Source organism: Furipterus horrens, unplaced genomic scaffold (genome assembly GCF_987537825.1).
Source record: "Furipterus horrens unplaced genomic scaffold, mFurHor1.1.pri manual_scaffold_1, whole genome shotgun sequence".
NCBI classification, from domain to species: Eukaryota; Metazoa; Chordata; class Mammalia; order Chiroptera; family Furipteridae; genus Furipterus; species Furipterus horrens.
The window spans coordinates 149210152-149786867 of NW_028327171.1; the positions used below are offsets into that span (position 1 = coordinate 149210152).

Sequence of the window (576716 nt, forward strand, 5' to 3'; positions counted from 1 at the left end):
CATTTGCTGAGAAAGGAACCTTAATTTGTATTGCTATTCATGTAAGTGAATAGCAGCTTTTAATTATAGTTGAGCTGGGACTGGCTGTGAATTAACCAATCAATGAGAATTGCTTAAAGTGGAGAATCACCATAATGGAGCATATACCTTAAAACACTTTGTTTTAACCTAAAACATAAATTTATATTTATCTGCCAGTCTTTGGATGTTTAGCCAATATCTTTTCTTTTAGTGTAGGTGGTTCTGCTGAATAAACTTCTGGGGTTTTTGTGGGGTTTTCTTGTTTTGTTTTTTGTTTAGTTTGTTTTTGTTTGCTTGCTTTTCATAAACAACACCCATAATGATCGACAGTTTCCACGATTAGTTTTTTTTTTTAGAGTGGTAGGAACTTGGGAAGCATCTTAAACACAGAATACTTATAGATTTTTAGAATTGTTGTCCCAATATTTTATAGTCATTTAATTCACACAATTACTTTCCAATGAGTTGCCTTTTCTGAGAATGTTCAAAAGCATTTAACTTGGCTTTTATAAGTTTGCAGAAATTTTCATCTCTTTAACTAAATTAACTATAATAACAAGTACAATAGGCATAAGCAGGTTTAGGAATAAACACAATATCTTATAAAGAATTACAACTTAGAAAAATGGGACAACTGTAATTGAAAAATCAAAAAATAAAATAAAATAAAGAATTATAATTTAATTGGTGGGAGTGAAAGTATGCATGCATAAAGGAGATTACTAGTCTCAAGCAGTCAGAAACTCTGCAGTTTTCCCAAGAACATCAAGAAGACCAGTTATTTTACTTCTGTAAGCCTTAGTTTCTGCATCTTCAAAATGAGAAAAAATTCTGGCTGGGTCACTCAGCTGGTTGGAGCATCATCCCATACACCAAAAAGTTGGAGGTTCAAGTCTTGGTCATGGCACATACCTAGGTTGCAGATTGAGGTGTATATGGGAGGCAACTTATCAATGCTTGTCTCTCACATCAATGTTTCTCTCTCTTCCTCTCTCTCTAAAATCAATTTTAATAAAATGTCCTAGGGTGAGGATTAAAAAAAAACTTAGGAAAATAGTCCCTACTTCCAAGATTGCTATTAGGATCAAGTAATTTAAGGAGAAGTTGGCACATAAATAGTACTTTAGAAAAAAATAAGGGTAGGATCCAAGACGGCAGAAGAATAAGTGGAAGCTACACAAACCTCATCCCAGGACCAAACTGGAATTACAAGTAAATTGTAGAGAAATTATCTTGAATAATCAATTGAACACTAGCTGAAGAGAAGCCTTATAACTATGGACAGATGGAAGAAACCACTTCACCACAACATGACTGGTAAGAAGTGTAGAGGAGGCATGAGAGGGCTGGCTGGGCTCCCACAAGGAATAGCTGATATTCCAGATGGATATGTCAGTGGTTGAGGGTTCACGTTGAGAAGTGTGGGGTCTAAAATCTTAGCTGGGTTCCCCAGTCTACAGAACCAGAACTGGGAAAGAAAACCAGAAAACATCCAGCTATAAAAAGCAGTGGAGTTTCTGTCTGCCAGGGAGAGATCGCTAGAGATGCAGAAAGCCTCCTAAAGGGCAACACACAAAATTCTGTTTGTGGTCAATTACCCTGGGCTCTGGCAAAGGAAGGGCAGAGTGGACTAAAGACTCATGAGGGGAGTCAGGAACTGGTGGCTCTGGGAAGAGACCTGAAGGAACAGCTGTCAGGATCCTTGTGCTGAGTAATTCCCCATACAGCAGAGGCCATTATTCTCAGGCAGAGTACTCCCTCCAACAGTCCCACCTGCAGGAATTACTCTGCCCTACCTTGTGGAGCTTAAGCCAGGCTGCTGAGTAGTACAGTTGGAGGCTATCTCAGTGATTAAGTTTAACAACTAAGGCAGATCTCTGGGAGCACTGAGACATTAGTTGACCCTCCCACAGGCCCAGTGCTGATAAAAGCCAGCTTTGGTATGCAGTCTGGTTTGTTCTGCAAATACCCATGTTTGACAGAAGGAGCCACGAGCTATTGATTATTGAAAGCTCCAAACAGGTTGCCAGGGCCAGTCACAGGCAGCATTCAATATAGGTCTGAACAGTATTTTTGCAGATCTACCTAATACATAGGAACAAACACAAAGAGGCAGCCAAAATGAGAAGACAAAGAAACAGGCCCCAAATGAAAGCAGAGAATCCTCCAGAATATGAACTAAATAAAAGGGAGGCAAGCAATTTATCAGATGCAGAGTTTAGAGTAATGATTATAAGGATACTCAACAGCATGAAAAAGACATAGAAATCATAAAAAGGATCAACCAGAAATAAAGAATGTAATATTTGAAATAAGTAATACACAGAAAGGAATAAACAGTAGGTTAGATGAAGCAAAGGATTAAATCAGCGATTTGGAATACAACGTAGGAAAAAAACACCCAAGCAAAGCAGAAAAAAGAAAAAAGATTTTTAAAGAATAAAGTGAGCTTAAAAAATCTTTGGGACAATATGAAGCATAGCAACATCCACATCATAGGAATACCAGAAGAAGAAAAGAGTGAGAGAGGGATTGAGAACCTATTTGAAGAAATAATGACCAATAACTTCCCTAATCTGGTGAAAGAAAAAGACACACAAGTCCAGGAAGCACAGAGAGTCCCAAACAATATGGACCCAAGGAGGCATATACCAAGACATATAATTAACATGGCAAAACTTAAAGACAAGGAGAGAATCCTAAACGCCACAAGAGCTCCAATTAGACTTTCATCTGATTCTCAGCAGAAACAATTCATGGAAGAATAGATTGGCCTGAAATATTCAAGGTGATGAAAAGCAAGGACCTATAACCAAGGCTACTTTAACCAGCAAGACTATCATTTAATACTGAAGAAGAAATAAAAAGCTTCCCAGAGAGGAAAAAGCTAACAGAGTTTGTTTATACCAAACCAGTATCACAACAAATGTGAAAGGGCTTGGAAGAAGAAGGAGGAGGAGGAGAAAAGAAAAAGAAAAAACAGAGGAAAATACTTTAAATGTAAAATGTCAATAAGTACATATATATCAATAATCACCTTAAATGTAAATGGTTAAATGGTACAACCAAAAGTCATAGAGTAGCTGAAAGGATAAGAAAACATGACCCCTATATATGCTGTCTCCAAGAGACCCACCTCATATCGAAAGATGCACACATAAAAGTAAAGGGATGGAAAAAGATATTTCATGCAAATGAAAATTTTAAAAGTGCTGGGGTAGCAATACTTATATCTGATAAAATATACTTTAAAATCAAGACTATAGTAAGAGACACAGAAGGATACTACCTAACAAAAAAAAAAGGGAAAAATCCAACAAAAGGATATAATCCTACTAAACATTTATGCATCCAACATAGAAGCACTTAAATATGAAAGCTAATCTTGATGGAGATAAAATGAGAGATCGACAGAAATGGTCACAGTAGGGGATTTTAACACCCCATTGACTTCAATGGATAGGTCTTCCAGATAAAAAATCAACAAGGAGACAAAAACCTTAAAGGATACACTAGAGCAAATGCATTTAATTGGTACCTTCAGAACAGTTCACCCCAAAGCAGTAGAATATACATGCTTTTCAAGTGTACATGGAATGTTTTCTAGGATAGACCACATGTTAGGACACAAAACTGGTCTCATTAAATTCAAGAAGACTGAAATCATATCAAGCATCCTCTCTGACCACAATGTTATGAAATTAGAAATCAATCAACACTGAAAACACACAAAGACATAAAAACTAAATAACATGTTATTAAATAATGAGTGAGTCAAAAACAAGATCAAGGAAGAAATCAAAAGATACCCTGAAACAAATGAAAATGGGAACATAAACAACCCAAAATCTGTGGGACAGTGGGAAAGCAATCCAAAGAGGAGAATTCATAGCACTACTGGCCTATCAAGAAAGAAAAGAAAGGAAGGAAGGAAGGAAGGAAGGAAGGAAGGAAGGAAGGAAAGAAGGAAGGAAGGAAGGAAGGAAGGAAGGAAGGAAAAAGAAAAAGCTCCAATAACCAATCTAACCTTACAATTAAAGAAACTTAAAAAGAGAAAAACAAACAAAGCCTAAAGCAAGGAGAAGGAAGGAAATAATCATCAGAGCATAAATAAGTGAAGTCGTCGGCAGCCGTCCGTCTCGAGAGACGATGGTGTAGCTTCTTAAGAGTCTTATCTGCACCACCGAGAATGGCTGTGCAGTCCGACTCGGGAGTGACACGGTATCTGTCTCCTCCCGTGTTGAATTGACATCTTGCGATGACGCTGGAGTGTCCTCTCCAGTGAAGCTGAAGCTACAGAACCTGGGCAGGGTGATATGGAGGGTCTGCTGTTGCCCATGCAGCAGACCCCCCCTCTCTTCGCAGCTGAAGGGTCCAAGGGAAAGACGGAGTCAATACAGCTTGGCTTCAGGTGCGCCGCAGGAGTTGCCGGTGTTGACTACAACGTCAAACCGCCTTAGGGACTCTGGCTCCAGATTTTCTGTCGGGGTTTACTCCCTTAGCCTTTCCCCTGAAGAGGTATGCCGCAAGGCAGCGGAGGTTTTTTGGAGTCAGAGTTTTCCTTCTCTGATGTGCCCTGACTGGAAGATCGAACCAGCGACACTTAGCTCGCAGGCCGATGCTCAATCCACTGAGCCAAACCAGCCAGGGCTCAAATAAGTGAAGTAGAGTCTAAAAAATGATACAAAAGTTCAATGAATCCAAGAACTGGTTCTTTGGAAAGATAAACAATACTGAGAAACCTTTAACCAGACTCATCAAGAAAAATAGAGAGAAAACTCAAATAAATAAAATCTGAAATGAAAAGAGGAGAAATAACAACTGACACCAAAGAAATGCAAAAGATTGTAAGAAATTATTATTAAAAACTATATGCCAACAGATTGGAAAACCTGGAAGAAATGGATAAATTCCTAGAAACACTCAATTTTTCCAAAACTAAATTAGGAAGAATCAGAGAATCTGAATAGACATATTAACTCTAGTGAAATTGAAGAAGTAATCAGAAAACTCCCAACAAACAAAGACCCTAGACCGGATGACTTTACAGGTAAATTTTACCAACCCTCTGGGAAGAACTCATTCCTCTCCTTCTCAAATATTTTCAAAAAGTTCTAGAGGAGGGAAGGCTCCCAAGATAATTTTATGAGGCTAGCATTATCCTAATTCCAAAACCAGATAAAAACACTACAAAAAAAAATTATAAGCCAATATCCTTGATGAATATATGCTAAAATCCTCAAGAAAATATTAGCAAACCAAATACAGAAATACATCAAAAAGGTCATACATCATGGTCAAGTGGGATTTATTTGGGGAATGCAAAGTCGGTACAACATTCACAAATCAACAAATGTGATTCAGCACATATACTAAATGAAAGATAAAAACCACAATATTGTATCAATAGATGCAGAAAAAGCATTTGATAAAATTGAGCACCCATTTATGATTAAAACTCAGCAAAGTGGGATTAGAGGGAACATACTTACACATAATAAAAGCCATATGTGACAAACTCACTGCCAGCTCATATGCAATAAGCAAAAACTACAAGCATTCCCCATAAGATTGGGAACAAGACAAGGATGTCCTCTTTCACCTCTTTTATTCCACATAGTACTGGAAGTCCTAGCCATAGCAATCAGATAAGAAGAAGAAGTAAAAGGCATCCAAATTGCAAAGGAAGAAGGAAATCTGTCATTATTTGCAGATGATATGATACTGTACATAGAGAACCCCAAAGATTCCACCTAGAAATTACTGGAACTGATATATGAATTCAGCAAAGTAGCAGTATACACAATTGATATCCAGAAATCAGTTGCATTTTTATATGCAAATAATGAACTAATAGAAAGGGAAATTAATAAAACAATCCCATTCACAATTGTTTAAAAAAGAATAAAATACCTAGAAATAAATCTATGCAAGGATGTAAAAAGACCCAGAAAACTATAAGAAACTGAAAAAAGAAATTGAAGATACAAATAAGTGGAAGAAATACTGTATTCATGTATGGGAAGAATTAATGTCATTAAAATGTCCATGCTACCCAAAGCAATCTATAGATTCAATGCAATTCCTATCAAAATTCCAATGATGTATTTTACAGAATTAGAACAAATATTTCAAAAATTTATAGAGAACCACAAAAGGCCCCACATAGCAACAGTGATCCTGAGAAAGAAGAGCAAAATTGGAGGAATCACACTACCTAATATCAAACCATATTATAAGTCTATAGTAATCAAAACAGCATGGTACTGGAACAAAAACAGACACACCGATCAATGGAACAGAATAGAGAGCCCAGAAATAAGCCAACACCTCTGCAGTCAATTAAATCTCAACAGAGAAAGCAAGCACATACAATGGACTAGAGGTAGTTTATATAATAGATGGTGCTGGGGAAATTGGACAGATATGTGCAGAAAAATAAAACTAGGAAGAAACAAGATGGCGGAGGAGTAAGTGGAAGCTACACTAACTTCCTCTTAGAACTAGTCTGGATTTACAATGTAATTTTGGAGAAATCATCTGGAATAACGAACCGAACACCAGCTGGAGAGAAGTCTTATAACCACGGAGAGACAGAAAAGGCCGCTACATCACAACGTGACCGGTAGGGAGTGCGGAGACGTGGAAGGGCTGGCTGGGCTCCCACGGGTGGCAGCTGAAGGGGCTGAGAAACAGCTCAGCAGCCGGGGATTCCCCCTGAGAAGGGCAGGGTCTAAACCCCCAGCTGGGCTTCCCAGCCTACAGCGACAGAGTGGAAAGTAAAATAGTATCAGCTGTGAAAAGCGAAAAGCCACAGGCTTTCTTGCTAGCCGGAGAGAAACAGCAGGAGAAAAAGAGCTCTTAAGTGGATCACATACGAAAATATTTTGGCCACCACTTACCCTGGGCTCAAGCAGAGGGAGGGCAGAGAGGACTGGAGACACTTGGGGAGAATTTGGCACGGTGGCTTTGAGGGGAGAACTGGAGGAGCGGCTGACTGGGTCCCAGTGCTGGCTCATCCCCAGTACTGCGGGTAGACCATTCCCCTCCAAGTGGCGTCAGCCTGAGGGGAAGCAAAAGCCCTGCCTACAGGAATTAAGCTGCCACACCCACAGTCCTTAAGCCTGACAGCTAATCACAGATTGAATAGATTAACAATCAAAGAAGACAGACAACAGCAGTAGATCCCTGGAAGTCTCCAACAGGCTGCCTAGGGCCAGACTGGTACATGATCTGATGCCACCAGAGGCAGATCCAGGAAGTGCAGATCATTCCAAGAAGCACCAACAAACAATAGGAGTCAAAAAAATGGGGAGACAGAGAAACAACCTCCCATCAAAAGGAAAGGTAGAATCCCCAGAAAGAGTGCTAAATGAAATAGAGGGGAGCGAACTATCAGATATGGAATTCAAAACATGGATTATGGAGAAGCTGAATGAGCTCAGCGGAAACTTCAAAGAACTCCAGAAAAACTACAAGGAACTCACAGAAAATTACGTGAGCATGAAAAAGGACATAGAAGCTATCAATAAGAGCCAGGAGGAAATGAAAAATACGATCTCTGAATTGAAGAACACAGTAGAAGGAATTAAAAGCAGGCTAGAGGAAGCAGAAGATCGGATCAGCGAGCTGGAGGACAACCTACACAAAAACTCCCAGACAATGCAACAAAATGAAAAAAGACTGAACAAGACTGAAGAGGTTCTAAGACAGCTGCAGGACAACATGAAACGTAATAATATCCGTATCATAGGAATTCCAGAAGGAGAAGAAGAAGAGCAAGGGATAGAAAACCTCTTTGAAAAACTAATGACAGAAAACTTTCCTAACATGACGAGAGAAAGAGTCACGCAAGTCCAGGAAGCACAGAGGGTCCCAATGAAGATGAACCCCAACAGGCCCACTTCAAGACACATCATAATTAAAATGCCAACATTCAAAGACAAAGAGAGAATCCTAAAAGCAGCAAGAGAGAAACAACTAATAACATACAAGGGAGCTCCAATAAGGCTATCATCAGATTTCTCAGCAGAAACACTACAAGCCAGAAGGGAATGGCAAAAAATATTCCAAGCAATGAAAAACAAAGGCCTACAACCAAGAATACTCTACCCAGCAAGGCTTTCATTCAAAATGGAAGGTGAAATAAGGAGTTTCCAAGACAAAAGAAGGCTACAAGAATACATCTCCACCAAACCAGCATTGCAAGAGATGCTAAAGGGTCTGCTTTAAGAAGATGAAGAAACAGAGAGACAGAGAGGAACACGAGTACAAAGGGGGAAAATGACAATGAATAAGTACTGAAAGAAAGAAGGAACTTCTACCATTTGCAACAACATGATTGGAACTAGAGAGAATTATGCTTAGCGAAATAAGCCAGGCAACAAAAGAAAATTACCTTATGCTGTCACCTGTTACAGGAAACTAATGAACAACACAAACAAATGAGCAAAATTGAACCAGAGGTATGTAAACAAGGAATAAACTAACAGTAACAAAGGGGGAGATGGGAGGGAGAGAAGGGGTAAGAAGGGGAAGGGTCTAGTCAAAGAACATGTATGAATGACCCATGGACATGGACAACTGGGTGGGGACTGACTGTGGGGGGGGCAGGGTGCAGGGAAGCAAGAGGGGGAAAAAAAGTGAGACAACTGTAGTGGAAAAACAAACAAACAGAAAATTTTTTAGTGGGGGGGGGAATAAAAATATAAAGAATAGAAATGCAAGTTCAGTGAATATTAGAAGGACAAGGATTTTCCTTCCGATAAGACAGTCCTACAGATTTAGAGACTTGTATGTGGGTTATGTTACATAAATTAACATGTGTTTTCTGTTTTCAAAGGGCATAAGCCTACAATCTCATTACCTGAGAGATTATCTGTATGCATAGGCCTCACTTAATCCTGTCTGCATTGCTGCCTCCTGAGACTCAATGGTTTGGCTGAACTAAGTGGCTGGGTTGGTGAAGAACGGGGTGGTCTGTGGGCTTCACTTTAAAACTGGTTTCTCTTTTCTATCCTAATGGCTTGGACAGAAAAAGCCCAGAGGCCTGAGATGGGGGAAACCTAAAATATTTCCCTCAGTCCAAAATAAGTATAATGGGCAAAAGGGTTTTGGACAGGTGAGATGTACCTGGCACACCTTCCTCCAAAGAAGCCCTTCTTTTCCCTAATGTGGGACATTGAAAAATTAATACCTGTCTTTTGTCATCTAGTGGTTACGGATTAAATGATGTCCTTTAACCCTGTTGCCCCCAGAATACAACAAGGATGCCAGCCTGTCAAACCAAGCATGCCGTTGTCCAGAGACAGCCAACCAACCTGGAGTCTGCACGATCCTTCCCCTTGTGGGAAGGCCACCCTCCCCTCCACATCCCCACTCTTATTAGGGATTTCTTGACCCACGGGTAGGTAGGACGACGACCATGTCCAGCTTGAAGCAGCTAGAGGAGCTCGAGACCTTCATCCATTGTCCTTTATAAGATTGTAAAGGGTCTTAAGTCTGAGAGGGGGGAATTGTTATTTTTTATTGTTAAAATATTTAACTAATTAATTAATTAATTTTAAAAAAAGAAGAAGAAGAATATATGAAAGGGTGAGGTGGGAGAGCTTGTATGTACGACCCATGGGCATGGACTTGGAGAGGGGATTGTTGGGGAAGGGGGGTGCTGGGCGGAGGGGAGCAAAGGGGAAAAAAAAATTGGAACTATTGTAACAATATAATCAATAAAATATACTTAAAAAAAAAAAATAAAACTAGACAACCTTCTCATACCACACAAAAGAATAAGTTTGAAATGGATTAAAGGCTTAAATATTAGACTCAAAAACATAAAAAAAACCATAGACAAAAACATGACAGCAAAATCTCAGACATTGCTTATAGCAATATTTTATCTGATATATCTCCCCAGGCAAGAGAAACAAAAGAAAAAAACAAATAGGACTACATCAAATTAAAGTTTTTTAAAGTATATTTTATTGATTATGCTATTATAGTTGTCCCAACTTTTTCCCCCTTTGCCTCCCTTTGCCTGGTACCTCTTTCTCTCCAGGAATCCGCCCCCCCCCCCCGCCCCCCACTTAGTTCATGCCCCTGAGTCATGCATATAACATCTTTGGCTTCTCTATTTCCTTTACTATTCATAACACCCCCCTGTCTATTTTGTACCACCAATTATGCTTCTTAATTCATCTACGTTTCCTCCATTCTACCCCTTCCCTCTCCCTGATGATAACCCTCCATATGATTTTTATATCTATATATTCTGTTTCTGCTCTAGTTGTTTGCTTAGTTTGTTTTTGTTTTTTAGATGCAGTTCTTGATAGTTGTGAGTTTGTTGTCATTTTACTGTTCATAGTTTTGATCTTCTTTTTCTTAAATAAGTCCCTTTAACATTCATATAATACTGGCTTGGTGATGATGAACTCCTTTAGCTTTACCTTGTCTGGGAAGCACTTTATCGGCCCTTCCATTCTAAATGATAGCTTTATTGGATAGAGTAAGATAGGTTGTATGTCCTTGCTTTCCATCACTTTGAATACTTCTTGCCAGTCCCTTCTTGCCTGCAAAGTTTCTTTTGAGAAATCAGCTGACAGTCTTATGCGAAATCTTTTGTAGGTAACTCTAATTTTTCTCTTGCTGCTTCTAGGATTCTCTCTTTATCTTGAACGTTTGACATTTTAATTATGATGTATCTTGGTGTGGTCCTTTTTGTGTCCATCTTGTTTGGGACTCTCTGTGCTTCCTGGACTTGTATGACTATTTCTTTCACCAAAGTAGGGAAATGTTCTTTCATTATTTTTTCAAATAAGTTTTCAATTTCTGGCTCTACCTTTTCTCCTTCTGGCATCCCTATAATTCAGATATTGACACTTTTGTAGATATCCTAGAGTCTTCTTATTCTCTCCTCATTTTTTTGAATTTTTGTTTCTTCATTCTGTACTGTTTGACTGTTTATTTCTTCCTTATGTTCCAATTCATTGATTTGAACCTAGCTTCCTTCCCTTCACTGTTGGTTCCCTGTGGATTTTTCTCTTTTTCACTTAGTATAGCCTTCATTCCTTCCCTTTTGCATTTGCTGTACTCAATGAGTTCTCTGAGCATCCTTATCACCAGTGTTTCGAACTCTGCATCTAATAGGTTGGCTATCTCTGCTTTACTAAATTCTTTTTCTGGAGTTTTAATATGTTCTTTCATTTGCACCATATTTCTTATGCTCTTCAATTTTTAAGTCTCCCTGTGTTTGTTTCCTTGTGGTAGGTAGACTGCTTTGCCTCCCTATCTTGGTGCCCTTGTTATTTGGTAAGGGGCAGAGACTTAGGAGTTATTTGTCAGTGCAGGGTGACCCATTTCAGCACTTTGTGGTACTGAATATGGGGGAGGGGTCAAAGAGGGAACAATGCTGCTTGTTCAGCACTCTCCCCTTTTCCAGTTACTTCACCCACTTCCTGTATGTGACCAGCACCCGTCTGTTGTCCTGCTGGTGGTTCTCAGAATGGGTGGGTTTGTGTACATCCTAGGATGGTGGGGGCCCTCTAAGTGGACTCTCCTGAGAGACCAGCAGTTTCTTCTGCCACCCCAACCCCCACTGGTTTTCACAACTAGAAGCTATGAAGCTTTATTTTTTCAGCACTGGGACCCTGGGCTGTGTGGTCTGGCCTGGGGCTGGGGTTGCTCCTCAGGTGTCCCTCTCAGCTTTTATCAACCACATGTAAATGTGGGACTGCCCATTCTACCAGACATTGCCACCGCCTTTCCATCACTACACCATGTCCTCTCCTTCCTGGCTCCCAGTTGCTGCCCCTCCTACTCCTCTGGATGAATATTTCTTCCTTAAATCTTTGGTTGTCAGACTTCCACACAGTTTGATTTTCTGGCAGTTCTGGTTTTTTCTTTTGAGATTAGTTGCGATCCTTCTTATGGTTGTGTGAGGAGGTGAAGCATGTCTACCTGCACCTCCATCTTGGCTGAGAATCTCCAAACTAAAAGGTTTTTGCAAAGCAAAGGAGATCATCAACAAAATAAAAAGACAACCTACACAATATGAGAACATATTCACCAACACGTTTGATAAGTGGTTAATATCCAAAATTTACAAAGAACTTATGAAGCTCAACACCAAAAAAGCAAGCAACCCAATTTAAAAAATGGGCAAAGGACCTGAATATGTCTCCAAGGAGGACATAGAGATGGCCAATAGACATTTGAAAAGATGCTCAATGTCACTAATCATCAGAAAAGTGTAAATTAAAACCACAATGAGATATCATCTCACACCTGTCAGAATGACTGTCATCAAGAAATCAACAAACAAGTCCTCCAAGGATGTGGAGAAAACAGAACCCTTTTGGACTGGTGGGAATGCAGACTGGTGCAGCCACTGTGGAAAGCAGAATGGAGATACCTCAAAAACTTAAAAATGGATCTGCCTTTTGACGCAGTGATCCCACTTCTGGGAACCAAAGAAATTCAAAACACTAATTCAAAAGAATGTAAGCACCCATGTGCTCATTGCAGTGTTATTTACAGACACCAACATATGGAAGCAGCTCAAGTGTCCATCAGTAGATGAGTGGACAAAATAACTGTGGGACATTTATACAATGGAATAGTATTTAGCCATAATAAAGAAAATTTTACCCTTTACGACAGCTTGGATGGCCCTGAAGAACAGTATGCTAAGTAAATAAAGCCAGTTAGAGAAAGAAAAATACCATATGATTTCACTTATATGTGAAATCTAATGCACAAACTGAATTAACAAGCAAAATAGAGACAGACTCATTGACTCATCGATAGAGAGAAGGATGACAGTTATTGTGGGGGAGGGAGGTTAACAGGTGGTAAGTTCAAACAAAAAGGAAAACGCACTCATGGACTTGGACAACAGTGTGGTTACTGCTGGGGGTAGGGTATATGGGGGTTAAATAATAAGGAAAAATACAAAAAAATTTTAAATGTTGGAAAAAGGGGAAGAGACTAGGCAAAGAACATGTATGAATGATCCATGGACATGGACAACAGCGTGGTAATTGACTGTGGGAGCAGGGAATGGGATGGGCAGAAGAGGGCAAAGAAGAAAAATTGGGACAACTATAATAGAATGACAATAAAAATGATTTAATAAAAAAATTAAAAATAAACAAAATAGGTAAAAATTTAAAATAAGTATGGCCTCTGTCCTCCACTAGCTCCTTATCTGTATAACTTTTATAATTCTTAAGTAATGAACATCTCTATTCATTCCAAAATAAATAAAAGAAAAATTTTATAATTCTTAAGTAATAAACATTTCTATTTATTCCAAATTAAATAAGAGCAAATAAATTTCTCTCCTTTGTTCACTCTTATAATTATAACAGAACTATTTTTCTTGCCCAAAATACTTTTCCTCCCTCATGGTTCTGTTTATTCCTAACTCCTACCTAATACTTCATTTGGCTGTGTTATTCGTTACTGAGTCTTCCCTTTTAATAACTGACCATATATACCATACTTTTAGTAGTTCAATTCAATAAATGTCAAATTCTTACCATATACAAGACCATAGTCAGAACTTCAAGAGACATAATGTAGAATAAGACACAGACTCTAAAAATGTCCAATCTCATCAGTGATATAAAGGATGTACAAAATTGGACTTCGTTAAAACTTAGTATGTCTGAGCCCTGGCTGCTGTGGCTCAATGGATTGAGCGTCGGCCTGTGAACCAAGTGTCGCTAGTTCAATTCCCAGTCAGGGTACATTACTAGGTTGCACATCAGGTCCCCATTTGGGGGCGCGTGAGAGGCAACCACACAGTGATATTTCTCTCCCTCTCTTTCTCCTTTCCCGTCTCTCTAAAAACAAACAAATAAATAAATAAATAATAAATAAAATTGTTTAAAAAAATAAAACTTAGTATGTCTGTTTTTCAAAAGGTAACATAAGTGTGTAAAAAGGCAAGCCATAGACTTGAGGTAAGTTTCTGTAGCATATATATCTGACAAGATTTATATCTACCATGTATAAAGAATTCCTACAAATCACTGAGGGAAAAAAAGACGTGACTAAGTACTTCACAAAAGAATATATAGCCAATAAGAATGGGCTTCACGTCAAAAGTCATCAGGGAAATTTAAATTACAACCACAATGTGATATCACTTTATATCCAACAGAATGGGTAAAAAAAAAAGTTGTAATTGTTTCCCAAGAATTGCTAAAGATGTACAGCTACTGGAGCTCTCCTCTGCTGCTGGTCAGACTATCAATTGGTACAACCATGCTGGAAAACTCTGTGGCAATATCTACTACACTCTATTACCTATTAATTCTACCCCAGGTATATAATGCTCCTCCCAAACAAAATATATGCACCAAAATACATGTACAAGCATTTTGATAGCATTATTAAACATAATATCCCCAACCTAGAAGCCACCCAAATATCCATTGACAGAAGAATGAGTAAATTGTGATGTATTCATATAATAAAATGCTATACAGCAATGAAAATTAACAAACTATTGCTAAACATTGAAGCATGGATGAATTTCACAAATATAATATCCAGTGAAAGAAGCTAGAAACAAAAAAACTCAACAGTATTTCATTATATAAGGTACAAAAGCAAGTAAAACCAATTTATAGTGATAAAAGTCAGAATAACTGTTATCTTTGGAAGTCATGACAAAGAGGAGAATTAAAGGAATCTTCTGGGTTGCTATGTGGTTGATTTGCATGATTGTAGTATAGGTATGATTAATTTGTAAAAGAATTATCAGGCCATTTACTTAAGATTTTGTGTACTTTTCTGTATGTATGTATCAGTAAGAATCTTTACTAAAAGAGAAAAAGATGATGGTTACCAGAGGGTTGGGGATTGGTGGGCTGGGTGAAAAAGGTGAAGGGATTAATACAAAATGGTAGTTACAAAATAGTCACAGAGTTGTAAAGTACAGCACAGGGAATGTAGTCAATAATATTGTAATAACTGTATGATGCCAGGTGGGTACTAGAAATATCAAGGTGAACACTTTGTAAAGTATATTATTATCTAACCACAATGCCAGACACTGAAACTAATACAAAGTAACATTGAATGTAAACTGTAACTGAAAAAAAAAGAAAACTAAAAGAGAAAAAGAATTAGTTTTTCAGGGGAAAAAAAGATGAGCACAAGTCAAAATAAAAGATCATAAGTCAAATGCTGTAGAGTTAGAGAAGATGTATCAGAATGGAAGGTAGATTTTTTTAGTTTGCTTGGAAAGGACAAGGGTGAGGTGGGAGAGGCCAAGAGAAAAGCATTTCTGCAGATGGGGAATGACAAGCACAGAGGTACAGTACGTGTCCAGGGAACAGCAAATTTTCCAAGTTGACTGAAGTATCAGGCACAAGGACAACAATGAGAAAAAAGTCTGGAATAATAGGTTATAATTTCATTGTGTAAGCCTTGACAATCAGGTTGAGGAATATGCACTCTTATGCAATATGAAGTAGGGAGCCATTGCAAAATTTTGAGGAGGTTACACTTTTGCAAGATCAAACAAATGGAAGTGAGAGGGAAATATATGAGTAGAAACAAAAGAACTAGAAACCTGGCAACCAGGAGTGTGTCTCAAATGGACTTACATCTGAGGACTTAAACTAAGTTGGAGGCTTTAAGCATAGAAAGGAGAGGTTGAGTGAAGATGTCAACATAGAGAGGGACTTGATACAACTTGAAAACCAAGTGGACACAAGACCAAGGGAGACAGCAGTCAAAGACATATTGAGACAGGCTGTCCAGAAGTATAATGGTGCATTCACTGTAAGGAAACGCTAAACCATTAAACCTTTTTATTTCCCTGTGTTCTGTCTCAATTAAACTTTTTATTTTCTGAAAGCAGAGTACAGTATATGTCATAATTTCTTGCATTCCCATCTCTTAACCTGATGCTTTGAAAATAAAGGTATTTGTAAATACAGTTGTTTTTTATTATTATCATGAAAGGTACAGCATGTGGCCAAGACTTCCCCTCACTGCTTCCAGGTGGACCAAGAGTGTGGCTCTGATTTCAGTTTTAGTGTTGCCAAATTCAATAGTGTTCTGGCCCCACAAACTAGTTGAGCAGGAAAGAATTTCCAAATATAATCCAAGAGTCATCACATCTCAAACATCCTGGTATTTAATTCCAAGGGACATTTGGATATAGGAGTCAGAATTGTTTCCCCCTAGTTCTTCATTCAACCAAACTGTATTTAAGCATCTTCTATATGTCAGGCACTTTAAGGAATACACAATATTTGTAGAACGCTTCTTAAGGAAATTTGTAAGGTTTCAAATTTTAGACATCAGATTTGAAGATGTGGTCCAGTACCATTAATGAAAATTGGTTCGCAGAGTATGCTTAAGTAACCAAGTCCTCAGGCCCTAGGAACAATTTAAATGTGTCCCATAGTCATCTTGGTTCAATGTTTTATAAACATAATTCTTAGTATTTTTATTATTTTCTAAAACTAACGTCAGCACCTGGGCTGTTCATGAAGCCAGAAACTGACTTTCTAACATATCCTCTGAAAAGGAGTGTTGGGTATTAGACCTGCAAAACCTTGAATTGTTTCCTAAACACTTACTGAAATAATGTGGTTTTTATTTTCTTTGGATATTATGGGTTAGATCAGTGCTGCCCCAAAACATTCTGCACTGATGAAAATGTTCATTCTGAGCTGTATATACCACAGCTGCTAGTCACTATTGAACAATTGAAATGCAGTGAAGGTGACTGAGAAATTAAATTTTTATTTTTATTTGAATTTGAAGTAGCCACATGTGACTAGTGACTGCTATATTAGTTACTAGTGACAGCACAGCCCAGGACATAAGTAATTACCTCTCTCAGGAGTGTCCAACCATTCTACCAATAGCACAACTTAATGCTGAGTAAATATTTGTGCAGAGAATGCTGAGCTTTTGTGTTGTGTATTTTGTTGAAGACTTTCAGGAACTTGGTGGGGGTAATCAGTACTATGTATAGTTTACTTGATTGGACTCCACAAGCATTTATTGGCCACTAAGTACCAGACGCTGTGCTAGTCTGGCAGATCCATTCATGAAAATGGTCTTTGTTTAGGGGCAGCTCACAAACTAGCTGGAGCAAAACAAATAAGCAGGTAATGTCAGTTCAATGTGAAGAAGTGGTAGAGGGAACACAGGGGTAAAGCACCTCACCATGGACTGACTTCCTGGTCAATCCTGAACTGAGTCTTGAAGGCTCAGTTCTGGTAATTCAGGTGAAGGGCTAAGGGGTGAAGATTAAATACCTCCAAGGCAAAGGTTGGAACATGGGCAAAGCCTGAGGACTGAGAAGTACACACTTCATTGCAGCAACAAAAAAATACTAAGCAAGTAATAACAGGAGAAGAGTCTGGGAAAGTTGACAGGGGCCCAGATCAAAAAAACTGATTCATTCAACAAGTATTCACTGGGGACCTGCTATGTGTCAGATGCTATTTGAAGCTAAGTTTTGAGAACATCGAGATGAACACATGACTTATTCTCATAGAGTTCAATATTCATTGAGGAATACAAAAAAACAAAATAGAACAGGTAACTATGCAATATTGACAGATACTAGGATACAGTAAGAAAAAGATTTTGGGGGGAACACCTAAAAGGGCCACATATCCAACATTGGTGTTGCGAAAACACTTGCAACAGTTAATAAAATGTCAAAATTAAAAAGGAGATGTTGTAATTAATTTGAAAGAGAGTTGGACAGCTGTCCTCGGGGGCAAGACTGTGCAGTACACAACAGAAAGCTATGCCTGAAACTGCACTTCACTTAATTTTTACTCAGATATATTTGTGATGTATAAAAGTTGCATTGTCCATTACTTCTTCTGGGACTGTGAGGGGAGAATGGAATCTCGCAACTCAATGGTAATTGTGCCTCTTGAAATAAGTTTTCTTTTAGGAATTATTTCCTTATTTCCTCCCAAAAGTACTCTACAAGTTATAATTATGTTTAAAAATCAAACCACTAGGTGCTCTTTCATTTGCATATTGCTTCAACGCTCATTGAAGGCTCTTTTTAATTTGAGCTCCTTGAGGGCAGAAATCCTATCTTTCATCTCTTTGTCCCCAAGCATGGAATAGGGCATACAAATTGATTCAGATAATGTTGAATGGTTAAAGATGTGGCATATATATATACACAGTGGAATATCATGCAGAAATAAAAAAGTATGAACCTTGTCATTTGTAACAACATGGATGAACCCTGAGGGCATCATGCTAAGTGAAATAAGTCAGGTGGAGAAAGACAACTACGGGATGGTTTCACTTATATGTGGAACCTAAAAATAGAACAAACATAACAAAAACAAGCTCATAGAAATGGAGACCAAAGAATGGTTACCAAAAGGGAGAGGTGGGGAGATGGGTGAAAAGAGGAAAGGGAGTTAAGTCAATAATATTGTGATAAGTTTTCACGTGATAGATGATTCCTAGAATTAGTGGAGTGCTCACATTATAGGGCATAAAAATGTTGAACCACTATGTTGTACAACTGAAACTAATATAACCAATGTGAGATTGTATACCAACTATATTTAAATAAAAATTAATTTAAAAATAGTATCTGTTGAAAAACATTAATGAGTAAGTGAAAGAATGTCAGGCAAGTGCTAATTATTACAAATATGAGTTTAATATGATGACTTTCATCGACAAGCTTACCATGTAACCAGAGAATCAGACAAATACTTTTCACCCAATATAAAACTGTGCTTCTCAGAGTGTGTTCCATGGAATTCTGGTCTTGTCAAATGATCTCAGAAAAGATAAGTCAATGGTCAATTAAGTGTGTGGAAAGTCATATGCAACATATCTTGTCCCTTATAGATTTGTATACAGATATTATCACTCCAGGATATTAAAAACCCCTAAGAAGCCTATTTAGCCTACCACTTGCCAAACTAATTTTATCTGTACTTTTTGCATAACATCTATTAACACGCCACAGAGCTAATGTTCTGAAGAACACATTTTGAGCATTTCTGATAAAATGTGATATATATTTTTCCTCCCATAAAGATGCCATATATCATATTATGGTGTTATGTGTTATTATTAATGTAATTTATATTTAATGTTCAAAATACAGTGTTATTCACCATGGTAACAGAGTAAGAAGAAAAACCATATGGTCATCTAGATATATGCAGAATAAGCATTTGACCAAAATCCAACACAGTTTCAGGGAAAAATCTTTCAGAAAAAAAAAGAAAAGAGAGAAAGAAAGAAATGTTCTCAACTCGATAAAGGCAATATATGGAAAACCTACAGCCAACATCATACCCACTGATGAAAGACAAAGTGCTGATCTTGATAATTATTCTACAACATAAGTGTATATAGAATTATCACATTGTATACTTTAAATATATACAGTTATATTTGTCAATTATTCCTTAACAGAGTTGGGGGAAAGAAAAGAAAGACCAAGTGCTTTCCCACTAAGATCAGGAACAAGACAAGGATGTCTGATTTCATCATGTCTGTTTATATCTTTGTACTGGAGGTTCTAACTAGTGCAATAGGAACATAAAACGAATAAAAGGTATCCAAATTGGAAAGGAAGAAAACTTTATCATAGATGCCATAATCTTCTATGTAGAACTATGTAATCTACAAAAAAAACTATTAGAACTAATAACTGAGTTTAGCAAGATTGCAGATGTGAGACAATATATAAAAATTAATTATATTTCTTATAATAGCAATGAAAAATCATATATTGAAATAAAAAACAATATTATTTTCAATAGCATCAAAATAAAATACAAAAAGAAAAGTCTGTTGAAGATGTATAAATTACAAATCATTGTTGAGAGAAAATGAAGACATAATAAATGAGAAGATATATGATGCTCATGGATCAAAGAGTTAATATTGTGAAGATATCAGTCCTCCCCAATTTGATCTATAGATTCCAGGAAATCCCAATCAAAATACCACAGAATTATTTTAAATTGACAAGTTTATTATAAAATTCAAAAGTAAATGCAAAAGACCAAGAATAGCTTTCACCCCTTAAAAAAAATTGAAAAAGAGCAATAAAATTGGAGAACTTACAATTCCTGATGGCAAGATTTATTCTAAAGCTATGGTAACCATGACAATATAGCACTGATGTAAAGATGTTTGAATAGATCAATGGAACATAGAATAGAGTATAGAAATAGACTGATATATATGTTCAATTGACTTTTGACAAAGTTACAAAGATAATTCGATGGAGAAACAAAAGTTTTTCACCAAGTGGTGCTGGGACAACTGGATACCAATATGCAAAACAATGAATTTTAATTCATACTTCACACCACATATAAAAATCAATTCAGAATCGATCATAAGCCTATGTGTAAACCCTAAAACTATACAATTTCTAGACAAATATATAAAAGAAAATCTTTATGATCTTTAGTTAGTTACAACACCAAAAGCATGATTCATAAAGTAAAAAAGGACTAACAAAATTTTATCAGAATTGAGAATTTCTGCTCTTTGAAAGACCCTGTTGAGAGAATAAAAAGACAAGCCACAGGCTGTTAGAAAATATTCACAAATCACAAATCTGATAAAAGGCTTGGATCCAAATATAAAAATATCTCAAAACTTAATAATAAAAACACAACTCAAATTTTTAAATGGCTAAATGATTTGAACAGACACTTCACCAGAGGAAATAAATGGATGATAAATAAACACATGAAAAGCTGCCCAACGTAATTTTTTGATATGGTAAATCAAAACCACAATGACACATCACTACATAGCTTTTAAAAGGGCTATCATGAAAAAGCTGATTATACCAAGTGTTGTAAGGTTTTAGAGTGACTGGAACTCACATATACTACTGGTGGTAATTCTCATCCACTACTTTGGAAAACAGTCTGGAGGTTTCTTTAAAAGCCCATCTGGCCTGGGAAGATAGAGCCAACCTACTTCTTCCTTTTCCTCCCTCTAAGTACAGTTAACACCTGTGAACATTACATGTAAAACAAACATAAGAAGACTCTAAAAGGTAGAAAGAAGACAGACTAGGTAGAAATATTCAATATTATATGGTAGTAAATTCCCTGAGTTTTATTGTTGTTATTGTTGTTTTGCTTCATGTACCCCAAATTGGACGCTGGAGCAATTTGTGACTCAGAAATACCAATAGGTAGAGATTTTTAAAAAATCATCAAGAAAGGTCTGCTCTTGCTAGCCAAAGAACTAGGAAAGAGACATCCTGGCAAGACAAAAAAATGTTCAGATAATAACTGCTCTATTGCAGCCAAACACCACAGACGAAAACCCTGACCCTACCCACACCAATGCCAAGCAAAGGCTGCATTGGAACCCAGACTTACACCCTTGCTGGGCTGTAGTAAGGTACCCAAAGCCCTTGCTGGAGTGGTATTACAGGCCAAGTATGAAACTGGGATTTTCATCTCCACTGGGGAGTAACAAGGTCGTCCTTCTGCAACATCAGTGGAAACCACTTGGGGAGCCACAAAGTAGTAACAAGATACTCCTCTCCCTCTTCTCTAGGGTGATATCAGAAGAAGACTAGAGGAAAGTTAAGACTTTCACCTAGTGCTAACTGGGCAACCCCTGCAGTGCAGCAGAGGCCGCAGTAGTGAGCCAGAACTACCACCCCCAACGAGCAGTAATGAGGACAAAGAGGGGAGTTTGGACTTCTATCTTCATCTGCCAGTAATGAAGCATTACTCTCTCCCCTTCCCCTGCTGGATGAGTGTCAGAGGAAGCCATGTAAAACAGAATACTTAAATAAGATCCAGTGTTTCATAATAAAACACCCAAAATATCCACATTTTAACTGAAAATCATGTGTCATACAAAGAACCAGGAAGATCTCAAAGTGAAGGAAAAAAAAAAAAATCAAAAGATGCCAACATTGAAATGACAGAGATGTTAGAATTATCTGACAAGGATTTTAAAGTTGCCATCATAAAAAATGCTTCAACAAGCAATTATAAACATGCTTAAACCAAATAAAAATATAGCATCTCAACAAAGAATTAGAAGGGCTCAGCAAAGAAATAAAAGAATAAAGAAAAACAACATGAAAAAATTAGAAATAAAAATACAATTAACAAAGTAAAAAACTCAATGGATGAGCTCAACAGCAAAATAGAGGGGACAGAGGAGTCAATGAACTTGAAAATAGAATAATAGAAGTCACCCAAATGAATAAAAGAGAGGTAATACACTGAAAAAATAAATAAATGAGTTCAGGGACACATGGGACTACAAGAAAACTTTAACACTCATGTCATTGGTGTCTCAGAGGGAGAGGAGAATAAGGCTGGGCTCAAAAAACTACTGAAAGAAAAATGGTTGAAAAATTACCAAATATAGCAAAAGACACAAACCTACAGATTCAAAAAGCTTAGTGAATTCCAAACAGGATAAACCCAAGAACGGCCACACTAAAACAAAGTAGAGTCAAACTGCTGAAAACTAAAAAGAAAGTAAAAACAAAATTGTGCAGAATCTGGGGTATAGGACTACAAGAGAATTTTGATACTCTTCTAACCCAGAAGGAAAAATATAAAAGCTTAATCCTTTGGGAGCTTTTACATAAATCTCCATATTCTCTTTTCAAGCATCTACTATTGTTTCCAGGCATGCAATAGATGTTGAATCAGCATTAGTCATGACAAGAGAATTGTTCATCATTGGTGTGCATTTATTTATATGGACCAAATTTTTAAGATCTTTTTTACTAGTCTGTATTACCAGGGAAGGGACCAAAGACTATGGGACCAAACTGAACCTACTGCATTACATAATCCAATGCATATGAAGTATCTTCTGAAACACACCCTCTTCCTAGTAGTAATAGTTGGCATCATATTTCAGGCCACATAAATTTCTGCTATTGAAACGTGAGTCAGAAAAGCAGGCTTTTAAAAATTGAAATTATATTACCATGGAATATATGCTGGAGGTCATAATTACCAACTGCTTAGCAGGTATTGTGTAGGTGCAAACCGCTTTAAAAAGAGCATTATACATACTAGTTTTTCTTTTAATCCCACTTCTAGTATCACTAACAATAGGCAAATACTTCAGTTCCATGGGGAAAATTCTTGTTCTCTTACAAGTTCTGGCTTTCTCAATATGAAGAAGTCAAAGACTCTGTATTCCTGTGGCTTTGGGCTGGGGTTCCTTCAGCTCTGAGAAGATGCTTAATCATGAACGATTGTGTCCAAATCCCATCATTAATTCTGACGTTGCAGTGAGCAAAGGTGGGACTTCATGGAACTGTCTTGTTCTCTTTTTTTCACCCTTCACAGTGCTTGTAGGTTTTATTTCATTTATCTTTAAAACATGAAGTATGTCCATGACCTGCCATGCGTCATAGCTTGTGATAATAACAGTAATATCATATATTTTACACAGAGCATTTATACATATGATATTTATTGTCTCCTTATTCTTTAAAGTAGCAATTGGGAAGTTTGTCCAAAGTAACACATTAAGTCAATGGTAGAGCCAAAATGTAAGCTAGGATTTCTTTAATTTCACTGTTTTGCTCTCGTCACTACCCTAATTTTGAAGGCAGTATATAAAATAGAAATAAGGGAGAAAAGATGTGTTAACTTAGTGGACTGTGGTAATAATTTTTCCTAGAGACAAAGAAACTTCTAGTGAGAAGGAACTACATACAAGGTCCTGCCCACTCCGCTGTTTTATTTCATGCATTCTCTTCTCTTCAGTTGCTTTCTCTGCTCCAGACTCATTGGTCTTCTTTTCATACCTGAGATAGATCAAGATGTTTCCCACTTCAGGACTTTCACACAAACTATTCCCTAACTTGGACCCCTCCTGTACTCCCTCAGTCTGCCTCATCTGATCTTTTGGGTTTTTGTCCCTTGTTCCCGATGTAAGTAAGACCCATGTCTTATTTAGCTCATGTTTTCCCCAAAGCAGAGCCTGAGACAAATACTTTTGTGTTAGTTAGTGCATAGCAGGAGTGAGAATGGGGACTGAAAGAGGGAAGAAGAGTGGGCCAATGTAAGGATGTATGACTCAGTTGACCACTCCTTCAGGCCTTCTAGGAATCTATTTTGAACGTTTTGACCCTTTACCTATTGTTTCCTGTAGAGCATTTGGTTGAAAGAGATTTGTCTGTCAGCTCAATGCTGTCTGAAGTGTAAAGGTCTCTAAACAACATTCTATTTTTAAGATAGTGCAACCTTGAAAACAGAAGAGGCTCCTAATCACAGGGATTGCCTACACCTTTGGGCCCTTGACCATATATAACTATAGTACTAGCAAAAGGGTAGATCCAGGATCTGCAAGTTTCATAATCTTTATAATTACCATACCCCATACTACTCAAGTTTAACATCTATCACATAACCAATGCTTTATCTTCCATCTGCATTCATCCCAATCACCACAAACATCAAAGCTTATCAACACACTTCCAGCAACAGGGTTATTATTGCCATCTTATTGGTGAGTGATCTAATTCCAAACTCCCATTCTGAGAGTATGCTTTCTAGAGTCACATCTGACTACATCTGATTACAATGGTCCTATCTTTTGTTCCTCCCAAAGCAAAGTCTAAAATAAAGATGTTTATATGAATAAGGAGCATTAGAGTGCTGATGAATGTTTAATAAGCAGCTCTGTGGGAAAAATGTATGTAATATACATATACATATATAAAAGTTTATTAGAAATTTTTACTGACATATATAATCTATAGCACTCAATTTCCAAATTATAATGAAATATAAAATGATCTTTGTGGTAAATTTGATATAGCTGATTTTCACAGAATGCTTTCGTTGATTTTTGCTGAGGTCTTATATTCACAGCCAAACTATGTCTGCAATTGTCAAAGAATTACAGTCACAAAATGAATGTTGATTCATTTACACTAACATAAGTAGGATGAAAGTGAAACTAGGAGATGTGTGTCAACTTCACTCATTCATAAGGAATGTGAACGACTTTTTTGCTGAATTGAATAACAGTTTGGAAGACAATTTTTTCTGTGTGCCATTCACAATATAGCTGCTAAAGACATGACACATTTCTAAATTTAATCTACATTTAAACTATTTTCTTAAGTCTAGATAATCAACAACAACCAAAAAATCAAAGCTTAATTTGTAGCATTTCTTTGATGCTACATTTACTCATTTCTGCGATGTAGATACTTCTATGGCTGACATCAAACTACTAACAATGTAACTGAATCGTCGGCCTCGTCGTCGTCGGCAGCCGTCCGTCTCGAGAGACGATGGCGTAGCTTCTTGAGAGTCTATCTGCACCGCCGAGAATGGCTGTGCAGTCCAATTCGGGAGTGACAATCCCTGCCGCACTTGGTACAGGTGAAGGCAGATGGCCGTTGTTGCTGCTGTTGACGCTGCTTCCGCCTCAATCTTTTCTGGACCGCCTCCTCGTTACGCGCAGCCTCTGCGCGTGACGTACCTTGCCTGACCGCGAGCCTCCAGGCTAGGCGGTCGTCTGCTTGAACTTCCCATGTGTTGAGATTGATGGAGCATTGTGTCATGTCCTTTTTGCAGATGTCTTTGAACCGCAGTTTTGGGCGCCCTGTCATCCTCTTGCCTTCTGCTAGCTCGCCGTAGAGGAGGTCTTTGGGGATACGGCCTGCATCCATTCTTTTGACATGGCCGAGCCACCTGAGGCGTCTCTCGCTAAGAACTGCATGCAAACTGCTCATATTGGCTCGCTTCAGCACCTCGGTGTTGGGGACCTTATCCTGCCAGGCGACATGCAGGACGCGTCGCAGGCACCTCATGTGGAAGCTGTTGAGTTTCCTTTCGTGCCTTGCGTAGGTGGTCCACGTCTCGCTGCCATAGAGGAGAGTGCTGAGTACGCAGGCTTGGTAGATGCGCAGTCTGGTTTTCTCAGTGAGGCTGGAATTGTTCCACGCTCGCCGGTTCAGTCTGGCCATAACTGTGGCTGCCCTGGCGATTCTCCGGTTGACCTCCAAGTCAACTGACAGAGAGCTCGAGATGGTGGACCCGAGGTAAGTGAAGTTGTTGACAACCTCCAGGGTGTATCCGTCGATGGTGATGCATGGGGGAGTCCCCGTGCCTTGAGCCATAACATTCGTCTTCGTCAGGCTGATGGCTAGTCCGAACTCCTTGCATGCGTGGGAAAGGCAAGTGACTAGCTGCTGGAGTCCCCCTTTGGAGTGTGATGTCAAAGCTGCGTCGTCGGCGAAGAGCATCTCACGGATGAGCACCTCTTTGACTTTGTTCTTGGCTCGTAGACGGGCCAGGTTGTAGAGCTTGCCATCGGATCTGGTGTGAATGAAGACACCCTCGCTGCAGTCCTTAAAGGCGTATTGGAGGAGCATGGAGAAGAAGATTCCGAACAGCGTAGGCGCGAGGACGCAGCCCTGCTTTACTCCGCTGCTGACTGGGAAGGCCTCAGAGGTTGCGCCGTTGTAGGACACCGTGCTGTGCATGTTGTCGTGAAAGGACATGACCACAGCAAGCAGATGTGGTGGACAGCCAATCTTCCGTAGCAATGTAACTGAATATGCACTTGGAAAGAGATACAAGCCAGCACACTATTACATAGTATTTACACTAAACAGTTACAGTAAATGCAATAGAACCTCAAGAGCACAAATAATAAAACAGAGAAAATAATTAAAAAGCAATAAGCCTTGCATATCGTTACCTTTGTTTTTAATATAATTTAATTATACAATTTAATTTTAAATAATGCCTGTGTTTATCTACCAAATAGCAGAATTCCTGAAATTTAACAATCAGTTCTTGCCACCCTGTGTGAGCCAGCTTAGCCTACAGCTGGGGAAGTGCATCATGGAGTGAGGGAGAGGCAGTGTAGGGACGCGTTAGCGAATTGATCACGCTATCAACAAGTGGGTGCTCAATCTCACAGGACCTCCTGAGAAGCCTTAGGAAATGTCTCACACAACCCTGCCAGCAGACTTCGGGAAGATAGAAGCCTTTAGGCAGTGGCTCTCCACATGGAATTTATTCTATCACACTTTGGGTTGCACATGTGTGAGTACGGGGTGGATCCCCGCCATACTGTGAAGTCAGAGAAACTCCGGGGCAGGAGCCTGGGCACCAGCTGCTTGGACCTCGTAGAGGCTGCAGTCAGATTGCACTTGCGTGAAGCTGGTTAAAGGCTTCTCAGGAACTGGTTACCACAGCAGTCGCTGGAACAGGAAGTGAGGCCAGATGGAGTTGACGTGCAAGCAGACGGTACCTGATAAAGCCCTCTTACACTGTCTCACAGCACCCAGGTCCCCCACCCCACCCCCCATGGCATTTATTTATATCTGTATAGATATTTTAATGGTCATTCCTCTACTTGGCTGCCAGTTCTGTAATGTCAGGACTGTGTTTTTTTTTGCCTCCTACTGTCCCTAGTGCCTAGCACTTACACTTTGCACCTAATAGGTGATCGATACATTTGTTGACCAAATAAATCCATAAATAGGAGATGACAGGCATTCTTCAATCATTCCCCAGCCTTCTGTTCCTCTACCCTGATAAATAACAGCAACACCAACAACAAAAAATCAAAGCATTTGTAAGTAATAAACATTACTGCAATTGGGGGTAATAGAAAGATGCTGCCACATCCTTTTTCTCTTTGTCCATTTTATGGGACTCCTCCCATTAATTAATTAGTTGGCTTCTTCTCCACTGCCCCTAATATACTCTGCCAACAGTGGTCCATTTGCTGCCTGCGCCTTGCTTTAGAAGCACAGAAATATTGCCAAAGGATGAACATTTCCATTCTTTATTTTCTTCTCCCTCTCACCAGTCTCTGCTTGTGGAAACGAGCAACATAGATATTTAATTCCCCATTATTGTGAATTACAATACCTCCACCAGAAAGAAAATTTTCAGAAAGAAAAAGTACCTATGATTAGTTCGGGTTTTAATGTTCAAGTCTCCCCATCTTCATCACAAATGGGAGAATATTCGACACATAACAGAAATCAATATCAATTCCATTTATTTTTGCCAGTGTATCTCAAACTTCATCCACTCCTATGCAATTTTCTCATTTTTGACACTAAAACTATTATTTCCTTTGAAATTTTCTTCAGATCACTTCACTTTTTTAAACAAATTTAATCAAATGTTAAATTGTATATACTTAGCATAAATAGAACTTTGTGAATCACCTGTTATAAGTAGAAAGTAACCACAAAACATATTGTTATGGACTGAATGTTTGTGTACCCCCCAAAATTTATGTTGAGCCCTAACCTCCAATGTGATGATACCTGGAGTTGGGGCTGTTGGGAAGTATTTAAATTTAGATAAGGTTGGATGGTGGAGTCCCAAAGATGAGAGCAGTGTCCTTACAAGAAGAGGAAGAGATCAGAGCTCCCACTCTCTCTGTCATGTGGGGATACAGCTAGAAGGTAGCCTCCTGAAGTGAGGAAGAAGGTCTTCACCAACCACCGAATCTGCTGGCACCTTGATCTTAGACTTCCCAGCTTCCAGAAGTCTGAGAAATAAATGCCTATTTTTTAAGCCACCCAGTCTATGGTATTTTATTATAGCAGCCTGATCAGACTAAAACCCACATATATAACTAAAACCAATTCATTCATTAAGTACTAGCTTGATAAATACTTGATAGATGACTTGAGTGTGATGCCTGTTCTCTGTTTTTTTAAAAAGGTAAATTAGCAAGTGAGAGATTTTTCTTTCTGACATAATCAGAAGGATAAAAATAGAATTTAAAAGCAAATGACTTCCCTGCTGTGGTTGTCTATGCTTTTCAAAGTTGTGTTTGTGTATTCCGCACACCACCTTGTGGGTGCGCCCTAGACATTGGGGAACATCGGCCTCCATTCTTGCCGTCCGTAAGAGTAGCCATTCAGGGAGGCACTGCTCAGTCTTTGTGTGTTGGTGCTCATGTGCAATAGAACAATCCAACTCGAAGTTTTAATCTCCTGCTCTGTTTAATGTCCATTCACCTATTGTTTGATTACCCCAGTTTGAGGGTTGGAGAGGTCCTATGGAAAACCTCACAGAAGCCTGAGATAGATGTAGGCAGGGGGTGTCCTAGCTTTCCATCAGGCTACATAAATTAGGTAGATCCATAATTCCCTAACTTCAGTTGCTTTGTTGATAAATGAGGTATCAAGATCTATGTGACAAAATGAAGTAAAATGACATGTAGTGGATGTAGAGATTTGGCCTAACCCATGGCTTGCCTGATCTCTGTCAAAGCTTTTAAATATATATATATATATATAATTTATATTTATATTTATATTATTTTTTATTAATTGGTTTTTAGAGAGTGAAAGGAAGAGGGGGAGAGAGAGAGAGAGAGAGACATCAATTTGCTGTTGTACTTATTTATGCCTGGCTGGTTTGGCTCAGTGGATTGAGCATCGGCCTGCGAGCTAAGTGTCGCTGGTTCGATCTTCCAGTCAGGGCACATCAGAGAAGGAAAACTCTGACTCCAAAAAACCTCCACTGCCTTGTGGCATACCTCTTCAGGGGAAAGGCTAAGGGAGTAAACCCCGACAGAAAATCCGGAGCCGGAGTCCCTAAGGCGGTTTGACGTTGTAGTCAACACCGGCAACTCCTGCGGCGCACCTGAAGCCAAGCTGTATTGACTCCGTCTTTCCCTTGGATCCTTCAGCTGCGAAGAGAGGGGGGGTCTGCTGCATGGGCAACAGCAGACCCTCCATATCACCCTGCCCAGGCTCTGTAGCTTCAGCTTCGCTGGAGAGGACACTCCAGCGTCATCGCAAGATGTCGATTCAACACGGGAGGAGACAGATACCGTGTCACTCCCGAGTCGGACTGCACAGCCATTCTCAGCGGTGCAGATAGACTCTTAAGAAGCTACACCATCGTCTCTCGAGACGGACGGCTGCTGACGACGACGACTTATTTATGCACTCAGTGGTTGCTTCTTGTATGTGCCCTGATTTAGGATTGAATCCACAACCTTGGCTTATTAAGGTGATGCTCTAACCAACTGAACTACCCAGCCAGGGCAGTCAAAGCCTTTAAAATGGTTACCTATAACCACAGGAAAGTGGCATGCTGTGAACACTGTCTGTTGGTAGTATTGTAACAAAAACCACTGGGAATGCTAAAGCCAAGTCATTATTCCTGAAATGTGACAAACAGACTTCTGTGAATTGACTTGAGGCGGTATACATGTACAAACTTATACTTAATTGTAACAGTTCTACATCAATTTTTACAATTTCCTTTTAAATTATTGAATAGACAAAGTTTCTTTTAAAAATGAATGCACTTAAATAAAAAGTATATCAGTTTAAAGACAAACACTGAACTAATGTAGTAGGCATGATGTGTGCATATCACCAAATCTGTGATATATAACTCAAATGGCTGAGTTTTAGGAAATACCAACTCAATCTTTAAGATACCTTTGGTCTAAAGTAGCCAAATTCTGTGCCATTGTATCTCCAAAAGTATTATAGAAATTAAGAGGCTCCTCTATTTTCTAATGACGCTGTGAAAATAATTAATAAAAAGAGTGGCACATGCGGGTCAAGGAGTATATGGAAACTGTACTTTCTGCTTAATTTTGCTATGAACCTAAAACTACTCCAGAAAATAAAGTCTATTTAAAAACAAAACAAATGAATAGTAAAGTATTTCATGTTACAGGCAAAGAAAACTTACTAACAACACTCTCCTACTATAAAGGGTTATAGAAATAACCATTTGTTATATAAACAAGATATGTGCTTTGACCTCTAAATATGCAATCTTAATGACTCATTCTTTACAATTGAAAAAGTTATTCCTCTGAGGTCACATAAGTAATTTATTAATGAGGGATTTGTTTAGTATTAAACTATTGTCTGGTGTACTTTAGGCATGTATTCCTGTCATTGTGAGCTATGTTAGATTGTGAACTCTTGGATGAAGAAGACCAAGCAAATTAAGTTGCTGCTTTCTGCAAAAATAAAAATATTCTCGTGTAAGTGATGATCGTAAAAAAAATGTAGTATTTTTGAGGAATGATTTTTGAATCAAGGTCATGAATATATAAAGGTGGTCAGACACCGGAAGTTTATCTAGAATCTACAATAACAGCAAATCATAAAAGCATAAAACATAATAATTTAACATATATTTTATGAGCCTGAATCCAGGTTTATCCTTTTCTTCCATACAGAGTTAGCTTCATGGACCCTGCACTTGGTTTGATATGCAGCTGGTATCGTGAAAGTCAAATGGTTTTTGTCTTTGAATTTGTGTTTTGTATGTGAAGTCCAATGGGACAATGGAGCGTGCACAGGAGAGGAGGAGATATACACAACACACGTGTCCACTGTTTCTTCATACCTTCTACATATCACATTCCCAATGCCTGATGGGCACAGAATCCTGGTGAATGCAAAGCAAAACACAAAACTGCAGAAGGTAAGTGTTACACCCAAGACTGAGCAACTAGAGGTTCCGACAGCTCTGAGAGGCCAATGCAGAAAGAAGGCAATGGCATTTTTAAAAAAACATGAAAACCAAGGAACCCTATCATATCCTTTCTCACTTCCTTGTATCAGCAAGCTATTTACACAGAAAGTGATGACATATAAGAAGAGGGAAAGATAGGGCAACCCACAGATACTTTTCCTTTCCATTCTTCCTTACTCTTCGGTGAGCCAAAAGTAGAGTGTTCGTAAAATGTGCCACATCCGGAAGTGAAGTAAAAACAGTTGACTTAGTTTTGTGCAGCTTTTCTAGTGCTCTGGTAAAAATGAAATGCGTGTGCACGTATGAGCTGCAAAAATAAAAATTGTGTAATTTCAGTGATTCCACATATAGAGTTAATGCACTTCTGTTTAGAAGTGGCATTAAAAAAATATATGATGAGCCCTGGCTGGTTGGCTCAGTTGGTGGCAGTGTCATCCCATATATCAAAGGTTGTGGGCTTGATCCTAGGCCAGGGCGCAGACAGGAGGCAACCGATCAATGTTTTTCTCTCATATTGATGTTTCTCTCTCTTTCTCTCTCTCTCCCCTCCTCTCTCTTCCAAATTAATAAACATATACTTGGGTGAGTATTTAAAAAAGGTGAGTAATAAAATTCAAACTAATAATTTAAATTTTTTTACTTAAAACAATATTAAGTAGCAAATTAAAAATACAAATCAAAATAGAGAACACAGAGGAAAGGAAAAATGTTTATATTTTAGTGCCATTATTTTTCCTGCTTTTTGAACAAGGGATTCTGTAAATTATGTAGAGTTCCCTGTTTGTAGAGAATGATTTATAAATTCAATTTTGGCTAAGTGTATAAAGACAGACTAGTGTGGTTTCTAAAGATACCTTTCAGCCCAATATTCCCCAATTCCATGTACCTTAGGTAACCTCAATGCTCCTTGAAAGATCTGCTGGACCTGCACTACTGAACGAGACACCAGAGGCCTTGCCTGAGAATCTCTGCCCAGGAGAAAGTTAATCACTGCTCCTCTGTGCTACTACTGTAACCTGCACTCAACCTGACTCTTGTACCTAGCACAGCATGTTACAATTAATCTGTTTAGAAGTGTGTCTCCCCTTTTAGGCTATAGGCTTCTTGAAGAAGAGACTTAATTTTCTTATCTCTATAACCCCAGGAACTTGACTCAAAACAAATATTCAGTAAATGTTTGTTAATAAATCACTTGAGTTATTTTGAAATTACTTGTACATGGAATAGATTCAGGAATGTCCCTAGAGTAGATTATTTCTCCCCTGAGTTACCTCTCTATTTGCTTCAGCAGAGTTCTGAACAAGCATGATACCAAAGGAGGTGTTGGAGTTGGGATTTAGGGTCTGATGTCTCAAAAAATGTGTTCTTCTCATTGTATGGCACTATTTTGTAGTCAGGGGAGAGCTGAGTAGAAAAGCAGGCTTGCAGATCTTGGTTCTACAGATTTACTAGAGTTTTAGCTATGGCTCAGGGGTCCAAGGGTGAAGGAGATCCTAGCAACCAGCAGCCCCATCTGTTTTCAAGGTCATATTATTTTTAAAAGGAGGATCATTTAGAGACCTTGAAATCCTGTGCAATATTTAGTTGGGAGCCAAACCTATTTCAACCAAATGCCGTACATATGATATACCAGCTTATTTATCAAAGATTTATTATCTACCAAAAACTTGGGTGAATTGTGCATATAGTGTGACCAGCATGGGGACATGCAAATGGTAATGGAGACAAAGCCAACCCAGCAATTCAGGGGCCTCACATTGTAGGGAGATTGCAGAGCTTTTGGAAGAGTATTTAGTAGCAAATAAAAAATACAAGTCAAAATAGATACCACAGGAGAAAGGACTTATTATTAGCAATGATCCAGAAGATATTTCTTGAATGTCTTGTAAGAAAGATGATATTCTTTGCTCTTAGCCTAAACCCATGATGGCAGGAATAAGAGCTGAGTGAACTCTCACTGAGAGTGTGAAGGAAGGGACAGGATTAGGAAGACCATCGTGGTCACAATGAAGGGAACATAATAAGGTGAAGATACCACATGATTATTTCAGTCAGTCAGTTTAAAACCAAATCACTAAGCTGAAATCATTTTTAGTTTCACACAGAAATAACTAACTCACTCTCCCATCTGTATGTCATAGAAATGGGTAAATCCGAACAACGTTTTTAAGAACTCTCTCCAATTCCTATGTGTATTTGTTTGCATGAGACACAAATCTTAACACCTTGGAATTCTGTAACCCCTAATGCATGTGAGCAGTAGCTCTCCCATCTTCTCCCACTTTTTCTTTTCCCAACTATCTCATTGTTACATTCATTTATATATAACCCAAACATGTTTAGATAGATGCTATAAGCCAGGTTCTTTGTGAAGTCATTGCATGTATTCCTTTAATGACAAAATATCTAGTTCTGGCCATCATAAAAACAAACATCATTGAACTTGATAAATAATAAAATACACACTGTACCAACAATAACTTTTATTCTCAATGCTTCTTTCAAGGTAACGGCCTTGGGCATACTAATAAGCTGAAGTCAAGCAAAGCCAAGACAGTTCTATCAATATAGCTGATAATTATCCCCCTGGCAAAATCCCAGGCCTGAGACCAGTGTTGACTTGGCAAATCAGTCTATATTTTTCAAGGGCTCATTAACTGTAAGTCTTTTAAAAATTGTTTGCCTGGTGTATTTTAGCTCATAACCTCCAGTTGTGCACAGGCTTGAGGGCAACATAAGAGAAATGGTGGCCATCATACAGGGTAACACCAGAATCATCTTAATACTCAAGGTGTATGCGTGTGTGTGTGTGTGTGTGTGTGTGTGTAAGAGAGAGAGATAGTGGGAAGAAGGGAGAGAGGGAAGGAGGGGGAGAGAGAGAGCAGTTAGTATTCAATTGTTCACAAATGGACCTGCCTTCACAGCAGGAGTGAGGCAAAGAGGAAGCATCAGATTTGCTCTCAGCGACTTGGGCTCTAGTTCTACCTCTGCTACAAGAGGTCAGTAACCCTGTCAAGTCCTGCCACTTCTCTGAGACCAATGCAGTAATAGAGTTTGAATGAAATGATAAGAGTTATTATCAGCATATAATATTCTAGTATCGAATTCTAGGATTATCAGAGAGACTTAGAATTTCCTTCTATCTTTCCCTAGTTCATCCCACTCTTATAGGAGGTTCAGATTTACATAAGGGGACTCCCTACATAATTTCTCCTCCTGCCTGAGCTGACTTCTGCATCCAAAATAGGATCTTCTCATTTCTTATACATATAGACTCTATCATAATCTAGTTCATTTTTGAGCCAAGAAGCAAGTTGCTAAAGCCTCTCTTCCCCAGTTCAGTCAGGCTTAGTATAGTGTGATATACTTCTGGGAGCCTGAGTGTGATGCTCCAATGCTAAAACCACTGGGTGCTGACACTGTGCTCCAAGCTGGAAATCCCCCAGCATTCTCATGTCCTGATAATAGGCCCCTAGCTTCTTCTCCTGATTCCTCTCTATCCTGGGCCATACTACTAGGTTTTAAGCCTCTCCTTACTTATTGTCCCATTTCTTATTATAGAAGTTCCACATGACTGCCAAAAGAAATTTGAAAAATTAAAGGAGAAATAGAGAAGAAACCATAAATTATAATCCCTCTACTCAGACAAACACCCTCAACTTTTTGGTGTGCATCCATAGTTAATTTTTGCCACAGGGACTCCAAATTTGTTCATGTCTTCCCATATAGCCAGACCTGTGGGCATTCCTCTCTCACCACTGGGCTTGGCTAATCGTAGCAAATGTATTACAAGCAGAGACTTGGAAAATCTTATGATTGCTGCTCTTGGAATATAGTGCCACCTTGTAAACAAGCCTATCTAGCCTTCTGAATGACAAGAGATACATGCCCAGTTGTTCCTGTCATAGCAACCAACACTCAGGAAATCCCCCAAAGCAGAGGTGCCCAGCCGAGTGGCAGCTGAATACAGATAATGTAGGGAAAGTAATCAAGACCAGCAGAAGAACCACCAGCCAAGCCCAGCCCAGAGAGCAAACCCACTGAATCCTGAGCAAAATAAGTAGTTGCTGTTCAAACCACTAAGTTTTGGGGTAGTCTATTAGGCAACAAAAAGCTAACAGATAAAATAATCCTTTAGCCTTCTTACATATAACAAAATTGAGATTGTACCATATATACTATTCTATAACAAGCTTTTTCTCTTGACATGAGATTTTTCCAAGCCTTTAATATTATTTCCTTTCTCATTGTAAGTTCCACCAAGGTGAGGATTTATATCTGCTTTCTTCAGTGTTATATTCCCAGCACATAGAACACTGCTATAAACATGGTAGGAAATCAATCAATACTTTTTGAATGAGTGATTAGAAGATACGATTTATTTTCATGGTTGAATAGTGTTATATGGAGTTACCACCTTTGCTCTGAGTTTTTTCACTAATAGGTTGGTATTTCAGCTTCCCACTGGAACTGGAACTCAGGTGAGCTCTTCCTACCACCTGGGAACCAGACCTCTAGTTCAAAATTTCAGCCAGGAGGAGGGCTTGCTAAGCAGCCTTCAAAATTCATTTGAAATAGCATATCCTGTGGGGGAGTACTTGACCCTTATTAGGGTTTACATACTGTGTTATGTAGACCTCTGTCATGTCAAGAATACTGTGTCACAGTATTTAATTTACAAGTCTGTTTCTTCTGCTGCTTTGTGAACTTCTGAGGAAAAGAGTTCAGCTCCCACAGTGCCTGGGACATAATAAGCACTCAATCAATGCGTGTGGGATAAACAGTAACTCACACAGCAAAGGACTCCTCTCACCGCAGCACATACTCGAATATAGTCTTGCTCTTTTATTTTAGAAGTGCATTTCTGTTACAAACAATAAATACATTAAGGAACACAACAACATCGTGAGAAAACATATATCCAAAAAAAATCTTAATTAGGAAATAGCACCAAGAAGGACATTTCTTAAATGGCTTTAAATCCATCTGCATCTCTATTTATTTTTTATTTTAGAGAAAGGGGAAGGGAGGGAGAAGAAGAGGAAGAGAAACATTGTATGTGCCCTGCAGGACGGGACAATGCCTGACCAACTGAGCCACACCAGCTGGTGCTCCATTTGCATCTTTTTAAAAGCATGAAGAAATAAAGAAAGTAGGAAAGTCAGAAACAGAAGTGTAACCAAGAGAGAGCATAATACTCTAGTTTACAGTTTGCAATCGTCCAATATCTGCCATGGATTGGAGGGAGACAATCTCGGTTTACATACTGGTTTAAACATAATTAAAACTTAGAGGTTAAAGCCTGAACTTAGGCTAACGTCAAATAAACAAGGGGTATAGGTCTGTTATTGATTAGAGTTCTATCTGGGATTCTTTTTTGAAAAGAAAACACTGTGCTTTTGTATAGACTGCCATTCTGTAAAAGTACTGCCTAAGAATAGGACGCTGGTAAGGAATGTTAAGACTTGCATTGTTCTCACACACAGACACACATAAAATTCCAACACATTACCCTGATTTCTGTAATAAACGTGAAAGACTTTGGTTTACACAAGCAGCCAGGCTTTGTTATAATAAGGGTGTAAACCTAAACTAATTAAGTAGTGTGTTGCAGTTCTTTCCTTTTAAAGGGTATCAGCCTAAGTTCTGACTTCAGCAGGACATAATTCACACATATGAACATTTTAATATAAGCACTGTGAATAAGTCTATTCCAAGAATATTGATGGTCATTCTTTAACTACCAGAGGACACATATAATGTCTTTTTTAACTCTGTCAGGCCTTAGGAGAAGCATTTACTAAATGTCAGCTCTACTAGGGCTTTGGTCCCAGATAAGGGTTTTAACTGTTCTAGAAGAGTTTAGGGGAGCTAGCTGCTCCACCCCTCACCCTGGATGATGGTATCTGATTCATGTGTTTATATTTCCTTTTAAGATTTCATTCAAACAAAGATGAAAAAAAGTTTTTATGCCCCAGTGCTATTAAGGACAAAGCCTTTGACTGAACACCCAGACCTGCAACTCTTGCCTGCAGCTGCTGTTCCACAACCTCAGGCTGCTCCGTTTTTGCAAACAAGAACTCTTGATGTAGCATAAACTGAAGCGAGAGAGGCTGGGTCAGAGCAGGTGGCAGGGAGGCCAGTCTGGAGTTGACTGCTTTTTCTGTAACAAGAATTGGAAATCATAGGGAAGCACCTGGATGGCAGTGACGGATACTGTTAGTTACAACATCCATCTGCTAAATACAACAAGGATTGCTGTAACATTGTAAGGAAGTATATTTATATCCAGGAAAAAAATCTTCATTAGGAAATACCATTATGGAGGACATTTCTCCACTTCTTCCTTGCTAACAAAACTTCAACTTAGTTCGGATATCAGTGTTCCCAGTCCCATGCAAAATAATAATGATTGGTGTAAGTCAATAACGACAATCCTATTTCCTCCTTTCTCTGCCTTTAAAAACAAAACAAAATAATATTATTTATTTATTATTTTTTAAAGCAATTTTAGGTTCATATCAAAATAGAGCAGAACGTAGACTGGTTGTAATGCCCCTCTACACACCCGAAAGGCTCTTCAAATATTCACATCCCAGCACCATAGTGATTCATTTGTTACAGTCAATAAACTTACATTGATACATCATCACATCATAACCCAAAGTCCACAGTTTACCTAAGGGCTCTTGCTTGCTGTGGTGCATTCCATGTTTGGGCAAATGTATAATGACATTTATCCACCATTGCAGTATCACGCAGAATAGTTTCACTGCCCTAGAAATCCTCTGTGCTCTGCCTCTTCATCTTTCTGCCTTCCGTCCTTCACCCCTGGCAACCACAAAATATTTCACTTTCTCCATAGTTTTGCCTTTTCTAGAATGTCATGTAGTTAGAATTACATAGAATATAGCCTTTTCAGATTGGCTTCTTTCACTTAGCAATATGTGTTTAAGTTTTCTCCTTGTCTCTTCATAACTAATTTCTTTCAAATGCTCAATAGTATTCCATTGTTTGGATGTACTACACTTTATTTATCCATTCACCTACTAATGGACATCTTGGTTGCTTCTAAATTTTAGCAATTATGAATAAAGCTGCTATAAACATCTATGGGGTTTTTGGATGGGTATAATTTTTCAATTTATTTGGGGAAATACCAAGAAGCATTATTGCTGGATTGTATAGTAAGGGTATGTGTAGTTTTGTAAGAAACTGCCAAACTGTATCCAAAGTGGCTGCATTCCCACCAGCAATGGAGAGTCCCTGTTGCTAGTATTTGGTGTTGTCGACGTTTTGTGTCTGGGACACTCTCATAGGTGTATAGTGGTATCTCACTGTTGTTTTAATTAGCAATTCCCTAATGGTATATGAGGTGGAGAATCATTTCATGTGTTTATTCACCATCTATATATCTTCTTTGGTGAGGTGTTTGTTAGAATTTTATGTCCAATTTTTAATTGGGTATTTTGTTTTCTTATTTAAGTTTAAAGAGTTCTTGGTATATTTTGGATAACAGTCCTTTACCAAATGTGTCTTTTGCAATTATTTTCTCCCAGTCTGTGGATTGTCCTCTCATTTTCTTAACAATATTGTTTGTAAACAATATTGCTGCTGCCACCACACCGTGTCCTCTCTGCCCCAGCTCCGCCCCTCCTACCTGTCTAGGTGAGTATTTCTTCTTTATATCTTTGCTGGACTTCCATGCAGCTCGGTTTTCTGGAACTTCTGGTTGTCTCTAGTTCTGAGGTAGTTGTGTTCCTTCTTAGTTGTGGAGGGAGACACAGTGTGTCTGTCTAGGCCTCCATCTTGGCTGGAAGTCTCCAAACATTATTTTTTTAAATATTCCTATTTGACAGAGCAAATGTGTTACTTTATTGGTAAGAGCAAACCAAATAGCAGCTTTAGAACACTTTTGTTAACTTAAAAATGACTGACACTTAATGTTATATGTAAATATACATATATGTATATGAAACTCAAAGAGACTTGGACGAGTTGATATGTAGGTCTTACATGGTAGGGAACAGGAAGAACTGGAAGGGCCCACAGACAGGTTTCTGCCACTTAGTGTCAATGATAGTTGCTCACTCGTCAGGCCCTTGTCTAGCAAATGGAGTTGTTAGGTCATCACCAGGTCACTGTGCTAATTCAGTGACTTTAAACGTGATGACACACGTGAGGAGTCAGTCAAGGCCCCGGCATGTCTGGAGCGCCCCGAACACAGAAGCTGCTGCATAATCAGGGAGACGCCGTTAGCGAGGGTTCTGTACTCCTGAGCCCTGGGAGCCGCGCTGATGACTCCGTGAGCATGTGAGCACCGCGTGGGCGCCGGAGCAGCGGGTTCATTTGGGAGTCACGTCACCCCAGGCCGGGGAGGGCCACGCAGAGACATCCGTCATCGTCAGTGGGTGGGAGGGGTGTGGGGGCGTCACATCCTCACCCCAGGAAATCAGACTCCTGGGGATGGGCGCTGGGAGTTGGAGAGTTTGTTCAAGTTTTCAATAGTTCCTGTGGTGCAGCCGACTAAGGGCGTCACCCTGCCTACCGCGTGGGCTCGCGGGCACCCACAAAGGAAGGACGGGACCTCGAGCCCCGCACGGTCCGTGATCTGCGCGATTCGTGGCCATGGCACCCACAGCAGCGATGTGACAGGCAGTCACCAGGGTTCTTCACGTCTAACCAGTGTCTTGCATGTGTGTTTTCTTTTCCTGTGACATGCCACCTCCTTTTCAAAAGACCGTTTTATGACAGAAGACAATTGCTCCCATGTATTGTCCACTTCCACAAAAATGTTTTTAAAAATTGCATTTTCCTCAGCCAAAGAATGACAAATGACTTCGGCAAAGCCTGTTTTGAAACCACACCAAGTTTACATGACACCGTGCGCCGTGTGCTGTGCTGTTTCTGGAGGAGACAGCCTGTCCTCCTTTGACAACTGCAGAAAAGAAAAGGTGTCTCGGACCCCACAGGGAAGGACGTCCCCAATCACCACAGCAAGGGACTCCACCCGCCGGGGTCGTCCCCTCAACATCAGAAAGACGGGCACATGCCCCATGTGTGGGGAGGGCTGTCCATGGGGGGCAGGGAGTCTCAGCTTATTTTTATATCCTACGTAGTCTTCTGATTCAGAGAAGGAAAACTCTGATTCCAAAAAACCTCCGCTGCCTTGCGGCATACCTCTTCAGGGGAAAGGCTAAGGGAGTAAACCCCGACAGAAAATCCGGAGCCGGAGTCCCTAAGGCGGTTTGACGTTGTAGTCAACACCGGCAACTCCTGCGGCGCACCTGAAGCCAAGCTGTATTGACTCTGTCTTTCCCTTGGACCCTTCAGCTGCGAAGAGAGGGGGGGTCTGCTGCATGGGCAACAGCAGACCCTCCATATCACCCTGCCCAGGCTCTGTAGCTTCACTGGAGAGGACACTCCAGCGTCATCGCAAGATGTCGACTCAACACGGGAGGGACAGTTACCGGTTATAAGCTCATCCGATTGGCGAAGGAAACGAGCGCCAGAGGTCTCCTCTGACGGTGGGAGAGGTCAGCGCACCTCACTGGACAGCTACCGCCCGCCTCAAGCTGGGCAGCCCCCAGCCAATTAGGTGCTGTCTCGCCATGGCTCACCTGCCCCACTGGGTGCGTGGGGATCAGAGAGGCGTCTCTCGAAAAGTGGGCCACAAAACACTCGCAAAGAAGCCTCCAGCTCTTCGCCTCGCTAGCTGGAACATCAGGACCATGTGTCCCGGACTTACTGCAGACCTTCCGTGGATCAATGGTGCCAGGAAAACTGCCATCATCGACAGGGAACTGGCACGACTAAACATCGACATTGCGGCTCTACAGGAGACCCAGTTGGCTGACAACGGAACTATCAGAGAAACCAACTACACCTTCTACTGGCAAGGGAAGTCTCCGGACCAACCAAGACAGCACGGTGTTGGGTTCGCTGTGAAGAACACGCTTGTTAACTCCATAGAGCCACCCACAGGAGGCACAGAGAGATTACTTACCCTCCGATTGTCAACAACTTTCGGCCCAGTCAGCATTCTTAGCGCGTATGCCCCAACCCTCTGCGCCACCACTGAAGAGAAAGAACAGTTCTACCATGCACTGGACGAAGCGTTATCCAAGATCCCCAGAAGTAATGCTCTTTATCTCCTTGGAGACTTCAACGCAAGAGTAGGAGCCGACCACATGGCCTGGCCCACCTGCCTCGGAAACTTTGGGAGAGGAAAGATCAATGAGAATGGTCAGCGACTGCTTGAGCTTTTGTGTCACCACGGCCTGTGCGTGACAAACACATTCTTCAAGTGCAAAGAGATCCACCAGGTGTCATGGAGGCACCCCCGCTCCCGCCACTGGCACCAGCTTGACCTCGTCATCACCAGAAGAACGGATATTGGCAGCACCCTCCTCACCCGCAGCTACCACAGTGCAGACTGCGACACGGACCATGCCCTCGTGGTAAGCAAGGTGCGCATAATGCCGAAGAGGTTGCACCACTCCAAGATGAAGGGTCGCCCACGCATCAACACCAGTTGTGCCAGCAGCCCAGTTAAGACCCAGCAATTCATCAACAGGATGGAAGATGCACTCGGCGAGGGAATGGCGGCAGATGACATTATCGAATCCAATTGGCCACGTCTCCGCGACGCCATATACAACTCCGCCATTATTGCTTACGGGAAGAAAGAGCGGAAGAACGCTGACTGGTACGAGGCTCACTGGGAAGAAATGGAACCCGTGATCGAGGCTAAGAGGAAGGCCCTACTGGCTTACAAGGCCACGCCCACTCCCAGTACACTTCAAGCTCTACGGGCTGCCAGGAGCAAAGTCCAGAAGACCGCCCGCCACTGTGCCAACACCTATTGGCTAAACCTGTGCAGAAGCATCCAGGAAGCCGCCGATATAGGCAACGCACGAGGAATGTATGAGGGTATCAAGAAGGCAACAGGCCCAATCCCCTCCAAGATCGCCCCCCTTAAGTCCAAGACAGGTGAGGTCATCACTGACCAGGAACAGCAAATGTGGCGGTGGACCGAGCACTACCTCGAGCTGTACGCAACGAGGAACACCGTAACAGACACTGCTCTTAACGCCATCCCAGACCTACCAGTCATGGAGGAGCTAGACACCCCACCTACTGTGGCAGAGCTCGGCAAAGCCATCGACCGCCTCGCTTGCGGGAAAGCACCAGGAAGCGACGGAATCCCTCCAGAAATCCTAAAGAGCGGGAAACCAGTCCTGCTACAGCCGCTCCACCATCTACTCTGTCTCTGCTGGAAGGAGGGTTACATCCCCCAGGATATGAGAGACGCCAACATTATCACCATGTACAAGAACAAAGGAGACCGCAGCGACTGCAACAACTACCGGGGCATCTCTCTCCTCAGCGTCATCGGCAAAGTATTCGCCCGGGTCGCTCTTGCCCGCCTGCAGTCCCTTGCTTCCCGCGTCTACCCAGAGTCCCAGTGTGGCTTCAGAGCTGGCCGATCAACAGTGGACATGATCTTCTCCCTACGCCAGCTGCAGGAGAAGTGTCACGAGCAGCATAAACCACTCTACCTCACCTTTATCGACCTCACGAAGGCGTTTGATCTGGTCAGTCGAAGCGGACTCTTCAGCTTGCTACGGAAGATTGGCTCTCCACCACATCTGCTTGCTGTGGTCATGTCCTTTCACGACAACATGCACAGCACGGTGTCCTACAACTGCGCAACCTCTGAGGCCTTCCCAGTCAGCAGCGGAGTAAAGCAGGGCTGCGTCCTTGCGCCTACGCTGTTCGGAATCTTCTTCTCCATGCTCCTCCAATACGCCTTTAAGGACTGCAGCGAGGGTGTCTTCATTCACACCAGATCCGATGGCAAGCTCTACAACCTGGCCTGTCTACGAGCCAAGACCAAAGTCAAAGAGGTGCTCATCCGTGAGATGCTCTTCGCCGATGACGCAGCCTTGACATCACACTCCGAAGAGGGACTCCAGCAGCTAGTCACTTGCCTTTCCCACGCGTGCAAGGAGTTCAGACTAGCCATCAGCCTGACGAAGACAAACGTTATGGCTCAAGGCACAGGGACTCCCCCATGCATCACCATCGACGGATACACCCTGGAGGTTGTCAACGACTTCACTTACCTTGGGTCCACCATCTCGAGCTCTCTGTCAGTTGACTTGGAGGTCAACCGGAGAATCGCCAGGGCAGCCACAGTTATGGCCAAACTGAACCGGCGAGCGTGGAACAATTCCAGTCTCACTGAGAAAACCAGACTGCGCATCTACCAAGCCTGCGTACTCAGCACTCTCCTCTATGGCAGCGAGACGTGGACCACCTACGCAAGGCACGAAAGGAAACTCAACAGCTTCCACATGAGGTGCCTGCGACGCGTCCTGCATGTCGCCTGGCAGGATAAGGTTCCCAACACCGAGGTGCTGAAGCGAGCCAACATGAGCGGTTTGCATGCAGTTTTTAGTGAGAGATGCCTCATGTGGCTCGGCCATGTCAAAAGAATGGATGCAGTCCGTATTCCCAAAGACCTCCTCTACGGCGAGCTAGCAGAAGGCCAGAGGATGACAGGGCGCCCAAAACTGCGGTTCAAAGACATCTGCAAAAAGGACATGGCACAATGCTCCATCAATCTCAACACATGGGAAGTTCAAGCAGAGGACCGCCTAGCCTGGAGGCTCGCGGTCAGACAAGGTACGTCACGCGCGGAGGCTGCGCGCAAAGAGGAGGCGGTTCAGAAAAGATCGAGGCGGAAGCAGCGTCAACAGCAGCAACAACAGCCATCTGCCTTCACCTGTACCAAGTGCGGCAGGGATTGTCACTCCCGAGTCGGACTGCACAGCCATTCTCGGCGGTGCAGATAGACTCTCGGGAAGCTACGCCATCGTCTCTTGAGACGGACGGCTGCCGATGATGATTGTTTGTAAAGCAGGAGTTTTTAATTTTATGAAGTCCAGTTTATCAATTATTTCTTTCTGATTGTGCCTTTGTTGTTATATATAAAAAAGCCATCGCCACACCCAAAGTTATCTAGATTTTCTCCTATGTTAACTTCCATGGATTTTATAGTTTCACATGTTAAATGTAAGCCTATAATCCATTTTGAGTTAATTTTTGTGAAGAGTGTAAAGTCTGTCTAGATTTTCTCTTTTTATTTTTTTTCATGTAGATCTCCAGTTGTTCCAGAATCATGTTTTGAAAAGACGATTTTAGTTCTGTTGTATTGCCTTTGCTCTATTATCAGTTGACTATATATATATATATATATATATATATATATATATATATTTAATTTTTTTATTTTTTAAGTATGTTTTATTGATTATGTTGTTACAGTAGTTCCAGTTTTTTCTCCTTTGCTCCCCTCTGCCTGGTATCCCCGTTCCCTCCAGCAATCCCATCCCCTTTAGTTCATTTCCATGGGTCATGCATAGAAGTTCTTTGGCTTCACCTTTTCCTATATTATTCTTAACTTCCCCCTATTTTGTACCAATCGATAATGCTTCTTAATCCCTGCACCATATCCCCATATTTCCCCCTACCCCCTCCCAGCTGATAACCCTCCAAATGGTCCCTATACCTATGATTCTGTTCCTATTCTGGTTTGCTTATTTGGATTTTGTTCTTATTTTTTAGATTCAGTTGTTGATAGCTGTGAGTTTGTTGTCATTTTAGGGTTCATAATTTTGACCTTCTTTTTCTTAAGTGAGTCCCTTTGCCATTTTATATAATAATGGCTTGGTTATGATGAACTTCTTTAGCTTTACCTTGTCTGGGAAGCACTTCATCTGCCCTTCCATTCCAAATGATAGCCTTGCTGGATAGAGTAGTCCTGGCTGTAGATTGCCTTTCATCACATTGAATACGGCTTGCCAGTCCCTTCTTGCCTGCAAAGTATCCTCTGACAAATCAGCTGATAGTCCTATAAGCACCCCCACTGTAGGCAACTCTCCACCTCTCTCTTGCTGCCCCCAGGACTCTCTCTTTATCTTTCACCTTTGGCATCTCAATCATGATGCGTCCTGGTGTGGTCCCCTCTGGGTTCAGCTCGCCCGGGATCCTCCGTGCTTCCCACACCTGTATGTCCATCTCCTTCACAAAATTTGGGAAGTTTTTTTCATTTTTTTCAATTCTTGCTTCCTCATTCTGCACTGGTTGACTGTTTTTTTCTTTCTTATGTTCCAAATCATTGATTTAAACCCTGGTTTCCTTCCCTTCCCCATTGGTTTTATGTGGATTTTCCTTAATTTCACTTAGGATAGCCTTCACTTCTTCTCTTATGCGTTTGCTGTACTCAAGCATATCTGTCAAGCCTGTGAGCATCTTTATCACCAGTGTTTTGAATTCTGTGTCTGTGAGGTTGGCTATCTCCTCGTCGCTTAGTTTTCCCACTGGAACCTTGATCCGTTCCACCTTTTGGGCCATACTTCTCTGTCTCCTCATTCTGACAGGCTCCGGTGTTTGTTTGCCTCCATGTCCCAGGTAGAGCTGTCGCTCCTGTTATGTTGTAAGGGGCAGAGCCTTAGGGATTCATCAGCACAGGCGACCTATTTCACCACATTGTGGCACTGTATGTGGGGGAGGGGTCTGAGAGGGAACAATGCTCCCCGCCAAGCACTCTCCCCTTTTACAGGCACCTCTCCCACCTCCGCACTAGACTGGTGCCCCTCTAGCTGCTGCCCTGGCCATTGTTTCCAGACTGGGTGGGTCTGCAGACATTCTAGGACTGTGGGGGCCCTTCAAACAAGCAGACACTGCTGAGAGACTGGCAGTTTCTGCCTCCACCCCAACCCCCACTGTTCTGCACAGTCAGAAGCAATGAGACTTGATTTTCCCCGATGCTGGGACCGTGAGCTGCATGGTCTGGTGAGGAGCTGGGAATGTTCCCCAGGTGTCCCCCACTGACTTTAAAACATGTGACTGCGCTTTCTGCTGGCCTGCCACTGCTGCCACTGCTGCCGCCACCACACCGCGTCCTCTACTACTGGGATCCACCCCTCCTAGCTGTCTGAATGAGTATTTCTTCTTTATATCTTTGTTTGCTGGACTTTCATGCAGTTTGATTTTCTGAAACTCCTGGTTGTTTCTAGTTTTGAGGTAGTTGTATTCCTTCTTAGTTGTGGAGGGAGATGCAGCGTGCCTGTCTATACCTCCATCTTGGCCGGAAGTCAACTATATTTTTGTGGGTCTAGTTCTGGGTTCTCTATTCTCTTCCATTCATCTGTCTATTCTTTCACCAATATCCTGTTGTCTTGATTATTGTAGCTTTAAAAAAAATAATAATTTATTTACTTGTTTGTTTATTCATTTATTTATTTTCAGAGAGAGGGAAAAGGAGAAAGAGAGGGAGAGAAACATCACTGTGTGGTTGCCTCTCACTCGTGCTCCCAACTGGAGACCTGACATGCAACCTAGTCATGTGCCCTGACTGGGAATCAAACCAATGACACTTGGCTCACAGGCCGACGCTCAATCCACTGAGCCACAGCACCCAGGGTATTGTAGCTTTAAAGCAAATCTTGAAGTTGGGCGGAGTCTGTTCTTCAACTCTATTCTTCTTCTTCAATATTGTGGTGGCTATTCTGGATCTTTTGCCTCTCTCTATAAACTTTAGAATCAGTTTATTGATATACAATAAACAACTTTTTGAAATTTTGATTGGCATTGCATTGAATCTATATATCCAGTTGGGAAGAACTGACAATTTGAAAATAATGAGTTTTCCTGTCCACGAAACGGAATATCTTTGAATTTGTTCATTAGTGTTTGTAGTTTTCCTTGTACGTATATATCTTGTACATATTTTGTTAGATTTATACCTAAATATTTCATTTTGGAGGTGGACGTGCTAATGTAAATGAAAATTGTTTTTACTTTCAAATTCTACTTGTTCATTGCTATTATATAGGAAAGTGACAGACTTTTATATATCAACCTAGTAACCTGAAACTTAATTATAATCCTTTACTAGTTCCTGGAATTTTTTTTTGTTGTTGTTAATTCTTTCAGATTTTCTACACAGACCTTCATGTCATCTGCAAACAAAGACAGCTTTCTTTCTTTCTTTCCAATCTGTACAGCTTTTATTTCCTTTTCTTATCTTATTGATTTAATCAGGACTTAAATTATTTTTAATTCAAGGATAGCTGATATACAATATTATGTTAGTTTTAGGTGTACAATATAGTAATTGGACATTTATATCGCTTACATTGTAATCACCAAAGTTTAATTATCATCTGTCATCATGCAAACTTATCACAATATTACTGACTATATTCCCCTTCACCTTTTTATCCATCCTCCCCAATGTCCTTCCCTCTGGCAACCATCAGTTTGATCTCTGTTTCTATGAGTCTGTTTATGTTTTGTTTTGGTTTTTTTGTTCATTTGTTTTAGATTTCACATATAAGTAAAACCATATTTTATTTGTGTTCCTCTGACTTATTTCAGTTAGCACATTACCCTGTAGGTCTATCCGTGTTGTTGCAAATGGTAAGCTTTCATTTTTTTTTTATTGCTAAATATTATTCTATTGTATATATACACCATATATTCTTTATTCATTCATCTATCTTAGGACAACAAGGTTGCTTCAATATCTTGGACATTACAAATAATGCTGCAATAAACATATAATTTTTTGAATTAGTATTTTGTTTTCTTTGGATAAATACTCAGAAGTGGAATTGCTGGGTTGTGTTATAGATCTATTTTTAAGTTTCTGAGAAACCTCCATATTGCTTTCCATAGTGGCTGCACCAATTCTCAGTCCCACCAACAGTGCACAAAGGTTCCCTTTTCTCCACATGCTCATCAATAAAGGTTATCTGTTGACTTTTTAATAACAGCCGTTCTGACTGGTGTGAAGTGGTATCTCACTGTGGCTTTGATTTCCATTTCCCTAATGATTAGAGACGTTGTCTGTATGTCTTCTTTATCTTTATGTCTTCTTTGGAGAAATGTCTCTTCATGTCCTCTGCCCATTTTTTTTAATCAAATTTTTTATTTATTAACTTATTTTCTGTTATTGAGTTGTATGAGTTCCTCATGTGTTTATATACCAATCCTTTATTGGATATATAAATTGAAATATAGTCTCCCACTCAGTAGGTTTGTCTTGTTTTTTGTTGATAGTTTCCTTCACTATGCAGAAGCTTTTTAGTTTAATAAAGTCCTATTTGTTTATTTTTGCTTGTTTCCCTTGCTTGAAGGGACACAGCCATGAAGATGTTACTAAGACTGATGTTTACTATCTATATTTTCTTATAGTAGTTTTATGGTTTCAATTCTTACATTTAATTCATTTTTAGTTTATTTTTGTATATGGTGTGAGTGGTCCAGTTTCATTTTATTGCATGTATCTGTCCAGTTTTTCAAATGCTACTTATTGAAGAGACTGTCAGTTCTATTGTATAGTTATGCCTCCTTTGCTGCATATTAATTGACCATATAAGTAAGGGTTTATTTATATTCCATTGACCTATGGATCCACTTTTGTGCCAGCACCATACTGTTTTTACTATTGTAACTTTGTAGTTTAGTTTAAAATCAGGTAGTATGATATTTCCATTTTGTTTTTCTTTCTCAAGACTGTTTTGTCTATTCATGGTCATTTGTTATTCCATATAGATTTTAGGATTATCTGTTCTAGTTCTGAGAAGAATGTCTTTGGTATTTTGATAGGAAATGCATTAAATCTGTAGACTGTTTTGGGTAGTATGGTCATATTAATGATATTAATTCTTCCAATCTATGCACCTAGGACTTTTAGTATGATGTTGAAAAGAGTGGTGAAAAGGGGCATCTTTGCCTTGTTTCTGATCTTAGCAGGAAAGCTTCCAGTTTCTCATCAGTAAGTATGACAGCTGTAGATTTCTTTTGAGGATGACGGTTTTATCCAGTTGCAAAAGTTTCTCTCTATTCCTAATCTGCTTACAGTTTATATCATAAACAAGTGTTGAATTTCATCAAATGCTTTTTCTGCCTTTAAGATAATCATGTAATTTTCTTCTTTAGCCTCTTGATGTGTTGGATTACATTAGCTGACTTTCAAGTGCTTTCTCTGTCTTCTTAAAATCTGGGGATGGGCCTTCTGACACATTCTGTTCAACATGGAACTAGGCAAAGTATGCTAGGTGTGTGTGTTTTGGAAAAGATTTGGTAAACAAGGAGGAATACAATGGACACTGCACCCCACCCCCCATTCAATTTTGAATGTGGATGCAACAGCTGGAGATATAACCATCATCTTGCCATGACTACAGAGGGAGAGGCCACTAGAATTGCAGAGACTGTCACTGAAATTATTGGTTTGGCCAAAAAGTCTGTTTAGTTTTTCCATAAAAGACACATTTTTCATTTTCACCAATAAATTTATTGATTTGGATATATTAAGTATGTCAGCTGTTTCCTGCATGTCATAATGTTGATCTCAGTTAATGTCTCGATTTGGTTGTTATCAACTTTAACTGGTCTACCCTACCTAGAATATTGTCCAGAGAGAGATCTCTAGCACAAAACTTTGCAAACCACTTTCAACACATTAGATCAGTCATAGCACCTTCTCTATACACTACTCAAATCTTTTTTTTTTTCATTTCACTCACATTTTTACCTTTCTTTAAATAATAAAGCATGTTGAAATGTTGCTTATTTTCTTCCATCTTCAATATTAAAATGGCTACACAAAAATTCACCAATTTTAGTGAGTTTTTAAAATGCATGCTGATATGACAACTGTCACAATATAATCTAACAAAATTGTTTCAAATGAAGTTAAAGACAACTAAGTGCTACTAGAGCCACCTTACATAAAAAAACCAAACAAACTTTTTGGCCAACCCAATATTATAGCATCTTGTACAAACACCTACTTCTGGGCTCTTATTATATAAGAAAAATAAACCATTTTTGATTTAGTCACTGTAATTGAGGGTTTTTTTCTATATAGAGAGCTAACTTTTAAAATTGTTTTTCTATTACAGTTGTTCCACTTTTTTCCCCATTGCTTTCCCCCACCCCATCCACCCCTTCTCCCACAGTCAACCCCTACCCCGCCGAGAGCTATTTTTTTATATGCTTTATCGATTATGCTGTTACAGTTGTCCCAATTTCTTTTGCCTTTGTTCTCCTCCACCCAGTGACCCCCTTCCCTCCAATTGTGTCCTCCCTTAGTCCATGCCCATTGGTTGTGCATATAGTTCTCAACATCTTCCTATCTACTCCACTTCCTCCTACTATGCTTCTTAATTCCTGTACCATCTCCCTCCCTTTCCCCATTCCTCCTCCCCACTGATCTCTACTCAATATGTTCCTCATATTTATAATTCTTTTTCCACTCTTGTTACCTACTTAGTTTGCCTTTGTTTTGATTCCCTAGCTTCTGTTGTTGGTTGTTGTGATACAGTTTTCATATTAATGTTCATAGTTTTGATCCTCTTTCTCCTAAACAAGTCCCTTTAAAATCTCATATAACAGTGGTTTGGATCTGATGAACTCCTTCAGTTTTACTTTGTCCTGGAAGCACTTTCTCTGACCTTCCATTCTGAATGATAGCTTCGCTAGATAGAATAATCATGGTTGTAGATTTTTGCTTTTCATTACTTTGAGTATTTCTTGCCAGTCCCTTCTTGCCTGTGGAGTTTCTTTTGAGAAATCAACTGATAGTCTATTGGAACCCCTTTGTATGTAATTCTCTTCTTCTCTCTTGCTGCTTTTAAGATTTTCTCTTTATCCTTAATTTTTGACATTTTGATTTTAATGTGTCTTGGTGTGGTTCTCCTTGGGTCCAGTTTTTTTTTTTGGAACTGTCTGTGTTTCCTCAACCTGTAAGTCTATTTCCTTCCCCAAGTTAGGGAAGTTCTGTTTCATTATTTTTTCACATAATTTTTCAGTTTCTAGTTCTTCTTCTTCACCTTCTTGAAACCCTATGATTTGGATGTTGGCCTGCTTATAGCTGTCCCATAGGTTTCTGAGCCTCTCCTCATTTTCCTCACTTTTCGTTTCCTCTTTCTGCATTAGTTGACTGTTTGTTCCTTCCCTATGTTCTCATTTGTTGATTTGATCCCTGGTTTTCTTTCCCTCACCACTTGTTTCATATGTGTTTTCATTAATTTCAGCAGGACTAGCCTTCATTCCTTCCCCATCTTGTTTAAGATCTGCTGTTAGGTCTGTAAGCATTCTAATAATCAAAGCTCTGAACTGAGCCTCAGAAAGATTTCCTATCTGCTGAGCCATTAGATTAGATATTTGCTGTCTGGTCAGTTGCATCACTGGGATCTCTATCATGATCTGTGCCATCCTGACATTTCTGTGTTTACCTTTGCTTCCTGGGCAGGGCTGTCACACCTCCTATGCTATAGGGGGCGGAGCCCTGTGCACTCATCACTACCAGGTGACCCTTCTGACCATGCTGTGCCATTTTGTGTGGGAGCGGGGGTCCAGGATGGATTCTTGTCATTTACTCTCCTCTGAGATACTGGGAGCTTCTTCCTCCATCTCCACCCCCTTCAGCCTTCACAGTCCAAGGCAATGGGGATCTGCCTTCCTTAGCATTGGAATTGCCAGCTGATGGGTCTAGACTGCAGCCGGGAGTGCTCCTCAGGTGTTTCTCGCCTCTTTTTAAACACAGGAGTCTGTGCTTACCGCCGTCCCACCACTGTTGCCGCAGCTGCTGCCGCCTGCACAGCTTGACCTCTCCGCCTTGGCTTCACCCCTCCTACCCATCTGGACAAGTGCTTCTTTATAACTTCATACATTGGACTTCCATGTAGCTTTATTTTCTGGAACTTCTGGTTATTTCTGGTTTTGTGGTACTTGTATTCCTTCTTATTTGTGGAGGGAGATGGAGCACGTCAGTCTAGGCCTCCATCTTGGCCGGAAGTGTTGTAATTGAGTTTTATGTTATAAGAGACCAGATCTGTTTTCAGCAGATACTCATGTTATATCTATAACAAAGCACATGGAAGTTATCAAAGAAGGCAACATTACTGCTTTGGTTCTGTTAGTGGCACTTTGGTGTTTTAAGTCTAGCAGAAAGTGGCCATGAAGGGGAAGCCAAGAGAGGGTGAAAAGAGGGTGTATGAGTGAAAGGGAATCAACAGAGCACCTGTTGCTAAGGAACTTCTGAGCGAGACCTGTTCAGAGTAGGAAGACCAACATATAGCCAAGGGCAGACAACCCAGGGGGAAGGCAGAAAGATGTTCAAAAAGGGACAAAATAAAGTGATGAGGCCACATGGTGTAGTAAAAGGTAGATGAGCATAGGGACAAAGAAATAGGAAATTGAGTCCTGGCTCTGCCACTTCTTAGCTATATGACTTTGTTCAATTATATAACTACTATTAGCCTTAAGAATCTCTTTTATAATATGAGGAAAATTGTCTGCCTCACAAGGTAACTGTAAAGATTAAAAACAATACATATTTAGAGCTCACAGTTTTATCACCTTTGTTTCATGTTCAAAGTCAAAGTAAGTTTAGCAAAGAGTTCAAGGCAACATGTTAGAAATACATAAACTGGAGGGAAGCTTGCATCTTAATGAGTTGTGATGACAGAAGCTCTGTGAACTAGATAGAGGTCTCTTAAAGTCAGGATTTCTAAATATCTTCCTGGAGTCATCCAGTCTGAAATCGGCTGCAGCTAGGGAGCAAAAAGAGCTTCCAAACTTAATTGAATAAAAAAATAAAACTATTAATATTCTAGGGAGCAACAGGGTATCATTGATTTTCTTGTATGTACTGCTTGTGATAACAATCTGACTGTTGGAGTACAGTAAATATTTGTTGAATTAACAATATGTTAGAACATTAAAACCTTTTTAGTAGTCCCTATAACAATATTTACCTGGCTTATTAAATCATTTTGATATTTTTTCCAGTTATAATTGGAGGAAACTTTTCTAGCTTCTACCCAGGAGGAGGTCTAAACTAATTAAAGAATACTTTGAGAGTTTTGGAACCAATTTGATCTGATGTTTTATTATAACAAAAGTAAATTAATATTACTTTAGGAAGAAGTAAAATCCAAAGGAGATTTAAGCAGTTTAACTTGTGAGGGAATTAGGATTATATTAATTGAAGTTGGCAATTATGGGTACATTTAGTGAAAATTGCAAATATTTTCTTAGAGCAGGGAAGATTTCCCATGACTGGATTTCCTAAAGTTAGATTTATTCATTCTTTAATTCAACCAGCAATTAGTGAGAATCTTTCAGGTGCCAGACACAGAACTTGGAGTACCTGGAGTTAAAAAAAAAAAAAAAAGTCTATGATTATAGTATTTATTCTTCTAGTATAATGGGCTCCAAGCTCTGTAGGCATAAGGATCACTTGGGTAGCTTGTTAAAAATGCATACTTCTTGGCCTTTCCATAGAAATTCTGATTCATAGGGATGGGTCTAAATTTTTTCATTTTTATAAAGCATTCCAGGTGACTCAAGTGCGAATGGACGGAGAATCACAATGCAAAGCACGTTATTCTACAGCTAGAACCTGTAAGTTAACTGGAAAAACAAAACATACCTATTTGAAAGGGTCAAGGGTACAGCATGACAGATCTGGAAGAAGGGTGCCAAGGCAGAGGCAGAAAATCAGAATATGCTGGTTTAGGGAGCAGATGGAACTGACATTTTCTGGGAAGATGTGATCATGGGTAACTAAAGCTAGACAAATTAGCAGTCCCAATTAGAACATATCATAACCCCAAAAGTCAGGGCCCACCAATGACTGAGACTACGCAGGAGCCACAGGAACCACAGTCAGTCATGCATCACAGATTGAAAAGAAAAGACTAGAAATAAAATGACCCTGATTTGTGTGGCAATTCAGTCTTAGGCAAAAGTTCCTTACAGGCTTCCCATTGGGAAGGAAAGTAGCTCCTGAGCGAGGATTACAAGCAGACACAGAGTCAGGCTTGCAGAGAGGAAAGTAAAAACCTGAATGGAACCACTGACCATACCCACAACTGAGAGCAAGAAGGAGAGCCAGTTGTGAAAGTGAAATATGCTCCTCTGGCCTGAGTTTAAACACCTTCAGTGCGGTAGTGGCCATTTTACCTACTTAGAAACTAGCCAGTAACCAAGGTAGGCTGGGGGACAGGAGTGATGGAGAAAAATGAGAAACAGTCACTCTTTTAAATATATACTGGCCAATCAGCCCCGAGACACTGGGAACCCTGGACTCTCGATGAAAAATCTTCTTGAGGACAGATTTTAACATTATGCATCAGTTTCTTCATCTGCAAAACAGGAACAAGAATAATACCTAACTCATATAGTGGTAATAAGTGGTAAGGATATTGAATGTAAAACAACTTCTTGCCTGGCCAGCAGTTAGTACTCAGAGTAAATTACTTATTATTATTATCATTATTAACATGGTTCTAGGGATTTCTTTAGGACCTGAGCAATCACAGGCCACTATTAGTCATGCTTGGGGTTTTTCTGACACTTTTATTAAAATTTTAGTCAGCTGTCAATTTAATTTGAAGATATTTTTCTATTAAACAGTGCCAGAAATTTTGTCATATCATGCCCTTTGAATATGGGTCCCACTCCTGCATTTTTCTTACCCCATGGCTAGAGATACTTAATAGGTGACATTTATTGAGCTTTTTCTATGTGTTTGGTCCAATATTTAGTGATTTATATGAATGACCACAATTACTCCTCACAAAACCACTTAAGGAAATACTACTATTGCCCTTAAATAACAGACAATGAAACTGAGACTTAGAGAGTTTTTAAAACTGTCTAACGTACCAACTCTCTGTTCTTGCATAAGTAGAATTTTCAGGCAGATCTTACTTATTATCTCCTGTCTCTGCACCTCATTTTATATGTTTTTTTCTCTCTGCTTATCAGTCATCACTGTCATCAACCACATTTAAACTTTGTAGAATATAGCTTCAGCCACCTGAAATAATGTAACCTGATACTTTTAGTTGGAAGTCCAAAAATCAGAGGGGAGGAGAGAAGGATCATTGTCAAGCCTGAGTTAGAATCCCACCCTTTAACCGGTCAACTGTGGCCAAGAGAGCTAAGGAAATGTAACAGATCCTTTGTTAACAGGATGGAATTGTGGCAAGAGCCATTCCTAGAAGAACTGGGTGCTCTTCCTAGAAGCAGGTGTTGAACAGACCAAAAAAAAAAAAAAAAAAAAAAAAAGAAAGAAAAGATGTCTGCAGCATCTACCTGGGGGCTATGCATTCCCCACAACCTCACTGCATTTTTAATATTTTGAACTTCCATTTTTAATCATTGTCGATGCAATTGAGATTTAAGAAAAATATGTTTTGTTTTGGGGGCTTGCTTCTTTCTTAGATATTTCAAGTCTATATTTTGAATTGTTTCTTTAAGAATTTTAACCACCCTAGCTGGTGTGGCTCAGTGGATTGAGTATTGGCCTGTGAACTGAAAGGTTGTCAGTTCGATTCCTGGTCAGGGCACATGCCTGGGTTGCAGGTCGGGTCTCTGGCTGGGGGTGTTAGAGAGGCAACCAGTCAATGTTTCTCTCACACATGATATTGCTCTCCCTCTTTTTTCTCCCTCCTTTCTCCTCTCTCTAAAAATAAATAAAATCTTTAAAAAGAAAGAATTTTAACCAATACCTCTGACTCCTTAAAACTGACAAAATGAAGCAACCAGGCAATGAGAATTGGACCTGAGACAGGACTTTCTGACCCCTGTTGTATAGTTGGATAAGGTTAGCAGAGTTCAGTTGTCTTGAGAGGCTGAGTTTTGCGGGTGTTGCGACTAGTGATTACAGAGCAGGCAAGGGGCTTGATCTTTGAGGGGAATCTTTTAGTCCTACTAATTAGCTGCCAATCCCTCTCCCCCTTTTTTCCATCAGTGAACTTTTCTTTGATCTTTATTTTGTATGGAAAATAATTGCGACTAGAATGATACAATACGCATGTTAATAAAATTCATTTGATAAAATGAAAATATTGTCAGCAGCATTCAGTACCTCTGGACAATTTTATTTTTTCTCTGCACGATGGAATGTTTGGCATCTATTCTATTTTTGTATATAAATGTGAGTTTAGGACAGGAGAAAACCTGCATAACCTAAATTCCACCTCAAAATTTGGACACTGGGCAAATCTATTCCTAAATCAGTTGGGGACAACTTATACAATAGAACCAGTGATGCTTTGTTCTCCTCCAAAACCTAAAAAGCATAACAAATGCAAATATGAAGAACTGGTGACATTTCTAAAAACTTTAAAAATCTGTATAAATGTGCCCTGGCCACATGGCTCAGTTGGGTGGACGGCTCCATTGGTTGGAGCATTGTCTGTACACCAAAATGTTGCTGGTTTGATCCTTGTTCAGGGCACATATCTAGGCCTCCGGTTCCATCCCTGGTGGGGTGTGTACAGGAGGCAACTGATTGATGTTTCTCTCTCACATCAATGTTTCTCTCTCTCTCTCTTTCTCTCTCTCTCTCTTTCTCTCTAAAAATCAGGGAACATATCCTAGGGTGAGGATTAAACACAATCTGTATAAATGTATTTTAAAAAGGAATCATCCCTCTGATTTAAATAACAGCAAATGCAGGTTTTAGAGCAGCCTATATTATAATTATTCAATGGCTTTAAAATAACTTGGCACTGCTCCCTAAGTAGAGACATTATTGCTTAATTGCAGATGAGTCATTTCCCCAGTCCCAAGCAATTAATCAGTGCTTCCGAAACTTGTCTAAAATAGAAACCACCTGGAATTTTGTCAAACATACAGATTCCCGGGCCCATCCCAGAACTATTGAATTAGAATTTCTAGGGCAGGCCTGTGGAATCAGTATGTTCATTAAGCATCACAGGTGGACCTTATTTTCAGTCAGGTGTGAGAAACAGTTTGTACTCCTTGGACAGTGTCCTTAACCTTTTGCATTACTAGTTTTATTGAGTGACCAGAATAGAGCTTTGTCAATGAAAGAACTGGGATACGAGGAAGCACTCATGAACTACAAAGCAAAGATGTTCTATTTCATGTAAATATATCTTGTTATCTGAAAGAAATGCCATTTACATATTTTCCTCTATGCATTCATATGCAGCAGAAAATTTTATTTCTTCAATTAAAAAGCCCAAGATTATTTCATTACCACCTTGAAAAAAGAACATAAGGAAAATATCTCTTATTGAACATCTCGCTATATATACGAGTCACAATCCTAATAGTTGGTTTATGTAAATTATTTCTCGTAACAATTCACTGGTGGTGTATTTTAGCTCCATTTTATAGATGCAGAAACTGAGGCTCAATGAGTTTAATAAATTTTCCCATGATCACTCAGTGTGCAAGCTAGATTGGGGGCAAAATCCCCCAAGTACATGTTCTTACCATGATACTAGTCTTTAGAGTTTAAATTGCAAGTCATGGAATTCAAACTCACTAGACAGAATAATCACATGTTTAAAAAAATTTTGTCTCTGGAGGCCAAAAAAAATTTTTTTTTCATATATTTGGGCTGAGTCAGAGAAGAAAGGACAGGAGGTTTTAGAAAATGGGATGATACGCTACTTTTTTTCCTTCTGATCTCTTAAAAATTAACTCCCCAAAGGACAAATGAAAATAGTAAATAAAATTATAGCTCTAGATGTGCAATATGTGCAATATATATCTGTGGAAACAGATTTTACTGCAATTCATTTTCTTGCTAATTCCCCCATGTTATTTATTCTGGTTGAAGTGGTTGTAGCCAGAAACAAAAATGCACACTTTGGGATTTCTTGTTTTAAAAACCCCCTTTTCAAAGGGTTTGTTTTCTTATACTTGGAAGCTGTTGAAAGGTGCCAGATGGGTAGCCTCGGAAGCCGTTTATCTGCAAAGGAGGGCAGGTGTAGATGGGGCAGACTGGGCTTCCCACGCGGCCCAGCTTAAGAACTCTTGTCCTTCTGGGTGACAGTTAATATTAAGCTGTGATGTTAAGAGGACTCCTTGAAATAAAAGCGGACAGTACAAGTGAGCAGCACATTCCTTTGTTGTCACCATTGTTGTTGATATGACAGGCTAATATCCTCCCATCCGGTACTCCTTAAAGCATGCTGTTAAGGAGGATTTTGGAGGATGCAGTACAGTACAGGGATGCAGGATGAAGGGATAGAGTAGGTGACAGTGGGGAGGATGGTGAAAAACAGTTTGAACTTGACTTTTCAGACAATGCTATCTGCATTTTGTGATGTCTTTTCTTTCTTTTTCTAAGTATGTGGGAAAGACCAAACCATCACATCAATCAATACTGGCCCCAACCTTACTGTGTTGCTGACCTCACAGTAGCATCCATCTTTTCCCATATTTCTTGTTTTATGAGAAAATATGTATTATTTATGCCATTATTACCTGGCTTCTCTTTTATTTGGTGGCAAAAACCTTGGAAGATGAGTAAATAGTTTTAGCAATTTTTTGTCCGTATTTTGTGAGATCAACAAATTATACCTATAGTGATCACAAAAGAAAAAGGAAGAGGGCTACAATTAAAGTAAGAGAAGGGGCTTTTCCTTCCTTCTTCTTCATACTCTCCAACACAAAAATTTTCCTGAGATTTTTGAGAGAAATTCCTACAGAAATTGTAAAACTTAATGGAGTATTTTGTTTATTTTTTTGCTTAATAAGAGTCATAAGTAGGCCCTGGCTGGAGTGGCTCAGTGGATTGAGTGCCAGCCTGCGAAGTGAAAGGTTGCTGGTTTGATTTCCAGTCAGGGCACATGCCTGGGTTGTGGGCCAGGTCCCCAGTTGGGGGTATGTGAGAGACAACCAATCCATGTATCTCTCCCACATCTATGTTTCTCTCCCTCCCTTCCCCTCTCTCTAAAAATAAATACAATCTTTAAAAAAAGTCATAAATCATAATCAAATGCTAAGAGATTGCAAACGTTAAAACGACAAAAGTTTTTTGGTTCACGGATTTGCATACTTTATTCTTGGCTTCTCTCAAAATGTGAGATTATGAGAGGGACTAGATAAGACTGAAGGGAGGAAAAAATCCTGATTACAGGCAAAGATATAGCCAGAGGGAGCCATAAGTGTAATAAAAAAGAATATCTCAACTGCAGAAAATAATTCAAGCTTTTCTATCCACATGGGCAACCTCCTCAGTGGGCTGATTTTGTTCAATCAGACCCAAAGTATAGGTCTAGAGATTGCAAAGAAAATAAGTATATTTGTGGATCAGAAACATCTCACTTGGTCTGAACTGTTTTTCTTTCTCACTTATTTTCACTAGTTGGTGTGTGTCTCTATATCTCCGTTTTTCTTTCTTTGATCAGTAATACACTTAATGTCATCTTTGATACAGTGTAATTTTAAAAATGCAGGTGGTATTTATTCAGAGTTTTGAGGTGAATTTCTTTATACTCTCTCCTTTCTTTAAAAAGATTAGAGGTGCTTTGTTTAAATACTGCACACACACATGATATATTTGTGTATTTGCTTCATAGACTTTTGGTAAAAGTCCCTCCTTAATTCAAGAAATAGTCCTTGAACATCTACTGTGCTCAAGGCATCTTGGGGTTTATAAAGCTGAATAAAATGTGGTCCCTGATGCTTGAGTTTTGGTATGTTACCTTGCCCAGAAGCAGCTGATTTTCAACAAGAGGGTAACAACACTGGTTGCAAATCCGAATCACCTAGGAAATTTGTTAAAAAATACACCTGCCTAGGCTCCAGCTCTCAGCTTAGGTAAATTTTGATAATAGGCAGGGCCCAAGGTGTGTGCAGTTTTAACAACAGGCTCCCAAAGTGAATCTGATACATAAACCAGGATTAGGAAACACAACCTTAAGCTAAGAAAGTACTAATTACAGTAGTTCAGCCACAAGTCAACCAGGTGGATGTCCTTGAAATCTACAGTATAGCAGCTAGCTGAAGTTGTTTATAAGGCTGTTTTTCTCTATTTCCACTGCTTCAGAGGGAGTAATTACAGCCAGAAAAACACCCCACAGGAAGGGGTTGGGCCCTATCTTTTCTGTAAAACACCTAGAATAAGACTGTTATTGACGAATAAGATCACTACAGCCAAAAATCATCTCCAAGGCCAACCCAATCACTCTTATTTCCATCTCATATGAAGTATGCTTATTTGTGTAAATTTTCTCCTCCAGAGCAGGAGCAATCCTCTTTCTTTCTCCCACTAAGGAACATAGTAACCCAAACATAGTAAGTACTGACAGGTGTTTGTTTTGAATTGAACTGAATTCTCATCCAACTCCTGGGGTCTGTATATATATGCATATATTCATAATGGACATTTATAAATATCCATACAAATATGTATTTGTTTAAAAAACATTTCAATCACACAAAAGAATATGTAACATACGTAAGGAAGAAAGAACAATAAAACAAGCACCCACGGACCCACACCCCAGTTGATGGAACAGGAAGTTGCCAGTACCTTTGAGGTCCCTTGTTGAACTGATCCTTTGGAACAGTAACAAGATTCTGAAATTTAAGTCATAATGCTTATATTCAACCACTGATTAGTTGAATCATTCATTCATTTGTCAAAGGTGTCAGAATCGATGTTGACGAGGCGGCTATTTCTACTGCTGGAGCGAAGTGACATAAGCTGTTCCTAGAGGTGTACAGACTGCCTTTGCCTCTCGCATCCCTTTCCTTGGCTGGGCCCTCCAGGGCCGGCGTGGTTTTGCACGAGGATGCTTTGGGCAGAAACTACGGGTCCCGGCAGTCCGCGGGGCGAGGGGGCGGAGCCCCGCGGGGGGCGGGGGCCGAGCGAGAGGGGGCATTGTGTCGGGATCGCAGCGCTGCATTTGTCTGCTCGAGGTGCTCGCGGAGCAAGCGTTGTGTTCAGCTGCAGTGGGCTAGACGTGTCAGCGGTGGCCGCGGCCCGAGTGGGAGATTGAGTTGGAAGAACCGCTCGCCCGCTGTCTGCGATCACTGGCAGGGAGCGGCGTGCCAGTGGAGCAACATGCAGAGAGGCGCCCGGCGCCCTGACTACCCCTCCAGAGGAAAAGAGGCCGGGGCAGCACTGGGGCTGCAGCGAGCATGAAGGAGGCCGGGGGACGGCTCGGCTCGGAGCGCTGCTAGGGAGCGGTCCTCGCGGCACAGTCGCCGGGCGCAGCAGAGGGCGGGGAGCCCAGCAGATCGCGCCAGCGGGCGGCAGCCGGTCTCTCGGAGCTATTCTGATTTCTGACGCGAACGCTAGGGGCCCGGAGCAGCCCCTGACCCCGGCGTGCTGCCAACATGGGCAACGCGGGGAGTATGGATTCACAGCAGACCGATTTCAGGGCGCACAACGTACCTTTGAAGCTGCCGATGCCCGAGCCAGGTGAACTGGAAGAGCGATTTGCCATCGTGTTGGTGAGTGTGCCGCAGGGACTGTCGGGCGAGGGGCTCCGGGCCGGGTGGCGCAGCTGACCCCCACTCCCTCCCCTTCTGCACACGCCGGGAGCGAGCCTGCTGTCCCAAGGGGGAGGTGCCCACCTTTCCCCATTGTGGCCTCCCCCTGCCTCACTCCTCTCCGCCCCCCTTACAGCCGTGCTAAGCCCTCTTGGGGTCCCGGGATGGGGCCGGGGGTGCGGGGCGGGCTGCCTGGCCCGCCCCGAACCCATTGTCTGGCGGGGAGGCACCTCGCAGTGTGTGTGCCCTGGAGGTGCGTCGTGGGCGTGAAGGAAAGGTGGCGCGGGCCCCGGGAGGGGTGGATGGCGAGCCGCTAAGGCTTTTGGTTAAAACACAAACAAAAAAACCCACCAAAAAACAAAAAAAAACCCGCAAGCACCGCGTCCCTGTGGACCACCCTGCGGGTGCCCAGCCACTGGTCTGCGGGGTCCGGGCCGATGCGTCCCTGTGGCCGGCCGCCGGCGACGCGCGGAGCTGTGCGCGAAGGCGAACTTGGAGGCGGAGATGAGTTCCCCTGAAAGGGGAAAAGAAGGAAGCCCGCAGCAGTGTGGCGTGTCCTGGCCCCTTAGCGAGTAGGGGGCATCTGAAACCCAGGCGAGAGAGAAGCTTCGCTTCAGCGTGTTCCTTTTGGTCTTAAATCTTAAACCACAAAAATGTGCTGTTTTGCGGGACGTGTTGTGAGCTGTTCTGACTCTGGGGCGACCCCTCCCCCCCACTCCCCTCCCGAAAGTCCTGGCTTCCTTCCTGAATCCGCTTCTAGTCTACAGCTTCTCAAATCCAAGACTGAAGACTCTCTTCTTTCACCTTTTTCTGCTGGGACTAAGTTTCTGGGCTCCTCCCTGCCAGAGCTTGTCAGTGCTGTGAGCTCTAGAGGGTGTGGTAGCCTTTCCCTCGCCCCAGCTAGTCTGTACTGCAGTTGGTCCCCAGACTTTGATTTTTAGTGTCCCAGCCTCTATTAAGGGATGTTGGGAGGGATCCGGGCAAGATCGGACGCGTTACTATTACTTACACTTACTTGTATATTTCCCTTTTCTCGGACCTCCAGACTACAAGGCTGGGAAGAAAGAGGAACTAGTGCTCGAGGCAGCCAAATTTTGCGTTTCCATGCCGGTTTTGGCACGTAACCTCACAACCTTGGGGAAGGACCAGAGTCTGAACACTAACGGGGACATTTAAGCTGTCTTTCTTAAGGCCCGGTTTGATTATGGATAAGTCTCTGGATGGCAGGTTAGCTTTGTGCTCTTTGGGAGAACAGAGGCCATGAGCTTTTGCACACGATGGGGAAACTGGTGTGGTGGTGGGGAGATAGATGAGGCTGCCTGTCTTGCTTTGAATCTACTGTGATCTCCACAGCTGCTCCCACCTTGTGCAAGATGGGACGCTGAAATAGAACAGCGGAGCCTTAATTACTTAATGCAGTCTGGGTGCACACATGTCTTTCTAGAGAGACAAACCTTTTTATCGAAAATCCCTTTCCTACCAGACACATGGTTCTTACCCTCAGCTCTGGGTTTTATGTCTTTAAATCCATGGAGGTGGGGTGGGGTGTGTGTGTGTGTGTGTGTGTGTGTGTGTGTGTGTGAATTTGAAGTGGAAGGGCCAGTGACAATGGAAAACCAGATAACAATAATGCAGTTAAGCTCTGCTCAACTGGGATAGTATGATATGTTTTGCATGAGCTCTCAGTTACCCTGCTGATTAATACACATGGTATGAATTAATGTTTAGAAAAATAATGTTTTATCATTAACACGGTTGATTTGTGTTACCATTAAGTCTACCAGTCACAGATTTAGTACCTAGACATGATTCTACATCATAAGTTCCTTGGAGTAATGGTTGGATATTGTGGCTACTTTTACCCGTGCATAATTAGGGGATGCAGTTCCTTTTGTAGTTGTTTACAATATTATAAGCCTATCATGAAAACAAACAAAAAAACAAACAAGCAAAAACACCAGGCTGACCATTTTTGAATAGAGACAAGCTTTTGGGAAAGGCTTAGCTTGGAGGCCCTCTTTTTAGGGATCACTCTGCTCATGGAAGTGGTGTTTCATGTAACTATTCTTAGTCAGCTACAGCTGCTCTTTGAAAACCTATAGAATACAAGAGTAATTAAAAGGAATCTTTGTGGATTGATAGTTGTTCAGAGTTATGGTGATTTCTCTCCTGGACTGTTTTCTGAAGTTGCATATGTGATGCTCTCAACTTTGTTTTTCTTCATGAATTGCTTAAGAAATCAGATGACACCATTTAATTCTGGAGATCAAGCTTGAAAGACAAAATTTAGACTGGCAAGTTTGTAAGTATATATATAGAGAAAATTTCTACCCTGACACTGTGGGAATCATTTTGGCATTATTGATTCTAGTGTGCGTGTGTGTTTTTTTTTAATCCTCACCTGAGCATATGTTTATTAATTTTAGAGAGAGAGGAAGGAAGGGTGGGGAGGGAGAGAGATAAATGGAGATTGAGAGAAATAGCTGAGAGAAACATCCATCAGTTGCCTCTTGCACCTGCCCCGCAAGTGTCCCTACCGGGTATCCAAACTCTACAGTGTAGGTGTGTGCCCTGACCAGGAATCAAACTTGCAACCTTTTGTTGTAGAAGATGGCACTCCAACCAGCTGAGCCACCTAGCTTTATTTTACTATATGATAAAGATCATACGTGTTTTAGGAGGGAAACCAGATAGTAATATTGTACAGAAAATTATATAAGTTCCCTCATTGTAAGTATGGTTTACATCAATAATTAATGAGCCATTTCAGGCATTGAACACAATTCCTCCCACCCCCCAAGCTCTAGAATATTTAAAGCATTGGTGAAGAATAAATAAAAATTAAAATGACAGAAGTCCATCTATCTCTGCAAAACTTGAGAGAACAAACCTACTCAATGACTGTTGCCCCACCCCCCTTTGATCTATATGAGTGGGTGTGAGTGGAAAGGTGCAAGAGTAAAAGACTACGGAATTAAGGTCAGTTGAGGGGTAAACTTTTAAAAATAATAGTTTTTTTAATAAGAAAAAATGAGATTTTAAAATAGATTTGTGTTAACTGAACTTTCTATAGTGACTAGTAAAAAAATGGATCCAAGTCTTTGAAACTTAATCCTCCTAAGGAAAGTCTCCTCCTATCCCCATCCCTGAACTTGTCTTCAGCATTGCTATTATAGTAGTTATAAAACTTATACTTAAGGAAAAATATTGCTTATTCCTTATATACCTTTAAAACTATTTGCATCCGTGTGCTTAGCATTTAATTACAGCTATAAGTGCTAGGCCTTTGTGTATGTGCACGTGTGTGCAGTGTTTCTGTTACATTCTTTCATGCACATATTTCATAAGTTATAAATTCAATCATCTACTTCAACTTTTGTTCCTTTAACGTGTATGTATTTTATGGGTTTTACAGGTAACATTGTGGTCTCACATTTATAATTAAATATCCATGTGGCTTTACATTATTAAACACAGCCTAATTGTTGGGAACACACACACATGCACATGCCCTTTATTTTCAAAGACGACCCTCCGAAGATTACTTTTGGGGGTGGTGAACAACTGAGGGTCTTTGCCCAAGACCACCTCTTTCTACGTAAGACACTCCTAATAGTTGCTAATTTTTGGCTTGCGGTCACTGTTGGTCCCCCGATGCCTTTGTGAAACCTTCTCTCCCAGCTGCTCTATTTCTGCAGTATCAGGTATCAAGCTGCTCATCCAACAGATTCAAAAAGACAGTTTAGGAAGTGATGGCTTAGGGCAGTGCTGTCTTATGTTTGATACCTGCTTTGGTATGTGATTAATTTGAGTCAGTTTCCTTTTCCTTCTTTCTTACTTTTTTTCTTGCTCTGAGGTTGAGTGTGGTCATTTTGCTTTAAGGAGAAGTGGGAACATCTTGAGTACCTACTATGAATACACCCTATGATTACATGTTCTCATTTAATCCTCACACTAACTCCAGCTATCAGCAACATTATAATTGAGTAAATAAAGATTACTTAAATTGCCTGAGGTCACAGAATAGCCAATATAGGATTTTAACCCAGATTTGCATCTTTGTACCCCACTCCAATATGTTATACTTCCTTAGGCCTAGAACTGGCAAAGCTGTAAAAAAACCCAGCCCACCTAAATCTGGTAAATTCAAATTTCTAACTATAAAATTGGCAGAAATGTCTTAGAAGGGACTAAAGTGGTGTGCATTTGATGTTTCTCTTCACATTTTGGCATCTTCATTATGCTGTTCTTTTTTCAGGTGTGGAGTTGATACTGATTTATTCTCCAAGTGTACTCTTCAGTTTTTCCCAACCAGGCAGACTTGAACTACCTTGGTGAGGAAGTTTAGGTTTTCCACATCAGGGGAAGAGGCAATCTGTCAGTGCAGTGTGTACACTTCAAATGTAATTACTTGTGAAAGGGACAAGGAAGGTCAAGTCTTACCATTTACGTTTATTTCCCTCTGCAAGGTGTTCCCTTTCAACCATTTCAAAGGAGCGCTCTTGCCATGAAGTCTGCTGTGCAGATGGATGGGTAGCAGTGAAGCAAGGCCATCATCAGCTGCAGGCTGACTGGTTTTCTCACATCCTTTCTCCTCTTGTGAGGGAGGGAGGTGGAGGGGGTGCGGAGTGTGTCACTCTGAGCCATTACAGTCTCATTCTAGGCAGTAACCCCCTAGCTGTTTTTTGCTCAAGTGTAGAAATGTATGCTTAGGACTGTGCTTATTATCATCATTATCTGGATGCATTTCCTGCCCCCACTGCCCACAATATCTATATATATCTATATATCTATATCTATATCTATATCTATATCTATCTATATATCTATATATATATCTATATATATAGATATATATATCTAGTTTAGAAGTTGATCAAAGGCTATATACTCTGAATGTAAATGTTTGGCTCTAGTGAGAAACTGACAGCAACGAAAACTGGTGAAATCTGGGGGAGAAAAAATATGCGTCATGCCCTTATGTCCTTAAGTGATAAGAATTACTTATACCTGTGGCCTCTCATTTAGCCAACAGCATCGGCTTGGGAGGCAGCAGACCTAGTTTCTAGGATTATATTAGCTGCACCAGCGTGAGCAACTTAAACTCTTTCCTCTGGTTCTTGATTTTCCTCCTCTGTAAATAGGAACAAAATTTGATATGACCGTTAGGATAGTCATGAGGTTTTTAAAAACCATAACACTTGAATTTGTAACATTTCCAGAACAAAATATTGCGATACATTAGCTGACTTCATATGTTGAAGAACTCTTGTGTAGAAAAATGTGTAGCTGTATTCTGTGTGGTCTAGAGAGTAGTGTCTCTGGGTCAGTGACTGAAAATCTCATAAACCAAAGCAAAAGTATTTTAACATTTAGAGGTGTTAAAAATGAATAGTGAGCTCTCCAGTAGAGTTGCTCAGAGAGAAGCTGTATGAAAAATGCTGGTGACTGGAAGGTCTTTGCAAACCCAAGACATAGCTGGTACATTATTGGCTTAAACGACACCTCTTTGGGATGAATCTTCCACCTGCAAGATTCTAGACATAGCACCTGAGAGTGGGGAAGGGTCTTGTAGGTTCCTCCTAGGCTCAAAGAAGAAAATAAGTATAAGCTCATGCATGTTCTAGAAATGCATTTCACTTGACAGAAACTTGCCTGAAAGGCTTGGTGTCAATAAAAAGTGCTATCCTTTTCATACTTAGGTCTTGGGGAATAAGGACAAGGTGAACTGGACTCTCTGGTCTTCATATTTAAACACGTAATAGATGTTATAAATGTGGCTAATAAAAGCCACGTTTTATTAACTGATTGATTAGCTGATTCTAGCTGATTGTTTTTCTCTTGCAGGAGGGCTCTGGTACCTGGAATCTTCTTAGAAACAGTTTATGAAAGAATAAAGTGGAACTGCTGAGGGAGGCGGGTGGGGTAGAAGTTGTGCAGCTGCTTGGCAGATGCCCCCTTGTAGAGTGGCTCATCCACTCTACAGTGGGGGACGTGTCCCCCTCCCCCATAGCAAGGAGTATGTCCCTAGGCTTGCATGTCATGGTGTCTGTAGAGAGACTTCATGTACCTTCTTTGCTCTCATCTTTTTGAACACTGGCTGCAGAGATAACTCACCTCTTGTCTTTCCTTGAAGATGGTGCCTATTCATACTACAGGGTGATCTCCCTGCTCCAGTCACCACATCTTCTTCTCCAGAACCCTCCCTTTTAGCATAATACCAAGAACTATGCTATTTCTAACAGATATGATATAATTTGGAAGCAATGTCTCAGGAAGGGCTGGTAGACTGGAGAGTTGCCTCACAGATGTGGGCCAAGATTGCTGAGAATCCCTTCCTTGGGAAATACCAAGTTCTGACTTGAAGGTATAATGGTATTTGATGTAGACAGATAGAAGTGTACTTTTTTTCAGTCTTAACAAACAAACATGACTATTGACGTCAGAGCTCATAGGTATGCACCTTATCACAAACTTTTTACAATTTCTAGGACACACCAAATTTGTTCCCCCCTCATCACATCGTCAGTGTTCTTGTGTGGTGGAACCTGACTTCAGTGACTCTTATTTCACATGTACCCTTAGTCCACTTAGGTTTTGCTGAAGAAGCTTTGTTGCATTTGTAAGCCCCTGTGTCCGTTGGCAGAGAAGCTGAAACTTCAGGTGTCTAGACTCTGCTGTCTCCAGGGTTAATCTCCCTGACTGACTTCTGCATGATAGACCATGCCCATGACCTGCTTTATACTCAAAACTTTTGGCTTTGGGAAAGGTGTCATATCGTTCATATTTTTGGCCCTGTGACTGGTGCCAGAAGGTAACATTCCTTATCTATCATAAGACCTGCATTGAGTTGAGGATTTGTTGAGAAAACTGACTTTTTCCTTGTCCCCACCCTCCCCCAACCAAGGAAGTCTGGCTGAACACTATTTAAGGTAGGAATAGGAAAGGAGCGACAAGCTAAAGCAGTTGGTTCTCAATGTGACTGCGTAGCAACATCACCTGGGAGCCTCAAAAAATACTGGTGACTGGGTCTCACCCCCAGAAATCCTGATGTGTTTGTCTGCAGTGTGACTTGAGCCTCAGGAATTTGACAAGCTCCTTAGGAGATTTGAATTCGCAGTCTCAGTTGAGAGCCACTGGGCTAGAGGAGTGGGTCATCTTTTTCTGCTTCCCTCAGACACCAAACAAAAGTTAAAACCACAGTGAGAAAAAGCAGGTGAGAGTAGTAGAAAGGAATTAAGAGATGCTGTAAACTTTGGAGAACTTAGGCAAAGTGGAGAAAAGTTTAACAAACAACAAAACTCCTAAAGATGTCTGATATAACCAAAATCACTGTGAGAAATAAAAAGGAAATGGGTCAAAGCCTGTTGAATGTTAGAGACTTATTTAACTATTTAAGAAATGAACTTCAAATAATCATAATGGAAATTTGCAGAGAAAGTTTTAGATATTATAACTAAAGAGTGAACGGTGACTCTGAGGTGTACCCCTGGACTAGAACACTCAATAAATCAACTGTACTTTTGCTTAGGCCTCTGTTCTCCAGCCTAATTGTTTGTTGGTTCAATGCAAGCCTTTTGCTTTGATCTCTGGTTTTACCACTTACAAAGACTTGGTGAGCTTGGCTTCCTGGAGTGAAATTCAAATACACTTGTGAAATGTAAACAACATTCATTTATTAAGACTTCTATAATCAAGGCAAATTGGCATGCTTATATAAGCAATTAGCTCAGAGAATAGAACGATAAATAGGATGCTAGGTCAAGAATGAGCTGATTATTCTCAATGCAAGACTCTAGTTATTCCTTTAATATTATAACATAAGCAAGTACACATTCCTCTTATTCATAATCTTGAGCATTTGCGGTTTGGGGTTGGCGGACAACATGTGTTTTTCTGAACTGAGAGGGTAGAAGCAATTATTGTTTCATTTTCATCTAGAAATATAAATAAGTCTTTCAAAGAAATGTAGGTGGTTGGTTTATGACCAAACAAAACTTTCTAGTCATTGGGAATAGGGTGAGAGAAGGTATGGATTTAGATGAATTAAAGATAAATAATGGAGTTTATCTTTGGTGGGGAAGGTACAGATGATGACTGGTTTACAATGGCAGAAAGATTGAAAATAATCTCATATGCCTTCACTGAATAATGTGATTATTATTCTTCATCTAGAGGAAACACTAGGATAACTAATAGCAGACGTTGGATAGAGCATGGTTAGATCTGCACCATGGCAACATCGTTTGCACAGTGAGTTCAGTACTGCCAAGTGTCTTCCTAGTGAAAACTGGGGAACCTTAATGCAAAGGCTGTGAATCTGATGAATAGCTTTATAGGTTAGTTTCAGTTCTGGCCCTGTCAGCCCCCAACATGTTCAGCCTTAATGTTTTTTCCCAAGGAAACTTTGCCTGTGTAGTGATAATTGGGTTTCTTATCTAATTGGGATTCTTTATCCCCAAGGACTTCTGCCTGGTGAACCTAGGTAGCCAATTCAGTCCAAATGACTTGGAACCGGGTCACAAAATTTGGAATTGGTGATCCCCCGGGCCTTATAACAGAATCACTGTTTTATTGGAAACTAATCTAGCCATCCAGATGTGAACCCGGAGAGACGGTTTAGAACTGTGTGGCCTCCTGGGGTTGTGGAACCATTCAGCTCGCCAGTGTCCAACCTCTCTAATGTTTTTTCACAGGAAATGTTTTGAGTCTTAGAGTCAGCTTTTCAGAAAACATTTGGTAAGTTTAGAAATCTCCATATCAGCTGCGAATTTACCAGATCCCAGTTCTCATTTAATGGAGTGATGCTTTAACATTAGACATCTATATTTTTGTTATTTTACCAATAATTATCAGAAATCCCAAAGCTTGGCTTCCTGTAATTTTTCTGTTGAAAATGGAGAAATTTAAAAATTCTTTTTTGGTTGTTCTTTAGGATGATAAAGAATCATTCTTCATAACTTTGTGTTGAAGAGTTTCAATACAAAGAGAAATGAGCCCACATCATTAAGCTTGGTAGATTTTCATAAACAACACACTGTTGTAAGCAGCCCCTCAATGAGGAATAAGAATCTGTTTCCCAGCACTGGCTGGTGTGGCTCAGTGGATTGAGCACCGGCTTGCAAACCAAAAGATTCCTGGGTTGGATTCCCTGTCACGGCACATGCCTGGGTTCTGGGCTGGGTCCCCAGTTGGGGGTGCGTGAGAGGCAACCACACATTGATGTTTCTCTCCCTCCCCCTCTCTCTAAAAGTAAATAAATAAAGTCATTTAAAAAAATCTGTTTTCCTGTATTTCTTCAAACCTGGTTTGACTTGGCTCTTTGCCTCGCCAGCCACAGTCACTTACCTGAGCTTACTTTCCAAGTGGCTAGATGTACGTGGAGAGGAGCAGACCACAGGATTGTGCCTTGTGGGCTGTTTCTAAATGACCCTAACCGTGAGGTTTCCACCACTTCCTTTGAGAGGTTTCCTCAGTTCAAATAGGTCTGACCATTAAGGAGATATTGACATTGTAGCATCTTTCTGTTATATTTAGTTATATTATCACTGATAACCCTAATGGTATTTGTGTGTGTGTGTGTAGTATCTGTTTTTCATAATACGGAGAAGAGGGTGTTTTGATTTGTGTTCCTAGAATGAAGCATGAATGGGGAGGAATTTCCACAGTGAAAAGGACCATTTGCCCTGGTTTGTGTGGCTCAGCTGGTTGGGCATTGTCTTGCAAACCAAAAGGTCACAGGTTTGATTCCTGGTCAGGGCACATGTCTGGATTGTAGGTTGGGTTTCTGGATCAGAGCACATGCTGGAGGCAATGGATCTGTGTTTCTTTTACATCAATGTTTTTCTCCCTCTCTTTCTCCCTTCCTTTCCCTCTCTAGAATCAATAAAAGAAATTTTAAAAAGAAGAAAAAAGAAAGAAAACGAGCTTTTGGAGTTTGGGCTTGAATACTTGAAATTATGCACTTGCAGACACAAGTTTTACTTATTCACTCAAGTCTTTAAGTTCTGGCCGTTAGTTTTTGCTGTCTTTCTTGATGCTCTTTCTGAAATATTAAATGGTATAAGATTGTGAATTTATCTACTGGTTCAATTTTCTCTGTTTTGTTATTCCAGACATCGATCCAATTTGAGAGGCACTTGGTCCATGTTTTTTTGTTAATGGTTTACCTTCCATACTCTCCTCTGTGACTTCTGTGTCCCTCCCAGCCTTCTCATTGAAGGCTTCCACTGTGTGGCCAGATCCATCTCCTTTTCTGTTTCCTTCCTTGAGCTAAACTTGGACTTTGCTTTCTCCCTATCCACAGAACAGGCCTATACTTTCCCTCCATATGTCTTTTCTCAAGTGACTCTTCTGCTTTTAAAAAATATAGCCAACCTCCAGGGCTCTTCTGAAGTCTCAGCCCTCCACATATCCTTGCAGTCAGACCCACATTAGCTTGGAGGAGATGGGAAAAACAACTCTGCTGTCTTTGATCTGTTTATAGGATGAATAGTATGAATTATTTCTCTTACTCATGAGACCCTTGATTAAATATCACCTTGTGTGAGGTGTGACTGTAAAATAGGGGGAAGCTTTTATGTGTAGCTTTGTAGTCACTCATTATACTCTTAGCCACCTGTTTATGTCCATATTTTATTTTGGTAGTTCACATTGTGGGCTCCTGGAAGGTAAGGTTTATATTTTACAGGTCCTGGCACTTCTTATCCAGCACAGTGCTTGGCCCAGGGAAGGGTCTTAGGAGGAAATTACTGATTTGGTTAGAGAATGGTGTCCACTGATACATGGTCAGGAACTGGGTAGCTGTGCAAGAACTTATTTAACCGACCATACTGGGCTGACTGTGAATTGCACATAATTGGCTTTTGTGTTAAAATGAAATTTTGTCACATATTTGTACTCATCTTGGTATTCCCCACACCACTTGACTGTAGTAGGCGCCCAAGAACACTTAAGTGTCCATAGGTAGTAAGTTGGTGTCATGCTTCACCTGATTCTTTAGAAGAAATGGGTGAATTAGGTGGATATGAGTAGGGCAGTTGAAATGGCCAAAGGCAATCAATCAGTAGTTTTTCACTGTCACTAAGCCAGGTCAGTGCGTCATAGTGTACTGTCATCAGCGAGTAGTACAACAGGGCTTTCTTCCTTCCTTCCTTCCTTCCTTCCTTCCTTCCTTCCTTCCTTCCTTCCTCCTTCCTTCCTTCCTCCTTCCTTCCTTCCTCCTTCCTTCCTTCCTTCCTTCCTTCCTTCCTTCCTTCCTTCCTTCTTCCTTCCTTCCTTCCTTCCTTCCTTCCTTCCTTCCTCCCTCCCTCCCTCCCTCCCTCCCTCCCTCCCTTCCTTCCTTTCAGATTTTATTTATTTATTTTTAGAGGAAGGGAGGGAGAAAGGGAGAGAAACATTGATGTGAAAGAGAGACATTGATCCTTGCTACAGCGACCTTTCGCTTTGTGGGACATCGCCCAACCAGCTGAGCCACAACAGTCAGGGCAGAACAAGGCTTTCTTAATGTAAAATGTCCTTCAGGATACTTTCTTTTAAATTTGGACTGAGGTAGGTTTAAGTGAGCAGGGTTCCTTGTTTTGGCATTTTAGTGCTTTGCTATATGCAAAGTGCTTTCAAGCAATGATCTCTGAGTCTTAAGATTTCTTAACAAAATAGGGCATCAGGGTATGTGGCTTGAAGTTATATAGGAAGGTGGTGCAGTTGGTGATTCAGGCCTAGGTCTTTTGCACTAAAACTGCAGGGGCATTTCACTGTAAAACAAGGTAATGTATGTGTGCTCCCTCATAGTCTGTTCTGTCCTTTATAAGCATTATCTCTGATGCTCCTGGAAACCCTTGGAGGGAGCTATTACCTTTCTTTTCCTAATGAGACATGAGGCTCAGCATGATCAAGTGGCTGCTACCAAATGATGGAGGCAGGATTTGAATCCAGGCAGTTTGCTGAGAGAACCTGCTTCTTTTTACTGTAGTACACTGTGCATATTTTCTGAGTTAGCTATAAGATGTCATTAAATGTATGCTTCTTATTCTCATTCTTCGTATAGAGTCTGGACTAAATTCATTCACGCACTAGCTGTACTTTGTACGAGTCCAGCATCAATGTAGTTGTAGATATACTAAGGTCCAAGGGTTCAGAAGGAAGGTGTCATTTCTATATTTTGAGTGTTTAGTAAAAAGTCTCCTTGGAATAGGAAGTAGGGAGATCCCAGCCTGGTCCCAACCACTGCTATACTCTTCTATTTTTTAAAAAATAATTTTTATGGATTTTAGAGAGAGGAAAGGGTGGGGGGAGAGAGACATCGATTTGTTGTTTCACCTATTTATGCATCCATTGGTTGATTCTTGTATGTGCCCTGACTGGGGATTGAACCCACAACCTTAGTATATGGGGAGGACCCTCTAACTGACTGAGCTACCAGGCCAGGACAAGAGACTACCCTCTTTACATTGTGCAGTTTAGCCCATTTGCCACTACTTTAAAAGGGCTTCTGCTTTAATCAAACAGTCCAGAACTGTTTATTGAGCACTTACTATGTGCTAGGCAGTGTTGTAGGCACTGGAAGATGCAGTGCTGCTTGAGGCTGACCAACCATCTGCCCTCAGGGTGTTTACAGTCTAGTGCTGGGAGAGGGCAGTGGGGGAGCCAGACATGAATGAGGTACACAGATATATAAGTGCACATGTTCCAATGCTGCAAAGAGTTATGAGAATAATGTAGAATAATTTGAGGTGGTGCACTCTTGGTTAGGATCTGAATGATGGGGAGCAGACAGCCAGTGTGTGGAGATCAGGTAAGAGCTCTCAAGCAGAATGAGTATCCATTTGTTTCCTTGCTGGCTCAGAATAGGGTACCATTGAGCCTGGAGCAGATGGAGGGAACAGCACCTGCAATATACCTAGCCCAGCTGGCTTGAGACCTCACCTGTGGGGAAACCTCAAGGTGGAGATGAAGAATCTTATTTCCTTTGTCATGACAGAGCCACTTCTTCTAAGTGGCTTTGTGCAGTCGCAATTCTGGCAGTTGTTAAATTCAAATGAATTCTAACAAATCATTGCAGCCTTGTCACTGTTTTAGACCCAGAGACATAGTTTGAGAAGGGAGCATTTGATTTGTGTGGACAGTGCCCTTGTAAGTAAAGGCACTCTGAAAACCGGTACTTGAATGGCCCATCTTATGTGCTTGAAGCTGTAGGTTTACCTGGGTCAGGCAAGGTAGAAAGAAATTTCTTTTATACTGTAATTTGCTACTTGCTTGTTGCTCAGATTTTTAAAAAAATATTTTTTGTCAGGAGCATACAAGAGGTTTATTTTTTTTTCTTCCCTCTTTCTGAAGTTAAAAATACAAGTAGTGTATAGTTAAAATTATCCCTAAAATTCCGTAAGTTGCCATGGGGTATACAGTACATAGTTCTGGATCTACAACGCTAGGAAGTAATTTGTATTCAGGTTAAAGTTTGAAAACTTCTGAGCTTGATGAAGGAGAGGCTGCAACAGAAAAGTCTACCTGCAGCTATTGGGGCAGACAGACCATTCTGCCTATAACTGTCAAATCTCTGACAGTGACTGGAAAATGGGTGGAGAATTCTAATATCTTGCTTGCCTATAAGTTTACTCCATTCAGCATCACCTTAAGCCTTTAAATACAATGAATGGACTTGTTTCCTGTGAAAATTTTAAGGTAGCCTGCAAGTTAAATGTGGGTTTGATGCATGTGCAGCGATAATAATATATTCACTGATTATGCATTTCTTTAAGCACTTTAGTAAATATGAAAAGTAGCTCAGGACACCTGAAAGGTACATATCTCTGTTTCATATATGAGAAACTCAGGATTAGAGCTGTTAAGGGACTTGCCTGCGGATATGTACATTTCTAGTAGGAGTTGATGCTGAAAATCAACTTTGTTGACTATAAAGCTGTGCTCCTAACATACTGTGTTGAGTGACATTTACAAAATATAAGCATGGTAAATATAAATATAATGGTTCAAAGTAAACTGAAAGTTCTGTAAGGATAAGCTCAATATCTTTTCAGCCTGTACTAATCTTGTTGATATATACCCAGAACCAATAGTAACTATATATTTGTAAAAAAAAAAGATAAAATAAGAACTGGATGAATAAGCCATTGTCCACTGTTGAAATAGTAAAGGCCAAATAAGCTTGTGATCAAATTGGCTCTTTTCTAGTAACAGTTGTCCTCTGAAAGCTTTCTGAAGGCTCTCTTTCAGACAACTGCCTCTGAACCTTTGTTTTTTCAAAATGTCCCTAGTAAAATGGCTGTGTTGTTACAGCTTGAAGGCTGTGTAGTAAGCCTTTTGATCAACCCTTAGTGATAACCCATAGACTTGGACTTGTATTATCTTGTATTAGTATGCTTTATGCTGGGGACTGCTTATTTTTAGTAAACAAATTCCATGTAATTCTGTTCATTCATTCATTCAACAGATTTTTTGGGGGGGGGTATTTGTTCCCAGCCAGGCACCGCTAACATGCTGGGACACAAAGACGAATGAAGCATATCTCTGCCTTTGAGGAGTTAACTGCCTAGTGGAAGAGATAGGCATGAAAATGAAAATGGGATTTTATTTTATTTATTTATTATTATTATTTTAATGCTCCCCTGAGCATAAGTCTTACTGATCTGGGGGGTGGGGGTCGGGGAGAGAAACATTGGTGTGAGAGAAATATCAACATGTTGCCTCCCGTAAGCGCTCTGACTGGGTATTGGACCCACAGCCTACGTATGTGCCCTGACCAGGAATTGAACTCACAACTGAGCCACCAAGCCAGGGCTGAAAATGAAATTTTAAAAGGAGTTTATCATATGTATGTGCTATATATGTATTGTACTATGGAAGGGTGTATTTAGGTTAAAGTTTTGTAACATGTTAGGTTAAATGGGTAAATCTAGACAAGTCATTAAATTTGGCTGAATGTTGTAATTCATAAAGTATGATGAAATGAATTCTGCTCTGCCTGAATGCTTAAAGATTCAGGTGTGTGTGTTAAGTGTGCCTGCAGCCCACCTGGATGAATCTGGTAAAAAACTGATTTTCAAGAAGATCCTTTCAAGTGTGGAGCATTCTACTCCAAAGAGTAACAGAGTGAGGCTTACTCCTGGGTTGTATGTACCACAAACCAAGTAAACATCTGCTGCACTCATTTCACTAGAGAGCTGGCAGTCTTCTTTACAAAGCTTGTCTTAAGAAGTGATGGCATTGGACCATTAGGACCCAGAATGAGCATTTCACTCAACTATTTAAAAAAGGATTAGTTAAGAAAAAATGCTTGTTTATGAGCACATGCTTTGGAATTAGACCTGAGTTTGAATCAGGATTTTGCCACTAATTGGTTGCGTGATCTTTCTAAGTAAGCCCAGGTAGCCACGCCTGTCATATGAGTTCAGAAGCTACCTCTTAGGGTGGTTGGGAATATTAAATACTATTGTTTAGTACAATTACTGACACTTGGGTAAGCACTTTACAAAAGATGGTGGTTTTGATTATTTTGCACTCTTTTTATTTACCTTTATTAAAGCACTGAGTTGAGGGGCTAAGTTGTAGACTCTAATGGGGCCTCAGTTAAATCATCATCAGCCCGAATGTGAAGAGCACCCAGAACTGAAGTGACAGTGGCTTATGCTTGCTACTCGCACTTTAAGATTGCACTTGCTGACCTTCTTTGACATATGAATGTTTCCAAAGGTCTGGTCCTTTGTATGTAGCCTCTACTTGGATATTTTATATTGTCTAGAAAATAGAGCCTGGTGTTTCAGGACATGGGACTTCCTATTTCAGAGCCTAATGGAAGTGTTAGCATGTTCATAATTGGAGCAGATAACTACCACGCAGTGTGACCCGTATGCAGCTAGTTCACATTAGAAGATACACTCATATCATGACCATCTGGGCCTTGAAGGAACTGCTGTTGAAGTTTTGTTTGGCTCCAGCTCCATTCTGGGATGGATGGAGTCATTTGGAATTTTTTCCTGAATTTCAACAGTGGCAAAAAAAGGATTTGTATCACTTATGTGTAGATGGCCTTCTATGTGATTTGACTGAGATAAGAGCATTGTTAAATAAAAGCTTTATGCTTGTCTCAAATCAAGAATACAATGCCATCTGATGTGATCTAGGAAACAAACTAATAAGTCATTATATGTTGCATGCCCCCAGTAACTCCTTTCTCTATTTTTCCCCTCAGGAGGTTTTTAATTAATTACTCGGGTTCCATCCTACACAGTCAGTCTTGCTGAATCAGATAGAGCTACATTTAAGGAACAGGCAAGTCCCAAATCAAATCAGTGTGCTACCACCATCCAGATATGAGAGCCTCAAATTTTCCAAAGATGTTCTTTACATGCACTTCTTTCTTACTTTCCATGAGGAAAATTGCTCTTTTTCTCTTAGCTGATAAATGTCACCGTTGCCCTAAATTTTATAGTGACATTCTACTTTTTAAAGTTAGTGAGATAAAAAGAGTACTTGATGGAACTTTCAGTATGTAATACTTTCAGTATGTAATACTTCTAGTAAGAAATAAAATTTTGTGTTCTTAGACCCTTAAGGGTTCTAAAATCTCCTGGGCTGGAGCTATGTGCATGTTTTTCTGGTGCCCTATTTCCATATCAAATAGCCTTAATTTTTGGATTTTAGTAATGAAGGTATGAACCTAATCTGTCAGGCTTCTACTGGCATTTATTGTAGCCCTTAGCTTAGAATTGCTTGAAAGGAAGTAATAAGCCAACTCTAAGAAGGTCCAGATGAAAAGGATTATAACTTGGTACAAAAATATTAGCATGCCGGGCCTTGCCATATGACTCATTCCTTTCAGAGTACCCATTTTGACAGCTTTTTTGAATCACACATCAATCACAATGTTGGTATTTTTGGCGAGGCAGTAGACTTTATCCTAATGCTCATGATGGTAACTGCCAAAAGTGAACAAAGAGGAGAATGAGAAATGAAACACAACAGCATCCCTAACATTTATTTTGTTTCTTGAGCAGAAACAAAATTGGGAGTTCAAATATCTTTTCATTGCCCCAAGAAAACCACTGCTTTATCCCAATGAAAATAAGGCCCTGATGGGACATCCCAGTCTTTGGCTCTAGGAACTATTCTTTTTATATTTCCATTCAAGAGTCCTTCTCAAAGACTCTCCTCTACCATAGGAATAATTCTTTAAGGGTTTAAGGACCTCTCCCCACCCCACCGCCGATGTCCTGGTGACTAAGCTTGCTTTGGGATTGCTACACCCCATACTGCATGTATTCCTTCTCGGAAGAAACTCCCATGCACTTCAAAGGAGCAGCAGAGTACACAGGGTGTATCTGGAAATAAAAATTTGACCCTTTGTCTCTCTCCTTTTCATCTCTCTCTTACAGGCATCCTTCTGTGCAAACAGACCCTGTAGTTGTTGTAGTCTGTCATGCTGTTAAATGATTTGCATCCCTGCTCCAAATATGTGCTGCTGTGTTATGCAGAAATCTCCTTTCAGACCATTGACTGCTGTCCGTGCATGTGTACTTTGCAGCGTGTGTGCTTCAATATGAGAAATAGTTCTAATGGATATGTTCTTAATAGTCCCAACAATATAGAACAGTCAGTTAAAATTCCCACCTACCTCCTAAACAAATAAGATGTTGTAGATAATTGTCCAAGCTTCTCTGTCCTCATTTCCTTCCTTCTCCCTTCAGAAGAAAACTATCTTGTCATTGCCATGCACACTTGGCAAAAATAATTTACAGTCGCTCAATTTTATAGACCTGATCTCATAACCCACATGTACTTCTCTGACTCTACATTTGGTTTGAGAAATATCCATGTTGATATATGTAGCTTTAGGTCATTTAACTTTTAAATCATATTCATGATTGAATGTACCATAAATTATTTACAGTTGCTTGTCATCATTCATGGAGTCTGGATTTGCAAATTTGCTTAGTGAGTAAAATTTATTTGTTATCTGGAAATGAATACTTGTGGCATCTTTGCTGTCATTCCTAGATCAGAATGGTGAAAAATTTGAATCACCTGGTGAGCACTTTCCCAGCTGAGGTGTGACACTCTGCCTCCCTTTTTCAACTCTTCCACTGTAAACAAGTGTCCTTTTCACATTCTATTCAGTGCCACGTTTTTCATATTTTTGTGCTTTTTTGGGTGATTTTGCTCCATATGTTGGTCTCCAACTCTAGTGCTGAAGAGCTAGTAGTCTAGGGTCCCCAAGGGCCAGAAGACTGAAGTGTGCCCTATGGAGAAAAGACGTGTGGTAGATAGCTCTGTTTGCTCATGAGTTAGAGAGCTCTTGGTTGTGGGTTCAATGCTAATGAATCAACAATATATATTAAATGTTATCTTTAAACAGAAACGCATGTAACCAAGTTTTATTTGTTAAGGTGACCAGAGGCTTGTAGAAACCTAACCCTGTATTTCCCCTAGGAGCAGTTGTTCAGTATTTACTAATTCAGTGTTTGCTGTGACTTTCTAGAATATCAGCACTGTGACTAATGAGAATCCACGATCTCTTAACCTATTGATGGGTATTTAAGGTTAGTTACACTTTGTTATTACAAGTAATGTTACAATTATAACCCTTGTAGAAGTAGATTTTACTATTTCTATAAGAATTGTGTTAATAATCGTTACTACTTTTGAGGGCTCTCTAAGGGCCAAGTACTGTGAGAATGCTCTATTTGTATTTCCTCAGAACAATCCCATGGAACTTGAGTAATATCCTTAGTAAGTAGTTGAGGTAGATTTGAACTAGGTACTCTGAATTCATAGTACACATTCAGCTACTTTGCATTCTTTTGGTAAAGAGGGAGTGTCTTGGAGTAGATTTCCCTAGGAAGGGAACATCCCGGAATACCAAGCTGCTGGCTATAAACCCAAGGACTGCTTATTGAAATGGAATGCATTGTTTGTGTTATTGTCTCATCATCGGAAAGGAGAGACTGCAACTGAAGCATATTAAAGGGGGTTTTGTAAGCCACCAATACATAGTGCCCTTGTTCTTCAGAGATAACTTAGTTGTTCCTAGTCAGGTGAAAGAAGTTGAGGAGATGTTCACATAAGGTTAATGAGAATAAAAATCAGCTACTTTTTCCTTATTAACAAGTGCTCTATACTTTATCTTCTGAGAGTAACTATTCATGGCCTACTCTGAAACAATTAAGATTATTCTTTGAGTACTGACTGGTGTGGCTCAGTGGGCTGGGTGTCATCCCACAAAATGAAAGATCACTGGTTGGATTAGCTGTCAGGGCACATACCTGGGTTGTGGACCAGGTCCCGGGTTACGGGTGTGTGAGAGACAAGCGATCCATGTTTCTTTCTCACATCGATGATTCTTTCCCTCTCTTCTCCTCTATCTTAAAATAAATAAATACAATCTTAAAAAAGATTATTTTTTGAACTAGTGTTTTTCAAACTCTTGGCTGCAGCTTATGCTAAAATATATTTTATACTCACAGCGCAATCTATAGAAGTTCCATCAATCCACACACACACACAAAAAGCAAGTTTTCATAGGACAATATTTATCTTTACTAAGTGACTTGTACTCTATTTTCTATACCTTTCTATTTTAAAATATAGCTGTCTATTTTAGATGGAAAAGATGTACTATATGATTAAATTTCAGAAGTTGTTTATACTCTCTATTGAAGCAGCTTGGTCAGATATTCTTTAAACTCCTTAGCTTATAAAGTCCACACTGAAGAAATTGTTTATTCTTTAGATTTGATCATAAGACTATTCCTTAGGTCTTTGATGAGTTGCCAATGTCTATTCCTCGTGGTTATGCTAAGATTTAAAACATTTGCTTTACAAAATTTTTGACTGCTTAATGATCGGTGGAGAAGAATTAAGAGTCAAGAGGATATTGAGCAGAGGGCTTAATTGTACCAGGTATGTTAATATATGTGTATTTGGATCTATAGCCTCATTTTTTTTTCTAAAAAAATATTTACCTGGAAAATACTATACTTAGAAAGTAAAGAAAACTTAAAAAACTATTCTTTGAGTCTTCTGAGGTTTGCATATATGGTGGGAATCTGGATAATAACACAGTTTTGCATATTTTTGTTTAAAATTTAGCTTGATATCTTTAACTTAATTTTTACTCAATGAAGTGCTTACATTAAAATAAAAATGGGAGCCCTGGCTGCTGTGGTTCACTTGGTTGGAGCATCATCTCGTAAACCAAATGGTGGCGGGTTCAATCCCTGGTCAGGACATGTAAAGAGAGGCAACCAATTAATGTTTCTCTCTCTCTCTTTTTTTTTCTTCTCTCCCTTCCTGTCTCTAAAGGCAATAAAAAAGTGTCATTGGGTGTGTATATATATATATATATATATATATATATATATATATATATATATATAATAAAAATGAAGTAACCATTTGGGGGTGTCTGTTCTGCATTGTTTGTAGGTGATTTCTGGGCTTTTTGCTTTGTTTCAAGTATACTTTAACTTTCTGATAACTTTGTAGGTAGTGATTCTCATTTAGTATGTCTTATTTTAATTCACATCTGCTCCTTTAGACTTCAATAATAAAATATTATCACAATAGGAGGTGGTTTGATATTTTGCTTCTATGTGCCTAAATTTTATTATATTTGTGAGGTCTGTAGACTTCACAAAGTAGCACTATTCTCAAAAAATAATTTCTTTTTCTGGGTTTATGTTTCTGATTTACAGTTTAACCATGAGGGCTGGAATGACTTAAACCAGAGGCTTTAATCCCATCTGTGCCAGCCACATCCCTGTATTTTAACTTCACCATCTGTAGATGGGAATAAATAAATAAAGATATTCTTACCATTTCAGAGCATTGATGTGGGTTAAGTTCTGCAAAGAGCTTTGGTAGAATTTCTTTTATACATAATGATACAGAAAGAGGAATTATGCTCAATTTCAAAGGTCTGTTACTATAATGTTGTCAAATATAACAATTTTCACTCACTGAAAATGCTAAACATATATAAAAGTATTTTTTTCTACAAATTCAGATGTGTTCTCATTGTGGAACATTAATTAGAAAATGCAGTAGAAACAGACAATATAAACACTTTTAATTCCATTTCCCAGAGATAAGTACTGGTAACTATTTGGTATGGATAGTCTTCTAGGCTTCCAGTATGGTGTTGTTTTCTTGTGTGCACCATGTGTGGGACACCTTTTCTTATCTTTAATTAGAATTTTCGAGTGCTTGTAAACTGTTAGGTTGATAGGCTTTTCACAGTTTATTTAACTAGTTCCTATTGTTTGAGTCTCAGGATGGTCTGTCTCTGTCTGTCTCCCTTAAGTTTCATCAAGATGAATATACTTGTATCTGTCTTGGCACATGTTCTGAATCTTTCCTTAGGATGATGTTGAATACAGTTTAAAGATGCAGTTCAGAGTGGTGAAAATTAAATGGACATTAGGAGAATTAGATCTGACTTTTAACTTTTGTCATTAATTGTTGCTGTAACCTTTACAGCACTTCTTCTCCTGCACTTCATTTTCCTTCTCAGTAGTAGAGGTAAAATGAGTCAACTCCTGAAGGGGATTCATTCTGACTGCAGTCATTTGGGATATTTTATAGACAAGGAAATTGGACTGAAAGGGACTCTAATATCTCTTGTAATGAACTCTGTTTGGTGCTATACTCTATTTTGGTGATGCTGGAGATACTGAGCACCCTGTCATGCTTTAGAATCATAGTTATAACCATCCATAGTCAGTGATTATGATTAATGATGTCTGAACCTGAGCCTATTCTGACTTTTGGAAATCCCTTTAGTGACAAAATCTTACTTAATACGTTATTGACTAACATTATTTTCTTTAAAAGTCGTAGTCTCATCAACTGATAAATGGATAAACAAAAGTGGCATAGTCACACAGTGAAATACTATTTGGCCATAAAAAGCAATAAAGCACTGACACATTCTACAACATGAATGAGCTTAGAAAACATTATGTAAGTCCAAGAAGCCAGTCCATATATTAAATGATTCCACTTATGTGAAATGCTTGCAACAGGCAAATCCAGAGAGGCAGAAAGTAGATTAGTGGCTGCTTAGGATTGGGAGAAGGAGTGACTTTGGGTGGGTTTGGGGTGAGTGATAGCTAAAGGGTACAGGGTTTCTTGTTGAGATGATAAAAATGTTCTAAAATTGATTGTGCTGATGGCTGCACAACTCTTGAATGCACTAAAAGCTCTGTATACTTTAAATAAGTGAATCATATGGTATGTGGATATCTCAATATAGCTGTTAACAAACAAACAAACAAACAAAGTCAGATTCTAGAAAGCTTTTGTTCCAGGTTTCTAGCTGTTGGAATTATAGCTAACTGGAAATTGATTTTATTAAACTCCTTATGTGTTGTTGCTTTGTTTCTCTAGAATCTCAGTTTGAATCTCAATATGTCTGAATTACAAGGCTCTTCTTTCCCATTTGGAATTTCTTTTGAGGGCTTTTATTAGAATACTTGCTAATGTCAACACTTTATGATCTGTTCCCTTTTTTTTCCTCAGAGTTTCTAAGTGTTTTATGAGATACTCATTTTGGGTGCTTCTGAAAAGAATATTTTGATAGTCTCACTGGTGGGCTGAGTTTTATATTTGGTATCTGATAGACAACACTGCCCATTAGTTAATTTATTTTACCCTTGCAGACCCTATGTAGCTTGGAGTTTAATATTGATGTGTTGTTCTTGATGTTGTTGACATAGGAATTCATAGCATTGCGTTTTCTTAGTTATTTGCCTAAGTATATTAATGAGTTGCTCAGATAATTCTCTGTTGGGGCACTTCTTACCCTTAGGTGTATTGATTATGGAAAAGTGGCCCTGGCTGATGTGTCTTAGTTGGTTGGAGCATCATCCTGTAACCGAAGGGTTGTGGGTTCGATTTCTGGTCAGGGCACACACCTAGGTTGAGGGTCCAATGCCCTGATCAGGGCACATACGAGAGGCAACCAACTGATGTTTCTCTCTCACATTGATGTTTCTTTCTTCTATTCTCCCTTCCTGTCTCTCTAAAAGCAATGAAAAGATGTCCTCCGGTGAGGATAAAAAAAAAAAAAAAAAAAAAAAAAAGTTATGGAAAAGTGAATCTAGCTAGGTAAAGCAGAAGTAGGGGTAAGACATTAGTCCCTTACAAATTCAGACCACTTTTGCTCATCTTCATTGAGATTTTCACATCCTTTAGTAATTTTTTACCAGAATCATAAACATTAAGTTAAAAATTTTAGTCAAAAATTTTGTTTTTCCTTATGAAGGTTTACAGGATGTGTGTGGAATTGTAATTGTTATGTAAGTTTTGTCTTAAACCTCTCTTTGTTCCACCATTGCAAGTTGTCACATCAGCCAGAGAGCCAGGCTTTTCAACCAAAACACCAGTAAACCATAAAACATACCTTAGACAATCTTAATACAGCAAGAGCAAATTTGGCAGAATTTCTGAAGCAATTTCATGACTGGTAGTTCTAATAAGTTAATTTATTTAGATATGCTTTGGGTACTTTTCCTGCAAAATGGTATATTATGCAACTAGAGGAGACTAACTCAAATCTTGGAATTAGCCTGTGACTTTGATCTTACATAAATGAGTTTCTTCAACGATGTTTCTGTTTAGTATCTGAAATATATCCAACTTTATTCAGAAACGTTTTTAGCTGGACAGTTTTCTGTGTCACTGAGAGTTCAAAATTGTCTGTTATGATGAGTAGAATTTATTAATGGGTTCTTGAGATATTGAGAGGTCTTTTCCTACCATCTAGAATATCTTTCTGCATACCCTAAGTAATACAGTTTATTTTAATTGAACTGTGAGGTTTCAGAGAATTGATATGCAAAATGAAGCACAAGTATTTTTGACAGTTTTTCAATCCATATATGGTACTGCACACCTCCTGTGTGCCCAGTACATAAGATGTGATTTATGTATTCATTCAGTGAGGATTTACTGGGGGACCCTGGTTTGCTGGGTGCTATATTAGAGTATACAGAGATGAAAAGACAATGTACTTATATATAGTAAATGCTGAAAGAGGAATATGTATTAAATGGCAGCCCAAGGTATTATATGTTCTTTGTAGGCAGAGATTGACAAGGAGTCAGAAACGAAACTGAAGAAGGTTGAGGAGGATGAATGGGATGGCTTGGGGTTGGGGAGAGTTGGAGAGCAGTTTTGAGACAAGGCATTCTAGTAAAGGAATAGAGGTATGGTATGTTTTAAGGGACTGCATGTAGTTGATACTAGAACATGGGGTGCTTGTAGAAATGACAAGAGAATTTGTGATAAAAGTCATGTGTTAGGAATGTTCTCTGGGAAGAATCTAAGGATGGCTCAGAGTGAACAAAGTTGGAGTTAGAAAGCCCACTCAAAAGTCAGCTGCCATAATCAGGCGGGGCATGACAGTGGAGACAGGCAAGATAGGTGTGTTTGAGAATGATGAAGGGGGAGACCAAGAGTTGGTGCATAAGCGAAAAGGGAAGGACTTGGATTGAAATTGGTTCTTATTTGGATCAGGGACTACTTTGAGATCCTCATGCAAGCTGTGGTTCTTTATCTCAAGAGAATCCCATAGATATACAGTATTCCCTCACTTATCGCGGGTATTACATTCTAGACCCCGCCCCCGGGATAGGTGAAAATCCACGAAGTAGGAACCTTACATTTATTTTAGTATTTATATATATTTTAAGGCTTTATGAACCCATCCCACACACTTATAAACCGTTCCCAATCCCTTATTAACCTTTCCCACTCCTTTATTAACCTTTTCCACACTTTTATAAACACTACTTATGTTCTTAAACATATTCTACACTCTTAAACCTACATAACTTTAACAACATATGTATACAGTACCACAAAATCCTGTGATATAGTGAAAAATTCGTGATAAGTAATTAAATATAATATTTTAAAAAATCCTGCGATAAGTGAACTGTGATATAGAGAGAGACTACTGTATCCACATGTAAACATTAACAGGCAGTTGCAGAAACCCATTCATAGACTATCAGAATTCTGTGGGTTTCTGGTTCAGAATCCTTGGTCAATAGAATGGTGGAGAGGAAAGAATAACTCCATGTTTACTAAGCCTGGAATTTAGGAGTTTATTGGTGGAACCAACAGACTGGGCCAGTTGATCTTGTGTCATAGAAGGCAAGGATGAATTGAGATTTGGGGGTATTTTGAGATTTCCCCATAAGAATAAGAACAGTGCATTTACCCCTGCTAAGGTATTTTTTGTACATGTATGCTGCTTGATAAAGCATAATAAAGTATACTGCCTGACTGGAATCAGGGTTTAGATGAATCCTAGTAGAGCTGCAATTTCAAAGGTTGCATCCCCTGGCTTAAAAAGCTCGGACCAATGATTTTATTTTGCTTGTTTTGTGTAGGAAGCTGTAGTCTTAGGATGTATTGTCAGTCATGATGTTTGCATTTAGTTGGCATTTATGTTTTACTCTTTGACAACGAAAATGTGACTAATGGCTGGAGGCTAAGAATGAGGCTGAAAAAAACTGGACTAGCCAGGAAGGTTCTTTTTCTATATATTTAATGCCTTTATACTCATATGTTTTATATTTTGGTTGACAAAGTTCTTAAGCAATAATTTTCACATCTGAGGAGTCACTTGGAGAATTTCTTGGATTCCCAAGAGCACTGATGTAAAGCAGGTTGGAAGGGGACTGTGAAATCAGTCTGTCTTCTAGGTGAATGGGGTCATATTATCTTGTTTTTTCTCTATCAGATTAAAACCACCCCGTAGGCTTCAGGAAACTGACTATGCACCTGCTTCAAAGAGATTTTGTGTGCCGGTATTTAATAACTACTTTTCCGTGTACTTTCTATTATATTTTTCATCTGAAAGCTCATTGGAGAGGGAGGTTTATGGGAATTTGTTAGAAATGCAGATTCTTAGTTACTGCTCTTAAATTACTGAGTCAATCTACATTTTAACAAGATCCCACAAAGGATTCATATGTGTGTGAAAGTTTCAGACTTACTGGACTAGTTCACCTTTCACCCAGGAACCTGGACGCTCAGAGCCCTTTTGCTGAAGTTCAAGGCTTTTTCATTTATTTTCTACTGAGAGGTGATGGGGAACATCTGGTCACCATCTTTCACATATAAATTTTTGTGGAATTAAATATGATTTAGTTGCCTCTTAGCCTTTTCTTTTTAATAAAAGATAACTAAAGTTTCTATAATCTCATTCCTCATAGAGAAGATTATTTTTAAGCCTTTCATCTTGTAATGCCTCTGGTCTCTGTTTTCTAGATGATTTAAAATTTCTTTTTCTAAACTAGGCAAAATACTCTTATTAGGGTCTGGATGCTACAAGCAAAATAACTCCTGATCCATGTATTTTATGATCTTCTTAACTTCAGATCTAGGGACATTCGGCTATATTTTTGGTTTCATATGAAATGTTATTTTTTAAGCAGTAAAATTAGCAACTTATTCTTCTTTGAAGGAACTTCAAACCCAAAAAGTACTGGCCTGTCTGTTTGTTTCTGAAAAATGGAACAATTGGACCAATGGTCTTTGGAGTCTCTTTGCATTGGTACTTCAGACTTATTTTAAAAGAAAGAATGAAAGGAAAGAAGGAGTTAGTAAAATTAATAAAAGGAGGCAAGAAGTCAGGGAAAGGAACTAGATGAAATATCCAAAGCAGAAGAACTATTAAAATATTAAAGTTAGTCAAATGGGAAATGAGAAAGTTAATGTTAGTGATTGTTTTATAAATCTTTTGGTTTGGGGATTCAAAGGAGAAATCCTTGAAGCATGAAATTTTTTCTCTTGATTTTTGAGTATCAGCTTTATCTGCCTCTTGTTTATGTAAAAAGTTCAATTTTGGGAAAGAAAGAAAGCCATAAATTATCTTTTGGTAATTTTATTTTATTTCTTTTAGGCATCAGGGATTTTTTTTTTTTTTTAAGGCATCAGTCTTTATCTTTTGTATGTTTTCTATCCCTGGCCTCATTGAATTTAATGCAGATTGTAGCTCTAAATGAGATGTGCTTTAATTTTCTGCAATAAAGTCTCTAACTGAGAAAGGGACAGTAGTCTAGCTAAAGTGGTTCTTTAAATTATGCCTCTTCTTTAAAAAATGATTTTATTTGTGTAGTTTTAAACCTTTATAAGAGCCGGAGAAACTTGTCATGTTCAGGACTTTAATAATTTTGTCACAAAGGGAGGAGACAATAGTGGTTAATTCATTAATTGCTTCCTATCACATTTACATTAGGTTGTAGGTTTGGCATTACTTTGTTGGGTTGTAATTTAATAAACCTGCAAGGTTTCTCTATTTTACCACAGTCCAAATTAGTACTTACAAAAGCCATGCGGCTGATTGGCAAATAAGACTTGGACAAGTGCTTGCGATGCAGTTAAATTACAGTCTTCTCACGTTAAATATGGCTTTCATTGTACAGTAATGTTGGTTTGCTTGGTGTCTTGTCTTTGACATTTCATTTTATTGAGTTTGTTTGCATCACTGTTAATCTAAAAAATTTGTAGGTCTGGTAAAGCTGATAGGTGAAGGAGGTAGAGGTTTGTTTGTGCAAACACTGCATGCCGATTGTCTAAGCCACTAAGGCATGCAGTTTAGCCTTCCATGACTGGACATGTACATACTTAACATGAAAGCATTTCTCTTTCCCTAGGCAGGCACATGGGGTCTGAGTTAGTGTGAAAGAATGCACGGATGTGGAACCTCAAGGTTGCTCTTAGTGCATTTACGTTCCTTGGAAAGCAGCCATCACCCTTTTTTTTTTTTAAAGATGGAGGAAGAAGCTTCTTTTCCAGGGATGCTATAGAATCAATAATAAGTACTTCATAATATGGCACTTATAACAAATGATGAACTGTTTGGTTATTTATATGCATCTCTTTGGGTCTTTTTTCTTTAAATCTTCATTTGAGGATATGTTTATTGATTTTAGAGAGGTGGGTTGGGAGAGAGAGAGAGAGAGAGAGAGAGTGGTGAGAAACAGAAACGTCAACATGAGAGAGAAACTTGGATCCATTGCCTTCCTTATGCACCCTGACTTGGGATGGAACTTGCAGCCTTTTGGTGTATGGGATAAAGCTCCAACCAACTGAGTTACCGGCCAGGGCTTGTATTTTTTTAATTCTGTAGTTTTGTTGTTTTCATCTTTGCTGTGTGTTATAAGTGGAGTAAAGGATGAAGCCTGAGGGGAAGATGGTGGGTGGAGAACAAGGAGATGTGCAGGTGCCTAAAGATAATTTGTGGCCCTGGCCAGATAACTCAGTTGGTTAGAGTGTTGTCCCAAAATGCCAAGGTTACAGGTTTGATCTCTGGTCAGGGCACATAAAAGAAGCAACCAATGAATGCCTAAATAAGTGGAGCAACAAATTGGTGTTTTTCTTTCTCTATCTCTAAATCAATAATTAAAAAAACAACAACACATAATTTGTGAACACATAGTTATGGCTTCATGTCCCTTCAGTCTGAGCTTTTATTAACATTAGCATGGTTTAGATTGAGTTGATTGAAATGGATTTTCAAAAATAGCTGCCAGCATTTGTTGATGGCTGGTAAATGACAGGACTTGGGTTGGTCACTTAGGAATGGTGCATTCTTTGCAGAGAAGAGTTAATCTAATCAGTAAGTGATACAGGTCACTCAAACCATTGGAAAGGATAAATCAAAAATGATTCACAAACAGAAGATGCTTTACTTTCATTTCTTGATGGTTAAGTTAATCAGGAAAAGTATTTTAGTAATTTATTGCTGTGCGACAGATTACTTCAAAACCTGAAATCTTAAAACAGTAATAAGCATTCTGCGGGTCAGGAATTTGGGTGGTTCTGCCTCAGGGTGCCTCATGAGATTGCGGTCATGTGAAAGGGTTGCTGTCTTATGAAGGCTTGATCGGGGATGGGGAATACATGTCAGAGGTGTCTCTTTTATATTGAGGACTGTTTTGGAGGCTGGCTATGACTGAAGGACACATTATTTTTTCCAAAAATAATCTTAGATATGGGATACAAAAGTTCTCAATTCAGTGGGGAGATATATACCTTAGCGTAAGGATTTTTCTGTGACTAATGAAAGTATTTTAATTAATACAAACCCATGAGCTAACTGGCATATATTATTAGCCTGTTAAATTTTCGAGCCCTAAGATTACTCTGTAGGTAGACAAACTATAGTTTGAGGTTTATCAATGGGGAGTCTAATTTAGTATGTGAGGTATATTTATGGTTCATAGTGTGTTCATTATGGGAAAGATTCTTTTGCAAGTTTGGTCAGTTGCCTGCCCTATGATGAATTTCCTAGATGTGATTGGTTATGTTGACATAAGAAAACCTGTAGAGAATTTTTTAGTATATTTGAGCCAAACTGATGACCATTGCTGGGAAGCCAAATCTCAATGAATTGAGAAAGTGCTCTGAAAAATGGCAGTTTACATTAGAACAAAAGGAGGACATGTAAGGAGGGCTATATGAAATTCATTGGTGTTAGGCTAAGGGGGCAGGATAAAGCCAAGTGGGGAGTTCTGTGGGACTGGATAAAGAGCAAAATTGAGAGACACATATTTTGCAGTGGTGGTTGCAGGATAGTTAATTAACATTTACAGCACATAGAGATGGTATTCAGGGAACAAGATAACAATGAATGTTCTATGGTCTCCTGCTCTGGTGCTGGTGGTTGTGTCTGAGAATTCTGGAAAAGAAGATTATCTGACATTCCAAGGGTATGTTATCTTAGATGACAAAAGACAATGGGACAGGCTCACTAAGGTAAAGATTGAATACCTGCCTAGGATATGAATACCTTCCAGGAAGTGCTTTGAGTTAAATTTTTTTATGCTCAGACCATCCTATGTGGCTACTTTTGGTCTCTGAGTATGTAAGGCCCACCATGCAGGCCCTCCCCTGTGCTTGTCAGGTTTAGGATGTGGCCTCTTTTTCATCCACAGTTATGTGGACAGTGGGAAAGGATATTTGAAACTATTTTTGATCTGTGATTCTGTCCCTATCCTCTCCCCATATCTTTCATATGAAAGGTGCTACCTGCCCTTTTCCACTTCTTTTAGTAAAACTTCCAGTGAACTATTCTTCCTTTTTGGTTTTTACTTAACTGTTTTAAAGCCAAGGCCTCACACACACACAAATGCACAAACTGTCCAAATCAACAGAAAAACTGTAAATACGTGTACACTTGGCATGGTAGTGTATAAAAGGATTGTAGTTGATCTGATTTTCAAATATTTTGCCTTTAAGTTACTTTACCTGTTCTTTTTTTGTTTTTGTTTTTGTAAAAGATGAGCATTTTAGCATTTGAAAGATGCACAGGTTAGCCTGGAGGTCAACGTTATGTATTTATTTATTGATTTGGTTCGGTTCCAGCTCCAAGGTTCCACAGCTACCACCATAGTTTCCTTTCCTCCTTTTTCTTCTCTGACTTTTAGATCTTTTGTAGGAGGGCTAAGACACTTGCTCTGAAGAAAAGAAAAAAAAAGCCTTTGCTTCTAGGTACCTTTCCCCTGAAGTGATGTTTAGGGTAGAACCATCTCAGTATGTTCATTAAATTAATAGTTCTCAAATGAATAAAGAGATTTAGTACTAGATTTAGCACTAAAAATGAATGAGCCTGCAAAGGGGCATCTTTGACCTAAATTCTGAAGAGTTGAGAGGGGGATGGACTGATAGTCTGGGGTATTGCTTTTTTCCAAGTGCTGAAATGGAGATTTAACTATCCTGCTTGGCATATGGGTGACGATCTTGGTCATCAGAACCAGGTAATTTTTTGTTAGAAGTATGTGGATGAATATCATTTTTTGTGGCCTTTAGCAATTAGACTTTCTTGATCAGATAATACCTTGACAATTCCAGAAAACTGAGTGCTGATCTTGTGTCAGTTGTAAATATGTGAGTTTAAAAGATAATGTTGTACCAGTGGGTTTTTTAAGTCTAAGTGTTTGAGAAAAGAGGTAGATAACTGGAATGGAAATGAGATAGATAATGGAAAAGTCTTAATTTTAATGGCTTTACATTTATTAAATATCCCAAATTAAACATGGATAACTAGAGACAAGGACTAGGGGGAGGGACTGTGAGAACATGCTTTACAATCAATTTTCTTTTGGAACCCCATTACTGCCTTTGGTGAAACCTAGTTTCTTTCTATTTGGGTGTGGGTTTAATAGGGCTAGTTGGCTGCCACATCATCCTCTAATGGACCTGTGATCCCGAGTTGATTTTTTTCCCTATGTCCCCAGATCTACTCTGCTCTGTACATCTCTCTCCAATCCAGCTCATTCATATAGACCCTATCAGAGCCTCTCTAGCTCTCCTGTTCACTTGGTTTTAGCCAGTGGAAATCAGAGAGCAGAAGTGAGTTGGCAGTGTTTATTTTGTCCCTATTCATGGCTAGACTGTTCTGCCTTTACATCATGAGGTGGTCATCACCTTTGCTGTTGAGTTAGAAACTATGGCTTTACATTGGTGGATCTGAGATTTTATTATTATAGTTTTATGTATATATAAATATATGTAAATATGTTGTTTCTTCATTGAGTTAAGTCCTTGGAAGTCTGAGTTTTATTACTGTTTAGGGCCTAAGAATACTGGTACCTATTCTTTTAAAAAAATATTCATTTGAAATGGATATCTATTGATCCCATATTTTAAATAAGCACTGATATGAATTCATTGCTTTCCATGGATGTGTGGGCTTTTCTGATGTTCCAGTCATGGACTCTTCTGAATACTCACCAGTGACACTTGCTGTGTGAGGCCTCTTCAGTGGCTTCTTCCACAAAGCTGTGGGTGTTGGACTGCCCATCAGTAGACAATTCCAAAGCCCATGTATTCTGCAAATAAATGTCAGTGGTTGACTATACACCACCAGTGAGGTCTAGGGCAGAGGTTGACTCTGGGTCAGTGATTGGCTGTAGTTCAGCCCGTAACTCTGCATAATTGAAATTGTCTGTGTCAATGTTGATGTATGGGAGTATAGAGAAAAAAGTCCCATCCAGGACTAAACAGATACAGAAGATGAGGGCCTTCCTGATCGCAGCGTAGGCAGGGAGCAGCGGGGAGCAGTGGGCAGCAGTGGGGAGTGCAGGAGGCTAGAGAAGATGAGGAGGCAGGTGGCAAGCCCTCAGTGCCACTATTACCTATTCTTGTTATAGAACCTTTTCATGGAGTAAGAGCTTTGAGATCTTACTAGTTTGCAAGATAATCAGAGAGAAATAGTAATCTATGTCTGGAGCTCTGATTGGATGTTGCAGGCCAGACAATTTGAGTCCTGTTCACTATTCACTGCTGACCAGCTTCCCTACCAGCAGTAGGTAGCTCTTCAGACTCTGAAGCAAAGTGCAGAGATACTGGAGCCAGACCCCATATAACCCGAAATGCTCTGTCTGAAGATAGCAGGTTATGGGGATCAAGTTATATAAGAGTGTGTGTGTTTACAATAGGACTATCATATGGCAAGAACTCAGTGACTGTTTGACTGTGATCTAGTCTAATTCATTCATATTCAGGGCAAAATAAAATGGTAGCTGGGAATGTCAAGTTTAATTCATATGAGAAGACTTATTAGAAGGTCTTTCTGATGCCTATTTTTATTTAATTTCATTCTGTATGGGTCATCTAAAGTCATATGCATAACTAGGACTTTGCTGTCTTATCTGTTTGGGAAGATCTTGGCTTTTCTTCGACTTTTGTGTTATTAAGGTTTTACTATTTGTGAAATCATAAGCTGAATTTAGGAAGACTTCTTGAAAACATCAGTATTTGGCTTTCTCATTTTAATTAACAGTTTAACTACAACTGGATTGTATACCTTCTGAGCTCCTGCCATTGCTTAGTTACAATTATCTTAGGAGTTTGTTTTTTTTTTTATAAATAACTTAATTAAGATACAATCCACAAACCATAAAATTCACTCTTTTGAACTCTGTAATGGAGTCATTTTTCGTGTATTTACAAAGTTGTGCAAACTCATCAATATTTAATTTTAGAGCCTTTTATTACTCCCTTACCTGTTAGCAGTCACTGTGCACTTTCCCCTCCTCCTAGCTCTTAGCAACTACTTTTCTACTTTCTTTATAAGTCTACTTATTTTGGATATTTCATATAAATGGAATCATATACTATGTAGCCTTTTATGACTTGACTTCCATTTAATGTGACATTTTCAAGGTTCATCCATGTTGTAGCATGTGTCAGTACTCTATCTCCTTTTAATGGTTGAGTAATATTCCATTGTGTAGATGTACCCCTCAGCTGATGGACAATTGAGACATTTGTACTTTTTGGCTATTATGAATAATGCTGCTGTGAGCATTCATGCACAAGTTTTTGTGTGGACATATTTTTTGGGGGTAGCTCTTCTTGCTTTGTTTTTAGCGGAGGCTTCCAGGGCTGGGCTCCTTTGAACTCTGTATGTATCTCTGGCGCCATTGAGAGGCAAGTTCCTCTGAAGTCAGAACGATCTACCCTGAGAATTCTACAGGGGGTCAGATGTATTGGTGGGAGCTGAGGAAGGAGCGTTGAGCCCATGATGCAGGAGGAATGCAGAGTTCAGCATGCAGTGTGGTGATGAGCAGTGTGGTCTTGGGTGACCACCCGTCAGATGCCTTATCTGTAGGGGAAGAGTGATGTTACCACGGAAAACAGTGACCTCCTCCAGGCGCTGGTTAAGATTAATGAGTACATCTTGGCTGTGGTGACCTCTTACTTTGACTGCTCTCCATCTCAGGGGCAGCCCTGCTGCAGGGCTGGAAGTACTCAAATCTATGAGAAAGTTGGAGGAAAGCAAGTTGTCATTGCTTTCATGGAAATAGGGAGTTATCTTGTGCATGATTAGGATACTAGCTAATTTCCAGCATTCTAGGTGAAAAGTACTAGATGTCGGAAACTTGGAGGCTTGTGATCAATCACTTCAGTGAAAATCTGAGGATCAGAGGGCTGATAGAGACCTGGAGAAGGAGTCAGTATGGAAATAACCTGCTCTCTGTAGTTGTGTAGGTCTGACTTGGAACCCGGCTTTTGCCAGTCTCTCTGGAGTTAAACAGGAATAATGATGACTCACTCTCAGAATGGTGGTGAAGATGAAATAGGATCAAAACTGTAAAGAACCTGACACAGTGGCTGACACATAATAGATTTGTAAATATTAATTTTCTTTTTTTGTCTGGTTCATTGCTGAGCTTCTAGGTAAGACTATCATCTTGGAGAAAGATTGGGGTGGAGGGTCAGCCTCGTTTGTAACCGTTAGTACTTATTTGATCTTGGACCATGACTTCACTTCCCTTCGCTAGATCTTGAAGGTCTGTGTCAGTATTACAGTTCTTAGGTAGGTATCTGGTCTTATTTTTACAGCTATAGGAGTGAATTTATCCTCTTTTGGAGTTCTTGATGAATTTTAATGCATTTCCTTTTCACTTTCTATAGCTGTTTTCTTCCCTATGGTACCCACCAACACCACATGTGGCTATTTAAATGTACATTAATAAAACTTAAATAAAACAACAAAACTAAAAATTCGGTGTTTGAGCTATACTACCCACATGTCATGTACACAAGAGCTACAGATGACTAGTCACTATTGTACTGGACAGAGAAGATAAAGAACACTTCTGTCATCACAGAAAGCTTTTTTGCCTACTGCTGTTCTTATTCTATAGAATAAGACAGTGATTTTCAACTGTGTGAGCTGCAAAAAATTTTAAAACTTGCAATACCTGACTATTTACCTCTTTTCTCTTAGACTGTCAAATGAAAAAATGACAACAGCCAACACAGGGTGGGTACGCCCTGCCTGGAACCATAAATGTGTAGATGATACAATAAAGTTGCATCTTATTGGTTAATTCTCGGTACCAGAAATCCTTATATATAAGTAAAGGCACCTGATTTTTAAAAAATTTAATCTTTATTGTATTTTTTTCCATTATCATTTAGTCCCCTTATACATCCCTCCTGCCAGCAATCACCACACTATTGCCCATGTCCATGAGTCTTTATTCCTTTTTATACCTGTTTTTTTAAAAAGTCATTTTGGAGCAAAAAGGGTAAGTAATTACTATTATTTTTTTGTAAGTCAATCAAAATTATACCTATATTTTTATTAGATTGGCAAAAAGTATATTTTTTGGTGTGTGGCAGAATTTTAGTAATTGGTTTATGTGTGCCATGAGATGAAAAACGTTGAAAATCACTGGAATGAGAAGTGGGGATTCAGGAGAAACTCATTCTTGCATTTGTTTGCATGAATCTACTTATGACTAGAACTCTCGCATCCCTTTACTTTAGATTGCCAATATGATTGCTACCTGCAATAATGACCCACAGTGGTATCTTTATTCAGACATTTGTTTTTCAAGTCTCCTTAAAGTTTCAAGGTTAAAGATACGAGGTAAACTTAGCCTGCATTTATGCTATAAACAGTCTCATCAGCTCTCCAGACCTCCACCAAGTCATGGGGATTGACTTGCTTTGGGGTGAAAGTTCATAATGTTGCAAGTGTCTTTTCAAGTCGGGTCATTTAAAAAGAATGTGTTTGAATTGAGCTTGCTCTGAGTTGTACTTAACACTTTAATATCCTTTTCCATGTACAGAAACATCTAAACTAAAAGGATTTATACATTGTTTTCAGAATTCCAGTGTTTTTCTTAGTTGAATATATATTCATATCCTAATGTGGACTTAAAAATCTGTCAGGCTAGCCACATTTGGATGTAAGTTAACTAGATATCTGTAGTATGTATTACATTTCATGTTTAACATACTGTTCTGTTTTTCTTTATATTTCCTTTTCATTGGGTTAGGAATTAGAAGACCTAATGTTTATTTCACCACCCTAAGACCCTTTCTTGCTGTTTTATTTATTAAGCGCTGTCTGTGTGTGAGTTGCTGAGGATACAGAAATGATCACAATGTGGTTTCTGTTCTGAAGAAAAGCTCCCAGTTCCCTCATGTTAGTGAGACACTGAGTAGGCTTCTCATTGTCACACAGCCATCATGTGTCATTAGCATCCTACTTAATGCAATAGGTAGAAATGTGGGTTATTAATGAGAGTCTTCATGGAATGAGTTTTCAAGTGAGATTTTCAAGAGTGAGAAGTGGTGTGACTTGGGAGCAGGTGGATTAGGAGAACCTATTTCATGTGTTGAGAGGAGTGACAAGGGACAGACTGAGTGGATTAGCTATTAAACAAGTCAAGGCAGAGGAATGGTGGTTGAAAACCAGCTGTCTGCATCTTTGTGTTTTTTATGCTTTTGTGTAAGAGAAACGGAAACTTGGTGATAGACAAAGTGACGTGGAGCCCTGCGGATGAGGAAGAGAGACTGGTTTAGAGATTGATTGATGATGATATTTTAAAGGTCTATGCCTTATGTCCACGTGCTAGGCACAAGCCATTTAAGTCAGAAGCCATATCCTGCTGGGATGTGGAAGCTAGGGACACAGTTCCAGTACTGTGCTAGTTTAGTGGGCAACCGGTCCACTATTAGTTCTTCCACGTTGGTAGTAAACTCTTGCTGTGACTGACAGGTAGTCTATTTGCAGTAACATAACTTAGAACTATGATGGTTTGTAGTGAGGCAAATATATTTCCAAATTGTATTATTTTTTTTTACTGGTGTCAGTGTTAGGTATCTGAGCCATCTTGATATATAAGATCAGTCCTTTACTAAGTGAAGTGTCATATCAGAATATGGTTAATGTTCCCTTATTTAGCTCTTAACCCTTTATTTTGCTTTTAAACTTGTGTCTAGTATTTTTAAGGATGTTGACATCATTTTTCAGTTTTCTTTTTAAATCTCAAATATTTTAACAACTTGCTGAAAATGTGGTAGTCCTAGAAGGGAATGTTTTGCATCAGGTTTAAAAAATAATACTCTATTTCCAGGACCAGATGGGTTCTATTTTCCTAGCTTTGGTATGGTACAAGGGAATGCTAGGAAAACTTACTCGAAAGGGAAGTCTTAAATATTTTGAGAGGATGGTGATATTATTGTGTTTCTAACTTGACAATTTTGAGTTGATTCTTTTAAATAGATAATATGGCATGAAGCTGTGAGACATGATACAGAATTGATATAAAGGCATTTGTTTAAAGAACTGTCCCTTACCTGATCCAGTTATTTCTCTTAGATGTTGTAGTTTTAGAAAAAAAGTAATGACATTTATGAAAATGTAGAAGCGGGTGAAAATTCAGCAACTTTATGAAAATGTCTACAAATATAATACACAAAGTAAAAATAAGATACAGACAAAAAAGGTAAATAAAAAAAATATTTCTGCTGCTACCCGTTGAACATGAACATAGTTAATCAACACTAGTCAATCCCTACTTGGTACTAGTATAGCACTCACCACCTTTTAATTATTGTGGCTCTTTCCTTTTGGGTTTTGAGCAGCCAAGATTAAGGTCAGTTCATCTTTGTATCCCTAGCGTCTAGCACGGTGCCTGGCACCTAGACGGTATTCAGTAACAATGGGTTGAATGAATGAACCTTTGTACCTCCAAAATTGGATCCCTGTGTTTGAGCCAAAGGAGCCATTGTCAACCTCTGTGGGCACACTGCTGGAAAAGCGCTTTGCTTGTGTAGTAATCCAGCAGCTGAAGTCTTTTGTAAAAAGCGAAAACACCTTCCAATGAGTTTTCTCTTTCTGATCTTTATTAAGACAGCAATGTTGTATCCACATTTTCCCAGAAGTTCATTAGGTACTTACTTGTAACCATAAAAGACTTCACACTATTAGTGGGGAGAAGTCAGGGTGACGCCAAGAGGCTGCTGGGCTCTTGCACCTCTGCACCTTTGCTTAGTCTTTCCTCCTCACCCAGAGTGCATGTCCTCCGGGGTCTTCCTGTTAGCTCCCTTCTAATACATTACTCTCAAAGTTATATCCATCCTTCTAGGCTGAGCTCACATCTAACTTGTGTGAAAAGACTATCCTTTGAATCAGTGAGAAAAACCTTTTCTTTTGTTTTCTGCCCCATATACCCAATACAGGTCGTTTGCAGACAGATGAATGTGTAGTTTGTTTTACACAATATCTATCATATTATGGCTACTGTATTAGTCTCTTTGAAACCATGCCAGTTTGAGAGCATGCAAGGTAGCAACAATGAGATAATATTGGCATTATCAGTTACTAACTGTGCTGTTTCTGGCACATCACTTAAAGTGAACCTTAGTTTTCTCATAAGCAAAACGGGGCTTGGGCCTTGGCATGACTGAGTGCGAGAATGTATTAATATATGACACTGAGGAATGGCTCTACTAAGGTAAGGTGCTTAATAAGTAGGGGTTCCTTCCCTTCTCTTTGTTTCAAATGGTGTAAGAGAAACCTTGTTTTGAAATCAAGAGTTGCTAATCTCACCAAGTCTGGCCAAAGGATACCGATTGCTGCATATTTGTCGTCAGGGTTTATTAACACCTGACTTGTTTCTCTAAATTGCTCTTAAGCATGTGGGATTGATGTTAGGTGCAATTACATATAGTTCAAGAAACACTGATAGCCTGAGAAGCAGAGATCAGGAGAAGAAGAGACTTAGAAAATTGTGACTGTGATGTATTTCATAATCTTCACTTGGTTTTCCCGAGAAGAAGAGTTCATGTCTGAGCTCACACATGCCCTTGGCCTTGTGGCCTCTTCCAGGAGGGGTAGCCAGATCTCCAGGGTTGCTCACTGCTTGGGTAACAATGGGCGGAGCCTCTTGTTTGAATATCTTGGTTCACAGCAGAGATCTTATTTGAAGTTCTCCTCTTTAGCAAAAAGTGTAAAATGGAATCTGGTTTAGTATTCCTGCCCTTGGGGTTCCCACTCTCCTTGTGGTCACAAGAGTCATAGCCTTTATTCTGGATTCTGAAGTGACAGCTGTTTTATTTATAAAACATGTATCTCATGGTGTTGGGAAAGCAAGAACTGTTTCTGTGAACTTCCCCACAGCTGTGGTCGACACACTTGCTGTGGCATTTTTTAAAAGAAGAGATTAAAATGCAGTACTATTTGAAATGGACCACTTCAACAAACCCTGTAACTCCTCTTAACAAATAGAAAAACAGATCCTTACATACCAGCTTTAATGATTTTGTTCTTTTTGAAGCACTTGATAGAAGGTAAAGGGACTTAAGAAAATGACATCCATAGTGGGAACACACACACACACACACACACACAAACATGCACACACACACACACACACACGGTTCCCAGATAGCTGACTCACCCCTAAGATTGTTTTAATTTCTTTTTTTTTTAAAGTAATTTATTTATTTGTTGTTTATTTTTAGAGAGAGGGGAAGGGAGAAAGGGAAAGAAACATCACTGTGTGGTTGCCTCTCACTTGCGCCCCCAACTGGGGACCTGATGTGCAACCGAGTCACGTACCCTGATTGGGAATCGAACCAGCGACCCTTGGCTCGCAGGCTGACGCTCAATGTTTTAATTTCTGTATGAAGGTTTTTGTGCCAGCCAATCGCATTTACTTCTGCAGTAGACGTGCCTTAATCAGGATGCGAGGGGAGGGTGCCATTAAGGAAAGCATGTGCCTCTGCCTTTGCTGCCTCTGAACCCTGGTTCTCCAGTAGGAAATCCTGGGAGGCTTCTGTTAATAATGTGTGGGAGCTCTTTTCTGACCCTTGTCAGTGCTTTCTGAGTCCTACTGTGAAAAGCAGGACTTAACCGAGGTTGGAAGGGGGTCCACCCAGCTCCACAGAGAGCCAACAGAGACTGGCTACAGAATCGATTTAGGCTTCAACTCTGACTGCATTATGAAGGCTTTTAGAAAAGGGAGTGTGGTGAGGGAGCACCAAGAGGGCAGAAAGGTGTAAAAGTCTTTATTCCTGGGAGGAGATATGCTGATGTTTACATTTATGTTCCTTAAAACTCTGGAAAGGGGCAAAGCACTTGAGCTTTGGAAATCTACGGGAAAACTTTTGGGTCTAGACTCTTGAGAAGTAATGATTTTTTTTTTTTCCTTTTGTATTTTGGGAGGCAATACTGTGTTAGGCTCTAAATATGGTTTTGTAACTTTCTCTTAAGAAATAAATTTTATTTTCTATTTTGGAATTTGTTTCTTGCAGTAATAATCATTTGCTCTTCATGCAGAATGTTATAAGCTTACCTATATAAAACTCCATAAAATAGCTGACATTAATAATAGTATAGTAATAATATGTTACTATTATAATTATATTTCCAGAATGTTAATAGCAGACTTAGTGTTCTTTTCCTTCTGAAAATTACTGTAACAGTTAACTTTGGAAAACCAAGAAGGTCATTGAAGAACTCCTAGCCAACCCCAAACTTAGAGAAAATAAATTAGGACATTTTCTTCATCTTTGAGGATTTTGATTATTTATGGTGAAGAAATGAGCAGAAGTCATCTTGCAGTTTGACCGGTAACATCTGTTTTGTTTAGATAATTTTGACATCATAAACTAGGAATTTGTAAAACTGTTGTGTGAGTGGTTTTTTTTTTTTTTTTTTTCTTCCCTGCATCAGGATAGCAACCATATGTTATACAGATCTCATCCTTCACAGCTTTTAGAGCTAGAATTGTGTCAAGTAAAATCTCACTCTTGGCTGGCATATATTTGGAATTAGTCTTTGGTAAAATATAAGAAAGAAATAGAAATATTAATCACCACTTACTGAATGCCTACTTTGTACATACTCAATTTTCATAGCAGCTCTGCAAAGTAGGAAGCAGATTGAGGGGTGAAATAATTCGCTCAAAGTCTTGTGACAGATTAAAAAGTAACAGTAACCCAGGTTGGAACCAAGAGTTTTAAAGCCCATTTTCTCTATACTGCTGAAGTGGTAAGTGGTTTACATTTTCCCATATTTCTTCTTATATGCCTTGTCCTCATCCTAGAATTGGTTATCAGTGGAAGTTGGGGATGTTGAGGTGGTTTGGGGCTTGGGGTGGAGTTATCACTGTTGCTGGCCAGGCAAGGGCCAGGCCTTGGGGTGATTGCTGGTAGAAGTCAGCTGGTGGGAGGTATGGTCTGGCAGGTGGCTGACATCAATGAGAGGACAGCAGAGTCCTCCTGAGCAGTGGCTGCTTCCCCCAGGATGGAAGCACAGCCTTCCCTCAGGCTTAGCGAATAGCAGAGCATCCTTCAGGCACCATGTTGAAAGAAAGATGCTGCTCTCCTTGGCTCACTGGCCTTATTGGGTCCTCCAGGTTTTCTTTCATCCTGTAGGAACTTTGTGTCTGGATTTCAGAGAGCAAGGACTTCTGGTGCAGGGCATCATCCCTCATCCCTCAGTTTAGTTTGGCCTTCCCCAGTCTGGAGCCTGCACATTGTTCTAAAATCTCTTCAACTCCCTGCTGCATCCACCACAGAAAGAAAAAGATCACTACACCCTAGGTTTATTTATTTATTTTTGTTTTTTCAGTGACATTCCTTTATCTTCTAGTCCTAAAATAGTAATCATCTAAAGGAATAATCCATTTAAATATGGCTAATAAAAGTGTGTTAGAGGAATAATTCTTTTTCAGTAGGAAACTCCAAAGGCCATGCGGAAACTCCTTGGTGACCCTAGCAATGAGAATTTGGATTCAGGGACTTCACAGAGGGTGGGGTGGCTCCTGTATTCTGCTTGTGCCTATTTGCTAAAAGAGCTACCAGCGACCCTTTGAGCAGTGAAGCCTCTGTTTTGGGTTCTAGCATCTAAATTGGGAATGAAGTGATTTGCCCTTGACATTAGTTGGCAGGTACATTCTCTTCCAGAGAGTAAGGATGAAATAGAATCCCATCCAGAGAAGGCAGAAGAGAGGAAGGGAGGCCAGGGGTGAGAAAGTAGCTTGGTGGATTTGCAAAGTGCTGTGGCTTTAAAGCTGAGGCTGAGGCCTCTCTCACTTCTTAGTGTTCTCGCAAATATGCTTCCAATAAAAACAATTTGAAAGGCAAAATATAAAATTCTTCCATTTAAGAGCACCTTGCTGAGATCTAGGGTAGTTGTTTAAATTGTGCCGTGACTAGAACCATACCCTGAGAATGTGTAATATGTTGTCAGACCAGATGGTCACATAGTGTTCAATGTGCTGGTGAGTTTGAATTCAGAAGGACCTCCTGTCCCTCTTGTACATGGGTTGGTGGGAACTTTGGCTGAGAAAAAGGTAGGATAAGGCAAAATACATCTCCATCCATTTGAGGGGCGAAGTTACATTCAACTGATTTGATCTCTGCAAGAGCTTACCATAGGAATCTTGTCAGTATTTGTTTCTCTTTATTTTTAATTGGGTTTTTAGGCATTTGCTTTGTGGTTTGTTCATGAAGTTTTAATTTAGATGACTTACAAAGGCTATCAAAATAGTTGCTCTAAAGGTCTAAATTAGGTTCTTATGCCATGGATTTTCTTCAAATGACCAACCTAACCATGTGAAAATGCTTCAGTGGGTTGGCTGCCAAACTGTACTAGAAGGCTGTTGGTAGCGTCTTGATTTATCTTTCTTTTACCTCTCCTGGATATGCCATCTTCTCACTAAGTCTAGTGGCAAATGTTCCGTGCTGCAGATGACATCTGTGCTTCAGCACCTCAAAGGTAGAAGTCATAAAGTCCCTTCCTTCTCTTTGGAGGGAAGGTACTTGCTTAATAGATCAGAGAAGAAATTAGAGTATCAGGAAAGGTTCCAGAGCTGGTGACAATAGAAGGCAGGACAATTTTAGGGAAACAAGGAAATGAGATGAGCCTGTCTTTCTACCAGCACACCTTGTTGAGATTTTTTTTACTAGTACCGTCATGGGTGATTCTCTTGGAATTTATTCACCAGTGGTCCTAACTAAAGGAATATATGGAGTTCTACCCCTGAACTCTGATCCTGTGTGCGTACTTTCATCCTTAACCTGTACATGGAGTGTGGTATGACTTGATTGAATGTCGAACCTCTGTGTAGAACCTACCTTAGCTTGCCTGTGTGATGCTTTCTTATTAAAGGATCTCTGCTGTTGCTACTCATGTCTTTACCTTCTCCCAGAGAATGTTGCTTAATACCTTAGTAGTTGATCAGTTACGTTATTATTAAAATACCTCTTAACTTGGTAGGGTCAGTGCATGTAGTAAGTAGTTTGACCATTTCTTCATTAACTCATTTGAAAACTTTAGACATCAATAACATTACTTTTTAATGATCACTCAGTCTCCTTTGCTAGTTATCTTTGATTTTATACTGTTGACTTTAAATATGCCTCTCCTCCTTTAGGACATTGGTGACTTTACTTTTTTTTTTTTTTTTGCGGCTCATTGTCTGATATAATATTATTGCTTTGAGGCCTGGGGACTTCTTACACAGAGGTGTTTTTCATTGACCTGGATAAAATTAGAAACGAGTTACCATAAATTACTGACTATTGACATCCCTGCATTCCCCATTTCTGTATTAAATATTCAGCATGGTCTAATTAAATACATTAAGTAGTAATATAGAACAAAATGGTTTCTGCTTACAGTGTATTTAATTCCTTTCAACAATAGATAGAGATAAACAGTTGCTTCTGGAGGTTAGGAGACCCTCTGGGATACAGTTTGCTGTTCTTCCTGAATCTTCCTCATTCTTCAACATTTGTCCAAGAAGTTTGAGGGATGGTGGGTTAAAAGAAAAAGGTCATGTTGTATGTTTGAAGTTGTCCCAGAGGTTCCTAATTCTTTCTTCTTCTTTTTTTTTTTTCTTCAGTTCTTGTTTCTTCTTTCTGTTCTAAATGAATGTTTCTTTCTTTCTTTTATTCCAAATCATTGGTGTGAATCCCGGCTTCCATCCCATCACTGCTGGTTCCCTTTATATTTTTCTTTATTTCACTTTGTGTAACCTTCACTTCTTCCTTTATTTTTTGGCTGCACACAATCATTTCTTGGAGCAACCTGACCACCAGTGTTTTTTTTTTTTTTTTTTTTTTTTTGAGTATATTTTATTAATTATGTTGTTACAAGAGTTCCAATTTCTTTCCCCTTTGCTCCCCCGTGACCAATACCCCTCTTGCCTCCAGTAATCCCACCCACCTTAGTTCATGTCCATGGGTCATGCATATAAGTTCTTTGGCTTCACCCTTTCCTATATTATTCTTAACTTCCCCCTGTCTATTTTGTACCAACTGATTGTTTCTTAATCCCTGCACCATATCCCCATTTTTCCCTCTCCACCCTCCCAGCTGAGAACCGTGCAAATGATCCCCATACCTATGATTCCGTTTCTATTCTGATTTGCTTAGTTGGATTTTGTTTTTATTTTTTAGATTCAGTTGTTGATAGTTGTGAGTTTGTTTTCATTTTAGTGTTCATAGTTTTGGTCTTCTTTTTCTTAAGTAAGTCCCTTTGACATTTCATATAATGATGGCTTAGGGATGATGAACTCTTTTAGCTTTACCTTGTCTCGGAAGCACTTCACCTGCCCTTCCATTCTAAATGATAGCTTTACTGGATAGAGTAGTCTTGGTTGTGGGTCCTTGCTTTTCATCACATTGAGTACTGCTTGCCAGTCCCTTTTTACCTGCAAAGTATCTTTTGAGAAATCAGCTGACAGTCTTATAGGCACCCTTTTGTAGGCAACTCTGCTTCTCTCTTGGTGCTTTTAGGATTCTCTCTTTATCTTGCACCTTTGGCATTTTAATCATGATGTGTCTTGGTGTGGTCCCTCTATTTCCTTCACAAAATTTGGGAAGTTTCCTCCATTATTTTTTCACATAAGTTTTCAATTTCTTGCTCCTCCTCTTCTCCTTCTGGCACCCCCATGATTCAGATGTTGGCACGTTTAAAGTTGTCCTAGAGGTTCCCAAACCTTTCCTCATTTTTTTCTATTCTTGTTTCCTCGTTCTGTACTAGATGACTGTTTTTTTCTTCCTTATGTTCCAAATCATTGATTTGAACCTTGGTTTTCTTCCCTTCACCATTGGTTTTGTGTGGATTTTCCTTCATTTCACTTAGCATAGCCTTCATTTCTCTTATGCATTTGCTGTACTCAAGCATATCTGTCAAGCCTGTGAGCATCTTTATCACCAGTGTTTGGAATTCTGTGTCTGTTAGGTTGGCTATCTCCTCATCTGTTAGGTTGGCTATCTCCTTGTCACTTAGTTCTCCCACTGGAACCTTCGTTTGTTCCCTCTTTTGGGCCATACTTCTCTGTCTCTTCATCTTGACGGGTTCCCGTGTTTGTTTGCCTCTGTGTCTTAGGCAGAGCTGTCACTCCTGTTAGATTGTAAAGGGCAGAGCTGTAGGGATTTGTCAGTACAAGGCGACCTGTTTCACCACATTGTGGCGCTGTGTATGGGGGAGGGGTCTGAGAGGGAACAATGCTGCTTGCCCAGCACTTGCCCCTTTTCTAGGCACTTCTTCCACTTCATATGGGACTGGTGCCTCTCTAGCTGTTGTCCTGGTTGTCGTTCCCAGAGTGTATGGGTCTGTGGACATTCTAGGACTGTGGGGGCCCTTTAAACAAGTGGACTCTGCTGAGGGACCACCAGTTTCTGCCTCCACCCCAGCCTCCATTGGTTTGCACAGTTAGAAGCAATGAGGCTTGATTTTCCCTCGTGCTGGGACCATGAGCTGAGTGGTCTGGTGAGGAGCTGGGTATGCTCCCCAGGTGTCCTTCCTGACTTTTTAAAACATGTAACTGCTTTCCATTGGCCTGTGGCTGCCTGCCGCAGCTACTACTGCCACCACACTGCATCCTCTCCGCCCCAGCTCTGCCCCTCCTACCTGTCTGGATGAGTATTTCTTCTTTATATCTTTGTTTGTTGGACTTCCATGCAGTTTGATTTTTTGGAACTTCTGCTTGTTTCTAGTTTTGAGGTAGTTGTATTCCTTCTTAGTTGTGGAGGGAGATGCAGCGTGTTTGTCTATGCCTCCATCTTGGCCGGAAGTCCTGACCACCAGTGTTTTGAACTCTGCATCGGATAGCTTGGCTATCTGTGTTTCATTTTGTTCTTTTTCTGGGGTTTTATTCTTTCATTTGGGCCATAATTCTTTGCCTCCTCAATTTGGCAGCCTCCCTGTGTTTGGGTGTATTGGGTAGAGCTGCTTTGACTCTGTGTCTTGGTAGTATGACCTAATGCAGTAGGTGTCCTGTAGGGTCCAGTGACACAACCTTCACTATCATGCAAGCTGGGTACTCTAGGTCTGCCCTTAGTGTGGGCTGAGTACACCCTCCTCTTGTAGTTGAGACTTGGTTGCTGTTGGCAGATCAATGGGAAGGATTTATCCAGGCCAGTCAGCTGCAAGGGCTGGCTGTGACCACTGACCACCAACCTCCGCCCTCCGTTGGGGCTGAGCTGTGCAGGGGCAGGGTGGTGGTGCTCTGACGTGGTCTGTAGCTGCCCACTGGGTGTGCTGGTTCTGGGGTTTTATGGGTGGTGCAGACCTAGCTCAGCCCTGAGCTGTGTTTTGCCTGGTACACCCTGCCTGAGCTATAAAGTGATCTGAGGTGGCTGCTACTTGTGCTGGGCTTGGAGATTCTCAGATGAAGCCAAGCTGTGCATCTAGGCTGGCTGCTGCTAGTGGGAGGCCTGGTACTCACTGAGGCCAGTTGTTGGTTGTTTCAGAGTATTTAGGAAGTGTGAAGCATGAACCAAGACCAGCCATTCATATGGAAAAGCAGTTGGGGTGAGCCCCTAAGTTGGCTGGGGTGGAGTCTCTTGGGATCTCCAAGGTGGGTCAAACAGTGTTAGCCAGGTTGATGGAGTCTCAGATATGGCACCATCTTGCTGGCTCTGTGTAGGGATGGTTTAGAAAAGAGACAATGGCCTCTGTTCAGCTTTGATGCCAGATACTTCAGTTTCTCCCTGTATGCCACTGGTTGCCTTTCAAGCTGCTTCCCCAGTGCTGGAGCTCGGACGGAGTGAGTCGGAGTAGGTGAATCTGTGTGTGGGCTCTTTAAGAGGAACTGCTTGGGGGTCCAACCAGCAGTTTCTTCCACCAACTCCATCCCTGCTGGTTTTGCAGCCAGAAGTATGGGGACTTATCTTCCTGGCATTGGAACCCTGGGCTGGGGGGCCCGGGATGGGGTTGGGACTCCTTGCTCCTGATATATCTCTCCCAAATTTTTATCACCATAGGTGGGTGAGAGACCAGCTTGTTCTGCATCTGACCCTTTCCTACCCACCTGGATGGATGTGGTTTCTCTAATTCTGTAGTTGTCAGACTTCCATTCAACTTGATTTCTGATGGTTCTAACTGATGGTGGTTCTGTATTTTATTTGTAATTTTGACGTGGTTGTGCGAAGAGGCGAGCCACGTTTGTGTATGCTGCCATCTTGATTGGATCTTGGAATATTTATTTTTCTGATTAATACTTATTAACATCTCACTTTAATCACACACAATTCAGGAGGCTTGGTCCTCAAGGTAAGTAATAAGCTGCTGGCGAGGTTGGGAGCACACAAGAGCCTGTGGGGCTATGGGTGGGCTTGGGAGCAGAGGGGCACCAACACTACTCATGTGGGAATGGAGCAGCGGAGCTGAATGCTTTCTTGATCTCTCGGAATCACCAACAACTTCCTCCTGGCCCTCCCCTTGGGCATGCACCACCTTATTTCTTTTTTAAGTATCAAACCAATTGTGGATCATTTTTGAATTTCTTAGTATTGAATTCCAGCTCTGCCTTGGGTGCTTTTCGTCTCAGTCTTGCATCATGATACTGTCCCTATGTTTCACTTACGTGCAGGTTGCATGGCACCAACTTGCGATGTAAGTTCCACTTCGTTCTTCTTGGCTTGTCTGTTTCTGTTTGAACTTTATAGGATAATCAGTTGGAACCCTTATAGGCATAGAAGATACATGTAGAAATAGTTCCCTAAAAAATATATTTTATGTACATATATATTTTTAATGAAGAATGACAACTTGATCTCTCACACTAAGAAGTAAAACTGCAGGTAATAACCTTTATTACAAACATTACCTGTTGGTTTTTGCTTTGGAAAATATTGTACTCTATCTAAAATACTATACTTTTATCTTTCTATCTAAAATATTGTATTCTATTTTCTACCTTTCAGTCAATCAGTCAATCAGTTAATCACCAGTCACCCCATAAGGCTTGGCAAGAATTATCTTTTCTGTTTTCATTACAGGTGTTCTGCAGTGACTCAAAATATTATTTGAGGGTAAACAAAAACCTGCTGTGCTGAAAATTAACTAATCTGAATTTGCATGAATGGTTTTGTTACTCTTGAGACTTAAAAACTTGTCTGTTCCCAGTGCAGTTGACTAAGAAGAATAGGTATACTGATTTTATTTTCTGATAACACCAAAAATTATTCCTGCTCAACCACAATGCTGTTACTGTCAACAATGGATTTGTCTGAACTAATTTTTGCACAGAGCTGTACTTTTTACAAAAATCTGTTAAAATTTCTTCTAATTCTTTGGTTTGCAGAAGAACCCTGCTGTAAAGCCCTCTTCTGCTCAGCCTGTGTGTGCAGTTAGAATGTTCTTTCAGACTCAGGAATGTCTCTTATGTTCAAGTTGGATTGCCATGGTACTGTGCAACATGAGGTGGCAGATCCTACATGAGAGTTAAAGAGATGAGTAATGCTTGGTATACAAATGGTGGAAAGTACAACTTTCCAGCAAGTTTTAGGTGAGAGGTTGAATGAAATGTCATAATGCCAAGAGGAACAACTGCAGTCCAAGGTGCCTTGGGTTGAAATAAGATTCCCGGCTGGATTATGCCCCAGATGGGCTGTGAGCTTCGCTTAGGAAACTGACTTCCATATTGTGTCTCCACAATGGTCCTCAGCTACCATCTGGACTGATCTCTTAAAATTAAAGTGAAATTAGATGTGATTGTTTGATTTGAAATTTGAAACCTGTGTTTGTGTTTAGCCAGACTACAATGATATACTTAGAATATTTGCTCAACATCCCCTACTCTACATGTATTTGAAGAAAAATTTAAAAAATCAGTAAACTCACATGAAATGAGAGGGCAGTGTGGAAATGGCCTTGAATTCCTATTTGAAAGCCAAATTTATTTTTATAAGCCTTTAAAGAAGACAGCTTGTTCTTCTTTGGATAATTGCCCCAGGCTTTGTCCTCCTCTTTCAAATATGCTTCGACCAAAGACCCAACTGTGAGATGAATAGGAAAAATGAATTTGAGAAGTAAAAGAAAAACTTTTTTTCCCCCCTTAATGTGAAAGCAAAACAGTTATGTGGAATCCTTTTTAAAAGAAAAAAGTCTTTTTATGAGCCGTTGTCTTTTGACAGAATCAGAAAGTCATTGCTTAAATTAGGCACATTCGTCACTACAGAAATTAGTGGGATTCTGAAGTCTTTAATGTGGTTCTATAAATACAAAACTGGTTATTTAACCATGACATTTCTACAAAAGTGAACTCCTGTGCCTGAATCTCTCCCTCTCTCATTTCTTTTAGTGTCTTAGATCTAGACTAAGCATTTGACCAGCCATCACTAAGTATTTCCACATTGGAAAACCAGAGGAATTTGGCTGGATATAGTTCTGATTTTCATGGGAGGGAATTATTTTTCCCCTTTCTGCTTTAGAAGTCGTATCCTATATACTTGCTATTTGGACTGAACTGGTTTGAAAAGTTAAACAGGAATGAGTCTAGCTACTAAATTTAGAGAACTGATTCATAATTTCTTGATTTTATACAGTGGGCAGTGTTGTTATTGGACATTTTATCGTTTCAGTGTTTGCCAAATCTCCAATGAAATCCAAGGCTGCTGCTTAACCCTCTGTGGCTCTGGTAAATCATTTCTATGTATCCTACTCATTTCTGAAGATAATATGCATGTAACCAAGGGCCCATAGGTGCTGGCATAGGTGGTCCTGCTGTGGACAAATTTCTGTGCCTCTCCAAGTATTTCAAATGTCAGACTGTGTTTTCTCCCAATCTGCCCCCTCCCCCTGCCAATTAACCACTGTATTGTTTGTTTGTTTTTTTTTAAGTCAAGTTTTAACTCTCTTGCCTCATGACATTTTCCAAGCCCCTTTTCTAGTATAGTTAAAACGACATTTAAAATATTGGGTTGGCCAAAAAGTTCATTTAGTTTTTTCCTTAATATAGCTCTAGTGGTGCTCAGTTGTTTTTAACTTCATTTGAGACAATTTTGTTAGATTGTATTGTGTCAGCTGTCATATCAGCAATCTATTTAAAAAACGATTTATCAAAATTGGTGAATTTTTGTGCAGCCATTTTAATATTGAAGATGGAAGAAAATATGCAACAGTTTCAGCATGTTATGCTTTATTATTTCAAGAAAGGTAAAAATGCAACTGAAACGCTAAAAAGATGTGTGCAGTGTATGACAAAGGTGCTGTGACTGATCGAAGGTGTCAGAAGTGGTTTGTGCAGTTTCTTGTTACTATTGACATTGTAGCCAAATAATTCTTTGCTGTGGGGCTGTCTTATGCATTGGAAGATGTTTAGCAGCACCCCTGGCCTCTACCCACTAGAAGGCAATAGCAGGAGATAGTTAACATACTCAAAATATCCAAGTGAATAAAGTTATTGGTGAAAATGAAAAATGTGTCTTATTTTATGGAAAAAACTAAATGGACTTTTTGGCCAACCCAGTGAATTGGAAGTTATACTTTGTGTAGATGTTCTTTTGTCTTAAATTCTCCTTGTGTGACATTTCCACTTGCAATTTGGAATAAGTTATTCAAAGAACATTAAAAATCTTGTGGTCCCCTCTGCACACCACCCCCACCATTATTTCCAGAGCTCTCTAAAAGCCTGTCTCACTTAAAGACTTATAAGACCATGGAGGTGAAAAGCACTTGGCACATTGTTCAGTATTCCATGAATTCGTAGACTAAATATATTATTCTTCCTGTGGTTCATCCAGAAGACATCGTCATCTTTTAAGATTGCAGTTAGCGCTGTTGTAAAATTGGCCGATGGAAGGTGATATATTAAAGTTGTGTGTGTTTTGGATTTAACATTGCTTTATTTAAGGATGTTAGAGGTGACCTAATCATACTTCACCTGGGATATACAGGAAGGAAAATTGAGAATATATTTTTTTTAATTAATAAATTACAAATGGAAGAATTTGGTAACTGGGTTTGAATAGTTTTTTGAAATCACAAGCACAGATGGTTCACCTGAATAATTTGGAAGGAAACCAAATGAGCAAAAAATAGGGGAAGGTTTAGGGAAATTATCAGGATAATTCAGTTTTTTTTTCTAAGTAACTGTTGGAACCCTTTAGGATAAACTGGGTTTTTGAATATAAGAATTACCTGCTGGAATTGTACTTGAACTTTCCCCTCCAAAAATACACTGACAGGGAGAAGTTTAATTTTTCAGTACGATATAAGAAAATAAGTAAACTGAGGCACACTGGGGAAAGTGATAGAGCACTTCCAGGCTGTGAACCTGGCCAAGACATGCATTTGTAATAGGGTTGGCCAAAAAGTCAGTTTAGTTTTTTCCATAAAATAAAAGACACATTTTTCATTTTCACTAATAATTTTATTCACTTGGATATTTTGAGTATGTTGACTATCTCCCGCTATTGGCTCCTAGTAGGTAGAGACCAGGGGTGCTGCTAAACATCTTCCAATGCATAAGACAGCCCCACAGCAAAGAATTATTTGGCTATAATGTCAATAGTACCAAGAAACTTCGTAAACCACTTTAACATGTTTGATCAGTCACAACACCTTCTCCATACACTGCACACATCTTTTTTAGCATTTCAGTTGCATTTTTAAAAATAATTTATTTATTTTTTTGTCTTTTTATTTATTTTTAGAGAGAGGGGAAAGGAGAGGGGAGAGAAACATCACTGTGTGGTTGCTTGTCATTCACGCCCCCAACTGGGGACCTGATGTGCAACCTAGTCATGTGCCCTGACTGGGAATTGAACCAGTGACACTTGGCTCACAGGCCGACGCTCAATCCACTGAGCCACAGCAGCCAGGCTCAGTTGCGTTTTTACCTTTCTTGAAATAATAAAGCATAATACGCCAAAAACTTGCATACTTCCTTCCATCTTCAGTATTAAAATGGATGCACAAAAATTCACCAATTTTGATAAGTTTTTTAAAAAATGCACACTGATATGACAACTGTCACAGTACAGTCTAACAAAATTGTTTCAAACGAAGTTAAAGACAACTGAGCACTATTAGAGCCATTGTAAGGAAAACACTAAACAAACTTTTTGGCCAACCCAGTCATTTCCCCTCCTTTCCCTTCCCTTCTTCCCTCTGTTAGTCCTTCTATCCATCAGGGGAAGGTCTTGGGAGAAGGTCTGTGAATTTTTGATTTCCTTGTCACAGTTCCCTGAGAGCTGGCTTTGGTGAAAAGACTTGCCTGTTTGTCCCCTGACCTGTGAGTCTGCTGGACAGGAGCCTGGTCTCCATTCACCATAGTGTCTCAGGCTACCTTAATGTCCGGCTTGTGAATAGGGAGAACTCAACATTATGGAGGTAGTGGGCTGAGGGGAAAGAACATGGCATTTGTAGTCAGACTAGTGACTGTAGGAAAAATAGTCAATTTCTCTGATCCTTATCTGTAAAATAGGAATAGTGTCTAGTTCGAAGAGTTGTGAGAACTATGTTATACAGGAGGTAAAACACTTGGTATGATGCATGGTACACATGGTAGGATGTCCTCAAGAAATATTAGTTTATTTTTCCTGCTAGGCCTTAATAATTATAATTTTGGATGACTAAATTAACATTTAATTTTTCTGAGCAATTAGCATGCAAAATTTTCTAAGCCCTGAGAGAAATGAAACATGAGTGATAAGTAGCATTTGCATGCATAGGTACTATTTTAAGCCATGTGCACTTTTATCAAGTTTTATCTTCTCTATGGGTATGAGATATACATCATTATTATCCTCAGTTTCTAGATGAAGAAAGAGTATAGAGAATTAATTTACCTAAAATCACACCGATAATAAGTGGTGGAGTTGGTTGAGGCACAAGAGATAAGGTGATGAATGTAATACAAACCACAATATGATATTTATTCTAAAAAAGCATGAACCATCAAGAAAATGAAAAGGCAGCCTATCAAGTGGGAGGAAGTATTTGTAAATCATAAATCTGACAAGGGGTTAATAGCAAAAATATAAAAGTAACTCATACAACTGATAGCAAAAAAAAAAAAAAATCTTATTAAGAAATGTGTAGAAGATCTGAATGGACATTTTTCCAAAGACGACATACAGATGGCCAACAAGTATATGAAAGGGTATTCAGCATCATTAGTCACAGGGAAATGAAATCAAAGCCACAGTGAGATACCATCTCACACCTGCTAGAATGACTGTTATCAAAAGGCAAGAGACAGCAGGTGGTGTTGAGGATGTAGAGAAAAGGGAACCCTTGTGCCTTCTTGGTGGGAATGTAATTGGTGTGGTCACTATGGAAAACAGTATGGAGGTTCCTCAAAAACCTTAAAAAAGAAACTACCATATGATCAGCAATTCTGCTTCTGGGTGTTTATCTAAAGAAGACGAAGAACAATTTGAAAAGAGGCCTGCACCTCATGTTCATTGCAGCATTCCTTACAATAGCAAAGACATGGAAGCAGTCCAAGTGTCCACTGATGGATGAATGGATAAAGAAGGTGTGTGTATTTCTATACACACAATGGAATATTATTCAACCATAAAAAAGGAGGGAATCTTTCCATTTGCATCAATATGGAATTTGATAACATTATGCTCAGTGAAATAAGTCAGAGAAAGACAAATACAGTATGATCTTACTCATAGGTGGAATTTAAAACAAAACAAAGCTGAGCTCATAGATACAGAGAACAGATTAGAGCTTGCTAGAAGTGGGGTAGGGAGTCGGGGGGATGAGCAAAATGGGTAAAAAGAGATCAAAAAGTACAAACTTCCAGTTATAAAATAAGTCATGGGAATGTACAAAATGGTGACTATAGTTAATACTGTATTGTATATTTAGAAGTTGATGAGAGAGTAGATCTGTAGATCTTAAACATTTCATCACAAGGACAAATTTGTGACTGCATGGTAATGGATATGATCATTTCACAATATATGCAAGTATCAAACCTTATGTTGCACACCCGAAACTAATATAATGTTATATGTGAATTCCACCTCAAATTAAAAAAAAAAGGAGTAAAAATGACCAAATGATTTAGAAGAGATAGCAATTCTGTTTGGTTTGGGTGGGGAAATTAGGAAAGGCTTCAGGAAGAAGGCATCATTTCAGCTAGGCACAGAAGGAATGGGTGTGCTGTGGAGAGGCAGGGATGGAGCCAAATAGAGAAGACTGTGATGGTCCAGAGGTAGGAAAACTTGGTGGTGCCCAGGAGCAGCAGCTGGTTTAGCTGGCTTTTGGGTGTGTGTTAATCAGTCCAGGAGAAGCCCCTGTGCACTGGTGCTGGGACCCCAGACCTGAGATGGGGTTTGGGGGCAAGGCTTCCCCTGCTTAAGTCTGTGGTGTGGTACTGTGGGAGGCTGAATATTTTCAGAGAGAAGTAAAATCATAAGCCAGGTGACTATGCCAAAAGAAAACTGTGGATCTGAAGGGTCGTCGTCGTCGGCAGCCGTCCGTCTCGAGAGACGATGGTGTAGTTTCTTAAAGAGTCTATCTGCACCGCCGAGAATGGTTGTGCAGTCCGACTCGGGAGTGACACGGTATCTGTCTCCTCCCGTGTTGAATCGGCATCTTGCGATGAAGCTACAGAGCCTGGGCAGGGTGATATGGAGGGTCTGCTGTTGCCCATGCAGCAGACCCCCCCTCTCTTCGCAGCTGAAGGGCCCAAGGGAAAGACGGAGTCAATACAGCTTGGCTTCAGGTGCGCCGCAGGAGTTGCCGGTGTTGACTACAACGTCAAACCGCCTTAGGGACTCTGGCTCCGGATTTTCTGTCGGGGTTTACTCCCTTAGCCTTTCCCCTGAAGAGGTATGCCGCAAGGCACCGGAGGTTTTTTGGAGTCAGAGTTTTCCTTCTCTGGGATCTGAAGGGTAGAGGAGTGGAAAGTGGCAAAACGTGACATGAGTGAGAATATTGGAAGCAGTGGTTATTAGGAGAGTCTAGAGAACTCTCTGAGCCAAGGAAGGCTTCTCCTGTGTCTTTTTTTTTTAACCTCACCAAGGACTTTTTTTCTCTCATTGCATTTTTTAGAGAGAGGGGAAGGGAGAAAGAGGGAGAGAGAAACATTGATGTGAGAGAGAAACATCAATTGGCTGCCTTCCGCATGCACTGTGACTGGGACTTTCCGTGCACAGGATGATGCTCCAACCAATGGAGTCACACTGGCCACAGCTCTATTGTGTCTTTTTAATAGATGCTCCTGATTCTGGATGTGCAAGCGACTTATTAAATGTTCTCTTTGTAGCGTTGACAACAAGTGCGAGGCAAAAGGCTGGGCAGGTAACTTGAAGTGGTGGTGTTGAAAACACAGAATCCTAAATGCCAGTGTCAGGTTTGGGCCGGAAGAATCTGATAGGCTGTTGAAAGTTTGAGGGGTGGGGCAGGGAGGAGAAAGTAGTGACAAAATGGGGATTATGTTTGAGGAAGATGGATCTGACATTCGTGTCAGATGGATGAGATTGTTTTGACTTTTTAGGCAGGACATTTGAGTGAGAGCCTTTATGTCTGGAGGTGAAATTTCCAAGGCTTTGTAATTGATTTGATTTAAAGAATGGGAGATGAGGAAGAAGTAAAAAAAGTGACCTTTATATTTTTAGTGTTTTTTTCATTTCATAGATATTTACATGAGTGCAATGTGGCAGGCGAGGTGCTAAGTCATGGGTATGCAGTGCTAAGCAAAACTGAATAGACAGGAAGGAACAGAGTGAAAAGTTTTGAACTTCTCTCATGGGAAAAGTGTTTTGACATTTGCTGAAGCAGGGCAGGAAGTGAGGAGTTGGGTTGGAGACACTGATGATGAATTTTGTTGTGATGAGTCGAGTTTGAGGTCAATCATGGCAAGCAATCAGTTATAAAATTAGACACCTTTAGGCAGAGGTTGGAGATGGCACTAGATGGAGAATGGATCAGAAAACAAAGGTCATGTAAATATTCAAGGGTAGAGGGCAGAAGACAGGACTTTGTGAGCAAAGCTTAAATTTTCAGGGACAGAAGGAAGATGCAAAGAGGAGGAGTGAACGTTGAAGTTGAAATTTGAAAGTGTGTAACTTACATTTTTCTACATAGATTTCTCAGGCAGTTTTCAAGGGTTTTTGTGTGGGGGTCGGGGTCGGGACTTCAGAACAAGGTTTCTTATCCTCAGTGCTGGTTTGGCATTTGGGACCAGATAACTGTTATGTTGTGGTGGGCTGTTCTGTACATTGCAGGATGATTAGCAGCAGCATCCCTGTGCTCTACCCACTCGATGCCAGTGTATGATAATTGGGTAGCATTCTCTTCCCAGCTGTGACAATCAAAAATGTCTGCATAGGTTACTGAATGTGCCCTGGGGGACAAAATCACCTAGAGTTGAGAACTGTTTCATAAGTTACGATTTTGTCATTTTCTTTTTTTTTTTTTTTTCATGTATATCTTTCCAGGGAAAGGCTTGAACCTTTATTTGGCTGCTAGTGTTTTGTGTCTCTGTTCTCAATAAAGTTCCAGACAGGAAAACATTGAAAATTATACTGTGAAGCTGTTTCCTGTTCTGGAGTAGGTGTGAACTTGACTTCAAGACTGTTTCGCTTCAGCTCTGCGGGCCTGGGCCTGCGATGTGACTGTACTTATGAACATCAGTCTAGGGTGGAGTGGGGAATTTAAGCTCTGAAAGTTTGGGGAATTTATCAGTTTCAAAAGCAGTGTTAGTTTACAGAAGTCCCTGTGCAGTCCTTCCATGTTTTTAGGAAAAACCATTCATTTAAACTTCCTGGGAGAATTCCCTAAAAGTTCATGTTGGATACCTCCTTTCACCAATGAATTGATGTAAGAGGAGTACTTGGTTCCATAGGTTTCTGCTTTCTGCTTACCTAGCACAGTACCTGTTCACCTGGTAGGTGACTTATTTGAGTTGAATTGAAACCCTGGTTGTCCATTATGTTTAAGGAATTCTTTCTTTTTGATCTTGAAAAGAGCAAGAAGTAGTGCTGGGAGGCAAAACAAACAAACAAAAAACAGCTTAATGAAGCTGTGCAAGATATCAAAGACCAAGTTCATGATGGCTCAGGAATGCTCATGTTTTCATCTGAAAGCTGTTTTCAGGATGGCTGTGGATTTGGGGGCTTCTTTTGTCAGCAGAAGGAGGTACCCCTCCCTTCCCTAGCGTTCTTCAGGTGCTCCCCTCTTGCCTTTGGACCTCACGTTGATTTCTGACAGGTGCTTGAAAAAGTGATTACTGTGATCGGTTTGGCCTACTAAGCTATGCATAGGGCTGGAGAAATCGTCAGAACTGAGAAGCTCACAGGAAAAAGAACTATTTCTAAGTTTCAGTTGTGTTTAATCCTTTGAGAGCTTGCAAATGCTAAGATAGAGGTGAAACAGAAGCAAAGAGATAGGAAGGAGGCAGTGTTGTAGTCAGAAGCAGGGTGGAGGTGGGCCTACACAGGCTAGGCAGATTCTTTTAATTGCAAGTGGGATTTTGGAGGAGCAGGCTCTGGGATCCTTCCTCTCTTTGAAAAGAGCAAAAAGACACCTTTGGCCACTGAATAAGATCTGGACTATCCTACAGATGTGGTCCAGATCTTAAGAGAAGCAAATTTGGGTCCCAACAGAGTTCTGCCTTCAAGACTTTGAGTGATGTTTAATAGTCCTCGAAGATAGGATAATAGTGGGTAGAAAGGGGTGAAGATTGGCAGTTGCTGCCAAGGTGAGTTCAGCCAAGTTCATCCATCTGTTCTCCATTGCATACTGCCTCTCATTCCCTCCTCTTTGACTTTTTTGGGGGAAGTGAGGGATGGGGAATAAAGTTCTTATAGAACAGTTTTAGATTTATAGAAAAATTGAAAAGATGGAATGGAGAATGCCCATATACTCTGTAACTAGTTTCTCCTACTAACATCTTACCTTAGTATGGCATATTTGTCACAATTAATGAACCAGTATTGATACATTATTACTAACGAAAGTCTATACTTTATTAGGATCTTCTCAGTTTTTATTTAATGTACTTAAAAAAATCCACACCCAAATATCTGTTTATTGATTATTGGCGGGGTGGGGGGAGGGTGCAAAAACATCAATGTGAGAGAAAAACATTGATCAGTTGCCTCTCATACACAGGTTTTGAACCTGCATCCTAGGTATGGGCCCTGAGCAGGGATCGAATCTACAACCCTTTAGTATATAGCATGATGCTGAAATCAACTGAGCCACCTAGCCAGGGCCTAATGTTCTTTTTTCATTGTTTTCATTCAGGATCTCATCCAGAACACCACATTACATTTAGTCATCATGTCTTTTTTGGCTCTGAGAATTTCTGACTTTGTTTTTGATAACCTTGACAGTTTTGAGGAGTACTCATCAGGTATTTTGTGGACTGCCTCTCAGTTAGGATTTGTCTCATGTGTTTTCTCTGATGCTTAGACTGAGGTTACTGGTTTTTGAGAGGAAGACTACTGAAGTCAAGTGCTATTCTATCACATCATGTTAAGGGTGCATACTGTTAACATGAGTTATCACTGTTGATGTTGACCTTGATCACGTGGCTGTGCTAGCATGTGCCAAGTTTCTCTGCAGTGAACTGTAACACACACACGCCCCCTACTCTCCCATTGCATACTGCACTTTTTGTAAGGAAGTCACTATGTGCAGCAACCTAAGGTGTGAGGTGGTAGGCTCCACTGCTTTGAAGGGGGCATATCTACATAAATTACTTGGAATTCTTTTGCATGAGAGATTTGTCCCACTGCCCCCCATTTATTTATTTATTCTGTAATTTCTTTATATGAGTATGGGTTCCTGGATATTTATCTAATTCTTTGGGCTGTAATCCAGCACTACTTGATCTTGTTGTTCAAATTGTTCCAACTTTGGCCATTGACAGCTCTTCTGTTGGCCCCTGTGTTCCTTCAGCATACCCTCATTATTGTTTAGTTTGTTTAGTTTTGGGGAGCTCTTCCTTACATTTTGGCACTACAAGTTTCACTTTTCTTTATGTGCCTTTGTATTGCTTTCTGCCCAGCGTGAAGTAGTGACAGTTCATATTCTTGGGGGCCTGACAGCTAAGGCTTTGTTCTCACCTCAGTTGACCAATTGACCTAAATATACCACAAGTCTTTAGCTAACAGAGTTGTGAAATCCAATAAATGTAGAAGAGCTTTACACATAGTAGTTATCAATCCATGCTCATTTTTTGATATTGAAGTACATCTTCTGACTTTCATCTCCAGGCCTTCCCACAGCTCCAGCACATGAATGCAACTCCAACACTGCCTTTCATCAGCTGTTAGACCCATTTAATGTATATCAATGGGCAGGCTTCTCCTTTCCTATATAAACCTTTTTTTTGAGTTCATTATTTTATATCTCCTCACCACACATAGCATTGCCTCACAACTAGTTTCATCTGCTGAGAAGCAAATAATGGATAAAGTGAATTGCAAACTGAATATACAGAAAAATAATAAGGGGAGTTAAATAAACTTTGGGAATAATGTCAGTTCCATTTTCTTCCATTTAGCTCAGCCTTTAAAATGATCTCTTTTACTACTGGGCAAACATTAGACCTCTGTTAGGTTAGAGTTAGTATTAAATTCAAGAGAAGACCCATGGGAAGAGGAGAAAAGCAATTAGTGTGGGGGAGTTATGGACCCATCATTATTTCAGGGGTCTTAAATGCTGTGGTTGAAGATATTTTGCAAATTCCGTAAAGATGGCAGTCTCAGTTCCTACTACAGCCCACACTTCTTTTAGATCCTGACTTTCATGATGGTAATATAACTTTTGTCTGCATGGTGTTAGAAATTGAATCACGGTTTTTGCCATTATTAACTCCACTTTACACATGAGAAATTTGTGTCTCATGTGTAACATAGGTAAGTTGTCCTATATAATATAACTGGCTTAGGTGGGATCTCAAACCCAAGTCTTTCTGACTTAAGAGTTTATGCCTTTAACCATGTTACCTTGCATGTGCCATGCATGCGCTGCCCCCTTTTAAGTCAGAGTTGTTTCCTTTCCCTTATTTTCTTAGTGATTAGAAGGGCATTGTTTTCTTTTTTTCACATTACTCTGTAGGACCTGGCATAGGACCATAACAGAAACATTTTTGTTAATGATTTAAAAGTAGCAAATGTGCTAAACTGAAAGGGAAAAAAAGACAGAAGCTTCTGAGCCACTCAAACTTATTTATACCGGCTCTGTAACTTTGTAACCTTGGATAAAAAATATTAACCTCTTTATGCATCAGTTTCCTCACTGGCTGTTGTGATATTAGAAGTAGAGTACATTAAACTTGTTGCAGTGCTGAGCACATAATAGGTGGTTGCCGTTATGTTGATGTTAAATTAATTAACATCTAAAATGTTTCTTTCATTTTTTTCTTTTTTTCTCTCCTAAAGACAGAGAATATCATTTTCCCTAAATGCCTGCTGCTGTCAGGGAGATATTTGTAATAGGATGAACATACCATCCATGGACTGAAGGTTTCACATTATCAGATTCCATTTCTTTTCGATGCCCTTTTCCTCCCCGCCAACCCCCAGTTCATTCAGAAAAAAAACTCATGCAGCCCACGGCACTGTGGAGAGTGAGCCTAGCTTTGCATGCTGACTCCGGCCAGGGCTTCTCTTCAGGGAGTTGGGTTGAGCTTGCGTGGTAATCAGTCTCTTTTCTTCATGTCTTTCTCCCTCATAATTCTCTGTTCAATGGAAAAGTCCCCAAAGCTTTTCTTCTGCTGAATTGTGACCCACTAGCCAGATAGTGGCCTCTGCATTAAATAGGGAGAGACCTGTGTTTCTCCCCTTGTTCTCAGCATGTTGGTATTTGACTTTATCTGCCACATTGAGTTTGTTGGCTGCTGCTGCTGTCACCCTCCATCTCTTCCCTGTGTTCAGAAACCACTCACATTACACTTGACCTGCATTGGGTCAGCCTCCTGTCAGTTTCATCTGTTTTAGAAACAAACTCTTCATCTTCTCTTCCCTTCAACTTCCTGGCAGAAATAGTCTTTCTAGGCAGAGAAAATTTATCACCACAGTAAGTAATAAGAAAAAAATCGCTAAAGCAAGACCTGGCACGTGATAGATGCCCAGTAGATGAAAGAAACTACATATGACGCTACCGACAAGATCAGTGATCGGGGGATTGAGGGCACTGTTCATAAGGATGAGACTTAGATTCATGAACTAGGATTGGGAAACCACTCTTCTGCCTCTGAGTGACACATGAGGATGGGTTGTGGCTGGGAACAGGGGTTGGAAAGTTTCTTTGGGTAAGTGGATTAGTGTTGCTCCAACGCTGAAAGAGGTACACATTTGAAAATTACCTGACAAAGAGCCTTGGATTTCCTTCAGCTTGTAGAATAATTGAAATATAGTAAACAGTTATGATAGGTTACATATGATATGTAGCACTTAAGTCCTTTTTTTTTTTAAAAGCATTTTAAACAATGAATCTACCATGTATACATCATAGACTAATGTTTTCAGTGTCTTTGTTGTATTGTGTTTCTTAGGACGAATGAGTAAGCTTTGCCTGTTGGTTTATAAAACGTCTATGAATTTAGTTTCTGGAAAGTGAAAACTGAAATGATAGTATCTGGAGCTTCACATTTACTGGTAAACTACTGGCTTAGCATTCTTGTCCTGTTTGTTTTCCCAAGTTGTAGACTCTTTTTTTCAGCAATCAAATGAAATTCATCAATGTAAGTTTTGTGTTTTCCTGGAAGTAGTTAGTTCTCACTGCCAGACCTGGGTGAATTGATTGCTGTACATTGATATTTAAAGTTAATCCTTAGTAGATGCTTTCTTTTTTTTAAAAAATCCTCACCTGAGGATATGCTTATTGATTTTTAAAATTTTTTTATTTTTGGAGAGACAGAAAGGGAGAGAGAAAGAAACACTGATATGAGAGAGATACATGCCCCTCATATGCGCCCCAACTGGAGACTGAACCTGCAACCTAGGTGTGTGCCCTGACTGGGAGTCAAACCTGCAGCCTTTTTTGGTGTATGAGGTGACATTCCAATCAACCGAGCCACTGGCCAAGACCTTACTATATGTGTTTAAAAATATTGGAAGTTTACTAGTTAAGAAAAGAAGGGTTTGCAGATGACTTCATAAAGTTCTCAGGTTTTGAAGTCCTAAGTCAAGAATCTTCAAGGGTATACCTGGAGGTCCTTCCTGTCCTTCCTTACCCTTTCACTTATATTAGGCTGGCCAAATAGTCCAGATATTTTTTGTGTGTGAAATAAAAGGCACATTTGTCATTTTAACTTTATTGAGTTGGATATTCTGAGTATCTTGGCTTATCTCCTGCTATTGGTTTCTAGTGGGTAGAGGCCAGGGGTGCTGCTAAACATCTTCCAATGCATAAGAAAGCCCCACAGCAAAGAACTGTTTGGCCAAAATGTCAATAGAACCAAGAAACTTCACAAACTACTTTTGAACACGTTGATCAGTCACAGCACCTTCTCCATACACTGCACACATCTTTTTTGCATCCAGTTGCGTTTTTACCTTTCTTGAAATAATAAAGCATAATACACTGAAAATGTTGCATATTTTCTTCCATATTTAATATTAAATCTGCTACACAAAAATTTGCTAATTCTGATTAAAAATAAAAGCTCACCTATATGCCACAGTACAATCTAACAAAATTGTTTCAAATGTAATTAAAGACCACTAAGCACTTCTAGAGCCATTTATGGAAAAAACCAAATGAACTTTTTGGCCAACCCAATATAACAAGATACTAAGGTGCTCCAAGGAAATCAGAATATGATTATATCAAATCATTAGCTGTTTTTTTGTCCAAATCCAACAACTGTCATGCATGAGGCTTAAAGTCACTCTCTGTGGATGAGTAGGAAACCAACTTAGTATCCCGTCGTCGGCAGCCGTCCGTCTCGAGAGACGATGGTGTAGCTTCTTAAGAGTCTATCTGCACCGCCGAGAATGGTTGTGCAGTCCGACTCGGGAGTGACACGGTATCTGTCTCCTCCCGTGTTGAATCGACATCTTGCGATGAAGCTACAGAGCCTGGGCAGGGTGATATGGAGGGTCTGCTGTTGCCCATGCAGCAGACCCCCCCTCTCTTCGCAGCTGAAGGGTCCAAGGGAAAGACGGAGTCAATACAGCTTGGCTTCAGGTGCGCCGCAGGAGTTGCCGGTGTTGACTACAACGTCGAACCGCCTTAGGGACTCCGGCTCCGGATTTTCTGTCGGGGTTTACTCCCTTAGCCTTTCCCCTGAAGAGGTATGTCGCAAGGCACCGGAGGTTTTTTGGAGTCAGAGTTTTCCTTCTCTGATGTGCCCTGACTGGAAGATCGAACCAGCGACACTTAGCTCGCAGGCCGACGCTCAATCCACTGAGCCAAACCAGCCAGGGCTTCAACTTAGTATAAAGGTGATAGAATCCAACTTATTTATTAATTCTTTATATATAGCAATATTCTTGTCAGTGAGGAAGTAAGGGAATGGAAGTCCAGACATGGCCACTATTGTGGACTAACCTGTGGTCTGAGAGTAGTTTTTAGAAGCTCAAAAAAGAGGTGAATAGCAGGGAGTCAGTTTTCCTGACTGTGGAGGAAGTTAAGGAAGGGAGTGAGATGTAGGTCATGGGCAAGGCAGTTGGTGGAGGTGGAGGATTTTATGGTCTGGGGGGCGTAATTGAGAAAGCTGGTTGAAGCTGACACTGCTAACAGGGACTCTGGGTGCCAGGAGACATGGTGATCAAGACCTAGTTTATGACTATGCTGCTGATGATATTGATGCTTAATTGAAGACTTAGCATTACCAAGTACTTTATATCCTTTTCCATATTTAATCCTCACAAAGATCATTTTCAGATGGTAGCTTAGAGGAGTAAATAATTTGCCCAGGGTTACACAGTAAGTGCTAGGGCTGGGATTTGACATCATGATGCAATAATACTATACCTTTTAGATGAAGTCAAGTTTATTAAAAATAAAGAATAATTGAACCAGAGAAGTATTTCAGAAACAGAAGTCACAATGTTTAGTAACAAACTAGGCAAAATTACAATTCTGGAGAAAAAGCAAGATCGTAGTGCTAGTGAATGGGGGTGGGAAGAATACACAGAAAGGCTCTAACTCAGTCATGTTTACATGGACTCCTTTTTCTAAAAAATAGCCAATAACCCTTTATCAGTGTTAATTTCATCTTTGAGAAAACAGGTGCCCCTTTCAGTGCTTCCTGTCAACATGGACATGGAACACAGGTTGTGAACACAATGCTTTTGTTCCAAACTCTTGTCACACATGGATGTTGACTAGCAGGAGACTAATACTCATACCCAGTGAAGCCACATTCACACATCATACCATCATCTTGTCCTCTAATTTGGCTAATGATTTTATTGGTGTCCCATTGCAACAGTGCATTGATAGGCACTGACTGGCAGGATCCTCCCTGAGAAGGACTACATTCATTCTAACTACTCCACACTAGCCCTTTAGAATCACAAGGAGAGTTAGCTCTTGTCAGAGTTAATACTCAGTGGATATAGCATTCTGAAAGTGATTGTGCTAAGGCCCCCGGATTTTCAGGCCTGACCAAGCAACGTGTAGCTGATAAGATTTCTCACTGACTCTGGAGGAATGCTGGCTAAATCATGAGTTAGGGATTGTGACTTCAACAGATCTGTCAAGGGGCCCAAGCCTGTTTGACCACCATCCCTCCTCCTCTATCTCTGTCTCTGAATGGTTTTTTGGATTCACTGTGAATCATTAAGTGTGTTTATTCCCTTTATGCATGCTTCTTATTGTTCTGGGTGAAAAAGTGAACTTCCTTAATGAAAAATTTACTTGATTAAAATAAGCCTCTCCTTAGGAAAGAGTATTCATGTTGTGAACAGTGTGGCCTTCATAGGCATCTGGCTGGCTGTCCAGAGGTATAGTTGTGCCCTTCACTGAAAATTATTTCTTCCATCTGCTTGCTATAAAATCATTAAATGCACTGGTAGCTGTTGATTAGCTCTAGTTAAAGAAGGAGAAGCTACCTCTCAAGGTCTCTGTATTACATAGAGAAATACTCCTTTTAGAGGAAACATTTTTCTTTTCCTCTCCCCTCACCTGCAGCAAAAATTTCCTGTTAGGAAAAACATATGAAGTCATCGATATCTTTCCTAAGAGATAGTAGGCCAAATATCCTGTCCTAAAAGCATTAGATATAGGCAGGTAAGTTTTTGATATCAGTTGAGGAAAGAACAAAATTCTGGGAAGGGAAAGTGAAATGTTCTCTAGTAAAAGCTTGAACATATAGTGGGCATAATTGGTTGTGTATTTGGGTGTGAATGTGTCAGTGAAGTGGTATTTTACATGCCACTAGTGGGAAGAAGAATGCTGGAAGAATGGTAGACATTTGCTCAAGAAAAACACACCACTTCCTTTAAGAATTTGCCCATAACCTACCTTTGCTGATATTATCCATTTATTCCATTGGCAAGACTTCTGGAGAGAGAATGTATGTTTGAAGTCTGTCCTAAAATCCACTCCCTCCTTCCTAAGAGGCCCTCTTTATGGTTAATCTACTTTGGGCTAAGTGAAGGGCCAGCCCAGCTATTTTTCTCCATCACGTTAAATAGGATAGCTTAGGTCATATACTGGGGCCTGGTCATTTGTTCATTCTACCTAGCACTCTGAACGGTGTATTTTCCTTGAATGATTCCTGTGTGACCAAACTCTTAGGGAGCTGAGCACATGGTGGTACCCTTTTATTTGAAGTCATAAGATAACCTTTGTACACTGTGGACTTTAAGCTTTCTCTTGAGCTTATAGCTAATTCCCCAATGAACAGTTCAAGTGAGCAGCGTGTCTGTTAGCCCTAGTGTGTGGCACTTGTGATCAGAAGAGATGACCTCATTATGGTGACCCCACAGCTGAGATCATAAAAGCACCCCAAGTGTCATTTGGAAATCAAACACTAGGTCTCATGGTCATGTTTGTGTGTGTGTGGGGGGATGTGTTTGTGTGTGTTAATCTCCTCCTTTCTAAGATTTTGTACCCAGTGATTCCTCACCAGCTTTAATGCTAACTAGAAACTTTCAATTCCTTTACCGTCTTTTTGCTCATTAAATTCATTTTTCTTTGTTTAACCTGTGTAAATGAGACTTGGTTCTTGTTGTTTTGTATTGTCTTTGAGCTCATGAGAGGTGGCACTTAGAGCCCTGTGTATTGTTTTCATAAGCTAAATAAGGCACAGAAAGAATACCACAAGATAGACTTTCCTCTAGAAGAAAAAGGGAGGATAGACAGTTTGCAGTTGACATGTGATTCTAGTTTGAGAGCCCTTTCTGATTCTGTCTTTTCTTCCCTTCGGTTGTATGTTTCTTACCTTCCTTTCCACCATACAAGTTATATATATATTAGTTTTTTTAAAAATTAGGAACAAAATTTATGCCAGTCTTCTGTTGAATTGGTTTTAATTTTAACTTTTTCCTAGACCAACTTATTTTTAGACCCCCTATTAATAAAAGACATCTGTCTTTCTAAAGACTATAAAATTCATATGGGGCAGGGGAAATAGGAAAGAATGTTCCTTTCTAGTCTGATATGTATTAATTCTGTGGCTAGATGGTTTAGTATGTAAAGATATTTAATCTCTTATCAAGAAGCAGCAATTTTATAACAGGCTTTTCTGACAGATTCAGTATTGGTAAATATCAAAAGAATTACAGACTGTCATGGGAAATGTTAAGCCTGTTCATTTCCTTCTTCCATGTTCATGTCCTCTATCACTTTTCCTTTCTTTTCCTCATTTCTCTAACTTCTCCACACTAACTTGAGTATCGATGTGTTTCTATTCCCCTTTTGTTCTTCCCTATTCCTTTTTGAGCAGAAGGCAGGGCAGCCCTTGATGAATCTTGGTAATGATTTTGAAGTTGTTTTTATCTGCAGGGAAGAGATAGGGAATAGTCTTCCTAGTATTTCATTATCCATAGGTGAGGAATACCTTTGCACCTTCTATAAGATGAAAAGAAAACAAAACCAAGAAAGTAGAGACCTTTGGTAGAGAAGAATGGAGAAATTTGGATTGACCAAAGCATGAAGTTACCAAAATATAATACTTTTAGCACATATTTTTTATTAAAGAAAAGTGAAGAAATTCATCTCTTAAGAAGATAACCAGAGAGCTAATCTGAAATGGCAGATTTTTTCATATCTTATCTTAACCAAGTAATCAAATGTTTCTATTGCCATTAGTTTGAACCATGTGAACTTGCTGTTGTTATAGGTAAAAGTAGTTGAATGATAGTGATTTCATAAGGTCCAACCCATTAAATCTGATGAGGAAATTGGAACACAGGAAGGTAATCAGCTAAATTGACCCCCCATTCTGACCTTGAATTCAGTAGGCAGAGAACTGAGACAAAGCTATTCTCCCGCCCTCCCTCCTTCCATCCTTGACTCCTTTTTCTCTCCCCCCCCCTTTCTGTCTTATCAAGTTAACAGATATAAAGGATAATGGATATCTTTGTAGGAGGGACTTTTGGGAAGTCAAGGTGACTGATATATGGGGGCATGAGCAGGCAGCAACAGAAACCCTACCTCTCAATACTAGGACAATTACACCAGATTTTAAGACAAAAGAAGGGTATGGTAGAGCCAGCCTCTGCAGAAATGAGTGTGTCTAGTCACTGGTCATTTTGTTTGATTGTCTGAGCCACATTGTATTGTCCTTGAGGAGGACGGATTGTGCTATTTTTCATTGCATTCCTGTCATGCTTAAAAAAAGGCTGCTACAATCTACGGTAGTTGATTGATGCCGGGAAAGTTTGCTGCCTCTAACAATAGCCTTTCTCCATGAAACACTCCATTGATACTTTTAGAACTCATTACTGCTAACTAAACAGTAGTGGTTTTATTACTATACTAATGGAGCCTGGTACTTGGAGGCTGGGTCTTGGGGGAGTGGGGAAAGGGTGGGGTGAGGAAAAAGGGATCTGTTTCCATGACTAGTGCTGTCCCCCAGAGAGGTTGTTAGTCAGTTTCCAGTAAAAACAATGTGATAATCTAGATACAATGTAGGGTTTAATATGCATATGCAACGATGCACTAAATGAATTATTCCTAGCAGGGTGGAACAGGGTTTTCTCAATGAAGAATCAGCAAGACAGCAGTTTTCTAGTGTCTTTTCCAATAAAGTGATTTGCTTTCCTTACAGTGCATGGAGGCAAACAAATGAGTTGTGATAGATAAAGATACAGATACACCAGACCCTAGACTTGGCAGGCTCCTCATTATGGGCAGGAAGACAGACCCACGTTATGGCTTCTACCATTATTTCATGTTTACTATAATGTAATGGCATCTTTCCCTCCTTCCTTCCCTCCCTTTGTTTTTATTATTTTAATGGGGTACTTTGTCCATTTACCTTTTATGTGATTACTGATGTATTTGTGTTTTTATCTACCATTTTACAACTTGTTTTCAACTTGACCTGCCTGTTTTATGTTCTTTCTTCTCCTTCTTGACTTCTTTTGGGTTAAGCAAAAAGTTATTCCATTTTCCTGTTTATTGACTTGTTAATTCTTTTCCTCTTCTCTTAGGGGTTATCCTAGAGATTACAGGGCACATCCCTGACTTCATAGTCTAATAAAGACTTCTTTTTACCTCTTTGTTTTGGGAAAGTTCAGATTCTTAACACCACTGGCAGTGGAATGCTTTTGCCCTTATTTCTTGCTTAAGTCCCTCCCATGTTCTTATTTACTGAAATTGCTTGTAAATTTCATTGAAGCTCTTGCCCAGTTCACGTGCCCTTGGAGATGCTCTAGTCAGAAGTGTGGATGTTCCCTGCTGCATAGGAAATATAGTCAATAATATTGCAATAACTACGCATCAGAAATATAGTCAATAATATTGCAGTAACTACGTATGGTTTCAGGCGGGTACTGGAAATAACAGGGAGAACACTTTGTAAAGTCTATGATTATTTAACCACTATGTTGTACTCCTGAAACTAATGCAAAATAATATTGAATGTAAACTAATTGAAAAAAAAGAAGTGGACATTCGCACTACTGAGTTGTTGACTGTCTAAAATAAGTGTGGAAGCTTTCTAGTATCCCCCTGAGGCTGTCAGCTTTTCCATAGCAAGGACCTTCCTATCCATTGTGCCACAAGCTCTGGTTCACAGTAGACTGTCAGTTGAGATTTGAATGACTAGGCTCAACTGAACCAGATGCCAGGTCCACCTTAGAGTCAGGGGACAACCTGGAGGATTGTAGCCCATATTAGGTAAGCTCTAATCTGTAAACTACCAGCTTCTACCAGTCTCCTCTAGTTGTTTCAGGTGAATCAGGGTTGTTCTGTACTTCTTATCTCTAATGTTACTGTTTAACATCATATACCCCCATTAACTTTCAGCCATACTCACTCACTGGTTGCTACCTGTAATGCTTTTACAATAATTTAATAAAGTTATAGAGCCCCTGAGTATCTACTAACTACAATTGTTTTTCAAGGGGTCATGAGCAATATGAATGGAAATAATGTATGGAAAGATCCTTGAGTTTGTCTTTGAGTTGTTGAGCTTTGTGTGCCTGAAGTAGATAAAATATGATATAATCCCAGTACAAAGTAACAACACAGAGTCAGCTATGGTCTGGGTCACTAGTATTTAGGACATTTTAAGCTGTGATGAGGAAAGCTACAGCAGAGGTGTGAACGTTGTTTCCCATTGGCAGCGTTATGTTATTTCTGCTTTGACATTTAAAAAAATTAACCCCAGAGATTTATCATGTTAATGTGAACATGCATGTCTCAGTGATGGAGGAGCTTTTTGGATCATTCAGATTCATTGTTTGGAGATGACGTATCTGTGCAAAACTGGGTTGGATTTGTCAAGATCCAGGTTCACTATCCAGCTCTGTCGGTTTTTGAATACCTGTGGATAAGCTATCACCTCTTTTCAGTCTCATTTATGTAGTAGGGGTAATAACACTCAGCTTATTTCACAGGTTTGTTGTAGGGCTAAATTTATATATCGGTTCCTAAAAGTGTTTTTGAAACTGTGAGTCATTCTTTAAATGTGATTGGTACATTCTATTGGCTTTCACTAGATGTTTTCCATTTGGGCAACTTAGAATATAAGTATACCTCAGGGAGAGCTTGCTAACACTTATTTATTTTTGAGGTAGGTAGTCAAAGATTGAAACTACTAGTTAATACGAGTTCAAGAGAATCTTTTTCCCACTCTTAACTATGTTGTACTCGATATCTACTCCAAGGACATTAAGTTTGTTCAAATGAGTCAGTTTTGGGCTCTATAATATTTAGAAGTCAGAGGGGAGAGAGATAATGCTTCCTTTAAGCATTGTCAACTTTCTGAGAACACTTTTCTCAAAATAAATGAGAACAAGTTGTTGCCTTAAACCAAAGGCACCTGTTGATGTGAACTGTCTCTTCAGAGATACACTTACCACAGCTTTTTCTGCCCGAGTGAATGTGGTCACCAAGGGCAATGACAACAACAGTCTTTATCCAGACAAGCGAAAGACCTGTATTCAGATGCCCTTTCCTAGGGCTGCCAGTTGGTTTGACGACTGGTGTCCAACAAATGGATGCTCAGCTTCCCTGGGTATTGGGAAAACCATGTTTATTGGAGCATCTGCCAAGCGTGGATGGAGGAAGGTGTTTCAAAATTACAAAACTACTACTTGAGAGACTAGTAAGTGGAAGGATAGCTGTATAGAGATCCTACTCAGTACCCAGAGGCACTATTGAAATGATCGCCTGCGCCCTAGGAGCAGAGGCAGAGCTGTTCTCTTATCAGGATACCTGTGAGAGCTGGAGAAGGCTGGAGGAGAACAAAAGGGCACCTCTTGGGACAGAGCAGGGGGTTTGGTACTTAGTGTATTTCTGAAATTGAATTTCAGGAGTGATGGCGCTCTTCTTTTTTCAAAGCAAGATTAGTAGATGGTGAGAGTAATCAGTAGATAGTGACTAGTATTTTGTCTTCAACTTTCATGAAGAATGAACCCATTTTCTAATTTGTATATGAGACTGCACTGTTGTTCAGCCATCACTGTAGAGGGCTGGCTAGGTGATTGGGAATGCTGTCATCAAATCTCATAGTTCCTTTTTTAAAAAATTATTTATTTATCTGTGGTTCTTAAAATGTTTTTTAATGATTTTTTATTGTATTTTTTCATTGCCATTTAGTCCCCTTACACCGCCCCTCCATTGCAGTCACCACACTGTTGTCCATGTCCATGAGTTCTTTTTCCTTTTTGCTCAATCTCTCCATGCCCTATCCTCCTCCCTTGTTACCTGTCATCCTGCTCTCTATCTATGAGTCTGTCTCTCTTTTGATTGTTAGTTGTTTGTTCATTAGATTCCATATATGAGTGAAAACATATAGTATTTTTCTTTATCTTACTGGCTTATTTCACTTAGCGTAACATTTTCTAGGTCCATCCAAACTGTCGCAAAAGGTAAAACTTTCTCTTTTTTATGGCCGAGTGGTATTTCATTGTGTATATGTCCCATAGCTGTTTTATCCACTTATCTACTGATGGACACTTAGGCTGCTTCCATATCTTGGCCATTATAAATAACACTGCAATGAATATAGGGGTGCTTATGTTCATTCCAATTAGTATTTTGGGTTCCTTTGGATATATGCCCAGAAGTTTGATTGCTGGGTCAAAAAGTAGATTCATTTTTAATTTTTTGAGGTATCTCCATACTGCTTTCCGCAGTGGCTGCTCCAGTCTGCATTCCCACCAACAGTGCAGTAGGGTTCCCCTTTCTCCACATCCTCGCCAGCACTTGTTGTTTGTTGATTTGTTGATGATGGCTATTCTGACAGGTGTGAGATGATATCTCATTGTGGTTTTAATTTGCCTTTCTCTGGTGATTACTGATGATGAGCATCTTTTCATATGTCTGTTGACTATTTGTATGTCCTCCTTGGAGAAGTGTCTATTCAGTTCCTTTGCCCATTTTTTAATTGGGTTGTTTGTTTTTTTGGTGTTGAGTTTTGTAAGTTCTTTATAAATTTTAGATATTAATCCCTTATCAGATGTATCGGTGAATTTGTTCTCCCATTCTGTGGGTTGTCTTTTTATTTTGTTGATGATTTCTTTTGCTGTGCAAAATCTTTTTGGTTTGATGTAGTCCCATTTGTTTATTTTTTCTTTTGTTTCCCTTGCCTGGGGAGATAATATGATAAAATATTGTTATGAGCAATGTCTAAAATTTTGTTGCCTTTATTTTCTTCTATGATTTTTATGGCTTTGGGTCTAACATTTAAATTTTTTGAACCCTTTTGAATTTGTTCTTATGTGTGGTAAAAGAAGGTGGTCTAGTTTCATTTTTTGCACATATCTGTCTAATTTTCCCAACACCATTTATCGAATAAACTGTCTTTAGTCTATTGTATGTGCTACTTCCTCTGTCGAATATTAATTGACTATATGGTGTGGGTTTATTTCTGGGTACTCTTTTCTCTTCCATTGATCTTTGTGACTGTTTTTATGCCAGTGTCATGACGTTTTGATTACCATGGCCTTAGTATGGCATATAGTTTGACGTTAGGAAGCATGATAACTCCAACTTTGTTCTACTTTTTCAGGATCGCTGTTGCGGTGGCCTTTTGTAGTTCTGTATACATTTTTGAAAAATTTGTTCTAGTTCTGTGAAATACATCATTGGAATCTTGATAGGAGTTGTACTGAATCTATAGATTGCTTTGGGTAGTAAGGACATTTTAATGATATTAATTCTTCCTATAAGTGAGTATGGTCTTACTTCCAGTTATTTATATCTTCTTCAGTTTTTTTCTTCAGTGTCTTATAATTTTCCAATACAGGGCTTTTACATCCTTGATTAAATTTATTCCTAGGTATTTTATTCTTTTTGAAACAATTGTGAATGAGATTGTTTTATTAATTTCCTTTCTGTTAGTTGGTTATTAGTGTATAGAATGCAAATTATTTCTGGATATTAATTTTGTATACTACTTTTCTGAATTCATTTATCAGTCCTAGTAATTTCTTTGTGGTTCTCTTTGTATAGTATCATGTCATTTGCAAATAAAGACAGTTTTATATCTTCCTTTCCAATTTGGATGCCTTTTATTTCTTCTTTTCTGATTGCTGTGGCTAGGACTTTCAGTACTATGTTGAATAAGACAGGTGAAAGCAGACATACCTATCTTGTTCCTGATCTTAAGGGGAACACATGTAGATTTTGCCCATTGAGTATGATGCTGGCAGTAGGTTTGTCATATATGGCCTATATTATGACTAAGCATGTTCCCTCTAATCCCAATTTGCTAGAGTTTTTATCATAAATGGGTGCTGGATTTTATCAAATGCTTTTTCTGCACCTATTGATATGATCATGTGATTTTATCCTTCATTTGTTTATGTGGCAAATCACATTTATTGATTTGTGAATATTTTACTGACCTTGCATTCCAGAATAAGTCCCACTTGACTATGGTGCATGACCTTTATGATGTATTTCTGTATTTGGTTTGCTGACATTTTGTTGAGGATTTTAGCGTCTATGCTCATCAGGGATATTGGCCTATAATTTTCTTTCTTTGTAGTATCTTTATCTGGTTTTGGTATTAGGATAATGTTGGCCTCATAAAATGAGTTCCGGAGCTTTTCCTCCTCTTGAATTTTATGGAGTAGTTTGAGAAGGAGAGGTGTTAGTTTTTCTGGGGATTCTTGGTAGAATTCACCTGTGAAGTCATTGGGTACAGGACTTTTGTTTGTTCGGAGTTTTTTGTCTATTGCTTCAATTTCATTAGATGTAATCTGTCTATTCAGATTCTCTGATACTTCTTGATTTATTTTTGGAAGATGGTACGTTTCTAGGAATTTATCTATTTTGTCCAGGTTGTCCAGTTTGTTGGCATATAGTTGTTCATAGATTTTCTTACAATTCTTTGTATTTCTTTGGTGTCAGTTGTGATTTCTCCTCTTTCATTTCTGATTTTATTCATTTGGGTCTTTTCTCTTTTTTTTAATTGATTAGTTTGGTTAAAGGTTTGTTGTTGTTAATCCTTTCAAAGAACCAGTCTTGGACTCATTGATCTTTTGTATTGTTGTTTTTTAGTCTCTATTTTGTTTATTTTTGCTTTGTTCTTTATTATTTCCTTCCTTCTACTCACTTTGGGATTTGTTTGTTGTTCTTTTTCAAGTACCTTTTAGAGTGAAGTTAGATCATTTACTTGAGCTTTTTCTTGTTTTTGAGATAGGCTTATAATTCTATGAATTTCCCTCTTAGGATTGCTTTCCCAGTGTCCCACAGATTTTGGATTGTTGTGACCTCATTTTCATTTGTTTCAAGATATCTTTTGAGGTCTTCTTTGATCTTGTTGACCCATTCATTGTTTAATAACACATCATTTAGCTTCCATGTCTTTGTGTGTTTTTCAGTGTTCTTCTTGTGATTGATTTCTAGTTTTATAGCATTGTGATCAGAGAAGATGCTTGATATGATTTCAGTCTTCTTAAATTTATTGAGACTTGTTTTGTGTCCTAACGTGTTCTATCCTAGAAAATGTTCCACGTGCATGTGAAAAGTGTGTATATTCTCTTGCTTTGGAGTGAAATGCTCTGTAGATATCAATTAAATCCATTTGATCTAGTGTGTTGTTTAAGGTTGCTGTCTCCTTGTTGATTTTCTGTCTGGAAGATCTATGTATTGAAGTCAAAAGGGTGTTAGAATCCTTGACTATGACTTTATTTCTCTCATGTCCATCGAGATCTCATAGTTTCTCAGACAATTGAAGTGAAAGACCAAAGCTGTACTCAAGTATGTCAGGTGTGACTTCTTCCCTTCACTCAACTGCATCCCTTATGAATGCATCACAGTTGGAAGTAAGTGCCTGTATCCCAAGTTGCCTTTAGTGATTTCTAGGCAAACCACCACAGTAGCACTTCTATGATTTGGAGGAGACTTTCAATAAGATTAGATTTTAGTTGGTATATTTAACTTTTAGTTATACCTTACTAGAATAAATTTTAGTTTTCCAAGAGTTACAGCCAAGAAGTGAAAATGTGGGTCAAGTAAGCTTAGAAGAAAAAACCCCCAAAACAAAAAAACTTAACAAATCCTAAAATCTACCTGTTGTGTCTCAGGCAACTAATTAAAACTGCCTGCAGTTACTAGTGTATGTGAATCTTGCACAGGTCCGGGAAAATAGCCCAGTGCCTTCCAGATTGTCAGCCAGCTGCTTAGGACACTTGAATAATGAGATTTGATTTTGATTTTTATAGATATGGGTAGTGAAGCCGTAATGATTCAGGTATAGGTGTCCTCTGTGGGTATCTGAAGCGAATTACAGATCTGAGTTGACTTCCACATTGCCATTTATCTTCCCTGTCTCATTAGGGAGCGCAGAGTTGCCTGAGCAAACATAAGGTAGCACAGACACATAGATGTGATGTGTGCCAGGTTCCTTAATCTAAATAGAAAATACATGAGTTATTTGTTAACCAAGATGATTCATGCCCCTCTTATGCCTCTCGGGGGCCAGTGATTGAGAGGTGACTGAGATTTGTGTTGGACTTATGCTTAAAGTCTCCAGATAAGAAACTTCAAGTTTCTGTTTTAACCAGAAGAGTTTGGGAGTTCTTTGAAGATCATTGTTACACAGAGAAAACTCTGTGGCTTTCTGTGAGCTAAATCTGCTCACTGATTAGAATGTTGGGGCAGGGGAACAGCCTTGTGTTGGCCAGTGAAGTGTGCTGAGAGCTGGGGCTCAGTCTGGGCATTAGGACTATTGGATGTGCCTACATGCAGGTGTTCTTGTGATCTGTGCATGTATGGCCAAAATAACCAGGGCCTTGAGGCAGTGGACTGAGAGGCTACCTTTCAAGGCAAAAGATTAGACAAAGAAAACATGCCAGCACATGATGTATCTCCTTTGCTCTCCTCCTGTCTGCCTTTGCTGTCCTGACATATAACCCTCCTTCCATGTGCCTCATTGAGTTAGTGCTAGAACCTCACTGAACCTGAACTGTTCTTTTGATCTGCCCTGTCTGTTTCTTTGTGCACCAATGAATGTGTGAGTAAATGAACTGATTTTTCAAAATACTAACAGCTCTTCTTGTACAGTTGGAACCTAGGAAAACCATCCATATACCATTGCCTTTTGTTTGGTAATTTTCCTTTCCTCTCCATTTTTGTACATAGAATTTTTTTTGCCACATTTTATTTTTATTGTGGTAGAATACACATAAGGTAAAATTGGCTATTTTAACCATTTTTTATGTGTGCAGTTCAGTGGCATTTAGTATGTTCACATTGCTGTGCAGTTATCACCATTATCCATCTCAAACTGAAACTCTATCTCTTCCCTACTCCTCTCAGTCCCTGGAAACCTGTATTCTACTTCTCAGTCTTTATGAATTTGTCTGTTTTAGGCACCTCATATAAATAGACTCATACAACAGTTTTTCTTTTGTGACTGGCTTATTTCACTTGCCATAATGTTTTCATGGTTCATCCAAGTTGTAGGATGGATCAGAATATTATTCCTCTTTAAGGGTAATGATATTCTATTCTATGTGTGTGTGTGTACCACATGTTTATCCATTTCTCTATTGATGGACATTTGGGTTGTTTCTACATTAGCTATTGTGAATAATCCTGCTATAAACATTGGTATACAAGTGTGTGCATTTCTCCTTTCAGTTCTTTTGGGTTTATAACTGGAAGAGGAATTGCTGGATCACAAAGTAATTCTATGTTTAACTTTCTATAGAGGCTGTACCATTTTGTACTCTTATCAGCAATGCACGAGGGTTCCAGTTTTTCTACATCCTTGCCAATACTTGTTATTTTCATTCTTTTCCTTTTCTTTCCTTTTTTTTTTTTTTTTTTTGATAATGGCAGTCCTAATGGGTGTGAAGTGATATGTCATTGTGATTTGCATGTGTGCATAAATGAAAAAAAGTTTAAATATGTATACATGTCATTTTGCGTCCTTGCACAGCTAATATGTTATCAAGCTCTCTTTTGCCTTTAAAATGACTTGAAAATCCTCACCTAAGGATATGGGGGGTTAGAGAGGGAGAGAGAGAGAGAGAGAGAGAGAGAGAGAGAGAGAGAGAAACATTGATGTGAGAAACGTTGATCAATTGCCTCTTGTACGCGTCCCAACAGGGGATCGAACCCGCAGCCTTTTGGTGTACAAGATAACGCTCCAATCAACTGAGCCATCTGGCCAAGGCATGACTATATTTAATTGCATCATTCTGGAATCCATGTTGAAGTTACCAGTTCTCTGAAGAATTAGAATTTGAGCCAAGAATGCAAACATGGCCTTAGCTGCAGAAAGGAAAAGGACAAAGTAAAACAGTGTGTAGCCGCACGCCCCTGAGGAAACTGCAAGAGGAATGTGGAGGGCTTCCTTTGACCATATAGGTCCTCTGAGGAACTTTACCAGTGAACGTATGTGCTGGATGCTGCAAATACGGTAGGGAGTCCAGTTGTAACAGGCAAGCTCCTGGTGAGACAAAATGGATTAGAACAAGGCATTGTCAAACAACAGAGGCAGAGCAAAATCATCCAATTTATCATTCTTCCTCAAAGGCCAAGAGGCTTCTTAATAGTTTGGAAAAACTTTGAAAGGAAAAGCTTGAGAATAATTGCAAAACTTGTCCCCTGCAGGCCAGTTTGTTCAAAGCCCTGTTATACCAAAAGGCTAAAGTAGTGATTAAGTAAAGCTTTTGAAAAAGAATCTTAAAATACTTCATTAGGAGAGATGACAGGGTATGGTCACTAAACACCAGGGTATTTGAAACAGAATAGTGAAGCAAAAATGAGTGCTTTGTGTGAGAACTAATTTGGTCACCCAAAATTATAGAGACTTTCAGAAGACAGAGAATGCTTGTAAGCAAAATGGAACTCTTTGCAGGTCTGAGTTAAAAAATATTTTTTATATAGCTTCATTTAGAAGCATGATTTCTAAAAGTAAAACTGAATATTACTTAAAATGCCAGAAGGAAAACACCTATACCTCTCTGCTACAATGCTTTTTTTTTTAACCTGTAGTTTTTGGCAAGAAGCATCTGTTTCTGAGTATTATCTGAAAGAACCAGCTCTTAATCAGGTCCCTCTCAGGGAACAGATATTTGTCCTACCAGGTGACCAGGATCTCACTTAACACTGGGCCATTGGGCATCATTGGCGAGTTCATCTGTGTTTCAGGAAGGAGCTGACAAGGCCCCTCTTGTGTTCAAAAATTGCCAGACAGATACAGTCAACTCTGAGCTGCATAGTTATTCCAGTTGATGATGTGAAGATGTGCGGACTAGAGCAAAGAGAAGAATGAATTGAGTGGGTCTGAGGGACTATAGTATCCATATCTGTGGGATTTACCTTGACACACTGGGGTTGCAGGGGGTGGCTTCCATGAAGACAGTGCCTCTGTAAAGATACTTGGAAATCCACTGGTGGAAAGAACTTGACCAGGTTCCAGTCTGCATCTCACTTGTAGGGGCAGCATGAGATTGAGCACAAGACTAGGAACAGAAGACTGGGTTCCAGACTCAGATTTGCCTGGTTGTAGCCCCAGACCTGTAGCGTTGGGTAGCTTAATCAGCGCAAGGGTCGGATGCATCATGTATGCAGGAACATTTTGGGGGCTGTAGAATACTGCAGGCATTGTTATTAGTAAGTCAAACAGTAAAAAAGAAATGAAAGAAGAACTCTTCTGCCCTGCCCCATTACTCATTTCCTTCTTGGCATTACTTAGGATTCTCTTGTCAGCTGGTGCAAAGCTCCCATTAAAGTCTTTGGCTCTGAAGATGGCAGAGTTTAATGAATGACTTAAGAATTCAAAAATAAATTATTGGCTTATTATGGATCTTATGGTGATTTGCCTAATCCCAAAGCCAATAATGTGAGGTACTTGAACCAACCACAAATTAATTTTCTTCTCTTTCCTGTGATGGTGTTAGGATTGCAGGTGCAGCACAAGCATCACTGCCTTGTGATGCTCTTTCCGGATCTTTAATAATGTGCAACCACATTGGGACAACAAATCAGTGCTGATGTGTCTGGGGAAACTCAGGTGCAATTCTGAAATGGGGGTGTCCACTCACAGGCCCCGCAATGGTGGAATGTAGGAGTAGCCTCTTTGTGAAATCTATAAACCTGGCCAACAGTGGATAACTGGTACAATCAGGTTCCCTAAACTTTTGTTTTTTTAAATCCTCACTGGAGGACACTTTTTCATCGCCGAGAGAGAGAGAGAGAGAGAGAGAGAGAGAAGAGAGAGAATGAGAATGAAAATGAGAAACAGAGGGACACTGATTGGTTGCCTCCCATAGGCACCTCCACCAGGGACTGAACCTGCAAACTTCTGGTGTATGGGATGACACTCCAACCAACTGAGCCACACTGGCTAGGGCTAGCTCATTAAACTCCTTCTTATATGCTTTCCTCCAAATCCTTATGAAAGGACCCGTGGTTCACATAGAGATTTCTAGACATTCTGTTGTTAGCACATTATCCTGTTACTGAAGCTCAGCTACTGTGGAGCTCATATCTTTCTTTGTACTGAGTAAAATGGAGCACACAGAGTTGTTACCAGGGGAGTAATGTCAGTGTAGATTCGTGAAAAGGTTTAGTTGCCTTGTTACTTTGCATGGTAATATCTTCATGTATATTTTATTATGTTTATATATAATTATATAATGTAATTGTTATTAACGTGCTGTTGTTGGGTGCTTACTTTGTGCCAAACACTGGGTGCTTGACATTTGTCTCCAATCCTTAGTAATACCTACAAGATAGGTGGTTTTATTGATGAGGAAACTGGCCGGGGTAGGTAAACCCCTCCAGGCCATGCAAGCTGTGCTTGACATCACCTTTGCAAATTTCAGAAGACCTGAGCCGGTTAGGTCATACTGTGCTGCCTCCCATGTTTAGGGGAATAGGCTTAAGAAATTCAGGGAAAGTACTTTCCTGTTGAGTCATATTTTCTTAGTCACAAGGTGCTGAAAGTGTTTCATGCTTGTGTGAAACATTGTTCCCAGAAGCTGAAAGCTTCCCGGGAATGCTCTTGTTCCAAGGTTTTGCCAGTTAAATCATGGATACCCAGTGTGAGGAGACCACGTGTTCATGGTGCCCTGTGAAAGGCTCCAGGAATATCGGTGTGCATCTTGGATTTTGATCCCAGCTGACTTTAGAATTTTGGTTTCCTTTGTTAAAACTACATAGTTGATTTTTTTAAGGTTGATATGTGCTTGTCTCAATTTTTTTTTATAAATTGCTTTATTGAGGTATAATTTCCATGCCATAAAATTTATTCCTTTTAAAGTGTAGCTGTGAATGATTTTTAGTAGATTTTCAGAATTGTGCCACTATTATCACAATCTAATTTTAGAACATTTCTGTTGCCCCCCAAAGAAACTTTGCTCCGGTTGTGTCAGTTTTTAACTTCTCTTTTATGGTACCCTCCTCTGATTGCTATCAGGTTTTCTAGCTGACTGTGAAGAGGAGAAACCATTTTTTAAAACTTTCATTTAATTTTATTAGACATTTAGTTTAGAATATAGCATTCACACCTGTCAGGCGCTGTTCTAAGTGCTTTGTGAAGATTAACTCATTTAATTCATTGATTCTTTGTAACACTTTTTGAGACAGATATTCTCATTACTTATATTTTACAGATGAGGAACTAGAAATACAAAAAAGTTAAATATCTCGACCCATTTCATAGCACTAGTACTGGTGGAATCAGTAATCAAACACCTAATGAGATCAGAAAGAGTCGGGGAGGCAGTAGTTAGCCAGATGGGATGGAGAGCATCAGAGAGTGAAGAAGTCCAGGCCTCCCATCAGGCCCTGGTTATAGATGCCTTAGAAAGGTATTAAGGCAGGTCTGATAAATCCATCCTGGTGGTCCGCGTGGCACTTCCCGTCGTCTAGATCTCATCCCTCCATTCACTGTCCGGTTGTCTTGGTGCTCTAGTAGCAAAATCTGTTAAGAGCTAGAGTGTTGTGGTGGGGGAGGGGGGATTTGGGGAGCTGTGTTATGGTCAAAGGCCCTTGGGGAGGGTCTGAGAAGCCTGGCCTGGAATGATCTGTGGGAGGAACTGGACCTGGTTCATCTCCCTGTGTTCAGTTCTTTTTCTGGCCCCATTCCTCTTTTCTTGCCAATGGTTGTTGTATTATGGCTGCTGGGGTCTGCTCATCAGTCTTGCTTACTTGAAAGCCCAGGACCCTTTCTCTGTTTAGGGGTGGTCTTTTGATCTCTCAGGGTGCTGGGATTGTGAGGAAGGAAGCCCATAATGAGGGTACAGTGATTGAATTCAGCTGCCCTCCAAAAACATCTGGCTTTGGAAACAGGTAATATGGAAAATGCCAATCATGAAGTAATTAGCTTCAAAGGGAAAACTATCACTCTAGTTTTTGCTTAGAATTCCCCTGTTCTTAGGGCACAGAAAGGTTGTGGAAGTGTGGGTAGTACAAATGAGGAGACCCCCATGCTGAATGTATGTTCATGTTTATATTCAGTAAATGTTAATTGATTAGTACATCATGGTGGGAGGAAAATTTGATTCATCATACTTAGTGATATAATTGAGATTCAATAAATGATATATTTGCTCATTTCTAATATACTGGCTTTCTTTTCTTTTAATTTCTAATTTTTGGGTCTATCATCTTTATATTCTGTCATGCCATGGCCCTCATCTTGCTTCTGGTAGATTTTCATCCAGTTGAAGGACTTGAAGGACTTGCAGCTGATTAAAGATCACAAGAAGATGCCCAAGAGGAAATCAGAGAGTATGTGCAGTGCAGTGTAGTTAGTGTCAGAACTGTTCAAATATACTAAAAATTGGAAAACTGTGAAACTTGAAACTCAATTACACCAGGTTTTTTTTTTTTCTTACATCAGTTTGTGTGGATTTGTTTTGGACTATGTACTTTACCAGCAAAATTTGGACAGAGGAATCTATATTGACTGATATTAAAGTAAGAACGTTTGTCTTAAATAATTTATGTAACTTATTTTCATAAATGTAACATTAGCAACAGCATTTGGGTACTACTGTTGAGTGCTAGTTGCTGAGAATACCTAAAATGTCATACAGCCTTTTTTTCCTGATCTAGTGAGCTTATAGTCTAGCTCTCTGTCTTATGTTAATCAGCTTCTTTTAGTTGAACTCCTGTACTGGGAAATAAGCTCAGCTGCATTTTACCTGTAGAGCTTAAGGCACGTTGGTGATGATGTAAGTTGGTGGAGAGGCATTTCGTTTTGTCTCTGTGGCCTCATGTGCTTAGTGGCAGTGTGGCTTTGGAGCCAGGCCCCTCAACCTCCCTGAGCCTTCGTTATCTGAAAAAAATGGGGATGACTGGCTCTGTGCTCACCTGTTGCTCTTAGTGGGTTTGTTTGTGCTACAGCCACATGTTTGTCCAGTGTTTGCTAGAATCGTCAAATCCTTTTTTTTTTTTTTTTCTTCTTTTTCTTTCTTTTTTTTTTTTTAGCTAGAGGCCTGAGATCAGGGTGTGAGCATAGTTGGGTTCTTCGTGAAGACCCTCCTCCTGGTTGTGTCCTCACGTGGCCTTTCCTGGTGCAGAGAAAGAGGAAGGGTATTAAGTCTTGATATGCTCCATAGGGAAGCAGAACTGAGCTTAGGCAACCAGGAGAACATGGCTCTTTTTGTGGGATGATGTGGATTGGACCATGGGAAGCTTGGGGGGTCCCCGGGCTGAGTGTCAGGCCTCTGACCTTTTCAGTTTGCACATGTATGAAATAGTTCTTTGAGTTTTTGTGCCTTATTTATTTAGGGACATTCTTTGGCAAACAAAATGGAACAGGCACCCAGTTTAAGAGACTTTCCTGACATTTGTCCCAACACATGTGCAGCGTCCAGTAGTGCAGAAGGCCATTGCTGTATATAGGATTATCTTCCACTTCCACTTCCTTTGAGTGGGTTTCCCTTATCATCTCAATGAGCCATCCTGGTCATGCTGTTTAATGGGAAGAGCTGCACTGTTCTTGTGCAGCGGCATGAGGCACCTCATGAATTACCGTGTGGTTTAAATTACATGGAACTAGAGCATTGATTATGGTTTCTGGTGCTTGGTAATTCCATACACATTTCCTCCTGTTTCATTCTAACATCAGACTATTCACTGCCCTTCTGTGTCTTGATTCTCACTGACCTTTCTGCTAGTTCAACTTATTCTGTCACATAGTCTCACACTGCCTTGCTCCATAATTTAACTGCTTCATATGTGTGAGTGTAAATATTTACATTTATAAAATATCTTCCCAGGTCTATAGAGGTCAGGAATCTGACCACTCCTTTCTGACTCCCCTCGTATCTGGTATAACCTGCACACATCAGGCACCCACAGGGAGTGTTGATCAAAGACAGCATTAGTGAGAAGCCTGACTCTGTAATGTTTATTCACTTTTAACCTTTCAGGTGTTATTTTTGTTTTCTGGTTGCAAATCTGAAGCTGAAAGGAATTTCAACATACCTTTAAACACAGCCTGCTCGTTTTACATATGTAAGCTTTGAATCCTAGAATGGTTAAGTCAGTTTTCCAAAATCTTGAAAGGAGTTAGGTGCAGTCCAGTTTTCTGACTTAATTTTCTGGTGCTTCTCGCTCCTGAAAATCCAGTATGGGGCCTTATTACAAAAGTAAGGACACAGGCCTGTGAGATCTTACTTTCTAGGTAAGAGCATCGTGTGCTACTTCAATTATAGGACTGGAGACAGAGCCACTTGAGATCAAATATTTGCAAATAGTCTTACAGTGTTCATTCTGTGCTGTTGGTTAATGTTAAACTGGACTTAAGGATTCCCAGTGCATGTGCTGGAAATGCTAATAAAAACCTTTCTGACAGTTATATAATTTTTAAATTTATTATATCATATATTTGTGATAATTCTTAAGTTCCTTGATTAATTTGTAAATAGAAACCAAAGTTTAAAATCAGGAGTCCTTATATTTGTACTAATTATACTCCTTTTTTTATGATCAAAATAAAATAACAAAACTGCTATATCGTAATATACCAGCACTAATTAGAGTTTAACAGTCAAGTTTATACCAGGTATTTTACTGTGAAACAAGCTCATGAGTCGCTTCTTGAATGGGAAGAGAGAGGAAACCCCCCCTTAGTCTAAAGTAAGAGCAGGCAGTGCCTTTTGTGGCTTTCCATATGCTTCCAATGAATATTCCTCTGCATTTCCAAATGTCTCCCTCCACCCTCAGTCTGAGGTGAACATTCCAAGAAACAAACCATGGATCTTTGACTAGAATACACAGAGAAGGCTGAAAGACTCTTAGCAATGTTTTTGTTGGAGGATTCTCTGACTTCACAATTGAACATGGCTGCTACAAGCATTTGGCTATACATTGTGCAGATCTGTGGTAGGAGCCTGTCGTTTCTGCCACAATGAAAGTGTTGTTTCACGTGCCTCAATGCTGTCATGGAAAAACTATGTGTTATGGCATCTGAGTAAATGGAGATGGGCAACGGGGAGAAAGGAAGCGAGAAAGAAGAGTTCAGGGTATTTTGGCCACAGTGGACCTTGAGCTGTGAGTCATGGCTTATTTACTTTTATAGTTGTCTGCGGCTGAAATGCCCACCAGAATAGCTGTAGGTGTTAGGTACAGCAGCTTAGCAGTGTACTTGTGTATTTTGAAGACCTTTGGAAGTGCTGGTAGCGGCATAAACAGTCATCCAGTGGAAGGCGATGGAAGACAGTGGCCCCCTCAGCACCTGTGTCAGTTGTTTTATTCCACCTTCATTAGCATCCGGCTCTGAAGGCAAAGGCCATGTTCCTGGATATGGAAATGCCCAGGAGTGGTTTGTGTGCATAATTCATCCCTCAGTTAATCAAGTAACAGGATGAATATATGCTCAGCTTTGATGTCGGATGTGTTTTTTGAACATCAGTGAAGGCACAGCAGTTGTGATTTCATGCTTCTGAGGTGTGGAATGCCAGTATCGGTATTTTTTAAAGCGCCCCAGATGGTTTTGGCGAGCAACTAAGGCTGAGATGCATCTTTCTTAGAAAACACAGAGGCATATAAAGCAATGATATGTTTTACATATGCTCACTACTTGATAGCTTTAGAAAAGCTGTGTAGAGCCTCTTCCTATTAATTCGAACTACCATAAGGAGATACACTTAAAGGTTAAGTTCACCACTTAGTCACATTTGAGAGCTCTAAGAAAAGTAGAGGTATTTGTTTAAAAATAAAGGAATAAATAAAAAAACCCTCAAAACCTGGCTAGTGTGGCTCGGTGGATTGAGCACCAGCCTGCTAGCCAAAGGGTCCCGGGTTGGAGTCCCAGTCAGGGCATGCCTGGGTCGTGGGCCAGGTCCCCCGTTGGGGGCGTGCGAGAGGCAGCCACACATTGATATTTCTCTCCCTCTCCTTCTCCCTCTCTTCCCCTTTCTCTAAAAATAAATAAAATCTTAAAAAAAAAATAAAATTTTAAGCACAACGGATTCATCTGAAGAAACAAGAAATCGAACACTGGCTGCACACAAGGCCTGCTTTTCCTGCCTGGCCTCCTGGGCCCCGCCTTGTGGGGTCTGGTGGCTGACCAATAGTGAGCCTCTGCTTACACCCCTGGAGGCGTGGATCGAGTCAGCCTGGCTTGTTTCCCTGACTCTGATGTTGCAGTGAGTGGGAACAGCAAATACTTCTGATTAGGCCCTGTGCATGGAAAACCAGTGCTGTAAACCACTGAGCCCGAAAATATATTATGCAGAAGAGAGAAGAAAACTGTAGAAAAGTTATGTTTAAAATCTTTTATGTTGTTTTTCATTAATTTATTTCCTCTCTCCCTCCTGTTTTCTCTCTTTCTTACAACATAATACCTCTCTTAAGAAGGTGATTAAATCTTTCAAAGTAATACGTGTAGTGAAAATGCTTCAGAAGAGTAGAAGATGGAACAATATGACTTCTTCAACCCTTCAAAATGTTTTCAAAATGCCAGTTTCATTCCCTAGCATTACCATTCCAGGTAACTTCTGAAGTTTTCTTTGTGAACCCTTTCAGATTGGGTGTGTATTCATGCAGGCCCCCGGGATTGAATATATGAATTATATTTCAGTTACACCATGAATGTCTCCCCCAGAGTTGTGTACACTTCTGGCCATCTGTGGTTGCCCTGTATGCAGAGTAAGTATACACTACCTTTAAAACAAAACAAAACAAAACAAAACAAAACAGGATCACACTCAATGTACCCTGCTATCCCTGGTCTTTTTCACTTAACAGTACAAAATGGAAACTTTGCCATTGTTTTAAAAGAATATTGCCGTATTGCCAAATTGCCTTTAAAAGATAGTACTACTTCATACTACAAACAGTGTATGAGTACCTGTCTCTCCCCGAACCCCTTATTCTTGCCAATGTTGCATTTTATTAAATTTGAAACATATTTGCCAAACATGTTTGCCATTGTTTGGTAAAAGACTCATTCCAAAAATGTTTTAAGTGACTCTTATGTGCTAGGCTCAGTAAATCAGAGGCATGGTTCCTACTCTCAAAGAAGTTATGGTTTAGTATGAGTGAGGGACAAAAAAGTAAGCAAATCGCACTTTACAATTTATGTATAAGTTTATCATGGAAACAAAGGGGCAACTGTAATAATCTGTTATGCTTGAATTTAAAGCTCAAAATACCACAGAAATACGCCTTATTTCTGCTTAAGTTGCTACAGTGTATTTCTTCTTATTTGTAATGTATTTTTCATTCGATTTCTTCTGTTTTCTAAGTAATCTTATCTCTATAATTCAAGAGCCTTTTCCTTTCAGTCCAGATGCATGGAATCTACGGTAGATATCAACTCCTTGGAGACCCTCTTTTCAAAGCTTTTCTGAAATTATGCCGTATTTGTTCTCTTTTTAGGGGGCTACTATACAGTGTGTTTGGAAGGTGAGAAATTTCTAGTAATTTGAAATGAATGTATAGAACACCTTGTGTTTTAACTAGACTGTGTTTTATAATTCCGTAACATGGCTATTGGTGTTAAATAATCAGTGACTTTGGATGGTAATAGGTCATGCTGTGGGATAGAAAGTGTTTCTAGTTAATACAGTATGTCCATACATCTTAGTCTAATGTCCGATGCTGTTCTGGTCTGTCTAGAGATTTATGTGACATTGTTGTATGAAAATGTTTAAAGCCCAAGGCAGCAGTGCAATATCTATGCTCTCCAGGGCTCCTGTCCCTTCCTTACATTGTGGTTAAACTCCTTTTCCCTATTGAACTCTCGTGCAGAGCCTGCTGTAAAAACTGGAATGTGAACTGGTGATACCATCCTGCCTCTAGCCACTCATTTTTTTCCCCCTACATCCTTTGAAGGATAGAGGCTTTTTTTCTTTTTTGAAATCTTAAGGGAGAAATGCTAAAAGCTTTATATTTAAATTTTCCAGCTATTGCTGTCTTGCAGTCAAAAACTGTTGTCCAATTTAGCATTTATTGACTGATCCCGTAGCTGACCCACTTATCTTCTTCCCTTCCTTAGGCTTTTTGTGGTACCTGTCTTTAGCTTGTTTTCAGTTTTGGTGGAACTTGCTTTCATTTTTAATTTCTAAGTTTTAAATGGATCCTTCAGATTTGTGTCTGAATCAACACAATGTGATAGGAATCCGAGAACTGATTTTGCTCCCGAGGGCTATGGATGTTACATTAAGCAGGTTCACATTTTCATCTCTGTAAAATAAAGATATTGGACTAAATAATGTCCTTCTTTTTAATTCAGCTCAACAATTCCATGCCCATGTTGCACCTACATATCTGTCTCAAATCTTTAAAAAACGTGGCAGCAGCTGTGTACTGTGAGCAGTAGCTTATATTGGGAATTTTGTAATACTGGTTTTATCAAATGATGACTAACTATCACTCGCAAAGTAAAGTGGTGTTCATTTTTTATGTGAAAGTTGAGAGAGTGTAATCTGCCTGAGTTTAGGAAATGTGTTCAAATGTTAGTCAGCTTTAGGACTTGGACTCATGAGATTCTTTGCCCCTTGGCGAGCAGCACCCACTTGCCAGCCTGTGTTCGTGTGCCCACTCGCTCTTTGCTTCTCTTTGTTCCTGTTCTGTTATGGGCTAAATGAACACTATGTCCAATGTGTTTTACTCAAGTCATTTAGTTGGGACTAAAGTGAAATATCATTTTCTAATGGCCTTCTGGATGGCTTAGAGCTCCAATCTATGTGGGAGGAGGAAGACCTGAACATGGTATATGTTTTTTTGCTCATTGATGGTTAAAAATGGACCTTAAAAATGCATATCCCAGACTGCCTTGCATCTGTTTTGAGTGATTGTGTTTTGCTTTGCAAAGGACAAAGTGACTTCTGGGGCCAAATGCTTGGCTGATTTTTTTTTTCCCCCTGCTTTCTACAGGGATCTGGAAATTAATAGCTCTTTTTTAGGTCAATTATTACTTTCTTCATCACATGAAGAAAAATAAATCACCTTTAGAAACCATTGCTTTAAATCATCTTCTTTGAATATTAGCTCTCTGTTGCTTCAACCATAAGTGGAGAAAATTAATCCCTATTCTCATAGATCTATTATAAAGTTCAGCTGAGATAAGGGTATAAAAACTTTGAAAATTATATTTAAGAGAAATTAAGTTAATCTAGGATTACTTATCATTGTCTCAGTTACCTAAAGTTTAAAATATGTTTTGTCTACCAATTTGTTGCATGTGCACAATTGATTCAGGAGGTTATGCTCTTTAGCAAATGGAGAAGATTAATGTCTTTAAGGATCATATTATGAAACAAAACATATTCCATTCTAGCTACCACAGTAAATAACATGTTTTTGAAACCAATGTGATTTTGAATTAGTCATTTATATAAAGTATACAATTTTTAGGTTCAAGTATGATAATTTGTGTTATCATTATGTAAAATTTGGAATACCTGGGCTAAACAGAAGAAATTAGTGTGCCATGTGCCTGTTTAAAAGATTAAATCTGAAAATTTTAAGTCTGAGAAGTATTCTGAATATTTTTGAGAGAAGAGTCCCTTTCACACTCTCTTTATGGAATTATGAGATATGATTTATGCTCTTGTTTGTTAAATTTTTGGCTAATATCCGTGTAAAAGGAAAATGGGGTCCTCATATACTGAATATGTTTTTTTCCCCTCATAATAGGAACAAGTAGCTGCGTTTTTTAAAGAGTCTCAGATGATTCAGTCTTCATCTCCACTCTACTTCATTCTGGCAATGCCTGTGTTGATTGAGCTTGTTAAAGCTTGATATCATGATTAAATCATTCTCTGATCTTGCAATAATTCAAAGTGGCGTAGAAGCATCATGAAAGAATTATGGTAGTTTTCTTAAGGGCTGACACACCCATCTTAATTTAGAGTATTGTTCTAAAGATGCACCAGGAAATACACTTGCACACACGCACATAGTCCAGTGAGACATCTGAAGGGACTTGGCTGCCTCCTATCCTCTTCCTGTCTCCTCCCTTTGTTTTCCAGATGCATCAGCAGATGGCTGTTCAAAGCTCTAAATATGTACCTTGCATGACCTTAGCCTGGAGAAAGGCAAATCTCTTCTGAGGGTAGACTTCCAGGCCATTGCAAGTAGATTTTTCTGTTATCAAAAATAAATTCAAGTCTTTGCATGTTCCTTCTGAGATTTAAATAGTGTAACCTTTTTTAAATTTAAGTCAAATTTAAATTAAAGATAAGGGTGACAAAACAGGATAACTCTCCATGGTAGTTTCTGAGTCCTGCCATGTGAGAGAATGTAGAGAAGTTGTGGTAGACTTCTGCTTAGGGCTGACTTTGAAAGAACTTTTCAGATTGCATGGCAGACAAGACATTGTCTTCGGAGTTGGGCAAACTGGGCTTTGGAATCTGCCTCAGCTGTGTGCTAGCAGAGCTGTTAGTATTTAATGAGATTTTACATATATGCAGCCCGGAACTGATCTTGGACTTCAAAGGTGCTCAATAAATTATAGATCACTAATATCCTATTGTAAGAGCTTGTTCAGAAATCTCTGTATTGAAGGACAGGAGGCTCTGGAACTAATGAAGGAAAGGGAAGTTGCATGTGACCAAGCAGAAAATCAGAAAAAGACTGAAGTGAATAATTTTATCAGCTTCTTTGTCATCTACTATATAATTCATTCATTGGCTGCTTTTTAACTGTTGTGGCATAAACAGAATGAAGGTTGTCTTAAAGAAGTGGCATGTCCTCATCTGTGACAGTTCATTTTATGGGAAAGTCATATAGGATACTGTATATGTCCATTGACCAAAAGGCATAAAGGTGGATAGAGGAAATTGATATGGTTATTCTGGAGGAGAGAGAATAACCCAACTTTTTTCCTTTCCACCTCCAGGCTATGGCATTAACTTCAGAATGGAAAGTCTTGTTTAGTGAGTCTACTCAACTAAACGAGAAGACTAGTATAGTAATGATATTGAGGTTGGGCTGACCATAAAGTTGAATGCTCCTGGACACAAGGCTTGGTTGAGAGATGACAGGAATAGTGGCTAAAAGTAAATGGGGTTATTGAGGAAAATGATGGCCTAGGAGTCTTAGAGGAAAACATGTCACCATGTTAGGTGGACTGTGACTCTACTTGACTGAGCCTGTGATCAGAGGGTGATGGATAGACCAGTGTCAGCATTTCCCTTCCTCTCTTCACTGGTTTCTTCTAGTATTTCCCTACTATTGGCCCCACCCTTCTAAAGAAAAGGCTCATAGACAGCAGTGAGAGAAAATTAGTCTGATGTAGTCTGGAGAAAATTTCTGTTCCACCCTACTTACCCCTAGCTTTAAAAATCTCAAATGCAAGGCCAAACACTGAATTATTACTAATATGATAGAGGAAACTGGTACTGTTAATGTCATGTAAGGAGAAAGTCCATTTTGAGTAGAAACAGAAGGACATTTATGAGGGAAAAGTTGGCTGGCTATGGCAAATCTGAGTAGTAGGAAATTTAACTATAATTATTCCATTGAATTCTTTAGAAGCAGTCTTCAGATTGTTGGAGGTCAGCTAGAAATTAGCATAGTGGATATTAACAAAAGTATACTGACTTAGAGCAACAGGGAAGAGAAGGAGTCAAATATGTAAATTTCTTGCAGACTGTGTTGTATAGCAGGAAAATATGCACACTGAATTTCCATATTAAATCAGCCTGTTTAAAATTTACAAATACCAGGGGATGTGGGTGGATGAAGGCATTAAGATTGCATATGGTCTTTGAAAACTACACGTTTGGGGTTCATGTTTCTAGTTGCAGCTAAATCTGGATTTGAGATTTTAATCCCTTTGAATCAATCAAACTAGGTATATTATTATATAAGAATTAGATACTTGATCCATGCATCTTATCCAGTACACAGAGACTCCAGTGCCTCCTCAGCTTTGACATAATCTGGATCCTTGCTGGCCTTTGATTTTAGTTTGTGTGCTGTGACTAAGGGGCACCTCTGTGATGGAAGGGGCTTCCCACAAAACCTAGGGGCCCCTGCAGAACACAGCAGTGGGTTTATTAACCAGCTCACTTCTTGCTTGTCTCAGTGGGCTGGAAGTTGGCTTTAGGTAGTTGATTGGTTTGTGATTGGCTGTAATTTGGCAGGTAGGCTTTAATTATTCATGCCACTTTGGGGAAGCATAAGCTGCCTATTCACAATTCTTGAGCCTGGCCTTGGGTGGGAACTTTCTGGCTAGGCCAGATGCAGGATTAACATTGATGTGATACTAATCCCTGGGAGGGCCCTTCAGCTCATTGCACCCACATTTGTTTTTCTCATCCCGAGTCTGTGAATATGCACAGTAACACTGAACAGACTCTACCACTCAACACATGATTACATGGTTTATGGCCAAGAAGGTTTGGAGCCTTTATCAGAATCTCAAGTGGAGAAATACAGAGATACAGTCTAGAAGGGGTTCTTATACTGAATGTTTCTGTGGAGGCATGGGAACCATGGCCAAGATTTCTTCACTGAGATACTTGTCCATACCTATGCTTCACTGGGCTCTCCTCACTTGTTTAAGGGTGAATGGGATGGCTTATGTAAAAATCTTTGGGGATTTATTTTCAATTCTATATACATTTAATGTAATTATATTTAGCCATCCCATATTGATTACACCTTGGCCTCTTTTTCTCTTTCATTGTGTTTAGGATTTGTTGTTATGAAAATACCTGAGTATTATTACTGAAGAGAAACTTCCATACTAGTTAGTGGGCTGTAAACTGCTATTATAACTTCAGAGAGATCAAATATAAATAGTTAAAAGGGGGAAAAAAAACCCTAATAAGTGGTGATGCATTATGTATCTGCAAAGTTGGTAAAATGAGATGAGGGAATTTCTAGACTATTCCTCTTGAACGTAGATTTTCCAGCATTTTTATTTTCTAACAGTGGGACTGAGATATAGCTAAGTTGAATCATCAGGCAGGGAGAGGAGTGAAGAATAATTGAACTAAATTGGTAATTATGTGTTCAGCAAGTTGCTGTACTATTCTAGCATTTTATTGTGTGACACTTGATTAGACTTGGAGGGAGCCTGGCTATTCCCTTTCTAGAAATTAGCCATGGTGCATGGACTTTGCAAGGCTGCCACCACCACATACCTTCTTGACGCAGCCAGAGCAGCTGTTCAGAGCTCCAAGAATGCTGTTTCCTCCACTCTTCCATGTAATGCCAGGTATTATAGGATGTGTACAAAAAACATGGTCTCTGCCACTAGAAGACCTGTTTATTTTTCCTGACATCTCTTTCACTGAAGATACCTCAAGGAGAAAACACCATGCAATACTGCAGTTGCCTGCTTGATAAACCCAGATCCTTACTCACTTCCTCAACCCATCACAAATCTGATGTGAAAGTTCAGAGTAAATGCAGTTTGCTAGAATTTTACTGGCCTATTGTGTGTTTTGCTTATGGAACAGGTCAGTGTAGATGTCTTGGTAGGAAGATGAGTTGCCAGATGTCTTTTGTTTTTTTCTTTTCTTCTTTCAGTGTCTAAATACATCTGTGGCTTTGAAGCCCTGTGAATCAGCAGCTAGCATAGGTGGGAAAGAGAAGGGTGAAGACACTCTACTTCTTTGCCACCTTTGCCTGGAAGTGATGGCTATTACTTGGTCCTGTTGTTTCTGGGAGTGAGAAATAGCTCCAATAACCCACATAGATACAAAGGGCCTGGGAAATATAGTCCCAGGTGGGAAACAACTTCCAGTGACAAGTTGACAGTGTGAAAGGGAAGTAGAAATCTTGGTGTACAAGTAGTCTCCTCTGTCCACAACATTTATATATTCTAAGAATCTAGATTGGACAGTATCTGGACATCATGGGGCTAGGCATTAGGTTTGTCACTGGGTATCTGACATGGAGCCAAATTATAAACTATAGTTGGGTGTATTTTACTACCTTCCATGCCTGTTTTTATAGGTTATTGTAAAGATCAAATGAAAGAGAATGAGAGTATATTGACAAGAGAAACCCTAGCTGCAAAGCAATGGGTTAATGACAGTGAATCCTCTTTGCAAAGAAGAAGATGCTCTAGCCCAGCAAAAATGATACTGACTTCATTAAACCATTCCTGACTTGCAATGCATTGCTGGATTGATTTAATGCCACCTTTAAAAAACAGTTAATCTTTTCTAAATATATCCAAATTTATTTCTATATAAACACCAACGAGCCAAACTCTGGTGGTTCCATTCTTTAAAACAAGTAAATCTTGATTATGCCTTTTTATAGTCTTATCAGTTTGTCTGAAACTGTATTCGTAACCATAGTGACAGAAAAGCTAGGATACTATAGACCACTAGTAAAAATCTACAATTCAAACAACAGAAACAAAAGTGACACAGTAGTCCCCTCTTGGCCATTTTTTTGTCACATCTACAAGAATTATATAATTGTTTCTTGAATATCATTGCCTTTTGGCTGTTTCTTGGATTTACTGGAAGAGGCCTATTTGAGACCATTTATTCAGTTCTGTTTCTCTCACATCTGTTGTTATCTGTATATGTGTGTAGGGGGCAGGGGGTGAAGGAACAGAACCTTTATGAAATGTGTACTTGAAACAGGAGAGATGTTTGCCTTGAATTCGTCCATGACAAAAGAAACTTACATGGAAAATTTGGAACCTACTTTTAGTGAAATTTACCCTTAAAGTCTGTCTTCTCTCCTCATGCCAAAATGAGAAGGCAAATTGCCTGAATGCTAGCATTTGACACCTTAAAAAAGGAAAAATTTGCATAGAAAGTGTGAAGTGTGTTGAAATGAGACCAACACAGATAATAGGGGAAATAAGTCTGGTTAACATTGTGTTTAAATTGAGAGGAAATAAGAAGTGGCTCATGCATTGCTGACTCATCTTTCTTCTAAGACAGTCATTCAGAAATCAAAAGAAATTGGCCAGTTTCCTGTTGTACCTAGAAGTAAACTCAGATGTGCCCAAGGGCTACACAGTTCACCTAAGTGGCTGAAGCAGGTTTGAATCAGAGTGGCAGATGGAGAGAACAAGCTCTGGAGGAAGGGAGAAGAAAACAGATATTGCAGCTTCACACACACACACACACACACGTGCGCGCGCGCCACTGGTGTTGACATGAGTTATATTGGTTAGTGAAAAATGATCTGCTTGTCTTATTTGTCTGTGGCTTCTATTTTTGTGGCAAGGGAAGTCATACTTGCTTCTGGGCTTGAGATGGGTGAGGAAACCTGTCTAGTTTAGAAACATATTATCTAAGTAAACAGGCTCAGTTTTGTACTCACAGCCACAGGGTGCCATTTTGAATCTACAAAATTATAGTGGCTTTATGGAGGACTCACTGTTATTTGACAATCTTTCATAAACTGGATTTTTATTCATAGAAATACCATAATCATCAGTTGCCTACATGTGTGTTTCTAGTACTTGAAATTAGGAAGTCAGAAAAGATGAAATTTGAGATTGAAAGCATAACCAATTAAAAATCTCCTTGGTTAGTATAAAGAAAGCAAAATAAAAGCACTCAAATTCTTGGCTGGCCAATAAAGTAGGTGGAATTCAGTTTAATTTTTGTGTGTGTGTGAGTTGCCATAGCAAATTTAAATGTTTAGGTTTCACGTCCCTATCTTTTTAGGAGGTTTGTCTTTTAGGGAAAAAAAAAAGATTCTGGGTATTGAAAAAAAGAATTGGTCATGTAACATATGGACGTTGACAAAGATGAAATATAATCAGAGAGAAAAACTATGTTAAGTGTTGCACATCTATTTAAAAGGTGCTAGTTTGATGACTGAAAAATGTAACAACTACTTCTTAAAAAATAAATCCTGAAGAATAATAAGTCAGGGACTGAAAACTATATTAGTTTGAAGATTTACTTTTGCTAAGAGAAGACAAGTCATGTGTGTTGTGTGTTTGTGTATGTGTGTGTTTTACTCAAGCTAAGTATGATTTTATTTTCCTTAGTGGGCATGATAATTAAATTTGTAAAAACAGCTTTTGAAAACGCATTTTTATTTTCTTTTATTGAATTTATTGGGGTGACATTGGTTAATAAAATTATATAGAGCCCTGGCCATGTGGCTCAGTTGGTTGGAGCACCGTCCCATAAACCAAAATGTTGTGGGTTCGATCCCTGGTCAGGGTGTGTACAGGAGGCAACTGATTGGTGTTTCACACATTGATGTTTTTTTCTCTCTTTCCTCCTTTCCCTCCCTCCCTCCCTCCTTCCCCCTCCCTCTCTCTAAAAAAAAAAAAATCAATAAACATATCCTCGGGTGAGGATTAAAAAAAAAAGATAGAAACATTATATAGGTTTCAGGTGTATAGTTCTATAATACACTGTCTGTATATTGTATTGTGTGTCCACTGCCCCAAGTCAAATAATGTGCCTGTTGTAGTACCTGGCATGCAAAAGAGACTCATTCCTTTCTTCAGTATTTGGGGTTGAATATATTAGGGCACTGACTCCTGACGAGGCTACCAGACTGATCCTAACCAGGGAAAGGTTATAACTTGGACTATATTTCTTTTGGGCCATGTTTTATTTAGTTTACTCTACTATGCCATGACTGTAATTCTTGTGCAGCAGTTACCTATTTTCCTAAACTCCCTAAAAGTTATAGGCATATGATATAGCAGGTGCTTATAGTGGCTTTACTATAAATTTATTTTTATCACACTGTTTATAGAATTGGGCAGAATAGTCAACATTGTAACCACTAATAGAAAGCAAATAATGAACTTGAAATACTGCCAAGTGGACTTTCTTTCCTGAGAACATTTTGGGAGCAGCCACAGAATGAAGAATGGGCTTGAAACACCCTTGGATCAGCCTGCCTTCCCAGAGAGAAGAGTTGGGGCTTTATTGCATATCAATCTGGCAATTAAGCACCTAACTCACCTGTGAAGTTGCTTGCTCATTGGAAGACATGGAAAAGAGAAAAGTTTGTTAAATGTGTGTGCCGTGATTTTATGCTTGCAGAAGACCAACAACATATTAGATTAGCAATTTTCAGCCTTTTTCATATCATGGCACACATAAACTAATGACTAAAAAATTCTGCAGCACACCAGAAAATATATTTTTTGCTGATCTGCCAAGAAAGCATAATTTTGATTTATCCTTTTTGCTCCAAAGTGACTTCTTAAAATTTTTTTAAAATTGAATTTATTAGGTGACATTGCTTAATAAAATTATATAAATTTTCAGGTGTACAAACAATTCTATAATATATCATCTCTATGTTGTATTGTGGGCTCACCACCCCAAGTCAAGTCTCCTTCCATTGCCATTTATCCCCTCTATACCCTCTTCTACCTGCCCCCACCTCCTTTCCCTTCTGGTAATTATCATGCTGCTGTCTGTATCAATGATGTGTTTTGTTTTATTTTTCCTTTTTCTTCTTCTTCTCCTTTTCTCTCTTTCTCTCTCTCTCTCTCTTTCTCTCTCTCTCTCTCTCTCTCTTTTTTGTTTAATCTCATGCTTATACTTGTATATAAAGATTTCTGGTACTAAGAATTAACCAATCAGATGCAACTTTATTATGCGACATGACCAATAAGATGTAACTCTATTATATGACCTATACATTTATGGTTCAAGAGAGGACATTCACACCAGATGGCTATTTTTTTTTGTTGGCTGTTGTCATTTTTTTTCATTTGGCAATCTAAGGGAATAGAGGTCAGCGCCCCTGACTAAATAGTCAGGCATTGCATGTTTTTAAAACTCTTGTGGCACACCTGTTGGAAATTGCTGTCTTAGATTGTTAGTATAGCTGTAAATATTCATATGTCCTTCTGCTTCTTGACAAACACATTGCTAATAAGGATAACAGAAACAGCATGCTAGCTGTATTTAGGGTCGGGATTCTTCCTTTTTTGTGGTGTTTTGTGTAGGGGTGGGGGTCCAAGATGGATTCTTGCTGTTTACTGTCCGCTAAGAGACTGGAAGCTTCTTTCTCTGTCCCCACCCCCTCCGGCCTTCACAGTCCGAGGCAATGGGGGTCTGCCTTCCCCAGCATTGGAATTGCAAGCTGACGGGTCTGGTTTGCAGCCCGGACTGCTCCCCAGGTGCTTCTCGCTTCCTTTTAAATACAGGTGTCTGTGCTTACCATCCTCCCACCGCCACCGCAGCGGCCGCCACCAGCACAGTTTGACCTCTCCGTCCCAGCTTCAGCCCTCCTGCCCGTCCAGATGAACACCACTTCTTAATAATTCCATACGTTGGACTTCTATGTAGCTTTATTTTCTGGAACTTCTGGTTATTTCTGGTTTTGTGGCAGATAGACTCTTAAGAAGCTACACCATCGTCTCTCGAGGCTCTGTAGCTTCAGCTTCACTGGAGAGGACACTCCAGCATCATCGCAAGATGTCGATTCAACATGGGAGGAGACAGATACCGTGTCACTCCCGAGTCGGACTGCACAACCATTCTCGGTGGTGCAGATAGACTCTTATGAAGCTACACCATCGTCTCTCGAGATGGACGGCTGCCGATTGGTAGTTGTATTCCTTCTTAGTTGTGGAGGGAGATGAAGCATGTCAGTATAGGCCTCCATCTTGACCAGAAGTCTGGCCCCAGTTCTCTTTTTAGGGCCATTATTTCTACACTAAATAAATGGTATTGAAGAGTTTGAACTTTATTGTAGGAACAATGACAAGCCACTGAAAGCTTTCCATCAGGAGAGTGCTTTGAGCAGATTTATATTTTAAAACAATATTTTCCAAACTTTATTGTGTATCGCAATTACTGGAGGGCTTATTAAAACACAAATTGTTGGGTCCCACCCCCAGAGTTTCTGAGTAAGTAGGTATGGGATGGAGCCTGGAGTATTTGCATTTCTAACACGTTCCCAGGTGCTGCTGCTGCAGCTGGTCTGAGGACCAAACTTCCAGAATCACTCCTTTAGAGGCATTACTCAGACTGCAGAGGGAAAGAATGGGGATAGTGGGCAAGGCTGGACAAGATAGGAGTATGGGAAAACAGTTTGGAAGCTGTGCCACTATTTCAGAAGAGAAAGAATTACATGCAGATAAAGAGAAGTGGGCTTTTCATGACATACTTAAGAGTGATTGGTTAAGTATGAATAATGAAGGAACAAGTGAGCCCAGGTTTCTCACATGGGGAACCAGGTGGATGATGGTACCATTTACTAGACAACACACAATGACCAGATTGTCTTATAGGGGTCAGGGGCAGGATGATGATGGGATTGTGTTTGAGACCTCAAAGTCAGTTTTTGGGACACCGGCCTTAAGCTCAGAACTGAGTAATGCCCCTGGTATTACTTTGTAATTGTCAATGTGTGATTGAGAACTGACCCATGAAAGTAGATGAGATTACCTAGGAAAATGAGTAAGGACGGGAGAGCAGGACAGAACGCTGGGAATCACAAGTAAATAAGGAAAACTAGAGGAAGGAGAGAAGGAACATCTAGAAAGGTGAACAAATGCCAGGAGTATGCACTGCTATCTATCCTGAAGGCCAAGGGAAGTGTGTGTTTCAGTAAGGAAGGGAGTAGAAGACAGTGTCAGATGCTGCTGAATGGAAGGAAACTAAACACAGAGGAGGGTCCCTTTGATTTAATAACATGGCAGTCCAGCATACATTCATTTAGTGTTGACTACCCAATATTTTGAGCCAGGTTCTATGCTAGACACTGAGCCTTCTGCCATGACTTAGACTTTTCAACAGCTTGGAAGAGGCAGAAGCCAGACAGCAGTGGGTTTAGGAGGATCAGAACAGAGACAGACTGTTTAAACCCCATGTTCTAGAAGATTGACTGGTTATAGGAGCGAGGGCAGTCAGGAGAGCAGAGGGAGCAGGTGGCATGAGGTATGGGAGGAGATTTTTTCTTATTATGATAGAAAACACTTGAGCACATTTCAATATAATAGGAAAACCCAAAGAAAGATGTTGAAGTGTAGAAGGGAAGAGAAATTTTGACAGAGGAATGTGCAAGAGAATATGGGATGGGAGGGAGACCAGCAGGGGTGAGCTGTCGGACTGCCTGTCCCACAGTAGCCAACTTTATGTTTAGACCAGGTGGATGCTATGAGTTGAGGGTGCCCTCATTTAGGTTTTCCTCACTTATGTGCCACACAGCCTGAATTTCCAGCATTAAAGATTTATTTCTTTGGACTGTTTTCCTTAAGAACTCTCAGATTTTCCTTGGATGGATAACATATTGCAGAAATAGACTCCATTGAGCAAGTGAGTTCTCAGCTCCCCATTTGTCCTGATAGGAGGTAGTAAGCTTGGGTGCTGAAGGGAGGGATGGAGCCTTGAAGATCCTTTCATAGCCTATACGTTTAACTCTGGTTCGGTGTAGAGAAATGGGCCTCTATAATAGCACAGTTTTTGTAGTTGTCTTCTTGAGATAAGTTCAGAGATGGTCTTAAATTATGATAAAATCCAGATAAAGAGAAGTGGGCCTTTCGTGAATGTTCACCAAGCACATGGGTAACTCAGCTTCCCCTGGTCCACTACCCGCTGGGGGAAGGTACACATTGCCACTGAAATGTGGCCAACTCTGTGGTGCCCTCCTGTAGGTGGTAGGCAGGATCTCAGTCCTCTTCTTGACTCCCCTTGCTTATCTCCAAGGGCATTGCAGATGGTTCACAAACAGTTCTGTCGTGTTCTCCTGTGCCAGCAAAGCCCTTGGAGGGAGGAATCTCACCTCTGCTGCTGCTGCTGCTGCTGCTGCTGTTGGGGCCTCCCTAGTCTCATTCAATTCCAACTGAATGCAACATTTTCTCTCTTCCTTTCTTTCAAGATTTTATTTATTTATTTTTAGAGAGAGGGGAAGCAAGGAAGACAGTGAGAAACATCAATCTGTTGTCTCTTGCATGCCCCCAACCAGGGACCTGGCCTGCAACCCAGGCATGTGCCTGGAAATCGAACTGGCAACATTTCAGTTTGTAGGCTGGCGCTCAAGCCACTTGAGCCACACCAGCCAGGGCCCAATCTGCAAAACTTTCAAAGAGCCAGTTCATACTGATACCTTTTGTCCTGTGTGCATCAAAGTCTCACCTCTTTAAAGAAAGGAGGAGCTTGACTTGAATCTGTATTTCACAAGGTCCAGTAGCTCCATCAGTTTTCCACAATGCAGACCTGGCTTCTGTGGTCAAGTTGGGCAGCACTCACTGTGTTTTGTCCTCTTGACCTTTCCCCCATCCTTCTCTAATGTCTGCCACTATGGAATTCAGTCATATGATAGATAGGTGGGGGCTAAGGCTCTTGTGATCCAGCCAGCATCAGAACCCCCAGCATTAAGAGAAGCCTTTTGTTCCATGGATTGTAAATTAAAAGTTTGGTTTAAATGCTTCAGACCACTGCTGCCCAGTGGAACTTACTGTGGTGGTAGCAATGTTCTAATCTATGCTGACCAATATGGTAGCTGCCAGATAACCGAAGATTAAATTTAACTTAATTAAATTACTGTTTAAATAGTCACATGTAGTCACTGGCTACCATGTTAGATCAGGGGTGTAGGAGTTTTGGCGTGCAGAATTACCTGGAGGGCTTGTTAAAGCATGGATTGCTGGGTCCTACCCCCAAAGTTTCTGACTCAGCAGGTCTGGGTAAAGGGGTGAAAGTTTGCATTTCTAACAGGTTTGTAGGTGATGCTGCTGGTCTGGGGAAAACTACACTTTGAGAACCACTGCTGTAGACTCATTTTTAGTATTTAACGTTCATGCTCATTAGCACAGATAGAGGTGCCATCAGTGCAGATTAAGGGCTCATGGTCAGCTAGTTACAAGCACCCTAGTGCCCTCACAAACCCACAATGATCCTTTTTCCAAATCATCACAGCTGGTCTTTAAATCTGACTCATGACACTTTTTGAGCACCCATCGTAGCTGAGACAGTGGTCTTCTGGGGAAATGCCAGCCTTGAACCAGCCTTGACCAGCTTTATTAGTTCGTTCTCTAACCTTACAAGAAATTAGAGACCGGTGTGGTGTACATAGAGTGTAATTTTATCTTTGCCAAATTCATACTTGGCATTATACTGAGTGATTTGTGCATCCATTATGGTTGGCTGGAATGGGCCCAGGTTGACTCCTTAAAATCATTTTTTAACCAGTAGTTTTTTATTTTAAGCAAGTGATAAAGTCCTTTAAAAAAAAATAGAATGGCCACCTAATAAAAAAAAAAGTTTTCTAGAATAAGAAAGCGTTATCCTGTGGGTGATTGCTTATAAAAAGATCCTTCTGAGAATTCATGTTGAGGTAATTATAGACATGGTATCTGAAATGCTCTTTAAAGTATTGGGGGGGAAGGCAGATGAAACAAGATTGCAAAATGTTGATAATTGTAGAAGGTAGGTACATGGTGATACGGAATATTCTCTACTTTTATGGTTGTTTGGGATTTTACGTAATAAGTAAAGAAAAAGCTTTTTTAGAGAAACAAAATATAGCATCTTTGCCAACTACCAGGTGGATACTTGAAATTGACAATGAAAAGTGGTTTATTGGTTTTGCTCCAGGAATTTAACTGGACTTAGATTTTTAACTTAAAGGATGATCCAAAGTAAATGGAAGATATATAACTAGCAGCTGTTTGAAGGTAATAGATTACAGGCCATCATTAACAAAGAATTTGCAGATAAGGAGTTACTCCATATATGTGTTCGGGGTTTCAGTAGGGGGAAATATACCCATGCTTATTTTTCTGCATCCCTTTATAGATACCTGTTTTTAGAGACAGCCCCAACACAACTGGTGTGCACTTTGATGTGTCAAAATTTTCTTTGATTTGAACAAAGTTAAAATTGTAAAGGTTTAAAGAGAAGTGGGGGAGAGGGCAGGCTGTGGTAAATCACATAACAAGAGTTCATAGGCCATTGAGGCCTCATGAATGGCTGAGTTTTGATTTTTCCAGTGTAGTGATGATATTTACCCTGAAGGAGAAGAAGAAAGTAAAAATAAAACTTTTTTCATCTTCTAAAGGCAGTATGAATAAATTAAACTTATGTTTGATTTAGGAAACTTGTATTTTCTTTAGCTAGATGATAGTAGACATTGAATATTTTAAATTTTCTTGATAATTACAAGAAGTAAAAAATGATTTATTAAATAACAGTGAGTTTCATGCCAATTTGGTGGATAACCTAGGCCCACTCTTTGCCTTTGACTTATCCAGTTTGTCATTAGTCTTCTCCCTCTTGAAATGTCCCTGTAATGCATTTCATCTCATTTTTATCCCCCATCACTTCACCCCCTACTGTAGTTCAATTTATATGACCCTCTGCTTAGATCACTGCAATAGTTGATTTGCCGGATGTTCTGCCCTTAAGTAGTGGCCTTCCCCCCTCCCTACCCACCAATGATTTTGCTCTTCTTTGCCTGTTCTGTACTTGGACCACAGGATTTAACAGTCATTTGTTCTTTACATGTGCTAGCTTTTGTTTGCCAGTTACACAGAAAGCATGCCTGTGTATAATCATGGAATATTTATTAAAGTTCCCAATGCTGCTGCATTCAGTTGAATATACTTGTGTAATGTAAGAAGGCCCTCAGCCTCTATTTAGTTTTAGTATTTACCTGTAATACAATAGAGAATAAATTTTACAAAAGTGACATCTTCATCAGGGTTAAGACATTAGCCCCAAGCCTGTAGGTTGTACTAATGGTTGTAGATATGATTCCAGACTTTCTTTCCTACACCCATTGAATTTATTAAAATGTGCCTAGCTTCATCTGCTTAAAACAATCTTGGCAGCTTTTCTTCCTTTCTTTCTTTCTTTCTTTCTTTCTTTCTTTCTTTCTTTCTTTCTTTCTTTCTTTCTTTCGTTCTTTCTTCCTTCCTTCCTTCCTTCCATCCTTCCTTCCTTCCTTCCTTCCTTCCTTCCTTCCTTCCTTCCTCCCTTCCTTCCTCCCTTCCTTCCTTTCTTGCCTAGCATTTTGGGCTTGGGAAAAAAAAGTATCAAAACTGTACTTGGTTGTCTCAGCAGCCATAGTGTTTAAATATTTATTTACTTGGTTTAAAATTTTTAGATAATAGGATTGGTTTGTCTTTCCCTTTAATCAAGCTTCTTCTGTGGGTGTGTGCAAAGCATGAGTCAAGCAAGTCTTTATAACAGCTTGGGTCTTGTGTGCACGTGTGTACACACACGCATGTGTTTTAATGGACATGGTAACTTTGATTCTTGAATGGAGTTTTAGTAATAGTCATATAAGTGTCATACAGACGAATCCTCCATGGGCATGAAATGTTAATTGTCAGGACAAACCTAGACTGCCCTCAGTCCAAGCTGACAACGGTAAGGAGCTTGTTCATAAAACTCCTTTGACTGACCTTGGAAAGACAGGCTAAATGAGTATAATTCTTAGGGTTTTTTTTTCTCTTTTCTGGATTTTTTTAGTTATGGTAGGTATAAAAGGAAACCTTTTACAGCTTAAGAATACTTGAGCTTGGATGCATTAATCAAAGCATTTGTTGAACACCTATTCATGAGGCTCTGCCATTCTCTTGAAGCCTTGCACCTTTTTCAGTAATGAGTTTGAAAGTTGGTCAGTGGCCACTTCAAGGTAAGAAAAAATTATGAAAAAAGAAAATCCTTGGGGAGTGTTGCTTTGATAAGATCTATATGCTCTCCCCAGATAACCAATTAAATGCATGTGTCTGGATTTCCTACATCTCTCATGCTCTTGTCTCCTGAAGAGTGTCTGAAATACAAAATTGTTGAGTGCTTTTAAGCCTTGTACTTCAGCTTTGTAAAGAAAAAGCCGAAGGACCCATGCTAGACAAAGGTGTGTTGGAGCCCCTAAGGTCATGGGTAAGATGGCACTCAGAAGTCAAGATGACCGAATTCACCAAGCCCAGGTCCCGGAGGGCCTGTCAGATGTTTCTCTTTTTGTAACTGTCTTTGTGCCTTTTAGTTGCTAGAAAGGACTAGATGATGCCCATTTTATAGACACACGTCTTCCCTCTCTTTTAAAGAAATCTTTATTGTATTTTTTCCATTACCATTTAGTCCCCTTATACCCCCCTGCCCAAGCAATCACCACACTGTTGTCCACGTCCATGAGTCCTTCTTTGTGCCTTTTAGTTGCTAGAAAGGACTAGATAATGTCCATTTTATAGACATACATCTTCCCTCCTTTTTTTCTTTTCTTTTTTCCTTCTATTCTCTGGTTTCTCTCTTCTGAACTATGGGATTTCTGTTCCATGAGACCCTTCGAGGTGTGACCTTCAAACTTAATCCGAGGTTATATGCAGGGACCAGACTTTGTTTGGGACCACTTTCTTCCTTTACTGACTCAACTCATAGGCCTTGGGGTATAAGATCCATTTTCAGGATTTTCCTACCATCCAATGGATTTCTGAAAAATTAATTAACAATGCAATATTTCTCAATTTTTTTCTTGACCTCTCCTTTCAAAATAAACTATCCTTTTAAGGCAGGACATTGCGACTCCCACCCCTGCAGGGAAGGACTAGTGAAAGTTTTCACAGTAAATGCCTCTTTCAGTCATTTAAAGTTACCTGCTGTTAACTTCTAGAGAGAAGAGAAAATCTTTCATTTAGGTCCATACCATTTGAGCAGGGTTTTGGGGTTGAACAGACCAGATTTTCTTACCTGGGTCTTGTTTTCATTGCTTAGTTTCATTGCTAGTGAAAACAGACATATGTATAAGAGTTGTGGTTTTATACAATAAAGGAAGTTATTAAAAATCCAAAGGCTTTTAAAATGAAATTTGCTTATAGAAGAAGCTTCTCAGATATGGTGTTAAAGCTGTTTGCTACAGTATTAATGTGGTCACATGATCGACTTACCACATAGAATTCCTACATTTCCCTAGAGTGGTCTATTGAATCATCACCACCATTTATACAATTCTTCCCCAGGTATATACTCTTCCTCATTCAAACAGATTTCAAGGATGAGTTGTGTCCTGTTCCAGATCTACCCATGGCCACTTCTATACTTTTTCTTTCACTTTGAAGGCCTCTGCAGCTATGGCTCTTTCTCAGTTTCCCATGTAGAAACAATCTAATTCTTGAAAAGTATCCAATGAGGAGTTTCAATCACTGAGTGCTATGGGGAAAAAAACTGATTCAATATTTGTATTAGCAAAAATAATTGGACAAATATACAATGAAAAGTGATATACACTTTGAACCCAAATACATAAAACTTGTATTAATCAGAACTTTTAATTAAATCATATATTTTTCTTAGCTTTATGTTAATAAGAAAGTGACACAAGAAAAGATGAAAGAAGGATTTAGAGAACACAAGTTTACTTTTGAGTAATATAATGAAGTGAGGACAGGATCAGCTTAAGTTTGTACGTTTATGGTTTTCTACAGTGAGAATTGATTTAGCAGTGTAATGAGCTTATCATATAGTGTAATTACAACAGCTAGAAATTTTAGTAAACACATATTGGTGTTACATTTAAGGATAAAAATGAAAAATCTTTTCTGCTTTTAATTAGATTAATTATTCAAAAAAACATTCACCTAAACTTTTCCCTCTAAAAAGTGGTTGGTTGGTCTTCATTATCCATAATACCCCATAGAACACACATACAAGCGTTTGTATAGTTTGAGGCCAGAAAGCAGGGTCCTCTTCAGCTCTGCCTCTTCCTCCCCTCCTCTCTGTCTCTTGTCTCCCTCCTTCTAAGTCAGCCCTCTACCTCCTTTGTCACCTGACTTTCTATCTCAGTCCATCTGCCTAATCTCACTATCTCCTGCCCGAATTCCCACACAATCTCGTAGCCAGCCTCTCTCTTCAGCCTCTTACCTCCCTACTCCATCCTTTAAAATCATTGACAGCTGTCCTTTTAAAAACAGGACAGGAGGAGATTTGTTCGGTCCCTGCTCTGTGTGTCACTGCCTGTGGTGACGGTCTTCAAAGCTGTTTTTCAGATGGGGCTGGTTGCTGGCTCTCCAGGTCTCCTGTACCCCACCTCGCACCCTGTCCTCACCACTTGAGCTGGAGCAGCTCCACTTTTTTCCTGCATTTGTAACCTGGTGTAAGGTTTTGTTGAATGAAATGTTCCCGGACTTAAAAAAAGTTTGAAAACCATGGGATCAGATAACTGTTAAAAAGTGCTCTATTTTCCCCTATATTCTGCTGGAGGTGCTAATTTTGAACGTTTGGCATGTTTTGTTTGTTTGGTTTTTTTTTTAAAGAAGTTACTATGTTGTTCCAAAAAACATTGGATATGTGTTTATGTTCAAATATTTCACAGCTCTCCAGTTCATGGCTCATGCTTATTGAGTATTTATTGTGCTAGGGCTTTTGTGCATATTAATTTATCAATCAGTACCTGATTGATGTAGGTGGCATTATTTAGCACCATTTGATGGATGAGGAGACTGAGGCAAAGAGGTGAAGTATTTTGCCCAAAGATTATATAATTAATAAGTGACGAGCCATGATTCTGACCTCAGCCGACTTGTTCCAGGGTCTATACTTTTAAACACTAGACTCTCAGAACAAAATACATTAACATAATTAGTTCCCTTCTGAAGACTTGTCGGGCAGAAGCACAAGCCCTCAGACATGTCTTTCTATAGGCCGAACTCCCAGTTTGGGGCTGAATGTGCCCTCACATTATTGTTAAGCCCGGGCCTGTGTGGGGCTGGTTGGGAGAAGAGGCAACAGGAGGGACCACACAGGCCAGGAAAGAGAGGCAGCAGGCTCTCTCCTCCAAAACCCCAAAAGACTGGCCAGTGGCTTTTCCGACTTTGAAGTTTCTGGAGCATTCATTCGTAGGCCCATTTAATTTCTGATGTCAGGACAGTGCCCGCAGTCACCCTGACCCAGTTGTGTGGCTGCCCTGTGCCCTTCACTCTGTTCGCTCCTCAGTGAGGAGGTTCAGTGCTTTGGCCACATGAGGTGTTACAATCTTCTCCCCTCTCCCCAACCTGAGAGACAGTTGGGGTACTTGTGGCTTAGATTCTGAAGAAAAATCTCTGAATAATGGAAACCAGATATTCAGGCATGTGTCTCATTTAAGTCTCAGAAGCGACACCAGAAATGCGGGGCAGAGGCGGTCTCTGTGCCCAGCGCCCCCGCCTCCTGCCCTGTAGCATTTCAGAACAACAGAAGCTTGCCTGTGTTCTCCTCACACACAAGTTTTGCTCCGGGGAGTCAACATTGGGAGGGCTGCCACCTTATTTTTGTGGGCAGAAACCACTACGCAGTGGGTTGATGGGGCAAAACTTCTCTACAAAGACAAATGAATGTGGGTTGAGAGGAATTTGCGCAAAAAAAAAAAAAGGTCTTTAAAAACACTTTTGTAATGGGACAGATGTGACTGCTCAGATCTTTCCCACATGGGCCCTGCAGAATATTCTCTCTGCCTCTGTCTGTCTGTCTGTCTGTCTGTCTGTCTCTCTGTCTTGGAGCTGAGGGCACAGTTGAAGTATGTGGAGGGAGTAGCTGAGCAATGATTTTGCTGGAGAGGCAGGTCTGCTGTGGGTGCAGGGCCTCCTTTGCAGTCTTGTCCAGGCCCAGGGGGAGGGGCGTTGTGCCTGGTGAGAGGCAATTATTGGTTAATCTCAGCCTGGAAGCAGCAGGGTTTGGTTCTCAGCTTCTCTGTGCAAATGTAAACCAGAGTTTAGACTCAGTGTGGGGTAGGATTAAAAAGAAAATATGGTGGAATGAATGGTCAGGAGTGGATTCTGGGGCCTGAGTGACTCTGTGATTATGAACAGACCCCTTAATTAGGAGCGGTCTGTTAAGCAATAAGCCTCTTACATATGTATGTATACACACACACACACACACACACACACACACACTCACTCACTCTTAAAGGGAGTGTTCTGCATTACATGTGAAATGTGAATTATTGGACCTTAGTAACCCTTGGTGGGGGGAGATGTATAGAATCCTCACCGCAGGTCTTAGAGGAGGGGCCAGTCCAGTTTGTGAATTGATTGGCAGGATGCTTGCTTTTGTTCTTTTCCTCCCCTGCTGTTCAGCCTTCTGGCTGTTTTACTGCTTATTAGCCTCTTTGTTAGGGGAAGAAACAAACAAAAGGAGTTAAAATTCAACTTCTGGTTTTGCTTCTGGTTTAGCAGCTTCCCTTGAAGGTTAGCTGGGTGGGTTAGGAGTGCGGCAGGTAAAGATGTAAACTCTGTGTTTAGGTTATCGGTTAGTTTAACTGATGTGCCCCTCCATCCCTTGCTGGCGTCTCTTTGGCGGGTTTCCTAATGAGTAGAAGGTGGAAGGAAGATTCTTTGTAACAGAAAGACAAGGTGTTGGAGCCTGATTGGGAAATATTTGTCCCAAAATGTGCTTTCACATAGCCAAGGACGCAGTTTCAAATACGTGAAAAATGAGGATAATGCAATGAAAAGTACTTCAGAAAGCTTAAAGAGCTCAGATGCTGTATGGCAGGAAATGAAATTTAATATTAGAGCTGGATTTTTTTCTTTGCAGTTGAGAAAAGGATATGCAACAAACTGATAAAGATAGCTAGTTTTCATTATTTTCCTAATCTTTTTGGTCTTGTATTAAATTTAAGACTGTAGACTTATCACCAGTTCTTGGAAACACCTCAGTAAAAACCTTCACACATCAAGTTGAAAATATCTCCCTTTGGGTAGGTGTCATGTTTCACTTGAGAAAGAACTGTTGAAATCCTGCGGGTTCACAGGTGACAGAGTGCAAAAGGCACACAGAAAGCTTGGCCTATGGTGTTTTCTGAGCCCTTATCAGGTTATAAACTGGGTTTTATTCCGGCCACCATCCATGCATATTTGCTCATTGCTGGCTTGCTGCAAAAGAATGTGGGCATTAAGGGGATCCCAGGCCCTCTTCATTAACTTCAGGTGCTGTGTCTTCAAGGGCCACTGACTGATTGGAATATTTATCAACATGCATGAGGAAGGAACTTAGGGTGGCTGTTATGCCATTCCATTAATCAGAGAAAGGACCGAGGAAGGGACAGGGACAGGGAAAGCGCTCACCACCTGTAGCTGTTCCCACTCCCAGTAAGAAGCAGTGTCCCCCAGGAGCTCCACAGCCTGCAGAGAAGCTTGTATCCCATGTTGCCTCAGGGCAGGAAAACCCTAACCAGATACCTTCCTTTGAAGTAGAGATATGATTGAGAGGATCCCCAGGCTTTTGTGGGGAGTCTCTAGACAGAGAAGAAATTATTGCACATGGAAGGCCTGGTTGTATTCAAAGCCCACCTAAAAGGTTTTGTCCTCAGACAAGGATCCCTGGAGCCAAGGAGGCACCTCTCCTCCGCATGGACAGCCTGAAGGGAGGTCAGGAAGGGAGGGCGGGGGAAACCCAGCACCAAGAGGCAGACGGAACAGAAAAAAATGAAGCGGCTGGGAAAGTGCACTTAAAAGGGATGGGAGTGGAGGCTGGCTACTTAAAAGGCAAGAGAAACAAGGCCTCCAGGGGAGAAAGCAAATAAATAAGGAAATGGAATCAAATCAGATGAAGTCCTTTTATGGAAAGGGATGGTGTTAACAAAACAAATAAATAATAGAGAAAGAGGTAAAGCACGCTGAAACTGCCAGGGGAAACTTCCAGCAAGCACATGGGAGAAGGTGGCTTATGTTTGACAATGAGGCGACTGTTCTGAAGACGGAGCCTGGAGGCTGGGGACATCCTTGAGATGCGGGAGTCACTAAAGCTTGTATTTCGTGTCATATTTTCTTCATTGAATGATGCCCAGAATATTCCATGTCTTTTGGTGCAATTTGATTAATGCATTTGAATGTAAAGGCAGCACATCTGAGCAGTAAAGAAGGGAAGGTTTTGAGAGGAAGGGCATCTTAGAGCCAGAAGTTTGGCCCTCCTTTATCTAAGCTCCCTGTGGATCTTTGTTTCATGGGCAAACTTGTATTTTAATCAAAATTTCCTGCCAACTATCTTGTGAATAGTTAGAGGACTTTGCTAATCTCCTTTTCTAGAATCATAGTTTGAAGAGGTTAAATAAACGAGTGCTTTGGTCTCTTAAGTTACCTTTTCAATGAATCAGAGCAGGAAGAATACCGGGATGTTGCATTTAATACATTGTCTGTAAGCTAGATTCTGGAGAAGGTAAGTGCATATTTGAGTCAAGGCCCTTTGGTTTACTCTTGTTACAAAGTATTTAGAAGCAAGTGTATTTTGAAAGCATTTACTAGTAGAGAATAATATTTGTTGGTAGTTTAATTATTAAAAGACTTTTGAGTGACACTGTATACTTGCTCCCATATTTGGTTATGATGATGGGTAGCTTTTAGTGCCTGAAGAATGAACTTTACTGTTAATTGTAGCCTGGTAAATATTTGGAAGTAAATTAGGAGAGAGTTGTGGGAAAGAAGAAGGTGTCAGAGTTGGATAAGGGTAAGATGGAAACTGAGAAATTAAGACTTATTTGTTTATTTATTGAACATCTACTATAGGTTCATCACTGTGCTAGGATCTAGCAAAATAAAGGTGAATACAGCATGGTTCTTCATGGAGCTCCTGCTAGGATTAGTTGACAAACATAAAAAAGACATTTCAAAGGTGTGTTAACCTAGATGGACAGAAACAGTGGATAGCTTGCTTAAGACAAAGATAGGCCTTTTACTAAAGAAGCTTGTGCCTGGGGTGTTGACTACCCACCATGACCTGCCCAGTTAGGAATTCATGATCAGATCATCCTGTGAAGTAACTTTTAGTAGAACTCCTCACTTTCGTCTTCATGGTATGGGTTTGCTCCACGACTTCCCATTGTTTTTGGAGGTAAGTGACACTGGGGGAGATATCTGTGAGGCTGATGTAGGATGAAGTACAGTAAGTCCGTCACTATATCATGGATCACTTATTGCGGCCTCACTGTTTCGCGGGATTTTAAAAAATATTATAGTTAATTATCGCAGATTTTTCGCTATATCGCCGGATTTTGCGGTACTGTATACGTATGTTGTTAAAGTTACATAGGTTTAAGAGTGTAGGATAAATGTAAGGTTCCTACTTCACGGGGGGGTGGGGAGCGTCTGGAACGTAATACCCGCGATAAGTGAGGGAATACTGTACACTAAACTAGACTGGTGCCTAACTCCCTTCTTCACACCTGTGAATTTAAATCGCTAAAGCAACCGATACTTTCTCAGAGTTGGGATCTGTATTCTACTTAAGTATATAGTAGAGGAAGCCTTGGTAAGAAAAAAGGATCAAAGTTGTGTTGGTTTTCTTTTGTTGCTGTAACAAATTACCACAAACTTAGTGGCTTAAAACACAAATTTATTATCTTCCAGTTCTGTGTATGGATGAAAATGGGATCCTCTGGAAAGTAACCTTACAGGATTATCTGGTCATAAATTCCTAACTGGCCTGGTCACCTTGGGTAGTCATGCCCCAGGCCTATTGCTTCTTTAGTGAAAGGTTTTAAGCCAACTTGGTCCTTTTCTTGTGTATCTACCTTAACAAACCTTTGAAATACTTGTAGTACCCCGAAGCGGGTTTTAACCCACAGGAGAGCACATAATCTTTTTAATTATCCTGTAATCTGATCCCTGCCCCCGCTTTTTCCCACCTTTGTGTAATCTTATATTGTCTCCTTAATTTCAAATGCATAAAAGTTGCATAACTGTTATTCTCTGGGAGAACTTGAGATCTTTCTCTCCTGCATATGTCATCAGTTTGGTTCAAATGAATTGTTATGAAAATTGTCTACAGGCTCCAGCGTTCTTATGACTTGTAGGTTGTAAGTCTGATGTGAGTCTCAGTGGGGTAAAATCAAGGTGCTCTTCCTTCTGGATGCTGTAGGGGGAGAGTTTGTTTCCTTGCCTTTTCAGGTTACCCACATTTCTTAGCTCATGGCCCTGTGTCTCTATAACGAACTGCAAGTGTGGTCCTGCTGCCCACTGCAGTCCTCCAGGCAAAATTCTGGGAGCAGAGGTTTGGTGATTAAGGAGAGGAGTCTTTATTCAAAAGCTACACAATTTTTGAATAACAGCTTTCCACATACATTAGTCACTTACAGCTTTAATCACTTAAGCCTATCAATTAGGGCTAAAATCTTGAGCACCTAAGTTCTATCAGTTCCCATTAGTTTTTAATTATCTTATTTCTGTAGAGTTAGTTTATAAACTAAAACAACGTAAGATACAAAAGCTACACCATTTCAGAAGAATGGCAGGTTTCTGCCTCAGAGCCCACGCCCTCTAGAACACCCAAAAAAGAATAACCCTGCCACCCTCTACCAGGCCAGACTGATCCTAGGCTGTACCTGGAATTTCTTCTCCCATCCAAAATTCATCTAAAATACCGTCCTTTGGGAAACGCAGGCAGCTGCACAGCCCGACCATCCCAATATCCTAGAGGTAGAGAGCTAGTCTCTGCCCTCTTTATTTTAAACCTTATGGCCCATAATTTCATGTGCTCTGAAGTCACTCAGCTTCTCAGCCAATCCCACCCTAGGCTGTTTACCATTGCCTCAGGCAACCTTCTTCTTTGGTCCCTCCTTCCTCCTCCCTAGGGATCTGATCAAACCTCTCTGTATCAAAAGTAACTAATGCCATTTGTCTGGTTCTCAGTTCTTGTTCTTGAAAGGTTCTCCACCTATGAGGATTCATGTAATTAGTTTGCCTCTTGTCCCAGATCCTGGCTGGTTTGGCTCAGTGGATTGAGCATTGGCCTGCGAGCTAAGTGTCGCTGGTTCGATCTTCCAGTCAGGGCACATCAGAGAAGGAAAACTCTGACTCCAAAAAACCTCCGCTGCCTTGCGGCATACCTCTTCAGGGGAAAGGCTAAGGGAGTAAACCCCGACAGAAAATCCAGAGCCGGAGTCCCTAAGGCGGTTCGACGTTGTAGTCAACACCGGCAACTCCTGCGGCGCACCTGAAGCCAAGCTGTATTGACTCCGTCTTTCCCTTGGACCCTTCAGCTGCGAAGAGAGGGGGGGTCTGCTGCATGGGCAACAGCAGACCCTCCATATCACCCTGCCCAGGCTCTGTAGCTTCAGCTTCACTGGAGAGGACACTCCAGCGCAGCGACATCGCAAGATGTCGATTCAACACGGGAGGAGACAGATACCGTGTCACTCCCGAGTCAGACTGCACAGCCATTCTCGGCGGTGCAGATAGACTTTTAAGAAGCTACACCATCGTCTCTCGAGACGGACGGGCATGGGCAACAGCAGACCCTCCATATCACCCTGCCCAGGCTCTGTAGCTTCAGCTTCACTGGAGAGGACACTCCAGCGTCATCGCAAGATGTCGATTCAACACGGGAGGAGACAGATACCGTGTCACTCCCGAGTCGGACTGCACAGCCATTCTCGGCGGTGCAGATAGACTCTTAAGAAGCTACACCATCGTCTCTCGAGACGGACAGCTGCCGACATATGTCCCAGATAAGCCAGGATAACCTTCCTATCTTGGGGTGCTTAACTTGAATCATATCTGTGAAATCTATTTTGCCAGGTAAGGTAACATATTCACAGGTTCTGGGGATTAGGATGTGGATGTCTTTGTCTACCAGAAAAGGAGGGCTCTGTTATTCTCTCTGTTGTTTTTTAACCTAGGTATGTGGGCCTCCAGATTACTTTTCTTTCATACTTTCTATACCACTGACGTAATTGCTAGAGAGCTATATTTGATATGTCCTTCCCTCAGAAATATTCCTTGGCCAGGCACTCAGGTCAGTACACATGAGGGTCCTTAGTTGCTCCTTCTTATCCTGATCTTGAACAAGAACTTTGTGTTCTGGTTGGATGTGTTTACTTGCCATTGCCCTCTGTCCCTGTTCTGTTCTGCACATTCCTGACTGCACGCCTTTGCTTGGGTTGTTCCTGCCAAACCAGAACACCCTCTTCCCTGATTCTGCCCATCCTTCCTGTGAAATCCGGTGAGACTGACTATCTTTATTCCTCATTTAGAGTTTATCATGATTATCTAGTATTGTTATTTAACTTTTGTGCGAATGTATTTGATATTTGTGTCTAGATTAGTCACCCTAAGGGTCTAGAGTCCTAGGATTCACTCTCAGTGTGATATATTGAATGGTTGGGGCTGGGACTGAGAGTTTGGCTTTTTAACTCCCTGTGGGTGATGCTGATACAGGTGTCTCACATGCAACATGTGCTAGAATGTCCTTTAGGGGAGGGTGAATTATCTATCCTCTCATAGTGAGAGACATCATGCTGTCCTTATAAATGAAGACTTAGGTTTTTGATAAATGAATACCGGTTTTCTGGAGGTGAGTTTGAATCTAGAGAGAAAGTGTCTTGTGGGAAGTGTGTAATATAGAGTTCAGGGCACCAAACTGTGCACCATCTTTTTGGAGTCAGCTGTTAAGTTGTAAAAGTTCAAAGATGGACAAATAGCTGGTCTCTTGCATCCAGTGGAGTGGGTAAGACAAATGATACAGTTGAGATTTGGAAATAACCTGTTGGATGGAAAAATTACCATGCCTCTAGATTTACTTTTCAATTTAACTTTTCTGTGTTTCAGAGGCCTAATATGAATATCAAAAGCAGCAATTCTGTTTGTGGAAAAGATTTGAAAAAGGGAAGATGGCTAATTCTCAGGAACATGGAGAGGGAACTCAATACTTTCAGTGCTCATTTTGATAACTAGTTCTTTTTGATGACTGGAATGAAAAGAATACCCAAAAATCTCAGTTCCCACTGAACGAAGCATTTTTGGAATGAGCCTTTCATGAATATGCCATGATTTTGATTTCTGCTTTTGTTAAGATTGGAATGGAGTCTTTGTTATTTTATAGTATTTCCTAGATCCCCTGCAGAGTTTTAAGTCCAAATGACTGGATTTATTTTATGATTTTGAAGGGGATCTTATAGCATAAAATGAAACTGTTAATAGATTAATAAGTAAAATATTTTTGTTTCATTCAGTTGTCTACTTTTCATTAATTTTCTTAATTTTCCTGTCAACTTTAGGGCAGAAAGGGAAGACAAAAATTTTTACAGAAGATCTTTAATTGCTATTTTAGAGTTCTATTATAATAGGTCTCTACCTGTTGTAAATAATTGAAGGAATTTAACCTGAGCCAGGAGAGAAAGTATTAAAAATAACATATGTTTCTGTGAGCTGAAAGCTGTCAGAGTAGTGATATACTTCAATTGGAAATCACCAAAATTTCCTTCTGATTCCCTAGTCACATAGGCATTTAAAAAATATTACTATTGTTTCTTGAAAGAAGATCTGTTATAAGATGAATTGTGCTAGGCACCTTAATTACAGTCTTTGTGTCAATTTAAGCTAGTTCTCTCTGTGCCTGTTAAACAAGAATATTTTATAAATTGAGTAAGTTGTGAAAATTCACATTTTTTAGAGAGCTTATTTGCATATGAAGTGGCCATGGTATCTTTAGTTGGTAGTTAAGTTCTCTGATGATATCTGATTCTGATTGAACTATGCCAGTAGAACAAATATGGGAAATAATAGCATGCTCTGTGCATGCAGAGTGAAATTAAAATATTGATAATGTAATTTTTTGGTTTCAAATGCTTAGATTTTTTTTAAAGCAGCCATTATGTCTATAATATCTTGCCAGATAAAGTAAAGTGAAAGGCTCAATGAAGTTAACTACTCAAGTTTTCCACATACATTATTTCTTCTGTATGGAACTTTGCAATTTGTCATAACTCTCACAGTTAAAATTCACTCCAGTGTAACCAAACTCAGGTGGGATCAAGTTATTTTGGCCTAGTATTGAATTAAATTGGGTCAATATTTGTTTACTATCTTTCCTGCTTACAATGTCACTCTTTGTATAGAAGAGTAATATAATTAATTCTTGCCTTCAAAGAATCAATAATTTAAAACAAGCTATGTAATAGACATATTATATGAACCACATAACTAACTTAAATTTCCCAGTAGCTACACTAAAAGATTAAAAAAAGATGATATTATATATAATAATACATTTTATTTAACGCAAGATAAAAATATTATCTCAACATGTAATCACTATAAAAAATCACTAGTGAGACATTTTACATTCTTTTAAGAATACTAAGTCTTCAAAATCTGGTATGTGATTTACTCTTAAAGCACATTTCAGGTTAGATGCTTAATTTTCATTGGAAACACTTGATTTTTACTTAGATTGTAGTATGCAAAATTGAAAAAGTAGAATCACAAACTAAGTTTGTCCTAAACATATTTAAAAGTTGTATAATAACTGAAGCGAACATATGTTTTTAAATCTGAATTTAAAATTAATAATATTAAAAATTCAGTTCCTCAGTCACTAAAAGCGTTTGGCTGATGACTCCTTTTTTGGACAGCAGAGATTTAGATACTGAGACAGGAGTTTTTGCACCTTCAATATGTACTTCAAGATGGTATGTAATTACAAATTGAATTCCTATGCATTCGTTTAGGGTAACTAAAGAAGTATGGGCTAGAACAGTGCTGACCAGTGGAACTTTTTGTGATGAAAATGCTTTTTGTTGGCATAGCCCAGTGAGGGAGCCACTAGCCCCATGCAGTTTCTGAACACTTTAACTGTGGCAAGTGCAGTTAAGGGGTAGATTTTGATTTTAATTAATTCAAGTTTAAATAGCCACATGGAGCTAGTGGCTATCATATGGGTTAGCCCTGAACTAGAGTCTCATGAAGAAGTCCCAATGTGAATTAGTATAGGCAGTAAGAAAATGAGACATTATGGAATGGGGAAGAGCATAGACCAGTGGTTCCTGAACATTACCGAACATTGTAATTACAGGTGAGCTTAAAAAAGACCTATACTTAGCTGCCAGCCCCAGATATACTGATTTAATTGTGTGGGTGACCTAGTCATTAGGAGTTTCCAAAGCTCCTCAGATGATTCTGATGCACAGAAAATTTGGGAACAGATCTGAGTTTGTATTATAAATGCTGCAAAAATCTTTTTTTTTTCATTATTCACAGCCTACATAAGTTTCTAGGAACAAGCACAAATAAAGAGAAAAAGAAATCAGTACCTATTATTTTCTAGGTTGCTAAGATTGGATATACTCCTATCTGATAGTACAAAGCCCTGTCCATTAGATGGAGCAGAAATGATTCCCATTGGCTAATAAAAAGATAGAGACTCAAGGGTTAGTTCACTTGCTGAAGGTTACATAGGTGAGGGTGATGGAGTCATATCTTGAACCTGAATCTTGTGTTTCGGCCACCACATAAGCAGCACAATATAAAGTATCCAGCCTCTTCCAAATTCGTAGCTTGTTTTCTCTTTTCATAATAGAGCCCTTGTGCTTAGATTTATAAAGAATGTTTCTTTTGATATTTACAGGAAAAATCTCATTAACAATTGGATGTTTGTAGTCCAACAGATTCATGATCCTCTAAAGAGCACTGTGCTGGGTGTTCTGAGATCCCTGCTCTTTTTCTGGTACAACATATGAGCTTGGTGATCTTGGGCCAGAGAGGCAGCCAGTTGATGCATCAGATTTCTAGCTGCTAGAATAGGAGTTATCAAACCTGCCTGTTCTATAACTTAAAGCATTGCTGTGAAAAAAAGAGTCGTTGTCCTGAAGGGAACTCTAGTGCACTGTTGGTGGGAATGCAGAGTGGTGTAGCCACTATGGAAAACAGTATGGAATTACCTCAAAAAAGTAAAAACGGAACTGCCTTTTGATCCAGTGATTCCATTGCTAGGATTATACCCAAAGAATCCTGAAACACCAATTCAAAAGAACCTATGCACCCCTATGTTCATAGCAGCACTATTTACAATAGCCAAGTGCTGGAAACAGCCTAAGTGCCCATCTGTAAATGAGTGGATCAAAAAACTGTGGTACATTTACACAATGGAGTACTATGCAGCAGAAAGAAAGAAGGAACTCCAACCATTTGTGACAACATGGATGGAACTAGAGAGAATTGCGCTTAGCGAAATAAGCCAGGCAATGAAAAACAAATACCATATGATATCACCTAATACAGGAAACTAATGAACAACACAAACAAAAGAGCAAAATAGAACCAGAGGCAAGTAAACAAGGAACAGACTGACAGTGATCAGGAGAGAGGGGGAAGGAGGAAAAGGAGGGAATGAAGGGGAAGGGTCTAGTTAAGGAACTAATGTAAATGACCCATGGACAAGGACAACAGGGTGGGGATTGACTGTGAGAGAAGGGGTGGGTGAGGTAGGGGGGGGTGCAATGGGGGGAAAAATGGGACAACTGTAATAGAAAAACAATAAATAAACAAGAAAAAAAAAGTCATTGCCCTGGATTAAAGACTATTTAAACTTTTGCAAATTGTACTTGAAATATGTATGAAAGTAAAATGTGTACTTCCCCCTGACTCTAAATAATAAAATGAAGAGCATTTTTCATATGCCAGACATGAATGAACTCAACCCTCATGTAAGCTTTGGGAAACAGGACTTATGACCCCATATTATGGATGAAGAAATCAAGGTTTAGTGACTTGCTCAAGGTCACACATCTTATGTGAGGCAGAGCTGCGATTAGAACCAAGGTTGTTTTGCTCCGATGCCCTTGGTAATATTTGCTCCAGGAAACTAAATTATACCTTTGTGGGTATAATTCAATAGATTGCTTATGGTGTTCTGTATTAGTGCTACCAAGAGAAGGCAAGATTCACTAGTGACTTTGAAGTGCCCCACTTAGACTTAAAATAGATAGGGGATATTTTCTCCGTCTCAGGAAAAATGTGAATAAAGGCATCTTTAGAAAATATTGCTATTCATATGGCTCAATCTATAAGAGCAGTGAGCTAGCTATGCAAAGACAGCTTTCAGTCCTCTTCCCCCAGCTTTTTCTAATAGGGATCCTGGAGATCCCAGTACTATTAAGTCAGTTTAATTTGAATTGTATTAGCTGATAACTAATTGAATGTTGTTTTCAATTCTCCTTGGTTCCCCTTGGAGAAAAGTATTGTAAATCTAGAATAAGTATTTGCATTACTTGATGTTTAAATTTCAAATATGTATTTTTCCCCCTTTCTTTTGCTCTTCTGTGCGAGTGGCAACAAATAAAATGGTGGATCCTTTTGTAATTCTTGCCTCCTTTGGCTAACTTTAAACATGTTCTTCTCTTAGCTTTTCATTTTTTTAAAAGTTTGAGGCGGATATTTCTTGTTTGACTCCCCTTCACCGGGTGTGATAATTCTCAAGGTTGCTTTGGGAATACATCTTGATGAACTGAACTTCATCCACTCCAGTGAAATTGTTTGGGGGAAAAGGGAGCAGAATCCACTTTCTTGAAGGCTCCTCTTGGCACTTGTCTGTTGATGAGCCTTTATAATTTCCATTTCGCTGTCCCAGCCCCTGGAGGATAAGCTTGGATCTTAGTGTGGACTTGATTGGGTGTAAAATGACTTAGCATAAGCGTAGTGGAAACAGATCAGTCCATGAGGAGGAGGTTTAGACACTAAATCCTCTAGTTCGATGAGGTTGAAAGCATTTCCCTGAGTCTCTCTGGGAATGCCTCTCCTGTTTCTTAGAGAAGTAAAGCTACTGTATGCATGCAGTTGCTCTTTATGCCTTTGACATTTGTGCTCAGTTCTGTGGGGGATACCCCAAAACTGCTCTTATCAGTGGCCTTAGGAAGATTATAGAATTGGGAAGATGACCTTACAGTATTTCCTAGACAAGTATCTAATTCCTCTCTGCTAGGTACAAGATGTACAATGATTTAAAAATAGCCATGGGTGGTACTCTCTTTTAGCTTACATCTTAATGGAGTACTCATCCATGACATGTAATAATACAGTTTGGTCAGTATTACCCTAGAAGCATGAGCAGGAAGCAGTGTGAGGGCTCACAGCCCAGAGTGGGTGATAAACTCTGCCGAGGGTCAGGGCGACTTCACAGAAAGGTGAAGTCGAGCAGAGTTTTGAAAAGGTTTCTTCTCAGACTAATGGAATTGGGCATTTTTGGAGGCAAGAGCATCCTGTGCAAAGGCCTGATATTATGGAGAATGGACCACAAGAGTAGAGGAAGACCTTAAGTATTACTTTGTATGTGGCAGGCAGTACAAAGGAGCCCAAGAGCAGAAGGGCTGAACTAGCCAGATTTGGAAATACACGAGCGGGAGGTTCCAGATCAGTGGGCTGCATGGACAGAATGGTTAAAGTGGGATAAGGGCAGAGTATGGGAAGGAATCCGTGGAGGTCAGAGGAGACATGGTTAGTACCCTGAGTGAGACTTTGGATACAAGCCCAAGCACAGTGCTGTATTTTGACTGCTTTTGCTCCTTTTGCTTAAAGACTTATTTCACTTAAACCTTGGTAATTATTCCAGGTTGTAGCAATGGATCTGTTCTTCCCCTGCTCAAACTGAACAGTTTGTATGAGTACGGAACAGAATGCTCAACACTGTTGACTGGAAGTACTTGCTTTTCTTTAGAGAGGTCAGGGGTCTTCCATGTGAGAATGATTCAACACACTTATCTTAGTGTTCTGACCCCAGGACACTGGTGGCCCTGTACCTAGAGCAAAGGAAAGGGGCTCCCTAGAATGTCTTTTCTGCTTTGGTAACATACAAGTATAATAGTGAGAATATCCCTGATTAAGGCATCAGTTTAAGGTGGAGATGAGTTTGTAACAGGCACTGGAGTGATGGCTGGAAAGGTGGCTGAAAAGAGAATTATGGTTTGTTATTTTCAAGAAGCAACTTGGTGTTGTGGAAGAAAGCATTGGACAAGAATTTGTGAACCTTGAGGATTATTTCCTCTTCCCAGCCTGGGAAGCCTCACAAGCCGGAAGGGGCTGAGTGAGGCTGGGCCGCGCCTACTGTGCGGGAAGCCATAGTGTTCTTGGCCTTACCCTGTATTTATTCCTGCCCCGGACTGACATTGCCTTGCCCTAACCCTGGAGTAAGCCTAGTGCCTGGGCAGAATCTCAGTTCTCCTTTCTTCCTGGCAATTTGCCTTTTTTATTCCTCCCCAACATGAGATGCAATCATGGACCTTGTTTGTTATTCCCGTCCCCTTCCCCCTTTTTCCTGGAAGTGCCAACACATTTCTCTGTGTGCTGAACCTATTCATCAGTAATTCTTGATGGATCGTCATTCCTTTGGCAAACTAAAATAAAGCAGAAAAACCTCAAAATAGATGTAACCAGAATCCTCAAACTTAATAAATACCATATGTGCTTACACTTGGAATTTAGTTTGTTCTCTTTGGTAAGTGGTACTTCCCATTCTCCTGCCTCTTCACTACACCCCCGTTTTCTACAGAGGGAAGGGACAGAGCTTTCCCAGCAGCTCCTGTGTGTATTGTTCTGTGGCATTTGTTTTCATGCCATGCACCCTGTTCTGATAGAATACAGTGTTTAGAGGACTGTCTGTACATACATCATTTTGTCTGGGGAGGATGTTAACAGTATAGGGTTAATTCTGCTTAGCATCTCCAGAGCAAGCTGGCTGTGGTCTTTTCCCAGTGTGAGTATGGCATGTGTACACCATGGTTTATTTTTTTAATTGTATTTTTTTCTATTACCATTTATCTCCTTTATTACCACCCCCCATCACCACACTGTTGTCCATGTCCATGAGTCCTTTAGCTTTTTTGCTTGATTCCTCTACTCCCTAAACCACAACCCCTACCCCCAGGAATTGTCAGCCTGCTCTTTATTTATGAGCCTGTCTCTATTTTGCTTGTTTGTTCAGTTTGTTCATTAGATTCCACATGTGAGTGAAATCACATGGTATTTGTCTTTCTCTGACTGGCTTATTTCACTTAACAGAATGCTCTCCAAGTCCATCCATGCTGTTGCAAAGAGTCAAATTTTCTTCTTTTTTATGGCCAAGTAGTATTCCATTGTGTAAATGTCCCATAATTGTTATATCCACTCATCTACTGATGGATACCTGGGCTGCCTCTAAATCTCGGCAATTGTAAATAATGCTGCAATGAACATAGGGGTGCTTAATTAAAAAAAAATTTTTTTGAGACATCCCCATACTGCTTTCCACAGTGGCTGCACCAGTCTGCATTCCCACCAATCCTTTTGCCTTATGACCCAATGATTCCACTTCTGGGAATTTATCCCAAGAAATCTAGAACACTAATTCGTAAGAAAATAAGGACCACTATGTTCATTGCAGCGTAAGCAGCATTTTACTTTTGAAAGCAGGGTGGTGTAAGGTTGTGTAAGCCAATAGCATTCTTTCATTGAGCTCTTACTGCACCAGAGACTAGCTGTATATGTTTCACCTCATTTAATCCTCAAAATAACCTTATTTGATGGGTACTGTAATCGTCATCATCATCTCACCTTCCCAATGAGGAACCCAAGACACAGAGAGGTTAACCTACTTGCCCAAAGCCCCGTGGCTGGTGGTCTGGATTTTCAGCCCAGGTCTTTGGGCTTCAGAGCTCATGCTCTCACCGGCTCTTAACTGCTGCTCCCATAACCAAGTTATCACGTACGGAATTGATTTAGTCCCTGAGTGAGAAAGCATAGAATACTCATGGCTTTAATTTAACAGTGATATCTTTATTTGAGGGATTCTGAAGAATTCTGACTTCCTTGCTTTCCTGGAGGCCTTTCATTAAGATACGACTTTTCCCTGATCTATAATGCCTGCTTGGTTTCCACACGAGTGGGTTTGTGTGGCTCTGAAGCAGCGCTGTCACTGCAGAAGACACCAACCCCATGGGGCTTGGAACATTCCATGTGGCTGGTGTAACTGAAGAGCGTTTTAATTAATTAAAATTTAAAAACAGGTAACTCAGTTCAGTTAATGAAAACCTTTTATGTATATTTGGAATAACTGGGGTATGTGAATTTACTTTTTCAACTCTATATTTTATGAACTCTAAACAAATAAAATATATCTGATGAAAATTAGGCATCTGAATTGGAATATGTTGAAAGTATGAAATGCACTCAGGATTCTGAACATTAATTTTACCTTTTAAAATATTGTCTCAATAATTTCTATAGTTGTTACATGTTATACTTAAAGCAACATATCTAAAATATTATTATTGAAATCAATTTAACTTCCTTTTACTTTTTAATGTGACTACTAGAAAATTTAATTCCATATATGGTTCACATTATAATTCTGTTTGACAGTGCTCTTCTGGAGCATAGATTTGAATGTTTCCCAATAGAATAAAACTTGGCTAAAGCAAGTGCTCAAAAGATAATTTCTAAATGAGTGACTTGTTTGTGGGAACTGCCTAGGAGAACTGATTTAGTTGGGGGGCAGCTAATGGAACCTGGTCGTTTTTGAAATTGACTATCTTATTTTAGGGTATAAATGAAGCAATGATGATATATAGCATGCTAGGTCTAACATACATGGTATTTTATGGCCTTTTGAATAAATTACTGCTTTGGCTACCATGGGATAAGATGAAGGTGGAGAACATTAACATGAGTCAGTTACAGGTGACCCTTGAGTGACAGGGGTTAGGGATGTCTCCTCCAAAGCTTAACTGCTGTACTGTCCCTTGGAATCTGCAGGGAATTGGTTCCAGGACCCCTGCAGATACTAAAATTTGTGGATGCTCAAGTCCCTTATACAAAAAATTGTAGAACAGTGCATACATTTGGTCCTCTACATATGCAGATTCCCAGCTGTGGATCAAAAATTTTGTTTTCTATTCACAGTTGGTTGAATTTGCAGATGGGAAACTGTGGATATGGAAGGCCGACTGCATATTGATTGAAAAAAAATCCGTGTGTAAGTGGAACCACACAGTTAAAACTTGTGTTGTTCAAGGGTCAGCTGTATTCTCTTGGTCAAGAGGTGTTTCCTGTTTCTGCTGTGAGCTGGATTACACTGTAGAACTGGATTTGTTTTTCCTTCCCTCTGGCGGGATTTGGCAGGTAAACGTATGAGGCCCTCGTGACCTGCCTGCCTTGTGCTGGCTCCTTCTGCCTTCTCTCCTGCTGTTCATCAGCTCTCTCGTGTTCCGAGAATTCGTCCTCCTACATGCTATCTCAGACCGCCTTGCCATTGTGACACCTAGGAGCCAGGCAGTGTCTCTTGAATCAAAGTTAAGGGTCTGTGTTTCCTCTGAAAGCCACATGCCTTGAGTAATGATGCCACTCCTCCTCAGTGTCCCTCTACCTCTGACAACTCTTCCCTAGACTCCTTGGTTGATGTTTCTGTCTACATGCTCCCTAAATGTTTGTGTGCCCTCGGGCTTCAGTCTTCCTCATTTCTTTTCTTTCATTTTGCATCTTGAGCTTTCCCATGCACTCTCATGACTTACAGTCCTTGCCTGGGCTGACAGTGGAGGGTGGAAGTGCTGAATGAACCCGATACATGTGTCCTTGCAATTCTCTCGGAGGGGTCAGCAGTTTAAAATTCTGCGCTTAACTGAGCATGCAATTAAGAGTCAGAAAATACATGTTTGGATCTTTTTTCTGCTACTTTTTCCCCTGATCATGATTTTTTTTTTTTTTTTTAATATCTCAGTCCTTTAGTTTCCCCCTTTGTAAAATGGGAGTTCTATTTGCCTATAAAGGATATACTAAGAAAGCATTATACCACCATAGAGAAACACAGTCAGTCTATGGTGTATTACATTTGGCTTTGTGCTGAATTTCAAATTAGTTACCTGCCGCTGGATTTGAAATAGTGCGTTAAACTGAGACACTAGGTTTATTGATGAGGAGAATTTATTCCTATTAAAGCGTTTTGAAAATTAATGTCTTATTTAAGTGTCTATTTCTTTTATCCTACCCTTACCCCCTGCTTTGTGTCAGCATTATTGTCTTAAAAGTTTCAGACAGATTTGAATAACTCTTAGCCTTAAAGACATCCTTTTCCCCCTCCCTCTTGTAGAGGATGAAGGTTAGAGATAGGTAATACTTGAGGCAGAGTAATGCAGGGTTAAGGGCATATGCTTAGAATGGGAGGAGACTTGGCTTTCAGTTCTATGCATATTTCTGTCTACTCAATAATGGTGTGTATTGAGCATATTTCTTAATCTCAGGTTATATACGATATATCTTCTTTACAAAAGGGCCTGTTGTATAGTAATTGCTCAATAAATATTGACCATTATTATTGGCTCTTCTTAGAACATCACTTGAAAATTTAGATGAAGGTATTTGAAAGACTGCTGTCTATGAATTGTCAACCATGGTTGACAATCAAAGCATTGTCTTTTGGTCTTAAGAAAGTAGAAAAAGTCTGAAAGCGATAATATCTGCAAAGGAGACAGGACATTTATTTCTTCTAGATTAGAAACTGACCATAGTCTATAGGGAAAAATATGCCTAATCAACCTGTTCCCCCATAATGAATGCATAATTCTGCCAGTAAAGATTTATAAGATAGTCTCCTCACAATTCTACTTTTGGGTTTCCTTTGCTGGTTTAATTCTAAATTGTAATTAGAACTTGAATTGTATTATGGAATCCAAGTGAGTATAATCGTTGTACACAATTCCAGGAGGGAGTGAATCATATGGTCTGGTTTCTTACCTGAATGGGAGACCCAAGAGTTCAGTTAGCTAATTTAACATCTAGTCAGAGAAACTGTAAGGGAGGAAACACAGTTCTCATTTGAAACTGGGGACAGAGCAAGGACTTTAAAACTGTATGCACTTTTAATAAAAACTGTTAATTATTATTATTTTTTTAAGGAAGGATTGGCTCCTGACTAATAGTTAACTGGCTTTGCTCTTGATTTCTCATTGTATGACCAAACCCTGTTCTGTGGAAGTGTTAGAGAAGGTTTGGCTTCACATTAGAGACCTCCCTTTCATGTCTAGAGAGGCAAAGAATGTAATTTTATGTTGTTTGGAATATTTAACTTTTAATGCTGTGCCATGAAGAAAAAAGAGCAGAAAAGTCCTGTAGGCTGTCATTTTCTTAGTTTTATCTGAGCTGGCTTACATTTTTGCCCTTTGTGCCATTTGAACAGCCATGAGATATTAGCTTAACTCCCTGGGCAGTTTGGGACCATATTTTGTCTTTTGGAAAATGCAGTTACAAATAAGTTTTTTTTTTTTTTTAAACCATAACAAAGTGAGGCTGTTCAACCCCTCATTTTGATCCTCTGAGGAGCGAGAGGCTGTTTACATTGAGCAAGTAAGATGTATTTATTCTTCTTGACAAAGAAAGCCAAATTATTTACCAGAAAGCTCTTTAGTTTCCTGTACCTAGCACTTGACTGCAGGGTGCCTTAAAAAAGCAAGGGACCAAAAATAAGCAAAAGAACGAACTCTAGTACAGTCCACATGGGGGTGGGGGTTGGCAACTGGGGATGGTTGTAGCAGCCACACGCCCAAGCTGGAGCCAGCATTTGTTTCCTTGTGGTTAGACTTAGAAACTTTAACCCTGCCTCTTGCACTCCCTGAAATTTATAAATAGGAACCTTTGCTTAAGCGGCATCACTTGAGGGAGGCCTGTTATTAGTTCATTTGGGCTTCTGAATGATGATGATATTTGGGAAATAGTGTTCTTTGCTGACAGCATTGCCAGAACTATTGTTTGAGACAGGGAGCCCACCTTAGTGTTATTTTAACCCAGCGGGTCTCAAACTGGGCTGTAAAAAGGAGTGTTCTGGGGAGCTTTTGAAAATTTTGAGTATCAAGTGGTTGTATCCTGTACGGAGCCCATACTGACTGAATTGCAGTCTCAGGAGCGGGACCCGGGGGATTCCAGGGCACAGCCAACACTGAGAACTGGTGATCAGATCTGTTCTAATCTAAAGATTAGATTGTACAGTAGCCATAAGAAGAAAAGAAAAGCAGCTTCCTTTCAAATGAAAGTGACAGTATAATAAGGACACTCTTATGCTTTTATGGTCAGAGGGATTTTATTGTTCTGATTAATCTAGCTTTTCAACATTACAGTAGCTGAGGCTTTATGAACCAGGCATATCATAATCTTCCTTTATTGAAATAGAAGCCTCCCAATAGTGTCCTGAAGTGTCTTCAATACCTTCTAATTACTGGTGATAAAAGATCAACAGGTTCTAGATGTCCAATTACTGTATATGAAAGTACTTTGGTCACTTGTATCTCAGTTCGTGTTTTTTTGGATGGGTCTGCAATGCTATATTTGTATTTCTGATTAACAAGCTTCAGAAAAAAATTTTCTTTTAAAATAACTCAGTTGCTTGGCAGAGCCTTGCCAGACCTGAGCTCACCTGGTAGTCAGCTTTAGTTCAGCTAAAGGGACTTACTTAAAGTCTTTATTTTTCTTACTTAGCATGAACATTAGTGTTTTGCTACAGAAATTCTACTATTTTAACTATGGAATGGTGCCCCATTGTCAAAAAAAAAGATGTTAGAATGTTAGGGAGGGCATGACACTATGTTTATTACCTTTCTAAATTCTGCAAGAATTGTGAATTCTGAACTACATCTGACCCCAAGTGATTTCAGGTAAGGGATAGTAGATTTGTGTTGTGTCCTCAATATGCCAGTTCCAGAGTCCCCTTTGCAGTCACAGTTTTCCTGTGCATTGCAGTCCTGCTCCTGATTAGCTGTGTAACCTTGGGCAACTTACTTGACCTCTTTGAGCTTCAGTTTCCCATGTGTGAAGTGGTGCAAATGATGTTATCTGTTTTAAGGGCTAGTGTGAGAATAAAGAGGAATAGCGTAGGTAGAGTATTTTAAAAATAGAAGTTTAAGGAAGTTGCAAAAACAAAAGTCCTTCCTTTGGAAACTAAAATGACCCATGGTAAAGCCTCAGATATAGGTTCCTTCTAGGTGGAGGCCCACTATGTATTATAGTGACATAATGAAGTGTTTTTTTCAAGCTGTAGGTTAAAATTAGGTCTTGGAATCTAATGGATTGTGATCTTGGGACCACTTTATATAGAAAAGTAATATATATAGTAATAGAATAAAGAACATTTTTGCATTGCATGAAGGCATTTTTGGTGTGTGAATTAAACCTATACATTTGTATATGAGTATTAAAGAGTCATGATCCTTGCATTTTGGGCAAACAAAACTAGCATTGAAGAGGGAGTCCCCAAATGGTTGTTAGTGGTCTACTTATATTTAATGTAGGAGATGGCCTAATACTCATAATACACATGATGATTCAGAGACTTATGGGGATATGAGTCAAAGTTCCTTTTGCTTATAATAGACAAAAAATCAAGGCCAGAGATTTTCGTTTTTGTTTCCAACTATCTGAATAGTTGCTTGTGCTGCTCATTTTGTATTGCATATGCAGACCCAGTATTGAAAGGTCCCCACAGAAGATATTGACAATACTCTTCTGTTAGGAAACTCTGACTGTAAGAAAGGCACATATTGAATTTCTTGGACTGTGAAATATTTGTTTATTTTATCACATTTTGGATTTTCTGCCCCTCAGGAGTTTGTCTAATCATAGGCCAGATTTACTTCAAACCAAACCAAGGGAGTATCTTTGCTCTTGTCCCATTTTGTTTTCCCAAGTTGAGTGTCACTCTGTGATCCTGTCCCTAAGCCACCAGGAAAGGCCATTTAGCTCTGTGATTCATGACTGTTTTTGTTTGAAGGTTTACTGAAGAGAAGATCTCACTCTAAATGTAAAGCATTTTACTTAATTGGAGAATGAACTTAAGTAACTATGTAATTAAGATGCAATCAGCACTTATTTCATACACATATTTAGACCGACCTTTGTTGACATTGATTAATGACTATTCGTTGGGTCTGGATGGACCAATGGAGCCCATGGAGTTTTTACTTAACTGTTTTTGATCTGATGACTGAGAAACAGAGGAAAAGAGAGTGACAGAGCTATTTGAAGGGGTGTCATTGTTGTCTTATTTATATCACTAACTTCATTGCAGAGATTCTTCTCTTCTTTGAGTCTGTAAAACATGGTGAAATACACAGTTGGAGCTTCACCCCTATAGCTTATTCTTTAAGTTCTGAGTGATTATGGGCAAGTCATTTAATCTTTTGAAATCTTTTTGGTTATTTATAAAATGAGAAAAACTGCCCATGCACAACTCACATTGAAGAATTATGAAAACATGAGTGAGCGATATGTGAAACCATTTTTGAAAACTGGTAACTGCTCTTTAGATGTAAATTGCATGCCCTGGCCAAGAGGCTCAGTTAGTTAGCATTATCCGATATGCCAGGGTTGCAGGTTTGATCTCTGTTCAGAGCACATACAAAAATCAACCAATGAATGCATAGATAAGTGGAATAACAAATCAATGTTTCTCTCTCCCCCCCCTCAAAATCAATTAAAAATACAAACAAACCCATAAATTGCATGGTGATAGAATACCGGAAAATTGTTGAGGATAGGATCTGTTCCTAATTCATCTTTGAGTCCATAAAATACAGCTACTAAAACACCTTGCTTGTAACAGTTTTTTTTTTTTTTTTCTTCTTTTTGAGGTGGGGAGGGATATGATGCACTTTACCTTCTCCTTTTTTATGAATACAGTGACAATTCATTTAAAAATTTCACATGGTATCCCAAGGAGTCTGTGGATGATGTCAACAGTATGGCCACCTATCAGAGTGCTTGGGGGCAGCTGGTTGGAATGCCCAAAAGGCGTACCATCCTAGGCATGGCTCTATGTAAAGCAACTTACATTTTCTATTTGATGATATATTTTTATTAGCCATTTGTGCTTGTTTTCCATTTATTGTCCTATAAAGGAAAAAGAAGTATTACCAGCTTTGACAGTTGAGAGATGGAGTTAAATTGATTTGCATAAGGTTATACAGTTACTTAATACTAATTTTGACAAGAACCCTCAACTGTAGACTGAACACTCTGTATAAACTTTGTCCTTGACAAATTCTATGGGGTTTTAAAATAATGATGCTAACCATGCAATCCTCAATTCTGAGAAACAGAAGCTCAGGGAAGAGTTCTGGGCTGAAAGGTGAGTCCATGACCTGACTAATTTGCGGGAGGAATTTCCTATCTGGGCAGTTAGGCTGATCATTTGTGTAACATCTTTTTTACTTTATTGTGCTTCAAACCAGGGTTATAAACATTCATAAGTTCCAAAAGCGTGAAAGTGGTTCTGGTTAGAAACAAACTAAAAAATTATGGGAATGCTTAACTTTTCTGGAAAGATGGCAGGTAATTTGAAATGTTCTTATTTAGGGAGTTATGCAGATTTAGCACAATCAAGAAAACACTTTGTTTCCTTAGTTAACAGGAATTCTAGTTCATTAAGCCATGGCAGATAGCTAGCTCCTTAAATCCATAAAAATTTACTAAGGAAGAGCCTACTCATCATTAGCTTTCACTTTTGAAACAAATTTTCCCTAGTACGTTCTGGGATGGGTGGAAGCTAAAGGAAATCCTATATGAACTGGGAAAGTCTCTTAACTTCTTGGATTCTCAGTTTCCTCATCTGTAAAATGAAGGTTTTGAGATTGGAAGACCTTTGACAAAATGTGAAAACCAAATCAAACCTTGATATCCAGGTTCTGGTGCTATATTACCCATGTCCTGGCTGTGTTTTCATCCTTTGATTCCTTTCAGCTCCGCTTGCTGTAGATAATAGCTCATGACAAATTGGGGTATAAGGACAAACAGTAAACAAGGCTGGAGTCTTGACCAGATTGTTGAAGCTTTATTGTTTTGGTTTTGGCTCTATTTGGAGCCTCTTAGGTCCTGGCCAATCCAAACAGGTGATGTTCTCATATAATTTTATACTGACAATTTTTTTTTAAAAGGGAAGCAGAATATGGACATTGAGTATAGGTTAGACAATAACAATATAAAAATGGCTTGGATTCTTTATAATTATGGTCTGACATGGTTCCAGTAGAGGTGTCTTTGGTTAAATTAAGTAATGCATGGTGTATATATACACACAAACTATATACATGTAAACATAGCAGGTTCTAAATTTAATGGCCCAGTGTTGCTTTATACCACATGGAATTTTTATTGAGTCAGCACAGTCTGCTGAACCAAACCTCAGGAGACTCGAGCCCTTGCTTAAATGGGTCTAAACACTGATAAATTCACAATTGCTGGTTGGTTGTTTTTTTAACTATTAGAACCCCTTTTTCCCAAATTAAAATTTAACACAGAACCACAGTATACAAAACAGGTTAAAAGCAAAACAATTCTATTTTCCTCAGCTCTTTTAGGGTCTCCAGGGGACCTTAAGGAGTTGTTACATTGTTTGAAGAACTCTGATTGAAATATCTTTCAGTTATCATTATAAGCAGGTAAAATATACCAAATAAAATAACAAGACATCACTCAAGTATTATTGTGGTGAAGTGGTTTTGATTTTAGTATAGTAGGAACTAGTTCTCGGCATCGAAAATCATTTGTGTTTAATTTGAAATGGTCTAAACAAACATCCATTATGTAAAGATGAATGTAGCATGAGAGCTGAGTTTTAGGAAGGTTTACTGTCTTATATTTACTGAAAAAAAAAGTATCATGAAGACAAAGACAAGTTTTACTAAAAAATGTATAAAGACCAAGTTAAGCAGAAAGGAGAGATTAAAATTTGTGGCCTGGTGAATTTCAAAGCGGTATATATATCACATAAAAACTACTGTATAAACCTGAATGTAAGCAACCCTCAAATTAGGCAATGTCCTATTTTCTCAACAGAAAAGAATTTGAATATATAAATTTCTTGAAATACAGATAAAGTAATGGAAAGTATATTAATATTTAGTTGTATACAAAATACAATATAAAACATATTAACTTAGAAAATCTGCAATTTTCTACCATTTTCATGAACCGGTTTTCTTTAAACTCTGCATGTGCTTCAATAATTTCTTCATCATCAGAATTGCTTTTCTTATAATTTCAGAGCACAACATCTTCATTTTTTATTTAACTTTTAAACTATGACACTTTAAGAGTCTGTATAATGTTGTCAAATTTGCATTAACACTCCAGCTTTGGTGTTTTTCTGATATAAATTATTTGTATCAAAATATCTGGAAAGAAGAAAAAACAAGTACATTGGTGTTTGTGTGTGTGTGTGTGTGTGTGTGTGTGTGTATAGACTGGCAGATTGATGGATCATGAATGTTGTAAATTAGATTATTTTTATGTCTTAATACCCTCCTCTATCATGTGACTTACATTGCATGAGAGCATTCTTCCTGTACCATTGATTGCTGGGCTTGGCCTATCCTATAACCTATTTAACCAATGGAATTTAAATGAATGTGACACAGTCAGATGTCTTACATGGGCTTCCTAAAATGCAACTGGACTATTGCGCTCCCGTGAGTGTCATGAGAAAAATGTGCCGCTGCTAGCTGTAGTCTTTTCAGACTGGACCCCACAAGAGTCAGGTGGTATAGCTGACCTGATCTTGACCCCGAGTGGGCAGGCTGAAATCTTTAAGATGCATCAGACTGCAACTACCTGTTGGCCAAGCAAATATAATTTGACTATTGCAACTCACTAATAATAATCTTTTCTTTTTCTTTTTTGTCTGAGTTAATAGAACTAAAAGTTGCACCCAAAATAGTTTACTTAGGTGATACATATATCAGACTTAACTTTGGGGATGATGACAGTCTACCAAGGGCTAAATGGTCTATGCAGTAACCTAGAATTCTTAACAGTAGGTGTTTTCAGGAATACACCATATACCAAAACCAGATGTATGCAGTAAAAAATGAATTGCCAGACTTGAGTGCACTGTTCATTTTTCCAGTGAGACCTCCAAAGGGCCTATGAATAGAAGCCTGGTGTTTTCCTTGTAGATGACTCATTTTTGAGTATTATAGGAATAAAATTTTGTCTTTTGTGTTAGGCAAAGTTTCGAAGTCTCTGTATATACCTTCATTGAATTTTGTAAGATACATACATACATATATACAAACACCTTCCATATTTGTCTGTGGGTTTTAAGCATGTTTATGCATAGCCATCTGCCTCTGCATGCATGTTTAAATAAATTTCTTGCATGTACTTTATTGTTCCCTAAAGAAAAGTAAACACTATGTGTACAAAAGATTGATATTTTAAAAAATTTCTTAGCAGAAGAGTTTGAGATAAAATATCTTGTTATGTCTGCATTTATCCACTGCTTACCCAAGAGATTTAGATTCCCAAAATAATGCCATTGAAAATATCCAATTTGTGCTCTATCTTCCTCAAATACATTTAGCTGACAAAATTTTGGCACTCCTCTTCTTTTCATAATTCACTTTCACTCAGATGCTTAACTTGTATCTGACTGCTGCAGTGCTTTCAACAGCCCAAAAGCAAGATTTTGGCCTTTTTAATACTTCTCTATCCTGGTTTCACATGAGTCTAACATGAGAAGTGTTAAAAAATAGCGATATCCAGGCTCCTTCACCGGAGACTTTGGTTTAATTGGCCTAGGTTGGGGCCCATTCACTAGTATTTATTAAAGCTTCCCAAGTGTTTCTAACTGGTAGAGTTGACAACCAATGGCATTGATACGGCCTTCCTGCAAACTATGACCTAAACAATTCAGGTTAGAAATGTTTTAATGTAGAGTTGTGCAGTTAGGTCATCTCCTTTGTTCAACACAACCTGATAATGCCAGATCTTCTAGGAAATTGGCATCAGGTTGCGGCAGCTTTATTTAATTTCTATTTTCAACCTACTACTTTTGGACCATTCTTGGTAGACAGGTAAAGGAAAATTAGTTGCATAAGTAAAGCCTTAATGCTCACCTGAGGATTGCTGCCTTTCTTTATGACTCTGTTCAGCCGTTTGGATCATTCTCCAAGTAGCCTCCTAAATCACACCGTCATAGTCAACTTTATAAAAACTGATTTCACTTGTGATGAACTTTTCTTCCACATGGAGAGGAGCCCAGTAGATTTGCTCAGGTGACCTCAGTCACAGTGAGCACAGTAGAACCTTGTTAAGGACCTGGGAGACAGCATGTTACCTTTCTCTGCCAGACACCTCTGTAAATCCTCTGTAAATAGTAAATACAGGCCCCTGTAAAAATTACAAATACAAAGCCTTAGCATGTGTGCCTTTTAAGACATGCTGAAGTCCACAGAACTGGGACTGTATTTTCTTCTACCATATAAACCCTTTTAATTTTTAAGAAGAAGATAGGATTTTCCTTCTCTCCCATGTACTAAATATTTATCTGTGGCTATAGCCTAACCTGCACATACATGAATTTCTTTCTAGTCATATTTCAAGCAGCATATTAGTTCCACAAGTCATCAGGACTCGTATACTGGAATTAGGGATAATGTGATGCATTGAGTCTTTTTAATTCATTCTCTGAGGACCCTGACCAGCCTGTGGGGAAGTTTATGATCATTTTATTAAGACTGGCTTTGATGGAGTTTGAATTATGGCTTTACCACTTAATAACTTAGTGATTTAAGTTTTTTTCTTTTTTAACTTTTCCTAAATCTTAAGCCTTATTTTCTTCACCTACAAAATGTTAGTCATTGTTACCAATCTCGTAGGGTAGAAGTGATGATTAAATGAGATATTTTAAGCCTTTAAAACAGTTACGGTATTCTAGAAATGTTGGCTGCTGTTGCACAGTTATAACTAGTGTAATTTATCAGATTGGCCAAAAAGTCTGTATGTTTTTTTCTGTAAAATCAAAAACACATTTTTCATTGTCACCAATAACTTTATTGATTTGGATATTTTGAGTATGTTGGCTCTCTCCTGCTATTGGCTTCTAGTGGGTGGAGGCCAGGGGTGCTGCTAAACATCTTCCAATGCATAAGACAGCCCCACAGCAAAGAATTATTTGGCCAAAATGTCAGTAAGACCAAGAAACTTCACAAACCACTTTTGATACATTTGATCAGTCACAGTACCTTCACCATACATTGAACACATCTTTTTTTGGTGTGTTTCAGTTACGTTTATACCTTTCTTGAAATAATAAAGCATAATACACTGAAAATGTTGTGTATTTTTTCCATCTTCAATATTAAAATGGCTGTACAAAAAATCACCAGTTTTGGTAAGTTTTTTTTTTAATGCACAGTCTAACAAAATTGTTTTGAATGAAGCTAAAGACAACTAAGCACTACTAGAGCCATTATATGGAAAAAAATAGATGAATTTTTTAGTCAATCAACCCAATATTACTGTTTTTCCTAGTATTGCCCCAGTTATTACTCTTTTACAGTATTATAAAATGTCAAGTAAACTGAAGTCATTGGTGACTTACTATGGAAAAGAAGCTACAGTCTTGCCCTGGCCAGGTGGCTTAGTTACTTGGAGCATTGTCCTGATCTGCCAGGATTGTAAGTTCAATCCCCTCTCAGGGTACATACAAAAATCAACAGTGAATACATGGATGCGTGGAACAACAGATCAGTGTTTGCCTCTCTTCCTACCTTACTCTCTAAAATCAAGAAATAAAATTTAAAAATAATTCCATTAAAAAAAAAAGAATCTGTAGTTTTTTCTTAGGCCTTCTTTTATGAGTTCTCTCATTCAGTATTATATTTCTTGAGTCAGAGGCTCATCTCTCCATGGTTATAGGCTCATTGAGGATAGGAATCTTTTATTCTACAAAAAAAAAAACAAAAAACAAAAACATCCTATCCTTCCCTCCCAGGGGTTGCAAAAATTTTTGTGTATCAGCTCTATTGGATATATGAGGCAATTAATATACATCTTATGGATCTCCTATAGCCACAGGAATTTCATAAAGGTTGGACATTTTTTTTTCATGAGCCATTGACTTACAGAATACTCTAAAACATCTTGGAGTGGCTGAAAACTGGAGACTGAATTTTTCAAGTTCATGTCTGTGTCACTGTAGTCACTGACTGGAAAGTCATCATTTCCTTTAACCAGAGGAATGTGCTGAAACAGTAGTAGGTGTTGGTTAAAATTAGAATCAACTATTTCCATAACCAGAACTCCAGACATGTTAAAAAAAGTAAAAGTGACAGAACTCTACTGGTTTTTGCCTGTGGGTTCAAGAGGTTTTCAATCTAGTGCAGCTAACTGCAATTGGATTCTGTCCCTTGGAACTTGGCACAAGCCTTGAGTGGCAGACTTCCTAAAATTAGGAATGGGAGCTCAGGACTCTTTCCAGGGATGGGTCCTCAAGAATATCACCAGAAGCTGAATGGCAAATGGCAGGGCATACCACTGTCCTCTCATGTTGTTCAGTTGTGCCCCCCCGCCCCCCACCCCATGCAGAGCCCCAGGGAAGGGCTTAACATCGACTTCATTTGCATTTAAAAGCTCATTACTGTGTCCAGCTCTTCTTTACTAGCAGAGACTTTGCCAAGGCTCCAGCACTGTAACTGTATGCATGTGTTTCTAGACTACAGTAGGAATTGTTCATCTCTTGGAGCTACTTATTAGTAGCTAATAGCTAGCATTTGATGTCTCATGAGAAATGCATATGCAGACAGTTTCCATGCAGAGCAGGGAAGAAAAACAACCCATGATCCAGGCTCCTGTGTTTGTATAAGGAAGATGCAGTTTGCGTGATGTATTTGTACAGGGTGCAGGTGTTAGTCATTGTTGCTTAATGTATCTGCAGAGACCGGACCAGATAAAGAGTTTTATAGACCAGCAATTTTCAACCAGTGTGCCACAAGGATTTTAAAAATACGCAATACCTGACTATTTAGTCAGGGACATGGACAACAACCAGTATAACAATAGCCATTCCATGTGAATGAATCAATATTACAACTGTTTTTGTGTGTGTCAGATTGGCAAAACATATAGGGTATTTTGTGAGTTTTATTAATTAGTTTATGTGTGCCATAAGATGAAAAAGGTTGAAAATCACTGCTGTTTTGGCCAGTTAGTTGTATTGTATCAATCTATCGCCAGAAGCTCCCAAGTAAGCAATTTTGAATGGTAATGGCTCCGAGTGCTTTGCATGTGGTTTATTTTGGCCCCTTTCCCTGCTCACATGCTGAATTATAACAGTGCCACTGGTGTGCAGTTCCTGAGTTTCTCAGTTTTTCCACCAGATACCTAACATTTACAGAATGACTTTTAATATTTGCCGTAGTCCAAGGTCTTGGCACCTACCACCTTCTTTCTCGCTTACATAATTTTGGAAGTCCATGTTGCCATTTTCTCAATGAACAAGCCTAATTAAAAAGGTGAGAATCAATGGATTTAGGAATCTGGCTGTAAACAATGATGCAGAAGAGGTTCACTTTACTAAAGGGGAACAAGATGTTCTTGGGGAATTCGAGGCTGTGGAGCATTAATACTTCATGGCTTGTAGAAAAGCTGGATGTGACAGCGTCTTGGTTTTTTCCTAGTAGCTCCTGGATATGAGATATGGTTATTTTCAAGATTGCTCACCAGTGGTAGAAGAATAGGTTGTATTTGGTGTTAGTTATTTAAAATTTTTAAGTAAACTTATTCTCAAATTTAAAGTATTCTGATATGGGCAATTTTCAACCTAAAAATGTGTGTGTGTTTTGATTTTTTTTTTCTGTCGATTGTTTGAAAACTGATAGTATTTACTCCATACCAATAATGGTCTAAATTAAAAAAAAAAAAAAAGCATATTTAACGTAAGTGTACTAAGACTATTTCGTGAAAAGGAACTCCAGGGACTCTCTTTGAGTAAGAATATTGTTCTCTGCTTGGGCGTGGGCCGGGGGGGCTCTATTTTGCCTAGTAATTGTAGCAGAGGAGGACTGCCCTCCCTCCCATTCAACAGGGGAAGGACAGTTTGAGAAGAAGCTTAGTACCAAAAGAAAACTTTAAAAATATATACTTATTTGTTTGTTACACTGGACCGCAGGGTGTGCAGGGACAGGGGAGGAGCATGCACTTTTTGAGAAAGAATATTTAGAGGTAAACTTTTATTGTATAATTGGCAAATATTTCCTCTTTTGGAATAATTGCCTGATTTCATGGAAAGGGCAGAACATGGGTAGATCTTGAGGCCTGGGATACACAGATAGCAGCTAAGCGTAATGGCGTTTGTGGTTACCAGGATCGCTCTCCTGAGCGCACCCCTTTCCGGATCTGGCTGCATCACCTCTCAGTTGTTTAGTATTTGCTCTTCTTGAATCAGCAAAAGAAATCGCTGTAAAATTAATCTCCTTTGTACGACGTTCCTCTGCCACACTGGGTGCTTGTGTGTGTCACAAGACTCAAGCTTCCTGCCGCCTTCTACTCAAGGAGAGCTTTTATATTCTTAACAATATTCCATTCTTTTGGGAGCTTTTTACGTAGCCGGGACTTGTTAATAGAGAGATGGGGACTGGGCTCTAAGCTTTTAAACTCAGCAATAAATTTTTGGTGTTATTATGAACTTCCGTGTACAATAAAACTTAGCTAGGATTACTCGGAGAAAGGGCAGTTTCTGGTTTATCGAGTTTTGAATTGATGGTTAAACTCTTTACCTTTTCTCATCCATTATGATTAGCTTTGGCTTTTGGAATTCAGTTGTGAGATTTTGAAAATCAGGTTTCTTTGAGTTAGTCTGTAACAGTGCTTTGGAACAGCTTTATGAGTTATGAATCTTGTTATTCAGGCTTCACTCTATAGGGGTTTAAGAGGCACAGGGCGTGGCTGCTGAGCTCTGGAAATTGTTTTCTGGGGAGAAGAAATCTCTTTTTGTGTTATTTTGTTTTCTTGTATCTCTCTCAGATTTAGAGTGAATCCCAGCATCAATAGGCCTACTTATTTATGTAATCCTGTTGTTTAAAGTTTACAGATATTCTAGAAAAATATAGTAACAGAAATTAGTTAGTAAACTGCTTAAGGTACTGATTTTTCTTCAGTGTGAGTTCAAGTTGTATTTACTTTAATAGGCTGTTGACTTGGCCCTTCTGCATAATCCAGACAGTAAATGAATCCAAAAAATATTGGGTACCTGCTCTATGCTCTTTATGTACTATGTTAGGCAGTTTTAATGTCAGTAATGATAAGATAGCATAAATGTATCAACCTCTGATAACCTTTGCAGAAATCTTACTTTCTAAAAGCAAGGGACACTTGTCCCCAAGGGAACTTTGTGGTCATAGCAGTTCTCACTGCCTTGTTTGAAATTAGTGTTTGAAATATTAAGCTTGCCAGCTTTTTTTCTTTTGTACTCAGTCCTTAGAAATAAAGAAATTTAATTCCAAAAGTGAAAATATTATAATTTTCATCAATCATAAAATATTTATAGATATTTGAGAACACAAGAGATTTTCCCTGAACATAGGTAGAGAATTTAGGTGAAAGAAATGCTTTAATTTCATCTCAAATCTAATACTGACTTTCAAATATATCACTAGGAGTTTAGTGTCTCCAGATGAAGATAGAGTTTACATTTCACCCACCAGTAATAACAGAGCTAAGAATATTAGGAAGTAAGTTAAGAATAATAGTTTATAGTCCAGATTTTGGCTTCAATAAAAATAAAACCTATTCTAATGCTTTCTCTGCTTAGATCTGGATCTAGCCATAGTATAACTATCAAAAAATAATCATTTGTCCTTGCTGGTGCAGCTCAGTGGATTGAGTGCCAGCCTGTGAATTGAAAGGTTGCCAGTTTGATTCCTGGTCAGGGCACATGCCTGGGTTGTGGGCCAGGTCCCCAGTTGGGGGCATCAGAGAGAAGCAACCAGTCGATGTTTCTCTTGCTCATTGATGTTTTTCTCCCCTTTCTTCTCCCTTCCTCCCTTTTCTCTGAAAATAAATAAATAAAATCTTTAAAAAAAGTAAATCATTAAAATATACCTGAAAAAATTCTCAAGAAAACTTGGCAAAGATTAAGATTTGATAAGAAGTATGTCTGGGTTCATGGGGAATGCATTATAGTCTTTGTACTTATGTGTATTTGAAATATAATAACACTTTTAGTTGAATCAGTTTTTAAGAAATTTATTTTCTACATCTCTGCAAAAGTGTTTTATTTTAGTACTGTGAAAGAAGTGGACCCTATGCTGGATCTTGTTGGGATTTGTGATTTATAGAAGATAAAGTAAATTTCACACTTCAGGATGAAGTGTTGGGTTTTTATAAAGAGCTTGTCTATGGGTGGTAATATCAAGTGTCATCTTATTTGACAATTTAGGGCAAGAGAGAGATGAGCCTATTGGTGGAACCGTTAGAGCTAGCAAGTCAGCAAATAAGCTTTTTAGCTGCTTAAGCCTATTTGTTTTATCGACGTTGAGACCTTGGTCACACTAGCCATGCTCACACAATCAAAAGTGCTATTTTTCCAAGATATATACTGCTTATGCAAGAAAAATGAATGGTACTAAGATAATCTTGGATGCTAAGATAATGATGATACTAAGATGAGAATGAATTTATTGTTTATCCACTTTGAATCCAGAATGCATGATATATCACACACACACATTTTTCATCACAGTACTTATCCTCCTTTTAATTTATGTAATTTGTCTCCAAAACTAATAGACACATTAATGCCTGTAAGTTCGGTTACATTGGCTTGAATCAATCTGCAAGATCCTAGCACATGGTTTTGGTGTCCGTTGCAGAAAGGGATCAGGGAATGTGGTTATTTTGGAACAATGTGTAGGGCAGATGTATCTGATATAATGCATATATTTAGGTGAGTTTATTTCTTTTCCTTCCCATTGAAATGACAAGAAGGGCATAAATTCATAGGAAATAGGAAAGGAATCCTTAGTAGGCAATAAATACTAAGGCATTTTTGGAAACTAGTTGGCAGCTGGGTCAGAGGAATACTATCATGGTATTTCTTCCCATAAGAAGATGAGGCCAGTCCAGAAGCAGAAAGCAGCTTCTTATTGGAACCCCTGTCAGTGTGTGAGTCCAGAGCCCACTCAGTGGGGGTAGGAGCAGTCCTGCACTGGGATGGAGAAGGTGAGAGGATGCCTGAGGAATCCTGGGAGCCCCTGCTTTCTAGCACAGGGAGTTGTGGGCTTGATACTTGCTCATAGGCCAAAACCATGAGAAGAACTCTAACCAAAAGGAGCTTTGGAGGCTGGGGAGGAATAGCAGGGGTTTCCGCCATGGTGGGAAATTGAAGGGAAAGGCAAAACAACAGCAGCAGCAGCAACAACCCAATAATTCCTAGCTGTCAAAACAGACAGAAAGGCAAAGGCAGCACCCCTAAAAGGAAGGGATACTACACTTAGAGTCGTCGTCATCGTCGTCGTCATCGGCAGCCGTCCGTCTCGAGAGACGATGGTGTAGCTTCTTAAGAGTCTATCTGCACCGCCAAGAATGGCTGTGCAGTCCGACTTGGGAGTGACATGGTATCTGTCTCCTCCCGTGTTGAATCAACATCTTGCGATGACGCTGAAGCTACAGAGCCTGGGCAGGGTAATATGGAGGGTCTGTTGTTGCCCATGCAGCAGACCCCCCCTCTCTTCGCAGCTGAAGGGTCCAAGGGAAAGACGGAGTCAATACAGCTTGGCTTCAGGTGCGCTGCAGGAGTTGCCGGTGTTGACTACAACATCAAACCGCCTTAGGGACTCCGGCTCCGGATTTTCTGTCGGGGTTTACTCCCTTAGCCTTTCCCCTGAAGAGGTATGCCGCAAGGCAGCGGAGGTTTTTTGGAGTCAGAGTTTTCCTTCTCTGAACACGTAGAGTAAAGCCTTCTTTATTTAGCAATTCTGGGGCCTCAGCTTGTGTGTCCTCCTCGTTATGCCTCTCAGTGTGACTTTAGAAGAATCTGCTTTTGTAGAAATGCCTTGTACTAACTACAATAGAGGAAACCCTCACCAGCTACCTGTACCAGTAAGGGATGTGGCTTTGGAGGGAATGAATAGCATGAAAACAGGACCAAGGTGAATAGAACAGAACAGTTGACCCCAGAGCAAACAGCATAGCTGCAGATCCTCTGTGCTCACTGTATATAAAATATAGTACTTGGACTGGTAGAGTAAGGGACTTGGGGAAGGATGCCTGCTATACTGTTAACAGTATTTTCTTCTGGGGATAGGGCTAGGGGAAGTGGAAACTAAACTTCTTATCCCTAAATGTTGATGTTATTTCACTGATTATAGGCGAATGTTTTTAAACTTTAACAAGTTTTTTTTTTTTTTAAATGCATGGTTTGCATCTTGAGTTTAGAAGCTGGTGTCATGAAGATGACCCACCAAAGATTTCATTGTCAGAAAAGTTTGCATGACTGAGAGTTTTAATACAAACATATATTGAGGATTTTAGTCATATTAACTGAACTGAAAGTGTTAAACCACTAGGGGTTAGAAAAAAACAATACTTGTATTTTAGTGATAAACTACAAAGAATAGAATAGGTTTTTAATTAGCATCATGTGGCTACCTATGAATTAGCAAAGAGAATGTGTGACAGATTCTTTTAATTGTCCCCAGTTTAGAGGAACAGATGTTAGATTTCAAGTTTTGCCTGTTACTGAGGGAGACTTAAAGATTGTACTAAAAATGTCTTAAGGTGTTAATTTTCCCATGGCAGAGGTGATGAGGAAACTTGCCAAAAAGGGAAGGGGGAGGAATGGGTGCAATAGAGGTAAACATGAAGCCTCAGTCTGGAGTGAGTCAAACGAGGGGTGAGAGAAGGGAGGAGGTTAGCATTGGGGTGGATAGGGGAAAATAAAATGCAGGGATATAGTATTTATGTTCATTTTTTTCTTTGAAAACCGAGAACTTACACCACTGTGCTCAAGCCGATTCTGTGAGGACTTGATTTTACTGCCATAGTTTATGATGTACCCGAACGTAGACTTTCCTGGAAGTCTTTGGCCTCTGAGCTGACTTGTTGTCTGTTGCGTGCGAGCCAAGACTTCAATGGTTCTGTTGCATGCACAGGACACAGATGTTTTACTTCAACTTTTGTGGTCCCGTGTGTGTGTGTGTGTTTGATAAACTTACAAAACCTGTTGTTCCCATGCCATGCTGATGAGCCTCAGCCTAAACTTAACAATCACATTCAGCTTTGCCTTACACACTGCATGAAACTGTGTTTTCAGGAAACGGTTTATGGAGTTGAAGATAAGTAACCAAAATGAAAATCATCAGGATGCAAGCAAGTTGTTTATGGACCAGTGTGTGAACAGAACATCTGATTAAAAAAAAAAAAAATTACAGATGGGTGGGGATGGAAAAGCGAATGTGTTATGTAGCTGGCCAAGTAATATCTGGCTGTGTCAAAAAAATGGAAAACAATAATCTTACATGTGTTACATTATTTTTATTCCTTCGATCTTGCTTGCCATTTGCCTCAAATAATGCTGCTGTTCCTTGAGCCCACTGTGTTACTCTGCTGTGCTGTTAGTGGGGAGGCCAGGGAGGCTGTGTGATGTGTGCTTGCCTCCTGCTGGCTCTTGCTGTTGCTATTTGAAAATTACTGGTATCGAAAGTGTGTTCTATCTCCTCCCCATCCCCATTGTCCTGTGGGGAAAAAAAGCCAGTAAAAAATGAACATTTGGCAGAGAACCCATCCTGATTTAAAGAGGAAGTTTCCTGAATTTATGATCTCTCTCTTTTCTGCTCAAGATTAAACTGGAGATGAGCTGGGGAACAACTTGTTGCTCAGTTATTCTGGGGTCAGGGGTGGGGTGGGTGGGGTAGGGTGAGGGGGGTGAGGGGTGCTGCCTAGGCCGGAAAAACATTTTGCATCAGCTGAGTGGCTGCTGGCCTGTCTGGATAGTGGTGTTTTCTTTCCGATTTGGTTTGGTGAAAGGACAGTGGGTGTGAATTATTGGCTGGAAGCTCTTGTCCTTTTGATTGCTGACCAGAGTTAAGCTAAATTGGCCACAAGATAAATCAGTTTCTTAGAATTCCGCTTGCTAGCCATCTAATTTGCCTTATTTACCTCCTTTCCTTGAAGTTATTATAGCATGTATTTTAATTTATTTGCACAATGACAATTAAAAGTGATTTTTAAAATGAATTCTATAATGCAACAGAATGATACTGATTCAAAGTATATATTTCTACTTGATTGTATGTATATACTCTGAAAAGCAATAAGTTATTTTTTAAAAATTTACTAACATGGAATTGGAACATAATAATGTTCCTGTTGAAGGGATTTTGTGGGTCACAGAAGTTTGGTAAATCCCAGTTTAGGCATAGTCTTGTCTATTAAACTCATGGTCATTGTATAATGACATGTCTTCATTCTGTCCCCCTGCCTTCAAAACATTTTCCTTACTTATGTAATTTCTTGTTAGAGTAATCGCTGCCTCCAAAAGCAACTGGGATAGATTAAATCAAAGCTCATGATCAGCATATAAAAACAGAAACTTCATTTCAGGGAAGATTTTTGTAAGATCAGTTTCTAAAATAGCATAATATCAGAAATATTTCAGTAATGCTTTTTAGCAAGGAAATTAGTTCAATATTTTGGCTTTGTTATCTCAGTACTCAATAATAGATATGCTCAGTTGTCATTACAGTTTTGGCTTTTATCAACTGAGGATGATTTTAGTTTAAGTGCTTTGAAATTACTAACTTTCCCCCATATTTATCTAATGCTTTGTAAGTGGGGCGCTCAAATATGGTGTGGAATTAAGAAAATCCTCGTTGCCTTACCTTTCATCATTTTCCATATTTGTGTTGAATTAATTAGCTTTGATTCAGATAAGAAACCAGTAGTTAAAAAAAAAACTGATGCCATAGCATCCCTTGTTCCTTCTGACACTAAATTTTTCTCAGGACTGAAGCAGATCAGATAGTCTTCCTTTTCTTTATTGCACTTTCTGATTGAAATTTGTTTTAACCAAGAAGCAGCTTTTATGCACTGCTGATAAACAGAAAATAGCTGATATGTAGTAATTGTTCTATATATTTTCTTCTGTATCACTTTATTGTGCAAGATTATTTCATTGCCTCTCTAAAAGTTTTCATGAAAGCAGAATTAATAAGTATTATGTACCTAGTACTGCCCAATGTAAAACCAGCCAAAATTATGGGGAGAAATAGTAAATGTTTATTTCCTAGCTTGAAAGAATATGATCTAGTTAGATCAACAAAAGATGCTCATGAAGCAGTTGATTGGAATGGGCATTGCAAGAATAAGTTCTAGATGGTATGGAGCAACATGTAAGAACTATAGGAGTTTAAAGAAACAAGAGATTGTTGTGCAATTATGGAAAAATGTTCTTGAGGAAGAACTTGGGTTTAGAGTTCAAACTCTTTTCTCACCAAACTTGTCCTCATTTTAAATCCAGCATTTGATAGAGTTCTAATTTAGTATCTTTCCCATCTTTGAGAAATACCTCAGAATTCTGAAAATAATCTTTATAGAGAAAAATAGCAGTCTTTTGAAACTCAACCATCCGAACTTTCTAAAAGAATGTGGAACTGTGGAAAGAAAGAAATTAGGTGCTGATAAAATGAATGGTCTTAGTCACTGTTAATTGGGGCTTGTAGATAGATGGCATGTAGGATACTGCAGTTCTTAGAAACCATAAAAAATTATTTCAGATATTACCAAACCATTTGGCTTACATATGTTCTTTGCTTCATCAGTACACAGGCTTGATTAAAAACAAAACACTCACAATGTTGATTTATAAGAAAGCCAGCAGTATTTCCTGGTGGATCCTTCACCCATCTACCCCAGAAACGGATGTAGCACTGAGTAAGTCAGCCTGAGGCCTCTGGAAACCTGAGGGATAAACAGGGGTCAGCCAAGAGGAAGGGGACCATTTTCAGGAAGCTGTGAGCTTTTCCTTTTGTATAGGGTGAGTGTTTTGTTGGACCAAAATTATAAAAGGCCTTTGACCTCTATATTGTTGTACTTCCTATTTTACCCTCAGGATTCGATCCAAAATAACAAGTATCTTTTTAGTAACTAGGGACAAAGCTGACAAAAAGCCCAGTCAAATTTAGCAGGAGCCTGACTGTAAAACAGGATTGTAAACCACACAAAATGAGACGGGAACAAAATTTATAAGGACAAGACCACCGCAATAATAATGCTGCAATGTTTTCAGAGCTGATATGTAATTGTGTTTTTCATGTTTCAGCAGTGTATACATCTTTCAAACAATTGCTAATTAAACCAATTTGACAATTTTCAGGTCGTTTCTCTCTGAAATGAAAGAAACTACTAGAAATTTAAGAAGTTTTTGTTTAATGCTGTGAATTTCTTAAGCCACATGTATACACTGCTGAAACATGAAAAACACCCTACTTGGCTATGCTGCCTGCTCACTACTCCTATTATTCTGTACAAAGCCTGTACGTGTGAAGGAGAGTTGAGTTCTTTTAGGAAAAGCTTTTATTAACAGCAATACTGAGAGGTAACAGGAGAGTCACTTAGGGTTAAAGAACCCTTTCAGTTTCACTGTTATTTTAGGTAATTCCATTGCACAAATTTGTAGAGACATACTTATTTTTAAAAATCTCTCCCTTTCTTATATGAAAGATGGGATATTAGGTTTCTATTGCTGCACAAAAATGACCACAAATTTAGTGGCTTAAGACAACACAAATCTGTAGTCTCAGTTTTCTTGGCTCTACAGGTTATGTATGACTTAGGTGGTCCCTGTGCTCAGGGTGCCAGAATTCACTTCCTTCTTAATTCATTGATTGTTGGCAGAATTCAGTTCCTTGCAATGATGGAACTAAAGCTCTCATCTCTTAGAATATGCCCACCATTCCTGGCCACACGGCTCTCTACAATATACAGTCTACCTCTTCAAGACCAACAGGAGAGTACTGTATCTCTGTCACTGAATTTTTCTACTTTTATTTCTCTGACTCTAAGCATTCTTTAAAGGACTTACCTGTTTAGATAAGCTTCACTCAGGATAATCTCTCTTCATCTTTGCCATATAATAAATGTAATCTAATCACAGGAGTGATGTTTATAAGATTCCTAATTCCTGCCCACACTGTGGAGGAAGACATGATATAGGACATGAGCACTGGAGAGCAAGAGTCTTGGGACTATCTCAGAATTTTGCTTTACCAGGTAGCATAGAATAGGTACTCTTTTGCACTTTACATAATATAATGAAATATTATGAAAAACTTGTTTTATTCACTATGCTTCTCTGTAACGTGTATTATATTTGTTATTTAATTTATTAAAAATTATTTTTGGTACTTAAGAAGGTTTGAATTTCTGTCCTAGTGGTAACTTTTGCACTTTAATAAAAAGCCCTCAGCTACTGGTTTCTTACTCAACTTTGTATTACTGTATCTGATTTGTCAGTTTTTAATGATATAGTTTAACTCTCCCCTATTTCTTGTACAGCAGTCAATGAGCTTAATCTGTTTGCCTCTTTCACTCTCCCTTCTTCAATTTTTTAAGTTATATTTGTTGTCCTAAGAAATGTCCAAACCTGTAGAGGATTTTTAGAAGATTTTATTTGAGCCAAACTGATGACAGATGCTGGGAAGCAAGATCTTAAATGCTCCGGAGTACAATAGTTTGCAATTTCTTTTATGCTTTTGGAATTAAGGAGGGAACTAAGAAAGATTATGTGAAAGTGGGAAAAAACAAGGAGGGGATTGGGCTACAGGATAGTTAAGATTATGTGCTCTCTTGAGGGTGGTCAGCCTTTGGAGGGAGGCATCTGAAAAGAGTCATTTTGAAGGTGTGTTAACCTAGATACAGAGAAACAATGGACAGGGCTTGCAAAGATAAACCTTTTACTAAAAAGGTATATGAGTAACTACCCACCATGACTTGCCCAGTTAAAAATTTATGATCGGATTACCCTGCAGAGGTTACTTTCCATAGAACCCCATTTTTTTTCTACCCATGTTATTTTTACGTTGTCACAACATATAACATTATTACATTAGTCTTCCAGATCTGTATTTCACTCTTCGTGTTCAAATTTTGCAGTTGGCATAATTTTTGTGTGACTTATTGTTTCTTCTTATTGTTCTGCGTAGTTTTTGGAAAATATATTGCTATTCTTATAGGAGGAGTGTTTCCCCCCCCCCCCCCCCCATACTTTTGTTTAACTTTTTGAGAATACTGAGTTTTGGAGATCATCATGTAACTGGGCGGCAAGGGGACCAGCTACTTGACGCCACGTATATGTGTAAAACGAAGATTTGTGCGGAAGGAAACAGGTTTTTATTAGTAGGGTTTCCACTTTGTGGGGACTGGTAATATTCCTGCTCTGAACCCTTTTCTTCCATAAGACACAGAACCTCCCTTGCTCCTAAAAAGATTGCAAACCAAAGCCACGCCCAGAAGTTCCTCTGCTTTTTCCGTTTAGAGCTTAAGCTCGCCATGCAAATAGGTCTCCATCTTCTCTGAGGTATGTACTTGTGGGTTTCAGTTACCATTGTCCTGTGTTAGCCACGCGCCCCCCTGGTCCCCATCTGGGGTGCACTGCCGGATCACTCCAGATGGTCGTGCAGGGGAAGCTCCGTTCGTGTACAAATTCCCAGCTCATGTACTGCTCTCAGGGCAAGAGCCAGGAAGCGGACCAGGGCCCATGTGCCATGCTACACTGGGTCGTGAACGTTGCAAAGGCTGGAGCCCCGTGAGGCACGCATCCCAGCATGGGACCCTGTCTCCGTTGAGCTGGCTTCCAACCATGTGGAGCCTAAGCCCCAGGTGTGCCTGACTTGTGCTGGTCCCATGAGCGCTCCCGTGCTTGTGGGGCAAAGCAGGAGCATGGGAAGCCAAGAGCCCTAGGGCCAAGAGAGGGAGCGCCTTCCCACCTTCTTAAAAGTCCTCTCCCAGAAGCCTGTGTGTTCCGGAAGCCAGTGGGAGTGTCCACCTTTTCAACCCATGAGGGCCAGTGTTGGCCATATTTGCCTTTGCCCCTCTTCCAGCCGCCAAGGTTAGCAAGGGAGCAAAGTCTTGAACCACATGCTCTGTACAAGCTCCCTTCTGCAGAGTCAGGAGCTGCTTGCTTGCCTGTGGCAATGCATGCTGGCTTGTTTACAGTTGATAGTTGCCTTTGCTTACGGTTTGCTTCCAGCAAGCTTTCTGCTGGGGGTAGGGGGGTCTCCCTTTGGAGAAGGCACCTGCTTCAATCTGTACCCCCCCACCCCCACCCCAGCAGCTCCCCCAGCCTTCTCCTGGTGGGTGGGGGCGCAGCCTCTTGTGCCAGATTGGGGTTCTTCTGGACCGGGGTCTCTCCTGTTCTCTAGTGATCTCTGGTCTGACCTACCTTGTTACAATCACAGGAAATATCAGTAAAATTAAATAGCAACAGATTAACTTACCCGAATGTTTAGAGACCTTATCATTTACGCGAATTATTGAAAACATGGCAAAGGTCCCTACTTCAGAAAGAGAAGGACTAGGTCTTTAATCAACTTTGTGAAGGAATTTGGCATCTTTGTAACAATAAAGGGCCTATATAGGAATATATGGCGTCCGGTAAGGAAGGAAGCATGTGAGAAAAGGAACCTTTAGTTATTTAGAACCTATGTAGGATGGGAAGAGCTGATGGCATTCTTTAAATAGAAAGACTAAAGGTTAAAAGCTTTTCTTCTATGGAAGCTTGGTAACTGTTTCCTGTTCAGTCTGTTTGGAGAGAAAGTCTGCCCAATGGGAAAGTGTTAATGATGAGAGTGCAGACCCTAAAGATTCAATATTCAGGTTATAATGCTCTTAGTTCTACAAACTCATTGGAAATCACAGCTGAAAAGATGTATAAGCTCCAGGAAAATGAAATGAACAAATGAATGGTTAGAATTTTCATTGACCTGATTTTTCTAATGATGGTCAGGAGTCCTGATAATGAGTCTTTGATCCTGGTCCCTCCCTCTCTTCACAGGCCTTTGCTTTGTTGTTTGGGAGGATGGCTGAGTGTCTGGGTTGTTGGATTCCTGATGCTTAGGACTTCATATAACACAGCTCTAGAACATTTCTTTTTTACAAGATTTATTTAATTTTAGAGAGAGAGGGGAAGGGAGGGAGAAAGAGGGAGGCAAACATTGATATGAGAGCAAGACATCTATTGGTTGCCTCTTGTATGCTCCTCCAACTAGGGACCAAACCCCCAATCCAGGCATGTGTACTGACTGGGAATCAAACCGGCCACCTTTTGTTTTATGGGATGATGCCCAACCACCTGAGCCACACAGGTCAGGACCAGCTCTAGAACTTTTTATAACCATGACTTAGTTAATAATCAAGGCCATCTAAGACCTAAGTCAAAAAAATTAATAGATTTGAGAGAAGTGAGGAAGAGCCTAATTTGTAAAAGGTTTACCTAACGTTGTTACAGGTCACTCAGTACCTAGTATAGGCTTTTTCAAAGGTGTATGTTTTTTTAAACCTGAGTAGGTGCTAATCTATGGGAGAAGGCTTGGGTGTGAATAGGTCTCACCAGCTGATGGTTGGCAGACTTGGCCATCAGCCTTTCACACTTGTGATTCTAACAAGATTCTGTGGCACCAGTTTAGCACATGTATGATCCAAAAAACCCACATTTGTACTCACATGTTAGTTAGCATCACACTGAGTTATAAGTTTTTATTTTTGTTAAGTTGGCAGTATGGTGCTCTTGGTTCTCCTATATTGGTTTCTGAAGAATTAAGTTGTACTGTGCTGGCCCAAACCCAACTCTGGTTTTACTAAAGAATTCATCTGAGTTTCACTCTCATGTTCCTCCAGTCTGGAGGACGTCTGTCTGCTTTCTCTTTCACACAGTTGGGACAAGAACATTGACCTCTGAAGCAATGATGAGTTTATTTTAGTGGGGCTCATCTGATGTTAATAAAAGCAGAACAGTGAATCAGACAGCGCTGATGTCAGAGCAGGATGACTTGGGTGGGGACTCTCTGAAGATAACATGTTGCGACAGGCAACACCCAGAGGAAAATACACAAACTGTGATAAGGATCGTTGGATATTTCCGGCCCACCAAGCGAGCAGGAGAGTAAGAACTGAATTGTCTTTTCAAATAAATTTAGATTAAGAAATGAGTCTGATTCTTATTCCACCACTTGACTTTTATCAAAAAGAAAAACAAGATTGGCCTTGTGATGGTGGAGGGGCATTAAAATATATTCTTCTGGTCCCCTCCTTGTTTCTGTCTAGGTTCCCAGCACTTGGTTAATTAAACCCTCCCATCTACTTGCTCAAAATCTTTTCTCTGAAATCATCTGAGATTTGTTCTGCTGAAGAATCAATAGCTGCTCACTGCTTCAAATAGATCTCCTACCTTCGACCATAACCCAGGACCCTAATAATGCCTTAAAATAGGTCAATACTCAGATGACTAACAGGGGTAAGGTATGCCTATTAAATTAGTAAAATCTGCCTGGGTTTGAGACAGAAGGGAATGGGGGGGGCCTTGGCAAGCCAGAGAGTAAATGCCCTGACCTAGGGGTAGGCAGGCACCACTCAGACAGGCCAATATGGTCCAACCTTCTGGATTTGCATGAGAAGATGTTAATTTGGATTCTTATATGAAATCTTCAACACTTATGACATTTCACAGTTTTAAGAGTTTTGTGGGAAATAAGAACAATTATTTAGGTCCTTGGTGCCCCTGTAATCAAACCACATAGGCTAGTAGTTCCTAAATGGAAGTCTGTGATATAATACGCTTTTCAGAGCTAAGTTTATTTACTTTAGGGGTTATCTTTTTATTATGAGATTTTTGTCCTTACTGTATTATTGGTACAGGAATGTGATTGCTTTTATAAGATGACTCAGGGTTGAGGAAGAAGGTAGTTTTCATCTACATTCACTGAAACTTGAAGGGTGACCTGCCTCAATGGTAGCTTGGAAAATACATCTTTGACTTTTCTAAAAGATATGCCTTATAACTGAAAAAAATAATTTTGTATAAGTTGATATCAACAGCTCCAAATGGGTTGATAGAAACAGTAACCAGGGCTACATTTAATTGTAAAAATTATCTTGAATGAGAAGCCAGTATAGAAGATCCAGTCTGAATCTGCCAACTTGCTGTTATGCCTGAGAAGCAAAATTCCCTGGGCTGTCCAGGGTTTTGAGTAAGAGGATTTTAGGAATATTGATACAGAAATGAGCAAAGAGCCTGATTGTGTTTCTGGCATTAATTGCAAATATTTCTTCCTATGGAGAAGATTACTGTATGGGTCTTGTGAACGTATATAATGTACTGTTTCTCTTATGGAGTCCTGTGCACTCCGTGATTTAGACATTGGCAGCAAGGGGCGGTTAACGGTATGCACTTTGAATGTGATCCAAATGTTCTAGTTCATTTAAATGTTATAAATCATAGTTTTCTGAAAGAGAAACTGGCCATTGAGTATATTGTGCAAGCATGTAAAGCAACATATAGTAATAGATTTCACTATTGTGCCCCACCATTTAAAAGTAGGCCTGAGTAATTGTAAAATCAGCAAAGGCAAAACATATTTGTACCTTAACTTTTACCCCTTTGTTTCTCATACAAAGCTATGAGGTAAGTTTTCCTTGTGGAGATGAATCTTTGGGTTGTTTCTCAGGTTTGGGGGAAGGTGGTAGCAGCCAGAACATTTGTTTGAAGTATATGCTTATCTGATTCTCTGTATTCAAATATGGGTTTGATTGTTTTCTCTTTGGAGCACTTGGACACGGCTGTGTTGGAAAGCTTAGAGTGAAAACAGCTACTATTTAGTGAATACTTTCAAATGTACCATGCATTTACAATCACAGATTATATTGTAACATTTAGTTTTCACAGCAGCCCTACAAATAAGGAATACAGGAGAGAATGGTCTCCAAAGATAGGAAGAGATTCCTTGATTTTATTGTGAGGAAAGCAAAAGAGGAGGGTACAGATGTGTGGCAGGTTTTTAAGTTTCATAGCAAGAAATGGAGAGATTTCTGGTGTCAGGGTGTTCATTTCCTTTATGAGGTATAGGGAGTGAGTCCAGATTCAAGAGAGAGTGAGAAGAGGGGATGCAAGTTGGAGGTTTGAAGTGACCAGAAAACAGTTGATGTAATGTGTATGCAGAGTGAATTGACCAGAGAAATGAAGATGGTTACATGAGGGACATTTGAGATTGATAATTGTCACTGTGTGGTAGACCAGTTGTCCTGTTGGTGGTACTCTGTAGCAGTGCTCAGCTGCTTACATACCAGGATGAGCACATTTAGTAACCAAGTCTGTTTAGGTGTGGTGATTTGTCAAATGACTGTGCTGAAAAGACAGTTAGTAGACCAAGAAACTTTAGTGTATTATCAAGAATATGTACTATTTGCCAGGATTATAGATTTTAAGCTGCATAAGGAGGGAAATACAGATAGGAATGAGTTAGTTGATGGGAGTTCTTTACTAAGGACCAGACAAATTTGGGGAAAATATTATGTAGAAGGAAAAATCATGAAAATAAGAGCCAACATATTCCCTTGCAACTGAGTTTGCTTTTGATAAATGACCCGTTTTACACGGTTTTCATAATGAGTAGTTTGTCTATTTCTCATTTGTACTTTCTATCCCATGGTTCCTCCTACTCACATGCAGAAAGACTTATTAAAAATATGTCCAGTATGTGTCTCCCCTAACATGCTTCTCATGTTAGGTTTTTAATATATATAAATATATAATGTATATATGTTAAATATGTATAATGTATATATATTATCAGAGAAGGAAAACTCTGACTCCAAAAAACCTCCGCTGCCTTGCGGCATACCTCTTCAGGGGAAAGGCTAAGGGAGTAAACCCCGACAGAAAATCCGGAGCCGGAGTCCCTAAGGCGGTTTGACGTTGTAGTCAACACTGGCAACTCCTGCGGCGCACCTGAAGCCAAGCTGTATTGACTCTGTCTTTCCCTTGGACCCTTCAGCTGCGAAGAGAGGGGGGGTCTGCTGCATGGGCAACAGCAGACCCTCCATATCACCCTGCCCAGGCTCTGTAGCTTCAGCTTCACTGGAGAGGACACTGCAGCGTCATCGTAAGATGTCGATTCAACACGGGAGGAGACAGATACCGCGTCACTCCCGAGTCGGACTGCACAGCCATTCTCGGCGGTGCAGATAGACTCTTGAGAAGCTACACCATCGTCTCTCGAGATGGACGGCTGCCGACGATATATATTATGTATACACATTCATACTCAAAATTGTGAGAAACTAGTAACTAAGTTATTCACTGAATGTAGGTCTCTTTGTACTGTGGTACCTTTTAATCAGTAAATCTCAAACATTATGTATATAAGAATTTTTGTAGACATTTGTAGGAGATGTGGATTTCTGGGTTCAGATCTCAGAGTTCTTGAGTTAGTACTGCCAGGCTGGGGTCTAGGAATGTGCATACCTGCATGTTACTACTCTGAGGACACTTGGAGAAACGCCGTTGTCTTCACTTACACCTTAGTCCTTAAGTGTAGAAAGTACTGATGTGTGGGAAAATGCAAGGGCAAAGCCAGGAATTAATTTTGTCTTGAAACACCATCACATTTGCAGCATAGTTCTTCAGAAATTGAGTGAGGATATTGTATAATATTTCCCTCTATTTAGCTTTAATTATTTGTAGGACTTCTGTCCTGGGTGTTATGGGAATTCAGACATAAATGTGCTTTTCTTTTAGGAGTTCTGTGTTTGATTAAGTCAGATTTATTTTTTTACCCCCTGAAGCATGAGAGGTTTTGAGAGAGAGATAAAAAGAAAATCCTTGCATCTTTCATTTTTGATGAATAAGAGAGAGCACGAAAATGATATAGTTACTGAGTTTCTTGCAAAGAAAATAAAGTATTGGTGTATAAGAAATGTGTTTTTTGTATGAAAGAAAAAACAATTAGAATTTGCTTTAGAGCAAGTTGGAGGGTTATAAGAAAAAATCAGTTGAATAAATGAAAAGATCCAATTGTAACTATTTTGAAATGAAATATGCAAAAACTTTTGATCAAATGAGAAGTTAGAAATCATGAATTGCTTTTCTTATGATATTTTCTTCTTTAAAAGAAGTAAATCAAGGTTATTTGTTGGCTTAGTATAATGAATTAGTATCATAAATGGGTTGGCTGTGAAATGGTACAAGGTGTTAGCCCAGTTGTCAGACCATACCTTGGTTCACCAAGCTCGGTACTTGAGTTCTGGATAAGAAAGAATTCAGAGCCAAGACTCAACCTATAAGAGAATGTTTACTTAGAAAGTGACAGGGGTAGAAGAAGTGAGCTATAGAAGAAGTAGGCTCAGGAAATAAGTTACAGAGACAAAAGAAGGCCACTTGTTGCTTAGAAGAAAGAGGCAAGGGAAATGCAGCTGAGGAAAGAGGGTGGGCAAAGGCTTGGGCAAACTCCATAGAAAAAAGCTGCACTGGGTCCTCTGTCTTAAGGGTATTTATCTGGTGGTCTCAGGGGAGGATCCCAATAGAATATTCATTAGCTTTCCAGGTACATCCTTTTAGGGTCAAAGTCTCCACTGATTGGTTGGTGCCATGGCAGGGGGTCATTAGTTAATGCAGCTGGTCCTGGCCTGTTTGTCTAGTTTTGCTGCTTTTCTGGGCCTGGAGCTGAAACACAACTGAGGCCTAGAAGTATTTGATGTCAGCCAGAAGCTCATTGTCCTGGGGGCTTAATGCTTAAGGGCTATTCTCCAGCCCACTGTTAGTTCCCCCTATAAGGCGGTCTAACCTACATGACTAGCAACATGCTAGGGGAGGAAAGGTTTCCCTGGAGGCAGGGTCCTTATTTTCCCAGTTTGGCCCATTGTACCCTGGGCTTTCAGCCCTAGTGACTATCTGTACCTGGCCCATCAGCCTTGCTCTGCTAGTGTCTAACTGCCTCCCACACGTACAGTGAGGTGCAGAATTTCACTATCTCACTAGTAGCTTTGACCACCAGAAGTGCTGATTTATTGTCTACCCCTAGTGACTTCAGCGTCACTGGACTGCAGGATTAGAAGAAGGATTTTAGAGGTCATCTGGTCCCTGCCTTGTCTTTGAGTGTCTCTGCTCATGAGTTTTAAAAACTGAAACCCACTATGGTAATTTTAATTCTTGCTTAGTTCCAAGCAGACATTCATATCTTAATTTCTTCAGCACATAATTGCCCTTTAAGTTAGGAGGCCATATACAGTAATTAATCATCCAAATTGGAGTACTTTTAAGAGTACTATTAATAATTACAAAAGGATAACAGGTGTTTCAGAATAATACTCTATCACAGATCTAAGTTTTGAAGCACAGTGTTTAGTTTAGCCTGAAAGAGTTCTTTAGAAATTACATGTGAGAAAACTTTATCCAAACTGCAATTTATTAGGTGATTAGAGCACTGTATGGTATGTGACATTTTGTTTACATGGAACTGGTAGAGAAATATCTCTTTTATGACATTTTATTTAGTTGAAAAATATGTATATATTTTTTCAAATCACCCTCATCTGGTTCTTTTAATAATTTCTCATATGTGACTTAGAATGAAAAGTTAAAATTCTTTATAGAGGTTCTTTTATTTTAGAATACTTACAGAAGCAGCAATATTCAGTGTTTTAGAGGGAGAGATAGAGGCAGATATAATCTACAATGGAAGTTTCCACACTTTCTTCATTTGCAGTGTGCCCTTAGTGTCTTCGTAATTTTTCATGGTGTCCCATGGTGAAAAGGAATACCTAAGTGTTCCATCTGTTAAGTATTTGTGTCCGAACAGCTTAATATGTATTTATATAGTAATAGCTTAGTGGCTGTTTGAAAAATTATTACACATAAATTGAAAGAAAATACTTTCAGTGTATTCTTTTTACAAAAAAAAAAAAAACACAGTTATTTATATAATATGATATGTGTACCTATTGAGTACTGCACAACCTTTCAGAACTTGAATTCAGGTTCGATATTATCACCCTCATTTCTTGTTGAATTCTTATTTTCTGTTACTTGCTTTTTATCACAGCAGCTGCTGAAATAATCAACTTTGCAAAGGCAAGCAGTCATGGACAGGAATGCAATGCAATGTAATGTTTAAACTGTAAACTACTTTAGGGTAGTAGTTTGTGTGGTGTCAGTAGATTCTGAGTTTTGTTGCTACTTTCAGAAATTTAAAACAGTCCAGTAGTTTCCTTGTGAGCTCACTGTGGTGTGGTGGGGTGCCTTGGCACTCAGTTTGGAAACCACAGACCTAGACATTTCTTTTAGTTTATTTTTTGGACTATTAGCTAAACATGCGTTATATTCACAGCACCAGAAATTCTTCTGCATGTGTGTATTTGAGAAGTGCTCAGAGACATTGTTAAAGAAGTGAAGCTGCTCCTGTCGTCACCACTCCTCTTTCTTGAGTTTGGTTGTATTGGATTCTGTTATTCAACAGCTGAAGTTTATTGAACCCTGACTATGTTAAGCACTGAGCTCAATGAAACACTTTACATGTGTTCATTTAATTTCGAATTTTCCTAGCGACCCTGCTGTATAAAGTCTTTCTATTAGTCCCTTCCTCATTTTACAGGTGAGGAAACCAAAGTCAGAAAAAGTTAAGTGACTTGTGAGTGAACCTATAGCAAGTAGGTTTAGTTCTTGAATATAAATTCAGTTTTTAAAAAAACTGTCTGAACACTGATCTTCATCTCCAGCCACAGTCTCTTCTGTAGACACCACACTGCTGTCCATGTATCTTCTGCCATGAGTGATACAATACATGTTTCATGGTGACTCTAACAAAGATATTCTTTTGTCCTCATTTTCAGATGAAGACTCCAAGTTTCAGAAATTTAGTTACTTGCTAAAATGAACTGCTAGTAACTGAAATTTGAACCCAGGCCTCAGTGAGTCCAACCAAAAGAGGCTTATCATTGTCATTTATAGGATGGCCAGAAGACATTGTAAAATCCTAGAGTTCATTTTGAGTCATTAAAGAGTAATTAAGTTATGATAATATGGCTTTTGTGTTCATATATTTTGATAAATCCTATTCATCTTAAAATCATGCATGGTATGTGCAGCACCTCTCTATTAAACAGTGTCAGTTGGCCAAACATGTGGAATAACAGAGAATATATTGTGTTTACCGTTTATGAATATATGTATAGAAGAGAAGAAAGGGGAATGAATGGATCCATTTGTCAGTGGGCCAGCTGACTAGGATGGAATCTTGCAGCGGCAATAACCCAGTGGACCCCTGTGATCTGAAAATGTGTGGAGGACTATTTCAGGATCAGGTTTTATGTTCTGGCTGATGTGGCTCAGTTTGTTGGGCATCATCCTGCAAAGCAAAAGGTCACCAGTGTTGTTCCTGGTCTGGGCACATGCCTGGGTTGCGGTCCTTGGTTGGGGCATGTAAGAGAGGCAAACTATTGATTTTTCTCACATTGATGTTTCTCTTCTCCTCTCCCCTCTCTCTAAAAACAAATAAATAAAATCTAAAAAGAAAAAAAGGAAAAAAGGATCCTCACTAACTTTTAAAAGAAGGTTTTAAAGCTTCATTTAGGAAGTAGAGTAAGTACTAGGTAATTTTTTAAGTCGCAAATTGGAAATTATCTTGACTTGTCACTTTTCCTTAAAGCTTAACTCCTTAAGATTTCATAAAAACTGAGTAACTTCCCCAACTTACTGGCATTAAGAACAAAATGATTCATCAATTTCAAAATCTTTTTGTGGGAACCACTGGTCACATTCTACTTGATCTATACTTTATCTAAATTCCTCTCTGGAAGAAGATAGATCCAAATCAGAGGCACACTTCAAGTTGGCAAACTCAAGTTGGCAAACTCTTTGGATGGGGGTTACTGGATAAATTGTATCACATAATCCCTGGGGTTTTTTAGGACTTGAACTTGAGGTTTAGTTTGCAGTAGGATAAGTTGGTTCAGTTGGGTATGGCTTATCTCTTGAGTGAGGAGAGTTGAGTTGTTGTAGAATGTAAGAATGCAAAGATTAAATGGCCTCTGTAATATCTTGGCATTTTCCCAAACTGTTAGAGCTCTCCTGGAGAAGTATAACACTGCTTTGTAGAAAACAGAAAAGTGTTTATGTCCAGAACATATTGAGTGGGTGTACTGAGTTCAGCAGCCAGGGTCATGTCCCCTAGGCCTACTGTTGTGGTTTACCCAACTGAAAGGCACAGGGGATCAATCCAGTCGGATTCCATCCCACCTCCTCCTTCTCGTCTCTCCTCTGCTTGCATGCTTTCTCATTCCTTTTTCTTGCACACAGAGGAGTGTAGCACTTAAAACTTAGTAGTGCACACTCTTGGGGCCTGCTTCCCAGAAATTTGTTGTCTCTCTACATGAAGCTGTTTACTTTCCCTGGAAAGTGTTTTTTTCCTTTCGCTTTGTTTGGTGTGTGCAGAGCAAGTGTGGACATTCTTTCTCATTTCAGATTGAGACCAGATCATGAACTTACATAGCACATTAGGCCTAGAATACATCACTGTGGTGTGAGAATATAAAACCAGGAATAATTCAAATGACATGGATTTTATTTCACACAAACTGTAATACTCTCCTAGGTAGAAGAAACAGAGATTGAAAACCTACACCTCAAACAAGAGATAACTCTTACCGAGGTATCTAAGGGTTCGGGTTTGTAATATATGATATAGTCTGCCTGTTTAATATAGAGTTTATTATTTAATGTCATAATTGTTTTGCATTGCATGTATAAAATCTAAATTACCTGGTACCAAATATCAGAAGGTTTTGGTTTTGCTGGTATTATGGAAGTTTTTACTTAAGTCATGAATGCTTATTAAATATGTGTTGTGTATTTATCAATGTTTTCAAGGTCCTGTGGAAGATACTAAAGTATGCCAGAGAACTTTCCCTCTCATCAGAGGAAAAAGCCTACACATGATCATGTTTGGTCCCTAAAACAAGTGCTGTTGAAGATAACACATAGAAAAGGCAACTCTAAGCCTGGTATATGGAATATAAGAACTAGATGGTAGAGACATAGATTTTGGTGAAGGAGAAGGATGGAGTGGGGGCTGTAGGGAAGGGAGTATCAGGTAAAACTAGAGGATGAGAGGAGAAAGTGGATTCTGAACCTTTTCTATATATGTCAATCCTGTAAAGATTGAAATAGACACTGATACGCAAATAGATGCTGACTAAATGAGACTTCTCCTGTGGCCCTAATTATTTATTTGTTTAAAAGAAGATAAAAGATCCTGGGGTGTCTCATTAGTTTATTAAACTATAACTTGTGAGACTGAGCAGAATTCAGCACACAATTATTATGCACCTCCTGAGTGTTAGGCTCTTGGCTAGCGGCTGAGGCTATAAAGGTGACCTTCCTCCAGGGACTTCAGTGTTGTAAGGACAGAAAGATAAATGGGTAAAATAGAATGCGACCAGTGGTTCCCGCCAGAAGACTTTGAAGTTGTTGAATCATTTTGCTCTTAATTTGGCGAATTCTTCAGTTTTTATGACCTTTTAAGAGTTAAGTGCTTAAAAAAATTAAAAATGTTCCCTTTGACATCGTATTAGAACGAACTTGTTGATGGTTGGTATTGACCATAAAAGTGCCAGTGGCATTGAAGTAGTGCTTTTTTTTTTTTTTTTTACTTTAAAATCAGAAAGATTTAATGATAAATAAGAGCATTCAAATGATAATGCAAGTTTCTTTTTTTGTACATGAGTTATTTGAGTTAGTTACTAAAGTCTTCAAACCGGTTGTCCAGCTTTTATGTTCTCTTTCATTTTTTTTAGTAGCTTTAAAAAATTAACTGATATATCATTAAGTGTACTTAAAGTAGTGTTTTTAATCTGAGAATATTGTACACATAGATATAACAGTTTACTCAATGGTCTTTTCCACAACTACGGAGGACCAAAAAGCTAAGTATCAGACTAGAGGAGGAGAAAACCAGGAGTGGGACATTGAAAACTTGTCACCTGTGAGAAGAAGGTCTGCCATACAAGACTTACCCCTCACCCTAACTCTCCCAGTGTTCCTGTCTGTCTTGGCTGGGCTTGTCTGTAGGGACACTATGGATCTCTTGAAACAGAGTCCATCAAGACCGATAAACATTCAGTGAAATCTGAATTGGGCCAGTGTCATTGTGTTTGTATGGATGGTACAGAGTTTGATTTTGTAACATGTCTTTCTCATGAGCTGGTGTTTTTATTTTTAGATTTTTTTAAAAGTAATTTGATCTTAGGATATCATCTAGTCTCCTAAGGTTTTCCATTTCCTACTGTAATTAAATTAAGTGCTGGCTTTGATCAATTTGAATCTGCAGCATACAAAATGGAAACCATGACCCTGCTCATTGGCAGTGTGTAGTGGATATGAGAATTTTGAACTTTGGTATTGTAGAAAGAGGAAAGCCATGTGGGGAACCAAATATTCCCATAATATTAGTTTTCCATTGCTTCTGTAACAGATTACCATGAATTTAGTGGCTTAAAACCAGTCTATTTAATCATCTTACAGTTTTATAGAGGAGGAGTCTGACAGGGGTCTTCCTAGAAGAAAATCAAGGTCTCAGCAGGGTGCTGTTTCTAAAAGCTCTAAGAGAGGCTCCATTCCGTGGCTGTTTTAGCTTCTAAAGGCTGAAGTAGTCCTCATGTGGCATCACTCTGGCTTCATTCCTCTGACTCTCTTCTGCCTTCTTTTACTTTCTTGTAAACTATTTTTTTTGTGTGTGTGGTAAAATATTCATAATTCTATGAAATTTACCATTTTTTCTTTCCTTTTCTTTATTTTTTTTTTACATTATAAGTGTATAATTCAGTAAATTTCACAGTGTCACCCAACTATCGTCGTTACCTGCTTTCAAAATCTGTCACTCCAAACAGAAAATATACCCATTAAACAATAATCCCCATGCCCTACTCCCCTCAGTCACTGGCAGCCTCTAATTTTTTTTTTCCTTTATGATTTTGGCTATTCTAGATATTTCATATGAGTAGAATCATAAAACAAAGTGATTTGATGACTGGCTTTTTTACTTAACATGTTTCCAGGTTTGTTCATGTTGTAGTATGTATCAGCACTTCATTTCTTTTTATGGTTGAATAGTACTCTGTTGCACATATACACCACATCTTGTTTATTCATTCATCTCTTGATAGATATATGGGCTGGTTCCACCTTTTGCCTATTGTGAATGATATTGTTATAAATATTGGTGTAACAGGTATCTGTGTGAGTCTCTATTTTTGATTCTTTTGAGGGATCTTTACCTAGGAGTGGAATTGAGGGGGGGGGTTAAGTGTTAATTCTACATTTAACTATTTGAAGACTGTTTTCCACAGTGGCTGCACCATTTTACATTTCAAACGGCTATGTATGAAGGTTCAATTTTTCTCCATTCTCACCAACATGTATTTTCCATTTAAAAAATGATCTTCTTCCACTTTGAAGGGCGATTGTGATCACATTGGGCCCATCCAGGTAGACTAGGATAATCTCCCAATCTCAATATTCTGAATCATATCTACATATCACTTCTTAATATGGAAGGAAACATAGTCACAGGTTCTTGGGATTAGGATGAGGACATCTTTGAGGAATATTATTCTGCCTGTGACAGTAAGTCTGCCTTTGAAGTTGAAGCTAGTTACAAATTGGGAGCTATATAGATGTGCTGTTATACTGTCAAATAGTTGCCTGTAAAGCAGTTTTCTAGAATCCTGTGTGGCCCTGTGTGTAACTCCTCCATTGGCATATACAACTGTGTGCAGGGAGGCGCAGCTGTTGGCACAGCCGTTGGCAGACCATTGGTAAAGAGCTGTTTGAATTCCAGAAATGTCAAGGAATCAGGCTTCTTTTCTAGCTCTGTACTTTCTGATTACTGAAAAGGTATGGAGGAGTCATTTGTCTTTAGTTTAGTCCTTAAAGCCTCCAAGAAAACAGGCTGTAACTAAAATTATGAATGGGAGATTAGAGATATGCCTCATCCTCACAGACTCCACAGGAAGGACAACCTTCCAGTCAGATTTTATTTTGAAGATGTAACTCAATAAGGGATCAGACGTATTTCTCCTGTTATGGGCTTCACTGGCTACAGTGAAGGATATTAATACCCTTGATTAAATAACAGTGACAGTGACAATGAATGGTGACTGACTGATGATTGGATTTGGGGAACTCTTTGGCTCTCTGCCTGAAGTCTGTGCCAGGAAAGAAGCTGAATATATTTTAGCAGCATCCTCTAGGTTAGGAAGATATTAAAATTTAGGATGTTAGGTAGTTGCTTGGGACAAGAATGTAGATCATGGAAGGAAATGGCTTTGAGGTTAGTTAAACAGTGGGGTGGGTCATGTGTTGAATTTGCTGCTGCTTTCCTGCTGCCCTCAGATGCTGCAATTTTAAAGTGAACTCACAGAAGAATTGGCACATTTATTGAGTATCAAGTGACTCAACCTGATGTCCCAGTAATGGTATAGGGAAAAAAATGGCAACATGGGAAGAATAAACAGAGGAGAAACCCTTTACCTATTATGATGTGAGGACCCCAAAGGCTTGCTTTTCCTAGACATTTCCTTGACTGATTACTTCTCTCTCCCTGGTAACTAATTTTAAAATTCTGTGGTCTGTTGTCCAAGGTCATGCTTTTCTAACTTGGTTTACCACTACCCACTCCTTGCCCTCTAGTTTATTCTGTTTATCTCACAGTCCTCCGTCTTCTCCTATATCCATACCTCTGTTCACACTTTCAGCCAAAATAATGAGAATAATAAGATCTAATATATTGAGTATTTTCCATATACGTACTTTGTGACAACTACATGCATTATCCAGTTTAATCAAGCTTTAGGAGGCAGGTGGAATCATTAACATCATCATCCTTCTTCTCACTATCACCACTATCATCTCTACTTTGCAAGTGAGGAAACTGAGATTTAACTTAAATAATTTACCCAAGATTACACTATTAATGAGTGGGTAGAGTTAGGATTGCACCCAGGTGGCCCATCTCCAGAGCCCAAATATTAAAAAGTCATATTATGTCATTAAGTGTCATTCTTTACTACCCTCCCCACACAACCAAGTCCAGTCCATAACATGTCCTGCTTTTCAGAAGGAAAAAGATATGGCTGCTTCTCTGAGGGTCGATTATGTTACTTCTTTCCTTCTGCTTCACTGAAGCTTGAGTTTACCTCATATTTGTATCTCCATCTTCATTTTTTTTAAAAATGGAGTTTATTAAGTGTTTGCTGAGTTGAGAGAGGATCTGGCTATCTATAGATATGACCCAGTAACTTATATTTGGGCTCTAGTTCATATTTTTAAAGATACTCAGGGCTACTGTTGAAATGGCATTATTTTGTCTGAAAATATCAATAGATTAAAATAATACTGCATTTTCACTTTAATCTTACATGCTAATGGCTCTGGGTCTGGTTATTCAAGTACAATGGTTAGATCTCTGTGCTCAGGTGGGTCACATTTTAGAAACACTGCAGATTAAGTGTCATGGAAAGAGCCTGATCACATAGACCTCTCCTCTGAGCACTGGCTTTGCCACCTATCTCATGCATGGAAGAGTTATTTAACCTCATCATTCAGTGTTCTTCTCTGTGAAGTGGGGAAGGTAGTTCCTAATTGCCAGGATTATGAAGCAGAATAAATTGGATAATGTGTGCAGAGAGCCTAAGTGCCTGAGACATATCAGATCATCAGTGAATGCTACATTTTGCTGTTTTTGACCCTTAGTTTTGATTCTTAAATTCAATTTTGAAATATATCTTCAACTCTGGATTGTTTGTTCATTTTAGTTTCCTTTTGATAAAAGTTGTGTGGCCCAGAGCACCAATAATAACTATTAGGTCATGGTTGGAATCCAACCAGTACAACTCGAGAGCCCAACTAGTAAATCTCTGCCCCATGCTCCCTCATTAGGTCCCATTCCTTATTGTGCTGCCCAGGATTCAGTTGCAACCATCACATTTCCTTGGTGTCTTTTTTTTTTTTTTGTAGCAAAAAGTCATGGCTTCCAGGAGGGAGAAATGAGGAGTTGTTTGTGTAAAGTTTCAGTTTTGCAACATGAAAGCATTCTAGAGGTATATTATACAACACACTGTACACTTAAACATGGCTAAAAGGGCAAATTTTATCTTTGTTTTTTTACCGCACATTAAAGGAAAAAAAAAAGGAACGCATCCTGTCATTCAAGAACTAAAAGATTGTTTTGAGCTATTTCTCTTGTGACAAGCTTTTTTCTGCTTTCCACAAGCAACTCTGTGGAGGTGCTTATGTAACAGACGAGTTTCTGTGGTTGAATCTGGTGACTTAATACTTGGAAGTTTTAATTTAGAGATTACAAAAATAAAGGTGTTATATTGCATAAGGTGTGTTTGGGTACGATTCACTTGCACTGCTATGTGTCTGCATAGCACTGTGGGTTTGTCAACGTGAGCCTTCAGGTTATCAAAACAAAAGAAGGAGGTTTTACAAGTTTTCTTTATTTACATGGACCCAGGACAAGAGCTGTTATCAGAAAACTATTCCTAGGACATGGGTTTATTTGGTTCTGAATGATTCGAATACCATCATTTGGCTCTGTCTTGTATATGATACTATATAGACTATCATAGAATCTTTTAATTATAATTAATTTCTCCATGAAGTACTCAGAAACTTGGATATGTCATTGTTGTTTACCTCCTTTTTTCAAAAGATTCTGAGATGGAAATCACATTTCAAAACAATGGAAAATAGTAGAATTAAGAATAAAACCAGAATATAGACTATAAATGTAACTACCAGTTTGGGTAGATTAATTGTTATAATTGATACCAGTTTGAATTTACTGGCAACCAAAACAAAACAAAGTTCAGTTTCCATTATTTTTCTTGAGGGAAATGTTGCTCGAATTGAACTTCAAGATTTTCCCTTATGAATTCATGTTTGGGAGATAATTACTAATGAGTAATAGACATTATCACTGAAGTTTTCTAAGAAACAAGCACTGTTGAGTGTATAGCCTTTGTTAATAGCTGAAACATCAGTGCTGAATCAATGAAGTTATTTTTAGACTGCAGAGTATTACAGTTAGTTTGCTTTTCATTTATTCAGCAACTCGCATAGTGCCTACTGTTTGCCAAATACTCTGTCAGAAGTTGTCTTTGAAGTACTTAGTTGAGTGGGGAATTTGGATAGCTAAGTGGATTATTAGGCTACAATGTTCAAGGTTCTGTAATGGAGATGTATACAGTGCCCTTTGAGTAGTTGGGGGAAGATTCCAATGATAAATGACATTTGAGTTGATTCTTAAGTGTGCCAGGTTGAAAGGAAGTAAGGGACATTCCTTACAGAGAGAATGCTCTTCAGTGATCTAATTATTTTAGCTAGAAACTTGTACAATGTAGACGTAGACAGTTAACATCCACTAGACTTCTCAACTCAAACAGCTAGTCTTCAGTGGACTTTGGACATGTACTTGAATGCAGCTACTTCATGATTAAATTCTCTCCTATGCCTTCATGGTCAGAGCCCAGTAAGTATTGGACAGATTGATTGATGAAAGGAAGGAAAAGAGAGCCCTATGTTACAGATACCACAAAGTGCGGGTGAGGTCAAGTTGTCACTCTTAGAAACTTGCAAGTTGATTTACATTTTCAGCGAAATAGAAAAGCTATTTATTTATTTATTATTATTTTGTAAATATTATTCTTTTAATTGATATTTTTAGAGAGAAAGGGGGAGGGAGGGGGGAGAGAGAGAAGAGACATCTGTTTGTTGTTCCACTGACTTATGCATTCATTGATTGATTCTTGTATGTGCCCTGACTGGGGATTGAACCCATAAGCTTGACATAGTGGGATGATGCTCTCATCAATTGAGCTACCCGACCAGGCTGAACAATTAATTTTTATACATTAAAGGAACTGGAGATACAGCCAATGTTTTCCTCAGGAAATAGCTTGGACTCTTATGAATTACCTGCACAAACATTTAGCTTGGACTCGAGTCCTGTTCTATGCTGCACAGAAGGAATGAGTTCACTCTAAGTAAGTTTTAAGGGCAGTTATTACCTACTAATCACAACATCCCTGAACTTTAGCCAGCCCTCTGTGAGCTGCTTCTCAGAGGGTTGACCCGTGGAGGGGTTATTTTAGATGAATGATTACCAAATGCAGTACTAGTTTGGGTGTACTGATGTTGAGCAACTTCTCCCAACAATAACTAAGTCATCGCTCTTGCAGACTTATTAAGACTCTTCTCATTTAAAAGAATACCCCTACCTACCTGCTTGACTGTTCTCTTGGATGTCTCATAGCTATCTCAGACCTAAACAAGGTAATTTATAATGTTATTCTTCACCACCTGCTCCAGATCTGTGCCTTCTTTTGCTGTTGTGTGGCTCTGACTAAATGGATCGCCATTTACCTAGTGACTCAAGGTAGAAGCAAGGTGTTAATTCTTGATATCCTTCTCCCATTCTTAAGTCTAACCAGTCCATTTCGCTTAATTTTCTGACATCCATCTACCGTACTTCATTGATGTGCCCTCACCCTTGTCTAAGCCATCATCATTCATTTGAAGTACTGCCCTGGCCTCCTCCTAACTGGCCTCCCTCCTTCCACTTTTGCTATTTCTAATCAGTCTCCACATGGCATCTACAGTAATTTTGTAAAACATAACTCGGGTATGTCCTCTCATGTTTACAAACCTTCAATGGCTTCCTGTTGCACTTTAGATGAAATAAAAAGAATTTATCTTGGCCTGCATGGCATAGTCTTGACTTGCCTCTGGAGCTTTATAGTTGCCCCATTTCTTCCCTCTCACTTTCTCTCCAGTCATGCTTACTTTCTTTCAGCTCTTGGAAGTGCCACGCTGTTTCCTGTCTTAGCGTCTTTTCCCTGTTTCCTTTGCACAGAATGCTTGTCGTCCACGCTTCGCCTGGCTCACGTCTCATTTTCAGATTCATCTTAATTTCTTAATTGTTACTCTTTCCTGAGAGAGCTTCCACATTGTCCTATCTAAAGTTGCACTCTGATAATCTTCATCAAGATTTACCTGAGTTTAAGAAGATTAGTTTATATCACCTGTATCTCCCCACCATAATATGATGCTTCATGGATACCATCTCTGTGTGGTTCCCCACTGTGCCCTATAGCACAGTGCTTGTACAAGTGCGGTGCTTCAGAAACATTAGTTGAATGAAAGATTGTTTCATTAAAGTAAAAGTCTAGATCTAGAAAGGAGAATTGTGGCTTTCTCCAGTAACCATGGGACCTGTGTCTAATTCCTATAGCAGGATTTGCACAGAAAATCAGTTATCTGCAATTTTACCTGGGCGTGCACACACACACTTGGAGGCATTTTCAGTGTTTGTCTCTGGGAATCTCTCAGACTAAGTTGAGGTCCTGTTTTTGTTCCTGTAAAGCTGTCTAATCTTGAGCAAGTTAACTAAGTTCTCCCAGGTCTGTTTTCCCATATATAAAATGTGGAAAATTCTATTTATCCCATGGGCTTGTTATGAAGATACCATGAGATTATGTATGCAAAGTACCTCATACAGTTCAGACATTCTTTTTTTTTTTTTTAATCCCCTTTATATCACAAGAGATTAATAAGGACTCCAAGAAAAACTCGTTTAACTTACCTCGTGAACTTATTGTTCTTATTTAATGCATAATGATACCCAGGGGCACTCACATGAGGTCAAAATCAGTTTAAGAGGAAGTAATTCATCTCTAGGGTGCAAGTAAACAATCATGGACTGGTTATTTAATAGCCAATAACATTGGGCTTCCTCAGAAAGGTACTCATGAAATTCTCCTTTGCTTTATTCGAGGAGTGTTTTTTTTTAACATTGTAAAATTAAAATAACAAATAAACACAAGTAGATATTTTTCATTCTGGTTCAAGTAGATATTCTATGGAGATGGGCCATATGAAAATATGTTTCCCATTTTAGTATTTCTATGGGAAGCCTTGGCAGGTACTATTGAAAACTCTGGAGTCCAAAGCTCTTCTAATTATGTTGTCAGCTTCAGGGGTAATTTAAAATTTTAATATTTGAAGACAGTTTATTAGATTCAAATGGAGTAGATTCAAATTAGTAAGTGGTGTGTATCTACTGCCTACTTAGGCATTTAAATCTGGATGCTAGATTGAGTTTAAGGAAAAATGCTTGTGTTACATCTGTCAAAATCATTAAAGGTTAATTCTCTAACTCACTGACCCGTTCCTTTATTAAATTTGTTTCACTGGATGACATGAGACAGTACCATGGCAAGGGAAACTGCTTCTCTGGAGAGAGCTAGGGGCTTGCACATTAAAAGACCAAGGCCCATTTGTCTACTCGAGTATTGATGCAGGCAAGGTGCTATATTGTTTATTACGGGTAGGTATGATCTAGAGCAGCAATTTTCAACTGGTGTGCCTGTTGAAATTTTAAAACATGCAATACCTGACTGTTTAGTCAACCGCACTGATCTCTTTTCCCCTTAGATTGTCAAATAAAAATAATGACAACAGCCAATACCACAATACCCATCTGGTGTGCATGAATCAAAATTATACCTATATTTTTTGTCAGATTGGCAAAAAGTATATCTTTTAGTATGCTGCAGAATTTTAATAATTTATGTGTGCTGTAAGATGAAAAAGGTTGAAAATCATTGAGCTAGGGTGTTGACACAAGGGGAGGACAATTAATGGAGGTGAGATAGACTACTTAGCTCAGTTGTTTATAGAGTGTGGGAAATTTAGGGAGGCCAAAGGAACTGAGATGACTTCTTTCTGGGGCTCTCTGCCATGTTCTGTAGCTAAAGATCTCACCTCAAACCCAAGTATCTTGAAAATGTGTATGATTGGTTATTTGGGACATTAGACTAGGAATATGTGAATGTACTGGGGAAAATCCATGGGCAACACTACAGAGGTATGCTGTACTGACAAAGGGAGGCTATATGAGAATTGATGTCTACACATTTCCTTTAGCTCATGATCAATTTCTCACTGCAAGTTCAACTTCATAAACTAATATAGCTAAACTAAGAATTGCGGTTGCTAATGTTAACATATATCCAGCATAATGTTAGCATATGCTGTTATCTCACAGAGATGACAAAAAACCAGTTGCGTTGTTTTCATTAAAAAACAAACAAACAACTATTCTTTTACTCTTGGGTGTCTCTCAAAGTGAGTAAAAATTTGACGTTATCTATCATTGGTTTTGGTCATTGAGTTATCTTTTGGTGTTTTCTGTGTCTGGTTTGGCTGCAGTGCTTTAAAAAGAAATTGCGGCAATACCTTCTTAACAATTTCCGACCTTTCATTGAGAAGAATGAGAGCCCACTATTAAATGCAAGTCTGTAGTTCAAAGCAGACTACCTTGATGTCCTAGCATAGGTCTTCAGAGTCTCTGCTCTTCCATTAAACTGATTTTGTTTCTCTTTAATGAGATGCTAGAAATGGAAAAGAAGTCATAAAACAACCACAGTAATATTCTTTGGCCTGCCTCTGAGTTACCCATGACCAGTCTGTTGTGGAATGCAACATAACTCTTCCTTTTTAATTTTTTTTTTTTCCAGAATGCTATGAACCTACCCCCTGACAAAGCCAGGTTACTGCGGCAGTATGACAATGAGAAAAAGTGGGAACTGATTTGTGATCAGGTAAGAAACAATGATGCTTTTATCAAGAAATAGTGAAAGAAGAGATTTCCTCCCTAAATATATTAGACCTTTTATTCAGGAGATGCATAGATTTCTGCTTTTGTCTTTGCCGTCCTATTTCTTAGGCTCAAAGGAAAAGTTAGAAAGTGACGTCTTTTATTCTTGCATGATTTTGATTCTCTACTTTATTTTCAGACTTTTTGTGTAAGGTTTTCTGGGAGATCTGGTCAAGTGGGCAAACCTAATTCAGATGATCTGTTTTTCTGTTTCCCTTACATAGCAGTTTATGCTGCTTGAATGATGCATGTCCTCTAATTTAGTTGGTTGTCCCATTCATTTGTATTGATGTATAGTGATGTAAGAAGGTGAATTGTTTAAAAAGATACATTGGTTAGGCTGATAAATTATTTCAGTTTTTAGCAATTCTTTTTGTTTTATCATTAACTCATAACAAATTCAGATTATTGAGAGGGATATAAAATAAAAAGTAGAATTCTTCATATTCTTTCTATTCTCTTAATTATGCACCTTAGAGTTCCACTGGGAAGACTTTAAAGTTCCCTTTCAGTTTTTGTTATTTAGAAACAAATAAGTAGCTCTGGCTGGTGTTCCTCAGTTGGTTAAGAATTGCCCCACCAGTCAAAAAGTTGCAGGTTTGAATCCTGATCAGGGCATATGCCTGGGTTGCGGGCCTGGTCCCTGATGGGGGCGCAGACAAGAGGCAACCAATCGATGTTTCTCTTTTACGTAGATGTTTCTCTCCCTTTCTTCCTCCCTACCTTCCCCTCTCTCTAAGAAATAAAATCTTAAAAAACAACAAGTATATCAATGTGTGCACATGCACGCGCGCGTGCGCGTGCACACACACACACACGCACACTCTTCTGCAACTTGATACATTTGTCAATATGTATGTCTCTACCTTACCTTGAAATGTTATGTAGTATTGCATTGTCATTGGTAGTGATTTGAGGGAAACTTTATTCCAGGGCTTAGGTACAGGCTAGTTATTTCAAAACTTAGAAAAGTCACTCTCTAAAGGTAAAGAGCAGGCTCTGTGTAAGATACAATATTAGCCCTTTCATGTTACCTCATGCACCCTGAAAATTTCAGGGAATGTTGAAATTCCTCCTAATAGAGCTCCCTTGGGGCTCCGTTGTGGCAATAAAATGTATCAGGGGAGCAGAGGGGTTTTCCTAAGGGGTTTTCCACATTTCCTAGGAAGTAGATGCCCAAAGTTCATATAGAGTCTCTGTAGCGCCCATTGTGTGTTGTTTGACCTGAGCCCCTAAACTAAAACAGTAATGAAATGGTGGTAAAAATCCTCCTTGCCTTTCCATGCTACATCAGAGCACCAAGAATAGACAGAAACTGGAGGGGAGGCATACTGCTCATGTGACCGTGGGCGACAAGAGTAAGACTTTGCCAACACTTATAATCTCCTTCCTTGAGACTTAATATTTAATGAGCATTGCTTACCTATTATTGAGGAAAAAGGATTTTATGACAGTGAACAAATGTAACAGGGATAATTAATATAAAGGAAAGGTAATCACACAAGTGAAGGCAGTCCAAGGGGGTGAAAAATTCTACAGTCCCACTGGCTATGATAGAGGAGGGGGAGGCTGTCTCGGGTGGCCATTAATTACTGCTCTGAGGAAGGGCTGAAACGTCCTTCCTTCCTCACATGGGCAGGAATATTCTCTGCCAGCTCAGGCTGCCCTGCTCCTTTCTGGCTTTAATGCATTATTAATTTTTGTATCTCCAATATGCCAGGAAGGGAAGACTGCTGACGATGGAAGATTTCTAGCAGCTGGACTCCTTTCAGACCAAAAGTAACTTCATTGGGTGGACGGTGGAGTGTGAGGCAGCTTGAGGCTCCAAGAGGAGCAGATTTTTTGTCTGATACTCAGCTCCTCAAAGTTCAGGTTATTATTGCCTTAAATGTTAATATGCTGGGACATGGAGAATATAGCTACTTCATCTGTTTCTTTCTGGCAGTCACTTCAACACAAGCTCAGAGCTCGAAGCTGAAGTGGCTCCATCAGTTCTGAGGTGTCATGGGTGATTTATTAGTTAGAGTGGAATAATAATAATAATTATTATTATTGCCAGCATTTAGTAAGCAGATTTTCTTAATAAGAGCCTTGTGTTTCACCTTCAAAGCATACCAGTAAAATACTTAATAGTGTCCCCATATGTCACATGCGAAAAACTGAGACTTAGAGATTAAATTATTGCTGGAGGTCATATACTGATAATGTGGCATAGGGGGTCAGATTCTAGAGAATATGTATGTTCTGGGGTCTACTACTCCTTTAACCATACTTTCTGCTCCGTTCTTCACCTAGTGCTCAAGTGTATGAATGATATACAAAAAATAAAACAAATACAGGTTATCTCTGTTTCTCTGACTTGCATGCTGGTATTCTCTCCTGAGAGGTAGAGAAAGCCAGGGAGGTTTTAGCACAGGCACTGAGCCTCATGTACCTGTGTTACCACTGTGGTGAGCTCTTATTTGTCATTGTAGAATAGTGGCCAGCAGAAAACTGGACTTACTGTCACACACAGGTGACTTATTGGCATGTCACCCACATGAATATAATTTTTACTGTGTATGTTTCTGAGGGAAAAGAAAATTCATTAGCTTAAAACATAATGTATTCATATGGCAAATATAATGTATCAGTGTTTATTTGAATGTTTATCTTATGTTATTTACGTAGACCATGTCATGTAGCTATGTATATATTTGGTACCTAACCTATATAATCCTATGATACCTAACCTGAGGGATGTTCAAGATACATTTGCTTTTATGATTCCATTTATATGAAATGTCCAGAATAGGAAAATTCACAGAGGCAGAAGGTAGATTAATGGCTATCATAGACTAGGAGGGGGGATGAGTGACTGATAATGGAATTATATCTCCGTAAACAAGGTTTTTGCCTCTGTAGCAACCAGAGATGGAGGAAAAAGAAGGGAGGAGAACTTAAGATAAATAATTAAGTATTTGTGTGGATCTTCTTTGGATCCTAATCTGAATAAACTATGAAAAGACTTTTTGAGAAAGTTGGCAATATTTGATTAGTGACTCCAAAGAAATCATTAAATGGTTCTAAGGAATTATTGTTGATTTTGTTGGTGTGGCATTGTGATTATATAAAAATATATTCTTATTTTTTAAGAAACGTGTACTGATGTAAGGGTGAAATGATATAATGGGTTTGCTATAAAATAATTCACAAAAAGAAAAAAAGATAAAAGGAACAGATAAAGGAAATATGGAAATTTCTTGATAATTGTTCAGTCTTGGTGGTGGGATATTTTGGTGTTTATTATCGTATACTCTAAACTTTTGTGTATGTTTGAAAAATTATAATATAAAATTAAAAAATAAAGATATTTGACACTTAATGAACTATTTTTCTCATCTATAAAATGTAGTTAATACTAACATCCTTAAATTATTTTGAGAATTGGAGGCAAATATGGAGGATTAAAATAAAATTCTCTGTCCTGATTCAGTTTAGGAAAGTCAACTGAATTTAATACCATTCATCAGCTTTTTCATACGGTTGCATTAGTCTGTCTCTTTGTTTTGTAAGCATATAAAGTCTCCTCCTCCAGGGGTGAGGTACCTGTATGTGTACCTTCAACACCTTGCTTAGTGCCTGAAACAAAATAGGTGCTTAATTGAAAGTATGTTGAATGAAAGAAAGAAATAGCTAAATGATCTATTTGGGAGACAGTGGAGAAGGGAGAAAAGACAGAAGGGAGAAGAAGGTAGGTGAAAACCTGGAAGTAACGGTTTCCTGTTTCTTTATCTTTTTCACTTTCCTCTGCCTGTTGGTGTAATTTGCTTGTTATAAGTGAAACTAAACTGCGCTGCTCAATCCTGGAAACTCCTTTAAAGAGGGAAAGGTGCCTGATGCAGATATGAAGGGGTCTACATTGGTACTGGTGCAATGAAGCTCTGTCTTCACCTATCCATGGTGAACTGAAAACAGAGTTCTTTGCCTAATTCTAGGGAGCAAAATATTTTTAAGGCGTTAAATTCCAAAGATCTTTCTATAGTAAGAGTATTCCAGTAATGTTCCTTAGTCCTTTCCTGGATTATTCCATAAATATAAAGATGACCTGAGCTTCTAGTGGGCCTCCTAAGTTAAAGTATCGTGAGAGAACTGTTTAACTCTGGTCTGAGTTGGGCCACAGAAGCCACAGAAAGAGAGGCTTCCCTGTTGGATTTTGGGTGATGTGAGGTGCATCTCAGAGAATTTATTTCTGTGCTGTGGTAAGTGGAGTGAGTTCTGATGAGGACATGAATTCAAGAACTTGTGGGGACACTGAGGCAAGTTTTTCAATAGCATGAGGTGGTTGTGTAGGGTTAAAAAAGCTGGACATGTTAAGTTCCGTTGACAATTAAAAATAAAAACCCTCAGCTGCACAGCAGTAATAGGGCTCTTTCCTTGCTCTTTGTATCTGTATAGATGAGGATTCCCCTTGCTCTTACTTCTGCCTCAGACACAGACCCCATGCTGCACTGTTTGGCTTTGGGGTCTTGACTATTTCCCATCAGTTTAGGGTAAAAGCTGCACTTAGGAAGTGTTAGAGACACTGGATGAATTTTCAAATAATTATATCAGGTATGGTTGTTATAGACTATTTCAAGACATTCTTTTATTTTTCTACTTGAAAAGTTAAAACTCATACTTGTCAAAAAGAGAAACTGTATTAGGAGCATATGAAGTAAAGTGTAAGTCCTTTGTCTTTCCTACTGTTTACTCACTCCTTTAATTTATTGATGATGAAACTGAGGTTCAAGAGCATGACTAGGTCAGCAGTACCAAGGCCCCCCGGCTAGTTAGAGAGATGAGAACAGCTATTTCCAAACTCTAGTTATGAGGCCTTTCAGTTATTTCCTGTTACACAGGAACCTGGAAATGAGCCACTGAAACAGAAATTGTAGTAAGTGAGAGGCTATCACTGAGGCTTCATCCTGTGATTTCTCAGGTGTTCTGTTATTGGTTGGGAGGTGGGGCAGCTATTGAATTTATGGGTGATCGGCTCAACTGTGCCTCTGTCCAGTGATGAAGGGGAAGTGGTTAGTCATAAATTCAGGACATTTTCAACAACTAATGCCTACGGGTTTACATTGCATGAATAGAAGATCCAGCCCTTAACTATTAGTGGTGCTGCACCTGAGCTGGGCTCGAAAGCTTCCCTGTGGCTTTGCGGCAACTGAGGGCGAGGTTTATTTTGGGGGGTGGTTTAGTATAACTCTACCTTACCCCCTAATGGCTGATTATTGTTTTGCATAGTAGCCTTACTGAGAGATAGGGTCTCCCCTTGCCTGGACTTCTGTGGAATTATATGGGAAAAGGAGATCCAAACAAACAAACAAACAAAAAAAAGTGAGAGTGAAGAGGAGTTGGGAAATCATACCCACCTTGACTCAGCTTCCTGTATTAAGCACTTCATCAGGGAGATTGACTTTCAACCCTCAAAGCTTGGCACCTGTCCTGATGAGGAAAGGACAGGGTCTTTGCTGCTGCTCTGCTGGCACCGAGTCAGGCTGGGGGCACGAAGATACTCCACTACACACGACTGACCCATATCTTTTGAGTGAATTTAATTATTAAGTATATAATTGTTTTTTAAACCCTTCACTTATATTTCTTAATGCTATCTTTCAAAAGACAAGACGGATACTTATTGGCTAATTTGTATCAACGGTGAAGCCAATTTGCCACTGTAGTAAAATTTCCTAAAAAAGCTAAAGAGCTAACTAACATATTGCTAATTTTTTTTTTAATGTTCATGTTTTTGTGAGCTAGTTAGAACTTTCTGCCAGGTAAGCAAATATTACTGGATACTGATATAGTATTTCCTATGGACCGTCAGATTCTCGGTACCGAGGGCTAGTCCTTGGAGCAGGAGGAGTAATAAATAAGCCACATGGTGGGGGCGGGGGGGGGGGGGGCTATGGCCTACTTTAGTGTTGGTGGCTGCCATGTTAATTATTTGAGCAAGCATATGGATAGCATAGACAGTGGGGAAGAAGTTGAGGAAAAAAAGATAGTGATGCAGCAGTAGTGATGCCCTCTCCTCCTCTCCCCTGGCTCCCAGACTCCAGACTTAATCTGCCTTCAGCCCCTATCCTCAGATTCCAGGCTTTGATTCTACATTTAGCCGCAGTCACTTCATTCGGGCTTTCCCAGCTGTTGGGTTACCCGAAAGCCATCTCCCCTTCCCCTCTCCCTTACTTAGTCCTCTGGCTGGCTCATACTTTTACTATATTTAATATTGTTTGATGTTAAATTGTTTACATTTCTACTGATTTCCATAATTCTGTGGTATGTTGAAATGCTATCTATTTTTAAATCATTACGAGGCTTTTGAGTTGTGTTTAATTCTTTGGAAATTCTATCTTGCAAACCCTTAGTGCTTTTTTTTTATTTTGAACTGGGTGTTTTCCCTCTATGTAATTCTTCTTTTGGATTTGAGATTTTTTATTTGGTATTTTGTCTTTTAGTTTATCTTTTTCTAAAAAAGTTCAGTTTGCATCTTATAAACATGGGAATTTTCTCATGTCTAAATAAAGTAATTACAATTAAAATGAATAATTCTTTAATAGTTTTTTGCCCAGTTCGTATTTCCCAATTTTCCATAATGTTCTTTCTATATGGTTTGCTCAAATGAGAATCTAGTCTAGCACCAATCACACATTACATTTGGCTATTACTTTCTTTAAATTTATTTGAATCTACAATAGACTTTTATTCATGATGTTCATAAACTGAAGAGAAGAAGCTGACTGGTAGAAAGCTTTATTTTGTGCCTTTACCTGAATGTTTCCTAGAGGTGTCTGAGCTCCCGAATTTCTTGTTCACCAAAATTTAGATGTGAAAATGCAATAGGTTGCAGTTGAGTACCTTTGTTTAGGATATTGTAGGAGATGAATAATGTCTAACGTCTTACCATTAGATACCATTGGTCAGTGGATAAGGTAATAACCTGACTCCTCCATTGTGTAACTACGTTTTTCTCCTTGAGCTGAAAGAAACCGGCGGCATGTTATTTTGGCACCATATATACATCTAGTTACCTATTAGCCTTGTACCTTGTGGGCTTAAAACTAATGGGTAATCTTTGGCTGAATCAGTTTCATGAGGAGTTGCACAAAGGCGATTTTATAGTTACATTTCCCTCCTACATTAAGCCAACAACTAGAGTTTTCAACTGGGTCTTTGTTTGCTGTGGAATATATAATTATTCCTGAAATTCTTTCCCTCAGTTAACATTTTTCGAAGTAGAAGTTTAGTTTAATATATACCTGAAAAGTTGTAAATGAGTTTTCTCTGGCTTCCTTTTGTGAGTATCCTTGTGAGTTCAAGGGATTTTCAGAGTCAGTCTGTTTCAATCAGTGATATTATTTTTGAGACTCACATTATCGATAGTTTGATCTATGGGAATCCCTTTATGCTAGCTCCCATGTCCTTTTGGCATGACTATTAATCCTTGAGAGCTTGTTTTATGATACAAAACTCATTTCTTAGGTTTAACTTGTACTTTCCTTGCCCCAGACCCATTCCTTTTAGTGGGGGATGGTATTAGCACTGAGTATGTGACAGCCAGAGGCTGGGAGAATTTACTTCTCAGTTTAAGTATCTAGACCTTGAAAATATATGTCTAAAAATTGTTTTTGTGTTGATATTTCCAAATCGACTTAATATTTACTTAATTTTTTTATTGTATAATTATCACTTTTCTTTTACATTGAAATGTACTATTCGTAACATAAATGTAATTATTTGTCTTTTTCCTATAATATAAAAAGTTTCAAAATAAGATACCAATGCCTTTGTTAACTGAAACACTAATAACTAAAATTACTTAGTAAAGGATACTTTTTTTTTTTTTTTTTGGTACTTTTGTGTTCCCAGAATGCATCCTACTGAAGATGTACTAAGTACCGTGATCTAGTCACTTGATATATGTAGATACGTTTTCTGTTACTAACTTCCAGTATAAGATAGAGAAACAATAGAGTAACAGATAAATGCTACATTAGTTTCCTATAGCTACCATGACATTTTCACAAATTTGTGGCTTAAAGCAGCAAAGTATTCTGGTAGTTCTGAAGGTCAGAGTCCAGAAACAATATTGGCTGGGCCATTTTTCCTTGTGGGGCTCTAGGGGAGAACATTTCCTTGCCTCTTTGAGCTTCTGGTGTGAGTTCCATGCATTTCTTGGCATGTGTCTGCGTAATCTCCAGTCCTGCCTCCATCTTTACAGGCCTTTCCCTTTTCTCCCCATGTCTGTTTCTTCTGTCTCTTATAAGATCACCTATTGTATTTAGGGCCCCATGTGGATAGTCTGGGATGATCTTATCTCAGGATCCTTAACTTCATTACATCTGCAAAGACCATTTTTCTAAATACAGTCACTTGCATTTGTTTGGAGGTTAGACCGTGCACATATGTCTTTGGGGGCCACCATTCAATCCTCTCCAGGTACCAAGATATATAATGATTTATATAATAAAGTTGTGGTTCACATAACAATTCACGTCGGTATTGTTGATCATTGGGGGTTATATTCTAGAGACTTAATCAGGGACCCAGGAGAGGCTGTTTCCAACATACAATTTCAGCTTGCTCAGGGATTGTCTCCAGTTGAAGGAAGAACATGCAGGCGCATACCTGGGGAGTTTTCTGGACCAGGCCTAGAAGGAGTATCACCAGCAGTCTTATTCCATTGGTCAGATCTGCGAAGGAGGGTGAGAAAGGTAGGCTAGTTGAGGAACCACAAAGAGAAGAAAATGTTTAGTAAAAGCTACTCTCTGCCATGGTTCCCAATTTTGATAGTTTCATTTGTTTTACATTGTATTCAGCATTACATCTAGCTTTTACTTAAGTATTCATTCATTTATTTATTGAATACACAGTTGCATAGTCAAGGAAGACAAAATGTGAAGTGAGATAGGATGGATCTAAGTTTTCCCAAAACTCACTTGGAGGTGGGAAAAGGTGCAAGTACCAATTTGTCCTGAGCTCTAGCAGTGTGCAGGCCTGAGGTGACTATGGGACCTGTATTTTTGCCAAATTTAAAACCAAAAAAACCAAAATTTTGTCTCTGGATTATTTTCTGGCTTGATATTTTAAAGAGACCATCTTCCTTTCCTTAAAGTCTCCAAATCTGAGTAAAAGTATTGTGTTAGTTGCTGTTAGAAAGAAGGCAACTTTCTTTCAATTTCTCTCCTGAAAGCCAAGTTGCCTTTCCATTAAGACTCACTGTGGGTCCCTGACTCCTTGATTCTCAATCCCTGGAGAAGCAGATGCCAACCTTGTATGTTGAGCTTCCTCATGTTTAATACCTTTGGAGTCATGGAAAAATGAGTCTGAACTTAGAAGTGGGTATACACTTTCCCTCTTCCAGAGGTTCCCTTTGTCAATCAGTTTTTATAGTGGGAGGAGAAGGTGCTGGCCTATTTCACAGGGATGGAGGGAGCAGAAAAAGGGAGAAGGTGACCTAAAGAAAGGGGGGAATTATTTCTTTCAATACTAATCCTTTTTGTCAGCTGGATGTGAATGCTGTGAGAAGGGCTGTGAGAGCAAGAAGCCCAGGGCTCGGTCTGACGTGACCCTCTGAGCTGGCATAGATGCCCCTGGTTGCCGTGTGTTGTTTGAAGTAAACTTGTTGTGTGAGCATCTTTTGTAAACTTGGTAACACTGTTACAGGAAATGAAGAATCATATAGGCAATTTATTGGCTAGACCTTTGACGTTACCTTTTAGAAAATAATTTAAGTGATTTATTAAGGTGTTTTAGCCAAGAATTTCTGCTAGGTAATGCAAATACTACTTTATATTGTTTTAACCTTGGGCATTTAACTTATAGTCTTTTCTGTGGGAGGCTGTTTTTGTTCAACTTTTACAAAACAGAAAAGTCAAGCAGGATTTTGGAAGTTACCCAGTAAAGGGTTGAGCTGGTACTAAAAATTGCTGAAATTTTCTGTATTCTAAAATGTACCATAATGGTTTGGAAAAAATTTTATTTCTATTTTTTAATTGCCAGCAGATGAACTGGATCACCATGTGATTGTGGCTCTTTTCATTGATCTGTTCATCACTGAAATGATTTATTGAATACACATTGTGAACAGTGATGTGCTAGGTGCTAAGACAGTAACCCTTCAGAAAACAAATGCTCATCTTTCAAAAGAAGAGATTGAAAAAAGATAGTTGATTAAGTAATTCTCATGTAATGACAGTGAAGATGTAGTAATGCACATTTCCCTAATGATGTTGGGTATCTTTTCATGTGGTTCTTTGTCATTTGTCAGTCTTCTTTGTTGAAGGATCTGTTCAAATCTTTTGCCTATTTTAAAATGCTGGATTGTTTACCTTATTGACCTGTAGAAGTTTTTAAAAATATATTCTGGATGCACATCTTTATCAAACATATATTTTGCAAATATTTTCTCCTGTTTTGTGTCTTGCCTTTTCATAGAACAGTGTCTTTCAAAGAACAAAGGTTTTTCTGATGAAGTCTAATTTAGTTTATGTTTTATTTTTTAAGTTGTTGATGCATTTTGTGGCCTAAGAAATTTTTTGCCCAATGTCAGGTCACAAAGATTATCTTCTATATTTTCTCCTGGAAATTTTATGGTTTTGGTTCCTAACTGAAAGTGTCTGGTCTATTTTGAGTTAATTTTGCCACTGGGGTGAGGTAAGGCTGGAGATTCACTTTTTTTCCCTCATGTATATCCTGCTGTTTCAGGTGTTTGTTGAATAGACTGTTCTTTTTTCATGAATTACCTTAGTATCTTTGAAAAAACCAATTATGTCGGCCTATTTTTGTACTCTCTTCTGTTCCTCTGATCTTTATTTTTTCTTTTTGCCAGTACAGCACTACTTTGATTACTGTCTTGAAATCAGGTAGTGTGAATACGCTTCTTCTGCAAAATTATTTTTGCTATTCAAACTTTTTTTTTTTTTTTGCATTTTAATATAAATTATAGAATCAGCTTGTCAGTGTCTAAGAAAAAGCCTCCAGGGTTTTGACTGAAGTTGCATTGACTCTTTAGATCAGTTTCAGGAGAACTGACATCTTAACAATGTTGACTCTTCTTTAGGTCTTTAATATCTTGCAGAAGTTTTTTGAAGTTTCCCATTGTACAGGTCTTGCACATATTTTGTTAAATTTATCCCTAAGTATTTCATGATTTTTAGTGCTATGCTAAATGATATATTTTTAAAATAAAAGATTTCAATGATTTGTTCCTAGAAAAATATTGTTTTTGAAAAACTCCTACCACTTCATTTATCCCCTCATGGAGAAGGCTAGTTTATGCCGTATCACTGCATTTTCAAAACCAAGTTCTACCGTTAAACACTATCTTTAAGGGTTTCTGTACTGTATGTAAACAGCAGTCATAAATGTTGAAGGTTGGTATTCTGAGCTTGGTTCTTAAGTTTAAGTGAATGCCTGAAGTAAATGTAAGCATGTAGTAAGGGCATGGTTTAAGATCTGATAACTTCCCCCTATTTTCCAACCTTATATTCTCTTCAGAAGAATGCTTTCTATGCGTATATTAGACACTTACTGACTTTAGTGGAAGGCATCTCCCTTCTCTGCCTCTTCCCATATTATCATCTACTTTGAAGCATCGTTGACATAAATTATGCCCTTCACAAATATTTCAGTTCATTCAGCTCAGCAAATACCTATGGAAATTCTGAAAATGTTACCCATGTATTTGTACGCTGTTTGATTTGGGGCAAATGAAGTTTCAGAGAACCTAGTTAGTATAATCGTGGCCAGGAAAGTAATCCTTAAAATAAGAGCTTGCCATTCTTTCAAATTCTGCAGTGACTGAAAAATATCTTTCTTTTATCTAAATCTTGAAATATCTAATGGTTTCTACAAGAGATCTAAGGCTTATTCTGTCTTTTTTTTTTTTTTTTGCCTTGATCGTGATCAGAACTTGGTTCTTTCTCTTTTCCTCCTTCAGGTTTTATTTGTATGATACACAGCTCAGGAGACTTGAAAGATCTTCTGTATGTTATTCTTGTTTGGAAGGCATCCTTAAGTAATGTTTCTGGAATTGTAATAAATAGGGGAGAAGGGGTTTCATATTTTCATTTTTCACATGAAGAAACAATGAAGTGTGTTTATACCCTTTACAGGAAGAGTATTCCCCAGGGATTTTGCAAAATTTTCCTGAAAGCATAGTCTGTAACTGTGGTTTTACAATGTAAGTCTGTGTCTTTAAACATAACTGAAAATATTTTTTAAGTATTTGCTTACCAAGGATATGCATATTCTGTTTGTATTGTAGATTGAGTAAAGAGAGGGATTCAGGTATCCAAAGTAGGATGTACAATCAGAAGATTTAGTGTACAGAAGACCTATTTGGGGAATTTAAGAAAATGCAGATTCTTGAGTACTTGGTGACTTGGTCAGGATAATTTTTGTGTCCTTAAATGCTTTAGACACAGGTCTTTGGTAGTGTGTATTTTAAGAAATGTCAATCTAAAAGAAAGGAAAGCTTTGGCACTTGAAGGGAGAAAACAAAGGGTTTGATGATTATCTTAAGGGTTTTCCAGTATAAATCCCATCTTCCATCACTCTATCCAGTTCTTAGAGCCTCAATAACAATAGCAGCTATAATTACTGTTATAATTACTGTTATATAATTACTGATCACTGTTACATGTCAAGCAGAATCATGGTTCATTCTTTTCTTAGGACAATTTAAGATAAAATTTATTAATATGGCCTCCATCATTACAAAATCAACACATTCAATTAAGACACTCTTTAAATTGGGAAAATGATGAACTATGAATAGGATTAAAGAATTCCAGTTAATATTACTTATTAGAGAATGAATTATAGGATGTTAAGATTAGGAAAGACCTGTTGAACTAGAAGAAACTTTTGCTAGTCTAAATAAAAGAAATTATTTGGAAAAATCTCATCAAAAGTTATTTTTAGTTTGAGAGCTGTAATGGAACACTTGGAAAGTTATCCTCTCCTCTCGGACTAGGACAATGATTTCATATTCGGAACTGAAGAATGCTTCAAGGCTCTCCAAGAAACTATGGCTGTGGAATGACTCTGACATGCTGGTTTTTCAGGTCTAGTCTAGTGCAGAAATGGCCAACTTTTTTTTTTTTTTTTTTCTGATACAAAAGGAAAGAGGTTTATTTAGGTGCCACATAGCCTGGGAAAATGTTGGACTCCCACCTGAAAGACATTCTTTTGCTCAAGCCTGCAGTTCTTTTTTTTTTTTTTTTTTTAAATAATTTATTTGTTTGTTTGTTTATTTATTTTTAGAGAGAGGGGAAAGGAGAAAGAGAGGGAGAGAAACATCACTCGTGTCCCCAACTGGGGACCTGACGTGCAACCTAGTAATGTACCCTGACTGGGAATTGAACCAGCGACAGAGGGAGAAATGGCCAACTTTTAAAGTTGGGAATGAAGGAGAGTTATAGAGTATTACCCATAAGTTCTTTCACTGTTCAAAACTCCTTATTGACTCCCAACTATCTGTCCTACGCATTAGCCTATTACTTGACGTCTGCCATTGTCCTTTCGAAGTTATTTAGATTTGTGGTGCCATTACCTTTCATAAAGCTTATTACTGGGACCCAGCTAAAGCCCTTGAAGTTCCTAGTACATGCCCCATGCTAGTCTACTTTTGTTCCCATGTTCCTGCATCTGGAAAACTCCTCTGTCTCCTGCCTCTCACACCATCCCAGGATACCTATATGAGGCCTGTCCTTCAAAACTCAATTCAAAAGCTACTTTCTCCAGGGAAGTTCCTTTGATCATCTCAGTTGGAAAGAGCCTTACCTTTCTTTGAACTTCCAGAGGATCACATATGGTTCTTATCATATTCTACTTTGTATTACAGCAATGTCTGTTGTGTCTCAGAGATGAGATTTAATGTTTTGGAATTGAATTTGTTTCATTTTGTGCTTTTTATAGAGCATCTTGCATAATGTGTTCTGGATGAATGATACAATAAAATGACACAGACTTTTTTTTTTTTTTTTTACCTTGGTATTTTTCATGATGGAGCCTGGACACAGACTTACTTAATGTGATAGCAAGATTTAAGATGTTTAGCCCTGGCCAGTGTGGCTCAGTGGTTGGAACATCATCCAGTAACAGAAGGGCTGTGAGATACTTTTTCCTTTTTTTTAATACTGTGTATTTTTTTTAAGTATATTTTATTTATGATGTTGTTACAACTTACCCAATTTTTCCCCTTTGCCCCCTTCCACCCAGTAGTTCCCTTTCCTCCATTAATTCCCTTCCCCCCTATTAGTTCATGTCTGTGGGTAGTGATTGTAAATTCTTTGGCTTCTCCCTTTCCTATACTATTCTTAACATCCCCCTGTCTATTTCTTTTTCTACCAATTGTGCTTCTTAATCCCTGCACTGTTTCCCCCATTCTGCCCCTTCCCATTCCCAGCTGATACCTTCCAAATGATCTCTGTATCTATGGTTCTGTTCCTGTTCTGGTTGTTTGCTTAGTTTGTTTTTGTTTTTTAGATGCAGTTATTGATAGTTGTGAGTTTCTTGTCATTTTAATGTTCATAGTTTTGACCTTATTTTTCTCAAACAAGTCCCATTAAAATTTCACATAATAATGGCTTGGTGATGATGAATTCCTTTACCTTTGCCTTGTCTGGGAAACACTTTATCTGCCCTTCCATTCTAAATGATAGCTTTGCTGGATAGAGTAATCTAGATTGTAGGTCCTTTCTTTTCATCACTTTGAATACTTCTTACCAGCCACTTCTTGTCTGTAAAGTTTCTTTTGAGAAATGAGTTGATAGTCTTATGGGAACTCCTTTGTAGGTAACTCCCTGTTTTTCTCTTGCTGCTTTTAAGATTCTCTCCTTATTTTTAACCTTTAGCATTGTAATTATGATGTGTCTTGGTGTTGTCCTCTTTGGGTCCTACTTGTTTGGGACTTTCTATGCTTCTTGGATTTGTATATCTATTTCCTTTGCCAAATTAGGGAAGTTTTATTTCATTATTTTTTAAAATAAGTTTTCAATGTCTTGCCCTTCCTCTTCTCCTTCTGGCATCCCTATGATTCAGATGTTGGTACATTTGAAGTTGTCCCAGAGGTCCCTAAGCCTCTCTACCCCCCCCCTTTTTTTTGCAGTCTTGTCTCTTCTTTCTGTTCTGGTTGAATGTTTATTTCTTCCTTTTGTTCCAAATCATTGATTGGAATCCCAGCTTCCTTCCCTTCAATGTTGGTTCCCTGTATATTTTTCGTCATTTAACTTTGTGTAAACTTCATCTCCTCCTTTATTTTTTTGCCATACTCAATGAGTTCTCTGAGCATCCTGATCACCAGTGTTTTGAACTCTGCATCTGATAGGTTGGTTATCTCTATTTCGTTTCATTCTTTTTCTGGAATTTTGTTCTGTTCCTTCATTTGGGCCATATTTCTTTGTCTCCTCAATTTGGCAGCCTCCTTGTGGTTGTTCCAGTGTATTAGGTAGAACTGCTTTTACTGCCTGTCTTAATAGTGTGGACTTTGTAGCATAGGCACCTGTAAATTGTGTGGGTCAGAGCCTTAGGTAATTGCCAGGTTGGGGCCACTGCTTCACCACTTTGTAACTTTGTTTGTGGTGGGGGTCTTGGAGAAGGGACGGTGCCACTGCCTGACTTCTGGTGATTTGCCCTGCACTAGCCCCATTTCCAGTCACTTTACCCACTTCATGTATGCATTTGACGCCCTTCCAGTTACTGTTTCGGGGTTTGCATTCGTTCTAACACCATGCAGGCCCTTTAAGCGGCAAAAATCCAGCAGTTTCTTCTGTCCCCAACCCCCACTGGTTTTTACAGCCATAGGTAATAGGGGTTTGTATCTCAGTGCTGGATCCCTGAGCTGTGCAATGTGGCCTGGGGCTGGGATTGCTTGCTTTCAAGGTATTTCTTCTTATTTTTATCCACCACACGTGAATGTGGGACCATCAGTTCTACTGCCACAGCCGCTATTGCTGCTGGGCTTGTCCTAGCCACACTGCCTCTCTGCCCCTTCTTTGTGACTATGCCCTTTCTACTTGTCTGGATGAATGTGGCTTCTTTAAATCTTTGGTTGTTGGACTTCCATATAGCTCAATTTTCTGACGGTTCTGTTTGTTAGTTGTTTTTGAAATCTAGGTGTGATTCTTTCTATGGTTGCACAAGGAGGCAAAGCGTAGACACCTATGCCTCCATCTTGACCAGAAGTCCTGGGCTGTGGGGTTTGATTCCAAGTTTATTTCTGATCCAAGCATGGTTGGGTGCGATCCCTGGTCCCAGTGAAGATCCCTGGTCTGGGTCATAGGAAGGCAACCCATAGATGCTTCTCACGCATTGATGTTTCTCTCTCTCCCTTACTCTCTCTAAAAGCAAATGAAAATGTCCTCAGGTGAGGATTAAAAAAGAGATTTTAAGATGTTCAGAGGCAGGGACTTGTTTAGCAAAATATTTTATTCAGTATAACCACAGGGATCCTTCTAAAGAGGGTCGCAGGTGGCACTAGCTGCCTCTGGTAGTTGCTAGATAAAATTAGAATCTTGTTTGAACTTTCTTTTCTTGCTATCTATTATTGTAAGTAGGTAGAATCTTAATTTACCCCCCCCCCCCGCCCCATTTTCTCTAAATTGTCCTCTCCTTTCATACACATACTTTCTGTAGGTGGGACAGTCTGGTAACCTCTCTGAAGTTTCATAACTTTTTGAGAGGGGACATAGAATATGCATTCCCTTGGGGCTTTGGTACTCTGAATTTCTTGGGGAGAATCTAGATCTGTTTGTATAAATTGTTGGTCCTATGAGGGCTGAGATGTTATGGCTTTCCTTAGGCCTTTCTGCTTAGGAACCCTTATTCTGGCTTGGCACCCCCCCCCCCCCACTGTTCTTAGCCTCTGCCCTACTGTAGGAATCATTTCTGTCTATATACAGTGTTAATGCCCCTTTGTGTACTCATATCAGCATTGTCCATTTTAGATGGTAAACTCCTTGAGGACATAGATTATTTCTGTCAACATAGCTCTGAAGAGCATTTAGTACCAAGTTATATCCTACAAATCAGTGCTCACTGACGGCAATAATACTGGTTGTGATTATGTACAGCTCATTTAGAGACTACGATTTGCTTACTTAGACTTAAAAGGAAGCCCATCTACTTTCAACTTCTAGGAGGAAAAATCACTCAGGTGTTAAGCTTATGTGCACAAAAGCAAAATTCTATAAATTTTCACTATCTAAAGTGAATTATTATAGGCTCAAAATAATAAAACATTAATAATAACATAATGATGGTGAATGGTGACATCTGATTTATCCCTATGGGTGTTGAAGCAGTTTATGTAGCTCTGCTAGTATGCTTCTGAAATAGAGCCAGTAACCCTGTGCCCCCCAAACTGGGAGAGAAGTTCATCAATAAGTGTGTCCCCACAAGCTATCCATTTTCCAGAAACTTCCTTTTTTCAGACGTCTCACTATCATTTCTTTCCTTAGACCTAAGAATATTAAGGTAGAAGATAAATTTGAGAGAAATTACGTTTGATTTTGGAGCTGCTTATCTAAATATGATTTATAGAGCAGAAATCTTATAACATGCTTGGTATAAGTCCAGTTAACATCAAATTAACCTCAATTAAGTAATTTCTCATGTAATTAGTACACATGGATAGAGAGGGTGCAAAGGATTAGAAATGTTTTGCCAGATGAGCAGAGTGTCCAATTCCAATCCTTTATGCAGAAAGGCTTTCAGTGACAAACTTGATTAGATTTAGGTGCAGAAAGTGGGGCAGGGAGGGAGGGAGGCCTCAAAGACACAGTTCAGCTGGCTGGAAAGAACCTAAGGCTGCCTGTCTGTGTCTAATAGGAAAGGCCATGTTGTAGCATTGCCAATGATTAATTTTGTTTATTGTGACTTTACCTAATTAACTTAGTACACTCCTGTCAAAGCCCTTTCAGAATGGCCTGGGTTTTTTTTCTTTTTGGTGGGGGGTTGGTGGGCTCAAATAAACTCCTATAAAAATCTTCTTTAAGAAAAAAAAAAAGAATGGACGGGTTTTACATTTTGGGTTGTAGTGGACTTGAACCTTAGTCATTAAGTGGAGTCCAATAGATGTTTTGTCTTTTTCTTATCTGCACGCTAGGCCTGTGTTTAGGCTGCTTAGCCTACCTGATGGCCAGTGGGGGAGGGAAAGCCAGCACAGCCTTAAGAGACTGTGTTAATGAGAAATGTATAATAATGAAGGGCACTAGGCAGTTTCAGAGCCATTGGAAATACATCACAGACTTATCAGCAGATGTTCTTTAGCTCTGACGTTAGTTTGGCTGACTTTAGAGGGCCCACTGGCTGTGTGTGCTCTTTAGTGTTTACAATCTCTTTGCGTGCTTTTCAACTTTAAAAACGTATCCTTAATTTATGAGAGAAGTGACTTGTATATGACATTTAAAAGAAGTTTAAATCTTTGAACATTATTAAAGACTGTGTGCCAGATATTCTTCTACATACTGGGACTCAAAGAAGAAAAGAACATGTTTACACTCTTTTAAAAACTTTTATCAAAAGCAAGATGAGTACGCTTGTTAGAGTGTGGTGAAAAGAACAAGGGTCAGAGACTCAGAAAACCTGAGTTCGAATCACTTATCTGTGCTGTGCGTGTGTGCATGTGCACACCTGTGTGTGTATGGTTTAAGGCAAGTCATTTAATTTCTGAGCCTCAGTTCCTCTATCAAAGTGGAGTTAATTTTGACTTGACAACTAGGGAGGTTTGAGTGAGCTAAGAGGTCTAAAAAACATGGCAAGATATATTATTAAAAGATAAGTTAACCTTTGAGAAACAAAAGTCCTGTCCCAGATGAAAAGGTGATTGTGTTCCTGGGATTGCAGAACTGAATTGCGATGCGCAGTAGTGAGAAGACATTTCCTGATTATTACCAGAGAAATTGAATTCCCTACATTATTAAAATAAGGCTTGTTCTTGCCTTCTCTTTCCTTCCATGTCCCTCCCAGTGCGCTCTGCAGTCTAGTGGGCCTGGGCGTTAAGAAATGGCTCTGGGCCCTTTATTTTGTTAATGCTTATGGGAAATGATTAAAAACCCCAGTGCGATTTTTATTTCTTATTCAGAAACATTTCATGAAGAAGGTTTGATCACACAAAGAGATAAATGGCAAGAGGTCAGGGTGGTGGTGATGTTCTATTGATTAGACATTTTGGAAAGAAATTTGTATTTTATATATTTTTAAATTTATTGGGGTGACATTGGTTAATAAGATTATTTGGGTTTCAAGTGTACAATTCTGTAATACACCTTCTGTATATCACACTGTGTGCCCACCACCCCAAGTCATATCTTCTTCCGTCATCATATAGTTGAGTCCCTTTACCCTTTACTACCCGACCCTCCTCCCTCTTGTAAGCCCAATACGGTTGTCTGTGTCTGTCAGTTTTTGTTTGTTTTTTTTTCTTGTTTGTTCATGTGTTGCTTTCAGTTTTATACCCCACACCTGAGTGAAATCATGTGGTTCTTAACTTTTTCTGCCTGACATTTTGCTTTGCATGATGTTTTCAAGATCCATCCATGTTGTTGCAAATGGCAATATTTCAACTTTTCTAGTGGCTGAGTAGTATTCCACTGTATATATGTATCACATTTTCCTTATCCAATCATCTAGCAAGAGACACTTTGGTTGTTTCCATGTCTTGGTCACCATGAATAATGCTGCAGTGAACAAAGGAGTGCATGTACTTTTGTGAGTGAGATATACAGATGGTCAACAGGTACATGAAAAGATGCTCTACTTTACTAGCTATTAGGGAAATGCAAATCAAAACTACCTCACATCTGTTAGAATGGCTATAATCGACAAAGACAATAACAAGTGTTGGAGAGGTTGTGGAGAGAAAGGAATCCTCATTCATTGCTGGTGGGAATGTAAACTAGTACAGCTGCTATGGAAAAACTATGGCAGCTCCTCAAAAAATTAAGAATAGAGTTACCATGTGACCCAGTAACCTTTCTCCTAGGTACCTACATGAAAAATTAGAAATTTGTATTCTAAAAGCTCTTTCAGATGCTTATAAGTCCATATTGACAAATCACTGTAATTAAAGAATACTTTTGTCCCTAAGATTAATATTTCTGTATAATGTAACTCAGGTTGAGGACTTAACTTAATTAAGCTACCCATATCAGTGATGCTGAACAACTATGTAATAACTAGTTATTGAAAATAGCATGTGGGAGAAGAAGCAGATCTTGAAGTGAGGATGATGGAAAGCTGCCAGCCAGGGCAGTTCAAGGTTTCAATTCAAAGTCTAAAATTCTAGTATGTAGAGAAAAATTAATTTAAATAAATATGTTTATAATCCAAAATCCTTCAGAATAAAAATGTGTTTTGGTAAGGTGCTGACATTCCAATGTATTCTCCCAAATACTTCTTTTGTCCAAATGGCCATATTGAAGAGACAGACAGAAAAGGTTTGGTGAGACAGATGCTGTATTTATAACTCAAACAGGAGCTCCTTTTGAGATTAGAGAAACAACCTTCAGTGTTAGAAAAATGATTAGGGCTTTGTATTCTTCTGCTACTATTTTATTTGAATCCCTGGATATAAGCTGAGTTTTTGAGAAGTGGCTATAATGTAGACCTACTCTGTTTTAAAGCATCAGACTTCTTCATTTTCTGTTTCTTGGAAATAACATTAATAAGTTACTCAAACAAGTGAAAAATATGCCTAAAAAATTGCAGCAAATGCTAGTAAGCATATTTGAAGAAGTATGATTGTATTAAATGTAGACCTTGTCCATAATTTCAGGGAGGTACTTATAAGGGAATATTTGTAGGACCAGTAAATGTGTATACAGGGGTTGGCAAAAATAGGTTTACAGTTGTGAGTATGCAAAATCAAGTTTATTCTTATATTATTATTTATGAATAATTGTATCACTTATTTGTATTACAACTGTGAGTCTATTTTTGCCCACCCCTGTATTTGAGGAAGCCTTTCTGGGCCACTCCAATTTTAAGTAGGAAATGGAGAAAGCTTCATTTATTGGCTATCAGAAATGGGATTCACTAAGTGAATGCTAATGTTTTAAGAGTCTCTCAAGCAGATTTTGTTATTTTAAAGGAGTAAATATGGCTCTTCTGGTGTGGAGACATTGCCTAAAAGAACAAGCATTAGAAATCTCTCAGCAACTGTCCACAGATTTAAATTTTAGGTCCTCAAGCAAATACTACGTTAGTCAGAGTTGAAATTCCTTGAGGTTCATGTGTTAGGGAACTTACAGTTAGAAGTAATTGGTTGCTGTAGCAGGTGGGAGCACAGTTTTGCATTGTCACTGGTCATAGAATTTAAACAAATTTGGATAATTGGATAGTATTATTAAAAAGCATAAGTTTTATTATATCCTAATGTATCTCTAAGAACAGCTGTTGTTATATACAAGGTTGGAAATAGTAACTGCTTTCTACTGAGCTTGCCAGTTCACTTTTCAGATCAGAGCTCTGTAACTACTTTAGCCTTCAGCTGGGCTATTTATTGCTGAAACCCCATGGCACTTGGGTTTTCATAATAGTAAGATGATCTTTATTATTTTTTAGATTTTTAATTAATTTTTTTTAGAGAGAGGGGGAGGGAAGGAGAGAGGAAGAGAAACATTGATGTGAGAGAAAAACATCAATCCACTGCTTTCCGCCTGTTCCCCAAGTGGGGATGGAACCTGCAACTCAGGCATGGAATGGAATCCCTGACCTTTCTTTCGCCTTGTGGAAAGACACCTGACCCACTGAGCCACACCAGTCAGGGCAAGATAATCTTTAGCATTTCTAAATCTGTAAGGAGCAAGACATGAGTGGACCAGGAAGTATGTTGTAGCTCCCTGTGTTGGAGAAATATAATTCACGTGAGATAAACAAATGCTTAAACATGCTGGCCAATGGCAGTGTTGTGAAATTCTAAAACATTCCATGGTGGTATAGCAATAATCAGATTTAAAAGAATTACTAGAAAAAACATCATTTGGGTTGTAGGTACAGGAGAACCCGATAAGAATTGTCCTGAGTTCACGATGAAAAGATTGTGAAACCTAGGAACAGCGTAACAAATAGGATAAAGCCAGCACCCATGTAACTAGTACTTAGGTCGAGAAATAGAGCATTGTTGGCCTCTCAAGGAATACTTCGTATGCCCCTTCCCCCACCTCAGTCCTCCAACTATCATTTTTATACCAGTCATTTCTCTGTCTCTTTTCCCTTTCTCTCTCTCTCTGTCTTGCTCATACACATACACACAGACACACATGCACAAGGACATAAATAAAAGCACATATGTAAGTGTTCCTCACCATTAAAGTTTAATTTTGTGTTCTTTTTGTCTCAGTGTCAGGTTTAAAAGATCCATCTGTGTAGAAACATGCAGTACATTCAGTATAGTTTATTCATTTCATTGTAATATACCACTGTATGAACATAATACAAGTGTTTATCCATTTTATAGTTTGTGGGCATTTCTGTTCTACACAGGTTTTTACTACTGCTTATTATGCTGCTTTGGACTTTATAAAGTTTGATATGTATGGGCATGAGTTTCTCGAAGTGTAATCCCTCCATCCACAGCATCAGCACAAGACGTGTTAGAATATAGATTCTTGGGCCCTACACTGGATCTTCATTCAAAGGTCATTCATACATACGAGGTCTGTTTAGAGGTATCCAACCATGGAAAATGAAAGATAGAGACCTTTATTGAAGAAGATACAAGATACAAGAAATCTTGTACAAAAGACAAGGATGCCTCAGTCCCCTTCAAAGTAGACACCATGGGACCTCACACGGTTCCCCCAATCACCATCAGCTGCCCCATTGTAGTTTCCTGAATCTCATGGATGATCTGAAATCCTCTTCCCTTTCAAAGGTGATTTTAGTTTTGGGAAAAGCCAGAAGCCTCAGGGCACCAAATCTGGGCTGTAGGGGTCTGAGTCACCTGGGTGATTTGATGTTTTGCCAAAAACTCTGCATGAGATGTGATGCGTGAGCGGGTGCATTGTCGTGATGAAGCTGCAAATCACCAGTTGCCCATAGCTGCGGCCTTCTGAGTTATCCAAAAAGTTTACACAGAGGAATGTTCAAGCTTAATGTAAAATTTGATGCAGATTCATTGCTCTACTTGCTCAGTTATTTTGAATGTGATGGCCACACAGTAGCCATGCTTACTCAGTGGCATCTACTGTCCCCACTGACAAGTACAGTGAAGTCATCATTGTTCACGCATGCGCATTCCAGTCCACTCTCCTTGGCTGCCAGGTTACATCAATGCTGCATAAAATATTCTTGTTATATTAACAATGGCTGGACTTCTTCCAGAAAGACCCTGTATCTGTAATATGCTTATTTTAATGATTATGCTTTTGCTTAAACTATTTTTGGGCCTTCTAGTTTGGAACTGCCTTAGGAGCCCATTAGTAATCACACTTATTTGTATACATACACACAAAATACACATGCATACCCACACTCACTCCAGTCTCTTAGCAATAGACTCATTACTCATTTTGAAACAAATAAGTTTTATCAAGTTTGAGTCAAGTTTTTGTTTTTTGCAAAAAAATTAATATTCAAAAGAGAAATATTTGCTAACACTGAAGATGTTTAAAAATGTACAATAGGCTGAGACCTGCTTACCAGTTGGGCAGAATATTATTCCTACAATGGGAGCTGCAGGGCCCTACAGGGAAAGCAGTATAGACTCTCTAGAATAGGGAAGACATGGGTTCAAGTGCATCTGTACCACTGACAGCTGTGTTATCTTAGGGCAGTGCTGAATTTCTCTGAGCTTCAGTTTCCTCCTACTGCAGAGCGGATGATAACATTATTAGCACATAATGATTATTTGGAGGACCATATTCATCCTGTGGGTGCCTTTGAGGCTTGGATCAGCAGCATTCATCTGTTTGAAGTTTGAACATGGCTGATTGTCATGCCTTCATACATGTCATGCTTTTTACTTTATTTTTGTGCTTCCTGCAGGAACGATTCCAGGTGAAGAATCCTCCCCATACATACATTCAAAAGCTCAAAGGCTATCTGGATCCAGCTGTAACCAGGAAGGTAAGAGGGATTTATTTCCACTTTTTGTTACCACTTCCCCATTAGCGAGCAGCATCCTCTGCATTGGAGACCTTCCTTCCTCTGCATTATAGTCTCCTCCTGAGCCTCCAGGAAAACAACCTTTGGGGATGAACACCATGAGAAGACAAAAAAAAAAAAAAAAAAAAAAAAAAAAAAAACCATCCTTCTCATGCAAGAGGATGTGCTTATTAAAAAGTACTTCCCTGAGATGGGAGTCACATACCTCTGATGGTTATTGAGTCACTGCCATTTCCAATTACATGGGGCAGTGAGTCCAGTGCAGAGGTGTGTGGGCCCCCAGAAAAGCAGGCCTAGCAAAGGGAAGACTTGTCTTTCATGTCTTGGTGCATTTTCAGAGACCTTAAAAAATCACTGGTGCTTTGTCATCCCAGCTGTGCTCTCACATCCTATGTTGATGCTTTTAGCAGCTTCCCTGCCCCAGCCCTGCCCCCTGGCCCCAGGAAGGTAAGAAGAGAATAGCTGGTTCCATTCTCAACTGACTTTCTCCTTTTACTGACAAGCCCTGCTTTGTGTAGCCACACAATTGGCTCACACTGCTCCCTGTGGTAAAGCATGCAGCCTGGCACGGCCCTGTGGCCCCGGCAGTCCTGGGATGTCTCAGGGCAGAGCCGTCCCTGCTCAAGATGGGTAAAGGGGCTCTTTACCAGATAGCACTTGTTTTTCGGTTGACCCACCACAACTCCTGCTTTTAGGCTGCAGAGAAAGTATCTTGAGCTGAATTCCCTCTGTTGTGTCCGCACATGACTGGAGAGAAGAAAGGCACACTTCCCAGTGAGCCATCATTTCCAGGGCTCTTGTATTAAAAACAAACAAACAAACAAACTCCTTTTTTTTTTATTTTCTGCTTTCCCTCAACTCCCAATCCCACCCCACCCCGCACTCCTAAAAAAAGAAAAAAAGTCAAGCAAAGGAGAACAGATATTATTTCCTTTGGGAAGTTTCCTGGCCCTTTCTCCTATGGCTAACATGCAAGCAAAGCGGAAATAAAATCTAGGCATGATGATGAAAATGGACTTGTAAACCTTTGCTGTTGGCGAGATGCCATATGTGAATTCCGTGACACAACCTTGTCTTCTCAGAATGTACCTGTCAAAATATCATAATATCCACCCCCTCACAAATATGGCACATACATGGTTTTCTCTCTTTCTTCCTTTTCTTTTTTTTTTTTTTAGGAGTTTCTGTCAGGCCCCATAAATGAGACAGCTGCTTACTTCTTGTTTCTTTCTTTCTTGTTGTCTCCTTCCCCGAGGATGTAGCGGCCTCGATTTCATCCGATTAGAGAGGGTTAAGTGAAGGCACACCTTTATACAAAGAACACAACCAAAATATCACAGGTGGTTTTTCTGGCCTATTTCTTTGCACAAGGGCAGCAAGATTCTCCTTTAGAAATATTCTGAGGCATCTCCAAACATTCAGGCCTTCAGACTGGAGGGCTCAGGTCCCAGCACTGGGCACAGTCACTGTGAGCTGAGCGTGACAGAAGCACTTCTGTCTGTCACTGAGAGCTCCCTCACACAGGGCATGTTCCATCCCTAAACAGTTACCACCATGATCTTCAGCTTCTGAAAAGAAAGGAGAAACTATGTGAACTCCTAGAGAGCTTCTTAGACTCCAGCCCCAAACCCCACAGGGAGGAAGATACTTGGAGGGGAAAGGTGGGGTTCTCCTGGCCCTGTCCCAGCCCTCCCATGGAACAATTATTCCTGAGCTGAGGCAAAGAACGTAAAACAAAAAAACAACCAATGAGCTGCTTGGAAAGCATTTTTACTCCCTTGCAAATAATAAAGAAGACCAAGGCAAGAGACTTCTGTTTGACTGACCTTCAGTCTCTGCCCCAGACCCTGTGTGTTTACCTGAATGGCCTTGTTTGGTCTGAGTCTCATCTTTTACCATCAGCCGTTTGGTGCAGATGAAAATAAAATGGTGTTGGATCAGCCATCTCTGTACGATTTCTGTCAGGTGCTGGCAGAAGGAAATGATCTGTTCCACTCAACGTAATTGTCATGCTTAAAGCCTGGGAATAAAGGAGATTTTGTTTGGAATAAGTCATGGCATGCAGTTAAAATGGGTTTAAGATTCTCAGCTGTAATATGGGAGGGGGAAAGGAAAAAATTTCAAATCAGGGCTTTCAATTTTTGCCAGACAGTCTAGGCTGAGTAGTCGTCCCGTAACTGCATCTGGAGTCCTTTGGATACTTTGTTAATCTTTTATAATATAAATAAATATAATATATCTTGAATATAAGATAGTTAATTTGCTGTCTTCTAGGAAATATTTCTTAACTATATTCTGCTTAGATTTTCTTCTAAATAGTTTTAAACCCTCTAGGACAGGGACGGAAGAGCCTAAGTTAGCTATCTCTGTGACCCAAACTCTCCAAACCAGCTTCCTCATTTAATACCAGGCAGACCTGCTTGCAAGGTTGGCTTGTTTGTCAACTGGGAACCTGAATTTCAGGAGAGTTCCCACCATCCCCTGATAAGGACTCATGGTGCTCAAATGGTTAATGCCAACAATGTGGTTTATGTTGAATACCTGTTTCCCTTCTGGGAGTCTGGACTTCTGGTATGTGCTAGGAAGACAGTACCTAGTGACCGGGCCCCCAGTAAAAACCCTGGGCACTGAGTCTCTAATGAGCTTCCCTGGTAGAACTCATTTCACGAATACTGTCCCTGTGACACTTCTAGGAGGAGACTCTTGGAAGCTTATATCCAGTTTCCTTAGACTTAACCCCAAGTATCGTTTCCCTTTGCCAACTGTGCCTTGTATCTTTTTGCTGTAATAAATTCAAGCCATAAGGACAACTATATGCTGAGTCCTAGTGAATCATTGAAACTGGGCTGGTATTAGGGACCCCAACACATAGGTATATTGGTCAATATTGTTGTAGGGTAGGGTAAAATAATCTACTTACTCAAAGACACTTAATTCATGAAGTAATTTTTCCCAGTCCTTTTGCATAAGCTGATTTTCATGATGAGAAAAATTTATGTGCTTTGCAAAAAGAAATGTAAGAGAAGCCTACTTCAGAAGCAGAGATATTTTCATATTGTGTTAAACTTAGTACAACTAAGCTACAGTTCTAGCAGTTGCTGAAATATGTTTTGTGAGAATATGTCTTCTTGAATTACAGAAATTCAGACGACGTGTTCAAGAATCCACACAAGTGCTAAGAGAACTGGAAATTTCTTTAAGAACCAACCACATTGGGTAAGTGTGTCCATTTAACATTTTAACTTCAAGACTTTTGGACACTTCACAAAGTGACTGTCATAGCCAAAGAGTTATACTTCCTTACTGTTCATTATAGGTTAGGAGACTGAGGTTTAGAGGGATGGAACCTGTGTCAGTATTTTAATTGTTCACTGTGCAAGAATTAGTAGGAGCAGGACAGACAGTCCTTGATTTTTGGATATTTATAACCATTCTAAGATTCTTTGCTTGGATGCAGTAGTAAGTGCTTGGTCTTTTGTGTGTATAATAATTCTTTAGCAAATTAGGAACCCCAACAAGTAACATAGACAGAGATCCTGGAAGATCTCTGAGCTTTCATGGGAACTGAGTTCTCTGAGCTGGTTATTTGAAATTGCTCCTTTCTCCTTTCCTCAATTCCCTGGCCTTTCTGGCCAGGAGGGGGCAAAAGCTGGAGTGATGTCACCTGATATACCTCATCACACTTAAGTACTTTGTTTTGAGTCTCTTCTTCCTACATCTTAAAACTTCAGGACTATGAAATGTAAATCCACTCTAGAAAATAAAGTTTGAGGGATCCCTGCGCTAAGCATTTCTAAGAGTTTTTCATGCAACAGCATGGTTGCTTTGCCTCAAGCTAGTACAAATTTATGACATTCTTATGTATTCCTGGGATGGCACCATTGTACAGTCCCTTAAAATAAGATAGTTTATCTCCAAGGCAGGATAATATCAGGTATCCTATTTTGTAGCCCAAGTGCTTCCTAAAGTTCCTGTTTAATACCTTATTTAACACTTTGGGTTTTGATTCTTTGAATTTTACAATGAGAAGACTATAGATTTTAGATCTTTTAGAATTGTCCCCTTTGACATTCTTTGCAGGTCCATTGGAAATGAGGTTTTACATATATATTATTGTATAGTTTTGCAGAGAATTCTGTAAAATAAATATATTACATAAACAACAGTTCTAATTTAGACTGTATTTGCTATAAGCCATTCAAATGGTTAATTTTCAGTTATTTCCGAATAAGCTTTTTTAAATTGCAGGGATGCAAGTTTGAAATCAACCCAGGTAGAGCCTGGGTGAGAATGTTCATTTCCTAAAGGATAACTGCACATTTGTCAACTTGAGAATGAAGTATTCAAAAAACGAACTGATTCTAACCTAAAGTTGAAAATCACCTTTATGCCAGACAATGGGCTCTAGAACAGTGGATCATAGAATCATGAATTAGAACTGGAAGAGAAATTAAGGATTACCTAGTCCTTCATTTTATAGATTAAAAGAATTAAGGGCCAGAAAAGGTGAGTGAGTCCCACAAAGTCTGTAGCTTAGAGCCAGGTGCTTCAGTTCAAAATGCTGTGTTCTTTTTCTTATGTTGCCTAATCTGGCAGCTCTTCCCCTGAAAGGAAACAGGGTAATCAGGACTCTGGGATCAAAGCAATGAGGCTTGTCTGTTGGGGGTGAAAGTGGTGGTAATTTAATACAGTTGAGCATCCAAGTTTAGGAAATTTCCATACTTTCCAATATTTGTGGGTCAGGAGGTAGATTCCATTTGGTAAGGTCCAACTCTATACTGTTGGCACGACCTCTTGACTGAAAGAGTTGGAATGAGCTGCAGCCAGGATTTCTACAAATTGTCAAAAACCATTTCTTCAAGCATTGCTGGAATAATGTGAAATTGACCATCAAATACCAAAGCAAGATGATCATTTCCAACACTAAGTTGGCTGAATAGTAGAGCGCTGGTTGGGTTGAAGCCAATGCAAATCTGCAAGCAATTGCAGTGGTTTGTTGTTTAGGATACTATAGGCATGTTGAAAGATTCTTACATTTCTTTCATCTTCTCCAGCTGAAGCTTTCTGTTTACCACCTATGTGGGGCACTCTGAAAATTTTGGCTTTAGCAGCAGAAAAACACAGGGAGGTGCATTTTCTATTTTTTGCAACCAATTACTGGCATAACCTTATACGGATTGAAACCACACACCAGGATTTTGACCTGTCTTACCTGTCCTGAAAACCTAAACCTGAACTGGACTCTTCATTATGGAAACTAACTGGCTTGAACTCATTTGGCTGGGAAATTTTCTGAAAGGTTACTCAATAATGTGAATATAATCAATTAATACAATGAGGAATTCGTGGAATGCAAGGTGCTAAATAAGGGGTCCATAGGTTTTATTGCACTCTTTAAGGCACCATATTAGAAAGGTAACTGGGTGCCATTTGCTTTATGGAAAATGAGATCTTGGTTCAGATTTTTGCTATGCCCCTTATTTGTTATTTGACCTTAGATAAGTTACATAAACTCTCTGTACTCACCATAGGATCTAAGTTAACTTCTTATCCATAAAATGAGGATAATAATAGTTCATAGCAATGTTGTAAGAATTAAGTGAAATAACTTATAAAAATTTAATACAGTGTTTAAACATAGTAATTACTCACCATATGATAGCTTTTGCTTGTTGTTATGCTTATTGAAAATAATATTATATCTAATAATAATTCAACAATATTATGTAACATATTTCTGAGGAATCTCATATAGACAGTGTTGCCTTCTCTGTCTAAAATGACCCTGACCCCTGGGAGATTGTTGTTTACCAGAAATTAAAAGGAAGAATGATGTTTAAAATCTATTTGTCCTAAAAAAAAAAATTATTCTTGGCACATACTTGCATTTCTAGGTTAAAGTTTAGGACTTTGCTGAGATAACATTCCAAGCTATAGCTTTGTCAAGCAAAGGGCTTGTCCTGAGTTTTGATATTAACCTAAAACTCTGTAAATGGAGCAGTCTTCTGAGAAAGAAAATTAATTCTCTTTGAGCCAAACTGAAATAATAATTGGACTAGAAATAATCTCATTCACTTACTTTCAAGAATTATAATAATACAGAAGAATTGGATTATGATTTATCCAAGCTCTTGAAATGACTTGAAATACCCCTGAAAGGAGCCAAGTAATGTTTGGATGTTTGACCAGGCAATGTGAGTAGGCAGTGTCACGATGTTTTGTATGTCAATGGTGATAAGATTCAAGTGGCAGCGATGGTGGTAAGCTGGACAGATTTATGGGCTTTATTCCATGGAATTGACGTGTAGGCAATCTCTCCTTGCAGGTAATTTATTTCCGTAAAACTCCCCATTATGATAGAAAATTCATTTTCATCCTGAGTAGAAAGTCATAGAAATTCTGAAAGATGCTCGTTTTGCTTTATCTCTTTGGGAGGGCTGAGAGAACGGGGCTGTAGGAGGGGTGTGCGAGTTGGCAGGTTTGTGGAGATGGGGAGGTGCCAAGGAACTGCTCAGGGATGTCTTCCCTCCTGGGCCTCCAGCTTGTTTGTGAAACAGTGAGGAAGAGCGCAGAATAACTAAGGCTGGTTTTAACAGGTATAAAACATGTATGGGGTGTGTGTGCATCAAGCTAGCCTATGATGAATTCATTCTTAGATGGTGCTTTTTGGAAATTCTCAAGATCATAGTCATTTTGTCATGTATTAAGCATTGTATTAGGGATGTTAACTGTATTATTTACTTCTTACAAAATCTTTTTATTGTTTTTACCTCTGAATCTCCGTTTTACAGATGAGAAAGCTGAGTCAGTATTTTACTACTTAGTACAGTATCTAGCAACTTGGAAGCACTGAGATTTGAACCTAAATGTGTCCAAATCCTGTTATAAAACCAGCAGCCCTCACATTTTCTAATTTTAGAACTCCTTTACTCTCTTCAATTATTTTGAACTCCAATAAACTTTTATTTTTGTGGGTTTTATCTATTAATGTTTACCATATTGAAATTTTAAATGGATACATTTAAAGTATCCTTCTGTAATAAAATTTACTAGTTATTAAATATTTAATAATTATAAATATATAAATGCAAAATAATAAACAATATAGCACAAATAACCTATTACATAAAATAACCATTTTCCAAAGCAAAAAAATATTAATGACAGTAGTGGCATTAATTTACATGTTTACAAATCTCTTTGATGTCTTGTTAATGGAAGACAGCTGGATTTTCATATTTTTGCATTCAATTTGTTGTGCTATGTTGTTTTGTTTGATATATATGAAGAAAACCTGCCCTTCCACAGATAGCTAGAAAAAGTAGTTATTTTTTTACATGTAATTTTATTAAAAACTTTCTTTCAATTATCATTTACATTTTATATTATTTTGTATTAGTTCCAAGCGTATGGCATAATAATTAGATCATCATATACTTGACAGAGTGTTCCCCCTGATATTTCCAGTACCCATCTGGCACCACACATATATATAGTTATTAAAATATTATTGACTATATTTTCTATGCTGTACTTTACATTCCCATGACTATTTTGTAATTACCTATCCTTACTTCCTTCATCTTTTTCACCCAGTCCCCCAACACCCCTCCCCTCAGGCAACCATCAGTCTGCTCTCTGAGTCTGTTTCTGTTACGTTTGTTCATTTATATTGTCCTTGGATTCTACATAGAAGTAGAATTTTTCTTCAACTGAATTATTTCACCTCACATAATACCCTGTAGGTTCAAATTGGTTGCTGCCAGTTTGTTCCTTATTTCCATGTCACTGGTTCTATTTTGCTTGTTTGTTTTGTCTATTAGGTTCCTCTTATAGGTGGGATCACAGAGTATTTGTCTTTCACTTCCTGACTTATTTCACTTAGCATAATACTCTCCAGTTCCACCCACGCTGTCACAAAGGGTAGGAGTTCCTTCTTTCCTTCTGCTGCGTAGTATTCCATTGTGTACCACAAAATGTACCACAGTTTTTTGATCCACTCATTTACTGATGGGCACTTAGGCTGTTTCCAGCATTTGGCTATTGTAGAAAAGCTGCTATGAACATTGGGGTGCATAGGTTCTTCTGAGTCCTTTCACCAAAATAAACTCAAGATGGATAAAAGTTAAATATAAATCCTAACACCATAAAACTCCCAGAGGCAAACACAGGCAGTAAAATTTCAGATATCCCATGCAACAGTATTTTCACTAATATATCTCCTAGGGCAAGGGATATAAAGGAAAGAATGAACAGATGGGACTACATCAAATTAAAAAGCTTCTGCACACCTAAAGAAAACATCAGCAGTTACATTTCTTAATTTTTTTGAGGAACCTCCATATTGCTTTCCATAGTGGTTCACCAATCTGCATTCCCATCAACAGTGCAGAAGTGTTTTCTTTTCGGGGGAGTCTTTAAATAACTTTTTCTGATAATTGTGGATATTCTTTGATATTACAACAAAATTCAAGAAGTGGAAATTTCTTAAAGTTAGCTACAATGTGAAATCTGAAACTAACAATGAATTTTTGTTTTCTGTTATACTAAAATCCATTTTACTATATTGCACTTGAATGAGTCTTTTTACCCATTAGTGCTTTTCTACCATCATGACTTGGTTATTTAGAAAATATTGTTTCACTGAGTTAATCTGATCTCCCAAACATTGACACATTTTATTCTACACTATAAAAGCAATCTACATTTGTTAGTAATCACCAGTCTCATCAGAGTGTCCTTTAAGTGTTGGGAAGCTGTCAAGCTCATGGTGATGAATACAAGTGGTCCAAAAATCTAACTTTTTGTTATTGTTGCTCAAAAGGTCAAATTTTATCATCAGCAGCACATACTGTTGGTTGCTTTCCTCAAAATGACCAGCTCACTTCATTCCCTTTGGAGAACATATCTGTCAAGTACCCAAGGCAGAAAAACCATACCTTGTCAGCCATTTTACATTCTACGTAAAGAAATGGTAGTTCAGTTTGCAACTCAAACAATCGGAGGAGTGCTTTTCCTCAAGACAACAGTGGCACCTGGGTAGACAGCAGAAGTGCTTTGTGTGGGCTTTCCATTTTATTACACAGAAAATTACAGATGTATATTCAAGGAGGAAGCTTTAATAAAATCAATGTTGTTATTGCTTCACTAAGGATAGTTTTAAGTGAAAAAGACAATAAATAGGTGTATTCTTTGGTGGCAGCAGTTTTATCCACATTTCTTTTGCAACATCATGACAAGTGTTAGCACAGTGAAAAAACAGCTATTTTCTTAATATTTCTATGAAAGTAATTAAAACTCCACAAACCTCTAGGAGGTTCTCAGGGACCCCTAGTGGTGTGTGGGCTATACTTTGAGAACCAAGTTGTGACACTTTTTCCTAGATTTGGTAGCTAATGATGAATCTGGGTAACACTTCTCTTTTCTCTCTTGCTTCTCATGCTTTTTCTTCCCTTATGATTTTTCAGTCACTAGTTCCCACCATGTATATAGTAGCGCTCTATAGGAGACTGGCAAAGGGAATTCACTCTTTGTCCCTTTATTGTGTGTGTCTAGATGAGAACACTGCAGTTCTATAATTTGGGAGGCAGAGAGAAAACAGCAACTCAGAAATGAAGCTTTGACCCATCTATAACAAAACAGTAACTACTGGCATCTGCACTTAGATCCCTTCCTTGAAGAAGGTTTCTTCCAGAGCTAATTTTCATGACCACATATCTTCTGGGTCCTGAGCAGCTGATTGGGAATTTGCCTAATTCACCTTGACAGCATATAGTAATTAGAGGGAATTTGTGAGGTACTTAGTAAGTGATGCATGCTGTCAGAGTCAGAAATAATTCCACTTTCCAAAACCTATAATTACCCAATTCAAAACTGAGTATTGGTAATATATAAAAACATGTGTATAGCATGCACAGAGGTGAGACAGAAAGTGACTACAGGAACCCTCAATTTATGCTATTTCATTGCATGATTATATACATAAATCTGCAGAATGGGGTATCCATTTTTTATGTCTTTAGATTCAAGATACTACTTTGAAAGTAGTCCTTTTTTCCATCTTTACCTATTTTCTTTCCATCTTCTTTCATTTCCACAGTGTCCACTCTTAGTTATCCTTTCTCTCCCTATACAGAATACGCCAAGTGTGGAAGGGGCATGGATTAAGAGGACTGGGAAAAAGTGAAGGCTGGGTTCTTCGTTTGTTTGTTTGTTTGTTTGTTTGTTCCAACAATTCATAGCTTTTTTCTGAAATGAGATTACTGACCTGTTATCATTTGACAAAGTGGATAAGGTACTCAAGCATGATGGGTTTTTATGCTATTATTATTTAAATCACCTAGGGGTGCCTGGGCCAGATCAAAGACTCCTGGAAGATCTTGTAGCTTAGAAAAGAGGTTAACTGCATGAAATTGAACCTCTCTGGGCAGGACACCTCTAGCTAGCTTTTTAGGAACTGAGCAGCTGGCTACTACCTTTCACTTTGAAAATTGTTCTTAAGGCACTTTTGCTCAAAGTCATCCAATGGGAGTGGGGGTATTGATAAGGACATTGGATTGAAGTCAGAGAAGCTAATTAATAGTCTATTTCTGCATCAAAATATATGCATGTTAGCATTTTGAGTCAAGAGAATTGTAGCTCTGGTTGTACTTGGCTATTTCCTGCCTTTTTTTCTTCCTCTCTACTTACTTTTCCTCCCCTTTAAAAAAAAAACAATCTTATTATCTCTGAGTTATTTGCCTCCTATCCAGTTTGTGGATGAACTTTATTTCTTTCCTTCAAACTATAAGGTAAAGTTTATTTTGAAGGTCACAGAGGTAGAAGAAGTGAGCCCGAGTCGAAATGGGCTCAGGCGACAAACTACAGAGGCAAAAGAAGAGCCCAGCCCATGTTGCTTAGGAGAAAGGGAGGAGGTGGGAGAAGTAGGGGCGGGGATATGATTTATAGAGAGGGTCTCATTGGTCCTCTGTCTTGAGGGTATTTATCTGGAGGACGCAGGGGAGGATCCCAATAAAATATTCATCAGCTTTCCAGGTATGTTCTTTTAGGGTCTTGGTCTCTACTGATTGGTTGGCCCCAGGGCAGGGTCATTAGTCACCGAATCTGGTCCTGATGTCAGCACTGGCCTTACTTGTCCAGTTTTGCTGCTTTCCTGGGCCTGGAACAAAAACACTCCGAGCCTAGATGTATTTGATGTGGGCCAGAACCTCATCGTCCTGGGGGCTCAGTGCTTAAGGGCTGTTCTCTTGCCCCCTTGTTTGCTCTTCCTCTAAGGGGGTCTGACCTTCATGACCAGGAAAGGTCACCCTGGGGATGAGGTTCTTGTTTTCCCCGTTGCTAGGCACCTGGGGCTTTCTGCCCTGGTGACCTTCTGTACCTGGCCCATCATCTTCCCTCTGCTTATGACTGTCTGTGTGGCTGAACTTTCTAAGCGATGGGGAGATGACAGTGGTTGAGACAATGACAGATCTACAGAGTGTCCTGGACCATCTCTACTTTTAGAGGCAGTGTCTGCAAAATCCACCAGAAGGAATTACATGGCATACTTCTCAACTCCTAAATGAGAGCATTCTCCTCACCATTGAGAATATGTAGAGCTGAGACTGCCTTGAAAAATCTAGACCCTGTGGTGACTTCTTCTATTAAAAGATGACCCCCTATGTTCAGCTCTGGGGGTTCCTGCTGCGCACCCACCACTGAGGTCTAGTTCAAATGGTGCAGCCAGAGCCCATAGGCCAGGACAGTGGAGGGGCCTGGAAGAGAAGCTGAGGGGCTTGAATTTCAGGAGCAGCTGGCCATCTGATTTTCATAGTGAGTTTCAGCCTCTCTCTAGTCTCCTACCAATTATAAAAAGAAAAGACAAATTCTTTTACTATTTATCAGTGCTTAAAAATGTTCATTGTCCCCTGAGACCTAGCTGTATCAAGAGTAATTAAAATAAATCAAATGAAAATAAGTACCTAGAAGCAGATACCATGAGATTGTGTATATTGTGGTTTTGAAATGAAGTGTCAGCCTTGACCGTAACTAACCCTGTTAGTTTTCGTAAGCTCCTGTAACAAAGTCACTTTGGAAGGCCTAATGGGTGGTGTTTTTCCTTGCCAGTGTTGCCACGGTAGGTCTCTCTTAAATTAAATGTCTGCTTACGTGGCTATGTGAAATGCATACATTTTGTGACAGTTTGCCTGAGGCTCTTAGGGGGAAACAGAAGGCAAGCTGTCTTGTTTTCCTACCTTGCTTCCTCCTGGAACCAGCTGCAGATGTGCGTTTACATCCTGAACATGACAGAACTAAAAGAAAGAATGAGCTTTGAGGATAAAACAAAAACAAAGAGAACATCCTCCAAGAAACAAAAATAAAAAACAGGCATCCTGAGTCCACCAGATTTTTTACTTCCTTTAAGACAAAGACCTCAAGAGGCTGTTCATGCTTAAGGGTACTTGGTGGGATGGAACTATTGTTCTAACAGCTTCCATGGTAGCTAGTGTTCCCCCAGCTGGCGGAGCTTGTGGGCTTGGTGTGCATAGATGCAGGCAACCGTTTTGGAATGTCCATGACAGGTGTACCTCAAGTTCCATTTCTTTGATAGAAGCGGACCTTTTTACTTATTGTTTGTTGGCATTTCAAATCTAGTGAAGGCTGAATGGGAGTATCACATGTTCTTTGAGGATGGACGCCTGGAGGAAGTCTGTAAGGTGGGGTAACAGCTATTTACCCTCAGTGCCTGAGCATTCTGTCTGACCAATCTACTTCATCTCCAGGAGTTATTATGAGGAATGAATAAAAAATTGTAACAAACAGTGAACTTCATTCACATTCAAATCCACCATTCAAATGCAAGGTGGTACTATTTTTAAATTAATTTTTAAAAAACATGGTATTTGTCACGTCTCAACTCTGACATTGGTATGCAGTGTCTGCGACTTCTATAAAGGCTTTAACGTTCATGGAAAAAATTAAGCAAATCATCCCTATTGAATTTCCAGCAGCCCATAAACACCAGTCTCTCATTGGCCAATTCAGGGTTTTCTGCAGCTCAGTGTGGCAAGAAAGAGCTGAACGTGGATTTGGACTTGCGCCTAGATTTCAGTGGTCATGTCGTCATGTCCCCAGCTCGCCTCACTCCCCGTGCAGACTTGGCTCTCCTAGCCAGCAGGCTGTGGATCAGTTATGGTGGAAAAAGTACATTAAGCAGGTTCCTTTTTTTAGAAAGTTTCTTATGGGTTATCTTAAGCCTCTTAAGCAGTAAATTGCAAAGAAAGCACACATATACCTTTGGCCTCCTATTCTTGTACCTTGAAATGTTGTGGTTTTCTTTGTTGCCATTTCTAAAATGCTCTTACCCCGTGTGATAGAGTCGAGACTTCCTTACACTGTATTTTCTTTCAGGCAATGAATTTTTGTGGTGGAAAAACAAAAGTTTTCATTATAGCCTTTCATGACTGAACATGTGATGAATGTTTTCAATAGTTGGTTTTTTTTTTTTTTTTTTTTTTTTTAAACAGATGGGTCAGAGAGTTTTTGAATGAAGAAAACAAAGGCCTTGATGTTCTAGTGGAGTATCTGTCATTTGCACAGTATGCGGTAACGTAAGTAAGACTTGGCTTGTTTCTTTTGAATTTTATGTGGTCACAGAAGATGCAACTGAGTGGTACGGTTGTGCACTGCACTGAAGGGAGAAAACAGAAACAGATGTCATGTGGTTTTAGGAGGCTTGTTTCTATTCAAATAACTAAAAGCAAATCACGTAATTGTTATTAGAAATGCTTTTAAGGCAGAAATAAAACAGTGGACTAAAAATTACCCTTAGAGGAGTCCTTATTTTAAAAAGAACTCTCTTTAGTGCTCAAGTTGCATATATCCATATGGAAGAATACTCTAGAACTTAATTGAAAGAGGTAGATGATACATTGTTGAGTGAATAAAGCGAGATACAGAAAAGTGACTCCCTTTTTATTTTTTAAAAAAGTACGTATATATGTATGTGCTAGGAAACACAGAAATAGATACCAAACTGGAGGAAGGGTAAAATGAAAGGCTTTTTCCTTTTGCTTGACATGTATTTGTATTGTTTTGATTTGCCTGTCATAAAGGTGGAAAAAAACTGGAGTGGAGCAGGAAAAAATATTAACTTACTTAACCTAGTTTTTGTTAATTCATAAAATTTTCCCATTTGTTTTACTTCTGGAAAGATTTACAATAGAAGTGAGAAGTGTATACATATTTGAATGAAATATTCTCTTCTTCATATTTCCTCCTTTAATCAAAAAATATTTCTGTGTCTACAGATATACTCTCATACAGATTGAAGAAATAATATTGTGCTTTTAATTTGATTGGATGAGTTTCAGTTTTGATAACTCTTGTATATTATATGGAATAGAGTAAGAAAGACCAAAAGACAAATTCTTATCTTCCTGAGAAATTGTCCTCTGAAATATAATCCTAGTTTTTATAGCATATTCTTTCAAAGCTTGTTTTTTTTCTGCATTATGCGAAACTGCTAATCTCCCTTTACATTTTATATAATACCACAAACTCTTAATATTACCCTGTTGCATATTTTAAAATATGGAAAATATTCATGGAATTAAGGTAGGGCTAAAAACTTCAGGAGTAACAAAAAGAACAATATCTATGTGTTAAATGTTTGCTGTAATTAACCCTTTCCTGACATCATGTGAAACCAATGGGAAATGGTACTACCACCATGAGTGCGCTCTTCTCATCTGTGGTGCAAGATCAAACGCAGCAAAACATCAGAACTCAGAGCTTTTGCTTCCCAATCTTCTACTTTTTTTACATTAGTTTTACATTTATCCCTGGTTAGCTATTTTCCATACATCAGATGAAAAATTATATATAGACACAATTTATGTTCTTTCTTGAAACAAATAGGCTGAAAAATTTCTTATTATTCCTTGGCATGCGACAGTTTCCTAGCCTGTGTAATGTGAAACAACAGGCTCATGCTCCATCCCTAAAGCAGAAGCTTTCACTAAGGTGTTCCTTTCCCTGCTGTGTGAAAGCTGGCAACTAGCTGAGAGGAATGTGACAGTGCCACACAGCTGAAGGGCGTGGAGGCTGCAGAGGGACTTGTCAAGAGTGTTGAAGACCTGAGTGATCTTGGGATGTCTCCTCGGCTCCAATATCAATTATAGGATCTATTTGATTACCCAGTTCTGCCTCTTTTCTGTTCAGCACTGTTTCCTGACTCCTAAGGCATGACAATATTGTCACACCAGTTCAATGACTTCAGTACACTAGTCTGTGACATCTGGATTAGTATTTAATAGATGGAGAGCATCACCCAATTTACAGATGATTGCTCTAATCAAATGTTTTATTTTGGCAATCATACTTCTTACAAAAGTCATGCTTTTTCATAAAAGTATTGCTGCTTCTCCTGTGATAGCTTCCAATATCTTCCACATGTGATATTAATTATAGCTGCTTTCTGTTTATTCTCTGTCTGATCAGGTGTTGCTTGGTGGAATTATGGGTAGAAGCAATTCATAAAATATTTTTTGGGGAAAGCATAGCTATTCACTTTGGGAGGGGAAAATGTATAGAACATGAAGCCTGTCTGTTTAAAAATGCCGTTCCTAAAATTATACAAGAATGAGTGACTTAACTTGCCATTTATTCTAACATGGTTAACATGAGTAATAACCTCAAAAAATGTCAGAGGAACAACAGTCCTACTTTAAAGAACACCACATTGGGAAGAGATTCCAAAATCAAAGAAAATTCATAAGTTTGAGAGTAATGTATCACATATGGTTGGAAAAGCACACTTGCCAACACACTAGGAGAAAATGTTCAGTGAAAATTGATGGGTAGGAATAAATTAGTATAAGCCTAACATATTGACTTGTTAAAGCAAAATGAAGACATCTGTAAGATTCTACCTCCCAACTTTCACCTTCCATCTTGGTAATGTTGGCAATTGGCAAGTTAGTGAGTTTTATAGTAAAATACGAATAATACATCACTATTTCATTTTTGCTGTTGTTTAACTATTTGCCTGGCCCAGTATTTGTCTTTCTGTATTTTGGAAGTTACCACTGAATCCATAGACATTCTTTTCTTTTTCCTTTTTAGTTTACTTTGTTTGCAAAGACTACCCAAATTAAGGTGCAGATGTATAAAAGGAAGGAGCAAGGTATGCACATCCACGTGTCTGTGTGAATATGGATCTTTAAGTCTTCTGTGGCATTTCTGTTTTATTTTAGTTTTGACTTTGAAAGCATGGAAAGCACTGTGGAGAGCTCGGTGGACAAATCAAAGCCCTGGAGCAGGTCCATCGAGGACCTGCACAGAGGGAGCAACCTGCCCTCCCCCGTGGGCAGCGGTGTGTCCCGCTCAGGAAGGCATTCTGCACTGCGGTGAGTTCCTTTAATCAGGAGCGAGACAAATTTGGTAGGATGCATGGGGACCGCCAAGGTCCCTCGCTTCTGTGATGATCTTGGGCTGTGTATTGCTGTATCTTGCCACGTAGCACTTGCAGTTCCACTAATTGTAAATGGAAGTTTCTTCAGGAGTTCATGGGATCATCACTTGGGCCATACTCTGTAGCATTAAATAGCCAAGAAACACCATTCCTTCATTCAGCACAAAGAGAAAATTCTGCTGCCAAATGGGACAACAGAGTAGTCTCCATGGGCAATTGTTTCTGAAACCAGGGAGATGCTGACATAGTGATTTAGGCTATTTTCTGGGTAGAGGCAGCACATCGAGATCTGAGAATCTCAAGAACACCTTGTTGCTGCTTGTACTCTGCTCCTTCCCTCCTTTCCTCCAGTGGATGCGCAGGCGTGTATTCTGTGGGATGTGTTCTTAGTCATAGGTGTGGAATGCTATAGTGATCTTTATTAATTTTTGTTAGTGAGATGCCTTTAAGCATGTTTCTTTGGTTAGGTGTGCTCAATTGTCAACCTTCTATTTCCTTCTAAGGATTCCTTCTCTAGTCTCTCCTGGCGGAAATACCACCATGTTAAGGGAGGGTGCGCGCTGACCACCTGTACCACTAATGGGCGTAGTACCACTGAACTGTGTATTCACTCATACCTACAATCGTTCATTCACTGAAAAATATTTTGAGCTTCTATAATTTGCCAGGCACTGTACATGGGTGTGTAAATCAAAACTACTTGCCATGCTAGAGATGTCATCTAGAGTCAGTTCATAAAGGTTTCTGTATCCCAAGAGTTTAATAAAATTTCTCACTTATCGTGGGCTTGATCTGGCAAGTGGATTTTGTTTCTGTCAGTGTTTAAGATCATCATGGGTGTTGAGGCATTGTAGTAGGATCTGTGTGTCAGTTGCAGTCAGTGAATATGTGGCCTTCAGGCTTTTCGTATTTGGTAGCCTTTTAATTACCTCTTGTTCCTTTGACTTGGGTTTTGGTCATGGAAAGTTCAAGTCTCTGTAATGAAATTCACTTCTGCTGGAGGATTTGACGTTTGAATATGATGCTTCCAGTCAACCCTTCAGAATTTTTTTTGGCTTGGAAATGCCAAAAAATATCAGTGGGCTTAGAATGATTCTATAATAATGAAGAACAGTGTTTTAATTCATCTTATGGTATTTGCAATGGGCCAAGGGCTATATATCCTGCTGGTCTGCATCAACTTTACATGTGAACAGGGACATATGTAGGGTGATGTGGAAGTTGAAGAAAAAAGGCCGCTTGTGCCTGAAGAATTCCCTAATTATCTTGGTACTTGAATGGAAATTCTTACCATTAGTGTAGATATAGTTATAAGTAAGGGACCTAATTGACAAAGTAGATTTTAATTTGCTTTTCCATAATTTCTTACCTAGAAAGTGTTACTTATTGACAAAGTACCACCTTAAAAGCAATTCATTTTTCTGATTAATAATTCATCATGCTGGCTTTTGAATTATTAAGACTGTTCATTGAGAGCACATTGTTTCTGGTAGAGTAGGTGAGTCAGGAAGATGTGGGAAACATTCCAGGTCCAAGGAAGGTTGTAATCCTGGACCCTGGAAGGCATGGTTCAGAGACATCTATTTCTGACTTACTTCATGGTTAGCTCCAGCCAGATTCTGCTAGAATTCATTTTAAACTGGAAAAATAGACCTGAAGTATAGAGAGATGCACATTATAGAAATGCTTTTCTGAGAAACTCAAGAAGTATATGACATTTCCAGTTGGCAGGTGTCCTTGAAAATGACCAACTAAGAAACCAATATCACATTCTTCTGTTTTGTGTTTGACCAGTTTCAAGATCAGGAACAGAATATTGGAATTTCTTTCATAGGTTCTAGTCACTAGAGAATATCAATGCAAGAGTAACTTGCATGCTACTTTTTGACTTAAAGCTTAGGTTTCTGTTTGGAACAATGTGTATCAGTAATAGTCCAACTCTTGTGGCTCATGGATTTGTGCCTGGATTCTAATCATTTGGTCATTTGATATCATCTCTGACTTAAAAAAACAGCATTCAGAAGTACAGGCATGTGGTACATGTTGCTTTTCTTATACCCAAAGATTGTTTACATTTTTTTTCTCTTCCTCCTTCTTCCTACTCCCCTTTCTTTTTTGTGCTCCACACACTTCCTTCACTTTTTGGCTTTCCTTTATTGTACTTCTTTTTCATTCTGCCATCTCATTTCTGAGTTTCTTCTCCTCTCCTACTTTGTGTTTTCTGTTCCTGCTGTCTCCTCTTCTTCCAGTTCCTTTCATCTCTTACACCACCACCAGATTGGCTTCTCTGCCTGAGTATCTTCAGTTCAAATGCCACCAGAGCTGCTTCTCTCCCTGTTGCCTCTGGAGCAGCTTCAGTTTACACACTGATGATGAGGCTTCAAACCGGAAAATCTCGTAAGTCATGGATGAAGATGACAGCCAAGAGAGCTGGTGGTGCATGGTGACAGGGTGTTGCAGCTGCTCTCCATGTTATAATATGATAACCTCAGGGCTTGGTGCCCTCACTCCATACTCGATGTGCCCACTGCCTTTTAAACTTTGATACACTCCATTATCATATAATGATTTCTCACTTTAAGAATTCAGACCTTTATACTATATATATATATATGTATATATGTGTGTGTGTGTGTGTGTGTGTATATATATATATATATATATATATATATATATGTTTTTCCCCTGTTGCAGGTTTTTTTAAAGGAAAAGAGGATATTAATTTATATTCTGTAGAGATGATTTTTTCTGGTAGCTTTGTTTTATTAATGTCTTCTATATCCAAAGCAGATTTTAGTTTCCTTATCCCAATAACCAGATAATAATGTAGATTCAGTAATCTTAGCCTAGATACCACTTGGTAAAAAGGGTTAGTTAAACTTGGAAGAAGAAATAAGATTTTAAGAAATTTAAAACACTATAAATGGGGCTTGATTACAGGAAAAATATTGTTTTTAAACAAAATTCTAATGTTGATGCACACTCTCCTCTTTGTATTCAGGCTTTATTTCTTGATTATTTAAAACAGATTATTAAGTATTTTATGACATGACATTCACCTGCGTTATATCAACTGTTAAAGTCTATATTATCATAAATTTGTCAGGTTGGCCAGTGGTAAAAATGTTGATATTGATGCAATAGTAACATGGATTGTTTATTTCATAAACTTGGAGACTGGTGTACCTTCAGTAAGTATAGCTTTCTATTAATGTGACTACAGGTCTAGCTAAATTAAATGATGCTGTATTGCACATAGGTGCACGCTAGATATTTGAAGACAAAGATTGCATTACTTCAGATGCAAGAGAAAGTAACTTCTAACTTTTAAGAATGCTGTGGTTAATGCTATTAGACTTAAGCAGTGACATAGACAGTAAATAAATGTTCTGAGTTTTTAAAGAAAGAGATTGGAACACTAAGAGCCTGGAGGAAAGGCATCATATTTAAACTGGGACTTTGGGTGATGGCTAGAGTTGATTCTCAGGGTTAGGAAAGGCTGTTTCAGGTGGACATAAAGTGAAAGAGGACGAGATGACCAAAACCTTACATCAAAGATCAGGCATGTTTGGGAAAAAGGGAAGAACCTGTCCTTTGTGGAACAAAGGCTTAGTGAGGGCAGTGGAAAGGTTGGGTCATAGACTTACAAAGCTGGAAATACCTTGCAGGTCACCTGACTGACCTTTCCCACTGTGGTGAGGAGACCAAGATTCACATTTCCTTTAAGATATTAACTCCTGAATGGCCAATATAGAGGATTAAACAGACATGCTGCGTCTCCCTCCACAACTAAGAAGGAATGCAACTACCTCAAAACTATAAACAACCAGAAGTTCCAGAAAATCAAACTTCATGAAAGTCCAATAAACAAAGATATAAAGAAGAAATATACTCATCCAGACAGGTAGGAACGGCAGAGCCAGGTTGGAAAGGACATGGTGTGGTGGCGGTGGCAGCAGCAGGTCAGCGAAAAGCACAGTTACATGTTTTAAAAAGTCAGGAGAGACACCTGGGGAGCGTTCCCAGGTCCTTACCAGACTGCGCAGCCCACAGTCCCAGCACTGGGGAAAATCAAGCTTCATTGCTTCTGACTGTGCACACCAGTGAGGGTTGGGGTGGAGGCAGAAGCTGCCGATCTCTCAACAGAGTCTGCTTGTCTAAAGGGCCCCCACAGTCCTAGAACATCCACAGACCCATCCACTTTGGGAACAAGAGCCAGGGCAACAGTTGGAGAGGCACCAGTGCTATATGGACGTGGGAGAAGTGCCTGGAAAAGGGGTGAGTGCTGGGCAAGCAGCATTGTTCCCTCTCAGACCCCTTCCCCACTTACAGCGCCACAACATGGTGAAACAGTTCGCCCTGTACTGAGGAATCCCTAAGGCTCTGCCCCTTACAATGTAACAGGAATGACAGCTCTGCCTAAGACACAGAGGCAAACAAACTGTCAAGATGAGGAGACAGAGAAGTATGGCCCAAAAGAGGAAAAGAGGGAATGGATCAAGGTTCCAGTGGGAGAGCTAAGTGATGAGGAGATAGCCAACCTAACAGATGCAGGATTCCAAACACTGGTGATAAAGATGCTCACAGGCTAGACAGATAGGCTTGAGTACAGAAAATGCATAAGAGAAGAAAGTAAAGGCTATGCTAAGTGAAGTGAAGGAAAATCCACACAAAACCAATGGTGAAGGGAAGAAAACGGGGGTTCAAATCAATGAATTGAAACATAAGGAAGAAAAAAACAGTCAACTAGTACAGAATGAGGAAACAGGAATTGAAAAAAATAAGGAGAGGCTTAGGACCCTCTGGGACTACTTTAAAGGTGCCAACATCTGAATCATGGGGGTGCCAGAAGGAGAAGAGGAAGAAAAAGAAATTGAAAACTTATGTAAAAAAATAATGGAGGAAAACTTCCCAAATTTTGTGAAGGAAATAGACATATGAGTCCAGGAAGCATGGAGAGTCCCAGGCAAGCTGGACCCAGAGGGGATGATGACGCCAAGACACATCATGATTAAAATGCCAAAGGTGAAAGATAAAGAGAGAATCTTAAAAGCAGCAAGAGAGAAGCAGAGACTTGCCTATAAAGGGGTGCTCATAAGACTATCAGTTGATTTCTCAAAAGACACTTTACAGACAAGAAGGGACTGGCAAGCAGTATTCAATGTGATGAAAAGCAAGGACCTCCGACCAAGATTACTCTATCCAGCAAAGCTATCATTTAGAACAGAAGGGCAGGTGAAGTGCTTCCCAGACAAAGTAAAGCTAAAAGAGTTCATCATCGCCAAGCCATTATTATATGAAATGTCAAAGGGACTTACTTAAGAAAAGGAAGGTCAAAACTATGAACACTAAAATGACAACAAACACACAGCTATGAACAACTGAATCTAAAAAATAAAAACAAAATCCAACTAAGCAAACCAGAATAGGAACAGAATCATAGGTATGGGGATCATTTGGAGGGTTATCAACTGGCAGGGGGAAGGGGGAGAAATGGGGAAACGGTTCAGGGACTAAGAAGCGTAATCAGTTGGTACAAAATAGACAGGAGGAAGTTAAGAATAATATAGGAAAGGGTGAGGCTGAAGAACTTATATGCATGACCCATGGACATGAACTAAGAGGGGTGGGATTGCTGGAGGGAAGGGGGTTCTGGGCAGATGGGAATAAAGGGGAAAAAAATTGGAACTGCTGTAACAACATAATCAATAAAATATACTTAAAAAAAAGATATTAACTACTATTAATATTTTTCCTAAGATTCCTCAGAACAAATTTCACTGTTTTTAAATTTATTTTTATTTTATTTTATTTTAAATTTATTTACTGTTTTTCTATTACAGTTGTCCCACTTTATTCCCCCTTGCTCTCACCCTCCCCACCCACCCCTTCTCCCACAGTCAATCCCCACCCCACTGTCCATGTCCATGGGTCATTCATACTAGTTCCTTGAAATTTCACTGTTTTCCTGAGAGTATTAACTTAATGGAATGACATTTCCTGGATAGTCATCATCTGACTCTACCACCTATATACATAGTGAGTTTATATGAAGAGATGAAGAGTTCAAATTTGGATCCTTGTTTGTATATTTTAATACAGTAATCTCATTCCTGACAATGTTTTTTAGGAGAGTAATTTTTAAATGTATTTAAAAGTGGGCACAAAAATGTAGATAGCATTGTTACAGTTTTATTGGTGGGGGTGGGGAAGCTTTTATTGAGTGTCCCCTGTGTGCCAGACACTGTTCTAAGAGCCTTCTGTGATTTACTGCTCACAGTGCCGTGTCATAGCTACTGTTACTGTCCCATGAGGAAACTGAGTCCTTTAGTAGTTAGGCAGCTTGTGTGGGATCAAAGAGTAAGTAAAGGAGGTAGCATTTGAAGTAAGGTGGCCAGACCCTAACCTCCATACTACATTATCCTGCCTGTTTATCTATAGGATGATTCCGCAAACCTTCGCCCCCCCTCACCGCCTCCCGCTCCTCAGTAAGTAATACTGTTTTCACATCAAGGCATCTATCTGCATGTCTGTCATTAGTTCAGTTGTCCCCTGCAGGATGGGCTTTTTTCACTCCTTCCAAGAAAATGTGACTCTTTGTACTTCACACAAAGGTGTCAACTGAGCTAGTAGAGACCCTGATCAATATGTTGTAATATTTTATAGATATTAGAAAATAAGTTCATATAGAAATGTGCAAAAGTATTTTCTAAACAAATGACAAGACCAATTTTATTTTCAGCTGTTTGCAAATGGGAAGATATTAAAAGGAAAGTTTATTAAGTGAAAGCAGTGACTTTTTAAATCGATGGTGAGAATATGAATGAACTTTTTTCTTCTCAAATTTTTGTTTTTACCATGTTTTAGAACTAACATAGCATACATACACTACCTACCCATGAATCAGATAGAGAGAGACAACATAATGAAGCACCTTGAACTGTGGAGTTTGGCTTTCACCTCGTAGGCAGGGGAATGGGAAATCTGAGGTGGTTGGTCTTCTCAGGCATGTAGGGTCTGATGGAAGTTCATGGGAGGAAACGCTTGCTGAGGCAGCTGGCACTTGGACCTACACACAAAGTAGCTGAAACTTAGAACATAGAACAAGTGCAAAAATATTTGATAACTGACTTGGTGGTCAAAGAGGTAAAAAAGAGTTAAAGAAAAGAAAAAGTTTGTGTGTGGTTGATTAGAAAAGAAACAGAAGCACTAATGGAAACAGGAAGGTTGTAATTTGGACAGATCTTAAATGTCCTTTGGTTCGACTTTTTTTGTTGTTAAGGCACCTGAGACCAGCTCTAAGACCTTGTTATTCAAGGAGTTAGTCACTTAGTTCCTGCAAATCTGTTTCCATGTATGGACTAATGGCCCATGTAGTTTTTTGGCCTTTATTGCAATAAATACTTCTGCTTACAGCAGTTTTTCTGATCTCTGTATAACAGTGAACCTATTTAAAGATATGGGAACACCAACTCTGTTCCAGTTTGCTTATAAAGTAAGGAGTATTCTTAAAGAGTTGAACTCTTTCAGGCTCTTCCAAGTTCTTTTATTTTAATAATTAGCACTGACCTTCGATTTTAATTGTTGGGGGTGGGGAAATTATCTAACTTCTTAACTTAAACCATTATAGTATCACATAGAAAAAGATCTTTCAATTCAATAGTTAGAAGCAAAAGCACTTTTTATCTCGATTCATAATATGGAGGTTGAACTCAGTTTTGTTCATTTTCCAGCTTTTGTAAGTTAGGAATATAATATCTGCAATGATCGTTATTCTCTTTCCTCTTCCCTTTCCTCCCAAATTATACAAAATCAATTCAGATCTTTTATAGTGTTATTGAGAGTCGTCATCTGTATTTTATTGTACATGTATTTCTTCTCTTAAACTCCATTTATTTTAAATCTTCCCTATGGGAGGATATTGACAAAGCCAATCTATTTCCATAGATGCCAACTTAAAGGGGGAAAAACTACAAAGAAAAATATATTTAAAAATTACTCTATGAGATAGCATATGTTGATTATGATTTTTATTAACACTTAATTTAGAAAGGTAAGGAGTGGAAGAAAAAAGGAATAATGAGGAGACAGTCATAGGGAATACCCAAGTTTTATTTCTGAGGGAATAAAAACGTTGAAGATACTCCTTAGCCTGATGAAAGCCTGAGGTTGCAGAAAATGAAATAACCGTCTATAAAATAAAGACTTTCCAAATTTGCAGATTTTACAAAAATACTCTGTAATTACAAACATTCCATTTTACTTCTTGGCACATTGTAAGCAGAAACAACTGAAAGTGTTGGGTTGTTGTATTTCTTTTGTTTATTTGAAGTTGTAGAAAAAAAAGTTTACTAGGATTAACAATGTGCATTCCAAGTTTTCAGCTTGGAGTTTATTTTCATGTCTCTGCTAGGGAAAATGGTATCAGCTTTAATTATATATAGCTTATGGGTGTACTATACTGACAGGTTTGTCCAGCATTTCCCACTGTGAGTTTAACTTCACTTTATTGTAACTTTGATCCAATGAAAAACCAACTGAGAAGAGGGTACGTGGCAATGGAAAAACAAATCACCTAGCCAATACATTGTTGGGGATCTGGCTCACAGATTCTCAGATCAGTGAAGATGATAGGGTTTAGGATCTTCCTCACATGTTGTGAGATTAAGTTAACAATTCCTGTAAAGAACCTGGCATAATAGTGAGTAGCCCAAGAATGTTAACAGTGTAGGACTGAGGGAAACACTGAAGATGACTCAGCAGATTTCTACATCTGTGGTCTGGTACTTCCATCAGCAAGATTTATTGTTTACTCAATACTGTGAAGAGTGCTTTGCCAAGTGCAGAGGATAAAGAAAGATACATTAAATGACATATTTGTATATGGTTTATGACTGACAAAGGACTTGTTCATGCTTACATTATTATATTTTCATTAAACCTTGGGGAGGTAATCAAGGATTAGCCCCATTTACAGATGAGGAAGCTGATGCTCAGAGAAATTATCTGTAGCTAGTAAGTGACAGAGCCAGGATTTATAATCAAAGTCTCCTGGGTTCTTTCTATTGTGTTACAGTGTCTTTACAATCTGACGAGAAAAAGCATATATATGTTTGTGTGTGCTCGTGCACACGCAAACTTACAGAACGTTAAGTGTCATGTGAATATACCCAAAACTGACAATGTGGAACTTTAGAGGCTAGAGTGAACAACAAAACCTAGGAAAGATTCATATTGTGATCTGGCTATGAAATAGCAGTGAATAAGACTTGGAGGAGTGACTGGGAAAAGAGAGGAGTAGAGAAGAGAGGGTGGTGTGAGCAGTGTTCAGTGATAAGACTGCATGGTTTGTTTAGGAAAATGAATAGATGAGTCTGGCTGGAAGTAGTTTAGAGCCAGTTTATGTAATATTTTGAAAGTCAGGTTATTGAATTTTCATTTTAGCTCACTGGCAATGATTTACTGAAGCTTTATGAAAAGAGGAGGTAATTTGGGGTAACAGAAACATTTCTATCTAAAGGTCACAGGAGAGATAGATGGGTTTGTGCACACTTCACATAGAGATACATCCTGATTAATTAGCCACTCAACAGCAAATGCCTTTGATAAAGGGACTATAATGAAAAATCAGAAAATTAAGACTAATAATGGCTCTCCATTCACATGATGGAAGAGTGTTCATTCACTTACTTTTTCAAAAAGGATGTACTGAGACCTTTTGATTTACAGGTTCTGTTCAAGATATCATTTGGTTCTACATTGTGAAATGCAGATTAATAGAAAACTTCAGTAACTGTAGTTTTATTATAAGTTTTGTGTACCTTTCTGTCTGTCTGTATTTCCCTCTCTCCCTTTACCCCCACTTGAGTTATCTGGACTGAACTTTTTAAGCTCTGTTTCTTTTGGCTATAGAGAGTGTCAGAAAAGTGCTTAGCTCATTTATTTTAGCATCATATATTTTATGAGTTTAAATGATAGAAAAATATACCCAAGTAACGTCATGTCTGAAGGGTAAGAAAGAGGATACCTCAAACCCCCAGTCTTGGTAAAGTTCTATTAGTCCAGACTTTGGAACCATAAAAGACTAGTACAGTTATGCCAAGTTTTGTGACATACCTAGTTGGCATTGCATTCCAGTTGGGTTGAACCCTTACATTAGCTTTCAAGGTAGTTTTAGTTATTGTTCTTTATTTATAGATAGGTAGATATTTATCAGTTTGGTATCTGAATAATTAGACTGTTTGAAAATTATATTTGTAAGAGAAAAAATATTCAACTTTTCTTTTTCCTGTTGCTGTTAGAACCTAGAAATTAGAAAACTCACAAATGTTGGCATGGAGACTTCACAGGCGATTTTGGACACACTGCTCCCCCCACCCCCGCCTTTTTTTTTCTTTTTTTTCCTTTTTCTTTTTGCCAGACTTTAAGAGAACCTGGTTAGGTTAGTTCTGGAAATGTTCATTGAAGGTTCTATAGTAATATATTGTCTGTGGCTAATACAGGCTCAGAGGGAAAGGCAGACATGTCCATAATCCATATCCAAGAAAATGTCTAGCACGCTCTCTCTCTGTATTGAGCATGCTGGTGTCTTTACCCCTTTTTCTTCCTCCAGGTGTGCTTTCTCTGCCTTTCTTTCTCCTAAGTTCCAAGGGCCCTTATTTTGTCTCCATAGCTTGCTTCCTGAGCCCATGCAGCCCAGCTGGCTCACTTCTTCCACAGCTCACATTTTCTACCTCTGTAACTTTCTAAATAAACTTTTGCTTATAGAAGAAATAAAGAAAATGTCTAAATATCTGGAAATAAGCATATGTTAAGACAATATATGGGTGATCAGACTTATTTCCAGGTATCACTGGGTGAACACCAGCTTCCATATTTGGGTTTACTGTTTGGTGCTTTGTAGATGTAGATCTCTGAACACAATCCACTATTTGATCACATCTAGTTTTTGCTTAGGAGTAGTGGTCCTTCTCTTGTACTCCCAGAATTATCATAGATATGTTACTTATCATTTATTCTTAAATTTATCACCATTGTTTTCTTAATGTACTGATTTTATTTTTCAATGTGTTAAGAACACTTAACATGTGATGTATCTGTTTAATAAAATTTTAAGTGTACAATACAGTATTCTTAACACATTGCGTACGGGTTGTGAGAATTCTTGTCATTTCTAAAAGGCATTTAAATACCCCGGTACGCAACGTGTTAACTAGAGGCACAGGTTTTATAGCAGGTCTCTAGAACTTAGTGACCTGGCATAATTGAGATGTTATACTTGTTGATTAGCGACTCCTCATTTCCACCAGCACCTGCTGGCCTCTGCAGCCACCATTCTCACTCCCTTCTTCTCTGAGGCTGACTATTTTAGATACCTCACATAGAAAGAATCGTACAGCATTTGTCCTTCTGTAACTGGGTTATTTTACTTAGCCTTAACACCGTCATGGGTCATCCATGTTGCTGCGTATTACAGAATTTCCACATTTTTTTATTCTCTCGTCCATTGATGAATGTTTAGGTAGATTATTTCTACATCTTGGCTATCGTGAATAATGCTGCGCTGAATAGAGTGTGCAGATATCTCTTCAGGATTCTGATTTTAATTCTTTTGAATAAATACTCAGAAGTGAATCAGATCATAGCAATTCTATTTGTAATTTTTTGAGGAACTTTTGTATGTTGTTTTTCATTCCTATCAACAGTACAAAAGGGTTCCCATTTTCCACAACCTTGCCAACACTAATCTTTTGGGGTTTTTTTGCAAGTAGACACATCCTGATAGATATGAGATGTTATGTCATTGTGATTTTGATTTGACTTTTCCTGACCATTAATGATGAGTATGTTTTTATATAACTTTTGGCCATTGGTGTGTCTTTGGAAAAATTCTATTCAAGTCCTTTGAAGTCCTTTGTCCATGTTGTAATGAAGTTACTTAATTTCTTGCTGTTGAGTTGTAGGAATTCCTTATGTATATTGAATATTAGCCCCTTATCAGATATTTGGCCACTATTTTCTCTCATTCCATAGCTTACCTTTTCACTCTAATGCTTTCCTTTACTGTGCAGAAGCTTTTTAGTTTTATGTAGTCCAACTTGTCTATCATATTACTAAACATGACGAACTACTTCAAAATAGCTGTAGTTCCCTTACAATGAGTACTTGTTTAAGGACAGCAAAACAGGACTCTTTAACCAGAACTCTAGGGAGCACTATACATAATTCAGGCTACTAACATATATCTGGCAAGAGAACTTCCTATGTATCTAATCTGTAGTTAGGCAGATCCAGGAGAGCTACTTCCCTCAATTTCCTTTGCTGGGCTTGCCATTCTTTTTGCCTTCTAGAGTCAAAAACTCATGTCTTATTTGCCTTGTCATTTATTAGGATAAGTCGACTGGTTAGCACTCGCTTATCGATGGTTCTGATGAAGGGCTTTCAAAAGGAACTGCCTTCTTTCCTTGTAGCACCTGCTACACGTGCTGTGCAGGGTGAGCTGCTTACCACCTGCTTTTCAGCAGATCTATTGCCACCCATGAGCTAGGTGGCTCAGTTGGCAGTTGTCAACCATAGTCTTAAACAGGAAATGTTTTGTATATGTTTGATTTCATTCATATGTAGAATCTAAAGAGCAAACTGAACTAACAAGTGAAATAGAGACGAACTCATAGATAGAGAGCAGGCTGACAGCTGGAGTGGGGGAGGTAGGGGGTGGAGGGATTGAGCAAAAAAAGAAAAAGGAGTCATGGACATGGACGACAGTGTGGTTGCAGCGGGGAGGGAGTTATAAGGGGACTAAATGGTAATGAAAAAATACAATAAAAATTATTAAATAAAACAAAAAAGATCTATGTAAAAATTGCTTTGTTTTTTATGCCTTTTACTCACACTAGCATTGACTTATAATTTCTTCATTTATTTCAGGTACATATAATCACTGGTGTGTAAAATTAATACAAGTGGTTAGAGTCATTTCTCTTTGGTTTTGGTATTAGGTCAATTTTATAATCTCTTTCCATATTCTTGGAACTTTCTGAATTCCAGCTGGCAGCCCTTCCCAGGTGGTATCTCATCTTTGAATGCTGGGGTCACATTTAGTTTTAGTTCAGCACTTGACAAGATGCTGGGCAGCTCTCAAGGTTGGAGAAGAGGGCCTGAGAAATTTGGTGGTGTTGGTTTCCTTACAATGCTTCTATGAAAACGGCCTCTTAAAAAACGGGATTTCCTTAAAACTCATGAGACCTCGAAAAACAGCCCTGAATATCTCTTCCTCATTATTTTTCCTACATATGTCAGGAGCTTCAGAAGTTAGACCCAGGGCTGCTTTCTGCCTCTGGGAAGCCTCTCTTTTATGTCCAGGCATTCAGAGCCCCAAAGCTCTGCTTGCCCGTCTGGGGGCTGTGGGGGTCTCAGAATGGCATTTAGATGGTCTGCCCCAGTGGTCCAGGCATTGGGCTCAACTACTCCATAAATATTTTATTTCCCGGCTTTTCCCTCTGGAACCCAAGGGAGTTGTCTTCGATCCCCGCATCTCAGGGAACCTGCCCCGACATACCAGAGAGACTTAATTGTTTCAGGACCTCTTTAGACCTGTTCCCATCAACTTGAAAGAATTGTTACACTTCAGAATGAATAGATTGGGCAGAAAATTATCTCTTAAGTGTTATGGGGTGTCAGTGAAAGTGGTGGAATAAGGACCTCCGTAAATCCTCATGTCCATAAAATCGATGAGAAAACTGTCAAAATATGCCAGAAGTAACTTTTTCAGTACTTTAGAAACTAAAGTTTTTCTGCAATCTGGGGAGCATTCATTTAGGAAACACGACTGACTCTAAATAAGAACAGCCAGCTTTGTGGCGTTTTATCTTGCACTATCCCCCTCCCTCCCTCTTCAGGTCCACAGTACCCTTGCAGCTCCATAATCACAATGTAGACCATTGGCCTGGCAGCCAGTGGAGGGGGATGAATGGAGTCGAAGATCTTTCCAAGCCCCTTCTTCCTCCTTGTGCTAGATGAAGCTAGGATGTACCATGAGATTTGAGAACTACTAGTGAAGAAGCCAGTTGCAAATCTCTGTTAAAGGAACATATACCATTGGCTGTTGACAGAATCTGGGAACACTCAAAACATGCTACATGGGATGGGTCTAATGCTCATCTGCCTCAGTTATCCCTGGGAGACCATGCAGACACCACTGCTGCCTGTCCCTGGGACATTTTTAATATACCACAGTGAACTGGAGGGACAGTCTCCAATCTATTCAGATAGTCTCATAGTAGTATCAGGAAGGGAATATTATAATAACTGGTTTCGCTTTATGTAATTGTGTAACAGAACAGTGTGCCAAGAGTGTTAGTTTACCAAAGAGGTACCCATACCTCCTCCTGAATCACTTACCCACTTGATTCCTGTAAAGCTCAGGTTTCTGTGGGAAGTATATTCAAATAGCTCATGTAGGTTGATCATTGCTTGTGGAAGGTGAAGATGGCTTAGCCTGAGGGTTGTATCATAGAACCTGGGCCTTATCTACCCCGTCAAAGATAGTGTAGTGAATTACATTTACTTATATCAGCATGATTATGCAACAGCACCTTGTACATAAAATATTTGGCTATTATAACTTGTTTCGTTTGAGCTGTTTGAATTTTTAATTGGTGACTGCTTGTTGCTGTGATTTCCCATCCCTGCATAGGGGAATCAGTGGGACTCCTACACCTGGTAGAGTTTTGTGGCCCTAATCAGTTACCCACATTCTTTTTCTAATGAAACTGTTAATCATTGTATTCTGGCTTATTGACATCCATGTGGACATTTATAGCACTAAGGAATAAGATTGTTCAAAGCCTAGTTTTTCTGATCATGACACTTGGTTTTTTTGTTACATGTGTTGTGGTGGAACTGGCCTCATCACCAAAACCCTAAACTGCGCTTCATGAGGATAGATCAGGAACAGCTGTCCACCTCCAAGGCCTTCTAGGAGATGTTCTGTTGGGTGATCAAAGTGGAAAAAGCATTGTGGTCTCCTTTTCCAGTTAGCCCTCTGTCTTAGGGGGATCTAAACCTGGACCACCTACAAGAGTGTGTTTTTTATGCAATGATTTCTTCTTCATTTGGGAAGTAATATACATCTATTGTAGAACATTTAAAATATAGACAGAAATAATGAATGAAAGGATCTTGTAATCTCAACAGTCAAAGAACCATAAGACAGGCATGTTTTAAATCTGCATTGATAATATTTCATGTTCAGTTATGTTCATTGTTATGTCACCTTTTTGTTACTCATCCCACAATTTGTTTCTTTTATATTCACCTGTTGAATTAGAGCTCTCTTTAAAAACAACTTGCATATGCCTAAAGACAATTACCAAGAGTAAGTCTGTATTAACTCAGTTAAGTCTGGCTTGACTGAGAAAACGTTGACTATTTGGGGATTTTAAATTTAATGCTTTGCAAAAAACATTCGCCTTTGAGGTGTGACTGTCTTCACTCCACCATATTATGCTGTGCAGGTGTGTGCATTGTTACTGAGTTTATTTTGCACATTGATAATGTGTATGCAACAGAAGAGGTAGGCTGGGGTTGGAGTGTGGATGGAGCACATCATGATTGCTTCTAAACTACATGGTAAGGACTTGAGGGCCAAAACAACATCTTCATCCTTCATGCTCCCTTAGCAACTTAGTGGAGTCTAGCATAAAGAGTAGATGCAGAGGGAGGGGAGAGAGGAGCAGGAGGGAAAGGAGAAGAGTCTAGTTAAGGAACTAGTGTAAATGACCCATGGACATGGACAGCAGGGTGGGGATTGGCTGTGGGAGAAGGGGTGGGTGGGGTGGGGGGAGAGCAATGGGGCAAGAAGTGGGACAACTGTAATAGAAAAAAACAATAAATAAATTTTTTTAAAAAAGAGTAAATGCTTAAGCACACCAGCTCTGGGGCTTCAACAAGAGATTTGGTTTGACTTTCTGTGGCTGGTAGAGAGCAGCAGAGGCCAGTTCTTCTAGATTGCTCGCCTTGTCCAGGTATCCTTGTTGTGGTGAAGTGGCTATACCAATTGTTAGTCCTAATTCAGCTGATATTTTGGAGTCAACTTGGGGAATCCATCAAAACAATATCCACAGGAATAGGTTTTTTGGGTAATATCACTGTTGTGTTTTGCAGCTGCATTTAAAACCTGTCCAAAAGAAAAAAGGTATAAGTTACTTAGATGATAAAGCAAGTAAACTAAATAACTTATTACCTGGATTGTCAAAGTCATCAAAATGTGACTGCTGAAGAGTAGATTAATGTACTTGCGAACCTGTGGCACAGTCCCTGAACTCTAGCCTTGGAGATTTAAGGTCACCTTAAACTAAGTCCTTTGCAAATATCATATTTGCAAAGGTAAAGAGTTGTGACATTAATCAGGGTATATTTACTTAATGGGAGAAAATTATTTTAAAATGAGTATTTCAAAATACAGTGTAGTGAAAAATTTCCTGTTAAGTCAAAAAAATTCTCACGTTCCTGGTAAGGGGTATAAAAAAGAAAACTGCTTACCAAGTGGGTCGGCCACTGTGTTCTGAAGTAGATGCTCAGATGTTACTATTCTGAGCAAACTAAACCTTAACCCTTCATAGTGCACTGATTACGGGGATGGGGTGGGACGGGTAGAATGACACCCACGTAGGACCCAAGAAGAAAACGCGGTCAGGATGACGGGATGTGAATATTTGACAAGGAACTTATCAGCACAGATGGCTGTAGGAACTGGCAGATTGTCAGTGAGTCAAGCCAAAAAGCAATTTGTAGAAAGTGACTGCCCTAAATCCCAGGGAGGAGATAAGGGGTGTTGTCTGGTCTGGTCTCTTCTCTTTCTTCTCTTTGCTATGAGGATCTAACTTCGGTTGGTTTTAGTTTTCTCATCTGTGTCAGGAAAGGTTGATGTAAATGATTTCACAGATCTTGTTCTGCTGTCATTGCTGTGATTCTTGTTCTTATTGATTGTGGTGGTGGTTTTGTATTAATTGTAATGCTATGATTTAAATACAAGTTCAGATGTTGCCTTTAATACCCAAATAAACCAAAAGTTGGAGAAAATGATTTTAGATTAAATACCATGCACTTTAGTAAAAAGCTTTAGCTCTGTTGTTTTTAACCATAGACTATCATTAATAAAGAAAATACATTATTTTTGTTCTAAACTCCTTAAATATTGATAAATATGCATGTGCTATTTCATATTCAATATATTTTAAATGTTGATCCAAAGTATGTATTTGAGATTGACCATCTTCAATAGCAAAGAGAAACCTTTTGTGTTAATATTTAGTAAATAGAATACTATTCTAATTAATCAATTTTTGCTGGCTTCTGCAAGTAATGACAAAGACATTTTGGCTTTTTGGAGTCTTATTACAATATAGCTGAAGAATTAGATTAATAATAAAAGTAAAAAAACTGCTGTATAACTTAGGAAACACAATAAATGTATAAGTTTGACCCACTTGCTGGAATCATTAAAATTTATTTTGAAGTGATGCAGAAATGTGCGACTGCGTAGAATGACCTGTCCCACCTTCCTAAAGAGTGGTTTGCTTTGGCCACTATATCTTCTGCAGCCATGGCTGCACATAAATAAAATTTAGCAAAGGACAATTTATTCTCTTGACATTACCTTTTCTTTTTAAACTTACTCTTGCTTTTACGCTAGTAACAATTACTTTTAATTAACAATGACAACTATCCCTCTAATCAACTATTCTACACCTAACAAGTGATTTCACTAAAGAAACAAAACTGAGGTTAAAATAAGAATCGTAGAGGAAGGGACAGAATTTCAGATACAGGCTAAGATGATCCCATGTTCTTGGGTCAGATTGGTGTGTGGCTAATGTTTAGAGGTGCACCGTCTCTGTGAGACCTCCATCACGTGTGTTGGCAATGCTGCTTCAGCAGGGGTTATGGCAAAGTGACATATTTTAAAGTCCCATTTTAGATGTTGAAGTTGAGCTTACAGACACCAAAATCTGCATATATTTCCTTGACTTTGTTTTGCATTCAAGATGAATGAGACCAGCTTCTGTTGCTGACCTGTTATTTCCCAGTGTGAGTAATGTAGAGAGTCCCTGAATAAATCATTTTTCTTATAACCAGCATGGTGAGCAAACTAAGTTTTACACATTCAGGTATATTGAGGAAAGTGAGTTACTGAACTGTTTATCAAAAATTTATTTGGCTCATTAGTAGGCTCATGTGATAGAATCTTCTTTCTTTCGTTTGACAGTTTTTGAATAGAAAATAAAATATAAATGGGCTGCTCAGCTGAACAGTTTCAAACAAAACAGTCAATAAAGTTTTCAACTTCTAGCCTGCACCTGTGGGACTTTTGAAACCTGTTAATCCTAACATAAAATTTTATATCAGTTCAATTAAAGAAGGAATGGCTCCAGCTTATTTCATGGAACGTGGCTGTCATTGACTGTAGGAAAGTAGTTGACAACTTCTGAAACTTGCTTTATTTCAGGCTTGGAGTTGCAGAGAAAACGGCGTGTGGTGTTTTCGTCTTGCCTCCTTGCAGTGTGTTCCTTTACATTATCACGTCTTTACTACTTACAGGCTCTGATAAATCTCCAGACACAAGGGTTAGCAATGTAGGGTCTCTAGAACGGATCCTAACATTGAGACATCTTCACCCTGTGAAGTATCAACATATTCCCATCCAAGTTTTAGCTGCCATTCCAGGCTTTAGGTGAGGGATCAGGCTGTGGAGGCATTTGTATACGATTCAGGCTATGGTATATCATTAAGGTCTAACGTCATAGGCTGATATCAAAGTTGCTAATGCATGACCTTGCCTGTGCTTAAACTCTGAATCCTGGACTTCTAAGAGCACTCATGGGAAGGCACAGTTAAAATAGTGTCAGTGGTTGAAGGTCTGTCATGAGCTAAGTTTTACCCCTTCACTTGTTTGCAAATACAGTCGCATGCATGTCATCTCAGATCATCTTTGCAAATCTTGCTTGACCTACTGATCAGAAGCTAGGGATTGTGGAATCCCACATACAGTCTTAATTTGTTATATGGTTGAGTGGAATTGAATTTCATTTTCTATGAGTATCTAGCCTGACAAAAATGATAACCAGTACACACAAATATGCATGCCTCACATCTACAGGAATAGCTTTTGGGTAGAGGGTTTATGGTTGGTGGTTTTGACCTGCAGTCCTCAAATAGGTGTAGGTAAAGGTAGAGAACAATGTCCACTTTTTAAGTTCTTGTGCCTATGCTTAAGAGTGTAATCTATAGTTTTATAGAAATTTCCCTTTTTATTTATAGATACAATACTTTGCCAAGCAGAAGAACCCTGAAAAATTCAAGATTAGTCAGTAAGAAAGATGATGTACATGTCTGTATCATGTGTTTACGTGCCATCATGAATTATCAGGTATGTTTGTGTTTCTGATCCTTGAAAAAAATCTGAATTGGTCAGACTCTGATCTTGTTCTTTTTGGTTTCCTATATTATTTCTGTTTGAAGTAAACAGGATTTAATGAGATTCAATTGGAAAATAAACGTCTGGTTTGTTCTAATGTTCAAAATTTAATTCATTGGCCTCATATTTTATTTAGCATTTATAATATACTTAACGGGAAGATGTTTGCATTCTACAGTGATAAACTTGTCTAGATTACTTGGTAAATGTCTGTGATTATTTAAGACAGAATAAACCATTGGTTGCGAGTAGTAATGGGACAACTTGAGAGTATTCAGAATGAATAGACTCACTATGGGTGGTCATTGGTTCTCAGAGAGAGGGTTCTGTGGTAAACAGGCAAAAAGTTACACTTACTGTCTGCTGGACCCTGTGGGTCCTAATACTTATGAGAAGCACCTGGAGGATTCCTGTTAAAAAGGCAGATTTCTTCTTGAGGTGACTGTGATGTAAGTTATCTCTGTGAAACACTAGGAGAGATTTAGAAAAACATAATCCATATACAAAAATATGATTTGATTTCTATTTATAAGGAAGCTACAGGTGTATCCAAGAAGAAATGGAAAATAAATACCTATGTAGAGGGTCGGTAATTCAGTTCAAAGAACATAATGGTGCTGAATTGAACTTCATAAGGGAAATATACATTTATTTTTTTTCAGTCATTTAACAGTTTTTGAGCATTTTCAGACCCTATTCTAGGCACAGAGAATAAAGCGTTAAATAAATAAGTACCACAGGGAACATACTTTCTAGCGAGGGAGACAGATGACAAATTGATGAGCTATGTAGTGTTCCAGATAATGATGATAATGATGAAATGAAAGCTAACATATAAGTACTTCCTACAGATTTGATGATTTTAAACCTATTAATTAATGTAAAGCTCATAACAGTCCTGTGAGATTAGTGCTGTTACTCTCCCTATTTTATTGATGAGAAAACTGAGAGACTAGACAGAGAAGTAATTTGCCCAGGATTATATGACTAATAAGTGGTGGAGTCAAATTTGAACCCATGAAGACTGACTTCTGAGAACTTTTACTAAGTGTTGTAGAAAAAATAATCAGGAAATAGAAATAAGTGATGAAAAAGTGTGTGTTCTGTTTTTAATAGGCTGTCCAGGAAAGTGTCACCAAGAAGATAACATTTAGTGACAACTTAAATGAGAGAATGGGGTGAGGGATATTACTGAAAGAAGATTCCAGGCAGAGAGGAGAGCAAGAGCAAAGGCCCTGAGACAGGAGTAGTCTGATGTGCTCCAGGTACAGAAAAGAGGGCAGCTTAGCTGGGCCAGAATGAAGAAAATGGAGAAGTAGAAGATGAAATCTGAAGCTAACAGAGCTTCCTGATTGTGTAGGGCTTTGTAAGCCAGTGAAAGGCTGTTGGCTCCAGTATGAGTGAAAAGCAGTTAAAGGGTTCTGAGAAGTGTGAGTTGATCTGACACTTGAACTTAACATGATCACTCTGGTTTTTGTGTTTAGGATTAACCTTGAGGGGCAAAGACAGAAGGGAGTTGACCATTTCAGACACTGTTGCATTGATTCAGGTTTGATGGTGGTGTGGACTAGGATTATAGGAGTAGAGATGGGGAGAAGTGGCTAGATTCTGGTTTGATTTTGATGGTAAAGGCAGGAGCATTGGATATGTGTTGAGGGCGGCTCCAAGGTGTTGGTCCTGGGATGTGTTAGATGGAGCTGCTGTCTCCTAAGTTAGGGAAGGAAGGCTGCAGGCTGAGCAGGTTTGGGACATGTGATTAAGAGTTCTTTTTGGAGGATGTTAAATTTGCGATGTCCAAGGACATCCAAATAGAGACCTTAAGTAGGTGTTTGGACATGCATGCCATCTGGAGTTCAAGGCAGAGGTCTGGCTCAAGATACAGATTTGGGAGTTAATAGATGGGATGTAGAGCCAGGGAAGTGAATGAGATCAACAGGGATATGCAGATAGACAAAGAGGTTCCAGATAACCGTGGGGCATTCTGTTTAAATGTCTGAGCAATGAGGAGAAACTAGCTAGAGAGACTTGGAAGTAGGCAGGAAGGTAGATGCCAAGGACAGGATATGTTTCCAGAAGAGCATGCTCAGCGGTATCCAGAGCTGCTGCTAAGTCATGTAAGATGAGGAGGGAGGGTTGACCATGGGCTCCAGCAAAGTGAGGGGCATTGGTCATCTTGGCACAAGCAGCTTCATTGGAGCGGTGGTGATGAAATGTCTGATTGGAGTGGCTTTAGGAGAGGAATGGGAGTCTGAGTGTTCGAGTTTTGCTGTAAAAGAGAGCAGAGACACAAGGCAATAGCTGGACACCCGGTTGTAGGGTCAAGAGAGATTTGATTGTCGTTATTGTTACTTAGGGTAAGATAATTAGCATCATATCTTTATGTTAATGGCGATGAATCAGAGGAAAAAAATAATGATAGGGAATGGGAGAATTGCTGGAGTATACACTCTTGAGTAGGTGAGAGGGAGTGGGATCCAGGAATCAACTGAAGGGATTGGCTTTAGTTTGGAGTGTGGGAGAGATTATCTTTAGGAAGAGGTGAGGAGATAATCCACAGATCAGTGTGGGAGGATTCATGTGATGGTGGAAGCTTCTGGAAGTTATTTTCTGCTGATATTTTCTCAGTGTCATTATAAATAAGGTCATGGGCTAAGAGTTGAGTTTGGAGGAAAAGGAATAATCCCTCAACTAGCAGAATCAAGAATGATTCTTGAGGCTGCTGCTACTTAACTTATTTCATTATATTAGAAGGACGAGGTAATGGGCCTCAGAGCAACACAGGTTTTCCTCGGCGTGGATCCTGTTGGCCATTGCACACAGAAGGGACCGCATGCAGTGGTTATTCGCCCTGGCAAACAGTAGAGTCCCTCTGAAAGCTTAAGATTCAGATGCCGGAGTTCTGCCTCTGAGATTCAATGCTTTGTTTTGTTTGTTCTTTCAGGTGATTTTAATGAGCAGCCAGGATTGAAAATCACTGGACTGGAGCTTTTTCACCATTTTTAACCAAGAGAAACATGTAGTTCATTCACAAAGAATGGGAATAGATCCCTCAATAGTAGCATCATTCCTGAAAATTTTCTGGGGAATATGTTTAGACACTGCTGTACTAGAGACATAAATGCATTTATGATGGTAGAAGTTACATGAGGTGGAAACCAGGTTTTTTGTTTTTCATAAAACATTAACACTCCCCTAAGCTGACTCCTAATGCTTTGTTTTTTCCACATTGATTCCAGTATGGTTTCAACATGGTCATGTCTCATCCACATGCTGTCAACGAGATTGCACTAAGCTTGAACAACAAGAGTCCAAGGTAAGCTTGAGTTGTAATGTGCAGGTCTAAATCTAACAAGGGAACGCAGAGAGCTAGTTAATGCTTAACTAAGTTTGAGTTTGGAAACTTTCAAGTGCGACTCTTTGAAATAAGATTGGCATTAGACTCCTTGTCTATAGTAGAATAGATAAGTTACATTTTTACATGTGGCAGAGTTGAGCAGCTGGTGAGAACTCCAGCCATTCATTCGTCTCTTCAAGCTTTCATTTCTTTTGAGACCTACTTCTCAGCATCCTTGCAAATGTAGCAAAATTTGGTGGAGAGCATGAGGTTACCAGGATGCCAGTGCTGATACAAACTTAGCTACACCAGGTATTGCCAAAAGCTAACTAAAACCACAGTCCCTTGTCCACACTTCACTTGGAATATTTAGATATGTTGCTTTTGTTACCAAACAAAAGAAAAAAAAAAGAAGAAAAACAAAAGAAATAACTGTGTATGCAGGTTCCCCTTTATATTCACTTTCCTATAAAGGCCAAGGCCATATATTATTCACATCATAGATTACTTCTAGAACCCTTTCTCCATTAGTTTACTTTAGTTGTTCTAACGTGTTTTGCATTCTGGCGAGACATTTTGCACTTGAAATGTGTTACGCCCTTTTATCAGATACCTCTGGATAGAATATGTATCTGAAAACTGCTAATTCAAGTAAAGAAATCTGATTATAAATGAGATCTTTTCTGATTTGGAATGCAGTGCAAACTGTGAAGTTCTATTTAAATGTTGATATTCTTATTTCAAACTTCCCCTGATTAAAACTTTTGCATCTTTGTGATTGTTTCCTCAGTTTACTAGAATCCTAAGTAATCGTGTGTCTCTTTGTCCCTGCCTTCCCCCACAGGGAAGTCATAATTTATTTTTTTTAAGATAATCGACATTGTGGGTTATCAGAATGGTCTTTGTTTAGAGGTCAGTAATAGTTTTTTGTCCAGAAAATGATGAAATACTGATATCATCTTATAATGAAGAAACAATGTTGTTCTTGACATTGTATTAAAAGACTTGGAATGTATCTCTAGGTTCTCCTTCTAAAAATATTTCAGATGGAGTTTCTTTTTTTTTCTTGAGTCACAGAAAATATCCTTGTATTAGTAGAGCTGAAATCCAGCTCCTTTCAGATCTCCTGCAGAGGAAGAAGAAAGGATGGAAACTTGCATTGTCATAGGGGATTTTTATGGCGCCATGTGCAAATTAGCAGATTTGAAATGGAGGACATTAATTTCAATTGATTTTGAGCTTTCTTGGTAAATGTTATATCTCTGACTCTAAAACCAGAGATAATTTTTAAACAATGGTTTGTTTTCCTGAATATTCTCAAGTTTCCTTTTGTCTTTAGCTCACTAATACAACTTTTTCAGCCATATTGTACTGACTCATCTGATGATTAGACTAAAAGACTGATATTTCTAGAATTAATTTTCACTAGTAAGTAATTTGTAACTTAGGGAGTGGGAAATATGCTTTCCAAATTTGCTGCCCTAGATAAATCATATGTCATAGAAGTAGGTAAAGATTTAAATATGTAATTTAGTATATCTGTGTCTTAGTGAAAATTAAAAACCATACATGGACAAATATTTTATTACCATATTGATCTTGGAATCAAAGAACAACTGATTCATCTTGTCACTTTCACTGATTTGTGGTTTTCCTTTTCTTCTTTTGACAGAACAAAAGCCCTTGTGTTAGAATTGCTGGCAGCCGTTTGTCTTGTCAGAGGTGGGCATGAAATCATTTTATCAGCATTTGACAACTTTAAGGAGGTAGGAGACTCTTTAGTTTTTAAAAGAATCCTCACACAAACATCTTGTATTTGAACATCTTTGAACAGAATGATTTAATCTTTTTATTTATTCTAGGGTCTAAGTGGTATAATAGTTAATTTTCTAAGTTGTCACTGAGGGAGTAATGAACTTAGTCTACATAACTTAAATGGAAGCATTGAACTTTCTTTGGTGTCTCATTTCCAAAAAGTTAAAAACTGTTTGCAGTACTCATTTTTCTTTGGAGAACATGTTCTAGCCAATTTGAAAACAGGTTTTGTTAAATGTATGTGGTTTTCATTATGGTTGATACTTGAGCATCTGCCATTTAAGTTTCATGAAGTCCTTCCTCATAGTTATTTTCCTCAGGTCATATGTATTATCATTACTTTGCTGGATGGTATGAAAAACTTATCAGATCCATACAGACACTGATTTTAGCAGTTTGTAATCTTAACCAGGAAAACAATAAACCAATGGACATGCATGGTTGAAAATGGAAATTAAATGTCTACGAAAGAAGAAACAATTACATATGTATAGTATGGCACCAATGGTTCTGGCCCAAAGTATGAAGACATCAAAACTGAAATAACAGCCCGTTTCCCTTAGTGGTGGTGTGCAGTGTCACACGGCCAAGAAGAGTGCCTGTCAGCTCCCCTAGTACATGCCTGGCACCTGAGACTACTTTGCGGTGAAACATTACAAAAGTAATTGCAGGTACTTGAAGGTTACCATAGGACCCTCAGACATGGTGTGCCTTATTCTGCCAATCCCCTTTGATTTCAGATGCTTCTGGATTAAGACCCAAACTATATTGAAATCCAGATCCCAGAGGGACTTCCGAACTCTCTCTCATCTTTCCCGGGAGCCTCTGGAGTAGGACCCAGCTAGTATGTATTGAGGACCTACTCTAGGCCAGGGGCTGTGCCAGAAATGCACAGGAAATCACTGGATTCTTTAAGAACATCTGTGAGACAAATATTAATATCTCCCTCTTATAGAAAAATAAAATTCCAGATATATTGTTTGCCATGGTCACATAGTCAGCTAAGGGACAGAACCAGGTTCAGGATTTGGTGCTCATTATGAACTTTGTTTCAGGTGATGTTGGGGCTCAGTTCTGTGTGACTCTCCTGAGGGAAATCCTGAGTTAAGACAGGACCTTGGAACCATTCCCCCAACCCTGCCTCCTGTGAACGTATCACATAGCATATCTTTTCCAGACTAGAAACACTTACTATACAGTTGCCAGTGACCCTTGTTATAATATGAACTATGTATATAATAAGCATCTGAATATGCTGCAGGTCAAATTATGTCCTGAAATTATAATTGTATAGAATCAATGTTAATTAAAATCAGTAATTCATGAGCTGAATGTTAATTTTGTTTTTCCTTAGGTAATCTAGAATGTTTTCCTCATGCATAATAGCCACACAAACTTGCAGAAAAGAATTTTGGCTATCCGGCATTAGCATTGTGTGTGGTTTATTCTTTGACCCTTAGAGTGTAGTGTGGACTTAGTTAAAAAAATCTAATAACTGGCTAGTTGTGATGAGGACTAATTAATTTTGACTTTGAATTTTTAGAGCTTTAACTAAAATCTGGCTCATTTCTGTAATTACTTAGGAGTGATGGTGGGAGTTTGAGTTCTGATTCTCCTCAGGCAGGCATTTGCATCTGTGAGGAACTGTGCCACGTGGGAGGAGGGACAACAACAGAGCTGGCTCTGTGTGTGCTCCTGGCCTGCACTGACCTCAGGCTGTGGTGACCCTGTGGACACACCAAGAAAGGGATTATTCTAATAGCCATGCGAATGAAGACAGGACAGGGGCATGCCCCTGAGAAACTATGCTTGTGGATAGGTCACAAGAGCATTGACCTGTTCACCTGTTCAATCTTAGGGTGAAAATGTATTTTCGTATTGATCTTGTGTTTTTAAAAAATGTAATGCCACTCGTAGCCCAGTCTTTTAAATCCCTGCCTTTTTCCTTTTTCTCCCATCTTTATGTGAGTGGATTTTATTTTTCTTAAACATCACAGTAAATGGTGTATTCTTTAATCTTTTAGCCAAAATGTCATTGGAATCTTCTGGGTTTAGGGTGGTTTGGGAACCAGCTGTTCCTGATTAGGAAAAGTTGTCCTATGATCTCAGATGCCTGTGCAAATAGGGTTTTGGTCAGTGAGTAATACCTACTGAGCTGCCTCTGGCAGGAAGAGTACCAGACCAGGTACCAAGATACCAGGGAGTAGGGCCAAAGAGGAGTCTTTGCCCACAAGAAGATTGTTTTTAAAGCTTTTTATTCCATTTAGTAAATTAAGATTCCATTCATCTCTGTAAGAAGGATGGAGGGGTAATCCCTGTTTTTACAGTGGGGAATGGGGTATGGCAATGGTGAGTTCAATTCCAGGCAGCAGTATTTACTTTTGCATAAAGTGATATGCATTAGAGTAGCCAGACCCCCTGGGCTCTGACCCTTGACAGAGCACAGCCAAGCACACTACTGCATATGTCACAGCTGCTGAAGGGAAATCTTAAAGAGCACACAACTTATATATATAGCAGGACTTCCCCTCTCTTTCTTCAGCAAACAAATCCTTTCTGTCCTATTTGACTATCACTCCTTAATTCAAATGTAAGTGGAAGGAAGGTATCTTTGACCTCTTGATATATTTTTTCTGTATGATTACATAATTCTCATATTTCAATTTATATTCAGAATCCCAGCAACTTTGGTTTTCTTTTACTTTCTTTTTGGCAAAGACTCTTGCTGCACATCTTATATTCACAGTACATGTTTTAGGAAAATAGGGAATGCTTCCAATTTAATGATATCTGATGGTAGTAAGAATATTAACCCAAGGCCTTACTTTTGGTGGGTGTAGGGGTTGGGGCCTAAACCTGATCTTACTGAGTAAGTGCCTCAGTGTATATGATGATAAATGAGTTTCAATTACATAAATTCAGATGACAAACTTGTATCAACCATGGTTTGTGACATACTGACAATGTGAGTGTAGCGGTGAGCAGAGGAAAACTAAACTGTTAAGTCAATCATTATTCTCCTTGAATTCCATTGTCTTAAAACTTTTTTTTCCCACCCCGGCCACTGGCTCAGTTGGTTGGAGTATAGTCCAATACACCAAAAGGCTGCAGGTTTGATTCCCAGTTAGGGCACATACCTAGGTTGTGGGTTCTATCCCCCAGTCGGGGTGCATACGGGAGGCAACCAATTGATGTCTCTCACATCATTCTCTCTCTGTGTCTTTCTCTTTCACTTCCTCTCTCTCTCAAAATCAAGAAACATATCCTTGGGTGAGGATTAAAATTTTTTTTTTCAAATAAGGGAATTAATACATCTGGTTTTGGTGTTGAAACATCTCTTTATGAAAATTTATGGTCCTGAATTGAAGACAACGGTGAGAACAAGGAGTCATGCTTTTTCTTATTGGCTAGCTTAGCCATGTTAAAGGACATCTTACCATCATCACTAAATTAATACATTTTTAGTTGCATGGCAACTTTATATATTTTAATGTTTGACCTACCAGACAGAAGAAAAAGACATTTGGAAATGTCATTCTTTTGGCGTTTGCATTAGTTCAGGGTCTTGTTTGCAAGCAGCAGACACTGATTCTAGCATACAGAGGGAACGGTTAATTGAAAGGTTGTTGAAAAGTGCACAGAGTTGACAATGAGCATCAGAAACAGACTTGGGAAATGGAAAGGTGCTCCCCAAACATGGCTCCGGACTCTCATGTTGCACCCTCACAGCCTAGCGACTGAAAACACTGTTTGGGGGTCTGGTTGTGCTTGTTCTTCTCTCTCAAACAGCCTGGACCATAGCTAGCAATTTGCTGGGTCATAAAACTATACTTACTGGTTAAGGACATCAGCTAGCCCCACCGGAGAGTCATAAACACTGTATTTAATGCAGTTTCCTTAGGAACCGTCTATCTAGACCTGCTCTCCTCAACTTTTCTTTTGTCTTCCTACTTCATCCATTATATTCTTTGACATATCTGAGGTTGCCTTTAAAAGTCTCCAAAACTGGTATGAAAAAAGAAAGAAAAATAAAAAAAAAAAGAAAAGAAATGCTTGCACTTGAAATCAAGGGAAAAAGTACCATGGCGCTGCAACAGAATATCTTCCTACGACAGTAATAAAACCCTCTGAGGGCTTTGAGCTACCAGCTCTCCCGGGCTGCTGGGAGGTGCACCTGGAATTCATCAGGATTCCAGATCGATTATAACTGTGTTCTCATCTGCTTCCAACATGACAGCATCTGGCTTTAACAAATAAGTCTGAGGCCCGAGTTTGGTTATTAAAGGCCCAACTCCTTCCCACGTTTGACCTTCCAGTACAGATAGATGGAGCCTTGTGAATGAGCCACTCAAGGCCACCAGCTTTCTTGTGCATGACACTCTTGGCTGTATCCATTATTTTCCCTCTTGCTAGAAAGCTTCCTAAGAAAGCTGATGTGGTTTAGCCCCTGGGCATCTGAAAGCACTTGTGCTATACATTATTAAGTTGATTTAAGAAAGCCTGTCAAGTTTTATTTACAGTGGACCAAATCGGGCAGGAAGGAGAGCAGACATTTTGGTGTCCTTCCAGCATCACTCAAAGTTTACTCCCATCTAATCCAACCTCTTGAACATTTGTGGGTGTAAGATTATAAATCTAGCATAAGACGGTCTGGATAATTCCTTCAGCGGTAAAATTTTTAACATGGAAAGAAAGGTACTTTTTTTTTTTTTTTTTAGTCTCATTGAACTATGAGCAATGTATTCTCTCAAACCTCACACTATGAGAGCTACAGTTCTAGAACATGTGTATATTTCACCATATCAGGTCAGAATTAGATTAAACTAATTCACTGAGACTCTGCTGTAGCCAGTTCATCTTCCTAGGATCAGGAAGCAAAGTCACAGTAATGATTTTCTGGACTATTTATTAACTGTTTCTGTTATTGTTTGTGCATAATAAATAACCCCAAGCTTAGTTTTATCCAGCTCATGGATTCTGTGGGTCAGGAAGTCATGCGGGGCAGGGCAGAGATAATTGTTCCTGCTCCATCACGCCGAGGGCCTCATCAGGGAAGACCTGATTGACTAGAGGCAGGAATTCATTCGAAGGCTGCTTCACTCCTGTCTAGTTTCTGGGCTGTGATGACTCAAAAGCTAAGCTCAGTGGAGCCTGTTATCCATGGCACCTCCACATAGAATGCCATGTGGCTGGAACTTCTCATAGCCAACAGCTGGCTTCCCAGAAGGCACACACAGGGACGAACATCCAGAGAGCAAGCATTAAAAGGGACAGAAGTGGAACATGTCTTCTGAGTTCATCTCAGAAGTCATCCGTGTCACTTCTGCATTCTGTTGGTTACAAGTGAATCACTAAGGTCAGCCCCAGTGCAAAGGGGGAAGGTAGTGACTATTTCTTGATGGCAGAGTGTGAGGGTCACAGAAGAACAGGGTGGGAGAGACTGCTGTGGTTATTTTTGGAAAATACAACTCACCTCAATAGCTTTTAGAGAAACATCAATATATCTCTAGTTGTTCTTCTGTTTTCTTTCTCTTCTTCACTCAACCCAATAATTGGTTTCTCCTCATAACTGAAGCTTTACAAACTTTCACTGGAGGTAGAAAGGATGGTTACTACTACTTCCTTTGAGCCAGTGTACTATGGGCAAACTATTTTGAGAGCTTTTCTAGAGGAGAAAGGAGCTGTTTACATAGGATTCCAGGGTCCCTTGTAATGAACTAATTATTTCCTTAGCATCTATGTCTTTACCGTCTAGTAAGTAAGTGGAGGCTGCTGGTCATTAAGGGATGAATCATATTAACATACTGGAAAAAATTTTGAGTATCACATGCTCCTGTCAGAAACTGATGAATACTAGAAATAAGAAAATGAATAAGATGTAGCCCTACCTTTAAGAAGGAGCATTCCAATCTAGTTAAGGAAACATAAACATTTCACCAGTTATACTATTCGGCCTTATCAAGGTAAATGCCAGTGCATCGCAAGGAGGAGGAACAGCTAAGGGGAAGCAGAGGAAGAACGACAGATAGGATAGGAGTTGTCATGGGAGTCTTTCTGTAGGAACATGTGCTTAGTTGAGTTTAGGATGAAGAAGAGTTAACCAGGTATGCTAGTTTCTAATCATTGCTGTAACAAATTGCCCCAAGCTTAGTGTCTTAGTGTGGGAAGAGAAAAGGTGTGAAGGGAATTTAGGGGCAGTTAGGAAAAAAAATGTCCTGCTTGTTCCAGAGTCTTCATATTGCTGTGTGGCCAGCCTAAAGGTAGCAGAGAGCGGCAGGAGGAGAGTGTTCCCCAGTCTTCTCCAAGCACTGGCTGTTTAGATAGACTCTCTTGGTTGGTAAAGAAATGGCTGTTATATTTTGCTCCCAAAGCCAGTTGGCAGTGAGCTCAGCATGAGGTCACTTTGACAGAGCAGGGTGTGGTCGGGGTCTGAGATTTGTTTCAGAAATTTGCCATTCATATTTCTCATTCCTTGGGCCTCTTCTTTCACTGATAGTCCTTGGCTCCCTCAGCTGCTGCATTCATTCACCTCTAACATCTTCAGGACTTCGCTTTGAGCTGGGCCAGGGGGAGCTTAAAAATAAGAAAAGAAAGGAAAGAGAAATACAAAAGGACACTGGTAGTTAGGACAGACTAGATTCTTTTGGTAACTGGTGAACATTTGTAGAGATCGCTTTGCTTTTCAACCTGACTTTAAGTAGACCTTCTCTTCTCTCCACAGTCTAAGTGCAATTTTTTACAACAGGGAGCCTATTTTTTCTATTTATTCACTGCAGCCACTTAAAAATAAAACAGGGTGTTGCTTCCTTGTTATTTTTACTCATGTAGAAATGCCACTTCTGAAACTTTTGCCAACAGTTGGCATATGTGTCCTTATTTCATATTTTGGGAAGATTGTGACAAAAGACCTCAAGGTAGCGAGTGCTGTGTGTGGCTTTAAGATCCCTTGGAATCTGAAACAGGCTGGCACAGGTCCCTAAACACGGAGCTTTCCCTTGGGAAGTGTTGCCCCCGACAATAAGGTGTTGTTATGGTTGTAAGGTACAGAAGGGTGGTGGTGTGAAGTGTGCGCTGTGAGTTGATTACAGAATTGGAGTCTGAACTCTTCCAGCTTTGACGATATCATCACCAACTCCAAAAACCATTAGAATAATGGGAGTTTTCGGTTCCCAGTCAGGATTCAGTGGCCATTCTGGAATTTATTTCTGCAGAGTAATGTTAAGGCCTCTTTTAGGGTCACCTGGGTTTCTTTTTCCTGTATTAGAGAACTGCCTCCTCATTCTTTTTCTCCCTCACTGCACCCTGACTTGAATAGTAAGGATCTTTTTTATAAGTTAGTATCTTGGTACTTAAGTATACTTTAGTGTTGTTTATTTGTTCATTTTTAAATAAAAATAGAAATCATTGTTTTAAAATGTCAAACAATTCTGGATTATAGATTATTTTAGTGGTCATTTAGTCCAGTGCTAAGCAGTGGCCTAGCCCCAGGCCCAGGGGGCTATATTAACCGTCTTATTAGATAAGCTTCTAGGTTCAAATAGAGCTGTTAAAATAAGAAAATGCTTATGCTAGATATGTTAGCTAGGAAGAAAACAAGATAAATTGTATATATGACATGTATACATATGTATAATATGTGTATACGTGTATTTTGGGTAACAGCATAAAGATGTACTTCGGCATAGTAACAAGCCCTAAAGGGAAACAAACGAAAGGGATTGAAGTGGCAGTGTTGCTTCCATTTTGTGTATGTGTTTATTTTTGCTGCTTGTAATGTTTGGGAAGTGATATTACGCCTCATGTGGCTAAATGCCCCTATTGTGTGGGGTTAGATTTTTTCTTCTAGTAGCATTTCATATGACTAGCTTTCTCTCATTTTTTCTAAAGATGCTCAGTTATCTTTGTGTAACATGTCTGCAGAACTAAAGGTGCTGATCATTACTGCCCTTTCTCCAGAACTAATTAACAAAATCAAAATTCTTTGGATCTGTTAAGGAATGGCTGGGCAAATGTATTTCTTACCATGGAAAAAGCACTGTTCTAAGATCAGAAGAGTTTGACAGAAAATAAAAGTTATGATTTTTGTCCGTTAAAAGTTTCTGTCTTCATGAGAAAGACAGTACTGACTTTAATAGATATTTAGTTAAGGATCAAATGTCTGCTAAACTTAACAATAAGAAGACAGTAATTCAAAACTTTAAGAATTGTGCTTATGTTTATATTTTTATTCCCTATTTTAATTTAAACTAAAGTTTTAGGTGTTATTACTAATGAATATGCTTGTTGAGCTTGATTTCCTGTTTGGGTCAAGCTCAGATTTCATTTGAATTTTAAATACTTGTAAAACATAAGCATATTTTTATTTATTTGAGCTTTGTAGTCAATACATAAGGGTTTTGTTTGGTTGGTTTATTTTAGACTAGAAAACAATCATCTTCAAAAAGAAAACATGAGCAGAGTTTTTTATTTTAGTTTGTAAACATTATCAGTAAATTTGTTATGGCATGTGTACAAAAAAGGCTTGTACATATATAGAAATAGTAAGGCCGCCATTATTGATTTCTGAGTGTCAACAGGGTAGTATATATTACTTTAATTCTGTCATCTACCATATGAAGTAGGAGTAAGGTAAGAGAAATTCAGAGTAAATAGGCCTACTGACATACATTAGTAAATGGCAACCTTGGGATTTTTACACCGATCTATTTAACTCCAAGGCTCATGGTCTACTTTATATACCAAACACTTTCTACAGATGTTCATAGACTCCATCAATTTTCTACCCAAAAGCAGATCAATTGGTACAGTTATAGATTTGGTACATTATTGGAGTGTTTGAAGTTATTAGTAAAATTCAGGACAAAGTGTGCTGTTTTTTAAAGCCCAAAGAGGACAGGTCTAGAGCAAGATTATAAAAGAAAGAAGAGATTTGATTTGGGAGGGGGGGGGCGGGGGAATCTGGGAACAGAAGAAGAGATTGGCATGAAATCTGTCTTGGAGCAAGTAAGTCAGAATAAATATGCTGGTTGACTGGGACCCATGTTCAGAAAAAGGCATGACAGGAGGCAAGCATGATAAAGCTGCTAAGAAAGTAATAGTGGAGAGGTTTGAAACCTGCAATAAAACAATCTCAAATGAAAGATAGATAAAAGTAGGAGGGAAGCTTTGTCAGGGTAACTCAGTTAGAGCATTGTCCAAATAAGCCAAGGTTGTGGGTTCCATGCCCAGTCAGGGCACATACAATAATCAACCAATGAATGCACATATAAGTGGAAACAAGAAATTGATCTCTCTCTCTCTCTCTCTCTCTCTCTAAAAAAAGTAAGGGGGGGGGGAGAAAAGGACAAAGTGAAGCAACTAATAGTTATAAAATACTTTGCAGATTAAGAAGTGCCTTTATATCTATTCTGTTTGATTCTGTGGAAATCTTGATGAAATTATAGTAAGTTTATGCTCCGTATAACATATGTCCCAGGGAAGAGTTGTTGGAGTTTAGAAGATAGCTATTTCAGGTCTCAAATAACTGGGCCCTGGACCAAGTTTGTGGCCATGACAATGGATATGAATTCACAAACTTGAAGAAAAGGCAGCAAGAAATGGGACAATCCACTGAATATGGAAACTGACGTAAGAGGAGCATAAGAATCTATTCAAATAGTATACATTTAATTAGAAAGATAGTAGCACAGCTGTGATGAGCAAATGTTTGGATTTTTTCAGTTGAAGAAAAGAAGCTTTGTTTTTATTAAATTTATATATTTTTAGTGATAGTAAAGTACCCAACATCAGATTCTTAGTTCTGAAGACCTGAGTGGGAGAACAGGCTTAAACAGAGGTGATTAGGGTGCGTGTGTGTGTGTTTGTGTATGTGATCCAAATAGAAAAGGGAATTTTAACTAAGAAGGTGAACTCACAGGGCTCCAGTCTAGAAGAAGAATAAGGAGTCCAGGCTAGAATGGGCTAGAAGGATGCTCAGAAGAGACCAGCACAGAACACAAAGGAGAGTCAAGAGAATGAGAGGATACCAGGAGGCTCTGCTATCTTGTGGTACAAGTTCCTGCTTTATGTGACAAGTTAGTCAAATGGTCTCTATATCCCTCCCAACTCTGCAGTTTTATGTTTCTGTATAAAATTTTGTTTATGCATGCCTGTGTGCATGACATTTATTAGGCATATGTATTCAGATAGTTAACCTGAAAAGAGTTAACTGCTTCTTTGACTGCAGATATAAAAACCAGGTACCTATATAATAAAACAATAGGTGCAAAAATAGACAAACAGGGACAAAAAGTAATGTGTCCAAGGCCAGTTGGTAGGATAGTAACAAGTTTAACATAACAACAGATCACTGTGATTGTAGACTACAATATAGTGACTAGTGCCTAGTTCCATTTTATAACCACCCAGAAACGGCTGTATCGGTGTCTAAACCCAAGTCTCATTTAAAAAATCTGCAGTGTGCCAAAAGAGCTTGCTGTTTCCACAACCAGAAAGAGCTGGGCACACCGTCGGTACCTGCCACTAGTAACAGCCTTCCCGTGAGTGTCTCTGGCTTGAGCAGTGTGTGAAAAATTTAAGTTATCGAGTCATTATGTAAGTTGTTTGTTTCCTGGCTCCTCCATCAGACATATACCGCAGACTCTGGTCTGTTCTCTGCGGTTCAACGCAGTTCTTTATTCCCTTCACCACAGTGGTGCCTGTGGCTCCAGCCCAGCACTTCCATTCTGTATTTCAGTCTGCCAAGGATATATAGTCATACTTAGTTTTCATTCACAACAATTGATGGAAATACACAGGAGAAGAAAATGGCTCAGCAGTTCCCAATTATGGCCGGACAACCTCTGGTGGTCCCCCTGCGTCATACCGTTGAGTTCTCCGACAGAACTTTTCCCAACAGCTCTGCGTCACTGAAGGGTGGAAATGGCCAATCATGGTAACGTGAGCTATAGCTCTGTTTTGTTTAGTAGTTTGGTTTTGGCTGTGGAAAACAAGGGCTCGTTTCCCACCAGTACGTGTACAAGCAACACATGTGCTACCCCAGATTCACTGGTACACCACTAAGAACGACACTGAATTTTCCATTTTGAAGTATTTTCCAGGAATAGGTGCAAAACTGGGAGATAGTGTGTTCTATGTGGTAGGTATCAAGGATGTGTTTAGTCCGTTAGTAAAAGATAACCATCTTTGTGCTGTTTGTGTATTTTTTCTTGGTTGTTTGATATTAAAGCATGTCAGGCATTCCAGGATATATCTGTTTACTTGGGTGAATTCACTGAGTCTGATTCTTTCTGAATTTTGAGAAACACATATCCTGTAGCTCACGTGGGAGAGAACTGTTTCTGTATTTCTCTCACATTTTTGCTTAGATTCTAACATTCACTTGGCTTTGGTAAAAGAATATCTAGTGTTATAATGAGCTTCCCTGTGACAGAGGTGGGCACATCCCAGAGACAGCCAGAGAGCATCAGGACTGCTACTGTCTAAGCTGGTAAATGCCAAGATTGTCCCTGACCTTGTTATCTAGGTGTAAATTGTTAAAGGACTCCTTTCTATGTAGGGAAACCTGGTTTGTCTCTGAATGGTGTAACTTCATCTTTGTGGAGAGACGGCAGATGTAGTTGGTCTTTATGTGGTGTAGTTGACTCCCAAAAAATCTTGCAAGAAATTTTACTACTGGAAATCCATTTATCTGTTTCTCAAGTTTTGGGTTTTAAAAATTTGTCATCTTTGTAAAATAAAGAAGTGGTTCTCTAATCTAGTAGTTCTCAAACCTTTGCCTTCAGGACCCCTTTTTACACTCTTAAAAATTACTGAGGAACCCCACCAAAGTTTTTGCTTATGCTGGTTATGTATTGGTATTTACCATATTAGCAATTAAAGCAAAATTTTGATAAACTTATGTATTTCATTAACAATAACATAATAAACTCATTACGTGTTAATGTTAACTGTGTCTGTAAAGATGACCTATTTTCTGAAACTAAAAATAAAAAAATCAGTGAAAATAGTGCCTTAGTCATTTGGGCTGCCGTAATAAAATGCCGTGTACTGCATGGCTTAAACAACAGAAACTTCTTTTCTTAGTTATGGAGGCCGATGGTTGGGTTCTCTTCCTGGCTTTCAGATAGCTGCCTTCTCACTGTGTGCTCAGATGGCCTTTCCTCTGTGTGTATGTGGAGAAAGATCCCTCTTTCTCTTCTTTTTTTTTTTAATTGAATTTATTGGGGTGACATTGGTTAATAAAATTATATAGGTTTTATGGGCCCTCTTTCTCTTCTTAAAAGTCCACCAGTCTCATTGGATAAGAACCCAACCCTTATGACCTCATTTAGCCTTACTTACCTCCTAAAAGCCCTAGTTCCAAATACAGTTGAATTGAGGGTTAGGGCTTTAAAATATGAATTTGTGGAGATACAATGTGGTCCATAACAGTGATATCATATTATATTTTTATACACCTTTTAACGTCTAGCTTAACAGAAGATAACTGTATGCTCATATCTACTTCTGCATTCAGTTACTTATGTTGCTTTGGTTGAAGTAGTTGAAGAAAGACAAGCTCCACACAAGTATATAGATGGAAAAGGAGTATTTTAATAGCATTTTCAGGTAATAGTGGATGTTCTATTTTGATACTACACTATACAAAGGCAAGATAGGTAATAGTTTCTTAAAGGTTAGTTGCAAAGTGAAATCTAAAACCATATTAATGAACTACTTGTATTTTGTAATTTTAAAATTTATTTGCCTATCTTGCACCTTGAATGAATGCATAATTTTATAACATGCAATGATCAGTTGGAAAATATTGATTTACCAAATTTTCCAGATATTCTAAAGATTGATACATTTCATGGTGCAAAATTTTAAAAAATCACATTCATTATTACCATCAATCTCATTGGAATAATCTTTAAATATAGCCAAAGCTCTCAAGTTCATGGTGGATATGTTTTCCAAAATTCTCATTGTTGTGTGAAAGTTCAATTTTTACCATTGGAAACAAATATTGTCAGTAGTTTTCCTTAAAGTAAAATGCTCATTTCATTTAAAAAAACAAACAAAAAACGAAACTGCCAAATATATATAAAGCTCTGTCCAGAAAAAGTCCAGCCATTGTTAATGTAATGAGAACAGTTTGCCATGAGATTGATGTAACCTGGCAGGCAAGGAGAGTGCACTGGAATGCGCATGCATGAACAATGATGACTTCACTGTACTAGTCGGTGGGGGTGGTAGGCACTGTTGAGTGAGCATGTGTACTGGGTGGCCATCACATTCAAAATGACTGAGTGAGTAGAGCAACAAATCTGCATCAAATTTTGGGTTAAGCCTGAACATTCCTTGGTGGAAACTGTTCAGATGATTCAGAAGGCCGCAGCTATGGGCAGCTGGTGATTGGCAGCTTTGTCATGACAGTGTGCCCGCTCATGCATCATGTCTCATGCAGAGTTTTTTGGCAAAACATCAAATCACCCAGGTGACTCAGCCCCCCAATAACCCAGATTTGGCACCCTCTGACTTCTGGCTTTTCCCAAAACTAAAATCACCTTTGAAATGGAAGAGATTTCACATCATCGATGAGATTCAGGAAAACATGACAGGGCAGCTGATGGTGATTGGGAGAACTGTGAGGTCCCAAGGTGCCTACTTTGAGGGGGACTGAGACATCATTGTCCTATGTACAATGTTTCTTGTATCTTTAATAAATGTCTATTTTTTCATATTACAGGGATGGATACTTTCTGGACAGACCTTGTAGGTCTCAATAGCTATAGTATACCAGTCATTTAAAAAAAAAATAGGTATGAAAAATTGTCTAGTTCATCTTGCAACTAGAATAATCGCAGAAGTGCTTATGTTCATGACAACATGTATTAATATGCTGCAAAAGTGCTTTATGCAGGCTTCCTGTTTCATCATAAAGAATATAAAAACTGTGTATTCAAGGGTTGAATACCCTTGAATTTTTATTACATCGTCTAAGTTATTCTTGAGTTTAAACTGGCTTTTTTGTGTTTTTTTTTTTTTAAACTGAGAATGCATGGCTGTGCTGAATACAGTGATTACTGGTGTAATTTGGTGTCACTGCCTTGATTTGTGCTAAGGCACCAGCAGTTTCATTCATCCACCAAGGCAAGCATCAACTCTGTGGAAAAGGCTGACAACTTTTAAGTATTATTTATAGAAATAGTTTTGACCTCAAAGGTTGTGTACAAGGGCCTTGGGTGCCTTCAGTGTTCGTGGACCACGCTTTAAGAACTGCTGCCCAAATTCATTGTCTGCTGTCATCTTGGGCTGGGTGGAAGTGGTTATAGGTAGCTAAGAACAAGGCCCTCCTGATTAAGACCCAGAATTTGAGCAGAGCACAGGAGAACTGAGAGGAGAGAACAGTGGACAAACTTCTGGCATTTGCCTTATTGTGAAATGATCTCACAAAGACTCCTTGTCTTCAAGGGCTCTGAATGCATAGCACATCTTTGTTCAATTTATTTTGATTTGTTGTGATTCAGGATAAGGCGAGCATGGGTTGACATCTGTCCCCCGAGCAGGTCCCCAGTTCTATTGGTGAAAATGCACAGGTTGTGAATAGCTCCTACTGTGTTCTATTGCTATGATTTAGTGAACATGTGATGATGACTATAAATGTGTCATTGTCTCCTGTCTCTTGCCTTGCTTGACCATATTGGGTTTGTTTAAAGGATGAAGCCATGAGGAGAAATGAATGAAGTAAAGGATAGTGTTGGGACTTCTAAGTTTGAGGGTCCTGACTGTAAGTTGCCCCGGAGATGCCTGAAGGCCTAGGCTATTTAGTTCTCTGGTAGCTATTTAAATACCTGACTCCCTTGAAGAACTAGACGGTGCTTTGGGTTTTCCTGTGGGGACAGAAGCCTGAAAGAATCTGTACGTGTTCTTACTGATGACCAAGAAATGCGGGTCTTGCATTGAAGCCAAAGAGATTAAAGCCATATATTAGGAATATTTCTGAAAGATGTCATTTATGAAGAATTGTATTGTGGAGCTGTACTCTCTAGAATTCAATGAAGGTCATCGTTTTCCTTTTTTTAAGGGAGTTATAAAAATGCATTTCTCATTTAAGGTGTGGTGTGTTGACAAGTCATCCTTTGGGGATTTCATAGCCTTTTGCTTCTATGTCAGGATTCCTTATTCAGTACAGGAAAATATGTGCACAGAAAGTAAAACAGTCATCTGGATGCTTCATGCGCCTGGTGCCAAACATCTGGATATTTGGAAACATCTGGAAAAGTGACTGGTATTTTCAAAAGGGTGTTTAGCATTATGTGGATGAAACCTCTGGCTCATAATCAGATAACCAGTCCAAGATTGATATAAATACTTTATTAATTTATGAGGAAGGAGGGTTGAATTGTAGATTGTAGGCTACATTCAGCTGTTTAGCTTTCATTAGCTTTTATTTCAGTGGGGTGAGGTAAGGGCATTCAGTTGCAGGATGCTTCAATTTGATGAACATTTCCACCTTCAAGTCCCAAGGAGAGAGCAGAGCCAGCAAAAGGTTGGAGTGATCTGCTTCTGTCGTGGGAGCCATTTGGTTTCAGAGCATGAAATGGCTAGTCAGCCTCAGGGAAGAAGATCACAGGCCTCTGGCCACTGCAGAACACCTCAGCAGAGTGGTTTCTGGCGGGTTCTCATGGCGTCAGTAGTCGTTAGACTGCTGGTGCTCTCAATAGAAGGTAAAAGATGCTCTTCACCTAAGACTCACTATGAAATAACTGTACTTCATGCAGCCCTGTAAAGAAAACAGAGCTTTTATTCCCGGGCAGCCCCCTGAGACGAGTCGTCTAATCAGTCATAATAGACTGTGCCTCTAAAACGGTGCCTTCCTGCAGGGAGCCCTGCGGATCACAGGGGCCTATTGTGAGAAGAGAAAGGAAGTATTGAGGCAGGCACCAGGCAGCAGGGCAAGAAGGAAACACTTAAGCAAGGGGCCTTTAATTTTTATATAACTCACCCAGAAGCATATTTTATAGCCACCTCCTAAGAGTCAAGCCTCAAGCTGGCTGCAGACTTTGTGTGGTGTCCTGGGAGCTGCTGCTAGGGGAAGCCAAAGACAGTCACTGACCGTGAAGGGGGACAGAGAAGTGGCTGACGGCTGGCAGTCTGTTGTTCATTTCAACATCTGGCTAGCACGATAGTACTCTCTATTATAAGGCTTTTGTAAAACCGTCTTTCCTCTGCTATTAGCCTTTAGGGAAATCATCTCCTAACCACTGCTCACCTTTAGAGATGCTTTAAATGACCACCCCTTTGACATCCAGGGCCCCAGATTTATTTGAACAGGTTTGGACAGTGTTCAGAGATGTCCTTCATAGATGCTGGAGGACAGAGTTGAGTTGCTTTTTGGCAGAAGCCGTGCTTTTGCTGTAGTCCGGCTTGAAGTGAAACTGTGCCTTGCTTGCCCCAGGCGTGCCCCATTTTATCTGGATGGGGCAGGGTTTATCTGCTTCCCCGGCATCAGTGAGCCAGATGCTGTGAGTTAGCACTTTGGCCCTTGGGTTTGGTGCTCAGGGCCTGTGTTGCCAAGTGCATGTCTCTAAACTTGGTTTGTGTAGAGCTTCCAGGCCAGTCAGTTTGGGAATATCGTGTTATATTGCCAGGCCTAGATTAGAATTTTAGAGCTTCAAGATGCAGAGTGAAAGAATTTTTTCAAACTTTTAGTAGCAGTGGAAACCCTCAATGAAACTTTCTTTTTCAATGAAACTCATACAATCAAGCAGAGCTGAATAAATGAGTGTGGAAGTCCCAAGAAGCTTTCTTATTTGTGCTTTTCCTGTCCCTGCCAAGCCCCCATTCTTGGAGCTTCCACAGCGTTCCTCTATAACCTGTATGGCTTCCTAGAACAGGTCATGAAAACCAAGGATATAATCTCAGGCTCTCAAATTAATAGGTGCGAAAACTGAAGTCCAGGGAGGTTCCCTGAGTTACCCAGGATCACTGTGGGGTAGTGGCAGAGCTGTGACTTATAACCCAGGTTTTATGGCCCCCTGTTTAATACTCACATAGTCCTATTTCTGCCTTTATCACCTCTCACCACCATCAATGTTAGAGCTTCAAGTGGAGAGAGGTCCAGCTGTATTAGGACGCCATGGGGAGGGGCAGCTGTGTTAGCTGACTGAGGTCTGCTCCAGGATCCCAGCCTGAGCATTTTCACTTTACACAGTGTTAATCAGGGCTGGCGAATTTATTCACGTGAGTGTGATCTATAAATGACTTGTAAGTGAAGATCCCCCTTGAGTTTATAGTAGTAAACAAAAGTTTAAAGTAGAGTACCTGCTTTTCCAGAATCTATACTTTTATTTTTCTGCTGGTTGGCTTAATTTCTGATAGCCCTGGCCACTGGAGTCTGATTCCTGAAAGAGCGGCCCAGTACACGAAAGGGCTCCTCTTCAGTCTGCTGGGCTAGCCTTTCTGTTGTGTCTCTTACATTCACTGTTTGCCCCACCTACTCCAGTGGCTATTTGGTCTCGATATAGGAAATCAGTTGTAAAGCTAGTAGGGGACTGGGAAATACCAGTGAATATAAAAGTCAAGAAATGATAGATTGTAGTTACCATAGTACAATAATGTTTTTTGTTTTTGTTTTTTTACCTGTAAGTCTTCAGATCATACACTGTCTGGCTTTTGTTGGAAGTTATATGCAGCAAAATATAACATGCAAATAAACAGATGTGCAGATATACTCTGACTCTTACATCCATTTTGATAAAGGCCTTGAGAATGCCCTCAGTGTGTGGATTCTGAAAATAATAGAGCATCAGTGGTGTTGTTCCTTTCATCTTCACCAATTTTCTAAAATGAGACCAGTTTCAAAGGAAAGAAGCAGCACGTTCAGCCATGATGGTCCTGTTGGGACCGAGTGTGTGGAGGTGGCCCAGATGTGAGCTCTGTGAGCTATGATGACTTTCCTGTCATGTAAGTCATGTGGACATGACTTCCCAACCTTTCCCAAACATATCTTCCATTTCCTATGGGATTTAGTATATACTTGTTTAATAATTACTCAAGTGATACAGAAACCAATATGAATCTGATATGCATGCTTCCTTTCCTTCAGCATGAATGAAGGGGCCTCTGGGATCCATGTTCTTCCTATGGAACAGTATGGAACAGTGTCTGAAATGTCACCCTGGATCCATTAGTGGAGATTGGCGGCAGGGAAGCAAGAAGTCTGTCTAAACCTTTATGGGGCGGGCTTGATGGAGCTAAAGGAAGGGCCCTTCTAGTTCTTACAGTGGGTGAGGAGGTTGGTCAGTCAGATCCTTCCTTAAAGGTTTCCCGAAGCTGGCATCTATGTTGGCAGAATGTTGTTTTGTGCATTTGAGCTCTTTTTACCAAATTCATAGCAGCTGGAAATTGGAAGATATTTATGTCTATATTTTTTTGTGTTTGAAGATTAAAGGTATTTCTGTTTCATAACACATGTTCTCAGCATGGATTTATCTGTTGACAGAATGAATGATTTCTAAAGAAATATACATATATATATTTCAAACTCTTAAAATCATTTATTTCAGTCCTTCCTACCAGACTAGTACAGTGGTTTTTAGGGATATCTGCCAGCATGGAATTAATCTAATATTGCTTGTTCTGGATTTGATGCCATCTCTTTTTATTTTTATTTTTTGTGTTATATTTTATTGATTATACTATTACAGTCGTCCTGGTTTTTCTTCCTTTGCCCCCTCCTCCACCCAGCAACCCCCACTCCCTCAGGCAATCCCCCTACCATTGTTCATGTCCATGGGTCAAGCATATAAGTTCATTGGCTACTCCATTTCCTATACTGTACTTTACATCCCCATGGCTATTCTGTAACTACCTATTTGTACTTCTTAATCCCCCACCTCTTTACTCATTCCTTCACACACCCTCCCAGCTGCAACCATCAGAATGATCTCTGTATCCATGATTCTGTCTCTGTCTTCTTGTTTGCTTAGTTTGTTTTTTAGATTCAGTTGGTGATAGGTATGTATATTTTTGCCATTTTATTGTTCATAGTTTTGATCTTCTTTTTCTAAAGTTCCTTTAACATTTCATATAATAGTGTTTTGGTGATGATGAACTCTTTTAGTTTGTTCTTATCTGGGAAGCTCTTTATCTACCCTTCCATTCTAAATGATAACTTTGCTGAACAGAGCAATGTTGGCTGTAGGTCCCTGCTCTTCATGACTTAGAATCTATTTCTTGCCAGTGCCTTCGAGCCTGACAGTCAATCAGCTGACAGTCTTATGGGAAACCCCTGTAGGTAACTAAATTCTTTTCTCTTGCTGCTTTTAAGATTCTCTCTTTCTCTTTAACCTTTGGCATTTTAATTAAATGTCTTGGAGTGGGTCTCTTTGCATTCATCTTGTGTGGGACTCTCTGTGCTTCCTAGACTTGCATGTCTATTTCCTTCACCAAATTAGGGAAGTTTTCTTCCATTATTTTTCCAGGTAGATTTCCAATTTCTTGATCTTTCTCTCCTGCTTCTGACACTCCTATGATGCAAATGTTGGACTTCATGAAGTTGTCCCAGGGGCTGCTTATACTATTCTCATTTTTTTGGATTCTTTTTACTTCTTATTGTTCTGACTTGTTTTTTGCTTCCTTTTGTCCCATGTCATTGATTTGATTCTTGGCTTCATCCACTCAACTGTTTTTCTCTGTAAATTTTTCTTTATCTCAATTTCTTACGCTGTTGAGGTCCTCACTGAAATTTCTTGAGCATCCTTATAAACCAGTGTTTTGAACTCTGCATCTGATAGATTGCTTATCTCCATTTCATTTACCTCTTTTTCTGGAGTTTTGGTCTGCTCTTTCATTTGAGCCATGTTTCTTTGTCTCCTCATTGTGGTAGCCTCCCATGTTTGTTTTTAGGTATTAGGTAGAGCTGCTTTGACTCTGTGTCTTGGCAGCATGGTCTAATGTAGTAGATGTCCTGTAGGGTCCAGTGGCACAGCCTCCCCCATCACCCAAGCTGGGTACTCGAGGTGTGCCCTTTGTGTGGGCTGAGTACACCCTCTTCTTGTAGTTGAGTCTTGGTTGCTGTTGGCAGGTCAATGGGAGGGATTTACCCAGGCCAGTCAACTGCAAGGATTGGCTATGACCCTGACCACCAACCTCTGTCCTTCGTGGGGGATCAGCTGTGCAGGGGCAGGGTGGTGGTGCTCCAACATGGTCAGTAGCTATCCACTGGGTACACAGGCCATAGTGGTTCAGGCCAAGTTTATCCCCCACCTGTGTTTTGCCAGGGGCCACCCTTCCTGAGCTATAAAGCAATCTGAGATAAATGCTACTTGTGCGGGGCTTGGAGATTCCTAGAAGAATCCAAGCTGGCTGCTTTTAGCTGGGCCTGGGGCTCACTAGGCCAGCTGTTGCTTGTTTTAGAAGATTTAGGGAGTTGTGAAGCGTGGGCCAAGACTAGCCATTGAAACAGAAAAGCAGCTTGGGTGGGCCTATAAGTTGGGTGAGGTAGAGTCTCTGGGGATCTCTAAGGGAAGTCAAACAGTGTTAACCAGGTGATGAAGTCTCAGATATGGTACCAACTTGCTGGCTCTGTTGGGGAGAGGGTTAGAAAAGGGACCATGGCCTCTGCTCACAGTTTCTCCCAGTATGCCACTGGTGCCTTTTGAGCTGTTAACCCAATGCTGGAGCTCAGAGGGAGTGAGTCTGAGTAGATGAGTCCCTATGTGGGCTCTTTAAGATGAATTGCTTGGGGCTCCAGCAACTCCATCCCCACTGGTTTTTGCAGCCAAAAGTTCTGGGGACTGACCTTCCTGGCACTGGCACCCTGGGCTGGGAGCCTGGTGTGCAGCTGGGACTCCTGCTCTGGAGATACCACTCCCAAATTTTTATCCACCACACATGGAGGAGGGACCAGCCATTTTTGCATCTGTGCCCCTCCTACCAGTGTGGATGTATGTGGTTTCTTCAATTCCATAGTTGTAAGACTTCTATTCAACTTGATTTCTGATGGTTCTGAATGATGGCTGTTCTATATTTTAGTTGTAATTTTGATGTGGTTGTGCCAAGAGGCAAGCCATGCTGCCTATGCTGCCATCTTGACCAGAAGTCTGCTATCTCTTTTTAGTCACAGGCTACCAGTAATTTGTTTCATTGCTGCCGACATCTGCTTTCCTTTACCATATAATTCCTATTTCTCTAATGCCCGGACACAATTGCTCATTATTTGGGAATTAGACAGCCTAAAGGAAAAGAGGTCAGTACCCCTGACTAAATAGTCAGGTATTGCATGTTTTAAAAATAACTGTGGCATACGGGTTGAAAATCGCTGAGCTTGTCTACTGTGTAAGCTGCTGTTTCCCAAATGCTGGTCCGTACTTTTTAAAAGCACAGATTCCAGTTCTGTCTGTGGAGGTTCTCATTCAGTATGTCTTGATTTAAGCCCCAGGGATCTTCTGTTTTTAGAAGCTCCATGGGAGACTCTGGCATGTGGACATCAACTGTATGCATGATGTAATGACTCCGGTTTTTAATAACGTTTTTCATCTTTGTTGGCATCTCAAATAATTCTAGAATGCTTTAACTATTGTCTCAAATGGAATATATTTGTCTGAACATTCTGGGCTGTGTGGGAGAAGGAACATCAGGCTGCAGTTGGGGACCTGGGTGTAGCATCAGTGTGAACTTTCATGGAGTTGGAGATATTTGGAGATGTGTCTAGGCGTCAGTCTCATTCATAAATTGAGGGCACCAGATTACCCAGGGTACTTCCCAGATTGCTGACATTCTTGAATTTAAAGGACTTTGCCTTTCAGTTTGAAGGAATTGTAGTCATTGTTACTGTTCATTGGTAGCCATTGCCTGGTCTGGTTCAGTGAGCACCTGGCCACTCAAACAAGACAGTAGACAGCGTGTCTCTCAGGAGAGGAGGCTGCCGCATCCAAAACCATCTCTATTCCTTTCCCCTGCCACTACGACCCTCCCAGAACACGTTGAAATAAACCACTATCCGAGGGGACAAGTTCTTATATTGAGGTTTCTCTTCAAGAAAATTCAGGTTGTAAATCTAAGCTTTTCTAAACCAAGCTTGGGCCCTTGTTGCAGGCTAGACACACTTGTGACTTTGGGCACAGGATGTGGCTGAAGCCACAGTCTAGGGAGCTGATCTCGCACTGCCTAACCTGCTTCAACAAACATTTTGTTTCCAGGAACTTAACTGCATATTCTCTAGAGGGTCTAGGACAGAACATGTTATCCCTTTAAATCTCTGGTTCTCAGCCTTTGCAGAACATCAGATTGTACATGACCATGTGACCCCATCCCTGCAGGGCCTGCTGAATCCGGCTGGAGTGGGATTGGACATGTGTGCTTTTAAAGGCTTTTCTTTAAACTCTCCCTTTTGGAGCCTCCCTCCCCTTCCTCCAGACGGGTCTGTGGGCTAATTCTTCTGTTTTTGGTAATTATCTTTTTGTTAAAGCAGGCTTACGTAAACAGATAATTGTCAACAAAATACAGGTAAACTATAGTCTGAATCTGTTGAGGAAGTTAAGTTGCTCTAAGACTGGAAGGCCCTCTGTTCAAGGGCTCTCACCCTTAACATTCTCAGTGTGGGCCCGGGAACCACCACTAAAGTTACTCCTGGTGCCTGTCTACAGTGGTCTAAAGGCTCTTGTTTCACCCTAAAATGTGATGGAGAGTAGGAGACATTCTCCCTTTTGTTAATTGTGTTTTAACATAACTACGGGTTTATTCTCTATTCAGTGTAATTCAGAAAATATTGAGAACTTACAATGTGCTCAGCATTGTTCTAGATGCTGAGGATAGAATAGTGAACAAAACAGACAAAATTTCTGCCCTCTGGGACTTTCTCTTCATATATATTCACATGGGATGTAATATCATGGAATTGAATGGCTACATTGTAGCATTATAAAATATCGTTTTAGGAGAATTCTTTAGGACTGGCCTGCATATCCCTAAGATCACAGATAGTATCAGAAATTTTAGTTAAGCATCTGGAACCTGGGTTAAATTTGCGAAATGTTAAGTCCAAAGACTGTGTCTCACTGTGACACAACATGTAGCTCATAGGTGGTCACATAAGTATTTTCTGAAGGTGGAATGAATGAGTCAGTGGTTGGAGGACTTTGCTCCAATAAAGGTAGTGGAGGACACTGACAGAATTAAAAGTTTGTTCTTTGATTTGGGGACTAAGTCTCCAGAGAGTCATTTGATACAAATCTTTCTTTGACTTTGTGTTCTTAACTCAGTGTGTTTAATGCCATGTATAAGCAGATACTTTGGATGCCATGTATAAGCAGATACTTTGGGGAACTGGAATTCACAGGATTTTATGGTTTATTTAATCTCTTCAGCAAAAACATTAATTTGAGCTAAATGCATATGTTTCTGGCCTCTGTCTGGAGTGCTATTTCACAGGATACCACAGATTTCTGTACTCACCTTGAATGAGTTAATATAGCTTCCCAAAGTTTATATGTTGTAGCTTATGCACTAAAATTACTTAATTAGGTTATACATGATAATAAAATTTTTAATTTGCTTTTCAAGGAATTTAAGTACAAAATTGGTAAGATCTCTTAACATGTCTGGTTAAAAAGTACTTCTGTAAAAAGGAAAATTGGTGATTTTTTTTTTTTTTTTTTTTTTTTTTACTATAAACAACATTCTGGGATTCTGAATGCAAGTTAATAAAGTTGGTAGGACATACAATGACAGCCCATGAAAGAACACGTTCGATATGGATTTTAAAATATCAAGAGAATATGCAAAGGAAACCAAGGATCAGCTTGGGTCCTGGCTCATGCTGCTGTTTACGAGTTAGCTAGCTTGGAAGAAAAGGAAATAGTGTGTAAGAGGGAAAAAAGTAGATATTCTGGAAGTGATTATTAATGCTGAAATTTCTGCATCTAATTGTGGAATGCTTGTGTTTGGAATTTCACATGCATGATAAAAATGTGTGTTTCAGGTTTGTGGAGAGAAACAGCGCTTTGAGAAGTTGATGGAACATTTCAGGAATGAAGACAATAACATAGATTTTATGGTGAGCTATTTTAGTACCACATTTAATAAAACAAACTCAATTTCAGCACTTTTTCCTAAATCCATTGATATTTATATATATTACACATACATATGTATGAATGTCACAAAAGACAGGAAATTGAGCATAATATGCTATATAGATCCAATCTAGACAGTCCCTCTTAATCTGTATTTTTCCCTTTATGGCATTTATTTTCAGTTTTGTACACACTATAGTACAGGCCACAAGTACTGATTACTTACTGCAGATAAAGGGCGAGGCCTTGCACCCAGGAAAAGGGAGTTAACGTGTGGTGTATGTGCCTGCAATTGCCAACTTTCGCTGCCAATGGTGCTGCATAAGAGTCCTCCAGGCAGAAAGCAAGAATGTTGACTATTTTGCCTTTATACAACCCAGCCAGTGGCCTTCTCCAGACAATATTCGCAAAGACTAAAATGCTTCAGTTTGTGGAATTGACTGTATATATTGCCAAGTTAATATACAGCTGTGATTTTTTTCCCACTCTCGATCTCTTTCCTGCTCTAGTAATTCTGTGAAGGCTTACTTGCACTGTAGATCCCCTTACAGGGTAAATCCCATGCAACTGCGTGGGGTTCAGCAGCAGGACTGTCATCTTCCCAAACGAACAGCAAAAGCAGTTTGAGCACTTCTGATTCCATATAACTAAGCTGAATCCTGGACAGAAGGTGGAATCTCCTGTAGAGAATTTCCTGAGGTGGATTGCTCCTGAACGCACCCAAGTGGGCAGGCTTTCTTTGACCTAATCCAGGAGACATGTGGAGCTTCTGAACCCAGGAGATCCTCGCTGGGCTGACTCTCCCAGATCTCTTCTGGTCTGGAGCAGACATCCCAGTCAGGTCTTACACTGTCAAGTCTTCTAAAACCTGGGCTTCGGATGCCAGGCAGGGTTTTCAGTTGTGTTGCTTAAGTGACTGTAAAATATGAATACCTTTGCAGATTTCTAACCCTTTTATATAAAACAGGTTTTTCTGGGTCCTCAAATTTAATATTCATCATGGCTCTTAGCCGTTTCCAAAATCAGTGAGAAAGATGAAATCTTTTATAGATTTTCTGTTCCATAAAGCATATGTATATATGCTTTTTAAAAAGTAAGAAATGAATGTGAAACAAAGAATACTTTACATTGGCTTTTTAATTCTTACTCTTAGGGTTTTTTTGGAGTGTTGATGGCTGTTCGCACTGGTGATAAATATGTGAAGTTATGCCCGGGCTCACCTTACTAGTTTCTTTTCTCGGCCTCATAGGGGAAACTTGTTCCCTTAAGCTGGGGTTGCAAACTGAAGGCTCCTATGGGCTCGTGAGTTAGTCTGCCAGTGATGTCCTTCCATGAAAGAACTTGGAAATTGTACATAAAAGTACGGATTTCTAATTTTCTTAAGCTAAGAAATTTTGATAACATTTGAGGCTCCTTCCTATTCTTGTAGAATATCAGCTGCTGGGGCCACGTAGCTCCTATCCCTTTAGTCTGAAGATACTCTTCCCAGTTCATCACAGTCTACACCATTCCCTGTTGTATGCCACGTGGCCCACCTCCCTCATTTATCAAGTGTATGGGATCTCTGCCATTTGAGTTTCTGCTAAAATTATAATTAAAAGTCCTTTAAAATACCTGCACTGTTTACAAACAAGAGCATATTTGCTATGAGTACATTGATTCCTACAGACTTGCTTTGAGGACCTTATTTAGAGGCTGCTGACATATGTGTGCTATGTGCTCGATTCATGTGTCACCTAGCAAACAGCTGCCTCTTAGGCATAGCGGAAAACTCAGCAGGTCATTTAGACCTGCTTTCAGAAGAGAAGTGGAAAGATGCCAAAATCCTACCACCATGTTTTTCCTCCAGAAAATAAGGCTTTTCATAAACTGCAATTAAGGTGCATAACCTCCCAAACAACTTACTCCTTATAAAATACAAATTCCTCTAACATAGCACAAAGCCTATTTATGTATTTTTTGGTGGACAAAAGAAAACTAAAAACTGACCAAATATTTTTTGGCTTATTTAACCATAGTACCTGCAGTAACTTCTTAGTAAATTGCCATAGTGTCTCCTTGTCACCTGGACAGTTTCCATGTCTTTCAGGGATATTGAATGTATAACATGCTCAAAGAATAATCTAATGTAATAAAAAATATTTTTAAAAAGATGAAGAAGAAATGGGGGTTAGGAGAGAGTGAAATGATTTTCAGAATAAATGTGCATCTGGGTCTCATAACCATTGTACCTTCTTGCAAGAGGCTCTGCTTAACTGTAGAGGAAAGGCATTAGTGAGATATTTTCACCCGAAATAAATCGACTGCCACTATTAAAAGCAAAGTGGATCTGTTGAACTCTGTGCTGTTTTTACCAAACTAGGGACTTGTTTTCTCTGTGGCTGGTCTCAGGGCCACTGATGCAGTTGTGAGTAGAAAGCAGTAAATCCAAGGCTTCTATGAAACAAAAACAAGTTGATTATTTAAAATGGAAAGTTGGGTCCTGACCAATAGCTCAGTCGGATGGAGTGTTATCCTGATACACCAAGGTCATGGGTTCCATGTCCAGTCAGGGCACATACAGGAAACAACCAATGAGTGCATAAAGAAGCCGAGCAACAAATCAATGTTTCTTTCTCATTCCCTTATTCTCTCTAAAATTAATCAATAAAATAATAATAATAATAATAAGTAAAATGGAAAGATGAGTCAGAGATCCTGCAATAACCCTGTTGGAAGTGATTATAATCAAATTGCCTATGACTATAAGAGATTTGAATGTTTTTCTTTGTAATAATTTTTACATTTTCTGCAATATATCTGTAATAACTTAACATAGTTTATTCTGTATACCTATAAGACTTTTTCAGAATGGCTTTACTGAGATATAATTAACATATTACCCAGTGTACCCTCCTAAACTATATAGATCAACATAGTTTTAGTGTATTTGTAGGGCTGTGCAGTCATCATTAAAGTCTAATTTAGAAAATTTTGTTGCCCCCCAAAAGAATCCTCCTACCCATTAGCAGTCACTCCCCATTTTTCCCACTCCTATTCTAGGCAACTACTAACCTACTTTCTGTCTCTGTTGATTTACCTCCTCTGGATATTTCATATGAGTAGAATTATATATGTCATCTTTTGTGACTTTTTCCACTTATATTGTGTTCAAGCTCATCCATGTTGTAGTAAATGTCAGTACTTCATTTTTTTGTATTGACACATAATATTCCATAGCATGGATATATCACATTTTTTTAATCCATCAGTTGATGGACATTGGTCCTCATCCCCCCATTTGTGTACAAGTTTTCATGGATGTATATTTCCATTTCTCCTGAGTATATATGCCTGAGAATGAGCTTGCTCGGTCATTTTGAGCAACTCTCCAGCTTCTCACAGGGGCTGCACTATTCTGTATTCCCACCAGCAATCGATGAGGGTTTTAACTTTTCCACATCCTCATCAACATTTATTATTATCTTTCTTTTTTATTATAACCATTCTAGTGGATGTAAAGTGGCATCTAAATATGGTATCTATATGACTTTTGAATTTAAGCAATATATGTAAAATATTTTAAAGGACCCAATGAAATGAAGGACAAGGGTATCGGTAAGTGAGCTTAAATTGGTGCTATTGAAAGCATACATTATGATTAAACTAAGAAAACAAGTTTGGAGCTTATCTAACCTGTGGCAATTTCATTTCAGGTGGCCTCTATGCAGTTTATTAATATTGTAGTCCATTCAGTAGAAGATATGAATTTCAGAGTTCACCTCCAATATGAATTTACCAAGTTGGGCCTGGATGAATACTTGGATGTAAGTATAGTTAAAGCTTTAGCTCTAATATAAGACTTGATTTTTTTGCCTACCCTCAAAGCTACTCTTCCATAGTGACTAAGGAACACTTCAGGCTCTATGCCATAAACTCAGTGTACTGCTAGTTAAAAGGAACCAGTCTGAGTGATGCAGTCTGCCAGAGAAACTGGATGCTTGCAGCCCTCCTGGGACTGTAGGCTGTCTTCTGCCAGCAGTCTTTTAGTACCAGAGTCAGATAACCTCTTGTAGCCTTGTTGCAGCTTTCCTCTGCTTTTGAGCTGTCTGGGCAAGTCTCAATGCACCCTTCATTCGGGCTGTTGGGCAATTTGCATTCTCTCTTACTCTGGGGAACCTGATTGGGCAAGAAAAGTCAAACCCAGACTGCTGTAGAGTTATGAATAATTGCTTAGAGCATAAAAAGAAAATGAGGAAATGAATATAAGAAGACTTCCTTGTGTAGCTATTAAATTCTGCTTAAAATATTTGTGGCTTTAGAAGTTCTACTTTTATTTCTTGCGAAAAGGGGGTCTAAAGTTTCTCTTTCTCTTGCTTCCTTGCAAAGTGCTCAGCCAGTTCCCTGACGTTCTTTAGCTTAGACGCAGAAAGTTGATGTGAAAATCGTAAATGGACTTGAGTAGCTTTGTGTGCACAGGATGTACCCTTGTCCTTTCACTCTTTGGCAGTTAGCTTTTCCATTCTTATAAGAAGGGTCTGTTTGAATTTGGAAGATGACTGGTGATAGGACAAGAATTGTTGAGCTCAATTTCAAGGCTGCTTCAAGTTATGAAGAGGACAGAAGTACTTCTTGAGTTCAGCTATCCATCTTCCGTAGGGGTGAAGCCAGGGAATCACACATCTGTACTCTCAGTTTCTTGCAAGGTAGAGTCACAGATTGATTACTCTGGAGCTTATGGCCTTCCTCATTAGACCAGCTAGGCTGCTGTCAGATAGACTGACCTAATGTTGTCTAAAGATTACTCAGGGAGAGGCACGACAGATTTCCATTAAAGACCTGTTTGAATTGTTTTCCCATTTAAAGACCCACTAGTCTCTTTGACAGGAGATTGTATTGAAAGGCATTTTTCTGCTTTGAGATCAAGGTTTGTCTATCTTCTCTCCCCATGTACTCTGCAAGTAGCAGTATTTGAACAGAATCTGGGTGGCTAGCTACCTGATGGTGTTCTGGTTCGGTTTTGCCATGGCTGCACAGAGCTCCCTTCGGGCTCTAGGTTACTAAGGCAGGTAGTAACGTGCTAGGACCCGTCACTCACTGAGTCCTGAGGAAAATCCTTCTAAATTTCTCCATTTTCTTTTCTAGAGTTTGACCTTAAGTAGAAATCTTTTTCATTTCTGACTCCCACACTAAAATGGAGCATGCTCTGCATTCAGAACAAGCTCTGTGGTAGATTAGACCCAGGAGAACATCTGTTTTCCTGAGAACTTGTGTAGAGTAGAATTTCTCTTTAAAACTTTTTCTGAATTCTCTATTTCTTTAACTTCCCGGTTTGTTGGTTCTGGACCCTGATAAATAGAAGTGGTTAGAAGAATAATATTATAAGCATGTGATATATAAATGCTTCATTAGCTTACAAAATCAGCCTTGTTGTCTTGGCCCATGTGGCTCAGTTGGTTGAAGTGTTGTCCTGTAAACCAAAAGGTTGCAGGTTTGATTCCAGGTCAGGACACATACGTAGGTTGTGGGTTTGTTCCCGTCCCGGGTGCATACAGGAGGTAACCAATCAATGTTTCTCTCTCTCCTCCCCTTCCTCTCTCTAAAAAGCAATTTTAAATAATGTCCTCAAGTAAGGATTAAAACAAAAACAAACAAACAAAAAAACAGCCTTGTTAGAAAGCCATTGCTTTGTTCAGTAAAGGTTTATTGGCATCATGCATGTACTAGGTATTACTCTAGCTACTCATCTGCTTCCCAGGGAAAGCCATGACTTAGGTTACTTCTAAGGAAGACTCACTGATTTATGTGACCTCTAATTTCCCCTTCTTTTAAGTTGACTTCCTTTGGAATGCCTGGCCCTGAAATGCAGACTATGGGGGAAAGCTTCCTGACCTGTGCTTTGGAGTGAACCCTGAGCTCCTCTAGTTGGGGTAGTGCCTTCGGGAAGTAATTGTGGAGGATGGGTTCTAGCAATTTGTGCTAAAGTAAGCCCCAAAGCTAATATACTCTGTCAGGGCCTCTCCCACCTCCACCTAACCCTCCCGCATCTAGAACTACCTTCACTGCCCGGGCGAGTTACCGCCTACTCCAGTCTCTTCTCCTACACAGATACCCCTCAAGTTTTATGTCACCTGTGACTGTTGTTCCCTTTCAAAGCTGCTTTTAGTTTTTCTGTTTTCCTGATTTCACCTGTATCAAAATGTTTTAGGTTGGAATATATCCACTTGGGGAATATATACACAGGAGGATTAGTGAGGAAACATGTGTATATTTGGGAGAGGGTGTTTGCCAGAAAGTAATCTGATGGCTACTCCGTAAATTCTCTTAAGGAGAATGAGTATCAAACCCTCCCTTGAAAAAGGCTAGACTATTTGGAATGAAGAAAAATATGTAGGCTGTTGGGTAATTATGTTCCACTGATGTTTTCACAGATATGTTAACACCACCTTCTCTTGCATTTTGCTTTTTAGAAACTGAAACACACTGAGAGTGACAAGCTGCAGGTACAGATTCAGGCTTACCTGGACAACGTGTTTGATGTGGGAGCTCTGCTGGAAGATGCCGAAACCAAGAATGCAGCCTTGGAAAGGGTGGAAGAACTGGAAGAAAACATCTCTCATGTAACTACTCAGAAAAGGGGGAAAAAATGCCTCTGTTGCAGCTGGGTGCAAAGCAGAATAAATGTCAGCTTTTGTGGCAGTAAATGAAAGGATCTGGAGAACGGGGATGAGCTGGAACTCAGGATAGAGAGCTGGCAGAAGCCGGGCTGGGTTCTTGTAAAGAAGGCTGGTGTGTTACTTCAGACTCAGTGGAACCTGTTGCCTTGCCTTAGCTCCCCTGCTCAGTGTCTGCCAAGCCCAGATTCCCCGGCCAGCGTTGCTATCGGCTCGGGAGAGTTACATGGTCAGCATTCCCTAGGGAAGCGCAACTCAAATAAGTGACTTTGGCCCGAGGCAAATAAGTATCACCTGAATGAGACGTCTTCTACCAAATGTGTCCACATAGGCCCTTGGACAGGGCATCGAGTGGCTTTCATGATGCATGTCTTCATAGTCTGGCCTTGTGGCTACTTAAGTTCTTAAATACATTCATTTCAATGATAAACGTTTTCCAAGGTATCAGCAAGCTTTCCTGTATGTCTTCCTCCTTCAAGCAGGGTGTTCTCTGAGTATAATGCTAGCTCTGTGTCAGGGAAGGGACTTGTTTTCCTGAGAGGGTTTCCTTGCCACAGACCCAGTTGAATCTGAATCCAAAGGCCTTTAGAGGTTATTCATTTGTTCATTCATTCAATTAATACTGTAACATCGCAAGAATGAACAGCAAACACGTGTTGGTGCAGCTTAAAAACCCAAGCACGGTGAGGGCCAGAGTCTTTTAATGGATCCAGAGTGACAGTGCCCTTGATTGTGAAATGAATTGTTTCTTTTGGGAGGGATATTATTTTCCCCTTTAAACATTTATTTTCCTTCACATTTTCTGAGTTCCTAGTGTTATGCACATTGACTATCCTTCACCTTTTTCCATCATTCTGCAAATGGGCATCTCTGTGGCTTGTGGTTAAGCCACGTGGCCAAAACTCCTCCCTTTGAAATGCTACTGTGAGGGCCACACCTGGGTGACACCTGCTTGGGAAGAGCATTCATAGGCTTGGTGTTTCTTCCCTTGGAAGATTTGTGTTATATTCCGAATCTGATCAGCCTAGATCTCTATGCTACCCTCACCCTGCCTCCCTGATTTTCTTTACTGGGACCATTTTCAGTGGAATATAAGAAATGAGAAGCTGCTCGGTTCCAGAGCCTTATGTGAAAGTCACTGTTTAGCCATGACTCACCTGCGCTCCTCCTGAAGCCTCAGCCAGCATTGCATGACCGCCCCTCCGTAACCCACTTGGGAGCAGGCCACCTGTTCATCTGAACTGCCCCTCTAAACTGACTTTTATTATTTGGGTAGTTTGGGTCAAAACAAGCAGTAGTATTTTTTTCCAACTGATTACCTATGATAATAGAGCCAAGTTTTCTGGATCAACAGTTTTCAAAGACTTTTGCCTAATGGCCCTTCTTAGGGAAGGACAGGCGGACTTCCCTCCTCCCTCACCTATTGTTCTCCAGCCCCTGTGGAAATGGACAGAGACACACTGTATGTGTGGAAACACTAAGGAACTGGTATATGGGTTTAATTCCAGATCACATATAAATTAATTCACTTTAGAAACAAATATGCATTCACAACCATATTGTAAATATTAACATTTCCAGAAAACAACCTGTCACACACATGCGGAACTCTGGTGGGCTCCTTACGGTCTTGGAGCTGGGCTTTCTGAGAGCCGAGAACCTGATCAGAATGCTCCTGTGTTGTGACACAGCTTCCCTTTGAAAACTTTACAGTTGTCTGAAAAACTGCAAGACACGGAGAATGAAGCCATGTCCAAGATCGTGGAACTGGAAAAGCAGCTCATGCAGAGGAACAAGGAGCTGGATGTTGTTCGAGTAAGTGTGATGATGACAGCCGGCCCAGATGGGCAGTGCAGGGAGTGCGCGCCGGCTTCAGTCTGGTAGAGCATTCATTTCAGAGGAATGCATTGATGTAGCGTATTTATTGGAACTATTTCAGAGGTGATACTCCAAAGAAAAGTACACATAGTTATGGTCTGTATACACATGTGCATGCAATCACATGCTTGGGGTTCAGTATGTTCTTATCACAGGTTTGGGGAACAACAATAATTTCCCATCTGGACAAGTCAGAGTTGATTATGTGGATCACCATTTGGTTGGAAATAAAAACACAGCATGGATTTAATTCATGCCACTTATTTATTTTTAATAGAATGTGGATTTCTTTGTTAGTTTGCTTTGCCGCTACTTGAAACTAGATTTTGGTGGTTGCCATGGAAATGGTGAAATCACAACACAGTCAAGACCTAATGGCATTCAGAAAGAAAGAAAGGAAGAAAGAAAGAAAAAAGACAAGGAAAGAAAAAAGGGAAACAAAACCAATCCACTTTATTATCAGATAATCGCAGCTATTTTTTTGGCATTAGCATTGTTTTACCTTATGCATCGGGTATTTATGGAGTCCTGTCTGTGTGTTTAGAATTGTATGGAACATAAAACCACTAAAATGCCTGGAAGGCTTTCAGGCAAATGGCTTGCCTTTACACCGCCGTTAATGAAATGGCACATTTTATGCGATGGTTATCATGTCTGTGTGTGTTGCTTGATATTCTGACATGTCCTACAGTTAACTCTAGGAAATTTATTTTCTGGCACGCCATCGAGACAAAGTTGTAGCATATGGACCCAATTCACGTTCAGAATCTCAGATTATTAATAATAGACAGGGTGTGAAGAATGTTTCCCTGCCTGCTGGAGGTTTGTGGTGAGAGAGCCCATGTCCAAGGCCCAGCAAGTGAGTTCCATAAAAATCCTTTCACTGGAACCTCTGTGGGCCACTTAGAAAAGGAACCAGGATGGAGGCCTTTGAATTGAAAATTGTAACTTCTTTGTTTTTGGCTAAAAACCTAGACAGAAATAAATAATTAGTGGAGGGAAGCTTTGGCCTGTGTTGTTAACTGCATTACCAAAGGGAATTGCTGTCCGGAGCTTGGTCAGGGGAACGCTGTGAAGGCCAGAGAAATCCATTCAGGAACAGTCAACCCCTGGTTACTCATCGCTAGATTATTCTGTGCCTTGCAGATTTTTAATCCCACTCTGCCTTCCATCCAAGTGTGATTTAGGGCCCTTTTGTCTACTGTTAGCTGATATCTGTCTAGGAGTTAGAATGAATTTTAAAATAAGTGAAAGGAAAACATGCTACACCACCAGAATATCCCCAGGATAGCTCAGAGTCAGTTATAAAATTATTTTTGGGTCATTTCTGTCCTGTTTCTCTCCACCTACAGGGAAAATCGAGTTAGCTGCTTTACTGATGGAAAGAACCACATTAACAATAAGAAGAGCTAACATATATTGCATGCATTACCAGTGAACAAATGATAGTGAATGGGACTTTATAGGTCCTGGCTGAGTTTCATAGAATTCCTAAATATGAGTATCCTTTTACTTCCTTTTTTCTTTTTTTCTTCTCTCTTTTTTTTTTTTTTGGCTATTTTCTTTATCCTCAGCTTGCCAGTCTGATGGTAAGAGGCGTGCGTGTCCTGTGAAGACAAATTCTTGACCATGAACTCTTTTGCAGGAAATCTACAAAGATGCAAATACCCAGGTTCACACATTAAGGAAAATGGTCAAAGAAAAAGAAGAAGCTATTCAAAGACAGTCTACCCTGGAGAAAAAGATTCACGAACTGGAGAAACAAGGGACCATTAAAATTCAGAAGAAAGGGGATGGGGACATTGCCATACTGCCAGTTGTGACTTCCAGCACGTTGTCCACGGGGTCAGATGTGGCAGCGGGAAACTTTGTGGGACCAGTAACAGGGGCCACCTCCTCGGGACCCTTGCCCCCGCCTCCCCCACCACTACCTCCGTTGTCAGATGCACCTGAAGCAGGTAAGAAGCCTTGGTGGGAGGGAGAGTGGAGATGGCATTGGGATATTTGTATTTATTTATTTATTTATTTTACCCACTATCATTTATGTCCTTTGTCGGCTTTTGTTGGCATGTTCTTTTACTTACTGATTTTGATTTTGAGAACTTTTTGCATTTTGAGATTGAGGTTATGAATCTTCATTTCATATATGTTGGAGGATATTCCTTACGGACAAATTTTAGTCTTTGAAAAAATCCTTTGTCCTTCGCAGTGTTTGTTTTCTGATACTCTATGCACATACATATTGCAGGAAAAACCATTCTATTTTCAAAGTCAATTTGTTTCTTTTCATTTGCTAGTGCAAAATGGTCCTGTAACACCACCTATGCCGCCCCCTCCTCCACCCCCTCCCCCTCCCCCGCCCCCTCCACCCCCTCCCCTGCCTCCACCCCTGCCGGGCCCTGCAGCTGAGACGGTGCCAGCTCCACCTTTACCACCACCCCTTCCTCCTTCTGCACCCCCGCTGCCTGGGACATCTTCACCCACAGTGGTTTTCAACTCAGGATTAGCAGGTAAGAGCACAAAATTAAGACCCAGGTATTTGTGTAATAAATACTCATTTGTTTTTACCTCTGGAGGATTAAAGCCATTCTTTCAAAGTGCAGGTCTCTTGAAATTACACCTATATCCTCTTAATATCAGAACAATCCTGCTAATGTACAGGGGAAATTGCCAGGCACCGGAGGCATTTCCCTCTGAGTAGATTTGTTAGTCTCTCCCGAGTAGGAAGTTCTGCTCTCACTGTCTCAGCACCTTTTAGAGACGGAAGAGAAACCAGTTCCTTCATGGGGATCAGCAGATTTTTACCGGTTCAGCAAACACTTCTGGGCATCTGTCGTAGTCAAAGCTCTGATATAAAATACTTCTGGTGCTTGTGGCTCTTTTTACCTTGAAGGTATTTGCAATGTAACCTAAAAAAGAAGAAAGTGCCTTTTTGTGTAATTGCCACATGTAAGCTTCTAGACATTTCTTCTGAGCATTTGAGGACATAGAATTCACTATAGAACAATTAAACTTCAAGGCAAAATGTTGCCAAAGCAATATCTCCATGCTTTGAAATGCTTACAAATAATTATTTTGTCTTCCTGCTAACCAGGACAAAATGCAGCATCCTTACCTCACCAGAAATAAAACAGAATGGGTGTGGGCAAGAGGAGGACAGTTGTTCTAATGCCTTGAAATATAAGTTCTTATTTTTGACTCACAGAAATGAATGTTTACTCTTCTCTAAAATACTGCAAGCGACTTTCCCGACCATGGACCGCTTTCCTAGCATTTGGAATTGCTCTGAGCTATGTCGTGCTGCCTCTGTGACCTCAGACAATTCTGCTTCCTTGTTCACTTCAGTCCCTTGTGAGGTCTCCTATTCTGCTTAAGAGCCACCACTCTAATATTCTCCATTTCCAAGGCTGCAGTAGTTTTCAGAGCCTTTTGCCCAGTCATAGGTGTAAAAGTTCTCCGAATCTCCATCCCTTAGAGTCCCATTACAGCTTCCCCCGCCAGTCTGGAGGGCTGACCCGTCCTAGTGACTGTAGCCCTTTGGACACCCCAGAAAGCTACCCGCAGCAAACTTGTTCCACATGGAGTCCCTGGTGTTACTTCCACCCCAACTTCTGTAAAACTGTCAAAGTCACTCATAAGGTGCCTGTTTGCAGTGACCTGTTTTAACCTTTCAAGGTCTCCCATCTACTGCTTTCTTCTAGAACTTTTATTGCTTCTGAAGGACAGAAATTGAAAGCATGTCGTCATGTCATCATGGAACAGGTCGCCTTTGGGATGTAAACAAACAAAAAATACCTCTTAACCAGCCCCAGGAATCTGTGCCATCAACAGACTGTTTTCAGTGACCATGTGTGAAAGCCTGTCATTGTTGTGCGCACCTGGGCTGACTGATGAGGCCCGGCCCCTGAGCTGCTCACCGCGAGGCGTGGCTGCTGTGCTGTCTCATTGGTCCTGCTTCCTTTCTCTCTGGCAGAGCCCAGCGTGTGTGCCACAGCCTCCGCTCTTCTGGCTAATTTTTTTGCCTACTTAATTTTAAAAATTTGTTGGCCCCATTGCTTCCCTCAGTTTTATGGTGTGGAATTCTATTCCACGGACTACTGAGTTCGTACACTTGAAACTTGTCACCTTTGTGTCCTCTGCAATCTAGAGAACTGTAAGGGAGACTGAAGAAACTCCTTTTTGTGCTGTTAAGTGTTCTTTAGACAATTACAGGGTGTTCTGTTTTATAAGATGTAAGGATTATAAGACCCTTTCAAATGTTTGGTAGCTTGAGATCAAGCCATTTCTACAAGGCCTTTAATCTCTTTTCATGACTTGTCCTTATTTGGCAATTAATGCTTAGTGGCTCTAGCCCGTGTTGTGGGATGTTTTGCCAGTATGTTCAGTAGCTGTCTCTTTCTCTCTCTCTGGAACCAAGATGCCAGACAGAATCAGTATGTCCCAGCAGAGACAGAGACAGAGCTGAGATGATAGGCCAAGGACTCCTGGGAAGCCGAAACTTGTGACATCACTCAGTCCCTGGATCTACAGGCAAAAGGATGTCTATTCCTTCAAAAGGCAGTGAGCAAGTGTGTTCTTCGTGGTCAAGGTGGGGATCAGGAAGAGGTCCCCGAAGTTTACTGAGTTTTCTTCACATTTTATAGAGGGAATATTAGTGGTGTGAAATGTGCATTTGAAGTGTACGGCTTACTTCCTTGAATCTGTGCTAGGTCGACCTGGCTCCCACATCCTAGTTAGTTTATGATCGACGACTGGGCAGTCTGCACCTTTGCTGCCTCTGGCAGAATGTGCTTTGGAACTTCACAATGAGAATGTGGACTCCACCTGATTGTTTTTCTTTAAAATATTGTTCATATCTTAAAGAATACTTAGCACAGTTGAATATGGCTGTTTGGGACCACTATAATGAAGTCATTTTTTTGTCCCTCTTCTAAAAAGGATTATTTTTTTTAAAACAAAATAAATGAGTCTCAAGGAAGGGCCAAAGGGAAATGAAGTTTTGGCTCTGCGCTGTCTTGTGAAATGTGTCCAAGAAGCATGAAATTCTATGCGAAGAGTGTGTCAACTGCTGAGCCACTTGACTCTAACCATATCTAATTTTTTTGTATTTCCTTTGTTCTTTCCGCTTCCACAAAAGATGGGCCAATCAAGCTTTTCTGTAGGTTGCTCCTCACTGAGTGTGTTGAGTATTTGCCTTGTGCTCCTGTTGGTCACACTGTGCCTTCACATCTTCCACTCCATCTTCCATTGACCCATTGCATTTTGGCTTTGTGTCTGCGGGAATTCTTGGTGTTGGCTGACTGTTATTCCAGCTTTGCCCACACTTTAGTTGAACCTGTAGAAGAGATTACTGCCTTTAAGCAGACCTCCTGTATCATGTGCCACATTCCTTCCCCCTGAGAAATGGACTGTTTTTTCCCCCCTTTTTGTTGAATTTTCATAGTTGGATCTAAGGCCTCAGCTCTAGAAGGATTTTGGATTTATTCTGAGAGAAAGAAGAAAGCTCCACAGAACAGGGAAAAACTGCTGGGTACCGCTTTTTCATTTCCCTGCCACTGGTCTACTTTAGCCTGAACACTGTATGTCAAGGTCACCTACAAGCCCCTCCTTCCCAGAACCACTCCCCTCTCCCAATTTCCCAAAGTCAGGACGACCTTCCTGAAAAGAACTTTATTGCCTGTGTTCTGATTTCAGGGTTATTCCTGATCTTGCTAGAAAAGGTAGGGTGGCTACAAAAGAAATGGCTTCAGTGAGGGTCCAGAGGCCTACAGGGGCTGTGCGGGATTGGTGGAGCCAAATGTCACTGACCTCTCACCTAAGATTGAGAGAACATTCCTGCACAGCCCCTTCCCCTGCCCCCAGACCCCGAACATCACTGAAGTTCCAGCAAGAGGAAGACCTGAGCCTGCATCCCATGGAGGACTTGGGTTTTCCTGGGCAGCATAGCCAAAAATGAAGGGCAGCGAGGGATCCGGCACTGTGAGGCAGTAGGGACTAAGGTGTCACCTTTGGTTGTGGAAAGGCCTGGGCTGGCAAAGCTATGTTTCTGTGTTCCTGCATGCCTTTGTGTGGATTTATCAGATGACAATCCTGCTGTTCATTATATGGCCTTTGTAACTCTGGAGGAATGAGAGAAGCTGCCTGCCTCCCCTTCTCAGTACCTCCCACTGAGGCCGGCAGCCAGGTAAAAGTGCAGGTGTGTTTTGTGTTTCTTGTTGTTGCTCTGCACTGAAGTTCCTCCTGCTCCCTTGCTAATGATGGCAAACAGTGAAGCTCCCAAATAGCATGATGGGCATTCCGGGGCAGATTTAAGAAGGCGAATATATATAACTTTCAATGGTTTGGGAAAACTTCTTTATGATATGCAATTAACTAAGGAAATTTTTAATGGATTGCCTTTTTTATCTCATTTTCCCAAAGTAAGAGGAGTTGGCACGGATCCCTTGACCCCTCAGAGATAGAACCCTCCCTCTCTATTAAGATATTTCCAGTATTTTTAGTGAAAATAGCTGACCCCTGAGGACAACTTTCTCTTCAAGAGGGGGAAGGCACTGTGGCCATTCTAAAAAAGTAATACAAATCCTGATTTCCAAGAACACCTTCTGTCTTAAATAAACATTTCTATCTGGGGCCCTTCATGGCCCTTAAGCTGTTTGACATAACTCAGCAGCCAATATAATCCCCATTATTGAAATCATCCACAGGAATGCATTGCTCTGGCTGAAAGTCAGCATTCTTGACGCTACATTTCTGGTGGTTTAGAGAGCCCCTTGTCTGTAGTCCCTTGTCATCTTTTAAGATTTCTTTGGAGATAGATGTCCTAGAACCAAGAATTTAGGATGTCAAAATTGCACTTATGCTCACCAATATCAAACTGAGTGACAAATAGTATTTGACCTCTCTGCTATCTAGTAACATTAATAATAATGTTTGTTCCCCATTACTTTATTTGTCCTAAGCATTGTCCCATCAGTGTGACTATAATGCAGCAAACCAGTTGCCTACATTAAAAAAAAAAAAAAAAAAAAAAATTGGCCCCTGGCTCTTAGATAACTTTAACACAATGTTGTATCAATCAGTCAATCAAATGATGGCCTCAGATTGCTCTGGCCAAAGCCATGTGTGATGTTTTAAAACACTTGGGCACCTCTTGCCTCTTTCCTCCAGTGTTCAAGTGTCATCTGCAGGGACTGTTGTCTGATTATCCTTAGGGGTCATGTGGTCTTGGTGGAATCTTAATTTCGTTCTCTCTGACTGCTGTAGCTGTGAAAATTAAGAAGCCAATCAAGACGAAATTCAGAATGCCAGTTTTTAACTGGGTTGCCCTGAAGCCAAATCAGATCAATGGCACAGTCTTCAATGAAATTGATGATGAGCGGATACTGGAGGTATCTTTCTTGTTGGTTAGACACATGGGGCCTTCTCTGTGTAGCAAAGCCAAAATGGGTGTGCTGTTATTCCAGAAAGTTCAGTGATTTAAGTGCTAGTGTTTTAAGTGCTTTCATATAAAGAAAAAAAGGATATATAATATCAGAGAATAGAATTAGACACAATTTTGTAAGGTGGTTCTAAAACTATGTTTAAGAAACTATGTTAAAATGAAATAGTTTTGAGCATCTTTAGTGTATATGTGTGTGTGTGTGTGTGTGTGTGTATAGAGAGTCTGTCCAGAAAGTATCCAGCCATGTACTATGAAAAATAGACATTTATTGAAGAAGATACACGATACAAGGAACATTATACATAAGATAATGATGCGTCAGTCCCCTTCAAAGTAGGCACCTTGGGACCTCACACAGTTCTCCCAATCACCATCAACTGCCCATCATATTTTCCTGAATCTCATCGACAGTGTGAAATCTCTTCCCTTTCAAAGATGATTTTAGTTTTGGGAAAAGTCAGAAGTCACAGGGCACCAAATCTGGGCTGTAGCGGGGCTGAGTCGCCTGGGTGATTTGATGTTTTGCCAAAATACTCTGCATGAGACATGATGCATGGGTGGGCCCACTATTGTGATAAAGGTGCCAATCACCAGTTGCCCATAGTTGCAGCCTTTTGAATCATCTGAATAGTTTCCATGGAGGGATGTTCAAGTTTAATGCAAAATTTGATACAGATTCGTTACTCTGATCACTCAGTTATTTTAAATGAGATGACCACACAGTACACATGCTCAGTCAACAGCATCTACTGCCCCCACTGATTATTACAGTGAAGTTATCATTGTTCATGCATGCACATTCCAGTCCACTATCCTTGGCTGCCAGGTTACATCGATGTCATGCGTACCATTCTTGTTATATTAACAATGGCTGGACTTTTTCTGGACAGACCTTTTATATATATCTGACACAATATCTGACCTTAACTTATAAAAGGGCATAAAACTCTTTATTAAATTATAAGTTAATAAGGATTTAATAGTCACACTCACTAGCTGGTTTGATGGATAGTTTTAGTCTGTGGTGGCCTTTCCTGCAACCTAATTACTGAAAGGCATTTGAATTGGCTGGTTGGGATCAATTGTCTACTTTAGATGTTCACCTCTGCATGTGAGGCATAAGTCACACTCGAACACAAACAGGAAAGTAGAGCTAGCCATGGTGAAACAGTATTGAGTAGAGAATGTAAGTTCTTGAACACTTAAGAAATTGAGTAGTGGCTTCCTGACTTAATTTTTAACTATAATCCATTTGTTCTCTCTACCCCAGGATTTAAATGTGGATGAATTTGAGGAAATATTTAAGACAAAAGCCCAAGGTCCTGCTATTGACCTTTCTTCAAGCAAACAGAAGATAACACAGAAGGGATCCAACAAAGTGACGTTACTAGAAGCAAATAGGGCCAAAAACCTTGCCATAACCTTAAGGAAAGCTGGCAAGACTGCTGATGAGATCTGTAAAGCTATTCACGTGTAAGTTCAAGGCATTCTGGAAAACAGTATTTTAATAAATATCGGATCAAAACAAGAAAGTTATGCATTGGTAGATGACAGAAATAGTTCAATAGTGAGGCAAGATCTAAGATAAAAAATGGAGCAATTTTTGATATCCACACACCAGAGAATCTCTTTGTTACATAGACGTAACTTCAGAGTTTAATAAAATGTTAACACCAAAGGGGTGGACCAGAAATTACCCTCGGGAGTGCTATCTTAGAATGAGTAATTATAATTGTTTTAGAAGAATAAGAATGGCATTATGACATGTATTATCTTGGTCCGTTCTTTTATGTAGGTCTACAGCAGAGCTTACATAAAAGGAAAGTTGAGTGAAGTATTGCAGTTGCTAAGAAAAGGAGAAAACATCAGCTTTCTCTAGAGTATCTGAATTTTGAGTACAAATTCGATGGCATTTATGGATAATAAAATTTCAGCGACAGATGCTGCACTTACAATACAGATGCATGTTTTAATTTATAACCATGGGAATGTGATTTCTGTTGCTTTTAGTGCTGCCAGGACATTTTAAACAAAGTTCAGTGTTTTTATGTTTCTTTCTTTCTTTTGATTTATTTTGTTTTTATACTTGAACAGCATGGAAGGCATTGGTTTTATTTACTTTTCTATTAGAATATTTCTACTCTTCATATGGTCATAGTGATTTTCAGATATGATAAGGATGTTATTAGATGTTTTAGGAACTCAGTCATTATAAATTGGCACTTCATCACTTTTGATCAGGGATTCCTACAGCAGTAAGTGGCCCTGAGAAAGCATTTGCTCCAATTTTATGTTCTCAGCCGGGATCATAATCTAATAGTCTCGTGCATCCTATAGTCTGTTCTAATTTCTGATGTTGAAACTTGTGTGCACTTTGGTTTTTAATTTTTATATACCTTGTTTGCCATGATGATTAAATATAATTGTATTATTTTGCTGAACAAAGATTGTCCAGAGAATGAAGTAGAGGTTGTAGCAGATACTTTGTTGTTTAAATTGAGCATACATCCACAAAAACCTGGTATTCCTCCAAGGGATGTGTATACATTTAAGCCAAAATATCCATATGGTGCAGTCATTTAGATGCATTTTTTTTCCTGAGAAAGAAAATATATACCAGACTGTTGGCTTGATTGAAATATTTTACAAAGTTCACCTGATAGTCTGTTATTGCATGTATAATATTAATCTCCTAATTAGCAGTATATAGCATGCCTAAAAAACCATGTCCTTGAATGGGTTAACCATCAGATACGTCAGCCTCTCTCTGCCTCCTCCTGCTGTGATTTACTGCTGAGTTCTAGAGGTTTAGAGCTATGCTAGCAGCTTAAAAACTGATGTGGTGATGTGATAAGGTTCAGGTTTTCAGGAAGGACCAATGAGGGAGCTTGATGCACAGTCAAGAGCCAGTATGGAAGCAGGGGGAGCGTTGCCACCGTTCAATTGCGAGGAATTGATTTGTTGGCTCATGAGCTGGACCAGATGGAGGTGTGGCTAAAAGGGTAGGAGGTTTTCTCCCTGACACTGACATGTCCACATCTGTCTTCAGATTTGACTTGAAGACACTGCCTGTAGACTTTGTTGAATGTTTGATGAGGTTCTTGCCAACTGAGAATGAGGTGAAAGTGCTCCGGCTCTATGAGCGGGAAAGGAAGCCTGTGGAGAACCTGTCGGATGAAGACCGATTCATGATGCAGTTCAGTAAAATTGAGAGGCTCATGCAGAAGATGACCATCATGGCCTTCATTGGGAACTTTGCTGAAAGCATTCAGATGCTGACTCCTGTGAGTGGACCAACTGCCAGGGGAGGAGGTTCTAAGAGATGTAGAATCTTTTTCGCTTGTTTAAGTCTCTCAGAATTGTACTTAGTGCCATGAACTGTAAAGATGCTTCCCCAGAATTTTCTAGATTCCATTTTTACTTTAGCCATCCTTTTCCTATGGCATATGCCGAATAAATTTGAAAGGGTGACTTTCCATTTTCCATGTTGCTGTTCTCCCTAGAGAATGCCATGTTCTGTGCCTGCAGGTATCCTCTGGGTTTTAAAGTGCATGTCAATATAGAGGACAAGAAAAAACCATTTTCTCAAAATTAGCGCCCTCTGGTTCTCTGGTTGGGTTGGCAAGACTGAAAATGTGAATTTCATTTACAAAAACGAGCCCATATCTTTAGTGAACAGGTTTATTGGCTTTCATTGGAAGCATTAAATTTATCACAAGCATCTTCTTCCTTGGAGGTTTGTTACAGTGTACTGTGGTGATGTAGAAGTTATAGCCAACCATCTCTTGTTGCTTTTTATTAACCTGGGAGAGATTTATGAATATCATAAAGATAACTATCATAAAAAGTTCTTTCCCAGTCTATTTCTAAATAAACTTTGTTAATAATTGTTTATAGTAGTATGTCTTCAAAACATATTTTGAGAGCTTCTGGAGGGTTGTTATATTCCTTAGCTGTTTTGTTTTCATTCTTGGACAGCCCCATTGGTTTAAAAATATAAATTGTATTACATGATTAGAGGTAGAAGGTAGAGAATAGAGTTCTAGAAGATGCTGTTATAGGATTTGTGATAAGCAAGTTCTGATATTACTTCTTATTTCAAATACCTTTAGAGAAGAGCTTGCATGTAATGAAGTGGTTACCTAAGGCCTAGGAGACAACTTAAATTTATGTTTAGGAAAAATAGAATCTTAACATTAAGGCTTTATGGTCTAAATGCAGGCCTGTTTTCTTCTGTGTTAATTTTTAGTTTCCAGTTAGAGTTGCCCATTTGTAACATCTTTTTGTGTTCTTTTTTTCCTCCCCTCCCTTCCTTTGACTGGAATCTAGCAACTGCACTCAATTATAGCAGCATCTGTCTCTATAAAGTCATCTCAAAAACTCAAGAAAATTCTAGAGGCAAGTGAAGTTTTCCTCATATGTGTACAGAAGAGCTGACTTGTCCGCTGTGTTTCTCTGCCTGGACTGGTGCTGATGGGCTTTGCTTTGCTCTCTCTTTTTTTTTTTTTTTTTTTTTTGCAGATCATCTTGGCCCTTGGGAACTATATGAATAGCAGTAAACGAGGCGCAGTTTATGGATTTAAACTTCAGAGTTTAGATCTGGTGAGTGGACTAAAAGGAATATAAGAGCTATATGAGGGATAAAACAGCTGGCAAAGATTAAGTCTTGGAGCAGCCCGAGTATGCTCTTGGAAGTGGGGCGGGATGCTTTGATGCAGATTCTCTGCTAGTGGGAGGACCAATTGGTACACAGTTTCTGGAACAGCATTTGGCAACAGGCACTTAGAACCTTAAAAATGCTCATACCCTTTGACCTACTATTTCCATTTCTAGGAATCTATCCTCAGGACTCTGAATGATGGATGCTGTATTTGATTTATAATTGCAAATAATTAACAAAAATGTAAAGAGCCAAGAGTTTGGGAAATGATTAAATACGGTATAACAATAGTTAATACGTGACCTCTTCTTCCACTATTAGAATACTTACAAAGAATTTTCAAAGAAATAGATGATTTTGTGTTGAGAAAAGAAAGCAGGATATACATTGAATGTACAGTTCAATTTTATCTATGAAAAATAGGCAGGAAAAAAACTGAATAGAAGTATGTTTGAAATATTTACCGAGAGGCTAGATGGAGTTAGGGGATTTGTTTTTGAACTGCTTCTTTATACTTTTCTGTCTTTTCTAAACATTTCTGTGTTTTTCCTGGATGGAAAGGGTGCTCTGCTTTTCAGAGTTGCCTGACTTCTGTAAATGGGACCAGAGAAAATCCTGCTGGCAGTCTCTCCCCCAGGCTGTATGGGGCTGATGTGGCTTCCATGTGGGAAGGTGGGACAGTGGGCTGGGTCCGCAGCCTCGGGGAAGACATTGTTATTTGATAGGGGGTATCCAGTTCTGTCCCCGAGGACATCATGGTTCCATGGGCATGTCCGATTTGGGTCATGAGAGGCTAGGGACTGAGAGGGGCTGAGCTAAGAGCCCCCCATGTGCAGGGAGAACCGTGCACACCTGCAGCACTCCAGCTCTGGGCCTGCACTTTGGCGAGCACTGGAACTGGGGTCTCCCCACTTTTGAGCCAGGAGAGGCAGTACAGCAGATGTGGGGTGTGAGGGAAGGTGTGGGATCAGTTCTAGGTGCTTGGAGTCATCCCTGAAGTTGAGTGTATCCCCTGGTCGGGAAGTTGTCATTTAAAAATCAGTGGGCTGGTTCATCAAAGAGCAGATCCAATCTTGCCTCTCCTGTGGGAATGCTTTTGTCCATGTGGGGGCACCTGTACTCTGCTGTTGACTGGGAGAAATTCATCTGAGAGGAACTTTTCTGTCCCCCCCCCCCCCCACCTTTCACTCTAACTTTATTTCCTTTTGTGTTCAGCTTTTAGATACAAAGTCAACAGACCGGAAGCAAACACTGTTGCACTATATATCCAATGTTGTAAAAGAAAAATATCACCAAGTGTCTCTTTTCTATAATGAGCTTCATTATGTGGAGAAGGCCGCTGCAGGTACTGGTCTTCAGTTCTTACTGTCACTCTTGGGTGGGGAATGCCTTTAATCACGGTGGGGCCAATGTCTGCCGGAGAAAACACTCTTCAGAACCTCTTCAAAGAGGCACGGCCAAAACATCCAGCTCTGAGCGGGAGCCCATTCCTGGGAGCAGTACTGAAGTTGGACATGAAGGTGACCTCTCTCGATGTCCTCTCTGTAAAGATCCAGGTTTCTGGGGTTCATGCACCTTCCCTCTTCCATTTTTTTGCCCTTTTTATTCTGTGGCTATTGTTTCCAATAAGAGAATGGGAATCTGAGAATCACCCCCAACAAACACTTTTGATTTTCCCCAACAAACACTTTGATTTTGTGATGTTTCCACGTGCCTTTGGCCTGAAAACAAGTTAAATTTTCAGTACATCTTGGCTGGTTGTTACTTTGCTGTGACAGTTACGCATTTTCTCACTTAAAGCATCAGTGATTCTGAGATAGCTGGGCTGTACTAGGTACTTGTATCCACGTGTTAGAGATGAGAAAACTTACTTTTTCAGAGATTAAATGCCTTGCTCAACATCACATGGGTCACAAGTAATAGGAACAGGACTAGAATCCTAGAACCTAGGTTGTCTTCTCATCCAGTGTATCACCCAAGGTACCATGTCTTCTCAAAAGAGTATTAGGTTAGAAAGAGGAACAACATGCAGCTTGACCTCAGAGTTAGTTATAAGTTGTGATTCCCAAATTATGACCTTGAAATAAGGTGTTTATTACAAACTCATATCCCTGAGGCCTACCCAGGACTTACTGAATCGAGCCTTTCAGGCTATCACAACAGTTTGCATGTCCATTGCAGCCTGTGTACTTACAGGCATAATCAAGTTTTACTTATCTTTTTAAAATTTATGTTTCAATTATAGTTGACATACAATATTATATTAGTTTCAGGTGTACAAGAAAGATAACGCTGATAAGTCTGGCACCCCCCTGACACCATCATAGTCATTAGGTACTGACCGTGTCCCCATGCTGTACTTACCATCCCCATGACTTATTTTTATAACTGGCAGCTTGTAGTGTTCACCTTTTACACCCTCTCCCCAGTCTTGCAATCATCAAAATGTTCTCTGTATGTATGAGTTTAAGTCTTATTTATCTTTATAATTCCCTTTTCCCCTGAGCAGTTGATCGTGGGAATAAATGAAGGAGAAAGTGAACACATGAATGAGCAGCGAATGAACAAGTGAATGAATGAATGAATGAGGTGACACACTGTTGCTGGGATGGGTGCTGCTAAGCCGTGACGGAGCTGAGAGGCAGGTGGAAATGGTGCTGTGATTGTGGAGGGCTGTGCGGCACAGGCTGTGACAGGGCTGCGGGGGTCAGGGCTCACTTGCGCTGGTCCCAGGATTTCTGTTCCGGCAGAGAGATTTTCCTCCTTACAAGTTTTCCTTTGGCTAATTTAGAGGAGTTCTTTAGTGTCACAAGTGTAATTTTTAAAAAAGTTTTAAGAAATTCCTATCTTACTAATTAGCACCTTTTGTTTGACCCAGATGAGATTCCCCAAAAGTGTCATTTGAGAAAACTCATTTGGAGAAAATGAGGAGATAGAGGAAGTCTCTGGCTGAGTTGTTTTCTGTGTTTGCTTCCTGGTGCCCCCGTGAGCTGACACGGACCCTATACCTTCACTCACTCACACTCGCTCCTTTGTGGAGCCAGTGAACCTTTATGATTCCCTGCTGTGTGCTTGGCACTGTCCTAAGCATTGAGGAGCCAAAGATGAATAAGACAGTGTGAGTCTAGTGAGGGGAAAGCGTACTGCATTTTTCTGTAACCCATCTATGAGCAGAGCTGAGTCAGGCCGTGGGAGCCAGAGCGGGGGCCTGGACCTTCTGCAGGAGGTTGCAGGGGCCTACCTGCTCTAGGAGGATTCCCTGCTGTGCATGGAAAGGTTCATGCTGATAAACCCTCCTGAAGCAGGGAAGGACCGCTGAACAAAAAGAAGCTGCCCAAGGCTGTCTTGGGTCCAAGCGGTCAATACAACTGAAGTTCAACAGGTAAAGTGCTGCCCCCTGCTGGAAAGCCACAGAAATGCAAATGCAAAGAGTTCAAAGTGTTATCTTCTTACCTCTGTAGGCCAACCAAAGGGCCATCAGCTCCTATAAGAGAAATAGAAGAGTAGTATGAAAACACGGAAGGTGGAGTTCGTGGTTGTTTCCTGAACTCCATCTCTGCCACCTCCTAGCTCTGTGACCTAGGACAGACTGCATAACCACTATGCTGATTTTCCTTGCCGGTAAAATGGGCTAATGGTACAAATGGATTCTTGCATATAAAGAATTTAATGATAGTCAGCACTTGGTAACTTATTTATATGAAAATATTTCTACTCTAAAAGCTGGAGATGAGATCTAAGACCCTTGAGTAACCCCAGTATTCCACTGAGAGCTGGGCTTACCAGCCAGACTCACTGTGGTTTTGACTTGCTGGTTGAGGTTCATGGGAACATTGCTTTCTCTGCTTCAGTCTCCCTCGAGAATGTTTTACTGGATGTCAAGGAACTCCAGAGGGGCATGGACTTGACCAAGAGGGAATACACCATGCATGACCACAACACGCTACTGAAGGAGTTCATTCTCAGCAACGAGGGGAAGCTGAAGAAGCTGCAGGACGATGCCAAGATCGCCCAGGTTTGTATCTGTGCCCCCAACAGCCACAGAGGAGAACTGATTGGGTCCCTTAAAGTCACCTGGGGTGCTGGCCTAGGATTTGGGGGGAAATTGCCTCCTGTCTACTGAAGGTAGAATTCTTATGTAGCTTGTGATTATTGAGGGGGAGGGGAGTATCTTTATAGCTATTGTACCTGGAAGGGCTCCTGTCTTACTCCTTGTCTTCTCTAATTTGGGTGTTTCACCCTCTTCTCTAGAGGCCTTCCCTCCCCCAACTCCTCCCCATTCACCTCTAGGCTTCCTGTATGTGAGTCCTGTATTCAGTTCAGCCCACATGTGTCAGGCCCATGCTCAGCAAAGCAGTGTTCCCAGTGTGTCGGGTTGCTTTGGCCTTTGACCTTGAAATATTACACTGCCCTGGGGGGTCAAGTCTACGCACTTGAAAAACAGTCAGTACGGATTGCATACCATCATAGCAGGGAAGGCAGGGTGTTGTGGGACTCAGAAAGCGGATATGGGGCAATGGCTTTGATTTGAGGCCACTGGCTGTGTCACAGATGGGTGCCAACAGACACTTGAATGTCCCTGCAGCAGGGACGTGACAAGGAGCAGTGAAGCAGCAAGTTGGGATTCAGAATATGAGTGACTTCTAAGATCCCCTCTAACATTGTTAGTTTTAAGGAGTTCTGCCCTGGCCTTAGAAAGCTAATGGAAGAACAGGAGTGCAGGTGCACAGGTGTGTGTGTGTAGGTGTATGGAAGTGGCAAGGGGTCACAGAAAGGTATCCCTGTGCAGTGCTGTTGCCTTCTGGCTGCCTCTGACCAGGCACTGGTAGGAAACGCGGGGCTCTGAAGAATTGTGGGTTGCTGTTGGGGACAGATTCGCGGAGCTACAGGAGTCATGTGTAGTCATTGCTGCTTTGCTACAACTCTTCATCCAGAGCATCAAGTTCAAATGCTGGAACTAATGAAATTCAAGAGAAATCTGCTTTTCCACAGGATGCCTTTGATGATGTGGTGAAGTATTTTGGAGAAAATCCCAAGACGACACCACCCTCTGTCTTCTTTCCTGTGTTTGTCCGGTTTGTGAAAGCCTACAAGGTAAACAGGAATGCAGTGTCCTTAGAGCATGGTGTCCTTGGCATAACTTTTCAAGTGGGTGCCCTTTCAGAGCTGGGTCTGAGTCTCAGCAGTTCTGTAGAGGCTGCCACTGTTTTGGGAGCAGCAGATCTGGGTGGTCAGTGAGACAGCAGCCTCTGGCCCAGGGAGGCTGAGCGCTCCTGGGCCCTCAGCCCTGCGTGCCCCGTGTCTCACCCCCAACTGGTCCTGGGGCTCAGGCTGCTCCTTGAGGCCAGTGAGATGCTCCAAGACATTGCCGCCCCATTGACTGTCCACCCTCACAGGCATGTTGAAGGACTTAGAAAATCCAGGCCTCCCTTGGTGGTGAGCAGGTGGGAGGAGTGAGCCCTGGTCTGTGGCCTGGTGCTGTGGCTGAGGTCCGGAGCAGCCTGCCGGGGTTGGTCCTCCCCAGGCATGCAGGCCGTCTAGACCAGCGCTTCTCTCATGTGGGCTGAAGGAGGGCACCAGGAGGATGGTTGTTCTCTGTTCCTTCACGTGTACTTATCCTTACGTGTTTAAACTTCAGTCACCTGTAAAGTACTCTTCATTTGATGCAGTACACCTATTGAAACTTTTTCATCGGCTCAAAAGAGATTTTGAACTCGATTTTAATGCCTTTTAGTGCTTCTGCTGTTTTTTGTCTTACCCCTTCCACGTTAGCAAAACGTTTCCATTTGAGGACTTTTTCATCTGGGGAAACAATAAAAAGTCACTCAGTGTGAGATCAGGTAAATAGGGAGGGTGGGGCATGAGGGGTCGTGCCTTTTTGGTTTTTGGTCCAAAACTGCTCCACACTCAGTGTGGTGTGAGCAGGTGTGCTCATAAATCATCCATCATGAAATGGGCAAACACATTGAAAGAGTCTTCAAAAAAAATTTACTGAAGCTGAACACAGCCTTTCACAACAACACCAGCTGGTACACTGATACAGATGGGTTCCCAGAACACTCACCTAGCGAAGGAAGCCTGTACTCAAGGGCCTACTCTGCAGAAGATAATTCAGGGATTTTTGGTCCCCTCTCGTACATTTTTGAGAAATAGCCTTTTGGAAATAGTGGGTCACTTTTGCAGCCCCACGAGAGACTGATGGCTTTGGAGAACCATCCTTGGGCCTTCTATTGAAACTCAAAAGATTTAGCCATCTCCTCTCAGTGTGGCTTCATGTAGCGGGGATGTCATAAACTGTTTGTGAAAGGAAAAGGGCATTGGAAGTGAGGACAAACGCAAATACAGCACAGAGTGCTGTGCAGGGCACGGGGCTGGGAGCAGTGAGGGCTGCTGGGCGGCAGCGCTGACTGCGGCACTCTGGGCTTTGCCGGCCACGGTGCTAGCGTGCTGCAGGGATGGCTCAAGGCAGCTCCTGTTCTGTGCTGGGATCCCATTTTTTTTCACATAAAAAATGGTAAGTTTCAGTCTAAAGAGAAAATATATGCTATTTTTAAATTGTATAATATTCATCAGGCTGGAAAGTGGCTCTGGTTGGTCTCAAAAGCTGATGCTTCAGCAGGGACATGTGTAGAGGAGAGGAAAAAGAAGCTGCCCTTGGGGACCTGTGGGGTGTCACAGGCCAGAGTCTATCAGGGATCCCCTTCCACATCGTTTCTCCCTGCAGCCCTGGTAGTTGGCGCCACGAGGCACTTGCGGTCAGGCAGTGAGGTTATGGGAAGATTTACTTGCCCGAGGTTGTATATAACAAGGAACCTGCCATCCTGACCCTGACCCAGGACTTTGTGCATAGGTTTTAGGATGACATCCCTTCCTTTCTTTCTCATGTTCAGTTCAATTTGAAACTTGAAACAAAAGCCAGAGAGATCAAAATGTAAACTATTACTGATAAAAAAAAAAACTGGGTTGGAGTATATGGTGTGTATCTGTGAGTTTACACTTCAGCCCTAAATTATATGACTTAACCAGTTCACAGCTAGACTACTAGAAGTCTCTTTAGGGAGGCTGACTTTGGAAGAGAGGATACCCAGAGGGCTGAGTTGAGGCGAGCCTGTGTGATTCATTGTCCCAGATTTATCAGGCTATTCACTCTGCCCCTGAAGGAGACAAGAGGCAAGGGAGTGGAGGCCTTCCGCTAATAGTGGGTGGAAGGAGAGGTAGCTGAGGAGTCAGAGAAGCTTTAGGTAGGTACACAGATTCTGGGAGCAAAACAAACTCACTTAAAAATCACTGCACAGAGTTGCCAATCAGGTAGGTCCCCTCCACACTTTTGGGACTGGGACTGAGCAGTGCTGTGAGCAGGGACCGGGAGAGAATACCTGAGTGAGGTAAATCCCAGCTACTCAACTTGGATAGAGGTCACAGTGACCAACAGGGAAGCCCCGAATCAGCATTATATGTAGGCAGAAAGTAAAGATTACAGAGTTTTCCATTTACTCTACTTCCTGGCTCACCAGGGATTCTTGCAGAATGAATTAGGGATCTTGACTGCTGTTTCCACTGACATATCTTTTGATTCTTTTGACTTCACCCAGCAAGCAGAGGAGGAGAACGAGCTGAGGAAAAAGCAGGAGCAAGCACTCATGGAGAAGCTCCTGGAGCAGGAAGCGCTGATGGAGCAGCAGGATCCAAAGGTGAGGAGCCGTGGGCTCTGTGATGGCCGTCGTGTAACGGGTCCGGGTGGCCCCTTGGGGGCAAGCAGGAGCGACGGGCAAAGGCCAGACGCGCACAGAATTCCTCATCACCCCTTCTAGGGCTCGGGAACATGGCAAAGGGAGATTTGTTCATTAGTAACTTCGTTCAGCAAAACAGCTAAGAGCATGTTTGTGTGGCATTTCTCAGTTTACAGAGACCTGGAACTTAAAGCTCAGTTGGGTTGCTGTGCAGAGAGGCTGTATTTGATGCCGGGACAGCTTATTGTCCAGGGAGGGCTTGGCGGGCATGTGCGGATGCTGGCCCTGCTGGCTTGAGGGCTTTGCTGGGAGGAATGGGCGGAGCATTCCATGGAGGGGACATCATAGGTGAAGACTCACAGATCCAACTGGTCTTCATCATGACCCTTTGCAACAGAGTTTAGGAGGTCAGGGGTTATCACCATAGGATCCAGCCTTCCCATCACTACCAGTGGATTTTTGTGGGTTCTTCAGTGAAAGTTTGTTTTCTTCTCAGAGGCTTTCTGGGTTTTTCTCTGTTTGCGCCCCGTGTGGGCTGGTGCTGTTTCTGTTTTCGGTTGAGGCTGCACGTTAGTAACAATGTTGAGACTCATTCTTGATTTTCTCAACCCTCCAATGGGTGCTGGTCCCACTAATCCCTGCTTCTTTCTTCTTAGTCTCCTTCTCACAAATCAAAGAGGCAGCAGCAAGAATTAATTGCGGAATTAAGAAGGCGTCAAGTTAAAGATAACAGACACGTATATGAAGGAAAAGATGGTGCCATTGAAGATATTATCACAGGTAAAAGATGTTTCCTCCTCGTGGCCCATGGAGATCTGCTGGTCTCACCCATACTGGCCTCTTGCAGATTTTGCTGCCTCCTGTCCAGGGTTTACAGTTCTTCAGTTGACTTTAATAAGATCCAGAATTAGGCAGAGAGTCTGAGCTAGTGTTTGAAGTATATTTATTGTAGCCTATATATTGCCTATCAAAGAACCCCAACACTCTCTATAGAATCTCTTTATTTCTCAATGTCATTGAAACCCTTGAGAATTCCCCAGGGCGCCATCTCCTGATGGTTCTCCATTGTCTTCCATTTGTCACCATGCTCTATTTTCTTCCTGGCAGCCAGCCACTCCTGCCTGATTAACAAATGCTATGGTAAGACCCATTCAGGGGTCTGTGTTACCAGTCAGTACAGATTTCTCCAACATGCTCTTTAAAAGCCCCTTTGCTTGTTCACAGTAACCAGTAACTGAAGACAAGGACATCAGGAGTTGGTGCTTTCATTCAGAAGGGCCCTTCTGCCAGCTGAGGATGGTGCCTAACCCAGCTTTGTTTTTTCTGATGACGTAGCTTTGTGTGTTCTGCTGGAACCAATTTCATAGAGTTTCTGCCTTCCTCTTACAGACTGAGGCAGTTATTTGGACCACTGTCTGGTGGCAGTGGCTGTAAGCCACTTTCCTTTCATGTCTATTGCATAGGAATACTATTTATCAGCTTCTAAGATGCTAAAACTTTTTATTGTGCAAAATATTTTAAATGTGAAAAGGTAGGGAGACTGTGTGATGAGATTCCATATAACCTCCACCAATGAACTGTGTTCAACTCTGGGCCAGTCCTGTTAGTTGCCTGCTTCTACCTACTCCCTGGTCCCCAACCCAACCTCTGGGATTACTTTGAAGCAATTCCAAGACAATTTCATGTGGAAGTATATCAGTAGTATCTTCAAAAGATAAGGACTCTTTAGTAAAGCAAATATACCCACAGTACCATTATCATACATCTCCTAAACTACTTCTTGATATAAAATATCTAGTCATTATTCACATTGCCCCAATTGCTTGAATTTTTAAAAACTCTTACTTTTTAAAATCTTCTGCTTTTGACTTCCCATTTCTTGTTGATAGCTTAGTTGGCTTTGTAAATAAGAATCCCAAACTGCCAAAATCACAAATTTTTTCACCAGTTCAGACCCAAGGAAATAAGAGACTAAAAAGGAAGTCAATGAAGAGTTTCTTGCCCAGAGTAAAGCAGAGTAAGTTCTGAGTGACTGGTGAAAATGCTGGTCTCTGTATGTGTACAGACATTTTCTGTACATGTGTGCCTGCTGGTACCTCAGCGTTCACCCACTGAGGGGGTACTGTGCACTGAGCAGCACCAGGAACAGATCTCCTTGGGTAAGCTCTCTTTGTCTCAGTGCTACAATAAGATGAACTTGCAGGTGGAGAAGCATTCAGCCTTGCACTCTGAGAGGTCAGAGATCCTCTTCATCAGTCTGCGCTCCACCTCAATGACACCTGACTTGTAAATTGAACAAAATGTTGTTTTCCTTTGCCTGACATAATTATGAGTCTACCATGGGAGGGGACAGTGCAGAACTGCTTATGGGGCATTATTTATTTTTCCTGGAGTAATTTCCATTTTGTAACCCACAACCAAACCCCAGATTGAGTGATTCTTAGATTTTAGGAGCTCACTCCGGTATATACTGCCTTCCCCCTTTCCTGCTCACCTGCCCCATCTCCTTCCCCAGGTATGATTAACAAAGCACTAACCGTGTACTAATGCGATAGATCTTGGCTTTTTTACTCTCTTCTGTTTGTCTTGTTTGGCTGTCGTTTTGATGCAGTGCTGAAGACTGTGCCCTTCACTGCTCGCACCGCCAAGCGTGGCTCTCGATTTTTCTGCGAACCTGTTCTTACTGAGGAATACCATTACTAAACTATTACTCTTTCTCACCTGATGCTCTTGAAAGGTTGCTACATTTTTTTTTTTTTACCTCCTATGACCCTCTGTGTGTCTGTCAGGGCCACACAACATGCTAGCATGAAACTGCCATGTCCACCACATTGTGTTTGCTGTCATCTTCATGCTGCATGGTTTTGCACTTCAGTCCTAACTGCCTGCTCATGGCCACTTTCAGTACATCCTGAATCCACATAGCTGCGACGGTCTGGGTGTGTGAGAGCTGAATTATAGGATTGCTTGAAGAAATTTTCAGGAAAGTAGTAAATAAAGCTCTTCTTTGAGAATCAGGATTGGGACCAACTAGATTGCTTATAAGATTCTTGCACTAAAATCTTTGAACAAAAAATAATAGTCATTAATAACAGTAGCAACTACACCAAACATTTATTGAGCACTTACTGTGTTCTAACAGGTTTTCAAGGTAGTAAGTCAGCCTTCTTTTTGTACTCATTTAACACGCTTTGTTAGAAAGTGAGCTGCCACATAAGCACTCAGGAATGTAAGGCACTCTAAAGTTGCAAAATGCTTTTCAGAAGGAACTGAGCTATGTACCACTGTAAACTGGGCCTCATGCCGCCTGTAGCCGTCATCCACAGTGTCATGGAGCTCACAGTACGAGCTTAACACAGGGAGCCCCTTCAACCCGGAAGCCTGTATAAGCTGATAGAAGGCAATCCATTGCTCAGCAGTCCCAGGTTGGAGTTAGGCTGTTAGGCAGGAAATGAAATCAAAGGCTTAGGAGCCCCTCACCGTCGTATCCCATTCATGCTTCTTCACTACATTCCATGTCAAACCCAGGGTGTTTCTTCTGTGATGAGATCCAACACTAAAAGCAAATACCTCTCTTCACAAAATGCCACTGGTGTTAGAATTAAAAAAAAAAAAAAAACAAATTTTCCCAAGAAGTAGCTGCCTGGGCTTAGGTCCTAATGCCTAGATAAGGAACAATGTTCTCTGCAGTGCCCAATTGATAGAAAAGAGACAAGGGCAGCATGAACTCTAATTGGAAATTGATGTTTGACTCCCACGCTGAGATTGACATGGAACTGCATATGTTTGTGACATTACATAATTGCACTTGTTGTGGATGTTTGTCTCTGAAGACATCAAAGGACATGGTGTATTGTTGGCTGCTGTGCAGTGTACTTACCCACCAATGCTTATTAACAAGGCTAGAAACTACTTGGCTAATGTTTACTGTCAGTTTTGCTGCTGGACTGTCTCATTCTGGAGCCAGACTTCAAAGCAGCTTGGATCTGGGTGGTCAGCAAACTGGATGGGAAGACACCTCACCTTCTCCCTTGTTTTATCTAACGGCTCTTGTAGTAATGGCCTCCCACTCTCTTATTCTGTTGGCTAACATGCCCAGGAATGTTAAGCACTAAGTTGAATTGCTTTTCATTTTCATCCCATTTTTATTTAACCATCATTTTGTGTTTTTGTTTTTGTTTTCTGTTTAGCTTTAAAGAAGAATAATATCACTAAATTTCCAAATGTTCACTCGAGGGTAAGGATTTCTTCTAGCACACCGGTGGTGGAGGATACACAGAGCTGGCAAGCATCACTTTTTACTTAGCTTCCTCCTCTCTCTGTATGCAGATCAGTGGTTTCAATCTATGGCTGAGGGTGATAACTGGTGAGAGTCTAGCCAGGGAGAAGTCTTTGTACCTCACTTTCAATGAGGCTGAGCCTCTCGGTTAAACTCTGGCCTGCTTCCGTGTTCTCAAGTGTGATGGCTTGGGCAAGGGTTGTTGCTGATTATTGTAATTGCTTTGGGTGCTAGGATTACTCTCTTCTTAGCTTTCGAGTTATTCAGTTAACCCCATTTTTATGTGAAGAAATTGAGAGCAGGTCCTGGCCAGGGAACATGAAGGATTAAGATCTTTAAAATTGATTGCTTAGAACTCTCAGAGACTACAGAGATATAGGTCATTGCATGTCCTTAGCCAGAAGTGGAGTTGTGACTTCCCCTTGCCACTCGGCCAGGAAGCAGTCTCCAGAGGATTAGGGCAGGCAAAACTAGACTTCACTCGAATCTAGTAGGGCAGGGTCACCAGTTTCAATGAGTCAGGAGCTGTGCTGAACCTGAGAGCCCCCTTCTTCCTCACACTCACTCAACTGGCTTATTTTTGCCATGTTAGAGTTTGGGTCCAGTATTGCCAACAGAAGTCAGAAACCCTAATTTTTATGTTAATTACCAATTTAAATATCAGGAAACTGTATTTAAAAATGTAGGTCAAGGCCAAACATTTTGTGGGCCAAGTATGGCCCATCAGCTCCATTTTTCAATCTGGTTAGATGAAGGGATAAAAAAGATCAAGTCTGGCTTGATTCTGTTGTGTTTCCCTTTCTAAAGGTAGAATGTTTCCTAATAAAAAATAAAAAATGCTGAGTTAATGAAAGGGAAATATATACTAAACAAAACGAGGGGAAGAAGAATGAAACCTGCTTTATTTTTTCACTATACCCTGACTCCATCAAAAGGAGGCTACCTGCTGGCGAGGCTACCTGTCGTATTCATCAAGAAAGTATGCTTCCTACTAAGAGTGCTTATTACCTAAATAATATTCTTCTCGTTCTTCCTACTTTATCCCTCCAGAACAGTGCCTCCTTGAGCTGATTTGCAGTGATTGAGTCATTCATTCAACAAGGCATTTAAAAAAAATGTTAGGCATTCTATCATGCATTTCCAATACAAATTGCAGAATGGAGAGGGGACCATTAAATTTATCCCCTTTAATGAAAGACAAAACTGCTGAGTGGCAGGAAAGAATGCTTGGGAATGGGGTATTGTTTTTATTTAGTGATTACTTTTATTTAGTCAGTTGAACACTATATTTCTAATTCACAAAATACTGACCTGAGCTAATATTAATGGCATAAAAATAATGGAATCTGTGTCTAAGCATAGATTCCTTCCTTGATTAAAACTTCAGATAAGATAGGACAGGGCAGTTGGTTTTATTTGTTTTGCAGCTTAAAATCCATTGTATTGTTTATATTTGTTTCCAGAAAGAAAAAACCCAAACACCTAATCCATAGTGATTTCCAGTTGAGGAAACATTTCAAAATAAGACTTAAGCTAGACTCTGGCCAGTGACAGAAGCAATCTCCTCTCCTATATATTTTCCTACAAGTTCCAGAATCCCACCAGTATTACATCATGTTTTGACTGTATATACAGAGGGCAAAGTACATGTGTTTGGCTTTACTCAGTGGGTTTGAAGGGCCCATTAGCAGACTCTTCTGCACAAGCTGCTTTGATTGGCTGCCAGCTGGTCTGTCTTGCTTAGACATGCTGTTCAAGGTTTGCGGTTCTCTCATTGGTGCTCTCCTCTTTACAGATCTTAGAAACCAACCATACAGACGAGCCGATGCGGTGAGGAGGAGTGTCAGGCGGCGCTTTGATGATCAGAACTTGCGTTCTGTTAATGGTACCGAAATAACCATGTGAACCTGAGACCTGACTGTATGAATAGAGGGTGTGCATGGAAGAAACTGTCCACGTGAACTTTATGTGCTACCATTTAACTGCAGCCTTGAACATTAGATAAAATATTCTAAGGGCTCAGATTTAGCAAACACCATCAGAATTTTAAAATGATGGGCTCTCCTTCCAACCTTTGTTAACAAGTGCCTAAAAGTACCTGCTCAGATTAATCAAAGGAATAGGACTTGATTTGACTAGGTATCTTTTTACATCAGTATGTTATTAATTTTTCAGATCAAATTATAAATTTCATATTACATGTATTACCTGCCATTGTGATTGTCCCATGATGGCCCACCATGGTTTCCTAACAAGGTGTAAATAACATGAATGCATCTGCTGTGGGCTTCCTTTGCTGATGTCTTTTAAGGAATTAATTTTGTGTTCCAGCCATACCCATCAACTTTGTATTTTTAAGGGCTTGCAACATGGAAGAAGGAAAAAGTCCCATGATAAACCCCTGTCCATAACCAAGGCCCAGCAAGTACAAACAGGATGCAATTACGGTAGCACGGAAGTTATTCAGCTGTCTCCTTTCACATTCTGCTACTTCTGTGCTGGAGTACCATGCCCTCCCTGTGAGAATCGCCTTATGAATGCGAGAATATGATGGCATACAGATGTAGGAAACTTATTTGCTGTACTGTGCTCTTCAGCTAGGGGCGGCTTTAAAAAAATAATGCAAGTGTTATTTATTAATTAGCACTAAAATTAACACCTCAGTAATCAGTGTTAAGATTTCTGAGGACCATTATGGGTCAAACCTGAGAACAGAAATCGGTGCCTTGCTAGCCAGGAAGTTATCTGTCAACACGTATTCAAGATGACTTCTGCTAGCAGAGTCTTGCCAAGTAACCTGGCCTTACTCTCCTCTGACAATCGGTTGTTGTTCCCCTCCTCCTTCCTTTTGTAAATTGGAGAAGATAGATTTGGTGTCATATATCAAAGCTGAGAACTTTTATTTCCCAGACTACTTTATATGGAATTGCTGAAATACATTGGGGTTAAGTTTAAATGGTATGTAGTGGGACTGAATGGCCAACTAAGCCAGTTATTTTTCCTTCCTCTCTGGCAGGGCACTTGATCCATTCCAAAGTCAAAAACTGGACTGAAGCTAATTTGTACTTTTCATAATATACATTCTGCTTCTGGCTTACCATCCTGGTACATTACATCAATATATTAATTGTAAAGTTTATTGTATAGTATTTAACCACTGAATTTCTTATTTTATGTTGTGCTTATGTGAACTCCTTGGTGAAGGTCCAATTTTCCTTGGATAATATGTAGTTATATATGATCTCTTTTCAAATGTACAGATATTTTGCTATAAAATTGGTGCAGTTTTTTATGGTTTTTACACTTCTCTTTAATTCCCACCTAAGCCTCTGGGTAATATTGTAAATATTGTTTAAAAATGCATCAGCCTATGCTATACAATCTGAATGTTATTTTAACTTATAGTTTTTTTAAATATATATATTTAACTACAAGGACAGTTTAGGGATCAGTTACATTTTACTTTAGCATACCTATTTACAGAAAGATTGCTTTTAAACTGCCACCTGCCAGCAAATTTTCACAAATGTGTACTTTAAAAAGAACATGCCAAGATTTTGTCTTTGTTAACTCAACATTCATTTTGACAATAAAGCTATTCAGCCATGAGATACACAATACGAATTGTTGGTCCTTTACCACAAGCAGCTGTTTTCCAAAGCTCAATGCTGATGAGCATGTTAAAAATACTTACTATTTATTAATCTGTAAATAGACAATAATGTTGGCATGTTCTTTTCTGTTTGTCTATTAATGGGCTTCTTAGCAATATTAGAATGTTTTATAAAAGCAGTTCATGTTACTTTTCTGGTCTTTTCATGGCATATGAGCAAATAAACTATTTACACTACTATCCTGTAACATGTTGTAGTCTTTCAATGTTATACTTTAGGGGTTTTGCCCGTTTTATGTATGCCTTTATCTTCTAGAAACAGGTGTGTCTTGGTGCTTAAACTCAGAATCTAAATGTATTTGGTTATCTTTTAAGTAAAATCCCTTCCTATACAAACTCTTGACCACTTGCTATGTGAATCAAAGTATACAATAGATTTTGGTAGTAAGGGATACACCTCCAAAAATCAAACTTACTAATTTATTCCTTCCAGTTATCATTGTAATGATACTCCTAAGTCATCAGGTAAGTTTAGTATATTGTTTTTAGTATATTCTTTCTAGGGAAGCAAGGAAATTTAGTGTTTCAGAAAACCATAGAAGTGGCTTAAAAACACCTTAGAGAGGTTTATTAGTCTTTTAAGATATTGTTACATTAGGTCTTTGTTCCCAATTCAGTGCTTTTTACTGCAGCAATAAGGTAGTTGAAACATTATTTTATAAGGGGGGAGGGGACCAATTTCTGCAGTCAGTCAGAATCTCTAGGTCTAAAGTGTACCAGAATAAAGTGCTTCATGGTATAAGAAATAATGTCTTTAATATTCTACAAATTCAGCAGGTACTCAAACCCAAAGGAAAGTAATAAGTTCAAATGAGGCAGAGATGCTTAGGTTTAAGGGAACTCCATACCATTAGCATCTGTTTTTTAAGATGTTTACTTTGATCCAGAATTAAGTCCCCCACTCCCAATTCTCCATCTAGCTCAAATCTAAGTCCACATCCGTTAAAATTGACAGCAATGAATGCCCAGTGACCCAGCTGCCTCAACACTGCTCTGCATGGAATGGGTCTGGCTGGTTCAACATCCTGGATTTTGTAGAATTACCTTAGTACTTGAAAATATGCTTTTATAGTAATAGCTTTATAATTCACATACCTAGTGATTTTAATATTTGATAAAACTTCTTAGCCCTAAATACACGTTTTCTAAATTCTATCAGAAATGTCTGAAAGTTGAATATGCTGTCCTCCCAGTTCATACAAAAGTATTATTACTTTACATTTCCTTTAAACCTAATACCTCCTCTATTTCCAAGAAAAAAAACTGAAGCAAAAAACAAATGCATTATGAACTGTTAATATACTTTTTTGAGCTTTTTACAGAGAAAAGTAGGTATTACACTGAGAAAACAGAATGTGGGCATCTAGCATCTCACAACACAACTGCTGCGTGAGGGGTGCTTAAAGGTAAAAGCTGGAAAACTTACATAGTAAAAGATGCCATTTTCCTAGTAAATTATATTTATTTACAAAAGGTCTAATTTTATATAACTGAAGTTCTTTACATCAGAACAATATATAAAGAAAAGAGAAAATCTGGTAATTACAAACACAGAACATAGAAACCTTGTTTTTCCATTACTCACCTTTCAGATCAAGTCTTCAGTTTAGTGAAGAGGTAACTGGGCATGAGACCAACACCTACCAAAAATGTTTGCAGGCAGAACCAAAAACAGAATGTTTATAAATAGCACATTTAGATACCCCAAGGACTAACATCAAACAGCCGAGAAATGGCTTAAGTTTGAATCTGATCTGATTAGGCAGCCATCATTTTGTCTATGACTGAAAACTGGGGTTGAGGGAGTTTAGCCAGTTGCCCTGAAATGTACACATCAACCTTACACCTAGCACGATGATCCATTAAATTGTCAATTACCAATCACTAACAATGATATGGCTTTGAACTAGATCCTTCAGTATCACAAAAGCAGTTTTTATATAGTAAGTTTGTTAACAGCGAATCACTGGGGTGTACACCTGAAACTAATAATGTCAACTTAATTGAAAATAAAAAAGATAATATACCACAATTAAGGAATTTAGGCCAGGTAGACATGCTAAATAAAATCGAGGACTGGGGGAGTGTGTGGGTAATAGCAGCGAAATCTTCTCACTTCCCACCTCATCATTAAGTCAGCTCCAGTAATATTTGCATGCCTGTTATGCCATTATTCATCCCTTTGTCAAAAACTGCCTGAAATGATTAGTTCTGAGCTTAAATTTTTAATAGGAAGTTTCCTATTGTGTCCCTTGCGGCCTTTAAAGACCAACTGTGATCTAGCTAAATGGTAATTCCTCAAATAAATTACTTTTGAACTACTATTGTATATTAGCTTATGAATAGTTAACGAAGAAGGTATGTTTCAAATCATCACAGGGGCTTTCCTACTCAAAAACCACATGGAAGTTATATGTTCTAATAAGCTTTTGAATTTTTCTGAAGTAATGGTTACAGCCACTAAATCGTCAGTGCACTTGTTATGTGTGTGGCTGCAGTGTTAGTATGGTTTACTGCAACGATGCTTTCTCAAGCCCGTTAGGTACCGATGACAAGTACCATGTATGCTGGCTGAGTACATCTGTCAACCAGTATTTTACATTCATTCAATAGATGCCTACTATGTGCCAGGCACTGTTCTAATCCACTAAATACAGCAGTAAATGAAGCATAAATAGGAACTAGACCACCACTGAAGTCAAAATAATTGAAAATTTAGAGCAAGGTAAGAATAAGGAAGGTAAGAATTATTAGACTGGTATTACCAGAACCATAGAATGAGATTATGAACCTGTTGTTATAAACCTATTAAAACAAAGTTTCATAAAAATTATGTAAAAACAGTGCAATTTTACCTAGAGAATGTAAACGAATTAAAATTCTACCTCCGAGATACATCCCCAAGGGAAGTCTCAGATTTATGATATAAGGAATTAATGTGCTTTTGCCTCATTTTGTTTTTAGAAATGTTTATTTAGTTCTTCTGTGATTTACATTTAAATTACATAATATACTTAAATAGCCTAAAAACTTTAAAAACAGCATTTATCACTCTTCCCTGGATACTGCTTGATTAGAAACAGTTTTCTCTCCAAATAGGATCTATGCTTAAAAAAGGTCTTTGTATAAAAGGGAGCACCCCTTTTAGGATGCAAAAATAAAAGTGGCTGCTGCCTAGTCAGCAGGCAAACAATGGAAGAAAACCAGAATCACCTAAGACTAATGCTTCTTAATACAGGACACAGACTTTTGGTAACTGAATGAAAAATATGGACCTTCTTTCCAGAAAATGTACATAGACGTTTGAGGAGTGTTTAGTTTCTTCATTCTACCATTACAATCAAATTGCCTTACTCTAGGCCTTACATCCTTTTCATTTTATAGTATTATGAGGCCCAATTAGCAAAAGTCAAAAGAGCTATGATACTTTTTTGATCATTTTCAGATTTACTGGAAGGCATAAAAAGTACTTTTATTGTTGAGAAACATGAGTAATCTATATGCTGAAGCTACTTTTGGATAATAACAAAAAATGCCGTTATTGTGTTAAAAAAAAAGGATTTTTTTTTTTTTTTTTACTTTAAAGCAGTAAGTTGTTTAAATACACTTGGGAAAAGTGCAATGAATTCTTCACACTTGATTAAATTAACTTTTCATACAAATTCAATTTTCCCACATAGGAATTATAGACTCAAGAAAATAAAAACATCAGGTATTTGAAATTGCTATTTTGACTGTTAAGTATGAAATTAATATTAGTGAATTTAACCCAATAATTTGTTAATGAGGAAAGATGAACCCTCAACATCTACCTAAGTCTGAGACTTAACTGAAAAAGTAGACATTCTGTTTCAATATCTGTTCAATTCTAATGGAACCAGCATTTTAAAGCATTTCACTTTTAGCAGAGTGAAGATTTTGAAACCTAAAATTTTAATCTAATTGGTTAAAAATACTAAGAATTTTCCCATCACCTGTGCCTTCAGACTGGACAGTATCTTTCTGGCAACTAAATCTCATTTGATGGTATCATCAAAGGGTGGTAGACAAGGATTGTAGTCACTTTAATAACATCTCTTATAATAAGGATGTTGGATTTTGATTTGTAATTTGTTCACTAGTTTTGTTTTAGGTAAAATAATTTTCATGGGTGAACTATAGGGAAACTTGAATTTGTATTGTCCTGTAGGGATCTGAGGTTGTGATAAGACAGTGTAAGAAATACAGAAATTTATTTTGAGGACATGCTAAAACACATCAAACAGTTTTTTATTTAAATAGAAAAATCAAAACTTTGAAGTTGTACTTTAAAAAATCATCATTAATAGAATTAAAACATTTTACAGATTCTAAATTCTCTTGGGAAACATCACTAGTATTTCTGCCAGTATCATATACGTATTTTAAAGATTTTACCACTGAATTCCATGTCAGGTGTTAGACATGATTGGCAATATTAACTATCATTATAACAGGACCTCTGAAAATTAAGTGTAGGTGAATCCCTGTTTAAGTAGTTGTTTTGGTTCTAATATACAATAGGAGACTCAAGCAAGGAACTTGATTACTTCACATTTTCTAAAAATAATGGTTCTCACTTTCTACAAAGTCATATCATATTTCACATCAGAAAAGTAGGGAGAACTTGAGAAACCTACCCCCACCCACTGCCTTTTTTTGAAGCTTTCAACTGGACAGATTTAATTGAAACAGAGAGGGATGGGAAAAAGTCATTCTGTCAATTCCACTTTTCAAATTCATTAGGATGATGAAAAACAAAATAAAACGAACATTTGTGTATCCATTAAAACAAAACAAAACCTAAGATAAACCAAAAAATATGTACTAAAATTTACTATTAAAAAAAAAATCCTGCACTGAAGGAATACAGTATAAATTACATTACCAACTTTCAAAAGTTAGCATGTAATAAGTATTCTAGCTTCAAACCATTGCCTCTCTAAAGTATTCTGTAGAAATTCAAAGATCAAAAACAAATACAGGGGCCTGAAATGCACTGATTATATTAAAAAAGGAAAGTGATTTAGCTATGTGGGTAAGTGGAAGCAAAATTTCAGGGATTTAGTTTCTTTATATTTAAATGATCATACAATTTTTTTAAAAGCTGAGCAGTTTATGTAGAAATAAATACTAGTACACGCTAGAAGAGAAGGTTTAATAATTGATAAAAATGTACAAAAATATTCAAATCAGAAATGCTTTAGAATGTGTACCACGAAGTCAATACTTCTCAGTGAGTAGGGAAGGTAAAAGCCTTCCTCAATGAAAAAAATGAGAGAAGATCGAATTAAAAATAAAAGAAAAAGACAATTGTTAAAGAAAATGTTTAAGTCAACATTGATTTTTGTTTTAGACAAGGATATTGCAACTATCACTTTAAAGTTTGGTGGCACATTCTTTAGTAGGTCCTTAAGGCAATATATTTAAACTAATCTACAATTTGACTTGATGTTAAAGTTTAAAACATCACCTCAAAATAATGCCCTCACAATAGCCTTTTAAAATGTATTCAGATGTTTCATAAAAAATAATGGTGGCTTTATTATAGCAGTGCTCACTAGCACCACTACAGTTAAGGGTCTATCAGGTCTTCATTAAGAACACCTATTTCTGGGTTCACCATAAAAGATCAGATTAGCTTCAACCAGTTGGGTAGTGCACAAAAAAAGTTTTTTCAGTTGCTGGTGTTTTTTTGGTACGAGTAAATATAAAAAAAAAAGTTTCATTATATCTTCAAATCATCTTAACGACTTAGGCTTTAGAACAAAGTAGAGACATCTGCAGTTATCAGTAAATTGCCACCTTTAATCCATCCTGCAGTGCCCTAAGAAAGGGTCACAGAGAAACAGTTATGACCGTATGAAAATATGATTCTTGTTACAGAATCAAAAGTTATTTTCAATTTCCTTTGCTTTTATAAAGTCCACAATAACAATACTTAAATGCACTTTTTTCCCTGTGATATAATTAAAACCCAGTGTTATTTCAATTGAACTTAAAATAGAGTCCTTGGTCTGCATTAGACTTTAAATCATACTGTAAACATATATTTGGTATAATTTATTGATCATCATCCAGTTGCTCCAAAAGGGTCCTTCTGCGCTTTTCCAATTCCCCTTCACTCAGTTCACTGCCAGAAGTATCCCAATTACCCTAAAAAGACATTGGATAGAATTACATTTCATATTGGTACTCAAAAGTAAGGTTAAGGAATAATTAATTCTTTTTTTGAAAAAAGAATCCAAAGCTCTATGAATTCTCTTTCACAGAAACAGATACATCATATAGTTTAATGACTTACTACTTCTTTCCCCAAAGCCTATCAATGGGCTGCTAACTAAGTTTATATACCTTGGTTATATTAGGAGAGACTCTTAATTTAGAATGAGGTTTTTAAGTAAACAATCTATAAATCAGGGAAAATGGTACATACCAGTTTCTTTTCCTTCCTCTTACACAATTGATTATGAAACATCCTCTTTCCATTTAATGGAAGTCAGGTGTTCATTTCTTATGCACTATATTTCTTGCTAATCTGCAGATTCTAAGTTGTTTTATGAGTGTTTTATATTATAAAAATGTATGCTTAGTACAAACGTTCAAGGTTTGTGAGCAGCACAGGACTTAGGCTGAAGAAAAAATTCAAACAAAAATAGTAATGCATTATTTGTGAGAAACAATCTTTGAAAAGTGGAGAGTTCACCTATCCCCTTTCCCTTCAGGAATTTCATTTACCCTACTATCAGGGAGAAGAACTGTTATGCTGCTAATAGGTATAGAGGAAATACTCATTTTTCCCCAAGGATGTGCAGGACTCACCAGTGCAGCCTTTAAAACAAACAAGCAAGCAAACAAATACCCTCCACCTTATAGTAACTGAATCAGAATATCCAGTGGGAGAGCCAGGGCTTGTCCACATGGTTTAAACTCTCCACTGGTAATTCTCAGCATAATCCTTGCTAAGCCCACGGCATTTCAGGGAAGAATGGCAAGGCTGAGAAGATTTGTGCCATTATGCTATGATTAGTATATATGTATACAAACATGCCTGCATATGGGAATATAAGGACTAATTACATAATTTGATATTAAGAGTATTAATTTTTGCTTCTAGTTCCCTCCTATTTGCCCTCACCTCTTATCCCAATGATTATTTCCAAGTTATTGGAATGTTACCTTTTGAAACCAGATAACAACAATGACAACTGTGAGTATATGGAGGGAGAACCCTGATTTGAGTCTCTTAAATTTTATATTCCTTAAAGTCAGGTAGACAATGTGCAGTTGCACTTCTTAGTAAGAATGCATAACACAGAAGACCATATCTTCCTTTCTTAGTTACAACAATAGCTATGGAATGCTATTTTCTTTTTAAGGAATATAAGATTTAGGACTCTCCAACTGGGTCATTTATGACCACATATATTAGAAAACTATTTTGTCTGAAAGGCAGTTAACTGAACTTTCATTGTCTTCTTTAATGGTAGTAGACCTCAAAAAAGTCTTTAAACACCATCAGAATTTTAATAATAGTCTCCATTTTTGTATTTTAAAAATAATAGTATGAAAGGATACTAAATACTCACAGAAGAATCCTTTCCAGTCTTTTTCTTAGGTGATTTGTGTTTTGATTCTGATCTTTGTCTAGTTCTGTCTTTTTCACTATCCCGGTCTTTTTCTTTTTTATCCTTCTCTCGCTCAGCATCTGACTCTGGAGAGTCCTGTGTAAATAAAAAAAGTTAGCATTTCATAAAGACAAATCCCCATATAGGTAATATTTAGGAAAATCCACATATAACAAAGTATGTGTTCCCACAGCATTGAAATTTAAATCGTTAAGCTCAAGGATTCTATAACATTTCGGAAGATTCATGGAGGAAGTGACCTTTTCTGCAGAAAGGACGACATTCTGACAAGGGTAATATACACCACTAAAAGAGATTCACTAATGGATGAAGGTACATTTCCACACACCCAGTAAAATATTACTTATTGTGAACATAAGATGCTGTGATTAGCTCAATCACATATTAGGTTGACAGCTGTATAATAAATTCTTCACTCAAGTTTGCGACTGAGCAGCAGCAATTATTTAAAATGTAATGTCAGTGTTTAAACAAGCAGTCCTTCATTAGATATGCATAAATTCAAGCCAGCAGCATGAAAAGAATCTCATTCAACAGGTTTGTGGTAACATCCAGGTCCTTACATTCTGAAAAAGACCCCTAGGTGTACCTAAGGTTAAGTAGCTCTAAACAACAGCTGTAACACACATAAAACACAAAGACCTGCATCTTTCTCTAAGATAACTTAAAAAAACAGAGTGGAAATCTTAATACTGTGTGTAATTTTTAATTTTTTCCAAAGCTCACCAAAAGATTTTAATGGAAGATTAAGATAAAGATCAACTACAAACCTCTTGAATTTAGGCCCACATATACTGTTGGACCACAGAGTAGTAGACAGAAAAGGTTCTACTGCCACTAGGGAAGTTAAGGGCAAAATCCTACTGTAAAAATTAAAAAACTGCTTACAGACTTATGTCTCCTCTTCTTGCTTTTCTTCTTGTGTTTTTTTGACTTCTTGTAACTTCTCTCTAAGCAGCGTGAAAAAGAAAACTGTGTCAGAATTTGAGATTATCGAAGTGTCAATGATTTTAATCAAATTAAAAGATAACGCTTACCAGACTCAGCACTGGAAGAATGTTCTGAAGCAGAACGAGACTCTGATCGCTGTCTTTTTTTCTTTGTATGGCTGTCGTCGTCATCTGAATCTGACCCCTAAACAATACAAATAATTTTATTCATAATGATGCTCATAAATGTTTCAATACACTTATGACGCCATCTAATAAACTTCCTTACCGATCGAGAGCGGGAACGTTTCCTGTGGTGTTTTTTCGATTTTTTAGAATGTTTCTTGTTCTTTGAATGATGATGTTGACATTCATGCTACAGGAGCAAAGAAAAAAATATTCAGAAGTTCACATTTACTTTAGACATTAGATCATCAAGAATTTTTAAAAACTATACAATTAAGTTCATTTTGCATATTTAGGATGTGCTCCTTCGAAACTGTGTAAAGAATTATAATCACTTAAAAGGTTCTCTTCTGATCCCTCTTAACTATCATTTAGATTGCTAAACACAACAATGTTTAAAAATATTAATAAAGTACTTTCTGTAGGAGTGAAAAGGGTGTGGGTTAGCAGGCATAACTGATATACTACAGGAAGGTATAATTTACAGAACAGTTACATTGCTTTCAAAAACAATGGAATACAATTGCATTCAGACATGGTTTTCTCATGGCTCAATACCAAGGTAAAGAACTACCTCAGAGCTGTCCTTGAACTAATAGAGGCTGATCTCAGAATAAATACAAAATCTACTCATTTCTTTTCACACAGGAGCATTCCCTTCTCACCCAAGACATCCATCCATAGGCACCATAACTGCACGTGAAATCAAAAACAAAAAGTGCTGTCTCTGTGGATTTTAACTCTTATTATCAGGCTAGCAGGAATAAGGAAATGCTACAGTATAAACTCCTTGCCCCCAACATAGCTATAGCTTTGAAAATAAAGTTTGCTTCAGTTTACAAGAGGAAATGGAAAATATGGCTTCGGAGGGACTTCCGTTTTGTCACTGAATGCTAATTTTTCCTTTTCTACCTCAAGGCCCAGAATATTGGGTTCCAAAAACCTATTCTAATGGGTTCAGCCATTCCCTGTACTACCAACTTTATCTCCATTTATGACCTCACCATTTTACCCCCAGCACAGATCATGAAAGAATCAGGGGAAAATGTTAACACAATTAAATGTACATTCTAGAACTTGAAAATATTGTTAAAATGATGATTCTGATTCAGGAATTCTGCTGATGGGGTCTGAGGTTCTGCATTTCTGACAAGCTCCAAGTTACTACAGATAATGCTAGTCAAAAACACAGTAGAAAAGATCTAGAGGCAACTGGGAAACAATATGGAGTACATGGGGGTATATTAACAGAGCAAACTTGTCCATATTGGTATTCATCAAGAACAATAAATACAATGAAACAGTCAATCAATCACTATGCAACATTGTAGTAAATACATGCCAGTTTTCAGACTGTTGTAAAACTGTCGGTTTGTCTATAACTGGCAGCATAGCATGTTTGTTAAAAGTATTGACTCTGGAGTCAAACAGCCTGTGTTGGATCCCTTCCTGTAAATTCTTTCTCTTTGCCTCAGTCTACTCATCTTTAACTTCATAGGATTACTGTGAGGATTCCATTCATATATGTAATACTTGTTTAACAATTAGAACTGCCTGGCTCACACAGGAATGAATTACTATATACAAGTGCCTACCTGAAATCTTCATCAAAATACCCTTATTCAGCAAATAAAGTAACTTGCAATTTTATCATTACTCTAACAAAACTTATTTCACTATTTTTCAGAATGCCCCCTGAGTTTTCAATACATCTAATGTAGTATAATATTTTAAGTATATGCTTAGAATCTTAAAAAGCGGAAAACAGTTTTTGTTTTCTTTAGGTTTACTAGTCAGTCGATACGGCTGCTAAACTGAATTTCTAAAACATTGTAAAAATATGAAACAAATATGAATAGTCTCCAAACAAATCTTCATATTCCCATGCAAGTTATATTTGTTTCACTTAAAAGCAGTTTCTATTTAAAAGAGAAAAAAAAGAAATGCCTAAGTATCGCAGGTAACTACATTTGTATAAAAGCAGTGTAATTTAAGAAATATACTTATCATTCTGAATTCCTTAATTTTTAAAAAAAATTTTATATAGTTTGTATTTCAGCCAGTTACGAAAATTACCTCAAGCACATGCATAAAATCTTTAAATATTCGTTTTCTTTCAGACTCTAGAGTTATATCCTCAAATGCTGGCTCTTTTACAAATCTCTCCCGGATCTGAAAATTTCAGACATGCAATAAATACATTAATGCCGAAAACGCACACCAATATGATCCCCCCCCAAAACAAAACAAAAAAAAAACAAAAAAACCAGCACATGAAAAATGTGACAGTCCATTCCCCTCAAACTCTATGATTTTCTTTACTCTGAAATCCATACCATTTTTAACAAATATTGCTAAATGCAGTCACAGCTGACTTTATACTTTTAATCTAGTCTCAATATATCTAATAAAGTCTACTAATAACTTCAGCTTATTTTTGTGGCTATAGATGACAAAAACTAAAAGTAATATTTTCAATTGTAAAGGAAATAATTCATTAGGAAAAATTCAAAAATATACATACATCTTCCCAGACAGCATCCAGTTCTATTGGAGGAGTAGCTTGTTTCAACATACTCTTAAATGCAGATTCTTTCCGTTTCATCTTTCGAGCCTCCTCTTTTTCTCTTTCACGTTCACGAGCTTCTGCCTTTTCTAGTAACTTTTAGAAAATCATTTAATCAGTTACAGTAGTACAATAATTTTGGTTAGTTGAAGCAATTCATTATTATTAAAGAGTTTATTTATTTATTTTTAGAGAGTAAGGGAGAAAGAAAGGGAGAGAAACATCAGATTGGTACCTTCCACACATGCCCCGACAGTACCAAACCTGCAACCCAAGAATGTGCCCTGACCAGGAGTCAAACCAGTGACCTTTCACTTTGTGGGACAATGCCCAACCAACTGAGCTGCACTAGTCAGGGCTTGTGACTTTTAATTTAAGTATTCTCCCATTATTTATGTTAAGATCCAATTTATAACACCAGTTGAGCAGAGCTTAACATCAGCCCATCATCTAAATATATTATTTTCTTTTACCTTACCCTGAAAGACTATCTACTACTTTATGAAATCCTACTCCTATTCCCTTATTCCAGTATCCTACAACTTAAGTACTTTTAGTTGAATACGTTAAAAACTGTACTATTAAATTTGTTTATGATAGTAAAGACAATAACTTACACTATTAAAAGCCAACTTAATATTTCCAGCATCTAATGTGGTTGATCTTTTAGTTGAACTGATTACTGCCACAAAGTCTTCAAAAGTAGTATTTACTTCAACTACAAATCCTTTATCCTAAAGAAACCCAGAAATCTTGTTAATAACACATATATCAAAGAAACACAAAGTCAATTTTTAAAATACACCACAGATTAAGTGTATAGTAAGTATACTATTTACCTTTAGAATGTCTTTTATTATTTTCTTCTCATCATGATAACGTGCTTTAAGATCCTCAACATAAAACTTGAAAAGGTCAAGTGCAGTTGATCCTAATGAAAAAACTAAAGAAGTCAAAAGCTAGCTCTAACTAAAGAGCTGCAATTATTTTTTTGTTTATAAAACAAAATAAAGTGCCCCTCCTTCCCATTTCTCAACACAACCCCATGGCCCATTCCAACTACTATCATAACTAAGTTACGGAAGAAAAGAATCTCACCCGGCTGACCAAGCATATTAGTGAATCTAATGTCAGAACTAATTGTTGGATACAATTCCATCCAAGATGACATAGAATGCAGTTGTCCATGTTCATGTAATTCATCTAAAAATATCTGGAAAAAAATGAAGAACCGTTAATAACATCAACAACAAACCCCATTATATTGAAGTCATCTCTGAGGACTTCAGAAAAATATTAGTGTACCATGAACATATGTTAAAAACACAGCAATATTCAAAACTCTTCTACCAATATTATCGCTAATATGCTTAGGAGTAAACATTAAGGTGGCTCCTTGATGAAAGTATAATCCGCTTTGAGGCGCAAAAAAAAAAAGTATTTTGTACTTCAAAGAAAAGGACCTTTGAAAAGCTACATTATCTTTCCAGGCTTTAGTATATTGTCCTGTAAGATGGAATATCATCTCCAGTTTTTTTTTTAAATAAGATATAAAGGTAAAAGTAAACTTAAAATATTGGGTATTATCTATCTCAAATGATGATGCTAAAGAATGTGTATGCATGTTTCCTGTAAAATATACTTTTTGTTTTTAACATAGTGCCTGATATGTTCTGGGTGTTTTTATATTTTATTTGATTTTCTAAACAAACATGGACCTCTTAAGAGGAAGACATGTAATTTTACCAAAGTAATACATTAAGTATTTTGGGGAGTTAGGATTCAACCCCTATATCTGATTTGAAAACCTATTTCCACTCTGTATTACTACCTTAATTTCAAATCTTCCTATGCTTATTTTAATTTCTCTTCTTCATTCTTTTATACTATTTGCAGATTATCAGGGCACCATATTAGGACGTTAGCACTCAGAATTTCCTGCTTTTCCAAATCCTTAGGGAGTTTAATCCTATAAATAAATGTTCCTAAAGAACAATGACCCCAAATTTTGCTTCTAAAATTCCTAAACCTGCAGTATTCAATATGGTAGCCACTGGTTAAATGTAGCTTTTCAGTACATGAAATGTGACTAGTCTGAATTGAGGTGTGTAATCCATGTATAGCACACAATGATTTTGAAGATTAGCAAAAAATATCAATTAAAAAAATACTGCATATTAAATGGTAATATTTTGGATATACTGGGTGAAAGAAAAGATTATTAAAATTAAAAATTAACAAAAAATTAAAATCGCGTATGTTGTACACAAATTTTTATTGGATAGCACTGTCCTGAGTAACACCAGACATAGGTAACTCCTCTTCGAACAATAAGCATGTCCATATTCTTGTATTTCCAACATTCTTTTCTCTAATTTATTACCTATCCTTCTGTTCCTATCCTTCCTACAACATAAATGCTACCTTAATCCAACCACTATTGTGTTCCTCACTTGCTCCCTCTTTTGAGTCTCTCAAGTACCTCAGAAATCATCTGCAATGATGCTCTCTAGGATCTTTGAATCCACCTCACTCTATTATACCTGTTTTGCTAGTATTTGTTTCACTTTCAGGATACTAAGATCTGAAAAGTCTAAAATTTTGATATTGAAACCATTTCAATAGTGAATCCCTAACCTGAGTGAAAATTACAATTACCTGGATTGTTTTTTAAAATTCTGATTTAAAGCTGGATATTTGTAATTTACTTTTTAAAGACCACTAGATGACTGATATGAATTCAGGTTTGAAAACCATTATGCTAAAATTCTATGGTTCTTACTCCTTTTATTTACTAATCCCATCTTAGAGAGTGGGGTGGGGCAGGAGCCTGGTATTTAACATTATAGAAGGCTACTGCACAGCCATTCTCGGCGGTGCAGATAGACTCTCAAGAAGCTACGCCATCGTCTCTCCAGACGGACGGCTGCCGATGACGAGAAGGCTAGCTGCTTCAAAGCTGTCTGAGCCTGGTATTTCTCCTTCCCTTAGCAGGGAGGTTCCCAACCTTGGTGTTACAGTAGAATGAGTAGCTGAGGGGAAATAAAGGCAGAGCCCTCATCACTGTAATCTAACAACAGAAGAGGCTAGAAGCAGAGGGAGACATGTCTCACCGACTAACTCAGCAGTCCTAAATCTGGTCCTATAATATTGCCAGGTATTACATTACAAGAAAACACCCTGCTAACACAGGAGGAGGAGGAAGGAAGTTCTTTAAATTCTAGGTATCCTTTCCACTATCTGGGAGAGAAAGCTTTTGAAACTAGTCATCCCAAGGCCAGAAAGGTAGGAGAGGGTCCATGGTGCCCAAAGAAAATGCCCATAAAACAATTATGATTAACTACCTGCCTCCTGTCATGCATGCAAAATGAACAAAGGGAGTCTGGAGCAAGGTAAGGATTCAAGCTAACAGACCCCCACACATACCTAAGTTTGGGTAGTCACATCCCCCTGAGAAAGCTGGTACCACCTTTATTCGTCAAATATGTAACTTCTTCACCCCCGTCCCACCAACTATGTAAGTCCTCAGAACAAAGGACTCTCTTGGCTCTCATGGCGCTCTTGGCCCTCTCACCACTGGGCCTCCAGCCACCCTAGGGCAAGCACATTACCCAGGCCTTTGGCCACTCTTGCTTTTGCTCTCCCATTCACTAACAAACTTTGTATGCATCCTACCAGGTTTGCTGATCTGTAATTCCTTACTGTGTCTTAGAAAAGAACCAGGGTTTCTCTGGTAACATTGGCACTCACTGCCTCCTAGCCAATTTCATATATTTTTTTCCCCTCCTCTCCTTCCGACTCCTTATGTTGTTCATAATGTACCTATTCATATATATCAGTGGTTCTCAACCTTCCTAATGCCACAACCCTTTAATACAGTTCCTCATGTTGTGGTGACCTCCAACCATAAAATTATTTCCGTTGATACTTCATAACTGTAATTTTGTTACTGTTATGAATCATAATGTAAATATCTGATATGCAGGATGTATTTTGTTACAAATTGAACATAATTAAAGCATAGTAATTAATCACAAAAATATGTAATTATATCTGTGTTTTCCGATGGTTTTAGGTGACCCCTGTGAAAGGGTCGTTCGACCCCCAAAGGGGTCACGACCCACAGGTTGAGAACCGCTGATATATATGCTTAATTTCCAAACCTCCTAAGACTTTGCTTAATGAGAGATACCTCTATCATTCGATTCTTTCTTCATTCTATCTCGACTGATGTCTCTTACTCAAGGAAAGCCATTCTCTTATCCCTGAACTCACTTGAATTTTATCATTAAAATATCTGCAAGAAAGGTCTAATTTTGTCTCTGTTTACTTTTACCCTACTAAATACCTTAAATGCTACACCTAAAAGTATTCTTTTAGTCTTATTTCAAATTCTTAACATTTGCTACTTTTGGTGGGTTCCTCTACCTCAGCAGTTTCTCAAAGAATAATTTAAAGACTGGTAAAAATCAATAGACTATCGGACCCCACCCTCAGAATTAGACACAACAGGTCTGGTATGGGGTTTCGGAATCTGCATTTCTGTAACTTCCCAGATGCCTCTGATGCTATTTATCTAAGGGCCAAGCAGTGGCTCTATCTTAAAACTCCACCTTGGCTTCTGAGACAGTACACATTCTCCTGGTTCTCCTTTAAAGTCCCTGATCATTCCTTTCCACTCTTGATATAAGTTCAAATACCAATTTTAAGACTTAAAAAAGTTAGCTATTCCTAGTCACAAATATTTATTCTAATCTGACTGGCAAGTAGTACTCAATAAATTGACAGCCATTATCATACCATTAGTGAGAATGTTCTTTCCATTCATGATCTTTTATTCTAAATGTCAATTTTCTAATTTATTTTACTGGTCTTCTAAATATACCTTCTGACAGGTAATACAATGACACAGGAAATTTACTGAACTGAAGCAAAACCAATATAACATGCTAACACCAGTTATATCGATAGTTATCAAATGTAATGCCAGATCTATACCAGTCTGATTTAAAGCCATAGTTTAGGTTTACCTAGAATACCCATGTGGCCTTTATGTTAGGATTTCTTCTACACATTCTCCAGTCCCAGTACTTAGACTGTACATTCTTCCTGTGATGCAGATTTCCTACTTTTGTTATATTATTATTTTATCATAAAGGGTTCCTTATTTTAAACTATTGCAAAGCTTTCATAAGAGACATTAAAGCTCACTGGTTGCAGAAGAGTATTAATTGACCTTCTAAAAAACCTATCTTCCCCTTCTTCCCAGGAACATGGCTGCTTACTTAAAAATCTAATTTTCTAGCTTTCTTTTTAGCTAGGTATGGCCATGTGACTAAATTCTCAGCAACTGAGTATTAAGGAGTAGAAATCCTGTATCACTAGATTTAAAAAGAAATGCCCTCTTAATTTACTTGGCAAGTTCTGTTAGGATGGAGGGGCAGGGTGGCAGTGATGGAGAGGAAAGAGACAAAGTGTCCCAGATTCTCACTCACATCAGCAGAGTGTAAGGGGTATATGTGTATACATGTGTGAGTCTGTCTTTTTTTACAGTAGTTGTCTACAGTATTTTTTACAACATGTTTAATAATAAGTGCTTTAAAAAGCAGTGGTATCCTATGAAGTGGAAATTTAACTTCTAGAGCCTTGGATGTGAAGTTGAGGATCATGTGCATTGTTTTACTATCTGTAAGTGGAAATCTGGTCTGGGAAACCCAGGCAGGCTTGTAGACACCCTGCCACAGTGGACACCACCACCATGGGAAAGACACAGGGCCTCATAGTGGTTAGCCAGGCCTGCATTTCCAGTTCTAATGGGATATAGTACGTTTTTTTAAATAAGAAGCCGTACTTAAAAAAAAAAAATTGAGATATGAATGTGATTTCTAACTGTATTAGACATTAATGTTTTAAAGCCATAACAAAGTTTAAAATTTCTAATCTGTGTTTTTCATTTATTTTAAATGTTCTCTTATCTGTTAAATTGCTGTGTGTGGATGGGGGACTTCTGTTTCTCCTGTTAGCATTTGTTTATATAGCCAGGAATAAAATTATGTAATAAAAAAATAAAGAACAAAACAAAACAAAGGACTGCCCTTCCCAATTTACATGTGATCATGGGAAAAACACAGTCCTAAAACATGTGCACAAGTTTAATAATTTAGGACAATACTCCAAGTATGAGCCACAAGTCAATATCACCTTCATGCAAATTCTCAGAACCTATCCCAGACCCACCATACCAAACTCTGATGGTAAGGCTCAACAATCTGTGTTTTTAACAATCCTCTAAATGATCCCTTTGATAAAGTAAAGGAACCTATCAAGAGTTGAAAATGTAAGTTTTTATGGAATGAGAACTAAATTAATGCTATGAGCTGTGATATATAAGATGGTTAGTGACCTTGAACATGGTAGCCCAAGTTTTTAAAAAAGCCCTCTAGATGATTCTGATGCATACTAAGTTTTGAGAACCACTGCCTTAGGGCATGGCAATGTGCCCTACCCTAGATCAAACGTGTTATTTTAAGAAATACACTTGTTAAAACAGCTATTCAAGAGAAAAGCAGGGGAGACTTACGGCTAAGATAGAGGCGTAGACAGACACACTGCGTCTCCCTCCACAACTAAGAAGGAATACAACTACATCAAAACTAGAAACAACCGTAAGTTCCAGAATATCTTACTACATGGAAGTCCAGCAAACAAAGATATAAAGAAGAAATACTCATCCAGACATGTAGGAGGAGCGGAGCCTGGGCAAAGAGGACTTGGTGTGGCAGCGGCAGCAGCAGCAACAATGGTAGGCCGGCAGAAAGCGCAGGTACACATTTTTAAAAGTCGGGATGCACACCTAGGGAGCATTCTGAGCTCCTCACCAGACCTTGTAGCTCATGGTCCCAGCACCGGAGAAAATCAAGCCTCATTGCTTCTGACTGTGCAGACCAGTGGGGGTTGGGGTGGAGACAGAAACTGCAGGTCTCAGCAGAGTCTGCTTGTTTAAAGGGCCCCCATGATCCTAGAACGTCTGGTCTGCAGACCCACCCACTCTGGGAACGATGGCCAGGGCAGCTGCTAGAGGCACTAGTCTGGTGCAGAAGTGGGAGAGGTGTCTGGAAAAGGGGCGAGTGCTGGGCAGGCGGCATTGCTCCCTCTCAAACCCCTCCCCCACATACAGCACCACAACGTGGTTAAACAGGTCACCCTGTACTGATGAATCCCTAAGGCGCTGCCCCTTACAATGTAACACGAGCGACAGCTCTACCTGGGACGAGGAGGCAAACACAGGAGCCTGTCAGAATGAGGAGACAGAGAAGTATGGCCCAAAAGGGGAAACAGATCAAGGTTCCAGTGGGAGAACTAAGTGACGAGGAGGTAGCCAACCTCACAGATGAAGAGATAAACAACCTAACAGATGCAGAATTCAAAACACTGGTGATAAAGATGCTCACAGGCTTGACAGACATGCTTGAGTACTGCAAACGCGTAAGAGAAGAAGTAAAGGCTATGCTAAGTGAAACGAAAGAAAATCCACACAAAACTAATGTGGAAGGGAAGGAAACCGGGGTTCAAATCAATGATTTGGAACATAAGAAAAAAACAGTCAAACAGTGCAGAATAAGGAAGCAAGAATTGAAAAAAAAGAGGAAAACCTCCCAAATTTTGCCAAGGAGATGGACATACAGGTCTGGGAAGTACAGAGGGTCTCGGGTGAGCTGGACCTAGAGGGGACAACACCAGGACGCATCATGATTGAGATGCCAACGGTGAAAGAGAAAGAGAGTCCTGGGGGCAGCAAGAGAGAGGTGGAGAGTTGCCTACAGAGGGGTGACTATAGGACTATCAGCTAATTTCTCAGAGGACACTTTGCAGGCAGGAAGGGACTGGCAAGCAGTATTTAATGTGATGAAAGGCAACCTACAACCAAGATTACTCTATCCAGCAAAGCTATCATTTGGAATGGAAGGGCAGATAAAGTGCTTCCCAGACAAGGTGAAGCTAAAGGAGTTCATCATCACCAAGTTATTATTATATGAAATGTCAAAGGGACTTGAGGAAAAGAAAATCAAAACTATGAACACTAAAATGACAACAAACTCAAAACTATCAACAACTGAATCTAAAAATAAAAACAAAACCCAACTAAGCAAACCAGAATAGAAACAGAATCATAGGTATGGGAATCATTTGGGAGGGTTTTCAGCTGGGAGGGGGAAGGGGGAGAAATGGGGAAATGGTGCAGGGATTAAGAAGCATAATTGGTTGGTACAAAACAGACAGGGGGAAGTTAAGAATAATATAGGAAAGGGTGAAGCCAAAGAACTTATACGCATGACCCATGGATATGAACTAAGAGGAGTGGGATTGCTGGGGGAAGGGTGATACTGGGCAGAGGGGAGCAAATGGGAAAAAATTGGAACTACTGTAACAACATAATAAAATATATTAAGAAAAGAAATACACTTGTTTAAGCTCCTGTAACTTAGCATTTACAGTAGTCCCTCTCTATATTGCGGTTACTTATCACGGCCTCACTGTATCGCGGGATTTTAAAAAATATTATATTTAATTATTTATCGCGGATTTTTCACTATACCGCAGGATTTTGCGTAATGTATACATATGTTTTTAAAGTTACATAGGTTTAAGAGTGTAGAATAAATATAAGGTTCCTACTTCACCGGGGTGTCTAGAATGTAATACCCACGATAAGTGAGTGAATATTATATTCTAATACAGTGTTTAATGGACAAGACTCTGTAATTAAGACTGCACAGATTCAAATTTTGGCTCCACTATTAAGTAGTTGAAATTGAGCAAGTCACTTCTCCTCTCCCAGATAATTTCCTTATCTTTCTAAGTGGACATAACAAAAACAGTACCTACTCTTATAATACAAGGCTGCCATAAAGATGAAAAGATTTAAATTTAAAATGTATTAAGTAGTAAGCAATCAATTAATGCGAACTGCTATCATTACAATTCATTGCTCCATGTTATTCTCCATTACTAAGAGAATAAAAAATGGTACTTGGAGGCGAAAATGAAACTGCCCATATAACAGATATGTGATTTCAGCTCTCATGTATAACATTTTAGAATTCTGGCCCATTCTCCAAACTATAACACAGTATTCCCTATAATTTTCTGGAGTCTAAAAACCAACTAGTACTAAGGACTCATCACACATATTTTGTTTTAGTCTCCCCTCATCCTACTTTTGTTTCCCAAGTAAAACCTCATTTACCAATCTGTTCCTTAAATACCAAATTTGCTACAGCCTTCTGTATTGCCCTGGACTAAAATGGTTGCACTTCTTAAGTGAAGTCATAAGTTATTGCACACTTAGAGGAGTTAAATGTGCATGAATACTTCACAAAGCTTACATTAGTGAGCTGGGATCAAGTGTCTCAAAATTGTTTATAGCATTGTTGAATCTCATTAACCGTATTATATAGAAGATAGAAAAGAAAAATTTTAATACCTGAAAAGATTCTCTATTTTTACGTTGTCGTCTCCGTTCTCTCAGCAAACTCTTCTGTTTTTCTTCTTCTTCTTCTTTTTCTAAAGCCCTAATGTGTTCTTCGAAGCAAATTAATGCATCTTCTTTATCCATATCTAGAGGTTTTTTTTCAGTTAAAAAATTAATGTCAAATATCAGTATGAAAAGCGGTTTAATTATTTGCATTAACTTCCTATTAATGTCAAAACTCACCTTTCCAAAATATTTGTATTTAAACTCAAATGAGACTCATAATCATCTAAATGGGAAACATTTAAGGAAAATTCCAAAAACAAAAAACAAAAAAACCAACCTCCTCAAACAAACCTACATTTGAGAATGAAAGACTACACACGACACAACTAATGAAAATAAAATTGTGATAAGATTTGTCAGCAATGTCAGAATTACCCAGAGGATTTCAAAGGATAAAGTTCTAGGCCCTGTCCCAAACTTCCCAAAGCATGGTATTCAGAAGGGTAATCAAAAATGTAATTTAAAAGATAACTAGGTAGTAAGAAAGACAGAATTTGAAGAAGCTTAACAGAAGATAATGCTAATATATTTTTTGCATTTTGCAAATCTCTAAGACAGTAAAATGTGGTAATTAATTTGGATCCTACAAAGTCACACAAAGACAATTTCAAGTTTAACGAATGATAAACATATTTAAAAGATTATCTAACAAAGCTAAGTCTAGATTTCTGGGAAAATATTTTTGTCCCAAATCACGAAACAATTAGAAAGAAATATCCTAACTGGACACAAAACACCTTTCCAAAAATGAAGAGACAACTGTGTAAAATTTAGTCATCTCATAAAAAAGGTGACATTCCCTTGCTGCTTGACAACCTGTTAAAAACTGTTTCTCCATTTAGTTATTATGCTTACTCTGTAATTCCTCATCTTCTGCAAAAGTTGGATTATCCATTAGATACTGCTGGGCTTCAGACCAAGTAGTAGAGTATGTTACATTAGCCATGTTGTCAAGTATGTTTTTTAAGGCTTCCCAGTTTCTCTTTCGCAACTGCTTTGCTTGCTCCTAAATCAAAGGTATGAATACATGTTTTGATGTTCAAAGAAAGTACATCTGAACTGCAATTGGTAAAGGCTTCTTTATATTCTAATTGATGATCAAATTTCCATATACTTTGAATATCAACATTATTTACCTTTCCAATGCTCTAGCCTAATTGCTTGGCTTGGTACCTACCTTCAATTTTTTTCACCTCTCTTCTATAGCCAGAATCTGGAAAACATGTCTCCTTTCCTCAATAAATGACTCTTCCTACAACTATGTACTACAGGCATGGTCTAAAAAACTAAGGTTACTGCAAACATATCACACAATGACTAAATGCTAAGATCTTCATTAACAAACAGATAAATGTTTGTTAATAATCCATTTCTGCAAGTCTTTTGAAGACTGGATAATACACAATTTAATGCATACAATTGTCGTGAGCAAAAGAGGTATTTTAAAACACTATCCTATATGTACATTTTAGTGGAAACCATTACATAGTATTGCCCTTCTTATAAAATAATAATAAATAAAAGTGTTTAGCAAAAACACTGAGTATCTTCTCTCTCAAAGTAGGCATAAAACAGCCAATTAGTGACAATTCAAGAAATAGATAAATCTGTACTTACTTATGTCCACACTAATACTTAAGAGAAGCTATCCAATTTTCTAATAAACAGATCTGCTGCTCCATATAAACTAATAAACCATCAACAAAAATGGACATGTTATACAGTAACTACTAATCAGAATGAAGAAACATCTTGTTTTATCTATAATTACCAGTGAGAGTAAATTGTACCTTTTCTTTCTTTGAAAGAAAGAATAAAACATCTTCATAGATTTCAAGACGGTCTCGTTCTGATATTGCATTCCAGACTTCCATCTCACCAAACATTTGCTCTGCTTTTCTATGTTAAAAATTAAATGTTACTCTATATTATACAATAAAATTTACTCTTAAACCATTTTAATTTTACTCTAAATTTAAAACCACTCAATGAACACTCTCTTCCACTCTAAATTTATGACTATATTATAAAAAAAAACTTTTGAAAAATTAAGAAAAAGAATAAAAATACCTTAGGCCTCCATTTCTCCTTAGGCTACAGGTGTGAATTCTAGTGGAGCAATGTTTTGTAGTCTAGACTGTATCTAATTCTGAGGGTAGCCAGAGAAACTATCAAACTGCCCATGGAGCTAAATTACAGATTTTAAAAAGTTGTCAGAAATTTAACTAACACATAAAATGGGAATATTTAAGGAAACAGAGTTTTTCACTAAGGCTCTTCTAGAAGAATGACAAAGATAATGAAGGACACAGCAAAAATGAACTTAATAGCAGTACTGCATGTTAATATTGAATTACCCAGTTTTAAATAATAAAGTACTCTAAAATCAAGAATGCTTTGTAAATACAAGTTTTAAAAATGCTATATTTAAAGAAAATAGACTATTTCCATCACAGATACCAAAAATTTCAATTCTTATATTAAGTATAGACTAGCTCTAGTCCCTAACAACTCAGTGTGTCTATAAATTTCTACATTCAACTATTGATTTATCATGTACCTAATAAAACTGCTATGTTCACAATCATCTAGTTTCATTTAATGAGCTTCTACTCTGGAACAGTTAACTGTACCTTGCAAAAAGTCTGACACAGAAACAGCTCACTATACATATACCATGCATCACTAAAAATCTTACTTGTATCTGGTTGTGGATGTCATTTTCTCATGATTTTCAAGAAAACGCTGAAAGGATTCCTTAGCCTCTTTGTATTTTGACCTTGCTTCTTCTTTTTCTTCTTTCTCCGTCTGAACTTTATAGGCATTAAAGGCCTGTTTTTTTTCACTCAACTTTGCTAAAGCACTAAATAACAGAAAAATGCCACATAAGAGTAAAACAAGGGAGGAAAATGATCAAATATTGGTGCTTTGAAAAATAATACAACTGATCTTATTCACAAGAAAATTTCAAGAAGATATTAAAGAAATAATTATAGAAAATAATTTCTACTTTCAAAGTAATTCTAATTTCATCTATAACAGGGCAGGGTACTTAAATTGTATGACAAAGCCTTTTTTGGTTTATATCAAATAGAGAACAGCTCTCTTCTTGGTATCCAAAATAATAGAAGACAATGGAAGTGGAAAGTTATATTGTTTCATACAATTCTGTATTTGCTAGGCTTGCTATACTCAAAGTGAAAAGTAAATTTTAAAAAAAGTCAATGCATTACCTGTACCGTGGATCATTAATGATCATTTTCATAGCTTGCTCCCATGAAGCATTAGATGGTACCCGCTGAAAACCATTTAATGAAAAATTAAAACTATACACTAATAAAGGTATACAACAGGAAACAAAGTATAACACTCACTGCAAACAAACCCTTTCCTTTATAGGAGTTTTTTAAAAAGGTCTAAAAAAATAATTTCTTACTGAAGCAAGCCAAGTCTGGGTACTAATATACCTAGACTAAAAAGAATACTTAAACTGAAATTTAAACAGAGCATGAATACTTAAGGCTACTGATGAAAAGATAAATATGATTTATGAATTAAAAAACATTATATTAAATATAGAAGTGAAATGTATTTTATACTTTTGCACACAGTACTTTATTGTTAAAGTCAGTTCCACGAAAAAATGTTTTCAAAGAGTAAAATTTACTTCATTTCAGTTACAAGTTTATAAAATTAGCATTTTCAATAACATCACAGTACTCATTGCAATGAAGAGTAACTTCATTTCTTAATTATTTTATGTCATATAGAAACTTGCAATAGAAATACCTTTTCTTTCAATAATTCTTTAAATGCTTGCTTTGCCTCCTCCTTTGTATTCCAAGTATATGTTTTTTTTGCTGGTTGGCTTTCTTCCTCTTCTTTTTTGGGAGTAAAACTAGAGAGAAATTTAAACATGTTATTTATAATTTAAATAAACATCTGTTTCACTCAGAAAAATTTATTTGGTGTTGAGCTAAAATTTGACAATGTCAGATTAAATTCTCCTATATGAACCCCACATACTTACCTAAACATAAAGAAATAAAGGTAATATATATTTTTTTCTGAAACATTCAGTTATTAAGACCCTGCACACAGACCAAAATAAAAATTTAATTACACTAAAACACTTGGTTCCACTAGTGCACAACTTAATACTTTTAAATGGTTTACAAAACATATTCAGTGCCTTCATTTTAGTGCCATTAACTGAGAATTTGGATAAGCATGCATAAGTTAAAAAAAAAGAGAGAGATGAATCTAAACCAGGGTGGGCAAATGATGACCCCTGGGCCAAATCCAGCCTGCTGCCCATTTCTATAAATACACCTTTACTAGAACATAACCATGCTCATGAAGTTTACACTGTTTATGACTGATTATGTGTTACCACAGCAAAACTAGTCTCTGTGACAGACCTGAGGATCTACAAAACGCCAAGTATTTACTCTTTGACAGTTTGGGGTTTTTAAGAAATAAAAAGTTGTATAATGCTTGTATTTTTTCTTATATCAAAACAGTTCACAAGAAAAAACAAGAAAAAAACTTTTAAGCAGAATGCTTAGAGAAAGATAATGGAGAACACACTAACAAAAAAAACCACTGACATTCTCTAAATACATGCAAGAAAAGCAGGAAACAAGTGTTAAAATTATGAAAAACAAATAATGGTAGAAATATATAGTAAGTATAAAAAGATTAAAAGAATGTTATTCTAGAAGCCTAAATGTCTATGAGTAGAACACTTAAAACTTTTGCATGTTATTAAAGATGTCATCATTCAACTTAATGTGTAGTGTCTCATATATGTATATTTATTTTAAACATATAAAATAAGGGCAGGATATAAATACAATGTAAAAAAATACTTTAATGCCTTCAAATACACCACATATACACATACTGTATATATATTTTAAACTTTTAAACATCAGGAGAGTTATAAAGCTTTTTGCACTTTGAGAAATGTACTTAAGAAAACAGAAGTTTTACAAAAAGGGAGAGAGGAAAGCTATATGTTTAAATATTAAGATGGGTGATCATGTTTCAATCTTGACATCATGGTTAACTTTTTTTTCATGTGAACATCATTAAAGTCAAGAAGCACAACTCAAGATTACTTTTTATAGCTATATAAAAGCACCACTATATGAAATATTACTAGATCACAGGTATGTAAGTACTTGCAAACTTTTGCCTTATTAAAAATGTGCGAATTTAATTTTACTAATAATTTCCCTATATCCTGCCAAGTGTTATCTTTATTTTTGCCTATTGAATTTTGCTTGTTTGTTCAATATCAAACTATAGCAAACTTCTTTGCAGTGCTGTGCCAAGCCGTATTTGCGACTGAGGCATAGTCAGTAATACTGATGTTTATTTAAAATTTTAATATTTTATTAATCATGGACTTTTTGCACTGATTATTTTAAAATACTGCACCACAATATGATATATCTTGATTACTAAAGTTTTAAGCACCCCTTTAAATTTGTTTCTCATACTAGGAAGCTCTTCTGTGCATTAGTTTGGCAAGAATTTGATAGCATGACCCCAACAAAATTCAGTCTCAAAAATGATCTATTATCTTAAGGCTTATGCTTTGATTTTTCTCCTTTCCCCCCTTTTATTGAATTTATTGAAGTGATGCTGGTCAGCAAAATTAAATAGGTTTCAGGTGCACAATTCCACAACATGTAATCTTGTACACTATATCGTGTGTTCACCACCTCAAATGTTCTAAAAAAATTAACTCTTAATGTCCACTGACTAAACTGGCTATTTCTTGTCTGTACTGATTGCAGAAAACAAGCTAATAAACTTACTCAGCTACAGTTTCCTTAGACGTTTCTTCTCCAGCATTACTGGACACTTCAGCACTTTGATCCTGAATAGCAGGGGTACCAGTAAGTTGTGCCTGTTCTTCAGTTGAAATTGTTACTGTGTTTTCATTATCTACAACAGTAGCAACAATTGAAGTAACTTCAGGCTCAGGAACAACTGGAGCAGTTCCACCAACAGTGTTAGAAGCAGAGGTGGAGGCACTGGCATTGGCGGCAGCAGCAGCGGCTGCTGCAGCTGCGGCCGCTGCAACAACAGCAGCTGCTGCCTCTGCGGCAGCCATGGTGCTCATTGTGGTTGGAATTTCTGTTGTAGGAACTGGGGCTACTGATGCTGTGGTGCATTCTTCTTGCTTACTACACATTTAGAAAGAAAAGAAAACTGGTTATTTTATTCCTAATAATCACAAAGCCAAATACAGCTAGTTTTTAATTATCATACAATGAAATGAACAAGAGAAACTCTTAAAATGGATAAAAGGTATTGCTGCTGAACTTGTTATGCCATTCAAAAAAATTAAAATCACAAAATGAAACTGGATTACTTTGATTTAATTCAGCAACCATTCATGAATTAAATTAAAAGTATGATACATACGCAGCTAACACCCTCCTTTTCCAAAAGTCTAACAACTGTTTTCATTTACAAATAGCCTATCAGATCATATCATGCCATAAAATTTGACCTGTATCATAAATTTCTATAAAGATCTTTAAATTTCATTCATTTCATCCTCTAAAAGAAAAACCCGAACAAAGGAAGAGATATATAGATATAATACTTCTTCCAGTCCCAAATAAAGTTAAAGCAAATTTTGGATTTTTCTATAACACAATCTTAATTCATAAATGATGCAGTCCAAATTAAAATAATCACTGTCTAGTAAAGCATCACTTGTGTACCTTGATTAAAATATCCCTCTCCTCATCCTCAAATAATCCAGACACCAAATTGTAAGGCCAAACATGCTAATACTATTGACAAATTAAAACAAGATTATAGAAAATATCAAATTCCTAAATATGTATTAATATCTAAAATTGCTTACCTGCTTTCTTCAGCTTTGATCATTGCTATTGAAGAAAAAAAAGAAGTTATGTACTACACAGTTTTTAAATACAATCACTGAGAACAAACTTTAAAGGAGATTTTCTTTTTAAAGTTTCATACAATAAGATTTAATTTACCATCCAAAAATATATATATATAACACCACTTTTATTGAGCAAGAGCTTGTTCCAAAGTTTCAGGGCAACAATTAAGGAATGAAGACAAATTTAAATAGCAGTTTTTAGGAAAGCTTCTCCCCACACTGATGCTTTCCCAAAGACTACGGGTTATTACAAAAACTCCCTGAAAGTATCTATATAATTCTGGAATAAAAGAGTCTTTTTGCCAGGAATAAAACTATGTTATTTTTTTTAAAGACATTAAAATTCAAAACAGGATCAAATTCATGTTATAAAATTCCAGCACATATATACTAGCATTGACAAGTAGATAGATAGTTATGCACAGCAACTAAATGTAAGAGGGTTATATCAGAAATGAGCTTGATATTACTTATATTAATAAACGGGGTATCTACCTATCTACAATATTATTATTAGCCAATGCTAGTACAGAGATTTGATAAATTTTTCTGTAGGAGTAACAGAAATATGTTACTAAGCATCATTAGGGAATGAGGTGCTCTACTTAAGTGATAATATAAGCTTAACTCTGAAAATATTTTAAAAACTAAACCATTTCTGAAAATCTGTTTAGGATGGGTGACAAAACATACTAAAGGGGTTACGGTTACTAATATAAATTAACATTTTTTCAGATACAAATGATATCTAAGATATGAGGTGACATGGGGTAACAGACAACACAGTGCCTTTAAGAATTTTTTATTGTCTTTTCTGTCAGATGTCATTTCACATTGCAGTCTACTTTATCAGCCCCCTTCTCCTACACTCCATTGCTCTTAACCTACTATAGTCTGACACCAGATTCTGTGAGAAGTGAAAGTCCTGCATTTTGTATTACATATTTCTAGATTTTAAACAGTATTCTGAAGAGCTGAGAATGTTAAAAAAAAATTTTTTAAACCCTCCCTTTGTAAGTGAGGCATGATATTTTGCTTACCATAATTCTCCCATAACAAGCATGAGGGCTATTTTGCAATGTTGTACTTATATGAAATCTGTATTAACTGTATGATCTAATAAGGATTCAAGGATCTCTGCTAAATGGGTTGAAGTCCCATATTCTATGTATGCACCAACACCCAAAGCTGTATTTAGAAATATTGTAATGTCTTTGTTCAATTTTCCAATGATACATAACTTTTTTAAAAAGTACAACTTTAAAAGCTATAAGCTCATTTATAATATAACCCTTAAATTAAAGAAATTCTTTGAATTAGAGACTTCTCACTGCAGATTTATCCCATCACGGTTAGTGAACATTAGTGACATACTCTAAAAATGTTAAATAATAACAGAAAATGAATTATCAAAGCAGCTCACCATGCAGGTTTGATTTTGTAATAAGACTTCCAGCAACAATGGTATTCTGGTATCCTAGTTTCAGTGGAATCAAATCAAATAAAAATCTATTTAAAATCTATAGAACTGAGATCTAGAGCAACAAGAAAATAAGAGCCCATAAAACTGTTACACCATTTTAAACATCTAATCATTTAATTTTAAAATATATGGCCTCTGAACAATGCTATTTATGAAGAATTGTTTCAATATGAATGACATGTATGTAAAAAAAATAACATTAAAAATTTTTTTTTCCTGTTTTACCTTCAAGATCCTCAAGTTCTTTAGGTTTGGCCCAACGGGATTCTTTTGTTTGAGAATTATAATAGTATGGCTTTCCAGAGTCAGATTTGTACTCTTTCCAAGGGCATTTAGATAAAAGTTGCTGGAGGGAAATAAAAAACATCAGTTAATAGTAATGTATAGCATCACTAATAATTTACATCACTGTTTTCACTAGATATTATCAAACTATACAATTTGAAAGCTTGTGAGGTAATGGTATATAAGCTACTAATTAATAGATACTTACTAGCGATGTTAAGATTTGAATACATTATTTAATCATTATACTACTATAACATTCATACTATTATTTCAAATTTACTTAGATAAAGTAACTTGTCTGAGCTAATACACTTATTAAGAGGCAGAGGCAAGATTCAAAACCAGGTCTATCTGAATTTCAAATCCTATCTATGTGCTCTTGCAATTTATACTCCATCAAAGGTAAAAACTACCATCTACTTTTCACAAATATACTTCTCAAATACTAATACAACTAGGAAAAACATAAAATTTGGGAAAAAGCAAAATCTTATTTAGTCATGCTTTGATTTCAGCTTCATAACAAATAATTTATTACAAATCTATGTGAATTATCTGTAAGAAAACAATATATAAGTATGATATACTTAAAACCTAATACATAAACCAGTTAGGGTGGTACGAGAATGCTACTGAAAACTAAAATCCAAACAGAATGTCTTAGGCAAGTATATAATTGATAAGTATTACTGAAAACGTCAATATTGGGATAAATAAAAAATTACAGTATCTACCAACCTCCCCTTCAAAGTATTGTGGTGCATATTAGTGTGGTGGCTGGAAAATACTTTTACCTCCTCATATTCCTTAATTAAGTAGAGGAGGGGGATACAGTGCCAATCAGGAAAACCTGAAGTATAGCTTGAAATGCCAGCTCTATTTTTACTTAGGACTATGGAGTTCCCCATATGCAGTACTGTTTACTCAGTTTATTCCTTCTATTTTACTTCCTTATCTGTGTATTTTGAATGGTAAAACTTGCAACAAAAAATGAAAAACACACACTTTGTGTGTGTGTGTGGGAGGTTCCAAAGAGACAATTTCCTACTCTAAGAGAAGAAAGTATTTGTAATTTAAGTTAATCTCCATTAAATCAATCCCATTTAAAAATTTTAAGAACTTATTAAAAGACACATGAAGTCATTCAGATTTACTATAAAGAGAAAACAAGTTGAAATGTGAATTTAAAAAATGAAAGGCAGTCAGTGAGATAGCCCTTTTATTCTTCCAATTTATTCTTTAAATAACCTTCCTTAAATTAATGTCACCCAAAAAGGGTTCCTGTTCAAGGGATAAATCAGTAAATAAAACTGGTCTGATCAAAGAAGGGAATGAGTGTTGTCTTTTTGTTGACTGGTATGTTTATTAACCCTTTTTTTCCTCTGAATGCCTGTTGAGATGTAACCAGTACTATTTGGATAGTCAACTACCCATGACATCCTAAAAAAAAAAAAAAATTTTTACTTAATAATCCCTGATTTCCAGGCCTCATACGTTTACCTCAGCAGGTGTTTTAAGATCATCAGGTTTCTCCCAAGTAGACTGTTTTGTTTCAGTATTGTAGTAGTAAGTCCTTCCATCAGGTGATTTATGTTCAGTCCACATTGATTTCTAAAGAAAAAGAATTATTGTACAACACATTTAAATTATTTAACAGTGCCACTGACAGTGAAGATCAGTATCGTTTGTTTCAAAGCAATATATGAAGAAGTTAAAAGTATAAAATGGGAATACTTTTGATAGTTCAAAGCATTTAGAATAATCCATCAATGCAGATTGGGAGGTAACTGAAAACCAGATTTTAAAAGTACTTCAAAAGCAGCATGAATCAATCCAAGTTTTAGGATCTCTCTACAAAATCTCAGAATTGAAGGATCTGATCATTTTTATAACAGCAACTTTTTAACTTAAACATGTAAGATAATATTTCAGCCACACAAACCAATGCCTTTTGATTAAGAGTCCATGCTAATGTAGAATACGTGCATTGATCGTGAACCAACCACCCAAATTCAAAGAATATTTACAAGCTGGACAAAGTTCTAAACAGACATGCTAAAAAAATGCAGCAGTCAAAATTAGAAAGGATGGCTTTTGAATGACAATCAGAATTTAACAATCAACAAGCTAAAATTTAACAGGGATAAAATGTGAATCCAAATACCTCAATATAAAATAGGTGAGATAAAGTTTCATGTGAAACTAGTGTGATATAGATTATAAACCCACTCTTGGGGCCCAAAAGAACTACTAAGAACCTACTAAAAGTTTCTAGTAAAACCTTAGGTATCAGCACATATGCCTCAAATAAAGGTTTGTTAAAGAGTTTTACAAGGTTACTATACACACACAATTATACATACATACACAAAATAATAAAGGGATGGGAGGAAACAGTGAGAGGGCTAGACATCTAGGGTCTTGATGGCGGTGATAGTTTCACAGGTACGTATTTGTTCCCTAAACCATCTAGTTGTACACATTAAATATGTACACCTTTTTATATGTCAATTATATCTTAATACAACAGCTTAAAAAGTTTTACAAGGAATCATGAGTAAATGAATTACTGGATGAGATCAAAGGTACTAAGTCCAGTTCTGACAGATTTTCAGATGGTAACAAACTGAAATATACTTGTAAGAGGGTTATAGAGATGATCTTTTCACATTTCTTCACATTTACGACAAAACATTACTATATGTACCTCAAAGAAAGAAAAAGTACAATCATGAAACTATGTTTTGTACTACTCAGATTTTATGTTAACATTTTTTAAAATAATTTATTCTTAGACACTCGTTTTATCACAAATCACTTTTGTGAATACATAAAAAGAAAAATAGGCAAATAAAATAGTCAAGCTATTCTTTAAATTTCACACTGAGACAACTTTTTGTATCAGAGCTGCTGATTTCCATTATATTCACACAATATCATTCCTGGTGGCATTAAGAATACTGATCATGCAGCATTTCTTAAAGAAAAAACAAAACAAAATAACTAAAAACCACTAGTGCTGATTCTAAATTTTCTTCTGTACTTATTTAAAGCCAACCTAATCTTCTTTCTTCCTTATCAGCTTTTGAGTAATAGAGCAGACCTATTTTTGATCTCCGCTTTGGGAACGTGGCTAAATGCACGTGATTCACTGCTTTTCCGAGTCTCTCACCATAATCATTTTATTCCTAGCTGATAAAAAGAGTGCTGTACAATTATTCCTAGAATTTTCTTCTAAAACACTGACATTTATTCTTATGCTGGCAACTTCTGCTGTCCAATACTGTACAACTAGCCATAACTATTTCCTGGAGAACAGAAATCATGAGACACCATGAATTACAGAATGCACCCTGATTTCAGATGTGCTAGAAGAAAACTAGATAATGTAAGGAACATTTATAAAATGTGGGAATGGAGAATAAGAAACGGTGTTTCAGAAGAACATAAATTGATGTAATTTTAACAAACATAGATAAGGTAAGATGATTATTTTCTATAGCTTTTGAGAAGATAATTAGAATCAAAGAATTGAAAGAAATTGACAAAATTTGAGCTGTTTGATGACAAAATGATTAGTCTTTCCTATAGAGATTTGTTAAGTCATCTGACAACTATTACAAAGTGGATTTCTGAATGATGTAGCAAGATACATAATTCTGAAGATGTAAAAAATTCTTTAACATATTCTAGCACCATGTACAAGATATGACAACTACAATCTCTCTGGGGCAAACATTAAAATTAACTGCTAACTAATAGTTAGCTTGCTGTTATTCACCCACTTTAACATCTCATCAAAAAGTGATGCAATTAGAGACATATACAAAAGCTTCAAGTATATGGGTAACGCTTTATTTCATAAATTAAATGGTGTTATAAAGAAGTTTGTATTTATTTCTCATTTTTTAAAAAAATAAACTTGATAGCATCTCAAGATCGTACTATTTTAAAGAGAAATCTGTTAAGTTCCAAAATTATATTTAACTTCTCAAGTCACATACGCTAAAGGGCATCAAGGAAAAGAGGAGGTTCACCATAAATAAACTTAAGATATCATGGAATGTAAAAGAACAAGTAACGGGGAGAAAGAAGGGAAATATACAAACCAGTAAAACAAATAGTAAATAAGTTGGTATTCACTATCTGTTACCTTGGGCCTTACAACCATGCTAGTAAGAAGGTAAGAAAGACCACTACTACCCCCATTCTACAAATAAGAAAACCAGGGCTTAGGTGGGTTAATATCCTGCTCATAGTAATTCAATAAATAAAAGATAAAACTAGAACAATTCAGTCATATCTGCCTCTAAAGACCATATTTTACCCACCCTGAAACACTGTTTCAAGCTGTATTCAGGGACAGTGTAATTATCAATAAAAATAGATAAATTCCCCATCAACTACTAAAAATGTTAAGCCCTGTGCTAACTGCTTTGCATCAATTATCAGTTAATTCTTTTAATAACCTTCTGAAGTAGCTACCAATTATTATTTCCACTTTACAGAAAGCAGAGCACAAGAAAGTAAAGCAATATGGCTAGCTAGTTAGTTCATTACAACATTGTTCCTGCTTAAACTAAGGTCCTATTAAGAAAGGTTCCAAATCTTTGCATCAATAGAAACAATCACTTCAGACAGTAATACAAATTCTGTACTAATGCCTTAACTAATATGCCAAATTCACTTATAGAAGTTAATTTTTGAGTGAGGAACATGATTTATCTGATAAATTTTTGACTCCTTTTTCTTAAATCTGCAGCTTAAAGGAAAACTATAATTCATCTTGCTTTTGGCCAAAACTAATATGTTAAAAGAAAAATTTTAAAACAAATGTATCTGAATGGTCAATATAAGATTAAGAATGGCATAAAACATTAATGGATATATTACAACTACCTTCAGAGCAATAAGCAAGTGTTGCCTATCAAAGACTTATAGACTGCCCTTGTAGAACTGGGGGGAACCTAACAAAGACAGATGTATATTTTGAAAGGAAATTAACTTTAACCTTAAGGTTAGCTGCTCTGGGGCCCTGCAGGAGTTATTAAGATAGTCCTTGCATTGGAGCTTTAGTATTACTCTGCACTTTTGTCACAGATGACACCATTCCCAAAATTATTTTATTACTGACATAGCTATTGTACTAATAAAAAATTATTGACATAAATGATAGTTCTGGGGATTCAATCAAAAGTTAACATTTTTACAAATGGTAAACATTTGCAAGATAAGGCATTAAACTTTATTTTTATCTGTAACACAGAAAAATCTACTACAATCAGTAAGATAATCTAATGGAAAAACAAACATGGCCATTAACAGAACTCAGTAGAGATAATACACCTAGGTGTTCAACTTTATTAATCAAGGGAACACACATTAAAATGAAAGGTTTTACTCATCAAATAAATGACAAGACTATCAGTATACAATGTTAAAAGGGTGTGAAGAAAAGGGCAGTTTCATGCTACTATTAGGAAATTAGTAATTTTCAGCAATTTAATATTCTTATTAAAATTAAAAATGCAAACATTTCTTGATCCTGAAATTTCACATTACAAAATCCTACTTATATAGTTGCAAAAATGCTTCCTACATGATTGCTCGTCATGGTAAAGAATTAGAGACAATTCAATATCCACCCATAGAAAATAGTTCAATTCCAGTCCATTCATACCACAAGACATATTTTATGCAGATCTATTTTGAACCTAATGGAACATGTCTAAGATGAAGTGTTGATGTAGTGGCAAAATATACACAGAAAATACATAATTATCGAGATAACAAAAGTTTCAGATTAAAAAAAATAAGTCAACAATTGGATGGTGAATAAATTTAGTACACTCAAATTCTATTATGTATATGTAACAGATAAACATTTATATACTCATTAAGTATATAAACTATTACAATGTATAATAAACTAAGTTGAAATAAACTGAAAAAGTTATGAAATCTAAACACTAAATAGAAGATTCCCTCACTACCCTAAATGAGAAAAATAAGAAAAACGAGGAAATGATTTACTCAAAAACCACCAAAATACAACCCAGAAAAACATATCATACTTGAATATTGCAATTACCATAGAAGCAAGTGAAAGATACCCAGCCAGATTCACAGTAAAATACTATATAACCTTTAAATAACAGAGAATTAGAATATCATTATTTCTGATCATAGAAAAAGATAAAAAGTTCTCTATTAGTAAGAAAAACAGGAAAGGTATCCAAAAAAAGCAGGCAATGTTACTTATGAATATAAACCTAAAAATTTCAATAAAATATTAGCCTAGAGAATCCTAGAAAGTATACACTTTGACCAGGTAGAATTTATTACAGAAGTACAACTGTGGCTCAATATTGGGAAATCTATTTAAAATTTCTATTAACAAATTGAAAAGAGAAACAACATCATGTGATCGCACTAAACAGACTTGCTATGATTAAACCACATCCTAAAAATTGTGAAAATTCACAAGTACTCAAAAAAAAAAAACAAAAATCCTCAAATAAAAAAAATTAAATCATAAAGGATAATTTGTCAAAAACCAATAAAAATAGTTCTAAACACACTTCATTAAAATCATGAAAGCATGAGGTTGCAATCACTGTAATTCAACAAATACAGCACAGCTATAAAATGAAACAATTCGTAAAAATTTTGGGAAAGATAAATTTTCTTTACTACTAAAGGCTCAGATGAACTCTAGAAACTAAAATTCAAAAGCTATTTTAATTATCCGGGAAATCTGGTAACACAGCTGGCTATGAAATATACAAAAATTTCTGAATTGACAATAGCTTGAAATAAAAATGGAAAAAACAGTCTATTCACAATATAACAAAATTTTACAAGGCAAAATAAATAAGTAAGTAAGTAAGTATGGTAGCTGTTTGTGCCATCTAAGTAGAATCTATAGCACAAACCATAATGGGAAAAGGACTTGTATAGTATACTGATAAGTTAATCCTGAAACAGAACATAAATGAAACTTTAATAAACTGCAAAAAATCATCATCTTATAGACTGTGTTTCCAGGTCATAATGCCAAAACAGAAACTTTTTAGTTCTGGTTTGTGTGGCTCAGTGGATTGAGTGCAGGTCTGCGAACCAAAGGGTTGCCAGTCAGGGCACATATCTGCATTGCGGGCCAGGTCCCAAGATGGAAGTGTGTGAGTCGCAACCACACATTCATGTTTCTCACTCTCTCTTTCTCCCTCCCTTCTCCTCTCCCTAAAAACATGTAAATAAAATCTTTAAAAAAAAAAAAAAAGAAAAAGACCCAAAGGCATGAGTCATGAAATAACTGATAGGCTGAACTTCATTAAAATTAAGAACTTCTCTGCCAAAGACAATCAGGAGAATGAGAAGAGAAGCCACAAACTGGAAGCAAAAGACACAACTGATAAAGAACTGTTATGACAGACTCATAGAAAGAACACAGGCTGACAGGTGTGGGGGCTGGGATGGGGGTATGTGGGCCTGGGTTGGAGGGATGGAGCAAACAATGAAAGAGAGAGAGATAAAGAGAGAGAGAGAGAACTCATGGAGATTGACAACAGTGTGGTGAATTGATTGCCAGGGCAGTAGGGGTGGAGTTGGGGTGGGGTGGAAAAGGGTATGGGCGGGGGGTGGGGGGGGGAGGATGGTGATGATGGAGATTTGACTTGGGTTGGTAAACACATAGTAACACTGTGCAAATGATGTGTTTTATAACTGTGCACCTAAAACATATAATTTTGTTAACCAGTGTCACCTCAATAAATTCAACATTTATATACAAAATTCTTTAAACTTAACATTAAGAAAAATAACAATTTAAAAATCGGCAAAAGCCCTGAATACCTTACCAAAAAGGCTCACAGATGGCAAATGAGCATATGAAAAGATGCTCAACATCATACATTATTACAGATGAATGTATGATACTATCATAATGGATACATGCCATTACACATTTGTCAAAACACATAGAATGCATAACCATAATGTAGACTTTGGGTGACGATGTCTTAATGATGTTCATTGGCTGTAACAAACATACCACTGCTGTAGGAGATATTGATAGTTTAGGGGAGGCTGTATGTATCTGGGGTGTGCAGGTGGATGGGAAGAATTTTCTACTTTGAGCTCAATTTGGTTCAATAAAAAAAATCTACAATGTATGCAGGCGTTTTGTGCAGACGCATTATAGTAGGAGCACGAGATTTTTTGAAATATGTGTGCGAATTTTGTCGTTACATAAAATCACTATAAATTGAAAACTACTCTGAATTTTCTTTATGAAACTTTGAAGGTATTCTTCATCGTTATTTATGAAAGATAAAGGCACTCTATGCACAGTTTGCAAAAAACATAATTTTCCGTGTCCCGCACACTATGTGTTAAAAATAAGGATGTCTGAAAACCAGTGAGCTAAGCATTGAAGTTAGAAAAGGACACTAGAGTAACCAAGGAAATAAAAGATAGCAGAAATAAATTTATGAAGTTACCCCCTTCTAAAACAAAGGAAGATAACAGCTACTAGGATTTCTAACAATATGCCAATAATTATTAAAGTTCAGTTAAATAAATAAATATGTGGGGATAACAAAACTATTAGAAGAAATTTAAAACTGGAATAGCTTCGATAACCACTGATGACATTGAAATAGTAATTCAAAACCTCTATTCTCAAAAATATTAGGTGTGGTTAATGTTTAGTTGTTATGTTATGCTGTTAAGAAGTTACTCATGATTTATAACACAAGCAGTTCTAGAGACCAGAAAGAGGGATTACTGCCCAGACACAACTAACATAAATATTAACAATCTAAATCCAGAAGTAAAAATACTGCGTGCATATATACACATCCTAAACACAAACATAATAAATAATTAGGATTCACCTTAGTAACGCAAAGATGAGTTAATGTCAGCAAATTTATCCGTGTACTTTCACATTAACAGACTAGAGAGAAAACATCATATGATCATCTTAGTTAATAACGAAAAGAGCACTGGAGAACATTAGAAATAAGTAGGTACTGAAATCTATACCAGCAAACCAGTAGTAGAAAAAACTTGAACTTAATACAGGTTATATACCAAAAAGCTAGAGCAAACACTAGATTTAATGGAGAGATTTTATAATATATTCCCATCAAGAGAAAAATGCCAGCTTATTACTGCTACTTCTCATCATAATACTGGACGTTCTGGCTGACACAACGAAAGTAGAAACAGGTGAGGATTAGTAGAGGAGGAGCCAAAACTGTCATCATTTAAGGATGATAGCATAATATACAGAGAAAATCAATAAGCAACAGGAGTTCAGGACACCAAATGGATACACACATATAAAAATGATCATTATAAAGCTTAACAGATTCAAATCTTAGTATCTATAAACTTAACAGAATGCAGGACGTACAAGTCTTCAATAAAGAAAACTGAAAACTCTTATTATAGAACAGACACAAAAGACAACTGTCTACCATGTTCAAGGACATAAACAGATCCCCATAATCCACAAATTTAATGCAACTCCAATCAAAATAAAATATTTTTAACTTGACAAATATTCAAAAATTAGACAAAACATATGGTGCAGGAAAACAGGGACCAATAAAAACATTTCGGTCATTTTTATTAAAAAGAGGGAAATACAAGTAAGCCACAGAATAAATTCAATGACTTTAGACACCCCCCCAAAAATAATTTAAAAAAGGCACTATGTATTGAAAACCCTAAAAACTACAACAAAAATGTTAAGTTAAAACAAATTCAGTACAGTTGCAGGATACAAAATCAATATACAAGTCAGCTGTATTGTATACACTTAACAATGAACTACCAGAGAAATTCAGATAACAATATAATTTACAATCGTAACACACCAAAAAAAAAAAAACACAAATAAAAATAAAAAAATAAAAACAATCCAGCTACGAATACATTCAACCCAGGAGATGAAAGACACACACACTAAGAACTATAAAACACCGATGAAAGAGGCTGAAGACACAAATATGTGGAAAAATATTCTGTGCTCATGGATTGAAAGAATTAACACATATTGTAAAAATGTCCATAACTACACAAAGCAATCCAGCTTCAATGCAATTCCTAACAAGTTCCAATGGCATTTTTCACAGAAATAAAACAATCCTAAAATTTGCATGGAACCAAAAAAGACCCAGAATAGTCAAAGGTATCTTGAGAAAGAACAAAGCTGGAGGTGCCACCTTCCTGAATTTCAAACTCTATTACACAGTATAGTAATCAAAACAATATGGTACTATTGCCCTGACTGCTGTGGCTCAGTGGCTCACTGGGTTTGGGCATCCTCCTGCAAACTGAAAGGCTGACGGTTTGATTCCTATCAGGGCACACGCCTGGATTTGTGGGTCATGTTCCCGCTTGGGGATGTACGAGAGGCAATAGATCAATGTTTCTTCCCCACTCTTTTCCCTCCATTCCTTTCTCTCTGAAAATCAATAAAATCTTAAAATTAAAAACAAAACAAAACAGCATGGTATTGGCATAAAAACAGACACCTAGCTCAATGGAACAGAATTGAAAGCCCAGATATAAATATATGGTCATTTAATTTATGACAAAATAGCCAAGAATATACAATAAGGAAATGAGAGTATCTTCAATAAATAATGTTGGAAATACTGAACAGCCAAATTCAAAATAATGAAATGCAACCACTATCTTATACCACACACAAAAATGAATTCAAAATGAATTAAAGACTTGAATGTAAGACCTAAAACTAACTATAAAGCCTCCTAGAAGAGAACGTAGGCAGTAAGCTCCTTGACAGTGGTCTTGAATAACATTGGGAGCTGACTCCAAAAGCAAAGGCAAGAAAAGAAAAAATAAATAAGTGGGACTACAGTAAAATAAAATTTCTGCACAGCAAATGAACCAATCAACAGATGAAAAACAACCTACTGAATGGGAGGAAATATTTGCAAATCATATTCCCGATAAGGAGTAAATATTCAAAATATATAAAGAATGCATCCAGTTCAATAGCAAAAACCAATCAATCCAATTAAAATTAGGCACAGGATCTGAATATCTTTCCAGAGAAGAAATACAGATAGCCAAGAGGCACATGAAACGATGCTGAATGCCACTAATCAGGGAAATACAAATCAAAACCACAAGATATCACATCACGAAAAGAAATAATAAGTGTTGAAGAGGATGTGGAGAAACAGAAACCCTTGAGCACTGTTAGCAGGAAAGTAAACTGGTATAGCCAATAGGGAAGCCAGTATGAAGTTTTCCTCAACAAATTAAAAATAGAACTAACATTATGAACCAGCAGTGCCACTTCTAGGTAGTCATCTGAAGAAAAAAAACACTAACTTGAAAATACATGCACCTCCATGTCCAATGCAGATTTATTTACAATAGCTAAGACATGGAAATAAGTGTCCACCAATTGATGAACAGATAAAGATGTGGTATATATATATATACAATGGGATACTATTTGGTCATACAAGATAATGATAGTCTGCCATTTTCAACAACATGGACGGATATTAAGGGCGTTATGCTAAATGAAGTCAGTCAGACAGAAAAAGACCAATACCCTAAGATCTCAATTATATATAAAATCTAAAACAAAACAAAACAAACAAACATCCAAGCTCACAAAGAAAAGATTGGTGGTGGTGGTTACCAGACGTGAAAAATGGGTGGAGGGGGTCAAAATGTACAAACTTCCAGCTATAAAAGAAATGTCATGGGGATAATTATAGTACAGCATACTGACTATAGTTAATACTATTGCATTGCACATCTGAAAGTTGAGACAGTAAATCTTGAAAGTACTCATCACAAGAAATAGATTTACAATTTGTATGGTGAGGGATATTAACTTATTGTGATTTCATAATGTACATAAATACAGTAGTCCCTCACTATATCACGGTTCACTTATTGCGGCCTCACTATATCGCGGGATTTTTAAAAATATTATATTTCATTATTTATCATGGATTTTTCACTATATCGCAGGATTTTGTGGTACTGTATATGTATGTTAAAGTTATGTAGGTTTAAGAATGTCGTCGTCGGCAGCCGTCCGTCTCGAGAGACGATGGTGTAGCTTCTTAAGAGTCTATCTGCACCGCCGAGAATGGTTGTGCAGTCCGACTCGGGAGTGACACAGTATCTGTCTCCTCCCGTGCTGAATCGACATCTTGCGATGGCGCTGGAGTGTCCCCTCCAGTGAAGCTGAAGCTACAGAGCCTGGGCAGGGTGATATGGAGGGTCTGCTGTTGCCCATGCAGCAGACCCCCCCTCTCTTCGCAGCTGAAGGGTCCAAGGGAAAGACGGAGTCAATACAGCTTGGCTTCAGGTGCGCCGCAGGAGTTGCCGGTGTTGACTACAACGTCAAACCGCCTTAGGGACTCCGGCTCCGGATTTTCTGTCGGGGTTTACTCCCTTTTCCCCTGAAGAGGTATGCCGCAAGGCAGCGGAGGTTTGGAGTCAGAGTTTCCCTTCTCCTTAGCCTTTCCCCTGAAGAGGTATGCCGCAAGGCAGCGGAGGTTTTTTGGAATCAGAGTTTTCCTTCTCTGATGTGCCCTGACTGGAAGATCGAACCAGCGACACTTAGCTCGCAGGCCGACGCTCAATCCACTGAGCCAAACCAGCCAGGAGGTATAATTTAATAAAAGCACTAAAAATGGATGTTTTTCTTGTAACATCATGTTGTTATCTAAATTTTACATGTTCCTAGTAGGTGTTTATTAAATGCTAAATAAGTGGATTTTTATAATAAAGAGCAATCATAATTTAAAATAAAATTTAAAGATGTTCATGACCCTTAAGGACTCTGAAAAATCAGATTTGGTATCACTGTTCTAAAATAATCAACAGACACTTTTCTAAGAGATTTATAAGTATTAATTCAACTGATTCTTAAAACAGCCTTTGAGGCAGAACCAATTATTAACCCATTTTACAGATGGAGAAATGGAGCTATAGAGAAATTGAGTGAGTGGGGCTGGGACTCAAATGCAGGAAGTTGGCACCCAAGTTCATGCCCCAATCCACATGAATACTGCTTAAATGAAGTGTACTGCACAAATAAATACAAATTATGTATCTGGAAACAAAACATCCCCATTCCAAGAAAATACAGGAGAGACTATTGGAGGATTGAAGGTATTTGAAACACACTCTGGTATTTATTCAAAAACAGAAATCCACACACTCCTGTGATCCCAGCAAAAGGAGATATTTCTGGTTCCCACAACAGGAAAGCCACCAGCAGCAGCATGGTTTTGTCTGAACCCAAGTTACACCAAGTCACCTAAGAGGGCAGGACTGGAGAGGCTCAATGTCTCCCACTCATAATGTGATACAATTTACAGAACATTTACTCTGTGCTCGGTACCACAATAAATATTTTTGCTTAATGTGTTATTAATGTGTTTAAGAATGTAGAGTATGCTTAAGAACATAAGTAGTGTTTAAAAAAGTGTGGAAAAGGTTAATAAGGGAGTGGGAAAGGTTAATGAGGGACTGGGAATGGTTTATAAGTCTGTGGGAAGGGTTTATAAAGCCTTAAAATATAAAAATATTAAAATAAATGTAAAGTTCCTACTTCGCAGATTTTCACCTATCGCGGGGGGATCTGGAACGTAACACCCACAATACGTGAGGGAATACTGTACTGTATCTTTTATGTTGTATACCTGAAATTAATATGTCAACTTAAAAAAACAAATGAAGTAAAAGAACTCCAAGGAAAAAAAACACAAAATAAGCTGCACAAAATTCATAAACTGCTAATATAAACATGTCTTAGGACATATATCCAAGTGATCACCTCGGGGCGGTGGGGGGTGGGAGTGAACATGGAGACTAAGAAGAAAAAATGTGAGGGACCCTCCATGGATCGATGATAATGACCATAATCTAAAGCATACAAAGAACTCAAATTTGTGTACCTGAAATCTAAAAAAAGTAAAAATAAAACGACAGTAAGTTTTCAAACAAATACATAATATTTTGGGTTACAAAGTTCAATAGAAATGTTATGAAAATATCAATCCTCCTCAAACTGAAATGAATTACTGTATTAGTCAAAAATAAAATCAGGCACTTGTAATGGAAGGATATCAGAGAGATATGTTATAACCACTCAACCTCTAAAGCAAAAGGTATAAGATAGCTTAAAATATTTATATACAGTTCAAAGTCTTCCCCTCAAATTTAAAATATTAACATATTTGCAATCAATTTACAGCTTTCTGCATTTCTTCAACCTGGTGAAAAGTTACCTCCCAAAACTGATGTTTTGACTAAATGAAATTATACATATAAATTATTTTTTCCACTGATGTTTATGAAAACAAACAAAAAAGCCATTGAGGCTGAAGAATGAGGCTGTTAAAAATAAACATAAAAAAAAAAAGCCACCATTAAGTGAACCTCAGGCTTACATTATTTTCCCAAAACACCACAAAAATTTATAACAAAATACCTGAACAGATGCATGAGCAAAAAGAACCAGAAAATAGTATCTCAGAATCAAGTGTTGAGAAAAGAAATTGTAGCACAGCAATATAATTCTTTTCATTTCTAAGGAGAACCAACCAATTCTGAATATTCATTTGTCTTTCTGACACTGTGATAAGAAAAAAGTGCAAGCAAAAAAGCATTTTAAGCTACTATGTATTAGGAAAAATCTACATTAGGTTAACAGTAATAAATAAGGTATATAAGTATTTGTATGTAAGAGTACCCTCTACTATAATGCTCAACTAAGTTATCATATTAATTATTGTGCACCTACAAAGTTCCATTCTCTTCTAATTGTGATGGGAAGAATTCAAATCCTTGTAAAAATTGATATATATCTGGTTCCCATTTCCCTCATTAAGCCCTGTCAAAATCAGATTTTAAAATAAACCCTTCACACTTCTTCAACATTCAGCACAGAATGGAAAAGGGCTCAACTTAGTAGATATTTAAAACAGAAATAAGGATCAATATAGTAGGCTAAAGTAGTATAATAAAACAAATAAATTCCAGAGGTACTTACTGCGCCTGATGTACCTTAAAAAAAAGGGGGGGGGGAGAACAATATTTACAATGTGATAAATCATTCTCTCCTGGAGTTAACAATTTTAAAATAGTTAATAATATTATTTCTTCCACTTCAATCCATCATACTAAATATCCTAAAACCATCCATATGACCTATGTGCTTGCTCTTTTCAACAAATTAACATCTACAGTGCAACAAATTTCAGAACTAACTGGTAAATTGAATTTTCAATCTGCAAACTCAGAGCTGGTTTGGGAAGTATTAATACATTTGGCTTTTGTTTCTCTTCTTCTTGTCATCGGTGTCCTCTTTTTCTGCAATATGAGAGGGGACCCCTCCCAAATGAAACTTATTTATAAAAAATTGTGTATTTATTTTTACATGTTTAAACTTGAGTCACCTTCAGAGTATTCTCCCTCCATATGATGCAATACACCTATAGACTTTTTCCACTGCTCAAAAACAGTTTCTGAGCTCTTCGATTTTGATGCCTTTTAGTGCTTCTGCCGTTTTTTGTTTCACCTATTACAAGTGCTTCCCTTTGAGGACTTTTTTCATCCAGGGAAACAAAAAAATGTCACTGGGAGCAAGATCAGGTAAATAGGGAGGATGGGGCATGGGAGCCATGTCCTTTTATATCAAAAACTGCTGAATACTCAGCGAAATGTGGGCAGGTTTGCTCCTAAATCACCTGTGAAATGGGCAAACACATTGAAAGAGTCTCCAAAAACAATTCACTGAAGCTGAACACAGCCTCTCCCAACAACACCAGCTGGTATACTGATACAGATGGGTTCCCAGAACACTCACATAGCAGAGGAAGCCGGTACTCAAGGGGTCTACCCTTTAGAAGATAATTTCATTGGGGAGGGGGGGAAGGTACCCCTTGGTTTATACTACTGAAATAGAAAAATACCTCAAATCTCTGACCCTATGCTTTAGATTTTCTGGCAACTTCAACTATGTAGGTTCCACTGACAGCAATTAAAAGAAGCTATTATGGACATCAACAGCAGAGCAAATGAATTTTAAAAGTAATTAAAAAGAAATGTTACGGAAATTTTCCTGGATTTTTAGGGGAACAGTAATCAGCTCTAGATATCTAAATAGGCTAAAATATTACATTAGGTATTTCAGAACATCATTTCAGCTTAAATGATACTTGTGAAGCCTATTAAAAACATCAATCATTCCTTATAAACTTGCAGGAAAGCACATGGTGTGTTTAAACATGTTATGACACGTAATGTTTAAAAAACAAAGAATGTTTTGGCATACTCACAGGATAAAGTTTAACATATGAAATACTAACTTATGTGGAACATAATTTACTCTTAAGTAAATGAAGTATGACTATTATATATTATAGTCACACCAGTCAAAACAAACACTTATTGGTAATTGGCTGAAGAAAAAAATTATCACAGGACTTATAAACTGCAATGACTACAAGGTCCAAGCAGGTAACAGAAAAACAACTAGAAATAGTACAGAAGGCTAGTAAGACTGCATGCTCCATATCTAAAGTATGGAAATGCTACCTTATTCTATGATGTTTGCTGAGAGCAAATATGAACTCAATCAGTTTTTCAAATATTTCTACTGCATTCACAAGGACTATTGTAAACAATAATTATTCAAATCATCCAATTTTTCAAGAGAAATCCAATCTTTGGGTAAAAAGATAAGTCCACACTTTATACAAAACCAATAGACTTTATATGTTAGCAACTAATTACAAAATTTAAAAACACTGTATAGGCCAAAGTATATCTAGAATTTGGTCCTAGAACTCTTGATCTAAAATTAGTTTCTTAATGATTCAATTATGATGCTATCCCTATTTTCTCACTGCTTAAAAAAAAAAATCAGGAGCTGATTATAAAGCCCAAAGACATTGCTTTCATCCCTCATTAGACTACAGTAGCTACTATTCAAAGAAAGTTTAATACATACCACCATAAATGGTATACATACCTGCTGCTACATCCATATTATTTACTCCTGGCTTTAAGAAAAATAAAATTAAATAAATTAGTAACATTCACCTTGTTTAAACTATATTTTACGTAAGTTCCTCATTAAAAAAAAAAAAAATCAGTCCTCTCTATATATAATTCTCAAGCCATTGACTCAAGGATTTTTCTTTAAGTTTTAGTGGTTTCAGTTCACCTGGGGCTACTGAAGCCCTTTAATCTATGTGTTATTTTATATGATCATCAATTATACAAAGATCCACAATCATTTACCCACAATTCTGAAATCCAACAAGCTCTAAAAACCAAGTTTTTTCAAGTCTAACACTAAAACTCATTATCGTGGCAAAACGTGACCTGAATGAGATACACTCTTTAATCTGCATTTACCCCAGGTCAGAGGGAATATCCTATGTTTAGCTATAGAAATATTGTGCTAGAAAGTATAGGGCACTGCCCAAGAACCTACAGGACATTTTTACCTAATATATAGAATATGTTATATATTACTTACAATATTAAAAAAAAAAGATTTGAACTATATAAATGGTCCTAGGGGTTTTGGGTAAGACACTGCAAACTTAGTATTCCATTGGAGTATGCTACATATCTGCTATCATGCAATAAAGAAGTTGCACAAATTTGAGTATCATATTGATTTATATATTGCTATTATTACCCAATAAGGGTAATACGGCTATTCAAAGATTTTCTAAGTAATGTGCCACAGCTGAAGTCTCAAGAAATAATAAATGTCAGATGTAATCTTCTGATTTCTATATGTAAAATCTAGTATTAAATCACATTATATCAATTTTCAATCGGAACTCAGTAAAGCAAATGTCTACTCTTTAATAGGTTATAATGCTAGCAGACCAATAAAATAGTTCTAGTTGACAAATTAACTTTTTAGTATCCCTGTCTTGTTTAATGTAGAATAAATAAGGATGTTCGTATATTATAATATCTATGCAGAAAAAAATGTAAATGTTCATCATTCAAAAACCTAAAAATAGAAGTCCACTATAATTTCCATCTTACATTTCAGTATGCCAGAGGCACTTAAAAAGCTAATACAATTGCCTATAAAATACATATATATAATTTCATATGTAAAAGTAATCAAAACATAACAGGAAAGTTATTTTCTCAAGATTACCGGTAAGGCAGGCTGCATGGAAGCCTGAGACATATGAGACATCATCATTCCAGGCATTACTGAAGACATCATTCCAGGCATCTAGAACAAAAGTTAAAAAAAAAAAAATTACTTAAGATCAAACCACTTACTGAGACTTGAAGAATCTATCTGGTTATTAAAGCTAGTATGTACAATTTAAGATTAAAACTCAGTGAGCACTATATTACATAGATAATATGCTTAGTAAGTGCTTGTTGAATGAATGAAGTACTTTATCAGTGATCTATTTTAATACTTATGTCATAACTACTATGTCTAGGCAAAATCATTTTAACAAACTTAAAAGTTAAGACAGTTATGTTTTTTGTAAGCTGAATTTAATATTAATTTCCTTTCAATTTTAACTCAACACTCATGCTTTTCTCCCTTTTTTGGAGCAAGACCAATTTTTTTCAGTATTTTTCACTTTCCACTTTTGATTTTTAATATCTAAATAATTTTATAGCACTCTGGTCTTTTATAAAGTTTTCAGATCAAAGGTGTTTAAATTCAGTGATTAAAAAAAAAAAACACAAAAAAAACTTCTCAAACACCAATTATACCCTTTCTGGTAAAGAAAAAATAAGTCAATACACGAATATCTGAAGAAAAAATATTAGTTTGGGAGCTTAATCTAGTCTACCAATGACTGCCGCCAAATCTACTAATCAATCTTCCCTACTAAGCATGAATAAAGATCATGGAGATTACCAAATGTCCACAGAATTTTGACCCTATGTTTGTGTACATTAGCATAATCCCACATTATAATTTTGATTTTACTATGAACACATCTGAATAAAACATGGAAGGTGACAGAAATTATATAAAACAATCATAGGTACTTAAAATAGATGACCAGTTATTCAACAGTTTCAAATTAAATGAACAATCTGAGAAATAGGAATAACCAAAAAGAAAAAGCATATTGGTCAACAGGGACAGAATAAAGCCACTAAACGTAGATGAGACCGCCCACACACTGACTTTTATTACTTGTGAAAGTCAAGTCATCAAGCAAAACCAGGCTGAAATACAATTAAAACAAAGTAGCATGGTATTAATGGGTTAAAGGAAAAGGTATTTTTTTTCCTGCTCCTCAAAATATTAAATAACCTGTTTAAACATCACTAAACAAGACCTGAAAGAAAGTTTGGAATACATGGTTAAATAATCATTTTTTTTAAAAAGGTACCAAATTTGAAGCCTGCACCATCCACACTAATAGAAACACATTAAGTTGAAAAAAAAACAAAGTGATCAAATGAGAACTAAGCTTGTTCCCTCTGCTCCCCAAGCCCTAGAAACATACCCCACATTAATTTGCTTTAAGTTAATAGCAAAGTACGTATGAATTCTTTAAAAAGTAAGTAACTGATTATGGGGGAGAAGCACAGTGGGCAACAGAGAGAAACAGCCTGCTATTTAAAATGGCCTGTTTATAAAATCAAAAGCTAGTGGCACATCCAAACACTAGATTTCTAAGCTAAATTAAGAAATTGAAGTTTGAAAACTTAATTGTAGAACAAGTCAAAGCATATTCTCATAAGAATTAAAGACATTAAGAAAAGTGGGGTAAAATCTCCATCATGTAAGAAGCCACGTCCACAGGACAGAAGTACACATGAATATAATTATACATGAACTAATTTCAAACTGAAATACTGACTTCATAAGACAAGCAAGTGATCAAATCCCATTAAAAATCAAAAGTTTACTATACAAGGTCAATGACACACCAGACAATATTTGAAAACTATTGAAGGACAGTTAGACAGAATTTTCTCAACTGTGCTTCCCACACTTCAAATTTTAGAACATCCAAAAATTTGCCTTTAGACTGAACTCATGGTATTGGTTACAGAATGAGACTTAATAACAAATAAAAAGGTAATTCTCATTCAGTACCTCTGTAAATTCTAAAGAGTGGCAACTGGATATGCTTGTTCAACCTGACAAACATTGTTAAGATTCTTAAATCATGTACAATTGATTATTGCCAAATTAAACAGGTCATTAATATAATTTAAAACTGAAACTGTGATGTTATTCATATGAAACCAAGGAACAAAAACATAAATATGCAAAGTTTCTTATGAAAAGCTATTACAAGTGTTTGACAAATTAACACATCTTCTGGAAACCTGGGCATCACAGCCAAGCCTGCTTCCCAAAGCCTGAAGAATCTACTTTGTGGAAGTGTTATGATTTGTTTTTCATTAATTCCATAACACACATAATATGGAGATGCATGTTTCAAACCTCTCTGACTAAAGTTGAATTCTTTCAGAGGATTTGTTCTGACTTAGGCCAGTCACTTGGCAGCACCATACACTTGAGACCATTAGTTTTTCTAAGTTACAAAATAGTATTTTTTGTGTTAATACCACACTAATAATGGGAATATAGGCTGCAAGTTTATGAAAACTGACTTGCAGTTCCAACTCTCAGAAGTGATTTTTCTTTCCTCTACTCAGTAACCAAAGTTGAGACAGTCAAGTGACTTTGCTGTCCCTTTTTGATGGTAGGTTTACTTTTTTATTGCTTCACATGGACAGAATAGTCCTTTGGTGTCCACCTTTATTTGTAAGAGTATTTTAGACTTCTCATTTTCAGCTAATTTTTTCTCTCTTTAGGGAACCATAATACAATGGAGGTTCTCATGACTCATGACACTGTGAATTCAATGAAATGGGATACTGGATCAAAATGGTTAAAAATTTTTTATGTAGCTGCTACAATACCACCACAACAAATTCCATAAGCCAGACCATTCTTCAAGTTGCAAAATGGTAATTCATATAAGCTTAATGTGAAGCACACTATAACATCATAACCATGGCTTAGTTGGTTAGAGCATCATCCTGTAACAGAAAGGTTGTGGTCTTGATTCTTGGTCAGGAAATATTCTTAGGTTTCAGGTTTGCTCCCCAGTTCAGGCCCATATGGGAGGTGACCAATCAATGCCCCTCTCACACAGATGTTTCTCTTCCTTCCCCTCTCTAAAAAGCAATTGAAAAAAAAAAAGCCCTCAGGTGAGGATTTAAAAAAAAAAAAAAAAAAAAAACCACCACCATGCAGTGCTTCACAAATCTCCACTTAAGCTATTTTGGCAAATAAGTGCTACAAATAAGTTTCTAGTTATTAGGAGACAAGAGAATCGAAGGGTGAAAGACAAATGTGAGATGTAAGCTAAACTACCTAAAATATTACACGTCTGAATTTTATGGACACTCTGGCACATTTTAAAAATAAAAAGTAATTCAGAAATAATATTTGATATACTTTATTCATAAATGGCCAACCATCTCTCTTTGTGTATATATACAGCATAAAAAATTTTTTATGTATAATTCTATACTTCTAATGATAAGATTACTTATCAAGATGCTCCCAGAAGCCATTAAAAAATATACTTTATTCATAAATGGCCAACCATCTCTCTGTGTGTATTGGTTAGAGCATCATCTACTTTATTCATAAATGGCCAACCATCTCTCTGTGTGTATATATACAGCATAAAAAATTTTTTATGTATAATTCTATACTTCTAATGATAAGATTACTTATCAAGATGCTCCCAGAAGCCATTAAAAAATAAATAAATAAAAGATGCTCTCAGAAGAATTACCAGTGTGAAGAAAATAACAAACCAAAAACCACTAGGGAACACCACACAATCAGCTCATTCTTAGCATCCCAGTTTGAAAAGGTTCTAGTGTTAGATTGGGGGACGATGGGGGGTGGGGGGCATGCTTCACTTATCACTCTAGGTATGTTTTAAAAGGTACAATAATAAAAGCAATAGCACTCCTATCACTGCTACAGTAAATTAATTGTACAAAATGTCAACTAAATTAGCCCAATTTTATTTTGACCTAAAAACAAAAGTAAACATCTTTCACACAGGCACTTCAAACATTTTATATTTTTCTTATTTCTCAAGGTTTTCGTTTGGAAAGAAATCACACAACCTAACCTATATGTTTAAATATTAACTAAATTTGATTTTTAAAAACCATTCTTGCTGCAAACCTGCAGTTGAAAATTTATTATTTTAAAAGTTTGATTCTTGCATTTTTACTTGATTCGTTTTAAATGTGCCAAAGTCAAATTCCACAAGTACACTCTACAAAGGCTATTAAGTGTACTATTTAAAAGCAAGTATCTTCTACATCACTAACTTACCTTATGAATAAATATATGAATGAATGAAAAAGAATCTTTGAATAATTGCAAAACTTCATTTTTTGAATTTAACCAAATATTCATTTAACTGGAAATAAACAAATACCCCTATTTAAAGCATATCCTTAACAACCCAAAATAAGTGGCTGCATATATCTCATCAAGAGTTATATATAAATTCAAGACATTTGTAGTTTTCTGATAAAAGAAATATTTAGGTAACCAAAAACAGACAATACATGAACAAACTGTTACCACATGAAATAGAGCATTATCATTTAGTAAGTCAATTTCCAGTATTCAAAATTATTAGTTTGTTAAATCCTCTCAACCTGGGGAGTTCAGAATTGGTTAAGTCCAGCTGACCCTGAACAGGTGGGTTAAGGGTGTCAACAACCTCTTGTGCAGTCTAAAATCCACAGGTAACTTTTGACTCCCCTCAAAAGTTTAGTAGTCTGTCACTGCCAAGAAGTTCTACCGATAACATGGTCTGTTAACACATATTTCGTGTGCTATTATGTATTTTATATGGTACTTTTACAATAAAGTAAGCTAGAAAAAGGAAAGTATTATTTTTATAAATTAGGAAAATACATTCACAGTATATATTGAAAAAAAAAATCCACATTTAGGTGGACTTGCGCAGTTCAAACCTGTGTTACTCAAGGGTCAACTATATACACCTTCCTTCAATTTTCAAGTTAGCTTAATGACAATCTCATACTGCTATACAGGAAAGCAGCCTAGTAAGCTATTAAGTACTCTGCAATCAGACTATCCCAGCTTGGCCATTAACCAGCTATGTAATCTTGGGCTAATTTAGTACTTAAACATATCTGGGTCTCAATATCCTCACCTGTAACATGGACAATACAGTACTCATCTGGTAGGATTATTGTAGGGATCAAATGGGAAAATACACAGAAGGCAGTTAAACAATGTTCAATAAATGACAGTTTATTACCACTGCTCTCCTTCATGTCACATAGTGAAAGTAACTCTTATGCTGCCCCTTGTCTCATCTATTCCCTGTTAGATGGGACCTTTGATTCTTTAAAGACATCTAGTAAATATCGTAAAACATCATCTTCAGTAGGAATCAACACACATAATAACAGGTAATAACTCAATCTGAGATGAAACATAGTTTAGCACTGGTTCTGCAATGCCACTGTACAATTAACTCTCTGGGTTTTACTATTACCATTTATAAATTGGACATCCATGTAACCAGCCCACTTTTCAGAGCCAGTAAAATCACATTCAACAGGGTATATAATTTCTCGAAGTTATATACAAACATGGTGATATAATTCTAACAGATCGGGTATCCCAACCCCATTCCCTGAAAAAAGACAAAAACAAAAAACAAAACCCCTATGTGAAAAAGGGCAAGTAAGCCCTGGCCTGTGTGGCTCAATTGGTTGGAGCATCATCCCACCATAGATCAGAAGGATCACGGGTTTGATTTCCAGCCAGGGTACATACCCAGGTTTTGATTCCCAGTCAGTCACGGAACTAACTGATGAGAAGGCAACTAATAGATGTTTCTCTCTCTGCCTACCCCGCTCTCTAAAAGCAATGGAAAAAAAAAATGTCCTTGGGTGAGGATTAAAAAAAAAGGGGGGGGGGGGGGTAAAGTTTAAATTATTTAGTAATACTTAGCCCACTGTCTCTTACTAAACCACAAACTAACTTCTTCAATAAGGGTACAGAAAATATAAAGAGAAAACCACTAGACCTGGATATGACACAAAAACTTAAAAATATAGCTGAATGAAAATGAATGGTGCCATTTTCTTTTTAAAAAGCTCTAAACATACTGGAGCACACAGAAATTCTAATGTCTCAATTAAGATACACAGAATCAAAGACTTTAAAACTTACTCTAAAAAGTTGTCTAAGGCTTCTTTTGAATACAGGCTCTCTAGAACACAAATATGAAGGGACAAGACTATTACTATCATCTTTCCCAACTAAACTAGACTCAGTATATCTAGCTAACTGTTATAAATATATTTGTTCACATGAAACTTTTGTTTCTTTTCAGTAGTAGGCATCTTTAAGACAGCGCATGTCTCATTTACATATGTATTACTGGTGCAGAAGACAGTTACACAGACATAGCACAAACTCAAACACTTGTAGTAGATAACCTTATGACCAGTCCTTAATTTTGTATGAGTAATTTTCTATTATATGTAACAAATATATGATCATAAATACAGAATGAGCCTGAAATTACCAAAAAACTATCTTTTAGAGAAGTAACAACTTTCTTGATATCACATAGCCAAAGAAACACTACCACGCCCATGTTTTCAGACTGGATGTTCATACATTCATCAAAAGGTAATTTAAAAAGTCTTACCCCAAACAGAACATCAAGACCTAGGGAATAAGATCACATTTGTATTGTATTGTAAAGAAGCGTAATGTAAGTATGTTTAAATTCAAAACAGTCCTTACTTGCTGGTATGCTTAATCCTTTAAGGAAACAATGCTAACAGCATCACTCAAAGTTGGAGACAATTCAGACCTCCACTATGAGTTCAGTGCACCGAAAAGGAAATAGAAGCAGATTTTTCAAGGCCATCATGCAAAACACCACATCTTTAGTAACCCCTACTTATATTTCACTTATCTTCTAATAAGCAAAAGAAACACATGATTACTTGACTACAGAAAGAAAAATTTAAGAAATTCATTTACACTAAATATCCAAATGTGCTGAAGTGTTTTGACAGCCAAATTAGCAGTTAAAAGATGACAAAACAGTTTAGGCAGGCATCTGAATAATGCCTGTAAGTTCCTTGAGTGCAAAGAATATACAATATACAACATTCATCTTTACACTAATACCACACAAATGTCTACTAAGACATATGAAGGTATGAAGTAAGGAAGTTAAGAATAGAAGTCTAATGACAACTTTTAAGAGACAAAATTGTACTCATTCCTACTTAGAAACCTTCACAACTTAGACCCATTATTTCCCAAAGTTAAAAACAAACAAAAATCATAGTACACAGCTATGGGATATAGATACAAAATCTTTACCATCTACTGATGTAATACTTCATGATGACTGGAAGCCATGTCATCAACATTTCTAAGAAACCCAATTAAAAATCAACAGTTTAAAAATAAATAAAACCAACAGGTGAACCTACTGAGCATTTTCTTCTTGATCCCACTACTTGATCCATATATATGTTGCACTCTATAAGATGTTCCATTTATGTGTGTTGATACTAATTTATTTCAATGGTCACTTTTTCACATTAAGAGAAGACTATATAAGTAGCCACATTTCAGCATTTCTCAAAAAAATGCTAATCCCATGTAATGTGCTAGACAAAGCAAAATAAACAGATAATGGGGTTAACAGAGACCAAGAAGTAGGGGAAAGAAGATGGTCAAATAAAACCCAGAAATAATAAGTAAGAAGTTTTAAAAGACTTCTGCAAGACAAATTGAAAACAAACTTATCTTCTGGTATCATTATTAAAAACTATCAAAATTACCTATGTACACAGCCCAAGAGTTATACAAACACACTAAGTCCAGGTCAATCTACTTTTGTTAAATGTACTTGCCTGGGTAATGCAAATGCATACAAAGTTACCTATGTTCAAGAATTATAAGCATACAGCCTTTTAAAAAAGTTTACTTCTGTTGCTGGCTAATAGTCAACTTAATGGCGTGGATTCTGTAAATAGCCAGAAGTAAAGGTAATTCCAAAGCAATAGCGATAAATCAATCTGTCAAATCAGTCAGAGAGATCTAAGATACCAATACTTTAAATTTCTCTGAAAGGCCTACATTCCAAATCATTTCTCCTGGAGTATGGAAAACCTATGAAAAAACTTCTAGGAGAGATGATCATCAATGAAATCATACAGATAAAAACCAGATTTGCCTGTAGTCACTAAAATGTATTCATTATTCCACCTTACTTATCTTTAATTTTTGCCAAGTAAAAAAGCAACAGTAAAAAGGCAGACACTGAAAACAAGAGTAAAGGTTAAGAATGTAAAGTCCCACAGGTAACCACTAAAAACAGTCATATGTAATACTGACTGGCTTATACGGTAGCAAAGAGTATCTGTTTCATTCATTCAACAAGTATTTTACTGAGCACCCAACATGTGCCAGGAATTGTGTTCAGCACCTATAGAATTCTTTAAAAGGACAAAACATTGCCCCTGCCCTCAACAGCTTTCAATCTATTACTTGTTGGGAAGACAAAGTAAATTAACCAATAAACATTAACAGTAACAAGTGCCAAAATAAGTGAAATAGTAACAGTCTATAGGCAGATGACAAAGGATTTTATTTTAAGAATTTGAAAGCAAGGTGTGTGCTGGGCAAAGATTGCTGAGGACCTCCTGCAGAAGGCAGGACTTGAAATGGTAGAACTTAAGTAAGTAAAGTTCACTGTGGTAGTGAGCTGGGGGGAGGAGGGCAAGGTGATAGCATGAGCTCAACATGAACTAATACAACTAACCTGGGTTCAAATTAGGCAATGTGTAGAGATGCAGCTCAGAGTTGCACTTATGAATTATACTATCCTTGAAAGTTAAGCTGTGGAATTTAGATATTATGCTACAGGCACAGAAAAACGTTGGAAGTTCCCAGGCAAGAAGTTAACACCTTGAAATTCAAGAGAATTTTTTGTGGGAACAGGCTTGAAATAAGAAAACCAGCTCAAAAGTTGCTAAGAGTATCCAAGGCATGGGAGTGTAACAACTTGGGCTCAGAGGACAGCAGGAAGCCTTCCTCAACTCAATGAAAAGCAGCAAATCATACTCATTTGTACAAAGCAATTATTTACCTAGGTTTATTGAACAACCCTCCCCCACCAAAAAAAAAAAAAAAACTACAGAATAATTAGAATAAGGCAGGCATTACTAAAAGAATTTTATTTTATTTCCCTATCATACAATCTCTTACATATCACCTACTCTTATCAAGTGATCTGAATTGAATCATAGGCTATTAGAGCTGAAAGAGACCTTAAATTTTTTTTTACTAAAAATAACAAAAATTAAAAATTAAAAAGAGATAAGAAAAAAGTAGAGCCAACTAGGAGGAATCTCTTGGGCTTAAGTGAAGGCAAAACCATCTGTGATAAAGATGGAAGGACTTGGTAAAAATGACAACAAGAGGAAGAGTGAAAGCATTTTAAAGTCAAAACACTAATGACTATAAAAATGGAGAAAGACTGACAGTGGAAGAAGGGGTGGGCTGGATGGGGGTAGCAATGAGGGAAAAGGTGGGACAACTGTAACAGAAAAACAATTAAAAAAAAAAGAGGAAATGGAGAGAGAAGGCCTCACACATAATTAAGTTTTAATGCAAATCTTTTTTGAAAATTTGAGTACTGCCATCAAGCAGAAAAATTACTTTGTTAATGTTTTTTAAACAGTGACAAACCATTATTAAATTCACATATTATCTAAAGTTTATAATTTGTAAGGTCCTTTTCCAAATATAAGAACCTATAATTCTGTAAAAGTAGAAGAACAACTTTCCTATATGAAGTTAATGCAAGTAAGAAAGAGGCAAATTTAAGCTACAGGACAATTGAAATAAACTCAAAAGAAATATTATTGAGCTCCATTTGATAATTTTCAAATATTTATTACTAACAGATTCAGCCTAAATTTTAAAGAGCATTCTGGATTATCTCTTGAATAAAAATAAATAAAATAAAACAAACATAATACTTCTTTAAATAAATTGCTGCCTTTGAAAAATTAGAAACTCTGCCTTCTGTGGATTGGTGTTCTGTCCAGCTGTATATTAGTTTACAAATAAGGTATAAAATTTCATGTCATGTTTAATAACATTCAAAAAACTGCAATCATTTAAAAAACTGCCACCAATTTTACTCTTCAGTGGTTCCAGAATGAGGTCTTAATGTGAACTAGGCAATACACATGAAGGTTCCATAACCTTTGGTACTATAGTCTAAAAAATTTATGAATTTATTTTTTAAAAATTGGACAGCAGGACCACACCAACTTTGTGTCACTGGAGTGAACCAGACAGGAACCCTCCTTCTCATTATCATCTGACCACTTACTACTCAATACTTCTGAGAGTGGGTCAACAGAAGAAATGATACAGAAAACAATCAACTTTACTAATTGTCAACATTTATTTTTAAGGTTGTTTACAGAGCTTTCAATTCGATTTCTGGGTTACCTGAGTACTGAAATTATCCAAGCCCTCCCAGCATATTATCAAAGCTAAAATAAGAATTAGTTTTACCAAGATTTGGACCCAGTATTTGTTAGTTAGATATTAAGAGGAAAAAAAAGAAATCACCTAGTTTTAAGGAAAAAAAAATGGGGTTCTCTTGGGACCCTCAGAGCTAGACTTGTAAGACATACATTATCTTAACAATAGACATAAGGAGACAGACTTCTAAACATTTAAGTAGTTAAGTACACTTAAAAGTCACATTGCATACACTGGCCTAAGAAAAAAGTAGAAGAAAACCACAAAGTGAAAATCAGAGTACTTGAATGGATGTGTGCCAAGTAGCCAGTAGCCTTACTAGAAAGATGGTCACTGATATAACTAAAAAGAAAGGGACCATAAAGCAAACTGTGGCCTGCTTATGTCAATGAGATACACAAAAGTACTTAAAAAAAAAAAAAAAAAATCTGCATTTTACTAGAAGTGACTAGCTGGTATCTTGTTTTTGGTAGTGCAATAGCACCATTACAGCAAGGGTAAAAGCAGGTCAATCCCTTGCAAAACTTACCTTGATTGGCCCAATGGAAACAGAAGGCCCCAGAAAAGAGAGAAGCATCTGGCAGTAGCAAATTGTTTTATTTTATCTTTCTGTGGAAAGAAACTAATTTTAAATAAGAACCAGAGCATTTAAAGAATAAATATTTTTTAAAGCTCATTATCTAGTTAGAGCAGCTCTACTAAAGAAAACAAGAGCTCTTTGCAGCTTAGAGATGGAGAGAAACAGGAGGATTCAAAGTTGTTTCTCCATCACCTAGGGAGTTTTAAAATTTATGTTAGTCTAGAGTAATAGAACAAATGATTTTTATTTAACAAACTCCTACAGGCAGAATCTTTTGGGCCTGGTGTCTTTGAATAAGATTTTTATACAAAATTAAGGGCTATATTCCAAATAAAAAAAGAAAGTACTTGACATTAAGCCCATCTATACTTATGGTTAAGTAAAAAGAGACACTGAGCAAGCTCCTTTCTCCACTACAATTTCACCAATAACTTAAACCATCAATGCTCAAATGCAACCAGCAGTAATTAACAGAAAGTTCATACCTAAGTGGTTTTCCAAAGTATTTTGTTGGCCTAAATTTTTGATGATTTAGTGAGATCCTCAAATGGAAAGAACCCAGCCACCAAACTAATTTTAATTAATAATAGCATTTAAAGAATAAATTATTTTTAAAAGCTGATTATCTAGATAGAGCCGCTCTACTAAGACATATTATAGAATCTAACAGGGGGCATAACATTATTCACAGTAAGTAAACATGTTACGTTCCTTGAATGCTTCTCTAGGAACTCAGTTCTACTGAATTCAGAGTCAGAATTAAAATTTTTGATCCAAATCACTCCCACAAAATGTCCATTTAAAATTTATGCTGGAGATGAAAGGGACAGCTCAAAAGCAGGAGTGCAGAAGCAATAAGCATTAAAAGAAAACAACAACAAAATAGTGGAAGTGGAAAATGAACTACCCATTTGGCAGTGTCCTATTAAAAATCAAATTAGAGTACAACCTACCTACCTCCATCCCCACCACACACACACACACACACACACACACACACAGGCGCGCGCGCGCAAGAAGCTATTACAGAAATAAAATTCATTCTAAGCCAAAGACCTAAACAATTGCAATCTTCAGTCTATGTATTTACATAGTCCACTGACATCAACTGTGTTGTTCTATCACATTTACTCTTAGAACATAACTTCAATTGATTTACTTGTGGGAAAAAGATCATTAAACTAAAAAGCCTACATATATTAAAAAGCCCTCCTAAGTTTTGTTGCTGTCAGAGTAGTTCTAACACACAGAAGACTCCATTAAATTCAAAATGGTTAGTGTCATGATTCAACATTTCACATATTTGACATTATTCTGGCATAAAATAATCCTTAAATAGCTACAAGTATTGACGCAGATTTTGAAATCTTGACACAAGAATTCAACAGTCAAAAGTAAATAAAAAGAAAACAAAAACATTCTTACTTGACCCATTGGCGGACCTCCCATTGGGGGCATCATTTGGGGCATCATTCCATGAGGTACAGGAGGCATATTCGCTCTCTGACCCATAGGGTGCATTCCCATTGGGGCATAATGCATGCCGGGATGCCCCATCTGAAAAACAAGGACAATTTAAAACTTAGTAAGTAACCATAAATCTCGATTCTGATTTCAACAAATCAGTTTTATAAAGTGATATATAAATGTGACTTATGTTTTTATCTTAAAATGCACTATACCGATATTTATAATGACTTTCAACTAACCTAATTCCAGAACAAAGGTAAAAAATCAAAATCGTTACTGGACAGCTACATCACAGTTTTATTTCTTCTTTTAAAGCACGTTGATTTAATCAGTTACTTACTTGCTAAACCCAGAAGTGTATGTGAAAGCCAATTTAAAAACTATTAGCAAACACCACAACTTTGTCTTATACCATACAGATATAACACCTAATTGTTATTTTATAAAGGTACCCATTCTTAAACTTATTTCTAAACTAACTTTAAGCTTTAAAACGCTGCATCTACTAAATTAACTCAGATAAAAGCTGATCTTATAAAACACAAATAGCATGGGTACTCAAGGACACCTCACGCCTAACAAATATATATATTACTTCCAAATACTATCTTTACACGGGTGAAATTACTTCGGCCCCTATTTTTTTTTTTTTTTTTTTTATTCCAAGACTGAAACCTGTCATTCACACACTAAATGAAAGCAACTAATTCATCCATTTTAACGCGTTTTTGTAAAACAACTACTTCCTTTACCTGTGTGTCCATTGTTCCGGGTCTTAAAAACAGGTAATTACTATCTGACAATGCTTCAGCTGTCCACTCGTACAGACACTACTACTGGTGGAAACAGATCTCGGTAGCTTCTTTTAAAGCCTACAGACTCACGTCTCCGCCTCCCGCTTCCTCCTAAATCGGGCCTACGTCCCCGAGACGCTCACCACGCTCCGGCCCCAGCACGTCCACTACGCTGTGTCTAAGCCAGGCCACTGGAAACTTCCAGGGTCCCACATTCTGTCCTCTGTGCCTCCCCACCCTCCATTTCTCTCCCTCTGAACACACCCCACCATCTCGAGGTCTTCCTTCGTCCACTCTTCTCCTTTCGGAGAAAGCTTCCTGTCTGACTCCGTTTTTCATTGTGCCACTCCGATCCCTTACCGAGGGCCGTCTCCTCACGAAGGCGTCAGCAGAGACCCAAGAACTGGAGCAGAGGCTTGAGCCGGACAATCTGCGCTCCCCGTCCCCAGGACCCCGCGCGGGAGGATGGCTCTCCATTTCACTCACCATGAGGCCTCCACGCTCAGCTCCGGTCCCTGGCCTCATCGTCTGGCTCAGACTGCTCCGCCGGCGGCCACTGCCGCTGCATATACCAACAAGAAGCGATCTGAGTGGCTGGCGCCCGCTGGGGCTAAAGGTTAAAGGCTGCCCCGCACTACGGGGCGGGATCAGCGGGGCCAATAAGCTGACAGGCTTCCCCGCTGTCCAATCAGAGTGCGCTTCCGACACGCAGCTCTGCGGCGATTCGCCCCCAGCCTCAGCCTCACTTGGCGTCGCCTGCATGGAGGGGGAATAGGGGGACGGAGGAAGTTTCTGCGCCGAGTCCTCTGCCGGAAAAACTCCACCAACTTCCCCCCGGGAAGGGAAGACAACTGTGTCCCAGCTTTTCGAGCTTAGACCGCCTCACCCCGTAGGGGGTGGGGCAGTGGGGACCTGCCACTTTCTCCCGCCCCGCGCGAATTACGTACGCCCCACAAACCTGAGGCCGCCAGGGGTAGGGTTGGGAAGGTGGGGGTGAAGTAAGAGGCTGGTAGCGTTAGCGGTGGCCCGGACCCGACGCGCGCGCGCAGTGTTCGAGGCGGTGGAAAGGGGGGGTGGGGAAAGCTAAGGAGGGGTCCTGAGCAGAGGGCTTGAGCTCCGTACGCACCAGCTGGACAGCGCGCGCCTGGGCGGAGGGGTGGGGAGAGGAGGCGTTGTCGAGCGGCGTGTAGGGAAGTTGTGGTAGGGGCGGGGAGAACAATGCAGGAGACAAAGAGGGATAGGATCTTCTAGCGAGGTGAGGGCGCCGGCGAGTGAGCTGCGGTTAGTGAGGGTAGCCGAGGAAGAGCGCAAGAGTAGAGGGCAAGAAGGGAAAAAGCAGGTAGGTTCGGGAATGTTAATCAGCGGTGCAAGGGCGGGCGCTAGGACCGGGCATCAGGAAGGTGCAGCTTAGGGGGCTGCTGCGGCCCGCGCTTGCCTGGAGGTGACGCGGCAGTGGCGGAGGTCTCTGGCCGGGACGAAGCACTGCAGGTAGAGGGGACTCTGCTACCTTCAGCCTCGACTCGCGTCTCCCCGCGTTCTCCCCTGATTTCTTTTCCTCCTAGTAAGTGGGGGTCGTGCTCTGGTCTAGGGGTGTCCAACCTCTCCTCTGGCCCCATGGCACCTTAACCGCTTCACCGCGCACCCTTCAGCACCCCCGCGCCTTGAGGCGGGATGGTGCAGGCCTTAGAGGGCACCCGCCGTTGATTGGCTGCTGCGAGCTCGAGGCGGGGCGGATGGGATACGTTCGACCTCCGCGAGTCTCTGTGTCTTTCCCGCCATGTCGTTCGTGGAGGGCGCAGGACGTGCCTCCCTGCTGCGCCGCCGGCGCCTCTGCACTCCTGCCCCTTTCTCTTGGTCCCGGTTTTCTGCCTTTACTCAAGGGGACTGTTGGGGTGAAGGTGAAGTCGACGAAGAAGAGGGACGTGACCCAATTGCCCGTGACCTGCGGGCAGAGTTCTCTGCTGGGGCGTTGTCCGAGCCTAGAAAGGGCTTGCCACTCCCGTCCGGGGGGAACGGGTCTCCAGTCCTGCCTGATAAGCGTAATGGCATCGTCTCGGCGAGTGCGCGCGCCCGAGCCCAGGCTCGGCGGTGGCCGGTGCAGGTCCTCTCAATTCTCTGTTCGCTGCTGTTTGCGGTCCTCCTCGCTTTCCTCCTCGCCATCGCCTACCTGATCGTAAAAGGTACAGAAGGTCGAACCTTGACAGTCAGTCCGCAGTCAGGTTGAGCCTGGAGGTGTCTCTCGCTTTCATCACCCTTCTCCCCATCAAAGGCCACATTCAGCTGAAGTCCTCGACTGCACCTTTCTCTGCTCTCCTCCCCTTTTCCTCACTTTTCTTAACGGATTGCCCTGGTCCATTGTCAGGAGACCCTTTTTAAGAAAGGATCTTGAGTTAAACGATATCTTATAGGCAGTAAACACTTGAGGTGAAATATTGGCAAAATTAAAAAGCATAACAGCCATTAAAAGACTGAAAAGTGTAATTAAAATAGACTGTAGGTGTTAAAAAACTAATTTACAAATGGTTAAAGATGTGCTATCATCACCGAGTCCTCTGTACACTAACAGAATTCCTGAAGGACAGGGATTTCAAATCCCGCAACCGAAATTTCTACTTCTATAAGTCAAATAATTAGACCCTCTTGGTTTTGCATTAGATTTGAGGCTGAGTGTAGCGATAAAACTATGCAGGAACTAGTCTACTCTTAATCCTGTGTCTGAAGCTGACATATTGGCCAAATAGGAAAGGAAAGAGATGTGCCTTGAAAAGTTTTGCAGAGTTTATACGGACATATTATGTGGTTACAGTGGAAAGAATCAGACCTTAGTTTAATTCTCAGTTATCTCTCATATGTCACTTTGGCGAAGTTATTGAAAAGAACAGTTAAAATTAGCTTTGTTGTATGAAAAACACCCAACACATTGTCACGCAAGTATTACTTTTAGTTCACTGAATAGAATTTAATCTGTTTAATTACAGCTTTTTTTTTCTCATTGCTTCCAATCCACTAGTGGGCTGCAGGTGGCATTACCTTACCATGCTTGATTTTTCAAAGGAGACAAATTGGCAAGTATTACTTACTCATACAATGGTATTGGTTGTAAACAATATTAAACATATGGGTGCCAATATTTCATCCTCTTTCGCTCCCCTCCCACTCTCTTTTCATGCATCTCTGAGAGTTTTATCGTGTAGGTAGTTTATTTCTCTTTTGCTCTGAGAGATTTACCTTTTTATCATAAAGTCACAAAATGTGGAAGTCCATTGCAGAAGACATTGAGCTGTGCTCAGTTTGGAGAATGGAGAAGGAAACAATTCAAAATCTAGTGTGCCTTGTAAATGCATTACATAAAATGCCTTCACAACAATTGGGTGAGATAAACATTCCCATCTTACATACATGGCAGTTGATTTACAGCCCGGTTATTTACTTACAAAAGGTCACATAGCCACTAACTGGAATCAATTTGAACCCAGTTGTTTCTGACTCGACAGCATTTTGCACAACTCCACAATGTCTTACCAGCTTTTTGAGCCACTGTCCAAATTATCTTTTTTGTATTTACAGAGTTGCATGCTGAGAATTTGAAAAGTGAAGATGACGTAGATACTGGGCTATTAGGTATGTATTTAATTGTTACTTGATTTGATTTTGACCTCACTTCTGTTTTTCCAGATCATGTTTAAACTACAAAATTTTGGATAGACTACTTCATGTATTCTTTTGTGCAGTTATTTCAATCTTAATCTTTCTATTTGCATATGTGTGTAGTAAATGTAATTAAATTTTCTTTTTATATATGTACAGGATGTATATGTGAATATATGTATGTGTAGTACACACACTAGGAATATATTTGAACACAACTGTATGTGAGAAAGACCCAGTGAATACTTAACGTTTTCGAGTTCCATACTGGAAGAGTCTCCACCTCTCACCAGGAACTACAAACAAGTAAAAATAACTTTCTTACAAATGTAGCAAAGATAATAGCTTAAGCAGACCTCAGGAGAAATTTTAGTTCAAATTTCCTTGTAAGTTACTTGTTTTTTAAAAAATGTGAAAGACATTGGCATAGTTGCACGGTTTAATATTAACTAGGAAAGTGTCAGACCTCAGTTTCTAAAGAATGCCTGTTGAATGCTAAAATGCTATAGGTTACAGGTTTCTAGTGCAAAATTCAGAGGTTATTTATCTTATGTTGATTTCTCTCTGCCTAAATAATTTTAAAGAGTTCAGAACTTGACCTTTCTAGCTTATTCTATTTGTCATAATTTTTTTGAGACCCTAGCCTGCCTGTCACCCCCTCCCACAATTTTTACCAAACCATTTAATTTACCTCTTCAAGGCCATTGCCCTCATGATGATACAAAGTATAGTTGACCTCGTTTTGCAGAAGGGGAAACCTTTATCTTTAAATTACAAATTTGTTTGCTGCATGTCCCATGAAAACTTGTCTGTGCTCTTCTCAGCTTCTTGCATGAGAAAACATGTATTTATTTAGTTACTCATTTTATCAGTGTATGTTGTTATATTGTTTCATCCCCCCCAAAAAAACATTCAAGATTATACAGGTTTCATAGCATTTATTGATACATCAGCTTTTGATGCAGTTCAGAACTAGACAGAAACTCTAATTTGCTATTTAAAAGTTGGCAAGGTCTCACATTTATGAAAAGAATGAATGACACTTTCACCTGAAGGAATGGCTTGTTCAGTATCAAAAGAAATATAATAGGGCTTTGTCATTGCTCTGCTTGGGTTTCCACTTCTAGCTAAATAGCCGGGTAGTGCTTCTAGGTATGTTTCGTAGATACTTGACAGCAAATAGGAAGATCATTGTGTGAATCTTTGCTAATGACTTGAAAAAAATCATTGGATCCGATCACTCATTGTTAGAAATCTAAAAATGAAAATGTTCTGCAAATTATGGAGCAAAGAAGATTGTTGTCCTCTTTACCAAAATGATAAACTGAAAGATTTTTGAAAGTTCCTTCAAGCACTACATTCTGATAATGCAAATACAAAAAGAAAAAAGCAAAACTAATGATGACCTGTAGCCAAATAGATGTATCTAAAGTCTTGAATTGGTATTTATTTACAAGGTGGTTATGTTCCAGATTTATGCATGAAGTTAGTAAGCTGTTGCTTGCACTCAGGACATAATCTCTTTCTAGTCTGTATATCTTTAAAACCAGGGAAATTAAGAATAAAAATTTGGACATGATATATTTATATCTTATAAAATTTCTAACAAAGTTTGTTTTTATTTTTTACTGTCTTTTTATTCTTCTGTATATTGGTCATCAAATGACTTAAAAGTAAAAGAAATAGTATGTTGTATCCAGATGGTAGTGATGACTATTTTCCCTAGTACTACAAGCTTCAGAAGAGAATACAGGTTTAACAAGATTTGCCATGAGTTAATTAACTATGTATGAGTGATGGGTGCATGGGGTTTCATTGTACTCTTCCCCTACTTTTATATATATTTGAAACTGTTCATAATGCAAGTTTTTTTAAAGATCCCAAATGAATCTGATGCTTTAACGTGGCTAAAAACTGCAAGTGTTATTTTTAAAAGTTTAGTCCCTTTAAACTTTTCTTATACCTTTTCAGCAGGAAGAGGAGTAGAATTGCTATACACTGAGTTGCAGGTAGACAGGTAGTTGGGTGGAGACTTTTACCAATGTCACTGCTATGGACCCACTGTGTATTCAGGTGGCAATAGTAGGGGAGGAAAGACCCTCTTTCCTTTGCTCCTACATGTGGAAATAAGTTTGAAGATCTAAGGCTGTACAGTTTTCCTCATTGACATGTAGAGAGACACATTGCTCAAGGGACTTGAAAGCTTGAGCTGTCAATGGAATGTGGTTTAGTTGAGAGATAACACTAAATTACCCATCATCCTCCTAAGTTAGAAAACTATAGAAGTTGATTAAGTTGGAAAAATTTGCTTATATAAATACTTAAAAATTATTGATCAGTTTTATGCATGAGTACATCTGAACTTTTATTAGTAGCCAACTGGTTATGGTTTTTACAACTTTTAAAATTACCTAAATGTTAAATTAATTTTCATTTGTGATTTCAATAATTATATAAGTACTAGTCTCACTAGGGAAAAAAATGCAGCAGGGAGCATTTGAAATCTTCACCTCGACTTCATAAAACTTCTGAGTAACCTCATTTCTTTAAGTGTGAAATTACTAAATGAAAATATTTAGAACATATAATAATCTTTCTTTGTTGGAAGCTTTTATAGAAATACAGAAAGCTGCCAGCGTATTTTTAAAGAAGTAATTGCACTTTGAAACTAAAATCACTTGTTTTGAAAAAAGAGATATACAAAAACCATAACATTAGGTAAGTGAATATAAAACTCCAACAAAGGGATTAGAATACGCATTTCCCACCTACCTCCATCTTTGCTTTAGGTAAAAACATTGATTCCAAGAGATTTCAATTGGTGGAAAAGATGAGTTTCTATCATATCCTCAACTGATGAAAAGTTGAACTGTAGAGAAGAAAGAAGGATTATATGTTTATTTAAAGGCCTGTATTTGACACAGTTCTTCCTCTAGAAATTTGTTACAGATATCTTTGTACAGTCACGTAGTTAAGTACAAGATTATTTCATGCTGCATTGTTTTTAGTAGTGAAATGTTGGAATAATAAAAATATGCTATGGGAATATGGCCTTTGTGTACTGATATGAAAGCTCTCCAACACTGTTGAGTAAACCAAAGTGTAGGACAATTTTTCTGATGAGAATCCCATTTGTGGAAAGTAAACTGAAAATATATGTATAACACGATTTTTTTTCATTAGTTAGCTCCATATATATACCTCCATTACCTAGATACAATTTTTAGAAAAGATGCACAACAAACTCTTAGCTGATTAGTTTGAGGAGAGGAATTGGTGAATTGGGGAGGGAAGACTAACTTAATTTTTAGATGCTTTTATACCTTTTAAAGTTATGTCAATTCTTGGTAAAAATGGGTTTACAAAACAGTTGTCAAGTTTTTAGCTTCAGGATTCTGGAGATAGGGACTTGTTGTAAATTTAATTATTGGGGGTTGCCAACCTCTGTGGTTTTCCTGCTTGTTCATAAATTGAGTAATAGAAACATAAGCACTTCTTGGTTATGATATTACAATGTACTGTTTTAGCCCTATCATTGTGACCTGACTTTTATCAGTGGTATGGCTGATTAGTTCAGAATTAATATAGAATTAAAATGCCCCAAGTAGGGCAAGTACTTGGATCATGGGATGGTTGTCATTTCTGAAAACTCAAGACTGTTCTTGTTTTAAATTTGATAGATGTTTTATTGAAGCACCTGAGTGGAAAAAGTTTGATAAGCTTTAAGGAACCTTATATTTTGTTATATTTTAATGTTACTTTGTGTCTTTCTCACTTTTTTAGATATTTAGAAGTTTCCATCATTCTGCAGGAATACCTAAACAAATACTTGATTTTTTTGATTACTGTCTTTGTTTTGCAACAGACTATGTATATTATGAGATGTTAAATTTAGAGTAAACTTGTCAGTTATTTTCTCCCCTTTTTAGAGGCAGGTATTTATCTTAATAATAACAAAACAGCTGTTTGGCATTGTAGTCACCCTTAAGTTGTAGTAGTACACCTAGTAATCTTAAATTTCTATTTTGGTCTCCTGTCTTACTGGGTCAGAAGGAAAGTTGTACTTCAAGTCTTTACTGTAAAATTTTGTTTAGCCAGTCCCGGGTTGGGTTATGTTTCTAAAGGCTGACGCAGTACCAGAATACTAGGGTTGGGGTGCAATCTAGTCTTCAAAATGTTTGCCAAAATGAGGTACTGCTGAAACATCTTGCATTCTGGTCAGGATGGCCTTTCAGATGTAGCATCTTCCACCCACATGACTATCTGCTGTTTCTATGACCCACTCAGGGCAGAGGCATCTGCTGGTTTGGCTTGGACCCATCTGCCAAGGTGCTGTGCATACTAAAATCCCTCTCTAGTGTAGTGGCCATTTCTTGGTGGCTGTCAGGAAGCCCTAGTAGAACTACCCCCTTCCTATATACATGCATAAGGACAAACACACCACGCATAGCCCACTTTCTTCATATGGGGGAATCTTTATTACCTACAGATAAAGCCCCTCCTCTCTTCCTGTTGTACACAGTTTATACTCTGATCAGCTTACTATTTTTCAAGACATTTTGTGTTTACCTTCCTGCTTATATCTACTCTCCTAGTTCCCTTAATTATTTGCAACATAAAAACCAGAGGCACTTAGGATAGTTCTCCTTTCTTGCCACTTCCTTCTTCTGGGGCAGTGAACTATAAAGAGAAAAAAATTAGTCTTTCAGAAATACTTGGCCAGTTTTTCTAAATGCTTTATTGCCCTGAGTTCATCTTTTAGCAGTTGTACCAGTCTGTTACTGGGCTTCAAATGGTTTACAAGCAATCCAATGTACATATTTTTTACCTGCTTCTTGCTAAAATAAAGGCATCTTTGGTTGTGCAATTTTGTGAAGCCAGGGAATTAATAAGTCATTCTCTGTTGTAGTCTTCTGAACCTTTCTTTCCTCCTTGTACTACTGAGGCCTGCGACACACACTCATCCATAGTGGTGGCTTAGTAAACTCTTAAGGAGGCAGTTTGTATCTAAAAACTTTCAAATTAATTTAGTCCCTTTGTTTTCACTGTGTCTATTCCCCCATTCTTCTAATCCTCAACCCTTTCCCCTTCCAGTTCCCCCAATATAGTCACCATGGTTTTGACTTGATTTGAGAAAATGGAGGCCAGTCAGACTAAAAATAAAATTAAAGATCCCAATCCATTTATAAATTGGGGGTAACTTTTGTTCATATATTGAGCAAGATTAAAGAATCAGATTAAGTTTGTATGTTCATAGGAAAGCTGTAAAGACTAAGCACTCTAAAATTGATTCATATGTCAAAAGTGTGGTATATGGAGAGAGAGAAATCACTTAGTGTGCTAAATAATAAAAGATGGCAAGCTATGATTTGCAAAGTTCAATGAAAAATGTTAAGGCATTTTAACAGTAAAGTGTTTTAACCATTTTTTCTATAGTTGAATATTATAAAACTGAAGGTGAGTTATATTTTTAAGTTGAATCTGTACTCTTTTTCCAAATATTAAATTGTAATTGAATTAAAACATTCAATGATATGACTTCTAGTTGTAGTTCAGTATTTTACATTTCTACGTGGGTTAGCTTGTACTGAGCTCAAATCTCATATCATTTACTTATAATTCAGAAAATCAGAAATATCTATGATCTTCTAAACGTGAGGATATTGGTTTAATTTAAGTTGTTTTAGTGTTAATAATTCAAGTTTGTTTTTTTTCCCTCTTTCTTCCCATTAAGGGTTCTGGACTCTACTTATAATATCCCTAACTGCCGGATTCTCCTGCTGCAGCTTTTCTTGGACAGTGACTTACTTTGATTCTTTTGAACCAGGCATGTTTCCTCCTACTCCTCTTTCACCTGCCAGGTTCAAGTAAGTATACCTGTTTCTTCTTGTTCCTTTTTTAAACCATTCCAACCCTGATGAAAATATTATAGCAAATGAAAACAAGAGGCTTCTTATTTGGGAAATAATATATTCAGACCCCAGTCTATAAAATACAGTGACAACAAGTTTTTTAGCATGGCTCAGTCTTTAGATAAATGGAGAAGATTTTAAACTACATACATAGATAATGCCATGGTTTTTTAAAAAGTGCAATTCAAGAAATGACCTAAGAAGAAACTTAGATGGCTATTTGTCCTTTTGAAATAACATGTCATTAAAAACACTTTCTGAAGACTAAATAAATACTAGCAATGTGAAAATTTTACTAGATATGTGTATAAAGTGTCATACTTATAACAACTTAATACATGGATTGGACTTTTTCTCATATTTAAACTTCATGGAACCATTAGTAACCATTTCTGTGTAGACCAGATTTGATAAATTTCATAGCAATCTCTTTTCTGTTTCAAAGAGTTTCAGAAAATTCAGTAGGCAATATTCTAATCTTGTTTATTTATGCCAGGAAAGCTGAGGTTTTAAGTATACATTTCCAGCTAAGGCCTGTAAGACCTCTACTCTACAAACTGTGGTATTAGGGTTGGGGGAGGATGGAGAATAGAAAATAAATTCTATTAATGACACATAGTTATTAGAGTATTATAGCTGTTACTGTTGTTATGCCAGCTTTAGCCTACCTAATGGGTAGCTTATAGAGATCAAATAAGAACATCTATTTGAGGGACTCTAAATAAGAAATTTAATACTAATGATAGTTTTAATCATTATTGTTACTACTTGGCTTCATTAGTAAAATGAAGTATTTTACTCATAGTAAACATTATTTATTGTGTATTAAAAATATATCTATAAAAATTTTGGCTTTATTTTAAGTGAATGTGTGTGTGTGCATTTAAACATCTTAAATCCTTATCTGTATAGGAAACATAAGTCATGTACTTGCCAGTAAATTTTGTGTGTGCTTGAGGTAGATAATGATTAATAATCTAAATTGATTAACTTATACCTAACTGTGGAATACTGTCAGTTGGAAAGTTTATTTTGCTAAGTGATACATTGTTCAAGTTAAATGTATATGCTGTTGCTGCATATACATTCTCACTTCTTAACTTAGTTTTATCTCACTTCTTCCCTGAATTTTCAGCCCTGCGTTGCCAGCTATTTAGCAGATACTGCAGCCTAAATTTCCGAAAGCATCTTGCACGTAGAGTTATTAAAACTCCAAGTATGTCTTGAAGATAGCAGTATCCACCCAATAATTGAGGCTTAAAACACTTGTTCACTGTATTTACCCCTTTACTAAGTCCAGTCATTCCTGCCTTTTCAAATGTTTTTAAAATATTTTGTTTTTACCCTAAAGCCTTGGCCAGTGTACTTAACTCCTTGATTTCCCCTACTCTTCTGATTCATTCTGTATACTATTACCTTCCTAAAACCACATCTTAATCAAAGCTCTGATGTGTTGAAAAGTCTTACTGGCTTTCCCATTGTCTTCAAAATAAAGTCTAAATACCAATACAGCACTATAGCCCTTCCTCAACTGGCCCTTTTCTATTCCAATTTCAGCTATTTCTCCAACACACCTGATACTGTACGTAGTCACATATCAGATTCCTTCAGCAACGTCAAATAGGCTACTTATTTTTGAGATCCCATGGCTTTACTCTCGCTGCTCTAGTTTCCTGGGATTTCACTTCCCTCTTAGCTTCTCTTCCATCACCACCAGAACTCATAAGCCTCAGATGTTAGAAGCTTCGGAATTAGAGAAAAGCATTTCATTATTCTCTTAAAGACCTGCCATTGTGAGGACATTTAACTAATCTCTTAAAAATTCCTTTTCACTTTTTATGAACTAGAACCAGTAGTGATAGACCTCTATTTTCAATGTGTTTATTAGTCATTCAGTTTTAATATGTCATAGTGTCCAATGCGAAACTTAAGTTACATATTTCTTAATACAGCTCTAAAAATAGTTTTGAAGTACTGCATTGTGTATGCATATATATTGGAATGCCTTTCAGTATATAAGTAAGAGTAAATGAATTTTGTATACGATAAATAAGCTATTAAATATCTCATGAGAGTCAACCTATGTTTTAAAGTTATATTAATAGGCGTACACTCAAAAAAAGGCATAATATAAAATAGTGATAGTTCATCACATGTAAACAGAAACCACAGACCAAAAACAGGCATATAATATAATGATAATTGGTGAAATTGAATTACATTGAAAATACTGCCCTCTAGTGCTTGTGGAAAATAATACAATTACTTCAGAAATATCAGAGTAAATATATTAAGACACCAGTAGAGTGAGTGCTTGTACAGGCAAACAACTCTATCTTTTGAACAGGTTGAAATCTTCAAGCTTTATTTTCTAAGAAATTAGATTGATATATTTATTAATTTCCAACATTACACTTTTATAAAAATTGTAACAGATTATATATTTTTATTACCTAAAATGAACAATGTTAATATAAGTGTTTTCCCTGATTATATAAAACTAATACAAGTTCTTTATTGAAAATTCAAAAAACAGAAAGAAAAATAATGGAAAAACCTATAATCAAAGAAAGTGACTGATTGCTAACTTTGTTTTTTTTATGATTGCCAACATCTTGATGCAAAGCTTTCCATTTACACATTTTTAAAAATTGAAATTAAGCCTGTTGCCACTGCCATCAACAATATATTATGATGCAGACTGTTTATCCCACACAAGAGTATTTAATTCCACGGGCTAAACTAGCCCCCACCCCCTGGCAAAATGCAGAACTTGCAGAACTTGAAGTCCACAGGATACATGACCTTCCTAATGTAGCCCTGATTAGCCACTGAGTAGCCCACAGAGTCACAGTGCCAGCAGAGTATCAGCTCATCCTTCCTTCTCTGCTTTGTGGTCCTTTCCATCCATCTGAATCCTTCATCAGAAGACTGATGTATTAAATTATGCTTTTCAAGCATAATTACAGTCTGGCCGGCCACTCTTACCTGTGTGTCTCTTTCTTCATTCATGTAACTGAAAGATTCCCTTCCTTAGCAATGCTGCAACAAATTGACTCCTCTTACTAATGATACCGAAAGACTTTGGTCTGAAGAAATTAGGGTCATGCTAATATGACGAAGTGTGGAGGGTCAGTAGCAACTCACTACTAGGATACTCCTCTAGTCTCTCTCTCTCTCTTTTTTTTTTTTTTTTAAATAAAAAGCTCTTATGTGTGAGTAACCCAGCATTTGCAATAAAAGTCATAGCAGAATCCTCAGTATACCCACAATTGGGTGTTTTAAATAATGCGAACATTTCACGAACTTGCTTTTTCCCATGGTGTTTGCACCTCAGGACAGTGAGTGTGATGGCAGATGTGGCTGAGGTCAGTGACCTGCTTTGATGAACCAGTAAGAGCAAAAGAAGAGCCAGCCCTGCTTGTGAAGGATTTTAGGTGGTACATAACAAAAGCAGAGTCTGCCTGTCTTAATATTTCCAATGGGCTGATGCTTCTGCACTAATTACTTCAGTTCTATTCCTCATGCAGCCTCACATCCTTCCCCATGGATTCATCTGTCCTTAATACCCATTTGTTATATGTAACAGGGAGAATAGGACCAGAGTCAGAGGGTCCGTTTTGCCCTCTGACCTTGTGGGTAAGGAAACAGAACCCTGGAGAAATGGAATGACTAGCCCCAAATCACACAATAGTTAGCAGTGGGCCAGGTTTTCCAACACATAGGCAACTCTTTTTTCCACTCCAGGAGGCTTCTCCATTCTGTATTTCTGTATTAACAAGTAAAGGTTGCCCCTCCCCTGATAACCAAGTGTGATATTTCAGACCTGTGAGATTTGAACACCTGCTGTGTGAAAGATATTTGAAAAATAGCTAAGACTCCATACATGAAAAAAAAAAAGCCTTTTTAATGGATTTTTCAATATCAACAAGTATCTCCTGAGCACGTGCAAAGTACCAGAAACATTTCTCAGACTCAGTGCTAGACAGATAAAGCAGACAATGCTGTTTTGGTAGATCTTACATTTTTGTGGGAGAAATAATGCAGAGAATTTGAGGAATACAGCTTCCTCCTTCTACAGACAAGGAAAGGGACTTGCACGGGATAGCATGGCTTGTTAGTGACAACTAGCTAGAATTCAGGTCTCCAGCTGCTGTTCAAGTGCTTTCCCTCTATGCAGTGTTCTATTTTCATAATTTTTTCTGCTACATTCAACTGGTCCTACTTGAAATCTACCCTGAGCACTGTTCTCAGAACAAACCTGTACTTAGGTCAATCACTGGAGTTTCACCTTCTGCCATTATTGGTAACTTTAAAAAATTGAGAGAAAATATTTAATCATTAAGACTTAGATCTAGTGATTAGGTGGCATATTACTTAACAAAGCACATGAAAGAACCTAATATGAGGGGTAACAGCAAGCCATGCAACCTAACATCTCTGGAAGAAAGCCATCATCGCTGATCCTCGTAGTTTTTAATCCCCAAAAATGATGACAGTGACACCTTCAAGATTACTTTGTTTTGTTTTGTAGGCAGGAAATGTTTCTGTTGAGTCTGCTGACAAATTTTAACAAAGTGAAGCCATATGTATGATGGCTAAAAAAAAAAAAAAATTGAAATTGAGATCACAATATACCTACTGTTTTGTGATTCATTTTTGTTTAACATTACGTTGGGACATATTTCCATTCAGTATTTCTTTTGAGTTTTTAATGTTTTGAATACACTTTAAAGGACTAATCATACATATCAACGTATTTTTTAAGGGAAATTAATATAAATGGTAGCTAGATTCTAAGAAAATTATTAAATAAGGATATGCTTAACTAATTAGAAACTAAAGAGAGGGAGGATAATTTAGCACATCATAAAATGAAGGTTAGGATTATTAAAAGTATTCCCTATTTCTAGCTTCATGAATATCAAGCATGAAGAAAGTAAAATAATCCTGTCTAATTGGTTTGTTTAAAAAGTTATCTTTTGCTCTCCTTTGCAGATTTAAACACATGGGCATTTTTTTTTTAACTAGCAGAACTGGAAAAAAATTGAGACTGTTTACTTGGCTATCAGTTATGTTTCCTTAGAAACATAAGCTCCTCATGGGAAGAAGAAAACCTTTATTGATGTTTAGAAAATATTAGATGGCACATTTAATGAAATCAGCAATTTGGATCAATAGTTCATCAGAGGAGTTGAGATTAGAAATAAATCCCTCTTTTGTATTAATTTTTAAAAATATTTCCTCTTCTCTGTTGTTAGCTATCATCTTAGTTCAGGCTGCTATAACAAAGTATCAAACTGAGTGGCTAATAAGCAATAAATTTATTTCTTACAGTTCTGGAAACCAGAAATCCAGGGTCAAGATGCCTGCATGGTCAGGTTCTGGTGAGGACCATCTTCAGGGTTGCAGATGGCCTCCTTATTGTATCTTCACAGGCAGAGAACAAAGAGAGGAAGCAAGCTATGTTCTGTAATGACTCTTTTAAGGACACTAATCTCATTTGTGAGGGCTCCATTCTTATGACCTCATCTAATCCTAATTACCTTCCAAAGACCCCACCTCCTATTACCATCACATTGGGGATTAAGGTTTAGACATAGGAATTGGGGTGGAGGTGGGAGGAACAAACATAGTACATAACAGATATAGCTTAGAAACTTACACTTGTACATGAGCACAAGACCTTTAGGAAATACAAAATACATAAATAACTGCACAGGTATGTTTTCAAACCCCGACAGAAAATCCGGAGCCGGAGTCCCTAAGGCGGTTTGACGTTGTAGTCAACACCGGCAACTCCTGCGGCGCACCTGAAGCCAAGCTGTATCGACTCTGTCTTTCCCTTGGACCCTTCAGCTGCGAAGAGAGGGGGGGTCTGCTGCATGGGCAACAGCAGACCCTCCATATTACCCTGCCCAGGCTCTGTAGCTTCAGTGTCATCGCAAGATGTCGATTCAACACGGGAGGAGACAGATACCATGTCACTCCCGAGTCGGACTGCACAGCCATTCTGGGCGGTGCAGATAGACTCTTAAGAAGCTACACCATCGTCTCTCGAGACGGACGGCTGCCGACGATGTTTTCAGACAAGTACTGACTGGACTTCAAAAGGCATATTTTTAAGAAAGATGGTAATTATGTTGACTGACCTTGCAAACCTTGCTGAGTTAAAAGGTATACAGCAGTGTCACATATACAAAATTTTTTATTAGGAAACATTAATTTTCTTTGTGTATTTGAAACATAATAACTTTTAAATCATTTTCTTAGTTTCTGAAAATCTGTTGCAGTGTTAAAGATGCAGAGGCAGTAACTTCAGATTCCTTGGAATATCTATATAGGTATTCTCCACTTCTCTCTACATTATAATTCATTATCCTGCTCTTCTACACTACTTAATCAGCATCTCCAGTTCACTTCTCACTAGTTTTCCCCCATCATTCATTGGGGTTTGTCGGTGATCTCCAATATACACACAATAGTGTGTATGTAATCAGTATTGCACATTGCGATGATCTGCTTTAATGCATTTAAGTATGTGCCCTATACAGAGCCCAAAGAGTCTTGGAGTTCTTTCTAGGCCCAGCTGGTGGCAGTACCAGAACTTTTATTTAAGCCCTGTTTGGGGAAAAAGATAGGTATGGCTAGATGTGCCCTTGAAACTTCATTTTTCTTAACATGTACATACTAACTCTCCTGTGCATTATGGAATGAATCAGCAGGAGGAATTCCACTAATTGAAACAGCATTGTTTTATTGACCATCAAAGTCACTCACTGAAATTTTGCTATGTGGCAATTGTGCCTGTGCGTTTTGCCAAATCCAATCAAAATCTGGTCTTAACATCTCACTGTTTTTGTTCTCTCTTTCATTGTCTTCTCCCATTGACCAGCCTTCACATTTTACATTGCCTTTGTACAAGCCCCATCTGGTGGTACAAACAGTGATTCAGCTGCAGGTTCATAGTAACTTAACATGCTAAAAACAAAAACCACTCAATAATTATAATAGGTCTCACCTTGAGTAGAAATGTTAATTTTTTGTCTAGAAATAACGTTAGTAGAAAAATGATAATGCAAATGATGGATCTAGCAAAAAACACAGTAGAAAGCTCATTAGTTTTATAATTGAGTCAAAATACTTAGTAACAGTGATATGAAAAACAGTGAAATAAGCCATTAAATTTATCTACCTCATAGTACTTTTGCATAGAGTCAGAGGTCAAGAGCCAACATTTTTAAAGAAGTTAAGGGTGTTACTTCATTGCAGTCAGTAGTGATAATTATGTCTTAATTGCTGGTTGAAAAATTCTCATTATTAGATCAAAGTTCAGATTTAACAGCATATACTCCTATAACTTTCGGGCCAAAAAGTTAACTTTGTAGAGATAGTACCATTATTTTGTGTTGGAAACAGCCACAGCAACTTATTTCCAAGGAGGAAACAAATTAATGCTTATATCTAAATTTATTAAAGATAGGCATTAACTGTATTATGAAAATTGAGTATTACTGAAAATTTCAAATTTTAACCTTATGCTGGTCAAAGGTTATATATAAAAGTAAAATTCTAGTGTATTGTATATTTAAATCTAAAGCCTGGCTTATTGACTCACTTGTTGAGAAATTGATATTAAATAATTTTTTTCCCTATTGAGAAATATTATAGCAGTAGCATGTCTTGTAGTCCTCGTATTGTAGATTTTGGAGAATGTCTCATTTCTTCTTAAATCCTCTGTTGGCTTTTGTCCTAAGACATGTATCATCTGCTTTTAAATGATTATTGGTTGTATTTATGACTTATTTTATGTGGGGGTTCATGGTCAAAATACAGACAAACTGTAATTATTGATATGTAATGACTTCTAGAAATGTGGTAAGGTAGAGTAGCATCTTTTCACTAAAGCATGCTTAAAATACAATCTATAGAATTTGATTGTCAATCTACCGTATTTAGTATAAATACAAACCAGGAGCTAGTTCCCTTACTGATATTTTTGCTCTTTTTAGTCTGTGTCATTCTGAGTTGTCCATCTATTTCTTCTTCTTCCAACCACAAATAGTATTTGATATATATCGAAATGCTTAATTTCTACACAGTCTTCAAAAAATTACATTGCCTTACAATGCTACTTTTTTATTTCTAAAAAATTTATTAATTTGAGATAGACATTTGTTCTACTTATTCTTGAATTCATTGGTTGATTCTTATATGTGTCCTGACTGGAAATCAAACTTGCAACCTTGGCATATTGGGACTATGCTCTTAACGAACTGAGCCACCTGGCCAGGGCCTGCCTTACAATGCTATTTGAAACCTGCAAAGTAAATTGGAAACGAGAAAGAAAAGGGAATGGTTGGTTTTCATTTGAATTGCTTGTTGGTAAATTTTGTAATAACTTTATTTTGCAGGCTAACAATTAATACATGTGACCTGATAGTCTCTCAGATATGCTATTTCCTATGTAAAGTGTTCTGGATATAATCAGATGGTGAAATATTTAAATTTTTATTTCATTTGTGTGTGAATGTGTGTTTGCTGTTACTATTGTAGGAAGGAAGCAGACAATGAGTAGAGTAATTGGAATTTTCTGGAAAATTTGAGAGTTGGCAGTGCTGTATTATGATACTTTTTCTATTCAACATTAAATTTATTTTTCTGCTATTAAAGGGCATTGGGGACTTTAATTCTTGGGGAATAAGAAGATATAGTACAAATAAAATAGTAATATAGAAAAAGGTATATGGGTTCTTAGGCAATAAGTCAATAAAAGTGATTATTAGTATCTAAATTAGAAGTTTCTTTTCCTAGCACAGTAGATTTAACATTGAGTACAATAAATTGACTCTACTGCTTTTTCTTTTTAATTATTTATTTCTTTGTTTATTTATTTTTAGAGAGAGGGGAAAGGAGAAAAAGAGGAAGAGAAACATCACTCTGTGTTGTCTCTCACTCATGCCTCCAGCTGGGGACCTGATGTGCAACCTAGTCATGTGCCCCGACTGGGAATAGAACCAGCAACACTTGGCTCTCAGGCTGACTCTCAGTCCACTGAGCCATAGCAGCCAGGGCACTGTACTGCTCTTCCATACAGATTTTGGAGAGCTGCCTCTTTGTCAAATCAAATTCTTTATTGCCATGGTCTGATGAAAGAGATGTCAGATGGCTAATCTGTAGTAAGAGAGAAAAGCTACTGACAAAAATCAAGAACTTGGCCTTGATATTTGAGTACCATGGAGTTTTATTATTTCAGGACTGGAGCCATCAGTTGCAATGCTGGCACTATTTATGACTGCACTGCAGCTTCTGAAGTGAAGGGTTAAAATATATGCATGTCTTATAAAATTCATTCCTTTACTATTCTGAATGGGACTTAAATAGGTATAACAAAATACTGTAAGAAAATCATATTAACTATTCTTGGTATCCTTGTTATTTTCATAAAGTAGTGTAGCTAGTGAGTGATTGCACCTGTTGGCTATGGCTTTTGTTTATGCTAATTTACTCAAGTGTTATGCATGGGCTACTGAAAAGGCACAGGTGTCCTGTGCACAGAACAGAAACTGGTAAGAAATACCTGAGAGATAGTACTTGCTAGTTTTGTGCTTGGAACTGTTTCTGTATGCTCAATAATCTTAGTAAATTATAATAGGCAGCCTGGTATATTACAAAGGGCTTATAAGTTAGAAGAGGTGGCTTCCAAATTCAGCCTACTCCATATGCCAGTGCTTTTGAGCAAGTTAGTGTTTTCCTGAACCTTTGGGATAAAGCAGTGATATCTGCCCTCATAGGGAATAAATATAAGTTTACTAGGTAAACAACAGATATATCAGATGATAAAGCAGGCATGGTCCCAGAGATTTCCTTTTCTTTTTTTAAAGATTTTTGGCTTTTTAATTTTCTTATGATTTTATTTATTTATTTTTAGAGAGAGGGGATTGGTGTGGGGAAGAGAAGGAGAGAAACATTAATGTGTAGTTGCCTTTTGCGTGCACCCAACTGGGGACCTGGTCCCCAACCTAGGCATGTGCCCTGGCTGGGAATCAAACCAGCAACCCTTTGGTTCACAGGCCAGCACTCAGTCCACTAAGCCATACCAGCCAGGGCAGCTTTCCTTTTCTTAATTGACATTTTTCATGCTAGACATCTGACCATGGCCTGCTACTGTGTACCAGTTATCTTTTCTTGAGTAACTTATTTATTTTGAGATTTTATCCTTTCCGTTCCTTTTCCCCACTTTCTATTCTTTTGATATTAAGGTACTCTCTGTGGAATAATACTTATAGTATAATAGTTGGCAAAATAAAAGTTTGGCAACAAAACACAGTGTCACTTATTTTTTAAAAAGATTTTTGATTTTAATTGACTCATTTCAAGTCTTGGGAATCCCATTTTTTCTGTACCTTTTGTATTGTTTGCTTTACCTAATCAAGGTAGTTCCCAGCACAGATAGATGTTCTTGGACATTTTTCTACCTCGGCACACTGGTGAATCAAGTTAACATGTCTGGTGTTCTTTAATTTACAATCAAATACACTTGCTATATAAAGGTAAAGTAGACAGTAGGTTACTATGAAGTTTCGTCCAACCAGATATACGTTTATTTCTGTCTGATTTTCAGGGAATTATAGTACAATAAGAAACATTTAAAATGTACATGTATGTAATTCCATTTTAAAGATCTTCATTCATCTTTAATCCTTTAGTGCCCATAAGCCATTACATGAGTTACTATTGCAGCGACAAAGCATGGGATTGTGACGCAATTAAAATTTCTAGTTGGTAACATTTTATTAATAGATCAAGGACTTAAGTGTACATATGGAGGCATAAATTGCAGAATTGAGATCCAGAAGGAATTAAAGAGATTATAGAGACACCATCCTTATGCTGCAGAGAGGAATTAAGACCAGAGAAGTTGGCAATACATGTAACTAGGAAACAAAATATAATGCTATGGGAAATAGACTTTTTTAAAAATGAGGAAATGCTTAATGTTGAAATTTATTTTATTATAACACAGTTTACTAATGCTTAGATTGATAAATCAACTTGCTCCATTAAAATGGTGGCTGTTTTAACTGATATTTATTCATAATGCAAATCATTAGACAAATTACTGGGACACTGTAGTAAATGCTCAAGATGTCCACCATCAGCTCCTATGTATTTTTGAGAATGACACATTGTAGTTCAACATTAAGTAGATGTATTTATACCTTTTTCTCACCTGTTATATCAAGGTAAATGATTATGCAGATCCTCTTTATCTCAGATTCATCATGAAACTTGGAAGTCAATACATGGTCATATTTCTAATAACTTTACATTTTAATAGTATTTTCTATTTTTTAATAATTCAGAAATTTATTAGCTAAGACAGTGACTGTGATTTAAAATTTCTCCCTTATTGATTTTTTTATGATTATAGAGATAATACATGCTCATAAAGATGTCATAAAATATTTAGGAACATGATACAATGAAACAAATTTTATAAATATTTGTTCAACTTTTTTGTTTGTTTAAAACTATAGTAACTGTAGTTTTCATGTAGAAAGTAATCAGGATAGATTTCTAAAGTGATGATCTACTTAGAAATGTTTTTGCTAATATATATTTCTAAATAGTACGTATCAATGCATACATGTGCTGCATAACAATGTTTTAGTTTAGCAGCAGACCATTTGCAGGCATACCTCCGAGACCACAGACTTGGTTCCAGACCAATGTATTTGCAATAGAGCAAGTATTACAATAAAACTTGTCAATCTTTTTGCTGGTAGAGGGTCTTGCTTTCAATTTTTAAAAATCTCAACAACTGTGAAGCTTAATAAAATGAAACTCAATAAAATAAGGTATAGCTGTATACATCAGTGGTCCTATAAGATTAAAATGGAACTGACAAATTCCTGTATCTAGTGACATTGTAGCTGTCATGATATAGTGTAATGCATTACAGATATGAGATGCTGGTATAAACAAACCTGTGTTGTCAGTCATAAAACTGTAGCATATACAATTATATATAGTATATAATGCTTGATAATAAACAACTATGTTACTAGTTTGTATTTTTACTATACTTTTTCTGTGTTTACATATGTTTAGACACTTATAAATACTTACAGTTGCCTGGGTTATCCAATACAGTAATGTGCTGCACAGGCTTGTAGCCTACTACTAGTAGGCCAAGGCATCTTTGTTGGTGTAAGTGCTTCTATGATGTTTGCACAATGATAAAATCACCTAATGAGGCATTTCTCAGAACGTATCACTGTCGTCAAAGCCACACATGACTGTATTTAAGGCTTTTGGAATTAACAGAAGATCTAGCTAGAGATTCTGATTAAGACGCCTGGCGTATGATGGGGTCTGAGATTCTGAATTTTTAAGACATTCTCAGGTGATTCCTCTATAGGCACCTCAAATAGGAAGGCTTAGGGAAAAGTCAGCAAACTTTCTGTAAGGTGCTAAGTAATAAGTATTTTTAGCTTTATTGACCCTTTGGCCTCTTATCACAACTCTTCGACCGCCACTGAAACACCATGACAGTCATAGACACTAAATAAAAGAGTGAATGAGTGTCTGTGTGCCAATAAAAAGCATGTAGCAGGACAGGCATATTACAGCTGGCCAACCCTTGTTTTAGGAGACCTCACTGAAATTAAATAATTGCTTACAAAGATTTCTAATTTTCAATTAAAAATATGCACAGACACATACACACATATACTTTTTTTGATGGGGTTGACTTGTCCTGATACTTTTAAATAGTAGTCATAAAACCCATTGTATTTATTTTACTCATTTATTTATTTTTAAAATTTATTTATTTATTTATTTTTAGAGAGGGAGGAGAGGAGAAAGAGAGGGAGAGAAACATCACTGTGTGGTTGCCTCTCACTTGCGCCCCCAACTGGGGACCTGATGTGCAACCTAGTCATGTGTCCTGACTGGGAATCAAACCAGTGACACTTGGTTCGCCGGCCGACACTCAATCCACTGAGCCACAGCAGCCGGGGTTTATTTTACTCACTTTTAGATTGTGAATCTACAGATGACTTGCTTGCCAAGTCTGAGACATTTTTTCAGGGTTAAGAAATAGAATAGGAGACATAAGTTAGTGACAAAAATAATTTTAACCCTTTGAGTGCCATGCGTAATTCGAAATTTGAATCAACATGAGAAAAAGTTATATCAATGTATAACCTGAGATACAAAAGAAGAGAACAAAACATAAAATATGGGTTATTCCACTGTTATTTACATTTATAGCCATCGAAAAAAGAGTCGCTGGGAGTGATGCTGGGACTTTTGGGAAAATTTGTCAGTACCACTCAGCAATGTTGGCACTCAAAGGGTTAATTGAAATTTACAAACAGGAAAACCAAAATAAATAACATCAAATTTCATCATAGTTGTTAAAGAACTACAAGAAAAACTAGCTTCCTTTTACCAAGCATTGTATAAAGAAAAGTATGAAGTACTGCCCTATAAAATTGCAGTTATAGAGGTAAAAGAAAGATCAAGTAGGATAGAGAGCCTCCTGGAATAAAGCAAGTGAAATGTTAAAATCACAGAAGACTTCAAACTCACCCTAAAACAGGCCAACACCTGTGGTGTTACCTATAAAGGGGGTAATGAGAAAGAGATGAATCACCCAAACAAAGATACGAATAACTATAGAGTTCACAACCTTCTAATGTGATCTAGAATCTTAGCAAGCACTATTTATCCATCCATCCATCTATCCATCTCCATCACGTTCCAATTATTTTTTTCTTGTGGCTATTCCAAATCTTAATCATACACATTCTTGTTTTCAATGGAACTCACTTCCACTTTGAAAGGTTATTATAAGGGAACTCCTGCTTCATCTTTTATTCTGTCATGATTACAAACTTTACATCTCTCATCATTCCACTCATTTCTCTTATCTCACAGTATGACGCATCCTTCCACATGCTCAGACTTTGTTTTACTTCCTGTGCTCTAGATTCCACCTCCCTGCCCCAGCAATTCCCTTTTCTATATGTTGTCAATCTTTTCCTTTATAACCAACCTCCAGTCTTCTTGTTAGGGTATTTTTTACATAATCACATTTCTCCTGTGTTAGAGAAAAAAATTCTCATACACAGTTCTCTCCACATCTAAAAACTGGTATTTTAGAAGATGAGAGAAGAGTTAGTCCCTGTCTCCACAGTGACTGCAGGTGCTAGCTACCACAGGTGTCCTGCTGTCACCCCTAACTAAAACTTTTCTCCTTGAATTGACTGCAGACCTCTTAATTACAGAATTTATTGTTCGTTTTTCAATCCAGTATTTGAAATGGTTTATCATTCCTTTTCAAAATGCTTATTTTTCTTAATTGCTATGACACCACATCCTCCTATTTTTCTTTTTAGCTTTCTGATTACCATTGGGTTGGCCAAAAAGTTTGTTTAGTTTTTTTTGTATGATGGCTCTAGTAGTTAGTGCTCAGTTTTCTTATACTTCATTTAAAACAACTTTGTTAGATTGTATTGACAGCTTCCATACCAGTGTGCATTTAAAAAAAAACAACATCAAAATTTGTGAGTTTTTGTGCACCCTTTAAATATTGAAGGTTGAAGAATATATGCAGCATGGTTGGGATATTATGTTTTTATTTTTTCAAGAAAGGTAAAAATGCGTCTGAGAAAAAGATCTGTGCAGTGTATTGAGAAGATGCTGTGACTGATCAGACATGTCAGAAGTGTCTTGCCGTGTTTCTTGGTACTATTGCCATTAACAATTTTTTGCTGTGGGGCTGTCTTATTCATTGGAAGATGTTTAGCAGCACCCCTGGCCTCTACCCACTAGAAGCCAGTGAAGCCAGTAGCAGGAAATAGTCAACATACTCAAAATATCCAAATTAATAGTTATTGGTAAAAATGAAAAATATACCTTTTACATTACAGACAAAAAAACTAACCATACTTTTTGGCCTCATACTCAATTGTAGTTCAGATATTAATTCTTTGTTAAATTCTCTCCCCTCTATAAGTCAAATGGCTTCTTTATGTTCCAGTAATGCTGCATGCAGAACTTCAACACTTCCCACGGTCACTAGACTTATCCTTTAGGGCAGTACTGATTATTGCTTATTTCTCTATCTTCCACATGTAATCCATGATATAGAGAATGTATTCTGTCAATTTTGGTAAATAAATAAATTGGGAGAAAATAAAAAACTTATGAGTGTAAAGTAAGGAGTGAATGTAACGTATGTTGTTGTTTTTCTTCAGGGAAAGATGGAGAATTTTCTCAGGGAGGAAAGGTTTCCTTGAAAATCTAAAACCCTTATTTCTTAAACATCAAAATTTATTGGAATGCACACAACTTCATCCTCTCCAGCAATTTCTAATAAGTCATTTCTAGGACTAAAGAACACAAAAGAAGTTGTTTCATTTTGTATTTCTGAAAGAAACATAAAAGGAAATGCTTTGTAAGTAAGTGAAATATGGTGGGTCTTAATATTTTCTTTCAAATTTTGGGTTCGGTGTTATCAACTTTTGATTCCAGATAAAGAACTGATGGTTACTCCAACCAAAACTCACATAGCTTAAAATTCTTCAGGAACTGAAGATTTCTTGGCTATGGATAGAATGAGAAATAAAAGCCAGCCCAGATGTGTGAAGGGGGAATGGATTAGTACCAAGTAATTCATCCTGTTTTCTACTGAGACAGTTAGACACAGCAAATAGCTTAATGCAGGACCTTAATATAACTTATCTTGTGACAAGCCTAGAGAGCGTTTTGCTTACTTAGAGCAATATCAGTTGGCAGTGAAATTACTGTTTTAAATTGCAGGAATTTATCATAAAAATATGTCGGAAGTGTGGGAATATATGTGAAGGAAAATAATACAGAAATTAATATGATATATGAATGAAGATTTCAGGAGCATGGAGTCCAGGTTACAGTGCAGAGATTATCAGTTCGAAGTCAACCAAGGCTAGAGTAAAAACAAGCAACATGAAACATGAAGAAACCTGTTTGAATCTGTTGTTCTCTCTCTTAATAAAAGGCAATTTATTTAAAACTTTTGGCAGTGGCTTATGAAATGTTTAAATTTGTAGTTCAAAAGTAAGAGTATAGGTACTTAAATTGTCTGAATTGTTGAATTCATGTGAATTTTAAATTTTAGATGTATTCTATTCCTGAAAAATAAAAAAGTATAATTCTTTTATAATATAATTCACTTTACAAATTACTATTAGATATATTGATATGAATATATTGCTATTAATTACATTTCCAGGCTATAAAACTTGGATATAAATAGTGGAAGTCTTAAGTTCTTAAGCGAGTTATAAAGGGAAAATGATTATGAAGAGGATAATACCAAGCAGAAACATGCACATATATACACAAACTTATAATTCTTCATCTCTCTTTCATCCACCTCCTGAGTCAACTTTGTATAATGCTATTGTTTTTTTGTTTTTGATTTGGTGTGGGTCTGGGTTAGTTGTTTTGCTTAGAAGGAAGGGAGAATTGAAGTAGAAAATTGAAACAATTTAAAAAAAATTCATAGCTAAGCCTTTCTTTCCTGCACTATATAGTGGCTAACATTCATTGATCATTTGCTATGTGCCAGCCGCGTGATCCTCATAATAAGTTTTTAAAGGTAGATTCTTTTTTTAATTATATTTTGAGAAATTGAAGCTCAGAGAGGTCAAACCATTTTCCTAGCTTCACAGACCTTGTAAGTGGCAAAGCTGACACTCAGACCCATCTCTAACTACAGAGCTTAAACTCTGAACACTGAGAGGAACCACAGAAGTACTTCAGTGTTGGATTATTATCAGAAAGAAATTCTTTACAGCAAGAACAAAATAGTACCTTTTTTATAACTAGTCTTTTAGTATATGGAAGCAGTTGATCCTAATGAGCTTTTCTTTGCAACCATATTTTTTCCACTATATTTTATTCTTATCTAATAATATTCAGTTCTAGGAAACCCCTAATCTACTTTTTGTCTATGGATTTGCCTGTTCTGGCATGTCATATAAATAGAATCATTCAAATCCCCCAATGTGATCTTTTATGTCTGCCTTCTCATGTTGTAGCATTTATCAGTATTTATTTTCTTTTTGTGGCTGAATTTTATTTTCTTGTATGGATATACCACATTTTGTTTATCTGGTCATCAGTTGATGGACATTTGGTTTGTTTCCACTTTTTGGCTATTATGAACAATGCTATGAAGATACAGATTTTAATATAAACATGTTTTCAATTCTCTTGGTTATATACTTGGAAAGGAATTGTTGTATCATATTGTAACTGTTTAATTTTTGAAAATCTACCAAACGTTTTTTACAGTAGGTACATTTTACGTTCCCACCAGGAATGTGTAAGAATTCCGAGTTCCCCACATCCTCACCGATACTTTTGTTTGTTTGTTTGTTTGTGTTATAAGTGTCTTAGTGGGTATGAAGTGCAATCTTACTGTGATTTTCATTTGAATTTCTCTAATTACTAATGATGTTGAGCATACTTTTCGTGCTTATTGGCCATTCTTATATCTTCTTTGCAGAACTGCCTTTAAATCCTTTGCCCCTTTTAAAATTAGGTTGTCTTATTTTTGGGTTAAGAATTAATTTATATTTCATTTCTATCCTAGATAGTAGACTCTAATCAGATATGAGTTTTGCAAATATTTCCTTCCATTTTGTGGGTTGTCTTTTCACTTTGTTGATAATGTCCTTTAAAGCACAAAAGTTTTACCTTGAAGTTCAGTTTATTTTTTCTTTTAGTTGCTTATGCTTTTGGTGTTAGATCTGAGAAACCATTGCCTCATTTATAGTCATGAAAATTTACACCTTTGCTTCTAAGAACTTTATAATGTTTTTACATTTAGGTGTGATCCATTTTGAGTTAAATTTTATATGTTGTATGAGGTAAAGGACCAAATTCACTTTTTTTTTTTTTTTTTTTTTTTTTTGCATTCAGTTGTGCCAGCACAATTTGTTTAAAAGACAGTTTTTTCCCTCTTAAGTGGTCTTGGTACCCTTGTCAGAATTTAATTGACTGTAGACATTATAGGTTTATTTCTGGACTTTCAGTTCTGTTCCATTGGTCTGTATGTCTGTTCTTATGTCAGTGCCACACTATTTGATTATTGTAGCTTTGTATTAAGTTTTGAAATTGGGAAGTGTGAGTCCTCCAACTTTTTCTCTTTTTTTAAGATTGTTTTAGCTATTTTAAGTCCCTTGCATTTCCATATGAATTTTAGGATCCATTTGTTCATATCTGCAAAAAGAAAAGGCAGTGGGAATTTTTAGAAATTGCTTTGAATCTATAGATCAATTTAGGGACTACTACCATCTTAACAGTTTGTTTTCAGTTCTATAAACAAAGGATGTCTTTCTATTTATTTGATATTCAGTAAAGATTTTGGTTATCTTCATGTGAGTCTTGCACATTATTGTCAATTATATATCTAAGATTTTATAGTATTTCTTTGATATTTTGAGGGATCTTTTAGCATAAAATTTTTTTAATTGGCTAATGATGCATACGTGTTAATTATTTTTTTTAAATCAGGGGTAGATAAATAGACCAAAAGAATGGAATAGAAAGTCTGAAAACAGTTCCACACATACAGATTATGTGATTGAGGAGAAAGATCACAAAAAGTACTAACCATTAAAAATAGTAATGAATTGGACTTTATTTAAATTAAAAACCTATGTTTATCAAAAGATTTCATTAAGAGAGTGAAAAGATAAGCCATAAACAGAAAACATTCTTGAAACACATTTCTGACAAAGGATTTGTATATAGAATATGTTAAGAACTCTATAAACCAATAGAAGAATAAGCAAAAGATGAACAGGAGTTTCAAAAAAGAAGATACCTAAATGGGCAATAAAAGGTACATTCGTCATCAGAAAAATAAATATTAAAGCCTCACATATTCTGCAGACCCACTAAAATTAAAAAGACCGATGATGTGAAATGTTGGGGACTGTGTGGAGCAACTGAAACTCATTCCTTGCTAGTGGACGTATAAAGTAATCAACTATGTTGGGAAAATATTTAATGCTTTCTACTAAAGCCGAATCTCCTAGAATACACCCAAGAGAAATGAGGACCAATGATTACTACCCACCAAAGATATGTTCATAATATCTCCATAGGAGCCCTAAATTAGAAGCAACCCAGACACTGGATATTAGAATGGATAGATAAGTTTTGGTATTTATACAATGGAGTAGGTACTAAGCTACAATACAAAATAACAGGTTATTCATGCTACATAAAACATGGATGAATGTCACAGTACTAAGTGAAAGAATCCAGACATAGAAGAACACATACTATAAGATGTCATGTAGATGGAGTTTTAAAAGCAGGTGAAACCAGTTGTCATGATAGCTGACAATATAGTGGTTATCTCAGGATTTGGAGGAGAGAAGGGGGATATTGACGGGAAAAGGAACAAAGTTTGCAGTGCTGGCAATGTTCTGTATTTGGTCTGGTTGGTAAGTACATAAGGGTATACCATAATAAAGATTCGTTGATCTGTGTACATGACAGGCATTTACACTTCACTGTGTATATTTTAATTTTTAAAGTAAAATGCATATATATATATAGAAAAAGATTGACTCAAATAAGCACCATGCTCAGTCATCATTTTTAAATTCAAAACATGGCCTCTACTAGAGATAAATGAGTGGTTTTGACAAAAGGAACCAAGATACCTGTCTCTTCAGTTTTTTAATGGGACTACAAAAACCACAAAGAAGAGTCAGTCATAGGAGAGAAAACATGCCAGAGGTTATCTGTATATCTTCCCCCAGAGAGGACAATCATGGTGTTTTGAAAAGGAGCTTTTAAAGCAAGTGATTCCTCAGAGTTTTTAAGTCTCTTGCCTAAGCAGTATATGTGTGACACCTACTACCCTCCCAGTTGGAGGAATATGGTGCATTTGAGAGAGTAGAGTATGAACCACTGATATGGAGTGTTATTTCATGGCCATTAAAATTCCTTGCTTTGCCTGTTTTGTAAGGGTCACTGAGCAGTTGAGCATGTACATCTTGGTGAAATGCAGTTATATTAACATTATAGTTATTATAATTTCCTAAAGTTTAATAAACTATACTTTAGAGGTTTTCCAATTTTTATTCAAGTGCAGGGTCACAATCTAGTAAAAGAAAACACTTAACTCCTGAAATTCTATTCCATGATTAACTTTACTTTGTTAGTATGAATTTAAATGTCCTCAGATCATTTTTGTTTGTTTTTTAACAATGAATGATAATACTGACAAGTTCAATTTTATGATTAGGTTTCTGTTCATTAATACATGTTTAAGGAATTTTTTTTTTTTTTTTTTTTTTTTTTTTACGGGGAAAAGCATTTAGTACATCTTTTTTGCCAGGTAGTAAGTAATGTTGCTAGTTAGATTAACCCTTAATGGCACATGAGGAGCACATTAAACTAGTCCCTAGGTGGTGAGTAAGGTTGAGTGGGGAGGGTAAATATTAACTCCCACGGGCCAGAACAGGGAGCCATCAGAATGCATCGTGGTCTTCTGTAGTGTCAGGGGCATGCGAAGAGGTGGTTTTTTGAAGAGTGTATCTTTACTTTCTACCACAGATCTTGTGGGACTGGAATCATTATAGTGAGGTGCTCTTCAGATGTTAATTCAGATCTCAGTACCTCTGTGGTTTTGACATCTCCATTAGGAAAGGAGGAGAGGACATGGACATGATGATCCTTTCAGTTTGGGCCCTTATTACTATTGACTTCTGGCTTTTACTACTGCCAGTGCACCTCCTTCTCCTTATATGTCATTGATTTGGATTACTCCAGTGAGAAGATTCTGTTCTGCCTCTGACACCAGTTAGACACTACTGTACCTTTTCTTTATAGCATGCCTGAACCTTATTAGGATAGGCAAAAAAAGAGTATAATTGCAATATAGGTAGTGTTATTTCGTGGAGGAATGTTAAGAGAGAAAATGTAGTAAAATAGGTAAAATTTCTGCAAGATAGAGATAATAAATATCAGGAAAAAGCTGTGCACATTAAGATAGCCATCATTCATAGTAAACATAAAACAGAGATGTGTCTTTGCCGGTACTTAGGAACTCAGCAAAAGCCACTTCAATTAAGTAACTTATTAGGCTGAGAACTGAAATATATACAAGTCATAATCTGATTTATGACTCACACATGGACACTTGCTGTTTTTAGAGCTCAAAGAAATAGTAGAGTTCCTTCACATAATCTAAAAATGGTAGAAATGGGACAAATGAAATAATACATATTTTAAGTTCTAAATGAGAACAAGACAGCTGAGAAACATAGTCCTAATTAATGAAAGAAATGCTGTAATATAAGAAAACTTATCTCTTAGAATTAGGTTACAGTACACAGCAACTATGAAGTACAATAAAAATATTTAGGTATCAAACTGAGCATTTTGCTCTAAGTAGTGAAATTGAAAAATTTGATAACCAGGACAGGTTTTAACAGAAAATTTAAGTTCTGTCTGTTAACTAATCCTGCAGATGTCCAGTATTCTTTTTTAATGTGAATTAATGTATAACTCATTTCTAGTTTGTAAGCATTTTCAATAAAAACTGATGGTGTTTCTCTTATACCAAATTACATTTTCCTTTTTTCATTTTTCCCCCCTCAGGAAGCTTACTGGACATTCTTTCCACATGGGCTATAGCATGGCAATTTTAAATGGTATTGTAGCTGCTCTTACTGTTGCGTGGTGCCTCATGTAAACCGGCACTGAAGCAATATTGTTGGCAAAACTTTGTCGTGACTGCTTTGTAATAACAGAAGAACATTGTTGCCTACTCCGAAGACCAAGAAACCTGCTGTTCATTAGGTGATTCAGATACATGTTATATCGTCATTATGGAAGACATTCTTCAGCATTGTTCTAGAACCTAGGTTTTGGGATAGCTGAGTATTAAGTTTCAAGTAACTTGTTAAAATTGTAAGATGTTTACCTCATCTCCTTCTATGTGTGTTATTTTTCTAAGCTGTAGGAAGCATTTTAATGGGAATCAAACTGGAAAACTTGAATACAGGACAATGCCTACCTTTCCATGTACATAATACATTTTTCCTAAGAAATACTGATACTACTGTTTAATTGAGACAGAAATATATCTTAATTATTCATTATATCAGGAAAGCAAACAGTATCCACTACTTTGACATTTTATAGCAGCTACTTGTAAATCAGAATATTTAGTTTTGATATTCTTCTAGTCAATAGAAGATACATTTATATATTTTTAATGGTGCATAGTTTCTTGTGTGTGTGTTTTTTTTTTTACATATTTTTCTATTACATATTGAATTTGTATGTTTAAAAATTGTTACATCTGGACAAATGAAAACATTCTTTTTAGCTGGTGTAAACTTAACATCTACAATTTTTAGTAAGTATTTTGTCTTTTAAAAAGGCATATTGACCTTAGTTTAAAATTAAGTAAACTTATTTTTAACAAAAAAAAAAAAAGTCTGAAAAAAGATAACTTATATAAGTCATTAAAATACTGAGAAATGTGATGCTCTTCACTATTTCTGTTTTCACAATTCCAAATATTTATCCTGGTGGTTACATCAATAGAACTCATTTGTTTTTACTAAACATAAATGTCACATTTTTATACTTAGAAATGCTTGAATTAGTTGGTTTTTAATATCAAAAGTTTAGTTACTGAAATAGAAAATGTGTTTTGATATAGTGTGTATATATGTATAATTTTTTATATAGTTTCATGATTTTCCTATTTAAATGTTTTTCTACAGTTGTGTTTTTGTTTTTATAGTAATTAAGACTTCATTGTTGTCACTTCTGAATACCTGTTTGGAAAGTCATTTCAATTTTAAAAAGCTGGACTATTTAAAATGCTGTTTTCCCTAGCCATAGAAAATCTTATGTTTAGGAAAGCATTGTAGAGTGAAACTGGTTATTCAGGGTAAATGGGAAATGAATATGTGCAGTCTGCTTCTCCTATCTGCTGAGTGTTGTTACTGAATAAATGATTTAATGATGCTTCTAAGTTTTAACTTTTTACTGCTCAAAAACCCTTTAGATGGAAATGACAAGTGATGCTCCAATTTAAATGATCTGAAGTGTTTAGACTGATACAGGTGCATTTGTGTATGTACATATATACATACATACATGCATGTGTACATAAATACAAATCTCAAGGCTTAAGGATTCCTTCCAGAGTGGATGTTGCTATGAATCTATTTTCACTCCCTGTCTTCCTCTCCCCACCCTTCCCAACCTTGGCCCTAAAGAGCTCTATTGCAAAGGAATGTGTACGCTTTTCTTTTCTCTACCCCTTCTAATCTCCTCCCACCCAAATTTGGATAGCTTCTTCCATATTCTTAGCCTTATGACTAAGAAAAAGATTACAGTAGATTTTCTATATGAAGATTATCTATAAGATATAGGTACACATAGATATCATCTGTAAGATATTTTTTTGGAACCTTATCTCTTCTGAACTAGCACACTTTTTTGAGAAATTACTCTCCTCTCTCCAGTTAATTTAAGGTCCAAATATAAACCATCCTACTTGACACAGCATAGTGATTAACTAATGACAGGCATCTAACCAAAGCTGGGCCAGTCCTCGTTTCTCATCTCTCCTGGTGGCAGTGATTACAGCAGGAAAAGAGATGTGATTCCTGTCAGGCCAGTCTTTCCCCAGGATTTTTCAACTTAAATTTAATATGATGAATCTGGGAAGATAAAAGCCCAGGAGATGCTGGTGGCCAGGGTTCAGCCAAGCTCAGTGGGAAGGAAAGGAGTAAGGCTGACATGTATACTGTTAATGACATTCATGTAGGCCCTGAGGCCCACAGGTGACCCTGCCATTCTTGAAATTTGGTAACACGAGCCAATAAATTTCCTCCTTTGTCTTCTGCTGTTAATATTGGTTTTTATCACTTTCAGTAAAAGGAGTTGAGATGAATTTATCAAGCAGCTACAATCTATAAGACCGATTCAGATGATGTCATCTCTTGTATAGCTTACAACATTCCATTTAGTGACTTGTTAAGGATGCATTTGGTGTGTGTACCTGTGGCTAGTGATTAGCCACAAAAGAATTTTGGAGTAAAATCAGTTATTAATCTGCTTGCTGTTTTCATCAGGAATTCATTATGTCCCCAAATTCAATTCTGCCTTAAGTGTTACCAGAATATTACTTTGGTCATCAAATGTGTTAATGTCCCCCCACCTTTATCCGTGGTTTTTGCCTTCCGTATTTGAGTCTACTGTGGTACAAAAAATGTTAAATGGAATATTCCAGAAATAAACATTTAATAAAAAATTCATAAGTTTAAAATTACATGCTGTTCTGAGTAGCATGATGAAATCTCATGCCATTTTACCGCCTGGTCATGAATCATCCCTTTCTATGCTATTCACCCCTTAGTCATTTGGTGGCTGTCTCGGATCAATTGTTACAGTGCTTGTGTTCACATAATCCTTATTTTACTTAATAATGACTCCTAAGTGCAATATTGATGCTGGCAGTTTGGATGTGCCAAAGGGAAACCAGAAAGTGCTTACATCAAGTGAAAAGGTGAACGTTCACTTAAGAAAAAAGATCATATGCTGAGGTTGCTAAAGTCATCCACAGGGGATGATGACCGCTTAGTTACAAGGGAAAGGCATTAAATTTGTGGGTGGGAAACAGGAACAGAAAATGTGTTCTGATTAGCAATTAACAATACTTCTCCAGAAAACACAGTCTGTTCAAAGACTTCTTCAAGGGATCCCCTGAAATAAGTGACCGCATTCATATAACTTTTATTACAATATATAGTTATAATTGTTATATTTTATTGTTAATCTCTTACTGGACCTAATTTATAAATTAAAGTTTATCATAGATATGCATGTATAGAAATATATACATAGGATTCGGTACTATTGTGGCTTCAGGAGTCCAGTGGTGGGGGGGGTGCAGTTCTTGGAATGAATTCCCTAAGGATAAGGGGAGACTACTATATAGTGAGTCTTTAGTTAAATGAATTTAAAATACAGTATTATCACTTAATGCTTCTCAGTTTCCTTATCTATAAAATGGGAAAAATACCCCTTCCTAACCTTTCTTAAGTTGGCACCAGTCATTTTCCAAGTCCCTGACAGTACCACCAACTGCTAGTTTATTCTCCATGAATATGCATAACCCTTATTTTATAACCATATTTCTTTAAACCAAGGAGACAACAATATGAACTGTTTGAAGTTCTCTCCCTAGGATTTTCCTTTTCTGTCCTCTGCTGTGCATGAACAGGGGTTTTAATGCCTCACTTTGGCTAGTAGTAACGGTACACAAAATACCTAGAAGTCAGGCTTGAATTTTGTTGTTGCAACATCAGTCAGTTATTCATAGGGAACTCTCATGAGGCCTTACATGTGGGTTGAGTGAAGAGAGGCAGCACAACAGGAGAAACCATCCTAGGAATGTGTTTGTACAATTTACTCCTGCTTTTGGACTGGCTCAAGGCGCTTCTCCTGCATGATGGAATTCAGAGACATGCATGTCATTGGTTCTCAGTTGAAGGCAATTTTGCCTTCCAGGGGCAAAATTTAGCAATTTAGCTAAATACTTAGCAATGTTCAGACACATTTTTGATTGTCACAGTTGTGTGATGCTACTAGCCACTAGATGGTAGAGGCCAGGGTTGCTGCTAAACATCTCCAGAGTCCAGGACAGCTCCCCACCAGGAAGAGTAACAGTCAAAATGTGTACAGTGCCAAGTTTGAGAAGCCCTGATCCATATTCATGGCTAGGTGAATCAGATAGCATCCTGATCAGAATGGACAGCTGGGGTCACATTGTTACCTGGAGCTCCGAGATCAGGTGTTCATTCTCCAAAGGGTCAAATAGAGCTGTTTCTCAAAAAGAGAGTTATTAGCCTAAGAAGACTTGTCTGTGGGCCAGTACCCTGTAGGCCCCTGCCTGGCAAGGGCCTGTTTCAGTACTCAAGGGAGAAATGCTTCCATAAATGTTATATATAATAATGCTATTGTTGAAATAGAAGCTGAGGCCACATTTGACCATTTCAGGTTCCCTTTTCAGATTCCTTAGAGCACTGGACACACAGGCAAAATCAGTGTTAAGGTGCTGACTGGAGTGATTGATAATCCACTGAGGGAAATTGAATCACTGCTGTACAATGGGAGCCAGGAGGAATATGGATAAAAACCCTAAGGCCCCAAGTTGCTTCCTTGTTAAGACTCCTTTTCAGTTAGTGGAATATTACAACCATATACAGGCAAGGGCTTCAGTCCCTCAGGAATGAGGTTTTAGTTACCAGATACAAGAACCTATACCTGTTAAGAGTTTTGGCCCCAAGTCAAGGGGACATGGAATAGACATTGGACAAAAGTCATAAATACTAGCTAAGGTTTCCTGACTAGTTTCAAAAAGAAAAATCTATAACATCTGCCCATATTTCCTTTCTTCTTACGGCATCTGTGTATATTAACTAATTTCCTTTTTTAATCTTTTTCTCTTATTGTACATAGGATTATTAACATTAGCTAACTACATTGTAGTGCATAGATTGCAGAATATTGTGATGGGGTTACTATATACCTGGGAGGGATTGACATTTCCCTGAGATTCTGGATATGGAACTGAATATGGTAACCTATCAGACTTTTTGATTGCTTTCCTGTGGTGTAATTAAAGGACAATCAGAATGTAATTTATTCCGATTTTCATAAATTGATGTATTAGAACCAACCTCCCCAAGAAAGTAATCTTAAATATTGAGTCACTGGGATACAGACCAAAATTATACAAAACTACAGGTTATTTCTCTGAGTAAAGAAATGTCTAGCAATATGAAATGATTCACAAAGATGAATATTTAGGATAACATTTTTACTTATCGTAAAAAATCGCATTCAACAAAGATGTCCAATTTTACAGATAACTCTAAACTCTCCTATATAGTGGAATTTGGAAAAACTCTACAAGAATATCCCAGAACACATACAAGTGGGCAGAAAAATGATAGATATTTGACAGTGGACAACTGGTAACATTATGGGGGGAAAATCTAAATGTATATGTAAGGGACCACCTGGAAAAGTATTAGAAAAGAAAATGAAATGCATACTTTGAACTAAAGTTCTGGCTTCTGCTACTCAAGAAAATGTCAGGAATGTTTCAAATCCATGCTGAAAAGATAGAACAAATGATCCTTAGAGCTTGCAGGTAGTAACATCAGAAGAAATAAATTCCTCAGTCCATTGCAAATTTAAGAGAGTTTCTACCTATAGATGGTGTGGGCTAAAAATCTAAATAGCTTTGATAAAGGTTTATAAAATCATGAATAATGAATAGTGCAGTATTTAAAGGTAGAATGCTTCAGAGATACAATTAATCTTGGGGGTGGGGGTGGAGTTTTGGAAAGTAACCAACTGTTTTGTGTTACCACTATGGAAAAGCACTGAACTGGATAAACATCACTGGCATTGACCCTAGCAGCCTTTTCTTTCCAACAAAACTTAATAACTGTTTCCTTACCACTTCCTCTAGCACCATTCTCCCTGTTCCTCCCTCTATTTCCAGAAATCAACATTGTTTTACACTTGCTTACATGGAATTAATGGACTGAATTCTTCTCTTCCTTCTCTTTAGAGGAGATTATAAGACCTGCTACTCCAGTGGCTTTGAATCAGCTACAGAATGGACCTGGCTATTCAGTTAAGTGTAATATGTCAGCGAAAATAGGAATTCCTAAAGGCAGTTCAAAATTAAAAACAAAATCCTGATCCGCTGAAACTTTTGTAGATGTTGGCTTTGCTGCTGAAAGTTTAGTTCCACTGTGTTTTTAAACTACCATTTTAAATTCTGTTAGTATAATTTATATGTCAAAAAGATAGGACTTTATATATCTGTATTTTAGCTAAGTACTGAGAAAGTAATTACTACCACTAGGCATGTTATAATGATTTATAATTTTTAGTGCTACACAAATCTGCTTAAGGTGAAAGTCAGCATGCTGAATCCAAACGAGTAAATCAAGTATAATTTTCCATTTTGCATTAAATACAACTAATGCTTGCACTGTTGGATGGTACAAGTTCCTATTGATATAAAATATAGAGTGCATGACATTTGCTCTGTATCAGTTTTTACATAAAATTGTACTTTGAGATTGAGCAAGTTTCTTGCATTTGTATTCAGATTTGGAGAAACAAGATGAGAAGAATACTTTTAAGTATCAGGTAGGCATCCAATAAGAAACATTTTATAAAATTGATAAAATATTCTCCAGTTCCATCCATGCTGTGAAATAAGCCAGTCGGTGAGAGACAAATACCATATGATCTTGCTTTCTAAGAGAAAGCTAATGAGCAAAATAAACGAACAAGCAAAATAGAACCGAGACCTGGAAAAATGGAACAGACTGATAGCGGCCAGGGAGCAAGGAAGGATTATAGTGGTGGAAAGAAGGAGAAGGGACTAGTCAAAGAACCTATATGAATGATCTGTGGATATGGATAATGGTGTGGGGATTGACTGTGGGAGCAGGGGTTGGGATCGGCAGAGGAGGGCAAAGGAGGAAGAATTGGGACACTTGGACTAGGATAACAATAAAAGAAAAAAGATCTAAGTATAAAATAATGTTCAAATTTTTAAAAAATTGATAGAATGAATTGTTTTACATTAAAGGACTTACTAGAGTTAATCTCAGAAAAGGTTTCCTAAAAGCCTTTTTGGATAAATTTTTAATCTTAACTTAATGACAGGTAAAGTAGTCCACAAGTAAAAAGAATCATGGAAGTGTGTTTTATAAATTAAAATCATTAATAGTTCCTGGTTCTCTGTTTCTCAGTAAGAACAGGATTTTTACTTTGTAGAACTGTCTCAGAAATAGGGTAAATAAAAAAGCTTATTTTAGTATGAAAAATATGCATAAAAGGAAAAATAAGCAATTCTTTTAATTAAAAAATCTTAGAAAAGAAATTTAAATAAGTTTAGTAACTTATTGCTACCCCAAATAGGCAGATAGGTACTCCCCTAGTCCTACAATAAAAATCTTAAACAATTGAAAATTTTTTTAGTGTTAAAGAAGAAATTTTAAGGATATAGGTAATAGCCCTTCAATGGAATACGAATAGAGAAACTGAAGGACAAAATTTTAAGTTGTATTATAGCAAAACTATTATTTTAATGTGTTATGCTTATTCTTATATTTCTGTGTTGAGGATATTTTTCTATTAATACAGAAAGAGGGAAAAACATGTAATAAATGGCTGACGTTGACACCCTGAAGCCAGAGGGTGTCGTCGTCATCGGCAGCCGTCCGTCTCGAGAGACGATGGTGTAGCTTCTTAAGAGTCTATCTGCACCGCCGAGAATGGTTGTGCAGTCCGACTCGGGAGTGACATGGTATCTGTCTCCTCCCGTGTTGAATTGACATCTTGCGATGAAGCTACAGAGCCTGGGCAGGGTGATATGGAGGGTCTGCTGTTGCCCATGCAGCAGACCCCCCCTCTCTTCGCAGCTGAAGGGTCCAAGGGAAAGACGGAGTCAATACAGCTTGGCTTCAGGTGCGCCGCAGGAGTTGCCGGTGTTGACTACAACGTCAAACCGCCTTAGGGACTCCGGCTCCGGATTTTCTGTCAGGGTTTACTCCCTTAGCCTTTCCCCTGAAGAGGTATGCCGCAACTATAGTTGAGGACACGCTCCTTCCTGGTTGAATATCTGAAGGTGTGGTAGAAACAATTCAATGACTAATGCAACTTTCAGTTTGGCAATATGCATTAAGAGCCTTGAATTTCTAATTTTATTTATAGGGCTTTATCATTGAAAAGTAATGTAAAACAGAAAAATCTCTATACACCAGAGATATCCTTCCTAGCAAATAATTTGTTATAGTAAGAAATAATGAAAGCAAACTGAAGGACTAATAACATGGTACAGAACACACAATGGGATATTATGCAGCATTTTTTAAAAGTTGGCAATCACAAGGAGTAACAGGAGATGTTATAATCTAAAATTAAATGGCAGGATGCAGGATTGGGTAACACTGAATTTCAACTATGTAAAATAACTGCATGGGAAGATAACATGAAGGAGAATCCTTAAAATATTGTTAGAGGTTTTCTTTGAGCAGTTAAATTATTGGTAGTGTTAGTTTTCTTCTCTATGGATTTCTGCATTTTCTAAATTTCCTACAAATGTACATTTATTTCATAATTTTAAAAAGCCATTGAGATTTAAAAAAACTAATAGCTGCTTATAGTTCTTATGGGGATTAAATAAGATACTTAGCGTTAAATTCTTCAGCACATACTAAGTATTCCCTTAGGAACACAAATAAGAAAAGGGGTGACCTCCCTATCTAGCAATCAAGGTTGCTTGCATTATTGTCAATAAACAGTAACAAGAATCCCTTCAGGATGCATAAAATCAAATTCTTTTGCTCTACTTATACCAGCGGTTCTCAACCTGTGGGTCGCGACCCCTTTGGGGGTTGAACGACCCTTTCACAGGGGTCACCTAAGACCATCGGAAAACACGTATATAATTACATATTGTTTTTGTGATTAATCACTATGCTTTAATTATGTTCAATTTGTAACAATGGAAATACATCCTGCATAACAGATATTTACATTACGATTCATAACAGTAGCAAAATTACAGTTATGAAGTAGCAACGAAAATAATTTTATGGTTGGGGGTCATCACAACATGAGGAACTGTATTAAAGGGTTGCGGCATTAGGAAGGTTAAGAACCACTAACTTACACACATTTTTAGGGATAGTAACTGATGAATTTTTTAAAATAGCAAATAGCAGGAAACAATAAATGATCAGAGGATTGATTAAATATATTTTTTGTTTATCCCACACAGAATATTAGGCAGTCATTAAAAAGAATGAGGTAGATCTATAGGCAAAGATGTCTATGATATAGCTCTAAGTGAAAGCTAAATTACAAAAACAGAATTATTATATAATCTTTGCTTTATCATGGAGAAAATAAAAACAAAATAACTCATTTTATGAGTCTGATACATTACTCTTAAGGGTCTAAACAGGTGACATGATTGAATCTTAGATCTAAATACTTCTAGCTAAAGGGCCTAACTATCTGAGGGAGGACCTCAAGAAACCAGAATTTATTTATAAAAAAAGTGTGTATTCTTACATGTTTAAACTTTAGTCACCTTCAAAGTACTCTCCATTTGATGCAATACCCCTGTTGTGATGTTTTTTCCACTGCTCAAAACAGTTTTTGAACTCAATTTTTATGCCTTTTAGTACTTCTGCCATTTTTTGTTTCACCTGTGGGCTGTCTGTTAAGTCTGTTAAGACTTTCGGGTGCAGGTAAAAGAAATACATGTGGGCTACTTTATTATATGGATGCTGTGAAATCTCTCAGAAGCAAAGGCTGAAATACAAAGCTCTTAGAATATCCATGAAGAGAGTGTTTTGTATACCCGAGGCCTTTGATCATGCTGTACCAGTTTGACAAGATAAATTCAATCTAATGATGTGATTTATGGTGAATGCCTATTTTCATTTTGGAGTGGGAAGGGCTGGAATCTGGGTAGTTGAGGTCAGTCATACAGGCACTACATGCATACATAATTGAACCCTAATAAAGACTCTGGGCATCAAGGAACAGGTTGGCAACACTTCCCATGGATTGTCACATGTTCTTGAGAATATTAAACGTGTCCCTATATGACTCTACTGGGAGGGGACATCTCAAAGCTTATGCCTAGTTTCTCTGAGACTTCACCCCTTGTGGCTTTTCCCTTTTTTGATTTTAATCTGTACTTTCTCACTAGAACAAACTGTGAACATGGGTATAATAGCTTTTGAGTTCTCTGAGTCTTTCTAGGATATCACCAAGCCTGGGGTGGTCTTGGGGACCCTGTACTAGAATTAACTGAAAATTTGTCAAGAGATAGTTACTCTCCTCCTCCTGGGAACTATCTGTTGAACCACAGCTCACCAAATGACAAGCTTTGCTTGATCCGTATACTTGTGCCCACAGGTCCTTAGAGGATGCCAGCCCTTGAAAGTGATTTAATTGAAAGTTTTCATTCTGTAGATGAAGAAATTAAGGATGAGAAGAAATTCTATTCAGTGACTACTATGCATCTCTGGGTGTCAACTCAGGTTGAAGTTAGATTAATTCTTCCTTTACATTCTCATCATAGGAGCCTAGAATAAACCTCTGTTTATGCTGTTTATGTAATTGGGTAAGGACAGTTTAACATGCCGCGGTTTCTGGTAGCCCTGTGCTTATTTCTCAGGCCACCTTTGCCCATGGGAGTGACTCTTGACCAGCATGGGAACGGAATATGCTAGCAAGTGATTTATAATACAAAGTGTTCTTTGAAGTTCAAAATTTCCCTGGGGCTATCCTGTATTAGCGTCTATACGTTATTTACAGAAAATGTATATACTGATTTTGTTGTTGTTTTTCATTGTTTTTTTCTTTTTGTTTATTCTTTTTTCATTTTTTCTCTTTTTTTTTTCTTTTCTACACTGATTTTTACATTTGGTCACATAGCCTGGTTTTTGCTCTGTGATCAGTGTAAAAGATCCTTTAGTAAGTAGTTTTTTAGCTTCCTAGGGCTGCTGTAATAGATTACCACAGACTTGGTGGTTTACAGCACAGAAATCTATTGTCCAGAAGTCCCCAAAGTTCCACATTGCCTCTGAAGGCTCATGGGAGGACTTTTCCATTCCTCCTGCAGCTTCTGGTGGGTCCTTGCATTCCTTGACTGGAAGATGCATCACTTCAATCTCTTCTCCTTCCCCTCTATGTCCTGTTCTGTCTCTATAAGGACATTTTCAGTGGACATAGATTCCACCCTAATTGAGCATGAGATCATCTCAATCCTTACCTTAATCACATCTGCAAAGACTACTTCCAAGTAAGGTTACATTCTGAGGTCCTGGGTGAACATGAATTTGGGGGTGGGGGCACTATAACCCACTATAGTTAGCTTCCCTGAGACTGAAATATCTCGCACACATTTTGGTGGTTTGCATTCTGAGTGTCAGGATGTCTGTGTCACTGAGAGAGGATCTAAAACTATGCCTGATGTTCTTCTGGATGTCGCTAATGTTTTCCTTTCTTGCTCCTGCCACTCTGTTTGCTTTGCCTGTGATAAATACTTTGTGAGTACACCTTGTTAGAGCTCATTGAGTGATTTCGGTGTTTTTACCCAAAATAAATTGTTGTGCTTCTGTTTCTATTACTTTCAGTTTTATATTTTCCAATGAAGTCATCATTGTTTCGAATCTTTCCTATTTTGGTAGGAAAAGCATTTGTGTCGATTGTGAAACCTGGTGCTGATCCTGGTCTGCCACCTTTGAACCTCAGGTTTCTGAGCTAAGAAGACTATATAAGCCCGGATGATTTTTGAGGTCCCATCCTGTGTCAGTCTGGGTCCTCTGAAAAGCAGATGACAAGAAGGAATTAGGAGTGCAAAAAATTTATTGGAGAAACATCTGTGAAAGATAAAGGAGTGAAGTAACAGGAAAAAAAGAGTATCACTGTCTGACTCCTATGAAGAAGGACTGTAGCACTGCTCTAACAAAGTATTGGGGGTCCCCTGAACAAAGATTGTCCTGTATGGGCAGCAGTGGCCGAGCTTTAACACCCCCATTATGCCATCAGCCAGCAGCAGCTCAGAAGAGTGTAGTCTCAGCATTAACCACTGCTGTGGATCCCAAACTTAACTGGTGAAAATCAGTGAACTAGAACTTACATCAGGTTCTGTCTTGAAGGAAGATTTGAATGGCATACCTCTGGGTCTGCTGCAGTGCCAGTACTAAAATTCTGAGGTTATGACCACTATGGACTGCATATTTGTGTCTCCTCTCCCCATTTCTGTGTTGAAGCCCTGATCCCCAATGTAGGGGTATTAGAAGGTAGGGTCTTTGGGAAGTCCTTAGGCTTACATGACATCTGAGGGCACGGCCCTCGTAATGGGATTAGTGTATCATTATAAAAAGAGAAAGAGACCAGACGCTCTTAGTCATGTGAGAGTAGATGGCAGTTTGCAAATGTGGGAGAAGGCTAGATACCAAATCTGCCAGCACTCTGATCTTGGACTTTGGAGTCTCCAGAACTGTGAGAAATGCATTTGCATTTTTTAAGCCATCCATGCTATGATATTTTGTTATAGCAGTTTGAACTAAGACAGTAAGGATTCCCATTTTCATGAGAAAGAATATGAATGAGAATTTTCCTCAATGCCTATCTGCTGTGATTGTCCCTGCTTCCTTCAACCTATTTCTCACCATACGTGCAGATTGAACTTTCTTCTCTTCCATGCTCCCTCTGTCCTCTCTGAAACTCATCCTTCTCCTCCCTTCCTTTTCTTCTACTTGTGATATGGTGGGCAACCTCTGAGGGCTGGCAGCACCACGCAGCTTCTCTTTGGGGAAGGAGTGCTTCTCACCCTTGCCTGTGCATTGGAATCATCCAGGGACCTTCAGAAATGTTCAATGCTCAGGTTATGCCCAGGTCAAATAAGTCAGAGTCTCTGGGGTTGAAACCAGGTATAAATGGCTGTTAAGTCTCTTCAGGTGACCCAATGGGCAGGCAAGGTTGGCACTACTGCTGCAGAGGCTCATAGCCCAAGGGAATGAAGCACACACTAAACTAATAAAACTCCCCAGCAGTATTTTTAAAGAGACACCTAACTGTTTCTATTATTTGCTTTTTGAATTAGATATAAGGGATATCAATTTTATTCAATAAGAGCAACACAAAATTTACATAAGCTGTCCCTCACCGCTTGTCCTTTCAGAGTCTGCCATGCAATTCTTTTCTTAACCCATTATTCCTAATGTGTTGTGTTCATGGGGGAGTTATGTTTCAATAATAATGGAAATTATTTTGATCCCTTTGAGACAGAGTTGATTTCTGTAATGCTTTTGTAAGGTTGGGGATCATAGTCATGGTGGAAAGGCTGAGTTAAACTTGTTTTACAGCAACATTGGATAGTTTTAGATGAAGCTTGTTTGTTCGGTTTTATATTGTTCTGCATAAAATCACTACTGTCCAAAAAGAGATACACATTCATTGCTCTTCATTTAGTAAACAGGTATTTATTGTGAGCCTACTATGCAGTGGGTACTGTGCTTTGGATCAGTGATATGAAGATGAATAGAAGAAGCTGGATCTGTCAATGTGAAAAAGGTTAATTTATGGAATATCCATTGTAAGGATATTCCATAAATGGATTAATTCCTTAACTTTCAAAGAGTAAGTTAGACGTATAATTATACTTAAGAAGTTAGTCATGATAATGCTGTTAGATATATGTAGTTTATTTATTTAAATATATTTTATTTTAAAAGGGTGTATGTGATAAGCATATTAAAATGTTTAAAAGAATTCATAAAAAATGGGTTATCAGTGTTGAAGCAATTAAGAGTTTTTCATACTTTTATATTACTTTTTTTTAAGTGCAGTAAAATTTTAAGCGACTATAAGCATGGAGTTTTCTAGTATTTTTGAAATTAAAAAGACATCTATAAAAGTAATATTTTTCTTCAAGGAATTGAGAAATAATTTCTAGTTGTTTTACAAGGACTTTTCTAATAAATTGAAAAGTGTTTTCCTGCCTTCCCAGTAATAAAAGAAGCTGGAAATATATATATATATATATATATATATATATATATATATATATATATATATATATAAAATTTAATAACCCTTATCCTTTCCTGGTAGCCTGCTTTGTTTTGAAATAGTTGCCCTTCACTTAAAAAAATTGTTACCTTCTTTGTAACACAAACATATGAAATAAAATTGTAGCAAAGAACAAACATTTCTCTCAGAACACCTGCTGAAAACTGATCTCAAAGACAGCAAAAATCTCTTTAAAGGATTGCAATGAGAAATAGAGCCAGTAGGAGATACAAACAGAACCAGAAAGAGATAGATGGATGGATGGATGGATGGATAGATAGATATCTTGCCATATTTTATTTCATACACATACACACATGCACACGTGTGTATGAGAGAGAGAGATCTGTTCAGAAAAAGTCCAGCCATTCTTACTATAACAAGGATGGTTTGCATGACATCGATGTAACCTGGCAGCCAAGGAGAGTGGACTGGAATGTGCATGTGTGAACAATGATGATTTCACTGTGCTAGTCAGTGGGGGTGGCAGATGCTGCTGAGTGAGCATGTGTACTGTGTGGCCATCACATTCAAAATGATTGAGCGAGTAAAGCAACAAATCTGCATCAAATTTTGTGTTAAGCTTGAACATTCTTCTGCAAAAACTATTCAGATGATTCAGAAGACCACAGCTGTGGGCAACTGGTGATGGCAGCTTCATCATGACAGCATGCCTGCTATGCATCATGTCTCATGCAGAGTTTTTAGGTGAAACATCAGATCACCCAGTTGACTCAGCCACTCTACAGCCCAGATTTTGTTCCCTGTGACTTATGGCTTTTCCCAAAACTAAAATTACCTTTGAAAGGGAAGAGATTTCTGATTGTCGATGAGATTCAGGAAAATACGACAGGGCAGCTGATGGTGATTGGGAGAGCTGTGTGAAGTCCCAAGGTGCCTACTTTGAAGGGGACTGAGGCATCATTGTCCTGTGTACCATGTTTCTTGTGTCTTGTATCTTCTTCAATAAATGTCTCTGTTTTTCATATTACATGGCTGGATACCTTCTGGAGAGAGGGGGATGGAGAGAGAGAGATGGATATTTATTGTAAGTAAGTGGTTAACACCACTGTGGAGGCTGACTAGGCAAGTTCAGATCTATAGGGCAGATTCTCAGGAAGGCCGGGCTGTAAACTCTTGGGCAGGAGCTGACACTGCAGTCCATAAATTGAATTTCTTTTTTCTCACAGAAGCCTCAATTCTGCTCTTAAGGCCTTTCAAACTGATTTAATCAGGCCCATCCAAATTATCAAAGATGATCTCCTTTACTTAAAGTCAGCTGATTGTAGATATTAATCACGTCTACAAAATACCTTTACAGCAATACTTGTGGCACAATGGTGTGCTGCAAGAATTTTTAAAACATCAATACCTGACTATTTAGTCAGGGACACTGACCCTTTTTCTCTTAGATTGTCAAATTTAAAAATGACAACAAACAACACAACAATAGCTGTCCAGTGTGAATGAATCAAAATTACCTTTTTTTTTTTTTTTTTTTTTTTGCTTTGTCAAACTGGCAAACAGTAGAATATATTTTTGGTGTGTTTGTGTTGCAGATATTAGTAATTAGTTTATGTGTGCCTAATGTGATTCAACTATCCTGCATACAAGTTAAAATGCATTAACCCTATCCCTAGATTAGGATTCAAAGTCCTTCTCCTTGATATTCTGTAACTTAAATATTATGATAGAACATTAACTATGTACATATGTGAGATACTCTTAATTATCACAGTCCTTGTTTCAGCAGTGGTCACATGGTTTTGGCTGATATTTATAACTACCTTCTTCTACTATTCATTCCATATTCCCTTTGTCCTCAGCAAGCACCTCAGGTAGTTGTGTTTCTTTGCCTGGTTGGTGACCCAAATGTTTATTTTTGAAGGTTCTGAGCCATTACAAGTTCTTCTTGAATTAGGATTTTGTAGTTTTCCACTGGCATTAATCACATGACTTGGTAGTATTGAGCCTCCATAAGGGAACTCCTGATTTTTAGCCATATTCTTTCTTATCTTCACTGTGGAGTAGCGGCCTAATTTCCCTTTAGTAATTAGGATCAATCACCATAGCTAGTATAGTTCACAACTTTCCCATGGAGAGTCCAAACTTCTAATTCAATGAAATCATTGTTGAATCTTCTGGAAGAAGTATTTTTTTCATTGGGACTACGACCTTGAGACCAGCAGAGCATAAGGTCACAGGAACAGGAAGCAAAATTGTACCAGTAGATCACTAGGGGTAACAGTGAGTGGGTGAATGGGTGCCACTCCCATGTCCACCCCTTGATTCCTGGAACCTTGAATCTTGGCTACACAAAAAAATAGCAGCAAATGTTAAATGCTGGTTTAGAGCCAGTATAGCCTCAAGGAGAACTTTTGCTTCTGTCTTACAAGGTATTGCCACTTAGCTGGCACTGTAAGTGAGTCTTTAAAAGGCCATTTCACCAGCTACTTCAGGATGATTGCAAACATGATAAAACCAGTGAATTCCAGTGACTCATTTCATTTGCGGTGAATTGAGTATATTGATTAGAAGCAATGCTATGCAGAATACCATGATGGTGGATAAGGCATTCTGTACACGTATGGATGGTAGTTTTGGAAAAAACAATGTGTGCAGAGAAGGTAAATTTGTAGCAAAATTAAGTACATATTCCAATAAGAACAAAATGCTGCCCCATTTAATGATGGAAGTGGTCAAACGTAATCCATCTGCCAGCAGTTAACTATCATAATAACCCTGGGGAGCAGTGCCGTATTAAGGACTCAGTGTTAGTGTCTGCTGCTGGTCAATCAGGTACTTAGCAGTGACTGTAGCCAGGTCAGCTTTGGTGAGTGGAAGTTCATGCTGCTGAACCTGCGCCTCACCTCCATCCCTGTTAGAATGGCCACTTTGTTCATGAGCCCATTGGTCAATAACAGCAGTGGCTGGGGAAAGATGGTGACATGTAGGCACAGAATGGGTCATCCTATCCTTTGGATTATTAAAATTTTCTTCTGGATTATCCTGGTGTGAATGAGCAGGTCTTACATGACAAATCTACTTTACTGTCCCAATTTTCCTAAGCCTTTTGATTCTGTCCACTATAGTATATCAAGGTACTTCTGACATTTTGAGTTCATTTTGTGTTTGGTCTATGTTTCCATCAACCAAACAAACTATCAGAGCTCTTTCTAACTCTTAAACTAAATCATTGAGTCCAGAATCTCTGCTTGTAAGGGGGTTCCTATGAATAAATTTGGCATGATCTAACTTCATACTCTCTCTTCCATTCTCTCATATCTTTAGTATCTAATTCCCAGATTTCTGTCTTTATAAATTGGAAAATTCGTGCACTTCTTTTGCTGTGGAGAGAAGCTACTCTTGGTTACATTTATATATCACCCTTTAGGTCTCATCTGGACATGAGTTTAGTTTTAGGTCTAGAAGCAAAGGGAATGGCAGTGGTAGTTCCAGAGGAGAATCAGCAGTTCCTTACTAGGAGAAGCCATTATAGGTTTTTCAGGCAAAGCAGGGGGAACTGCCACAGATGGGGGAAGGAGTGCTTCTAGTGGTAGTATTTATAGGTTCTATTTCTCTAGCTTCAATGAAATCTTCCAAAATTTCCCCATTCTAATGACCAAGATTCTACTTCTTCCCAATCAATGCCTTCACTTTAACAGAAGACACCTGGCGAGTTTGGGAATTCTATGTGCATTGTAATTCAGCCATTTGTGGGATGAAATTCTGGATTTGGTTTTCAGAAATCTTAACCTTGTAGCCATAGGATGTAAAGGTTTCTTTGAGATCAAGCATCGAGAATCTTAGGCCATTTATGCAGAGCTTGAGCTGGGAATTTGAAGTCCTGAGCTCATTCTTTTCTCTGCCCACTTTCTCCATTGCAGTTAAGAGCAACCAGCAAATCGTCGTCGTCGTCGGCAGCCGTCCATCTCGAGAGACGATGGTGTAGCTTCTTAAGAGTCTATCTGCACCGCCGAGAATGGTTGTGCAGTCCGACTCGGGAGTGACACGGGAGTGTCTCCTCCCGTGTTGAATCGACATCTTGCGATGATGCTGGAGTGTCCTCTCCAGTGAAGCTGAAGCTACAGAGCCTGGGCAGGGTGATATGGAGGGTCTGCTGTTGCCCATGAAGCAGACCCCCCCTCTCTTCACAGCTGAAGGGTCCAAGGGAAAGACGGAATCAATACAGCTTGGCTTCAGGTGCGCCGCAGGAGTTGCCGGTGTTGACTACAACGTCAAACCGCCTTAGGGACTCCGGCTCCGGATTTTCTGTCGGGGTTTACTCCCTTAGCCTTTCCCCTGAAGAGGTATGCCGCAAGGCAGCGGAGGTTTTTTGGAGTCAGAGTTTTCCTTCTCTTAACCAGCAAATATTATTATTGTATTACACAGACCAGCCCTAAACTAATAAAGAAATTAATTACATGGAATTTAACACTTCATTCTTTTCAGATGATTTCATACATATGAATTTTATCTGCCCAGCTAAGTTGTAAACAGATTAATTCAAAGGACCATGTTTTCTATACACCTTTGTATCCTTCGTAGTGCTAAGAACTCTTGTCAGGTAGACAGACATAATGTGCAAATACTTTTGACTGATTATAGCATATCTCCTTAATATCTACATCTTTCCTTATGAATGAATGTGAGAAAATTCAGTTTATTAAGGATTCTGGTTAGTTAAGTTCTAATAATTGATTAAACTTCTTTTAAAATTATACATTAAACATAATAAATAATTAAATTTCTTTTGAAATTGCTGCCTAGCTTTTCACCATATCTGACTTTTTATCATTTTGTCTTAATGACTTCGTTAGGCTGCTCATAAAAGTAATGACCCATTCATTTACTTAAACCATCTCAATAATTGATGCAGTTCACTGAATCCAGTGGTTCAGCTGGTGTGATTAATATGTATAATAAATGTAGCTGAAATAAGTATAATAATCATTCAGGAGCCTTATTTGTCTGCTGCAGTGTTGTAACCCCTAGAATAAAATGGTTTGTGGGGAACCATCTCAGTGGCCAGAGACACCCAGACAGGTATGGTCTGGCTACTCTACTATGCTCATTTCAGCAAGAGTAGTTTCTCTCTTTCACCTACTGGGATTCCCCATTCACTGTTGTTCGAAAAAATCTTTTCAGGCTAAACTAAAATTTGAAAACTGCTGGTCAATTGCTTAAATATGACCAAAGTCTTCTTAGTTCTCAACTGCATCATCATTCATTCATTCACTCATATATTTATTAATTTATTCAACAAATGTTTATTGAACACATACATGTGTTAAGTACTAACTTAGTCTCTAAAGAAAAGCCCCTGTCCTCATGATAGCTGTTCTGGCTGCAATAACTGTGCCTAGTGAGGGAAAATAAAAAGGAAATTTGCAAGGTTTCTTTCTTATGCTCTCATTCCAACTTCTATAATTTTCTTTTCCTGTGTTCTCAAGATAACCAAATAAGTGAGAATAATTACTTTTGGACAAATTTGCAGCCATTAAGAACTACAAATAATGGTTAATATTCAGAATTCGGCTAAGACATCAGAAAATGCCACTCTAAAATTGAGTTGGCCTATAATTCTGTCTTACCCAATTCCCTTGAGGCTAGCATGTGGGGTCTGTAAGGTGCCAGCTAGTGAGTGTTACAGGGCTTTCCGCCCTCTGGGTCCAATGAGAGCTTTGAGCCCAGCACTGCACACTTCATGCTAAGATCCTGGAGAGAGCTGGCCTTAATGTTCTTTGACCTTTAAGGGGAGGGTCAACTCATCATGGTCCAGGAAATGGAGGAAGAACTGAATTGTGGGAAACTTGAGATGGGAGAGTGGTGAATAGGGAGCAGTGTGGTTTCATCCTCATACCTTCATGCTACACTGACAGCCCACAGGACCTTTCACTTCTTGTGACCATCCTCACTTAAGGTATTAGCCACATGCAAATCCCCCAAATCCCAGCAGGCAGATGAAGAAAAATTGCAGCATATCTAAGCAGGCCTAATAGTAAAAAGAGATAAACAAAGAGAACAATGAGAAGAGACCCCTAATGAAGTAGAAATGTTGAATAAGAGAGGGAACAAATTGAACAGAAAATAGAACATTTATGGTTTCAACTAAAGCATAAATTAGTCTTCCTAGGGGGAAAAAAACATACCTTCCAAATTAAAAACTCAGTATTGGGCTTGTGAGATAGGACGGATATATATATAATTAAGAAAGAATGACACATCTATATTTTCATTTGAAAAATACATGAGCATCTACTGTGTGCCTGGCTCTATGCTAAGTGCTGGAGGTAAGTGGCAAAAAGAAAAGCATGGCTCTGTCTTCCTGGAGCCAAAGACTTGAGCATGATAAAAGGGAAGGCCATTCTGATAAAGTGACATAGTGTGATTGAAATTTAAAATAGAATAAAGCTCATAAGGAAAAAAAAAGTGACTGAGATTGTTCATTTCTTTGAAGTTATCTGACTGAGATGAACTCTAAATATGCTGCTGATGCTGGCCAAAGCTCATCAAGGAACTAGTGAGCCGTCAAAATTCCACCAAGAAGAGTAAAGTTTAAATAATATAATAAAGGTTGTGATACAATTAATTTTATTAAGACCAAGGATATGTCATAATAAGAGTGCAGTGGGTTGATAACCATTAACATTTTTTGAACAGATGCACTTTGCCCTTTGCTGAGCACTACACTTATTGATTCATTCAGTCCCCATAAAGTGGCTTCTATACTTTCTCCATCTGATGCATAAAAAAACCCCAAGGGGCAGAATGGTTATTCATTTGTTCATTTACAAAGCTAGTAAGTAGTTGATTCAACCATAGGCTTTACCTGATTGCAGTGAAGTCTTTTCCACTACCCTACGCTCCTCTGACCTGGAGTCTTGAGAGTCAAAGAAGACATGTCCATTTTTGTGCTTCTAGTATAGTTCTGGGAGAAGGGGGGATCTTCTGTTTCTGGAGGAAGTATTTATTCCCTGAGCCTACCAAGCAATTCATTAAGTAGATTACTGTACTGTTCGTAAACTACACTTTTTGGCCATTCAGTGCTCTTTAATTCTGGAGTCTCAATCAAGAAATTTGTTTGTGATTTATAATGGGTTTTGCTGAGTGACCTTGGGCCTTATGAATATGACTGCTGGCTTTTCTGACAGACATATTTCCCCTTTTTCAACTCTTAAGTTTAAGCCTCTTATGGATTTGATTAGTATGAATCATTTACTCAGACCCAATGGTGGCTTTTAAAATGCAATTTTTATTTATTTACTTACTTATTTATTACCTTTAAAGCAAATGGCAGACACGCTGTGAAACTCAGTCCCAGTAGTCATCTCTTGGACTTCATTACAGATTTATCTGTAATCAAGAAGTTATCATCCACAAGTGGGTACTTTCAGATTGAACAAGGCCTCTAAATTTAGTACTGATAGCATAGGGTTTTTTTGTTTGTTTGTTTGTTTTTACAGGAAGAGATTTTTTTCTCCCCAGGGATGAGGGAGCTGGTATGTGGAAAAGTAAGGAGACATCCCCAGGATCACATAAGTTGGCAAAAGCCCAAAGCAGTACTTGCACCCATGACTCATTCACAATTCCACATGCTAAATGGAGCCCACTAATGTCAGTTAAGGTTTGGAGTTTGTGGGGCTTTTCAGCTTTTGGGCTTCTAACCCCCCAGAGGAAGAAGTTGTATTTGTAGTTGAAGCATAGCAGAATATGCCACTTGAAAACGTGACTCTAGGAGTTTAGGACATTCTACCCCAAAATATGTCACTTAGGTAATATTGATTATTTTGGACTGTAGGCACTTGCAAAACAGCAAATGTATGAAAAGGTTTTTTTTCCAAACTCCCCTTATCTGCCTAGAGACAGATCATCCAAAAGAACTCATTTGCCATAAATCACTTTCCCAGACTGTCATCAATCAGGGAAGGTTGATTCTTATCACAGGCGAGGATATTTGAAGCTGACACCATGCCTAGACAAACTTGGTCAAAGCTATCATACCTTCCAGCTATTCTTTTAAGGGTCGATTCATCTTTTCATCTTTCCTAAAAGTCATTTACTCTCCTCTAAAATGTCTACATCTCTCCTCCCCTTTCCTGTTAAGATGGTATTTAATCCAGAATTTTAAAGACTCCCAAAGGAGTAATTCATTTTCCCCTGGGTATCTCAAATGTATATGTGAGTATACATGTTAATAAACTGTTTTTCTCTGGTTTAGATTTTATTACAGAGTTTTCAGATAAGAATTCAGAAAGGTAGAGAAATAAAAATTATTTTTCTTCCTTTACATAGTCAAACTCTTCAGAAAATGTTCAGTCAATTTCCCGATATGATAATTAATGGAAAGCAGCTGTCTTTTCTCCTTTATTTAAAAAGTGGAATTTATGGGGATTAATATTTATAAAACATTCTTGGATGAAAGAAGCACTGTGATTATTCAATAGAGTGTAGAGTTATTGGAGAGTGAGATTAATCAATCTCTTGTCAATCTCTTTAAGTAGGCAAAATGGATATGACAAAGGACCTGATCAAAAATACATCCAGTGCTCATCAGTGTGCACTGCCAGCTTCGCCAGTATTTCAGAGAAGTCTGCAGGATATTACTTCTCCTGCATGTCCTCTCCTAATGTAGCTTATCACTGGTATGTAACCTTGGTACAAATCATGGGCAGCTATTGCCCACACTCATTTAATAGTTCTTTTTAATAAGATGTCACATTACAAAAAAAACAGATCTACTCTCAGAATAATGTAGACTTTTACTGAAGACTTAATGGGGAAGGGAGAAGAGAGTTCAGATTACATACATCACAGTAACACTTAGTAAAATCTCTATATTACATCTTTGATCTATTCCCAAATGTTCTTTCTGGTTGACAGTATCTTTATGTCCACAGCCTAATCTTTCCCACAACCTCCAAGCCCTCATCTATTTCCTGGAGCCCTTCACCTCTGTCCATACCTCACTTTGCAAAATGAAACATGTTGGCCAGCTAGCTCTTTGCCCTTAAGAAATCAATTTGGGCTCAGGGACTGACTATTGTTATTCAAGTCTGTCCCTGAAGCTTTAGTCCAGTAACCCAGGAAGCAAAGTATGGAATATTAACACTCAAAAGGCATGTGGGTAAGGGTGGGGAAGGAAAGAGTGAGGCAATTCTGCTGTTCAAATAAACAAGATTTTCTTCTTTTTGCTATATGCTAACATATAGACTTAGCCGATACCTAAGTAAACATATGCTCTGATTTGATATAATAACATGAGGAAATATAAAATCACATTTCTAAATTTCTTCACCATTCAGTGTATTCCAAAGGATACTTCCAATCTAAAACTGTTTGTGAACAGAGTTAATTTCAAGAAATTGCAGTTGAATAATAGTTACTTTTCTGAGTGATTAAAAAAAACCTATGTGGATAGTAACATATAAATATCTTTAATAAATGAGATTACACACTAACAAAAAGAATATAAACACTGGTCTAAGAACAAATGGATAAAAATTGAGGGAAAATGCCCCTAAGGGGATCCAGGGGACAAACTTGTATAGAGAAGGTGTGAAATTAAAGAAAATACATCATTTGACTGGCTATAGCTTAGAGTCTAGTTGGCTGTTTGTGATTGGTTGTCCTTTGTTTTTGATTTATTAAAGTTGTCATTTACAAGCTTAAGTTTTGGTTGGTTTACATAGGCCACCAAAGCATTAAAGCCACTTAAGTCTAATAGCCTTCTTGTTTGATTAACATGTGAGACACTAGAAAGTAGACCTTAAAATTATATTAAGAACGTGTCTATTAAGATGACTCATCAGTGATATAATTTTCAATATTTAAGATGGGCACAATAAAACACTTTTTAATAAGTATTCAAGGGTTATTATCTGGAGATAATTATGAAAGGGGATAGATAGATCAATGAGCTCTTTGGGAAGAGAGATTATCTTTATAAGAATTATTCTAAGAGGAATACACTCTGTGTGTCCCAGCTCTTTGAAGTTCTCAGGGAGGTGAAGGCCAAATTGTCACCAATAATAGAGATTGTTATTGCTTTGAACTGGTTTACTCTTCTAATTGTCACAAATTAAATATGTCGGAAGTTCTGTTGTTTCAACACTGCTGAACACTTTGAAAATAATGAATTAACATGTTTTGTATGTATTTTCTAAATCTTTAAAGCAGGGCTCCAAATATTGGGGTGGTAGTGAAAAATTAATGTTTCAGTGGAGAACTATACATTGTCTAGAGCACATCCTTCCAAGTTATCTGATATTAATTCTATGGCAACTATTTTACAACTCCCAAATTGGTTGATGACCAATAATTCAAAATAATTCTTGTCTATAGACATACAAACTCTGTCTTGTAGAGGTTCAGTTGACTTTCTTCCTCTCAGCGAGGAATTAAGCTAATTTTACCTTCATTTGCACATTTCTTTCAATATTCCTTATCTACAAATGTGTCTATTTTTTGAATTCTCTGTTGAATTGATTGTAATATCTTACCCATTCCCTCATTAATGAGTTAAGAAAACCTTAAATATGTGTTCATTTAATATCTGTATGAGAGTTACAAGTTTACTTTTTAAGTTTCTTTTAACATTACTTAGCAAACAAGCTTCCTTTACACTTAGTTGAAATGAATGAGCAGAACATCTATTGTGATGGCATTCTATATCTTCTCACACTAATTAAGCATATTCTCTGCTTAGTGACTATGTTGAAGAAATTTCTGCTCTAATTAGTTTTTCATTAATCAGTCAGGGAACTAGGGTTTACCCAAGTGCAATTTCTAACTGCATGCTAAGAATTCTCTGCATTGAGAATTGCTTTTCTTTTCTTACAGGGCTGACAGTATGCTGTGAAGTGTAGAACCGAGTTTCCTGTTAATCTCATCATGGCTGACTGTGAGCTTACACTTTATGTAGAATATGAAGGCCCCCAAAAGGAAACCTTTATTTTCTCTCTGCTCACAATGCTTCCGACACCATATGTGTGGAGAAGGTTTTACCCATAATGACCAGTTCTCCAGTCCTCTGGACACCAACTAGGTGCCCTGCAATTTAATTTAATTTTGACACAACTACCTGGAATTAGTGAAGACCCCACAGGTTAAAGACTCAGTCCCACGAAACTGCCTCCCCCCACTTCAGACAGCAGTGGCAAGTCCAGATTGTCACATGTGCTGTTGACCAGCTATAAATGAGAGGCTGCCATGACTGCCTCCTGAGGTTGATAATTTGTGAGTGGCCACAGAACCCAGGAAAAGAGCTTATTCACTACATCGGTGATTTTCAAACTTTTTTTTATCTCATGGCATACATACAAGGGGGGACCTGCTCCAAAAAACCTGAATTATCTTTTGGAGGGCGGGCCCCTTGTACAGGTTTCCCTCACTAGGTGCGTGTTCTAAGAACCCATCTATATCAATGTAGCAGCTGGCATTGTTGTAAGAGGCTGCATTCAGCTTCAGTGAACTTTTTTGAAGACTCAACGCACTTGCCCATTTCATTATGGATGATCTATGAGTGCATCTGCCCGCGCTGCCCTGTTAAACACAGAGGTAAGCAATCCTGAGTAATCTGTAACGTAGTATTTTTCTTTATTTCCCAGGTCTTCTTTACTTTTACTTTTTCCTTAGAATTTTGTGTCCAATTTAAAACATGCTCAATAAATATAGAAATCTTAACTTAGATGCAAATTTCTTTTTTAAAAGATGTTAAAAATAGAATCCATTACTTGGAACTCTTTACCCAATTACTCTCACTCTCCTAGTTCCTGTGGGCACCAGCTGTGTTTTCTTGTGGTAAAGGCAGGCAATTTGAGAAAATTAAAGAATGTTTGCAATTGATGTGTACAGAGCTGTCCTTGGAAGTGTGCATGGTATTTTTAAGATGATAAACTCTAATAAATGTTTTGTCTGTTCAGTGTTAGGCCTGATAAAATGCTGTCAGTGAAACTCCAGCCTTGACAAGGAGTAAGAAGGCTGGACTGAAGAGTTATTCCAGTTACCATGAATGAAAAAAAAATTAATAAATTCATTTTGTTAATTAGTCACAAGGCAAGTGGCTTAGATCAGTGTCCAGATATTGTCTCATTTAACCCTTACGCCACCCTATAAATTAAGTATTATATTGGTTCACAATTGAGGGGATTGAAGCCTAGGAGGTTTATGTGACTTGAACAAAGTCACACTGTTAGCAAAGGTCAGGCTGGTGTCTGGACAATACTGGAAAATGCTCTGAGGACTGACATGCTACTACTTCTAGATGATATCTGGGGCCATGGGTTGGGGTGGAATTAGTAGTTTTGGTAGGTATGAATACATCGTTTCATTTGGGGGTTTAAATTGGTGTTGGTATGAATTGTCAATTCAATCTTTTTGTCAGTATAAAAATGGGATAATATTTCATAGGATCTTTTTGAGAAGTAATATAATAATAACTTTAACCTTTTAAAATAATGCTATCCACACAATAGTCAAAAATTAACTATCATTAGTTTTCTTTCAAGTGCAATGAATTTAATTGGTAATAAGAAACTGTAGTAACTGAAGTAAGTAATAATGACTGGTTTCCTCCATAATCTCTGGGTCTCAGTGCTACTTTGTCCCTACAAGGACATGAGTGAGGGCTTTTCCATAAACCAGAGGGATTTGTTGTAGGAGCCCATCCATAAGTAGAATTCTCGCCTGCTTCAAGTTCTAAGCCAGTTGAAACCATTGGCTCTCATCCACTGGACTTTGGCCTTGGACTCTTTCAAGGTTATTGCTCCTCAGTGAGCCGGTTAAACAAGAAATTGTTGTGAAGCTGTCTTTCCTGTTTCTCTCACCCAATCTAGAATGAGGATAAAATCTAGGCATGGTAGTAATAAAATGTGGGTGAGTAGGCAAGCAATATAGTGGTTGAATCCAGACTCTGGAGCCAGACCTGCCTACTTAGCTCTTTGCTACTTACTTCTAATTATGTGACAGTAGCTCTGGACATCACTTTCTTCAGTGGTAATGTGGGTATGACAATGAGTATGTAAAGCACTTAGAATACCATCTGGCACACAGGAACACTAGAAAGCTCTAGCTCCTCTAACAGCTGGAATTCAACCCAGGTGTTTATTGAGCATCTGTGGTGTGAACAAGGCCAGCACTGTCTCTGCTGCCACCCAAATCCCATCCTAGGAACTGACTCCAAGTCCTGTCATTTACTGAAGCTCAATGTTAGGCAATAGAAGAAAGAAATGTGATAAACTCACATATGTGATTTTACTAGTATTTTTACATTTTATTAATTTTCTTCATTGTACAGGTGTCACTAATAAAGAAGCATTCGACTGTGATGGCCAAGCCCCTCTCTTTTCTCTTTGCTCTCAATCCTGTCCCGATTTCACTCTAATCCAGAGAATGCACTGTTAACAGCTTATAGTTATACTTCCCATCCTCCTTCTCCACATTTCCAAACAGGTATGTGCACATGTATGCATATATGTATATGTACACATATATGTATATGTATGCATGCACACACATGTATCTTAAAAAATAAATCATTCTACGTACAATATATTGTAAATTTTTTAAACTTTATTTTTACTTAAATACATCTATTGGAGATTCACCCATGTGGATACATATTGATGTAGTTCATATTATGAATATAATACAATTTTTTTACCACTTCCTATGGACATTTAGTTTTTCTTAAAAATAGCTTTTAATAAACAGTACTTCAGTGAACGTTTTTTTAGTACATATGTGAATATTTATTTAGATTAGAACCTTAGTGGAATCACTGGGTCTAAGGGTATATTCATTTATAAAATTAAGTAGACACTAATACTTGCCTTTTAAAAGGGCTTTACCAATGTTTACTCCCATGAACAGTATATAATAATGCATATTTCTTTGAATTCTCTCCATAATTTCCTGTTATCAATCTTTTAACTGTTTGTTAATCAAGGGAAAATAAATACAGTCAAACCTCGGTTCTCGAGTGTCTCCCATCTTAAACAACTTGGTTCTCGAACAGCCTTATGGAGTGAAGAAAGTTCAACAATCAAGGTTCCACTGGAAGACTTCTATGACTGTTTTAGTATGTCGTCGTCGTCGGCAGCCGTCCGTCTCGAGAGACGATGGTGTAGCTTCTTAAGAGTCTATCTGCACCACCGAGAATGGCTGTGCAGTCCGACTCGGGAGTGACACAGTATCTGTCTCCTCCCGTGTTGAATAGACATCTTGCGATGACGCTGGAGTGTCCTCTCCAGTGAAGCTGAAGCTACAGAGCCTGGGCAGGGTGATATGGAGGGTCTGCTGTTGCCCATGCAGCAGACCCCCCCTCTCTTCGCAGCTGAAGGGTCCAAGGGAAAGACGGAGTCAATACAGCTTGGCTTCAGGTGCGCCGCAGGAGTTGCCGGTGTTGACTACGACGTCAAACCGCCTTAGGGACTCCGGCTCCGGATTTTCTGTCGGGGTTTACTCCCTTAGCCTTTCCCCTGAAGAGGTATGCCGCAAGGCAGCGGAGGTTTTTTGGAATCAGAGTTTTCCTTCTCTGATGTGCCCTGACTGGAAGATCGAACCAGCGACACTTAGCTCGCAGGCCGACGCTCAATCCACTGAGCCAAACCAGCCAGGGGTTTTAGTGTATACTTACCTGATTAGTCATGAAGCAGAGAATGATTTCTTTATTTTTTAAAATTTAATTTAATTTTATTGTTTTTCTATTACAGTGGTCTCATTTTCCCCCTCATTGCTCCCCCCACCCCTTCTCCCACAGTCATTCCCCACCCTGTTGTCTATGTCCATGAGTTATTTATACTAGTTCCTTTAATAGACCTTTCCCCTATTTACCCCTTCTCCCCACACCCCATGCCCGATAACTGTTTTTCTGTTTCTTGTTCAATTTTGTTCATTTGTTCGTGTTGTTCATTAGTCTCCTCTATTAGGTGATATCATATGATATTTTTCTTTCATGCCTGGCTTATTTCACTAAGCATAATTCCCTCTAGTTCCATCCATGTTGTTGCAAACGGTAGGAGTTTCTTATTTTTTTCTGCTGCATAGTATTCCATTGTGTAAATGTACCACAGTTTTTTGATCCACTCATCTACTGATGGGCACTTAGGCTGTTTCCAGCACTTAGCTATTGTGAACAGTGCTGCTATGAACATAGGGGTGCACAGGTTCTTTTGATTGGGGTTTCAGGATTCTTTGGGTATAGTCCTAGCAGTGGAATTGCTGGTTCAAAAGGCAGTTCCATTTTTAGTTTTTTGAGGTAATTCCATACTATTTTCCATAGTGGCTGCACCACTCTGCATTCCCACCAACAGTGCAGTAGGGTTCCCGTTTCTCTACATCCTCACCAGCACTTGTTGTTTGTTGATTTGTTGATAATGGCCATTCTGACTGGTGTAAAATGGTATCTCATCGTGGTTTTTATTTGCATCTCTCTGATGGCTAGTAATGTTGAGTATTCTTTCATATGTCTATGGACCCTCTGTATATCCTCCTTGGAGAAGTGTTTGTTCAGGTCCTTGCCCATTTTTTAATTGGGCTGTTTGTCTTCTTGGTGTTGAGATGTATAAGTTCTTTATATATTTTGGAGATCAATCCCTTGTCTGAGGTATCATTGGCGAATATGTTTTCCCATATGGTTGGTTCCCTTTTCATCTTGCTCATGTTTTCTTTTGCTGAGCAGAAACTCTTTAGTTTGATGTAGTCCCATTTGTTTATTCTTTCCTTTATTTCCCTTGCCTTAGGAGATGTATCAGTGAATATTGCTACATGGGATATCTGAAATTTTCCTGCCTATGTTTTCCTCTAGGACTTCTATGGTGTCACATCTTACATTTAAGTCTTTTCTCTATCTTAAGTTTATTCTGGTGTGTGGTATAAGTTGGTGGTCTAGTTTCATTTTTATGCACGTCCCTGTCCAGTTCTTCCAGCACCATTTGTTAAAAAGGCTCTTCTCACTCCATTTCATGTTCCTTCCCCCTTTGTTGAATATTAGTTGACCATAGACCTGGGTTTATTTCTGAGCTCTCTATTCTGTTCCATTGATCTATATGTCTGTTATTATGGTAGTACCAGGCTGTATTGATCACAGTGGCTTTGTAGTATAGTTTGATGTCAGGTATTGTGATTCCTCCTACTGTATTCTTCTGTCTCAAGATTGCTTTGGCTATTCGAGCTCTTTTTTGGTTCCATATAAATTTTTGAAGTATTTGTTCTAGGTCTGTGAAATATGTTGCTGGCTGGTTTGGCTCAGTGGATTGAGCGTCGGCCTGCGAGCTAAGTGTCGCTGGTTCGATCTTCCAGTCGGGGCACACCAGAGAAGGAAAACTCTGACTCCAAAAAACCTCCGCTGCCTTGCGGCATACCTCTTCAGGGGAAAGGCTAAGGAGAAGGGAAACTCTGACTCCAAACCTCCGCTGCCTTGCAGCATACCTCCTCAGGGGAAAGGCTAAGGGAGTAAACCCCGACAGAATATCCGGAGCCGGAGTCCCTAAGGCGGTTTGACGTTGTAGTCAACACCGGCAACTCCTGCGGCACACCTGAAGCCAAGCTGTATTGACTCTGTCTTTCCCCTTGGATCCTTCAGCTGCGAAGAGGGGGGGGGGGGGGGTCTGCTGCATGGGCAACAGCTGGCCCTCCATATCACCCTGCCCAGGCTTTGTAGCTTCACTGGAGAGGACACTCCAGCGTCATCGCAAGATGTCGACTCAACACGGGAGGAGACAGTTACCGGTTATAAGCTCATCCGATTGGCAAAGGAAACGAGCGCCAGGGGTCTCCTCTGACGGTGGGAGAGGTCATCGCACCTCACTGGACAGCTACCGCCCGCCTCAAGCTGGGCAGCCCCCAGCCAATTAGGTGCCGTCTCGCCATGGCTCGCCTGCCCCACTGGGTGCGTGGGGATCAGAGAGGCGTCTCTTGAAAAGTGGGCCACAAAACACTCGCACCAGGCAATTCCAAGCAAACAACAAGAAAGAAGCCTCCAGCTCTTCGCCTCGCTAGCTGGAACATCAGGACCATGTGTCCCGGACTTACTGCAGACCTTCCGTGGATCAATGGTGCCAGGAAAACCGCCGTCATCGACAGGGAACTGGCACGACTAAACATCGACATTGCGGCTCTACAGGAGACCCGGTTGGCCGACAATGGAACTATCAGAGAAACCAACTACACCTTCTACTGGCAAGGGAAGTCTCCGGACCAACCAAGACAGCACGGTGTTGGGTTCGCTGTGAAGAACACGCTTGTTAACTGCATAGAGCCACCCACAGGAGGCACAGAGAGATTACTTACCCTCCGATTGTCAACAACTTTTGGCCCAGTCAGCATTCTTAGCGCGTACGCCCCAACCCTCTGCGCCACCACCGAAGAGAAAGAACAGTTCTACCATGCACTGGACGAAGCGTTATCCAAGATCCCCAGAAGTAACGCTCTTTATCTCCTTGGAGACTTCAACGCAAGAGTAGGAGCCGACCACATGGCCTGGCCCACCTGCCTCGGAAACTTTGGGAGAGGAAAGATCAATGAGAATGGTCAGCGACTGCTTGAGCTTTTGTGTCACCACGGCCTGTGCGTGACAAACACATTCTTCAAGTGCAAAGAGATCCACCAGGTGTCATGGAGGCACCCCCGCTCCCGCCACTGGCACCAGCTTGACCTCGTCATCACCAGAAGAACGGATATTGGCAGCACCCTCCTCACCTGCAGCTACCACAGTGCAGACTGTGACACGGACCATGCCCTCGTGGTAAGCAAGGTGCGCATAATGCCGAAGAGGTTGCACCACTCCAAGATGAAGGGTCGCCCACGCATCAACACCAGTTGTGCCAGCAACCCAGTTAAGACCCAGCAATTCATCAACAGGATGGAAGATGCACTCGGCGAGGGAATGGCGGCAGATGACATTATCGAATCCAATTGGCCACGTCTCCGCGACGCCATATACAACTCTGCCATTATTGCTTACGGGAAGAAAGAGCGGAAGAACGCTGACTGGTACGAGGCTCACTGGGAAGAAATGGAACCCGTGATCGAGGCTAAGAGGAAGGCCCTACTGGCTTACAAGGTCACGCCCACTCCCAGTACACTTCAAGCTCTACGGGCTGCCAGGAACAAAGTCCAGAAGACCGCCCGCCACTGTGCCAACACCTATTGGCTAAACCTGTGCAGAAGCATCCAGGAAGCCGCCGATATAGGCAACGCACGAGGAATGTATGAGGGTATCAAGAAGGCAACAGGCCCAATCCCCTCCAAGATCGCCCCCCTTAAGTCCAAGACAGGTGAGGTCATCACTGACCAGGAACAGCAAATGCGGCGGTGGACCGAGCACTACCTCGAGCTGTACGCGACGAGGAACACCGTAACAGACACTGCTCTTAACGCCATCCCAGACCTACCAGTCATGGAGGAGCTAGACACCCCACCTACTGCGGCAGAGCTCGGCAAAGCCATCAACCGCCTCGCTTGCGGGAAAGCACCAGGAAGCGACGGAATCCCTCCAGAAATCCTAAAAAGCGGGAAACCAGTCCTGCTACAGCCGCTCCACCATCTACTCTGTCTCTGCTGGAAGGAGGGTTACATCCCCCAGGATATGAGAGACGCCAACATTATCACCATGTACAAGAACAAAGGAGACCGCAGCGACTGCAACAACTACCAGGGCATCTCTCTCCTCAGCGTCGTCGGCAAAGTATTCGCCCGGGTCGCTCTTGCCCGCCTGCAGACCCTTGCTTCCCACGTCTACCCAGAGTCCCAGTGTGGCTTCAGAGCTGGCCGATCAACAGTGGACATGATCTTCTCCCTACGCCAGCTGCAGGAGAAGTGTCACGAGCAGCATAAACCACTCTACCTCGCCTTTATCGACCTCACGAAGGCGTTTGATCTGGTCAGTCGAAGCGGACTCTTCAGCTTGCTACGGAAGATTGGCTGTCCACCACATCTGCTTGCTGTGGTCATGTCCTTTCACGACAACATGCACAGCACGGTGTCCTACAACGGTGCAACCTCTGAGGCCTTCCCAGTCAGCAGCGGAGTAAAGCAGGGCTACATCCTCGCGCCTACGCTGTTCGGAATCTTCTTCTCCATGCTCCTCCAATACGCCTTTAAGGACTGCAGCGAGGGTGTCTTCATTCACACCAGATCCAATGGCAAGCTCTACAACCTGGCCCGTCTATGAGCTAAGACCAAAGTCAAAGAGGTGCTCATCCGTGAGATGCTCTTCGCCGACGACGCAGCCTTGACATCACACTCCGAAGAGGGACTCCAGCAGCTAGTCACTTGCCTTTCCCACGCATGCAAGGAGTTCGGACTAGCCATCAGCCTGACGAAGACGAACGTTATGGCTCAAGGCACGGGGACTCCCCCATGCATCACCATCGACGGATACACCCTGGAGGTTGTCAACGACTTCACTTACCTCGGGTCCACCATCTCGAGCTCTCTGTCAGTTGACTTGGAGGTCAACCGGAGAATCGCCAGGGCAGCCACAGTTATGGCCAAACTGAACCGGCGAGCGTGGAACAATTCCAGCCTCACTGAGAAAACCAGACTGCGCATCTACCAAGCCTGCGTACTCAGCACTCTCCTCTATGGCAGCGAGACGTGGACCACCTACGCAAGGCACGAAAGGAAACTCAACAGCTTCCACATGAGGTGCCTGCGATGTGTCCTGCATGTCGCCTGGCAGGATAAGGTTCCCAACACCGAGGTGCTGAAGCGAGCCAACATGAGCAGTTTGCATGCAGTTCTTAGTGAGAGACGCCTCAGGTGGCTCGGCCATGTCAAAAGAATGGATGCAGGCCGTATTCCCAAAGACCTCCTCTACGACGAGCTAGCAGAAGGCAAGAGGATGACAGGGCGCCCAAAACTGCAGTTCAAAGACATCTGCAAAAAGGATATGACACAATGCTCCATCAATCTCAACACATGGGAAGTTCAAGCAGACGACCGCCTAGCCTGGAGGCTCGCGGTCAGGCAAGGTACGTCACACGCAGAGGCTGCGCACAACGAGGAGGCGGTCCAGAAAAGATCGAGGCGGAAGCAGCGTCAACAGCAGCAACAACAGCCATCTGCCTTCACCTGTAACAAGTGCGGCAGGGATTGTCACTCCCGAGTCGGACTGCACAGCCATTCTCGGCGGTGCAGATAGACTCTCAAGAAGCTACGCCATCGTCTCTCGAGACGGACAGCTGCCGATGATGATTTTAATAGGGATTGCATTGAATCTATAAATTGCTTTGGGTAGTATGGACATTTTAATGATGTTGATTCTTCCCATCCATAAGCATGGTATATGCTTCCATTTATTTGTATCTTCCTTAATTTCTTTCTTCAGGGTTATGTAGTTTTCTGAGTACAGGTCTTTTACCTCCTTGGTTAAGTTTATTCCTAGGTACTTTATTTTTCTTGTTGCTATGGTAAGTGGGATTTTTCTTTCAGTTTCTATCTCTGAGATTTTATTGTTGGTGTACAGAAGTGCCTTCAATTTCTGAATATTGACTTTGTACCCTGCTATTTTGCCAAATTCACTTATTAGTTTGAGTAGTTTTTTAGTGGAGTCTATAGGGTTTTCTATGTATACTATCATGTCATCTGCAAATAATGACAGTTTTACTTCCTCTTTTCCAATTTGGATGTCTTTTATTTCTCTTTCTTGTCTGATTGCTGTTGCTAGAACTTCCAAGACTATATTGAATAGGAGTGGAGAGAGTGGACATCCTTGTCTTATTCCTGACCTCAGGGGGAATGCTCTCAGTTTTTACCCATTGAGTATGATGTTGGCTTCAGGTTTCTCATACATGGCCTTTATTATGTTGACGTATGCTCCCTCTATTCCCATTTTGCTAAGAGTTTTCATCATAAATGGGTGTTGTACTTTATCAAATGCCTTTCCAGCATCTATTGATATGATCATGTGATATGATCATATTTTGTTTATGTGTTGTATTACATTTATTGATTTGCAAATATCAAACCATTCTTGTACCCTGGGATGAATCCCACTTGATCATGATGTGTGATCCTTTTAATGTGTTGCTGCATCCAGTTTGCCAATATTTTATTGAGGCTTTTAGCATCTATGTTCATCAGCGATATTGGCCTGTGGTTTTCTTTCTTTGTTGTGTCCTGACCTGGTTTTGGAATTAGGGTAATACTGACTTCATAGAAAGAGTTTGGGAGTTTTCCCTCTTCTTGAATTTTTCTGAATAGTTTGAGAAAGGTAGGCATTAGTTCTTCCCTAAATGTTTTGTAAAATTTACCTGTGAAGCCATCCGGTCCAGGGCTTTTGTGTGCTGGGAGTTTTTTGATTACTGTTTCAATTTCGCTCTTTGTTATCAGTCTGTTCTGGTTTTCTATTTCTTCTTGATTTAGTTTTGGAAGGTTATATGTTTCTAGAAATTTGTCCCTTTCATCTAGGTTGTCATGTTCCTTGCTGTACAGTTGTTTGTAGTAATTTCTTACAATCATTTGTATTTCTTTGATATAGGTAGTGATTTCTCCTCTTTCATTTCTGATTTTGTTTACTTGGGTCTTCTCTCCTTTTCTTGATCAGCCAGGCTGAGGGCTTGTTGGTTTTGTTTATCTTTTCAAAGAACCAGCTCCTACTTTTGTTGATCTTTTGAATTGTTTGTTTAGTCTCTATGTCATTTAATTCTGCTCTCATCTTGATGATTTCTTTTCTTCTACTTGCTCTGGGCTTTGTTTGTTGTTGTTTTTCTAGTCCTTGTTGCTGTAGAGTTAGATTTTTTATTTGATATTCTTCTATCTTTTTCAGGTAGGCCTGTATTGCTATGAATTTCCCTCTCAGGACTGCTTTTGCTGTGTCCCATAGGTTTTGGGCTGTTGTGTGTTTATTATCATTAATTTCCAGAAACTTCTTAATTTCTTCCTTGATGTCACTGTTAACCCATTCATTATTTCATAGGTTGTTATTCATTCTCCATGAGTTTGAATGTCTTTGAGTTTTTTCCTTGAGGTTGATTTCTAGTTTCAAGGTATTGTGGCCTGAGAAGATGCTTGATATAATTTCAATTTTCTTGAATTTGTTGATGTTTGTTTTGTGTCCTTCCAAGTGGTCTATCTTTGAAAATGTCCCATGTGCATTTGAAAAGAATTTATATTTTGCTTCTTTGGGGTGAAAAGTTCTATATATATTAATTAAGTCCATTTGATCTAATGTGTTGTTCAATACCTCAATATCTTTGGTATTTCTTTGCTTTGAAGATCTGTCTATTGTTGACAATGGGGTGTTCAAGTCCCCTACTATGAGTGTGTTGCTGTTGATATCCTTCTTGTAGTCATCTAGTATTTTTCTTATATATTTGGATGCTCCTATGTTGGGTGCATATATGTTTACCAGGGTTATATCTTCTTGATGGATTGTTCCCTTAAGTATTATGAAATGTCCTTCTTTGTCTCTTTTTATGGCCTTTGCTGTGAAATCAATTTTGTCTGATACAAGTATTGCTACCCCATGTTTTTTTGTCATGTCCATTTGCTTGGAATACTTTTTTCCATCCCTTCACTGAGTGTGTCTCTTGTAGACAGCATATATGTGGGTCATGTCTTTGTATCCATTCCACTACCCTATGTCTTTTGATTGGAGCATTTAATGCATTTACATTTAAGGTTATTATCGACATGTATTTATTCATTTCCCTTTGTACCTGTGTTCCTTTCCCTCTCTTTTTTCTTCTTTTCCATACAGCGTTCCCTTTAGCATCTTTTGCAATGCTGGTTTGGTAGTGATGTATTTTTTTAGTTTTCCTTTGTCTGGGAAACTCCTTATTTCACCTTTCATTTTGAAAGAGAGCCTTGCTGGGTAGAGTAGTCTTGGTTGTAGGCCTTTGTTTTTCATTGCTTTAAATATTTTTTGCCATTCCCTTCTGCCTTGTAGTGTTTCTGTTGAGAAATCAGTTGATAACCTTATGAAAGCTCCCTTGTATGTTATTTGCTGTTTTTCTCTTCCTGCTTTTAGGATTCTCTCTTTGTCTTTGAATGTTGCCATTTTAATTAGGATGTGTCTTGGAGTGGGCCTTTTTGGGTTTATCTTCATTGGCACCCTCTGTGCTTCCTGAACTTGCATGACTTTTTCTCTCAGCAAGTTAGGAAAATTTTCTGTTATTACTTTTTCAATCAGGTTTTCTATCCCATGCTTCCCTTCTTTCTCCTTTTTGTATCCTTATGATTCTAATGTTGTTTTCTCTCATGTTGTCCTGCAGTTCTTTTAAACCTTCTTCATTCTTTTTAAATATTTTTTCATTTTGTTGTATTGTCTGGGAATTTTTTTCTACGTTGTCTCCTAACTCACTGATCTGATCCTCTGCTTCATTTAGTCTGCTTTTGATGGATTTTACTGTGTTCTTCAGTTCAGAAATTGTATTCTTCATTTCTTCCTGGTTCTTATCGATAGTTTCTATGTTCTTTTTTTATGCTGGTGTAGTTCTCCATAATTTCTTTGTAGCTTCCCTGGAGTTTTTTGTAGTTTCCCTGGAGTTCCTTGTAATTCTCCTGGAGCTTTTTGTAGTTTTCTCTGAGTTTGTCAAGTTCACTGAGGTTCCTTATAACCATTCTTTTGAATTCCATGTCTGATACTTTGCTTGCCTCTCTTTCATCTCTCTCTCTCTCTCTCTCTCTCTCGGGATTCCTCTTACCCTTTCATTGGGAAGTTGTTTCTATGTCTCCCCATGTTGTATGCTTCTTGTTTGTTTTTATTTCTTAGATTTGTCTGCTTTGATTTCCTGCCTTTATGATATGAGATTCTGTATAGTAGATCTGGGGGAGTCAGTGGTGTAGTCTCTTTGATCTCCTGAGCTTGATGCTCTTGGGATACCCTTTATGTCATTTGTTTAAGCTGTCTGGCTATATTTCAGTTACTCTTTGGTTAAACTTCCCTCTGGCTAGTTGATTGAGAGTCACTCTGCCCACCTTATCTTGAGTTCTTTTGTGGAGATGCTGTTAAGACAGTAAACACATAACCCAGGTAAGAAACCCACACCCTCAAAAATATCCCCCACCCACAATCACACTATCAGTAGTAAATGAGCCAGTATTAATATGGATGTAAAGAGGTTAAGACTATTATACTATATGCAGAACTGATAACAGTTGTTTTAACCGATGACAGAATAATAATAGTAGCAAGTAGGGTCAAGACTGAGTGAGACAGTAATTAATGTTTACATTGTATGTTGAAATTGGAAGAGCAGAATGTAGAATGAAGTGAGAAAGTGGAAGTATATAGTATTAGATTTATATAACAGTTATATGCTATATATTTAGTGCGAGGGGGAGAATAAACAAAACAGACAAACAAACAAACAAAACAAAGAAGAAGAATAGGAGGGAGAGAGGGTAGGAAACAGATTAAAGAAATATTTTTACTCCAGTACAACCACTGGGTGCTTTTCTCCTTTTTCTGGACCCACCGCTGGTCAAAATTCCATGGGTTTCAAATCTTCTTTTCTGGCTGGCTGGCTGTGAGGAGATCTGGCTAGATTCTGAGGCTGCTATTCTCTCACTCGCAGGCCTGCCACAGCTCTCTGCTGTGAACCGCACTAAGTTGGGTCTCTACCCATTTGTCCTGTGGCACCCTCCAGCACTCCTCAGGCTTGTCTAGCAATGTTGTTCTGCTGGCAAGCCAGTGCTCATGCCCCTAGTCCCTGCCCAACCTCAGGTCCTGTCTCTGCTCCTCCTCCGAAAAAGTCTCTGTGTTGCCTCCAAGCTATAGCACTGGCCTGCATCCCTGGCTGGCAGCACCTTATTATGCCCCTGTGCTTACTGCTTGCCTGTCTGGGGTCCCTACCTAGTCTGAGTTTCCGCTGCAGCTTTCCTGTATGGGCCCCTCTCCATGGCTCGGTTCTGCTTTTTTGTTTGGGGAGCCATGATGCAAGTACCTGGGGCACAGGGTTGCCAGCCCAGGGAATCCCCACCTAGACTCAGTTTATACAGTTTCTTAGAGTCAGGGATGTTTCAATAAAACCTTCTTGTTGACTGCCTCTGGGACTTTGCTGGTTCAAGCGCCTATGACAGGGGGACGTTTCTAAGCAGATCCCAGCTAATGAGCTGATCTGCAGCTGCCCTTTCGAGTGCGGTGCGGCAGAGGCACCCGGTTGGGAGGCCCAGCCACTCCACTTGGAGAGCGCGGGCTGAGCTTTCTGCCCTCTTTCATACCACCCCCACACTCCCCTCCCTGTTCGCACTATCTGAAATGAGCACTCACTCAGTCCTCTCCGTGTTTGTTCTCCAAGTTCTTCCATGATGGGAGCAAGTAGACAACTGCTACCTACTCCTCCGCCATCTTCTTCCCTCTCCGAGAACGATTTCTTATGTTTATTGGCCATTTGCACATTAGTTTTGTGAGCTGATTGTTCATATCTTTTGCCCATCTTCCTTTTGGATTCTTTATATTTTTCTTAATGATTTGCAGGAGTTCTTTAAATGTAACAACAAGCATTTGTTGTATGTGTTGCAAACATTTTCTCTAAGCCTCTTTAATAGTACATAAATTTTATTAATAAATAATTTAAAGTTTTTGTATTCAAAGTCGTAGGTTTTTCTTTTATAGCTTCTGGATTTTGTATGTCAACTCAGAATTTTTTTTTTTTATCCAAATAAAAATAATCACCTAAATTTTGTCTTTTAATTGTTGAGTTTCTTTTCTGTTTGTTTTTTGACCAAGTGGAATTAGTATTTGCATAGGATCTGGTGTAGGCATCTAAATTTATCTTTTCCTACAGGAGTAGTCAGTTATTCCAAATCCAATTACTGATTTGGAAATTCCACCTTAGTTGCGCACGTGCGCGCGTGCGTGCAAACACACACACACACTTTATGAGACTATATTTTTATTGGCATTTCTATACTACTTTCATAATCATAGCTTTATTGTATGCATTAATAGCAATTAGAACTGATTCTGCCTAACTGTTTTCTTTCAAAATACTTTTGGCTATCTTGTGCTTTTTCACTATGACTTTTGGAATCTAACTTTTAAGTCCCATTAACTATTTTATTGGGATTGCCCCAAATACAGTATTCTCTCACTTATCATGGGTATTACATTCCAGACCCCCCTGTGATAGGTGAAAATCCATGAAGTAGGAACCTTACATTTATTTTAGTATTTATATGTATTTTAAGGCTTTATAAACCAACCCTTCCCACACACTTATAAACTGTTCCCAGTCCCTTATTAACCTTTCCCACTCCCCTATTAACCTTTTCCACACTTTTATAAACACTACTTATGTTTTTAAACAGATTCTACACTCTTAAACTTACGTAACTGTAATAACATACATATATACAGTACTGCAAAATCCTGTGATATAGCGAAAAATCTGCGATAAATAATTAAATATAATATTTTTTAAAAATCCCGCGATACAGTGAGGCCGCGATAAGTGAACTGCGATATAGAGAGGGACTACTGTATATCAACTGGGGAAGAACTGACAACTTCATACTATTGAATTTTTACATTCAGGATCATGATGTATCTTTTATTTATTTGAGTCTACTTTCTGTCCTGCCGTAAAGTTTTATAGTTTGCTTTATGTAGGTCTTACATATTCCTTTTTTAGTATTATTCCCAGTCATTGTCACTTAGTTACTATCATTTTGAATGGAATAAGTGGTTTAACATTGTTTATATATGAGCAATGTTAAACCACTAGATTTTCTGGTTTAACATTGCTCATATATAAACTTTAATTTTTTGTTGTTGTTGAGCTTATATCACTGGCTTTACTTTTTAATTTGTTTCATTTGGATATTCTAGGAGAAAATTTGAATTATAAAATACTAACAGTTTTCTGTATAGTCAGTCTTATTGGGGAAATAGATAACACTCTAAGTTACATACTACAAAGGGACTTTAAAAGTGCCAAGTGGTTACAGAAGTGAAAGACCCTTGAAAAACCACACCAGTAACTAAGAAATAACCCAGGAATTAATGATAGTGGTAAACCAGAACCGCTGGACTGCAGAGATAAAGGGAGGAGGTGGTGTTGCTAGAGTTGGGGATCAGGGTCACCCACAGACACTGATGGCATGGTGGAGCTGTCTGGTGGAAGTGGGAATCATAGCTGCTTCCAGAGAAGCTGCAGAAGGCCAAAGGGATGAGAATAATACCTCACCATCTCTATTACCCCACTCTCCAATCTCCATCAGTCCTCCCACTTGTTGAATTTAGCTAAAGAGAAGCTGAAGAGAAAACACGTGAAACACAACTTGCAAGTGTTGGCCCATCTATGATACAGAGAAAAATGTGAGGTGTTTCGGGACTAGACCTGAGCAAAGGTGGCTTAGGATTGGCCCACTTTCCAATATTTATGCCTCTAAATTATTTTTCTCATTTCATTGCATTGGCGAGGACCTGTGGCAAAATATTGGGTGCTAAGGATTAGGAAGTCTTTGAGCTTATTCTTTTTTATTTTTGATTTATTTATTGTTTTTCTATTACAGTTGTCCCACATTTTCCCTCATTGCTCTCCCCCACCAGCCCACCCCTTCTCCCACAGTCAATCTCTACCTCGTTGTACTTGTCTGAGCTTATTCTTGATTTTAGTAGAATTATTTCTAATGTTTAAATCTTAAATTGGGTGCTTCATATTATTTATAATTATTATTTATCAGGTTAAAAACCAAATCTTATTTAGCATCTACTGAGATGATTATATATATAAATATATATGGAGCCCTGGCCTGTGTGGCTCAGTTGGTTGGAGCATCATCCATAACCAAAGGGTTGTGTGTTCAGTTCCAAGTTGGGGCACATACCTAGGCTGCAGGTTTGGTCCCTGGCCCAGGTGCATGTGATGTCTGGTCCTGGCATGTGAGAACCCTGATCCAGGTACATGGGATTCCTGGCCCAGGTGTGTATGGGAGGCAACAAATCAATGCTTCTCTCTCACATAGATGTTTCTCTCCCACCCTTTCTCTTTATCTAAAAGCAATGGAAAAACAATGTCCCTAGGTGAGGATGAAATATATATGCCTATATTAACTTACTATATTAACACAGTGAAAACACTAATAGATTTGCTAATGGTGAATCAGGCTTCTATTAATGGGAAAAAGCTTACTTTGTCATAGCGTATTGTTCTTTTTAATAAAGTGCCATAATTATTTATATCTTATTTAGGGCCTTGGGATCTATGTTCATAGGTATCATAAACCTAGAGGATTACACTGTCCTTGAGAACAAGTTAAGATTCATTCCATCCTTTTTATGCCCTATATATACAATATAAACTTTTCCTAATCTTTGACTATTTGGAATAACTCCCACTTAAAACCTGGTGTTTCATGCCTTTTTAAAGGGTAGAGCATTCATAACATTTCCAAGTTCTTCTATGATCATGCTTTCTTTCCTTCTTGAGTCAACTGCTGAAAGCTGATTTAACAAAATTTTGTCTAGTCAAGAAAGCATGTTGGTCTCTGACTCTCAGCCAAATGCCTTGGACACTTACAGTCCCTTGTTCATTTGGGAAAGGTGGCATAACCAGGATGCTTTCCCTGAGATTGAGGATTTCTATAGTAGAAATATATACCTCATTAGGTGTCAACTTGGAGAATGGTATAAAGAAAGGTTCTTCACCTGGAGGCAAACCTGTTTAATTATTTCAGGGATTCATGTATCTGACTGAAACACTTTCAGAAGAAAACAGTGGTACCAACTTAGCCAAAGAAGTGCTGTCTCAGGGACAGTATCCCAGGAGTCCATTCATGTGTGAGGTGCAAAAGTGCTGTCACATTGGGATAGAAAGTAGGCCATTCCCAGGGTGAGGTGCTACAGCTAATTAAATCCATTTTAAGACCAGAAGATGTTTTACTCGTGTTCTTCACTAATATTGCAAAAAGGATTTATTAGTTTTCCCATATTTCTCACTATAAAGTAGAATCCTTGGCATGTTTTTATTTTAAGGGTGACTACAGATTATGAAACATATGCTCTAAGGCCTATTCAAGGGCAACATGGGACATTATGAGGTGAGTATGGAGAATGATAGGTTTCTTTAAACACCTGACCCTATTTCGATATAAGGGAAATTGGGTTAAAATTAGCATCCAGGGCAGTCTTAAGAGGAAAAAGAAGTGAATTTCTAGGTCAGTTCATTGTTATATTTATGTAAGCAAGGGTACTGGGAAGGTTAGTTTTGTTCTCATGAGAAGTGTTTGGGTTGATTGTGTATGTGTGAACTACCCACTCCTCTTCACCTTCAGAAAAGCCACTGCATTCTCCCTGTGCTTCTACCACTTTTACTTCACTACATGTTCACCACGTGCTGGTCCTCACCTGCAGTCCCTCTCATTCTCTGCCCCTCCCACATGGCATCACAGGATAATTCTCCCAGTAAATGGTGTCAGGAGGAAAAAAGTAAGAAAAAGCTACTTCATTCCAAGCACCGTGTTAGGTGTATCCATACATTGAATAAGGAACTTGCCCCTAACAATGATTCTCAAGCTTTAGAGATGAATCATGTGGGTTAGTATTTTTAATTTGATTCTTGGTATGGAAATTTGAGATTAGCTGACTTAGTTACAAGAACTCAGCTTCTCTGGTTAGGTGAACTTTGAACAAATAAGCCTTTGCTGCTCACTACGTGTGTGGCATTGATAAGTATATTAACCATTTTAAGATTAGTTTTTTAATCAAAAAATGAGTATATTAATAACAACATTAAGAATAAATTAGATTAAATGTGCATATTGAAGGCTTAGCACAATGCCTGGAACACTGTCAGGCATCATTCAATGTCAGTTAGCATCACTCAAGTCAGAAGACCCTGGTTTTTTTCCTAAGTAGTGTGCTATTTTGGGAAACTTACATAATTACTTTGTACCAATATTCAATCATCTGCAAAATGCATTTACATTTTACCTTTTAAAAAATAATTATGTGCTTTGTCTTTACATCTCTTAATCTTTATACAACTTGATGATGTTGTTCATTGTTAGGAGGGGAAACTCATACAGATTGGTGCCAATATCACAGATTTAATCCGTAATGGATGGATATTTGAATGCAAGTTCTCTGATGCTTGATCCTCATTCTTTTGTATAAATCACAATGGTCCTCAAATAAAGGAGTTGAACTCATGATTTGTATGTGATTCCCTCTGTCACTAAAACATTTGCATAGAACGTCCCACTCTTAGGGACAATTTAAGGAAATTGGATGCTCACGGTGAAAATCCAGGTCTGCAGTTATTCGTCGTCGTCGGCAGCCGTCCGTCTCGAGAGACGATGGCGTAGCTTCCTGAGAGTCTATCTGCACCGCCGAGAATGGCTGTGCAGTCCGATTCGGGAGTGACAATCCCTGCCGCACTTGTTACAGGTGAAGGCAGATGGCTGTTGTTGCTGCAGCTGACGCTGCTTCCGCCTCGATCTTTTCTGGACCGCCTCCTCGTTGCGCGCAGCCTCTGCACGTGACGTACCTTGCCTGACCGCGAGCCTCCAGGCTAGGCGGTCGTCTGCTTGAACTTCCCATGTGTTGAGATTGATGGAGCATTGTGTCATGTCCTTTTTGCAGATGTCTTTGAACCGCAGTTTTGGGCGCCCTGTCATCCTCTGGCCTTCTGCTAGCTCGCCGTAGAGGAGGTCTTTGGGGATACGGCCTGCATCCATTCTTTTGACATGGCCGAGCCACCTGAGGCGTCTCTCGCTAAGAACTGCATGCAAACTGCTCATATTGGCTCGCTTCAGCACCTCGGTGTTGGGGACCTTATCCTGCCAGGCGACATGCAGGACGCGTCGCAGGCACCTCATGTGGAAGCTGTTGAGTTTCCTTTCGTGCCTTGCGTAGGTGGTCCACATCTCGCTGCCATAGAGGAGAGTGCTGAGAACGCAGGCTTGGTAGATGCGCAGTCTGGTTTTCTCAGTGAGGCTGGAATTGTTCCACGCTCGCCGGTTCAGTCTGGCCATAACTGTGGCTGCCCTGGCGATTCTCCGGTTGACCTCCAAGTCGACTGACAGAGAGCTCGAGATGGTGGACCCGAGGTAAGTGAAGTCGTTGACAACCTCCAGGGTGTATCCGTCGATGGTGATGCATGGGGGAGTCCCCGTGCCTTGAGCCATAACGTTCGTCTTCGTCAGGCTGATGGCTAGTCCGAACTCCTTGCATGCGTGGGAAAGGCAAGTGACTAGCTGCTGGAGTCCCTCTTCGGAGTGTGATGTCAAGGCTGCGTCGTCGGCGAAGAGCATCTCACGGATGAGCACCTCTTTGACTTTGGTCTTGGCTCGTAGACGGGCCAGGTTGTAGAGCTTGCCATCGGATCTGGTGTGAATGAAGACACCCTCGCTGCAGTCCTTAAAGGCGTATTGGAGGAGCATGGAGAAGAAGATTCCGAACAGCGTAGGCGCGAGGACGCAGCCCTGCTTTACTCCGCTGCTGACTGGGAAGGCCTCAGAGGTCTGCAGTTATTAAAACAACAGTTACAAGAAATGCAGAGGTACAACACTGAAGATGACTAACTGTGCAAAAATGCAGGTTGTGTGAGGAAAATTAAGACCCATTTTTAGGTCCCCAGTTACCTTCAAATATGAGATTAAAGCCCAAACCAGATTTAATTAAAGTAAATGTTCTCTCTGTGGAGAGAAGGGAGTGTACAGCATTGCTGACCTAAAACACTTGGAATGTTATAACAATTTCAGGTATTTATATTAATCAGTAAAATGTCTCTCTTCAAACTTAACAGTCATTTATATTGCTCCCCAGACACTAAGAAACCTTCCCTATATCTTTTGAAATAGAAGTATAATTTCTGCAGCATTAATATTTGATTATAATATTGCTATCAAAATGGATAAAATAATATTTAAAGTAGTATGCCCTACTGAGAACAATCAAATATTAAATTATGGCTTTTTGATTAGATTTAGGGGAAAATCTGAAGACCATATGCACCAGAATGCCTCCAGCTAAGGATGAATCACCAAGTAATTTACAAAGGACAGAGATATTTTATGGTTCAGAAAACTGCAGAAGAATAGATAAATAAACAAATAAAATGATATAATAATCATTAGGATAAGGAAAGACTTATCTGGTTTATTCTGATGTAATTGTACTGGAGCCAGGAAGATCTTCCAGTGCTGCCATCAGAGTACATTATTCCTCTGCTCCTTAGGGACTCTGCATTGAACTCAAAGTCAAATTCAAAATTCTCTACAAGCTCCTGCATGACCTGCTTCCTGCTTCTTTCTCCAGCTTCATCTCACACATCTGCTCCAGCCCCACTGGACTGTTCATTCAGGTCTTTTTCTTCAGGCTCCTGCCATAAGGTCCTTGAACACTTGTTCCCTCTGTTTTAAGCTGCCATACTTCTCACCCTTCACCTGGGTAAACCATTGTTCAGGTCTCAGTCTAGCTGCATTTCTGGAATCCTACTTAAAACAGTTTTTAACTGATGGCAAAAGAGTTTTGATGCCATTAATAAATAAAACAGTATAAAACATTTTTGTTTTTTCTTATTTAAGAAATTTCCATTTTTGTTTGTTTTCCAAGTATATAATTCATAGTACAGTAAAACAGGTTTATATTTCATAAAACATATATATAATTCATAAAACAGGTATATAAAATTCAGGATGTACCTGTAGCATATATATATGGACATGGATAAAAATATTTGGAGACCACTACTGTGAAGTAATGATTCTCAGCTCTAGCTAACTTGGGAATTGCTTTTCAAAACTTTCAGAATGCTTGGGCTTCTTGCCAGACATGCAGCTTTAGAATTTCTGGGAGTGAAGCACAATAAGAAATAGTTTGAAAAGCTCCACAGGTAATTCTGATATAGAACCAGAGCTGGGAATCAGTCTAGAGACAAGGAAAGAGTTTCTCAAAATATGCCCAGTTCTCAGATTTCCTGCTACAGGATTACAAGGGAAAGGGGGCTCATAGAATCAGAATCTAGGAACAATGTGGAAGCTCTATATTCGGTACTGTGCTAAGACTTTTGTCCATTATTTTATTTTAAACTCTCAAATATCTTTAAGATAGACATAATTCCCATGTTATACAAGAGAATACTGAAGGTTAAGAGAGGATAAGGGATGCTCAGGATAAGGGTCACACAGTTGCAGGTGAGAACAGGGAATCTGAATTATTAAGAAGCTCCACAAATGAGGCATGTAAACACCAGTGCAGAGCAGAGAAGCTTTCTTCCCCATTGATCACCTTCATATTAAGAAATTCTTGAGTAGTCACTAGGAGCTGTTATGCCAGAGAAAAATTACCTTTCCACCCTTAAGCATGCACAGCAATTACAGGAGTTCATCAATATGAAATATATTCACATTAGAGTCTCTGGGTTAGCATTTATATTATTTTGATAATTCCTTTATTACAATATGGTAGTCATTCACTGGAAAAGCTCAGGACAATAGCTGTCTTCTGTTATTTCACATTATTTATAAAAGCAGAATAAATATAATAAAGAGTAATTTGAAAAATTTGAGTATGATCAAGGTTGACAGAAGCTAATTAAGTAGGACATATGCAGAAAGATTTTTAATTAGCCTTTCAAAAATTGTCACTTATCTTGTGACTTCAAATTCTAAGAAGAAAGAAGCCAAATGAAATGGCAAAGCACATGTGTGTCGAAGAAGGCTGTGACTCAGACCATCTGGCCACAAAGACAGTTGTTAAAATCACAGGAGAATGGTTAAGGCAGAATGACTTTGACCTTGTGTTCGAGAATTGTTGTCTAACTAAATGGAGGAGAAACTTAATATAATAATTTCCCCTGCTGGGACTGGCTAAATACATGTCATCATGTTGGGAAATAATTAGTTTGAAGTGAAATAAAGTGAGCAGGTGATTTCTGACAACTTGTCTCAAAAACCTTGCATATGCCACGCAATGTATGTGTGCAGATATAGAGATACTTGTTTATCTGTGCCTAAATTCAGGTTGTGTTTCAGGTGTTAACATTTTTTTGTCTTTTTAGATGAGTAAAGGTAGCCAACTTGTGGCCTATTGGATGGTACAAGACAGCAGACAAGTTTTGTTTGACTTCACAATATTGTCAAATATAATGTTTTTAATAATTTTGACTTCATTGTCAATATTTAAATGTGGCGAAATTCCACATAAAATTTCAGATTTCTGTTTTACTTCCACCATGGGAAGATATAGCAACATTTGATTCCTATTCCTACATGACACTCATACTGTCTTATGATCAGGCTATTTAACCTGCATTTAGTTTGTGGTGTCTATTCTGGAGGGATAAAATGAAGTGAGATGTGGAAGGGATCAATTTATCACATCCTTATTCTATGCTTGCTACTGTGCTCGGATTTTTATACTACTTGCTTGACTTAAACTCTGAATCTTTACAGAGATTCAGAGACAATATGTAATTCCACTAACATCACACTGCCCTTGAAGAGGCAGGATCAAGTCAAGGTCTATTTTGGCTCTTCATGCTACTGTAGGATTATAACTGAAGTTAGAATAGTGTCCTCAGATGCTTGCATTCACATATTTGCCTTCCTGTTTTACTGCTATTGACAGTGAGTTTTGTTTTCAGATGTTTTTTTGCTGCATCAGATTTGTTAATATCAGAAGAAACACATCAACAAATGTGTGTTAGCAGCTGTTACATGGAATGTAATGAACTAGATTGAGTGCCTTAGACACGGTCCCAGTTTATACTGGAGTAGAGGCATTAAGAGAAATACACAAATAACTACAGTGCTAAATGCATTTATGGGCTGCACCAGGAGTGTGATAGAAAGTGCAATAGATGATAAAAGAAAGAAGAGATCTTATAGGATGTGTGGCATGAACTCTTGGGTGAACTGTGTGATCATTGTCTATCACCTTTTATCTTGCTTTCTTCCTAGGTTTTCAGATATCTGACTGATATTTATACCTATCTATTATCTATATCTATATCATCTATATCTACATCTTTCATTAGGAAATATATATATATATATACATATATGTTTAATATTTCCCTGAAGTGTGTATGTATGTGTATAGATTAATATATAATAGATGTATTTGTTTATACATACCGAGGTACACAGGTTGGGCCAGGACAATAATCTGAAAGTCTTATCTCAGAATCCCACATGTCAGAATCTAGATCCTTACTTTTAATAGATGTCAAATGCTGGTACAATACACATCAAGAGATGATATAGAGTAGTGGTTAAGAGCCCAGACTTTGGGCCACACTATCTGGATTTAAATTCCAGCTATGCTATTTATTGACTATATAACCTTGGGCAAATTACTTAATCTTGTGTGCCTCAGTTTGCTTATCTGTAAAATGGAAATAAGAAAAGTGTACTTGACAATTAACATGAGTTAAGGTACATAAGTTACTTAGAGTAACACCTTCCTAATAATTACCATATTAGAGTTAGCTATTGTTATTATTACAATAATGTAATATTGTAATATTCAAATAAAAACATGTTTAATGATATTCATTTTGGGTGTCTCTCCATTCAATAATTTAATCATCTGCTCAGAAGCTGTTATTCTTCAATCATTGCACTTCTAGCTTGTTTCATGGTTAGTGCCACTAGGAAAATTCTAAGAAAGTGGAAGAAGAAAAAGAGTAGAATTTAAATAGTATTGGTAGCTTGTGATGCATGAACCTAATGAATAACCACACTGCCTTCTCTTCTTTCAAATATTCTGAGAATCAGAGTTTTGCAGTGTCAGGAGAAGAAACCAAACATGTTTCAGGCTCATCATAGAAAGTTATTATTTCTCTCCAGCTCCTTATTTAGGTCACATGCTAAACATAATAAAATAATAGAACATTATTTTTGATTCTTTAGTTATTTACATTTAAGATATAGAAAACATTCATCTTCTGAAAAAGTGTACTCATGCCACTTTGCAGTCAATAGTCTTTGCAACTCTTGGAAACAAGTCATTTATTTTCTAAAACTATAGTTTTGTCTGTTCTAGAATTTTATGGAATAAAATGGAATAAAACAATATCCTCTTGTAAGTATGGCTTCATGTGCTTATTGATTGTATATCTTATTTGGTTCAAATCTTTTGTTTACTTTTTAATGGAGCTTATTATCTTATTCAGTTTAAGAGTTCTCTGAATGTTCTGGATACAAATCCTTTGTCAAATATATGTAATTGCAATATTTTTACCCAGTTTGTGTCTTTTCTTCTTATTTTGTTAATACTATGATTTAAAGAACAGAGCTTTAAAATTTTGACGGGGTCATGTTAAAACTGTATTTACCTTTTATGACCTAGTTTCTGAAGTTACGTAGCATCACCTCAGTTGTCTTCTACTAATGGAGGAAACTATGTAGCCCCTCCAAGGTTCAGGAGTATGAGACAGAGATTCCATTCCTTAAAGAGAGAGAGGGAAGTTCTGAAGGAGTATGTGAAATGAGAATTATTATTGTAAAATACAACTTGATGGAGTCTTTAAAAAATTAGTCTATTTCACTTATATAGTCAAATTTATTAGCATGAAGGTGTTCATAATAATCTTAGTACCTTTTTAATGTAAGTAGGATCTGTAATAATGGCCCTTCTTTCATTCTTATTATTAATTTTCATTTTATCTCTTTTTTCTTGATTAGGCTATTTAGAAGTTCATAAAATTTATTGATTTAAAAAAACAATTTATGATCTCACTGATTTTCTCTCTTTAAATTTTTTATTTTATTGATTTTTCATTCTAATCTTTAGAATTTCTTTCATTTTTCTTACTCTGGGTTTAATATGTTCCTGTTATTCTAGCTTATTAAACTAGAAGCTTAGATAATTGGTTTAGATTTTTATTCTTCTTCTTTAAAAAAAATAATTTATTTATTTATTTGTTTGTTTACTTACTTTTTATGTTTAGAGAGAGGGGAAAGGAGAAAGAGAGGGAAAGAAACATCTCTGTGTGGTTGCTTCTCACTCACGCCCCCAACTGGGGACCTGACTTGCAACCTAGTCATGTGCCCTGACTGGGAATTGAACCAGCGACACTGGGCTCGCAGACCAACACTCAATCCACTGAGCCACAGCAACCAGGGCTTATTTTTCAATATAAGCATTTAAAATTATAAATATTAATTTAAGCATTTCTATAGATGAATCTTTAAAATTCTGATATGCTTTTGTTTTACTATCACTCAGTTAAAACATTTTCTAAATTTTCTTTTCTTCGATCGGGTTATTTAGAGGTGTTTTGTTAAATTTCCAAATAATTGGGAATTTTCCACTTTTCTTTTTACTATTAATTTGTTTTATTATTGAGGTAAAATTCATATAATGTGACATTTTGAAGAGTACAATTCACTGACATTTAGCACATTTAGAAAGTAGTGTAGCCACCACTGCTACCTAGTTTCAAAACACTTTTATCATCTCAAAAGGAAACCCTGTACCCTTAAAGTAGTAGCTTCCCAGTCTTCCCTCTCCCTGGCAACCCCTAATCTTTTCTATCTCTATAGATTTGCCTATTCTGGATATTTCATATGAAAATCAAACCATACAATAAACAGCCTGTTAGGTCTGGCATCTTTCACCCGCATAATATTTTCGTAGTTCACCCATATTCTAGCATGTAACAATACTCTATTTCTTTTTATAGCTAAATAATATTCCACTGTGTAGATATAGTTTTGTTCATTCATCAGCTGAAGGGCATTTTAGTCGTTTCCAACTTTTGGTTATTTGTATGAAAGTTTTGTTTAAATAGCCATTTTTAATTCTTGTGGGTATATGCCTAGGAGCAGAATTTCTGGGTCATACGGTAATTCTATGTTTAAGTTTTTTGAGGACCCACAAAACTTTTCCACAATGGCTGTACCATTTATCTTTCTACCAGCAACTTACAGAGGTTTCAATTTTTTCACATCCTTGCCAATACTTATTTTTCTATTTTTTAAATTCTAGCCATCCATGTGGATATGTAGGGGTATCTAACAATGGTTTTAATTTGCATTTCTCTAATGACTAATGGTGTTGAGCATCTTTTCATGTGACAGTTGGTCACATATCTTCTTAGAAACTATATCTACTCAAGGCTTTTGCTCATTTAAAAAGTTGGATATTTATTTTCTGTTGTTGGGTTCTGAGTCCTTTATATATTCTGGATACTAAACTCTCATGAGGTAAATAATTTGTAAATATTTTATCCCGAGCAGTGCATTGTGTTTCTACTTTCTTGGTGTGTCGTTGGATGTACAAAAGTTTTAAATTTTGTTGAAGTTCAGTTTATCTATTTTTTTCTTTTGTTGCTTGTGCTTTTAATATTGTACCTAAGAATATGTTGTCAAATCTATAGTTATAAAACTTTTCCTGTTCTTCTTGTTGAAGAGGCTATTCTTTCCCTATTGTATATTCTTGGCATCGATGTTGAAAATCAATTGACTATAAGTGTATGGGTTCATTTCTGAACCCTCAATTCTATTTCTTTGCAATTATATATCTATCCATTTCAGCAATGTTTTGTAGCTTCCAGTGTATGAGTCTTGTAACTTCTTGGTTAAATTCATTCCAAAGCATTTTGATATTTTGATGCTATTGTAAATGGAATTGTTTTCTTAATTTCCTTTTTGGATTGTTTATTGCTTTATAAATACAACTGATTTTTACATATTGATTTGTGTCCTGCAACTTTGATAAATTTGTTTGTTAACTTTAATAATAGCTTTTTTGCAGATTCTTTAAGGTTTTCTATTTGTAAAGTCATGTCATCTATGAATCAAGATTTTACTTACAATTTTCAAATTAAATGCCTTTTATTTCATTCTGGGGGGAGAGAATTGTTATGGTTAAAATGTCCAGTACAACGTTGAATATAATTAGCAAAAATAGGAATCCTTGTCTTGCTCCTGATCTTAGAGGGGAAAGCTTTTAGTCTTTCATCATTTAAAAAAAAAATTATTTTATTTGTGTGTGTGTGTCTGAGAGAGAGAGAGAGAGAAAGAGAGAGAGAGAGAGAGAGAGAGAGAGAGAGAGAGACATTGATTTGTTGTTCCATTTATTTATGCATTCATTGGTTGTTTCAGGATGAAACCCACAACCTTGGTGTATCAAGATGATGCTCTGACCAGCTGAGCTACCTGCTGGCCTGGGCTCTTTCATCATTAAGTATAATATCAGCTGTGCTTTTCTCATAAGTGCTCATTTCACATTAAGGAAGTTTCCTTCTATTGCTAATCTGTTGGGTACTTTTATGTACTATTACTTAAAAATTTTAATCCTGCTGTAATCAGAAAAAAATTTTATTACTTTTAAAAAATTATATTTTATTGATTATGCAATAAGTTGTCTTGATTTGTCTTCCTTTTCCCCCCCTCTCCACCCAGCACTCCCACTCCCTCATGAAATCTCCCCATCATTGTTCATGTCCATGCATCATGTATATAATTTCTTCGGCTACTCCATTTCCTATACTGTACTTTTGAGCCCCATGGCTATTCTGTAACTATTTATACTTCTTAATCTCATTACCTCTTCACTCATCCCCCCACATACCCCTCCCATCTGGCAACCATCAAAATGCACTCCATGTCCATGATTCTGTCTTTGTTCTTCTTGTTTGCTTAGTTTGTTTTTTAGATTCAATAGTTGATATGTATTTATTGCCATTTTATTGTTCATATTTTTGCTCCTCTTCTTTTATAAAAAGTAAGTCCCTTTAACATTTTGTATAATAATGGTTTGGTGATGGTGAATTCCTTTAGTTTTTTTGTCTGGGAAACTCTTTATCTGCCCTTCCATTTTAAATAATAGCTTTACTGGGTAGAGCAATCATGGCTGTTAAGTCCCAGCTTTTCATGAATTTGAATATTTCTTGCCAGTCCCTTCTAGCCTGCAAAGTTTCTTTTGAGAAATCAGTCTTATGGGGACTGCCCTGTCAGTAAATGACTGCTTTTCTTTTACTGCTTTTAAGATTCTCTCTTTCTCTTTAACCTTTGGGATTTTAATTATGATGTGTCTTGGAGTGAGCCTTTTTGCATTCATCTTGTTTGGGATTCTCTGCACTTCCTAGACTTGCATGCCTATGTCCTTCACCAAATTAGGGAAGTTTTCATTCATTATTTTTCAAATAGATTTCTAATTTCTTGATCTTTTTCTTCTCCTCCTGGCACCATTATGATGTGAAGTTGTTCCGGAGGCTGTTTATACTATCATTTTTTTTGGATTCTTTTTTCTTCTTATTGTTCTGATTGGTTGTTTTTTGCTTCCTTATGTTCATTCGAGTCTCAGCTTCATTCACTTTACTGTTATTTCCATGGTTGCTACCTGTGCTGGGCTTGGAGATTCCCAGGTGAAGCCAAGCTGTGAATCTAAGCTGGCTGCTGCCAGTGCCAGGCCTGGGACTCACTGAAGCCAGCTGATGCTTCTTTGAGGGGATTTAGGGAGTTGTGCAGCATGAGCTAAGACCAGTCATTCATATGGAAAAGCAGCTTGGGTGGGTCAAACAGTGTTGGCCAGGTGATGGAGTCTGAGATATGGCACCAGCTTCCCAGCTCTGTGGGGGGAGGGTTTAGAAAAGAGACAATGGCCTCTGCTCGCCTGATGCCAGACACTTTAGTTTCTCCCTGTATGCCTCTGGTGCCTTTCAAGTTGCTACCCTGGTTCTGGAGCTCAGAGGGGGCGAGTCTGAGTAGTTGAATCTGTGAGTGGGCTCTTTATGAGGAACTGCTTGGGGCTCCAGAGGTTTCTTCCACTGACTCAATCCCCACTGGTTTTTGCAGCCAGAAGTTGTGGAGACTTATCTTCTTGTCATTGGAACCCTGAGCTGGGGGGCCTGGTGTGGGGCTGATACTCTTGCTCCCAAGATATCCCTCCTAAATTTTTATCCACCACAAGTGGGTGTGGGACCAGCCAGTTCTGTGTCTGCACCCCTCCTACCAGTCTACATGGGTGTGGTTTCTTTAATTCCATAGTTGTCAGACTTTGATTCAACTCAATTTCTGATGGTTCTGAGTGATGGCTGTTCTATATTTTAGTTGTAATTTTTATGTGGTTGTGCAAAGAGGCAAGCCATGTCTGCCTATGCCACTATCTTGACCAGAAGTCTTTATTACATTTTAAGTTTATTGAGATTTCTTTTATGATCTATCTAAAGTCATTTTGGTGAATCTTCATGTGCACTTTAAAAGACTGTCTCTTCTACAGCTGTTGGGTGTAATGAGAATTCTGTAACTGTCAATTAAAACAGATTGATTAATAGTCTTCTTCTAGTCTTTTCTATTCTTGCTGATTTTTTATCATAATCACCTATTTAGCCCTTACTTTCTGCTCAAGGCCAATCACTTTCTCATTTAATTCCTTAACTACTTTCTACCAATTAAAAATGCAGAGCTTTGTGGGTCATATTTTTGGTCACAAAAATGCAAGTAAACAACAGGACAAAAAAATCAACCTTGAAAATTAAAGCCTCGGATCGCACACTACAGACTACGAGATGACTAATGATGTTGATAATATAATTATTACATAACACTAAGTTTTACTCTGTGGGAAAAAATCTGAAAACCTAGAAAAATTAAATTCACACCAAAATACAAGGGACCCAAACACACCACACTGATGGAAAATTTGAACAGACCAAGTACTGTTAAGAGAATGGAAAGCTGATTAAGGTTCTACCTTAGAAAAGTCACTAGGGCCAGATGGTTTCTCAGCTAGGTTCCAACTAATCTTTAAAGACTAGATAATTCTGATATTATTAAAATTACTTCTGAGCTCAAAAAATATATGGGAAGCACCCCAATTTTTCTTATGAAGCCAGCACAGCTTAATACTATAAAATCTGATAAAAAATTTATAGCAGCACTTGCTACAATAAGAAAAACAACAACCTGGTGAGTTCTGTCTGCCTGCCCCCAGCTTCCCCTTGCCAACCACCTCTCATGGGGACCAAAGTTCCCCTTTAGCCACCATAAAGCTTTCCCACTCCCTCATTTGCCTTTGATTTGAATCTCTGCCAAATGCAAGTGTTGGCGACTCAGACTGTCTCTCTTGCTATCCAGAAGTAATTTTTACTCTCATGGGGTGATCTTCGTTTATCTCCACAGAATTTATTAGTTCAGGGAACAAATAAAAGCACTCAAAGTAATACCCTGCAGATTTTGAGCCAGGATTCCAATGCAAGTGGTAGGTTGATTTGGGAAGAGTAGAACACTGATAGGAGAGTGAGGAAGTGATGCAAAGGAAAGGCAGTCAAAAAAGGTGCATGAAGCCAGTTAGGAACTGAGCAGCTGGAGCTTAGTCACTCAGGAATCCCTGGGGAGGTAAAAAAAGCAAGTCACTCAGAGTTATCCCAGCTGAACGTCAGTGGCAGGGTGGGCTTCATGAGCGTGTGTCCATTGCAGTGGCACAGAGCTGGCATGTAAAAGAATGCTGCAATTGAGGTTTAATGCTTTATGTAGTATCTTGAAATTCTTAATTCTTTATCTTTAAAAAAATTGTTATTAATTGTTTTTTTAAGAGAGGTGGAGGAAAGAGGGAGAAAGGGAGAGAAACATGTGTGAGAGAAACATAGATTGGTTGCATCTCACACACCCACAACTTGGGGCCTGGCCCACAACTCAGGCATGTGCCCTGACCGGGAATCAAACCAGTGACCTTTCAGTCTATACGCTATTGTTCAATCCACTGAGCCACACCAGCCAAGGCTGAATTCTTTATCTTTGAATTTGCGTATTGTAAGTAAAGTCTGATGAGACAATAGAGTGTGTCCACAGGCTTGCAGTCTCACTCAGCTAATGCCATACTTCCACCTCCTGCTGCTCCCTGTTGTCCCAGGATCTGCCTGCAACAGCTGCCAGGGGTGGTCAGTGCCTGACTTGTTGTGTAGGTGGGGTTGAAATAGAGAAGTACCTCCTGCAAGTGCTCTCCACCCTCAGCTGAGCCAGGTGTGGGTGTTGTGGGGTGTAGTGTTTGGGTTTGGGTGTTGAGGTTTCTGCCTTAGGCTGGCAGTGCCATAGTATGTTTGGAGAGGGCCTTTTGCCCATCCTTGATCCTTGATCAAGAGTACCTGTTAATGTGGAGGTTGCAATCCCTTGAGGGGTAGTTAGTCCTCGGGTTGGGGCAGCAGGTGCATAGGAATGGGAGATTGACTTCCACACCCTTAGCCTGAGCCTTGAATTTTCATTTTGTACTGGACGCTGAAAATTATGTACTCAGTTCTGGTCAAGGGAACTCAACATTTCTGTACTCTGGAGTGTCAATGATGGAGGAAGGTTTCTGAATGGATGTAGTAATGGTGTTAATTTGCCAGCACTTTGGACCCAGGGAGCATAGATCTGATGGCCTTTTGTAGGTCTGATAAAAAGCTCTCAGGCATAGAGAATCAGACCCCGGCTATTGGAAATCTGCCACTGCACATGGAGAATTCCTGGGGATATGGGGGAGGGAAGAGGTAACTACAGCATCTGCTTGACACCTCTTACTATACATAATATATAAAAATAAATTCCAGCTGCATCAAATTATTAATTTTTTAAAAATAAAAATCTTAAATGAAAATCAACAAAACTGATATTAGGGAAACTCCTTTAACAAAGGCATGGAAGTCAAAAGCTATACAAAATATAGACATATATGATTACTCTACAAAATTATAGGACAAAAATCTCATTAATAAAATTAAAAGATAGAGGAGGCACTGTGAAAATTATGCATTCTGTTGGATGAACAAAAGGTAAATATCTATAATTAGCAATGAACTCATAACAAATGGTAAACACCCAAGTAGAAAAACATTTAAAAGTTGTGAATAGGTAATCCACATAAAAGCAAATCCAAAATGACTAATAAACATATGAGTTTTTAAACCTCAGTAGTAATCAGAGACATGAAAATTAACCATGTTCTTATTTTCAAGAATTGATTGAATTGGCAAAAATTAAAAAGAATGATAACATCCACTTCTGGTAAGAATGGAAATTACTCCTGGAAATGTGAGTTGTTATAGCCTTTTGGGAATGTGATCTGACAATATCAACAATAAGCAAAAGTACACATGTGATTTGACCCAGCAATCTTAATCTTACTCCAGAAATTCTGTTCTATAGAAATGGAGCCCTAGTACATAGGAATATATATGTTTATATCCCACTTACCCTGGATAATTACTGTAACATTTTTTTTCTGGAAATAAGTTAACATACACACACAATTCTAGTGATGGAATAGTATGTAACCAATAAAAAGAATGTGTTAGTTGTATATAGGTCTATACTCCTTGTTTGGAGGGAGTTAAATAATATATTTTTAAGTAGGGAGTTAAATAATGTATTTTAAATATATTTTTAAATTATATATTTTAAAAATATATACAGGGTGGGGTAAAGCAGGTTTACAATAGTTTCTGTGGAAAATAATACAATAATTAATAAATAATAATACAAGAATAAACTATATTTTGTGTACTCACAACTGTAAACTTACTTTTGCCTCACTCTATATTCCATTAAAAAATAACAAAGAGTGGGAGAAAACCCCCCTACATATGTGTATGTATTTGTATATCATTGTATAAACATGAAAAAGGAATTAAGATCACAATAGATTATGAATAATAGTTTACTGGCTGAGGGAGAGGGAAGAGGTGGAATGTGGAGGATGGGGTGAGAGAGAAAGTTCTGTACACTAATAAAAATAATGTGTTACAGAATTTCAATTTCATTTATTTAGAATTTTATATATGTATTCATATACATTTGTATATACATGCATAAAGTGATGTACTAAGGTTAGCCATAAAATGTTAATTTGTTGTTATTTCATGGTAGTGGAATTTTAAGTGATTTTTATTCTTAGTAGCTTAGCAAATGTCACACAGCTAGTAAGTTAAGAGCCAGGATGGGATGTATTTGACCAACTTTATTTGATGCCAAAGTCAGCACGCTTTCACACACAGCACACCTCTTTCCATGGGACTGCAGCTCTGGTCAGATTAAGACAGGGGTATTAGCAGAAACCCATTTACCATGACATGGGAGCAAACTAAGACCTGGGCAGAGGAAAGGGGCAGGAATTCAGTTCTCAAAACTGGGACCTATAAGCCTGAACCTAAAGACTGCATGTTATCAGTTCAGAGTGCAGGGCAGATCTGCTGCTTATCTAATCTTGTTAGAGGCGAGGCCTCACCCACACAGTGGTTCTTCACCATGGCTGTGCCTGGGAATACTTGGGAAGAGTATAAAGATATGGATGCCTCTTCCCCCCATTTGCATTTCTTTGGTCTCACTCTTATCCTAGGCATAGGGATTTTAAATTGTTCCACAGATGTTTCTAACATGTAGTCAGAATGCAAGAAAGGTAATCGTATGGTCTATGCTCTCACCAAATTCATATGTTGAAACCCCAAGGTGAGGCCTTTGGGAGGTGATTAGGTCATGAGGGCTGCCCTCATGAATGAAGTTATTGCCCTTAAAATAGAGGTTCGACAGAGTTCCCTTGCCCCTTCTACCTTGTGAGAAGCTGGCAGTCTGCAACCTGGAAGAAGGCCCTACCAGAACCCACCACGCTGGCACCCTGATCTTGGACTTCCAACCTCCAGAACTACGAGAAATACATTTTTGTTATTTATAAGCTACCCAGTCTGTGGTGTTCTGTTACAGCAGCCCAAGCAGACTAAGGCAGATATATCCAAATAAACACAGCAAGAGACAAGATGAAGAAGATGATGCGATCGAACAGCAGCACTCACACTTCCATGTGCATCAGAATCACCCAGAGAACTTGTTAAAAATACAGATTGCTGGGCTCCACCCCTAAAGCTTCTGCTTTGTAGGTCTCAAATGGGGACTGAGAATGTGCATATCTAACACATTCCTAAGTGCTGCTGAGGCTACTGATTGGGGCCACAATTTGTTAACCACTGACCTTGAGGCTGAGGGTCAAGTGGCTACAGTTGTGAGGAGAGTGGGCTGTAGGGACTGGGAGCCAGGCCTGATGACACAGTTTACCTTTCTGAATTCTCCTCACTTGATCAATCCATCCACCTGCCAACTTCCTCCAGAGCCAGACAACCTCACACACTTCAAAAAAGCGATTTAAGCATCATTAGTTGTAATGAGATTTTACTCTAAAAGACTTTTTTACTACCCATAAAATATGTACTCTGCTGGTATGCCTGCCACAAAGCGTCTGTCCTAAATAAGAGGAACTTGACTCTGCCTGACAGAATGAATGGATGCGATACATTTTGTAAAGCAGTGTCTTTCATTTTTATGTTGTTTGTTGACATGCTCATTTTCTGAATTCAACGGCGCATCATTAGTGTAGTTTCTGGGTAATTTTCTTAATGTAGCAAGAACATACACTTTCTGAAAGCACTGGATTAACTGATTCTGATTAATCTTCTCAGCATCCCTGGTAAGGAAAGTGTAGGCTATGTGACCTAGTATGTGCTAGTAGTTAGAGACTGTGGGCCACTGAAATATCCCTTCTGTAGTCAGTCTTTTTTCTTTTTTCTTTTTGTCATCTTACCTTAAGTCCAATGCATACATTAGTTGATTCAAAGATCTAAAACCTATCCACTCTGTATATTGCCCACCAGCTTGCCATACTTTCTTAATTCCCTCTATGTTGGACATTCTCTTAGATTATTTTAGATAATGACAGTTTTAATGTAAGGATAACTAGTAAGGAAAGAAAGTCTAATGCCAGTTTTGAAAATTTGTCTTCAGTAAAGTCTATAGTAAAACCATAGTTTTCAATGATATAAAATAGGAAATTTTGACTAAAGAATTTCAGTAAAAAATTTACTCTCCCACCAAAATAAGCCAGACAAAATATATGAAACAACATTTTTCAAGATACTGGTAATCCAGGCAATGAAGAAGAGTGATTCTTGAGAGATGAGAATAAACAAAGTGAGCCCCATGGTTGCCCCAGCTTACTGTGTCTAAAAAGTTCCCAGGTTTTAGCACAGAGAGGATAAACCCATGTGGAGCCTGGCAAACATCCTAAATTGAGAATTTGGAGGTGCAAGTCCAGGGAGACCAAGGCAGCGAGAGTTCCCAAGGGAGAGTACAAGAAAGGAGAGAGTTATGTAGAGATCAATAGAGTACTGAGCAGTATCTGTATATTAGGAAGCTATCTGTGACCTGGGAAAGAACCATGGAAAGGATTATGGGAAATGGTTCCAGGGCCTCTCTGTGCTAGTCATGACCTGTTCCTATATTTCTGTATCTCCAACTCCATCCCCAACACACACTGGGAGAGAGTGCAGCAGTCCTTGCTTATCCATGATATTTCTTTCTGTGGTTTTAGTCAACCATGGTCCAAAAATATTAAATGGAAAATTCTAAAAATAAACAGTTCATACCTTTTAAATTGCACACCATTCTGAGTATCATGATGAAATCTTGTGCATCCAGGTTCCTGTTGTTCTGGCAGCGTGATGAGATCTTGCGCTGTCCAGCTCCATCCTGGCCCAGACTTGAATCATTCCCTTGTCCAATCTATCCACATTGTATATGCTCCCTGCCCATTAGTCAAATTATCAGATCAGTGCTTGTGTTCAAATAACTCTTGCTTTATTTAATAATGGCCCCAAAGTGCAAGAGTAATGAGTCTAGCAATTCGGACATGCTGAAGAGAAGCCATAAAGTGTGTCCTTTAAGTGAAAAGGTGAAAGTTCTTGAGGTTACCAAGACCTTCAGAAAGAACAAATCTTCAGTCCATGAAGTTATGAAGAAAAAAAATTTACTCTAGTTTTGATCCTCCTTCTAACTTATGAAAGTCCACATAGCCTAATGCCACTACGTCACAGTGCCTATGTCACTCACCTCTCTTCATCTCATCATTGTCACAGGAGGAAGGAGGGTGAGTAAAGTGTAAGATATTTTGAGAGAGACCACATTTACATAACTTTTATTACAGTGTATTTTATAATTATTCTATATTATTATTAGTTACTGTGAATATCTTACTATGCCTAATTTATATATTAATCTTTATTATAGGGATGTGTGTATTGGGCAAAACATGGTATATAACGGGATGGGTACTATCTCTGGTTACAGGCGTCCACTGGGGGTCTTGGAACACATCCCCTGGTGATAAGGTGGGGGGACTACTATATTCTTATTTTCCCTCTTGGTCCTTTCTCTCCAGGATCTCTGCCTCCTTTGAGGAGAAGGTGCAGACTTGGCAATTAAATTCATTTACTTAGAGCATCAGGATAAAACATTTCTGCTTCCCTGCTCCTGTGTTCTGATTTTTCCCAGTCAGAATTTACTTAGCTGAATGTTGTGGACTAAATTTTTGTGCCCCCAAAACTTCATCCCCAATGTGATGATACTTAGAGATGGGGCCTTTGAGAGGCAATGAGATCATGAGTGTGGGACCCTTGTGATGGAATAAAAGAAGAGGAGACCTGAGCTCTCTCTCTGCCATATGAGGACACAGGGAAAAGGCTACCATCTGCAAGCCAGTAAGCAGGCTGTCAGCAGGAACGGAGTCTTCCAGCATGTTTTTCCTGGACTTAGAAATAATCTTGGCCTCTAGAACCAAAAGATATAAGTGTTTATTGTTTAAGCCACCTAGCCTATGGGTTTTTTGTTTTATCAACCCAAGATGACTAATACACTGAATTTCTAACATGAGTATAGGTTGCAGTGTCTGAAGCCATATGACATAGGCAGGTGTTTTTACTTCTCTGGGCCCCAGAGATCTGCCCCTGCTGAAGTGGGGGACTAGACTCTAACAGTGATGGGAAGTGCAGGGATCTGTGTCTGACTCCAGCTCTGGATAGCTTTGTGTCTCTGGCAAATCTAAGTAAGCTTTCTAAGCCCCAGTTTCTGCAAGGTATGAAATGGAAGTTATAATGATAGAATCTTCCTGATAGGATGACTTTAGAGGATTAAGTGACAATCTCTGTGAAGCACAGTGTCTGGCACATGGCTGAGGGTAGTCATAAAGTTGGAATTCCTAACAGTTTGCTGGGTATCAGGGGCAGTGTACAGGTTGATCAAAATGACATCTGTGGCCTTTTCCCTGCAGCAGTAGCAAATTAGTGGCCATGGTTGCCAACCAGTATGCAAGCTTATTCCCCGGGACCAACTTGGTCCCACTTCTGGGCCTGAGTGCCAGGACTTTGGTTTCAGGTAGCCAAGGTGACTCTAAATGTTGTTTTTTCTCCATGATCTCCCATTAGCTTTCCCAGTGGGGAGAATTTAGAGGTGCTTTTAAGACCTTCTAACTTTGCGGGGAGCCGATCTGCAGTCATGACAGCCAAGGAGCGGCAGAATATGCATGCCTTCCAGGACTATGTCACGAAGATTCTGGATCCTACCTACATCCTGAGCTACATAGCCCCCTGGTTTACAGAGGATCTTTAAAAAAAGGATTAATTGACTTCCGGCCAAGATGGAGGCTTAGACTGACACGCTCTGTCTCCCTCCACAACTAAGTAGGAATACAACTACCTCTAAACCAAAGATAACCAGAAATTCCAGAAAATAAAACTACATGGAAGCCCAACGTATGAAGTTATAAACCAGCGGTGCTCGTCTGGATGGGTAGGAGGGGCGACCGGAGCAGAAAATTTGGGTGGTGCTGTCTGTGCTAACAGCAGGGATAGCAGCGGGACTGCGAGAAATGCCAGGGGAGTAATCCCGACTGCAGTCGAGACCCGTCAGCTTGCGATTCCAATGCTGGGGAAGGCAGACCCCCATTGCCCCCGACTGTGAGGCCCAGAGGGTGTGGGGACAGAGGAAGAGACTCCTGGTCTCTCAGCAGAAAGTAACAGCAGGAATCCATCTTGGACCCCCACCCCCACACAGAGCACCGCAGAGCGGCAAAAAAGGTTGCTGGTCACTGGGTAGTGACGAGTGCACGGGGCCTGCCCCCTACAGCCCTCCCAGAAAGCAAAGGTAAACAGAAAACTGTCAGGATAAAGCAGACCATGATTGAAATTTCGGTGGCGCAGCTCACCAGGCAGCAGATGAGGGACCTAACAGATGAGCAAATAGGAAATCTTTCTGAGGCTCAGTTCAGAGCTATAGTCGTAAGGCAGCTTACAGAATTAACAAAAGATTTGGAACAAGACAGGGAAGGAATGAAAGCTAGTCATACTGAAACGAATGAAAACATATACGAGACAAATGGTGAGGAAATGAAAACCAGAGATCAAATCAACAAATCGGAACATAGGGAAGGAACAAACAGTCAACCAGTGCAGAAAGAGGAAACAAAAAGTAAGGAAAGTGAGGAGAAGATTAGAAACCTCTGGGACAGCTATAAGTGATCGAACATTCAGATAATAGGATTGCCAGAGGGCAAAGAAGAAGAACTAGAGACTGAAAAATTATGTGAAAAATTAATGAAGCAGAACTTCCCAAACTTGGGGAAGGATATAGACTTACAGGTACAGGAAGCACAGAGAGTTCCAGAAAAACTGGATCCAGGGAGAACGACTCCAAGACACATTATAATCAAATTGTCAAAAATTAAGGATAAAGAGAGAATATTAAAAGCAGCAAGAGAGAAGAAAAGAATTATGTACAAAGGGGTCCCAATTAGACTGTCAGCTGATTTCTCAAAGGAGACCCTGCAGGCAAGAAGGGACTGGCAAGAAGTATTCAAAGTAATGAAAATCAAAAACCTACAGCCATGAATACTCTATCCAGTGAAACTGTCATTCAGAATAGAAGGGCAGAGAAAGGTCTTCCAGGACAAAGTAAAACTGAAGGAGTTCATTAGATCCAAATCACTATTATATGAAATGTTAAAGGGACTGATTTAGAAGAAGGAGGATCAAAACTCTGAACATTAAAATGAAAACTGCATCACAAGAACCAACAACAGAAACTAGGGAATCGAAACAAAGGCAAACTAAGTAGGCTACAAGAGTGGAAAAAGAATTATAGGTATGGGGAACATATTGGGGGGAGGTCAGCAGGGAGGGGGAAGGGGAAAAGGGAGGGCGGTGGTACAGGAATTAAGAAGCATGGTAGAAGGAAGTGGAATAGGCAGGAAGAGGTTGAGAAGACCTATATGCACAATCAATGGGCTTGGAATAAAAGGGGGGGACAACTGGAGGGAGGGGGTTGCTGGGTGGAGGGGAGCAGAGGGAAAAGAAATTGGGACAACTGTAATAGTATATTCAATAAAACATACGGAAAAAAAAAAAAACCTTCTAGCCAGTTCAAGCTATTTTACTGTAAATAGCCCCAATCCCTCAAATTATTCAGCCTCCATGATTGTTCTGGGTTATAATTATGTTTCTTTCTGCGCTGCTCTTTCTAATAAGTCTCTCTAATGAGATAACCATTTTTATGCCACAGATCTCTTTGGTAGTCTAGAGAAGACCATAGATATCTCAGAATGATGCTTTAAAATTCATAAAATTAAATACCTAACTTACAAAGGAAATCAATTACATTGAAATGCAGTTACTAAAATTAAAAAATTGCAATGATTGTTTTTTAAAATAACACATTAAATAAGATGTAACAAGAAGCCTAATAACAACTCTGATTTGGAAGTAGCAATAAATATAAACAATGTATGTGAATATCTGTGATAACTGTCATATACTATAAAAATAATCATGATTCCCATTGTTTATAAAGTCGCAAGTACTCTGGTGGCTTACATTCACATTGGAAGTACATGCTAAATAATCAATTATATCTCTGCACATAATGATGTATTATTTTCCCTCATCCAATTTCATGGACCCCTGAATTTTTAAGGAGTTAAGGACCTCTTTTCTGTTCAAAGTACACATGAAAAATTCTTTTCTTTTTCATATGATTACATGGTGAAAAATCAGACAAACTTTGGAAGGCCGAATATTGTCTTAATTCCAAATGTGCTATCAGGCATTTTAAATAGAAAGAAGTATTTGTATGAGGGCACAGTGTAAAAATGGATGTTAGTTTGATACATAGCAATTAATTGAATGTATCCGAAGTATCAGGTGTGTCTTGGTGACTGTTTGGTGCCTATAAAATTTTTCTCCATCTCCCTGTCATGCCCCTCTTCTTCTCACTCTTTTTTTTCCCACCCCTCCTCCTCCTTGTAATTGAAATGCTTAAAGTACAGGGAACCATGTCTTTGAATGATTCAGTCACAGGCCTTCCCTCCCCTGTGCCTTGTAAGGTGTGCAGCACTCAAGGGAATTTCCATCAGATTATGGATGGGCTGCACATGAGAGCTGTGAGATGAAATTCAGGCCCTGATATTTATGTGGTGGGTAGTAGGGTTAGTACCTTCTCCTGACTGATTTAGAGTAGTGGCTTTTAATTTTTTTTTTTTTTTTTTTGCCAAGATTCAAAGTAACAAATACATTTTACATTATTACCCAACACACACACGCACACACTTATATACTCACTTATAAATATACATGAATTAACTGAAACAGTGTTCCAATATGATACCTTACTAAGTATGATACATTGATATTTTAAATCTATTCTATTCTATTCTACTCTATTTTATTATGTAATTTAAAATGCTGCATTGTTTTCAGGATCCACTAATAGGTTGGCATCTTTAGTTTGGAAAACATAGATCCTGAGAATATGAAATTAAATGTATTACATTGCAAAAATACTATAATACTTTTCACACAATAAAAATTATTGGTCCTATGTAGGAAAAGGGAGTTGAATGAAGACTTTAGTATTTCTCCTTTCCCACCACCTCAGGCTCTTTTCTTTACAGTATGTCTCTGTCTTAACTAAGCATTTGTAAGGTTACCATGACTACTTCCACAAAGAGTCTGCTTTTTCTAACACTGCATTTTATTAAATAATTGGGTCTTCCATGCACCAGGCAGGCAGTGGCTCTTCCGGTGTTTGAATTTGTGTTGGCATCATGTGCTCTCCTTAAGCCTTTTGTCCCCTTGTTGTTGTGTGCAATCTATCCAGCTCACAGCTCCCACAATGACAGAGACATCTGTCTTAGAATGTCATGGGCTATCCTTTGTGAATTGGGGTAAGGCTCCTTTTCAGTCACTTCCCTAGACAGTCAAGTCACATCATCCTCATGGAAACAATCACCTACTGGTGCTGCATGACTGAGTCACACTGGGCAAGCAGCTGCTGCCATTCAGGTTGTGCCTGATAAGGAGATTCTGTCTTGGGAATAAATGGATGATAGAGGATCTCAGATGAGGAAAGAACAATGACAATGTCAAGGGCACTGTGCTTATTTATGTTAGTTAATTGCTACCTGAGTACAACAGCTGTCTTCCCCACAGAAGATGTGGAGAAAAGCTGTCTCCTGTTTCTTCCTCACAGAACACTGAACACTGTGAGTATTCTATGAGTGATTATGATTACAAGATTCTCTGAAAATGTATCAGTCAGCTCAGAGGTGCTTGGACAGGCAAAGCTGATATTTGTACCGTTCCACAGAGCACAAAGCAGGAAAGAGGCCAAAGAAGGCACGATGGTCTTTCACAAGTAATTTGGCCTCTTTTCTTTTCTTTTTTCTACTGTGATATTCATTTGTTTGGATTCGTGTGATTCATTCAGTCATTCTCAACCCAATGAAAAGAGAACAGCCATAATATGCCATGTAATCAATTTATCTGTAAAGTCATCGCCCATATAATTTGACTTTAATTAAAAAGAAAAAAGCTCTCTGCGCTTATCTTTATTTAGCCTAACACCCACTGAAACATATTTTAAAATCTAATCACCTTTTTTAATGGAGAAAACTTTTTGTGGTTTTTGTATCTTAGGGGATTCAAGTCTCTTACTCCTAGGTCATTGGACTGATCCTGGCAGAAATCGGTACTGACCACACTCATCTAACAGTTGCTCAGTAATTTGCTTCCCAGCCCAGAGTGGCCAGCTAGTTATGGAAACATGCAATCACAGTGTAATAGCCTGGTGCTTCTGAATTATTAATGGGTGGGATCCACTAGACAAAACAGATTACTTACTGTGATAATTATCATCAGTTTTCTATTTTTTACTTAGAGAGTCCTGAAGTCAGCCTCTGAGTTCTGTTAGCTATAGACACGAGAGTGCCTGTGGGGATTGTAACCTGGAGATGGACATTATAAATAAAAACACACATTTTTATATTGAGTGTGGCCACTGGGAAGGAAGATAAATGGCAGTAGGGCAAAGATCCCTCATTTCACTGTGGCAGGAAGAAAGCTGTGATTAGAGTCCCCACAGGGCAGGATCCCTGGGGCCTGCTCTGACTTCATCTCTGGAGCCTGTGATACATTGGATGATTCTTAGGTCATGCCCACAGAGAGCTGCAGGAATATGCAGATACTGTGAGAGGTACAAGCTGCTTCTGGGCTGGCTGGTAACAGTATGTCACAACCATTCAGAACCTCCTTGAAGAATTCGAAGAAGGAAACTGAGGAAAATAGGAATCCTAGTTGATATCACAGGTTAGATTCTTGGCTACCTAGCTTGTGTTATAGGTTGGTTTTCCAGAAGCAGATGCTGAGGTGAAATTTGGAGTGCATGGTACTTATTAAGGGGAGTTGAGGGCAGAGGAACAGGATTGGGTAAAAGTTGAAATGTAATACAGGAAGAACTAAGCCAACACCTGGGAGTGCTCTCTAGAGCATTCTGCCCATTAGGGTATCTCATGGGCTGAAATTGCTGCACCTTCATACTCAGTCAGCCACAGGATGTTGACTGCCTTTTTGGCAACTCTGCAGCTGAGGCAAACCCTGAAGGAGCTGACAGCTGGGACAACATGTCACCCCTTGAAGGGGATCTGGGTGACACATCTCCATATCTACTACAGCTAGTGACAGAGTTGAAATTGAGCTTAGAATCTATTGATTTCAAAGCTGATGATATTCCCTTCTGCTTTTATTCAATTAATAAATACTTACTGAAGACTTAGTGCTGGGCACTGTTTTATGTATTGAGGAGTCAACGTTGAGGGGAAAAGAGAAATAAGGGGAAAATCCTTGCTCTTATGGAATTACTTATTAGTATAGGGCAATAAAATATTACAAAGAAATAGAACACAAACTGCAAAAATATAGAAACAACCTAGGTTGTCCATTGATAAAAAAGATGCGGCATACACAAAGGAATATTACTTGGAAATAAAAAAGAATGAAATTTTCCATTTGTGGCAACATGGATGGACCGAGAGGGTATTATGTTAAGGAAAATAAGTCAGAGAAGGAAACTACTCTATGACTTCACTTATGTGTGGAATTGAAAAAAAAAAAAAACTATAGAAATGAATAAATAAAACAGAATCAGACTCATAGAAACAGAAACCAAGTTGGTTGTTGCCAAAGGGAAAGCAGGTTGAGGGAATGGGTTGACAGAAAAAAGAAAAAAAGTAATAAAGTGTGTATGACATTGGATGATGGTAAGTGCTATGGAAAGGTGGTGTATGTGGGAGGGAAGAATAGAATAGGTGGTATTGCTAGTAAAAACAGAATAGTCAGAGAAGGACTCGCAAAGGGAAAGACGTTTGAGCAATGAGCCAAAGAGGGGAGGGGGCGTGCCTTACAGATTGGGAGAAATCATTCTGTGCAGAGGAAACAGCCAGTACAAAGGTTTGAGGTGGGAACATGCCAACTGTATTCTTGTCACACATTCCCCTGCAAGTTTTTGTGCAGAATATAACATAACATCTAGCATAAGGTTTTCATAGAATACAGTATTTGCAAACTTGCTTCATTTGTATACCACTAGAATAATTTTTGTAATATTCAAGTACCATCTGTACCATTATTTAATTAGATTTTAATTAAATTCCTTTTTTATATTTAAGTATATTTATTTTTAAAGGAGACTTTTGTTTTATGGAAATAAATAAAGACCACTGAAATGAGAACAAGCAAAGACTATTTATTTTGAGCTTACTATAGCAAGGGAGTCAGCTACCATCATTTGTGTTTGGTGGAGACTCAAAGGCAGGCAGGGGAGTGGGAAAGTATAAAAAAGGGAAGATTTCAGGTATCTCTTCATTAGAGGCCATTGGCTTAGGGAAGCTGTATGTGGGCTAACTAAAGTAGGGCATCCTGTGTGATAATTAGGGGTGCATATATAGCTTTTTTTGGTTGGTTCTAAGTTGAAAATGGGGCCGAAAAATTAGGGAAGTTGTCAGTTATTAATCAGGTCCCGGCAATTTTGGGTCTATTGTTTACAGAGTTATTGTTTGGCTTCCTAGACTATTAATAGACTTGATACAATAGAGAAAAGAAATGAGTTAATGCTTTGACAATGCCAGAGAGATTGCCTCAGGACATTGGTGTTGGGTATGAGAGGAAAAAGAGTGACAAATGCAGATTTTTTTATTTTTACTTTTTTTTACAGGTTATGGGAACTCCTTGGGCCTTGTTCTTCAAACTAGGGAAGAAGGAATCAGAGCCCTATATTTCCAGCCCTAGTCTACCTGATGTTCACAAATACATTCTTTGTATATGTACATCTAAAGTGCTTCTTCTTTTAGTTTGATGCCATTTTCAGTTTTATCTTCCTCAATTGACTGTGAAATCAGTCAGGTTATTTAGAATTAGTCTTCCACATGATTTAGTTCTCACCTGTTAGTTCTGAGTTTGCCAAACAGCAGATGCTCAATAAATATCAATTAAATAAATTAGCAAACAAATCTTCAGGAGCCTTTGCATATTGTGATTCTCTTCTTGAGCCTGCTGACAGTAATGGTGAACAGGGTCTGCATCGTTCTCCCCATGGAATTCCACAAGCTAATCAGTTTCTATCAAGTGCTTGATGATCAGGTGAAAAGAGAGCATTGAGAAGGACCAGCTGTCTGACTACTTAGTGCCCAAACTCATGATTTAACATTCTGCTTTGTAGACATTTGGCCAAGTAAAATACAATGAGTACTGTCTGCCTGATGAATAACCCCGACCTCAATTGTGGAGCTTAGCTTTTGTAAAGATAAGAAATGAGGCATTTGATGGAGGATTTAGAGGAAGAATGCCAGTACCCACCATAGGATAGCTTGGCATTTCTTAGTCTATTTCATTTTTTCATTCAAGAACAAATTGGGCACTCCCATAATTCTTTTCTTTTCTCTAGGTATTCATAGTTATGATGGTTAAGAGTTGTTGCATTAACTTTGTTTTGAATAACCTAAATATATGTATTTCTCTAAAAATATGAAATGGATCTACAGTAGTCCCTCTCTATATTGCGGTTCACTTATCGTCACCTCAATGTATTGAGGGATTTTAAAAATATTATATTTAATTATTTATTACGGATTTTTTGCTATATCGCAGGATTTTGCGATACTATATACATATGTTGTTAAAGTTACATAGGTTTAAGACTGTAGAATATGTTTAAGAACATAAGTAGTGTTTATAAAAGTGTGGAAAAGGTTAATAAGGGAATGGGAAAGGTTAATAAGGGACTGGGAATGGTTTATAAGTGTGTGGGAAGAGTTTATAAAGCCTTAAAGTATATATAAATACTAAAATAAATGTAAGGTTCCTACTTCACGGATTTTCACCTCTCACGGGGAGGGGGGCCTAGAACATAATACCCACGATAAGTGAGGGAATACCATAATTTAATAAATAATTTTTCTAGTGGTTTGTACATTTCCATGTGAAAGTGATTATTTTAAGGGATTCTCTCCAAGAGTGCAAGTTTAAATTTTCACAAAATTTAAAAATGATATAAGAAAAACTTCACCAAAATGACAATCTGAACTTGTTCAGAGGCACAGTTGTGTTATCCATGCTTATCTCAGCCTATAAAGGTCCAGAAGTAGAAATATTTTTCTTTTGCAAGAAATAATTAGATGTCAATGTGCTTATACTTGCTGGCTAGTAATGGATTTCAAATTTGAAAGACACCAAAAACAGTGCAATATTTTAGGGAAAACTATTTCCCTTTTAGATATTTGGTTACAGTACTTGTTATGATGTCTGAAATTTACTCCAAAATACTTCAGCATAGCAATGTGGTTTTGGGGTTATGTTAGTTTAAGCTATGTTCTTAGGGTAGGGTGATGAGTTTCCATTTCATCAGAATGGCTGCTCTTAATGGGTGGCTACTGTAAGCCCTGCAACTATGTCTCGTCAGCACTAGACATGTTGCTAATCAGCATTCTGAGTGTTGGAAATTAGTTTTCATTAGTGAAGTTATAATTTAATCAGCATGATGGATTTAACTATTAGTCTCTCATTAGTGGAATTAGTGGTATTTAGTATTATGTTACTTGGCTAAAATATTTTTTAGAGACAATGGCCAATCTTGTATGAAGAAGGTATAAGAAAACTGCCAGGCATTAATTATAGCTTTGCACGTGGTACCTGAGGCTCTTCCATAAGCAACCTAATAGGAGTCCTGCTCTTATGGCCTTTAACTGATTGAATTAGGCCCATTTGGATCAACTGGGATAATGTCCTTTGTTTAAAGTCAACTAATTATAGACTTCAATCACATTTACAAAATACAGCAACACCTAGACTGGTGACTGATTGAAAGACTGCAGACATACCTCAGTCAAGTGTTTTTTTTTTCCGAAATGATTTTTTTTTTTAATTTTAAATTTTTGGTACATTTGTTTATTTTAAAAAGTATAGGAAATAAAGTGGTACCTTGAAAGTTTCTACAAATAAATCATTTCATGTGGAGATTTTCAGATCCACACAAACCAGTCCTTTAACAGTAACCAAGATTTTGTCCTATGGACCTATGCTTTCCCCATCTTCTCTTCCTTGAGACTTGCCCCTCCCATGCAAGGTGACTGCAGCATTAGAGATGGGTCCTGTATGAGCCAGGTTCCTCACAGTTATGGCAGGTGGGCATGAAGGCAGCCCAGGCATTGACAGCCCCAATGTGGAGGCTTCAACAAATATGTCTGATTTGTTTCCAGTGACCCTAAAATGGTTTACATAAGTGGGGAAGAGCCATAAGTACATCCGGCTAGCTCCTTCCACTAGGCATATCTTTAGCACACCAGAGGTCTTGGGAAGACAGCAAGTTGGCCTGCAGTTTTGTACTCGCTGTTAAAAGAAAATGGCCATGTGAGATCCCTGTCATTAAAGGTGATATGTGTGATGACAGACGGCCATGCCAAAGATGGCCAGCCACACTCTGGGCTGAAGGCAGAGCACCAACCCAATGACCCTCAGAAGAGGCCAGGAAGCCAGGGTAACAGGGTAGGAGCCAGCCTTTCAGAAGGGAAAGGTGCCATAGTTGCACTGAGGGGATAATGAAAAACAAACAAACAAACAAACAAAACCAACTCTTCCTCTGGAAAAGGTTCAAGAAGACTTAAAATACATGCCATTAAGGAGATTGCAAAACTTCTTTTCATTAAAGCAGAGTAGCCCATGAACAACTCTAGCTGGTGCATTTTCAACGTGAATTTACTGAGCACAACGAAGTGGGTTTATTTTTCAGAGAAGGCTTTGCAACAAAAATATTAAACTTTGGACTGTGCTGATAAGCCATAACACAATCTGCCTCTCCTAGGCAAGAGCCGGGCCCATGAAGGCAACCAAATACATACAGGAGATGGGCAGGTAATTACAGTAAATGAGGGATGTAGGCTGTGTGTAAGAAAACGTCCTGAAGCACACACCAGCCTCAAGGCCTGTCTTCTCATTTGATAGGAGATATTGGTCCCAAATGTTTCATTTCATTGTGAGAAAAGCAACCCTGCAGCAGAACTGATGGAGAGCAACAGACACTGGGCCTCAGTGTGGGAGGTGATAGGGAGTGGTGGGGACTGTGGGGAAATGGTAGACCAGATGCCCCAGCTAAAGGTAGAGCTGTTTCTCAATGCAGCCACTCATTGCCAGGTGAGAATGTGAGCCCCAGCATGGCCAGATCTTCTGATCTTGATTACCACGTAAACATTTTATCATTTTAAATGTTAGTAATAAATTCTTCAAATAGATTCTGTCAGCTAAGCAAAACACACCTGTGAGCTAGATTATTTTGTAGTTTCCCCTGCAGTGGCAGGAAAGTATATCAGGCAGAATAATGGTCCCCCGAAGAGGCCCAAATCCAAATCCATGGCCTGTTGCAAGCCTGTACTGGGTGACTCATACTTCTCTCTCATTATGGCCTGGTTTACAACCCAACCTGAATTTAGAAAGATATGAGCAGAGATAATTGTATCCAGATCAGAATTAATCATTTTCAATACCTTCTCATCAGAATGAGTTCACTTGGAGATAGAAATTGGTGGTGTCCAGGAAAACCTCCTGCTGTTCCTTCCATATAGTTCCTCTTCTTTAGGATTTTTGGTTGGCACCCTACAGGAGTGTCTCAGTTCTCTGCTTTATGTCAAGTCTTTGGGATGGGTCAAAATTTGTCCTCAGTCTCCTTTGGCTCATGGGCATCCAACAAGGGAATTTCTGTGTTCCCATTGGTTTTGCTCCCCTTGTTGTGGTGGGAGAAGGTGTACAGTTCAATTTCAGACTCAGAACTGAAGCCAGGGGATGTTTCCTCTTGGGCCAATGTTGTAATCGGGGCTCTGGTGTATGTGGGGAGTGGAGAGGGAGGGCGGTCCCCCACGGGGCCCTGGAAAGGTCGGTAGGTGTCTACCTCAGGCTAGAAGAAGGACCCACTGGAATCTTGCAGCAGATGCCCATATACCATGGTGTCTTTGATGCCTGCATATATGAGGGAGTCAATGTCCTTTTGTACTTTCTGAATCTTTTCTTGGCTGCATTGGCATCTGGGTATTGATGTTATCATTGTAGATACCTATGACCAGGACCTCGTTTATCTTCTTCTTCTTTTTTTTTTTTTTTCATAAAGCAAATGATGAGTCTGAGCACAAATTGCAGCAAGGCGTGCCTCACACCCTGGTGATGAAGACAACAGTTAGATCTATAGTTCTCAGGGTAAGCAACACCTGGAAGATCAAGTCCAGCTGCTTGCCACTCATGGGTCTGCAGTTGGAGATGTTGGTGCAGAAGCTGTGTTGGTGGGAACTTGGCCCAGGGAACACCTCCTCCAAGCTGATGATCTCCTCAGCTTTGGATGACTGCTCCTGGATGATCATGAAGGCATGCCCTGTCTAGTAGAAAAGGCTGGTCCACTCCTTTATGAAGGTCAGGCAGGCCACCTGGTTGCTGGGCACACTGATGTTCCAGAACACCAAGGCAAGGGACAGCAGGCCCCATTCCCACTTAGGGGTCTTAGGTAGACCTTGCTTTTCATATCTGGGGGCACTGTGAAAACCCCCTTCCTCTTTGAAGTAGGATATGAAGGACATAGCCAAACCCTGCTTTGGAGACCACCTGTTGGAAGTTGGGGGCAAAGGTGCACCAAGATGCTCTGCTTCATTTGGAGCTGCTCAGTGGAGCCTCCAGAGAAGAAGGAGCTGAAGTAGAAGTCCAGGCCAGGACCAGTGCTGGCCACCAGGTAGATGAAGCTGGTGTTGCAGATATGCTCCTCCGTGTGCTGCTGCAGCTTCTGGGCCAACACCTGTACCAGGATGAGCCTGTTCTTAAACACCAGCAGCTTCCAGGAGAAGTCATGGAGCTGCACAGGCAGCTGGAGGATGTTCCTTGGCATCTGGAGGGACTAGGACCCCCTGAGGTAGTACTGATGGTCCATGAAGCTTATGGTTTTCTCAGCATTCATCCACAGGCATGTTAGTCATCACAGAGGAAGGAGCTCTTGTGTTTTTGTATCCCAGCCAGGCTGACACATCAAAAAGATCATCACACCCCTTCATGATTTGGTAAGTAGCCAAGGCAGGCTTAATGACACTCATTCTTGTCCAGGCCCCTTGCATGGTCTAATTACAAAAGGTCACTCATTGTGCTTAGTATCAAGAAAATTTCTTTGTTCTCTTTCATCACGCTTTTGTTCACACTCATGAAAATAACAAATAATGAAAAAGAGGTTATGTTAAATAGCTTAAGTTTAGTGCTTTTTTTCTTATTGAAAACCTGTTTGGACTTTCTTTTTATCTTTTTCTTTTTAATATGTTTTATTGATTATACTATTACAGTTGTTCCAATTCCTCTTCACTCTGCTCCCCTCCACCTGGTGGCCCCCCTCCCTCCAGTTGTCCCCCTTTTAGTCCATGCCCATTGGTTGTGCATATAGTTCTTTTCAACCTCTTCCTGTCTACTCCATTCCCTCCTACTATGCTTCTTAATTCCTGTACCATCTCCCTCCCTTACCCCCTTACCCCTCCCTGCCGACCTCCCCCAAATATGTTCCCCATACCTATAATTCTTTTTCCACTCTCATTGCCTATTTAGTTTGCCTTTGTTTCGATTCCCTAGTTTCTGTTGTTGGTTCTTGTGATGCAGTTTTCATTTTAAAGTTCAAAGTTTTGATCCTCCTTTTTCTAAACCAGTCCCTTTAACATCTCATATGATAGTGGTTTGGATCTAATAAACTCTTTCAGTTTTACTTTGTCCTGGAAGCACTTTCTCTGCCCTTCTATTCTGAATGACACTTTCACTGGATAAAGTATTCATGGCTGTAGGTTTTTGATTTTCATTACTTTGAATACTTCTTGCCAGTCCCTTCTTGCCTGCAGGGTCTCCCTTGAGAAATCAGCTGATAGTCTAATTGGGACCCCTTTGTACATAATTCTCTTCTCCTCTCTTGCTGCTTTTAAGATTCTCTCTTTATCTTTAACTTTTGACAATTTGATTATAATGTGTCTTGGAGTCGTTCTCCCTGGGTCCATTTTTTCCTGGAACTCTCTGTGTTACCTGGACCTGTAAGTCTATTTCCTTCCCAAAGTTTGGGAAGTTCTGCTTTATTATATTTTCACTTAATTTTTCAATTTCTAGTTCTTCTTCTTCACCCTCTGGCAATTCTATAATTTGTATGTTCGATCTCTTATAGCTGTCCCAGAGGTTTCTGATCCTCTTCTCACTTTCCTTGCTTCCCGTTTTTTCTCTCTGCACTGGTGACTGTTCCTTCTTTGTGTTCTGGTTCATTGATTTGAACTCTGGATTTTATTTCCTCACCAGTTGCCTTGTATGTGTTTTTGTTCCTTTCAGTATGAGTGGTTTTCAATCCTTTCTCGTCTTTTTCTAAATCTTTTGTTAATTCTGTAAGCCACCTTATAACAATAGCTCTGAACTGAGCCTCTGACAGATTTCTTATTTGTTCATCTGTCAGATTCTTCATCTGTTGCCTGGTGAGCTGCGTCACCAGGATTTCTATAGTTGTCTGCCTCATTTTGACACATTTGTGTTTTGCTTTGCTTCTTGGGCCAGCTATAGGGGACGGAGCCTGTGTACTCATCACAACCCAGCAACCAGTGGTGATCCGTAACCTTTTTTGCCACTCTGAGGCACTTTGTCATCACTACCCAATGATCGGCAGCGATCTGCAGCCTTTTTCATGGTGCTGTGGCGCTTTGTGTGGGGGCAGGAGTCCAAGATGGATTCCTGCAGTTATTCTCTGCTGGGAGACCGGGATCCATCCTCCTGCCCTCTGGGCCTCACCGTCCGAGGCAATGCGGTGGCTGCTTTTCCCAGCATTGGGGTCTGGAGCCGCTGGGGCTCGACTGCAGCTGGGATTGCTCTCCCTGCTGCTGTCCCTGGTGCTACTGGAACAGCACTGCCCACTTTCACTCTTTTTACCTGCCTGATGAGCGCCGCTGATTTGTAACTTCGTATGTAGGGGTTCTGTGTAGTTTTATTTTCTGGAACTTCTAGTTATCTTTTGTTTTGAGGTAGTTGTATTCCTTTCTAGTTGTAGAGGGAGACCGAGCGTGTCAGTCTAAGCCTCCATCTTTCTGTTTGGACTTTCAATATGGGCTTTTCCAGCCCAAATCTCAGATAGATAGTCTTTTTTCTCCAAATTTACTTTGTTGGGCAGGTGCTGAAATTTTCTATATTTTATTCAGAACAGTGGTGGCATTCTAGAGAGAATGACAATGGGACAGGCATGGGATTTAGAGTCTCATGGAGTCCCATGGAGTTGCGTGGAGTCCAAGTTCCAAAACTTTTAAATTATTTATTTAGTTATTATTTTTCTATTAGAGTTGTCTCACTTTTTCCCCCATTGCTCCCCCCCAACCCAGCCCTCCCTTCTTCCACAGTCAATCCTGACCCCCTTTGTCCATATCCATGAGTCATTTACACTAGTTCCTTGACTAGATCCTTCTCCTACTTAGCCTCATTCTCTCCCTCTCCCCTACCCCCTGGTAACTTTAGTCTGCTCCTTGTTTAAATGCCTCTGGTTCAATTTTGCTAATTTGTTTGTGTTTTTCATTGGTCTTCTATATTAGGTGATATCATATGGTATTTGATTTTCATTGTTTGGCTTATTTTGCTAAGCATAATTCTCTCTCTAGTTCCATCCATATTGTTGCAAATGGTAGAAGTTCCTTCTTTCTTTCTGCTGCATAGTACTCCACTGTGTAAATGTACCACAGTTTTTTGATCCACTCATCTACAGATGGGCACTTAGGCCGTTTCTAGCACTTGACTATTGTAAACAGCGCTGCTGTGAACATAGAGGTGCACAAGTTCTTTTGAATTGGTGTTTTGAGGTACTTCAGGTATAATCCTAGCAATGGAATCACTGGTTCAAAAGGCAGTTTCATTTTTAGTTTCTTGAGGAAATTTCATACTTTTTTCCATAGTGGCTGTACCAGTCTGCGTTCCTACCACCAGTGCACTAGGGTTTCCTTTTCTCCTGATCCTCGCCAGCACTTGTTTGTTGATTTGTTGATGATGGCCATTCTGTCTGGTGTAAAGTGGTATCTCATTGTGATTTTAATTTGCATCTCTCTGATGGTTAGTGATGTTGCGCATTCTTTCATATGCATGTGGACCCTCTGTATGCCCCCTTTGGAGAAGTGTTTGTTCAAGTCCTTTGCCCATTTTTAAATTGGGTTGTCTGTCTTCTTTGTGTTGAGATATGTTAAGTTCTTTATATATTTTGGAGATCAATCCCTTATTTGAGGTATCATTGGCAAATATCTTTTCACATGTGGTTGGTTCCCTTTTCATCTTGCTGATGTTTTCTTTTGCTTAACAGAAATGCTTTAGTTTGATATAATCCTATTTGTTTATTTTTTCTTTTATTTCCCTTGCTTTAGGAGATATAGCAGCAATAATATTGCTAACTGAAATGTCTAAATTTTTCCTGCCTATGTTTTCCCCTAGGACCTTTATGGTGTCATGGCTTACATTTAAGTATTTGGTCCATCTTGAATTTATTCTGGTGTGTGGTGTTAGTTGGTGGTCTAGTTTCATTTTTTTTTTTTTTTTGCACGTCCCTGTCTAATTCTGCTAGCAGCATTTGTCGAAGAGGCTCTTTTCATTCTGTTTCATGTTCCTTTCCCCTTTGTCAAATATTAGTTGACCGTATAGACCTGGGTTTATTTCTGGGTTCTCTATTCTATTCCATTGATCTATATGTCTATTCTTATGCCAGTACCAGACTGTTTTGATTACAGTGGCTTTGTAGTATAGTTTGACAACAGGTATTGTGATTCCTCCTACCATATTCTTCTTCCTCAAGATTGCAAGTTCCAAAACTTTTTAAATGAACTGTGGAGCCATAGAATAATTACTTAAGCTATTTAATTCCTTGATTTGCTCATCTGTAACACAGAGGTACTGATAACACTTCCCTTCAAGAATTGTTATGAAGATCATACATAGTTTTGGGAAAGTGATTGGAATGTGGTAGACTCTTAATAGATTACTGTAATCATCATTTAACCGACAACTGCGTCACCTGCTATACAAAATGTGCTAATCAATACCCCTGTCATCCTCCCCCAAATCCAAACCAACAGAGCACTAACAGGAATGAAAACTTAGTGTTAATGCTGCCAATATTAAAAATGTCAAAGGGTAATGGGGGAATTGTAACAGAAAATTGTAATCCACCTCACCATTCTTTTGACATTGTTTCTGTACGTGCTAACTGTGACTAATATGTGGCTTGTAGATGAACAGCATCTTTATATAAGAATCCTAGGAGCTAACTTCAAAAGATACAGACTAAGACCTTCAGGCATCCCAGCTCTGGAAGATTTGCTGACATTCAGCTGTGGAACCAGGGTGATGTGAAGCCAGGATCATGTGAAGCCCGGATGACTAAACCAGGACAATGCACAGCAGACTCTCCCTTGCCTTATCAGAATGGACTATGCTTGTCTACATGTAAAGAACTTTTCAACCTTCTTCCTTGATCTCTTTGTTCTGTTCCACTCTCCCTTCTCATAAAAGCCTCTGCCTCCACTGAGAGGGGGAGGTAGGCTTTGAGACATGAGTCACAATCTTCCTAGGAGATGGGCTTTGTAGCATGAGTCCTCCATCTTCCATATGGCTGGCATCTTTACATCAGCATCTGCTTCTTGAGTATTGGCTTTTGTAGTGGTAGGCAGCCAGACCTGCATTTAGTCACAAAAGTTGAAATATTGATAAAGACCAAAAGATATTTATTATTTGTAGTTATAAAATTCTTCATGATATTGAATATTCTTTCCCCTTCTTTTGAGTTGAGGAATATATAAATTTATGACATTTTCTAGCCTTTATTATTGGCCTTAAAAATATCAGTCTTAAATATCTACAGCCTGGATTTTGCCATGGCAAGCTGCTTTTACCACCTGTTATAAGCTTGTTGTCTTTTATTTAGTCAATATAACCAGATTTCTGCTGATGTTACTTGTATATTATCTTAACATTAAAGTTTACAAGTGGGAGATAGTAAAATGAGTCAGGCCTTTCATAACTGGCAAAATATAATTTATATAATATAAATGCATAAGCATTTTTAATTTCTGATTTTTCTTAAATCTAATACGTTTTGTGCTTCAGGTCCTAAGAAATATCCACTTGAGTTCTTTGATTAGAAAAGAAAAACCAGCTTACAAGACAATATTACACTCTCTGCAACAGGTGATTATATATCTCAAAATATGATGACTTAAAAAGAAACATACAAAAAGATAAATTGAATGATTTCAGAAGTGTTACCATACTATTGGGTTTGGAGATGAATTTTCCAGACAGGGACATGAGATAAAGCTGTATATAAAAATTTGCCTTGCTGCCTCTTTCCTTCTCTGATTTTCGATCTCCCTAAACATTGTTATTATCACATAGTTCTCAGGGTAGTGGTATCAGACAATGTCCCAGGCCTTGCAACTTTCTTATCTACCCCCTGCCTCAAAGAGCAAAATGCATTCACTGCAAGACTCTTGCTACAGGTTCCTCTTCTCAGCCAAACTGAGCTATTCCTCCTTCTGTCCCTCCTCACCCCCTCTCTCTTTTTCTCTCCCTTCCTCTGTCTTTCCTTCCTTCCTTTCATTTTCAACAAATATTGATTTCCTTAGAGTCACATAGCCAGATACTATACTTAGTCCTAGGAGCATAGAAATGAAAAGGCGTGATTCTTGTCTTTAGCAATGCACAAAACAGTGGGTAAGTGGATGTGTAACAGTTTCTATAGTGAACATCTGTTTAAAGTGCAGAAAGCACTGAGTTCTCAGTAAATCAGTGTATCCTCAGGTTTATTTGAGCTAATTCTTGCACTAACTCAGTTGGGCCTGCTAAAACAAAGTAGCACAGACTGGGTAGCTTATACACACAGACATTTATTTCTCACAGTTCTGGAGGCTGGAAGTCTGACATCAGGGTGCCAGCACAGTTGAATTCTAGTGAGGGCCCTTTCAGGGCTGTAGACTGCCAGCTTCTTGACAGAGAGCAGAGAGGAAGCATGTTCTCTTAAAACACATATAAGGGTATTGATATCATTCATGAGGCCTCCACTCTCATGACCTCATCTAATCCTATTTACCCCCCAAAGACTCCACCTCCTAATATCATTACATTAGGGTGGGGAGCAGAGTTTCAACAAAAGAATTAGGAAGAGATATAAACATTCAGTTTATAATATAAGGATATAAGTTTGCAAGGCAAATAAGGTGAGGGAGGAGTATGTGTGTGTATTGGTTGGGGGGAGCGGCAGGGAGGAGGAGAATAAGGCCATTCAGGTAAAGAAAATTGTATGCACAAAAGCTCAAAGATCTGTATTAGAGAAGCTGCCAATAATTCAAACTTCCAAAATAATTCAGTAAAGGGATGAAGTGTAGGTTGCATGGTCTGGATAGAGAGGGACAAGATAAATCTCTAAGGATAGATTAGGGAAGATAAGCTTGTACTTTATCCTTTAGATGAGGGAGCTATTGAGAAATTTTAAAGTAATAGTGTGGAATTAATCATGTTTGCTGTGGAAACGCAGCTACAGGTAGTCAAGAATAGAGGTGAAAATGCCATTTTAGAGGTTTTGACAGTAAATCAGGTTTAGGATAAAAAAGAGAGGTATGTATTAACTAACAAATTTATTAATTTTTCAGCAAATGCTTATTGAGTATTTACAATGTGCCAGGCATGGGGGCTACAGAAAATGAATATGCATTAACCCTTCATTCACATTGCTTAGAGGCCAGTTGGGAATTAGACATGTAAAGGGACTCTTTTCATATTGTGTGTCATATTTTCTCCTCTGGGGATCTGATGTGTTGTATATGAAAGAATCTTTGGATCTGACTGTCCAAGATTCAATTCTGCCTCTGCAGCTTTCTACTTGAGAGACCTTGCACTTGTCCTCATCAGTAACATGGCAGCTTTTGGGAAGCTGAGAAAATGTATGCAAAGGAGTGAGAAGAGTGCTGGTCCATCTCTCAGCTCCCAGTGCAGAAATGAAGGGAGAAAGTGAAGGCAGGGCAGGAGCTGTGCAGCTATGGGATATGGGGCCTTCACATAGTATGTGCAAGATCTGCAACTTGTTAGGGAGGCTAATGCAAAAACAGTATTGCATTAAAAAAGATTCTGTCCTTTCTTCTTTATTTCTTTCTGGCTCTGGAAATAGTGGCAGTCTGGTTGGAAAGGTCAGGTACACCCAACAGAGAAGTTGATGTAATTTGTCTACCATGACATGGATTGTCCTGTTCTTGATTTTTCTGTTTCAAAAGTTGGTGACCCTTTGACTTTAGCTGTATCCATTCCTCTCTGCTGCATTCAGGTATGCTTGACACAGGGGCCAATGGATTATACTTCAATTCAGGTCAGAGAGTGAGTTCACAGAGACAGAAGTCTAGTATTAAAAAATGTAAAGTGGAAAAAAGAAAGCAGAAAAGACCAATGGTCAGAGGAAAGGAAATGGCAAGAGAATAATATTAATTTAGGGAGAGGGTTTTGGACTGGCCACTCTTTCTCAGCACTTTATATATTAAAAGCTCAGTAATTGATGATTGTTAAAATTTAGGGTTCTGAGGCAGTAGAATGGTCCTGGCATCAGCCGAATGAGAAACAACTGAGCACAAAATGGTCTGCAGGTGAATAGTGCCCATCTGACAGATGTCTCTGGTCTGGGGACAATTCATAATCGTTGACCTTCAAATATGGGTCTCACATTAAAGAAATCCTATATCAAACAATATCAGGCCTCCCACCTGAGAATGGATAAGATCTGAAAAATGGTTCTTTTTGGAGCTTGTAGTCCAGGAAGTCAAGAATGTCTCCTCCAGAGTTGCCTTGGCAACATCTCCCTCTTATGACACAAAGGAAGATAGAGGTCATGTTGGTGGGCTGTTTAAATGTTGCTCTGATCATGTCTTTTATTTCCATGGGGGAAAATAGAAAGAGGCAATAGGCAGGAAGAAAAAGGAAAAAGAACATAAAATAAAATGAAAGAGATAAAGGGATTCCTGTGAGTGATTTTCGAAATAGGTTTTGTTATTGCTTGATTTGTATTAATTTAATTGGATTTAAAGTCTAATAAGAGAATCCAACATGAAATTTCAGATACTTCAAGGTGTAATGAGTGTTCAAGTATAAGATGATGCAATGACCACTTTTGTATTGTGGAGAGGGACTTGAGACTAGATTGCAAGGAAGAGAGGAAGAAAGGAGGCTACAAGAGCCACCACTTAAGATTTAGACCAAGTGAAAGGACAGGTTTTCTTTAAATTAATCCAGCTTCTTTTGGTGATTTCTACTTACTTTTTAAACCTACACTTTAGAATTATATGAAACCTCTGTTAAGTTAGAGAATGGGCTGATATCAGTCAGGTCAGCCAGAAAAATAAAAACACAGAAAGTAGTTTAACAGAATTCAATAAAAAGAACTAGTTTTAAGGGTAAGGGATAAGCTAAAGAATAAAGGGGACATTATGTTCTTTATGTTTTACCCTTCCTCTCCCCCACCACACACATACAAAGGAGACAGAGAGGCAACCCAGAGGTTAGCAAAACTAGGAGTGGCATTCTGGTCACCCTACTCCTGGAGGGACAAAGAGAGAAGGTAGTGGTCCAGGACTCAGGCACAGTAACCATGGTAAGGGCAAACTGCAGAAGAGATGAGCTGCTGCTGAAAATACCATCCAAATTAGAAAGAGGGAGAAGGAGGAAGAGACAGAAATAGAGAAGAATGAGAAAGAATGGAGAGAGAGAGAGAGAGAGAGAGAGAGAGAGAGAGAGAGAGAGAGAGCAACTGACCCTGTTTTCTCCCCTTTCTATCCTCCAATCTTTTGTTTTCCAGTCTCTCATTAGTGTCTTCCACTGGCCAACCCTAACAGAAACTTGTCAAGGGAGGCTGGGATGAAACTCTAGTGATGCAGAGCAGAGGAAAGGTGATAGATGGATCTTAGTGATAACTAAGTTAATCAGCAAGGGAAGTGTGGGAATGTGAGAGAAGGCCAGCATTATGGACTAGTGAAAGCCTGTATTATAGAATACTTGAAAAGAAATGCTAATTTATAGTTTCATGATAGACATTTTGTTTAAGGGTTTTAAGATTGTCCTAAAGAGATCAGGACCATGGGTTTGAAGTCCAGAGATTCTGGGTGCTGCTTTCTGCAGTATGTAATACCATTCAAGATAGGGAAACTCTTTTTAGTATCAGAATGAGATTCACCAGGATAATAAATCTGGAGAATAAATTAGTTTATATATGAACAACTAATTGTACTGCTAAATTATTGCAAATAAATATGCACAATTCCATCTGGTTTTAAGAACTGATCGGAAGAGCGATTGCAATTGAGCTATAAGAAAAACTATTAGAAAGTTGATGCCAGATCTATGCTAAAATCCCAGAATATCAGGGTCACAAGGCCAGCTTTGAATCTAGAGCAACAGCTTTGGACAACCTGTATAATTACCATCCTTCCCAGCCTCTTCTTAAACTATTCTAGGTGTGATGTTCTTCTGAGGCAACTTATGCCATTTTCAGACTGCTCTAAGGGTGTCAAAGAAAATCAGATCTGGACATCATTTGAAGTGGTAGAGGCAAATTTTATTCAGGAACTATTGTGATGGGGGAGAGACCTCAGTACAGAAATGGGCTCCATTCCAAATACAACAAGGACAGGAGTAGGGCGAATGGAAAATTACTAAGAAGAAACATTAAAGGTAAAGGGAATTTTAGCTAAAACAACTTCCTAACATTCTTATTGAAGGCAAGATGTTACGATATTGAAGGAGATGCATCAGGAATTTGATCATATTTTAAGGGTGGGGAATTTTCACTGAACACCGAGCAGTATTCTTGCCAAAACTATGCCAGGCATAGAGCCTGAATTTGAGTCTAGTCAAAAAGACAGCTCAGAGGATCTGACCAAAGTTTAATCAAGGACAGAATCCTGTTATCTATTAATAAAAAAAAATTGTATGTGGAACAAAAATCTGCCTTCTTGAGTTGTTCTCCATTGGTCTGAGTTCTGTTATCTAAGATCATAAAGCATGAGATTAATCCCTTTCTCCATGACATTCTGTCATGTTAAAAGATAGAAGTCTGTGCTCTTGACCTAGTCCTTTTTCAGGCTAAACACCCTGGATTCTTCACAAACTTCTCCTGTTAGCATTCCATTGATCATTCTGATTGTTTTTTCTCCCATTCCTGTTAGTATCTTATACATGATACAAACCTAAAACGCAGTGATTCTGAGGCTTTATCACATTTCCTAATAATTTAGAGGCTCCATCCCTGATCCCTCAGGGTAATTTGTAACTCTTATTACTTCACCGAGCCTGGTTGTGTATTTGTTAGTCATCTCTATTAGATGGTGTGTTTGTGAAGAGCAGGAATCGTATCTTGATTATTTCTTTTATCTCACCTTCTATAATGCTTAGGATAATGTGTATATAAACATTAGCATAGCAGTATGTAGCATCTAGAAGGAACACAAAAATTACCCTGTTGAAGATTGTGATTCCATGCTCTACCCACGACCTTTATGCCCTTTTCCTCATGCTGTTCTTCCTTGCCTTGAACAATCTTTTCTTTTTATCTTTGTTAACCAAAATGAACTTTAGACTGTAATGAAGAATGAGAAGCGTCTATTTGATCAAAAAGGAACTGTAGCTTGGGAGACTTGTGTTCCACCCAGGCAAAAGGGAGGCCTTGTTTTACAGTGAAAGCTCCTGCCCAGGTTCTCAATTAGTCTTTTTTGTGTAAACGAGGTATTCAAATTATATAGTTCTTTTTTTAAAGTATATTTTATTGATTATGCTGTTACAGTTATCCCAATTACTTTCCCTTTGCTCCCCTCTGCCCAGTATCCCTCTTCTCTCCAGCAATCCCAAATTGTACTGTTGTACAGTTCTAACTAAACAGGGCAGGTCTCAGTCTGTTGGTAGAAAGACAAAACCAGAGTTTCTCTGCATTGGTTGACTCAGAGGGTATAAATAAACAGGTCATAGAGCTGGAAGAGAAGAATTAAGTCTGAGATGCCTCCCTGTATGCAGAATGTATGAGAAGCTGCTGTCAGTAAATGGCTACTAGGCGCCTGTTAAAAGTTTTAGCCCTCAGTTGGTCATGGAGAGTCAATTTCAGCAGGTAAATTATTGGGGTTCACATCAAATAAATCTTTTGTCTTGGGTTCTGCATATTTATGGAGAACTCCTTCTTCTTCAAGATTCAGCTCAAATATCACTTATCATCCCTAGCTGTCTTTGGCTTTCTCTATCCTAGAAATCTGACCTTCTAAGGCAGAATACATTTCTACCTCATTTGTATTTCAATGGCATATTATTCAAATTCTGTTATTTAGAAAACATGTTTGATTTTGGAGTCAGGCAGATTTATGTTTGAATCCAGTTCAATTACCACTTGTGGTCTGGTAAATTTACTTAAGTCTTTCTGGGCTCAGAATTTTGTTTTGTTTTGTTTTTTAATGTGAAATTTAGGATGATATTTATTTAATGGAGTCTTTGAAGGGTTAAATAAAATAGTAAATGTTGAGAACTTTTCCCAAAGCCTCACATATAGTGGACACTCAATTTTTTTCTATCTGTTATTATGGCATTTATATCTCTGTATTTTAGTTTTGGAAACATCTATCTACCTGCTTGATATTAATTGAATCTTACTTTTGTAATCCAAAATAAAGCACTAAAAATGTCTATTGAATTAAATTGTTTTGTTTTTATTATACAATTACTTCTATGATATTAAATACTTAATATCTGTACTAAACAATATGGTACCCACTAGCCACCTGTGGCTAGTTATATTTAAATTAATTAAATTAAATTAATTAAAATTAAATACAATTAGAATTCAGTTCTGACAGTACAGATTTAGAGCATTTCCATCACTGCAGAACGTTTGTTTGGACTGTGCTGCTCTAGACTGTACTAGTGCTGCTCCAAACTCCACACAGTATCACCAACGTGGTTGACTATTTCCTATATCGTTCTGGGTCCTATAGTTTTAGCAATCAAACTATAATTTTACTTTTGGGCAGCCAAATCATACAGTTAATTTTTAAAGAACTTATAATGATTTTTTAAGTATATTTTATTGATTATATTGTTACAAGAATTCCAATTTTTTCCTCTTTGCTCCCCAGCACCACCCCTCCCCCTGCAATCACCCCCCACCCCCAAGTCCATGCCCATGGGTTGTATATACAAGTTCTCTGGCTTCACCCTTTCCTATATTATTCTTTTTTTTCCTTTTAATAATTAATTAAATTTTTTAACAATAAAAAATAACACTTCCCCCCTCTCAGACTTAAGACCCTTTATAATCTTATAAAGGACAGTGGGCGAAGGTCTTGAGCTCCTCTAGCTGCTTCAAGCTGGACATGAAGACCTTATAATAATTTAAATTCTCAAGCATTTTATTTATTTATTTTTCCTCTAGGTGCTTTCACAGTATTTAGAAAGTATTGACTATTTTAAGGGCTGACAACTTTTCCTGGAGAGGACCAGATACTGAATATTTTAGGCTTTTTGGGCCATACAGTTTCTGTTGTAATTACTAAATATTGCTATTATAGTGTAAAAGCATCCACAGACACTATGTAACAGAATGGGGGGTGGGGAGGCTGTTTTATTTAAAAACCTGGTTGTGTGCAGTTTTCCAACCCCTAGTCTATGTTCACAGACTTGACTGCTTTCACACCCTCTCCTCTTTTTTTATTTTAGCTCAAAATAAGTCTATTTCTAAACACCATTTTCCCCCCAGATTGGAGAGAATCTAATTTCAGTTGGTTCTAACAGCCCATCATCTCATGAGATTTCATTGGAATGCTAAAGGTTTACACAGTCCCCAGAAAATAAAGAAAATATTATAAACTAACACAATATGCTTATTGTGTGCCAGGCATTGCTTAAAACTGTTACATCAATTAACTTATTTAAACCTCACAACAAAGTGTTTTACTGATGAGTAAACTGAGGTATGGAGAAGTTAAGTAACTTGCCAATGTCACACTGCTTCTAAGTGGCAGAGATGTGAATCAAACCTTGGCAGTCTCCCTTTATTAGTCCCCACACCATAAGCTTGCTTCTAGGCAGTGGTTATGTCCCGTCTGCCCAGTATCCCTCTTCTGTCCCTTTTCTGGCAGTCCAACCAATTACCAAGTTCTTGAAATGTCCAATTACTTTAGGAATCACTTTTAAATTCACCCACTTTCGCTCTTATAACTGCCACTTGACTGCTTGTCTGTCTTCCTGCAAGCATCTCTTAACTGGCCTTCCTTCCATCAGTCTAGTTCCCCTTCCAGAGACTAGTTCTCATAATGCAGCCTGAGTGGTTTTCCTAGGATATAAATTGAACTTTGTTATTTTCTTGCATGAAATCTTTAGTGGTTTCCTACTGCTCTTAGCATTAATTGTGAATTTCTTCAGTAGCCAACAAGATTCTTCATAACCCTATTCCCACATAACTCTCCAGAACATCACTGTGTGTTCTCCTCCACCTGTGCCCTAGTCACGTTGACCTGCTCACTCTAGCCTTTGAAGTCATTGCACCTGCTCTTTCTTCAACTTGGAACACATTTTCCACAGCTTCTGGCATTTTGGGTAACTCCTGTCCATTTCATAAGTTTCTTTGAGGATACAAACCAGTGCTTAGATATTGCTTCCTCTACAAAGCCTTCTGTGACTTCTGGAAAGCCTTCCCTAGTCCCGCAAACCAGGGCAAGTGCCTCCTGTCTCCTCTCACAGCACCCTGTACCTAGTCTTATTCACCATCTATTATACTTGGTTGCATTTGACATGGATTGCTTGTCTTTCCCATAGGCTAAGCTTTGTCAAGGCAAGGAAGATTGTTCTTTTGCATTTTTATAGTCTTAGTGCCTTGCACAGTGCCTAGTAGAAGCTCTCTACATATTTATTGATTAAAAAAATGATCAGGAAAAGAAAGTTAGGAATATGAGCTTTGGATAAAAAAAACCCTTCGGTTTAAATCCCACCTTTATTACTACTAGTCCTGTGACCATTGCCACTTACTAGCTCTATTACTTATGTTGACCTTTTGAAGCCTCAGTTTTCTCAGCCTCTGTAATATGGGAATAATAGTAAAGCCAAATTTACAGCATTGTTTTCAGATTTCAGTGAGATAAAGCATGAAAAGCAATTAACCCAGTGACTGGAACATGGTAAGTGTTCAATAAGTGCCACTATTAATAATACTGTCTTTTCTATCTATTCCTTTATTTTTGCATCGATTGTCATTTTATTGTTCATAGTTTTGATCTTCTTTTCTTAAATAAGTATCTTTAGCATTTCATATAATAATGGTTTGGTGATGATGAACTCCTTTAGTTTTTCTTGTCTGGGAAGCTCTTTATCTATCCTTCCATTCTAAATGATAGCTTTGCTGGCTAGAGCAATGTTGGCTGTAGGTCCCTGCTTTTCATGACTTTGAATATTTCTTTCCAGTCCCTTCTAGCCTGCAGTTTCTTTTGAGAAATCAGCTGACAGTCTTAGGGGGACTCCCTTGTAGGTAACTGACTGCTTTCTTTTGCTGCTTTTAAGATTCTCTATCTTTAACCTTTGGTATTTTAATTATGATATGTTTGGAGAGGGACCCTTTGTATCCATCTTGTTTAGAGCATTCTGTGCTTCCTGGACTTACATGTATATTTCCTTCATCAAATTATGGAAGTTTTCTTTCATTATTTTTTCAACTAGATTTCCAATTTCTTGCTCTTTCTCTTCTCTTTCTGGTACCCCTGTGATGCAAATGTTGGGACACTTGACGTCTCAAAGGTTGCTTATATTACCCTCATATTTTTTAGGTTCTTTTTTCTTCTTGTTTGATTGGTTATTTTTTTGCTTCCTTATGTTCCAAATCATTGATTTGATTCTTGACTTCATCCGCTCTACTGTTGTTCTCCTATAGGTTGTTCTTTATTTTAATTAGTGTATCCTTCACTTCTGACTGGATCTTTTTTATACTGTTGAGGCTCTCAGTAAATTCCTCGAGCATCCTTATAACCAGTGTTTTGAATTCTGCATCTGATAGATTACTTATTTTCATTTTGTTTTGTTTTGTTTTTCTGGAGTTTTGATCTGTTATTTCATGTGGGCCATGTTTCTTTGTCTCCTCATTTTGGCAGCCCCCCCGTGTTTGTTTCTGTGTATTAGGTAGAGCTGCTATGACTCCATGTCTTGATAGTGTGCCCTAATGTAGTAGGTATCCTGTAGGGTCCAGTGGCACAGCCTCCCCTATTACCCAAGCTGGGTACTTGAGGTGCACCTTCCTGCCAGCTGAGTATACCCTCCTCTTGTAGTTGAGCCTTGGTTGCTATTGGCATATCAATGGGAGGGATTTACTCAGACCAGTCAGCTTCAAGGATTGGCTGTGACCACTGACCACTAGCCTCCACCCTCCGTGGAGGATTAGCTGTGCAGGGGCAGAGTGGAGGTGCTCTGATGTGATCTGTAGCTGTCTATTGCGTGCACTGGTTCTGGAATTTCCCAGGTGGTGCAGGCCAAGGTGAGCCCCCACCTGGTTGCCCGGGGTCACTCTGCCTGAGCTATAGAGCAATCTGAGATGGCTGCCACATGTGCTGGGCTTGGAGATTCCCAGGTAAATCCAAGCTGTGAATCGAGGCTGGCTGCTAGTGCTGTGTCTGGGGCCATTTACCAAGAAGTAGGCTCTCTGAGGCCAGCTATTGCTTATTTGAAAGGAATTAGTAAGTTGTGAAGCTTGAGCCAAGACAAGCCATTCCTTTGGAAAAGCTTCTGTTAACAGCTGTGATATGGATGGGACAGAGCCTCAAGGGATCTCTAGGGTGCAGCAAACAGTGTTGGCCAGGTTGATGGAATTTCAGATATGGCATCCACCTGCTGGCTCTGTGGCTCTGCCCACCTTTCTGTCTGGGAGGAAGCTGTTTCTCAGCTCTCACCTTGTTGCCAGACACTTCAGGTCCTCCCTGTATGCCCCTGGTGCCTTTCAAGCTGCTACCCCAGTGTTGGATTCAGAGAGAGTGAGTCTGAGTAAGTTCATGTATGGGTTTTTTAAGAGAAACTTCTTGGGACCCCAGAAGTTTCTCCCACTGACTCAATCTCTGCTGGTTTTTGCAGCCAGAGGTTATGGAGACTTATCTTCCTGGCACTGGTACCCTGGGATGGGGAGCCTGGTGTTGAGCTGGGACTCTTCACTCCTAAAATATCCCTCCTGAATTTTTATCCACCACACATGTATGTGGGACCTGTCCATTCCATGTCTGCACCTCTCCTACCAGTTTGGGTGGATGTGGTTTCTTTAATTCTGTAGTTGTCAGACTTCTATTTAATTTGATTACTGCCAGTTCTGAGTGATGGTTGTTCTATAATATAGTTGTAATTTTGATGTGGTTGTGCAAGGAGGCAAGCCATGTTTACCTATGCTGCAATCTTGACCAGAATTCATTTATTTTTTATTGTATTTTTCCATTACCATTTATTTCCTCTATACCCTCTTCTACCTCACCCCCTACCCCAGAGTCACCACACTGTTATATGTCTAAAACATACATAGTTTAGAACCACATTGCCTGGATTCAAACCTTGGCTTTACTTTCTACAAGCCATGAGACCTTGGGCAAATAATTTAACCTCTCTGTCCTAGTTTCCACATGTTTAAACTGGAAAAGTAACATAATATGTCTTAAGGCAGTAATTTTCAAACTTTTTCATCACATGGAATACATAAATGAATTGCCAAAATTGTATTATTTTGCCAATCTGACAAAAAATAGGTATAATTTTGATTAATTCATACTGGACAGCTGTTGTTGAATTGGCTGTTGTCAATTTGTTATTTGACAGTCTAAGTGAGAAGAGTTAAGTGCCCTGACTAAATGGTACCTACAGCGTGCTTAAAACACTTTTGCAGCATACCAAGGTGGCACCACATAATGGTTAAAAATTGCTGCCTTAAAGGATAGTTGTGGGGGTTAAGTAAATTAATGTATGTGAAGTATTTAGAACCATGCCTGCAACAAAAATTCTCTTCTTGATCAAACTTCAGTTACTCTTCAGATCCCAGTGCTTGACTAAACTTGACCCTTGGGTTTTTGTCTTCATTCTTGTAGAAGCTAGTTTTAGTGAGAATCTTGTCAAGTCACTTTAACCAGAATACCTCACCCTTGATATCTGATTGTTCTTGTACCAGATCAAATTCCTCATCCCCCACCATCTCGCAGGTGATATCTGTTCACTCTGGCCTTCCCACAACAAGAATCTTGTTAGGTAACTCCATTCACTCTTCTCCTTGGCTATAAATCCCCATTTTTTCCTTTTCCTTGTTGTCTTTGGAATTGAGCTCAGCTCCATATTGAGATCTCTTTCCTCCTATTGAATAGTCATAAATAAAAATCTATTTTTACTGCCTTAATTACTGTCAGGCTCTAGTTTTTGATTGACAACTAGCACACAGTCAGGCTGTGGGAACAGTACCATTATTATTGCCTTGTAGAAAAAGAAACCTTTTCTTGCCTAAAAGGAAGAGCAAATTCTTAACCTCTTTTTGGAAGGGAAAGAAAGATAACAGGAGTTAATAGTATACATATTCCAGATTAAAGTAAAACACTGTCACACTTTTAGACATTGGGCCCATTTAGTACTTAGGAATAATCATAAAAATCCAGATGTTTTTTACAAAGCAGATTAAATATGGATTTGTAACTAAGCCTTCACTTTTTAAGGGATTTTCTGGTTTTACACAGGAAAAAAAAGCTGTTTTTAAAAGCTACGGTATCATGTCAGTAAAACTATTTATAAGTGAGTTCACTTGCTGTGGATTTGGTTTTAATGTTTTGTATAATCTAAGAAGATGCTGGTAGGTTGCTTTCAATATGTGATTTAAAAAATTTATAATAATAAATCATTCCTGAAATTCCACCATATCTATCTTGTCACTGCATGAAGAAACATACACAACTCAGTTCTAGTTCTTTATCTTAGCTCTCAGAGAAACAGAATTTCCATGTCACTTTTGGAAGTTTCCAAGAAATGTGTTTTGTTGTTGGTTTTTTTTTTTTTTTTTTTTTGGTTTCTTTTTTTTAGAGGCTAAGAGTGTGGCTTGGTGTGATTTAATAAACAAATGAACAGATAGCAGAAGGGAGTCATATAACACAGCCAGAATTCTGTAAGCAACAAAACAACTTTTCTGTAATTAGAAGCAGTGTGTTTTATAATGATAGTCATAGAATAAATAAACAGGAAGACCGAGAAACACTGAATCTTACAGGTGAGGATTAGTGGGGGAGCCAAGGAGGGAAAAATGTCCGAGAAGCTGGAGATGTGCCAGGCTCTGACATACTACCATAGAAAAAAAACAACAACAATCCCTAGGAGAAGGAATTGTTATTGAAATGAGGTTAACCTTGGGTAGACATGGTGACTCTATTTTTACCTCCTTACATTAATTGAAACCTATTTTTACTCTGAGAACATTTTCTTTCCAACTTTTTCTAATAGAAAGAGGTACTTGTTACATGACCATTCTGCATGAGTCTCTTCCACACCTGCCTATCTTGTGAGCAAAGGCACTGGTCGTCTGTGTTTTAGGCTATTTTTTCAAATATATTTGTAGAGTAAACAGCTTTGAGAGATAGAGATAGTGTCTCCCTTCATAGCAAAAGTTGGGCATGTTTATTGCCTGTCACAAAAGCTTTGTGTTCCTAAAGCTCATGGTTCCTCTCCTGTATTTTCAACTCACAGAGTGTGCAGGTATCATCCTTTTCATATTGCCTCTCACTCCAAATTGTCTCCCAAAATGGCACAAAGTGATAATACTCTGGTGACTTCTATTGCTATAAAACCAAATATGTATATAAAGCTATATATATAATGCTATAGAGGAGTTTTATGTCGTCTGCCAGCACCCAAGAACCTGTGGCAGGCAAGTGGCATGAAATCTTAGAACTCTTCGAAATTCTTGACAATGCTTTTCTCACATTCCATTCCCAAAGGGTTTTATACATTCCTTGCTTTCTATTAGCAATTTCTTAATGTAAAGTTACTTTATACCACTATTCTCTTATTCCTTTTCTTTTAAAAAATATAGTTTTTCTATTACAATTGTCCCACTTTTCCCCTCATTGCTACCCTCCACCCAGTCCACCCCTTTTTCCACAGTTGATCCCCATCTCATTGTCTGTGTTCATTGGTTATTTATACTAGTTCCTTTACTAAACCCTTCCTCTACTAAACCCCTTCCCTCCCTCCCGCCTCCCCCCTGAAAACTGTTTCTCTGCTCCTTGTTCAATTTTGTTCATTTGTTTGTGTTGTTCATAACTCTCCTGTATCAGGTGATATCATATGATATTTTTCTTTCATTGCCTGGCTTATTCCGCTAAGCATAATTCTCTCTAGTTCCATCCATGTCATTGCAAATGGCAGGAGTTCATTCTTTCTTTCTGCTGCATAGTATTTCATTGTGTAAATGTATCACAATATTTTAATCCACTCGACTACAGATGGGCACTTAGGCTGTTTCCAGCACTTGGCTATTGTAAACAGCGCTGCTATGAACATATGGGTGCATAGGTTCTTTCTGAATTGGGGTGTCAGGATTCTTCAGTTATAATCCTAGCAGTGGAATCATTGGTTTAAAAGGCAGTTCCATTTTTAGCATATTGAGGAAATTCCATACTGTTTTTTATTGTGGCTGCACCAGTCTGCATTCCTACCAACAGCGCAGTAGGGTTCCCATTTCTCCACATCCTCGCCAGCACTTGTTGTTTGTTGATTTGTTGATAATGGCCATTCTGTCTGGTGTAAAGTGGTATCTCATTGTGGTTTTTATTTGCATCTCTGTAATGCCTAGTGATGTTGAGCATTTTTTCATATGCCTATGGACCCTCTGTATATCCTCCTTGGAGAAGTGTTTGTTCAAGTCCTTTGCCCATTTTTTAATTGGGTTGTCTGTCTTTTTTGTGTTGAGATATGTTAAGTTCTTTATATATTTTGGAGATCAATCCCTTGTTTGAGGTATCATTGGCAAATATGTTTTCCTATATGGTCAGTTCCCTTTTCATCTTGCTGATGTTTTCTTTTGTTGAGCTGAAACTCTTTAGTTTGATGTAGTCCCATTTGTTTATTTTTTCCTTTATTTCCCTTGCCTTAGGAGATGTATCAGTGAAAATATTGCTACGTGGGATATCTGAAATTTTCCTGCCTATGTTTTCCTCTAGGATTTTTATGCTGTCACGTCTTACATTTAAGTCTTTGATCCATCTTGAGTTTATTCTGGTGTGCGGTGTAAGCTGGTGGTCTAGTTTCATTTTTTTGCACATCCCTGTACAGTTCTCCCAGCACCATTTGTTGAAGAGGCTCTTTTCACTCCATTTTATGTTTCTTCCCCCTTTGTCAAATATTAGGTGACCATATAGACTTGGGTTTATTTCTGGGCTCTCTATTCTGTTCCATTGATCTATATGTCTGTTCTTATGCCAGTACCAGGCTGTTTTGATTACAGTGGCTTTGTAGTATAGTTTGATGTCAGGTATTGTGATTCCTCCTACTGTATTCTTCTGTCTCAAGATTACTGTGGCTATTTGGGGTCTTTTTTGGTTCCATATAAGTTTTTGAAGTATTTGTTCTAGGTCTGTGAAATATGTTATTGGTATTTTAATAAGGATTGCATTGAATCTGTAAATTGCTTTGGGTAGTATGGACATTTTAATGATGTTGATTCTTCCCATCTATGAACATGGTATATGCTTCCATTTATTTGTATCTTCCTTAATTTCTTTCTTCAGGGTTATGTAGTTTTCCGAGTACAGGTCTCTTACCTCTTTGGTTAAATTTATTCCTAGGTACTTTATTTTTCTTGTTGCTATAGTAAATGAGATTTTTTTTTCTAGTTTCTATCTCTGATATTTTATTGTTGGTGTACAGAAATGCCTTCGATTTCTGAATATTGACTTTGTACCCTGCTATTTTGCCAAATTCATTTATTAGGTTGAGTCATTTTCTCATAGAGTCTATAGGGTTTTCTATGTACACTATCATGTCACCTGCAAATAATGACAGTTTTACTTCTTCTTTTCCAATTTGGATGCCTTTTATTTCTTTCTTTCTTTTTTTTTTTTTTTGTCTGATTGCTGTGGGTAGAACTTCCAATATTATGTTGAATAGGAGTGGAGGGAGTGGACATTCTTGTCTTGTTTCTGATCTCAGGGGGAATACTTTCAGTTTTTGACCATTGAGTATGATGTTGGCTTCTGGTTTCTCATATATTGCCATTATTATGTTAAGGTATGCTCCCTCTCTTTCCAATTTGCTGAGTGTTTTCATCATAAATGGGTGTTGTACTTTATCAAATGCCTTTCCAGAATCTATTGATATGATCGTGTGATATGATCACATTTTGTTTATGTGGTGTATTACATTTATTGATTTGCAAATATCAAACCATCCTTGCATCCCTGGGATGAATCCCACTTGGTCATGATGTGTGATCCTTTTAATGTGTTGCTGGGTCCAGTTTGCCAATATTTTCTTGAGGATTTTAGCATCTATGTTCATCAGCGATATTGGCCTGTGGTTTTCTTTCTTTGTTGTGTCATGACCTGGTTTTGGAATTAGGGTAATACTGGCTTCATATAAAGAGTTTCGGAGTTTTTCCTCTTCTTAGATTTTTTGGAATAGTTTGAAAAGGGTAGGTTTTAGTTCTTCCCTAAATGTTTTGTAAAATTCGCCCATGAAGCCATCCAGTCCAAGGCTTTTGTATTCTGGGAATTTTTTGATTACTGTTTCAATTTCTTTCTTTGTTATTGGTCTGTTCAGTCTTTCTGCTTCTTCTTGATTTAATTTTTGAAGACTATATGTTTCTAGAATTTGTCCTTTTTATCTAGGTTGTCAAGTTTCTTGCCATAGAGTTGTTTGTAGTAATTTCTTACAATTCTTTGTATTTCTGTAATATCCGGTTGTGATTTCTCCTCTTTCATTTCTGATGTTGTTTATTTGGGTCCCTTCTGTTTTTTTCTTGATGAGGTTGGCTAAAGGCTTGTAGATTTTGTTTATCTTTTCAAAGATCCAGCTCCTACTTTTTTTGATCTTTTGAATTGTTTAGTCTCTATGTCATTTAATTTTTCTCTGATATTGATAATTTCCTTCCTTCTACTCACTCTGGGCTTTGTTTGTGCTTGTTGTTCTAGTTCTCACAGCTTTAGGGTTAGATACTTTATTTGAGATTCTTCTATCCTTTTCAGGTAGGCCTGTATTGCTATGAACTTGCCTCTCACTACTGCTTTTGCTGTGTCCCATAGGTTTTGGGCTGTTGTGCGCTCATTATCATTTGTTTCCAAAAACTTCTTGATTTCTTCCTTGATGTCATTGTTAACCCATTCATTATTTAATAGCATGTTATTCATTCTCCATGAGTTTGTATGTCTTTTAATTTTTTCCTTGAGGTTGATTTCTAGTTGCAAGGCATTGTGGTCTGAGAAGATGCTTGATATAATTTCAATTTTCTTGAATTTTTTGATGCTTGTTTTGTGTCCTACCATGTGGTCTATCTTTGAAAATGTCCCATGTGCATTTGCAACAAATGTATATTCTGCTTCTTTGGAGTAAAAAGTTCTATACATATCAATTAAGTCCATTTGATCTAGAGTGTTGTTCAATGCCTCAATATCCTTGGTGTTTCTTTGCTTTGAAGATCTGTTTATTGTTGACAATGGGGTGTTCAAGTCCCCTACTATGAGTGTGTTGCTGTTGATGTCCTTTTTGTAGTCTTCCAATATTTTCCTTATATATTTTGGTGCACCTATGTTGGGTGCAGATTGTTCCCTTAAGTATTATAAAGTGTCCTTCTTTGTCTCTTTCTATGGTCTTTGCTGTGAAATCCATTTTGTCTGATATAAGTATTGCTACACCAGCTTTTTTTTCATGTTCATTTGCTTGGAATACTTTTTTCCATCCCTTCACTTTCAGTCTGTGTAAATCTTTTGTTTTGAGGTGTGTTTCTTGTAGACAGCATATATGTGGGTCATGTTTTTGTATCCATTCCAGTACCCTATGTCTTTTTATTGGAGCTTTTAATGCATTTACATTTAATGTTATTATTGACAGGTGTTTATTAATTTTCCTTTGTACCTATATTTCTCTCCTTCTCTCTTTTTCTTCTTTTCCATACAGCATTCTCTTTATCATCTCTTGCAATGCTGGTTTGGGGGAGATGCATTCTTTTAGTTTTCCTTTGTCTGGGAAACTTCTTATTTCACCTTCTATTTTGAAAGAGAGCCTTGCTGGGTAGAGTAGTCTTGGTTGTAGGCCTTTGTTTTTAATTGTTTGCAATGTTTTTTTTCTATTTCCTTCTGACTTGTAGTGTTTCTTTTGAGAAATCAGTTGATAGCCTTATCTAAACTCCCTTGTATGTTATTTGCTGTTTTTCTCTTACTGCTTTTAGGATTCTCTCTTTGTCTTTGAGTGTTGCCATTTTAATTATGATGTGCCTTAGAGTAGGCCTTTTTGGATTCTCCTTCATTGGGACCCTCTGTGCTTCCTGGACTTGCATCATTTTTCTCTCATCAAGTTAGGAAAATTTTCTGTCATTACTTTTTCAGTCAGGTTTTCTATCCCCTGCTCCTCTTCTTCTTCTTTTATCCCTATGATACAGATATTGTTTCGTTTCATGTGGCCTGCAGTTCTCTTAAACCCTCTTCATCTTTTCCAGTCTTTTTTTATTTTGTTGTATCGTTTGGGAATTTTTTTTTTCCATTGTCCTCTAACTCATTGATCCGATCCTCTACTTCATTTAGCCTGCTTTTGAGATTCTACTGTGTTCTTCAGTTCAGAAATTGTATTCTTCATTTCTTCCTGGTTCTTATTCATAGTTTCTGTTTCCTTTTTTTATGCTCATGTAGTTCTCAGCAAGTTCCTTGTACCTTCCCTGGAGTTCTTTGTAGTTTCCCTGGTGTTCTTTGTAGTTCCCGTGGACTTTGTTTTAGTTTTCTTTTAGTTTGTCGAGTTCATTGAGCTTCCTCATTACTATTGTTTTGAATTACATATCTGATAACTTGCTTGCTTATATTTCATCTGTCCCACCTTCTGGGAATTTCTCCTTTCCTTTTGGTGGGGTGTTATTTCGCCTCCCCCTTTTGGGCACTGGTCTTGTTTCTGCTCCTTAGATAGATCTGCTTTTATTTTCTGCCTTTATGGTGTGACCTTCTTGTATACAGTTGTTGAGCTACTGCCTCCAGCTGACACCACTTGAGGGGGAGCAGTCTGCTTAAGTGATTTCTCCCGTAGCACTTGGGATGGTTCTGTACTGCGACCTAGTCCACTGCTCTCCCAGCTTTTTCTCAAGAGCCAGCACCCAAAACTTAGTACGTAGTGCCTCTAGTACACTTCACCTTCCTTTGGCCTCAGCCAGAGTCAAGTGCATTTCCTTGTGCAGGCCGGGGGTGTGTTGACCCGTTGCACATGGGGGAAGATGGGTCCAAGGCAGACCAGGTGATCTCCTGTTCCTGTGGAGTGGAGGCCTCTGAGCACTGGTAGGCGTGTTTGTTGTGGGCCTGTTGGGGTGTCTGGCCCATTGGTTTTGCGTCTATTGGGGCAGGCCAGGGGTGCCTGGGTGCGGCCGCAGTGGGCGCCTGTGCACGGAGGCCGATGCGTTAGTTTCATGCCTGTTGGGGCGTGTCCGGGTGGCACCTGTGCGCCGAGGCCGGTGCATTGGTTTCGCGCCTGTTGGGGCGGGCTGAGGGTGCCTGGGTTTTGATCCTATCAGGCAAAATTTTTTTTTCTTGCAAGATCTCAGGTCCTGAAATTTCCTGCTCTGAGAACAACCTCTTGTCCTTTTTGTTTTCTGGTCCATCATTTATCCTTAATTAGAACTTGTCCTCATTGTTTAGTCCTTTGATACACTTCTCTCAATTCTCCCATTATTTAATATTGGTTATTAATACTGTGCTGTGCAAACATTTATTTCTCACAACAAATCATGGGCATAGGCACTGTTAATATCTTGATTTTACAGATTAACAATTTGAAACTTAGAGATGAAGTAAAAACTGCAAGGATATAGTGGTAGCAGATTATAAATCCAGGGCCTGATTTAAGGCCTGATAAGCTCCAGGCCCCTACCTGATATCTGGTTTCTCTACCTATTCATTTTGTAGCGATAGACTTTTTAACTCCTATAGACAATTCCTTAGAATCTTACACTATTGCATGTTGCTGAATAAAGTTAAAAGTCTGGATAAGTGTAGCCATAAAATTCATGCTATTTTCTTAATAAGACACATTATGCCACTCAGCAACTTTTTGACCACATGTTATTGACTTCCTATCAATTTCTTACAGTGATTGTTTAAAATCTTCTCTACATTCCTCAAGCCCCCAACCCTATACCAGCCACTCTTGTTTGAGGCCACTCGGTAGAAGCTCTCTTACTTTCTGCCACTGAGGTTCTCTCTCTCTCTCTCTCTCTCTCTCTCTCTCTCTCTCTCTCTCTTGCTTCTTTCTATCAGAGTACAATGTCTTCCGAGACTAGGCTTTCTGTTGATGGCCATGACCCCATTTCTTCCAGAACATCACTCTATTGATTGTGTCCCCTCTTTCACTCCTTCAGTTATAAATAATCCTCTCTGTCATGCCACATTAAAAAAAATTACTCTTTTATAACTGCCAAAGAATTATTTGTATTTTAATTTCTTGCATTTGTCTTTCACTCGCTTTACTCAATGAAATACTGGTCTCAAAAATTGGTATTTTACAAGCACTTGATCTAATTCCCTTCTGTTAGTTATCACCTTCACTACATCAGGGTAGCATTTGCTACTTTGCTCCTCTTTCCAAGTTAAAGCAAGTGGCCAGAACTCAGAGCACTGTCTCTAAAATCAGAACCAGCTTTGTACTTTGACTCTTCAATTAAACTAGCTATGAAATTTTAAATTGTAACTTCTCTGAGCCTCAGTTTTCACATCTCCAAGAAAACTTTTATATATACCTTTAGGCTACTTAGGATTCCAGGCTTCATCTCCAGACCACCTATTTTTATCTTTTTGTATTTGTGTCTTTGTCCAACTGTATCATCTACTAAATCTTTTATAATTATTTTTATGCCAATGACACCTCAATCAATGTTCATAGTGCCAAATATTTTAGAAGCAGTACAAATAACATAATACTTGATGAGAACATGATAACTGTAAAAAGTCAGATAATGTGAATATACAGGTTGGGGCAAAAGCAGATTTATAATTGTGAGTACACAAAACACAGAGTTTTCTTGTGTCATTATTTATTAATTATTGTATTATTTTCCATACGAACAACTGTAAACATACTTTTGCTTACCCCTGTATAGAGAGCAAAACATGAATGTTCCTCTGTTCCTCAACATCTAGTTTTTCAACATCTTCTGTTTCTCTTGGGCATAGGAAGTGTTGCATGAGTAATACAGATTTTTCTATGCATTTCTATCCAAACAACAATATTTTTAAAACATTGTAATCCTAAACTCTTTATTTTTAATTCCATTTTCTCATTATAAACCACCATCTGGGAAAATGGAAAATTTTTAACCTGTACAAAACTACATTCTTGGCCTTTCCCAAACAGCCTCTCCTCCTGGCTTCTCTGTCTGCCACAGGTGTTGCCCAGTCCTTGTGGATCAAACTCTCAGTCTCTTTGACCTTTCCCTCTCCTTCATCCCCTACCACATTTAATTGTTTGGCAAGTTGTATAAATTCTAACTCTACAGTGTCTCTTTTGTCCTTTCTCTTAAATTCTGTGTGAGATTTTTTTGGATCGCACTAATAGTATGATTCAGAGCATCAATTTATATGAGAATTGCTTTGTAGTTCAGAGTTTTAGAGAAGATTATTTTTCTACTTAGACCAATGCCAAGTTTTAGACTCTTGTTTGTTCTTCTATTCTTTTTTTTCCCTTATCACACTTTAATTCTTTATCACATTTTCTACCCTTGTTACTGTAATAGGTGCTTCTCAAGGGCAGAGACCACGTTGTCTACTTCTAGTCTCCTAATAGATTATCTATCTTGGACATTTATTTTTCTTTTTTTAATGCTAAATCTAACAATGGTGCTTCTTACCATGGGTTTTTGAACTTGATTTGGTGAAGTATGGGAATTTTCCCACTTCTACTGTCTTCCTCCCTTAATCTGTTCTTCAAACCTAAAATCTAACTTCAATGATATCATTCTTGCTGAGACTATATGTTGGTTCTCCATTGACTGCTGAATATATACACAGTTCTCCCTTTGGCATAAAAGCCCTCCATGATATGACTCCAAAATATCTTTCTGGTTTATCTTCCTCCCAATGTTATTTCCTAAGCTCTAGACAAACTAGACTACCCACTTTCCTTACACTCCTTGCTCTTCATATTTTTATGGGTCTCAATTTCTAGCTTTTCTATCTTTCTAAGACTCTGTCAGCTTGTTAGACTTCTGCCTCCATCTCCACTTATTGAAACTCTATTTTCCAAGCTTCATTTCAAATGACACCTTTTTACGATTATGATGGAATTAATCACATTCTCTTCTTTTTTCTTCAGCTTATTAAGATCCTGTCTCATTGTCTACTGGACCATAAACTCGTCAGCAGGACTTATATCTTGTTCATCTCTCTTGTAGTGTCTTGCACAGGAAAGAGATATTTGTAAAATTAAGTATTAGGAGTTTCTGATGGAGGCAAATAACTTTTGGAGAAGGTAATCTGCTTCTGGAGGTAAAAGGTAGGGAACAATAGCAATTATCTTAAACATTAATTAATGAATTTTTTATTTATTCAGTACATGTTTATTGGGTAGATCTTCTGTGTTGGACATTGTGGCAGGCACTGAAATGTGATATAAAAAGGGACAATGTTACCTCTGTCTTTAGGACTTTAAGATGAAGCAGAAAAAGCATTGTAATAGAGTAAAATCAAGAATAATAAAGTAAGTACAGGGTGTCTTAAGGACACATAGCTGAGTAGTCTGGTAAAGACACAGGAAGTGATAATGTGAAGGACCTGTAGGAGGTAATAGGGGAGGGCATGGCAGATTGTTTCGTACAGAGAAATAGTAGTACATGTAATGATCTTGTGGTTATAATGCACATGGCACATGAAACAAGTTTGGTTCAGTTGCTGTACAGGGTAAGGAGAATGGCAAGAAACATACTGCAGAGGTTCAATCACAGAAGGTTCTATAAATTATGGTAAGGGGTTTGAACTTTTCCCCTAAAGAAACAATTGAAATATTTTAAAACAGGAAATTCTTTGATCAAATTTATGTTTTGAGAGTTTTTTTTTTTTTTTTTTTTTTTTTTTTTTGAGTGGGAAATTGAAAGTGTTTTAGGAATCCAAATGAGGTGTGTGTATGTGTGGGGTGGGGGGTGAAAGTAGAGGATTTTTGTTTTGAAGAAAATAGGGTTTATATTAGTATTTTTACTGAAGAGAAGGAGGAACTGTTAGAAAGGAGGAAGTATAGACAGCTGGGTAATTAGAGAGAATCAGGTGAAGCCTACACAAGCCCATGGGAGCCCCTTGGAATTAAACGGTGAAAAATCAGGGATTCCAGAATGATGAACCTAAACAAGCCCTACATGGCATTTTGGCACACAATTTTCAGAAGATAAAAGGGATTTGGTCTAAACAAAAATAATATCTGTGACTGAATATTATATTATGTGCCTTCAACAAGTTCATAGGATGAGGCTAACATTTATGAGAGAAGATGGAAAGAATAAGCTCTTAAAGAGGTTGTGTTTGTACTTAGAGAAGCAAAGAGTGTCTTTAGACATAGAAGTAGAGAATGAAGAGGCATAAAACATCTGAAGAACTATCTTTTTTGATTATCTAGGATTGGGGTCCCCAACCCCTGGGCTGCAGATCAATACCAGTTCCTGGCCTGTTAGGAACCAGGCTGCACAGCAGGAGGCTAGTGACAAGCTAGTGAAGTTTCATCTGTATAGAGGCTCCCATTGCTCTATATACCTGAGCTCTGCCTCCTGTCAGATTAAAGGCAACAGTAGATTCTCATACGAGCAGGAACTCAACTGTGAATTGTGCATGCGAGGGATCTAGGTTGCGCACTCCTATGAGAATCTAATGCCTGATCTGCGGTGGAGCTGAGGCAGTGATGCTAGCACTGGGGAGTGGCCACAAATACAGATTATCATTAGCAGAGAGGTATGACTGTCTCCATACTGTCCTTGCATCTATGACTTCTTACCTGAGAGCTTTCTTACTGGCCCTAGAGTGTGCTTGGCCTATGTGCGGAGCAAGCCAGAAATGCCAGAAGGTTAATTAATGCCATCAGAAAGGCTTTCAACCAGTGATAGATGAGGAGTTGGTGAATAAATACCTCATTTTTCTTGTCCTTTAGTTGGGATAACTGAGCCGTGTTATATACCATCTACTAGAGTTCTCCAGTAGGATCATGCTCTGGTTGCCAGTGATTTCCCTATATCACTTCTGATTACCCCTGCCAGTGGACCTTGCCAAACAACTACTTGGACCAGAATCCTTGAATCAGGTCTGCTTCTGAGGGAGTCCAAACCAAGGTAGACACTTTACTTTATCTTGGTAATAAGGAAAAAAATTTGTTAGCTCTTACTTAAATACAATTGCTTCATGGCTTGAGTTTTCCTCCACTACTTGGCTATGTGTACCCTATGGTATAAATCTGTAAGAGGCATGGTTTGAAGTCATAACTTATCAGAAATTTCTCTCCTCACTCTACTTCTTCCCTCTTCCCCACTCTTTATCTTTTATTTTTCCCTTTCACTTACTCTGTTCTACCCACTGCAACTGTAGCTTTATTTGTAGTTCTTACTCCCAGCCCCACCCCCATGTGAAGATTTCCAAATAAGATGGAAACTGAAGCTATATAGAGGGAATCAGTTTGTATCTTTAGATTAACTTAAACTGTTAAAATCATTTGTTATTAATTATCAGGCTAGGGTAAGTAAATAAAAGTTTTCTACTTAGTGATCAGAGGACTGTTTCTCCCTGATTTATTCAGTGATGCTTGAACACAGTGATGAGAGTATCAATACATTAATTACACAAGAGAAGTAAGTCTGGCTTCTATAGAAAAGCTTCATTTTACATATAGTGTTTTTATATTTTTTATTTATTTTTTATGAGATCAAGCCCATACACATTTATTATGTACATAGTGTGTTCCTAGAGAAGGAAAACTCTGACTCCAAAAAACCTCCGCTGCCTTGCGGCATACCTCTTCAGGGGAAAGGCTAAGGGAGTAAACCCCGACAGAAAATCGGAGCCGGAGTCCCTAAGGCGGTTTGACGTTGTAGTCAACACCGGCAACTCCTGCGGCGCACCTGAAGCCAAGCTGTATCGACTCCGTCTTTCCCTTGGACCCTTCAGCTGCGAAGAGAGGGGGGGTCTGCTGCATGGGCAACAGCAGACCCTCCATATTACCCTGCCCAGGCTCTGTAGCTTCAGCGTCATCGCAAGATGTCGATTCAACACGGGAGGAGACAGATACCATGTCACTCCCGAGTCGGACTGCACAGCCATTCTCGGTGGTGCAGATAGACTCTTAAGAAGCTACACCATCGTCTCTCGAGACGGACGGCTGCCGACGACGATGACTGCAGAGACCATAATAAATCAATTGCTTGCAGACTCATATCAAGACCTTATCAGTGAGCGGCAAGTGACAATTAAGCTATATCTGGTGGCAGGCTATAAAGCCATCCCTCCCTACCCCCCACTCCAGTCCATGGAAAAATTGTCTTCCACAAAACCGGTCCCTGGTGCTAAAAAGGTTGGGGACCACTGATCTAAGGGAATGGTCCTGAATACCTTTTTAGGACAAAAACAATGTTGCATATGAATGAATGTCTAGATATAAGCAACACTTGGACTGAGAAAATCTTAAAGAAACTTATCAAGAAGCATAATAGGAAGTTGAAGCTGAATTGGATTGATATACATATATTATTTTGTATGTGACATATGCCAGAAGAAAGCAAATTATTTTCTAAGGATTTTTAAAAAATGCAGTGTCTGGTTACTCTTAAATTAATCTGAGACATATGGACATATCTGTTAATTTCAGGGAATGCTTTGTTTATCTGCTGCTTTATCAAGAGGTTCTATCTTCCAGCAATGTACATTCCATAGTTTTGACAAATGGGCCTTTTGTGCACAAACTTCATCATCAAATTGATTCAAGAATAAATTGCTGAAAGTGAACTTTTATATTAGTTCTTGTGACAGCTAATGAAGATAGATGGGATAAAGTGGGGACTTCACTTTGCAGAGGAGGAGCTTTCATGCCCCTGTGTGGGCTAAGGGCATGTTTGTTTGCAAAGGAAAAAAAACAGAGTCATCTAATTGCTTAATTCTTGTGGAAAGCCATTCTCAACCAGCCAGGTCAAATACATAGACTTTTGTTAAACAAACAAGCATAAAACTTCCACATACACATTCAATAAAAACTGCAAAATTTCTCTCCATTAAATACTTGCTGTTATCAGAAAATGTTTATATTTGATCTGAAGAAAAGAAGAATTCTGTACATTTCATTGATTTTGGGTTAACTACCTGAAAAAACATTTCTGGTTGCTTTAATTCTGGGAAATAAAGATTGTAATTAGATTTGTGGAATGACTAGAAATTCAGACGTCACAGGAGAATTCCAGAAAGGTTCTTGCCTTCAGCTAATTTAAAATTCAATACACCAGTCACATATATGAGGCAATTGGAAGTCTCTTATTCTGCTGGTGGGAGTCAAATTGATACAATTATTTTTGTTTGGCCACACCTTCTAAGGATGACTCTGTACCTCTACCATGGTCCACCAGTGTCAATCCCAGGAATTACCCAACAGAAATTGTCTGTGTGAGAATATTCATATTGCCAAGAGTCAGAGTCATTAAACTAAAATAACTTTCTACAGAATAGAATACTTGCATGACAATTAAAAAGAATGAACTATTGATCCAAGCAACAACATGGATAAATCTTAAAAACAATGTTGAGTAGAAAAAGCCAGATACAAAAGAATGCATACTGTATCTGTTATCTATGTGGTTCCATTTTGTTTTAAAGTTCAAAAACATGTAAAATAATCTATGAGGATAAAAATTAGGATAGTGGTTATCCTTGGTGGGGGTATTAACCTGAAAGGGGCACAAGGGAACCTTCTGTAGTGCTGGAGATGTCTGAGACTTCGGCATGATTATAAGATTGATGACTAAAATGGGGTCATACATATGTAAAGTTTCATTAAGCTGTATATTTAAAATTTGTACACTTTACAATATGGTATAGTTCAATTTAAAAAATGGACCATTTCCCTACATCAGTGATTTAAAAAAAATTTTTTTTTTTTTAAAATCTACAGAGTGGGTAAAAGGAGGCAATTCAGGGCTTGCCTCCTTGACCATGTCTTTGATGGCCCTACTTGTTTCTAGGTGTATCAGAGTGACAAAACCTTACTAAAGTAAATAATTGATTTTCAGTTAGGAAATAACTGTAACAATTTACTATTTATTTGATTTAAAGTAGTTATTAAATATAAACATTTTTAAAGATTTTGTTTATTTACTTTTAGAGAGAGGGAAGGGATGGAGAAAGAGAGGGGGAGAAACATTGATGTGAGAGAGAAACATCACTCAGTTGCCCCTCTTATGCTCCCTGTCTGGGAACTGAACCCACATAAGCCCCAACCAGAAATCAAACCAGTGACCCTTTGGTTTGCAGGATGATACCCAACAAACTGAGTCACATTAGTCAGGACTAAAGATAAATTTGACTTACAGAGTCACAAATGCTTTGAGAGAATTATATAATCAACTTTTTTTGAAATTTTTTATATTTATAAACCAGTAGTCACAAGGCTATGACCTTGACTGTGTCCCTTGGTTTGCTCTCTTGGGGCCTATGGCCTTCTGCAGCCCTCATCTACACCTCCCTAGATGTCATTACACAGGTTCTGTCAATGGACAGAATTCACCTTCCTTACATTTGAGCCATGAACTTTTGAAATACACAAGGAGATAAGGCTGTACTTTAGAAAGCACAGAAAATTAAAATGTCTAGAATTTTAGAAAATATTGGCAGGAGGTTATCTAATTTTCACAACAGCTGTCAATTATTTCCGTACATGATAAAGCCTGCATGAAGCAGGCTGATGGCTCTGTTTCTGTTGTGGTTGAAGAAATTGGACTTGGTTTTAGCAAAACACACACAGGATGAAAGACAGGAAGAACTGGAGAACTAGAAAGAACCTTACAGATCATCTTAATCTCATGTTTCGAAGAGCATGAATAACATGCAATTGAGTAAGGATATTATTTTTAGGTCTCTTTATTTATCATACTGTTCGTATTTAATCCATTGAGAAGTAGAAAGCACATGCCCTGACATCACTAGAAGGAAACTAATACTTTTTACCCCTTTTTAAGTTTAGTGTTTATGTGTACCATGTAGTCATTTATTATGATAGTGATGAAAACAGACTCTGGAGTTGAAGCAGGGAGCTCAGGGTTTGCTGTTCACTGGTTATGTGATCCCTGACAAGTTGCTCAACTTCTCTAATCTCCACCTCCTCTCAAGTGGAGCTTATAGTAGTGAGTTGACATGCATAGTTGACTTAGCACTTGGTAAACAAAGCCTGATACATTTTATCAGCTCAGTAAGTGTTACCCATCATTATCACCAACTAATAAGACTAATAATAATAACTGACTACTCTTTATTAGCTTATATTTATGTGGTGGAGCTGATGAAAACTTCTCTATGTGGAATTGTCAATGTCTTAATGCCAAGCTCTCCTTATCTTTTTTTATCCCTTAGCCTGCTAACTTTGCTTATCTTCCCTGTCAAATAGAACCAATTTATATTAGTTTTAGAAGTGAGATAAGTAGGATGAGATTCATTAGTGTTAGGCTGATTTGTGCCTGACTACCACCTGGGAAATTTCTTCACAGCTAAGCCACCTAGCCCCCATGGCACCAGTTAATAAAAAGGCTTCATCTACAGTGAATTCATTTGTTATTGTAGTGGGCACATTCAATTTCCTGGTCTTTTTTATTTGTAGCTATATTAGGCCCAGAGTTTTTCAATATTTTTGTTTTAAAGATACTATTTACATTTGAAAATACTATTCAGAGAACCAAAGGCTCTTCCATTTGTGAGGCAGTGTACAGGATAATGACTCTACAGCCCCATTAGAATGTGACAATGAGCAGCTGTGGGAGCTAGTGAAGCTTAAAGCTTCTGTTGAATTAGAACAAGATGTCATGTGCCTGAAGTTTTGTATACTAATTAGATAGAAATATTCATCTGTATTAAATTTATACATTATAATCATGAATCAAATTATCCAGTGATATTAAGTGAATGAAAAAGAGTACCAATCATAACCAGTACCCATATTGTCAGCGTAGGTAGCTAGTTAGTTATTAATAAAGAAAGGAAGCAAATGGAATCAGATTTTTAAGCCTGATTGAAGACAAAACTGCAGCATTCACAGACTTCCCAGGGAACAGCCACATCCTCCACCAAATGAACACTAATCCCCAAACAGACAGGAAGAACTGGCTTTCCAATCTCCCTGGAGAACAGTTGCCCTGTTAGCCAGGATTATTTGGGGGAGGGATAAAACTGTAGGGGAAATTCCTCTACTGAGGTATGTGCAGTGGAAACATAGATGGTGACCATGAAGGGGAGGAGTCTAGCCTGGGAAAATGTGAGGAAAAGACTGGATAGGATAAGGGCAAGGAATTCTGGAAGACCCAGAAAAGAGATTGGAAAGGAAGAGGCACCAGCACAAGTCTGGGAATAATTAGGAAGAATATTGATGATTTTTATAGAAATCTTACCCCTTTCCAAACCCAAGGAGACATAATCAAAGCTCAATAAAGGCCAAAGTCTCATTTATTTGAATGTTCTCTCTCCATATCAGCCTTGTGGGCCCAAGTGCTGTTCTGGGTGCCATTGGGCCTTGGCAGTGAATGTACAGATGGGGAAGTGAGACACAGAGAAGTCCTACATCTGGGGCTTGGCCCTTTAGGGCCTGATAGGCCTAGGTGTGGGTCTGAGGCACCAGAGGCTATACGTACTTCTTCTGCAATGAGATGGAGCTGAGCCACCTGGTTGTGGATAAGACATCAGGCACCTGGAGGCAGTCTTAGGTTTTTGCTTCAATAAATCTTGACATGATTGTTCACATCCTCCTGTGTGTGCTTTTCTCAAGACTCCTTGGAAGAACCCTATTTCCACTGACAACAGTATCTATCACTGTGATTGTAGCTATATGACATCAACCTAAATAATAAATTGAATTGAAAATTTAAATATATTCATATTATATGATTCCTTGTAAATCAATATACCTATTTGTTAGATTCAATTTTTATGGATTAGTAATTTTATTATATGGAAAAACAATATAAATGTTAATTCTAACTAAAACATAGTTTCAGTATTAGAGATATAGACTAGATATCTTTCTCAGAGAACCATTCTTTGAAATTAGAGCTTGAATGAGAAAAAAGGGAAAAAATATGAATTTTATGGTATTTTGAAATAATAATCCTAGAGATAAAAATTTATTTTCACTTATTTTATGGCAATAAAAAACAGAAGGCTGGACATGAACCCATTCCAAAAATGGATATGAAGATCCTTCAATCTGTTATCTATTTTCTGTTTTGAAGCAACTGTTTTCATTAGAACACACTGTATTCAAATAGTTGTAAGGCATCCTTTGACTCAACTCTATTTGTTTTTATACCATTGTCTTTAGAATACAAATTTAAAAAAATATCAAAGCTAACAGGGAAAACAGCTGAAGAATGTTTCATAAGAAGACACATAAAAAGTGTGGGAGGTCAGTTCAGCTATATGCATTGAGAGCCAATCAGATAGGGAGCACAAAAGCACAGGGGAGAAGAAAACAAATGGACTAGATTTAACTATTTAAGTGTTAAGTGGCTGGAGAAAAATTTCTTAATTTGTCAGTTAGTGTTTTTTCTTTCATTCTGTCATACAACCAAAAAATGTTTTTGTATGCCTTCCAGAAGCCAGTGTGTTCTAGACATGGAGGATTTCTCAATGAACTGTCAGAGGTTAAGATATGGCATAAGATCAAATTAGGACACTGGTTGTTTCTCCTAAATTTTCAATGATTTCAGGGGTTGTGAAGAGAAGCTGTTAGGGAAAGCAGTATGCAATGAGACTAAAAACATAGATAGGGTAGGTAGACTGTGGATTACAAGTGGCTGGGCCTTTTCCCCATACCTGTCCCTGTGGCTGTGAGCATACTGATCCCTGGTTTCATCTCTCTAGTTATGAGCAAGGCAGATATGGTCCAGACTTTCAGGCATCTGGCAAGCCACAAACAAAAATCAGGAAAAGTTAAATGTTAGGAAGGCAATGGAAGAGGAATGTGACTGGACAGAAGTTTGGGGGAATGCAGCCTTAGGAAAGGTAGTCAGGAAAGTTTTCTCTACAAGGGTGACATTGGAGCTGAGACTTCAATGACAAGGGAGAGAATATCTGCAAAGGCCTGGAGATGGGCATGATGTTTTCTGGAAATAGAAAAAAAAAGCCTGGTGAGAGCAAGTGGAAGGGTTAGGAGTATAATGAAGTCATTCAAGTCATAACAGCTAACTGATTAACTCCCAGCTTCCTCTTGTCCCTCCAAATCCTTGGGATTAGAAAAACAACCCAACAATAACTTATATTATCAAAACATACTAGTCATTCATTATTTTAAGAGAGTAATTTATAACCTCAGGAATTTTTTTTAAAAAATTAATTTGTTGTTTTTCTATTACAGCTGTCCAGCTTTTCCCCCATTGCTCTCCCCCACCTTGCCCTCCCCTTTTCCCACAATCAATCCCCAACCCATTGTCCATCTCCATGGGTCATTTATACTAGTTCCTTGACTAGACCCTTCCCCTTCTTTCCCCCCTTCTTCCCCTCCCCTCTCTGCCCAGTCACTGTCAGTCTGCTCCTTGTTTACACACCTCTGGTTCTATTTTGCTCTTTTGTTTGTGTTGTTCATTAGTCTCCAGTATTAGGTGATATCATATGGTATTTTTTTTTCATTGCCTGGCTTATTTCGCTAAGCATAATTCTCTTCAGTTCCATCCATGTTGCTGCAAATGGTAGAAGTTCCTTCTTTCTTTCTGCTACATAGTATTCCATTGTGTAAATGTACCATAGTTTTTTGATCCACTCATCCACTGATGAGCACTTAGGCTGTTTCCAGGACTTGGCTATTGTAAATAGCACTGCTATGAATTTAGGAGTTTTTATTTTTTAAAATTTTTAAAAGATTTTTCTTTATTTGTTTTTAGAGAGAGGGGAAGGGAGAAAGAGAGGGAGAGAAATATCAGTGCGTGGTTGCCTCTCACGCGTCCCCAACTGGGGACCTGGCCTGCAACCCAGGCATGTGCCCTGACTGGGAATTGAACCAGCGACACTTGGTTCGCAGGCTGGCACTCAATCCACTGAGCTACAGCAGCCAGGAACTTAGGATTTTTTGATAGAATATGAAATTTATGTTCCTGGAAAAGATTTATTCTGAAAAATTGTGTACTAATAATAACAAGGCATATGGGAAAATAGAATTGGTGCAGACTACTTAAAACCTATGCAACTTTGTAACCAGAACTTTAACAAAGACAGTAACAGTGTCTGAAGGTCAAATAGCTGGGAGCTGCTTCAGGGAATGCTGGCTAAACAGAGTAAAACATGTATCTTTGCAATTAGACTTTTTTAAAAAACCTTTCTAATGTTTTAATGTGCCCCGTGAATCTCCAAGAAGGGGATAAGCTATGTATCATTTATCAAATTTATTTGATCATGGACTATCTTGTGAGACTGGTGCTCTAAAAACACATTTTTGGGAAATCCTAATCTGTTTTACAGAACTTGAAAGTAAATACAGTGTCTCCTCCTTCCTTCTTTCCTTCTTCCTTGACCATAAGAACAAGCATAAATAAGGCTATATACTCACATTGTAACTTCAACTTGTTGCCAGCTAAACTGTTCATAATAGCAACCATGGCTATAGGGAATTTCATGATGTGCAAAGCAAGTAGTATCATCTAATTTCCACCAAACAAATACTGTGGACATGATTAAGGGTGTGTTGTGCTGTATAGAGATTTAGGGGCACTGAAACCACAACATAGATAATTTATGTTTGTGTTCAACATTATAGTGTCTGGGAAATGGTTACTTGAATATAATTTTCTACTTTTCTATTTTTTCAATGGTAAGTTAATATTTGTGTTCATGCCAAAATTCCGTTTAACTTACTTATGTGCTACTTTCAATTTTATGTATGAACATTTTAAGCAGTGTCACCCTCAGTGATAAGAATTTTGGGAGTAACATCACTTCTTATGCATTTTTCAGTCAGGTTATATGTGATACTTGAATCTTAATCTAAGCTTGAAATCACTTGTTTTAAAAGATCTAATACTGAGTGTATTTTAAATTTAAATAAAAATTATTCATTTTATCTTGTTAAATTCTGCACTATTGTCATGCCCTGTGAGAAAACACCTAAAACAGAGGGCTAAGAGTACACAATGTGAGGCCAGCAAATATGTATGATCAAAAGAACCCTCAAAAATTCTGTAGCTTGCTGACATAATATAATATACATAGTTTCATGATTATAACCCTATATACTAATTCTTATATTTCCTAAATATTGAGAGCCATTGACCTATATTAAAGGAAAAAAATCAGGACAGTCTACATGCAGATGTCTGGGTATTAAAATGATTTGTTGTTAAGATAACTCTTTCATTTCTAGCAGGGGAACAGAAGCTAGATGGAGAGCTCTAGAGCATTAATTTATCTTTAGGGTTTTTCCTTTTCATATTATTAAGCTTCTATACATTTTGTACAGATTAACACATTCGTTTTTTTGTAGTAATAGCTGAGCGTCGGCCTGCGAGCTAAGTGTCGCTGGTTCGATCTTCCAGTCAGGGTACATCAGAGAAGGAAAACTCTGACTCCAAAAAAACCTCTGCTGCCTTGCGGCATACCTCTTCAGGGGAAAGGCTAAGGGAGTAAACCCCGACAGAAAATCCGGAGCCGGAGTCCCTAAGGCGGTTTGACGTTGTAGTCAACACCGGCAACTCCTGCGGCGCACCTGAACCCAAGCTGTATTGACTCCGTCTTTCCCTTGGACCCTTCAGCTGCGAAGAGAGGGGAGGTCTGCTGCATGGGCAACAGCAGACCCTTCATATCACCCTGCCCAGGCTCTGTAGCTTCAGCATCATCGCATGATGTCAATTCAACACGGGAGGAGACAGATACCATGTCACTCCCGAGTCGGACTGCACAGCCATTCTCGGCGGTGCAGATAGACTCTTAAGAAGCTACACCATCGTCTCTCGAGACGGACGGCTGCCGACGAGACACAGACAGGAGCTTCCATAGTTCAGTACATGATTTAAATGTTGACACTTCACTGTATCTCCTTTTTCTGTGCTCCATAGTACATTGTACATATTTTTATTATAACACTTCCCACAATATGTTATAATTATGTGAGTATATCTTCATCCTGGTAGACAGGATCTAGGTCTCCTTTATTTTATAGTCCTAGTAGCTCAGACAATGTCTCCTATGTGGTAGGTGCTCAATTTTTTGTTGCTGCTGCTGTTGTTAAATTAACTAATCTGTATCTCAGTCTTTGTGAAAGAGACATGCTTACCAAGTGAATTTTATTGATTTTTATTATTGTTCATTTTTTAAATTAACAAACTTTATTTTTACCAGTAGTTTTGGTTCACAGCAAAATTGAGTGGAAACTGCAGAGTCCCATTACCCCTGTCCCCACACATGCAAAATCTCCCTGCACAGCAATCATACATTTACTTCAATCAATTAACTTACATTGATACATCATTATCACCCAAAGTTCATAGTTTACATTAAGGCTTACTCTTGGCGCTGTACATTCTATGGGTTTTGGTTAATGTGCAATGATGTGTACCCACCGTTGTAGTATTGTACAGGATAGTTTCACTGCCCTAAAACCCTCCTAGGTCTACCTGTTCATTCTTAGTTCCTCCCAAATCTCTTTCTACTGTCTCTAAAATTTTGTCTTTTCCAGAATGTCATATAATAAGGATCATACAGCTTGTAGCCTTTTCATATTAGCTTCTTTCAATTAATAATATCCATTTACATTTCCTCTATGTCTCTTAATGGCTTGCTAACTTACTTCATTTTAGTGCTGAGTAATATTCCATTGTCCAAATGTACCACAGTTTATTTATCCATTCACTTAATGAAGGATATCTTGGTTGCTTCCAAGTTTTGGCAATTATGAATAAAGTTGCTACAAACATTTGTGTGCAAGTTTTTTTTTCCAATTTTTAAATTACAGTTGACATACAATACTATTTTAGTTTCAGATGTATGGTGATTAGACATTTATATACTTTACAAAGTAATCTCTCTGATAAATTTAGTACTGATATAACACTATGCATAGTTATTAGAACAATATTGACTTTATTCTCTATGCTGTACTTTACATTCCTGTAGCTATTATTGTAACTGGAAATTTATACTTCTTAATACCTTTCTGTGTGAAAAATTTTGAGTGGACATACGTTTTCAAGTATTTTGGGTAAATATCAAAGAACATGATTGCTCAGTCATATGGTAATAGTATGTTTAATTTTGTAAGAAACTGTCAAACTGTGTTCCAAAGTGGGTGCATTGTTTTACACAGTCATCAACAATATTATTTCTCATTCTCACCAGCATTTGGTGCTACCAGTGTTTTAGATTTGGGCCATTGTACTAGGCGTGTAATGGTATCTCAGTGTTGTTTTCATTTGCATTTCCATGATGACATATGATGTGAAACACATGTTCATTTCCTTACTTGCCTTCTGTATATCTTCCTTGATAAACTGTTCAGATCTTTTGTCCATTTTTTAAATTTAGTTGTCTGTTTTATTACTGCTGAGTTTAAAGAGTTGTGTGCGTATTTTGGATAATGGTATTTTATCAGATGCATCTTTTGCAAATATTTTCTCCCAGTGTGTGGCCTTTTTTCTCATTCTCTTGACAATGTCTTTCACAGAGCTTACGTTTTAAATTTTAATGTAACCCAGCTTCTCAGTTATTTCTTTCTTAGCTCATATCTCTAGTGTTTTATCTACAATATAATTGCCATACCCTAGGTCATCTAGATTTTCTCCTCAGTTATTTTCTAGGAGCTTTGTAGTTGTGTGTTTTACATGCAGGCTTATGATCCAATGATTTTGCAGTGTCCCACAAATTTTGATGAGATGTTTTCATTAAGTTAAAAATGTTTTTAAATGTTTAGAGATTTCTCCTTTGACCCATGTGTTATTTAGAAGTGCGGTGTTTCATCACCATGTATTCAGGGATTTTCTAGTGATCTTTCTGTTGTTGATTTCTAGTTTAACTATATTGTGGTTTGAGGGCAGACTTTGTATACATCCTATTCTAAATTTGTTAAGGTGTGCTTTACAGCACAGAATGTGATCCATGCTGGTGAATGATTCAAGTGAACTTTAGGAAAATGTGTATTCTATAGTCATTGTATGAGGCAGTCTAGAGCTGTCAATAGCATGAGAAAAATTTTCTCTGATGTTTACTGTGAGGGTCTGGTAGAGCTCTGGAAGTAAAACTCACAGAGTGTGAGATACCCCTTGAGTGAATCCCCCTGGAGGTTTTAACTCTTTGACTGGTTTATCACATGCCTTCAGAAATTCATCAACTACAGTTCAGGTTTCCCTGCCTTGGCCTTGGTTTCCATGGTGGTTCCTGTTTGTGGATTTCCACTATAGTAAGTTGTGATTCTCTGTATTCTCTTCTTCAGTCTCTCTAATCTTTAGGGCAGTGGTTTGCCCTGTGATATCACTTCTCTGATGGATTTAAGAAGAGTTGTTGATTTTTCAGTTTGTTCAACTTTTTACTTGTTAGGATGGAGTGGCAACTTTTAAGTTCTTTACATGCCAGGCTGGATCCTTGTTTGTTTATTATTGTTTATTTTCTAAGGCATGTGTAATCCCTGGTTTCAGCTCCTCTTGAGTTCCTTATTGTTGCTGTAGAATAATTGTTGAGGAGCTGTGAGCGAATTCATATGTATTCCTTTGCATCCACAGCTTTTCCTGAAGTTTATTTCTGTGTTTTTCATAACGTTAACCTAATCAATGCATTTTTAGATGATGGGCTTCCTTTATAATAGGCATTATCTTCTTGTAATAAAGAGGAGAGCAGATTTCGGACAAACTCCAAATTTGACCTTTTAAAGCCAAATTTAGAAAACGTACCAATTGTACATAATGTTTGCCACTTCTTTATTTTTACAAAGTCTGAAACTCACATTTCTTGATAATGTCATTGTTTTTCAGAAACTCAGGATACCACTTTTCTCTCTAAATTTGTAAGGTAGTTGGATTACCCCTAATAAAGTCAATCCTCTGATAGAGCACATTCCTTTCTGCCTTAAAACAAGGTCACCTGTTATAGCAAGGCATGCATAGGCTGTCAGGTTTCTGTGGGCACCTGTGGTTCCTGTTTTAGCCAGGAGCAGGAAGTTCAGCATGGAATTAATTCTCTGCATAAAAGTTCTTTAGAAGAGGACTCAGTAAAAACACTTTATAGCCATACCCTGTTAGAATACTTAGACATTTCTTTGTGTCTAGTTTCTATGCCCACATATCTAAATTTTCAAAAACAATTCTCCTGTATATTTTTGTCCTTAAAAAAAGTGTTGCATTAAATATGAATAAAATGATCTAATGTTTATCTTTGCATAGTTTAAATTTAAGATGTCAGGATAAAATATATTGATGTCTGAATTTTTCTTTAGAAAGAGAAAGTGGTAATGTTTTTTACATGGAATATGAGGAACATTGAGGTTGTAATTTTTCCTTTCTTTTCCTTCTCTTGCCTTCCATTCTCTCTGCCTCTCTCTCTCCTTCCCTTCTTCCTTCCTTTCATTTTCCCCATCAACAGTTACTTAAATATACACATAAGGCACCTAAAAATTGTGGGTCTTGTTATTTTATTTTTAAAATTGATTTTGTTGTAAAACAAGGAAAAATTAGGGGAGGTTTAAAATGCAGAGGCAATGAAAGACCAAGCAGGCAATAAATTCACTCAATAAGTTCTGGCTGGGTAGCTCAGTTGGTTCGAGCATTGTCCCAATATGCCAAGGTTGTGGGTTCCATCCCTAGTAGGGCACATAAAAGAATCAACCAACAAATGCATAACTAAGTGGAACAACAAATCTCTCTCTTTCTCTCTCCCCCTCTAAAATCAATTAAAATACTAAAAAATAATTCACTCAATAAACCAGGCAAGGATACCCTCTCTGGTTTCTTCTCTCCATGTCTTCTTCTAGAGTGGAATCTGAATTCTTTGGGACTCCAATGCAAAATTTTCCTTCTATGCAAATATTTCTGGTGCTTCCTGGGAAGACTTGAACCATAGTTCATTATGAAGCCTCAGTTAATTTTTACTGAGGTGAAAATCTGTGTTCTGGGAATAGCCCTACCAAATATCTGACTTAATTCTGGTTAGAGATGTTGTTCTTTAAATTTTCTTTTCATATACTCTTCATTTCTAATTGCAATAAAATATGATATTCATCAGCCACCAAAGATTTGCTGCATGATTCTTATTTGCAGGTCTCCCAGGTGATTTCTGACAAAGCACTGTAGATGAGACAAATAAGTAACTCAGTAGCATTGTATTTCATTACAACATTGTCAAGTAGAGAACGAGAGCTCCAGGAAGCCATTTCTAGCTTACTTCAGTATGCTAGAGGGAAAAGAAAGTAAGTAGGTCTCCAATTTCTGCTCCTTATCTGTTATTTTTCTCAAAAGGACAATGTGCCTTTTACATAAGAGCTTTTCTAGATTGTTCTTTTTTTGGAGCAGAAGTTGTACCTCTGTGTTCTACACAGTGTCTGGCTGCCTAGACTCTGGTGAAGATCCTTTTACCACTGCTCCTTATTTAGTGCTGTGTTGTTAGCTTTTCCACTCATCCCATATGACTCATGGGTGTGCTAGAGCCCTGTGCCTTTGTGGTATATTTGATTCATACTATGCAGGTTATGTAGGATGTTCTAAGTTCTCCTTGTCCTTTGAGTCTGAGACTTAATTTCCTTGCTTGATGAGCTTTTGGACCAAAACATTCAAAGGCACATGCTGATGCAGCTGCATTGATGAAATTGGTGATGTCCACCTTTATTCTAAGTATAAAAATTGACAAAGAAGAGTTGCTATAGAAATATAGAAATAAAAATGACAATTTAGCCTAGCACTGTGAGATCACACAGAAGAAAAATGTACTCAAGACTGAAAGTAACTAAAAAGAGGACAAAATAATAATAAAAAAGGCCTTATCTTGGCAAAATGTAATTTCTGGTGGTAAATCAATGACACCTCACAGACTTAATGAATGAGATACTTCAGAAAGCAATCAAATCCATTAGCGTTGTATGGTAAAATAAGGGAAGAAATCTAAGAAGATCCTGTATTAAAGTATAACTCCAAAAGATACCTTTCATGCACAGTTGGGGAACCAATTTACTATTTGTCGGGGCTTTGTGGAAATCCTGGATTGGGTATGAGGCGATATTCATTAGTGACTGGGAAAGTTTGGTCATCTGGTAAGAAAAGAGAGGGTAGAACTGTTTGAATTACCTTGCTTCAAGGGTTTTGCTTGATGAAAGAAGGAGAAAATTTTCCTTAAGGCTTTAGGGTAGGAGGTGGGAGGACAGTGCGGTATTACCTAGCTATGGTTCCCTTGTTGGCTTTAAGGACTTGAGTCTGAACCCTGTGGGGTGAGGAGCCAGAGTGGAAATTGAGGGGCTGTTTTCCCGAGGAATCTGAGATGCTCCCATTACTGCACTAGTGGGGAGCAGGCTGTGCACTGAGACTTAAGGGGCATCTTTGGTTTTTGTTCTAGATTTGGGAAATACAAGAGATCATTGCCTTGACCCTGACAGTGAGTATTGCAGCCAATACCCACCGGCCTGTGTTATCTAGGAAGCTTGCCTTAAACTGTTTGCCTTTGTTGGTGCGTAGGAAGATGCTAGAGGCAGAAGTCAAGGAATGACAAGGATTATACAGAATGATAAGAATGCACAGGCCAGCCAATTATTTCACCATAAGAATGCAAACATCCCAGGAATTCACAGTAACTCTGGGGCAGGTATTAGGCTTCTTCAAATTTGAGACATGAAACTTAGCATCTCCTTTTTTTTTTTTTTAAAGGTTTTAAGGTAACATGTTGGTCCCTGCTTCCCTCCCTCCTTTGCCTCCTCCATCCCCTTTTTTCTTCCCTCTACCTTTTTATCCTTCCATGATAGTAAAAATAAGGCAGGCTATAGTTATCTTCCTTTTATTACATCTTCAATTTATTTTTTGCTACATTTTTGTGTTATTGAATGGGCCTTGGGAATTGACTAGACATTGCCTGAGAACTCTTAGTGTCAGCTACATTCTTAAATTATCCATACTGGTCCTGGGCATATATTGATTTTTTGCATGTGTACTCATTTCCTGCATGCAATCCTTTATTTTTCTTTATACACTTACCTTCATCACTCTCAGCTCAAGTTGTATGGGAAAGGCTGACCATGACCTTAGCTTCATATGGTTCAGGATTTGCACATGAGGACCACCAAACCCTGTGTTTTTGTTGAAACTGTTGGAAAAGAGGTGTGCTCTCTCTGGCTGAAATTCCTAACCTGGTAGACTGGAGCTGGAGCTGCTGATGGCTAATTTTGCCAGCCTGAGAATGAAGCCAAGAAGAGGAGAGTGGATTCCAAGGGGAACAGGGCAAGATTTCTGACTATGCTGTTGAAACTTTGGATCTAGCCACGCCAGATGCATTTTCAGGTTAGTGAGTCAAAATGGACTCTTTCTGCCTAAGCAGTTTGAAATGGGTCTGTTACCTAAAGTTTCCAGAGCTCAGCCAAACCTGGCACCTAAGCCACACCTGCTGGTGCTGTGTTAGGAAGCTAATTAGTTGAAAGAGATGATGCCATGGGACTAATGCCCCTAAAGAAGGTATCCTAAGAGGAACCCGAGGACTAAAGTGATCTGGTCTTATTAGGGATAGGGTTTGGGGGATGTTAGGAAGTGCCAGTGTTCCTCTGGTCATTAGAACCAGCCTCCCACCCTCTGCTCTTGCCATGTCTATATATAAACTCCAGACAGGATTTGGTGATTTAACACTTTGAGCTTGGGAGAGGGTCATTTTGAGGTGTTTTAGCATGCCATGACTGTCTGTGCTAGTAGACATTAATAGGTGCTGTGCTAACACATACACTTGCCTGTGCTACACCTTCGCTCCTCCAGATTGTCTTATTGTTTATTTTCTGGCTAAAAAGTAGAAGGGGGAAGAACACTAGCTCTCATGACTGGAAAATGAAAGCCTTTCCACATTTTTAAAAATTTTTTTGCCTTTTCCAAGAGACTTAGTTTTAGAAGTGTGAAATTAACAGGTATGTGCCATTTTCCATTCTGTGTACCTTCTTCAAGGATATAGGCCAAACTGGAAAGTGTTTAGAGAAGGAAAATATAAATATATGCCTTAAAAAAGTAGTCTCACATAGAGAAGAGTTTTGAAAATTCAAATGTGTGACTCAACTCATTAAAGAGAAAGGCAAAACATGATTACTAGCTATAACCGATTAGAAAAGTTTGGCCTTTCAGTTTCAAGAAGCAACTTGTGGCCACAGTTGGGGAAAATTAGGTAGGAGTGTTATGTAAGATGGCTGGTTGTTCTGCCACCCAGTAATCACTGCAAAGCATTAGAAATTGGACCTTGAAAGTAAACCAATTAGAATTGTTGGCCTACTTTAGCCTTGTTCAATGCAGTCCTGTCAAGGGGACCAATATTGGGACTCAAATTTTTCCATGTAGAGGACAATCCTCCTTGCATTGTCACATCATTTCTTTAAATCCAGTAAAAGGTCTTTCATTTCCCCTTTAGTGTTTAGGTTTAAGGGACAAAATTTTAAAGATAATACTGTTGCAGATATGCAAACTCAGTCATTAAACAATGTTGAAGACTGAGTATGTCTCACTGTGGTTCCTATGGAACACTTATGTGTAACATGACAAGAGTCAATTTAAATTGTGTGTATATATAAAGTGTGTGCGTGTGTATTTTTATCAGCTGTCTAGAATTGGATTAATTATAATTCTTGGTTTTTGACACATTACTAGCCCACAAATGAACAATTTTTATTCATTTACTTGACTTTTGGAGGAATTGGACTGCATCTCCTCATAACTTCTGAAATTTTGCATAGTCATGCGATTTGCTTTGGCCAACAAAATGTGACCAGAAGTGGTGTATCATTTCTGGGCAGAAGCATTTAAGGAAGGATCCACATATCCTTCTCACTGCTCTGGTGATAATAAAGATTTTCACAGGCCTGGGTCCTTGAGTGGCTATGATGAACAGAGGCACACTCCCCGCCCCCCGCCCCCACTGTCCCCCCACCATTGACCTGCATTAGACATGGAAAATGGACAGGAAATACAGTAGTCCATCTCTATATCATGGTTCACTTATGTGGCCTCACTGTATCACAGGACTTTTAAAAATATTTTATTTCATTATTTATCGCGGAATTTTTGCTATATCGTGGGATTTTGTGGTACTGTATACGTATGTTAAAATTATGTAGGTTTAAGAGTGTAGAATATGTTTAAGAACATAAGTAGTGTTTATAAAAGTGTGGAAAAGGTTAATAAGGGAGTGGGAAAGGTTAATAAGGGACTGGGAACAGTTTATAAGTGTGTGCGAAGGGTTTATAAAGCCTTAAAATATATATAAATACTAAAATAAATGTAAGGTTCCTACTTCACGGATTTTCACCTATCACGGGGAGGGGGGGGGGGGCGTCTAGAACCTAATACCCGTGATAAGTGAGGGAATACTGTATACTTACATTGTGTCAGAGATATTTGGTTGTCAGGACAGCCAACCTAGTCTGTGCTGATTTATAAGCTATTGTTTCTCAGTGTCAAACCCACCCTTCTCTATCCTGTGTTTTTGGGGCTGGGACTTTGATAACCATGTTCCTACCTGACCAGCTGACTCCCTGTTATGGGGTGTTGAGAAGAGACTGGAAGAGGAGATAGGTGGAGGAACTTCTTTTTCCTGGTTTGCTCATTGTTCTTGTTAGTATTGCTTCAACAACAGCCTCACCCTAACAGCATCAGTTTATTCTGTTTTCCAGCTTCTTTGAGCACCTTCAGGACTAGCTTTATTGTGTTGCCTCAGAAGGACCAGCACAAGCTGGATAGGGCTCCCTCTTCAAACTCCATGAGGACCCTCTTCTGAGCTTCTAGGTTCTGATAATCCTGACCTTTTCTTTTTGTTCTTCCAGCCCTAAGGGTGGTAGCTGATTCCTGCAGTTAGCATATATGTGTTATCTTTATGTTCTTTGTTGCTTTTTAAGTCCTCAAATACTTATTTAACCAATTCCCTATATTAAATTTTCCCTGTAAGTGGTGTGGCTGCTGTTTTCCTGAATGGAACCTTGCTGATACACAGACTGATAGAGTTATAATATTTTTAATAATATAATAGACACTCATGAATTTGCTACCCAAAGCCAAAGCTAGGCCCTTGACAATAATATTTATCTAACCAAGTAATATCTAATCTAACCATATCTCTCTTCTGAATCCCATCTTGCAGCCTCTTCCCACAAATGGTATCAGTGGCCATGGTACTGTGCTCATTACTCCTTTTCTGTACCTTTTATGTACTTTTATTATTCTTAAACATATGCCTAATCCTAAAATTATAATTTGTAATTATAGTTGTTTTAGCTTAACAAAAGGGATATTATGAGGTATGTAATTCTTTGAGATTTACTAATTAACATTATTTTGCTAGTATTTACCCATGTTGCTGTTCATTGCTTTGTTTATTTGTTTTTTTATTGCTGTATAACATGCCATTGGGTAAATAGCCTGAACTATATAGTTTGAAGTAAATTAGGAAGAACAAATCTAGTTTTGATGGGATTTGAGAATGAAGATTTTATGTTGAAAAGTGGTCCTACTGGTCTCCCTAACATAGTTTTTGGACATGCACTCTGGACTCATAGATCAGATAGTGAGTAAAGAGAGAGTACACGTCTTAGTAAGCATTTACATTTGCTAACGTGCAGCACTCAGTCTCAGGATCCTTTTTCGTAAAACGTGAAATGTTTTTTCTTTCTTTTTTTGTCTTTATACAATTTAACTTTTTAATATAATTCATAACTAATCCCAGAGTAGAAAGAGAGTCAACATAGAGGCAAGATTACATGGGCTAAATAATTAGATGCCTTACTTTTTAAAAATTGTCCCTATGAATCAATGTTGTTTTTAAAGAAAAGCTATTTTCAGTGAAGTGTGATGGCATTTACTATGGACTAGAAATAGGTGATATTTAGGGAGAGCTGATAAACTGTGAAGTTCTGTAAGATACTGTTTATTATAATTAACAGCAATTAAAAAACAATTAACAAAATAATTGAAATGTGGTTCATCCTTAGAACAATTGAGAAGGCTTCAGTTTGTCTGAAGGCATTTGTGTTGCAGAGATTCCTTGCCAGAAACCGGCCATTGGATTCCAGTGTTTTACCTAATAAATATTGGATACTGAAAATAATAGAAAATAACTCATTCAACAGCCACTGGGAACTTGAGCCTGCTAAATGACTTACATGCACCACTTCATTTATCCATAGGAGAAAGCAGGTACTAACATCGTCTCCATTTTTATGGTGAGGAAATAAAAATCTAGAGAGTAAGCCACTAGTTCAAAGTCACAGAACTATTCAATGGTGAAGCTGGAATTTAAACCTAGGTCTGTCTAGATATGCAACCTGAGTTCCTAATCTTAATGTCAGCCAAACACAGCCTCTCTATTTGTGTTGTATTTGATCTTTCTGTTTGTAGTCATGTCAACTTCAAATTGTCTCTCTTAAATGCCAGAGAGGCAGGGAGTAGAGCTTATGTAGACAGAACCACAAAAATCAAAGCTGCCTGAATTTTAACTTTATTTCAGGATTCCATCATTTATTAATTTAAAAAATTATCCATTAAACATTTATCATGTGCCACAAACTGTGTAGCTATAAAGATAAGAAAGATGGTATCTGCCTTTAAGGAACAAATAGTGAAGTCAGACCTTTTTTTACTCTTAGGATCTTTCCTCAGTTGACCATGCACTTAATGTTGCTTTATCTTGAGTTAATGGGGAGAAACTGAAGAGTTTTATAAAGAGAATTAAAACAGTCAATGTTATATTTCTAGTTCTCCAGAGATAACTTATCTAACAGTTGTCTGGAGGACAGAAAGTTTGGAAAAGTAAAAAACTGAAGACAAGAGATCACTAAAAAGTTATTGACATTAAAGGTGTCTATTAAAAGATGTTGCAGATTTGTATTAGGATGGAGCCAAGAGGATAGGACTCATAAATGTTTTTAGGAGGTGGGGAGAGTGTAGTCAAGAATGGCTCTCTGGTTGCTGCCATGGATAAATCAATAAACAGTAGCATCAATTACTCAGATAGAGGATAT

The 576716-nt window shown here is 38.6% G+C and overlaps 3 protein-coding genes and 1 pseudogene across 17 annotated transcripts; 2 read left to right on the forward strand and 2 right to left on the reverse strand.

The window, feature by feature from the left end:
• The first annotated feature begins 61283 nt into the window (after positions 1-61283).
• On the forward strand, positions 61284-358316 carry FMNL2 (formin like 2). Of its 5 annotated transcripts, none has more exons than XM_090279847.1 (27): positions 61284-61844; positions 232403-232486; positions 256561-256641; positions 259820-259896; positions 270186-270269; positions 272916-273068; positions 275411-275530; positions 292454-292562; positions 295847-295923; positions 297617-297710; positions 321731-321805; positions 325520-325630; positions 328274-328423; positions 330191-330292; positions 332001-332313; positions 332653-332865; positions 337619-337743; positions 339067-339269; positions 340846-341080; positions 342126-342194; positions 342318-342398; positions 343672-343801; positions 346308-346471; positions 347449-347550; positions 350049-350147; positions 350843-350966; positions 356261-358316. In XM_090279847.1, the coding sequence occupies exons 1-27, from the start codon at positions 61728-61730 to the stop codon at positions 356368-356370; spliced, it is 3402 nt and encodes a 1133-aa protein (XP_090135973.1). In that variant the 5' UTR covers positions 61284-61727; the 3' UTR covers positions 356371-358316. The 5 variants fall into 5 exon arrangements, with proteins under 5 accessions (XP_090135973.1, XP_090135963.1, XP_090135954.1 ...); XM_090279837.1 differs by lacking the exon at positions 275411-275530 and adding an exon at positions 354377-354423 and having other exon boundaries at positions 356261-356373; XM_090279828.1 differs by lacking the exon at positions 275411-275530 and adding an exon at positions 352798-352923 and having other exon boundaries at positions 356261-356324.
• A 4070-nt stretch (positions 358317-362386) lies between these two features.
• Positions 362387-420296, reverse strand: PRPF40A (pre-mRNA processing factor 40A). 8 transcript variants are annotated; one of them, XM_090279869.1, is made up of 26 exons: positions 419606-420296; positions 418407-418538; positions 405944-406024; positions 404786-404816; positions 402803-402816; positions 389233-389343; positions 387670-387790; positions 387385-387438; positions 385917-385941; positions 384853-385224; positions 382814-382922; positions 382258-382322; positions 381723-381887; positions 380815-380923; positions 379880-380030; positions 378971-379104; positions 370585-370699; positions 370326-370417; positions 370104-370220; positions 369445-369582; positions 368997-369092; positions 367024-367110; positions 366843-366939; positions 366694-366755; positions 365746-365880; positions 362387-364312 (listed from the first exon to the last, which is right to left on the reverse strand). In XM_090279869.1, exons 1-26 carry the CDS (start codon positions 420005-420007, stop codon positions 364220-364222), a joined length of 3108 nt encoding a protein of 1035 aa, XP_090135995.1. In that variant the 5' UTR covers positions 420008-420296; the 3' UTR covers positions 362387-364219. The 8 variants fall into 8 exon arrangements, with proteins under 8 accessions (XP_090135995.1, XP_090135985.1, XP_090136022.1 ...); XM_090279859.1 differs by having other exon boundaries at positions 370326-370429; XM_090279896.1 differs by having other exon boundaries at positions 370326-370429; positions 419732-420295.
• Positions 420297-420813: 517 nt separating this feature from the next.
• On the forward strand, positions 420814-475850 carry ARL6IP6 (ARF like GTPase 6 interacting protein 6). Of its 4 annotated transcripts, none has more exons than XM_090279962.1 (4): positions 420814-421425; positions 422813-422866; positions 428628-428760; positions 475396-475850. In XM_090279962.1, exons 1-4 carry the CDS (start codon positions 421023-421025, stop codon positions 475412-475414), a joined length of 609 nt encoding a protein of 202 aa, XP_090136088.1. In that variant the 5' UTR covers positions 420814-421022; the 3' UTR covers positions 475415-475850. The 4 variants fall into 4 exon arrangements, with proteins under 4 accessions (XP_090136088.1, XP_090136080.1, XP_090136061.1 ...); XM_090279954.1 differs by lacking the exon at positions 475396-475850 and adding an exon at positions 450493-450823; XM_090279935.1 differs by lacking the exon at positions 475396-475850 and adding an exon at positions 444078-444215.
• A 48922-nt stretch (positions 475851-524772) lies between these two features.
• Positions 524773-527795, reverse strand: LOC150022046 (CUB domain-containing protein 1 pseudogene; annotated as a pseudogene).
• Between the last annotated feature and the right edge of the window lie 48921 nt (positions 527796-576716).

Coding starts and splice junctions, on each gene's coding strand:
- FMNL2 (XM_090279847.1), top strand. CDS start 61,728: ATGGGCAACGCGGGGAGTATGGATTCACAGCAGACCGATTTCAGGGCG. Junction 273,069..275,410: donor GGAAGGCATTCTGCACTGCG/GTGAGTTCCTTT, acceptor CACCACCACCAG/ATTGGCTTCTCTGCCTGAGT. Junction 330,293..332,000: donor AGGAGCTGGATGTTGTTCGA/GTAAGTGTGATG, acceptor ACTCTTTTGCAG/GAAATCTACAAAGATGCAAA.
- PRPF40A (XM_090279859.1), bottom strand. CDS start 420,007: ATGCAGGCGACGCCAAGTGAGGCTGAGGCTGGGGGCGAATCGCCGCAG. Junction 382,323..382,813: donor AAGAATTATTGAAAGAAAAG/GTATTTCTATTG, acceptor AATGGTTTTCAG/CGGGTACCATCTAATGCTTC. Junction 370,221..370,325: donor TAATAAAAGACATTCTAAAG/GTAAATAGTATA, acceptor GGGTTTCTTTAG/GATAAAGGATTTGTAGTTGA.
- ARL6IP6 (XM_090279935.1), top strand. CDS start 421,023: ATGTCGTTCGTGGAGGGCGCAGGACGTGCCTCCCTGCTGCGCCGCCGG. Junction 421,426..422,812: donor CGCCTACCTGATCGTAAAAG/GTACAGAAGGTC, acceptor TTGTATTTACAG/AGTTGCATGCTGAGAATTTG. Junction 422,867..428,627: donor CGTAGATACTGGGCTATTAG/GTATGTATTTAA, acceptor CTTCCCATTAAG/GGTTCTGGACTCTACTTATA.